The sequence below is a fragment of the Lutra lutra genome, chromosome 1 (genome assembly GCF_902655055.1).
Source record: "Lutra lutra chromosome 1, mLutLut1.2, whole genome shotgun sequence".
In the NCBI taxonomy this organism is placed as follows: Eukaryota; Metazoa; Chordata; class Mammalia; order Carnivora; family Mustelidae; genus Lutra; species Lutra lutra.
Genome location: NC_062278.1, coordinates 42,221,231 through 42,797,946, shown reverse-complemented (window position 1 = coordinate 42,797,946; position 576,716 = coordinate 42,221,231). Strand labels below are relative to the sequence as shown.

The window sequence follows — 576,716 nt, the reverse complement described above, 5'->3', positions numbered from 1 at the left end:
CACTGTAATTAGTACCAGATAGTGCATTGTCTAGAATTAATACATCAAGTCTACAAGGTAATTCTAGTACAGTATTTAAAATCAAAAATGAAAAAAGAATTAAACACAACATCTGAGAAAGAGGTATGTTTGGATCTGTGATTGACAGCTTTTCTGATCTGAATTAAACAAATTGTTTTGCTTTAAATGTAAAAACAAATATTAAAATATAAATTTCTTCTATTTTAAAAATATTTGTGTATATTGTATCACAGGCATTTCTTCTCATCTTTCAGATATTCCTCATACTATACAAGACGTTTTTACCAAGTGAAACCCAGGTATCCCAGGTGAAAATTTAAGTCTAGTCCCATTTTTTCAACATGGAATTACACAAATACAGAAATTTTAGTTCTAACTAATAAGGCTTAACTGTCATATTGAAGAAAGGAAACAGGTGCTGGACTCAGTTATTCAAAGTATAAAATCATTATCAAGCACTTAAGCTCATCTAAAAGAAAACTTTTTATTTGATTTTAAGTCAATACAATGATTGCTTTAACAAAAATAATGTAGTCCAAAAGATGATGATCTCTTTTTGATTTGGGTGATGTTCCTCATTTGTTTTATTTTTTAAAAGATTTTATTTATTTATTTGACACAGAGAGAGAGAGAGTGAGAGAGGGAACACAGGTAGGGGGAATGGGAGGGGGAGAAGCAGACTCCCTGCTGAGCAGGGAGCCCAGGACCCTGGGATCATGACCTGAGCCCAAGGCAGATGCTTAACAACTGAGCTGCCCTCAGTTGAGGCACCCCCTCATTTGTTTTAATGTCTAGGGGTTATCATTCATATTTGAAAGTTTTTGAGTGTAACACTTGCCTTATAAAGCCAATTTTTAGAAATGATTAACAGGATTTGACATGAAAATAAATCCAAATTAGAAAATCATACTTTCAAAATGTTAGAAAAATCTATGGAAAAGAGACAGTTTTATTTTTTTTAAATGAATCATGTGGGATTATCTTTGTATATAGAAAAAAGTGAAATTAGATCTCTCCCTCACACTAGTCATAAAACTGAAAAAATAAATTTCAGGTTGATTAAAACCTTCAATGTAAAAGCCAAAAGTATTAGAATGAAATATTTACTATATTTATGAATACTTTAAAATGCTGCTAAAATACCATTAATCCAGCAAGTCCATAAGCTTCTCTGTGTGGTATGATTTGATTAATTCTGATTACATTTAGTAAAATCTTTAACAACATTGCAATCATAAATATTTATTTAATAAAGTCAGGGAGGGGTTGAGTGCTGAGCAAGATGTAGTCTTCTTTTAAATTATCTGTTATTATTAAAGGAGTGCATTAGCAGGTGTGAACAAGGAAAATAAGGCAAAAAAGATGTACCTCAAACTGATCTTTCCTTATTGTCATGTTCTGAACTGACAGAAATGATTCCAAATGGTTATTGATCAGCAATTCAAAAAGATATTCTATTAAGTTATTTTGAGTATATCTGTTTTGTGATAATGTAAGATATTAATATAACCCTCGCTAGTGAACTTGAAGGTAGAAATCATTTGGCAATCTAGAGACAAAAATGTTCCAAGGCTAGATGCTGGAAACAAGGCCAGTGTGGATGTGGGTTCCCATGTGGTATGAGCTGACAGGCACTATACAGCTCTCCATGCCAACACTGATTCCCCATTGACATGTCCGTCAGTTGAGAGAAAATGTTATTGGTATGAAAGTTGGAGCTGTGGGAGAAAAGGCATAGAAATTTAGAGACAAAAGCAGTGAGTGTCTGAAAGATCAATGTTAAGACAGGTGCTGAATCCATAATTTGTTTTGTTTTGTTTTGTTTCACATTTTGTTTAAGGTCACCTAGGAGAAGAAGAAAAACAATTAACATACTGAAAAGAAAATAAATCACTATATCAATTATGTAATTTATGGAAAATTCTGGGAACTTGGTGACCTATGGGAATCTTCCTTCATTTTACTCCCAAATACAATGAGTTCTCCTTTCCTGACAACAGGAAGCAAGTGAGACTAAGACTTTTCTCCCTTGAGGAATGGGCAGCGTGAATAGGAGCTCCAGGGGAGATGGGGGATCTCTGCAGAGACGTAGATACTATTGGAGGCAAGGTCTGCATCAATGCCTTGTAAGTGTGCTGGGTTTCTTTGGCCTGTAGATGGCCATTCAGGAGCTAAAGGGGTGAAGCAAATTGCCTCTCACCCTACACCTGGGCAAGTGCAAGCAATAAGTCTCCTTAAGGCCCTGCATTCGTGTTGTGGTAAACTGCCTTTTTCTGGGTCACTATGTACATCCATCACTTATAACACAGAATACAGTCATTGGAGTACCAGCAACTAGCTTTGGTGACATGATGAGAAAAATTGGCTTTCCCTCTGAAGGGTTGAGATGCCAAAGAAAAACATTCAGTGGGAACAAACAGAATGCATGTTCAGCAGATAGAAATGAGGGTAGGGGTGATAGGTAGGAATCTGAATAAGAAAAATATATATGAGTTCTTAGGAAATTGAGGTGAAGTCCAAAGCGGACTCCCAAGGCTAAACAACAAAACAAACAACAAACCTGTTCCTGATCAAATAAACCAGTAGCTCCATGGAAGGAAAGAATAGTAAATATTCAAGCCCAAATTAGTGGTTGGAAATGCAAGAAACAGCTCAGATTTTCAAGAGTATAAGTTCAAAATCATGAAGAAAAGATCAGAAGTTGGAGAATATAGTCAAGTGGAATTGTATGAAAATAGAAGCTTTATAAAGTGAACTACAAACTGATGCTGGAAAAATGAAAGTTTAGCGATAGAAGACAATTTTCTTGAAGCGAAGAGCTAAATAAAGACATACCACAGATAAAGCTCTGTGAGTTCAAGGTCATACTGATTTAAAAAAGCACACAAAATCAGTCATTTCCTGACAAAATCTCTGAACCCTAAGAATCCAAAAAGGAAAAAAAAAAAAAGAGCAGAAAGAACAAGGTCCCTACAGAGGGAAAAAGAATATGTTGTCATCAGACTTATCTGCAACCTTGACTCTAGAAACAAGTACAGCATCTATACAATGCTGAAGCTGAAGACACTAGTACAAAAATAGTGCATTCAGCTAAGTTATCATTTGGCAGATTTATTTAATAATAATCAGAAATCCAGAGAGTTTATTACCCACGGTAATCTTTTGAGGAAAAGACTCAAGAAAAGCCTGTGTCATTTAGAGTTCTTATTATCAATAACAAAATATATTCTGAATTCATAAGCAGAAAAATAATTTGTTAAAGGGAATTAGACAGATCACAGAATTTCTAGGAAGTCCAGATTGTCAGGATTAAATATAATATACTATGTCTGGATTACCGTAGAAAAAAGATAATAGGAGAAGTCCCATTCTCCATCCTGTCAATTGTGTCTAGAAATTAATAGAAATGCCTGCATTAACACGTAATAGTGAGGAAGGTTATCCCTGAGAAGGAAAGAGAATGGGAATAAAATGTAAAAGTGGATGACTATATTTCACTCTATAAACTTAGATAATATTAGAATATTTTACAATCAAAATATTTTCAAATATTGTATTATAACAATATAGGATAGAAGAGAATTTTCTATTCATAGTTTCAAAAAAAGGAAATAAAAGATAAAAACCACTGCAAAGTTTGACACTTGTTTTGCCTTTTGAGATTCACAGCTTTTAGTTCAATTAAAGAGTAGAATTCTAAGTGAGGCATTCAGCGTGGCCTAATAAAACAAGACCCTACCAGGTAGATTTGATCAGTGTGAATTAAAACATTTCATATACTTGAAAGATAAGAAATTAAATGTGATGTGGGCCTAACTTGACTTATTTTTTACTTAGTCAGATCTAAATAAAGGACTGACATTGTCTTAATGGAAAATACATCCACCCGTTTACCAAGGTCATCACAGATTAATTGCCTCAGATTTCAATCAGTGATTTATCAAATATGAATATCCTTTGGGATTCAATGTATAAAAGCCTGAGCTCCATGTGTGTAAACTATATTTTGTGATTTGTATAGCAAAATATATCACCAGCGACCTTGTAAAATGCATGCGTACCCAATAAGCAAGAACCAAAATGCATTGATCATTGTGCAGAACTGATAGAGATAATAAATAAAAAGTAGCAGAAATGTGAATGCAATGCATTGTAGAATTAATTCAATGATTTGTCAGTTCTTAGTTTTGCTAATTTTTCAATAAAAATGTTCATAAAAGTGCAATGTTATTTTTTAGTAAATTTTTAAAAAAGCCTTTAAAATTCTATAAAATGACAATATCAGCTTCCTTTATTGATGGACAAAGTAGGACATCTTAAAGGCGAACTTGTTTATTCAGGAAAGAGTGGTTGGAATATCCCCTACATATTTGCTTGTATAAATATAAACCAAATAAGAAGACACTGTATCTGGAGAATTGTGAAGTAAGTACTCAAATCTCTCCCAAAGTTGTTTGGAGTGTAGTGATGATCTAGAGGTAGAAAATGGGCATATTTGAATTGGGCCAAAAATATCTTCTGAAAGGAAAGGGATTGAGACCATAACCACTTTTTTTTTGAAGTTTAATATTATTAATACTTTTCTGATGGAATGCCATGTACCTAACTGATGTTGACTACAAAGAAATTTTTTTTTTTAAATTCACCAGGAGAAAGAGAGACTTTTTATTGCTAACTCAGACTCACCCTCAGGACTGATGTTTTAAATGGAAGGTCCAGTTCCAGAATATACATGGCTAGGGCTGGCAGTCCTTTCTAGAATTAAATTCACTGGTATGAGGGTTTGAGCTGTGCCTTTGAGGATAACCTGAATAGGCTCTAACGTTGGAATCCAATACCAAGATTGGTGGAAGGGTCTGGTTCACCAAAGAAGGGACCCTTGCAATGAAGAAATATTCATTAGAATATGTGGGAGTAGTGTCCAGTTGCAACATCATATATAATGAGACCAAAAGCACAAGTGCCAGTGTTTGGTCAGTTTGGGCTGCTGTAACAAAATACCATATATGTGATGGCTTAAACGATAGAAATGTATTTTCTCACAGTTGATCTCACACCTGAAATCAAGGTGAAGGTACAATTGGGTTTTGGTAAGAGCCCTCTTCCTGGCTTGCAGTTGGCCACTTTCTTGCAGATGGCTGGTTTCTTTCTGTGTCTCCACATGGCAGAGAAAGAAAGACTACAAAGCTCTCTGGTATCTCTTTAGAAGGGCACTAAGTCCATTATGAAGGAAGGCCCCACCCTCATCGAAATATTATTATTTCCCAAAGGCACCCTCTCCAAATGCCATCATACTGGGAGTTAGTGCCTCAACATATGAATTTTGGGAAAAACTCAGTTCAGTCTATAACAACTAGGAACTTACCAAATTTTGCCTGTCTTTCCATCTGTACCTTGCAATAAGCATATCCTTTATATGAATAAACCCCTGGATTTAACGGAATGATGGAGTACTAGAGAGATTTTAGTCTTCTGACTAATCAGAAGGGTGAGATTTCTAGAAATTAACTGGAATTAAAAGAAATGTAAACAACCTTTTGACATTTCCAGAATGGCTGGAAATGTCAGAGTTTTATGGATTCATCTCCCAAAAAAAACAACAATAAATGGAGATGAATTATAAAACAACAACCAATTAAAATCTCTGGAATTTTTTCCAAAACCAAACAGTGCATGAAGACACTTTATTCAAGAAAGCTACTAACTTAGGTAAGAAGGAGAGTCTGTAGCATTTAAAAAAAGACTTTCTCCCTCCCTCCCAAAGCCTCAGCTCAGCATGACAAAAGCTGCATTCTTACTGTGTGTGGCCCAGAAGTTAAGGAATTCTTTAAGCTCCCAGTCAGGAGCTAAGGCATCTCCGCAGAAGGGACCTATATGTCATGCACTCTCCAGCTCCATGCTGCAGAAGCTAATTTGAAGAGAGGGCAGCCGGGAGGTTGGGTTTCCTTTCTTAACCCAGCCATAACTTGGTAGTAACAGAGGCTGTAACCCAGGCAAGGCAGGTCAAGATGAATGGAACTTCTATTATTTTCATCCCAGTTTCACACAGGGCGAAGTTTCTATGCCAGAAAAAGCAAGCCAATTTTTGTCAATGAGAAAATTTTTGTATGAGAAAAAAATGAAACTTCTAATGTGTTTAACCACTAAGATTTTATAAATTGTTATTACAACATCTTTTATCTCAACCTGACTACCACAGGCAGTGTTACAGGAAGCATAAATACAAGAAAGTCTGGATTTTAAAAACTTAAAATTCCAATGTAGTTTATTGGGGATATAGTTTAAGCATGTTTGAGTAATTCCATATTTAAAATTTAATAAAGGGCATTTTACTTATTTTTTAAATGTTCTTCATTAAATTTTTCATTTTTTTCTCATATAAAAATTGACAAGAGATGGGGAGCCTGGCTGGCTCAGTGGGTTAAGCCTCTGCCTTCAGCTCAGGTCATGGTCTCAGGGTCCTGGGATCGAGCCCCGCTTCGGGCTCTCTGCTCAGCGGGGAGCCTGCTTCCCTTCCTCTCTCTCTGCCTACTTGTGATCTCTGTCAAATAAATAAAATCTTTAAAAAAAAAAAATTGACAAGAGAGACAAAGTCTTCTTTTAATTTTTTAAAATTATTTTATTTTACTGATTTGACAGAGACAGAGAAGGAAAGAGCACAAGCAGGTAGAGCTTCAGGCAGAGGGAGAGGGAGAAGCAGGCTCCCTGATGTGGGGCTAGATTCCAGGACCCTGGGATCATGACCTGAGCTGAAGGCATAAGCTTAACCAACTGAGCCACCCAGGTGCCCCTGGAAGTCTTCTTCTAAGCCATGATTTCAGCATCTATGTGGCTCCCATGTCAAAGACAGAGAGAGATGGAAGACTTACACTGTCACATAAATGCCTTGGCCAAGAAGTGACAAATGTAAATTTTGCTAATGGCCATTTAAAAAATAAATAATTCTCAACACTGTTGATTTAAATTATGATAATGGTGGTTGGTAAGTTAGTCAATAAAACTATAAGTAATATGTGGTGCACTTTTACTGGGAAACTTGAAAGAAAGTATAATAAAAAGTTGTGGTTAAGATGTAGGGAAAACCACAGGGTGCCATGTCTATCTCTAATAATGAAGGGGCAAGGACATGAGACAGTTACTATAAACTAGGGAGAGAATTGCCGGGAAATTGTTGCCAAAATTGTGCTGTTAAAATTAATCATGGAATAAAGACGGGCTACGAAAACGTGCCAGATAAAGAACTGGGGTAATAAGTGTAAGGACCTCTTTAGCCAGAGGCTTCCATTAAGGTTAAACAATAACATTGTTTAACCCTTAAACTATCCCTGCTCCCCTTCCCCCAGGGGACTTACTTAAAAACACGTCCTGGAAACCAGCCCCAGGTAACAAAGCCCATACAAGGGTGGGTCAGGCCAGGTGGAGACATCCGATCAGTGGGGTGTTGCATACTGTCTCCCTAGCTACCAAGGAGTACGGGCCTCACCCTTTGGGAGCCTTTTGGGCACCAATTTTAACCAAGGTGATAGGCTAGGTCAAATGTCTACTATAGGGTAAATTATAATTCAATTGGTCACCTAGCATCACTGTACAGCTTTCTCTGTGTGTTACAATTTCATTGGCCACCTGTGCATGGCCAGGCCCAACCACATGGCCTTTGCCCTTAAAAGCTAGTCTGTGAAACAGAGAAGGGTCGCCCTCTCTTGTAAGAGGTGCGTCCCCCAATGTTCGGTCTGATTCTTGATGCTTGGTGCGGAATAAAGCTTTGCTTGACCTTCGCTTTATATCAGTCTCGCTCCTTTAATCACAGACCCATTTTTGGGGGGACCTAACATAAGCACCCTGAAAGCCCTCTCTTCCCTTCTTCAAATATCCCACCATTGTCATTCATTGACAAAATCCAAATAAAAGTCCAAGGTTAAGGGAAATTTTTGTTCTGGTCTGTACGGGTCATCCTCTGAGGATGCAAAGCAGGATACAGAAAGGTGAGCATGGGTCTGAAGAAGCACAGGGAAAAGCTGCATCTAATGAAGCTTTTCTAACTAAAATTTCACTGTCACAGGGGTTGTATGACATTGCAAGAAAAAAAATTACCTGTTACGGTGACTCAATCTTTAGCTTGAATCAGAATCAGCTAGAGGACTAAAACAAAATTAGTAGGCTTCTGTCCAGAGCTGTTATCAGCAATGGGGCCCATGAATGTGCGTTTCTATGCTATTGGGCCCACACCTGGAGAACCACTGAACTATAGAACCAGAATAGCCAACTTCTAAATCCTTGCTCTGCTTCTTAGTAGCTTGGAACCATGACTAATCTCCCAACTTCACTGATGTTCAGAGATTTACCTATTCATATATTAAAACTCATTAACTGTTAAATAATTTTTCAATTTTTTGAAGAGAATGTTTGTGTTTATCTGGAATGACTTTATAGACATAACTGTGAAATTTTATGAGAAAATCCCTAGTACATTGTTTGGTACTTGAAAAATATGAATATACAGTATTTGTATTCATTCTAATATGTTTTAAGTAAACAATTAAATTAATTCAACCAGAAATAATTTAAAGCCAGTGAAAATCTATAGAAAGCTATAACATTTAACATGCTAAAATAATGATAAATATATAACTTTATTAATTAGTCTTGATTAAATTATTTGTGTATACAATCCTTACCTAAGGTAGCAAATCTATACATAATAGCTGTATCATATTTTGTGCTCATTGACTCTATGAATACACTGCAGCCGTATTTTTATTACCTCTTAATAAATGACTCTCATGCTTTATTTGAAGGCAAATGGTAAATGAATTAATAGTAGTTTGCTCTGTGTGATAAATGAAATTAATAGTAGTTTGCTCTGTGTAATAGGCAATAATGGATCACCTTTTGTAATAAACCAGTAATGTTTCTTTTTATATTGTACCCTCTGGGAAATTAAATGTCCAGGATAAGTAAAACTTTCCAGAGAATTAATGCTTAATCCTTGAAATAAAATATTTACTCATCATTGCTTTGTAAAACACTTTGAGTCAAATAATTTCTTAACTTTTAATTTTTTTATTTTGATTTTTCAAGATGATTAAGTCACATTATGAACTGTGGTGCTGTAGCATGCTCTAATACCATGACACATGCAGAAGCCTTTGAGACATAGTATATGATATTCCCCTTATCCATTTCCCATGGCTTATTTTGCTATTCTACCTCCTTTATCCAACAACAGAGCAAATCTGGAATATGTAATGCTGTTTTCACTCAAAGGGGGCCAACTTCTTTCTGTCTTCATGTTTGCAGTTCTTCTTGTATGCAGTCCTTCCTAAAATCCTAAGGTCGCTTTCTGCAGCAGTTAATATGTGCCCATTCACCCATCACTCCCCTCTGTAGGTTCTAGTGTATCCTCTCCAACCAGGAAACCAAGAGCTTGTTTTAAAGTGAATTAAACATATTCTGTATCCCAGATGAGGTATAGGGCTGAGGGCTAATAATATTAATTTGGCAGAGGTAACCTATTTACTTACAAATCTAAGATTTTTCCCAGATGATATTGCCCCAAGTGAGGACTGCCACATAAGAGATGTACATTTTTATTAGATGATTTGATTACATTGTTTATGATTATTTCATAGTTGTCTATTAACTATTATTTACTTAAATATTAGAACATTTAAATTAGCACAGCAACTATTTCTGATTTCCCACATTTATTTCTTCCTGTCTTTAAATATGTGTATGTAAGTCCCAAATAATGAGAAACTCTGACTCTCTTGTGTTTTTTTTTTTTCTTGCCACACACATCCAGTTTCTAAAATGGTAGTTCTCAACACTGGATACTGGATGGAATTTGACAGATATCACTTGGCTGCCATTTATAATCACTTGCTTTCTGAGCCCAGATATTTTGATATAATGAGTCTAGGTAGGGGCCTAGTCCTCAGTGGTTTTTGAATGTTCTCAGCTGCTTTGATGTGCAGTCATGATTGAGAATGAGTTACCTAGACTAATGCCTGATACAAAGTAGATGTTCAATAAATATTTGTGAATAAATGAATAAATACATAAATATTTATTGAATACCCTTTAAATGTCAGCTCTATGACAGTATCAGTGAAACATTGGTATAAAAGTCACTACCGTTAGAAACACCTGGGTGGCTCAGTCAGTTAGGCGACTGCCTTTGGCTCAGATCATGATCCTGGAGTCCTAGGATCAGGTCCTGCATCTGGCTCCCTGCTCAGCAGGGTGTCTGCTTCTATCTCTGACCCTTCCCCTTCTCTCACGCTCTCTCTCTCTCTCATTCTCTCTCAAATAAATAAATACAATCTTTTTTTTTTTTAAAGGTCACTACCTTTAAGACACTCCTGATGATGTAGAGGTGGTTGTACTGCAATATCATAATCACCTTCATTCATGGATAATGTGGCATGGACTCAGTAGTAATCATCCCATTCACCAATACATCTCCTTTCCCTGTCTGTGTTCTCTGAGCTGAAGACAGCAACACCACCTGCTCTTTCATCCTCTCCAGAAATATTTGGATCATCCTAAATACCTCTTTTTTTGTTCTCATATCAAATTGATCTCCAGATCTTATTTTTTGCTCCCCATGCAATGTTAGAGGGTTTTTATTTTTCTATCACTTTCTTCACACTACCACCACCATATGCATACTCTGTTCATCTGAATCCCCTTCCTAATGGCTCTCCTAGCTTCTAGTTTGGAACACTTGTAAACCATTCTCAGATTGTTCTAGAGCACAAAAATGGACACATCTGTCCTTTCTGACTTGAAACCCTTCAATGGCTCCTCATTCAATTCAGAATAAAATCCATATCCTTACATTTTTTTAGGACCCTGAAATATGGGCCACCCCTAGCTTTATTTCTTAAGTGGGCTTACTTGCACTCCACAATCTAATTCTAATTACCTATATCCTGTGCCTTGAACCCATCTATTACTCTCTTTCTCTCTCTGGATTAGGTTTTGCTATTTCCTCTGCTTATAAGGCTTATCTTCTCTTCAATCTCAACCTCATTTTACTAATCGTTCCTCCTTGACTACTTATCTGAGACTGCACATCTTTCAAGACACATTCACTAATCCCCAAAGAATATTTGTTTAAAAACATTTAATACATTACAAAGGTAATCTTTCTTTTTAATAGCTCTCATCTTTCCTGGAGCGCAGTTTTACAAGGGAGCAAGACTAGGCTAACATCTCCAGTTTGGTCACACACCTGTATTCAAAATGAGAGTTTGAGGTATCCTCAAATCCTGTTTAAGGATTCCAGTGAAATAGGAACCTTCTGGGTTTACTTGGGATCTCTGGAACACATTTCTGAACCTCTACACTTGAATAATGGCTCTATGGCCTCTGACATACTTACTGGCCCACATTTCTAGGTCCCATAATCCCCCAGACTGGCAGCATTGGGTACATGTAGTTACCCTGTCCACTTCCTAGGTCTTCCTAGTGATATGTTTTTCAATATTATTTGATTCTGTTCATAAGGTGTATTGTTATACTGTCTCCACAATGTTAAGGGGATCAGTGAAAAGGACTGGTTTCCTGATGAAGATATGCAACTCACTGAAACAATAATCATAGGTAATCAGAAGTTGAGGTAATGGAAATCAATATTTACCAGTACCTACCATGTGACAGCCCTATGTTGGCTGCTTTGCAGATTTTACCTTTTCTAGAATTCTTTAAGATATATGAGCTTCTCTCCATCCTATACATGATGACAAAGTTAAGAACTGAAGAAACCCTGGGATTCAAACTCAGACATGCTGACCATCAAAACATTCAGCCCCATAAGACAGTTTTAATGTATATGAAATCTTGCGACTCTATATATCCTATAAGATTCATAGCTTGAATCAGAATCAGCTTAAGCTATTGAACATTAGAGAGTTGGATTTAAAATGGATCACTTGTGGGAAATCTAACAATAGTGAGGCAAGCAGAAATTTGATGCATATTAAACTTTCAATATTATGAACAAGGCTAAACCTTATGATTTTTAACTATTCTGTTCTTATCACCGGAGTTCAACAAGAAGCTGAGTGTTTAAGCAAATATTTTGGTTACAAGCTTAGGGACATATTCTTTGACGTCAATACACTATAATTAATGTAACTTGTGCTTTCTCTATAGGCTTTCCTTTAACATAAATAAAGGTAATCCAGGGTTCATAGCAAAGATACATACACAGTATGAGCTACTTTGCAAGAAAAGAACAAATTCCAATCTAGTTTGGCTTCCTGGAAGAATCTTTAATTTTATCTCATGTCCATAAATGCATTTCCAAGGACAGTATTATGAGCTCAATTTGCCCCACACAAGAAGATATGTTGAAGTTCTAACCCCAGTATTTCAGAATGGGACCTTATTTGTAAGTAGAATTGTTGTGATTGTAATTAGTTAAGATGAGCTCATAATGAATTAGAGTGGGCACCTAGTCAAATATGACCTTGTTTTTAGACTCTTCAGAAGGAACCAACCATGCTGACACATTAATTTTAGATTTCTAGCTTCCAGAGTCATGAGAGAATAAATTTTCATGGTTTCAAGCCACTTAGGCAGTGATGCTTTGTGATGATAACCCTAGGAAACTATTACAAGGAGCTTTATCTGCTTTTGATTAATGTTTCTTTAAGATTTTACAAATAATGAATACAAATATTCACTAAGAGGATGCTAGAATTTATATAATCCTCAGGTACGCACACTTGACTAGACTGAACCTCTCTAGAAGTTATCAAAGTGTAATCTTTAGCTAATTTACATGGCTATTTAGTAGCTGAAATATAAAAGTCATCAGTAAAGAAAATGTGCTGTTTTAGAATTTTTTCAAGTACTTTTCCTAACTTAAATGTGAGTATAACACTATAATACCAAAATTAGTTTAGTTCCATTTTACCAAGGTAAAAACAAGAGTATCAGTGAACTTTCTAATATTACAAAACCAGGAATTACAGTGTTTAATTTAAATTCCATCTTCTTTCCACAATGTATTTGTTAACATCACTTGCTCACTAAATTTGAAACAGAATGTCTTGGTAATAAGTGTAACTTCCTTCATTACTGGCAGACTGAGGAAATAGCATATTATAAAGTACTTCAATAGAGCATCTCTTCTCAACCATGTAAAGGAAAACCAAATTAAAATAATAGACCATAACTTGTGAAATTATGTTGAAGTTGGATACTTGTTAGTTTGTTTACAATATTTACTTTAAAAATATGTCTTCACTTGGAATTCTAAACCAGTTGTATAAATAAAAACAAAAAAACCAGCATACAGATTGAGAGAAAATATTTTCAAACCATATATCTGATAGGAGATTAATATCCAAAACATGTAAGGAATTCATACACCAAAAAAAAAAAAAAAAAAAAAAGAACCTGATTAAGGACCTAAATAAACATTTTTGAGAAGAAGACAAACAAGTAGTGAACAGGTATGTAAATAAATGCTCAATATCCCAAATTATGGAAATACCCATGAAAGCCACAGTGAAATATCAAACCATGCCTGTTAGAATGGCCATTATAAAGGGAAAAAAAAGATGGATGTGGAGAAAAGAGAACACTTGTACACAGTTGGTGAGAATGTAAGTTGTAACAGCCATTGTGGAAATAGTGTGGAGTTTACTCAAAAAACTAAAAATAAAATTACTATATAATTCAGCAATCCTTCTTGTGGTATATACCAGAAAGAAGTGAAGTCAGTATCTCAAAGAGATATCTGTGTTCTCAAGTTCATTGCAACATTATTCATAATAGTCAAGATGTGGAAACAACCAAGGATGTATCAACATATGAAAGGATAAAATGTTATATGGATATCACAAGCATATATATATGGTATTATTGAGCCTAAAAAAGGAGATCTTGTCATTTGCAGCAGCATGAATAGAGCCTGGAAGATATTATACTAAGTGAAATAAGCCAGACCAGAAAGAAAGAAAAAAAGAAAAGAAAAAAAAAATGCACACGATCTCACTTATATGTGAAATCTAAAAAAGTTGAATACATAGAAGCAGAAGGTAGAATAGTGCTTACCAGGCAGGGGTAGTGAAGTGGCAAAAATTGGGAGATGTTGGTCAAAGTACAAAGTTACATTTTTGTAGGGTAAATAAGTCTAGGGAGATAATTTACAACATGGTGACAATAGTTAATAATACTGTATTGAAATTAGTTAAAAGAGTAGATTTTGTGTGCTGTCATTACACATACAAAAATGGTAAGATATGTTAATTAGCTTAACTGTAGTAATTGTTTCACTATGTTTATGTGTATACCAAATCACTTTGTACCCCTTAAACCCTTAAATATACATAATTTGTAATTAGAAAATAAAATTAAAAGGACACAAATTAACTCTTAAAGTCCAGGATCAAAATATTACTATATATGTCAACTATAGAAGAATTAACTTGAAGTGGATATCAATATTTGGGGCCTCTGTAACAAATCTTTAACATTATTTCTGAGCATTGACACCTGGAACATCCATTCCACTTCTGTGCTCTCAAATGCAGACTGCATGCTCTCACACCCACTATAGTGTCCTAATATACACCAGCTCTCAACTGCCCTTCCCTGCCTTCTACATCTAGTTTATGTGATAATGTCTCTGCCTCAAGAAACCTCTTGCCAATAACCTCAGTCCACTTGACCTATCATCTTACTGTCCCATTTTTCATGTGCCTACACCTGAGCAATTTCTCATTGTTGGAGGTAAATCATAAAACTTTACTGTTCTAGAGTATAAAACAATGGTTAATAGCCATGTGAGGGTCAAATTCCAGCTCTGCCACTTATTAGCCTATAACATTGGTCAATTTAATTTTTTTATTCTCAAATCCTTCATCCATGAAATAAGAACAATAATACTAACTCCATAAAGTTGCAATGACAATTAAATAAGTTAATATAGCAAAGTCTCTAAAATATCACCTGGTTCATATTAATGCTCTATGAATATTATCTATTAGCATTATTATTGGTGCAATACAAGTGTATGGCTTTAATTGTCAACTCTGTTTTCTTTTTTTTTTTTTTTAAGATTTTATTTATTTGTCAGAGAGAGAGGAGTGAAAGTGAGCACAGGCAGACAGAGTGACAGGCAGAGGCAGAGGGAGAAGCAGGCTCCCTGCCAAGCAAGGAGCCCGATGTGGGACTCGATCCCAGGACACTGGGATCATGACCTGAGCTGAAGGCAGCTGCTTAACCAACTGAGCCACCCAGGCATCCCATCAACTTTGTTTTCAATGCACATTGTCAGTCTCACTGTGATTCACAAGTCAGCTCTCTCTGTCTATTCTTAGAAAAGCTAATACGAATCTCCAGCACTCCACAAAATCTTTGACCTCATCATTTTCCTTTTGCCTTACTCTTCAACAAATGGTTTTGCCTCCTATTATTATAATTGATCTGAAAGTCTCTCTTTCAAATTCTTGTTTGTAAGTTCCAAGTTTGTAAATAGGCCAATGTTTCCATGCATTTTTAATATATTCTTTCTCTTATAATGCCAGAAATGTCCAACATATTATTTGAAGCTTATTGTTTAAATTTTTCAGTATGTTCTCTGGATTCCATTTTTATCTCCTTAAAGACTTTGCTCCATGAATCAATTTCTCTCTCTGTTTCTGAATCCCTCTTACTTATATCTTCAATGTCTCCTTCACTAGTGACTCTTCCCATCAATACTTAAACATATTCAAGATTCTCCCATGTTACATGCAAAGTGAAAACCAAATCAAACAAAAGTAATTAAAAACAATTAAAAATATCTTCTCATTACCATCATCTCCAATGATCAAACTTTTTTCTTTCCATCACAGGAGATTTCTTGAGTTGTCTATGAGTCCTGACATCCAAACTGACTTGTTTGAGTGTCAAATGAAATTGTATGTATAAAGTCTCACTCCTGAATGAGACAAATGGACAACTTTCTGAAATATATTTTTTATATATTTTTTAATTTAATATTTAATATTTAATAAATATTTAATATTTTTTATATTTTTTAATAAAAGTCAATTATCCTTCTAATATGCCATCAACTTCCAAAAAGTAGGTATATCCAAAGTAACTAAACAATTTACTTTTTCTAAATGTAATAGAGACTTCCGAGGCCTCAACATTGGAACATGATTGTTTTCTCGCTGCTTGACACCACTGGTATCAACACTACTTCCTGGATATTTTTCCCCCAAATTCTCATGTTTACTCCTTCCCAGTGAGGTTTTTGAGATTTTTTTTTTCCTTTGCTATAGCTTAACTTTTGGATTATTCAGGTTTTGTCCAAGGCCACTGTCCCTTCTATTCTATGGACAAAGAATTAGTTGGTAATTTTTGGTGGCCAGTTTAGTGAAACTCTCCTTTTGGACTGTTTCATACCTTCTTTTCTTTCCTTCCTTTTTTTTTAAGGATTTATTAATTTATTTGAGAGAGAGAGAGCATGTGAGCAGGGGAAAGGGAAGAAGGAGAAACAGAGAATTGCAAGCAGCCTCCACGTCTAGGATGGAGCCTGATGTGGGGGCTATATACCACCTGAGCTGAAATCAGAAGTCAGACCCCTGGATGGCTCAGTGGCTCAAATCTTCAAAACCTTCTCCAGTCTCATGCATAAATGATGATTTGGCTTTCTATTTCTATAAGAAAATACAAGCAACCTGGAAAGAAATTTCACTGGCTCCCATAACCATATCCTCCCTCATTCTTGTCCATATTCTTTTCTATTCTATTCATATTCTTTTCTATTCCAGCAAATGAATTGTCCAAACTCTCAATCTGTGCTTTGAATTTTGTCTCCTATCACTTATTTCAAGACATTGTCCCATGATTTCTTCCCCTTTTGCTCCACTATTTATTGTTTTTTCTTTCTTTAAATTTTTATTAACATACAAAAATGCTGAATTCTTTTATCTTAAAAAAAATCTTCCTTTACTATACTTCATCGCTGTTTCTACTTTCCCCGTATTTCCAGACTTCTTTCTATAGCAACACTGTGAAAATGAATATTCTCTTTTTCTTAGCTTCTTTATTCTCCATCATTTGGTCTTCTATATCACTAATTCTCTCTTCTGCCTCATTTATCCTGGCAGTAAGAGCCTCCATTTTTTATTGTACCTCATTAATAGCGTTTTGATTTCAACTTAATTAGATTTTAGTCCTTTTATTTCTCCAGAAGGGGATTTTATTTCTCCAGAAAGGGGTACTCTAGTATCTTCCATGCTTTTATTGAGCCCAGCTAGCACCTTGATAATCATCATTTTGAACTCTAGTTTGCAGCATCACAATTCCAGACTTCAAGCTCTATTACAAAGCTGTAAGCATCAAGACAGTATGGTACTGGCACAAAAACAAACACATAGATCAATGGAACAGAATAGAGAGCCCATAAATGGACCCTCAACTCTATGGTCAACTAATCTTTTACAAAGCAGGAAAGAATGTCCAATGGAAAAAAGACAGTCTCTTCAACAAATGGTGTTGGGAAAGTTGGGCAGCCACATGCAGAAGAATGAAACTGAACCATTTCCTTACACCACACACAAAAATAGGCTCAAAGTGGATGAAAGAACTCAATGTGAAACAGGAACCCATCAAAATCCTATAGGAAAATACAGGCAGCAACCTCTTCAACCTCAGCCATAGCAACTTCTTCCTAGAAACATCACCAAAGGTAAGGGAAGCAAGGGCAAAAATGAACTATTAGGACTTCATTGAGATCAAAATTTTTGCACAGCAAAGGAAACAGTCAACAAAACCAAAAGACGCCTGGCAGAATAGGAAAAGATATTTCCAAATGACATATCAGATAAAGGGCTAGTATCTGGGTGGCTGGGTGGCTCAGATAGTTAAGAGTCTGCATTTGGTCCCACGTTGAACTCCTTGCTCAGTAGGGAGCCTGTTTCTCCCTCTGCTGCTTCCCCCCAGCTTGTGGTCTCTTTCTCTCTCTAACAAATAAATAAAATCTTTTTTTAAAAAAGGGATAGTATCCAAAATCTATAAAGAACTTATCAAACTCAACACCCAAAGAACAAATAATCCAATCAAGAAATGGGCAGAAGCCATGAACAGACATTTCTTCAAAGAAGACATCCAGATGGCCAACAGACACATGAAAAAGTTCTCAACATCACTAGACTTCAGGGAAATACAAATCAAAACCACAGTGAGATACCACCTCACACCAGTCAGAATGGCTAAAATGAACAACTCAGGAAACAACAGATGTTGGTGAGAATGTAGAGAAAGGGGAACCCACCTACACTGTCAGTGGGTATGCAAACTGGTGCAGCAACCCTGGAAAACAGTATGGAGGTTTCTCAAAAAGTTGAAAATAGAGCTATCCTATGACCCAGCAGTCACACTACTGGGTATTTACCCTAAAGACACAAATATGGTGATCTGAAGGGGCATGTGCACCCAAATGTTTGTAGCAGCAGTGTCCACAATAGCTTAACTATGGAAAGAACCTAGATGTCCATCAACAGATGAATGAATAAAGAAGAGGTGGCATATAGATATACAATGGAATACTGTGCAGCCATAAAAAAAAACCCTGAAATCTTGCCATTTGCAACAATGTGGATGTAACTAGAGGGTATTATGCTAAGCAAAGTAAGTCAATCAGAGAAAGACAATTATCATATGATCTTTCTGATATGAGGAATTCAGGAGGCAGGGCAAGGGGTTGTTGGGGGGTAGAGAGGGAAAAAAATGAAACAAGATGGGACTGGGGAGGGAGACAAACCATATGAGACTCTTAATCTCAGGAAAAAAACTGAGGGTTGCTGGGGGGTGAGGGAGATGGATAGGGTGGCTGGGTTATGGACATTGGGGAGGGTATGTGCTATGGTGAATGCTGTGAAGTGTGTAAGACTGGTGATTCACAGACCTGTACCCTTGAAGCAAATAATACATTTTATGTTAATTAAAAAAAAAAAAAGAAAAAGAAAAACAATGAACATTCTCCAACTTGGTTCTTCTCAGTTGGTCTTGAATCCACCCTCATCATTTTTATCCCCACAACAACTCCTAAATTACGGAGGTCTCTCCCCCAACCATGGTTTCGCTTTTTGCATTTCAATTACCTATAGCCAACAGTGGACCAGAAGCAGATGATCCTCCTTCTGACTTAATAGTAGAACCTCAGTAGTAGCCTTAGATGTTCAATGTGTATGTCATTCACCTCATTTCATCTCATCAGTTAGGCATTTTATTACCTCCTATCATCACAAGAAAGTGAATATAGTTTGATAAAATATATTGAGCGATACTACATTTATATAACTTTTATTATAGCATATTATTATAATTGTTATTTTATTACTAGTTATGATTGTTAATCTCTTACTGTGCCTAATTCATAAATTAAATTTTATCCCAGGTGTGTATAGGTAAAAATAGAGTATATATGGGGTTCTATACTATCCATGGTTTCAGGCACTTACTGGGGGTCTTGGAACATATCCCTTGTGGACAAGGCAGAATTGCTATCCTTTTGTTGAATCATATTAATGCCATGTTCTGAAGCTGATGGCCAACCCTCCTTCTTCATCTTAACTTCTCAGCAGCATTTTTTCCCAGTTAATCACTTTCTTCCCAAGTATTTTCTTCAATTGGCTTATCAGACAGTAGTCTCCTGGTGTTTCTGCCAAATCTGCCCTTTCCTTCTTTATGTGATTTGTTGATTTTTTCTCATCTCCCTTATCTCTAAACTTAAGAGTACTCAGAGTTCAGTCCTTGTATGGACAGCCACTCTTTTATATCTACAGTAACTTTGTGGATGATCTCATCTGATTGTGGTACTTTAAGCCCACTCTATGCTGACGATGCTCATGTTTGTATCTTAATTTATGTCTTCAGCCCAGACTTCTCTTCAAAAGCTAAATATTTTCTCTGGGATGCTAATGGGTACTTTGCACTTCATATGTCCCAGTCTGAGCTCTGTATCACCCTTCAAACTCAGATACTTGTACAATTTTTTTTTAATTCCAGTTAAAGGCAACTCGATTCTCCAGATCCTCAGTCAGAAACACAAGAATCATCCATGAGTCCTTTCTTTTTCAAATTATATTTTCCAGTAAATATGGCTGTTTAAGGCTTTAAAACATCAGAATTTGAGGATTTTTCACTATCTCCAGTTACTAACATCATACTGCAAGCCACTGTTACTTCTTATAGTCATGGGAGGCAAAAGCAGAATTATTTAACGAATGGTGCTAGAAGGTTTGGTTGAGGAACCAAAGAGCCTGAGAGTAGTGAGCTTGTCTTGACCCACCTGAAAGGGCGCTGCTTCCCCTGAAGCCTGAGTGTCACTCCCCAAAAGGCCTCTGGTGGTGAGGGCTGGTATTCTCAGAGAAGCCTTGGCACATATGACTCCTAAACTCAGAATATGTTTCCATCATGAGTATTCCCTCTATACAAAATGATTCTAATTGAAATCTAAAGAGAAAGGATAGGAGAGGGCAGAGAATGGAGAACTTACAGATAACTGGTAATTTGACAAGAATAGTTTAAGTGGTGTCTGGAGGTAAAAATCTGATTGCTGCAGGATTAAAAAGAATGAAGGATTTAATTTTCCTTTAGATTGAAAACTTCTTCACTGACATCTGTTTCTTTTTTTTTTTTTAAGATTTTATTTATTTGACAGAGAGAGATCACAAGCGGGCAGAGAGGCAAGCAGAGAGAGAGAGAGAGAGAGAGAGAGAGAGAGAGAGAGGAGGAAGCAGGCTCCCCGAAGAGCAGAGAGCCCGATGCGGGACTCGATCCCAGGACCCTGAGATCATGACCTGAGCTGAAGGCAGAGGCTTAACCACTGAGCCACCCAGGTGCCCCTGACATCTGTTTCTTAATCACACTGGGTATAATGTCTGTCCTCAACCACCTGAAGGTTAGACATCTGGCTATTGTACAATAGCAAAACTCTATCTTAATTTCCCTGCCTCCAGAACAGTTTCCCTCCCCCAATCCAGTTTCAACCTATTGCAACTACTGAGACTAAAACCTGAAGTTTCTCAAATGATCTACAAGGCTCTTTAGTTGTGGCTCTTTTCATCTCATCTACTGCTCTCCCTCTGGCTCACCAGCCCAACTCCATTGACTTCCCATTGTTCACTGATCCAGTCAAGTACATTTCTACTTCAAGGTTTTGCCCTTGATGTTTCCTCTTCCTGGAGTGCTCAGCACCCTGAAATCACAGTGGGTTGTATCTTCATGCCCTTACCTATCATGTCATCTTCTTAGTGAGTGGTCAACCCAGCACTTACCTAAACTGCAATTTCCTTATCACTGATGTGTTCTTTCCAAATTCCTTTCCTGCATCACTTTTCTTAGAACTCATAATTAATAAGCTTTTATATTTTATTTATGTTATTTGCTTTGCTATAATGTAACTATGAAAATAGGGATTTTTGTTTGTTTTATTCACTGATGTATTTATAGACCTTATGTCTATAAGGTGTTGATAAATATTGGTTAAATGTATGAATGGTCTTATAAGGACTGAAGCCAAATTTTAGTAAGCTGAAGAATGTTAGATGAAGACTTCAACAGAGCTGAGAAACTTGGACTCTCAATTTCCCCTGAACATCCTGTAGCAGCAAAATCAGACCTCCCCAAGTTTGAGGAAACTAGACATTAATTTTTAAAAACTCTTTTAATTAGTTATCTTTGGGGGTGTCTCCTCCCATCCATCTTGGGGAAGGCTCTTGACATTTTTTTAAAAAGGGGAATGGAATATAAAATTGTTTAAACCTAAATGTATTGATATGTGTGGAATTACTTGGAATTCAGGGTTTAGTTCCAGCCCCTAGGATGAACTTCAGTGGTTTGATTTGTTGGATAAAGAAATCATAGACTCAGCAGTGGCCTAGAGTCAATGAGGTTACAATGCCAGAACTTCCCTGGCATACTACATAGAGAAAGGGGTCCAAAGGGTTAGGAAATGGAAATATTGGAGCAAATATATTTATCTTGATCTCTCATCCCTAACAATATGAACATCTTACTAACTGGCCTGGTGAAGAAGCATCAGCAACCTCTCTCTATGCTTTAATTAGATAGGTGTGTACCAGAGTACAGGCAGTAATCCCCGAGAAGTTTCAGAGGCTCTCACACTAATGATTTCCTCTCATGTTGGTGGAATGTTCAGGCTATTCTTTAAAAGTGAAAGACAATTTTGTATTGCTGTTTAGGAAGAAAGAAAACAAATTTTAATGTTTTGTCATTTTGTTAAATTTTATATTGTCTACTCTATCCATTTACTGGGAAATCCATAATGCTATCAGTGCTGAGTGGAACCTGGAATAAGAGAAGACTCTTTAGCATACCCAGTCTGAAATGTGAGCTGCTCTGCCACCTGTACCTACGGACACAGCATAATTAATCATGAAGAACAACAACAAAAACAACAACAAATCATGAAGAAAATTTGTGTGACAGATAGGGATGTAAGATGGAGCCTCTGGCAAGCCCCAATTTTTTAATAAGTGTTGAGCCCATACCTCCTGCTTTAATCATATACTGATCCTATCATATCCATAAAATTATAATGTTGGGTAGTAACAAAAGCATTTCATTATGGAATGAATGGAAACAGCATATGTGAGACCAAGTTATCAAAGGTCTAGATTGCACAAGTAATTAGCATAAGCAGATGGCTCAAATTCACAAATACCTACTCCTACAGCTTCACCACTTCCTATTTAATCCACATATAGGAGCTCATGGAAAGTTCCTTAGAACCAGTTAACTGAAAGAGAACAAAAGAGTAGGCATGCTTTACAGATGGGTATGCACAGTAGCATGTACCATTAAGAAGTGTATAATTGCTACATTACAGCCCAACTTGAGGCTATAGCAGAAAACAATGAAGAGGAATCTTTTCCTAATTAAATTTCAAGCAGCATATCTAGTTATTAATACATAAATAAATGAATGAATATGTATGTTTATTTAAAGAAAGATTGTGTGTGGTATGGGTCTATATTGGTTCTTGGATAGTGGCTAAGTCTTGTCTTGCTGGAAACAAAGAATAAAATTAGAATATTTATGATGAGGAGGATCAGGAAAGATATGGATGAACATCACAGAAGGGGTAAAAAGAAAGAAATCATGTACCAAATTGATACCTTCTAGAGACACCCACTTCAGAGACTCCATAATCAGGTAGACAAGATGGGCCATCCTGTTGTCAATCAAACTTGTTGTCCAAATATTCCACTGTCTCCTCAATGGGCCATGTACAAAGAAGATATGCAGAGATATGGGCTAGGACTGGGCTCAAAACATATAGGTTTTCCCTCATTAAGGCTGGTCTGGCTACCACCTGCCCAACCTTTCAATAGATGTTATGGTTAGATTATTTTGACCCCTTCTTTCAGATGCAAGGAAGTAATTTGTCTTCATGAGAATATATGTACATATTCGAAATATGAATTTGCCTTCCCTGTCTGATATACTTCTGCCAGAACATCCATTAGTGGATTTTACATAATGCTTTATTTATGGCCTTGTTATTGACACTTCATTGCCTGCAAACAAAGAACTCATTTTAAAGTGAAAGAAATGTAACAATGGGCTCATGTGGGAGAGATTCATTGGCTTACTATGAACTTATGAGAAAAAAAGAATTTGATAGAATAGTGTTATGGCCTGTTGAAGATTCAGTGGCACCCCAAAGTTATAATGCAGTCCAATGTATGATTTCACTTTCTCTTCAGTTAGAATGTACAAGTCTGGGAACCAAGCTGAAAAGAGACCCCTTTCACTTATATATTTAATAATCCATTTCTTGAACTTTTGCAGCTCACCTCTGGAGCCTGGCCTTGGTAGGTTTGAAGGTACTTGTGGCCGGAGGAGGTGTGCATATACGAAGGAACATAATCATGGTTCTGTTAATTAGGTAGCTGAGACTACACACAGGGCTTTTGGGACTCCTTTGATGCTGAGAGAGATGTAAAGAATAAAATCAGTCCACTGGTCACAGTGCTTATCCCTAATTATGAAGGGAAAATTGGTCTGGAGTTTTACCACCAGGGCAGAGGAAGACTCATCCAGGGAAGTCACTGAAGTACCTCTTATTAATGCCATAACGAGTTATAGTCATCAATGGCAAGCTGCATCAACCCAATAAAGACAGGTCCTGCAAGGGTTTGGATACTATAATAATAAATATTTGGATCATTTTGCCAAGTAAAGATGCTGTCAAAGGGCAGGAAGAGATAGTCTCAGAGAGTAAGAATAGAGAATGGTTGGTGTAGGAAGAAAGGCATAATTATCAGTGTTTAGCCTAGTGGCCAGGTCCACAGTTGGGCACTATGATGGTTCTAACTTAAGTTAACCATCCTCTGCTACCTTTCCTGAAAAGTAAAGGTGATGGCTAATGTTTTAATAGTGGTTCCATGGGGAGCATGATGGAATTGAGATTATCCTTTAATGAGAAAGTGTCTCTCTAGTCTGAGAATTTTTTCCTTCCAGAAAATACCTGGAATGGATAAAAATTGGTAAGAGGAGTGGAATATACTTTATGGTCTCCACTAGCTCTCCTTCACTTTCAGGTCTACTCTCCACACCTTGCTACCTACTATATATTGTTAGAGGCTAGTCCTTATAGGCCAGTCATCCCTCCTTAATGTCTGGTTTTAGTATCCCTCCTTAATGCAGACACCATTGGCAGGTTGGTGGAAAAAGAAGTTGGGCTGAATTTCTCGTAAATGCAAAATAATGATTGATTCTTTCAACAAGTAGAGTTCCTATTGAATGGTTCTAGGTCTGATTGGGATCTCATTTTTTTTTTCCTTTTGTGTTTTTAGTAATGTGGGTAGTAAAGATTACCACAGTTGCAGGTCCAGAGTGCCTTAATATCCTTTTATTCCCCCTTAATACTGGGCATATGTTTTAGAATCTTAATCATTGGATTAACTTCAAAATCCTACACAAGTGTGTCTTCTGTTTTCAGTGACCTGTAACTAACACAGTTAGTTTCCTCAGAGAAGGAAGAACAGATTCCTTCTGCTTGCAAAGGAGTTCAGGGAAATTTGGTACTTAACGGTCCTAAGGTTTACTTGGGTACCTACATTCAGATATACCCACCCCAAGTACTATAGTCTTACTCTTTCTCCAATAATACACTTACTTTTATATAACATACACAACAATTATGTATTCATCTTTGATTTTGGCCATATTAATAGCAATGTCTTCCCTGAAGCTTTAAGAGGTAGATTTTTCTTAAATTCTAGATTTGAAGCTTTCTTCTTGTGTCCCATATTTTGAATGGAGCCTTAAAAGTTCTTACCTTGTTTTTCCCATAAGCTCTCTTGTGCCAGGGGCAGTGATGATTCTCCCTTGCATCCTGAGGGAGCATCATTATTGCCATGGTGAATGATCAAGTGGAGAAACTCCTTGATTTCCTAAAGTCTCACTTGTGACTGGCACTTTATTCCAAGAAACCACAGGCAATACTTTACATAATCATAATACTCCTGCAAATCATTGAGTAACAATATTCCACACAAACACATTCATCTCAGAAGCTCAACCTGAGGACTTTTATCTTGGGACAACCTCTGGTCCCAAGAACTATATTGGTTAATTCAAACCAGTTATGAAAGTGCTACTGTGACTATTTAAACAAATATAATTAACTCAGGGAATCAGTTACATAGATAATAAAAGAGCCAATACACCAGTAGGGATCTATGAAAGAGATCCCAAGATGATAAATAACAGGAATCTTTTACCATGGCTAAGCTGGAGGGAAAAGGGAAGGAAGTCTTTCCTCCAGAACCAAAGAACCTAGATCCTCATTGGAACATGAAACCGATGAAGCCAGTCTTGTAGAAGCAGCTGTGTCAGAGATGCCACTGGGCCCTATTAGTCCTTTTCTTTGGCCAAATTCAGCCAGAAGTCACTTCACACAAATATCAAGAAAATGTAGCCTGAATAGATCCGTGTTTTTTGATACTCAGCAGAGCAGGGGTAAAGAGAGGAAGGAGCTGAGGTCAAATGAGCCAAGGGGTCATTCATTATGAACATTAGAATGTTCATAAACTGTACTTAATTCAGGTTCACTTGAGAATGACTTCAGGGTTCACTTCTGACATTTTTCAGACTACTATGGTTCCAGGTCTTAGCTCGAATATTTGACTCACTTTTTCTTTCTCGATGTAATTTCACTTTTATTCAGTATCGGTTTGTAGAAAGCAGAGAGTAATTCCAGCCATCTCATGTAAATACAATATTTAATACTTTTTTTTTAAGATTTTATTTATTTATTTGACAGAGAGAAATCACAAGTAGGCAGAGAGGCAGGCAGAGAGAGAGGAGGAAGCAGGCTCCCTGCTGAGCAGAAAGCCCGATGTGGGGCTTGAACCCAGGATCTGGGATCATGACCTGAGCCGAAGGCAGCGGCTTAACCCACTGAGCCACCCAGGCGCCCCAGTATTTAATACTTTTAACCCAGCAGAAAAACTGTTAAAACAGGAAAATATACACCACTCAACCAAAGAAAAATTCCTACCAGTTCCTTAGTGTACACTAAAGCTCTCCATAAGTATTTCCTCTTCTATTACTTTGGTCCTTGAGATTCCAAATTCCAACCTAAAAATTTCAGTCAAAAGAGAGAATTGGGGCGGCTGAGTAGCTCAGTGGGTTAAAGCCTCTGCCTTCGGCTCAGGTCATGATCTCAGGGTCCTGGGATCGAGCTCTGCATCAGGCTCTCTGCTCAGTGGGGAGCCTGCTTCTCCCTCTCTCTCTGCCTGCCTCTCTGCCTACTTGTGATCTCTGTCTCTCTAATAAATAAATAAAATCTTAAAAAAAGAGAGAGAGAGAGAATTGAGAGCTCATTCCTTATTGGGTAGATGACATATGGTCATAAATGAGTCTGTAGGTCATTTTTTTGGGTATATATAAAACCAGACACCTAACACCCAAAATGGCCATAACTCAGTCCAAACATGCTTTCAATCAGTATCTAAGAAAGAATATATTACTTAAGTAACCCTTCAGTGAAGATCTCATAGTTGCTGTCTTTCTGGCAAGCTTATGGGGGCAAGTATCATCAGAAACAGAGAATGAGATTACACTTGTCATCAGAAGAGCAATGTATCTGTGTTTTATCTGTTGTTAAAATGACTTCCTATTATCTTTTTTGACTAATAATCAAAGTCGTTTTTCTGACTAGTAAGACACCTTTATGTCAGAACTCTGAACGTGACCTTGCTACCTATGAATCACAATGTCAGATGTCAAAGTCAGTGTATGTTTTTCTTTAAGTTGGTAGACTGTATATGCAGCCATTGGTAAGAGTAAAATATGAGCATCACTGCCCAGCCTTGGAAGCATCCTGCTAATAGTTATCTTAAGCTGCAAGATTTAACATATTTTACATGAATGCATACAACATTTGCCTCCCTCTTCAAGGGAAAAAAAAACCCTATATTATAACGGGTGAATATTCACAAGTAGTAATTCCATAAACTTCCTGAAATATATCCCAGTGCTATGAGGGGATTCTTATTCTGGAGTCTTAGGCTGTATTTCTCCCTCACTGTCTTCAATAAAAAAAGAAAGTTACTGCTCACTTTTTTATCATAACATTCTTTTCCCAGCCAGAAGACAGTTTTTGTTATCATTTTCTTCATTGCTATAATTGCAATTCTACTTTCAGTCAAATATATCTTCTACAGCTTATATGTGTTGCTTATAACATACATTTATATTACTTATGTATTTTATTACTTGCAGTGAATTAATTACTATTATTATTGTTTATATATTAAGAACCACAGCATTCTTAAATAGACTCTTCGTATTTGTGAATTTTTAAAAATGTCTATCTACATTTGTCAACTTTTAAATTTAAAATCTAAAATGTTCCTTCTTTCTGTTTATTTCTCTTTTTTACGCAGCACCTTGCTCACACCTTTAACTACAAATAACCTCACATTCTTTTTACATATCTATTTTCTCACCACTCCTAGTGGGCAAGAATGAGAATTTCTTACCAGTGTTTTGGTTTGGAATGTCCCCAGACCCCAGCACAAAGAAGAACTCAACAACTATTTAAGTCAATGGATTAATGACTCTAAAATAAATGTATGCTTATGTATATGGCAGTGTTGAGTTGCTAGACAGAAAATGCCAACTTCTATATCTAATCCATATTTTGATCCATATTAAGTAATTAGTCTGCAGGTGGGTTAATTTTAAATTAAAAATAAGATGGCAATTGTCTTATAAATAAATTAGAAAACCCCCCTCTTATGTTTATGTAAGTCTACCTTTCATGTATTATGAGATTCACATAAACAGAGAACAAATGTATTTTGTGACCATCATTTCATCAGTGATTAACAGTGTTCAAAACCTAGTAGATGTTTTATAAGTATAAGTGAAGTTATTTAATATATTGATAAATAAATATTTTTAAAAAGTGATAGCCTATACCTTTTGTACAGATTCGGAAAAAGAGTAAATAGAACAGTAGATAATAGTAGGCAAACAAACAAAAAAAAAAAACCAAAACAAAACTAGAATGTATTTAAACTTTTTTTTCTTAAAGATTTCAATAATGAGGGTAATAGTTAATTCTTTTTGAGCATTTTTGTTGGCCAGGAACAATAATAAAAAATTTCCATGAATTGTATATTTAGACTCCCCCCAAAAAGCATTTAGAGTAAAGAATCTCCATTTTTTTAGAGAAGTAGTATGAAATACAAGGACTGAGTAAATTACCCAAAATCTTGTATCTCATAATTAGCGTTGTCTGTCAGTATTTAAATCTATGTAATTTAACTTCACTGACCATAATCTTTTTTTTTTAAAGATTTATTTATTTATTTTAGATAGAGGGAGGAGGGGGAGCAGCAAAAGGAGAGGGAGAGAGAGAATCTTAAGCAGATTCCCCACACAGAGCCCAACCTGGGGCTTGATCCAGGATCCCTAAGATCATAACTGAGGCTGAAATCAACAGCCAGGCACTCAAATGACTGAGCCACCCAGGCACCAATCCACTGACCATAATCTTTCACCATTATGCTGTGTTAACTCTCCAAGCACAAAATGAATTTATTATTTTGAGTATATGCTAATGTACTACAGACAAAACAGAGACCTGTGTTCTGTGTTAACAAGGTGAGCCAAGTTAAGATGTTCTTCCCTTTTATTTGCTATATATCTATCATGCTCTGAAATAAATTGCACTATTCATTGTTCAAGGATATATTCTGCACAAAAGCAGCAAGCACTTCCAGCAGACCTGCTTCAGGAAAGTATTCAACACATTTAATAGATTCAGCCAAAACTAGGACACGAAATGGGTCCTCTCTTTAAAACTTGTCCATCAGGGGCGCCTGGGTGGCTCAGTGGGTTAAGCCGCTGCCTTCGGCTCAGGTCGTGATCTCAGAGTCCTGGGATCGAGCCCCGCATCGGGCTCTCTGCTCAGTAGGGAGCCTGCTTCCTCCTTTCTCTCTGCCTGCCTCTCTGCCTGCTTGTGATCTCTGTCAAATAAATAAATAAAATCTTTAAAAAAAAAAAAAAAAAAAACTTGTCCATCATTTTAAAGATTGGTGTGTTTTCTTTCCCAATGAAAACTACTAGGTTGTTTTGTGACTTTTATTTTCCATGAAGAATTACAGTTCCATTTCAGCTAGCAGAGATGCTACATAATTTAAAATTATTAAAAATCATTAATACACATAATAGGAATAGATTTTAAAGGGATTTGATTGTAATAGACTATTAACTAGGCAAGTGGCATTTAATATTACCTCCAAAAATACTATTATTGTAAGAGTTACATTATTTTATTTTTTTTTAAAGATTTTATTTATTTATTTGACAGAGAGAAATCACAAGTAGGCAGAGAGGCAGGCAGAGAGAGAGGAGGAAGCAGGCTCCCTGCCAAGCAGAAAGCCCGATGCGGGGCTCGAACCCAGGACCTGGGATCATGACCTGAGCCGAAGGCAGCGGCTTAACCCACTGAGCCACCCAGGCGCCCCGAGTTACATTATTTTTGAAATAATATGTAGCTATATTGATAGCATCAATCTATAATAGACTATGGATCATAGTTTGAATTTGCCTCAAAGAAAATATTAAATGTATCAATTGTCCTAGATTATTATTATTTTTTTTAAAGATTTTATTTATTTGACAGAGAGAGATCACAAGTAGACGGAGAGGCAGGCAGAGAGAGAGAGAGAGGGAAGCAGGCTTCCTGCTGAGCAGAGAGCCCGATGTGGGACTCGATCCCAGGACCCTGAGATCATGACCTGAGCCGAAGGCAGCGGCTTAACCCACTGAGCCACCCAGGCGCCCCCCTAGATTATTTTTTAATCCTTACTTATTCTTTCATTTTTGGATGTTAAATTATATATCGGATTCTTTCTATTTTCTTCTTCTTCTTCTTTTTTTTTTTTTTTTTTTTGTTGTGGAATACTACAGGATTTCTGAACTGCATAATCAGATTTTAGCTTGAAATTGTTTATCTCTCTAGGAAACACATATCCTTTTAAGTTACAGGAAGAAACCATGCTTCCTATTAACTCAGAGAAGTATTGCAAAACCAAGTATTCAAGGGAAAGGGCAAAATTTAGGGATATTTCTTAAAATGCACTGAAATTGTAGCAGAGGAAAGTAGGTCTCCACATTCTTGGCAGGTTGCTTGTAAATCTGAAAGATACACACTCTGTTTTGAAATATCCTGTGACAGACTCACCACATCTACTGTAGCGTTTGTATAAGGAACTCCAATGGTTCACCTGCTTGCTTACTGATGAGTGGAGTCGTGTGTGTCTCAACTGGAACTATAATTGGCACTTACTCTCCTTTCAGAATACTGGTATTTCTTTTCAGCTAAGAACTCTTAGCTCAGGGGGAACTAAATGAGGTCAGGAGGATCTTTCGCGTAGGTGAGATCACCCATCAAGTATCAGTTCATTCACATTCTCCACATTTATTTGAATAGCAACTAGTACCTCCTGTTCAACAGAATTGTAGGTTTTAACAACGTCTTTGCATATTTGTTTCCTGTTTCACCTATAACTGTTAGAGTCAATTTGCAGCACTTTCTAAAGACATTCTTTCTGCCTAGAAATTTACCTGATTGTAAAAATGAATAATAGTTTTCCTAACCACAAAGAAACTATATTTATAAATCATTTTAATGATGTAATAACTTAAAATTGTATTTTAAGTGGAATTTCTTAGAAATTCATGTTTTCTTATAGATAAATAATTTTTTCCTCAAAACAAACTCTAACAACATATAATGATACCAAAACTGTTTATTGAACATTTAGATGCCAGGCATTGTGCTAAGCACTTTATATATATACTTCTGATATTTATTTCATATGTTAGTATTATTATTTCCATTTTACTAGTAAAGAAATGGAAACACAAGAAGGCTAAAAAATATGTCAGCACCCTATTTTTTAAAAAAATTATTTGATACAGAAATAGAGAAAAGAGTAGGGAGAGCAGCAGGAAGAGAGACAGAGGGAGAATCAGGCTTCCCTCCGATCAGGGAGCCCAATGTGGGGCTCTATCCCAGTACCCTGAGATCATGACCTGAGCCGAAGGCAACCGCTTAACTAAATGAGCCACCCAGGTGCCCCTCAATACCCTATTTCTAAAAAGAGATTAGGCAGGATTTAAATCTAGGTAACTTTGGCTCAAATATATATATAATGTTCCAGCCTGCATCCTGTTTTATAAATGAGAATATATTTCCTCAATGTTAGTGTTGGTCAACTGAGATTGAATACATTCCAAAAAGTAATTTTTGAATTTTTAAAAATATATTCTGGTAGAGAGGATTTTTAGAGCAGTGAAAATATTCTTTATGTTATAATAATGGATATATGTTATTATGTATCTGGCCAAACCCATAGAATGTACACTGCCAAGAGTGAACCCTACAGAAAAACCATGCATTTAGGGTGATTATGATGTGTCAATGTAGGTTCATCCTTGGTAAAAATGTATCATTCCAGCAAGTGATGTTGATAATGGGAATGGTAAGTGTGTGAGCTGGCAAGGAGCAAATGGGGCATCTCTGTACTTTCTTCTCCATTTTGTTGTAAACCTACCACTACCCTTAAAAAAATTAACAAGATGGAGAACAACAAATATTAGCAAGGATGTGGAGAAAGGGGAATCCTTTTATACTGTTGGTGGGAATGTAAGCTGGTACTGTCACTCTGTAAAAAATTAGGGAGGTTCTCAAGATGTTAAAAATAGAGCTAATTTAGGACCCAGCAATTGAATTACTAGGTATTTACACCAAAGATACAAATGTAGTGAAAAAAGGGGCAACTGCACCCCAATGTTCATAGTTGAAATGTCCACAATAACCAACCTATAGAAGGAGTCATGATGTCCTTCAACAGATGAATGGATAAAGAAGATGTGGTTCATATATACAGTAGAATATTACTCAGCCATCAGAAAGGATGAATACCTACCATGAATGGAACTGGAGGGTATTATGTTAGGTGAAATAGTCAAGCAGAGAAAGACAGTTATCATATGGTTTCACTCATATGTGGAACATAAGGATCAGAGGACCAAGGGGAAGGGAGGGAAAACTGAATGGGAAGAAATCAGAGAGGGAGACAAACCAGGGAAGACTCTGGACTCTGGAAAACAAACTAAGGGTTACAGAATGGGGGGGATAAGGTAACTGGGTGATGGACACTGGGGAGGGTTTGTGTTAAAATGAAGCACCTCATTTTCTGTATTATGTAAATACATTTGTGTATTATGTAAGACTGATGAATCACAGAATTGTACCCCTGAAACAAATAATATGTTATATGTTAATTAATTGAATTTAAATTAAAAAATAAAAAAACTAGTAAAAAAGAAAAGAAAACATACTTAGTATGATTTCAATTCTTTTAATTTTATTGAGAATTGGTCTATAACCTAGCATTTGTTTTATCCTGAGGAATACTCCATGTGCATTTGAAAAGAATAAATACTTTCTGAAAGCATTGAAGACTAGACTAAGGAGGTTGGAGGTAGATCACAGAAAGTCTTTGCTGTTTAATTTTTTGAGGGGGTGCATTGGAGAGTGATATTATTTGGATTGAATTTTAGGATAATAATTGATGGGATAAAGTGGTGAGGGAGATTAGGGGCTCATTGTAATTGTTTGAAGAAGACATTATTGTCATGGTTTATCTGTTTTCAACCCAGAATAATCGCCACCTCTTGAAGACTATTCTACATTGCATGGAGAAGCTAGAACACCCATTTACTAGAATCACCTCTTATTTTTTTTTAAAAGACTTTATTTAATTAATTGACAGAGAGAGAGACATCAAGAGACAGAACACAAGCAGGGTGAGTGGGAGAGAGAGAAGCAGGTTTTCCTTGAGCCAGGAGCCCAGTGCAGTACTCCATCCCAGGACTCTGGGATCATCACCTGAGCCAAAGGCGGACACTTAACAACTGAGCCATCCAGGCATCCCCAGAATCATCTTTTATATACAGTTCCAGATTTTAGTAATGAGAGCACCCTGTACATGATTTGAACAGCAGAAGAAAAGGAAAATCCATTTTCCTCAAGGTAGAATTGCAGCCAGAAGAATGAGATGATGTGAAGTTCATAGCAGGCTGCTGAGAAGCTCATGACAACCAGTCACTTCTCTGCTGCAGAATGAGACCGTACACATTTTAGAGATTCATGAAAATGTGGCAGCTCCCTTCCAAGCTTTTGAGAATCACGTTTGCGCTTCAGGCTCGACAGTAAAACTTCCCTAACCTTCAGTGGCAGCAACCTTACTTTTGGCATTGGCTTCCTGCCTTTTCATTCCACGAACATTTCCCAATGATCATGTAAGCCCCTAGTAATGCATGAAACCTTTGTACTCAAAATACATTGAGTTGCTTCTTCTCTTTTTTCTGACTTAATGCTGATTGATGCAGTTTTGGTGCTGTTAGTCTAGAGTAATAGAATCTATAAGATGCGACTCTGAAACTAGTTCTGTAATCCTATTGGATTTTAATTTAGTAATAGCTTCATTGCCAGTGAAAAATGGAAATTGAAACACTGTTAGTCCTTACAATACAGTTGTGAAATGGTGAATTAAATTATCACAGATAATCAAATACCTAAATAAGACAGATTTTAGGACACCAAATAACTATAGCACTACATACAACGGAGGAAAAAAAAATACAAGAACAGTGGAATGAGCTGGTATCTTTTAAATATATTGGAAAACTTGAAGAAAGGAAATAGACTCATTGCTTCTAATTTCCCATTCAAGGCCAAGGCTCTGAAATAATTTCTTATCTATTATAGTCTTAGGGCTAATATTTGTGATAACCTAACTCAAATCTGCCGTTCCTGCAGATAGCCAAATTGTTTTAAGAGCATATCAATCTATAGTCTTGCCAGTTCTTTATTGTTAAAAATTAGGGTATTGATTTGGAATAAATAGAATCTTGAGAATTGTTAAAAAATAGGGTATTGATTTGGAATAAATAGAATCTTGAGAATAGGAATGGAATGTTTAGGAAGATGTTGATAAATCTGAATACCTTTCTTGCAGTTGTGTGTTGATTGTGTCTACCCCAAATTCATGCATCGGTTCTAACCCCCAGTACTAAGAATGTGACTCCTTTTGGAAATAGGCTTATTACAGGTATAACTCATTAAAGGAGTTCATTATGATGGCCCTTATCCAATACAACTAGTAATTGTATTAAAAAAAGAACAATTTACACACAGATGCAACCTTGCACATACAGAGAATGACATGGGAGCATGAACCAGAAATCTGAGTGATGCATCTATAGGTCAAGAAATGCCAGATTTTCAGGAAACCACCAGAAACTAAAAGACAGGCCAGGAACATATTTACTCTTACAGTCTTTTGAAGGAACCAACCCTGCTGATATTTTGATGTTGAATTCCTAGCCTCCAAAACTGGGAGACAAGAAATTTATGCTTTTTAACTCACCTACTTTATAGTACTTTATTATGGTAACTCCCACAAACTAATACAAATGCTATCCCCCAGTAAGCCTACTTTAGTTGAAGTAGTAGCCTTGTTCTCTGGTTGAAGATTCTAGCTTTCTCTTCACAGAACTGAAGAAAGTTCCTTTATCATTAAAAAAATAAAAATCTTTTTAGGCCAAGTATTACAGTGGAAGTTACTGCCATTGAAATTTGCATCCTGAATGCAATGGAGATAATAGAGGCTCAGAGAAAGAAAGGAGAAGCTTCAATAGTTTCCCATCAGAAGCCAGATGGGCATTGTTACTATAATGAGTAGCAAGAATAAAATAATAGTGAAAATGGTTTTCCTCGTCAAAGCATTTGTCACTAATTTATTGATTATTATGATTAGGACCTATGTATGAGCATCTACTAAAATCTTGCCTTGCTTATTTAACAGTGATCCCAAAAGTCAACTGTAAAGGTGATCCTCTCAGCAACATTTCAAGCATTACATTTGCATGTTCAACATTTTCATGGTTGCTTTGTCTAGAAGGAGAAACGGCCAGAGATGCAGATCTATGTTATTTCATGGAAACTAGCTAATAGTTTGGGTGGATGTAAGAGATTTGAAAGGGAAAAAAAAAATTAAGATTGACAGGAAGTTCTAGGGAAGAAGTAGGTGGATGGAACTTTCATTATAGCACAAACTGGATACTCACCAACTAGCTGCACACGAGTCTGACTAACCAGGTGGATAGCATAATCTGTATGAGGATGTGAATCTGCCACTTTGCCAGCCACCCCAGGCCTCGCTCAGGATGGGAATGTTTTCACCAGTGGAAATAACAGAGGTACAATCCAACAGGAAGATCAGATGGTCATCTATCTTTAGTCACATTCATCTTTTTATGCCATTGACATCAATCATTAGTCAAAGAAAAGGCTTACTCTTCTGGCTGGGATGACTGAAAGCACAGAGGTGGAAATACACAATAAGGGTCAACATAGAGGTTCTCACATCCAATAGTAAAAGTCAAAGGCCAGGTGCTGAGAGTAGAGTGAACATGAAATGTTTAGTAGAAGAAGTTAAATATCATCCATAACCATGTATCTAGTTGCATACATGTGCTTGTTTAATTGTTTAGTAAATATACTACATTTAATTATTTTGGATACACACACACACACACACACACAAACACACACACGGATATATATTATGCACATAAACTATTTTGGAGTTTATCTTCATCTCTGTCACTTCTTATATTTAATATAGATACATTAGTGTCATTTAGCCCTGTATTTCAATGTTTCAGTTATGGATATCTAGATTTTCACAAAGCCAAATATGGATAGTTTTGTGACTGATGAACCTCATACTCAGATCTATGAAGCGGTGTATCAAACTTTTCATCTCTCTTTTCAAGGAGAGGGCAAGCATCTCTTCAAGTTACATGGGAAATACCAGAGCTTATTCAAAAGGAAAAATACGGAAAAAATGATGTTCACCAAAGACAAATTCTGCAATTATCAGTTTTCAATTTGATATCAGCACTTTCAGGTCTCCACTGTATTTTTGGGAAAAACATTTCCCAGAATTGTTTTCCTTGTTTGACTCAAGGCTAGTTTGCTAATGAGAGGGACGTAATGCAAGATATGAGAGACAGTAAGAAGGAGAAATCAAAGGTATCAAAATGCCTGGGAGATGTGAAATTCTCACTGGCATCCACTTCACACCGAAGACCCTGTGTTTTGTTGAGGGTTCCCTCCAGGCGGGGACCCCAGGGTGGGACTGGATCCCAGGGCCCTGGGATCATGATCTGAGCCAAAGGCAGACGCTTAATGACCGAACCACCCAGGCACCCCAGCTTTCCTGATCTTTAATCAACATTTCACTGATTTCTACTCTACCAGTTTTTTACAGCAATGATCTAAATCCATATTAAAAAATTTAATTTTGATTGCATAGAGTGGCTTCTGTTTTCATGGCCATGTTCTGAATGATACAGTGATTATGGCCCAAGTCCGAGAAATAGGTATGAAAAAAATGTAGATTTTTATTTTATGTAAACTATATAGTCTGTTTCATTAGTGGCTTAGGATATGGATAGTAGTTGATCAATTACAAATTAATCATACTTCATTTTGTTTTCCATTTGAGAAGTATACTTACAATGTGTTAATGACATTTATAGGACTTATGAAAAAAAAACCTGAAGTTTCCCAAGAAAAGAATGCTGTCACCTACATAATTGTTGGTGGAGAACATACTTCTGTGTATAAACCTATGTATAAATTCTATGCAGTGGATAAGCAAGATTAGTGTTAGATTTTCTTTTCTTCTTTTTAAAATTGGTAGCATAACATTTTCCCAAAACTGTTACTAAAATTTTATTTTATTTTAAAGCTCATTTTATTATTATTATTTTTACACAGACTCTCAGCAACTATTGTAGACCTAAACTTAGGAATTTTAGGTAGAAAAATGGATTCAGTTTTTAGTACATTCAGTGAACTAACAATGTGAAGTAGGAAAATATCTGCATTTTCTCAATTGACATCACTGTTGCTTGCTATTAAAATGGTTTTTATTAAATGTATTATTATGTAATTATTGTGAATTATGCATCATAAACTAATACTTTTAAGTTTGTTTAGAGTCAATATATATTTTGAAATCAGATCACAGCTTTCAAAGTTAATCAAAACTTAAGTTGCTTAGGTGCAATAGCCAAAAATATTCAAAATAAATATAAAAGAAGGGATTAAAGACCTCAGGATTAAAAAAGCATTTTATGTCAATATGCTTCAAGCAGATTGCTTGCAGGACTGCATGAGCAAACTCATTCACAGTACGTTTTAGAAAATTGAGTCATAAAATGAAATAGGACAACAAAAATTGCAAAATATGGGAGAATATAGGCAGCAGGATAAAAGCTTAAATTTAGAATTTTTCAGTATTAGCTTTAAAAGCCTATTTTGTTCTCAAAAGTATTTTATTATAATGTCAATAAAATTTTTATTTGTTTTTGTCAGCATATCTTAGATTATAGACAGGATCTTGTCCGGGGGATGGGGCCATTAGTTTAACTAAATATCATAAGTAGTAGAAAGAAATATAATGTACTAAACTTGACTATATAAATCAGTAAGTCACTAGCAAATTTTTAGAGGAAAATGGTAGATTATAGTAACAATCATTTCAACAAGTTTATTAGAAACCTTCCAAAGAACAAGAAATATCAAGAGACATGGTCTTATTAATGACTATGACACAATAATCTAATTTAAAATAATTGAATTATTAGGGTCAGTTGAAGCCTGTGTGATAAACTACACTCCATACATCAAAGTCAATTAGTAACTAAGTCAGTCATAATGCCCTTCAAACAAATGACTATATTGATTCACATTAAAAGAATTTAACTGGAAATCAAAAATACCAGATGCAGTAAAGCTTAGCGATGATTCACAATTTCTAATGTAATCAGAAACTAAGTCTTTTAATACATAATTGTTGCTACTAAATATAAGCTGCTTAGAGGGAAGTGGGTAATAAATAATATCTATATTATAAGATATATATAATATCTATAAGATATTATAATATCTATATTATAAGATATATATGTAAGATATATAATATCTATATATAAGATATATATTATATATAAGATATAATATATCTATATTATAAGATATATAAGATCTTCTAGGTGTTGTACAAGATTCTAATCACTATCATGTTTTAAATACAACTATAAATAAACCTTGAAAACATTCTGCTAAGTGAAATAAGGCAGTCACAAAAGGAAACTACTGTATGATTCCACTAATATGAGGTATCTATAGTAGTCAAAGTAATAGACAAAGAAAGTAGAATGGTGGGTGCCAGGGACCAAAGGATGGAGGAATGGGAATGGTTAATGGATACAGAGTTTCGGTTTTGAAAGATGAGAAAAGTTCTGGAGGTGGAGGGTAGTGATGACAGCCAGAATTCAATATACTTAATGCCGCTGAACTAGACACACTTAAACATGTTCAAAACAGAACATTTTATGTTATATATATGTTATCACAACTTTAAATAAATAAGACGTTACCCCTAATTTCAAAAAATGTGTGATCTTCTCAGGAAACATGGCAAGAAAAGTGCAATAAGGGAGTATGATGTCAGTCATGATATATGACAGCACCAGACATAATGTCAAAAAATTGATACAGAATTCAGCCTTCTCCTATAGGCCTGCCTGATTACAGCTGTGCCACATTCTTAATCTTAGCCCACCTTGTTGGATCTAGGGCATCTGGAACCTCTGTTTAGTTTGCTTCCAATGTTGTGAGAAGTCATGCTGATCTGCTGTAGTGTGTATAGTTCCTTTGGGTCTGTTCTCATGACATGAAAAGGTTGGGAAGCATTGTTGCTAAGTTCTATGAGTTTAGAGAAGTAGAGATCACTATGGATTGAAATCCATTTGTGAAACTACACAAATAAGACACTTGAAAAAGAGATCATAAGTTCTGAGTATAGTTTTCATAGATGTTGTAGTTGCACAAATTGTTGGAGAAAACAATAAGAAAATATGAGGCATGAGCAGGAAGTGATGGTAACTCAGCTTGGTTTTAGCAAAAAATTTACTCCAAGGGAACAGTGAAAGATTGGTAAAGTGGGTTGAGAAAAGCTTTGGTAATGACAGGTGGGAGAATAGATGAAAGGGGGTATTGCAGATTTAGTTTCTGGTTTTTTGAGTTTTATTTCCTTCAGAAATAATCCGATAATACATAAAATCATCAATTGATGCTACCTTTCTTAATTTTACTATTAACAGGGATAAAAAAATCTTTTCATTTTTGAATGACATCTTGAACTAAAAATTATGTTGTAAGAATGCAAGCAAAATAGAGGAATGATTTTTTGATGTATATATGTGTATAGTTTCAACATATATAAATCTTTGACAATTGAGGAAAATATTCAGTCTCTGAGACCAAAATAATTAAAGAAAACTGTTTATATTTGAGCAATTACTTTATAATATAACCAGGCTCTCTATAATAATGTATATCTTTGTAATACTGTTGCAAAGAACAGAGATAAAAAATCTTAGAGCAGACATCTGACATGGTATGTGTATTCCATTCAATAAACAGTTTTTATGATATCTTCTGTAATTCTGTTACAGTTTGCTAAATCTCAACTTAATGAAATGAACGGTGACTAGGATGATACTATTTCTTTGCTAACCTGACCCAGTGTTTAATCACAATTTGTTAGCAATATATTGCAATTTTAAAAATCTTTACCATCTTCTGAGACCACCCTGATTTGATAATTGGAGGTCCGCATACCTTATTATTGTATGTCATTCAAGTGTCATGATTGGAGTAGCCTCTGAGTTATATGAAAAATGTTAAGTCTCAGGACATCGTGTATGATTTATGATGATTGTTTTCTTCTCAATTTAACTAGATTCTCAAGGGAGCTGAAAAAGTATCAGTCATCAAATTACCCTCAGGCCTCTGAAACAGAAGCAGGAGAATTGTGAGTCCCTTGTAACTGGCAAAGGCCACTTCCTCCCTAGTGAAGATATTTCAAAACTGGTCCTGGCAAAGTAAATATTTCTAAATGTCCTTGAATTCTGCAGGGTTCACCTACTTCAGTCTTGAATCTAAGTAATAAAACTAATGTAGGAAGCTTAGGCAAGTGGATGAACAATGAAATTATCTCTATCATGGTTGCCATCATGTTTATTTTCTCTAAAATGGTATTGATAATTTGAAAACCTATTCATACTTTCTAAGATTTTTTTCTTTTTCTCTTTCTTAGCTCTCAATAATCTCTCCTTTGTCCTAGAAATACCCTGAGCTTAATTACATACAAACTAATTTAGTCACAATTAATTGAGAGGTCACTGAAGGTACAATGATACAAGGCAGTGCTTCAAGAAATTTAAAAAGAAGTTACACTGTCCCTAATGTTTTGAAATGAATGGTTTGAAAAAGGTAAATAAGTATATGTGCTGGAAATTGACATAAACATTTAAAGATACAAGTAAGTTTATTTTCCATGATTTGGGAGTAATTGTTTTTATAATGACACTAACTGACCTTAGAACATTACTATACTTACTCACTTAGTGATTGCTAAATTTCAATATGAAATCTGAGATACTTTGCTAGGTTTTGCCAGGTGGCATTTTTTCTACTTTCTGTATAGGATTTTCATATTGCATGATTATTAATATAACTACCCACATAAAATGAGTTCCTCAAAACAAATTCTTCCTCTGCCTTATTCACCTTTTGATCTGTAAGGCATAATACAATATTCTTTTTTTTTTGTAAGATTTTTTATTTATTTATTTGACAGGCAGAGATCACAAGTAGGCGGAGAGGCAGGCAGAGAGAGAGGAAGGGAAGCAGGCTCCCTGCTGAGCAGAGAGCCCGATGCGGAGCTTGATCCCAGGACCCTGAGATCATGACCTGAGCCAAAGGCAGAGGCTTTAACCCACTGAGCCACCCAGGCGCCCCTACAATATTCTTTTTATGTTAAATATTAATTGGATATTAAGTGAGTCAGTGAATGAATGAATGAATGAATGAAGCATGGAACTGAAGGATACCAATTCAGGTCAAGCACACTTATGGAAATTGGGATTTTGAAAGTACCTTAAATATACACTACAAAATTACAAAATTATTATTTCTCAAGAAATTATTGTGTGCTTAGGAAATCCAACGGATTCTAATAAATCATTAAGGACAATAATAGTGTTCAATAATATGGCTAAGAATAAAAAGTAATACATAAAAATCAATAGTTTTCCATTTGTAAGCAACAAGCAATCAAATCCCATCTACATTAGTAACAGAAATGATAGTACTGAATAGTAAGTGTATCAAAAATTGTTTCAGAGCTGGTTGAAAGAAATAAATGGTATACTATGAAAAGATCTGATATAGGGACTCCTGGGTGGCTCAGTTGGTTAAGCGTCTGCATTTGACTTAGGTCATGATCCCAGGGTTCTGGAATCAAGCTCTGCATCAGGCTCTCTGCTCAGCGGAGAGCCTGCTTCTCCCTCTCCCTCTGACTGCTGCTTTGCCTACTTGTGCTCTCTCTACCTCTCTGTCAAATAAATAAATAAAATCGTAAAAAAAAAAAAAAGACCTGATAGAACATTTTAATGATTTTCTGAATATAGAATATTCTTGAGTAAGATGATTTAATGTTCAAGAAATGGCAGGTCTCCTTGCATCAATGATGGTAATCATTAACAGTGGACACCAAAATATTTTTGTCTCTTTTTTTCTTCTGGGGATGTAACAGAACTGACTTCCTAATTCCTTGAAGTTAAATATGGCCATGTAACTTGCTATGGCTAACACAAAATAAGAAGTTACTTGTGTCACTTTCAGGAAGGAGCTCTAAGTGCCAGTGCGTAATTTAACATGCTTCCATTACATTTTTCTACAGGATTTATGGCAACAAATTTTGAGATGAAGCCTCTGTTAACCTAGGTTGCTGAGTAGCTCTTATGAGAACTACCTGCTGCCCCTGCCGAATTGTTATGAATGAACGGTAGGCCCAAGAAATGCAATTTTGTTGTGTTAAGCCAGTGAAATTTGGTGATTGCCTCAGAAATTTGGAAATATATTAAACAATGGAATATTAATCTACAATGAAGATCAACAAACTTTTTCTGTATAGGTCCATATATTAAATATTTCTGGTTTTATGGTTATATGTAATATTGATCACAACTATTTACCTCTTCTGACACAAAATCAACTATGGGTAGTACCCAAATGAGTAAATATTTCTGTGTTCCAATAAAATTTCATTTCAAAAACAAGGAAAAAGGCCAGATTTCTTCTGTTGGTTGGAATTTGATGAAGTCTAATCTAAACTTTAATGTAATTAAAAAGTTCACATCTAGGGTTTTTTTTTAAATTTTTTAAAAAAGATTTTATTTACTTATTTGACAGAGAGAGAGAGAGAGATCATAAGTAGGCACAGAGGCAGGCAGAGAGAGAGGGGGAAGCAGGCTCCCTGCTGAGCAGAGAGCTGATGCAGGGCTCAATCCCAGGACCCTGAGATCATGACCTGAGACAAAGGCAGAGGCTTACCCCATTGAGCCACCCAAGCACCCCATAGGTTTATTTTTAATTCAAGTTGATTCTATAAGTCATACAGAAAAAAATATCCAATCATAACTATAAGAATCTGAAAAATAAAAGTAATTAGACAAAAGTAGCTTGAACAATTATTAAATATATTGGAAAAATCATGATAGATATTAACCCATGAATGAATAGACTAACATAAATATGAGAATTTTTTTTCTTTATTTTTAAAAAAAATTTTTATAAACATATAATGTATTTTTATCCCCAGGGGTACAGGCCTGTGAATCACCAGGTTTACACACTTCACAGCACTCACCATAGCACATACCCTCCCCAATGTCCATAACCCCACCCCCTCTCCCGAACCCCCTCCCTCCAGCAGCCCTCAGTTTGTTTTGTGAGATTTAGAGTCACTTATGGTTTGTCTCCCTCCCGATCCCATCTTGTTTCATTTATTCTTTTCCTACCCCCCAAACCCCCTATGTTGCATCTCTACTTCCTTATATCAGGGAGATCATATGATAGTTGTCTTTCTCTGATTGACTTATTTCACTAAGTATGATACCCTCTAGTTCCATCCACGTCATCGCAAATGGCAAGATTTCATTTCTTTTGATGGCTGCATAGTATTCCATTGTGTATATATACCACTTCTTCTTTATCCATTCATCTGTTGATGGACATCTAGGTTCTTTCCATAGTTTGGCTATTGTAGACATTGCTGCTATAGACATTCAGGTGCACGTGCCCCTTCGGATCCCTATGTTTGTATCTTTAGGGTAAATACCCAGTAGTGCAATTGCTGGGTCATAGGGTAGCTCTATTTTCAACATTTTGAGGAACCTCCATGCTGTTTTCCAGAGTGGTTGCACCAGCTTGCATTCCCACCAACAATGTAGGAGGTTTCCCCTTTCTCCGCATCCTCACCAGCATCTGTCATTTCCTGACTTGTTAATTTTAGCCATTCTGACTGGTGTGAGGTGATATCTCATTGTGGTTTTGATTTGTATTTAAATATGAGAATTTTTATATAATAAAGGTGTCACTGCATATCAATGAAGAAAAGGTGGATTGACACTTAAAACAACTGAGCCGCCTTCTAAGAGATATTTAGGTGTATATCTGACTCCTTAAAACAAAAAAAAAATTATGGACTGATGTTTAAACTCTCTGAAAAATGAACCCAAATGCACTCAAAGAAAATATGGAGAGTGTTTTATACAATATTAGGATGTGGAGGTAGAATTGCTTAATATGATATCAAGTCTAAAATCTTAAAAAAGATTGATAAATTTAACTTAGTAAAAATCAAAATAAATTACATAAACAAAATCAAGAGACAGGGAAGTTTTAAAAACATTTTTGTTACAATTATCATAGTTCAATTCTTATTTACTTAACATATTAAGTGCTCCTACAATGAAATGGCATACATCATGAAAACAGAAGTTGCTGGAAAACAACACAAATTAAAATTTTAAATATAAAGAGATACCCAATGTCATCTATGTTAAGAGAATGAAACAAGAAGTACAGTTTTGTGAAAGTTTAAAATTTTGTACTTTTTTGTGTGGGACAATGTAAATATCCCTGTGGGACAATTATCTATCATAATTTAAAATGCAAACTATTTTGAATTGGAAATTGCATGCTTAGGAATTTATCTTACAGATATTCTAATATGTTTAGAAGTCTCTACTTCTCAAGTATATGCTCTCAGTCCCTCAAGGCATTCTTCATATGATATGATTTTTAGGTCTTACATCATTCTCACTATCACTAATTTAGTTCTTATTTACTAGTATTCTCTTGAAAATCTGTCAAAATTGTTTGACTAATTAAAAGCACAGAGGTTAATATATTTCTGCTCCCTTGATAGTGACACTACACTGATTACTGTAATTTAGGATTAAATTTTTCTGTCACAATATACTGTTAGTTCATATGTATTTATTTATTTATTATTATTATTATTATTATTTTTTTGACAGAGAGAGATCACAGGTGGGCAGAGAGGCAGGCAGAGAGAGAGGAGGAAGCAGGTTCCCTGCCAAGCAGAGAGCCTGATGCGGGGCTTGATCCCAGGACCCTGAGCCGAAAGCAGAGGCTTTAACCCACTGAGCCACCCAGGAGCCCTAGCTCATATTTATTTTTTGATGAGTTATAATTAGTTGTCTGTGTGTGTGTGTGTGTGTGTTTGTGTGTGTTTGGTAGACTTTAGAAACTAAAGATGTATTTAGGATCTAGAACAAAACAAATCAAAATTAAATCTTTGCTAAATAAGTAAAGAGATAATGTAACCCAGGTATCTACATTTTTACTTCCATGGGGTAAACCTTCTATCCTATAAAGTGGCAATCAAGAAGTTTGATCCTCTTCTTTCTCCACAATCTTGGATCCTCTCAGGCATTTTCTAAAATTTTGGGTTTCTTTGTGATTACCTTGATACCAAGATGATTCTATACAGGAGACTACACAAGATGTGCTTGATTCCTCTCCATCTACTTCAGCCAAGCTGTTCAAGAAATCACTAGGTAAATCAGACTGTTATCAATTCTGAGCCATTCTTACTACATCAGTGTCTACCAGTATAATTATGCAGGTTACCATGGAAAAAAATGCATTACTTTTTCTTAAAATATGCAATTCTAAGATAAACATTTTATGGTAGCTTCAATAAAGGTTAAAATGGTAGCTAAGTCAGCAATTCCCCTATATCAGTTAGAAAGGAGAGAGTCCTTCAAGACTTAATCCTTCATAGGATGGTGTGTGCAATGGGTTCTCTTTCTCCTCCTGATAAATTTTTCTCGCTTGGAGCTCTCTTGAGGACATATAGTCCTCTCTTCAACTCTACATGTAAAAAAATTTACAATTTTTTTTCTTTCCAAAGGAAAAGTAATGACCCATTGTACATTAAACTCAAACAATGTCTTAAGTTTCAGTTAATACTCATAGACCTGTTCTTTTGTTAAGTTTTTACAGGTTTCCAATGGTAGATACTACTAGAAAAGAGCTGTATATCTGTCATTTGTTCCAAATAGTAGTAGTCTTACATGAAACATTATTTCTTAACATGGCTGTATTACAGGAAAATCCAGATAGATTTTTTCAGTGTTTTCCATTAGTGCTTTTTTTTTATTCCTACCCAAAGAGATTGGACCAGCTCTTATGCTGCAGTTTTAATTAAATTATTGTAATATTGAGTCTCACCCCAAATGGAGATAGATTGGTTTACTGATGGCATATTTTGTAGAATGGACAGAAGTTGTAATGTTTCTAGTTGCTGATTTCTCCCTTCCTCCCTCTTTTTTTTTTTTTTTTTTTTAATTCTAGGAAGTCTCTGATGAATTGATACAGAAAGCATGAAAGTGGGACTTACGCAGCACATACACAGCCAGATAGGTTAACAAGACAGATTACACATGATCTTAGCCAAAAGGTTGAGAAGCAATAACAAGACAGATTATAACAGGAGAAATGTGAGATATGTTAGTCAATATTTAATATTGAGATAGAGATGTTTTAAATGACTGATTTGGGTGTTTAGGAATTGGAAAAATATAGGAAGTCAAGATGTAAGTTATGACAAGGAAGACCAGAAAGGTTAATCAATTAAAAAGAGTATTTTTACTGCTGACTATAATGAATCAGATGTGCTATAAACAAATGTGGAAAATGTCATAAAAGAAAAGTTATTAAAGTGGTGGTAGCATTACAATAGCTTTGAATCATCCAGAATGATCAAGAATAAATATAAAGCAATCCTATATCTTAGATCTTCAGGGACTGAGCAGGAAAAGCAGTAGTAACTATTGTTTTCATGGATGAGATGAATTAAAAGGAAAGCTATTTTTATTTTAAGGCTTGCAGGTGGACTGAATAATGAATAAAAACTTGAGGCTTAGACAAGTTGTTCTTAAAGAGTGGGAGTTCTAAAAAATACTGTTAAGTGGCTGAGGTGATAGGGAGAAAAGTAGAGAGAGTTTGAGGGGGAGGTAAGTAATTAGATAAAAATTAGCATTGAAGACTAATGGATGAAGAATCTGTATTATTGTCATTTACAAACCTTAAGTGTATGGGCATATAAAGCTGTTTGCCAGGAAATACCAGCCATAAGACATAGCCAGAATGAGGTTTCATGACAGATACACCAAACAACAGTCCCATCTAAATTCATTCCTTGAATTTTGATTCCACTTGCCCTTCTCCCCAGTGGTAAGCTCTGGATGCTCACTGTAACTCTCATTTCTTTCTTACTGGGGAGAGGCAATCCCCATAATTTGTACACTTGTACCTCAATGTCAGGATGGTTTATTTTTGCTACTTGCTTCGCCATTGCCGATGATTGTATTTGACTCTTTTGCATGTCAGCATCTTCGTGCTAAAAGGAAATATTTTTAACTGCAAATAAGGTATAGTCCTTAGGAGGCTTTAACCTATGTTGACTTTCTCTATGTAGTTCTTCCCTCGGAATTATACTTCCCTGTTTAGGAGGTTAGATCACCTCTCCAAAGGGCAATGCTGCGTGCTAGTGGTGTGACCCCTTATAAAGCTATCTTAGCTTTTCCTAACAAAGTAGAGCCAGATTTCTTCATCTCTACTCTACCCTAGAGGGAGATTTCCGGTTTACGAAAACTCCTTTCCAAGAACCTGGATCAATCTTTAAGTCTGTTTTACTACTACTACTACTACTACTACTACTACTACTATGACTGTTACTAATTTTCTTCAAAAGATTAGTTCCAAAATTCCCCTCATCAGAGAGCCTAGAGATAGCTGTATAAATAGAATCAATATATAGATGGTCTCAGATTCCTGGCAAGGGTCATAGATAAAGTTTCCATGTGATTTTGGTGCATTTAATAGAGGGACCAAGATAAAATAGAACGATTCATTTTCTTGGTTTCTAAATATCCAAGCTTAATCTTGACTTTGAACATAACATTAAAATTTACAAACGATCTGTCACAGAATTCTTCCTTCTCAAATAGACATGGCAATAATGGGTAAAGGTTTATTATAATATATTATAGAGCACATGGTACCTATTTTTGCCATCTAAAACACTCTGTGATAATAGGTGAAGGTATGAATTTAGAAATCTGACACATTTTCAGTTGTTTGTTCTGATGTCATACCCTGTGTAATGGTCATTAACACCGGATTTCTTGCAATTAACCAGTCCTTTTGCTGTTCATTCTGTTTCAGTAAGCATTAAGTCATATAAAATAATCAAAATAGTTGGGTTAAACACCTCACCCCCATTTCAAAATATTATCCACACATGTTTAATATAGAAGAGTAAACAAATAATAACATGTCTTGATTCTCATTTCAGTTTTCATTTTATATTTCTTATCAGACATTAAATATTGCTGAGATGCGTGCAGCATTCGCATTTTTCTGTTTCCCCCAAATAGGCCTTGATCATTTCTCTAAGTAAATGCTATCTTGACTTGGGCCCCTGAATCCTTGCTCCACTGCAACGAAAACAAAACTGCAGAGCTTGATATAACATGCCTCTCCTGCTGAGTCCCCGTCGGTCCAGGTGTTAAAAATTGGACACTTTTTTTATGCCCCTGATATATGAAAACAAAACCAGAAGGAAGCTTGTCGAGGAAACTGTGTTTTAAACAGTAGTAGCTCAATCTGTTGATTTACAGGCTACTGATTTACAAGCTGTGAATGAATTGAAGCCTTCAGCCACAGGAAGCTCTGCCATTGGGAAACCCTAGAGCTCCAGCTGGAGCCGGGGGACCTGCTTGACTGCTAAGAGGAAAACTCACTCCAGGAGCCCCCTGTAATCAGAGTTGTTAACCAGAAGGAAATGTCTTCAGTGTTCTTACATGACTTTTAATCAGATACTGACAGAGTGCCTTTGATCAACACATTTGCGCCGTGAGGTTAACTAGAGGGTTCAGTATGTCCACATAGATTTCACAGTCAGCTCCAAATGTACACAACCAACAGAGAGACTATTCAAACCTGATCCTGTTGCCGGCTCCCTCTCTGTCCTCTCCACCTCCGGGGTCTGTTGTGGGGATTAATGAACTGCATTTTTCAAGCATCTTGCCATCTCTGAACTAGAACCGAGAGGCAAGCATGAGGCATTGTTGTGGAAGCCGGCTTGTTACTTCTTTGATATCTCCACACGTCTTAATTGAAACCTTAGACAGAGGCTCCAGCCTGCTGCCCTGTGTTAGGCCTTCAAGAACACAGTGGTGAAGAGAAAGAAACCTCAGGGAGGAATTATCTCACAGACAGAGATCACTGGTGGGTGAAATGGCCCCGGCTGAGTTATTTTTCATTTGCCAGCTTGGTTGGTATCCAGGATCCGTGACTTGAAATGAAACTACTCTGTAGTCACAGAGCAGAGAAACAAAGTTGGCACAGAGGTGCCAGAGAAAACAGCTTTCAAGGTACATCCCACGACGCTGAGGAGAGAATTATATCTTTTTCTGTCTCTTTAATTGCCTGTGAAGGATTCCATGTATTTTGTGTTAGCAGACAAGATGAATTAACTCTGTCTCATTGTAGGGAAAAAGAAATTGCTGGGTCTGCATTGATCTTGATGTCGGGAGATATGGATAAGCTGATATCATCTTTGAGTACAGATTAAAGCAACACATTACAGGGTAAAAGTTTATTCCTGCACTTTTACCTATTCATTACAGTTAAGTATGAACATAAATAATCATGAAAATGTGCAAAACTACAGATAGCAGTTGGGTTTAAGAGAGTCAGAAATAAAATAGGAGTAGTAAAAGTAATAATAATAATAATAAACCTAAGAGCTTTCTTTCATTTAGGTGTTGGCAGAGGATTGACCATATGTATCCAAGTGCTACCAAGAAAAACAAAGACAATCATTAGAAAGACATCCATCAGTGTCTTTTTAAAAAAATCTTAAGTATTCACATCTATAATTTTAAATAGTAAATATAAATTTCAAAATACAACTATGTTTATAAGTACTTAAATCACTTGTTTTTTATTTTTAAAATACCCAGAAAATTGAAGAATTGCCTTTCATGATGTAGTTACTGACCTTAAAATATGGAAAAAAAAATCATTGAGGAAAAATGAGAGATAAGTGGTTATGGTTATTTTTTTAATATATTATCTTGAAACCTGCAAAGTCATTCAAGTTTAGTGAATTCTTTTTCTTGCTTTCTTTGAAATTAGCTAATATTATTCTAGTTTGGGGAGAAACCAATATCTTTACCTCCTGGACACCAATGTTTACCTCAAATGGTGTCATAGTCTATTTGAGAATCTATATGTTAGAATTTTACAGGTTACATATAACTTATTATTTGTTTAAGAGGGAGAGAGAGAGACTGAGAGAAAGAGAAAGAGAGTGCATGCACTTGAGCAGGGGGAGGGAAAAGCAGACTCTGTGCTGAGAAGGGAGCCTGACATGGGACTTGATCTTTGGACCCTGGGATCATGACCTGAGTGGAAGGCAGATGCTTAACTTACTGAACCATCCAGGCACCCCAAGTTACATATAATTTAAAGTAAGTAAATGTTAAAGCTTTTCTCAGTAGAATTCACTAATTTTGTTTTTCACTTAAGTCTGATTTCATGAGGAGTCAATTTAAAAATCATAATAAAATATAACATTTTTCTAATTGTCAACTACAGTACTTTAATGAGTTTTAGCAAAGTTTTAACATCACTGGTATAATGGCAAATATGTTAAGTTAGGAACTGGTACAAGACTTTGAAATGTGCCAATAGATCACTGGCCGTCCTTTGAATGAAATACTGGGAATTGCATAACTGACCTTCTGGAATTATGTGAGTCTATAGGGGTGTCTACCTGTGATAGATAGAGGTTAACTTGAAAAAAAAAAATGAAGTAATGCAACGGTTTCCTGGATTTATGTTATATAGCCATGTAAATGATTTTTGCTCACGGCAATGCAAATGGATTTTTGCAGAAAGCTCTAGAATTCTTATTTGAATTGATTTTAACAGCTTGCTGTTTCTCTCACTAATTGGTGGATTAAATAAAATCTTTGAAGACTCTTCATTTCATATTAGTATGATAGTCACAATTTACCCTGTCTGAAAATTATACTGAAACAGGCATGAGGCAGAAAAAGGAGTTCTTTTAATTAAAATAAAAGCTAGCTTATTTTAGTTTTTCATTATAATGACATTATTAGAAAAATAATGTTAGATCTGCTGGTTAAAAATATCTTCTTACAGTGTATAAAATTACAGAATATATATTGGGGAGTATTTTTTTCGTTCATTAGCATTTCTTGAGAACCTATAACAGTGTTGCATGCATTCAGTATTTGTTGTTCCACATGGAACAAAATATAAAGAATGGAAATGAGAAATATTACAAAATCTAATGGAAAGGAATATATGTAAATACCACAGGAAGGACGGAAATCTTATTCCTCCCTCGCCACATAAAAATTGATTCTAAATAATGCCAAATTCCATATTACAGTGTACCCCCAAAAGGGTGGAAACAGAACTTTTGAAGGCATAATCTGACATCACAAAGGAGTTTTTTCTGTTTGTTTTTGTTTTATTTCCTCTAATTTTTAAGAAACCAACATGAAAAGCGGGCTACTTTGATAATACAAATGTATTGGGGTTCTGTCAGTGGAACAGGGAGCAATGATTGTGAAGATTTTCTCAATCTTAAGATTAGGCTTTTATTCTAAACATAAGAATTTAACAAAATAAAATGTTCTCCATAATTAATTTTTTGCAATAGAATTATATCATTTTTCCCTTTCATGCAACCTATGAAAAATAAACACATGTGAGGAGTTTATTTTGTCCTGTTCCATTTTGAAAACTTTAGGTCAATTCTTTACTGATTTAAGGAATTTTATTATGACATGCCTTGTGTAGTTTTCTGGGTTTCTTCTGCTTGGGTTTTATGAAATTCTTGGAATTAAAGGCTTAAAGTCTTATCAGATCTGGAAATTTTTCAGCCATTTTTCCCAATATTTCTCATCCTCATAGGATTTTAAATCCAATATAATAGGCTTCTTGAATTTGTCCCCATAGCTCATTGATATGATTTAATTACTTTTCAGTCTTTTTGTCTTATTAAGTAGGTTTTATTGTTGTGTCTTCAAGTTCACTAATATTTTGTTCTGCAGCAGCTAATTTATTCTTGATATCCTTCAGTGTATTTTTCATCTGAAACCTATTTTTTTATCTTTAGCAGTTTGGTTTGGCTCTTTTTAAATATTGATATGATGATATTTTTCTTTAATTTCTTGAACATACACTACATATTCATAGTAGTGATTTTAATGCCTGCCTGATAAGTCTAGCATCTCTATCATTCTAAGTTCATTTCTACTGATTGAAGTAATTTTATTGTATGAGTTGCAACCTTCTGATTTCTTTTCATGGCTGGTAATCTTTTTATTGGATCCCAGATATTGTAAAATTTCATTTATACATGCTAGATTTTTGAGGGCATACCTTTAAATATTTTAATCTTGTTTTAAAAAGACATAGTTAATTTACTTGGCTACCATTTGATTCTTCTGAAGCTTATTATGTAAGCTGCTTCAGGAAGGATCATAATAGTCCGTAGTATAGGCTACTCTGGCCCCAATACATGAATTTCTGAGTATTCTACCTGATGTCCCTCTTATCTTTCACCCTTGAAAAGATGATCTATTACCAGCCCTATGTGACTTCAGTAGTTACTCTGTCTCCTTCCCGCAGACTTATGTAGCTTTTTCACATGATGGTCAGTACTCAGCTAATGATTCAAGGAGAATCATCGGTATCTCCAGAGTTCTCTCTGTGTAACTCTCTTCTCTCCTGTACTGTTTTTTGAATTACTGATGTTTTGTTTCCTCAAATACTCAATTCTATTTCTGCTAGTTGGGCAATCATAGGGTATAATTTTCTTCCTTTCAGATGATTTTCCCATGCTGCTTATTCCCTAATATCTGAAAACCATTGTTTCATTTATATTGTTTGGGCTTCCTATTGTGTAAGGCTGGAGAACGAGTATGATTCCTTTTACTCTATAATGGCTGGAAGCATAAGTCTGTTCTGTGCCTCAATTAAACTGAGTCTTCTCTAGCTTTGGGGCTTTTTTTTTTTTTTTTTGAATGTCTTGAACTTCCCATGATTGTTAATTGTATAATATCTGGACCAGATACTAAAAGCTATATGCCAGGCAAGAATGAAGAGCTAAGTAGGTAGCCACCAACGACCTGAGCAGGGCTTAATATATGTGTAACCCCATGCCATAAAGGTAAGTTGTTTGGTCTCTTCAAGAAGAGAATACAGTTTTGTTTTTCCTTTCATGTTTAAAAGAAGTTTATGAAAAGTATAGAAGGTAACATAGTTTGTACTATCTTAAGTGCTGATGAAATGGGCCACTATGAACATTTGTGCAGGTTGTGCAGTGCACAATTTTAGTTGTGCCTTTCCATTATAGCCTATAATCTTTCCATTATAGCCTATAATATATATCAGCAGAAGTGATATCTCTTCACGGAGCTTATAAGAAAATATGGAATTTCAGGTCCTGCTCCAGACCTACAGACTCAGAATCTGCATTTTAATAAGATCCCGTGTCATTTGTATGCTCATGAAATTTGAGAAGTGTGGATGTGCATCACGTCTTGGAGTAGGGAAGTTCACAGCTTGCCTCGCAGTATGTATCCGTCTGTGGGATCCCAGGCTGTTAAAGGGTCTCCCTCTGATAATAAGCAAGATGACTTGCAGAACATGGTTGAGGCCTCTGGGTGGCCAACCACAGGTTTTTTGTATAAGACACAGAGACCCTGGAGAACATACTATTCTCCCTTTTTTCTTTCCCTCTCTTTTCCCCAATACTGTTGTATTGGAAAAAACAAAAACAAACAAGACAAAAAACATAGGTCTTCCTTTTCCTTTACCACTCACACAGAACACCTCACTTCTGACACTTCTGGCCACCGACTGTGTGGGGTGTTTTTACCACACCAGGTAATTCTTCATGACACCAGCTCAGTATCCCACAATTTAACTCAATTGTGACACTATCTAGGGAGCGTGTCAGATTTTACAGATTAAAGGTTCAGTCCCACAAAACTTCTTTGTCGCACTTCAGATGCTAATCATGAATAACAGATCGCCAGGTTGCATACAACTTCTGTCTGTCTGGCTACAAATCAGGGGTTCCCACAACACTCTCCACAGGTTTGATTAATTTGTTAGAGTAGCTCACAGAACTCTGAAAAATGCTTATTTACATTTACCAGTTTATTAAGGCACATGGTAGAAGATACAGATGAACAGTCAGATGAAAAGATATAAAGATTTAGGAGGGTCCTGAGTGCAGAAACTTCTGCCCCCATGGAGCTGGGATATGTCTTTCCCTCTCCCTCTTGGTACATGAGTGTGTTTGTGCACCTGAAAGCTCTCCGAACCTATCCTACTGGGATTTTTATAGAAGTCTCATCACATAGGTATGATAGATGGCTAACTCCATCTTTGTCCCTTCTTTCTTTTCAAGGACTAGGGGCTGGGACTGGGAATTCCAAGCTTCTAATTGTTGTTTGGTCTTTCCCCCGGCCAGTCCTTATCTAGGAGCCACACAAAATCATCTCATTAGAACAAGACACTCTTGTCACCTAGGAAATTACAAGAGTTTCAGGATCCCTGTGCCAGGAACCAGGGGCAGAGATGAGTATATACATTTTCTGTTATCTCTCCACTCTCCTCTGGTTTCCATTGGCCAGCCTTGGCTCCAGGGTATCAGACACAGCACTGAAGGGAAAATTACTGTAGCTTTCTCATGCCCGTCAGAGGATATTATGTGCATTCTCTCTCTCTCCAAATATTTGTACCCTATAAGCCACAATATGAAGCCCTGGCTTAGCTTTATCAGAGGCATTCAGTGAGAGTGTCTTGATAATTCTCAAGAAAGCAGAATATCTATCAAAGGATTATGCAATTTATGTTTGCATAGACATATGCTCTTCATATCTTTTCTCTTTTAAGTATAAATCTCACATTCTGAAGTAATTATATTGTGGGCAATTGGCCAATTTCAGTATACTTAATATTATATTGGATACATCAATTGCTAACTGAATAAAGAGGGGAAAGTTCCCTCCTAACAGATTTTCCCCAGCTATCTTATTAATCCCCAGCAGTTCTTAGGGAAGAGACCTCTGTGCTTCACTCTACCATCAAGCTGCCGGGTTGCCAACTGGTCAGTTAGGACATCAAGCCAAACTGAAGGAAATAACCAAGACTTTACTACTTTGCTGAGATAGTGTAACAGGCAAATATAGGCGCCAGCTCTGTAGTGTTCCTCCCCTACCCCCACTCCCCAATAAAGATGGGTCAAGTGGGTCAGCGCAGACAGGGGGAATCTTTTCACTACTGACATCTCTGAGAAAAAAGGCTCTTGTCATGTTGTGGACCCACAGTACTAGAGAGAGGAAGTCTAGTAGTAGAGAGAAGTCCAGTAGTAGAGAGAAGTCCTGGGTAGAAAGAAGTGTCTTAGCTCCTCCCAATAAAGAGGCCTCTGAAGGGAACAGGAGTGCAGGATATGCATCTGAACATGAGTCCTTGACTCATGTCTCCATAAAACTGCAGGGCAGTGGCCATGCGCTGAGCCCTGTGTGGGGAGGGCAGCTTCCCACGCCCTGAGGCCTGCCAGGAAAAGCCTTGTCATTGCCTACGGTCAGGCACAAAAGATCACACAAAGCATTTTGGCCTGGAGCTGGACTTCTCACATACAGTTGAAGACATCTGATACAAAGATACAGACTTAAGGCAGAGAGTTCTGGTATATCTGCGTAAGATTGATTGCATGGGATTCACATATGAGGTTTTTGTCAAGACTGACAGTGTCGCTACACACATCTCCAGGCACTGCTAGCCAGGATCCTAATAGACAGGAGTTAAAAGTCTTAGCTGAAAAGTTTATATCAGCCTGAAAGAGAATATAAAACATTTGTTTCTCAGTGGAGATTGTGTCCTTGAGCAATGCCGCTCACTGTTTTCAAATGTTTGCTTACCTGAGGGTAAATATTTATTATTTGGCTTTTTAAAATTTTTGTTCTTTGTTTGAAGCATCATGGATAAAGTTTTGACAATGCAGATATTGAGGTTAATCTATTAGCTACTTGGAAGGAAAAATTTTTCCAGGTCTTTCAGTGGTAGTTTTGGTAAAGGGTGATATCCTTCAAGGCAATATTTTTTTGTTGTTAGTTTTAGCAGTTTTAGATTATATTTTGCTGATTCTATTACAGAAATGCCTGTAGCAAGACCCCAGGACTCAATTCCTTTTCAATACTTATAGTCATAGACATTCTTTATTCTTAGTGTAAACTGCCTCCCTAAACTGCAGTACATATTCCCAATATCATATACTCTTTCCCTTCACTCTAACTCTGCCTTGGGCCATAGCTGCCTTTGCCAGCAGGCAGGTTCCACCTTGAAATCCTAAGCACAGCTTCTCACTAGGCTCTCACCTTCTGTCTGAGTCCAAGGCAAGGGGAAATAGCAGTTTGGACTTTACAGGCCAGGAGACACCTCTGAGTCCCCAAGAATTTTCTTGGACATATCAAGTGGAGAGAATTCCTTCAAATAACTGGAGTTTGGTATTCTTTTAATCAGAAAGTGGGGCATTAGGGATATTTATTCTGATTTTAAAACTCTTTCCTTATCTTAAATCATTTTTATTTATTCTAATGTCATGGAACTATTTAAACTGGTTATTTTTGGAAATGTTCAAAACTGATTAGAATTCTCATGAAGTGGTAGCTAAGAACTCATATGATACATATGAAACAATGGCCATGAACTTTTCAGTAATCTGATGAACAAAAATGAACATGGACTTTCAAGAATCAACACTGTAAGTATCATTATACTGGGATAAGAATAAGTCTTTGAGTTTTCATTAGAATGCCATAAAACCCTGGAACATACAGCATGGTCAGTAAACAGCTGAACATATTAATTTTTCTGCGGTATTTAGATAACTAAAGAGAAAGGTATGAATGGCTTTTAAGAGCTACATTTCAAATCTTATTATGTAAAAATAGAGAAACTGTCTTAGAGAGTAAAGAATAATGGCATTGTTCTCCAGGTTCCCAGGTCACCAGAATATCCCTAGGTCTGGGAAATGTGCTACAAAATTGGGAAAAACCATGAAAGGCTCTCTAATCACGATTAAGAGGATGATTTATAAGAAATTGAGAATGTTTTCCAGGGAAAATATGTCTACACTAGGGGAAAAAAAAAAAAGTTTGGCTATTGGCTAGTGAAAATTTCTCAGGCTTTATCACATTGACAACTCTCAAAGGCCAAGATGTGTCAATAGTTGACCAAATGTGTTAAAGTTCATTCATGTTCTCAAAGTGAAAAATAGTTCAGCATGATACTTACATATCCAGAAAGAGCTAATATCTGTCTGCTATTGTGACTAATCTAATTGACAGGTGTTATGATGGTTATGACTAGAAACTTACCTTTGAGTACTTGGCAGATAAGAATTTAGATTCCAGAACTGTGAATCAAGCACATTTTTGAGGAGCATAATGTAGTTGCAACTCTTTAGAGTGAAACTGAGGTAAGAAAGAAGTGAAATCTGTGTATAAGAAAAATAAAGTAGGTTAAAGAAAAATATTCATGCCAGTAGCGTTCCATCTCTCATTCCAGGGAGAGGAAAGCACATAAGATAAATCTTCAGAAAGGAATCTCTTCAGGGACACACACCTAATTTCTAACATGACTCTTTTCTGTTTGCATTTATGCCATGAGAACATTTCTCCAAGTCGAAATCATTTGGTCTCAAGAAACACCCAGAAAGCCTTCCACAGAACAACTAGAACTGGTTGCTGATTCAAACTCTTCAGAATAATGCAGGAGGAGCAAATTAGGAGGTTAAAAACCAGTAAAGCTTAGGCTCTCTAAGTCATGTCTTTACTGAGACACGTACATGAGGGTGAGTTTTAAAGTGTCTCTATTTACTTTCTTTCTCATGATTGGAAATACAGATTTCCTGAAACAGAACAATCTAAACCCATAATAAAAATGAAATGTTGATGGCACACTTTGTGAGGCTCCACACTCCTTCATGGTGCTGAACAGACCCTGTCAGTAATAACAAGATAGCAGTGGGTTACTCAAGGTCAATATTCTGGTTACATAAAGAGAAGCTTTGAGATGACTGTAACTAGTGTAATGGGAAATTAGAATATTGATGAGGACTTTTTCTGGTTTTAAGTTCCAGGGAAAAAGAGAAGGAGGTCATTTATATTTTTTATTCCAAATATAAATTTTAAGTATCCATTTTATTGTTAAAAGAAGAATTTATTTACTACCTAAAATAGTGGTGAATAATTTAAATGTATCAGGATTTGGGCTAGGAAATTTAGAAGAAACAAAAATTGACTTCTTCTTCCTGAACTTTCAATTTAATAAAAATAAGACACATATGTAAATATAAGAAAGATGATAGTAATAGAATGCAGTCTTATAAACAGAGAAAATTGTTAAAATTGAATTCCAACAGAGGAACCAATAAAACTCTAATACTAATAAAATGTATTTTGTGGATAGAAAAAGAGGCAATCCAATTTCATACATAATTGGGAGAACTCTAAGTGAAGATTTTATTTTGTGTGTGTGTGTGGGATTTTTTTGAACCTTTAATATGGTAATGTATGTGGTAAATTTACAAAAAGTATATGTAATTCAATTTTGAATATCTTGAATTTGCTATCCTACACAGACTCTGAGGGACTATGTCTAGAACACAGATGAAAATATGAGACAATGGCTCACTGAGCTTTGAACTGCATACACAGGTTTGTGTTTCAACCACAAAGGCTGTTAGTTGCAACCATGAATTTGGAAAGGAGAAGGTATAAAGGCCATGTAATATAGTTAGAGATCAACTGTATTTGAAGAGTAAGGAAAGAAACATAAATCTGAGAAGTCAGATAAATAGAGAATGAGTGAAGGACTACCATTTGAAGCCAGTGGGGGTTAAGTCTGTAATGGAGTGGCATCCATATTTGGAACACACAAAAATCAAGGGAAGTAAAGACTTAGGGATGGTTACAGAATTTAGAAATTGGGTGGTACTGATTTTTTAAAGAAGTTTTGGCAAACTGTTGAAGGCAACACACGGGTGGTAACTTAAATAATGACTATGAAAAAATTAAAACCAAACATAAACTATTTCTCAAATTATTAATACATAAAGAAGGACTAGCCATTTGATGGCACCTTGAAGATAAAAACAAGGTATATAGAAACTAGGTTTATTTGTAGAAAGGTTAACTTTCAAGAAGAAAGGTTTAATGAAGAGGGAAGAAACCAAGAAAATTAATTGTGAAGGATGAGCCTGAAGGAGTGGATAATGGTAAAAAATGAACTGGTTTCCTCTGAAGAAGATAATGTAACCTTCTTTTAAAATTTTTTTTTCCCCTCCACCGGGGAGGAAACTTGGTAGAACATATCTTGCCTGACAGTTTCTCTTCTTTTGAATGGTGTCCTCTCATGTCACCGGCATCTGGTTTTATAGGTTTTGTAGCATTTATACTTACCTTTGAAGCATAAAGTATGCTTTTAACATATCTACAGAAGTAATTTCCTTTAGAATACTACAAAATCATTCTGAGCACTTTGATTTGGCTGATTGTGACACTCCTTTCTTTAAGATGTAATTCAATTCTGGAATTCAACCTTCTGGAAAAATAGTTCCACTTGTATTTACTTTATGATGAAGATATAATTCAGACAGCATGTCATTTACCTTGAGCAAATAACATCCCTTCATAAATGGAATTTTCCCTCAAATTTATTAAAAGTGGATAATTACCTTGTCCTCATTGTTTTTTCAAATTTATATATTGAAAAATAATAAAAAAGGAGAATGCGTGGAATGACAAATGATATCAATTAATAAGAAATCAGTAAGAAGCAAACCTTATGTATTTTTTAAATCAACCCTTATGTTACTTAGATTAAAAAATGGATTCTTAAAATAGAGGTACAGAATATATCAAATTTCATGCTAATGACCAGTCATTGATAATTATCTCAAATTGATTACACATACACACACACACATACACACAAGGCCACAGGAATTTTTTATACTTAATATGTCTGTTATTATTGTTGAAGATATTCAAAGCCATACTTAACAGTACTATTCTAAAAACAGAGTTCCAACAATTGAGTTAAGACTTTTCAGAGTACGTTCTTCTAAGTCAATTAAGGAAAATTATTGCTTTGTCTTTAATCTGAGTTGTTGGTCTAATACTCCCAGAATGGGCTTTGTTCTAGGTATTTTATTTCCTACAAGAATTTGAGCGTAGGGGCACTGGGGTAGCTCAGTCAATTAAGCTTCTGCCTTTGGCTCAGGTCGTGATCCTGGGGACCTGGGAGGCAGCCCTGCATCAGGCTCCCTGCTCAGCAGGGAGTCTACTAGTCCTTTTCCTTCTGCCCCACCCCCACTCACGCTCTCTTTCCTACTCTCTTTCTCTCTCAAATAAATAAATAAAATCTAAAAAAAAAAATCAGAGCATAGCTTACTCTTGTACCCTAACACATCAGAAAACAATGGTGACTTACTTTACCATTGTTTGCCTATTCACTGAAAAAGTTCATTACTAGTACTATTTATCTGACTAGATTTTTTTTTTAAGATTTTACTTTTTTATTTGACAGATAGAGATCACAAGTAGGCAGAGAGGCAGGCAGAGAGAGAGGAGGAAGCAGGCTCCCTGCTGAGCAGAGAGCCCGATGTGGGGCTCGATCCCAGAACCCTGGGATCATGACCTGAGCTGAAGGCAGAGGCTTTAACCCACTGAACCACCCAGGCACCCCTTATCTGACTAGATTCTTAAAGCTGACAATGCTCCGCCATTACTTATACTAATAGAAATATGCTACCTGGCGGATCCATCTCCTAACATTTATCCAGCTTTAACTGCATGCACAGGAATAATCTCCAACACTCTCCAACTGCCAATAATTCTGTAATGTCCCCCCAAAAAGACCTATTGTTCAAATTTTAGTACTAAACAAAATCCATGTAATTTGTTTTGTTTTTGTTTTTGCTTTAATTAGTTTCAAGGGTAGAATTTAGTGATTCATCAGTTGCATATAACACCCAGTGCTCCTTACATCAAGTGCCTTCCTTAATGCCTATCACCTAATTATCCTTTCCCCCATCCACCTACCCTCCACCAACCCTCACTTTGTTTCCTAGAGTTCAGCGTCTCTTATGCTTTGCCTCCCTCTCAAGTTTCATCTTATTTTTCTTCCCTTTCCCCTATGTTCATTTGTTTTGTTTCTTAAATGCCACATATGAGTGAAATCATATGGTATTTGTCTTTCTCTGATGGACTTATTTCACTTAGCATAGTACCCTCTAGTTCCATCCATGTCATTGCAAATGGTAAGATTTCATTCTTTTTGATGGATTAGTATATATGTACATGTATGTATGTGTGTGTGTGTGTATACACCATAGATATACAACATCTTCTTTATCCATTCATTCATCGATGGGACATCTGAGCTCTTTCTGTATTTTGGCTATTGTGAATATTACTGCTATAAATATTGGGGTGCAGGTGCCCCTTTGAATCACTATGTTTGTATCCTTTGGAAAAATACCTAGTAGTGCAATTGCTGGTCATAGGGTAGCTCTATTTTTAACTTTTGGAGAAACCTCCATATTGTTTTCCAAAGTGGATGCACCAGCTTGCTTTCCCACCAACAGTGAAAGATAGTTCCCCTCTCCAACACCTGTTGTTACTTGAGTTGCTCATTTTAGCCATTTCTCTGGTGTGAGGTGGTATCTCATTGTGGGTTTGTTTGGATTTCCCTGATTTTGAGTGATGTTGAGCATTTCTTCATGTGTCTATTGGTCATTTGTATGTTTTCTTTCTTTTTGTTTTGTTTTGTTTTGTTTAAAGATTTTATTTACTTATTTGACAGAGAGAGAGATCACAAGTAGGCAGAGAGGCAGGCAGAGAGAGAGGGGAAAGCAGGCTCCCAGCTGAGCAGAGAGCCCGATGCAGGGCTCAATCCCAGGATCCCGAGAACATGACCTGAACTGAAGGCAGAGGCTTAACCCACCGAGCCACCCAGGCGCCCCTGTATGTTTTCTTTGGAGAAATGTCTGTTCATGTCTTCTGCCCATTTCTTGACTGGATTTTTTGGTTTTGCTTTTGGGATGTTGAGTTTGATAAATTCTTTATAGATTTGGGAATCTAGCCCTTTATCTGATAAGACATTTTCAAATATCTTCTACACTGTGGGTTGCCTTTTAGTTTTATTGACCATTTCTTTTGCTGAGCAAAAGCTTTATCTTGATGAAGTCCCAGTAGTTCATCTTTGCCTATGTTTCCCTTGTCTTAGACATGTCTAACAAGAAGCTGATGCAGTCAAGGTCATGGAGGTTGCTGCCTACATTTTCCCTAGGGTTTTGATGGATTCCTGTCTCATTTTTAGTACTTTCATCCATTTTGAGTTATTTTTGTGTATGGTATAATAAAGTGGTCCAGTTTCGTTCTTCTGCATGTGGCTGTTCATTTTTCCCAGCACCATTTGTTGAAGAACTGTCTTTTACTAGAACAGAAAATCCAGAAATGGACCCTAAACTCTATGGCCAACTAATCTTTGACAAAGCAGGAAAAAATATCCAATGCAAAAAAGGATCGATGTAATTTGAAAGAAAAAAACTAAAACAGTTTGTGATTGATGAAATGTTTTAAGCTAATTTTTAATAACTTCTTCAAAATCGCTGAGACACAGTACAGCTGTGATGATATTGGGTATAAATTGGGTATAAATTCATATAAATTGGGCAGTGCATTGTTAGAAGGAGGCAGAAAGTAGGGAGCAGATGCTTCAGAGCAGCCACCCAAGAAATCAAAGGTGTTAATTTAGAAAGAAGGAAAACACCCCCAAAACTACTAAAACAAAAACTCGCATACACACACTTAAACACACACATGGACCACGCTTTACATGAAGAAAATAATATGAACAAAGTTAAGTAAATATGCTTAATACGTACTTGACCCAGTATCCTAAATGCATGAACTGCAGAGCACTGCTATTTAAAAATTCAGATTTCTTAGCAGATGGATTGGAAATCTGTATTTTTACAAGATCTCTGTGTGATTATCTGTGCATGATTATTCTGTACACTAAAGTTAGAAAACCAATACTAGAGAATGGAAGAAGAATAAAAATAAATCCAGTGATAAAGATTATAGAATAGCTATTTTATTTCTGATACACTAATATAAAAAATGCATTAGTGAAATAATAAATAAGATGAACATTCCAGGGTCATAGCTTTTTATAATTAAGTTCACCATGGTAAAAATTGCGAGCCAAGAAACAGAATGCTTACATGTTTCTATTTTCAAATAAAACGATTACAATATATTGAATTTGAGTACTGAAGTAAGGTCAAAAGTAAAGCACATTCATGATTACTGAGGAAGGCTAAAGTGTACAACATAGATACATAGGAAGGTAGGTTGACAGGTATGCAGAGAAAAGGGGAGAAAAGGATTTTTCCAAATTCAATAATAAGGGGAAAAAACACAGAATTGTACTGGAAAAGGAACTCATTGATTAAAACAAATTAGGTTTAAGAAGTTTCTATTTTTCAAGTTTTCTATTTTTTAGAAAGTCCACAACTCTTCTAGTGAAGGTCAAATATCTATTCCTCATAAAAAGACCAGTCTCTTCCTGCGTACTAACCTCATTATCTGACAGATGTCGGATATTATAACATTGTTCTCATTGTGCATGTTTACATATAATTTAAGAACCAAAACATAAATAAACAAATAGGACCACTGTGTAAGTCCCAGTACAACAGTAATTCTGTGCTCTGGCTTAGAGATTGGAAACAGATGTAAACCTTTGTAATTATGCATGTTTCAGGCTGCCTTTTAAGCACAAAGACAGGTGCTTTAGAAATTGTGGGTTGAACTTGCAGAACAGAAACATTATTTGTCTTTCTGAAGTGGAGAATGAGAGATTAGAGTCAATGCAAACACATTAATCATGAAATGAAATTTTTAGGAAGGTCACTTATTCATGAATTTCTGGTGTCACCCCAAAATGAAAGTTTTAAAATTGCTTGAGTTATTTTCCTATGTTTATTAATGAATACATCATAAGGTTTAGGATATGGTATAATATCTGAAAATATGTGGTATAATATATGAAGGTATAAGGTATGCTACATGAAGGATCATTACGGAGGGCCTTTGCTCTTCTCCACAGCCGCATTTCACCCATTCCAGGAAAATGGTGCCTGGACTTCATCTTCTGACATACAGATATAACACTGGGAAAAAAAAATACCCCCAATAACAGTCATTAACATGCATGTTAAATGCCAACATCCATTTTTCTTTTTTACTTTTGTAATTGGGCTCCAGTTTTTAGGTGATCGTAGTACTCTTTGCTAAACATCACATTTCCCATCCTCTCTTGTAGCTAAATGTGACAAAGTTCTGGACAATTTCATGTAAGTGAACATACATCAGACTTCCAGTAGGTCTCCTTAAATGAACATCCTCCCTTCTTCATTTGTGCATAAGTGAAGTCCTTTCGAGAACGGAAGTCACATGCTGAAGATGGTGGCATATATACATAGATGGGAACCAGTGACTTAAGGCACTGTGTGAGAAAAATGAAGCTGGCTAACCAACTTTTTCTCCTACCATCAGAATTCTCTAATGTGGTAGAGAAATAAGCTTCCATCTTATTCACGCCACTGAGTATTTAATGTTTTTTTTGTTTGTTTATTCTCAGCAGAACCAAATTCTCTATGCAATACAGATTAAATTCAACCAACCTGTATGGTATGTTTATCATTGGCCAGGGGCTCTTCTTCTATTTGAGGCTACAGTGGTGAATCAGAATGGACATGTTTAGTTAACAGTCTGGTGCAGGGGTCTGCAAACTACAAACCATGGGGCAAATCTCCCCACTCACTGTTCTGGTAAAAAAAATTTTATTGAGACACTCATTTTTCTTGTCTGTTGCTGCTTTCACACTACAATTACAGAATTGAGTAACTATGCCAGAGACCTCATGACCCACCAAGCCTGTAATAATTACTATCGGGGCTTTTCAGAAAAAGTTTGACAACCCTGATCTGGTGGCAGTCTAAGACAAGTAAATGGACACTTAGAATAATGTGTGGTGTAAATGGACACTTAGAATAATGTGTGGTACATATGATAGGAAGGGCCCCGGATGCTAGGTAAAGGGCACTGAATAACCTGGACATGAGAGACCAGAAAAGAGTTCCCAGAGATGGTGATGTTGAAGATGAACTTAGCAGGATAAGTAGGTGTGAATGAGATAAATGACTCAGTGAGACCATTCTAAGTTGAGGAAAATGTACAAGCTCAGAACTCAAAAGTAACAAATCCTGTCAAGGGAGATGAATATTGAAAAGTGCCCCATGAAGAATAAAAGAGTAACACCAAACTTAGAAGTGACTACAGAGGCAGCCAAGAGGGTGCAGGATTCTGCTCAGGAGAGCTTAGAAAAATTAAAGTCATGATTTACTTGTCAGTGAACTGCTGGGTATTTGCATCTTAAATTTCATTGTCTCCAATTTTAATTTAAAACAGAGACACATTTTATTTTAGGAATGCAGTTAAATTAGATGTAAAGTGTATGAGAGTGTGTCAGAGAGAGAGCAAGCAGGTGCAGAAATTGCCCTTGAACCAACCTTGCCCACTAGGCCTGGATGCCAAAATCGAGCATGAATAACAGGCACCTGAGTTTCTTGCTTAATTGCAGACCCCGAGATTCACCATTTAGAGACTCTGATTCAATGATCTGGGATTGGGCTCAGAAATTAGGAATTTAAACAAGTAAAAAAAAAAAAAATTAATCAAAGTGATCCAGAAGTGATTCTGCAGAATGCTGCTTTAGAACAGACCTATACCTCAGAACCTTCTGGAACGTCTGAAAAAATTAGAGTCTTAAGGGATATCCTGAGATAATGAATATAAATCCAAGGGTTGTACGCTTGAATCTATGTTTTAATAAGCTTTCCAGTTGATTCTCTTATGCAACAAAGTTTCTAAAAGACATCTCTATGTTTCCAGTTCTGTTCACAAATTCATAAACATTTATGACAGTTACTACACAGGGAAGCAAGGAAGCAAGGAGCAGTGTCTCTAAGCAGATACAGTGGTGATGTGGACATATAGTAAAAGTGCTAACTCATGTCTCTTGAATCTATGTTCTGCTTTTTCCCACTGTATGTTTCTTGAATCTCTCTCATCCGGTTCCTGAGTCATTCCTGGCTTTGCAGCTCCACGTAAAGAGAAAAATAGTCAATGTGAGGCTGTGAACAGAGTCACTGTTTTATTCAGGAACCACTTTCCTTGCCATAATTTCTGGAGTCACTGTCATTCCATTCCCACATGTTAATTAATATTATTTAATAACATCTAAAATGCCTCTAGAACTTCGCTTCTTAAAAAGCACCTTCATGTACATTATCTTATTTGATCTTGCAAGGCTTTGCAAAATGCTCTGGATTAGAAGTATGGATTACAGCATTCATTTTCCAGATGAAGAATGGGAAACACTGACATGCCTATAGTTGGTGAGAAGAGAAGCCCAGGCTTAAACCAAAATATTCGAATTCCAAGTCTATACCTTGAGTATTTATGCATATTTAACATAGTGAAAGGATGACCTGTTAAGAAATGACTCACTGTAGATGTAAAACACACACACACACACACATTTTTATGACAGCTATTTTGAGATAAAAGGTTCTTTCTTATTATTTCTAAAACTGTAGGATCCCGAGTTATCTTTGAAGAATAGATAAGGTTCTGGCAAATATTAGTTAACTCTTCACTACTGAGATTTGTTTTGCATTATGTCCTCTAAACTAAAAGTGAAAGGGCTATTCTCTGTGTCCCGTCACACTGGACATGGTGTGAGGTCTATATACACCATTTATTCTTGCTACTAATTGCCCCAAAGAATAAGGCAAGTTTTTTTTTTTTCCTGTTTAGCTTTTTTTTTTTTTTTTTTTCAGTCCAGAAAAGAGAAATTGTTCTAGATATTTCAAACAGAGAAAAGAGCTTGTAAAGAGAACTGGATTTAAGGTACTGGAAGGGCTAGAGGAGCACATGTGAAAAATGAGTTTTAACTAAACCAAATAAAACTTCTGAACTTGAGGTCCACAGCTGCCAACATGCAGCAGCTGACCCTGACTGTGAGACTGAGTGTATTTACAGTGCTGGAGGCACTCCACAAGTGTGGGTCAGGAGGGACTCGACTGCCCCTGTTGGGACCACCAATGTTTTAGAGCCCCTCCTAGCCTATAGAACCAGAAACAAACCATCTTTCATCTTCATCTTGCTTTCTGATCTCTAGCCAGATCATGCCTTTGGCAGAACCTTAATGTAAACCAGCTGACAAAGGATTTGGGGAAATAAATTTTCCAGTTCTAGATTCTTGTGATAGAAAGACGAGCACAGAAGGGCAGATATGAAGATTAGTGCCAACAGAAAATTGATGGCAGAACCTTGTCCATCAAAAAGTTTAAAATAACCTTGTACTTCATCTACTGAGAAGAATAAAGATGTAAAATTATATATAGCTTTTGTAGGAGATAGGAATGTACATAGTTAAAAAGCTATATTTTAAATCTTCGTTCTTGTGCAGAATAGCTAAATTCTCCACCTTGTTACATGCTCCATTAAAATATGGTCAAAGAATTGCATGAACACAATGGGAAGTCAATTGTAACTTAAAAAATTTTAAAAAGTAATAAAAATCAATGTTAATTTAAAAAATCCTGTAATTATTTTTATTTAAATAAAACATTTTACAAAGAATAAATATATACTGTGCACTGTATGTACAGATGTGTATACATGTACACAAAACACAAATATATACTTACTATTATGACTAAATTCAAATATCTTCCTGGATGTATATCTGGATATCATCTTATATATTATATATACCTATATATAATGTCTATGTACATCTCCAGAAAGAGTTTTGAATTTAGTAACAATTTGGAATTTCAGTTTCAGCTAAATTACTTTTATTGGCTCAGAGGCAGACATATTTTTAAAATAAGGAAGTGTAGGATTCTGGGTATCTATTTCCTAAGTTGATTTGCACAGTGCACAAAATCAAATTTATACAAACATGAAGAAGACATTTTGCAGTCTCAATTTGAAATGAGAAATCTCCTTCAAATATAGTATACAGTTCTTAATCTCCAGTTACATTTACTTAAGAGATTTCCATTTCTATTGACTAGGTAACTCAGAGTTGCACTTTAGCAATAATTTTGCATTATTTCCTTGGACTCTGTTTGGTACACATGGTAAGTTTAGAGACATCATTTTACACTGTTCCAGTAACATCTTAAATTAGCACATAGTTAATTCTTATCAGACATCTTCAAAAATAACCACAGTGAAGAAAATAGAAGTATAGCCTAGCAAACATCATGTTATGTCTTAATTAAATTTGGCTAACAGTGCTCCCTTTTTTATGTTAGGTAATGCAAGTTTAGGTGTTATCAGTGAAAATGTATCCTAATAAAACTTTCTTTCCAAAAGACAATATATACACTCAAAGTAATAAAAACAAGAAGACTCTGGCCAAATTCTTGACAAACATATAGTCAGCCAATGTCCCTTTTTAGATGACAGAAATAGGAGAAACTCTCTGTTGAATTCCACCCATAGTCTTTGATAACATCAACAAGGGAAAATAACAAGGAAAAAGATACTAGAAATCTCTAATTCTCATGATAATGAAGATGACATCTATTTTACATTTGTTTCAGACTAAAACACTACTTTACCAAATATTTTGGCACCTTCAGAAGACTAATCATGGAGGGTTCAGAGGTTATGTAGGAACTTTCTGTACTTTCCGCTCAATTTTCCCGTAAACAAAAAATATATGGTAAAGTTTGTGTGAGAACAAAAGGAAGAAAAAGCACATGTGTTACTGGTGAAGGAATATACCATACACCAGTGATTTTTAAATATAACCATTATCAGAATCACCTGGAGGGCATGCAGAATAGATTATTGTATTCAGCCTCCAGAGTTTCTAGGCAATATTTTATAAATTATGTAGATATAATAAGTTTTGAGTTATTTGATAATTGTTAATGCTTTACTTAATTTTTAAATATCATTTGAGGTACTTTAAGGAAGGTGACACAAATCCATTATTTTATAAGCATACTTAGGAAGAACTGTTTGTAGTCAATTTTAAATATCTAAGACGTTTTTAATATCTTTTGTGATTTTTTAAATTTGCTAATTAGGAAAGTAATATTAAAATGTTTAGAGAAAACATCCTCATAGTTCTTTAGGAAGTTAATTATTATACAAAGTATAATAGAAGTGATAGCTCCATGCCCCAACAGACAAACATAGTCATCTAAAATATTATGAATTTTTGCCAGGATTTTAGAAAACATTCACACTTCTATTGTTGTTCTGACTTAATGAATTGACACAACAAAAGAAAATATTGAAGTATAAATTCCAGTTCCATGCAATAACGATATAGGCTGATAAAAACCTGTATCTGTAGTGGCATACTGTCACCTACCTAGAATTACCCAATTTTACTAATCCTCTTGCCCCAGTTTCTCAGGTGTGCAAGAATGGATGGCTCCTCAAATTGTGTGACATTTTGTTCTGGCCCCTTTTTGTCCACGGCAACTGATATCTCCAGTTTTGTTCTCTTTCCTTAAGCTTGCTTCATCTATTTGGGTTCTTTAGTGATTCAATTCGAATTTTAGGATTTTTTTTTTATATCATGAAAAATGGAATTAGATGTTTGATAGGGATTGCATTGAATCTACAGATTCCTTTGGGTAACATTTATTATTTTCCATTTTCTGTGAGTCTGTGGGAAGTGGATAATGTAGTCCAGACTCATTAGATTTTCTTGGGATCACTCATCGGTCTGTATTCAGCTAGTTGGTCACCACTGAGCAACTCTGTTGTCCTCCATTTGGTGTCTCATCTTCCAAATGGTTATTCAGGACGTGTTGTCATGATGGTGAAGATTTCTATGAAACAATGGAAGGTTCTTAAGTCTTTTTGAGTTCTAGGAGTGGATCTGTCATATTGATACTTCCACCATACTGTATTGGCCAAAGAAAGTCACAAGTTTAGCCCCAATTCAGGGGTCAGGGAAACAGAGACCACCTCTTGACTAAAGAAATTGTACCGCTACAAAGCAAAAGGGATGCCTAGGGGGAGAAGTGGTGAATTCAGCCATTTTTTGGTAGTCGGTTTACTACAGTGTTTTTCTCCCAATACAGGCAAAAATCACAAACATAATTTCACAATAAATCATTAAGTGAATTCTGAAATAGATGAGACATAGCTGAATTTCAAATTACATTAAACTAGATAATTTCTGTAATACGTGTGGAAACGATGGCAGCATGTTGCTTTGGGTTGAGGTGATAGCTAGACAGATTTATAATAAAATAAATGGCCATATCCAAACATATTTATTTATAGAAAAGTGTCAACTTAAAGAGACATTTCCAGTGGCAGAACATAATACTTTATTCTCAAGCAGGTTCTATGTAACACTTATCACCATTTATAAATGACTTGTATAAAAACATGACTCTCCAAATAGAAAATGACACGAATCTGGAAGGAATAGATAGTATTCTGGATGACAGTATTAGTGTCCAAAAAGAACATGACAGGATGAAATAGGGATCAAATAAAATGTGGCAAATTTTAACATAGATAAATTTAAGGCACAGCAATAAAACTGAAATCTCAAAATGTCCAATTACAACCTGGTTTAGCTGGATAAGCATCTTAAGGGCTTTAGTGAACAGCTGCTTCAATAATAATCAACAGTATGTGCAATTTACATAAAACATCTGTGAATATAGGTTACATTAGTATCTGAGCTATGTATATTCTAGAATAAGGTGATAATCTTTTCCCCCAAACTTCAAAACTTACTATGATTTCACTCTATAACTAAGCTATTGAATATACTAGTGATAATTAGTTTTAGCACTATTTCTGATATTGAGTTTCAGTTAACGTCTCAATGCCATTTGAAAATCAATTGCTTGGGCATCTAAATTCTCATCAATTTGTAAAAGAGCATTAAAAAATGGTAGTATTCTGTGTCAAATAACAGATATTGTAAGTATCACAGTTTCTGATTATAAAGTAATAAAATTAGAAATTAATAGCAGGGCTTATTCAAACTATCAGCAATGAAAATAAGAAAAACATGATATCTAGGTTTTCTACTATTAATAGAGATTAAATTTTAAAACACAATGACTTATTAACTTAAAAATAATTGTAATTATATTTTACATAAAAATGATGATATATGGTCAAGCATTGACTCAGAAGAAAATATATAGAGGCATTATTTTTAATTTAAAAGAAAAGGATAGACTTCTGGTTTCAGCTTGAGCTGTGGAAAGCTGGAAATAATGTAATTCCCATCCTAAAAACAGGAAAAGTCATTATAATCTATAAAATTATTACCTTTCCTGAATCCACTGGTTGGATGAAATCTTAGGTCAACCATTTTATAAGCTTCCAAAAATTTGGGAAGCAATAGGGTCATTGGTAAATTATTCTCAACCCCTGAGTGAGAAAGATTTCAACCCCTAAAACAGGGAGGGACACAGGGCAAGCCTAACACTGAGGCTGGGGACAAACAAACAAACAAACAAACAAAAACAAAACCCTTAGCAGAATGTAGCAAGCACCAAGTATCATGCAACAGCAGTCTATTTTTTATGGAAAGACAAAAATATACACAAATCTTCTATGGGGCACAATCACAAAGAGAAAACCTAAAGCTGAGAGTCAAGGAAACTTTGAGGAAAACTTTCTGGCCAAGCAGGCAAGTATGAGAAATTCTAGGGGATTCTGAAGCCAATGGTAAACTGAAGGTAACCATGACAACAATAAACTCAAACCCAGCTCAACTCTGAATAAGATTACCCAACCCTAAAACTGACAACCAAGATGAGGTCTAGTATATTATTTACCATAGTAATTGTTCCATATGCACTTAAAAGCAATGTGTTCTGGGTATGAAACATTCGCTATGACAAGTCATATCCTAGGCCTAAAAGAAAAGCTAAACCTCAACAAATTAAAACAACTGAAATCAAACAAAAGAAGTTCACTGTTTAAAGTAGAATTCAATTGGAAATCAATAACCACGACATCTGAAACATCCTCAAATATTTGTAAATAAAACAGCACAGTTCTATGTATTCCATGGGCTAATGGGGAAGTAAAAAGAGAAAATTGAAAGTGTTTTGGATTGATTGACAATAAAACACTATATATCAAATTTGTGATGTCCTACTAAATAAAGAAATATTTAAGGGAAATTTTATGGAAATGACACTAGTATTAGAAAGGAAGAATTATCATAAGTAAATGATCTATAATCTCATTTTAAGAAACAAATATAAGAAGAATAAATTAGCCAAAAGTAAGCAGAAGAAATGAGATAAATCATAAGAGCAGAATAAATCAATTTTAAATAAACAATAAAATATGAATGAAATCAAAAGATGTTTCTTTGAAAAGATAAATAAAATTGGCAAATTTTTAGCCTGACTATCCAAGGCTAAAGGAGAGAAGCAAATTACCAACAACAGTAAAGAAAGAGGGGACAATATTACAAAACCTAAGAATATTAAAACTAATTAAATATTAAATATTAAATTTAATTAATTTTTTAATTTTAATTTTAAATTTTTTTTTTTAAAGATTTTATTTATTTATTTGACAGAGATCACAAGCAGGCAGAGAGGCAGGCAGAGAGACAGGAGGAAGCAGGCTCCCTGCTGAGCAGAGAGCCCGATGTGGGACTCGATCCCAGGACTCTGAGATCACGACCTGAGCCGAAGGCAGCGGCTTAACCCACTGAGCCACCCAGGCGCCCTAATTTTAAAATTTTGATTAAATTTTAAAATTTAATTTAATTTTAATTAATTAAATATTAAATTTAAAAAATATTAAAACTAAATAATTTTATACTTTAAACCCAACAACTTAAGTGAAAATAAATTCTTTGAAAGACAAGTGACCAAAATTCATTCATGAAGAAACAACCTGAATGAGCCTTTCATAAATTAATCTTTAGTTTAAAAGTCTTTTCATACTTTTAGTTCCTGGTTTTATGTAAGAAGTTTGGAAGTCAGCATGACATCCTAACAAGTGATAGAAAGCTAAGCAGAGGAAAGAGGAAGAACTCTTCTTGAATCTGTGAGATAGGAAACAAAGAGCAAGAAACAGAGAGGAGGAAAATATGTAATGTGATTATTTAATGCATTATTTTATAAAAAGAAAAATCTAAGGACAGCAACTGTAGGAAAATAAAAAGAATAAATTATAGAAAATTTATAGACAAAATAATTTACAATTTGAGAAGATTAACATATAGATTAATAAATATTTATTTATTTATTTATTTATTTTTAAGATTTTATTTATTTATTTGACAGAGAGATCACAAGCAGGCAGAGAGGCAGGCAGAGAGAGAGAGAGGAGGAAGCAGGCTCCCTGCTGAGCAGAGAGCCCGTGCGGGGCTCGATCCCAGGACTCTGAGATCATGACCTGAGCCGAAGGCAGCGGCTTAACCCACTGAGCCACCCAGGCGCCCCTAAATATTTATTTTTAAGACTGACAAACCATAGCCAAATCAAAAACCAAAGCACACAAATCCATTTTGAAAAAAGTGACATGAAAAATGAACAAAGATATTCAATGATAATTAAACAGAGGATACAAACAAAATTAATAATTTCTTTGTCAAGTAAAATTTTCAAAATTAGTTGAACAAAAATTTAAGAGTGTTAGATAAACTGTCAAGAAAAATCAGAGATCTACTAAATATATCTTGAGCTCAGGTAGATTTATTAGTAATTAACCCCAAGCTTCCAAATGAGAAAAAAGGGTTCTTCAATATTAATTTTTCTTCAACATAGAAAGTAGAAATAGTAAATTAAAAGAATAAATCCAAAACCTAGCTCTTTTTACAAAAAAAAAAAAAAAGGTTAAAATCTAAACATTTTAAAGTTTAAGCCAGAATCAAAAGAGTAGGTAAAAACAAATAATTGGAAAAAACCCACTTTGGAGTGCAGTTCTGTTTATCTTCCTAATCTTATTATTTTGTGTTCATTCTAATTCTTCAGAAATATGCTACACACACACACACACACATTCACACACACACACAATTAGACATGTCACCCAGGACTGATCATTCTTATTAGTCCAATTTGTTAGATACCACGATAGGTGGAATTTAAGCAAGAACGGTATGAATTCTTTCCCTATCTGTCATATACAGGCTTTGGATATATATCAACAATAAGGAGATCCTTATTAAACTCTGAATGTAATTTTACATTTATATTAAAATTTACATTTAATGTACACTTCTATTTGCATTAAATAAAAAACACTAAAATAGAAATAGAGTTTGGTGGAATCATGGGGTGTTTTCTATATTTCTCAACTTTTCTATTGTTTTAAACTTGAATGTGTTTGTTTATATATTAAAAGTTAGAAAAACAAATAATCATGCACAGAATCCAATGTCCCATAACTTTTGGGAGGACACATTTAATTTAGTTTTTAAATACATCAACATCTGCAAGAATTCAGACTGCACTTTACCTTTTTTTTTTTTTTTCCCAACAGCTAAAGGCAGTAGTGAGAAGAGGTAAAGAGTAGGACAAGAAGTTCCATCTGTGGACTCTGAAGAACAAACTGAGGGTTTTGCATGGGGGTGGTGAGGGGGGTTGAGCCTGGTGGTGGGTGTTATGGAGGGCACGTATTGCATGGAGCACTGGATGTGGTGCATAAAATAAAATAAAACTAAATTAAATTAAAAAAAAAAAAGAAATTCCATCTGCAACTGTGAAAATCAATTGTGATACTTAACTGACTGAGCCACCAGGTGCCCCAATTCATATGCTTTCTTTAGTTATCTGTACACTCTTTGAATCCATCGTCACCTTCATACTGGTCTATAATAATAAATAAAGTACTTTAAAACAAGTTCTTTGCATAATGCCTTAACTTCAGGTTGGGCAATATGCAATGCAAGTCAGTTTATTCAAATAGAGAAAAACTTCTACTTAAGCTACTTTCATACATAATTAGTAGCACAAAAAGATCAATTTGCTATGGGAACTTTCCAAGTTTACACTGTCTATTATTTCTGTCAAACCAGATTAATGTCTTACCTATAAATTTAGCACCTTTATTAACCTATAATTATTTCAGAAAAACAAAACTATTTAGTCAAATTCCCATGAGGAGTTTTATAGATTTGGCTTTTTTTTTCCCCTAAAGCCGTCCATTCTAAGAGCACCTACAGTTCAGCCCTTTCCTGTTGCAGAGAAGAATGCCACTCCCATTGGTGCCATCCTGAAAACACATTTCTTTCAATATCCTAGTCCAAAGATATTAACAATTGTGTCCTGTAATTCTTCTATCCCTGCCCTTTCTCCTTGGATAACTTTTACATAAGCTAATATTTGACACCCATATTTCTCAGAATGGACTTTAAAACATGTCTGCCCCCCTCATTAGTGAATGACCAGCCTCCTGTTCTCCTGCCCAGTGTGCAGCTGACAAGAAGCAGAACAATTTGACAGCGATGTGTGTGGGGGCCAATGGTTCTGTGGAAAATGGGAGGAGAGGGGAGCAGAGTCTGCACTGTCTAGTATGTGATTTTACATCAGACAGTTTTTCCTAATAATGGGAAATGTAAACCACAAATTGGAGGAAGCAAACATGGTGATCAAAAATGTGATTCTTATAAAAAGCGCTATTGTCATTATCTCACTGTTTGGACTCTTCAGAAGGACCACACAAGCTTCACAGGAAGACTATTGTGAGAATCAGTAGCCAATTTTGTGCAGCACAGCACAGATATCATGCAAGATTTTGGATTAGACCACTTTTCATTTTTTTTTCCAAGTTGAAAAAATGTGCTAAATGGGTGTAATTAAGCCTACATCTCATTCAGCTTGATCTGCTTCTCTCGTATCTTCTTCTAAATGCCCCTGAGTGGCTCTAAATTTATAGTAAAATGGGAAGGATAATATTTTTACCATTTAACCCAAAAGAAGATTTCTGCAAGAAATTATGAGTATGAAAATGTTTAATGAATTTGAAACATGTACATACATATTATGCAGTTATAGGTAGTCAACCTCCTATCTTATTGGATAGGTCATGACTATGTCTTTTGATTCTGTATTATTTTTATCATTTTTCCCTCCTGTGCCCAAATACACAGCCATAGAGTTCTATTTTTGAGAGCTTTCAGTGTTTTCCAAGAAAATTGATGATATTTAGGAATTTAGGGCATTATCAGAATATTTTTTAAAAGATTTTATTTATTTATTTGTTTGTTTATTTATCTATTTGAGAGAGAGAGTGCATGAGTTGGAGGAGGAGGGGACAGAGGGAGAAGGAGACACAGACACCTCACTGAGCAGGAAGCCCAATGTGAGGCTGATCCCAGGACCCTGAAATCATGACCTGAAGCTGAAGGCAGATGCTTAATCGACTGAGTCATCCAGGTGCCCCTAGAATATTTTCTATACCTAAGGAAACGTGTCCTCACTGGTACTGGTTATTATTTAGAATTGTACCTTAAAGGTACACTGTAGAAACTTTGAATAAAATATTTTATTTCTCAAGGAAATCTGTAGTTCATATTTGGTTGTTGCTTTAATCAGTATATTCATACTTAGGTTATAGGGTAAATTTTGTACCTGTAAACCTTGCCTTACTTTCATATTAGTGTTTAGTCAGGAACTCTATGATATAATATTTACATTTTGCTAAGTAAAAACCTAAATTTATTCTGAATATCTTGCTGGATTGGCTCTGTGCCTATGTGGAGTGGTTTTAGGGATGGGGAGAAGATCCTACAATCAAAAAACTTCATCTCCTATAACTATACTTAAATTTACGTTAAGTACCCTCTAGAAGAAGGAGCACCATAAGTCATTATTAAATTTTCGGGTTTATTCTGAGAGCAGATTTTGATGGGGGTAAAAAAGGGAGATTTAAAGATCTGGCCTCTCCCCCTTCCCCCCCCATCCCCGCTGCTGAGGTAAGAAAATGGTGCACCCAAACGGACTGTAGTATGCTCTATTTAAAGAAATAGAACTAAATTAGAATCTGTTTGCAGTTATCGATAGATAAAATGATTTTTTTTTAATGTAGTATGAGCTAGAGAAGGAGATAAAGAGTAGGAAATCAAGAATATCAAAACCCGTAGTAAAATAACTGTTTTTCAAATTCAACTAATTTGTCTTTCAACATGGGCAGTTTTAAATAATAACCTTGCTGATTTTCAGGGAACAAAGTTAAGAAACAGATGATAATGCCACCTGATAAAAATATTTCCTTGTAACATTTCTGTTCTTAAGATCAAATTTTCTTTTTGCTGTTAACTCCAATCAAATACAGACAGACGTTCTGTTCTTACAGGCTATTTCAGTTTATAAAATAACATAAGAATCTAATGTTTTCTCTTAATTATTTAGCGAAGCTAAAATGCAGATTTGTTGGTCTTATTAAAGTGAAATTTAATGTCATGAATGTATTTTCACGATGTCAAATCAACTCCGTCTGTAAGAGCAAACTATGACAACTAAAAAGAAAGCTCTTTTGAATCTTCTTTATACTTACAATTGAGTGATAAGACTTTCAGATTTAAAAAAAAAATGTTTACAAACAATTCCAAGATAGAAAGGAAAATAGATTTTTAACTTAATTGTAGTACCCTAACTCTCCAATGGTGAGGACCTGCTGAAAAGAGCTCTGAAATCCAATTAAGATAATAAAATGGTCACACAATTTTATTAAGCATTAGCTTTTTAAACACGAACGACTGCTTAAACAAAGTTAGTAAACTAGGAGAGCGGGCTTCATACATTCTCTCTTAAAATGCCCTAAAGTCATTCATGTGTAGTGTGTAATCAAACACAATGTTTCTCCTTCCTTCACTATAATTTTTTTCACAGAAATGTTTAAAGTCTGCTTATTATATGATTTAACATAGCATGATTTTTCCCTGACCACCCTAGGGCTCAGTGTTCTTACCTTGTTATTATTCATGTATCTATCGTAATTTTTACATGTATCATAAGTTTACTTGTATTGTTGATTATAATCTAGAGGATTCATGCCTTAACTGTTGAAGTGTACTGAGAGTCTTTCAAGGCCAGAAATACTGCTGTGTCCTTTCTCTCCACAACACACGGCATGTTTTCCCCTCCATGACTGATACTGAAAAATGCTTACTATTGAAAATACTGGACAGGATATTAGACAAAGATGAGAGTTTAAGGAAGTTCATATGTAAAGCAAATTATCAGTAATGGGTCTGTTTAAAAACTGGATTTAACCTTGATAAAAAAAAATGTCTGGAACTAAATTCGGAACACTATTACCGACTTGTTTACCATTAGATGTAAGTGATTTATTCCTTCCAAAGACTTACATTTTCATGATGATAAAAAAAATCTTTAACTACACATGTTTTATTTAAATATTATTTTAATAAGTACATTCTGCAATAAACTGGAAGCGTAAGTACTCTAAGTAACTTTATAGAGTACAATTAATATCATAGGCCAAACTATAAAAGAAGAAATCAAGTAGAGATGAGCGGCTATAAAACAGAGCCAGTTGTATGTACAAATAAATTAACCCGTAAACAAAATCCGTCTGTGCAGAAATATCTGCTAATCAAGGAAATGACTTCTCTCTGAACTGAAAAAGGATACTTTTTTCAGACAAGTGATCACACTGGCAAATTTATGATAAACAAGAGATGTAACCTGTGTTCTTAAAGTTGTGGTAGAGAAAAAATGCAGGGACATGCAGCCGACAAAGCATCGACAAGGAAGTGAGGGAAATTGAGCAAACGTCTTCTGAGAATTGTAAGGATAATTCTCTCATTAGAACAGTTAAAACCAATGTTTGTATTGTTTTGTTTTTGATATTTGGCAAACTGCTGTTAAGTGTCTCCAAGTTATGGACAGCTTTGAAACCCTAAGAAAAACTGATGGTGAATTAGAATGAAATGTGAACCATAGAACTCTAATCTCCTGAGATGTTCCCTCAGAAGGAGATTAACTGTTCCGTTAATCGAGGAAAGCTTATGATGTATTCCCATCTTGAAAAGAACAGCAAACTAGCGTATACAAATCTGTGAATTATAGCAGAAAAACACAAATCCAAGCATACATACACAATCCTGGTTAATTTTATTTAACTCCAAGTGAAATCTTTTTGCAACCTAACACCCACGAAAGTGTCAGAACTGATATTCCATTAGCAAATCTCGGAAGACTAGTACATTGTTTTCTTCTGGAACAGGTGAGAAATATCCTGATTAATTGTAATAGTGTTTGATGGCAACTCAAGATTACTGAATACATATTTATTGCAGTGAAATGTATGTGATTTTAAAACATTTTTCTCTGGACCCTGCATTAAAATCTTTTAAATTATAATGTCATGGTAATGTAAACTAATATTTGTGTTTAATAGATTAACAGAAAACTTTATAAAAGCTATTGGTGATTTCAAAAACTATTTACAGGGGCGTCTAGCTGGTACAATCCGTTGAGAGCCTGACTCTTGATTTTGTCTGAGGAGTGATCTCAGGGTCATGAACTCAAGGTTGTGGGATCGAGCCCCACACCGGGGTCCCTGCTTCGAATGGAGTCTGCTTAAGTTTCTCTCTTCCTCTGCCCCTCCTCCTGGTTTTTTCTCTCTGTCTCTCAAATATATGTATGTGTGTATATATATATATATATATATATATATATATATATATAATTTTTTAAACTATTGTATATGGGCATCTATTTGAATACCACAGATTACAAGCATCACTTGTCACAGGATAGGAATAGTCATGATATAAAGTACCTTCTTTTTGGAGGGATTACTATATACCAGGCAGTGAGAACTTCCTCTTAACGACTGAGACTCTTTTTTTAATGTTAGTGGCAGAATTACCATAGAGTTCAGTCTATAGATGTCAGACTCCAAAAGATATGTAAATTTTAAGCTTTTTACCCCAGAAGGAAATAATAATCTCTAGGACAGAAACCTTTTACATGTTAACTCAGAAAGTGTCCTGAAATGTTGCAGTAGGATTTCCATAAGCAGAGGAGAGAAAAGAGGTCATTTCAAAGAGTAGTACCAGGTAATGCTCAGAATACGATTGCCATAAATTAGCTAATAATCTAAATTTTTTTTTTTCAATCTGTGAATGGGTATAAGATGTGCTTTCTTTCCTTTCACTCCTAAAAGAAATATAGCTTAAATTTGTTCAGTGTAGTCACCAGAACACCTTTCTAGCATTTTTTTTAGATGTTCATTAATCCCCCACCCGCTTCCCTGCTCTTGCTAGAGCTTTGACTTAAAGATGGGAAAGTGGAAGTAGAAAGGAACCAGCTTTTTAGTGGAGCATGATTGCCAAAGCATCTCTGTTGTTCTGAAAAATCTGTTTCTGTCCCATTGAAAGCTGAGAGCTGGCTGGCCGGGAAGGTGATCAGATTTCCATTAGCAGGGGAAGGAGTTATCTGTAATAAGGATGAGGGAAAGACACAGACACCGGGGACTGGAATGCAGAGCACTTATATCATAGGCCTCTAAGGCTGAAAATAGAAGTCTGTGTAAAACTTAGGGAAAGAATAGTCTTCAGAGAGTCAGAGAACCATCAGTGAAAGCAGCCTGTTGGTAGGTGAACAAAGGAAGTCTTTGTGTGGACACAGGCTAATTAAGTCTTGCAATTACCGCAAGAGCTTTCTTTTGTGTGGAGGAGAGAGACATAGAAGAGTGATGTACAAGTTCAGATTGAAAATACTTATTCATATGCTTTGGGAGAGGGGCCATTTGCCTATTAAACAAAGCCAATGTCACCCATTTCCCGCTTTGAGTAGACATGGGGAGAGCGGGAAGAGACGGGCTTCTAAAGTAGGTGAAATTGTTGGCCATGAAAAGTGCTTTTGACTCACAGTTTCAATGGATTTAACCTTTATTAAATATAGAACCCCTATCAAAATAGCTATAAGCTGAGAGAAACGCTTCCAATACACACTCCTTTTCTTAGTAGTCATAGAAAAAACAAAGCTCGATAAGCTCTTGCGGCTGAAGTATTCTTCTCCCATATGGGAGTTATTATTTCCAGTTCAATGTGTCTCAAAGTAGGGGTCAGGTCTCCCAGAGGCCAGAGGGGTCTGAGAGGGTTAACACAGAACAGAACTACAGAACTCTGAAGTGATCAGTGTTGATGATGGTGGTGAACTCTGAGCTATGTAAACCAGATGAAAAGGCCTCTACTCACTAGCCCTAGCCTTCACTTGTCTCCTGGCACATGTCCAAATATACTCCATCTCCGAGAGGGGGCTCCAAATTGCTATTGCATGGCTGTGGCCACAAGGAAGAACTTAGGAAAATCAGCATCTGCTTGTTTTTTCTGTGTGGGAAGCGTGGAGACAGCCTGAGAACCTGAAGCAAGTTGAGCAAAGAGGAAAGGCAAACTTAGAGCAGTTTCAAATTTGTGAAGGAAGTTTGCCGATCTCTTTGGTGATAAGCCAAAGCTCAAGGTACTTCAAATAGTCTGGCCTGGGAAAAGGCGGACTCCGATTTCTTTATTTTCTTGAGAAGTTCTTATCCAACTATTTTCTGATGGTTCCTCCTGTCCCTCATCCTTCTGCTTCGTTCTTGAGATCGACCCAGCAACACTGTATTTCCGAACTTCATCTGAGGAATGTCTCAGGAATCCACGAAGTAACAGGGGGTTCGTTCTTAACCACCTCATTACCGTCTGTTCTCTGAGCCCTTATGCTCTTACAATCAGTGACAAACAAATAAACTGAGAGGAGGGAGAGAAATGTTTATGAACCCCAGACACAGCCCTTTCATCATTCACCATCTTCGTTCTTAGAATGGCAAAGAGATCCCCTTCTTTTCCCAGCCTGTTGACACTCACTGTAATTACTCCCAGCAAGGTAACTCTCCGAGGCAATGTTTCACTTCTCCTTAATCACACAAGCAGCAGCTTCCACCGTGTCAGAACTGAAGAGCAGTGACACCCTCCTGTTGGCCAGGTCATTTGTTGGCAGAAAAACACCACAGTCACTTTAGTTTTCGTCTTTCAAAATTTCTCATGCAAATGAGGCACAGTAATTAGTGCTGACCTTCTCCTATTGCCAGCTGCCAATCAGCCGTCCATCCTCCTCAGACAGTGGTCGCCTTGTTCTGTGCAAAGATGGGCCTGTGAGGCAATATGAGAGTCATAGTGGTGTAAGAGGGCATGGCTCTGGAAAATGAGCCTCCTGAAAGACCACAGTGACAGACCCAGGCAGGACAATAGGTGGTAGGTATTAAAAATCCTTCTTTTCAAATATTTTCTAGGAAACACCCATGTGTGTAGCATTAGGATACCTGACCCCAAATTCAGATTCTGAGGCTGCATTCAGGCCTACGGAGCAAGAATGCCTGTGTATGAAGCCCCTGAAAATAAATTTTGCACAGGCACCTTACCCAGTTCCCTCAGCGCTAAAGTTTGGGAATGACTGGTTTCCAGTTAGCCTGTGTACCTTCCCACGCCTGGGCCAGAGCACACGCTTTCCCAGCATTAAATTCAAGCAACATTGTTACATCTTTTTTGTTGTGTGAGATATTACAGTTTGTAAACATGTGAACAAGGTGTGGCACCTGCCCTCAGGGTTTTAGAATTTCTTAACCTAATTAACATATTCCATCAAGGACTGTAGAATCTCAGGTATGAAGAAATATTTGCAAGCGAAAAATACCCAGCATGCCCTGAGAAAATGCCCTAAGTGTGAACGTGGCTGTTCCTTTGCCCTGCCCCCAGCATGAAATACTCTTCATGTTGCGTATCTTTAATACTTAGCCATTGTTTAGAATTGAAACTTTAGCACAGATTTTTTTTTAACTCCTTTTTTTTTTCCCCTGTTCCAGGATTCATTGTTTATGCACCACACCCACTGCCCCATGCAATACATGCCCTCCTTTTCTTTTTTCTTTTTTTCAAAGATTTTATTTATTTATTTGACAGAGAGAGATCGCAAGTAGGCAGAGATGCAGGCCGAGAGAGAGAGGAGGAAGCAGGCTCCTTGCTGAGCAGAGAGCCCAATGCAGGGCTCGATCCCAGGACCCTGAGATCATGACCTGAGCTGAAGGTAGAGGCTTAACCCACTGAGCTACCCAGGCTCCCCAATACATGCCCTCCTTAATGCTCATCACCGGGCTCATCCATCCCCTACTATCCTCCCCTCCAAAACCCTCGGTTTGTTTTGAATGCAACTTTAAGGTGAAGATAAGCTGATAAACTGCCTCATCTCTGGCAGTCTGAAAAGAAGCATGTACTTAGAAAGCATGTGCTTAGTTGTTTTCAGATATGTAAAAATACAGGTGAAATATCTGGAATTTAGCTTATCTCAAAATCTGTAACTTCTAAAATGTTTGTGTTTCATCAGCAAGATCTAATAGATGATTTATCATGAGCTTTTATTTCCGCATGAAGTCAAAGATCATCCTAAAGACTGTCGAGATAGCCCCATCCAGAAAAAAGATAAGAAATTCATCAATAGATAAGAAACTTTTAGTCAATGATAGAATAAGTATTCCAAAATATTCAGAAAATGAGTGAATTAAGCGTACCTGAAATTCAGAGGTGCTTATATGGTTTGGGAGAGTTTATTTTACAAGAAGATAATCAGTGGACATCTTTTTTTTTTTGCATTTCTTTTTTGAAGAATTGAACATTTAATTTTGGTGGAGAAATACTCATTCTCACTTTTGAGATCATCTAGGTGATAATAAATATTCAAAGAAGTTATTTACTTTGACCAAAATTCTTACTTAATGTCTTTTGAACTGCAATGTATAAGGTCTGGTCATTTCCCACTGTGCTGGCTATTCCTTTTGGATAAGATCTGACAACTAAAGAGCCATTTGCTTGGTGTGGAGAGAAAGTTCTGAATCTGGAAGGTGCTGACTCAGCTGGGCAGGAGGTGGTAAGATTAATGGACACCAAACTTTGGGGAAAAGCAGTCTGAGTGTTAAGGGCCTTGGTGGGAGAAACATTCCCCAGTGAAAGAGAGAACACACACTTCGCCCTCCCATTCACCCCATGGCCAGACATCCTGTTGCATATGTGTGAGTCCCATTAGGAGGACTATTGGAAATTTATATCTCTATTCAATATTGACTGAATTAAAACCAACTCATCACACATTTTATCATACACTTGAACTTCTGAAATACTTTTATAGGAAGTCAATTTTATTTTCTTCAGTAACATATGCGTTCTACTGGAAATAGCAAGAATAATTGCAACAAAGAGTCTGTCGAAATACACATGAAAAGATACACTCAATAGCATTAAGTACAGCTTAAGCGCTGCAAGGTAGAACGGGAAATTGTGACTAGATATGCAATGGAAACATAACAATAGATTAAAAGAAAATACATGGCATACCACCTAAGGATTGTTTGATTCTCTAATATTTATTTAAAATTTGCATAGTGTGAGAGAATAGGCAGGCAAGTGTTTGTCTGTCTGGCACAATATGTCCCCCCCCCTTTTTTTTTTAAGATTTTATATATTTATCAGATAGAGATCACAAGTAGGCAGAGAGGCAGGCAGAGAGAGAGGGGGAAGCAGACTCCCTGCTGAGTAGAGAGCCCAATGAGGGGCTCGATCCCAGGAGTCTGGGACCACCACCTGAGCTGAAGACAGAGGCTTTAACCCACTGAGCCACCCAGGTGCCCCTGTTTGATAGTGTTGCAGCCAGGAAAAAGAAAACACACACTTTGCACCTTCCTATTTACTGTTTGTCCAGGATGTTTGACACTTGAGCATATCCCGTTAGAAGACTCCCAAAGAGCACAGTAATAGAGCAGCACTAACATGATCCAAACCGTGTTTAGCTAACAGACAATTTGCAGGTATGGGTGGTTCAATTTCAAGGCTAGCCTTAATTCACTTGGTGAGTTAAAAATATTAGAGTGTTGCAGATACAAAATGAATTTTTTTTTATACTGTAAATATTTACCGAGTATCTGCTCTGCACCAGGGGCTGTTTCCAGCCACTGAGGATCTAGTGATAAATAAATAACTCATCAAGTATGGAAGAGTGCTAATATTCAAAGGGGAAGAATGGAGAGTTACACAATTCAAGGTCAACATAGATGCAATCTAGAATGAATGTCATCATTCTCTATTCTCTCAGAAGACAAATAAGTAAAGACTACAGTTTTCATGCCCTTTACCTGGCTGCACATTTGCTCTTGCTCATTTCCTTTGTAAATTCAGTGTTCCGTGGACAATATAATGGAGAATGGAGAGGAATAAACAAGAAGACCTAGAAATTGGTATCATCTTTCACACTAATTAACCTTCTGACCTTAATTTTTCTGATCCTCAGTTTCCTGAAATAATTCATAGAATTTTACATAAGAGATAAAATGAAGCTTCACATACGGGAGGCTGTACTGTGAATCGTATGAAGACAGAACAGTTATAGACTGTTTTGTGAGTTTTCGCATTAACTTTTTATCAGTTACCTCCAGGAGAAAATGTTTCAGCTACAGTTCACAGACAGCAGTCATCACTGTGTGTATATTAGACAATTTCCCTATACTTGACTTTTCATTTCTTATTTATTCATATCTACTTTTCTAGGTAGGGGGTAAATTCGCTGTAAAGGAAAAAGAAAACTAATACATTTTTTCCAGTTAAAAGAATTATACTGAAAATACATACATGTGTATAGGAACTTAAAATACCTACAGGGCCTCATGTTTTACAATCCTGTTGTAAAGTCTCACTTTTATGTTGTCTCAAAGGAGCAAGTCAAGAATGCAGGGGTAGGGATCCTGTTGTGAAATTTAGTAGAGTGATGGCTAATGGTGAAATGAACAATTTGTCTTTTGAAGAACGGTGAGAAAACTGAGATTTTCTCCTTTTCCATAAAATATTTTTATTTATAATCCTCTTTTTTAACACACACACACATACACTCATGCACAAACACACACACAATCTCCTCTATCTCCCTAAAACAGTTTGCAGAAAGTGTTGCGTAGAATATCCTGATCTTTTCCTTTTTAATCCTTGCTTATGGGAGTGGTTATCTTACCAAAAAAGAGAGAAAAGAGGATTATTCCAACCTGAAAAATTCAAAAGTCCCTGTTGTTTAATAAGTAATTAAATGAGGTTGTAAATACTATTATTCCTTTCTCTACCTTTAAACTAATATAAGCATGTCCTTCCTTCAAACAAACAAACAAACAAAAAAAAGTGTTAGTTGTTTGAAATACATCTCCTGGTTAACACTTTACGTTTTAATCTCTAAACCATTATTTTCTTCCTGGCTCAGCAGGAAATTCTGCCTGTCATTAAATCAGTAACCCCTTATGTTTATGACTAGCAATAACTACAAGAGCCAGACTTACGTGTGGAGTAAAACTTGTCTAATTAGCATCAGTCCACACATTAGCATATGTTGATAACGGCGTTTCATAGGTTATATTATTTTGGCATCAGTGACAGATAACAGAACCTAGAATAATTCTTCGTTATTATTTTATCTTCTTGCTATAACTTCTCAAGCATTTTTTTGTCCTTTTTTCTTTTTATTTTTTTAAATATATTTCCAGAATTTCTTTCAGCATCATGATCCTTAGGTGCCTTGTTCTTGCTTTGTGAAGAGGGATCACAGGCAGTACATCTTTATATCACTAAACCTCTTACCTCTCTACTTTACAGTTCTGTCTGTTGATTTAGATCTGCTTCAAGATCCATAATTCATTGTTCAAGATACTGGAAATTGACTGATAATTGTATAAAATCCAACTATTGTAGCATAAGGAAAAATAGGTAAAGGAGAAAAAAAAAGGAAAGAAAAATTGTAGAAGAAATGAACCATTCCTATTAAAATGATCTAATAGTTGTTTAAACAAGGTCAACACAACTGAAAATCTACAAGAATGCTTGATGAGACTATATATTTTTTCCCTAATTTTCCTAAATGACGATAGGTGACAGTGTTAAAATACATAATATGATACATCATTTGAAAGTTTATTTTTAAATAATCACCCCAGGTGAATTTTTATTAGAACCATTAGAATGGTTTGAGAACAAAACTAAGATTGTAGGTTATACGTTCATCAAAGTTCAGGGTGTAAAAAGAGACAGCCTTCATCTTACCATTTACAGCTTTCTCTGTTGGAAAAAATTCTGATTCCAGGAGTGCTTTGCCCCCATCCTCAAAAAGTCTAGGAGCTCCTTTCTGAAGCCTCCCAATCCCCCAATACGTATTTTCCCTTGCTGGTTTCTCGTCCTTGGGTGCACTTCTTTAGAAGCTAAGTGCAAATTACAACACACCTTTAACTGAGTTGTTTTGCTTGCCTACTCTGTAAGTTTCAGGAAGTCACCACCTTACATAGGTGGGTGGTTACAGTACAAAGAGAAGTTAGGGAGCCCAGATATGTCAATAAGTCCAATCTAGGTAATGAGTTACTTACATAACATCTGGTTCTGAATTTTTTTGTTTGGTGTCTATTACTGTTTTGTTTCTGAACCAAATGGTTCTTGAAAGAATGAGAAATTTATTCTAAGTTGGTATTGCTTCTAGTCCTACACCCAAATAGGGACCCAAATATTTTTCTCTTCTACCATACAACTCTCAAGAACACCCCACTCTTGGTATACTTTCATGTAATAACTTCACAACTTAATTCTATGATGTAGTTTCTGACCTCTCCCACATGCCTTAGGTGAAATTAACCAGTGATCTCCTCTTATAAATTTCAAAGCTTTTGTGTGTGTGTGATCATTACTCCTAATTTTTTCCAAACTGTGTGACATGTTAAACATCTTCTGCTTAAAATTATCCCTTGCTTTTAGTCATTAGAAGATTCTATTTCTATTCCTTACTCTCAATGTACTGCTTATATTTCCTTAACTCCTTTTCAATGATTGTTTAAATTGTGCCACATGACTCGTTTTTTTTTTTTTTAAAGATTTTATGTATTTATTTGACAGAGAGAGACACAGCGAGAGAGGGAACACAAGCAGGGGAAGGACAGAGAGAAGCAGGCTCCCCCCACTCACCCCAAGCAGGGATCCTGATTCGGGCTCGATCCGTGAACCCTGGGATCATGACCCAAGCCGAAGGTAGATGCTTAACGACTGAGCCACCCAGGTGCCCCATGACTCATTTATTATCTCTCTGTTCTTCATTTGTTTCCTTCCTTGGACATCTCATATCTTCTGATGACTTCAATTATAAACTCCAGTAAAATGATTTCTAAATTTACCAAACTTCTCTGGGTCAGCCCTATAAAAATGTTGTTTTCAACAGAATGTGTGATCATTGTCTCAAATTCCTTATGTTGATTAAATACATCAAGATTTTCTGACTTGGTTCTCCTCCACACGGCTTCCTGTTCTCTTAGACAAGCCAACATTTTCCAAGTTTTCACATTTGCATTTTTGTAATCCTTCCTGACCTTTTTTTCCCAATTTACTTAATGATTGGATTCAGTAAATTCTTCCACTCCTTGTTGCCTTCATTTGTCCCTTTCTTTCCATTCTCACTGTTATTAGTACCTTCCAGTCCAAGCTATCATTCTCATATGGCTAGTTTAACAATCCCCTCAGCTATCTTCTTGCCTCCTTAAACACACCCTACAAACCACTGCCAGAAGAAACTTTCCAAAGCATTAGTTTTGTTCAAATCACTTTTTGGAAAAATTTGTCAAAGCTTTCACCATTCCTATTATGTAAAACAAGACTGAATTTATTCATCTTTGTGAGTTGTCTCTTTTTATCCTCATTTCTTTTGGTTAAAATTATGCAAAACTATATTCAAGGAAATTGTTCTAACACTATTTTTTTAATCTAAAAATGTATTGTCTCAAAAAATTTATATTTTTCTACTTATAAGAAAGATCTAGGATTTATCCATTTGTATCTGATAATGCTATCTGCATAACTGTATCTATATTCATATCTGTACTTTTTGCTGGAGGAGTACTGTGTATATTCCCTTTTCATCTCTTTCCATATACTAGACTCAAGGGTTAATTTAAATTCCATTTTACCTTCTATAAGATCCAGCAGAAATGTTTAGTCTTCACTCATCTTAATTCCTTGGCTTTATAATAGAGAATGTCAATTTGCTGCTTACACTAATTAATATTGTTCATTTTCTCCACCCCCTCCTTGACCCCCTTCACCACCACCACCACCACTATCTCCTTCTTCTTTTTCTTCTTCTTTTGTTAAAGATGTTATTTATTTACTTGGCACAAAGATAGAAAGAGAGAGAGAGAGAGAGAAAGGGGGCACAAGGAAGGGGAGCAGCAGGCAGAGGGAGAGGTAGAAGCAGTGTTCCTAATCAGCAGGAAGCCCATACAAGGTTCAATCCCAGGACCCTGGGATCATGACCCGAGCTGAAGGCAGATGCTTAACCAACTTAGCCACCCAGGTGCCTGTCCCAAACCACCTCCTCCTCCTTCTAGCCCTCTTTCTCCTCCTTCTCTTCCTCTTCTTCTTCCTCATCTTCTTCCTTCTTCTCCTTCTTCTCCTCTTCTTGTAAGCATTGAGTTTCCAAGAGGGGCTTAAGTACCTTGGAGGCAGAAAAACAGTCATATAGTCCTTGTCACATCATCTCCTTAAAATATTGTACATCGTTAATGAAAACAATAAATAAAAAAAGAAATGAAAAATAGAGAAAGGATAATCTCATCAGTTCATATTCTAATAAATCCTTTAAATGCCTTAAATTAGGTCAAAATAAAGCTCAGAAAGCTGGCAATGTGTGTATTTTTTCATCTTAATATTTTCCTATTAAGTTTATTACTAGTTGCTTCATGCATCTCATTTTTTTTTAAGCCTTCACATAGAACTTGTATTGAACATATCTGATCTAGGCCTTGGAACCATGATTTTAAACAATCTTTAAAGTTCTAAAATTTAGAACAATGTTTTCAAGTAGTTATTGGGTATGTTCCTTTTTCTTTTATTTGACTAAGGTTAGGTATGAGATATAAACAACTAATACATATCTACATGAATATAATGAAAGGAAAAAATAAAATACAAGTTAATGTGAAGCTTACCACCACAATGCAGATTAACAAAATATACAAATGTAATCTACAATGAAAATGAATCCATTTTTGTCAGTGAATTTTGCATTTATATTGATTTCCGTCGTAATTTTAAAGGAAGTTATTTCAAATTGTTTCTTATCCAGTCATAATTATAGCAAACCATAAATTAAAAACATAGTTCTAAATCATTTAAATATGTTTAACAATACATTGTAATCAATATTAAAAAGAATATATTTGTGATAAACTAAAGCTTGAAGTGTTACTTATACTCTATTTCAACTATTAGTTGAAACTCTATGTAATGTTTCTTTAGAATAAAGAACCTGTGTTTTGTAAGGATTTTACTTGAATTTCAGGCTAATTAAGAAGAAAATTGAAATATAAGATTCTTTTAACAAACTGGACCTAACAGTAATTCTCTCTTCAGACTGTCACTTTATGTTTAAATTGTGTTTAAAGCACATCATGATGTTCTGAATCTATGCATTAGATCAAAGCTAAGCTCTTTCAAAATAAATCAGCTAATTCCAACATCAAATGTGTTTCTAGGATGAAAGTTAAACCTCCAGTTTTAAGCTATCAAGAACACTTAAATACTATGTTTCTAATCAGCATAATATAGAATTCCAGATATGGAGTGGACCTTAGAGATAACTATTTCAACCCCCTCACTTTACATGGGAGCACTATTTATTTATTTTATTTTATTTTTCTTGGAAGCAGTATTTACAGAGATTAAAATGCAGCTTGCCCAAAGTCTCACAGCATTTATGATAATGATAAGAGGCTGATAATCATGTGTTCTGGCTTCTAGTTTAATTCCCTTTCTATTATAATCTTTTTTGGGGGTGGACAGCAAGAGCCCTTTCTGTATCCCACTGAAGTAAAATGGAAGCCTCTTTGAGAGTTCCTTGCATGGTGGTTGAACTGAGGACAGAGAGAGTGGTTAAAATAAGCCATTATTGTCATTCCTATTATAAAAGATTTTGCATAAACATTTTACTAAGTTTGTGATTTTTTTTTTTAGGAGGTAAGTATTAAATGAATGTTCTCGTGTTTCCTTTTTCAGAAGATAAGAAAATAATTTGGTGGAATAGTTAGTAATTCCCTACTATGAATTTCATTTCTGTTTATCTTCTCTTTTAAAGAATGTACTTTATATAAACTAGCTATCTAACTCACATATCTTAAGTATAAGTGAACTTGTCAGTGCAGTGGAAACTAACACATACAGGAATGAAATTTATCTCAGAATTTTTTAAGAAAAGCATAGAAGAGAAAGATAAGTTAGTCATCTATTTTTTTTCATATCATGTGTGATATACAAGTTGAGATAAAGTTATGTTTTTATGAAACAAAGAGGAGGTCTCAATTACTATCACATGTTACATGTGTGAAAGGTGAGTATATTGTAAAAATGAAAGAGATGTAATGGCTGGGTATATGCTAGGACAGTAGAAACAGATCTTTAAGTTAAGGTAAATTATGTTCAAAATTAATGACTCAAAAATTAATCTGTAAATGCAGATAAGTACATATAAAAAGCACAATTTATAACTCTTAGTTTAATATCATGGCATTTTGTAAGACCATAATATAGAAGAAGTTGAGTGAAGATTTGAAAAATTAGGACTAGGATAAGATGTTAAGCAATACTAATAGAAAATTACAATGCAACAAAATGGCATTGTCAACCAACTGACCCTAGGTACAAAAATACAAAAAAAAAAAGTATTAACATAGTTCTAAACAGCTCAGAGGATCATAGGGTAAGGGAGCGAAAACTGAAGGGGGCTCATCAGAGAGAGAAAAAAATATGAGAGACTTTTTTTTAAGATTTTATTTATTTATTTGACAGTGAGAGATAACAAGTAGGCAGAGAGGCAGGCAGAGAGAGAGAGAGAGGGAAGCAGCTCCCTGCTGAGCAGAGAGCCCGATGCGGGACTCGATCCCAGGACCCTGAGATCATGACCTGAGCCGAAGGCAGCGGCTTAACCCACTGAGCCACCCAGGTGCCCCAAGAGACTCTTAACTATAGGAAACAAACTGAGGGTTGTTGGAGGGGAAGTGAGTAGGGGTAACTGGCTGTTGGGAATTAAGGACAGCTTGTGATGTGATGAGCACTGGGTGTTATATGCAACTGGCAAATTATTGAGCACTATAGCAGAAACTAATGATGTACTATATGTTGGTAAATTGAATTAAAAAAATACAATAAAGAAATCACATAACATTTAGTGCATTTAAAGAAAAATACCATTCCTTTACACGTTCTGGGCTTATAGAGATCTACATGAATCCTGAGAAGGAGTGCTAGAAGATTATAGACCAAACTGGTATCAGTTGGCTGCTTTTGAGGGATTGGTGTGATGATCAAAGCAGATACTAACTTTATGTGGACTGTTTTAAATTTTGTATTAAAAAGAGTGTATTCTTATTAGACGTAACTGAAATTATTTTTTTTAAAACAAATATTCTAAAGTAACTAGGGTAATTTAGTGCAGGTAGCTGAAAGGTAAATAAGACATTAAAATAATGTGTAAAGCTATCAAGATTTATAGAAGTTTGAATTTATAGAAGTGTGAATACGTAATTCCCTATTATCACTCAGATTATGGCTCAAGGATATGGAGTTTAAATTAAAGACTATATGGCAGACTATATGGCAGTTAAAGACTATCATGTACTTCATGATGGTTGCATGGTGAAATAAATTGCTTATGAAAACTGGAATCCTCTTCTTTGGATGCCATTAGAAACATTCTCATAGGGCACCTGGGTGGCTCAGTTGTTTAAGCGTCTGCCTTTGGCTCAGGTCATGAGCCTGGCATCTTGGGATTGAGTCCTACATTGGGGTCCTTGCTCAGCCCAGAGCCTGGTTCTCCTTCTCCCACCCCCTCAACTTGTGCTCTCTCTCAAATAGAAAAAGAAAAAAAATTCTCATAAGTCTGGGATAAAACAAGTATGAGGACTGAATGATTATGGAACAGTTATCCACTATAAATGTCTAACCATCTCTTTCACAGTATTTCATATTAAAAAATCAACTGTCAAACACACCCTGAACCAGCATGAAGGTCCTGTTGCATAGCCTCCCTACGCAATTTTATGAGACCCCTGCTTCTAAGATTGGTGGGGATGAACCAGGTGTCCATATCCATCCCCTTTTGAACAGGGAGACATGTGTTGAGGTCTAAGGAGGATTAAAGTTAAATGCATTTGTTATCACCTGTGAGACTTTATTTGTATGACCATTTTATGTTTTCCAAAGATAACTTGATCATTGTTTCACCTGGCTAATTCTTCCATTATATTTTTAAAAATTCAACATAAATCCTTTAAGATGTTAAAGTGTAATCAAATGCTTGTTTATTCACAAAGATTATAAGGCTGAAGTGCAAAATGAAGACACAGTAATTAAACCAACTTTCAATGGAGAAATAGGAAAAACAAATTTAATGTTAATGCTGTTTTTAAATTGAAGATTAAAAGCCCATACAAGTCGGTCATCCTTTCCCAAATGGGATTTTGATCAAGCCAATGATATTTCCCTTTCTGCTTGAGGGCAGCTGTGAACAGGTCTCCCAATCCAGGGAAAAGCCTGATTCCATGAACCCACCCACAGAGTTTTGTAAACATTCAGGATTCTACATGTGGTATCACTCAGTTATTAAATGGAAGCCTGTTCTTCCATTGTATCCCTGTCATTGTGTGGGTTTCTCCAGTTCAACGCAATGCATCATCTTGGATTAGACAAGCAACAAACTCTTCTTTTGTTTCTTCTGTTTGGAACTGTAAAAATATAACAGATGAAAGAATTTACTAAAAGAGGAATTGAGGGGCTAGAGAACCCTCTTTCACAACTTCCTCTGGGATACATCAGCCAATGGCAGCATGTAACAGGGCTTTTGGTAGGCATCCATGTTTCCATTTCAGAGACAGCCTTGTACTAGGAACAGCTGCAGGGTAGAAGGAAGAAGCACACATACACAGAAACGAAACCCTACCTAATTTTACAGAATCAGTGCTCTTATAAGAGAAAATAAATGTTGTCAGTGTGTGACTACAAACTCCAAAAAATGTGCCTCTTTTAGATAAAAGCTTGTGAGGTTATGACAGCGTACTTCTAAACTGGAAGCATTTTAATCAAATATCATTTCAACCTCAGACACACATGGCAATATTCTGTCTTGCTCTTGGTACTCCCTCTTCATTTTATATTTTGGCAAAACAAAACTCTGCTACTGGGAACTTATTTCTCATGCCTCTGAGGTAATTCCCTAGATAATCAGGATGTCACTTGAGTTTTCAGTGCTCAAATCTGCCATTTAAAACTCCCCAAAGACAAGGTCTGCATAGTTTTATTAAGTTTTTCTCAGACCTGAAGTTCTAACACTAGAGACCCAAGAAATATTTATTTCTGCTTGGAATGAATGAAGGTGGTATCCTAGAAGATGTTTAAAGGTTGTTGTAACTGACTCTGTTTTCACACTTTCATGCCTGAGAAATGCTCTTTCTCTTACATTGTGCATCAGGGAGAATTTACTTTTGAGAGAGTTTAAGGATTTTTGAAAGGTTAATTTTGTTTTGAAACAAAGTGATAAATATCTCATCCTGCAGTTTTATTCGAAGATGACTGGAATCACTTATGTCTCCTGATGTAAGATAAAAATGATATGTGGAAGCATCCTATTATCCATGAGAGCTTCCAGTCTCTACATCAGCAAGTTCTGATTTGACTGATTTGTGTCTGGCTTGATGCTACTTGAAAATAAACTTTCAGTTCCTGCCTGCACATACCTATTCCCTGTTAGAACCATCAATCAAGACTTTGTTAGCTGAAGTTCAGGAAGGCGGTGAATTTATATTGCCGATTGCAAAGACAAGGTCCCAAAAAGAGTGGATGCAGATGAAACCGAGACAGCTTTTATATAGGGTAGAAGTACTAAATATTTTTGAAAGATTCTACATATGGTATCACTCAGTTATTAGATGCTTTATCTTTCCCCGTCATGATGATAAATTTTCCTCAGTCCTGAGTAATACACTATCTCTTCTTATATTAGATAAATTAAGAACTCTGCTCAGTATTTCTCCAAGAGGTCACTAACCATCTGTACCCCATTGCCTGAAGATACATCATTAAAAATGAGATGTATTTAGCTTCACTGAGAAACAAACACTGATCTTCACTTTATGCCATGTGTTATTTTCCGTAAAATACCCTCTAAGAGCACATTTTCACGACCAGCTCTGATAGTGTAGGTATAAATTAACATCCTCCCGTCTTGCCTTCTTTCAAGCAGTTTTGTGTCTGTCACTGACCATGCTCTTGGTGGAGACTGTTTGCAATCACTAAAATCTCTTTGAAGATGTTCAGTAGTTTTGCCAAACATTATGACAAAATTAGACATATTTCAATTTGATTTTATAAGTGTCATCTGTCCTTTAAAAAAAATGTCCATAAAGAGCCTTAATAAGGCATTTATAGTGCATGCCTCAGGATGACTGGCTGGGCTGGCTAAAAAGGCCTCAGAGAAGCATGCAAATATATTTAAAAATCTAGACTATTCATAGGAAACTCTTAAGGAAGAGTTGAGGTGACACCATTGCTTTCATTTGCAGCAAGAAGAATTTAGAGAGGTCAGGCTCAGATCAAAAGTAATAGAAAGGTAGTCTTTAGGAAAGAATTTGCATCAGTGAAGATGCTTTTCCCTTAGACCAATTTTGATCTATGCTACTGCTTTCAATTTTATATGTCATATCTTGGATTTCCGTTGTCTGTCAAAAATCATGATTCTAAACATACGAGCGTAAGTTGGCAGCCAGTGAACCAGATCTCGAGGCTATACTCAAACAGTGGTCAGAACCGTTCTGATTCCATCCATGCCTATGTGTCTCACACCCCAGGATGAAGCCCCACTCCCCAAGGAGACCCAGGTGGCCACAACAGCTGCAGGTCTAATCAACGAGCAGGAAAGCACTATTACCTGCTGATGGCTCCAGAGGGGACATTGCTAATCCTCTTTCTGCCATGCTGGAAGGGAAAGTTAGGTCAGTCTTGACCCCAGCAGCCTCGTTTCTCACTTCTCTTCTTCCCTTCATCCAGGCCTTCGGGATGTCAGAACATTTACCATTCACATGTTTAGTGCTATCAAACTAAGTCATCAGGCAGACATTGGATCGATGCTGGAGTTGCGCAGAGAAAGGTAAGCACATCAACATTTCTCTGACACAGGAATATCATGTTTCACGTTTTATAACCGTGCAGGAAAAACTTTAAATTATCAAAGAGCCTTCTTCCTGGCAGTGTTACTGGGTCAGTTCTGCCCTATGATGATTTCTACACCAAAACCTTGTAAACACTCTGTTTTAGGGCTAGCCTACCCTATAGGTCTTTGGTCATTACTTCGAGATAAAGTGTCTCACTCCAAAGAAAACTGAATATCCCTCTACTCGAAGAGAGTCATTTTCAACTATTTTAAATAATTTTATAAATAAATAATTTAAATAATAAAAAATAATTTAAATTTAAAATAAATTTAAAAATAATAAAAATAATTTGAATAATTTTAAAAATAATTAAATAATACATTTTCATCAGAGAAAAATGTAACATTTGTTTTCAGCTGTTCGCAAGGTAGCTCCATACTTTCCTAATACGAAGCTATAAAGTGTCTTATTAGAGCAACCAAGTCTGGGATAAACCATATTCTTCCCAGATAAGTTCATTTTGTATTATATAAAAAACATAAGCTGGCAGATTTAACACTAAATTGATTTATATTTGTTGAAATAAAACCTGTGTTGTATGCCAGCTGAATCTTAGAGATATAAGTACTTAAGTCTGTCCTCATTGATTAGCCTCCTTCTAAGAAATCTAAGTCTTCTTTATAATTGGATATAATTAGGGGAAAAGTAGACCAAAATCTGCTGAATCTACGGCTCTCCTGAAGAGACACATACAGGACCTCAGAAAAGAGACAACAGTTTGCACACATTACAATAGGTAAGGAGCCTCTTGATAACCAGGTGACTTTTATATATTTTGCCACAAAATTTACAAACTTAAAAAATTGCAGAACACAAATTTAAAAAACCATTTCAGCCTTTGACCATCATGTCAGTACCAAATGCTGTATTGTGATTCAGTACAATATGGAGCAGCATTTCCCAGCATGTGTCTGCAAAACAGATACCTACTTAAAAGCTTTCTGTGGTCAAATGAATTTGAATGATGTAGAAAAAGCACAGTTAAGCAGATGTTTGGGGGCTGCACTTTCTAGAGGCTTTTACAAAGAAAAGCATAGAGGTTCACCAAGAGAAGGTATCTAGCGTATAATATTTTCCAAACTTCATTGGTCATAATACCACTACTGGTTTTTCCAAAGCAGAAGACTTTGTCTAAACCTGCATCTTCCCCCAATCCAGGACCCTCTGTTTTCCTTTGAACGTGCATACTTTGTAGGAATAAATTTTAGCAATGTAATTTCATTGTGATCCTTGCAAATAAATCAGCTGTAACTCCAATGGGTGCAGTAACTACTATTTTTTGGCAGCAAAAGAAGTGAAAGCACCAATCAGCCTGTAAAGCCACCTACATACCAACAGCACATGTACATGATGATAAGAGCTCCAATTTTTCTTTTTTAAACAGAGATTTCCCTAATAACCTTGATTTCATTTTTTAAAAGATTATTTATTTACTTATTTGAGAGAGAAAGAGAGACCACAAGCAGCAAAGGAAGAGGGAGAAGCAGAGCCCCCCCCCCCCCGCCCCCCTGAGCAGGAAGCTCGATATGCAGGGCTGGATCCCAGGATCCTGGGATCATTACCTGAGCTGAAGGCAGACACTCAATTGACTGAGCCGCCCAGGAACCCCTCATTTCTTTTCTTTTCTTTCTTCCTCCTCCTCCTCCTCCCCCTCCTTCTTCTTCTTCTTCGTCTTCTTTTTTTTGTATGTTTTCCCTCATGTAAAAAATTTAAATTCAGTTAATTAACATATAGTGTATTATTGGTTTCAGAGGTAGAGGTCATCAGTCTTATATAATACCCAGTGCTCATTACATCAAGAGTCCTCCTTAATATCCATCACCCAGTTTCCCCATTCCCACTAGCAACCCTCATTTCTAAAGCATTTAGTTTAAAAATAGACAAAACATATAATCTGTATAACTCTTATCACAAACAGTTGTTGAGATCAGTTCTGTCTTTAATTAAACAGTAAATCGTGTCATATATTTGACCATCCATAAGGCTATCACAGAGCTTTGCAAAAGTTTGTTTCCAGGAAATAGAAATAGTGGGCACAAAGAACTCTGAAGACTTACGTATAATTTCAAATTTATTTTTCCATCAACATTTTTAAACTCCTCTTGGTTTGTTCATGCCAAATAAAAGCAGTCAATAATCCCTTTTGATGCTTTGCAACAAAAAGATGTTTATAAATCACACATAATCCATTATGACATAAATTTTGGCAATTGTCAATTCTAGACAATAATGTTCCTTTTGGGGAGGACAATGAAGCCATCTAAAAAATGTTTTGTTTTGGGGCGCCTGGGTGGCTCAGTGGGTTAAAGCCTCTGCCTTCGGCTCAGGTCATGATCCCAGGGTCCTGGGATGGAGCCCCACGTCGGGCTCTCTGCTCAGCAGGGAGCCTGCTCCCCCCTCTCTCTGCCTGCCTCTCTGCCTACCTGTGATCTCTGTCAAATAAATAAATAAATAAATAAAATAAAATCTTTAAAAAAAATGTTTTGTTTTGAAACCAGTGAACATAATTTAAAATTGACACTCTCAGATTCCATGACTGTTTTGTAATTAAAAAAACAATGGACGAAGACAGTGATTCTATGGGTAGCTTTGGAAATTTTTCTCAGTATTTTATAAAATGTTGACGATACTAAAAGACAGCCAAACATTTTTCCTGAAGAATTCTGAAGATGGACAAAGGTCAGACAGAGATTCTGGAACTAAAGATCCCTTATAAAATCCAAAATTATGAGCAGCTGGTTCTATCCAACTCCTGTGAAGTGGAGTGCTCTGGTTCAAGAGTTTTCTTGTCATGCAATCAAAGGACGGAAACATTAAGATTGCAGATGGAAAGTGGTGACACACTGTAATTTCATACAGATCATGATGGTTTGGTGACATAAGAATTACTAGACCATGAGGCCTGGGGTCCATGAAATGGATTAAAGCTTTATTGCTCTTTGGAGTTCTGACAATGACAAATGCTCTCTCTGATGTTGGGATTATCTTGTCTAAACTTTTGTTTCCTTAGTTTCAAGTTTCACTTTTTCCTTAACCATCTTTTAAGATCGCAAATAACTTCCGTTTTCTTATTGTTACTGGAAGGCGTTTAGAAACACTCCCTTGCTTCATGCCTTCTTTTCTGGCATCACATCCGTGCATATACTCATTTTCAATTTCCAATATCCTGATAAGGGTTTTGGATGATAGAATTAATGATATGGTCATATGACCTAACTCCAAATTCCTATTAAAAAAAACAAAACAAAACCAAGGAAAAGAATGAATAAGAGACTTAAACAAGAAAATCCAGACACAAAATATTACGAATATTATTTATTAATACATTTATCCCACTGCTGGCATCAATTAAAGAAGCAGATGCTTGGCAGCAAACTTTTAAATAACAAGTCAAACACATCATGTATGTCTTTTCTACCATGGCACTCACACGCACAGAGTTGCATAAGTAAGATCTCTGATTTAAGTTGGAAATAAAGACTTGAAGTAAGTTTCAAAAAGCATTTTGCAAAGGCACTTTTTTTTCCTTATTAAAATGGGAAAGAAAAAAAAATTAAAAAAAAATAAAATGGGAAAGATAACTGATAGAATAAAAGTGTTTTTGTTTTTTTTTTCCTTCTGACTCTGAACCTGTTGGCACTTTTCTCTCTTCTTGCCATTCTGCCTTTGTCATTATCATGCATTGTGAAAACACTGCTTCTGGTGAAGTTAAGTGGGTGAAATCTTTAATATGAAAGAATTGTATAGTACACCAACTCAGCAAAATTTGATGGCATTAACATTCAGTGTTTCTCTAGTACCTGATAAAAAGTGTGTGAAAGTCTTGCAGATGGAAACACATTAGGATTTTACATATTGCTAAAAATTTCCAGTAAACCAGATTGGAAATTTTGTTCTAAAAGTATTACTTTCCAACCTAATTTCAGACTACATTTGAATTATTGTAATTGCAGTTACTTTTTAAAATACTTAAATAATTGAATAGTGGAATGGATGATCTAGTTAAACTAACCCTCCTATTACTTTTTCTGTCTTACAAAAAAGAAAACAGCAAGACATGTTCTAGGTATCAAATAAGAGTTACATCAGTTGGCACAGCAAAACAAGATATACTTTCCTTTAGGGAAAGCAGGCAGGGAAAAAGGTCAGTGAAAACAACTGGATGTATTGTAGATTTAACAAGACAGGAAATAACAAGTGTTCATGAGGATGTAGAGAAAGGGGAACTCTCTTATACTGTTGGTGGGAATGCAAGCTGGTACAGCCATTCTTGAAAACAGTATGGAGTTTCCTCAAGACATTAAAAATTAAATTACCCTACTACCCAGCAATTGCACTGCCGGGTATTAAAGATATAGATGAAGTGAAAAGAAGAGGGACATGCACACCAGTGTTCATTACAACAATGTCCATGATAACCAAACTATAGAAGGACCTGAGATATCCTTCAACAGATGAATGGATAAAGAAGATGTGGTCCATATATACAATGGAATATTACTCAGACATCAGAAAGGATGAATATCCACCATTTGCACTGGCATGAATGGAACTGGAGGAGATTATGCTAAGTGAAATGAGTCAAACAGAGTAAGAAATTATCATATAGTTTCACTCATATGTGGAACATAAGGAATATCACAGTGGGCCACAGGGGAAAAGAGGGAAAACTGAATAGAAAAAATCAGAGAGACACAAACCCATGAGAGACTCTGGACTCTTGAGTACTAAACTGAGGCTTACAGAAAGGAGAGGCCGTGGGGGGATGGGGTAACAGGATGATGGGTATTAAGGAGGGCACATGTGGTGATGAGCACTGGGTTTTATACACAACTAATGAATCATTGAACACTACATCAAAAACTAATGATGTACTATATGCTGGCTAATTGAACATAATAATAAAAAATGAAAAAAAAAGTATATCAGCACATAGAAGATTTAAAAAAATTAAAGTAGAAATTTCCTGTGATTTAAAACAGAAGGTTTTAAGAACAAATGTAAAGTTTATGGAAGTTTATTCCATTTCTTATTCTTTCTTTAATACCAGGAAATTAGCATGGTTTTTGGTACATGAATATTTAATAACTGTTGTAATCATTGGCCAGCTGTTTACAAACAACTGAAACTATATTGTGTGTTGAGCATTGTTTTAAATCCTTTTTAAAGTTTTTATTTAAATTATAGTTAGTTAATGTACAGTGTAATATTAGTTTCAGGTGTAAAATATAGTGATTCAACACTTCCATACAACACTCCGTGCTCATCACAACATGTGCTCTCCTTAATCCTCATCACCTATTTAACCCATCACCTGTCAACCTCCCCTCTGGTAATCATAGGTTGTTCTCTATAGTTAAGAGTGTGTTTTTTGGTTTACCTCCCCATTTCCCCCCCCTTTGCTTTTTTTGTTTTGTTTCTTAATTTCCACATCTGAGTGAAATCAGAGGGTATTTTCTTCGACTGACTTATCTTGCTTAGCATAATATTCTTTAACGTTATCCACATCCTTGCAAAAGGCAAGATTACATTCTTTTTGATGGCTGAGCAATATTCTATTGTGTATTTATATACCACTTCTTTATCCATTCATCAGTTGATGGACACTTGAACTGCTTCCATAGTTTGGCAATTGTACATAAGGCTACCATAAACATTGTGGTGCATTTATCCCTTTGAATTAATATTTTTGTGTTTTTTGAGTAAACACCTAGTAGTATAGTTGCTGGGTCATATGGTAGTTCTATTTTTAACTTTTGAGGAACTTCCATTCTGTTTTCCACAGTGGCTGCACCAGTTTGCAATTCCACCAAGAGGGTTTCACTTTCTTCACATCCTTGTCCATACCTGTTGTTTCTTGTGTTGTTAATTTTAGCCATTTGAACAGGTGTAAGGTGATATCTCATTATAGTTTTGATTTGTATTTCCCTGATGATCAGTGATGCTGAAAGGTGACCATTAAACAACAGAAATAATATCCACCACATAAATGAGTTTATAAAGTTAAAATATTTCTATTTCCTGGGGAACTAAAACAGGTAAATTGAGAATTAAACAGGGATACTTTTAAATCTCAGTTGTCACTAACTGTGCCCCTGGCAAATGTCTGATCTTTTATAAGGTCCAGTAGCCACAATAGAAAAATAGTATCTGCATCATAATTATGTTAAAATTAAAAGAAATATTTTCTCTTTTTAAAAAGATTTTATTTTTTTATTTGACAGAAAAAGAGAGAGCGCAAGCAGAGGCAGTGGGAGGCAGAGGGAGATGGAAAAGCAGGTTTCCCCTGGAGCAGAAAGCCCAAAGGGGGCTTCAGTGCGCAGCTCAATTCCAGGAGCCTGGGATCATGACTCAGACTGAAGGCAGACACTTAACCGACTTAGTCACCCAGGTACCCCAAAAGAAATATTTTCTGTGAAGTGCTGCTCCACAAAAAGCAGTGAATAATACATTAGTCTCTCTTCCCTATATCAGAAAACTTAAAATCAAGAGTGATAAAAGTTTCATTCTTCAAAATTTGAGAACTTCAGTATTGGCAATAACATTGTGTATGGCATTGTTTCTGCATAGTATAGTATTAGGAAAACAGGACATCCAGGATTTTTAAAAGAAAGTCAAAATGTCACTCCTATCTACACTTCCATGTGTTTCTTCTCTAAAGATTTTTAATGGCTTTCTTGGGCAAGCTGACAGAGTTAGGGTTGGTATCCTTAAATTTCTTAGTGAAAAGGCATCTTCTACATTTCAAGATATCACCTGGAATATAGTTTTCATAGTAAAAAGGAAGCTGAGACTCATGGAAAATAATTTTGAAAAACTACATATGTTATAGACTACACGAGGTATCACTAAATTTTTATGGCATTTCTAGAAAAGAAAAAAAATGTATAGAGACAGAAATCACATCACTGCTTGCCTGGGGCTGAGATTGGGAGTAGGGAACTGCAAAAGGGTGCAAAGGAAATTTCTGTATCCTAAAACTGGATAGTGGTGATGATAGCACAATTGTAAAAATTCACTAAAAATTAGTGGGTTATTTACTTCAATAAATGAATTTCATGGTATGTTAATTATATCTCAATAATGTTATATAAAAAACAAGTTATAATACAGCATTATATTTGCATTATGGGAATATCAATTTCTTTACACCATTGATTGGCACAAAACTGTACCACTTTTTGCATTCGGCCTATTTAAGAAATTATACCCTTGAGGGGTACCTGGGTGGCTCTATGGGTTAAGCATCTGATGTTGGCTCAAGTCCTGCTCTCAGTCCTGTGGCCTCAGGCTGCTCGCTCAGCAGGGAGTCTACTTGTCCTTCTGTCCCCCCACCCTTTTCCCTACTCATGTTCTTTCTCTCTCTCAAATAAATAAATAAAATCTTTAAAAAAAGGAAATTACAACATTGAAAACAATATGTATTATTATTATTATCTTTATATCTTCCTTCCAAACTCTCAGTAATAACAAATAGAATCCTTCCCCAAATAGAAACTACATCTTGTTCATCTCTGTATCTTTCATCTATCACACAAAGTTTTTGGCACATCCATTGATAGTCAATAATATTTCTGCTGAACAAATAATGTGCATTATAAAAAGTAAATATAAACCCTAAGAAATTAAATAAATATCAATATTTCCATTTCACTAGTAAATGTGCTTTCACTGAGACGCTTAACTATATTTATCTCTGTGATTTTAAATTATCTAGAAACATAGTTGAACACTGCATTTAGCAATAAATGAGACTAGTGATAATTTACCCATAAGAAGAAATAAAAACACCTCAGACTAAAATCTTCAATGTAATTTACTTTAACTTTTTTTTTTTCATTGTTTGGGAGTTTTTTATTATGTTTATCTTTGCATCAAGCAAGGAAGTGGGTGTTTTACAGATTACAAAGTAAAAATTAGCAACAATATAAAATGTAACTGTTTTAATAATTTTGCATATTTTATATCTGTTTCTTAGTAATTACGAGAGTTTTGATACCATATCACTGTACTTTCTTTCTATATCTTCTTATCCTACCCATTTAAAGTGATTAAAATCTCGTATTAATTAAATACTTATCACTTATGCTTATGACTAAATTATGATAAACATCTCTAAAGTAGGAAGAATTAGTATAATTTCAATACAGAACTATCTATTGACATTTTGTGTTGTTAACTTACAAGGTATATGGATATTTCAGATAAAGTCTTTAAGAATATGTCTCAGAAAAATCCAAGAGCATTTAATCTGAACCATATTACTTATAATAAAATATATGAAAATAATATATAGATTGGGGCCTCTGAATTATACTCAAAGCAAGCAGTTGAATGGAAAAATAAATTTCATTTAGAAATTATACACAATCTTTATAGTATTGAACGTCTGCAACTTGGGATATTACAGGTCCTGCCTAGCACATAGTTGACACTTAGTAAATATTAAAATAAAGAAAGAAGAAAGGGATGGAGAGAAGAAAAGCAAGAAAGGAGAAAGAAAAAAAAAAGAAGAAAGGAGAGAAAGAGACTCTTCCATGTGTTTTTTCAGTAATGAAAACAGTGGAATCCCCAGTAAAGCTGTGTATGGCCAATTCATGATAAAAAACATGCTGTTAGCTGTATCATTAAATGATGCAAAGATCCCCTGAAGGCAAATGTAGGGGTTGAGACAGATGTCCTCAATCATGAGAGTTCATACAAAAACGTGCTCCATATGGCTTAGAACACAAGATGTATGGCTCAACTGGCCCAAGAACAAGAAGAATACACAGCAAGCAGCAGAGAAGAGGAAACAATACAAAACAGGCACCATGTTAATAATAGTGTTGATAGTATAATAGCTAATGAGAGCATGCCAATTAACAATGGCTCATCTGCACGTACATGACTGAATTTTTTAAGACATGTTTTACAGTCATGTAAAGTTCAATTGCAGCATATACATAAAACTAAAGTGAAGAGGAGACTTTATCAAACCAAATCTTTTGATGTATATGCCTACATCCTTACTAAGGGTAGAAAACATTGTTAAAATTGGTTTTAGAACTAAAAGAAGAAATTGCATCCAGACCCTTAGGAAATTGTCCATCTCCTGTACATGTTTAAGTATCAGGTCAATGTGCTTTAGCTCTGTTACAAGATCAACTCCAGAGATCTGCATCTAGCATTTTAATCTAATGTTTCCTGAAATAAGCAGTTACTGTTAGGAAAACCAATAAAAGTGCCTCTTGCCCACAATTTAATAAGGAGATTTCCACCATGGGTAAACAAATACAATCACAAAGCTACACAAGGCTACAGCCACTTGTAAGAGCCATATTTTCTTCTTTAACAACCACATTGAATCAAATAGCTGGCCAATTTTTTCCATGCATTTACTGTGTAGGATCAAATAGTTCTGCTAATCAAAATACAAATTTGCTGAATGAGTCAGATCTTCTAAGAGCCTCATATTTTTCTTTCAATTGTTAAAAGACTTTGGAAACATTTTCAATCATTTCAGACTGAATCTAATAATTTACGTGTTCTACATAGCAAAAAACTATATTCACAGAGTAGCCATTTACTACACTTAATGTCTACTCATTTGAAACAACATTTCCAGTCTTCCAAATGTACAGAATCCATGGTAAGCTAGGAATATATGGTTTATAATTTAAAACCAGGAAACAGAAATTAATTTTTTTTATTATTTTAGTTGGAACAGAAAAATAGCTTCCATAGAAAATCAAAATATTCTGTTTCACTAAGGTAAAAGTTCAACCTTATATAAATTGTACTATTACATAGTTCAAATGTCAAAAATGAAAGTCATTTTACTAACAATGAGAAGTAGGAGAAGGCTTGTTCTCTATTTTGAAAACAATTATTGATCAGTTTTAATGTAAAAAATTATTATCAGAGTTGGTTAAATGTCTAACAATGGCTCCCAAAGGTTTTCCAAAATTTACCTTTATTTTTTTTGTTATAAAAGTGTTTTGTTATTTGGATTTATTACCTTTTAAGCTCACTTCCTTTACAGCTCAATTTTGATGAACATAAATCCAAAAACCAGGCCTTTCATTGGACCAAGAAAAGTGAGTAGGGAAAGAAGAATTTATCTACTTGAGTAGATAAACTAAGGAAAACATTTACCTACGATATTCCATTTTATCCTTCCAACTCTACTAGCTTAATATAATTATTTTAATAGACATGGTAAAAAAATGGAGTCTCTAGAATTCAGCAGACTGAATTATATTCCATTAATAAAAACAGCTAAGGGTCTTGACATCAGGTCTATTTAACACTAAATCTTTATTTCTTCCCACTATGGTATTTTTTAATGAGCATAACAGGATGTACTTACAGTGACATATATTATCTGATGATATTCATGTTTTTTCATTTATCCATTCAAAATGGTCACTTTCTAAAAAAATCTTTAGTGTTTCAAACACCTGGGGCATGCAAATAAAAAATTATTATGGCCAATTCTCCACAAGTATGCAGTATAATGTCTAAGGTATTTCAGATATAGAAAACTAAGAAAAATGCACTTCACTCAGTGAACGTGGGTGTACAGCCCACTGCTTGGATGATAGGAAGAGCAATTTATCGCAGCATCTGAACTCTTGTAGGAGTCAGAAAGGACCAAAATGTTTTCATGCTTCAACATTAACTTGAACATCCATGTTCACTATATACTTCACCTCTCTATTTCACCAACATATCCAAGGCCCAGATAAATGCCTAACACAGCAAATAAACAAAAACCATATTATCTGTTGCTTTTGCTTAAACACATGGACTTTTGGCTTATTTTAGTATTAGCAGACAACTCCAGCTAATTTGATGCGTGTGTTCCTATTGCCTCAGTTGCCAAAGTTATTAAAAAATTGTTGACTATATTCCCTATGTTGTACTTTTCATCTCCATGAATTATTTATTTAGCTTAAAGTCTGTACTGCTTAGCCCCCTTCCCCTATTTCACTCCTCCTCACTGGCAACCACTAATTTGTTCTCTGCATCTATGAGTCTGTTTCTGTTTTATGTTTGTTTGTTCATTTTTTTTTTTTAGATTCTACATATATATATGAAATCCTAAGATATTTTTCATTCTCTGTCTAATTTATTTCAGTTAGCATTATATCCTGTCAGTCCATCCATGTTGTGACAAATAGTAAGATCTTATTCTTTATTATGGTTGAGCAATAATTCATTGTGTATATATACCACATCATCTTTATCCATTCATCTGTTAATGGACATTTGAGCTGCTTCTTTATCTTGGGTATTGTAAATAATGATGCAATAAAAATAGGGATATATATATAGAGATAGATAGATAGATAGAGATAGAGATAGAGATAGGTCTATCTATCTCTATCTATGTATATCTATCTACTTATAGATAGATATAAATATCTATCTATGTATGTGTGTGTATATATATATATATATATATATATATATATATATATATATATATTTTGGGGGGTATTAGTGCTTTCATTTTCCTTGGAAAAATACCCAAATACTAATATCCAAAAACTAATACTAAATACTGAATACCCAAATACTAATCTTTGACAAAGCAGAAACGAATGTCCAATGGAAAAAAGACAGCCTCTTCATCAAATGGTGTTGGGAAAATTGGCCAACCACATGCAGAAAAATGAAACTGGACCATTTCCTTACACCACACACAAAAATAGACTCAACGAGGATGAAAGACCTCCATGTGAGACAGGAATCCATCTAAATCCTTGAGGAGAACACAGGGAGCAACCTCTTCGACCTCAGCCATAGCAACTTCTTCCTAGAAACATCGCCAAAGGCAAGGGAAGCAAGGGCAAAAATGAACTATTGGGACTTCATCAAGACCAAGAGCTTTTGCACAGCAAAGGAAACAGTCAACAAAACCAAGAGAGAACTGGCAGAATGGGAGAAGATATTTGCAAATGACATATCAGATAAAGGGCTAGTATCCAAAATCTATAAAGAACTTAGCAAACTCAACACCCAAAGAACAAATAATCCAATCAAGAAATGGGCAGAGGACATGAACAGACATTTCTGCAAAGAAGACATCCAGATGGCCAACAGACACATGAAAAAGTGCTTAGCATCCCTCAGCATCAGGGAAATACAGATCAAAACCACAATGAGATACCACCTCACATCAGTCAGAATGGCTAAAATTAGCAAGTTAGGAAATGACAGATGTTGGCAAGGACGTGCAGAAAGGGGAACGAACACTCCTATGCTATTGGTGGGAATGCAAGCTGGTGCAGCCACTCTGGAACACAACATGGAGGTTCCTGAAAAAGTTGAAAATAGAGCTATCCTATGACCCAGCAGTTGCACTACTGGGCATTTACCTTAAAGATACAAATGTAGTGATCCAAAGGGTCACGTGCACCTGAATGTTTATAGCAGCAATGTCCACAACAGCCAAACTATGGAAAGAACCTAGATGTCCATCAACAGATGAATGGATAAAGAGGAGGTGGTGTATATATATACAAGGTACTGCTATGGAGCCATCAAAGGAAATGAAATCTTGCCATTTGCAATGACATAGGTGGAACTATAGGGTACTATGGGATCACTGGGATTACTGAGTTATATGGTTTTTCCATTTTTAATTTTTTGAGAAAACTCTATACTGTTTTCCATAGTGGTTGCACCAATTTACATTCCCACCAACAGAACATGAAACTATACTTTTCTCCATATTCTCACCAACACTTGTTATTTCCTGTCTCTTTAATACTAGGCATTCTAACTGGTGTGGGATGATATCTTATTGTGGTTTTGATATGCATTTCCCTGATGATTAATAATGTGAACATCTTTTCATATGTCTGTTCGCCATATGTTTGTCTTCCTTGGAAAAATATCTATTCAGCCCTCTGCACACTTTTAATCAGATTCTTATTATTTTGGGGGGAGAGTGTTGAGTCATGTGAGTTCTTTACATAATTTGGATATTAACCTCTTGCTAGATATCTCATTTATAAATGTCTCTTCCGCTCATTAGATATCCTTTTCATTTTGTTAATAATTCCCTTAATTATGAAAAAACTTCTTATTTGGGTGTAGTCCTAACAGTTTATTTTTGCTTTTGTTTCCCCTTCCTGAACAGACATGAAGTACAATAAATTTATTATCTTCAATGTTGGTCACATATTGCAGGATGTTAGGAAGACCTGTAGAAATACCTAGACCAGTTCTCATTTATTACAGGTAAAAAAAAAAAAAAAAACAAAAAACAGAAGAAATAGACAAATTCATAATTATAGTTGGGGACTTCAATATAGACAATACAGAAGTGATAGAGAAAAAAGTGAACAACAATATAGAATAATGAAAACACCATTAACCAGCAAGATCTAATAGATATTATAAAAATACTCCACCAAATGATATCATAAAATGCATTGCATTCAAATACCAATGGAATATTCAATGAGAGAAAGACAACAGGAAAATCTATAAACATTTGAATATTAAATAACACACTTTTAAGTGATCCATGGTTAAAAGAGTAAGCCTAAAAGGAAATAGAATATTCATAGAACTAAATGAAAATTAAAACAAAAGACATTAGTATTAATGAAATTGCCTAAAGTAGTGACAAGAGAAAAACCTATAGCATTGTATTCTTATTTTAAAAGAGAGGAAACTCTTCAAATCAATAATCCATTAAGAAACTAGAAAAAAAAAACAGCAACATCTAAAACCTAAGCAGTGGAAGAAAAGAAATAATAAAGATAAGAGAAAATACCAATGGAAATCAAAACAGGACAACAATAAAGAAAATCAGTGAAACAAAAAATAGCTCTTTACAAAACAATCAAAAACAAAAACAATTATGTTAAATTTCTAGAAAAAAATAATAAAACTGAAAATAATGAAGATGTAAATCATACATACTAATAATGAAAAAAATGATATTATTCCAGACCCTAAGGACAACAGGCAAATACTAAAAACTACACTCATAAATATGACAACTGATTAAAACAGATACAGTTCTCAAAGACTAAAAATTACCAAAGCTCAACCAAAACAAAATAGATAAACTCTTGTCCAAATAAAATAAAAATAGATAAACCATTACATAAATTGAATTCATAATTCAAAATCTCCTAAGAAAAAAAACTTCAGGCCTAGATAATTTCACTGTCATATTATATAATCATGTCAAGAAAAATTTTATACCATCTTTTCTGGAAAATGAAAGAGAAAAGGATAATCTTCAACCTTTTTTTTATGATGCCTGATACCAAAAGACGAGCAAAAAAGAAAAAGTAAAGAAATAAAAGAAAGAAGAAAAGCTACACCTATAAATCTCTCATAAACTTAATGTAAAATTCTTAAGCTGAAGCCAGCACTGCATTTAATATTTATACACCATGAACACGAGAGATTTGTTTCAGGCATGCAAGGCTCTTTTAATATTCAAAATCAATCAGTATAATCACCTATATCTTTAGGTTAGTGGAAAAAAAAATCAGAGCCAAGATGACCTTCAACAGATGAATGCATAAAGAAGATATGGTCCATATATACAGTGGAGTATTATGCCTCCATCAGAAAGGATGAATATCCAACTTTTGTATCAACATGGACAGGACTGGAGGATATTATGCTGAGTGAACTGAGTCAAGCAGAGAGAGTCAATTATCATATCATTTCACTTACTTGTGGAACATAAGGAAAAACACAGAGGACATTGGGTGAAAGAGAGGAGAATTCGGGGAAATGGGAGGTAGAGACAAACTATGAGAGATTGTGAACTCAGAAACAAACTGAGGTTTTGGAAGGGAGAGGGGTAGGAGAGCCTACGCATATTGCATGGAGCACTGGGTGTGGTGCATAAACAATGAATCTTGGAACACTGAAAAAATAAAATAAAATTTAAAAAAAATCATATGATCATACCATTTGAGATAGAAAAATCATTTGAAAATTATAATACTTGTTCATGAAAAATCTTAGAAAACTAAGAGGAGTTACTCCACTTGATAAAAAGAATCTACAAAAAAATTACAGCTAACATCATACTTAATGGTGAAATATTGAATGCTTTTGTTTGAGACTGGGAACAAGGCAGAAATGCTTGCTTACTACTCTTATTCAACATAGTACTAGAAGTTGTAGCCAGAGCAAATGAAGAAAGAAAAATAAATAAAAAATATATGTTTTGAGAGGAAGATATAAAATCATTTTGATTTTTGGATGTCATGATTATTTACATAGAAAAGTCCTAAAGAATCTACAAAAAATAAAAAAATAAAGACTTAGAACTAGTAAGTGAGTTCAACAGAGTGAAGGGATATAAAATCAAAACAGAAAACTAATCATTTTCTAGGAACCAACAATGAATATGTGGCAACTGGAATTAAAACTGCAGTATCATTTATAATGTGCCCAAGAAAATGATATGTTTAGGTATAGATTAAACAAAACTTACACAGGATCTTAATGATGACAATTGCAAAATGTTGATGAAGGACAGCAAAGAAAACTTAAGATAAATGCATTGCTCTGTGGACATTGGGACTTGGGGGACCAGCATGTGAAACTAATGGCACTCTGACTTCTGCTATTGCTGTGAGGGTTGAACCATGTATTGTGTCTCATCCAGAAACCTCAGGCCTTCCACCACCATTTACAAAAGTATGACGGGGTTGGGCAACTGGATGACTCAGTCGATTAACTCTTGGTTTTGGCTCAGGTCATGATCTCAGGGTCCTGAGATCCAGCCTCCTATCCGGCTGCATACTCAGAGGGGCGTCTGCTTGAGATTATCTCTGTCCCTTTGCCCCTCTCCCCACTCATGCTCTTTCTCTCTTCTCTAAAATAAATAAATATAATCTTTTGGGGAAAAAAAGTGTGAAAGGATAACTTGTTGGCTTATAAATAGGATAAAATCTCAGACTTCACAGCTCTTGATAGCTTTCTACCTCCTCTCTCTACCCTAGGATGCCTGTTGTTGGAAGTAACCACCACAATGTGAGGACGCCAGGGCCACAAAGACAAGGCATGTGTAAGTGTTCCAGACAATAGCCTGTTATGTCCCTAATGAAAGCCAATATTAATAATGGCATGTGAATGAATGAAAATTCATATGATTCCATACTGTAGGCTTTGAGTCTTCCCTCTGAGGCTTAGAAAACATGGAGAGAAAAGCTCTTTCATTATGCCATGCCTGAATTTCTAACCCACAGAAAACATGAGATTAGTGACTTTAAGTGACAATGTTTTAAACCATTAAGTGATATTACATAGTGATAGTAACTAGAACACTCATTTTTAAAAAAACACAAATAAAAATACATTAAAAAAAATATTTCTTGGGGCGCCTGAGTGGCAAGTGGGTTAAGCCTCTGCCTTTGGCTCAGGTCATGATCTCAGGGTCCTTGGATCGAGCCCTGCTCGATCTCGGTGGGTGGCCTGCTTCACCCTCTCTCTTTGCCTGCCTCTCTGCATACTTGTGAACTCTCTCTTTCTGTCAAATAAATAAATAACATCTTTGTTGTTGTTATTTATTCATTGATTGATTGATTGATTAGTTATTTTTTTTTAACATATAATGTATTATTTGTCCCAGAGGTACAGGCCTGTGAATCGTCAGGCTTACACATTTCACAGCACTCACTACATTACATACCCTCACCAATGTCCATAATCCAAACCCCCTCTCCATAATCCCCCTCCCCCCAGCAACCCTCAATTTGTTTTGTGAGATTAAGAGAGTCTCTTATGGTTTGTCTCCCACCCCATCCCATCTTGTTTCATTTTTTTTCCTTCCCTACCCCACAAACCCACCCCCCCAGTCTGCATCTCAAATTCCACATATCAGGGAGATCATGTGATAATTGTCTTTATCTGATTGACTTATTTCACTCAGCATAATACCCTGTAGTTCCACCTATGTCATTGCAAATGGCAAGATTTCATTTCCTTTGATGGCTCCATAGCAGTACCTTGTATATATATACACCACCTCCTCTTTATCCATTCATCTGTTGATGGACATCTAGGTTCTTTCCATAGTTTGGCTGTTGTGGACATTGCTGCTATAAACATTCAGGTGCACGTGACCCTTTGGATCACTACATTTGTATCTTTAAGGTAAATGCCCAGTAGTGCAACTGCTGGGTCATAGGATAGCTCTATTTTCAACTTTTTCAGGAACCTCCATGTTGTGTTCCAGAGTGGCTGCACCAGCTTGCATTCCCACCAATAGCATAGGAGTGTTCGTTCCCCTTTCTGCACGTCCTTGCCAACATCTGTCATTTCCTAACTTGCTAATTTTAGCCATTCTGACTGATGTGAGGTGGTATCTCATTGTGGTTTTGATCTGTATTTCCCTGATGCTGAGGGATGCTAAGCACTTTTTCATGTGTCTGTTGGCCATCTGGATGTCTTCTTTGCAGAAATGTCTGTTCATGTCCTCTGCCCATTTCTTGATTGGATTATTTGTTCTTTGGGTGTTGAGTTTGCTAAGTTCTTTATAGATTTTGGATACTAGCCCTTTATCTGATATGTCATTTGCAAATATCTTCTCCCATTCTGCCAGTTCTCTCTTGGTTTTGTTGACTGTTTCCTTTGCTGTGCAAAAGCTCTTGGTCTTGATGAAGTCCCAATAGTTCATTTTTGCCCTTGCTTCCCTTGCCTTTGGCGATGTTTCTAGGAAGAAGTTGCTATGGCTGAGGTCGAAGAGGTTGCTCCCTGTGTTCTCCTCAAGGATTTAGATGGATTCCTGTCTCACATGGAGGTCTTTCATCCTCGTTGAGTCTATTTTTGTGTGTGGTGTAAGGAAATGGTCCAGTTTCATTTTTCTGCATGTGGTTGGCCAATTTTCCCAACACCATTTGATGAAGAGGCTGTCTTTTTTCCATTGGACATTCGTTTCTGCTTTGTCAAAGATCAGTTGACCGTAGAGTTGAGGGTCTATCTGGGCACTCTATTCTGTTCCATTGCTCTATGTGTCTGTTTTTTGTGCCATTACCATACTGTCTTGATTCTTACAGCTTTGTAATTGAGTTGGAAGTCTGGAATTGTGATGTCTCCAACTTTGGGTTTCTTTTTCAACATTCTTCTGGCTATTCAGTGTCTTTTCTGGTTCTACATAAATGTTAGGATTATTTGTTTCATTTCTTTGAAAAAAAATGATGGTTCTTTGATAGGGATTGCATTAAATGCATAGATTGCTTTAGGTAGTATAGACATTTTCACAATATTTGTTCTTCCAATCCATAAGTATGGAACATTTTTCCATTTCTTTGTGTCTTCCTCAATTTCTTTCATGAATACTTTATAGTATTCTGAGTATAGATTCTTTGCCTCTTTGGTTAGGTTTATTCCTAGGTATCTTAATGGTTTTGGGTGCAATTATAAATGGAATTGACTCCTTAATTTCCCTTTCTTCTGTCTTGCTGTTGGTGTATAGAAATACAACTGATTTCTGTGCATTGATTTTATATACTGACACTTTACTGAATTCCTGTATGAGTTCTAGTAGTTTTGGAATGGAGTCTTTTTGGTTTTCCAATAAAGTATCATATCATCTGCAAAGAGTGACAGTTTGACTTCTTCTTTGCCAATTCATATGTCTTTTAATTAATTCTGTTTTCTGATTGCTAAGGCTAGGACTTATAGTACTATGTTGAATAGCAGTGGTGATAGTGGACATCCCTGCCATGTTCCTGACCATAGGGGGAAAGTTCTCAGTTTTTCCCAATTGAGAATGATATTTGCTGTGGGTTTTTCAGAGATGGCTTTGATGATATTGAGGTATGCACCCTCTATCCCTATTCTTTGAAGAGTTTTGATCAAGAAAGGATGCTGTACTTTGTCAAATGCTTTTTCAGCATCTATTTAGAGTATCATATGGTTCTTGTTCTTTCTTTTATTAATGTATTGTATCACATTGATTGGTTTGTGGATGTTGAACCAACCTTGAAGCCCAGGAATAAATCCCACTTGGTCATGGCAAATAATCCTTTTAATGTACTGTTGGATCCTGTTGGCTAGTATTTCGGTGAGATTTTTCACAACTGTGTTCATCAAGGATATTGGTCTGTAATTCTCCTTTTTGATGAGGTCTTTGTCTGGTTTGGGGATCAAGGTAATTCTGGCCTCATAAAATGAGTTTGAAAGTTTTCCTTCCATTTCTATTTTTTGGAACAGTTTCAGGAGAATAGGTATTAATTCTTCTTTAAATGTTTGGTAGAATTCCCCTGGGAAGCCATCTGGCCCTGGGCTCTTGTTTGTTAGGAGAGTTTTGATGACTGCTTCAATCTCCTTACTGGTTATGGGTCTGTTCAGGTTTTCTATTTCTTCCTGATTCTGTTTTGGTGTTTATACATCTTGAGGAATGCATCCATTTCTTCCAGATTGTCAAATTTGTGGCTATACTTGCTCATAGTATGTTCTGATAATTGTATTTCTTCAGTGTTGGTTGTGATCCCTTCTCTTTCATTCATGATTTTATTTATTTGAGTCCTTTCTCTTTTCTTTTTGATAAGTCTGGTCTGGGGTTTATCAATCTTATTAATTCTTCAAAGAACCAGCTCCTAGTTTTGTTGATCTGTTCTTCTGTTCTTTTGGCTTCTATTTCATTGATTTCTGCTCTGATCTTTATTGTTTCTCTTCTGCTGGGTTTAGGCTTACTTTGCTGCTATTTCTCCAGCTCTTTTAGGTGTAGGGTTAGGGTGTGTACTTGAGACTTTTCTTATTTCTTGAGAAAGGCTTGTATCACTATATTCTATCCTCTCAGGACTGCCCTTGCTGTGTCCCACAGATTTTGAACAGTTGGTTTTCATTTTCATTTGTTTCCATGACTTTTTTCAATACTTCCTTAATTTCCTGGTTGACCTATTCATTCTTTAGTAGTAGGATGCTCTTTAGCCTTCAGGTATTTAAGTTCTTTCCAACTTTCCTCTTGTGATTGAGTTCTATTTTCAGAGCACTGTGGTCTGAAAATATGCAGAGCATGATCCCAGTCTTTTGGTACCAGTTGAGGCCCGATTTGTGACCCAGGATGTGATCTATTCTGGAGAATGTTGTGCACTAGAGAAGAATGTGTATTCTTTTGCTTTGGGATGGAATGTTCTGAATATATCTGTGATGTCCATCTGGTCCAGTGTGTCATTAAGGCCTTTATTTCCTTGTTGATCTTTTGCTTGGATGATTTGTCCATTTCAGTGAGGAGGGTGTTAAATTCACCTACTATTATTGTATTATTGTCGATGTGTTTCTTTGATTTTGTTATTAATTGGTTTATATAATTGGTTGATCCCATGTTAGGGGCATAGATATTTATTTTATTTATTTATTTTTTTAAAGATTTTATTTATTTATTTGACAGAGAGAAATCACAAGTAGGCAGAGAGGCAGGCAGAGAGAGAGGAGGAAGCAGGCTCCCTGCTGAGCAGAAAGCCCGATGTGGGGCTCGAACCCAGGACCTGGGATCATGACCTGAGCCGAAGGCAGCGGCTTAACCCACTGAGCCACCCAGGCGCCTGGGGCATAGATATTTAAAATTGTTATATCTTCTTCTTCGATAGACCTTTTAAGATTGATATAATGTACTTCCTCATCTATTATTATAATCTTTGGCTTAAAATATAATTTATCTGATACAAGGATTGACACTCCAGCTTTCTTTTGATGTCCATTAGCATGATAAATTGTTTTCCACCTCCTCCCTTTAAATCTGGAGGTGTCTTTTGGTCTAAAATGAGTTTCTTGCAGACAACATATCGATGGGTCTTGTTTTTTTTTAATCCACTCTGATACCCTGTGTCTTTTTACTGGAGGAATTTAGCACATCTACATTCAGGGTAACTATTGAAAGATATGAATTTAGTGTCATTGTATTGTCTGTAAGGTGGCTGTTACTATGTATTGTCTCTGTTCCTTTCTGTTCTATTACTTTTAGGCTCTCTCTTTGTTTAGAAGATGTCTTTCAATATTTCCTGTAGGGCTGATTTGGTGTTTGCAAATTCTTTTAGTTTTTGTTTGTCCTGGAAGTTTGTTATCCCTCCTTTTATTTTCAGTAACAGTCTAGCTAGATATAGTATTATTGGCTGCATGTTTTTCTCATTTTGTGCTCTGAATATATCATGCCAGTCCTTTCTGGCCTGCCAGCTCTCTGTGGATAGGTCTGCTGCCAATCTAATATTTCTACCATTGTGTTTTACAGACTTCTTGTCCTGAGCTGCTTTCAGGGTTTTCTCTTTGTCACTGAGACTTTTAAGATTTACTCTTAGATGATAGGGTGTGGACCTATTTTTATTGATTTTGAGGGGAGTTTCTGTGCCTCCTCGATTTTGATGCTTGTTCCCTTGCGATATTAGGGAAATGCTTTACTATAATTTGCTCCAATATACCTCCTGCCCCTCTCTCTCTTTCTTCTTCTTCTGGAATCCCAATTATTCTAATATTGTTTCATCTTAGGCATCACTTATCTCTGGAATTCTTCCCTTGTGGTCCAGTAGTGGTTTGTCTCTCTTTTGCTCAGCTTCTTTATTCTCCATCATTTGGTCTTCTATATCACTAATTCTCTCTTCTGCTTCATTTATCATAGCAGTAAGACCCTCCATTTTTTATTGTACCTTATTAATAGCTTTTTTGATTTCAACTTGGTTAGACTTTAGTTATTTTATTTCTTCAGACAGGGATTTTTATTTCTCCAGGGAAGGTCTCTCTAATATCTTCCATGCCTTTTTTGAGCCCAGCTAGCACCTTGAGAATTGTTGTTCTGAACTCTAATTCTGATATATTACTAATGTCCATATTGATTAGGTCCCTAGCCATTGGTACTGCTTCTTGTTCATTTTTTGTAGTGAGTTTTTCCACCTTGTCATTTTATCCAGATAAGGATATATGAACAAGAGAACAAAATTCTAAAAGGGTAGAAAATACCTCAGAAAAATGCATGCTAGCCAAGTCTGAAGAGATCCAAAACCAGGGGGAGAAGAAAAGGGAGGAAAAGGAAATAAAAATAAAAAATAAAAAATTATATATATATATATATATATATATATATATATATATATATATATGATTGGTGAATAGAGCTGAGCCACCCACTTGATTTTGGGTGTATTTTGGTCTCTTAGAGGAAACTATCTCCCAAAATTTTTAAGAAAGAAAAAGTTATATATGTACAAAAATAAAGGTAAACATGATGAATGGATAGAATATGACTGTAAAGCTGAAAATTAAAAAAAAAAAATTCCAAAAAAGGAATTGATAAGATAAGTTGGCTTGAAAAAGAAAAATAAAAGGGGAGAGAATGTGCTCAGGCTAGAGACTAGAACAAAGCCATGTGCTCGATTTAGGGTATATTTTGATCTATTAGAAGAATTTGTATCTCAAAATTTTAAGGAAAAAAGAAAAACATCTATGTATACAAAAAATAAGGTTAAATACAATGAAGGGATAATATATGACTAGAACAATGAAGGTTTAAAAAAAATTTTTTAGAAAGGTATTGTTAAGATAAACTAGTTAAAAAACATTAAAAGAGGAAGGAGGAAAAGTTCAAAAAGTATAATAAGAAAAAAAATTAAATTAAAAAAATTAACTTTGCAATACTAAAGGCTCATGGGGAAAAAGCCATGAATTCAATGCATTGATTTCCCCTACCTCTGGAGTTCCTCTGTTCTCCTTGATTGGTCGAGTGTGGTCTTGGCTGAATGTTCTTGCTGATCTTTTTGGGGAAGGACCTGTTGCAGAGAGTATCAAGTATCTTTGCCTGAGGCAGAATTGCACCACCCTTGCCAGGGGCCAGGCTAAGTAATCTGCTCGGGTTCACTCTGAGAGTTTTTGTTCCCTGAACTCTTTCCATAGAGCTCTGAAGGGCAGGAATAAAAATGGCTGCCTCCCAATCTCTTGCCTAGAGGAACCAAGAGCCCTGGACCCCACTCCTCAGGGTGCCTTCAGAGGAAGTAAGTCAATCCCTTCCATCTCCCTGGTCTCCAGTTGTCCTCTGTGCTCATCCAGCCTGTGACTGAGCTTTTCTATCTTTGTAGCACAGCCCCATTTGGAGTCTCCAAACCCAGCAGATTGCTGCCACTCACTCCTGCACTACTCCTCCTTTCAGAAAGTGGTCAATTTTCTGTTCCTAGAATTGGTGCTCTTCTTCTCTTCTATCTCCTGTTGAGTTTGTAGCTGTTCAGAATGGTTTGATAACTATTTAGCTGAACTCCTGGGGCCTGATATCATTTCAGTCTGCTACTCCTCTGACATCTTGCCTCTCTCTTAATAAATAAAATCCTTAAAAAACTATTTCTTGATCTCTTTCATCTCTTCATCTCTTTCAATATTTTAGAAAGAAATCATTTCCTATAAAAATTTAGTTTTATTCTTGGCCTTGTCATTCACTAATTCTTTAAATTTTAGTGAGTCATTTATCATATATGTATTTCCTTCCTTCACAGCAGGACAAGATATTAAGAGTTTCTCTTGTTACCTGTGGTGATATTGAATTAGAATTATTTATCTCTTAATAAATAATTATGTTTATTCTGAAATGAACTAGGCCATGAACCAGGTTTTATGTTAGATTAGACTTGCCTTTACCATATTCTTTCTCTCTCTCTCTCTAAATGTTTAAGAGAAGCATGACCCTAAGTGGAATTCAACATTATGTTATTCACTGGATCCACAGAATATGGTTTGAAAGGCAATATTTAATTATTTGTTTTCTAACAATACACTTAAACTTCATTCAACAAATACTTATTATATGTCTATTTACCTACTGTGTGCGAGACCCTGTGTTAGGCATTTGATAAATGATCCATCCCCATTAGGCTAAAATTTATAGATGTGTCATGCTAGAAATTTCCATGCTGATGAGTGCCTGTGTGGCTCAGTCATTTAAGCATCTGAATCTTGGTTTTAGCTCAAGTCATGATCACTTGGTCATGAGATCAAGCCCCACTTCAGGCTCTGCACTCAGCATGGAATCTGTTTCAAATTCTTTTTCCCTCTCCTTCTGCTTCTCCCTCAATCCTATTTGTGCTCTCTCTCAAATAAATAAATAAATAACATCTTAGAAAAAAAACACAAAACACAAAACTTCCATGCTGAAATGATGCATTCAACTAAACTGTAGTCAATTAAACCAAGAAAAATTCCTGTTTGTAAAATATCTTTGAAAATTTAAACATTGAAAATCTCATCTATTTGATTCTGAAAGCACCTACTAAGCATTCATATATTGAAAAGATTTTATTACCTTAAGATATTGTAAAATGATTTCAATATTCCATGGAGTATGAAATATATATATGAAATCACATAAATATATGCATATATACACAAAATATATAGATATTTATATCCATATATATTATTTATATCTGTATATAACATATATTTATATCTATATCTATATATATCTAAATGTATATAGATGTGTGTGTATGTGTGTATGTATATATATATATATATATATATATATATATATAAAATCTCTAGTCAAAAACTCAAAACAAATTGAATATTAGAGGGATCTCCAGCCTAAAATAAATAATATTGGCAAATTGAGCATTGTCTAAAGGATAAACATTGCCTGAAGGAGAGTATCCAAATTAATATTGACTAGAATCTTTTTCCATTTTTGTGCTGCTGAGTTGCTGACATGAAATATATATTTATTACATAAAGCATACCTATGGCAGTTAAATTCAGATAGTGTTATCTATAACAATTTGTATTGGCTTCTTCCCAAGGCTTTTGATTTGCCATGTATAGGAATAAATGAGAACCATATGAAAGTCAATAAGTTCTTGATAGTACATGACATTCTGTGTTCTCTCATCCTTGATTTTAGCAAACATTCCAAGGTTTTGGCTTCCATCATTGAGGGTGATAGGCTTCAAAAATGTAAGGGCTTTTTTCTTGGCTTCAGATAAGAATCCCAAACTTAACACACTTCCATAAATCATTGGTGTGGAAATCTGTCAGAAAATAGCACAACAGTACTACTTTTTCCTTGTGGTATTTGATGTTTCCAAATTAGATTATTTGTTGAATGTTCAAGGGAGTATGTTTGCTTGAAGGGTTCACCATATGTCAGACAAATCTCATGCTCTTGAAATGGAGTTCACAGCAATGAAATCAAGGGTTACTGTCTGTTCCTTCCTCTGGCATGGTAGTAAGATTCTGCAAAAATGTGTCTCTACTAGCAGAGTTATGGAGTAACCTCATGTACGTTGGAAAGTGGCAAAATGGAGACTACCTAGACTTTAAATCAGAGAGCATTTTAAACTTGTTCTTCAGATTTTATTCTCATTAGTAATATAATTCTGACAGGTAATAGAGTGTGGTCATTCAGAGCATGGGTCCTGGAGTGGGTTTTGACTTCAATTCTTCCACTTGCTAGTTACAGGATATGATGTGATTATTAACTACTTTAAGCCTCAAACTATAAAGTGGATAATAACATACTCATTTCATAGGTGTTTGGGAAATTTAAATGAAATAGTATATATTAAGTGTTTGGCACATAGTACATACTCAGTTGATATTTGTTATTATTATTTGGAACAGGTAAATATAATATATACATGTATATATACATATGTGTAATAGAAATTATCCAGGAGTCTTCAGATTGTTATTTGTTGTTGCTATTACTATTGTCTCTTTTACTATTTCTAACTTAACTGGAAAATTATCTTTCTTCAAATCAGGAAGATGATAACTCACCTAGCAGGAAAATATGACTTAATTATGACTATTCTCTATCAGCTTGTAACTGGGTTTTCTCAAAGAATTTCAGGGTGAGGACTTCTGTAAACCTCCAAAATCTTTATTTTATGGTGTATTTAATTCTACCACTTATTTTCCCAAATTGTGTCTAGATCCCCCGGGTCCACAGAATATGTATCCCAGATGCCCTGTAAGAAGGGTGGCTTTTAGTAGGCATGTTGACGTTATTTGTACATAGTAAGAGAGTAGAAAGAATCAAAAAAGCTTTGGCATTTACCTTGTTAAATTTTTATAGCTAAGCTCTGGTTCAAGGGTCTACTTAAACGACTTAACTGCACTAAGAAAAATGAGAGCATTGAGACCTGTGAAAGGAGTTCACAAAATTCTATGGAAATGAACCGGTTTTAGCAGAAACCAGTACATTCAATGATCCAAGATACACAATTAGAATATTAACTAGTTTTATTGACCTGAAGGAAATTTATACTTCTTTTTCTACAAGACCAAAAATAAACAGGGACATCGTCCTTTATTATATTACCCAAAATTGTTTTAATATGTTAAGTCAACTCAGATAATTTTGAATGGTTATTACATATCAGACATGTGCAATGGATCAGGGGGCACAGTGGTTTACAAGACACAGTTCCTGGTAAAGTGCCCTCAGCCACAAGTAGGGTTGGTACCTGAAGAGAAGGCAATTTCAGTATAAGTTGATGTGTTATGCAAGATGAATCACAGGATTCCTTTGCTACACACAAAAAAGGAAACCCAGCACATGCTGAGGAGATAAGGAGAGGAGGAAATTAAAAGTTGGCCAGGTGATTCTAAACAAAGGAAAAAAAGTTCAAAATCTCTGATGCATAAAAAAGAAAAAAAATGGAAATATTCAAGAGAACTACGAGGGGTTCAGTGCAGTTGTGTATGGTGTGAAGAGGCAGTGGACAGGCATGAGAATATGGAGAGAAGCAGGCTTTTTTTCAAGGCAGATTTTATGTATTACTATTAGGTAGTAGTCTCCATTTCAGAAATAAGTTGGCAGCTGTGAACTAAGAACAGCCCTTGGATATGTCTTCATTATTAGATGGGTTACCATATTTAAAGTACACAAAAGTTTCTCACAAAAACTCAGATTAGGAATTATTTTAGGGGTTTCCAGATGGTTCAGTTGGTTAAGTGTCTCCTTCCTCATTTCAGCTCAGGTCATGATCTCATTGTCCCGGTATCTGGCATCTCTGGCTCCTCCCTTAGTGGGGAGTCTGCTTGAGATTCTCTCCTTCTCCCTCTATCTCTCCCCACCACCTCTGTCTCTCTCTAAAATAAATAAATAAATCTTAAAAAATTTAAATCTTTCTTTTTTTTTAAAGGAATTCTTTTAAGAGATTAGGAATTCACATTGGATCCGTGCCACCTTGTCCCTGAGAAATTGCTTTTGGAGGAACAAAGGGTGCTTTCAGGAGTCACCAACCTCTCCATTTGCTTCACTTATTTATATCAACTGCCAGTGCCCCTGGCATTTGTATGTGTAAGAGGAATACATAATTAAATCTGCTCTAATGTATTGGTCTGACTGATATTAGAGTTATCAGTACCAGAGAGGGGGTGCACTATTTAGGAAATGTCTTTGGTAATCAAAACAAGTAAGGAGGGACCCATAGAGATTGTGGTGGGAGGTAGAGGAAAAAAAGAAGTTAGCATTCCTCAGCTGGCATAGTGGCTTCAGTGAACCAAAATAAGAAAAGGGAAGAGTGAAGGGTGACCTTTTATTTTTTTTTTTTTAAATTTTCAGGTTAATCCACTTGAAAGTGTCATTGTCTCAGTTTGGGATCTTCAAGAAATAGACACTGAGAGAGGATTAGAACTGCATGCCAGTGAAGGATCCGGGCAGGGAGCAAGAGAAGGCATAGGGAGCGTTCAGATTGAAGTTCCTGTCTGAGGCTTATGGAAGGGCAGAGCAGAGGAGGGGTTGGTAGGGAGCTCAGGCTGCAGTGCAGCTCAGAGAGCCCTGGGGGAGGTGGGGGGGGGAGGTGAGCCTGAGATATAACACTGATGAAAGGAGGCTGTCATGGGAGAAGAAATGGTCTGACTCTAGGACTCTCATCATGCTGCTGTGCCTGGGCCTGGTGCTATGCTGGGATTTCTGAGAGTACGACAGCTCAAAGTTCTCAGCTAACCGCTCTCCTTCTAGTAAGTTCTCTGTTGTAAGAAGGTCTGAACAGTTCTGGTCCAGAGCAGACCCAGGAGCCACTAACAGAAGTATCAGGTTTAAGTAAAGAGAGAAAAAAGTTTAAAATGGTTGCCTATAGAAAATATGGAATGGGTGAAGTTAACAAGAAACTGATGTTCCCTTAATAGTTCTTTAGAGAACTAGCTGCTTCTTAGTATTATACATGTCCATAAAAAGAACTTGGGGCAGAAAGTGCTCTATAGATTCCTATACTCTGTAGTTTAGATTTCTCTTTACTTTTCTATTTAGGCAAACTACTTCCTCCCCATTCTCTTGCAGTTAAATAAAATATGAGTTCTAGCCAACGGGAAGAGAGAAGCAATGGGTGCCACTCACAGGCAAGACTCATGAAATCCACCACGGACAAGTCTCCCTTCCATTTTACTGGCTGGGAGCAAAGGATTCCAAGGACTTAGACTCCACAAATTGAGGAGTGTGGGATCTGAATCACTGCTAGTAAGGCTGCCTGACAAAAAGCTACTCTGGGTAATTCTGTATTTAACATTTTGTTGTTTTTCTATTTTAAGCTGATGAGATTTGGAGATTTAACTATTAACTAGCAGCTAGCATTAACTTCAGAAAGGTAGTTCAAGATAAAGTTATATGTTTGTATAGCATAAATGAAGATACATAGATCTTTGCATCAACTAGAGACACTTTCACCTTTGAATGATTTTTTCTAAAGCTTCAGACTCACATCTTCAACACCTATTAGTTTATTAAGGTTTGGTGACACCATAAATTTTGCAAACTCATAATTTTAAGCTAACATTTCCTTATTTCCTACTTCTAATGGTGCCTTCATTTCCACAGACAGTCATGACCTACATTTTATGGTTCACTTTGATTCTTACCTTTTGAATAATTATTTTATCAAATTGATAACTTATGCTAAATCTCTGTGTCTTTGTATGCATTTCATGATTCATATTCTTTTGCCACCATTCTAGAGTAAATGCACAGCGTCGTGCCTATAGCACCAAAGTAGAGTTCTAACTGAATAATCTACGATAGCCTCGCCACAAACCATTTTTGCAAATTGCCACTGACACTCTCCCCAGAGCATATTTTTGGATTATAGCAGCAATTATTTTATAAAACTAACACAAAATAAGAAGTTTCCAGCTTGAAAAATATCTATTTGTCTACTTAGTAGAATTACTTTGGGAAGGTGACTGGGACATTCCAAACCTTGATTCCCTCACATATTAAAAGTGAGTAATCTATTTTCACAGGACTGTTGAAAAGATTGAATGAGTTGCTTTGAAAACAAATGGTAATAACAAAACACCTATTTCATAATAGTGCTAGATACATGTTTATTGAATGAATAAATACATTCTTCTTTACCTCTTTCCCTTTATTTAGCGAATTTGCTGCTTACAAGTTATTGCCTACTCCAGTCAATGTTATCAAGCGCTATTTCTCCTTTAACATAAGCTTAAATTTGACCTGTTTTGTGATCTCTCCCTATCGACTTTGTCTCTATGGAATTCTTGATCACTCATCTTGCTTTATATTATTAGTTAGTTTTTTTTGGTTTTCATGTATAATCATTTTCTTTAAATAATTGCAAATGACAATGGACCTACTTTATAAATAGTATCAGGTGTTTCTTAAGTGGTATCTGCAGTTGTGGTTGTTTGTTTTTCATTTTAGTTTTATTGACCTGTCCAAAACTATTTCCTTCTTTTTTCATAAATGACATGCTGATTTTCTTTTGGACATAAACCACTCTGATACCTCTAATCCTGTAGATCATCAATTCCATCCACTTGTCCCCACCCACTGTCTCCAAGGGTAAGCACATGACTAAGTACTTGCCAATCTCAGTATTTCACTCTTCCCAAAATGATTCACATAAGGTCTGTGAGCTCAAAATTCTCTTTCTCCTTAAGCTAATCTGTTTTTTCGTTACTTATAATCAAAATATATTTGCCGAATAAAGTTGTGTTTTTTAATGATAAAGGTAATACTTACTTCTTATTTTTTCTAGCTTATTGATAATGAGATTTAGACAACAAAATGGATTATATAACATGAACATTCCTCACTACTGGAGAAAAAAGAAACAGAAGCACATTCTTTATGGCTTATATAAATTTCATTATTTTGCTATTTAAATAAGCACATATCTTATAATGTTTAAAAAAGCTTCAAAGACCACTTCTGTATTCCAATCTGTAAAAAATATTTTCATTATGTTTATTATAAAAATATAAATGTTTCCACTACAAATCATTTTACATTAGTAAGAGGCCATCTACATTGTACGATATAAACTAAATGTGTAATTTTTGAAAATACAAGTTTAAAGTAAATACATATTGCCAATCATATCACATTTATACATGGCTTAATTGATACTTAGCACAGCATAAACTGCGTGAGTTACCAGAAATAAATAATATATGTAAATCAAATTTAAGATACAAAACAGATAATATGGTACATAACATTGTGAAGAAGTGTGTTTTCATGTTTATTGAAAGTCAATGCAGGTCCTATACAAAGAGATGGCCATCAGCATTCTAGTACCTCTACTCCACAGTTAAGAATCGTACACTGTTATGTTTACATATGTACAGAGTCAAAAGCATGTAAAGTAAATTTATAAGAGGTCAGATAGAAAAATAGTGGAAAAAAATGAAGAGCAATATACTGTGTATACAATCTCTACTTTCAAATGGAAACCACAGCCAAAAGAAGTGAAATAGATCTAGCAAGTCTCAACTTCTATTAATTCATGAAATGCACAGATTTTGAGTATTCTCAGAATAGTACCTAAGAAAGTAAATGCTAGTATGGGAAAAAATGAGATTGAAGCCAGATTTAAGTCTTGATGAACATTCCAAAACACACAAAAATATCTGATTTACAAAAAAATAAAAAAAAAGAAAGAAAAAAATGTCTTTTAGCTGCTTCTAGCAGGCTTAAGTGAAATTTGTAATTAATTTCATAACCGCATATATCTTTTTAAAAAGTTCATGCTCTTATATATCCAATACAGAATTCTAGTAGGATGATTTTACTATAAGGAGTATTGCAGAAATCTAAGAAATAATCTCATACATGAAGGAACACAACCTAAGCTTTATTACACTAAATTTACAACAGATTAGCACTTGTGAATTTTGATCTGTGACTGTAAGATGAATAGTGTTCCATTGTGCATAAGAACATAAGGGTTGCAGCTTTGATTTATTCATCCAATTCTTGTGACGTATGCATTTCTCATGTCTATTCCCATAACATGATCCTATCAGCGTTAGAAAGAATATAGATAGAACTAAAATGTTGCTTCACAATATATTAGTCGCTAGATCTCCATCAGGTATACCTTTTCAAATATTACTGAGTACACTCATATTTGGCCCTTATGGAATAGTAAATCTAAGTTCCTGCAATGAGAGATCTCTCCATTGTCTACAGGTTTTTGAGTCATTTGCTAGATAACCAGCTCGTGTGAAAATCAGATGCTCAACAAATGCAGAGAAGTTCAATGCTTCTAAGTTATACACCAAAATTACAACAGGTGCATTTCAGTGGAAGACTCTTAAAGATAATAACACCTGCTATTGATGTTCACAGTGTTTAATTAAATTAACTAAACCCCAGTGACACAGATGAGTAGTTTAGTTTTCATTATTCCCTATAAATAGTTCAACAAGTTTAAGCAAAGATATTAAGTGACATTTCAAAGCCAGTCAGCAAGTGATTTTTTTTAACTCATGCATTGGCCTCTAGGCTTTGTTGCCAATTAATGCAGCAATCTAAATAGGATTCCAATTTTTTCCAGTGTAGCTATTCTCTACTCAGGAGCTCCAATGTAGCTCCTTTACTAATGGAGGGAGTTGATGGTCTCCTAAGCACCAGAGCAGGGCAGGTATGTCATTGAGAATCCATTACATACAAGCCAGTATATTACACTAAATTAGGAGCATACAGTTTGTAATAAATGGAGAGACAAAAATGGATAGGATAATTCAAACTGAGATTTAAGTAATGTACGAACAGGGAAGGGGTTCGGTTTCTTTCTTTTTATATATAGATATAGGTACATAGAAGTGGATGGTTCAGAAAATCTGGAAAGAAACCCATCATTCCCCATGTCTAGTTTACCATGTTTCTTACTGCTGACAATTTTAAAGAACATTTGGCACTTGGCTGTAACAAATCCAAATTAAATCATCATGCTATAAATAGAAAATAATAAAAACAATTCAAAAGAAAATAAATATGTACTTTTCTTCAAAATTAAGACACATTTTTACATGGTAATACTTCAGAAGCTAACAATTAAAAATGTATAGTACTTAAAACAACTACAAACTTCATTTCTAAATGCTTTTAACAGATAAAAGAGAAAAATACAATGAAAAAGGTAGTATATATGGCCAGATAGTTTGAGGTATAAACTCCTCTATTTTGCTTGCTTTTAAAGAAACAAAATACCTGTTACAGATTTCTTCTGTGTATAAAAATATCACAAGTCTTTTCTTTTGTGGCTATTAGTAAACAGAGCCACCATGTTCATTTTGTTATTACACTTGTTCAGCTTTTATGATAATCAGTTTATGATCAATGGCTCTATGCTAGTTCTTCATCATTCCACGCTGAAGAATTTTAATTTAACCCATCAACTAATATAAAAAAGCAATTACGAAACAAAATACACCCCCCTCCCATCCACTAAATGATAGGGGAAAATAAAGAGTCTTTCAATTCCATGTTAAGGCATTTGTATTCATATCTGAGTGTCTTATTGGGCTTGGAATTGCCACCAGCATCTCCAGCATTATCATCTGTCTGTAGAATGATACTAGGTCTTCCACAGCCACCACTTTCTTCCAGAAATTACACTTTACACTGGGACTGGACTGTTTTTTGATTGTGTTTCTAGAGCTTTAATGCTACTGATGATTTTCTTCTGTGGACCAACCACAGTGACTCCAACCTTTTTCATGTCACTGTAAAAAAAGAAGAAAATGTGTGGTGAGAATCCTGGTTTCCTGGATGGTATATAAGCAGAAGATTTTCAGTCAACAAAGCTTGCACAATCATATATCCCAGTGCTTTGAATCTAATTTTCTGATTTTTGCATCATCCATGTACTCTATCCTGATCATTCCACTCCATCATTATGAAAGAATAGATGGTTTAATGGATTGACTTGTGTCCCCTTAAAACTTCTGTCCAACTGGAACCTCACCATGTGACCTTACTTGGAAATGGAGTCTTTGCAGATATAATCAAGACAAGGATGGAGATGAGATTGTACTACATAAGGTGGGCTCTGAATCCAAAGAGACTATATTTAGACACAAAGTGACACAGACAAGAAGGCCATGTAAAGATGGAGGCAGAGATTGTGGAGTTATGTTGCTGCAAACCAAGGAATGTTAGAATATACCAGAAGCCAGAAGAGGCAAAGAAAGATTCCCCCACTCCAGACATTTTGGATCATGTATGGACCTGCAGTGCCTCGATTTCCAAATTCTGGCCTCCAGGAACTGTGAGAAAATAAATTTCTGTAGTTTAAGATAATAAGTTTGTGGTAATTTATTATGGCAGTCCTAGGAAACTAATATAGATGATACATTCTTTGTGGGTCAATATCCAGTTTCCTTATATCTGGGCTAGCTTGGGGATTATTTTTACTGCAAGAGCATGTTGGAAGTAACACTGTAATCAGTTTCCATGTTCAGGTCTCAAGAAACTATAATATTCCATTTGTGTTTTGAGACACCATCACTGGGCCCTGAGATGCCATGTAAGTCTGACTAGCTTGAGACTATGACATTGGAGAAACCATGTGTAAGCATTTAGTCTACACTGCCAGCTATGTAGCCGTCTGGACTAGACCAGATTCATGTTAGAGGAATGCTTCAGTCAACACCAACATTAGGTAGAAGAATCACCCATCTGAGCTCTGCCCAAATTCATAACTGATGACATCGTGATATACAATAAAATTGTGGTTTTGAGGTAGTTAGTTATATAGCCATAGACAACTGAAACAATTTCTTTATAGTATAAATTCCTTTCCAAGTAGAAGCAGTTACTAGGATCTATTTCCATTTATCAAAAATATTTAACTTAAAATAGTTTAAACTTAGAAACCTAGAAACCAGGCATTAAAAATAGAGATTTTTTTTATTGTGGATGCAAAAATAAAGATTTTAAGAACAAAAGGAATTTCATTTGGGTGTGGGAGAGACTTAGCTAAGCATGTGCAAATGATTAATTAAATTACCTTGATTCAAGTATTTGTTCAAAAATTCACCTCTTTCAGGTCTTAACTCAAACATAGCCCTCTCAGAACTCCTTAACTGACCTTCCTATTTAATATTGCAAAACCTCTTGCACTCATACCTGCATTTCCTATTTTCTTTCCTTGTTTCATTTTCTTCTAAAGCATTTATCACCAAACAGCTTATTGCCTTTCCTTCTGATTTATTTTCTTTATTCTCTGTCTTGTCCCATAAGAAGGTGAATTCCATGTGAACAGGGATTCCTGTCGGTTTTGTCCTCTGTTTATCAACCACACCTTGAACAATGGCTATCATTTAGTAGTGGCTCAATATCTACTTAATGAAGGATGAACAAATAGACTAAAATACGTTTACCTGGGGAAAGCCATAGAGGAGTAAAGTATCACTTAGCAAGGAGTGCCAGGCTAACTGAGAATGGCCAGAAGGAAAAATACGCATTCAAGTATGTGCACACACACAGAAACATACAGAAGGGCCTCTTTCATTTTGATCATAAAGAAAAGAAAGAAAAATTGGGAGTTTAATTACACAGAAATGGACCGATTGATTTCTTAAAAAATGGGTTCCCAAGCAACAAAGGTGTACAAGTGGACACTGGATAACCATTTTAGAAGCAATCTACATGATATTTATGCATCTGCTACAGAAAATTAATCAAGATGGGGTTGTATTCCTATCACCTAGGCTGGGAATGAAATTCTGATGACCTGCTCTTACCTTCCTGCTACCATTCAAGGGGCTGATAAATTCTCAATGTATAGCTTGTATCTTGTCTGAGTCTGCTCTGAGTTTCCTCCAGCAGCCTTGCTTCACCAGGAAGGCTAGTGGGTAGATATGGTGACACCAGACTTGCCGCTCTGTGTAACTGTGGATAATGAAACTCTCCCTTAGAGTAACATAGGCTATTTACATATGTTGATCCCTGCTTCTGAGAATATGTGTTGTATGGGGGTTTGCTTCTTTATATAACCATGGATCTATCTTTTAAATGAATAAAAAGCATTTCCCCAATTATCCTTAACTATAGAAATTTACAGACAGAAAACAGGGAGATATAAATATATTTGTACAAATCAATAGATCCTCAATCTTTTTGTATTTCTCCTCTCATCTTTCTTCCAATTCTATATTATACTTTCATGACTTGCCCAGCTCTATGACTCTTGTTCCAATAGGAAGGGACAAGTGTTCTTCAGCCCATTGTCCCTTTTTTCCCCCTCATCACTTTTTTTTTTAATAGATGTATGTCTTAAACACACTCCTCAAGAAATCTCTTGCATAAAACTATTTCAGATTCTGTGCCTGAACCCAATGTAAATAAATAATACATAATTTTGTATATATTCAATGCAAAGGCTTCTTCAAAAAAATATAAAGTAATTATTTCTTTAGGTTATACCTTAGCTTAGATTTTTATGTCTCCTCTAGCCTCCCTACCCTGCCAACGTGTCTCCTACCCACCAGCCTGCCAAGTCCAAAATAGTTGCAAACATCAGCTCCTGTAGTCTAAATAACATTCCCACGTGCTTATCTCATTTTGACTACCCTATTCAGAAGAGCAGTGGAAAAGTTCAAGTCTAAAGAGCAGCTCAAGACTGAGACCAGAGGTTAATAAGCTATCTGGCTGGCACTTCAAAGGCAAAAGATAGGTGATGACACTGTGAGAATGGCATCCAAGGGTGCAGGATAATGACCTGTAGCAATTAATCTGCCTAATATTCATTGCACACACTCAATGCTCTCTCCAGTTTCTGTAAGCACTCTTGCCCTTTCTCGTTCTCTCTTCCCATTTCACATTAACCTCCCTAAATCCATCGTAGGCTAGGCAATAATATTTTAAAACGTGTTATTTTGACTGAACAAAATTGCATATTTTCTGGATTTCATTTGAATATTAGATAACTTGATCAGTTTGTGTGTCAAGGAAGTCCCTACACTAACTGAAATAGATAATTATTTACTTGGATATGAAGCTCTATTGACCCTTTTCCTGTAATTTGAAGGTCTGGAGAGAAGAAAAAAAAGAAACTCAATATCCTTTTTTAAGCATTCTGTCCTATTTGAAAAGAATCTCTAGAGTTATTTTGTCAAGAGAATCATTTCTGAATTGAGTCTGGATGACACAAAAGAATCACATTTAAACAAAAAGCCCAAGACTGCAAAAGGTAGGATGAAATACCAAGTTAAATATTTTATAGCATTTGAGGTAAATATGTTGCCTCATTCAATTTCCCCATATTGTGTATTATGTATTTTTTAATACATTTTCATTTTTGTTATATAAACTAGGAGCATGAAGGACAGCACATCGCAGAGATCCATAAGACAATTATTTTCAAGGAGTTTTAGGTCAATAGATGTTAATTCTACATTGTCCCTGCATTAAGGAGATAGGACAGGAGAAAGAACATTGTGGGGATTGAAGTAGAGAGATGTGGAACCATCTGGCTTAGTGTGAAGGACAAATCTGAAAGAGCAGAGTCTCCCAGGAAAAGTCAGCTTTCAACTTCCATGTACATTCACAGGTCATTCAAATAATAACAAGTTAAAATATTTTCAACAGCCAAAAAGAGCTCACTGTCCAACAATGGAGTGTGGAGACAAACACATCCCAAACTTGGAAGTAGAGCAAATGCCACTACTTCATCGTTTTAAGCAAATAGCCTTATTACCACATTCACAGCTCCCAACATCTGACTCTATTTAAACTGTGAGCTAGCAGTTAATCATATTAACAGTGCTCTGCTAATCCACTCTAGCATGCTTTTTCATTATCTAAAAGCTCTGAGTGTTGATATTTGATGGAGAATAAACATTTGTATACCTTTGTCTTTGGAAATCTGGCAATGGTGCAGAAATGTCCAACTTTGTGTTTGTTCTTTGCTATGCCTCTGTGCTCTGAAGCAGGTGTCTTGTAGAGCATAACCCTAATTGTTTACATTACTAAAATAAGAATTTATAAAAATATTTAAATACATTAATATATCCTGAGACTGTGTCTGATCAAAATGACTACCACAGAAACTCAAATGGTATTGTTGATTGACTCAGAAGTCTATTCAATAAACATTACATTCCACTTCATACAGAAAAGCCAACATGTGTCAAGTGGACTGGAGTGGGTTTATTTTCTAAGAGCAAATTCTCCTTCAATAGGAATATTCCCTTCCCAAAGATCTTTTTGTGAACTTCTGTGTTTCCGATTGGAATTCTCTATCATACATGGTAAGCTTTACCTATTTGCTAGGCACTTGTATCTCTATTAATTACACTGTACACTCCTTTTTGACATCTAATCTGTTGCTCTCCACAGTGACTTTGTTTAAATGACCAACAGGGTGACAATTAAAATCTTTAAGTATTCAACATTTGAATATTAAGATATAGAATAGCAAGGATAAGACTAAAGGAACTTGTGCATGGAAATGCAAAAAAAAAAAGTCACTATGCAAAAAAAGAAAAACAATGCAGTTACATTAGGAAGTCTATTAAATTGGTTTTCTTTCACAGAGAGATGGAGAATATGGCTTTTGGCTCTTCCGTTTCCACTTCCTAATTACCATATCCTATGAATGAGGACTAATTTTATTGATTATATATTGGATTCAATTAATTCTTTATAAACCCTCTTTGCCTTAGACCCATGTGTTCAAAGAATTCTTATTATATCAAAGAATTCTTATTAGCAAAAATCCCTAAGAAGCACAGCATGTTATACTTGATATTTGACTTTTACACATGACACCATAAATTAACACTAATTAATGCATACGAATTATGCATATCCTGTCTTTCCAATCTGACTATAAGCCTTTTAAGGAAAATAGTATTATGTCTTAAACATATTTATAACTTCAATTTCTAACACGATACCCTTCACAGGCTAGACAGTCAATAATAGGTGATGATATACAATTATTTAGTATTTGTGAAACTACTTTTAGACTTTAATGTGTTTCCCTATATGCCAGCTTATCCAATTAGTCCTTAATTTTCCTCTTCTATAGAGGTTGGGCTTTGTTATAAATAACAGAAAATCACAAATGCAGGAATGCTTTAATCATCATGCTATGTTTTCTTATGTCTTGAACTAAGAACTTGGGTCATTGGGGCTGGGAGTGGGTATGTATCTGTTGGTCTATCTGAGAAAGGTCATAATTCAATAAACACACCTATTGCAGGGAGCTATGGTGAGGGAGAAAAGACATCAACACACATAAATCTAGAAGATGTCCTTGACAAAGAGACCCAGGACTCAGATTAGCAGTTACAGAGGACGTAAGAACCTCAGAGGTTCAGCTAACATATATAGCTCATTAATTCAAAACATGTATGTCCAGCAGAAATTTCAGAATCATTCAGTCTTAAAATTTTTCTCTTACTCTGTGGAAATCTTGGCTATGGTGTCACAAGAACTGTACTCCACGCCTGTGAAGATTTCCTTGCCCTGTGCTGTCCGGACACCATTAAGCCAGTCACCTGTTGTGCGGAAGGTAGTGATGTCGACGTTGCTTTGGTCCAGAAGAAGATTTGATGGCCTGCAAAAAAAGAAAACACCAAAGGAAGAGAGATCAGGAGTCAGCAGTGTTACTGCATGTCAAAATTTGACACCAACATCAGCAGGAACTTCCAGACTTCATGTGGTGTTCCTGTTTATTTGTGGAATTTATCTGCCATGAAGGCTTCATCTGTTCAAGCTGGCAGCTTGCAAGAATACTGTGCAATCATCTTGTTTCAGTGCTTTCCTCTCCTCTCACGACTGCTTTCTAAATCATCAAAACTTTGCCAGTGGAATGCATATATAGACCCATACATACTTCTTCAATTATTTTCTTTAACTATTAGGAAAGATGGTGGCAATTCAGGATCCAGTTTTAGTAGACATGCCATACTGAATACCTAGCTGTCTGGAAGTTCATTTGTAGACATTGTGCAGGTTGCTGTCTAAAGGACAGTTGAATAACTGAGACTGTAATTACAGCAGGGCATAAAGTCAGCACAGATGTAAATAGTGTCACATAGGTCATTAAAAATAAAAATCACAAAAGAAATAGAAAAAAGTAGATGAGTAACAATAAATGAAATTCTCAAATATATGACAACATCAAATGGAGTTCATGATTTATAGAGAAAGATGAAAGAGGGAGAGATAAATAGATAATAGATATCATGACTGTGGTTTATATTACACAATACAATAATCATCATTAAGGGAAACTTCTAGAACTGTTTTATATAATTACATGTCTTACCATAGATCTACACCCAACCGCAAGATCTGGTGAATAAAAGGAACAGCAGGGACATAAAAGAAACAGAAGGGACCATATTTTTATCCTGGGAGAGCCAAAAGAAGCAGCCTCTTGGTAAAATGCCCTTGGGGTGTCTTTTCAGCTCTCAGTGACCCGTATAATTGTCCTTTGACTCATAAGACTGGGACCAGTTACCAGATAGAAAATTGATTGTCCTCTTTTTTCATTTTCTCCTCTCAAGGAAAGGAGCTTGAGCAAAAGTAGTTATGAAGACCTTTGTTTTGAGATGAATATTAACAACTGGCAATAATGATTACCTTGAATATTATGCTTCTATACTAAGCATATTACACAGATATGAAGGGCTTTAATTCTTACAAAGGTGATGATAATATGTCCCTACAATAGATGTGGAAACCAAAACTAAAAGAGATTAAATCACAAATCTTGGTTTCCTCAGGCAAAAAAAAGCAAAACTAGGATTTAGACGCAAGTTATTTTATACCAAAGCCTACACTCTTGGCCACTGGTGGAACTTTGTTCATATTGCTTTTCTCGTGTTTTCTCTTAAGTACTTTGTGGCTCCAAGATGTGGCCTCTTTGATTTTTATATTCCACAAAATGTAGAGGTCTAGTGCACAAGCATTGGAACCATAAGACTTGGGATGAACCCTGGATATAGCACACACTATCTGATCTTTAGTGATTTTCTTTCTTTCTTCCTTTCTTTCTCTCTTCCCTCCCCTTTCTTTCTTCCTTTCTTCCTTTCTTTCAGATTTATTTACTTATTTGAGAGAGAAAGAGAGAGAGAAAGAGTGAGTGCATGTACAGGTGAGGAGAGAGGGACTGACAGGGGGGGAGAGAGACAATCTCAAACAGGCAGCACACCTAGCAGGAGCCCAAGAGCCCAACACTGGGCTCAATCTCATGACCCTGATATCATGACCTGAGCTGAAATCAAGAGTCCAATGCTTAATTGACTGAGCCACCCAGGCATCCCCAGTGGTTTTCTTATCTTGTCTGTTTTCACATCTGTAAAATGGGAATGATCATCACAGTAGATTTCACACAACTAAAGATTAAATGAGGTTTAAAAAAGAGTACATATGTTAAGTGAAACTCAGAGATGTGTAGACATGTAATATGATATCAGTTAGCTATCTGTTATTCTGACATAAGGTAATGCATCTAGTCAAATGGTTGAAGTTTTTAAAACTTCAAAAAGAAAATAACAATCCCAGTTCATAAAAAATACTAGGAATGTGGTGATGCTGTTAATTATCTTTCTGAGCAACTAGAAGTTTAGTCATGTACAATCTTATGAGCATAATAGGGCAACAATCTCGTAAAGCAGGTATAATTGGGGACCTCATTAGAATAGCCAATAACTTTTACAAGCTCACAATGATTCTATAACCAATGCTTGCAAATAGGTATGCTATTCTCACTTCTGTAATTTCTGTTTTCATTACTGCAAATAATATATATTATTAACATTAAAACTGTGTGTGTCATAACTTAATCTTTAACTTATAATTGAGAAGGTACATTTAGATTTTTACCTTTTCAAAGTTATCATTCAGAATCTTTCATGTTTTGTGATACTGCAATTGAATTGAATTAGCATTGAACTCTTAAAACTTTTTAAAATTATTTTTTAAATCTCCAATGTTAGGATTTATTAACTAAACTTCATATTTTCCTATCTATTAAAAATTAATACTTTACCTAAATGAAATCTATTTTTTGAGGTGCTTAAATTCAACATTTAGAATTGTCAAAGACAGAACAAATGAAGAATATACTAACATACATTTATCCTTATTTTAGAAACAAACTCAGCTCTTTAAAGTACCAATTCAATAATATTTTTAGAAGTAGCACAGAATAATGACAGAAGGAACAGTCCTGACAAAATTAAACTGCATAGTGTTTTATCTATGAATAATAACCATTGATTATCATTTAGGAAATGTGGTAAAGCTCATGTTCTCAGGAGGAAAAGTTTCTGTAAAGCAAATCTACAAATATGCCAACTCTACTGACATTTAAAAGGAATTTTTAATTGGGAGATTTTTATTACCACTGAATATTTCTCAACTCACTCCCATAGAAAACATGCTTAAGTGTGAGGCTAATATTCTCAAACCTGAACAATTTTGTATCATGTCCTAACCCTGCAGGCTGCTGTTGGAAACACATGAGAGAATGTAATTTGATAGTCCATTTGGATTTTAATGGGGATACATTAAATTTTTTTGATGAAAATAAATTTTTAAGTATTTTTTTCATTTGATATAAAGAAATGTTAAGGAAATCTTAATACTCAGTTGAAGAAAAAATTGATAGCATGACAGTTTGGTTCTGTCTGTATTTTTATCCTCTGCAGAGAAAAATAGCTCAATAGCTAGTTCCCTCCCTCACCTGATCATTTGTAAAGAGGAGGGCAGCTGAGAATGGATGGCTTTTCAACTTTCTTTCCATTAAACTAAACTCAACTATTACAATTTCATCTACCTCAAGTATTTTATTTATAAATTAAAAACAAAAAATTGTAGAGTTTATAATTTCATTTATATATTATGGTTTAGTTTTAACTAACATTCAGAGGTTATCTTTAAAAAATGGAAGAGAGACAAAAATTAGATATTATTTTAAAAATCATTGATTTTCTTTCCTTCAAGGAATACCTAGAAAACTACACAATATAAATAGAACATTGTATAAATTATTCTCTTCAGGGGAATATGTAAAAATAATTTTCTATGACTCTTTAAATTACTCATCTGTAAAAAAGGTTAAATCATTGAAAATTTCTTGGTTTTGTTTTCTTTCCCAGGAACTTGAGGAATTACAGTTACAGATACACAAGCCAGATTCCAAAATTTACACAATATTCTTTGATTGTTTTAACATGGCCCTCATGGGTGAAATAGCTTTTGTCACTAGCCAGCATTACATAGAACACTGGACCCCTTGGATAAGTCACTGAATTAGCAAACAAAATTGATAGGAATCCCATTAAATCAGGTGGAGACAATTTTATAAGAAAAATGAAGTCATACTTAGAAGACAATAAAATACTAAACTATTAACAGGCAAACGTGCACACACACACACACACGCATGCGTGCACAGAGGCACACACACAGGCACACACACGCCCACGCACACACCCCACAGCTTGTATTTCTACAGTAGCTGCAGTAAAGAATCTAATATCGACTCTTGGTCCCATGAACAGCAATACTCCTTTATTTATGGGCTTGTGGCTATGAAGAATCAAACCCCAGGACATTTATTCAGAATATTTATGAACTGTGCCTAATAGCAAAATGCAGAATTTTTTCTTCTCAGTTCAAACTGGTTTGTATTTTTAAACTCAACACTATAGCCAGACTCAATAAGAGTTTAGAGAAAATTAGTATAAACAAACTGAAATGGAACAGGACGTGCAGATTAGGGATTAGAGTGACCCCAACTGAGTTTTTCTGTTTATTACTTGGATCAAAGTACAATGAAGACAAAGAATGGCCTAATTTTAATGCCAGTGACCTCAGAATAACCAGCCCTGCAAAGTATCATTTTTCCACTTCCAGGATTTCTCTGGGGAATTCAAATAAAAATTGGTTCCTTTCCTCCTCGGAGAGGACATCTGGAGAGTTTATCAATGGATAGGAATTTGTCTCTCACTGTGAAGAGCCTGTTATGTCTCTTCATGCGCACCAAGGGAATGTCCGCTTTTTTGAGCAGCTGCAGGCATTGGCTATTTTTTTTAGACCCAGCCCCAGACTTGGGTCTGAAGGGGAAATTTATAGGCTGGGTGATGTGCACCGTGAGCTCACACTTTTACTAGACAAATTAGATAGGTTTCAATCCATGCAGCTGTAAACGATGTCCTGCAGAGTTCCACCTGATCTTTTACAGCTTTTCATAAATCAGTACCTACTGGCCGCAAACTGCAGTCATTAAAAAGAAATCATGGAAATTACATGTTTGCTCAGGGGAAGCAAAAAAATAACTTTCCTCCCCCTTCTCTCTCCCTCCTTGTATTTAGGCTTGTGAATTATTCTTTTATGGATTTTCATACTGTTGCATTAAAGAGGTATGCATGTATTTTCTTCCCATCAATTCCTATTTTACCTGCAAATGGTTTCATACCAATTAGCACCCAATATTGGGGACCAAATATCAATAAAGAACTGCCAGTCCCAAGAATATCTTCTCATAATGAGGTTATTTCAATATTGAATTAGAATTCCAAATCACTAGGGTTGAATGTTAAGTTATCCTTTAAGAATATAGACTCCTTTTGGTATACAAATGGCTTTATTTTTCATGTATTAAAAATAATGATTAATACACATTTCCTTGATAAGTAAGTAGGTCCCAACTACATTTAGAAGTAAATATCAATAACAGCGGAGATAATACTCTATGACTATAATTATCTACATTTTGTTGTTCTGAATAGTTTCAGGGAATATATGTACTCAAGAATAGTTTCTTAAAGGCAGAATATCAATTATATCTATCTTTATTATTGTCTGAAATTAGTTATCTAATTTTTCAATGATTCTTCTTGATTAATTGTTAATTTTTTTTTTATTTGAAACAATGTCTTCCTGCTATATTTCAGGGGTAAATCTTATATTTGTCAATTTTTTACATGTGGATTTATTACAATTTTGATCTTTTTATCACTCACATTAAAAATTCCACATAAGATTAGGAAAATTTAATTTGTCCTAAGTAACTAAAAATAATTTTGAGTGTATAGAGTTCCCAATAGGAAAGTAGTATATCCATGACACATTAAGGAAAAGTAAAGTCCTTGTGTTTATTTTAGTTATCTCTGGCCTTAAGGATCAGAATCTTAGCAGTTATAGCTATTACATCTGGTTTAATTCCTCCCAATGGCAAAATTACCTACTTTGATTTCTAAGATAAAAAAAAAAATCATTTGGGTCTTTGGCACACTAGCTTCCCTATAAAAGGTTCTTCATCGTATTTGATCAGTGAGGAAAGTCACCTTGTCAGTTTCAGTATTGGAGGTCAAAGTCAACGTTCAGAAATAGATTGTTTTTGATTGTTAGACTTCTCTTAAAGGATGTAGTATTTGTCAAAAACAGTTATTCTCAAAAATAATTGTATCATATTCTCTTAGGAATCAGAAGTATTTTATTTACATGAATTTACCACTATTAACAGGGAAACATTACTAGTGTTGCTTATGTTTACTCTTATTTATCCTGCCAAGTTAATAAAAAAAAAAAAATCCCTTCAAAGTTAGTGATCAATACAATGGAACAATATATTTTAAATTATTTCAATAAACCACCTGAGTGTAATTGGATCTATAGAACCTCATTCTAAATTATAATTAGAGGGATGCTTGGGTGGCTCAGTTGGTTAAGCACCCTGCTCTTGATTTTGGCTCTGATCTTGATCTCAGGGTCCTGAGATGGAGCATAATGTTGAACTCTATGCTCGGTAGGGACTCTGCTGGAGATTTTCTCCCTCTTCCACAGCCTCTCCCGACCATTCACATGCTCTCTAAAACAAATAAATATTTAAAAAAAATTTTTTTTAATTACAATTCAATACATTGTTTTAAGACCTTATGCCATGAATTTGGTTGCTTTCACTTTAGAACCTCATTCTAAATACACGGGATGTATTATTCAATACTTTATGCCAAAAATTTGTATTCCATAAATTAAAATATTATTGAAGAATCCAAATGCCTGGAGTATTAAATTATGTAAATTTAAAGAAAAATGCCCATAAATTAAAAAGGAATTTATTTAGTGCCTATAGAAAGGAATCAATTCATCTCACATTTTTCTCTATTGTTAGTCTTCTTTATTTTTAATTTAGCTACATTCATAAAAATAACTTAATTCATTTAAATCCAGGAGCTATATTTTATATAGAATATTAACCATTTGAATATTTATATAGTATAAAATATGTACCATAAAAATAATTTAAATTCTACATGATTAATTCTTCAGAATAGTCTCTTTTAAAAAATGAATTTTTAAATTTTCTTGGTGGGGGAGAATCTCAAGTAGGCTCCATGCCAACACTGATCTCACCACCCTGAGATCATGACTGAGCTGAAATCAAGAGTCAGACACTTAACCAACGGAGCCACCCAGGTTAAAAATGAATTTGATTTATTTCTCCTATCTGTGTAACTAAATTATATGTTAAGTAGGAGAAAATTTATCATTGTAAGACCGTTTTCTATTTATTTTTATGGAAGTTTTTTTTTTCTCTTTAAAATTATTTATTTATTTATTTGAGAGAGAAAGAGCACAATCAGGGGGAGTGGTAGGCAGGAGAGGGAGAAGTACCCTCCCTCTGCATGATGTGGGGTTCCATGTTCCCGGGACCCTGGGAGCATGGCTTGAGCCAAAGACAGAGGCTTAACTGACTGAGTTACCCAAGTGCCCCATGGAAGTATTTTCTATCAAAACTTCTTTAAGAAAGATTTTGTTCTTTTTTTTCTTTTTTTAAGATTTTGTTTATTTATTTGAGAGAGAGAGAAAGAGCACAAAGCTGGGCAGGGGTGCAGAGGGAGGGGCACAAGGGGAGAAACAGACTCCTCACTCAGCAGGGAGCCTAACAAAGAGCTCAATCCCAGATTCCACGGGTCATGACCTGAGCCAAAGGCAAACGCTTAACCAACCAGTCACCCAAGCACCCTGATTTCTTCAGTTCTTAAAAAAGGAGGGAACTTTGTTTACCGTTTTATACATGTGTGTTACATTTACATTTTTTTCTAAATTTTTTAAAAGCACTGTTTTTTCATTACCTTTTCACATCCAATTATGACTAAACCTCTTAAAATGTTGTATCTCATGTTATCACTGTAGAAGAATCAAAATACTTCTCTAAAAAGAACCCAATGTTATCACCCTTGCTTAAGTGAATGGCTTTTTTCTCTCAGTTGTCTTGTTTTCCCCACCACTCTTAAGCAGCTTTTGATAACAGTTCATTCTATCCACTTTTGGAAAATTCCTGGAGCTGTGGATTCAGTAATGGTCTAAGTCACATTTTTAATTCTGCCCCTGATTTCTACCAACCACTTTGTTTCCTTCTGCTCTGTGATTGGTACTGTTCCCCCAAAGCTCTAAATAGACCGTTTCCTTTCTCTCTGGGTAGTGTATGCAGTGGGTTAATGTTCTGAGATATTTATGAATGTTTCACACTTTTCTTTTCCTTTTAGGACTGCCATCCACTGACATTAATTGGCTCTACAATCCCCTTATAAGGGGCCAGAAATCCCCATGAGCTACCATCACACTGTGTTACATAGGATGGAAGCATTCACCCGTTTCAATTAGCTTCTTGGCCCTTACAAACATTTTGGTTCTGGATTAAGTGATGGAGGCATTTAGAAGCTTCAGAAGGATCCCTAAACACCAAGAGAGCCCAGAGGGAGCAAGAAGAAGCATGGATTGCGGGGGAGGGGTGGGATGACCCAATGTCAACTTCTGTGAACAGACACCCTCCACTACTCATAGATTAAAATCTCTTTATAATCCATGAGATATCAAAGTTTTAATTACAAATTACAATTTTAGAAAAATAAAAAGAGATATATTTGTGATAAAGCCCATCATTACTAGGGCCACCTGTGTGGCTCAGTCAATAAGTGCCTAACTCTTGACTTAGGCTCAGGTTACGATCTCGGGGACCTAAGATCGAGCTCTATGTCAGGCTCTCCACACAGTGTGGAATCTACTTGCCCCTCTCCCTTTGCCTCCCCCAGCTTGTGTTACCTCTCTCTCTCAAACAAATAAATAGAATCTTAAAAATAAAAATCAAACAAACCAACCCAGCATTGCTAGATTGAGGTCTGTAGCCCTAGGCAAGTTTCTGTGAGGCTTTTTATTTATCTTTATAGAGAGAAGGCTCTATATTGATTGCCCACGTTTAATTTCTCCCCCAGTTTGAGATGTGAACTTCTAGTTTCCTGTGGGACTTGGTCTCATTGTTCCAAAATGCTCTTCTGTCTCATAGACCTGCTCTTCCTTATGCTCTTCCTATGCTGTCAGTGAGAGCACTGTTCTCATGTCCTCCATGTTCAAAACCTAGAAGTACTCTCCAACACTTTCTCTGTCGATCTGCACAGCTCCTTGGCCACCATATCCTATAATACTTCCGTAAAACTTTTTGAATTCATACATTTTCTTTTTGTTTTCTCTGATCTACCCGAGAGGAAGTTCTTTCTTAAAAAACTGAAATCATCTCCCAACTCCTTATTATGAATGTCTTTACTCCAGCTCTTCTTAGGACTATCTGCCAGAGACCTATTCGATAGGCAGCAGACCACATGTCACTTAAGTATCTTCCATGGTTTCTCTTTTCCCTATTGACAAAAGTCCAGATCTCTAATGATGCCACAAAATCTTCCATTATCCTGTGAAATAATCTATCAGCCTCTTTCTTCATCCTTGGCTTTTTAAATCCTATATTCCTGCAGAATTGTATGATGCCAAAAAATGTGGAAGTATCCTAAGTCTTTGTGTTTTGACTTCTTTGCACAGTGTTCCCGTAGCCTGATCTGATCTGATCTGCCTAAAGAGATTTCATCCAGTGTTCAAAAGTTACTTCTTCTTTACGACTAATTATCACAGAGCCTAGTAAAATGCCTGGCACAAAGTAACTTCTAACTGAACATCTGTGGCTTCATATCAATGTACTATCTAAACTTCAAGTTCATGTATGTCTCCTTCAATTACACTACTTTTAGGAAAATAAATCAATTACTGGAAGACAAACATAACATAAAATTTAATATAACTCTCCTTCTTTTCTCACCACCTCTTGCAATATCTAAGATTTTAGTTGGCACACCCTGACCATCTGCTTATATACCCTTCCACTTCCAGCAGGAATATTCACAAAGACACTCTTAGTGGAAGGTTCTCTGGGAATTATTCTGTTATGAATCACCAACTCTAATGAAGGTTGAAAAGTGAAATGATGCATTGTAGAAGGATTTCTGTAACGTATAAGAAATAAATTTTGCCATGAAACTAACTAGACACAGGCTGACTCTGGAAAACATCATCTCCATTGGAATGATGGAATAATGTTACTTTTCCTAATGGAGTTTATAGGCATAATTCTATACACTGATCTAAATAAGTCATTCAGAAGCTTGAATTCTTGGTGCCATCCACAAAATCAGATGAGGACAGTCTCCTAGTGTGCTTGGATGAGGACATTTTGGAGGTGAGTTGATAGAGACATGAAATTTTGCTTAGGAGAAGATTTTAAGATTTTAGTATTACGACCAATGTCTGCATAAATCTATATAATGAATAGGAAAAAAAACAAGAATTAAAAAAAAAATCCTTTATCTATTGAAATGGATGTTTATTATTTTAGAAAATGTATATTGGTGTACTTAGTAGATAGTCATTGAGTTCCCAGTACCAACGTGGTACTGGTAATATAAGAGAGACATGGCATCTGATCTCATAGGACTTAGAATTTATCTGAGTAATGGATGCTTAAAAAGAAAACACACAAAAGAAATTAAATTAGGAAAGCAGTGGAAGGGTGAAGCTACCATGAGAAAATAAAAGCATAAATTTTTTGAATATTAATTTTGAAGACACTGTGAGACTCTGATTTGAGAAGTTTGGCCATGAAGTCTTGTGGATAAAGAAGGAAGGATCTGGCAGAGATGTGAGGTCAGCAGAGGTAATGTTGGCAAACAGCATCTCCTAAACTCCCTGTATGATAAAAATCACCTGAAGTTTTTTATCAAGCTATCCAAATTCTATTCCCCTTTCCTAGAGTTTCCTAGACCAGGATAACTATCTATTTAATTAGTTATCCTGTGATTCTTATTGCCAGGGAATTTTTTTTTAAGATTTTATTTATTTATTTGACAGAGCAGGCTCCCCACTGAGCATAGAGCTCGATGTGGGGCTAGATCCCAGGACCCTGGGATCATGACCTGAGACTAAGGCAAAGGCTTTAACCCGCTGAGCCACCCAGGTGCCCCTTGCCGGGGGAATTTGAGAAACGATGTAATTTAACACATTTCTGTGGCAATGATTCTGCCCCCCAAAAGTGTCTAGATATGCAAAGGAGGAGAGAGGGAGAGAGTTGGGGGAGAGGGAGAGAAAGGAAGGATTTGTCTCTGACAAGTAGATGGACCTTGCTGTACGCCCCTCTTATAATTAGAGGAAAAAAAAAAAAAAAGCAAGATGGGTAGGTGCAGGCACCTAACTTTTTTGTTTTGTTGCCAGAACTTCCCATCTGAGGGCTCGGATTTTCTCAATGAAGTACGTGGCAAGGACATCACTGGAAAATTAAAGGGGGATGGAACAAGTTTAATCAGTGATGATAAATGATGAAATAAGCATTATTTAAAATGGGAAAGCAAATTTTTTAAAGGAAAAAAATATTTTCTTGACACTGTTATATGGAACTTGAGGTTGTTACTAATAAATTTGTACTGATGCAGTCCACCTAGTTGTGTGTTTTAAGGACAATAAATAAACATGTAAACACAACTTCTACGACTTTTATATTTAAGTGAATTAAGATATATGGGACTTCTCAGAAAAATATTTTTCCTAAAGTTACTTCTTTTGTGACAAAATACATAGAATTTATCAAGTACTAAGAATATATATTAGGAGAAATAATATTCAATTTCAATAAGAATGGAAAAGTGAATTTAAGAAGTATTTTAAAATTTGGGTACTAGGAGGTATCCTGATATACTATGACCATTTTCCCCACACAGAATTGGAGTTAAATATACCTTGATCATATTACATGAGTTAGAAATACTATCCTATGGAAATGGCTTGCATGTCTTTTTTATGATATGGAAAGAACTGAAAGATATTTATTTTTTGTTGTTCTTGCTTTCTCCCACATGACTGCTATTTGATATAGATCAAAAGAAATGGATTCAGGGTACAAACTATGGCCCAGAGAAGGGATTTCTCCAACCCGTTGTGTGGATCCAACCCATCGGGTGGATTTCCAAGAGAGTCTGTACAGTTTCTCTCTGTGAAGATTTGAGCAATAGATTCAATCTTACAGGATAAGTTACAAGTAGTTTTTCCTGCTAAGGATATATCATCAAGTTTAATTTTAGTGACCCCTAAATGTTATTTTCAACAAATAATCTATAATTTTAGATGCTGATATTAAGACTTTGGTTCAGATTCCTCTTATTCATTTCCTCCAAATATAGTGCAAAACCTGGATCACGTAGTCTTAATATAATTGTTCCTCTTAATGTTAAAATGTTAAAAATCATATGCTATTATAAAGTGCAGCAGCAAATGCTCTATCAATTTGAAAGTCATAATTCTCGGTGATCATCAGTAAAGACAGCAAAAGAGAAACAAACTCCTTCGAAAAAAGCATTATGTTGTATCTTTTACATCTTTTACATGAGTCATGGTAAATCATCACTCACTATGTAGCATTTTTACATCCCACTTAATACTGTGGATATATATGCATACTAAGTGTAGTTCTTTTACTACAATCATGTAACTGTCCTATAAGAGCACATATCATCAGAATGGAAAAGAACTGTTTTGCTCTTATGTGTACGATAAGAATATAAATCTTTAAACATGACAGCTTTGCCTTTAGTTTCTCTGAGAAGTATTAAATATATTAACGCTTTTTTTTTCCCTTCTCATGGTCACTGACAAAATTCATCTCTCATTCACTATTTCTCCAATAGCACTTTTTAGATACACTTTAACTTGCATTCCTCAAAATCATTAAGAGAACACAGGAGGAATCTGCATACAATTTAATGCCTGTCATGCATTTGGAATTGCATTATAGCTTTGATGTACTGACATCTGTCTTCTGTTGCCGGACACTGACATTATTTTATACTCTGTTTTATTCTCTACGGTGTCTAACAAAGTCATTGGCACACAATATAGGTTCAACAAATGTTTGTTTAGTTACACAGTGGGGGTAACTGCATCTGCTGGCCCAGTGCAATGTTTTGGAAGCTTTATTATTTTTGAAGCTTTATTTTAGATGAGGAATGAATCAGGACTTTGCTAGAATTCACCACCACTCCAGGAGATTTCTTTTTTTTCTCTTAAAATTTTTGTTTTCATAGTAGAGAGTGAAAAGAAGCTACGTGTCCAGGGTTCCTATCTCCCGAAGATTTAAACCCAAGCCCAAATATAAGTCAAGCTGGAAGTTAAAAATATCTTTTATTGGAAGTTTTTTTCTTTTTTTTAAAGGAAGAAAAGAAAGACACTTTTCTCCAGTTCTCAGGAAAACAAGTTTCAAAGAATGCAGTTAGGGAAGTGGGAGAAGAAAATTAACACAGTGGAGATACAGAAAACACACTGATGTGTGAGTGAGAGCAAAATCTGAGTGTCACCTTGCTGCCGCGCTGGTGATGATCTTCAGGCTGCCTGGGTTCCGGATAAGCTTGTCCAGAATACTGACAATCTGCTCAAACTTGGGTCTGTTGTTTCTGTCTTTCTGCCAGCAGTCCAGCATCAGCTGATACAATGCAGCTGGGCAGTCCATGGGGGGTGGCAGCCGATAGCCTTCATCCACAGCTTTAATCACCTGTGTGAGAAGCAGTTTCCAGAGACTTCAGAACTGAGACTCCTTTTATTCTCCGTGGGAAGGGTATGCCAATGTGAATATTTTAAAGTTAAGTGGAAAAGTTCTCATTTTCAGTTACTTAATAGGATGACAGCTTATCAAATAAATAAGAGATTATTCCTGCCTAGAAATGTTATATAAAAGGAGAGCTAGAGAGAGAGAACATGAATTCAGGAAAGAAGCATTTGTCAAGCTCCTTTTCAGATGAAAATCAGAAGAAACATTCTGTGACATAGGAAATTCAATGAGTTATAAAGAAATTATTATGTGGTAATACAGATTTATACGGAATATCATTTGTATGTGAATGGATGCAGAAAAAGTTAGTGTACAGATTTTGTTTATACTTCATTCAAATGGTACCTCCCAAATCATAGTAAGTTCTTTAGGTAGGATCCTATGTGCTGAACAATGAAGTGATTATTAGTTCATTTGTACTTTTAAATCACATAAAACAGTGATTTTCAAACTTACTGTGTATTAGAATAATCTGGAGGACTTAATATATAGATTGTTCTCCTCTGATTCCATAAGTCTAGAGGAAGGCCTGAGAATTTGCATTACTGCAAATTCCCAAGCCCTGCTAAAGCTGCTGGTCCAGAGCCCACAGTCTGAGATCCTCGAATACAGAGAAAATTTGGACAATAGAGATGTGGAAAAGTGAGTCTGATTTTCCCAGCACTATTATAAACATAGCTGGATTGGAGAGTACAGAAAGGTTTTATATGCAAATATGGTAAAAACAGTTTTATATGTAGTGGGCAGCAAATGACTAAAAACTTCTGAGCTTTCCATCTCATGTATCTTTGAGATCATGCTCACAGTCTTTGGCTAAGGAAAAAGAAAAGCCTCTGAGCGCTGATCCCATGGCAACAGCATTCTTTTACTAAGCATTTGCAAGACATGACTTCTAAAACAAAAAATCCTTTTCAAAAATCATATCACAGTTACAATAGAAAGTTTAACATTATTTTTCTAACCATATACTTCAATTTGTATGACTAAAATCACATGTAAGTTTAATACATTAAGAAAAACAGCACACAGACATTGGTTGCTTTGTCTGACACTGGGAAACACTATGTTTAAGTAAACAAAATGCTGGCATCGGTGCATTAATTAGATCTACAGAGAATGGCAGACATGTGGCTTTTTAATGTTACATAGAAACAATTTTATAGCAAAAATACTTCAAACAGTCCCCAATATCTATTGACTATCCTTTCAGTCACTTATTTCATTACATTCTTATTACAAATGTCCTTATTTTGTCTCATTTCTAAACCCCTGCTTCAGGGAAATGTGTAAATCTGTAAGAGCAACTCAATTAACATCCTTGCAAGACTTGGAAACTATTTCATTTCTTCTAAGTATTCTATTTCAATGTCACAAACTGGGAGCCACCTGGTTTCATTATGCTCCACTTCCTTGCACAGCTTGATCTCTTAATCTGAACCCATAATTCATTGACTACAAATACTTACATCCTGATTGGACATCTCCCAGTATGGTCTCTCTCCATAGGACATCACCTCCCAGAGAACAATCCCGTAACTCCATACGTCGCTGGCTGACGTGAACTTGCGGTAAGCTATAGCTTCTGGTGATGTCCATCGGATTGGGATCTTCCCTCCCTTTAAATATAAAATTATGCACATATGTGATCCTGAATTTGTGTGACTGAGTTTGTCAGAGTACGTCTGAAATGGAATATGGGTTTCTGCTGAAATATCTGGATGTTCTATTTTAATGCCAAGCAGAAGTGAGTGGCATACCATGTACTGAAGTGTTTACTTACAATTAATCTGTTGAAAGGAAAACATTTAAAAATTATTTAAATACTGCTGGCTTATATCAACTAGAGCACATTAATTACTCATCTGAAAAAAATGACCTAAAGTAGGCATGCTACATGGTATATTAGAATTGACTGTGGTATCCTGAGTCAACCTTTATTGATTTAACATAGATTTATGTTTGACCAAGCAATCTTAGTTCAGAATGCAAGTTAATATTTGTAAAGAACTATACCAAAAGAAGAACTTATACCACTCCTTGATATGTAAGTTCTCATTGGTATTTGTTAACTAAATAAATTTTAAGTTAAATTATACTTCTAAAACACTCTCTTTGATTCGTAATCAATCATCTCAATTAGTTTACCCGGTGCTTCACTTCATCATTAATCACTGAAGTACCTTCCATGTACTAGGTAGGCACCACAAGAACTAACTAGATATAATAACTACATTCCCAGAACTTATAGTCTAGAGGAGAATCTTGCTTCTCTGAGTTATGGAAGATATAAAGATATAACTCCCATGGAATTTGCTCTCAGTTTAATAAATATATTTAATAAAAATGTGTCGAGTAGCAGCCATATGGGAAGTATTAGGCAAGTCACCGTGGGTGAGACAAATATAAATAACACACTAGCCCTTCTCTTTGGAAAATCTCAGGCAACTAGGAATGATCATTAGTTGTTTTGAATAATGAAATGCAGAAAGAAGTATCTAGTACTTTGTTTCTCAAACTTTATTATATATATGAAATAGCTGGAGCTTGCTCCCATTAAAATGGAAGCACTGATTCAGTAGTTGCAGAGTGTAGCCATGGTCTGCTTTTCTCAAAAGCTCCAGATAATGCTTGCTGGTCATACTGGTCATAGACCTTCCAGGATCTATGCAGCAGAGATGGCTATGATGCAGAGCACGGAGCTGAGAGGCTCACTAGGGAGACTGAGGAGATCACATATGAATTGAGCCTGAAAAGATGTACAGATCTATTTTAAAGACTTTATTTATTTGACAGAGAGAGACACAGGGAGAAAGGGAACACAAGCAGGGGGAGCAAGAGAGGGAGAAGCAGGCTTCCTGCTGAGCAAGGAGCCGGAAGTGGGCCTTGAACCAACTCCCCTGGGATCATGACCTGAGCTGAAGGCAAACGCTTAACCGACTGAGCCACCCAGGTGTCCCTATGAGCAGATTTTTGATATAAGAAAAAAAGGCTCAATACTGAAAAGAATTCACATCTTCCAAATCATAAGGCCTATTCATCAAAAGGTTTCTTTGGCTGCCTAGCACTTCATTGATTTTGAAGTAGTGCAGGAGGTAGGGGAATTTGAAATATCGCTATGGAGAAATGGATCTTAGGAGATAAAGTTATTAAACCTCATTACACCTGAGCTTCTTCATATTATTTGGAAAAGTAAAAGTTCTGGTTCATAGTATAACTGTGGGGCTAAGTGACAAATTTCAATAAAACCTTTAGCATAGTTCCTGGCACACAGTAAAGACTCAAGAAACATCAGCTTAACACTCTCATACTTGGAGGGAAATACCATATATCAAGCAAAGTATCAAACAGAGAAGGAAAATGTATGTTCTCAAAGAAGTTTCCAGTGCGATTATGCTACAGAGTATGTGGAGGAATATGATGGAAAAGGATGGAAACAGATCAAGTTGAGGCTTAACCATAATCCTCAAGTAAACTGAGCCAGCTTAATCCTGCAGAGGACAGGATTGATCTGCGATTGAAACTTTCTCCATAAACTTGATGCTTCTCCGTGATGCTTTCATACAAGTGAACTGCTCAAGGAGAATACTGCCATAGGTCTTTGAAGGAGGTGGGCTTTGAAGAATGCATGAAATGGCAGTGAAGCAAGCACAGAGAGGGTGACAGAGCATAACCTTCTTGAGGAGCTAACAGCCGGAGGCTAGTTGATGCTCTATGTTGGTGAAGTAAAAATAAACCAGGTTGGGGAGACGGGAGTGAGACTAATAGCCTTGGGAGATCCTGGGGAGACACTACAGTGCACAGTGTGCCCCACAGGAGTGGGATGGTTTAGAATCAGAAAAACAGAACAGAAAACTTTTATGGTCCGGTAGAGGAGAAGGTCTTAGAAGTTTCCCTTTCTTTTCTCTCTCACTCACTCATTCACTCTCTTCTTCACCGTTTGCATTACTTTCAACATTTTAAAGGGTCCTTTTCATACTCAGATTTGGAGGGTAAAAGGGTGCCTGGGTGGCTTAGTCAGTTAAGCTTCCAACTTTTGATTTAGGCTGAGGTAATGATCTCAGAATCCTGAGATCAAGCCCCACATCAGGCTCACACTGGGTGTGGAGGCTATTTAAGATTCTCTCTCTCCCTCTGCCTCTCCTGCTCTCCCTGGTTCTTTTCTGAGAAGTAAGTAAGTATGTAGGTAAATAAATAAACAAATTTGGAGGGTCTAATATTGCCATTTTCTCTGACAATACATTCAATCCTAAAAATACCTAATAAAATGTTAAAACTCCCAAATTAACTTATTTGTACCTGCCTAGATCAAGTTCTGGGTCTAAGGATTCAAGATATCAAATATCCTTAATTTAGACAAAAACAAAATTATACATGTGACATGTGACGAAATCTATTCAGGATGCCAAATGACATCATCTGGCACGTTTTCTCTTCCTTAAAAAGCTCTGAGAATTAACAGAAGTCAAACAAAGCTATACTCACAGAGCAAAGGAAAGATAATATTCTGCAGTACCAGTTATGTATCTTATCTCTGCTATAGACACTTTGCCATTTGCTTTCCTTTGCCCAGAGCCAAATTACTGAGAGCATAAAAAATGTGCTTAAAAGGAAGTCCTTTCCTTGATGAAAACTTTGTATCTATTTAGAAATATAAGGCACAGATACAGGTCATTTTATGAACGTCCTTAATTTACAGTAATATATGAACATAGACGAAAACATTAGGCTGATGACTGTCAGGAACAAGACACCTATTTGTTGTGTTTGACCTCAACCAGGATGAAAATGGAACACACTAAAGTTGTTTCGTCTTATGTGCTTCATCGCTCTTTTCCACAGAGGAGAGCAATGAGAATATTTTAATAAAATTGCTGAAAATAGTAAAGTACAGAAAAGTGATCCTTTTTAGGAAAAACAGGGCCACACCTGTATTTCAGTTTAGAAGGAGAATCCTTCCTTGTGCTGTTCTGGACATAGACATAAATGCTATGGGAGGGATGTCTCCTGGGAGCCCATCTTTTCAATGGTGGCCCTGCTCTGCACCATCCCTAAACTTGCCTAGGACTGGTGTAATGTGCTCTTTAAGCTAGCATGTGGTTACAGATTTAAGCAAATTATTTCCAGAATGATTTTCCAATCGAGAGCTACCTATTTACTTTCACTGGATACATTTTAGTTAAATGTTGTTTGAAATTCTCACAAAAAGGAAATGCATTTGGAAAATTATTTGGTAAATTATTTTAAAGAAAACACTTAAATTTTGAATTGTGCTATCTTGCTAATGTTTTGTAATCATTCTAGTCTACCAAACTATAGAAATAGAGGTAAACAAAGATGACTGGGGATTATGGAATATTTTTGTTTTTGGCAATGGTTTTACAATATACACAAATCAACTAATAAAAGTGTCTGATCATTAACAGACTGATCATAAATATCTTGCCCTTTCTTCTCTTCTAATTCCTTCAAGTGGTTAACACATTTTGTATATTGATAACAAAGGATTTATTAAATGAACATAGGAGGGAAAGCTTATTGTTAACTACAAGATATTATTCAAATTTAGCAATTGTTGCTATTGCTACTAAAAATAAATCAGACTAAGAGGAATTTTATACATATTTTTCTTTTTCCATGATTGGCAAACAACATGGAGTCATTCTGGCTTTAAATGAAACACAAACAAACAAGTGAACATTGTACCAACTTAATTAAGGCAAGATTGCCAACCGGCAAAATCATCACACGATTTGAGGAAGGGTCAATGTGTATATTATCACAAATTTTGAATTCAACATTATAGTTTCAAATTCTTTATATTCAATACTGGTAAAAGGAGTTCAAGTAGTAGCTCTTGTCCAATCTGTTGCTATGAGTAATTTTTTGGTCACAATTTGTAATAATTTGAAATTCTTAAACTATGAAAATCTAAATAGGTTATAAAGCTGAGGAAATACATGCTATTCCTTTTTCTTGGGAGGCTTTTTTTCCTGTCTGCCTTCTGCAACTAGTAAACTTAGTTGAACATTCTAGTCAAGTGTGAACTCATTGGTGGAAAATTTAGGAATATTCTAGGCCAAGTTGGTCACTCCAGGTTCTGCGATCCCTTCTACCTTTTAATATTATGAGTTGACTGGGATGTTCAGAAGAGTAACTCTCTTGCTTACTCCATTTCTGCATTCCTAGAATTTAAAACAGGAGTCTGACTTTCAAGTTCTCCTGTTTACAACAGCTTGTTTCCCAGAGGTGTGTGTAGACTTGTGGAGAGAGAATATAATCACTTATGTTATGGCCTTAGAGTGGTAGATTTTACTGAAGCTATTTGATAATTTGGGGCATATTTAAAAATACAGCTCACTTAAAAAATAATACATTGAACCTAGTTTTTCAGAATATACAAATACTAAGAATGAGCCAATATATAACACAATAATAACTTTAAAAAACCATACTATTTTCTTATGCCTTCTTTCTCCTCATACTATTTAGCAATGTTGTTATTTCCGTAATAGTAATAAATATAAGAATTATTAAACATCAAGTTTTTATAGTATCTATAAAATTATGAAAATATCCCACAGGGTTGTGCATGGATTAAATATTTTAGAGTTTGCAGAATTCTATAAAGATTTTCATTTGACTCCACAAACAAAATACATCCTACATCAACTATTGCAATTTTAATATTGCAGGTACTTTACCAACCTAAAAATATCGCCAACAACTTAATAAATATTATTGTCTCTGAATATGAATACTAATCCATTCCTTTGTAGGATGAGGTAAGTACAATTTTTGTACATAAAAATTAATTATGCATGGTTAAGACTCATATGCTGAAAATACATGACGTATTTACCTGCGAGGTAAGTATGTCTACTACAATGGACTCCAAAGACCTCTTAATAAAACAAAATCAAAACACCAAAAATAAAGAGGCCGTGTTTAAAATTTAGAGCACCAGGGGAAGGAATTAAAATTTTAAGTGCTAGATGAAGAACATACGACAATAAAATATTAACAGGAACAAGATTCATACTATTCAGGGGCGCCAGAGTGGCTCAGTCGGTAAAGTGTCTGCTCTCTCTCACTCTCTTTCTCAAATGATTAAATAAAACCTTAAAAAAAAAAAAAAGGCATACTATTCATTGCATTCTGTTTGTGAAATAGCCCCAAGTTCAACATATTAGGCTTGGTGGCAGATGGCTAGAGTGTTGTATTTTTTTTTTTTTCCCTCACAAATGGCAATGTAGTCTACATTTCCTCAGGCAACTTATGGTCCAGTATGTACAGGAGAAATTATAAAGTACCTGAGAGGAACATTTGATCTTCAGTCCCATTTTTTACACATTATTTGCACATGTTGGGTAATTTTAGAACAAGCTCTCTGTACAGTAGCAACACGATATTTTAAGCCAGATTAATGATTTGTTGTGGGGCTACCCTGTGCATTGTAAGATGTTTAGTAACACCCCCGGCCTTTATCCACTAGATAACATTAGCATCCCTCCATTTGTGACAGCCAAAAATCTCTCCAGACAATGCTAAATATCCCCTAGGAGCAAAGTTCCTATTTGAAAACTACTACTTTAGACAGTATATGACAATCTTTACTTAGCAAGGGAAAATAATTCAGACGAGGTCCAGGATTTATCCAGGATTTTATGTAGGCTAAGTAGAATTAACTTTTTCTCTTTCTTTTTTTCCTTACTATTCACACCCTTTCTATGGATATTTTTATTTCTGTTCTAGTCAAGTAAAGGCCAAGTTCTTCAGAGCTAATTTTGATACCTGGCTTTTAGTAAATATAACAGTATCCTTTTGAGATGTTTCCCTCTATTTTTAACTTTTTTATGTTTTCATGCTTTTTTATTACTTTATTTTATTTTCTCCTTCTTCTTACCTTCCCCCCCTTTCTTTTTCTTTTTTGAAAAGGGGATAACTTCCTATTGCTAATAAAACTTTAATTAAGCACCGATTTCTTTATCAAACGGAAGTAACTATGACCAAAGAGTTTAGTAAGAAACAAGTTTTTTACTCCCAGAGCAAACACTATCAATGGCTACAAAAGCATTAATGTCATTGACATAGTGAGACACTGGATACAAGTCCCTGAGTGCCCAATTTGGTTCTGAAATATGGGTGAAAGAAGAACCCATACATTTTAATAATGGCTTACTTCACAGTAAGGCTGTCTGCCTTCAGGTTGAATATCTATATATCCGAGACTATCAAAATAAAATAAAGTGGATCTATAAGAGCCTGACTCACTACATTTCCTACAAGTTATCCACTGTAGAATTTATTCATCCTTCTGCTCCTGGTTGATCACAAAAATTTCTTTTTCCCTCTACTCCCCACCCCGATAAATTCAAGCTTACATTGTTTGACTTCTTTTATATTTTTCAGGTCCAGAAATTGCTTTCTCAGTTATATATGTGCGAGTCCTTTGGAAACTTTAGATCCTTTTCAAATAACTGCTAAACACATCCTTCATTGGGTTACCCAAAGATTTGGAGTGATCATTTGGCATACTTCTTTTCTGCCACAGTAAAACTATTCAAGTACAACTGCTATTAACGAGCTAAAATTTTGAAATCAGTTGACAGTTTAAAGTTTGGCTGGTAAAATGCTACTAGGCACTTAGAGTACTCTAAAGTACAACTAGTTACTATAAAGATGATTTATGAAGATGTATTTTTTACAATATACAAATACATTGTAAAATGAACGCATTTACTTAAGGTGGTCTCTATATCCATATGTAAGCTCTCCAGATATTTATGCATTTGAGAAAATTCTCCAGTTGCCTGGAGCAACCTCAGAATCACAGCATATGGAGTATATCTAAAACCTCAATTACAAAAAAAAAATTAAAATTTAAACAAATTAAAAAAAAATAAAACCTCCATTACAGAGAAACCTCTTTAGCAGACTGAAGTTAATGCTTGTTTTCCATATTGAAAGGTGCAAACCTAGGATTAGTTCCTTTCAGTGTGGATGTCTCTCTAGGTATAGCTCAGTAATTGGGGTGCAGGAGAATTTATAGTCATTCGTTCCATCTGTTTAGCAGAAATTAAGTGTCTTGGTTTCTGGTCAAATTTTAGCATACTGTTTAATTTAATTTAGCCAAGCTTCTTAACTTCTCTGTGCAGTATCTTGTCATTCACCAACTGAAGATTATGGGGAATATCTCTAACAGCTGGACTGACCTATGAACCTTAGCTCCTTCAACTTTCAAATTTCTGTCTTAAACGTACAATCATATCAAGGATGCTGACATTTTGATGTTCATTATTTTGGACTCTTAAAGATGTCCTAAGTTTGGATTTACTTATCTATTGGATGTCATATCTGGATTTACTCCTATAGAATTCTTAAAGAAAATTTTAAAAAGAATAAAATGGTGCAAGTAAAGATACTTGGGAGTCTCTGGGCAGAGGCATTACATAATTGCTACACTTAAATCCAGGATTATAGTTGAAGTAGTCCCAAACCTTGTTCACTTTGTCCAGAAATAGCAGTTGGAGTAAACCTATTCTCAAAAGATCCTGCAATTCAGTTCTCTAAGCTTAATGAATTTAGACAGTTCAAATGAGGCATTTGGCTAAAAGCCTGAATTTTTCAGGCACTCAACTAAAGCCAGCTCTTTCATTATGGGTTAGGGGGTTTCAAGTCTTGATTTCTAAAGAAAAGGAGTATAATTGGTAAACTCTCTGGACATTAAGGCATAATATCTCATATCTGCCCCAATTTTTCTCTAATTATATATACAAATCTCTCCCTGCTGATTTCATAAATGCTTAGCTGATCCACAGTTCACACTGCCTGCCTGTGAGGTCTGTCAGGTCATACTTAGAGTGACAAAGGACTTCGGAGAGTTTATCTTAGTAAACCCTAAGTAATTGAGTGTTTAACCTGGAGGCAAATATTGGCTTCTCAGGTTAAAAGTGGAACCACAGAGATAAATCATTTGACTCAAGGATTTAGCATCTATCTATTGTCAGGAACTGAACTTCATTTACTGTAGACAACAGTAGAAAACAAGGTGAAGGGCAAGCCAGGAAGACTCCCCGGGGAAGCATCTGTTCTAATCCCCAGTAGTTCAAATCTAAAAGCCATTGAGAGAATTGCTCCAGCAGATGTTGATTGCCACAAGAGATCAGAGACAGATGACTTTTTAGGTAGCAAAAGCCCATCCCTTGAACTTTTGAAATGTTTCAACATTATGTGAAATGCTTAAGAATTTCTTAAAATACAAGAAAATCTTTAACTTGCATTCTAAGCTATTCTATTGCTATCCAGGTAATGCAGTACAAATAAACAACTTTTCTGTTACTTTCTGTTAGTTTCAATTTAGGTCATCTGATGTATAAGGTCTATTTTCAACAAAAACAATACAAACATATACATATAAGGTTGAAGATATTTCAGAGTTCAGTGAGGTTTTAAATATTAAATTTTGTGTTTTATAGATACTCAACTCTATTTTAAAGATTAAAGAAATTCATTTGAAAGTGTATATTTTTAGCACTCTGAACACAGTTTTCCAAAGAAACAATGTTGTAAGCAAATAAATCAGAAAGACCTATTCAGTATATAATTGTGATAAAAATAACAGAAACAAAAATATTAGGTTCATTCTAGTTAATAGCCAAAAAAGTACAAAACTTGAGTAAGCTTGATTTATTTAATATTGATGATTGAGAAATAAAGAAAGATGAAACGATAGGTCGAGAATCTCATAAATACCCAAAAAGACAATTCTGACTGGACTTGATGGCAATGGTTCCCTTATAGTCTTATGTTTAATAATTAACAGCTTGAACTAGGGGTCAGTCAATTCCAGAGCAGTGGTCAGCAAATGGAAAAGGAAAAAAGTCATGGGAGTGTATCTGAACCATGACATATAGAATTACAGTTGAAAAGGGGTGACAAGGCAGAAATGTGTCAAATTATTAGCCATTCCAGACATCCAGCGGTAAGACTGACTTAGGACTTCAAGACTGTGATACTTCCCAATGCCAAAGGAACTGGGCTGGTCAATGACTTTGGGGCACTAGGAAAATCTGCAGGTAATGTGTCATCACATATTTGAAAATGTGGGATATTCACAGCAAACTGGAAATAATATCAGAAAGTGATTTTTACTAAGCTTCCAGGCTCACCAACATTAAAGACTAGACCAGTCACTATGAGCCTGATGTTTAGTCTGAGTTAAACCATTAATCTGACTACTTAATTTGTCTTCTTGCAAAGTGAGCCTGTTGGAATTAGAACAATGATTAAAATTGATTTATTAAATTGAAAAGATTGTTAAAGCAAAATAAATCTGGTTAATTAACTTTGATATTTATATTATTTTTTCCTCCACTATCACTAATTCACTGCTCTAATGTCATTTTATCAGGGAAACTCTTGTAATTTTCCTCACTGAAATAACACCCCCCCACACTACCCATATTCTTCATTTTACTTCTCTGCCTTGCTATACCTTTACTTGGTTGTTTATTACCTGAATTCCCACACTAGAATGTCAACTCATAAGGTCAGGGCCTTGTTTTATTTATTGCCCTAGAACAGTGTCTGGCATATCATAGGCACTCAAACATTGAATGAATGAATTATGCACTTTAGAGAAAATTTTTCCTGCTGGAGACCATGTAATATTTTACATACAACCTCTGTATTACTATGTTCCACTCTAAAACTATAGCTGTGATTTTTTTTTCCCCACATAAATCTGGATAAATTTTTTTTCATGTGTTAAAATGCTTATGGATCTATCTCTCTGAATTGGGTGACTAGAAAGTATTAGATCTTTCATTAAATATTGATGCAACATTGACAACTGAGATTATGAAGTCTTCTAGCATTTTCTGATATTTGAATACATGACTTTACTTTGTGAAGTTTCATGAGGCATATCCATACTGATCCTAAGACAGTAGGGAATAAATTCATGATTGACATTATTTATTTTGGTTCAAAACTTAAAATATATGAAGGCCACTGATTAGATATTTATGTTACCTTTTTTTCCATTCATGTGAGGACATATGATACATATTACTTATCAAAATAATATAATTTTCTTTTTATATTACACTGTTTCTTTATATTCATAGTTTTTAGTCCTTGACTACAGAATAAAGGCTCATGTTCTCTATTATTTATGTCCTTAGAATGGAGTTATCCTGAAGAGGAAAATTTAACTACTTAGCTTCTAACTACTTGCATTAGCCACTTTTTTTTTCTTTCTTATCTTGCAAATGAAATTAGGTAAAATAACTGTAGCAGAATATTTCTGGCATCAAGTTGGCAGAATTACAGAGAAAAAAAATCAAATAAATTATTATGTAAAATAAGATTTCTTTCTCCTTCACTTAACACACAATGCCTGTGATAACTTTTCAGTTGCTTTTATCTCCTAAAAATCAAATAGATACTAATGGGCTATAAATGTAATGAAAGGGAGAAATTTCTTATCCAATATAAAAATCTAACTGCAGAGGTGCCTGGATGGTTCAGGGAGTTAAGTGTCTGCCTTCAGCTCAGATCATGATCCTAGGATCCTGGGATCGAATTCCACATTAAATTCGCATTTGGGGTGGGGAGGTGGGGAAAAAAATAAAATTCCTGCTCAGCGGGGAGCCTGCTTCTCCTTATGCCTGATGCTACCGCTGCTGGAGCGCTTGCTCTCGAGCACACGCACGCGCGCGCTCTCCCTCTCTCTCAAATAAATAAAATAAAATAAAATAAAATAAAATAAAATAAAATATCTAATTTCTAACCACTCAGTATGCATCTTCAGGAAATTAAAAGAAAAAAAATTTAAAATGAAGAATATAACCAAAAATAAATCACCTGGCTCTCTCAAATTTCCCAAACCAATTTATGTGGTAATTATATCCCTGAAATGAATTTGGGGGCTTGAGAATTGGATTGACTTTATATAATAGAGCATATAAATTAGATAAAAGCCTATATTTTCCCTAACTTGATCTTGTTAAACGATAAATTGATCACCATCATGGTGGAATTTTGGATCCCATCTATTTGAACATATGAATATAAAAATGTTCATTTGCATAGATGCATGCATTCACATAAGAAATGCTAACCGCTTAAAATAAAATTTCATAAGGAAAAAGACTAAAAATAAGTTAGTGATAAACAGTCTTCACCAATAATTTCACGGTTCTCTTAAACTGAAATGAATTGGTAGTTCAGTGCAAAAAAAAAAAAAATAGGCAACATGCCATAACTGTGCTCTGAATTCACATGATGGGAAACCAAAGAAAGGCAATTCATTTTTTGTTTGTTTTTCTCAACAACAAAAAGTTTCTGATGGTTTAAGTTTGCAGAGCTAACTGCTCCATCCCCAATAAAATCCAAAGCCTTTCAAGATGATTTACAGCCTTTTGTATGCAGCTGCTGTTATGCATCCCACGCCTTTCTTCAAAACATGCTATATCATATTAATACTATAAATCAAGACTTTATATCACTTGATAAAAACTAAAATATTAATTTCATTTTTAAAGTGTATTTTCATGACATACTACCTATAACAGTGGTTCTCAAAGTGTCACCCATGCACTTCTGGGTGTCTCCCAAGAACATTCAGAGGGTACACAAGATTGAACGATTTTCACAAAACAATAGAACACCACACCTTTCTAACTCTCAAATCCCACATGTACAGTGGAATTTTACAAAGGTTACAGGATGCATAATCACATCGTATAATGGAAAGTGTCAATGCTTGGAATTTCTGCGTAACTCAGTAGTGAGAAATGAGAAGAAATAACTGTGGGTGAGTACTAAAAGAAATTCTGATTTCCTACTCAGTTCCCTTATAAAAAAGAGAAAACATACAAAAGTGTATATTATGATCTGAGCTGACACTCTCATCTCAAGGAATCCTATTGGGACAGAAGGCAGGAAAACCTGTGATACACTTAAGACAGTGTTAAAGCAGCAGAGAAAAATGTCTGGTAATTGTTTCGAGTTTCAAGGCTCAATGTCTCCTCAACTCCTTGGGTGTTCTGTCCAGTTTAAAAGGAAAAAAAAAAGTACATGCGGAATTAGTTGATATAAATTCTGTTCCACTCTCCTAACTTGCCTGTTGATCGCCACGCTGTTTTTAAAATGAGATCAGCAGACATCCCATATTCATTCAGTGGCACTGAATCAAACGTCTCTCATGATTCCTTAGTGCAATTACCCTCTACCTAAAGGCAGGAACATTCTGAGGAGGAACTGGGCAACAGGCTTAGTGCATTGAGGCCCTGAATGCTAATTTTTGAACCCCAGTGACTCTAGTTGGTATGTGTTAAGTGTGACTGAAGTAATGTGGCTAGCTTCTTAAAGCAGATTCACCAGAGTGTGTTTATCCAACAAGAATGTTATGGCACACACTCTTTTAAATGGTGAACCTGTTTTTCTGAAGTAACCATAAATTATAGGATTGTTTAATCAAATAAAGAAAGTGAATGTCTAAGCTAAAAAGTACTGGTTTTGGCTAAAAAAAAAAAACCCAAACCTAGACTTTATTATACGACAATGTACTAGCTTTTCTTATTTATTAACTATAAGTTTATTGAGACCAGTTTTATCTCAGGCAAATATGTTTCCCAAAATACTATATGCTTAAATAATTCTGAATAATGATATCCTTTGCAATCCAATTTTAAAGATAATTTCAAAAGAGATTTCCCAAAACATTTTGTACAATAGCAGGGTTCCTATAATACGTACAAATTCTCAAGAATTAGTATGGCAACATTCATTTAATTGTTTCAGTGTGTTTGTTTAAAAAACAAAATAACAGTCCTATTACTTTAAAATATACCTAATAGTTTAGGGTAAATTATAAAATTGGTGTACCAAACAAGGAGATTACAGGAGATTAAATTAAAGATTTCTAAATTATTCGAGAAATGCAGATGCAAATTACAGCTTCTCAGAAGGAAGTTTGGACCCCCACAGATATTTTGAGAAGTTTTGAGAAAATACAAAGATGAACATTGAATAATTCTAAACAGCTGTTTATTGGCAGTTAATGAGCCATTTGGTTGGTGTAGTTTTTAATAATCTTCTGAGAATAAAAGTGCAGAGAGCCTGTCACATTTTTATTTCATGAATGATAATGAGGAATCTTGACAGAGCAACATCTTTTTTTTTTTTTTTTCCCCTACTAGGGTTAAGAAATGGTCTTCTGTACCCCTGGTCCTTACAAAGTAACAATCAGTACAAATGAAGCTATGAAAGTTAACCCAATATATTCTCTAAAGAGCAGATGATCCAGATTTGGATGGATCTTCCAAGTTTCTACAAGAAAAATCATGCCTTAGAGTATCCTAGAAATCAAGACTAATATTGAAAAAAGTGCTCTAGTTTAAAAATAAGATATGGCACAGAAACTCACTAAATTACCAGAAATCTAATATTTCAAATAAAGGTTAATCAAGTACTTTTTATTAAAACTGGAAGTATATCATATACATATATAATATACTATATATATATATATATATATATATATATATATATAGTGATTGTTGTAACATGGGCAAGGCCTGCAAGAATGATACTTTCTTTGCAGTGTGTTTAAAGCCAATAGTAGCAGAAGGTTATGAAGGATATCTGTAGAATGCAGAGTAGCACTGAACAGAATAAAAAATATTTCTCACAACTATAAATATATTATCATCTGTTGCATTCGTTATCTCCTGGGATGATAATTTATAGTCATAAAAAATGATGCTTTGCTGTAGAATGTTGGCTAATTTTTCTGGAGATGAGAGAAGGAACAGAAGGGACACTAAAAGCACTATCCACATATTTTCTCAGGTTTTGTAATTTCTTCAAGTTTTCAGAGCTTTATAGTCATGGTCACTGCTATAAATTCAATTAAACTAGCTATTAGATATAAAATTTTATTTTATTTGTTTGGCTCTCAACCTAGTGAGCTGTATTCCCAAGAACAGCAACATTTTTGTGCAGGACACATCTTAAGAAATACTAAGATGTATAGACAGTGAATCCACTACAGAGTATAGTGAAAATGGGAAATGCAAAAGAGAGTGTAATGTATAAAGGCATCAGGAGAGTTCCAACTCCTATATCAACTCATCTAGGAATATTTCCAGGACACCGTGCTTCTGAATTTCTGGTTCTATCTCTGTGGCTTCGTGGATGAAACTCAGTCTGGCAAATTGGGCTCTTTCTCAGAATGTGAGATAGATGTCACGTGACACATTTGGTCATTGATAATAGATTTGTTGAAATTGATGTTTTAGGAAAGAATGAGCTTTTAAAATTTTTTTTAAATTAATAATAACTTTCTTTTTTTTAAAGATTATACTTATTTGACACAGAAAAAGAGAGAGAGAGAGGGAGGGAGAGAGCAAGCACAAGCAGGGGGAGAAGCAGAGGAAGAGGGAGGAGGCTCCCCACTGAGCAGGGAGCCTGATGTGGGGCCCCATCCCAGGGTCCTGAGATCATGACCTAAACTGAAGGCAGAAGTTAACCAACCGAGCCACCACCAGGCACCCCAGCAATAACCTTTTAGAAACACGAAGAAAACAGCAGAAGTTGACATTTAAAAACTGCCCATTCTCTTGGCTGGTGTATGGGGGAATAGCCTCTTTTATATGTTGCCACTAAAAGTGAAATTCTATAACAAACTATATGGAAAATAATTAGGCAATTCATATATGAAAATCATGCACATATCTGCATGCATTTTATTTTATTTATTTTTTAAGATTTTATTATTTGTCAGAGAGAGAGAGCAAGAGAGAGAGTGCAAGCGCACAAACAGGCAGAGTGGCAGGCAGAGGTGGAGAGAGAAGCAGACTCCCTGCCAAGCAAGGAGCCCGATGCAGGACTCGACCGCAGGACTGGGGTCATGACCTGAGCCAAACGAAGGCAGCGGCTTAACCGACTGAGCCACACAGGCATCCCTCTGCATGCATTTTAACTCAACAATTTTAACTCCAGAAATTTATCTTGAGGAAATAATCATGGCCAGACATTAATCATTTATCAGGATTACATCAAAACTCTGGAATTTGCTTAATTAATAGTGCATTGGACAAATAAGTAATGTATATGGATAAAGTGGGTTATGATACATTATTTAATGATAATGTTAAAATTCATCATTTAGAAAATTTTACATTTTATATTTTAAGTTAAAATAGATTACAAAACAACATTGAGTTTGTAAAAGAAGAAAATACTGGATTGATAATGGATATCATTTTATATATCAATATATATAATATCCCATTTTATAACTATATACATAATTGGTAATTACAGTTGGTTACCTTTGGTAGTATCATTAATGATGATCATAATATCTTTATTTTCTAAAATTGTCTGCCATGAAAAAAGAATTCTATAAAGAAATGTCTTTTCAAAGGAATGTGTCAATAAATATATGAAGAAATAATCATTTTGAATCACATTAATAAAATTAAATCCATTAGATACAATTTCTCAAAACTAAAAAATACAAAAAATGATAATATCTATTTTTATCAGTATATAGTTAAGTATGCTTTTATTTATTTATTTATTTTAAAGATTTTATCTATCCATTTGACAGAGAGAAAGCACAAGTAGGCAGAGAGTCAGGCAGAGAGAGAGGGGGATGCAGGCTCCCTGTCGATCAGAGAGCTTGATCCCAGGACCCCGAGATCATGACCCGAGCTGAAGGCAGAGGCTTTAACCCACTGAACCACCCAGGCACCCCTTAAATATGCTTTTAAAATGGGCACAGAAAATCCACTTTGACACAGAAAATCCACTTTTAGGGTTCTATCATAGGGAAATTATCAGACTTATATAATTAAGAATGCAGATGGATCATTTACACATTTGTACAAAATATTGAAAAGCAAGCATCTGACAAAGTACAACATCCATTCATGATAATAATCCTCTGCAAAGTAGGTTTAGAGAAAACATACCTCAACATAACACATGCCTAATATGAAAAACCCACAGCCAACAGCATACTTAATAGTAGAAACCTGAGAGCTTTTCTCCTAATGTCAGGACCTAGTGGGCAAGGAGTCCACTCTCACCACTTTAATAGAACATAGTATCAGAAGAAATTAGACAACATAAGGAAATAAAAGGCATCCAAATAAGGAAGTAAACTCTCACCATTTGCAGATGGCATGGAACTATATATAGAAAACCTGAAAGACTCCACCAAAACCTACTGGAACTGATAAATGAATTCAGTAAAGTCACAAGACACAAAATCAATGTACATAAATCTGCTGCATTTCTATATACCAGTAATGAAACAGCAGAAAGAGAAATTAAGAAAACAGTTGCATTTACAATTGCACCAAAAACAATAACATATCTAGGAATAAACTTAACCAGAGAGGTGGAAGACCTGTGCTCTGAAAACTATAAAGTACTGACAAAAGAAATTCAAAATGATGTAAAGAAATGAAAGACATTCCATGCTTATGGATTGAGAGAACAAATATTGTTAAAATGTCCATACTACCCAAAGCAATCTACACATTTAATGCAATCACTACTAAAATACTAACATCATTTTTTGCAGAACTAGAACAAACAATCCTAAAAATTGTATGGAATCACAAAAGACCCCAGTAGTCAAAACAATCCAGAAAAAAAAGAAGAAACCTGGAGGTATCACAATTCCAGACATCGAGTTATATTACAAAGCAGTAGTAATTAAAATGGTATGGTACTGGTATTAAAAATAGACATATAGATGAAAAATACATATACAGAACAGAACAGAAAACCCAGAAATAAATTCACAATAATACAGTCAATTAACCTTTGACATAGGAGAAATGAACAAATAGGAAAATGACAGTCTCTTCAACAAATGGTGTTGGGAAAACTGGACAGCCACATGCAAAAGAATAAAACTGAAAAACATTCTTTCATCATACACAAAAATAAACTCAAAATGGATTAGAGACCTAAATGTAAGACCTGGAATCATAAAAATCCTTTAGGGGAACACAGGCAGTAACCTCTCTGACATTAGCCTTATTAGCATCTTTCTAGATATGTCTCCTGAGATGAGAAATAAAAGCAAAAATAAACTGTTGGGACTACATCAAAATTAAAAGTTTCTGCACAATGAAGAAAACAATTAACAAAACTAAAAGACAACCTACTGAATAGGAGAAGATATTTGTAAATGACATATCCCATAAGGGGTTAGTGTTCAAAATATATAAAGAACTAACACAATTTAAGAAGAAAAAACAAATAATCCAATTAAAAATGGGCAGAAGACATGAACAAACATTTCTTCAAAGACATACATATGGCCACCAGACGCATGTAAAGAGGCTCAAAATCACTAATCATTAGGGAAATACAAATCAAAACTACAATGAGATACCACCTCACACTTGTCAGAATGGCTAAAAGAAACAACACAAAAAACAAATGTTGGTGAGGAGCCAAAAAGGAACCCTCTTCCTCTGGTGGTGGGAATGCAAACTAGCACATTCACTGTGGAAAACAGTATGGAGGTTCCTCAAAAAACTAAAAATACAACTACCCTATGATCCAGTAATAGTACTACTAGGTATTTACCCCCCAAACACGAAACACTAATTCAAAGGTATATAAGCACCCCTATGCTTATTGTAGCATTATTTAAAACAGTCAAATTGTGAAAGCAACCCAAATGTCCTTTGATTGATGAATAGATAAGAAAGAAATGGTACAACACACACACACACACACACACACACACACACACACACACACAAAGGAATATCATTCAGCCATAAAATGAGTGAAATTTTGCCATTTGCAACAATAGGGATAGAATTAGCACAATGTTAAGTGAAATAAATCAGTCGGAGAAAGACAAATACCATACGATCTCACTCATATGTGGAATTTAAGAAACAAAACAAACAAGCAAAGGGAAAAAAAAAGAGATAGAGAGAGAGAGAAACAAATCAAGAAATAGACTCTTAACTATAGAGAACAAACTGATGGTTATAAGAAGGTACCTGGGTGGGCAGTGGGGATTAAAGAGTACACTTACCATAATGGAAAAAAATTTTAAAAATAATAGAATAAAAGATAAAAATTTTTAAAAAGCTAGAAATAATAATAATTTGACCAATAATTAGGAGTTGATTTTAATAAAATTGTACAACCAGATAGTAGAATAGATAGAACTGCTGAAAATGGAAACTTGAAGATTATTTACTGACAGTGAAATATATTTGGCAGGTATATTGCTAAGAGAAAAGCAGGCTATACAGTGATATTAATAATCCCATTCTAGTGGAGGAGTCAAGATGGCGGAGAAGTAGCAGGCTAAGACTACTTCAGGTAGCAGGAGATCAGCTAAATAGCTTATCTAAAGATTGCAAACACCTACAAATCCAACGGGAGATTGAAGAGAAAAAGAACAGCAATTCTAGAAACAGAAAATCAACCACTATCTGAAAGGTAGGACTGGCAGAGAAGTGAATCCAAAGCGACAGGAAGATAGACCGCGGGGGGAAGGGCCGACTCCCGGCAAGCGGCGGAGCAACGGAGCACAAAATCAGGATTTTTAAAAGTCTGTTCCGCTGAGGGACATCGCTCCAGAGGCTTAACTGGGGTGAAGCCCAGGCGGGGTCAGCGCGGCCTCAGGTCGCACAGGGTCACAGAAGGATTGGGGGTGTCTGAGTGTCGCAGAGCTTACAGGTATTAGAACGGGGAAGCCGGCTACAGAGACAGCCAAGGAGTAAGCTCTAAACTCGGGGTTACCTTGAACCGGTCGCAGGCTCAGTCAGCTTGGAGCGCAGCCGGAGGCCAGGGTGACAGGAGTAATTGGGCCCTGTTCTCTGAGGGCGCACTGAGGAGTGGGGCCCCGGGCTCTCAGCTCCTCCGGGCCGGAGACCAGGAGGCCGCCATCTTCATTCCCGTCTTCCAGAACTCTAGGGAAAGCGCTCAGGGAACAAAAGCTCCCGAAAGCAAACCCAGCAAATCCGAGCGGATTACTCAGCCCGGCCCCGGGTAAGGGCGGTGCAACTCCGCCTGGGGCAAAGACGCTTGAGAATCACTACAACAGAAGATCAACTAGAATGAATTCAGTAGAAGATCAACTAGAAACCCAGAAGATCAACTAGAAACCCAGCCAGGACCAAGTTCACCTACCAAGGAGTGCAGTTTCAATACCAAGGAGAGCGGCGGAATTCCAGAGGAGAAGAAAGCAAAGCATGGAACTCATGGCTTTCTCTCCATGATTCTTTAGCCTTGCAGTTAATTTAACTTTTTTTTCTTTTTCAATTTTTTTTTCTCTTCTTCTGCTAAATTTTTTTAACTTTTACTGTTTTCTTTTTTAACGTTTTTTAAATAGTTTATCTAATATATATATATATATATATATATATATATATATATATATATATATTTCCTTTTTATATTTTTTATCGGCTTTCTTTTTTTAATAGTTTCTTTTTTTTTTTCTTTCTGAACCCCTTTTCATCCCCTTTCTCCCCCCTCACGATTTGGGATCTCTTCTGATTTGGCTAAAGCATATTTTCCTGGGGTTGTTGCCACCCTTTTAGTATTTTACTTGCTCCTTCATATACTCTTATCTGGACAAAATGACAAGGCGGAAAAATTCACAACAAAAAAAAGAACAAGAAGCAGTACCAAAGGCTAGGGACCTAATCAATACAGACATTGGTAATATGGCAGATATAGAGTTCAGAATGATGATTCTCAAGGTTCTAGCCGGGCTTGAAAAAGGCATGGAAGATATTAAAGCAACCCTCTCGGGAGATATAAAAGCCCTTTCTGGAGAAATAAAAGAACTAAAATCTAACCAAGTTGAAATAAAAAAAGCTATTAATGAGGTGCAATAAAAAATGGAGGCTCTCACTGCTAGGATAAATGAGGCAGAAGAAAGAATTAGCGATATAGAAGACCAAATGACAGAGAATAAAGAAGCTGAGCAAAAGAGGGACAAACAGCTACTGGACCACGAGGGGAGAATTCGAGAGATAAGTGACACCAGAAGATGAAACAACATTAGAATAATTGGGATTCCAGAAGAAGAGGAAACAGAGAGGGGAGTGGAAGGTATATTGGAGAGAATTATTGGAGAGAATTTCCCCAATATGCCAAAGGGAACAAGCATCAAAATCCAGGAGGTTCAGAGAACCCCCCTCAAAATCAATAAGAATAGGTCTACACCCCATCACCTAATAGTAAAATTGACAAGTCTTAGTGACAAAGAAAAGATCCTGAAAGCAGTCCGGGAAAAGAAGTCTGTAACGTACAATGGTAAAAATATTAGATTGGCAGCAGACTTATCCACAGAGACCTGGCAGGCCAGAAAGAGCTGGCATGATATATTCAGAGTACTAAATGAGAAAAACATGCAGCCAAGAATACTATATCCAGCTAGGCTATCATTGAAAATAGAAGGAGAGATTAAAAGCTTCCAGGACAAACAAAAACTGAAAGAATTTGCAAATACCAAACCAGCTCTACAGGAAATATTGAAAGGGGTCCTCTAAGCAAAGAGAGACCCTAAAAGTAGTAGATCAGAAAGAAACAGAGACAATATACAATAACAGTCACCTTACAGGCAATACAATGGCACTAAATTCATATCTCTCAATACTTACCCTGAATGTTAATGGGCTAAATGCCCCAATCAAAAGACACAGGGTATCAGAATGGATAAAAAAAACAAAACCCATCTATATGTTGCCTACAAGAAACTCATCGTAAACCCGAAGACACCTCCAGGTTTAAAGTGAGGGGGTAGAAAAGAATTTACCATGCTAATGGACATCAGAGAAAGCAGGAGTGGCAATCCTTATATCAGATCAATTAGATTTTAAGCAAAGACTATAATAAGAGATGAGGAAGGACACTATATCATACTCAAAGGAACTGTCCAACAAGAAGATCTAACAATTTTAAATATCTATGCCCCTAACGTGGGAGCAGCCAACTATATAAACCAATTAATAACAAAATCAAAGAAACACATCGACAAGAATACAATAATAGTAGGGGATTTTAACACTCCCCTCACTGAAATGGACAGATCATCCAAGCAAAAGATCAACAAGGAAATAAAGGCCTTAAATGACACACTGAACCAGATGGACATCACAGATATATTCAGAACATTTCATCCCAAAGCAACAGAATACACATTCTTCTCTAGTGCACATGGAACATTCTCCACAATAGATCACATTCTTGGTCCTAAATCAGGTCTCAACTGGTATCAAAAGATTGGGATCATTCCCTGCATATTTTCAGACCACAATGCTCTGAAGCTAGAACTCAATCACAAGAGGAAATTTGGAAAGAACCCAAATACATGGAGACTAAACAGCATCCTTCTAAAGAATGAATGGGTCAACCAGGAAATTAAAGAAGAATTGAAAAAATTCATGGAAACAAATGATAATGAAAACACAATGGTTCAGAATCTGTGGGACACAACAAAGGCAGTCCTGAGAGGAAAATATATAGCTATACAAGCCTTTCTCAAGAAACAAGAAAGGTCTCAGGTACACAACCTAACCCTACACCTAAAGGAGCTGGAGAAAGAACAAGAAAGAAACCCTAAACCCAGCAGGAGAAGAGAAATCATAAAGATCAGAGCAGAAATCAATGAAATAGAAACCAAAAAAACAATAGAACAAATCAATGAAACTAGGAGCTGGTTCTTTGAAAGAATTAATAAGATTGATAAACCCCTGGCCAGACTTATCAAAAAGAAAAGAGAAAGGACTCAAATAAATAAAATCATGAATGAAAGAGGAGAGATCGCAACGAACACCAAGAAATACAGACAATTATAAGAACATACTATGAGCAACTGTACACCAACAAATTTGACAATCTGGAAGAAATGGATGCATTCCTAGAGACATATAAACTACCACAACTGAACCAGGAAGAAATAGAAAGCCTGAACAGACCCATAACCAGTAAGGAGATTGAAACAGTCATCAAAAATCTCCAAACAAACAAAATCCCAGGGCCAGATGGCTTCCCGGGGGAATTCTACCAAACATTTAAAGAAGAAATAATTCCTATTCTCCTGCAACTGTTCGAAAAACAAGAAAGAGAAGGAAGACTTCCAGACTCATTTTATGAGGCCAGCATCACCTTGATCCCAAAACCAGACAAGGATCCCATCAAAAAAGAGAACTACAGACCAATATCCTTGATGAACACAGATGCAAAAATTCTCGCCAAAATACTTGCCAATAGGATTCAACAGTACATTAAAAGGATAATTCACCACGACCAAGTGGGATTTATTCCGGGGCTGCAAGGTTGGTTCAACATCCGCAAATCAATCAATGTGATACAACACATTAATAAAAGAAAGAACAAGAACCATATGATACTCTCCATAGATGCTGAAAAAGCATTTGACAAAGTACAGCATCCCTTCCTGATCAAAACTCTTCAAAGTGTAGGGATAGACGGCACATACCTCAATATTATCAAAGCCATCTATGAAAAACCCAGCGCAAATATCATTCTCAATGGCGAAAAACTGAAAGCTTTTCCGCTAAGGTCAGGAACACGGCAGGGATGTCTGTTATCACCACTGCTATTCAACATAGTCCTAGAAGTCCTAGCCTCAGCAATCAGACAACAAAAGGAAATTAAAGGCATCCAAATCGGCAAAGAAGAAGTCAAACTATCACTCTTCACAGATGATAAGATACTATATGTGGAAAACCCAAAAGACTCCACTCCAAAACTGCTAGAACTTGTACAGGAATTAAGTAAAGTGTCAGGATATAAAATCAGTGCACAGACATCAGTTGCATTTCTCTACACCAACAACAAGACAGAAGAAAGAGAAATTCAGGAGTCCATCCCATTTACAATTGCACCCAAAACTATAAGATACCTAGGAATAAACCTAACCAAAGAGACTAAGAATCTATACACAGAAAACTATGAAGTACTCATGAAAGAAATTGAGGAAGACACAAAGAAATGGAAAAATGTTCCATGCTCCTGGATTGGAAGAATAAATATGGTGAAAATGTCTATGCTACCTAAAGCAATCTACACATTTAATGCAATTCCTATCAAAGTACCATCCATTTTTTTCAAAGAAATGGAACAAAGAATCCTAAAATTTATATGGAACCAGAAAAGACCTTGAATAGCCAAAGGAATATTGAAAAAGAAAGCCAAAGTTGGTGGCATCACAATTCCGGACTTCAAGCTCTATTACAAAGCTGTCATCATCAAGACAGCATGGTACTGGCACAAAAACAGACACATAGATCAATGGAACAGAATAGAGAGCCCAGAAATAGACCCTCAACTCCATGGTCAACTCATCTTTGACAAAGCAGGAAAGAATGTCCAATGGAAAAAAGACAGCCTCTTCAATAAATGGTGTTGGGAAAATTGGACAGCCACATGCAGAAAAATGAAATTGGATCATTTCCTTACACCACACACGAAAATAGACTCAAAATGGATGAAGGATCTCAATGTGAGAAAGGAATCCATCAAAATCCTTGAGAAGAACACAGGCAGCAACCTCTTCGACGTCAGCCACAGCAACATCTTCCTAGGAACATCACCAAAGGCAAGGGAAGCAAGGGCAAAAATGAACTATTGGGATTTTATCAAGATCAAAAGCTTTTGCACAGCAAAGGAAACAGTTAACAAAACCAAAAGACAACTGACAGAATGGGAGAAGATATTTGCAAATGACATCAGATAAAGGGCTAGTGTCCAAAATCTATAAAGAACTTAGCAAACTCAACACCCAAAGAACAAATAATCCAATCAAGAAATGGGCAGAGGACATGAACAGACATTTCTGCAAAGAAGACATCCAGATGGCCAACAGACACATGAAAAAATGCTCCATATCACTCGGCATCAGGGAAATACAAATCAAAACCACCATGAGATATCACCTCACACCAGTCAGAATGGCTAAAATTAACAAGTCAGGAAATGACAGATGCTGGCGAGGATGCGGAGAAAGGGGAACCCTCCTACACTCCTGGTGGGAATGCAAGCTGGTGCAACCACTCTGGAAAACAGCATGGAGGTTCCTCAAAATGTTGAAAATAGAACTACCCTATGACCCAGCAATTGCACTGCTGGGTATTTACCCTAAAGATACAAACGTAGTGATCCGAAGGGGCACGTGCACCCAAATGTTTATAGCAGCAATGTCTACAATAGCCAAACTATGGAAAGAACCTAGATGTCCATCAACAGACGAATGGATAAAGAAGAAGTGGTATATATACACAATGGAATACTATGCAGCCATCAAAAGAAATGAAATCTTGCCATTTGCGACGACGTGGATGGAACTAGAGGGTATCATGCTTAGCGAAATAAGTCAATCGAAGAAAAACAACTATCATATAATCTCCCTGATATGAGGGAGAGGAGATGCAACATGTGGGGTTAAGGGGGTAGGAGAAGAATAAATGTAACACGATGGGATTGGGAGGGAGACAAACCATAAGTGACTCTTAATCTCACAAAATAAACTGAGGGTTGATGGGGGGAGGGGGGTTGGGAGAGGGGGGGTGGGGTTATGGATATTGGGAAGGGTATGTGCTATGGTGAGTGCTGTGAAGTGTGTAAACCTGGCGATTCGCAGACCTGTACCACTGGGGATAAAAATATATGTTTATAAACTATTTCATACATGTCTAGTTAAGAATATGTTTTTACCTGTAGTGACCTGGATGGTAGTTCATTCTGACCAACCAGTTCCCAAAGACTCACCCTGAATATTATTGCCATCCAGAATTACCACCCTTCAGAAATAATGAATTTAATAAATTTCATTCTCTGACCATAAAAAAAAATCCCACTCTAATTATGTATTCATGGATAGGTGTGTATAATAAGGAAGCAGAAAAAATCTGGAAGAATTGACTGACAAAGTTATAAATGTTCTCTGTGGGTGGCACAATTATGGATGACTTTTCTCCTTTTTATTGCTTTGTTTTGAAATTTTTATGATGTGAGCATGTGTTGCTTAGGTTAACATGAATTTTATAATGCTTTAAAATTATATCTAGTTGGATGGAGGTACTGAGAATTTGTCCTGTCTGTTTACTAAAACAGATCCAAAAATGCGTAAATATAAAAATCCCAAGACTTCAAACATGAGTGAACCATGCTGCCTCTCTGGGGGACACATTAAACCAATGTATGACATTTCAGAATTACCATCATTATCCACCTTATAAGTAGTGACCATCTATTTGCCCAGAAGAAGTAACAATAGTTTAATGTTAAAGGATACATTTCCTTCATGGGAAGACATAATTGACAAAGCATTGAGAGACATGACTTCTATTTATTTGCAAGTCCACATAACACAAGGCAGAAAACAAAGATAAAAGAGGACAAAAAGAAAAAGTGACTCACTCTTGTTGTGTAAGCAGCTTCGGGATCATCCTCTAGAACACGTGAAAGTCCAAAATCAGAAACCTTACACACCAAATTACTGTTGATCAAAATGTTACGAGCAGCAAGGTCCCGGTGAACATAACCCATGTCTGAGAGGTACTTCATGCCAGATGCTATCCCTCGAAGCATCCCCACTAGCTGGATGACCGTAAACTGGGCATCGTGTTTCTGAGAAGTATTTCAAATACACAGTTAAGATGTGTTGCTCTTCCTTAGGGATATACCTCGGTTAAAATCTCACATACTGAACTGTAAAAAGATTGACTATATACATTTTAGTTCTAAGCACTCCTGCTTAACAAGATACGTGAATAAATAGAAATAAGGCTAAACCAAAATAGCACAGTAGCTGCATTACTGAATACTTCATTACAAGGAGGATCCCAATATTCTGACTTCAGGTTCAAAATTAGATCTTTCCTGGTCTGTTGGTGACAGACAAACCCCTCAGAAATTTTAAGTTCAAGAACAGCAAAATGAAATGAATCCTGTGGTTATTTTAGTTTTACATACTTATTTGATTGAATGTCCATTCTTCCTTCTGGTTTTTCAGATTTTTATTAAGTGCTCCAAAGAAGGTGGATGTTACATGTTTAAATTATCATCATAAATAAATAATTCAGAATTAGAAATATTTACTGAATATTCATTTTCTACTCAATCTCGAGTTATAGGTTATAAAATGGAAGACAATAAAACACAAAGTCAGAGGTCTGTATTTAGAAAAGTTTCCAGTTTACTTGGATTAAAATAGAAATACACGATTTATATGATAAATAGGTAAATAGATACACACATATAGATATACATATGTGCATAAATGCATGCATAGATAGATATAAAATTCCATGTTTAGTTTTATCTACACAATAACAATTTAAAAGAATATTTATTATAATGGTTTTAATTATCTGATTTGAAAAGTACTTGTTTTTTAAATGCTTGGGAAAATAATTGCTGGTAAAATTTGTATTTGCCTCATGAATATTAAATAATTTCTCATTTATAGAAAATTTAAAATTTTCCTCCATGAATGAATTGTACTATGCTTCCTGTCTATCTATCTATTTCTATTTTATAACACTGAAAGCATATTAAAGACAGAGTATAAAGTCTTTTTTTAACCCTTGCAGTGATTAGTGATTGGCAGGATCTTGTTCCCCATCAAACTTATTTCTTTGAATATTTGCTGAAGCAATCTTTAAAAATAAAATTTCTAAGTTCAAATCATTAAGAATATGTATGGATGCATATATATCACCGAAATGATATCTCTGAATTGAGACTACTTTGGAATTATAAAACTTGCTTATTTTCTGAGACAAAAGCTCTATGTGAGAGATAGATGGTCTTCGATCTAATAGCAGTCTGAGGTTACTTTAAATGAAGAAAAGAGAATGTTCATCTTACATCAATCAATGTTATTTATGTCTTAATTTAAGGGTCTTTTAGAATTTTCTATTTTAACCAATGTGAATCTCCGCAGTACAAAAAGGCTGAAGAAGTTCGCACTTCTTAAAATAATATAATATATTATTATATTATATACATATAATATAATATTATATTATATTATTAAAAATATAAACCATTAACTTGGGATGCTGCAAGATAGATATGTTTTAGTCTTCCTCTTACTCTTTAGTTCCCTCAATTTCAGTTTTACTTTAAACTTCGTTATCTAATAACTCGCAAAATATTAGAGGTTGTCTCACATTTTCAGCGATTCATTCCATATTTATACATATATGTGTATAGATAGAGAGATAAGAGATATGGATAGATGGGGATAAGAGATATATGAATATATATAAAATCTTCTACTTACACGTAAGAAACTGTCCAAGGAACCGTTCTCCATGTATTCTGTGACAATCATGACTGGTTTACCTGGATTTATGGTAAATAATAAATTAAACATTATCAGCAGAGTTCAATAAATATCATGTCATGAATATATATAATACAATTTGAGACTGACGCGCTACCTACTGCGCTAACGAGGCACTATATATATAATACAATTTGATACACTGATTAATTAAAAAAATGTAAAAGCTTTCCCTATCTTCCCAATTTTGCAAAGTTGCAAAAAATATTTAATAGAAATAAAACAAAAAAAATTGAAGAAGATTTGTTTTCAAAACAAGAGGCTATAACCTATAATATCTCAATTGGTTTATTTGGCATGGCTTTCTGTGAGCATAAAATATGCCCCCTTTTTTATCTTTAGTTGAATCCTAGCTGATCAGCAAAATGAAGTATTTCTGCCTTCCAGCCCAACATATAGCCAGGATTTCCACAATCATTTATCTTTTTTACAGATATTTATAGAGCTATGTACTAGGTGTTCCTTTTTATGCTGGTTAGTCAGAGCAAGTAAATCAAAGTCCCCATCTCCATGGATCCTATATGTGATTTTCATAAAACAATTAAGATGAATAATTATAACTCTTAAAAATCTGTATTTGATTAACACATTAAAAATATAAAATCCGGGCACCTGGGTGGCTCAGTGGGTTAAAGACTCTGCCTTCGGCTCAGGTCATGGTCCCAGGGTCTTGGGATCGAGGCCCGCATCGGGCTCTCTGCTTGGCGGGGAGCCTGCTTCCTCCTCTCTCTCTGACTGCCTCTCTGCCTACTTGTGATCTCTCTCTCTGTCAAGTAAATAAATAAAATCTTTAAAAATATATATATATAAAATCCATGTTTAAAAGGAAAATAAAATTAAAATAGCTGTTGGCAGGAACTTATAGTAACCATTTTAGAAATATGTGCCTGTAAATACAATTAAATCTTTCAATGAGCATTTAACTTTATATAGCATTTATTATGTGCTAGATGCTGGTTTAATTATTCTATATATGATAACTTTTTTTTTAAAGATTTTATTTATTTATTTGACAGACAGAGATCACAAGTAGACAGAGAGGCAGGCAGAGAGAGAGGGAAGCAGGCTCCCTGCTGAGCAGAGAGCCCGATGCGGGACTCGATCCCAGGACCCTGAGATCATGACCTGAGCCGAAGGCAGCGGCTTAACCCACTGAGCCACCCAGGCGCCCTATATATGATAACTTTTTAAGTATTATCATTTCCATTTTACACATGAGAAAACTAAGATATGTGGAGGGTAATCAACTTACTCAATGTCATACAGCTAATACATAATAAAGCTAAAAGCAGCAACTTGAATCCACTATACTGTTATTCTTGGAAATTTATACTTAGGGAAACATTTAAAAAATGAAAAGCATTAGATACAAGAGTGTTGAGTATACTGTTATATGTATTTACAAATAGAACAAATGTTCAACTATATAATGATTCCGGCAACTCTTGGGTGTCAATTCTATGGATTATTCTGAATTAAAATAACAACTCTGAAGTCTGTGGCATTTTAGATAATTGTCACAGTTTAACGTCATGGGAGCAAAGCTGAAAATATACCTCTCTATATATTACAACAGCAACTTGGAAAATAAGTAATGCAAAATGAACAATTCAAAAAGACAAAGAAATATGGAAAATGGGTATTTTATATATAGAAAACACTAGTTAATTTTTTTGCATCATTAGAATTATATAACATTACATATTTATATCTTACATACAAACATTATACTACTTTACGTTCACACCATCTTGTGCTTTAGTGATATATATTATTCCCATTTTATGGTGTCCTTAACTGAAAGCATTGTGGATTTAAAAAACCTGCTGAGGTCACACAATCAATTAGTTCTCCATCATATTCCCAACACGGCTATCTCTGATTTTAAAACCTACAGTATTATAGTTCTCTTCCTTTATTTTTGCTATAATATTGTTTTAAATATAACTCCATCATGTTACAAAGAGAAGGGAAATTGCTTGTCTTCCATGTCTGAAGGCCCTTAATCTAGTCTTGACTAAGCACTGCCTTGACTAAGCACTGCTGAAAGACCTTGAGCAAATAGCCTTTTTTTTTAATTGATTTTTTTCTTATTAACATATAATGTATTATTTGCTTCAGGGGTAAAGGTCTGTGAATCATCAGTGTTACACAATTCACAGCATTCACCATAACACACACCCTCCTCAATGTCCATAACCCAGCCACCCTAGACCTCCCCCACCACCCTTCAGCAACCCTCAATTTGTTTCCTGAGATTAAGAGTCTCTTATGGTTTGTTTCCCTCCCTGGTTCTTTTTATTTTTATTTTTATTTTATTTATTTATTTTTTTTTAATTTATTTATTTGACAGACAGAGATCACAAGTAGGCAGAGAGGCAGGCAGAGAGAGAGGAGGAAGCAGGCTCCCTGACGAGCAGAGAGCCCGATGCGGGGCTCGATCCCAGGACCCTGGGATCATGACCTGAGCCGAAGGCAGTGGCTTTAACCCACTGAGCCACCCAGGCGCCCCTCCCTGGTTCTTTTTAACAAACATCGATGCACCCCTCATTGTACTGCACATTTAAGTTTTCCTCATATGTTCCTTCTAAATCATGAAGTTTAGTTTGCCATTCTGATGATAGAAAATAGCTTTCTGAGGAGCCTGAGTGGCTCAGTCAGTTAAGCATCTGCCTTCAGGTCAGGTCATGATCTCAGGGTCCTGGGATGGAGCCCCATGTAGGCCTCCCTGCTGAACTGGGAGTCTCCTTCTCTCTCTCCCTCTGTGTCTGTCCCCAGCTTGTGCACTTTCTCTCTCTCTCTCAAGCAGATAAATAAATAGCTTTAAAAAAAAAATAGCTTTCTTTGCTTGCTTTTTCCTTTCATAGGTAAAAAATTCTTAATTCACACTAGCTATGAATTATATGGCTTGGTAGTATGAAGGTTATACTTGCTGTGTTTAGTATTTGGATGTCTCCCAAGCTATAGGTCTTATTTATTAAGAGGTAAAGAAAAATTATTTAAATTCTATAATTTTCAGATAATTTTTATATATGTAACAATTAACTGTATACCAATCTGTTTTCCTTGAAGGTACTGATTTAATTGTATATTTTGGGTAATATATCATATATATCTAGTAAATCTGGTAATGTCTGAAAAGTCATTAGGCAAAAGCTTAAGCCTCTAGGACTTGCTTCTTCAAAATTCTAATTAAACTTTAGATTTAACAATATTCAGGAAGAAAGGGAAGATTCAACATTTCCTTGAAAACTTCTATCTATCCTGAACTGATCAGTCCAATGCCTAAAACCCGGTCCCAGAGACTGAGCTGAAATTAAAAGAATGGATGACTGAACAAATGAATGAATGAATGAATGAATGAAATCTTTTATATTCATGTTCTCCATAAATCATTATAATTTTCTATGTTCTTGCCTTAATACCATTCTATGAAGAATAATAATATGCTAGCAAAATCCAATGCATACAGTAAGTGTAGTCACAGACATTTTGCCTCATACAGCCAACTCTCAGTTACAGTGGCCAGTTACCGGGTTTTCTTACTACCCAGACCTTTGCTTATCACTCATTTCCTTCTGGCTCCCAGCCTTATGACCATTTCATTTCTTGTTAGCATGTCTAGTGGAATGTTTGGCAAGGGAAATAAAAGTAGCTGAAAAATCAAACCAGTCAATTAAGCCAAAGCCCCATGACCATTCAGAAATCAGATCAGGCTGCATTTAGCTCTAAAATTTAGATATTTGTAAACACATCAGTTAAGATGGGCAAGTCTGAAAATATGGTTTACATTAAGTACAAAGATTCAGCAAACCCAAATGTACAGACAAAGAATAAACAGAATCACAAATATTCTACCTTGGAAAGCCTTAATTTCTAAGTTTTATTTTTTTAGTATCTAGTTTCTATTCTACCTTAGTTTCCCTGTGCTTTTGATTACAATAAATAAGGTTAAAGGAAAAGAAATTCTCTGCAATAGTGGTGAGAACTAGTTTTAACATGTATTAAATATAGCTGGAAATTATTTATAAAATATCAGTTCATCTGCACATGGATGCAATGTGTTCTTCTATCAAGGTTGCATGCTCTCTCATACGTATTTTGATTTAGAAATGACATTCTCACGTTTTCAAGGGCTTATATTATTTGCTGCTATCAGAAATCCTAAAGTACATATGAATATCCATAGTAAAACTCAATAAAATTGTTGTTGGATGACTGGCTGAAATGAAACTTCAAAAATAAGCAAAAAAATAATGTGCAGTGGAATTTCGCTTTTGTTCCTAGGTTGAGTCATGAGTATAAATAAAATTATGATCTTTCATAATTAAAGGGTTCAGGGAAGCAAATCAGTCTGTTACAATCAGTTCATTTCCCCAACTATCCCCAGTGGTTCGGATATATTATTAATCATTGAACCACTGTTTGATGACTCAAGAAATGTGATTTAGAGTATATAAGAATTCCAGGTTCAACAATATGTATTTCACCATAGCCTTTCTAATCACATTTTCTAGAAAAAGGACGGGAAAATGTAATAAATATATAGCCATACACAGAGATTTATCTTGCAATTATCAAATAAATGTTGGCTTTAGATTGAAATATTTTCATTCAAACATAAAAAGTATTCATCAATGATAAAAATATTAAAACTTATTGGGGTGCCTGGCTGGCTTAGTCAGTAGAGCATACATTACAACTCTTCATCTTGGGATTGTAAGTTTGAACCCCACACTGGATAGAGAGTACTTAAAAATTTTTTTAAAAAATTATTGAGGGGTAACTGGGTGGCTCATTTGGTTTACTGACTGACTCAATTTTGTCTCAGGCTGTGATCTCAGGGTGCTGGGATCAAGCCCCATGTGGGGCACCAGACTCAGCATGGTCTGCTTGAGATTTTTACCCTCTCCTACAGCCCCTTCCCCCAGTTGTTCCTGTGCTCTCTCTTTCAAATAAATAAATCTTTAAAAAATTATTGAAATTTAACTAATTTTCAAAGGAAATGCTATTATTTCCTATTACCAGTAATTGTATCTCACATACTCTATGTCTCATTTCCAAAAAATTAAAACACACTCCAATACATGAGTGTGGTATATAAAAATCAAAATCTTTGACCTTAGCATCCAGCACTCATGATTAATATGTAATCAGAATCAGGATGGAAGCAAAAAAGCATACACAGCAGGAGGTAAACTGAAAAAAAAATTGACAAATATGTTTCATTATTCCCAGGAAAAAAGACTAGAATCATCTTTGATTGGAAATAAAATGCTTTGGTTTTAGATTTTCATGTACTGTACCTAACTAGCTGATTGAACTTAAAGTATTTTCTGTGGTTTACTATTAAATCATATAAAAATACGGGACAGTATTTTCTAGATTATATTTTAATCAAGACATTATTCATTTTAAGAATGATCCCTATTAGGATGCTTGGGCAGCTCAGCTGGTTAAGCATCAGACTCTTGATTTCGGCTCAGGTCATGATCTCAGGGTCGTGAGATAGAACCATGTCTGGCTCCAGGCTCAGGGTGGAGTCTGCTTGTCCCTCTCCCTACTCCTCTGCTCCTTTGCCAACTGTCTCACACACATAAATAAAATATTTTTTAAAAAATGACCCCTATCACACCTACTGGTCTATAAGTTAAGGAGGGCGGGGGCCAACTCCATGTTGTATGTAGTTCTAAAACCAGCACCTAGCAGAGTGCCAATTAAAACTGATCACATGTCTATCATTTCAGGGTGCCTGAGGATAATCTCTCTCTTCAAAATCAGGTTAAGAAACACATTCTCCAAGTCTTCCTTACCAACCATACTTCAGTCTTAGTACACTGAATGCTTTACGTTACTTTACACTTTAAAATTTTATTTTTGTTTAATTCAAAACAAAATTTAATTGTTTTTAAAACAGGAACAGCTGAAAAATACAGCACAGGCTATATAGCCAACAATATACCATCAACTTAAAACTAATATATCATTGTATATCAACTATACTTCAAAAAAAAAAGACAGGAATGATATTTTTACTCTTCCTTATTCTATTCAAAGGTGGTTTGTAAAATAAGTGTAGTAACAATTAATAAATATGTAATCTGAATGTGCTCAGTTTGATTTTGCAAGGACAGCTTAGATTTTTTTCCCTTTTCAATCTTTCTACATTTTATTTATTTTCTTGTCTATTTGCAAAAATTAAGACCTTGTGTATAATAATGAATTGAATTGATAATACCAGGATTCTCATTTCTACTTTAAGATAAATGCTTTTCATGTTTTACTACTGAATACAATGTTGTAGGTTTTTTGTTTTGTTTTGTTTGTTTTATGATTTTTTTACATATATTTAATCAGACATACATATTTCCATGAAGGATGTGCTGAGAAAAATTTTTTAAAGTAAAATGTTTATTTTCTGTATCTATCGAGATTAACTTTTTCTTTTCTATCTACGTTGTGAATTTCTAGAATGATTTAATAGCAAACCAACTTTGCATTCTTGGAATAAACTAAACTTGAGCATTATATAGTATCTTTTTGATAAAATTATTAACTATGGTCTTATAGTTATTCCAATGTTACTGAATTTTTGTTCACACATTGCAGTTTTTTTCTCCCTCTGAAAATATTCTCGTATGATTTGGTGTCAAGATATACTCAGCCTCATGAGTTAGGGATATTTCTTTTTCTCACTTTTTGCAAGAATTTGTGTATGATTAGAATTATACAGACAGTTATTAAACAAGTGTATAATTATAGTTCTTCCCTTAGGAGAGTTATTGTATATTTAAAAATTAAAAAAAATTGATCTTTGGGCAGATGTAAGTCATGCTCTAACAAATGTTGTTAAGTTGCATTTAACCTTTCAAAAATATCATGAACCTATCTAAATGGGGAAAACACACAAAAACAAATTCTTTTTAAAATTCAAATGTGGCCAATTCAACCAAAAAATATAAATGGTCAATGTTGAAGAAATAAGGAAAATTCTTAAATGTGTAAAAATTGCATTCCCTGTCTTATATTTTCTCCAATATATTTGAAAGATTTTCCTATTTTCATTGTTGTGGACACTTGGATAGAGATGGTCTCAACTCGTTTCTCAAATTAGTCATGAATACAAGAAAACTAGTGTCATCAGAGTTTATTCTAACAAACTATTTCTATAAATTATTAATAAAATAAATATAAGATGTATAGTCTATTTTGAATATTACAGTACCCTTGAGACAAGTGCAGAAGAACACTTTCAGAGAGAAGCAAACAGGACATAGCAAGAAATTGGCATGGGCACCATAGAATGACATTTTATTTCAGCAATATTTTTATCATATGTGCAGGAGATAGAAAGGTGCAAATAAATGACTAAGACTTTGCTGTAAAGTGAACACTTATATCTATAGAAATATTTTAATTATGAGAAACTGTCCTAATGTTCTGCTTACTGTATTCCTTAATGATGTAAAGTTACAGTTACACCGATTATTATTATTTTTTCAAATTTTCAGAAAATAATCCCTCCCAAATACCAACAAAACCACATCAACCTTATCTAATATAATTCCTTCTATTTCACTAGGTAAAAAATGGCCAAGGTGGGTCTTCTTGAAGTATGAACATCATTTGACTAATGGTGTGATGGCAGAAATATCAAACATTTGCTAAAAACAAGTTCCATCTTTTTGAACTTCAACTAAAATTGATAACACATGTTAGTACCAAGTTCTGAGCAGAGACTGTGCCCCCAGCTTTCTGCTACTTTGAAGATCAGAGACTCTCTCACCTTCTCTTGTTTAAGACCATCAAGCTCAAAACTTATTATAATTGTTTATGGTTCAATTCAAATAAATGGAAATATAATGACTGAATAAAGGGCTTTCTCTAAATTACTTGAAAATGATACTTTATAACAGATGTAGTGTTTCAAACATATAATTAATAGAAATATTGAGAAGAATTATTACTGAGTAAAACAAAAGGAATTACTTTCAAGAATTTTTCTTTTCTATACAGCGAAGATTAATTGATAAATTCTCAAACTTACCAGCAGTAATAATTTAGATTTTCATAGCTCTATTTCACTTAATAAAATATATTCCTATATAATCTTACTTGACCTTTAAGGAATCTGGAAATAGTGAAGTAGAACTATTCTGAATCACAAGGGAAGAAACTGAGTTTCTGTGAATGCTTTGATTTGCCACAGGACTCACAACCAGTTGGGTTGAGTCAAAACTTGAACTCTGACCCTCTAATTCTTAATCCAGATACTGATATAATTGGTTTTCTTCTTTAAACGCAATTTTGTTTATTAAATTATAAGCTTTGCATCACTCATGTGTGTGTGTGTGTGTGTGTGTGTGTGTGTATTTATGCACTTTGCAATTAGATTATTTTAGCAGTCATATATTCCCAGGAAACAAAGAAAATAATAGCAGTGAATGAATAGCTTCCGGTGACAAAATTGCCTTATTTATATGTTAAATAAAACATATTAACTTCATTTTAAGGCATTTCTATTTCCTCTCAGATATTATAGGGTACCAGACTTAGAGCTTTTAAATATGTCAGAAGTTCAAAATCTAATCTAGGTCTGCTATTCTATTATGTTTGCACTATACAAGATGACTGGGATCTATATAGTCAAATTTGGCAACCTCTTACATGCTTATTTGACCAGGGAGATTTATCAAATTTAGAACTTTCACCCCAAGAATAAGGCAGTTGTAATTCACATTAGAATGTTATAAAATCAGACTTCAATAAAGCATTTAATGTGTAATACCTATGATTTTAAAAATATTTTTTCCTTAATACATTCTTTTTTTGCAGTTTGGTCTTGGGTATTGTTTTATGGATTTCTTTGTCAGCTGGCCATAATTAATATTTGATTATTTCATTTTTATATTTAAAGAAAACCTGCCATAATGATTATGGTTTAATGTTGCTCATCATTCGGTGAATGAATTTATAGGTAACAGCTAGCAAAATAAAACAGTTCATTTTCAATAATTTATTAACACTGGAAACCAAAAAGTCAATTTACATTTGATAAAGTATAAGAGCCTATCAATAAACAAATTTAAATCTAATATTTATTTTGATAGTCACTTTTATCTCATTCTTTATTAAGTGTAGGTGTTGGAGAAATTAGGTGATAGATAATTCTGCCCATGCTAAAATATGATGATGTTTTCCATCACTCCCTGCCTGACGCAAGCAGTTATACAGTTGCACTTCCTTGAAGCATGCGTTCAATTTAATGAACCAACACCAAGGAAAGACCTATAGGTAGAAGATATTGCTCCTTTTTCCATTCAATCAATCAATCAATATTTTTTTAATTCCTTAACATTGGTAAGTTAAGAGCCTAGTATGATCCAGTTTCTATTTTTATCACTCCTTAAAAATAACATCGACTCTTTCCCTTTATGAGAGTTCACATTTTGTTTTAGGTATTAAGGGTTATTAATTCTTTCCAGAAAATTTTTTAAGCTTGAGGGATTTCTTGCTATGATCAAATTATTAGAGAAATTTTAAAAAATCAAGATATAAAAGAAGAAGTAGAATACAAAATGAAAATTAGAAACTCATTTTTGTCCATTGTTAGGGACAAAAGGTAAAACCAACAGACCAAGTTTCCAATGCTATCTCCAGGAATTTCTATTTAGATAAGGTGCTTGATCTTTATAGGTATCATTTGTTCAAATGCAATGGAATTATTGTATCTAATTCACAGAGTAGTGATAATAATGAAATGACATCCATAGTACAATGTTGGCATATAATAGTCAACTCATAAAGAAAACCTTATGAAAAAAAACCTTATGAAAATTAAGTTAAAAGAAAAATGGCCATACAAGTACAAATGAGTTTCCTCCCCAAGGGGTGTGCTGGAGATCTGAAGGACAACCACCTGGTGAGGATGATCTAAAGGGGAATAAATGGCTAATTGATTATTAAAATCCCAGTGAGACATAATTCTTAATTCTATAGGCATTAAGTAGTATGGTCTTGCCCTGGAGGAACAAAGGATTTGAACATTTTCCCAATCTTACTACTACTAGCAATGTTTTTATTATTAATTTAAAAAATAGTTTAAAAATGCTCTTCATCGGAAAATATTTCAGAGTTACTACTAGTATGGCCTAATATTTAGGAGTACAAAGGGAAACATGCTTCTTACCATACTTAATATGGGCTTACAGTTTATGGTTTAGTTCTACATTACTTACCTCAGTTCTTAATTCCATTTATGATATAAGAAAACTCCAAAGGGAATCAAAGTACATTTCAATTATACCATGCTCTTGTGAGAAAGGAACTGCCTTTTTAGTCACACTAAGATGAGAATAGGTATTAGTGCCATTTGGAAAGTGCTCCATGTAATGTTAAAGAAAAATATCATCGTGAAAAATATAATGTGTAATGTCTGTTGGTAACCATAGAATATGTAAATGTGGTGCCAATGAATTATCCCCTAAAGGACGCCAAATTTCCTGCCATATGTTGTCTTTCGCTCTAGGTAGTTTGCTGCCAATTTAGCTTATTCTTCATCCTGTGCTCTAAAATCTTGAGGAAAAAAAAAAAATCCTAGAGCATTCTCAAGAGGTTTTCATTGGTACTGGAGCCAAAAATCACATACCTGCCTCACGGGATTCCTTTTGAGTCCGGCTGGAGAAACTATCATGGAAATAAGTTCAGATCTCTATCATGGGCAGTGAGCCAGAATTTCCCCAGACCAGTCAAAAATCCATCTGGGATTCTAGATTAGAATTATTTGAAATCCACAGAGAACCAGGAAAAGGCCTAGGGTCTAATGTGATCCCAATCTTTATAGCTCAGAAGCAGTCCCCAAACTCCCATAATTTTCCTAAAATCAAGGGAGTAAAGATTTAGAAATTTAACTGAAACTGGTGAACAGTAAAAGAAAAGGCAGCTAGCTGGGAGTTCCCAGCAATTCCTGTCAAAATTGAGTCATTGTCTTTTCTTGTTACTCTACATAACAGAGACTTCTCCACAATTCACTTCTTAACTGTCTTTTCATCAGTATGTCTTAATACAGACCAATTTTTTTTAGCTCCTATATTTTTCCAATTTTTAAAGATCTAGAATAGCACTTTCAATATAAAACTACTTAAATTATCTTCGCTCTTTTAAAAAAAATCAAAAATCAAAATTCTTTAATGATTGAGTTTAGTTTTAAATAACCTCTGCTCAACACAGGCAAAGTCTGTCTTTTGACTTGACTTACTCTTAGTAACAACTCCCTCTAGTCGAATGATGTTGGGATGGTCAAACTGTCCCATAATGCTTGCTTCTCCCAGGAAGTCTCTCCTCTGCTTTTCTGTGTAGCCCACCTTCAGGGTTTTGATGGCCACTGAAATCTCTTTTTTTGAAGGAAGCTTTAAGCGACCACTGCACACTTCTCCAAATTCACCTGTTAGAAGAACAGAACCACAACAAAAGGTAATGAATTATATAATAAAAAGGTATCAGTAAAGAGTAACTCTTTCCCCTCAATAATCCCATTCAAAATATTTACACCTTTGACCCACAAGATGTATGCTGTAGGCTTTCAACTTGTTTCAGAAGACGGTAATCAGAGACTCCCTAAGAAACCTCAGGGCATCCACACCCTATGGAAAATGGACCTTGTAAGTGGCCTCATACATTTTCAAGTACCACATTGTGATAATAAAATATGAAAGAACCAGAGGAAAGTTGAACGCTATATCTAATAGGGTTTTAACTCCTTATTCTCATAGCTACCATTTCCTGAGGTTGATCAGCAGACCAACACGGATATTATGTTTCCAGCCATTCTGTCATTACTAAGAGAATCAGTTTAGTGATATACTCAGACTCTCTGAAAATGAGAACAGAAGCATCTGCTACCAATTCATTTTATTGGAGTATTGGCATGTCGCATTACTGACATACTAGTTGTAAAATTCTCTGAGCTTCTGGAAGGAAGAAGAAAATACTAGTATCAAAAAAAGGTAATAATCTTTTCTATAGAATCACTATAAATATTCTCTTTGATTCAATATCTCCAATAAAAAAACTTGTCTTAAATGCATGATTAATCCAGAATTTACTAAATATGGAGTGTTGCTGACTTTTAAATAGTCTAAGCCAACTAATATAAAACTGCCTAGAAATAGTTGTGGTGCTAACTTCATATATATTGTTATTGAGAAGATTTACCCATAATTCTTTCATCATATTTTGAGCTTACTGAGAGCAGACATTCTTTACATTCATTTCTCTGACCCACTGCTTGCCATGGTAATTGCCACAAAATAGTGCCACCCATAGAACGTTTCTTGTTCATAGAGGAAATCCTAATATTATGTGGATTTGTACAATACCTTAAAATGTGTTTTCTTTTTAAATATCAAATGAGAGATTTTTCTGAAAAGGTTTAATTACATTGTTAGGGTACTATGGTATGGAAGAGCATTCTTGGTCCAACCTTCTCACTGTGAGTTTTTGTACAAGCTCCATGTCCCATGGCTCAGCCAGAGAAAAGCTGTCAAGAAGTGAGATGTTTCTTTCCTATATTTTGTTCAAACAATTGGTTCAACCCACAAAAGCAGCAGGTTATCCTATTGATTTACCAGCTGCATTACTAGGAGCGGCTTGCTTCTCTCCAGGAAGCTCTAAACTCCCCCAGATTTGACCCTTTCTCAGGAATCCAGTTTCCAAACTGGTGGTTTTTAGAATCTGTTTCCAAAACAATGACTTATGCTATAACTGGTCAAATTCATTTAACGTCCAAAAGCAGTCACTTATACATTTTTTAATAAATACCCATCAATTGGCAAGAGTGTGACAAGACACACTGAAAAACACAGTTATAATACTAAATAAGATAGATCTCATTTCTTCCCTTTGAGGGAGTATAGAGAAGATAGCGGTATCTGTAGCTAGAGTGTTCTTTCAGATTACAGGGAGAATCAGGGGCAGAATTTGAGAACATTCATTGACTTTTTGAAATCCAAAGTAGAATATGTCATTATAGAGTGTATTGGGGGGAGAAGTTGCGATGCAAAGTAAACCATTGTTAGAATATGTAAGCATGAGTAAAGGCTGCAGGGAGTGGCTCAATGGTCTACTTTCTGCTCAGGTCATGATCTTGGGTTTCTGGGATCCAGCCCTGAGTTGGGCTCCCTGCCCCATGGGGAGTCTGCTGCTTCTCCTTCTGCACCCCTCCTTGTGCACACACATGTGCTCTCTCTTTTGCGTGCACGTACACACAGAAATATATACATATACATATATATATACATATGTGTGTATATATATATATATATATATATATATATATATATATATATATAAAGAATTAGCATTCCTTTCCTGATACTGGATTATTAGAACATTTCCAGAGATCTCCAGTTCACGTTGTGTAAACATTAATTTTGAGTAAACCATAAAGAATCATCCACAATAAGCTTTGATTTTCTCTAAGTTCTGCCATCATCATAAGCCAATATGCTGTAATGCATCATGTTTTAAATTTTGATGTTATCATCACTTATTCTAGGCAATAAATCACTTGTCAACAGATTGCAGGACAGACAGTACAGAACTGTGGACAGAGTATGGATTCTAGGGTCTAATTGCCTTGGTAACCTCTTAGCCATGTCATTTTAAGCAAGCATCTTAACGTCTCTGTTCTTTTGTCTCCTGTCTGTAACTTGGGAACACCAACTGTGTCTAACTCATAAGGTGTTTGCGCAAATAAAGGAATGAATATTATGTAAAGACACATAGTAAGTATCATCTATGTGTTGGTCACTATTTTCTTTTCTGAGTTCAGACCCACCTTAAGAAGGATAAATTACCTATCTCTAAAAAGTTAGATCAAATTGAAGCACAAATATAAAAATGCTTTTTAAACTGTCAAATTCTGTATTGATGTGTGAATAGGTGGTTGTGATGATGATGGTGGTAGCAAGGTTAATGTCACCTTGGACAAGTATTAGTGAAGGGCAGCATTTTGTGAGAGTACCTCACTGGAACCATCAGAGGAAGAGTTTGAATTTCAAGTTGGTCAATTAGAGTTCCTTTCTTTCTTCTCAATGGGATAGCCAACATATGTAAATGTTTATCTACCTCCAAAATTCAGAAAAGGATGTTTCAGTAACGGTAATTAAAAAAAAAAAAACAAATTTTGAAATGTGATTGTTTCACCATACAAATACCAGAAATGGTCACCAATATATTTTACTAAACTTAGAAATATAAAATATTAATTCAGTTATCTTTATATTAACTTAAACAACAGTGTCGGAAAAATTAATAAAGATTAGCCAAACCCAAGGCTGGATTTTACATGGTCTTATTCAATTAACTTTGAGCCTATTAAAAAACAAAAACAAAAACAAAAACAAAAACCCAGATCCTGTCATTCCCATCATTTCTAGGTAAAAGCGCAACTACAAGAAGATCCTTGGAAGTCATTGCTTGATTTTTTAAATCCAGTAAGTGCAGCAGTTTTTATTTGTCCTTTGAAATAAAGGATATCAGATACACAGTGCAAAATTGCTCAAAATAAAATTTCTTACACTCATGTTATTTAAAATAGAAGAAAAAAATCTACTTGTGTTTAAGTAGAATGACACTCTGCCTTAGCTTCAAATTCCACTCTCCTTCTACCATTTTAACAAGAGAAGCATAATAAAAATATATATGGAACAATGTTGATGTGTCAGGTAAGCAATGTGCAAGAATTATCTCAATCCTCACACAAATATTAGATGAAGGTATTACTGTCATTATTAGTGTCTAGTATGAACTTTGAAATTGGAAAGTACAACATTCAAATTTTGGTTTTCAATTAATAACTATGTGACTATAGGTCATTCAGATTTTTAGCTCTTGTTTCCCCATCTGGTGAAATGGAGACGATGCCTACCCAAATGACTAATAAAATTAAATACCATGTGAATGCCTAATAGAATAGGGAATTAAATGAACATATTCTACTTTTAGAAATTTTCAGTATTTAATTTTTGAAATAATGGTTGGATGGAGGAATAAAACTGGAAATTTGAGTCATCCTGAATTCCAATATTAAAAAAATTACTACTTTGAGTAAGTCAATTTGTGGTTCAATTTTAATTCTGTTATTTGCAATATGGGCATAATTCTTCTAATTAGCCAAAGTATAAATAAAAGTTTCCATTATACCTATTTCTTTTTATAATATATCCTACAGAAAATTAGAGAATTAGCTCACATATGTAGAGTCTTTCTGCATATTTAATTGACTGAGAAAGTTCTGTCTTTGAAAGATTCAGTCCTGTAGCAATGGGAAGATAAATGCTAATTGGTTGAGCATAATTATTAAATTTTTATCAACAATATTACTTTTAAAAATTTAAAAGGATATAGGAAATGAGTAAGTGTATAAATGAAAGAAGGCTGGCCAGGAATACATTGTTATTGAAGTTGTGGTGGAAATGGGTATTATTATACTATATTCTCCATTTTATTATTATACAATTTCATCTACTTTTGTAGATAGTTTACATTTTTCAAAACAAAATTTTAAGAAAAATTGATAGCTTTCAAAATCTCCATCTACTATTCTGTCTTAGTGATGACAAACCCTTGAAAGGCAAATCAAAACAGACTAGAATTGGCTGGATTCAATATTATACTGCAATCTTCCAGGAAAAGTGTAATCGACCTTGAAGAGATACTTGTTTGCAAACAAAGCAGGCACAGTATTATTGCCCTGAATGTGGCAAATAAGGATATTGGCTACAAAAACCTGAAAATGGGGCATATGTCTATGTTTTTACAAATATGTTTGAAGAGAGAAATGAAATAAGATGTTTGTTCTGATCTTTAATGAGTGTCGGGGATTATTAAGTGAGTTAGTATAAGTAGCATTTCTTCATTTATCAGATACCATTTTTATTTTTTTAAAGATTTTATTTATTTACTTGACAGACAGAGATCACAAGTAGGCAAAGAGGCAGGCAGAGAGAGGGAGGAGGAAGCAGGCTCCCCTCGGAGCAGAGAGCCCAATGTGGGGCTCCATCCCAGGACCCTGGGATCATGACCTGAGCCAAAGGCAGAGGCTTTAACCCACTGAGCCACCCAGGTGCCCCATCAGATACCATTTTTAATGTGGGTTGTCTCCCACCACTCTGTTCTAGATATCTGGCATTATCAATAACATTGACATATTTAATTTTATTAATGCAGAGAGTCCCAAAGTTCAAGGTCCTGATGTGTTTGTCTGGTCTTCTGGACGCTGGCTGAGCCTAAATGGGTTTCTCCTCCTCACATCGGTTGAGTGTGCAAAGTCTTTGTGCTACCTATGCCCCTGAGGTTTCCAAGCTGGGGAACAGTGCACTCTTGTGGGACATTAATACCAGCACGACAAAAAGCCCCCATGTCACAGAGAAGTTTACAAAGCAGAACTGCACAAATGAAAGAGAGTAATCAATATATATTTGTTCCAACTGCATTCACAGATATACGATGAGTGTGTATATTCTTAAGTCTTAGATTGTGGAAAAGGAAGCACATACTCTATTCTCCTTTTATCAATTGCTAGTTCCATATTTTAATATTACCTGCTCATGTGAGTTTTAGGAAAATAAAATATGAATAAAGTTGGAAAAGATTTAGTAAATTATCGTTTTATTTAGATAATATGAATTACTCAGACTGTCCTGTTTGAATAGCAAACGCCGCTAGAATTCTAAACACTGCTTTGATGTACAGAAAGAGAAACAGAGATATTATAAGCACATCTGTGTAAAGAAGCATCAGTCATATATATAGTACTTGCTGAAAACATGATTCAATGTGTTATGTATAATTCAATGAATTAATTTCTCAATCTTTCTATTTCCTACATCAACTTTCCATTTGTTTTCAAAACAATATTGACTAATGAGATGATGGAATGAAACTACTGTACAATATTTATTTTTACTTTTAAGTAGTAGTTTTTATTCAACTGCACACTGCGTGTTTGTATATGTCCATATGTTAATGTGTAATTGTGAAAATATCGTTATTTTATAAGTATAATTTTTATTGGAAATATGAATCTGCTATTAACAATCCATAGGTGTTTGTTAATGGACCTATGATTGACTAGATTCATGATTAGAATGAAGAGATGTCTATATGAAAGCAAGCTTCAACGCAAATGAATTAAGACTATACAAAGTTACAGGCAAATATTAAAATGAACCATTTAAACTGTTCACTCAAAAATAGTTTTGAATAAATTTGAATAAAATGTGTCATTTATTATTTTATTTTGTGTTGTCTCTTTTTTTTAATTCTGAAGAGGACTCTAAAATTACCTTTTTTACAAAATCAAAATTTTCACCTCATGAGCTTGTTTAAAGTAAGACACTTTCATCCTGTTATCCCCTTTTCAGCCAAATAGGCTTTGTGACACATGATCAGCACAGCCCGGGGAGGACTGAGCTCTTGCGGCTGCCGGCTCTGAAATTCAATAATAAAAAGCTGGCCATGGTCTGTGAGTCTGTAAGTCTGGCACCTTTGAAATCATTACATTCCGTTAAATGCTCCTTCATTTATTTATTGCCTGCCTTTGATCATGAAATCAGGGGAAAAATGTCCCTTTTCATAGCAATATAACTTAGGCTTCAGAACTTGAGTGATCTCAGACAGCATTCTTATTCATAGTTGTAAACTTGTAATTAACACAGGGTTGGGGGTGGGATTATTTTGGTGGTTACCTGCTCCAACAACTTTGTCAATGGATATGTTGGTGGCATCCAACTCCTTAGCAAACTCGTGAACTGCTTGGGTAGGGTCTTCGTATGTATGTGGGTCAACGTAAGTCCTGAGACCTGGAAGTTTTACTGTTTAAGGGAAGGAAGAAAGGCATTATTATAGCTAGATTTATTTAAATTTTACTGATGCAATTTCATAATCACATTATCAGTGGAAAAAAATCCCCATTACAAAGAAGTACACCCACTTTAGTTTATTCTCAGGTTATCATGGCAATTGGCAGACAGAGAAGTTGGACTAAGTATTGAACCACTTAAGAAACAAAGTTTCCCATAATGAAACAAAAGAGGAAACACAATGAACTTTCTCTAGAAAAGCATTAGAAGGAAAATGAACTTTCAAAAAGCAGAATCTCAAGGAGAGGATGGTTCAGGATTCAGTAGACCCAGTAATTATTACCAGAAGCATGAGTGAATGAACACCATCACACTATTACACATTTATGATTCTACAAAGCGTGCCGTAAACAGATATTTATAACAAGGCCACATCTGACAATAAATCAAAGTTTGTGAAATAATTTCACAAGGTGGAATGGCAGCTATAATTACAGACAAATTAATTAAAGAATATAAAACATCATGGTTTTTGTCTGACACTATTCTCCTTTTAGTAACATTCACAATCAAAATTTCACATTGCAATTGTAGGTCTTCTTAAACCTGTGAGGATATGTATATATAATGTGAGTATTATATGCATGTACTATTACACGCATGTATAATTAACTGAAATCTTATTGTATAGTTTTTCAACATAGTTAAGGACAATATAGATTCTCTGTAAGTTTAATAATGGTTCTAAGAAGCTAAATTCCAAAGATAAATTACATTTATAGTTTATTATATATAAACCTCTTTCATCATATATGCATTTATTTAATTATTCCGAAGGCAAAATTTTTTGTGATGATCTATAATTAAAATAGCATGGATGGAAGATTCAGGAGAATCATTTTGGATCTGATTTAATATTAATGAGATTTCTATCATTTGGAAAAATAAGTCACATTAGAAAAAATTTGGAATATTCAATAAACTAATTTTCTCTAAATTAAAACTATTTTTTCTTTTTTGAGTAAGCTGTATGCACAATGTGGGGCTTGAACTCACTGCCCTGAGTTGTGAGTCACAGGCTCTACCAGCTGAGCCAGCCAGGCACCCCCTAAAACTAAATTTTTAAAAAGGGAGAATAGGCTCTATTAAAGTACACAAATATGCTCTAACATTAAAGAATATTGTGTATGTACTAATATGATGGATTTTTACTTTTAATTTTGGTAACATTGGTAAAAAAATGTTAGTAACATTGTTTTAGCAAGGGGCAGGGATGACAAATAGTGATATATTTTTTTCATTTATCACACTATATTATCAAAAGATTTTTTTAATACTAAAGTAACAAAATCAGATGTTACCCTTTCCGATTTAATTTTTTATTGAAAGTCTTAATGACAAATGCAACTGAACATTCTGTGATGACCAAAGACTTCTTCAACTCCATTTTGGACTTTGCATGAAATGGGTGCAATGACTGAAGACCGCAATTATTCTGGAAAGCCTTCAGCTCAATGGACATTAGCCCAACAGGTCTAGCATTTCATAGTGTGGGCTGAGAAAGAATTAGTTCATTGACCTATAGGACATCTTTATAAATGGCATGGTTACACCACATAATAATTTATGTTCCTGCAAAGTATCCATAAAAGTTTTGAGTAATGAAATAGAAGCATACAAAAAAATGGGTTATAAAAATAAATGGTGGTTAGGGAGTAAAAAATCAGTTGTCCTCAGCTATGTCTTCAGATGATTTTGAGACTATAGAGTGGGTTTGGGAGAGTTGGGAAGCAAATGGAGAAGAAAGGCTAACACTCGTCCTCAAGCCTGTGTTGACCGGAGCGCCACCATAGTGCCGCCTTTCCATCCTGAGGCCAAGTGCCGATATTTCTAGAAGACATATCTAGGGAGTTACATCCACAGAAATGGGGAAGCGACAAGTCCTTTGCTCTGGCTTGGGCAAACTGTGGAGTAAAACAGCTTTTGAAGGTAAGAACTGTTACTTTTGAAGCTTTTCTACTTTGAACAGCTCAGCAAAAAGAATAAATGAGGTGCCAGAGAAAGAAGGCTCTTGAAAACTTGCTATTCAGGCGCCTGGCATGAGTGCCTGTTATGTGGTTAAGGTCCAAAAAATGAGAGAGACTATTTGTCGTTATAAGTATTTTCATGTTAAGAATGTTCATTCACAATTATTAATGTGATTGAGGTTTCTAGAGACAGAATTTCGGCTCAGAAGTGTCCATTCCTTTTGAGCTCCCAGATCAGTTTGCAAGCTTCTGCCATTATTGAAAACATTATTGCTTCCTATCAAAACAGATGGCTGAGCCACTCTTTAGGACAGTGGTCTTCTATAGTTTATTATTACACTAAACATATTTCAATATTATCAGTATCAAAACACTTTACCCTTAAAACAAGGAAACAGATTAAGGAAAGCTCTCATACTTTTCTTGCTTAGGTTAAGGAAACCAGTAAAAGTAACTGTAGACTTACATAAAAAGTCAGGAAATAAAATGTGTCAGAATCTTTTCATGAATTCAATTTGGTTACATTTTAATGAAGGCTTGCCTCAAAGTTTGGCTAGGCTATAGGATCATTCTGTTTTGATTTATCGCTAGTAGATTGTAGGGTAAAGAACTAGTAAGGTAAGGAAATTAAGTATTACTTTTCAAGGAAAAAGAAACATTTTTAAAGATAAGGTAAAAATCATGTTTTTCCCCCAAAATGAAAATTTTTCTTGTGAACAATTACAAATGTTTTACTTTGCTCACCTCAAGGAAATGAAGTTGGAAGCAATTTACTAGCATCAGAATTTGCAAAGACCATAATAAAATGAGCTATCAGGAGCAAAGCCACAAACATTTTAAATAAGCATTGGTTTTAAACAGCCTTGAAAGTGTGCTTAGAGTTACCTCTCATACCTGGCAGCCCTAGGGTAATATATGTATTATTAAATAATCTGAAAATTCAATATCGTTTCCAACTAAAATCAATCAAACTCGTTTCAATGAAGTAAAATCATATACATTGCTTTTTTTTATCCACACAAAATTTGGGGAACAATACAAATATAAACATACACACATCCCCAAATAAAATAGCCTGTTCACTGTGGGAGTTTTGGCTGCTGACTTTTAACTGCTGACCCTAGAGGTTCCAGGAATCAGGTGATGCAGGATACAAGGCACATAATCCCTTCACACCAATAATTAAGGGCAACATACAGAGTAGCTGGGCTGTGTCAAGAAAACCAGATAATAAACACATGCACACGTGTTAAGCTGCACTACTTTACAGCTCGTTCTGTGCAAACACAATAATTTACATTTCCATTTTACCAGCATGAGTTGCCCTAAGGATAGCAAAAAATAAAAAGACCTAGCCAGAGAGGGCAAGGGGACAGGATCTTAGGAGGTGAAACACATTTCTTTCCTTTTGAAGCAATATTATAGGATTTGTAACAAGGCTGGAGGGAATAGTTCATAGCTAGAGCTTTTTAAAGTAATACCAAATAAATGGTCTGAAATAAACCAGCTGTAGCATTAAGACGCAGAAAGTTTATGACATGCACATAAGTTACCTTATGCCCTTATAGCTAGGATAAAATGAATTTCTTTTTTGTTTGTCTGTCATAAGAATATTGTGCATTTGAAGAAAATTAAAGTCTCAACCAACTCCCCCAGAAAAACCAACAGCTAAAACAGACTGGAGTGATAGAGGAACCTGTTTACAGTTGGGTTACAGAAATTTATCATTGTTCCAAATTCATGAGATTTACAATTCTGATATTAAAAAGTATGGTTTTGCTCTAAAGACAATATTTACATTGACTATCTAACCCAAATTAAGAACAACTTAATCCACAGGAATGTAACTGCTCTAATTTATGCATGGTGACTGGGACTCTGTGTTTTTGGGGATGATGAAAAGCTAGCCAAGTATCCTGTAATTTGTTCATTCATTCTTTTACGACTTCTGAGTTGGTAACCTAACTAATCTGAAATGATGAAGTGAGGCTACTAGGAAGGTACTACTTTGGCTTTTGTGAATTATTCTGTAAGGACTTCAATGAGATGGAGAAAACAGAAAATGTTCTCTGTAAACTCTGTCACGGTGTTCACATTACATCAATTTACATTTTGGAAGACTTTTTTTTTTTCTTTTTTTGCAAGTCACTGTATGCCCCCTGCATGTTAACTACAGGTAATCAAGCTTTTACTTGAGTTATAACTAGAGCTATAATTTTTAGATGCAAAGCCACTGACTGATACGAAGTATGATGCTGAATTGACAATAATTTTACAAGGCAACGGTGAAACTCCAGAGAGAGTAATGCATACAAGACCACATTAGTAATATTGAGATTATTTGAGAGCACATAAATCTATACTGATTTCCATAAGAACATTCCCTTTGAGTCCACTGATTAGTAATTGCCACATTAAAGTGAGCCATAGTTTGGAAAATCAAAACACCTGGGATGATTTATTTTGCCAGAAGAAGAAGAAGAAGAAGAAGAAGAAGAAGAAGAAGAAGAAGAAGAAGAAGAAGAAGAAGAAGAAGAGGAGGAGGAGGAGTCTTCTTATTAGATATAAACACTTCATTTCCTAAAAGAAAGTATTTCTTTTAGAAAATATTAAAAAGACACTAAACTGATTGGTATTAAAATATGAGGGAAAAGTGTAGGATTTCCTACCAGTTGGATATCGTATAACTCCAAAATATAGTTTATTTTAAAGGCTCTCTCCTGGTTGGTTGACAAAACAGAGTAAGGCATTTCACATAAACAGAGGTTGTTTATATTTATTTGGGAGTTAGGAAAAGGAAAAGGTTCCTAGTTAGATTTTAGCAAAGGACAAGAAATGAGGAAATTGAAGATACGCTTTGCCTTTCAGCTACGCAGAGCTGCCTATAGACCATGCTCCACATCCTATGCATTATCTGGATAGAAACCACAGGTTATCCTTCCCTTTAGCTTAAGTATGCTGAAATGTGACCATGTAAAAATTACTTAATGAGGAGCCATGAATTTCCTTCTCCATTTAAAATTAATTTAATTTGCTCAATTCTTTCATAGAACTACTTTTGCATTCTCTTTGTGGGGAAGTTATCCAATTACAAATCAATAACTGGGAAAACTGAAATGGTAAAAACCAAAGCACCAAAACAGCTTAGGAACTTACAATGTCCATTCCCGAAATGAAGTCTTTTTTCATCTGCATTGTGTTTTGACTTGTTATAGCCACAGAACCTGGAGGTTAAGTCAAGGGAAGAGAACACAGAAAGAAAATATACTTAAGCAATTATCTATGCGCAGAATGTGCAAAGCACAAAAAAGTAAAGCATTTTCCTCAAACAATTAAATGCTTTAGTGAAAGTTTAATGACTTCATATTTTCTAAATCCTTTATAGAAAGCCTCTTTCTCTAGGGACTCTGGAAAGCTGCCTAATGAGGAGATACATAGAGCTGATTCCCCACTGGGCAGACCCCTTCAGCTTAGTTTTTATAATAGCCTTAGAAAGTGTTTATAGTTTTTTTTTTTTTTTTTTTTTTTTTTTTTTTTTTTTTTTAAACAACTGCTGTTAGAATGAATGAAGGGTAAAGTCTCCATTGTTAGTGATTAGCGCTATGCTGTGTTACTAGTGTTCTGGGTGAGAAAGTGGCAGGGAAATCTGGGGCGTATTTGAAGAGTGAGAGGATAATTGGAAAAAGAAAGTAAAAACTACAAGTGAGGTCAAGAGAGAGAGGAGAAGTGGAATGTGTTGAAGAGTGGGGCAGGAATTTAATGGAGGAAAGAAAAATCAAAACTAAAAATGGAGAAAGAAAAGAAAGGGAGGAGACAAAAGATCTAGATCTAAGTGGAGACATGCTTATTTGTTAAAATACTTCATGGACCACAACCTTTGGATTTTAGTGGTCACTGAGGGGAGCAGGCAAAGCAATAATGAAAGTGGTAAAAGAGCCGGTGAACTCACCTCCCAATCAAGACGTAGGTGACGACCGTGAGCAGGATAATCGCCACCGCCGCTGAAATGGCAATCATCACTACTTGGCTGTTTTCCCCAGAAATGGAGAAAGCTGTGAGGTAGAGGAGAAAAATAAGAAAAGGCCAGGCATTAACACACCAAACTAACATCTGCACAGAAAAACCATATTTACACTGGTTTTACCTGAAATATGGCTTACTGCTTAAGACAGTGTAGACAGAACTCATTTCGTGTAAAAAAAAAAAAATAGATATTTCTTACAATGTGCTTGAAATTTCTAATTAATAAGATAAAGTATTCTGTTTCAATGGCAACAATCAAACACACCTTGAGTGCCTAGCGTGTGAAATATCCTGGGCTGGTTTTGTCTATCCTCACTACAGAGAAACTCACTGGATAAACCAAAAGTTACCAGAGGCACATAGAGAACAGGTAAGAGTTCCAGGAACAAAATGATAAAAACAATCTAATCAAGCTTGTTTAGCCTCCAATATCTAGAGTTATTTAAGTGTTTTACAACACATACCACCAACAAATTGTTCTTCTCCCTGTATTTCCTACCTTTGTGAATGGCCCATTACTCACTCACTCACCTAGATGAGGTGTTGGCAAAAAAGGCCCAGGGATCAAACCTGGCCTGCCACCAATTTTTGTAAAGCCCAGGAGTTCACATTATTTTTATATATTTTTTTAATGTTTGTAAAAAGTTAAAAGAAGATTTCTTGACACATAAAAATTATATAAAATTCAAGTTTTGGTGCATAAGTAAAATTGCTTTGGAACACAACCACATTCAATTGTGTATTGTCTTTGGCCACTTTTATGCTACAATAGCCAAGTTGAGTAGGAACAACAGAGACTATACACACAAAACCTGACATATTTATTATCTGTCCCTTTACAGAATAAGCTTACTGACCCTTGAGCTAGACCAATGCTTCTCTAACTTCAGTGTTCATTCAAACCACTTGGGAATCTTTTGGAAAAGTTGTTTCTGATCCAGTTGGTCTAGAATGGGGACCAAGACTGTACTTTTCTTGTGAGCTCACAGTGATGCTGATGCTGCTGACCCAGTCAACATTTTGAATAGCAAAAATGTAGATCATGGGCGCCTGGGTGGCTCAGTGGGTTAAGCCACTGCCTTCGGCTCAGGTCATGATCTCAGGGTCCTGGGATCGAGGCCCGCATCGGGCTCTCTGCTCAGCAGGGAGCCTGCTTCCCTCTCTCTCTCTCTCTGCCTGCCTCTCCATCTACTTGTGATCTCTCTCTGTCAAATAAATAAATAAAATCTTTTAAAAAAAATGTAGATCATAAACATGAAGTCATCTTGTCTTTTCCCTTTTCTGATCACTCAATATCTAATTAATTACCAAACTCTTTGAGTGTTTTAGTTTATGTCTTCATTTCTTTTCTGGATTACAATTAGAAATTCCTAATTGGTCTTTATTTACGTGGCCATCAGTGTATTCCTTCTAAACCATGAATTTGACCATGTCATTCTCCTGCATAAAAGTTTTGCAGGGCTCTCCATCACTTTTAAGATAAAATGCAAATTCCATACCAGAGCAGGTAAAGCCACTTAAGATCCTAGTCCTTGTCTCTACCCCCAGCCTCAGCTACTAACAAACTCCATAAGCATCCTGATCTCTAGACCTTCTAAAAATATGCTCCGCTCCTGGAACAACCCCTTTCACATGCTCATATTTTAACATATATTACTCTTGTAATAAATGTGGGTGCACAAATGAATGAGGGATGTATCAAAACAGCTTAGAAGACAGAGTTTGATTATTTGAATACCCTCTCCTCTCCAGAAGCCAGTATCAGATGTTCAGCCTCATCAACATCTAACTTTTGGAAGGTTTTCTGGAAAATAACGCTGCTTTAGGAACAGCTAAATGATACAAATGAAGAGACATGGCAAATAGGCTATGAGAAGTTTCCTCAGCATCTGAAAAAAAGAGCTCCAAGTGCAGCAGGATGGCATCCTCGTAATATAAACTGCTTCAAGCACTTTATTCTTTACTACCAGCAAACTGTTGTTTACACCACTGTGGCAGTCATGGGAGTGCCTGCTTCGATCTCTCTGCTGCCAAGCCTGCAGTGGCAGACAGCCTCCAGCTGCTGCCCCTTCAGGACCTACCGCAGCCTCCATGCACGGGCCATGCTCCCCTCCATGACTAACCACCCTAGGGGACCAGAGCCAGGCCCTCCCTGCTCAGTGCAGGACTCCTCAACAGCAGTCTTTATTCTGGGGCTCCCCATGGGCTTGTGAGACCCTCCGAGCTGCACTGCTGTCTGAGGCTCCTCCTTCTCCATGCTTCTCTTTCCCTCCAGCTCTTCACAGACAGCTGACCTACATCCCAGCCGGAGGTGCTGCTTGACCACTTCTGCTCTTCCCGCCTGTTTCCCCTACCTGCATCTCCCCCTGTAAAGCTATTGTAATTCCATCTTCACATCTGCTTCCCAGAAGACCTGGACTGATACATCCCCATGCATGGGACATTGATCTGTGATTAGTCTGCAAAATAACTTAACATAGTGATTCAATAATGCTCCATAAACCTATAATAATAACTCGATCGCATGCTTTCCATTTTGTACCCTGTAATAACTTATAAAGCCCAGCAAGTTCTACATTCTCTGTACATTTTAGCCAGTTGATAAAATAAAGGTCAGTGAAACTGGGAGGGGAAACATGATAGAAGGAAGAGGACTTCTCGATTTCTTTTTCTGTCACAGGCAGTAGAACATCTCTGCAATTTCCTCTAGCTCTAAATAGCTATGAATCCTGGAGACTAAAGCACATAATCAAACTGATCATTTTTGCTGGTGAAATTAGCAAACACTTTAATGAGTAATATTGACTAAATGCATAACAGAGTTGTCCAATGACTTTATGTGGCATGCTGCTAAACATTGATATCTATTATGTGTCTTAGAAACTCATTTTGAATATTTAATCCCACAAGCAAACTGCTTCTCCTGTTTCTAGCTAGGCACTGCCCATTTTAGTATAGCCTATACATACTGCCAGCTTCCTCTCCCTAAAGCAGGCTGGTTAGGAGCTCGTTCTTATGAACCAGAATGCCTGAATTTGCACTTATTTGTTGTGTGACATAATATCTCGTTGTGAGGATTAAATGGGATTAAATGGGCTAATGCAGTTAAAACACTTAAAACAGTGCCAAAGCATGTAGTAAGTGCTTAATAAATGTTACATATTTTTATTATTTCATTTCCTCAGTGAAAAACTGGCAAAAAGTGCTGTGGATTCCGTGTCTGCCCACTGAGGGTTTCTAGACACTTGACTGTGTTTCCAAGCATGCCACAGTTTCATACTCTTCGTCCTTCTTGCTTTGAAGATGTTGCCTTGGCTCTAGGGATGCTTCTTTACTCCTATAAACTCTACCACTTCAACATTACATATATATACATATTTAATTAATTAATATGTACATATATAAATAATATATTAATAAATATATTTTTAATATGCAATCACAGCACTGGATCAGTACTCCAAAACTTGAAGATTGTAGGGTCATTGACCCCACTTATTGGCTATACAACCTGAGAAAAAAACCATATAAACTCTGTGTCCTAGGCCACATAAAAAGGAAATAATAGTATTTGAGTAGCTTACAGAACAGGACCAGATAAAATGACTTATAAGAATGCTTAATATATTATCACATAAATACAGGGTTCTAGTATCAGACCCGTAATTTACCAATGGTATGGTTTTGGAAAACTTGCTTAAACCTCCCTATTTCTCAGTTTCCTCATCGGTAAGAGGAAGATGATAATCACTGTAAAAAGTAAGACATTTTAACCAAGTTCAAAAAATATTATCTAAATTCCAGGTAAAGATATACTTTGTTCTATAGAAAATTATGTATATGTGTTATGAATGAGAACTTTTCATATAATTTTTAAAAATAAAAACTAGAAAAATTAAAAAAATAAAAAGTACAATAAATAGCAAATTGTTAAAAGAAATCCAACATGAGACTTTATATATATAATATATATAAATATTACATAATAAATAAATATCAATATATAACAATTAAGACTCTTAAGTTCTTAGAATTTTAAGAAGATATCATTTTGATTAAAAAAAATAGAAACTTAGGGGTACCTGGGTGGCTCAGTTGGTTAAGTATCTGATTCTTGGTTTTGGCTCAGGGCATGATCTCAGGGTCATGAGATCGAGCCCCACATCAGGCTCCACACTCACTGGGGAGTCTGCTTGAAGATTCTCTCACTCTGCCCTTACCCCCATTCTCTCTCTCTCTCAAATAAATCTTAAAAAAAAATAGAAAGTTGATTTTTGTCTTTTTTTCCCCGGCTAAGACAAAAAATACTTTTTTTTCCTCATCTATATTTAAGGGCTGGAATAATTCTACGCTGAAGCAGCAAGAGTAAATTGAGTTTTTTTTCTTTAAATCAAACTGAGGGGAGACTGAGTGACTCAGTCAGTGAAGTGTCTGCCTTCAGCTGAAGACATGATCCAGGGTCCTGCAACTGGCTCCCTGCTGAGCAGGGAGTCAGCTTCCCCCACTCTCTCTGCTCCTGCTCCTGCTCGTGCTCTCTCTCGGGCTCTCTTTTTTGCTCTCTCTCTCTTAAGCAAATAAATTAAATCTTTAAAAATAAATAAATAAATAAATCAAGCTGCTCAACTCAAAGATTTTTATAAATGAGGAGGAGGTGTTAAAAAGCTCATCTTTTCCTTATCCTCTCTTCAACTGCTCTATCAATCAGTGGAAGTATTGCAAATATAAAACTTATCTGGCAAAACCCCAAGACCCTATAGTTTTCAAATGGGATTATTTCTTCAACCTCAGACACGGAAGCCTCAGAAGTGGTTCATGCAGAAGGCCACCCCAGCAGTATCTGTAATAAATCTGGAGTCACATTCATGTATTGGAATTTGTTGTTCCCTTTGCATATTTACATAGCAGATAGAGTTAAGTGCTGATTAAGAACATGCATGTGTGGAACATAATGAAGGTTTATCTAATGGTGATCTGACCCTCCTGTCCCTCAATATGCCTAAGTTCTACTACAGGGATATAATGAACATTTATTTCTTTCTCTTCCTGGGATTTGTGATCTTTCTTGGTAAAGCAAATGTAGATTTTGTTGTTGTTCACTTAAATATCATTTAAAAGTTTGATAGAAAAATTCAATTTGTAATCATTTCAGAACAAGAAACTTTTCTGCAGTGACCCTGGCAGGCTCAGTTGGTGGAGCACGCAACTCTTGATCTCAGGGCTGTGAGTTCAAGCCTCTTGTTGGGTGTAGAGATTATTTGAAAATAAAATCTTAAAAAAAAAAGAAAAAGAAAAAAGAAACTTGTTTTGTACTACTTAAACATTAACAAAAAGATTTATAACTACTAAAGTCAAATTGCAATTAAACTTTTTTATTGTGTCACCTAAAATTTTAAATTTGTTTTTAAAACTTGTTCAGATGTACTTTTATGGCAATTTGTACCATTTCATTTTGAATTGTCTCAGAGAATGATTTCTCCTTGGAACCTAGTCCCGGAGTGAAGACTGTTCGGAGAGGAATCCTGCATTAGTCGGAAAAGGCCTGACACCAGTCCCCTTGCAGTGTTTAGTCCACAAGGGAAGTGTGGCCCGTGCATGGTGGCTGTGGTGGGTCCTGAAGGAACAGCAGCTGGAGGTTGTCTGCCCACTGCAGGGGTGGCAGCAGGGAGATCCAAGCAGGCACTCCCATGACGCCACAGTTGGGTAAACATGTATATCCATCACGGAGGATTAGGAGAGGTCTTGAAGTATAGACTTGTGCTTTTGAGGATGGCAGCTCCCCTTTGAGTTAGAAGAATTGCCATGTTTCAGCTGTGAGCTAATAATTTCTAAGAACACTAGATTATCAGTGCCTTGCAGGAGGTACAGCTTGTTATTATAAGAAGCATTTCTAATCACCTGACCAAAAGTGTGCCATAAAATAACTACCTGATAGAGTAACTATTACACTAACTTGAACAGTTTTTATAATTTATGTTAATCTTCAATGTTTCTATTAGATATGGATTGTGGGCATAATAAAAATATTACTGTACCAAAGCCAACATGATTTTAATGTCATGAACAAAATATTTAGATAGGAAATATGCATGCTAGGAGAAATGGCAAATTGGAAAAATCAGAAGAGATTACTGGGTTTCCTTTCAGGACAGTGCTGGCCATTGTCAGACCCTTCCCAGATAGTCTCTTTCTAAAGGGTGTTCATCTTTGATTGCCTTTCTAGGCTATTTTACAACTGAATTTAAGTTGCAGACAACAGAGTGATGTATATAATTTCTCTCATTATAATTAAAATAAAACATTCACTGGAGACATTAATGGTTTATGTGCAGTAGAAAAGATTACTTCAATCATTACATTTGTTGTCCTATAGGATATTAGTCAGTTTGGGGCAAATTAGTAAATTTGTTTAAGTATTCCTGATAGCCTATATAGATACACACACAAATATGTATTTATATGTATATATGTATCTGTTCTTCAAATTTTCCTTTAAACCTGTTTAATCTAAAAAAATAAATAAACCAGTTTAATCTTTTGGAGGACATAATGAACATAAATAAACTATAGATAAATATATAAGTCTCCTCATTAATTAATAAACTAAATAAAATCCTTAGCTTGAATGTCTGTTCACTCTGTCTTAGTACCGCGGCCATGATATTAACTTTTTAAACATTATATTTCAGCAGAGGGTTTTTCTAATACAAAGCAAATGCATTTGAAGAAAAGAGAAATACCACTGGGAAAATGTTTGCCAATTTTAGATGTATTTATGCCAAATTTGGTGTCAGACACATAAGACTATCCAAACTGCCTGTGAATGTGAATGAGGTGATAAATCACGATTTAGAAAATCCTCAATCTCCAAGTGACACAAGATTGAATGTGTTAAGGATTAAAACAATATTAAAATCCTCATGGATATCAGCAAGTTTGTGTGTGTGTGTGTGTGAATAATTCACTGAATTATGCAATGAACCCAGAACATCTGGATTAACAAGTACTGAGAGTATGTTTCCATATTACATAATTTTCCTCAAAGCAATTTATGGCCAGTAGAGGACCCGTAGCATTTCAGCATTCGAATATGTTTGGTGTGTAAAAGAGAAAAACAACAACACAGATGCATACCCACACAAACATAAATCTGCAGACTCAATACCATACAAATTGTCAAATATTTCAAGCAATTTACTTTTAGTGTATCTCAATACGTAAATATTTTCTAAATGTTAACGATTAAAATTTAGAGAAAATGAGAATGAATTATCAGACACCTTTACAGCAGCCCTCCCCCAATACATGACGCTGAAATAATACGTACAGTCCGGGCTGGTTTCAAACTCAAACTTGCGACTGTTGGTCCCGTATCCAGCTGCCGTTCGGGCTCGGATTTGGAATACGTAAGTAGTGTCAGGCTTGAGGCTACTGATGGTAACATTCGTGCCTCTTGCCCTCAGAATGGTATAACTTGTCTCTTGCTCCTGCTTTGAGGTAAGAAAAAATCATGTTAAAACCAAATCTCCATAATGCTATCAAATGATAAAAAGGTGAACCACTCAAAACCAGTTCTTTCAGATTTTAACACAGAGCATAAGACATAGAAAAGAGACGACAATCATTTCACTCTCTGAATGCAGTAGAGGCATACAGAATTTCCTAACTTGGGTAAAATGATTTGTGTCCTGCACATGAAGCAGGGAAAGTTTTCTTTCTTACCAGTTCGTGAATATGCCAGTGAAAATATCTTTTCTTCCAAGCTAAGTCTGAATGAAAGCTTTGATCTAATTTCAAAAATAAACTTAACAATGAAGAAAATACTCCTGTGAATTAAACTTAATAGGAATGCCCTACTGATTCTCAGAAAAATATTTTTTATCGATTATGAAATATTAAACTCAGAAAAGGTCCAGGTTTTAGTATATGTGCTGCTGAAGCGAGCACAAGTCCAGGTTTTATATATAGCTCTATATTCATAACTTTCTCAGCATCAGTTATATGTGCATTGTATTTATGCTAAGTCACTGTGGTTTAGTAGAGACAAATATCTCCAGATTAGAGATATTTCCCCAAAGGATCTCCATCAGGGGATCCTTTGTATATTGTATACAAATTGTATATTAGGGGATTCATGGTGCACATTAACAGGAAAGTTTTTTTGTGTCAAGCCTTGTATAGAAAAAATGGATTTACACAGAATTGTGTTTTTCCCCTAAGGTACATTAATATACACGGAGTATTTTATGGGGAACCTGATTTTGAACAATGGTGGAATGTCCCTGCACCTGGGGTGAGGCCTAGAGTGGATATCCTTAACCAAAATGACATAGAATATTATAGAAGAAGTGTACATTACAGATATTTTGTGCTAACTAGTTAAAGATGCTAGTTATGTACTAGATAGCATGTAAGCTGGCATATTAGAAAATGAAGATGATCAAATATATTTATTTTACAGAAATAATTATTTCATTTGTGAAAAAAATTGTTGAGCCTATACCCAAAACTTGACTCTGCTCATCACCGTTAGTGAACTAGTCAAGAAAGCTAGACCTTACAAAGCTTAAATTCTAGGGAAACATTCAAAATATTTCCAAGTATTATATACATTTGGGAATAATTTTTAAATTTATGTATGTCTAATATAAATATTTATATAAGCAGATATTAAAGATAATATTGCATGTACATTTGTATCTAGTTTTAAAATGCTTAGGGAATAATAAATAGATACAGCCATTTTTTCCCTGCCACTTGTTAATATTATTTTAATACAAGGATGTGCATTGTACTTTGTTAGTAAATTTGAAAGTTCAGAATTTTTTTATGTTCATACTAGATACAAATATAAATTAACTGCATTTTTTAATTGGCCCTGTAGATCTAAAGTTTAGGTGTGTCTTGGCTTTGCTATCCAGTCTGAACTGAGAATGTGTCATTATTTTTCTTTTTATTTTGTTGCATCGTCTATAAAACATGGATTGTTACATTTGCCCAAACAATCTTGTCACACTTTTAAAAATAGAAGATCATGATCAGATGACTATTTCACAGTGCTATCTACAGAGGAGGACCAAAAGCTAGCATATAAGTTATTTATACTAAGACTTTAGCACAATGAAGTTGATTAGGTCTCTCTTTTCTTTCAAGGAAAGAGACGTTCCTTTTCCCACATGGGACAGTATGGAAAAAAAAATGGCATCACACTTATGAAATACATTAACCTCAATAAACAGAATAACTACACAATGCAAATGAATGTTTATACATTACGCTTTTTTGCCAACTGATCATACCGCTAATTCTCATGTCTCTAATAATCCATTCTCATGTAGAGCAAGGCATGTAATACAGGAAAACACACTAAAGGAGGAGTCATGGCTGCCAGGATTCAAAACCGAGACCTTTCACTAGCAATGAGGCTGTGAGAAATTCAAATAATGCCACTGACTCCGTTTTCTTATTTGTGAATGAACCCAATTATCAAATTTCATAGGATCATCAGACAACTCAAAATAAAATCATGTACACAAAAGTGTTCTATAAAGTATTACATAAATGCACAATTTGATTTTAAGTCATTTGCAAATATTTTTCAGCTGCCCACAAATATGTTTTATTCACATTAGTAGCTATAAAACCATCCAGCTCTGATAAGATTTGAATATCTTACTTTCGAACCTATCTATAATTTATAACCAGGGAGAAATAAGTACCATTTAGAGGTGATGAAATACTATAGCCTAAATTCTACTTATAAATAATCATGTACCTATTTTTATAATTGTATTACAGAACCACAATTTTATGACATGGAGCAAACTTATCCATTCACTCCCACCTTCCAAATTACCTTGAAAGTATCAAGAAAGCTTTTCATTGCCAGTTCAGTAATACAATGGCTTTGCTATTAGTTCAATGTTCCCATCTGTACTGAATGAAATTCATGTGAATGTGAAGGTCAGGAAGTGATGCTGAAGGCAATGTACTAAGGAGAAGCTCATCAGTAGGCTAAGGAATCACTGTGAAATAATTGGTAGAACAGGGGTCTCAGCAGAGGACATAAATGTCATTTCTAATGCCATAACTAGATGGCTTAAGTTTGGTACTGACATCTTCGCTGTGACATATTGTTCCAGAATGGGGGATATTTGACACAATTATTTCAAAACCCCCCCTACTGATAAATCAAAGGTATCACATACCAGAGTTCCAAAGAGCTTTACCGCTTCTTAGCAACACCATTGGGTTCTTTGCAAGTACACAGCTCATGAAAAGATTACCTCTTTCCCTACACAACCCAACCCTTTAACATCATCTCCCCACCTTTTCATAGTATTTGACCTCGTAGTCCAATATGATCCCATTAGGGTGCTCAGGTTCCTGCCAAGATAAAGAGATGCTGTTTCTGGACGTTCGATCCTTCTTAATCGTCATGACAGGCGATGGAGCTGTAGAGAAACAACAGGAAGGGATCGTGAGAGGACACAAATCAATCCAATTAGGAAGGGTGGTAAAGGAGCCCAGAGGAAGAAGGGAACAAGCAAATGCAGGCCATCATTGCTCTAATCTTTGGCAAGAAAGCACTATTTCCATTTCAAAGGCTCTGGAGTATTAATCTGGCCCCATATCAAGCCTCAGCAGCTGGATTATAGCCCTGGTACATACAGGCCTATGGAAAATGAGCTGAGATTTTCAGCTGTTGGTGGACTAGTGGCAAGTGAGCAGATGTTTTCAATCTGCTACTATAATGTAAGCAATGAAATATATTTGATATATTAAAAAAAGAACAAAACATCAGGGCTACCTATTTGTTATAACATTGCAAAGTTATTAATGCCAGATTCTGCAGCTCATTGATAACATTTTCATATGCAACTCAGTAAGAGGAGGACTGGAATCTATTATGCAAAAGGAGTCCCATGGTACCTATAGGTAATAATAATATTTAGTGTATTGTAAATGGACAGGGCTTAGAACATATTATAGTAGGTCTTTACTTTACACAAAAATCTTTCATGAATAAAAATATTTATCAGGAAACAATAATCATCTGCTTTTGTATTTTTATTTCTTAAAATGAAAATATTTATTAAAAAGTACAAAGGAACTGACTGCTCTTTGTGTCACAAATCTCTGGATATATACTGAGGTATCTTATTGGGTGTGGACTCTATATTGATTATGTTTTGCTATGCATTATCAAAAGTACAGAATAAGAATAAAAAGCATCTGTTTGGATTAGATATCATACAATCACCCTCATTTCTAATGGAAGATTAAATATATTTTAAGTGATCTCCCACTTTAAATCCTTCCATTAGGGGTGCCTGGGTGGCTCTGTGGGTTAAGCCGCTGCCTTCGGCTCAGGTCATGATCTCAGGGTCCTGGGATCAAGCCCCACATCGGGTTCTCTGCTCAGCAGGGAGCCTGCTTCCCTCTCTCTCTCTCTGCCTGCCTCTCTGCCTACTTGTGATCTCTGTCAAATAAATAAATAAAATCTTAAATAAATAAATAAATAAATAAATCCTTCCATTAAAAAGAAAAATGCATACTATCCCTCAGTGCACTTCTGGTTTCAAAACTCAATGTTGGTATACTGGCCAGCTGAAATATCTCACGGTGGGGTTCAGCAGCATCCCGTCCTGAGGGAATGTAACAAAATAAACTGCGAACATGAAACAACCCAAAATCAAGAATCCTCAAGTATGTTAACTATTGATCATTTTCATTGCTAAACAACCTATTTTCTTATAAAGATTTTTCTCAGGTCGAGTACCAATAGAATCCCGTGTATTTGTATTCCCTTTAATAGCTAGCATTAGAAGTTTTGTATTTATGGATTTGATGTTTCCGTGATTGTCACATGCTGACTTTTGTGTCTAACTTCTCAAACCATTCCTGTACATAAATGCCTTTCATTTTTATTCCTCACTTAAAAATAGAGTTTTCGTTAAGTCTGCCTCATGACACTTTATTAGAAAGGGTAGGTCTAAATGAAGAATCCATTGCAGTAGGTTTCCCATCCTTCTATTTCTATTATTTGTAAGAGCTTATGAACTCTTTTGTAACTAAAGCATCATTAATTTAATGGCCTGGAAATGATTATTTAATCTTTTGCCAAGGAAAAATGTAGGTGTTGCTTTTCTGATGGAAAAATGAATACATTTTCTTATTCATATTTTGCTCCCATTAGCAATTACTGTCATTTCATGTAACTTATCATAATTTACCATTCATACTTAATTTTCATCTATTCATTATTATAATTTTATTTCCTGGATTGGCCTCATCATAATCTTACCCACCACCCCCTGACCATAGTGGTTTGATGCTCTGAAATTGATTTTAAGCAAAGGATAATTTATTTTGGTTATATTTAGTTAAAAGTTTATAAATGTATTCAATGTTTCTAAATATATCACTTAGTTATAAGTAAATAAAAATATGTTAATTTTTTGAGAATTCTTTTCTTTTAACCTAACCCTGTTACTTAAAAAAAAAAATAGCAATTCGTTATCCAATTGTTAATAAAAACATTATAGTCTTAACATCCTGGGAAATAAGTTTTGCTTTTTGTTCAAAAACGGAGAAATTCCACTAATTTTCCTGCTGATTAAATCCACTTTAAGAGTAATTTTAATATATACTTAATGGGGCATTTCAAAGATGGTTGATGTTGGAACAATTTCCTAATAAACCCATGGAGACCCTACATTTATTCCATATCACCAGGAAACTGGTTTATTTTCCCTAACAGTTAAAATACACTTTCAAAGAAATTTTAAAAATTATCATGCATGGCATCTCTCTTTAAACACACACACACACACACAAACAAGAGAGAAATACATTCATTTCAAAGAATGTGAAGAAGATTGTATTAACTTTTTAATGAAAACTTTGCAGGCTGTTTGGGGTCTGCCCAAATTTTACTGCTTCTGCACCGAGCAAGGCTTTATAACTGTTGAAATTCTTCAAAGGTCTCTGAGCAAGCTGCAGGGCCCTGTTTGACTGTAATAAATAGTCTTTTGTAATTCCACACTTACTTAAGTAGAGGCAATTGCTCCAAGCTTGTGCCATCTCTAAGTTAAATGAACCTTTTCTGATTGCTGCTTTTAGGCCCCTATTAAGTCATTTGTTCTGCTCTTTTAATACACGCCTCTTGTGTTGGCTGCATGTCAGCAGTTTCAACCCAGTGCACCAGCTGGAATCCCGTTACATTTAGGTAATGCTCATCAATATTTTAATATTAATAAATAATTAACAGAACTTGTTTTTCTCTCTCCTAATGAATAATTTTAAGACATGATAAAACGTACTGCAGAAAGAGATGAATTCTATGGGCACGCCACTGTATCAATGCTTTTTAAAGTGTTTTCTAGAACACTCTTAACTCACACCTTGAAGTATAATTCATCCATACTTCCTCATGCACTCATAGAATCTGTAATATTAATGAGAAACCATAATATGGATTACATTTCTTTAGGTTAGTTTCCAGGTATTAAAGAGTGATTTGTTCAAAGTACTAATTTCTAAAATCCACAGAAATTTCTTTCAGTTTATTATTATGTTGTGTAAGAGAACATGATTTTGCAATGTATATCATAAAATAGATTTGATTTATTTTGTCTTCATTTCTTTGTTTTTTTTTTTTTAATTTTGTTATTTGGAAGAACGTTGGGTCATAGTTCCATAGAATGAAAAAAAAATTCATCCCAAGACTAGAGAAGTGCTCAGCACTAGTGTAAGAAGTACAAAGGAGGAGAACAAGTCTTCCCCAGCAAATTGCAGGTATATAAGGAGAAACAACAATTACTGGTGAACACCCCGATAGTTCCAGATTGGGCGTTTTAATCCGGTGCCTCTTTTATATACCTTAAATGATATATACCTGAAATGACTCTCTTACCAAGATGAAGAAATTGATCATAAAGTAGGCTATGGTGAAACTGGTCAAAGCCTCTATATAGGTTAGTAAAAGCAGACTTCTGCAAAGGGGGAAGGAGATATATATATATATATATATATATATATATATATATATATAGTGGTAATAAGAAAAATTAAAACAGTAAGAAGGAACATGGTAACAAGAAAAATTAAAACAGTAGGAAGGAAGTAATTTTTAGTAAGTTAATAGCCCTCTTTAAAATAATACCTTGGTGTGTAAAATACATTTTGTGGTATTGGTGTTTGAGAGGAAGCAAATATTTGACCCTTAGCTTTTGCTATTCTGGGTACAGTTGGTTATACACACGTCCTTTGGAGAATAAAGAAAGGAGACATGATATACTTAGTAAAGTGAAATGTGTTATATTTTAACTGCAATATTTTTTAAAAGAATACACATACAAGAAAAATGTTGGGGGGAAAGAGAGGTTCATGAATCACACAGTTATCTGTCCTCTATGAAGCTTTCCTATACTGACACTATACCACTGAGAAGTTCTGAACACTCCAGGTACTAAAAAAAAATCTTGTGTTGCCACAGTGGACTTGCTCAGGGCTCTTTCAATTAATTCTTCTTCAAATTTTTCTTTGTCATGACATAGAGCTATAAAGATATTCAGATATTTTCACCTTATATTGTCTACTAGTATGTGTTTTGTAAAAGCTGGTATCAAAATACTTTTCAATTGTTATTCTAGGGAGACATCACTTTCTGGGAACGAAGGATTGAATGCTCACTGGGTGCTTACTTGCCTAACGCTAAACCACTGCATCTGGCAGCCTCTTGAATCACAAACATGCAGTGGCTAGTCCAGAGGACAGAGAAACAAGAGAGTATAACCCTTAATAGTTAATAACTGAACCCTAGTTATTTATTTATAGAGGAAAGGTAAGATTTCCTCTCATTGTCAGGGTAACCTGAGCCATTGACTACATCTAATGAAATAATAATAATAATAATAAAAATTACAATGAAGAAGCAAAAAATGTTGGGCTAAAGAGATGTCCTTGTAAAGAGATTGAGTTAGAAATGGGGCTTATATGGTTTACAGTTTGTATGTGAGTTACACTTGATACACTTACATGCCAAACCTACTGACAGACATGGAAGAGATTCATTATTTTAACTATGGTGTTTTTAAGCTAAATTTACCATTATTCTGAAGCTAAAATATGACCCATCCTTAGAATCAGGAAGTCAAAACTTCAAAATTCAACTCCTAACGGATCTGGTTTGGTTTGTTTTTATTGGGACTTTCCTCTTTCTGGGTTTGGGAATTTCTAATGAACCTCTGAGGTATCTGTGGTTTAGAGATTGGACAAGTTAAAGTAATAACAAAAAGGATTCAGTGTTTCTTTTCTAAGTAAGCCAAAGCTTTTAAAAATTATCTCCATGGGAAAATATCATGCAGTAAATGGCTGAAAGATTTTTACTTTGAATCAGACATGCCTTTAAAAGCATTACTCCCTTATATTTTTGTAACATTCATTACAATGCCCACTTAAAAACATTTCCTTCTTGGGTTTTTGGTGTTTTTTTTTTTTTTTTTTTTTTTTTTTTTTCTTGGAAGTGAACCCTTCTATTAAATCCAGAAACACTCTTGGGTTTGAATTAGCATAATCATTCATAGCTTCATGTTCTCCATCTCACCACCCCTACCCTGATTTCCTCAACCTGTTGTTCTCTGGAATTTCCTGTTTGGGTCTCAGGACTCACTATCTCTACAGCCTAACCAGTTTCAATTTCAGAGTTATACTCCTTTATATATTCTCCCTCACCAAGAACCCTGCATGCCAAAAGCTTCAACCTCTGACAGCTGATGAATATTCTTTTTTCAATTCTAGTTTTCCAGCCCTGCTTCAATTCAAACTCTTGCCATTTTTCACCTGGATTCTATACTTTTCATCTCAATTGTTTCAGAAATTCAATTTTCTACATATTTTGATGACTTCTTATTTTATAAAGTAAATGAAACATTAACACTCCCCTCCTTCAAAATTTTATAATTTCAAACAGTTTTTTTTTTTTCTAAACTTATTAGCTAAATAATAAGAGTCCAAAAGAAAGGTTAAGGAATCTACATTTTAAAGAAGTTTGTATCGGAAAACTCTTAAGATCACATATTTGGGAAATTCTGGACTACAGTAAAATACATAAATTGAAATTCATGACATAATTATTAAGATTCCTCATAAGACTACCACACACATACCAGTTTTAGTATTTAGTGCTCTCCTTTCAAATTAAAATTCTAAAGATAATTCCTTTGGTCATCTGCCCACAGTGTGCTGCTACACTTGCTATCTGGTACATTCAATCTCTTCCTTTTTTCATCTGAAAAATCTCTTGTATTATTATCTTTAGAAATCAATTGCTGATATAATTCTCCCAAAAAGTCCTTCCTGAATCCCTTAGGCAATAGTTAATCAGCTTCTTCCTCTGTTCTGATATACAGAATAGTTTTTCATTCTCTTAATATTTAGCCCACCACATTGTGTTGTAATTACATAATTTACTTACCAGGTGTCTTCCTACTATATTATAAACCCCTCAGAGTCTTCAGTGCCTAATGTCATGACAATCTTGCATAAAACTGGCTATGTACTTTGGTTAGCTTTACAGTAAAATATACAATATATTTGTGGTTATTTCCTTTGGAAGATAAGTTCTATTTAGCTCTCGATGTTAAATAAATAAAATTTGAACCAAAATGAAACCTATAATGTGTTTAGCAGAGATACCATTATCTATAAAATTATGTCATTAATTTTCTATAGTAAACAGAAAAATAATTTTCTCAACTGAACCAATAGTGATGGAAGAAAAACATTTTAAGGCATACACATTAAAGATAAATTTTGAGCAGTAGTGATAGAAGAAGGGTTTATTTCATAGGTGTTTATTGCATGGATTCTTCAAGAAGAGATTCCATTTTTCTTTTTTTCAGTTGCCTTCCACATTCCTTATTCTTTAAACCAAATTCTCCTTTTAATGTCATTCAATATCCACACAGAATCAGAACAGTCCTCAAACATGTTGTTTTTAAAACAAAACAAAACAAAACAAAACAAAAACCCTAGTTTGTCCCCTCCTGTGTTTCTCTTTTATTCTCCTGTTATTACCATAGCCACAACACTTCTGACACCTCTGGTCACCAAATGTGTGGGTTTTCCCCACACCAACTAATTCTATGATACCAGCTGGGTTTCCTACAGTTTAAATTCTGACACTATCTACTGGAGATAGCATCAGATCCCACAGGTTAAGGGCTCAGTCCTACGAGACTGCACCCCACTTAGATACCACTACCAAATTGTAGGCCCCCAGGTTACTCACAACTTCTGACCTGGCTACAAATTGCAGGTTCCCATGACCCCCTTCTTCAGTTTGACTTATTTGCTAGAATAGCTCACAACACTCAGGAAAATACTTACATTTATCAATCTATTAAAAAGCATGATAAAGGAGAGACAGATGAATAGCCAGATGAAGAGATACACAGAGCAAGATCTGGGAGGATCCTAAGAACAGGAACTTCTCTCTCTACTGGAGTTAGGGTATCACTGCCCTAGTACAAGGATGTGCTCACAGACCTGGAAGCTCTCCAAATGCCATACTATTGGGATGTTTATGGAGGCTTCATCACATAGATGTGATCAATCTTAACTGCATTTCCACCCTTCTCCCTTCTCAAGAGAATTGGATAGCAGGGCTGGAAATTCCAAGCTTCTAATCATGGCTTCGTCTTTACATTGACCAGTCCTCATCCCGGTGCTATTCAGAAACTCACCCAGAGTCACCTCATTAGAATAAAAGACACTCCCTGTACTCAGGAAATGATAAGAGTTTCGGGAGTCCTGTATCAGGAACCGGTGTCAAAGACAGAATACTGGAACAGAAGTATGCTGCTAGTGCTCTATTATTTAGAAAACTACAGGAGTTTGTAGAGCTCTGTGCCAGGAACAGGGAACAAAAACCAATATATAGTTTCTGTTATCTCACATAGGTGATATGGCTTTGAAAAATCTATGGAGGGCAAACCACAGGTTTCTAAATACAATGTTTCCAAGTGAAAGAGGTTAATATTGATAAATACCTATTTTAAAAACTCTTGTTGTTCACTTGGAGTTGATTAATCTCTGAAATAAGGAATCACGTAGGTAGGAGGGGTACCTAGGTAGCTCAGTTAGTGAAGCGTCCAACTCTTGATTTCAACTCAGGTCAAGATCTCAAGGTCCTGAGATTGAGCCCCTCATGGGGCTCCACACTCAGCATGAAGTCTGTTTCTCCTGCTGTCCTTACCCCTGCTCAAGCTGGTGCACTCTCTCTCTTTCAAATCAATAGAAAATCCTCAAAAAAATAAAATTAAGGAATCAGTTATGTAGGAAATATTAGAAATTAGAGCAAATAAAGTTTTTTTTTCAACTATTTGTCTTTGAAAAATGTAGTATACTAGAAAATTTATCAAAAATATTGAAATCTTGGGAAAACTCAGTTAACATCTTATCCAGCTTTTGAGTACAGACAAGGTTATTTTAGTATAGAAGGCTCCAAAGATTAAGGGTGATAACTGTTGAATGCAGCTAATGGAAACATGGTAGTGAGAAAGGATTATGATGCAAAATCAAGCCCAGATGAAAGAACAAATCTTAGGTTATAACCAAGCTAACCACACTGTGAGTTTTTGTTTGCTTGTTTGTGTGTTTGTTTTAAAGCACTGCTGAAGTAATAAGGTCTCTTCTGACCTAGAGTCACTCAGGGGTAGATTGTGCTACATTCCAGCACAAGACAGATAGAACTGAATCTGGACCTTGGGAGCACTCTCTGTGGAGCTCGTGACAAAGGGCTTGCTGCTTTCTTATTAACTGCAGGAGTGGAGAGGTATGACTTAAATACATGTTAGTGCAGAAGGGGGCTGACACTTATCCCGCTTCCATTTTACAGAAGATGGTTAGAAATCTAGTAAAAAAGATGAGCCCCTTAGGCTGTTTGATCCATGTGCTCAATGGAGACAGAAAGGGGAGAAAAATTTACATTGTATTATTTACATTATATTATGTTACATTTGGAAACAAGGCAAAATATATACAGGTCTTAAGTAAATTAAACTTTTATTGGCAAATTACAATTGTAGATAGATGGAAAGAGGCCACTGATAGAAATACTCTATATTTTGAGTGGGGTGGATATCTTTGTCAAAAGTCATTGAATTTTACACTTAAAATTCAATCCTTTTACATTTAAAAGGAAGTAAAAATATATATATATATTACTTCCTTTTACAATTAATACAATTCACTATATATAAATGTTACTTCCATTTAAAAGGAAGTATAATATATATATATTTTATATATGTATATATGTATGTACATATATACATATATTATATATATTTATGTATATATAATATATATGTATATGTATATTTATATATGTATATTATATGTATATATACATATATATGTATATTATTTGTATATTTAAAATATACATATACATATGTATAAATATACATATATTTTATATAATTTATATATAGTGAATGTATTAATTGTAAAAGGAAGTAATATATATATATTTTTACTTCCTTTTAAATGGAAGTAATATATGTATTTCTTTCTTTCTTTTCTTTTTTTTTTTACTATCTTTCTTTATTTTCTGATTTCTTGATCCTCTGGCATCTGAAGCCTTGCTGACTGGGTGGGGATAGACTGCCTCTCCCAAGGTTAGCCAATTCCTACAAATAGCAAAGACTGACCCATGAGGGTGCTTTTCATATGAAATTCATCGATCCAGAGCCTTCTCTATCTGAATTTATACTCTAGGAGACAACATTTCTCTGCTCTAATCATCCCAAGGGTAGGTATCAGACAGCTGGCAGGTCCCTACACTTCAGAGTCCATTGAAGTTATTTTAACTGGCTAATCCTAGGTCTACCTATCTTATCTCACCTTGGCTTTCTGACAGGAATCATCATAAAGGCTCTTGCCCATGCTTTCCACTCATTCTTTCTGCCTCCTAACTGACCCTGATACTCCTCTATGTGACCCCTATGGTGTGGCAGTTCCCCCTTTCTCTTGGGAACTGTGAGTAACAAACTATCTTTTTCATAACAATCATCTCTTGACCAATTTTTGGTCTCACTATACCTGAATAATAATAAAAACTACATTTGAAAACAATTACAATAGTGTAACATTGTCTACAAGTTATTGCAAGCAATAGACGTCCTCTCAACAGCACTATCATGCAAGCAGTCTTGTTATAACTTTTTGTCTTAGTCCCATCAAATCCAGAGCCTTCCGTGATGTCCTGTCTTTGATGTCTAACCAACAGTAAAGGTTAAAACCAGCCTATCACAGCTTTAATAATAGCTTTAACCTCTTATGCAACTTAAGGAATAGGTGTTTCTGTACTTATAAAGTTGCTCTCTGTTCGGTTCCTGTGTCTCTGTTCATCAGCAGTATGATTTTAGCCAGATTACATCAGCAGTGAGGCAATACACACTAAATCATGAGCTAACACTTTTGTCTGGACCTACCCCTACTTGGCAATGCTGAGGGTCAAAGTGACTCATTTTGTTCTCTCTTTACCCCATCCTTTCTGGTAAAGAAAAGAAAAGATAAGAAAATGAAGAGAATGATACCACAGTTGCATCCATCCAGGATTCTGGATTAATTATGTAGTATTAATTGGGGTTTGTGTCAGAAGTAATAAATAGCTAACTTTAATTGAGGAACCAAAATTTGAAACACACATACATCCATACATGCTCACACACACACACACACACACACACTCATGCATTCATGTATTTGTATGACTTCGAGTGTGATCCTATAATAACTTCGCTTTCACTTATATATGTTCTTGGATGAATGATTTATTTCTGAAGGAGTGACAACTGTCCTTATAAGTATCACATGCATGAGTGAGCAACCATTACTGTTCATTGTTGTATGAATCATGAATTTTTATAGTGCATTATCCCTCTATAAATGTACACCATAGAAGTATATGTTACATCTAAATATTATTGATTCTGTGTGTGGAAGCAGAAAAAAATGTTGACAGATTGTGCTTAGCATATGGCATATGTAGGTCTGGCCCATTTGGCTTGTATGTGCCTAGCAATTCTACCCTAAGTGCAGCAGAAACCAACTGAAGCAGGCAAGTCCACTTTCGGAATCACGGAGGCTGATCTCTTTCTCAAGGAGCTGAAACCTCCCATACCATGAAATCTTCAAAGGCTGGTCAAACATTGGAAATCAGATTTTCAAAGTTAGCTCAGACCTATCAAATTTACTTATGTATAGAAATACTCATTGGCTTGGGGGGAAAAAAAGGGGGGGGCAAGGGAAGAGTCCAGAAAAGAGGATATTTGAAAGGTCACTATATAGAATGTAGAATATTTGATTACCATGAAATCGACTTCCTTAGCAGCCCTATTTCTATGTTACCTTGATACTAGGAACTTATTTATGGTATGGTTATATTCTTAAAGAACACACTAGTCTTTCTTTGTTAATTTGAAAGGTATCACCTGAAAAATATATTTTTTGAAGATTGATTTATTTATTTAGGAGAGAAATAAGGGAGTGGGAGCTCAGGAGCACAGGAGGAGGGGAAGAGGGAGAGAAGCAGACTTCCCACTGAGTGCAGAGCCAGGCCCAGACCTTGTGCTGGACCCCAGAACCCTGAGATCATGACCTGAGTTGAAATCAAAAGTCAGGCACATAAGGAACTGAGCCACCCAGGTGCCCCTCACCTGAAAAGTTTCAAGTAAAATAGGAAAAAGTTAAATGCATTTGGCAATTCCATGACTCTTGATATGCAGTCTACATCTCCTCAAATTATGCATCCCAAACCCATTATCTGATTTCAATTAAAATTTTAAAAATTAAGTAATAAAAAAGAGGTTGTGATTATCAATTTTTTGTAGTCTAGCTGTCTGAAGGATGCAGGTGGGAATTATGCTAAATCAGGTATATGTCTGCATATTTATACAAACAAAATGCACACCAGCAGAGACTTATAGAGTTTCTAAAAGCAATCATGCTTGCAAAATTTCTATTTTGGCTATAAAATTTGGATTGTTCATGCTTGCATTTAGTAATGCTTCCCAAATTCTTTTTGTTCCAAATTCCCTCTCTCCACTCCATATCACTTGATTAAGAAATGCAAGCACTTAATTGTGATAAATAACATTTTACTTCCCACAAGTAGAAATTCTAAAAAATATAAGCAAAAAACAAAGAGGAAATTGCAAAGGCAGAATACCTGCTGCTTAATTTCCATGATGCCTGTGGTTTGACCTCTTTAGTTCCAGACACAAGATTAATTTATCTAAAGAATTTTTGTCAAATACCTTTTGAGCTAGCATGAGTTTTGGAAGAATTTAAATTCTCAAATCTATCCAAATAAGGAAAATACATCAATACATATTTTTGCCATTATGTAAACTCCACATAATTGACCTCAGAATTTTAAGAACTGGAGCAAATTAATTTTCACATGTAACATAAAAATTTTAGCACATTAGAAAAAAATAGCCTAAAGTTATTCCATTTTTGGATTGCATAAGTAAAGCTAAAAAGAAAATTATGTGGATACATATATAGTAATACTTGTTTCTTTTAAGAACTTGGCTTTCATTTAATGTGTGTATTTAGTTTCCTGCATTTCTAATTCCCAATAGCTAACAGACAATTATCTTTAGTCTACACAGAGCAAGAGTTCTCAGACAATTCTGGGTAAACTTCAGGAAGGAATATAGTTCGTGTTACCTAAGGTATGGAAAAATTCTAAAATTCATTCCCAAGTCTGTGAACTCAGGTCACTTTGTGTTGAGTTTTATTTATGAAAAATTAAATTCAATATGAAGACTCTTAAATTAGAATTTATGTTTTAAAACTTGAGCTTAAAAGGCAATGATAGGCTCATCATTACTTATTAAGGGGATAAAAATATCCTAAAACTGATTTATATGGCAATGGTTGAATCAGTCATAAGAGTCACTAAAAATTATTGAATTGTATACTTGAAAAGGGTAAATTTCATGAGGTGTAAAACCCACCCCAATAAAGTTACATGTTTATGTATATATGTATATGTAAAAGAGTAATCTGAAATAAAAATTAGTACACATGGTTTACCAGTACTGAGGTGTGGTTTTATTAATTATATGGCTTTGAATAGTCTTGAAAATTTTTCTGCTGTGTTCCAATTTTTTTCTAATTTTCAGGCTTGTTTGTTGAAAAAAAATCGTATCTGTGGGAAACTATTTTATAGGCGATATTACTTATTACTGACCTGGTCTTCAGATTTCTTCTGGAATTGAAAAACAATAAGCCAAGAATCATTATTATTCACATTACACAGTCTGTGGTTTAGCTTTAGAAACATGCTTTTCAAGTTAAATTTCCTTCAAAATGCACCTAGCTAGAAAAAAACAAAATAAGGGAAAAATGCTACAGGCAAAGCAAACTTGAGGTTTGAGAGGTCTGGCAGTCCATTCTCAAAACACAACTGGGTTTTTCTACCCCAGCTACATTATAGGGGGCTCACAGTTGGTTTTCAAATACGCATTTATGGATCTATGTGTATATCTTGGTTTCCTGGATGGTTAACATGTAGTACTTTTATTTTTTGTTAACCTTAGGAATAACTGACTGTCAAATTGATTTGGGACTAAAATGGCTTGGTTTAGTACTCTGAAAGGGGATCAGGGAACAAGAGGCCTTGTAAGGCCACACGTTGGATTCTAAACAATGTATACAGTTTCCAAATGAGTACATGTGGAATGAATATTCCATTAATATATAATGTTCAATATAAAGCATCCAAAGCATAGGCAATACACATAATCGATATAATGTCTGTGTTCTTTCCATTCATAAATTCAGGAAAAAAAGTGTATACAAAAACCTTGGGAAGTTCTTTTGGTAATTCACTACTAGCTTCTAGTGAAATGGTGGATCATGAAATCAGACCAGAAAATAATCAATCTAAATAAAACAAGTTTTGAACAATAACAACAAACCTATGTTTTTGTTCTAAAACCTATATCAGTTAACCATCTGGCCGGTTAGCTCAGTTGGTTAGAGCGTGGTGCTGATAAAACCTATATCAGTTAAATTTGCAATGAGGAGGGGCACCTGGGTGGCTCCGTGGGTTAAAGCCTCTGCCTTCGGCTCAGGTCATGGTCCCAGGGTTCTGGGATCGAGCCCCACATCAGGCTCTCTGCTCGATGGGGAGCCTGCTCCTCCTCTCTCTCTGCCTATCTCCTCTGCCTACTTGTAATCTCTGTCTGTCAAATAAATAAAAATCTTTAAAAAAAAATTTGCAATGAGGAAAGTGACTACAAGAACTACAGGCACAAAAGAAAAACCTTGAGAAAAAATTTTCCAACACATTCCATGAAAAGTCAGCAGGGTTTTACAGGAAACAATCAAGTGATTGTAGGAAGAAAACATGCAACCAAAGAATGTATTCAGTTAACATCTATAATTTAACAAAATAACATATGGTCAAAGTCACTTTTTGAAGACAAATTAAAAGGTCCTTATGGACTACAAATTGCTAACTACCGATGTTCATTTAAGGAAACAACGAATAATATTGATGACTAACTATCCCAAGACTGAATGCTGCAAAATTGGCATCTGAATACTTAGTGTTGACTTTGCTGGTAACTTTGAAATCTTAAATCAACACGTTTCATCCAAATACAGATGGAAGGTATGCAACGTAGAGGAAACGATGTTTATGTTTTTAATTTTAAAAATAAATATAAAATTATAAGAAATGACAACAAATAGTTTATGAAATTTGAACATAAGTTCTTTAATCTATAGGAATCATCAGAAACCTAATACAGGTGAACAAATTCTATACCCATAGTTAGATATTTACAAAAAGAACGTGGATGAAATGTAAAACCTGAATGTAATAATCTTAAAAATCCTGCACAGGAAGACATATTTGTATTATACACTACATACTATATTTAAATATTTAATATATTTATTATCATAAATATGTATGTACCATGTACATATGTATCTTATCTGTGGTTTTGCTTTCCAGGGTTTCAGCTACCCCTGGTCAACCACACTCCAGTAGCAGATGATCTTCCTTCTGACTTTTTGTCAATAGTCAGTAGTAGCCTAATGCTATGTCACAATGCTTATGTCATTCACCTCATTTCATCTCATGAGGTAGGCATTTTATCATCTCTCATCATCATCATAAGAAGGGTGAGTACAGTACAAAGGAATGAGAGAGGGAAAGAGCACATTCACATAATGATTATTATGTCATAATCATTCAATTTTATTATTAGTTATCATTAATCTCTGTGCCTAATTTATAAATTAAACTTTAACGCAGGTATGAATGCATAGGAAAAATACCATATATAGGGTTTGGTAGCATCTGTGGTTTCAGGCATCCCCTGGGGGTCTTGGAATGTATTCCCCACAGATAAAGAGGCACTACTGTGCACATTTACATATATATCTATATTTTTATCTATCTAACCTCCTATGTAAGCTAAGTTACTGATCATTTTCTATATTATATTCACACATTCTTTTATTTAATTCTAACAGCTATCTTAAGAAATGAGAATTATTTTTTCTGATTCCACAAACAGGAAACCCAGAATAAAAATATTAAGAAATTCAGCTAAAACAACAGTCAGCAAATGGTGGTGCTCCTATTTCGCTTTCACATCCTTCTCTCATTTGAATCCCTCCATTCATACCTGCCAATACTTTTTGCAATACAAATAATGAGATAATATGTTTCTATTTTAAAGAAAAGGAAAATATAAACGGTAATTTTTTAAGGATAAAAAGTTAATGACTGGGATTTAACCCATATTCTTCTTTCCTGCTATCCTACTGGAATAAGACTAAAGAAGTACTGAGGTAGTTCTCCAGAAAGACATTTGAGACAATATAATTTGTATTTCATTTAATAAGGCAACCATACTAACTAGTCTTATAGCTCTCCTTATTATCATTCTAAGGTTCTTTCTAAATTAATAATATAAAGAATATTTCTGTACGTGTTCCTTTTTGCATATTTTTTCTTTGTATATCTTTGACCAATTCCTTTTTTTTTTTTTGACCAATTCCTTAGTAAAGAATATTAAAGTAAAGAGTTTGTGTTTCTATTACATGCCAGGCACTGTGGAAGGTACAATGGGTAAAACAATGTAAAAAGCAGATGTGTAGCCTGCCTTTATGGAGATCAAAAACATTTGCATCACTAGAGTTGGATTTCTTTACAAATTACTGATACCCCATGTTCCCCTAAATGCATATGGAACCTATTATCTTAGTTAAATACTAACCGGTTTGAAGTATTCTAACCCATCCAAGATACCTAATGTGTATTTTGTTGGTGTCCCAACAAAATCCCTTTGGAATTTACAAATGTAGTGTAACTTTTCTATTTCAAGCTGCCAGCATCTTACTCTACTTGGGAGGGCTTCCTTTGAGCATCAGAGTCAGCTCTGACAAACATGTCAGGCTGGACATTCTAAGAATTAATATTCCTTCAATTTACCTCTCATCCTTGGAACAGCTCTCAGTCAAGGACTGTTGGGGAGTTGATGTATGATAACCCAAGCTTTCTCTTCATTTGGGAGGGATAATTATCAAGCAAATATTCTACACCAGCTCTCCCTGTTCAGCAGCAGAATTAATTTCCAGTTTCCCACAGGGGAACTTGACCATTGTCTGCCCCTAAAGCGGTTGCCTTCATTTCCCTGTTCCATTTTCATACTCCCCTACCTGTGTCTCCTGGGATAATCTCTCCCCAGAAAACTTGTATTCAAATTCTCATCTCAACATCTACTTATAGAAGAATACAAACTAAGACACCTTGGGTCTATGAAGAATTTCTGGGATACCGATGACAGCCAAGTCTGTCTTGAACTCTGTGTAGATTTTTAAGATACTTAAACAATTTACGTTTGCTCTAGATAATAGCTGATTCTGTCATTAGGAAGTTTTAATCCCCATTGGGTCTGAGTTTAAGGAAACCAAATACAGTCACACAAACAAGTGCACAATTACACAGAGCTAACATACACACATATATAATCCTATTCCAGCATTGTTAATGTCTCAAAGTCACTCTTGAGAGTTGTAAATGGTAATATGGGTCATATTAGAAATTATTTAAGTAACAGGACTGTGGTTGCTATAGTGAGATGAGATCATTTATGATACTGCTTGGAAGATTAGTGGCATCCCTTTCGTTCAGAGAGGACTGTGTTTTTCTATCTACTCTAAGTAGGAGTGACTCTTCTTAAACAAATGGTTAGTTTTTTAAAAATTCTATCCTCTTCTCCTATGCTCAGAATGCAGCATTGTCAGGTTAGAGAAGCAGAGGTGTTTCATTACTTGGCCATTCTTGAGGATTCCCAAGCAAATACCAAAATGTATCATGACAATGGGCCCTTAAACAAGAAGCAGACATCACAATGCATACCAGATCTATAGAATTTTTTTTTTAAGTGGAAAACAGAACAGAGGTCTCCTGATCTGTTGAAACTGCTTTCCTATTCTCTGATGACATTGCTGGAATATCTCATAGCTTTCTGTTACTTTCAGTTATTAATACCCAGTATACACAGTGTAAAATGAACATTTTCTGAGTTTTAGAGATAAAAGTTGGCAAACTTATTCTTTCTTTCTCTTTTCTGGTGTTGAAACACTGTGGAGAGGTTGTGGAAAAATGAAAAAGTTCATTTTTCTGCACTGTATTTGTTGAGTTCCATTGTTTTCTTGACTGATTCCTGCTTTTAGAATTGTGTGCTAGCTTTCTGTTGCTACTCATGACTTTTTCAAAGGAACTGTGGAGACCCATTTTGAGCCACTTAGAAAATCCTCCAGATATATCTGGTCCCAACTTTTGAAATTTTCTTTTCAATGTGGTATACTTATTACATTTTTTACTATTTTTGATCTTAGTTGCCAATTCCCAACCAATAAAAAAAAAAAAAAAAAAAAAAAAACTACATATTTTAGCTTTTGGTTTGGAAACTCATTTTGAACAGATCTTTCTGTTGTCTTAATAAACTTGATAATTATTATATATTGTACTATACATACTACCTATATCATAGTAATTGGACCAAATGAGTTAGAGTTAACTTATACCTACATTGAATAAAACCACGGAACAACACTTTTATCATCCTACAACATCCAAAGCTTTACAGAATGCAATTTAATTCTATGTTGGGGTAACATGTTATACAAGCCCATAAATGGAAGGCTGGAATAGGATTGAAAAGGAGCTAATATAGATCTCTAAATAAATCCTTCCTGCTGATTCACATGGTGAGTGAGAATTAAGTCCAGTAGAAATCAGACAAAGAGGCTGATAAGCAAGTCCCCTCTGGGAGAGACTCATTCGCAGCGATGGTGATATCCTGGTTTTCCACTGTCTAACAGATTTCACCAAAGAGACATCTGTCACGTAGGATTTGAAATTAGCGGGCCTATCCAGAAATTTTCTGTTTTTTACTTCTTCAGTTCCCACATTGCCACTTCACAACAATTACTCCCAAAATATTATTTTATGAGGTAAGGCAGATGTTAGAAAGAGATGTGCTACACATAGAGGCTTATGTAGGTAGCCTATGTAAAATGAGGAAAACATTGACATTGTATTAAATTTTATCTTACCTGAGGATCAGTCTTAAGAAACTGGTTTTGAAGAAATTACAAATGAACAATATGTTTTCTTTAAAAGTAAGATCAAAGGAGATGAGTAAAAAGCCCAATTTATCTCTTAGGTTAGTATTTACATACTTACATAAGTTTTATAAGACTTCATAAAAAGTCTTTACCCTTTTATAAGTCTTTACCCTTGCAAAGATTTGAAATTAATAAAAAAAAAATTTATCTCAGGGGGTCGCCTGGGTGGTTCAGGGGGTTAAAGCCTCTGCCTTCGGCTCAGGTCATGATCTCAGGGTCCTGGACACTATGCTCAGTGGGGATCCTCCTTCCCCGCCCACCCCCCCCCACCTCTCTGCTTACTTGTGATCTCTGTCTGTCAAATAAATAAATTAAAAAAAATTATTTCAGGAATAAATATGAGGGGCCTCTGGATGACTCAGTCAGTTAAGCTCTGACTCTTGATTTTGGCTCAGATCATAATCTCATGGTGTGAGATGAAGTCTAGCATTGGGCTCCACACTAGGCATGAAGCTGCTTAAGATTTTCTCTGTTCCTTTCCCTCTGTCCTTCCGCCCTTAAAAAATAATTTAAAAAACGAATAAATATGAACCCTATACAGCATGAATTCTATTAGTGCCAGAGACCTCTAATCAAATTAAAAAGTTATAAGAGGACAAACAAGACAAACAAAACACACTCATAAATACAGAGAACACTCTGATGGTTGCCAGAGAGAAGTGGGGTGGAGAGATGGGTGAAATAGGTGAAGATGACTAAGAGCTACAAACTTTCAGTTATAAAGTAAATAAGCCATGGGACTATAGAAACAAAGCATAGGGAATATTATATTAATGGAATAATAATAACTGTGTATGGTGACAGAGGGTAACTAGACTTACCTTGGTGAGTATTTCATAATGTACATAAATGTCAATCGCTATGCTATACACCTGAAACTAATATAACATTGTATGTTAACTATATTTCAATGGGAAAAAAAAGGAATTGAAACCACTTTTATGGAGCAAAAAGACTAGAAAAACAAAGTGATAAAATACTTGGGAGGACCACATATTTTCTTAATCAAGATGCATTTGTTTGATCAAATTACTTTCTTCATGCAGCAGTTCTACGCAGATTCATCCTTGGTTCTTTCTGTGGTTTAAATGGATTTTCGGCACACTGCCCTTTAAACTATATTATCAGTGCAAAGTGAGATAACATACCTTTTGTTAAGAGTCAGATGTTAAGTTATTCTATTTGTTTTATTTATGATTTAAGGTAACTGTCTCATTCATCAAGAATAATGCTAACCGCAGTCTTGAGGAGACAGAGACTAAGCTGTTCAAATGAATGACTATAAAGTGAGTAGCTTGTGCCAAAGGATGATTCATTTGATTTAAAACACATTTGTAGAATAAATTTTGGAACTGTGCACACTTGTTAATTTTCTCTTTTGTGATTTCCCTTCTCTTTTGTCAGTTGGCAATCAAAACCAACATTTAGATACTGCCAAGTTTGATGAAGTGGTTAAGAGCATTCCTGGGAGTGGCACACATGCCAATGAATCAGCTTTTTACAGTTAGAAAAAAAATTAAAAAGCCTGTGCTGGTATTAACAAAAGTTGCTGTGTGGTTTTGGGTTTTTTATTAAAAAAAAAAAAAATGTTGGGGAATACAGAAGCCAGAGCTGAAGCATGAGGGTGACAAGGAACTATCAGAAATAATTGATATGCTCCATCATACTATAAAGCCATCAGGTCCAAAACTATCTGAGGTCTTGTCAAGTTTAAGGTCACAACTTGTGAGACTGGGCGTTGTCTCAAGGTTTTCTCTTGATACCTCTTGTTTTCTTATTTGCAGAATCCACAGGGGCTGACTAATTCTTTTTTTTTTTTTAAGATTTTTTAAATTTATTTATTTGACAGACAGAAATCACAAGCAGGCAGAGAGGCAGGCAGAGAGAGAGGGGAAAGCAGGCTCCCTGCTGAGCAGAGAGCCTGACGCGGGGCTCTGGACCCTGGAACCATGACCTGAGCCCAAGGCAGAGGCTTAACCTACTGATCCACCCAGGCACCCCAGGCTGACTGATTCTAAGAACTTCAGATGGGTCATTCTTTCATTCTAAATCGGGCAAATGTCAATCTCAATTTGATTTGAGTATCTCAGACCAGGTGGATTATTGGTTATGAAGAAATGTGCAGTAGCATTTTTCTTCCCTGCTTTCTCTGTGCCATAAGATCATACATTTTGGAAGTGAACAAAGCTTTCAGATAATTTCCTAAGCTAAAAGTGAATCATGGAGAATTGCCCCATAGAAACAATGGACTTGGACTTGATCCTAATGTCCACCCCCAAGCATACTCTAGTAACTCTTTAAATATTGATTACTTAGAAACTATGTTTTTTTTCTGCATAGATGATCAAAGTTGACCAGGATACAAAAAGTTCCATGAAAGAAAGAAATTATTTCCAGTTTTGAAAATTGTTTCATGTTTTTCTGGTCTTTTTTTTTCCCTTTCATATTACTCTGTTTTATACAATAAACTAAGTAGAGGAACATAAAGGAGAACAAACTTCCCCATCAAGTTTCCCCTACTAATTCTGAATGTGTCAGACGAGATGGCTGCACGTCCCTAAATTAGAGAAGACCCTGACTGACAGTTGGTACTTAGGAGACTCCATCCATCTCTTTGATAGGGGATATTAAGATACCAGACTGATTCTTCCTTTTCTCTTATGTATCTTCTTAGTTCCCTATTATACACAGTAGAAGTGGACTTAACATAAAAAAGGTTCCTGTATAATGAATACAAGGTAAAGAAAGATAGTTAAGAGCATATTCATTAAATGAGTAGAGAAGCTAATCTTTCATGGATATTTAAGACATGAGAACAGATAGAAAATAGTTTTGTTTAAATATGGGTAAGTAAAATATTAGGTAAACTGTGGCCTTTAATATGAATCAAAACTTCTCAAAATCATCAACCAAAAAAAAAAAGACCCTGAAATTAAAAAATATATATGTGAACAACTAACATGAAGTTTTTGCCCAAATGGGCCATACAAAAAATAATCTACAGAGAACCTGAGCACTTTGAAACATTTATTTTCATATAGTTTAACACTAGTTCCATATTGACCTCCTCAATTTCTTGGTAGTTCCTTTATTTTCTTAGTTGATACCCCCTAGTGAGCTACAGATGTTTAGTCCAGGTGCACAAATAAGAGAGAAAGCAAAGGTACCAGTTTGAGAGGGCATGTCACATTTTTACTTTTTAGTTCAGTAACTTCTCAGTCCTTATCCAATTTAGTTCAGTTCTGTTCAAACACTGCCTATTTCAGGCAAAGTGACTTTCTAGATTCACCCTTATTTTCCTCCTTTTCTCCTAGGGTTGATGAAGCAGGTTTTCCTATTCCTACCTATGGCTTAATTCCATTCTTTCTTACATGTCATTCCTTAAGTCCTTGAAAGCCCTGCCTATCCTGTTGGTGATATTAATTAATGCTATTTTCCTTTGTGTGGCATACTTCCATAGAAGAGAGAGTGATGGTTAAGATGGTTAAGAATGCACATACTGCTGGGGCACCTGGGTGGCACAGTCAGATAAGCCACCAACTTTTGGTTTTGGCTCAGGTCTTGACCTTGGGGCCCTGAGATGGAGCCCCATGTGGAGCCCTGTATGGAGACCAGCATGAGGCTTTGCCCTCAGCACAGAGTCTGATCAAGCTTCTCTCTCTCCCTCTGCCCCTCTTCCACCTCTGTCTCTCTCTCTCTCTCTCTTTCTCTTCTCTCTCAAATAAATAAATAAATAAATAAATAAATAAATAAATAAATAAAAGTTTTGGGGAAGAAAAGAGAATTCAGGTGCTGCTATCAGATTACTTGAATTCAGATCATGATTTGGCAACATCTGTGTGACATTCAGCACGTTACTTCATATCTTTGCCTTAGTTTCTTCCACTGAAATGCTGGGAGGACAATCATTTCCACCTTATGGGCTGTTATTTCTAATAAAATCAGTATTAGATGATATGCAGAACATGATTAGCGCAATGCCTGTTACATAGCATGTACTTTAACATTGCAATCCAACTTCGGTTTCGAAATTTCACTCTGAATTGTCTCAGATAATATGATACTTCCCCAGCTACCAACTACTGTAGCTTTATATTCTGATCTAATTCTGTGAAACCTCGAGTATTTGAATCCTGTGTGCATCCTTTCCTTTTTCTTACATCTCTTTCACTTAAAAACTATTCAGAAGTGCCTACTTGGATAAGGACCAAGGAAGCCAGTGAAGAAGACAAATGTGGGCCATGCCTGGATTGTGCCCTCAGGATCTTAGAGTACAGTAGGGAAGATTAAATGCATATAAAATATCATTCTAATGAAAATTAAAATAGGAGAGCACCAGAAGAGATACTGCTAACTCATAACGTAGTGCTCTGGAAGGTCAGATGAAAGCACAATGACTTCCGGCTAAGAAAAATTAGAGAAAAGAATAGTGGAGGAGCTGGCATTTACTATGGGCTTTTCAGAATGGAAGACATTTGGACACATAAGTATTAAAGAAGTGTATTTTAGGTGAAGGTTACCAAATTTGCCAGACTTCTTGGAGAATAAGAAAAGGTTTTTTTTGTTTTGTTTTGGGAGATTTACTTATTTTACAGAAAGCACATGAGTGGGGAGGAGGGGCACAGGGAGAGAGAGAGTCCTCAAGCAGGCTCCCCACTGAGCTTGGAGCCTGATATGAGGCTCCATCCCAAGACCCTGAGATCACAACCTGAGCCAAAACCAAGAGCCCCCGCTTAACCGACTGAGCCACCAGGGTGCACCTAGAACAAGAAAGTTTTAAATTCATTTTGTAACAAGGAGTAAAGCAGATTATGGTTGGAGTTTGCAATAAACCCCACTTGTGAAATGTCTTACCTTCCAGGCTAAGAAGTTTTGTTTTGGTTTGTTTTGTTTCCTGTGAATGATAGGAACTATTAAAGCTTTTAGAGGAGGTAAGTGACCTGATCAAACCTGCATTCAAGGGGCGCCTGGGTGGCTCAGTGGGTTAAGCCGCTGCCTTCAGCTCAGGTCATGATCCCAGGTCCTGGGTTCGAGCCCCGCATCGGGCTTTCTGCTCGGCGGGGAGCCTGCTTCCTCCTCTCTCTCTGCCTGCCTCTCTGCCTACTTGTGATTTCTCTCTGTCAAATAAATAAATAAAATCTTTAAAAAAAAAAAAAAACCTGCATTCAATAAGATAAGTCTTGTCGTGATTTCATCATACTTCAGTATACATGGATAAGACGGGGTACCTGCCTTTGGGGAGTCATAGCACTGGCTAAAAGCAAGTGATAGAGCTGTGAACAGGTTCCTACAGGGAAGTGAGAGGAGCTTGCTTTCTCCCAGGGGGAAATGGAAAACTTCTTGTAAAAGGTGATTCATGAACTAATTTTTGAGAGATGAGAAATGAACAGGCATGGAGGGAAATAGCAGAATTTCTTGTAGGTGGTAGAAGTTAAAATGGTTAAAATGGCATGAAACTGTAGAGAGTTTATGAAGAGTATAAGGAATTGTATTTATGGAGCATAAAGTGGAAAGGTATTAAAAGGCAAGTAAGCATGGAGCAGGTCACGGAGGGCTTTGTAAGTGATAGTAGAACACTTGGACTCGAGGCATTCTGTGAAACAAATGAAGTGGAGAAACAACTCCAGACCAGTGGTTACTGTAATAGTCCAAGTGAGAGATCATGATGACAACCTGGAGTTAGAGATACCTGTGAAGACAAAGGATGTCACAGAAATAGGGGAGAACTTGTGTTGGTGGCATTAAAGGGCTCATGTGACTATATATCCACTTGTTAGACATTTGATATCCATTCTATTCCAACCACCGAGGAAATACATCAATAATAGATCAATGTGCAGAGTGGACAAAAATCCCCTGCCATCATAAAGCTTATATTTCTTGAGGAGGACCAAAAGAAGAGACAACAAGAAAATAAAACTTCATAAATAACTTCGCACATGGTTATTTCCTAGAAGCAGGCTGAGCTTTGGACCCGCAATCAGCTTCTTCTCCTATGCTCAGTAGCTATTGGTTGCTGTTCCCACGATCTTATTTTGGGCCCATTTTTTTTTAAAATTCTATTCTCTATATCCATTCCTTCTCTCTTCAACCCTTATGATTCCCAACTATACAACTCATATTTAAGTTCTCTCCCAAGAATCAGACTTTGTCAGCTGCTTACTTTATATGATCATTTGGATGAATCACCTGCATTTTGCCTTATTCTCACCAATTTCAAAATGCTCTATACTATCTTATGCAATCTTCCTCTTTGTCCTTTATTTCATACTTGCTTATATCATTTTCGTATTTGAGTGAGCTGGAACTCCGCCGTGCTCTTTAATGCACACCTAGTTACTTTGTACATCTCGGTTTTCATCTCTGAAAGGTCATCTCCTTAATTTCCTCAGGCTTAGTTCAGACCTTACTATCCCCCACTTGGGTTAGTGTTAGTTTGTTAACTGGTCTCCCTTGCCACTTTACTTACATCCCTAAATCATAGGTCAGATCATGTCACTCTTTCTCAGAAGAGTTCTTTTGTATCCATCCTGTCTCAGGTCATCTATAACATACAGAAGCACCCTTAGATATAAAAGGAAAAAAAAAAGTCCTATGCATGCTTGACATGCAAGGAGTTGCATAGGCTCTGCAGAGAGATGGGTTTTCTATACCAAAGAAAAGTAGAAGACAGATATGTTATTCAAGAGTCACAGACTCTGTTTCGATCCCTATTCTTTTTTGTCTATTGTTAATGTTGTTACTCAGTTGGCTCAGGAACCAAACGAGCTCCATATTTGCAAATCTTCCCCTACAGCAAAGAGCAATTCTGAAAAATGTCTAATACAGAACTGAATATTAAGGAACAGTGGTGCCATAAGTGGCGCTGTAGGGCTAATGAATGCTTCCAGACAGGACCCTGACAGCATAGGGCTGTTGCTGTGTAGGAATCCAGGAAGTCAGAGTGTAGAGGAAAGCCAAGATATGTTGTATCTGCTCTTGTGCCTGAGCCTGTTTACTTCACTTAAATTCTATACCCTTGGCTAAATCTGTTCAGAAATATTGGTTAGTTAGTGTATGTCTGCTTCGGTCCAACTGAATACCACTGGAGGAGTGCAGACCTCAAAGCACTTTTCCCATCCACATCCCTCATTCAGTGCTCCCCAGTGCTCCCCTCTCCTATTCTTCATCTGAATGGTTTCTCTGGAAGAGACAATTACCTCCCTAGCCTCTTTGCTTTTCCTGGTCTGTAATGCTCTTGTTCCCTTTTGCACCGATCAAATCCTTATTTATCTCTCATTGCTACCTCAAAAACCCACCTCTTCCATAAAATCTTTCTTGATTTCCCAACTGGAAATAATCACCTCTTTTCTTTATTCTGATACATTTTGATTGCAAAAAGTATATTTAGTTGATTAAGTGTTGAAGTAATTATAAATCCTTGAGGGGAACAAGCATGTATTAATTATCATTATATCCCCCCACAAGACATAGCACAAGGTTGGTTGTAGAGCATAGTCAATAAATATCTTTGGAATTAAATTGAATAATGAAACATTTCATTGTTATAGCAGTGCAGTCACTTTACAAAACAAATTTTAAGAAAAAATTTTAAAAGCAACAAAGACTGATAAAAATGCAGAAGAAAAAATAACTGAACACTAGTTAAGACATACTTTGGGTAAGGTCTGTGTATTACACTGATTGACTTAGCTTTACTCTAACAAATTTGGGAGGAAATCAAATACAAATGGATGTCAAAATCCTTTACAGTTAAATGGATTCAGAAAATATTGATAAGATAATGACAATCTTTAAATTTGTATGAAGTTTAGAAAAATAAGCATCGTCCTTTAAAGCCAACGTAATGTTAATAAACATAAACCTAGTTTTCAGTGGGCGCTTCCCATCTTCTATTTCTACAAATTCAATATGTATGGTCTTAGACCAGGCAGTTAATCTAAGCTCAAACTGAGCAAAGACATCAAGTGTGAAAGGGCTATAGATTTTCTGCCTATCTGCAACTTTGAAATTGGGAAAAACTTTCTCCCAAGCACTTCCAAGTGCTTGCTGACCAGATTTGGCTCTAGAGTGTTTTAAATATACATTGTCAGGAGCCGTTTTTATTTTCTGAGCCATTAAATCTGTAGGATTGACTTGAAGTTGGTATACATTAATGTGCTGAAAGCTTCTGAGTGATTTGTTAAAGTAATTCCATGTTTAAAAATCATTGAGCTGAAGGTTTGCATAGATAGCTCCACCCAAAAGATGATAAACAAGCTCTGTGAATGGTGCTATTGGTAGTCACAACACTGTCCTAAATATAGGGATGCCCCTTGAAAACAGAAAAGGGGAAGAAGTATGGTAAAAGCTGTCTCATCAAATCTGATACTGTTTCTAGAATTCTGTCTAAGGAGGTACATTTGAAAGTGATCTCCAAGGGGTGCCTGTGTGGCTCAGTCTATTAAATGTCTGCCTTCAGCTCAGGTCATGATCCCAGGGTCCCGGGATCGAGCCCCACGTCTGGCTCCCCGCTCAGTGGGAAGTCTGTTTCTCCTTCTGCCCCCCCCCCCCTTACACTTGTGTGCTCTTTCTCTCAGATTAAAAAAAAAAAAAATCTTAAAAAAAAAAGAAAGAAAGAAAGAAAGAAAGTGATCTTCAAAAGTATATTGTGGGCATGAAAATGTTTAACAATAAAAAAACACTATAATGTGTGTCGTTGTACCAATTACATTGCTACGGATAAGTGGTCACCCAAAGGAGGTCTTGAAACTTAGTATATTTGGGATAGGATTGGGGGGAGTATATTCTCTGATGCAGTAACCATTGTATTCCAAAGAAAACCTAAGGAAAGAATCCCAAAGAATAATCAAGACTCACAGAAAGAGAATATCAGTATGGTCAGTGGGTGAAATCCAAAGATTATTATTGTCTGTGGAACAACTTGTCCTGGCCTTTTCCTTAAATATTTGGTCTAGAAACTCATTCAAAAGAGAGACTGCAATCACACAGAAATATGCACACACACACACACGCACGTGCACGCGCACGAACACATGTACCCTATTACCATGGAAACTGTAATGTAATGGTTACATTTTTTATGTGTCAACTTGGCTAAGCCACAATACCCTGGTATTTCATCAAATACCAGTCTAGATGTCACCATGAAGGTGTTTTTCAGATGAGATTAACATTTAAATCAGTAGACTTTGAGTAAAGCAGATTGAACTCCTCAGTGTGGCTGGGACTCATATAATCACCTGAAGACCTTAACAGAAAAAGGCTGAAGTCTTTCCCATGGAAAAGGGAATTCTGCTCCAAAATGCCTTTAGACTCAGCTGCAACACTATTCTTCCCCGAGTCTCCAGCCTGCCAGACTGTCCTGTACATTCTGGAATTGCCATCCCTCACAATCACATGAACCAGTTCCTTAAAATAAATCTCTCCCTTTCTCTCTCTCTCTCTCTCTCTCCCCACACACACGTGTGTACATGTGCGTGCACACACACACACATACACATATATACACACATACTTTATATATACACTAATATAATTCAATAAATGCTTTCCAAAAATACTTATAAAACTAAAAGCTATGTAAAAAAAGAAAAAGAAAAAGATACAAAGCTTTATTTAGTATTAATTGATAGAATTATTGTCTTTGGTGCCATAGTCAACCATCTTACAAACTTCACAATCTGGGCTCGTATAAATCCTCTTCTTAAAATTCAAGGAGGAAATGGAGGTTGAATGGGCCGGACTAAACTCTTAACTTGAGTTAACAAATATAACCCTGGTAAGTAAGAACATTTCCTTTTAACTGTGAACAAATACAAAACCACATTCATCTGGCATATTTTTGGTTTGTATTGTGTTGGTGATTCTTTTTTACAGGACAAGGGCTGATGACTCAAACTTCTCTGACATTTCCCCCGTGTTGTGTGCATCCTGCCACCTGTCAGTCTGGTGCTTTTCATAAACACTCGGTCACATATGTTAAACACGTTCCCCCTTGTCCCACTTCCCAACACCAAAACACACGAGCACACTCTTCACACAACATTCAAGGAAAATGTCTTTCCGCTCCACTTTCTGCATTGCTCATTAGAGTGGTTGTAGGAAGCTTTCTGGTTGTAGACTTTGAGACTAAAAACATCACTCAATCAGTCAATAACAAAACACACACAAAAACTGGAATCTGGGTGCAGGTGACTACAGTTAGGATGAGAAGCCCTATAAAGAAGTATTGACAATGAAAGCAGCTGCCTGGCACCAACTGCTGTATGAAGGCAGCTGCTTTCTGCACATCTAGGTGGAGCAAAGCTCACTCCTAAGCAGCAGTTGCTACCCTCACAATAACTATGCAGGCTAATCTCCCACCAGCCCAATGAGTATTTGGAGAACAAAAGGAAAATGATTGTGTTTCTCCTTGAATCACAGATACACATAATGCATTTTTGTCTTCAGATGGTTTATTTCTGAAGACATGAGACACAGACATCTCCAAAAGAAATGAACACACACTTGATTAATAGCAGCGAGTTCCGCTTTGAAAAGGCGAGATGGGCCAATACACTTATTTTTGAAAGAAATAATAGTGGTTATTATTTCTGGCATGGGGTCATCTCACATAGCCATCCTTCAGGTTTCAAACTACAGTATTGGGTTTTCAGTGCAGGAGCCTTTAGCGCTTTCAAATTATAATCAGGTCCTTGGGAAGGGTGGGAGTGACCATCATTTTTCATACTTTCACTTGGGATATATTTAAGGCACAGTGTTAACTACATATGTATTCTATGTTAAATACATATATAAATCTTGCTTTTCCCATAGCACTAGTGTAGGTCATCATTCCATGATAGACTCCGTTACCTCCCATTGGAAGAAGTAACAAAGAAAGAATTATTAAATAGTGATCACAGGCAACTCTCACTGCTTGGTTTGTGAAATTCAAGTTATTATCACCTCTCCAGGCTAAGGGAATAGCAAGAAATAGTCAGAGAGGAGATCAGTGCAGGTCTGTGGAGATGAGCACACAGAAAACGCTCATCTTAGGTCTAGGAATCCTTGAAGAGGGAATCTCATTGAGTAAAAGCAACCTTTCAGTGTTCCCTAGACTAAACTGTGAAACATTTTTGAAAAGCAGAAAATCCTTATTTATGGCAGGAATGTTTGAAATTCAAAAGATAAATGCCATTCGGAATGCAAGCATGTTCTAGGTATCTAATATGTAATGGGACACAGCTGTGATAACAGCCACTGAACCAGGGGCCTCTCTATATCATGTCATTAGTTGACTTGTTATAAGCCGATCTTCTGGCCCTTTTTATAAGGGCCACTGGGGTAAAAAATAAATATATCATGTACTGAACATCTGTGGTTCTGTCACAAAGCACCACTCATATCAACTTTCAAGCTCATATCTTGGGCTACACATGACACCCTTTTAAAAATGGATCTCAACAAAATATATAGATTAGGAACTCATGGGCCTTTATTTCCAAAGGACAAAGGATATGAGAAGACCTGAGCTATACTCTGGGCAAAACTAATGCATCCTTTTTTCTTATTGTTTTAGTGTATTCTTCCGGGTTCAAAACCATATGTGCACTCTAGATAAGATTCAGGTGAATATTTTATATGTGAGATGTTAAGTGAGGAAAGAAATGTCAAGTGTCCAATCTATTGACTTAGTAAATCATCAAAATCATGAGTCAGTGTTTAAGACCATGCAATTATTAGTAGCAATTCCTGCCTGAGCCCCCTTCCCCAACCTTTTTTTTTTTTTAAACAAACCTATCAGGTCATATGAGAGGTTCTTTCATCTTTTCATGATCAAATAAAAAAATAATGCCTGTCTCCTTTAGGAAGAAGCAGGCAAAGTAAATAAAATATTTGAAATAATTAGGAAATTATACTTGTTATACAGTATTTCAGAAAAAAGTAAACATTATTAATCCACATAATGAAATAGTTCATGATATTAAACACTAATATAGTTATGAGAGGCTTATTTCATAGAGAAGGTATGGGGGAAGGAAGAAATCCAGTCAGGTTTTAAGTAATCTAGGTAGGGTATGATGGAACCAGGGTAGCAATGAACATGGTAAGAAATGGGCAGATTCTGATGGATTTTGAAGGCATATGTTTTTTTGAAAATGCTGATGGATCAGATGTAAAGGTGTGAGGGAAAGAAAGGAGGCAAGCATAACTCCAACAGCTTTGGTCTAAATAACCTGGAAGGACAGAGCTGGTCTTAAGATGAGGATATCTGAGGGTTACCAGTCCCATATTAGCAACTGACAACAAGATTGTATGGGTGAGAAGAAGAATGCTACTCCAAGTGGTCCAACTTTACCCTTAGCGGTTTGTGGAAGGATCTTAGGAGTAAGGTGGACAACATTTATCTAATTAGTGATAAATTTTTGGCAAGTGATATCACTTTTCTATTTACAGAAGTGAAGTTCTCTTTGAAATACAGTTCAGGACATGAAAACTGGGGCTTGATTTAAGTACATTGTTAAGCTGTAAGAGTCCTGGTGACGCGTGGTTGAACTAACCTCCTGAAAGTAGTAAGTTGTTTACTGACAGTTGGGAAAACCACTGTATTGGGAAGTCCTGGGTTCAAATTCTCCTCAGCCACCTAAGCTAGATAAATAGGGCTAGAGAACTAGTCTTAAAACAGCTTTTTCTTCCATCAGTAATGGTAATGATGCTCAAAGTATAGAGATTTTTAAGGCTTCAATGATACCTATAAAATACTCAGTACCAGTGTTTGGCAAATTGCTGGCACTCCACACCTGGTTGATACTTTACATAACACATATGCTGATTTTTGTTTCCATTCAACATAAAAAATAGCCTTTAGGCTACTACAACTGGAAAATACACACAAATACATACAAAATAGCTAATGTCCACCAATCCAATAAGAAATAACAAAACAAAATAATAAATAAGAAACTACTAATAGCAGAGAAATGATTATTTCTGAAAAAATATATATATAAACTTTTAAAACTTCATCCAGTATTCTAAAAATTATAGTAAATGGTAATATAAATACCAGTATTACATGTGAAATCCACATTTAGAATCTTTTTAAGTACTTCCCAAGAAGATAAACTCATCTCCCAATTAAGTGTATATGCAGGGTGATCGATATAAAGAATAGCGGATTATTCCTTTATATCTAATTTCTCTGATAGATTTCTCTTTGAAACTCATTTCAATAGTTTTTTATTTGTAATAGAATGAGCAATGTCTTTTAACTTTCACAAATAGGTGATATTCGTAAACATGGATGTCCTAATAAATATTAGCAGATAGAGTAGTAAAACCTGGCATACTATTAAGTCATCAGTGTTAAATTATGGCTATGTATCTTTAGAAAAAATTTTAATTCATGCTTATAAAGATTATTATAAAGATTATTATGGATGTTTCTAAAATTTTGAACATTTTCTAAATTTGCTGAGATAGTTTTTTCCATGATAATTACTATCAATGATTTCAGTGTATTCTAATTTCACATACTTTATGTGGTAACTGTCTATACATTTGTATATTTAAATAGAATGCTTCATTACATATAGTTAAAAAGCTTGATTGATCAGCAGAAGAGTGAATGGGCAGATTGATGAGTGAGACCAATGTGGAGTTTCACTAGACAGATGTAAATATCTGGTCTTATCCCACTATTATAAGTTCAAATATTTTGACTAAGTGCTTTATATAACCCAGACACATTCAGCTGGGATATCATTAAATTTGGCATGGAACTATCATTTAATTTGTACATAATTTCCTTTTTCCTGTTTGTGGAAATACTTGAGGTAGTATTCTGTTTTTTAGGATCTAAAGTCTCTTTTAAAGAGATAAAAATCTCTTTTAGATGATCTCTTTAGAAATAATAATTTTTAAAAATGTGAAGCTATTACACATAATTTGGCATTACCTGTGAGTCTGAGATAAATCTGTTTCATTGGGTGGCTTCAACTGAGCTGCTGATGCTTGTGGAAGTCTCCCGGCAGCTGGCTTTGCCTGCCTTTTCTTGGCCAAACCAATCAATTTCATGCCAGTTGCTTAAAATCTTTAAGATCTCTTACTAAACTGAGAGCTCCTTGAAAATAGTAGTCACATCTTAATCATCACTCTATCCACAGTGCACCCAGGATAGTACCTGGCGATACTAAGCGCTCGGTCATCACTTAGGCAACAGAAAAAAGCAATTAATCATGTGTGTGATTTACCGACAGAGAAAACAAGGAGTTACCTAAAAGCTATTTTGATCTTCAAGACTGCATTTCTTGCTCATGCTCCAAAAGTTCATTAAATATTCTAACTACCAAGCAAGTGTTGGTCACTTAATAGTAGCAAGCATTATACAAGATATTACAGGCATTGGTTCTCGTTTTTACCCTGTCTCAAATGTAGAGGTAATCCTTATTTAATAGATAAGATAGAGTAAAAATATCCAAATTTAATCAATTTAGTAGAAAAGAGATTTTCTCCTCTCAGATCTGTTAGACTTTATGAACATTTTATAATTTCACTCTTTCTGAGCTCTACATTCTTCTTGAGCTTTGTATATACACACACATGCACATACACACATAAATAGCAAGTTGTAAAACTTCATTCTTTATCTCGCTGTTTCATATCAGGACTTCAATAAGGACATCTATCTTCTAGCTGCAATAATAAGAATTTATGAAAATAGTTTAAAATGGGTGCATATTTCAAGGAAGATTGATGGGATTTATTTTTTTAACTATTCAGAAATAAAAATTTCCAACTAGATTAAGTTTTTCTACCATATCAATTCAGATCAATAAAGAACTATGTTATGTTCTAAAATTTAGTTCTTTACTGAGAGTTAATGGCATATTAGGCAATGTATTTCAGATTACAGTGATGAGAAATCTTTTTGAAACCATTTTAATATAGAAGGAAAATAAATTAAGCCTTACTCAAAGAAACAGAAATAGAGAATCTTTTTCCTGGTGTATTGGAAATCTGCGTAACTGTAATAAGTATTCCTTAGAGGATATATACACAACCTCCACAGGTGTTAAAAGATGGACAAACTTGCTCAAAATCTGTATGCAAATAAGATGAAACAAACACATAAAAAGCACATGAAGAAAAACATTTTTCTTTAATACCTGTAGAGAGCATAATTTTTGGCATTTAAAATATTCTCTTGGAAATATAATAAACTTATTGAAATGTACTTCAAGAAACGACTAATATTCTAATGATAAAAGATGAGCATTTCCTAAGTAATTGAATTTCTTTTTTTCCTTTTAGGAATTTGTTTTTATTTCTTAACAGATTAATATGTAATAGGCATGGAGAAGCTGCAAAGTTTTAGGAAGTCACAGAACTTCTCAAGGTCAAAGTTCATAACGTGTATTTTTGTTTTCCTAACTAGCTGGTTTTGAGGAATCATGGAGAACTGCCTTTAAGCTTTATTCTTAAAGGACAGTTCCTCAAACCTCCTTATGGCCTTTTTTTTCCTTTTTTTAAGTATAGTTGATACACAATATTACTTTAGTTTCAAGTGTACAGCGTAGCAGTGTTTCAACTTCTCTATGTTATGCTAGGATCACCACAAGTATAGCTACCATCTGTCACCATACATTGCTATCATAATATCATTGACTATATTCCTTATGCTGTGTTTTTTTTCCCATGATTTATTTATTCCATAACTGGGAAATCTGAATCTCTCACCCCTTTTACCATTTTGTTCATGCTCCTGGCCCCTTTCTTTGTTCTTGGCGTTTATAGTTCTATTCTGTTTTTTTGCTTATTTGTTTATTCATTTGTTTTTTAGATTCCACATACCAGTGCAATCATGTGGTATTTGTCCTTCTCAGTCTTACTTACAGTATTTTAAGTAATCACAAAATCTTTGTTTCACATCACAACATTGTTTCTTTGGTTAGAATTTTATTATTTTAAGTCTATATGAAATGATTGTTAAAATATTCTTTTGTCAGAGGAAGGATTCATATAAAAAAAACAACAAATGAGAAAGGAGATTGTTACTCGGTTAACACCACAGAAATACAAACAATTATAAAAGAATGTTATGAAAAACTATCTGCCCATACAATGGACAAACTAGGAGAAATGGATAAATTCCTAGAAACATATAAACTACCAAAACTGAAACAGAAAGAAATAGAAAATTCAAACAGATTGGTTACCAGCAATTAAATGGACTTAGTAATCAAAAAACTCCCAAAAAACAGAAGTCCAGGGCCAGCTGGCTTCATAAGTGATTTCTACCAAACATTTAAAAAAGAGTTAACACTTATTCTCAAAATATTCAACATAGAGAAAAAGAAAGAAAAGTTCCAAATTCATTCTGAGTCCGGCATTACCCTGATACCAAAACCAGTTAGACACCATAAAAAAAAAAAAAAAAAAAAAAAAAAAAAAAGAGAGAGAGAGAGAGCGAGAACTGCATGTCAATACCTCTGATGAACATAGATGCAAAAATCCTCAACAAAATACTAGCAAACCAAATCCAACAATGCATTAAAAAATAATTCACCATGATCAAATGAGATTCATTCCTGTGTTGTGAGGATGGTTAATATTTGCCAATCAATCAACACTATACAGCACATCAACAAGGAAAAGGATGAGAAACATATAACCATTTTGATAGATACAGAAAAAGCATTAAACAAAGCACAGCATCTACTTATGATAAAAACCCTCAACAAAGTAGGTTTAGTGGGAATGTAGCTCAACATAGCAAAGACCATATATGAAAAGCCCACAGCTAACATCATTCTTAATGGGGAAAAACTGAGAGATTTTTCCCAAAGGTCAGGAAAAAGAAGGATCTTTACTCTTGCCACTTTTATTCAACACAGGACTGGAAGCCCTAGCCACAAAAATCAGACAACAAAAAGAAATAAAAGGCATCTAAACTACAAAGGAAGAAGTAAAACTCACTGTTTGCAGATGATGACACTATATATAGAAATCCTGACAGACTCCACCAAGAAACTGCTAGAACTGATAAACGAATTCAGTAAATTTGCAGTATACAAAAATCAATGTACATTGCATTTCTGTTGCATTTCTATACAATGGTGATGAAGCAGCAGAAAGAGAAAGCAAGGAACTGATTCCATTTACAATTACACCAAAAATAATGAGATACCTAGGAAGAAACTTAACCAAAGACAGGAAAGATCTATACTCTGAAAACTATAACATAGATAAAGAAATTCAAGATGATGCAAAGAAATGGAAAGACATTCCATGCTCATGGATTAGAAATGTTAAAATGTCTGCATTAGCCAAAGCAATCTACACATTTAATATAAATCCTATCAAAATATCAACCACATTTTCACAGAGCTAGAACAAACAATCTTAAAATTTGTATGGAACCACAGAAGTCCCTGAATAACCAAAGCAATCTTAATTGTGCTTAATTGCATCACAATTCTGGACTTATATTACAAAGCTGTATTGTATATATTATATTATATTATATTATATTATATTATATTATATTATATTATATTACAAAGCTATAGTGATCAAAGCAGTATGGTACTGGTACAAAATAGACACTCAGATCAGTAGAACAAAATAGAAAACCCAGAAATGAATCCACAACTATATAGTCAATTAGTCTTTGTCAAAACAGGATAAATATTCAATGGGAAAAAGAAACTGTTGGGAAAACTGGACAGCAACGTGCAAAAGAATAAAACTGGACCACTTTCTTACACCATTCACAAAAATAAATTCAAAATGAGCTAAAGACCTAAATGTAAGACAGGAAACCATCAAAATCCTAGAAGAGAACACAGGCAGTCATCTCCCTGACACTGACCATAACAACACTTTTTTCTAGATATGTCTCCTAAGGCAAGAGAATTAAAAGCAAAAATAAACTATCTGAACTTTATCAAAATAGAAAGCTTCTGCACAGCAAAGGAAATAATCAACAAAATTAAAAAGCAACATACTGAATGGGAGAAGATATTTACCAATAATAGATTGGTAAAGTGTTAGTATCCAAAATATGTAAAGAACTTAAAAATCTCCACACCCAAAAAACAAATAATCCAATTTAAAAAGATGAAAAGACATTTCTCCAGAGAAGACATACAGATGGCCAACAGATGCATGAAAAGATGCTCATCATCACTTACCACCAGGGAAATGCAAATCAAAACTACAATGAGATGTTACCTCACAACTGTCAGACTGGCTAAAATCAACAACACAAGAAACAACAGGTGTTGGAGAGAAAGGAACCCTCTTGAACTGTTTATGGGCATGCAAACTGGTGGGTCTACAATGGAAAAGGTTATAAGGGTTCCTTAAAAAGTTATGGTCCAGCACTTGCACTACTGGGTGTTTACTCAAATATCAGAAAAACACTAAGTCAAAGGGATACAAACACGCTATGTTGTTAACTAGCTGGAATTTAAAACTTAAAAAAATAATATTATTTTGTCATTGATTTCTTCCTATACCTCTGCCCATTTCTTTTCTTTAATCATTATGGACATTCTTCGCTTGACTATCATTTTATTATTCTTACCTATCCCTTTAGTTAATTAATTAATTAATTAATTAATTTTTTAAGTAGGCTCCACACCTAGCATGGAGCCCAATGCAGGGCTTCAACTCACAACACTGAGATCAAGGTCTGACCTGATAACAAAAGTCAGACAGATAACTGATTCAACCACCCAGGCACTCCACACACCCCTTTATTTTATGGATGTTCTTGGGTCTTGTCCTTGCTCAAGTCTCAGCAGAATAGACCAATATATCCAACTGCCTATTACACGTTTTGATTAGACCTTCACAGGAACACCTCAGCGCTAGCTCAAAGCCTATATATACATAGGTTGTATATATGTGTGTGTGTGTGTGTGTGTGTGTGTGTGTATACATATGTATGATATGTATATATATATGCATACACACACACACACACACACACATATATACACACACAGAGATGTTGTTCCACATTACACGGATGAATTATAATTTTGAAAGAACTGGGGCCTAAACCAATCACATCAAATAGAATATTTCAGAACTTGACCTCATGTTTTTTTTTTTTTTTAAGATTTTATTTATTTATTTGACAGAGAGAGATCACAAGTAAGCAGAGAGGCAGGCAGAGAGAAGGAGGAAGCAGGCTCCCTGCGGAGCAGAGAGCCCCATGCAGGGCTCGATCCCAGGACCCTGGGATCATGACCTGGGCCGAAGGCAGAGGCTTTAACCCACTGAGCCACCAGGCGCCCCTTGACCTCATGTTTTAATATTTATTCATATATATTTTATTTCAGTTTTTATTTCCCTCTAGACAAAACAAGATTGGTATGATTATACTGGAAATGGGGCACAATGACTTTTTTAATTAAGCACTTCCTTGGTTACTTATGCTGTCTCTCGTTTTTTTACTCCTCACAACAATCTGTGTGAAGTATTTTATCTATTTCAGAAAGGATGCAAGGGCTCCAGTTTATTCCAATAACTGCCTTAATTCATTTTTTAAATAAAATTGGGAATAAATTCCTCAAAACATAAAAATAATAATAATACATATTAATGTATTTAATATATAATAATATATAGTAAATGTTTTATTAAAAATATAAAACAATAGCTATGATAAGTGACCCATTCAGAGGATCAGATTGGGAGCACAGAGAGCCTTTTTGGACACCCATTCCAGAACTCTCCTACCCTGACATTTAACCTGTCCTTTAAAGCTAGTTCTTAGACAAAATTGTGAACAAAGATTTTCTCTCTTTTGATTTGTTATAATTATTGTTTTCCTAATGAGATGAAAATAAAAACCAATAAGAGATTATTTCTGGATCATAACAAGTCTTCAAGGTAAATGCTATTTATTCATTTATTTATCTTTAAATATTTGTGAGTTGTTTTTTTTTTTTTTTTTAGAGAGAGAGAATGGGAACAAGTGGGGGAGGGGCAGAGGGAGAGAATTTTCAAGCAAACTCCCTGCTGAGCACAGAGCTCAATGCTCCTCAATCTCAGGACCCAGGAGATCATGACCTGATCTGAAACCAAGAGTGGAACACCTAACTGACTTAGCCACCCAGGTGCCCCCAAGATAAATATTCTTATAGTAGCATTGATTAATAGTAAGCACAATCTTTCAAAGCTACTTTAGAAATTTGGGGTTTTGTTTGATTTTAACAAGAAAGGTTGGGATAAATAACTCTTTAATAAGGCAATTCAGGTTTCTAGTTCTTGTTAGCATTGCTCAAATCATGTGAAATTTTGATTTTAAAAGAAAAAAGTATCATATGATCTATATGCCAGTCAGTCAAGATATTACAATAATATGATAACCATCTTCATATATTTCTTTTTTCAGCATTACTTGTTTATTATGAAAAAATTTTGTTATGAAAGAGTCTGGCCAATGGTAGTAAAACATTTGCTTCTGAGAACAGAGCATCTTCTCCTTTTAGATATGTTCATCTACTCAATTTCTCAATGATTTGCACATATTACAATTATTCCCTAAGGACCTTCCATGTTTAATTTAACTCTTAAAGGGTAGAGCACATTTAAAAGTTAAATCATTGTTTTTTCTATGTTTTGAAACTAAAAATATTCTGTTGGGGGCAAATAAGAACAATAAAGATTTCTGTTGTCAAAGAAGCATTTTTTGCTCTTGGAGAGATGCAGTGAAGATGGCACAAGTTAACATTAAATGGTTATTTATTTCTTAGAATTTATATGCTTTAGTTAACACCATATTTCCTCCTCCAGCTGCTTGTTGATATCTCTACTCTTGTGAACACCCTTTAGGAGAAGCCAGCAAGAAAGAAAAGCACAGTCCTCCGGGCACCTGTCTGCTCCATTGATAGTAGTTGTGCTAAGGATCAGAAATGAAGATGGGATGAAATTTAATTTGGATCCTGGAATCCCCCGTCTTCATCTACTTATTCTCCATAGAGTTGTGGCTTTAAGTTCACATAAAAGTTCTGAATAACTGTGAGGACAGTCTATGGTTCTGATTTTGTTTAGCTTATAGCTCCTGCTGCAGATCTATAATCTGCCTCCATCCTAGGACGTGATGGCTGAAAGGCATCATTAATGTGTTAAACAATGTGGAAGCCTTCAGACACATGAGGACATATCACTGCAGAGTGATATTCCTAGATGCACAGGTATCTGCCTCAATTTCAAATCAGAAAGGAAGAAGCTAAATTATCACACAAATAAAATGCACCAGGAAAATTATAATGTATATATTCACTCATAATCTCTGAGCCTGACTTGGGCCTCACTTGTTCCCTGAGAGAAATAAAAGGGTGAGATTTCCATTTTCAGGGCTTGTTAATCATACTAGTGAAATAAGGAGGGCAGGATTCATCATAGTGCATTACTGGAATCTTACCTCACTATTTTGTGGTTGATTTTCATCACACTTTATCATTCTAACTCACTTCACTGATGTTGCAAAACATCTTCCTCCATGTTCTGGAAGAATTAATGCAAATTCTTCTGGTATCTACTTTACTTTCAGTCTACATAATTATGTGACAGCATATATTTCTATAGAGACTACACCAATATGTGTTCATATTTTAATAACAGACACAGCTTTGTGCCTTTTCTACCTTTGTACTGAAACATTTGCTTCCTCAGAAACGCTAAAGACTGACCAGCTAGCTATCTTTGACATGAGATGTTCCAATATCATATCCATATATTCTGTTCCTAAATTACAGCAGAACAAGGAGGATAGAGTAAACATATTTCAAAATCAGAAATATAGAAGATTTAGAAATATTGTCTTATCAATGTAAAAAATCAGAGTAGATTCTAAACTTAGCCAAAAGGAACTGATAGTTCTAGGATTCATTTTTTTAAAGGATGTATTGTTTATTTAAGATGTATTAGATATCTGTTTCTTTTTCTACTAATGGACAAATCACATCTTATGATAGAAATTATACACCTACATGCAGAACTCTAGTAGGATAAATTGAAAGAGGAGGGAAAGTTCCATTCACTCTAGGTAAGAATCAAGGTCACGATAATGTTCATAGAGAAAAAGTAAGTTTAAATGGAACTAGAAAAAAATATTAAAAATGTGCATGCTTGGAGCAAAAAAAAAATCAGATTGGGGAGATATTGAAAATGGAAATACTAGAGCAATACTAGGACCCAGAGAATGGAGAGACATCTCTCTCAACTAACATAAATTGAGAGAAATAGGATGGCATTTACCTAAGTGTCAAACTAAGGCTAGTTAGTGCAAAAATTCTAGGACTGATGGTAGTAACTCAATGTCAACAATCTGGCAACCAGGAATCCAAGTAGAAAAAGGTTCAAGTCCCAAAAAACTATTTTTGGGGGGTTGGATTTATGGCTCGAAAGTTTTAAAAATGCCATGTTAGACTTGAAAATAATAATTACAGATAATGTTAATACTCATATAAGTCCAATGATGTTATTTATTTCATACTTTCATTATAATTAAGTCACTCAAATGCCAAGAATTTTATTCATTGACTTTATTCTCTCCTCTTTTCAATACTTCTTCTTAAAACACAAATTGAACGAAGTTACTCCTCCACTCGAAGTGTTTATCTCTAGCCAACATTCCATTATGTAACATTCAGGTTGCTTGGTCTTCCTTGACTATGCAACCTGAGTTCTTGTTACCCCTTAAACAAGATCAATTTCTTCCTTTCAGCCTAGCCTTCAGGAAACTCAGCTCCAATATTGTGATATGATATACATACTTCTTTTTACGTCTATTTGCTTTATTTCTATTTTTCAAAGTACATTTAATTCTTCTTCAAATGTTTCCCCAAAATTTCAAACTAATTTAATTACATAGTGTCTTATGTATATTTGTTTGTTTCATATATATTGCTTTTTAAAAAGATTTTATTTATTTATTTCAGAGAGAGAGCACATGAACGAGCACAGGCATGGGCAGGGGGGATGGGTGGCAGATGGAGAAGCAGGCTCTGAGCTGAGCAGGGAGCCAGATGTGGGCTTCATTTCCAGGACCCGAGGATCATGACCTGAGCCAAAGGCAGACGTGTAACTGACTAAGTCACCTAGGCACCCCCTCATATATATTGTTTTTAATTCTATACTTAGATTGCAAATTCCTGCATGGCTTGGGCACATATGGCATGCAGGTAAAAGAGGCATTCAAACATATTTGTTGACCTCTTAACACTTTTTACACATATCTCAGTGGAAAGAAGTTGCTAAGAAGTAAAATATTTTTATTCAAATTCCTACTTTTTATCTTGGAATCTCAACATAATTAAAAGAGGACTATTACAATTCATCACATCATTTACTTATAAATGCTATAACCAGGAATTTTAGAAATTGACATTAAGTATAGTGAACAAAGTGTGAGGATCTAAAACAACTGAAAGGAAAAATCAGTAGCATGTAACAACTTCTTATATGTAAAAGACGAACCAAAGATGCTTCCAAGTATTAGATTAGGATCTGGTGAACTAGGGAAATGATGGTTATCTTGGCAAAGAGGAAGAAAAAATAAGGAAAGAAAGTTGTTTGAGGGAGAATATATTTAATTTTGAATGATGAAAATTTCCATTGAGCAATCATTCATTCAATAAACATTTGAGTGATTACAAGGTGCTGGAAGGCATTGTTCTATGTCTGAGAAATACAAATGCGAACATCAGAGAAGATTCACAGCTTCATGAAATTTATATTCTTCCTAACACTTTAGCATAAAGATACAAATAGGAAATTATTGAAGGACTTTCTGTCACACGAGGGCAGAAATCAAACCTTAATATGAATGAGAGAACAAAAGAAGTAAGGGTTACACTACAAAATGTGTGTGTGTGTGTGTGTGTGTATGTGTGTGTGTTATCTTAGTCTGAAAATTAGGAGGAAAAATAAGATGAAATCTTGAAGATCACACACTTATGTGAATATTATTATTGCTGCTTCTGTTATTTCATTCTTTGTAACTTCCTCTAAGAGAAGGAAAACCTAAACAATTGCCCAAAAGGCAAAGAAAAAGAGGCAGGAGCGTGCATGCTGAAGGTGTTAGAGTAGAAGGAAATTTGCTTGAGAGTACATTCTATAAAAATTCTGGAATCAGTGAAAATAAGTACAAAGCGAGAAAATTAGACTTAAAGAAGGCAGGTTTGGGGTAGTGGGGAGTAGTATTTTCTTTTTCCTCTTAACCTTTATGGTCTTGAAAGTGAGGACAATGTAAGAGGAGACAAAATACCGTGCTGTGTCTCCTCTAATCTCAACACTCAACTCACAAAACATTTCCCTTCTGGTTACTAAATGTGGAACACACACCTTGCAATTCTGACCCATGAGCTGGGTCTCCTACAACTGAATTCAATTCTGATAGTATCTACCTGGAATTAGCATTGGACCCACAAGTTAAGGGCTGTGCCCCTGCCCTCCTTTCAGCTGCTAATCTCAAATCCAGATTGGTATCTGTGATTCTTTCCCACCAGCTATCAATCAGAGATTCCCACTACTTTCTCCTTGGGTCCAATTAATTTGTTATAGTAGCTCATGGAATGCAGGAAACATTTTTTTTAAATATTTTATTTATTTATTTGACAGACAGAGATCACAAGTAGGCAGAGAGGCAGACAGAGAGAGAGGGGCGGAAGCAGGCTCCCCGCCAAGCAAAGAGCCCAATGCGGGGTTCAATCCCTAGGACCCTGGGATCATGACCTGAGTGGAAGGCAGAGGCTTTAACCCACTGAGATACCCAGGCAACCCCAGGAAACATTTTTGTTACTAGATTACCAGCTTCTTATGAAAAGATACAACTCAGGAAGAGCCAGATGGGTGAGATGTGTAGGGCAAGGTGTAGCAGAAGAGGCACAGAGCTTCCCCCTTCTTTCCAGTCACGTCATCTACCAGCACCTGTATGTGTTCACCAACAGAACACCAACCCAGAACCTTCCTAAATCCCAACTTTTGGGCTTTTAGGGAGGCTTCATTATATAGACAAGAATGATTATATCATTGGCCACTCGTGATTTAACTCCATCTCTAGCCCCTCTCCCTATTCCTGGAGTTGGGGGTGGGGAATAGGGAACCTGAAAGTTTCATCCTTCTAATCACAGGGTTTGGTTCCTCTGGCAATCAGACCCCATCCTTAGGGGTTTTCCAAAAGCTGATTCATTAACATAAATGCAGACCTGCTTGGAGGGGGTTATTATGAATAACAAAATATACCTTTATTACTCTCATCACTTAAGAAATTCCAGGGGTTTTAGGAGCATTATGTCCTGAACTGGGACGAAGACCAAATGTATTATTTCTTATTATAAATCACAGTATCCCAGAGGGAAAATCATCTGTGGAGAATGAGGGCATGAAGGTTGAGATTCGGTTTGCTGAAGAGTAGAGATGATAAGGACGGTCGAGCACAGAACACTCTAAGAAACTCTTTGACAGATAACTGAGAAGTAAGGACCAAATTTACTAGGGATGGCATAAGTTAGAGAAAATGTTCCAACAATCTCCCTCTCTGTCTCCATGGCTAAGCATTTATTTTTGTAGCCACATGGCATGAATCACAGGATGACAGAAAGAATTTGAGGATAGAAGAATGGAATTGGAGTTGGGAGACATAAATGAAAAGTTTGATCTCTTGATGAAATGTTGAAAAGGCCTCTGGGATCACAGTTTTTCCAGCTGTAAAATGGGGGTGGGTGAACCTCAGAACCAAAAGGCCCTAAAGTCTCTATTAGTGCTCCCTATTTTAGACTAAGATCATCACATGTTATAGGATAGTGAAGAGTGGGCAGCTGCTAGCATGGAGGTTGAGAATAAACTGAGACCGACAGTCCACTAGTGGAATGATTATTTCCAGAACTGAGAAGTAAATACACTCATTCAGGGAAGAAAACAAGAAGTCACAATTTACACCAAGTTATAACTTTACAGATTTTTTTCCACAATCTGCAATTCCTTCTGAACATGTTTGTCAGATTCACAGATAGATACAATCTTTATGTAGAGTCCATGCTTTTGATCTCACTGGCATACTATGTGAAAGTATTGAACAAATATCCGAATTTACAACATAATCCTCTACAATTTAGAAGGTGGCTTATCATGTGGTCATCTCAAGGCTTTTACAATATAATCAAGCGAAAAATCAACAAACTCAATCTCAGAAACTAAATTAAATGGGACACATTCACGTTCCTCCTTTATATCCTTGTCAAAGATAGAAAGCCTAGGAGGAATTTAAACACCATGGCATCATATCTGTCACAACCATATCTTTCTAGTGGTAGGAGCTCATTTTTCAAGGCTACCAGTCCATTAACCTTCACAAGAACAAAAATAAAGCAAAACAAAGAAACACTCCCTGGAGAAATGGCATTGCTCCTAATCTTGGTTATATATCTTACTGTGGGGATTTGAAGATGGAACAAAGACCTTTATCACCCCAGGCACATGGAATGATACAGACACCCTGAAATAAATATATAAAGTGCTTAGTGGTGCATAGTGTAGACAAATTGTAATTTTTTACAAAAATGATAGTGGGGTTAGAGAGAGTAACTGATATCATCCCTGTCAAATTTGTCTTACCTCGTGATTTGTAACTGGGAGGGCCAAAGCATCAACCCCATTAATTTTTTAATGTCTTGGCCTGCTCTTGGTTGCCCTTACCTCAATTCATTCACTGTATATATCTGGAACTATTAGTTTCCTGATAAATGCATTGTCAGAAAGCCAGAGGCCAATGATAAGATAGGAAATAAGGAGCTCTTGCTTGTTTTTATACGTTGCTGTTTGACTTGGGAGATAATTATAACACAGATTGATGCTCCTATTTTAAACAAGGTAGTAAATCAGCATGAAATGTAGGATTTGGGAAAGCCATGTGCCACATAATTATAATTTCTTAAAATCCCTGTGTTCACTGAATATGAGAAGCTGTAATCATGCAATATATAGCAACAGCATTACTCATCTCTTTCTCTCATGGAAGACAGTTAAGTAAACCTAAGTTACAAATTTTTAAATACTATCAGTTATGAAGTTTAAATACCATTAACTGAAGCGAAGCAAAACATATGTTGTTTGGTCTGGGATCTAGATTCCGGTGGGGAAAAGTACAGATTCAGTAAACCAGATTAAAATAATGACACAGCACACTTCATTTAAAAGTCATGGCTTTTCCACAAATAAAGTTTACTTATCACCAAGAGAGGATGTAAAAGTGTAAGAGTTCCATCAGCATAGGCGAGCAGAAGCAAAGTAGGAAAAAAAGAGAGGTGTGAAATCAGATAGGGAGACGTCTGCACATGGACTCTACCAGGGATAATAATCAAAATACCTATTAATCACATAGCAGGGACAAGGTCCCCTCAAAAAGGAGGAGTTCCAGTGCAGGACTGCAAAGACTTCCCCCCACCCCCTGCCTTATGCCAGCATTTATCCTTTGGTTGCCAAATTATGGGAGAGGACAAGTAGAGCTGAGACACTGGGTTTAGCAGGCTACCCAGGGTACCTGAGAAATGAACCAATACAGAGCTATTTGTGTAACTCACCTGCAGAAGTAGTTAGAACTACTTTGAACTAGTATAGAAGTGGTGCAAAATTTTAACCACGAGCAGACTCATTCTGATGCATATTTATGGAATATTAGCCCTGGGTGACAGCTCTTAACTGTGCAACTTTGGTGATTTAACTGATCTTCCTGAGCCTGCCAAGTGAAACGAAAGTGTTGTCTTTTACCTAGTTTTTTGGCTGCTGCTCTAAGACTTTTCCCAGCCAAAGAGAGAATTTAATCAGCTCTCTTTACCTTCCCCAATGCCATTTAGTACACCTCCTGCTACCTCAGAGCAAAGGGCGAGTCCCATGAGACAGCAGAGGGGCTTCCAAATTCAAGCCACATGCAGGTAAGAGGCAAAGTTGACTCTCCATCCTGACTTCCAGCTCCAAGGTGAACCCACCTGGGAGCAGACCCAAGAATCTGTAGTTCTAGTTGAAGCATTCTCAGGGCACATTCTGTCTCTTCCTTTTCTCCCCCTTTGACTCCATTATTTATTTCCATATAAACGATCAATGATATTTCTGTCTTGAGCTGCTTGGAAGGTAGTATCCTTAATTACAGTATCTTAAAGCAACAATTTTATACAATGAGCATCAGCTTAACTTTGCACAGGCTTTGCTGCCTACAAAAGAAAACGTTTATTTCTCATTCATCACAGTTATCAATAATGGAAACACTGTGATCACCTTATCTCAAAGGGGCACCACTTGTGTGTCACATGTGTAGACTTTGTCAAGTATGACCTTTCCATATGTTTGAGAGAATCACAATTGAAATTCCATAAATAATTTTGGACTCCTCACTGCTTAAAAAACAAAACAAAAACACAAAAGCCATAGTCAAGAATTACCAGAGAAGGAGAAAACACAGAGAAGATTTAAGGGGTGATTGAAAGAACAAGATTTACTAATAGTAAAGAGAACAGAAATGTTGTGGATGTAAAGACAAAGAAAGGTGAGAAGTTTGCTTATTATTTAATTTTTCCATTTCCTATTAAAGGGCATTGTCTTACAACCTGCCAATGTAGCATTTTGTTTCAATTAGAAAAAGATTGTCAGTGGAAAATATAAAAGTAATTTATATTTGCAAATTTTTAGATCAGTGATTTCAACTGTTCTTCACTAAGACCTCTTTTCACTACACTTCTCCACAAGTTCCTTTGAATTTTAAGTACAAATTATATCTATCAAATAAAATGGATTTATTTTATTTTTTTATTAATCAGAGAATAATCTCCGCAAATAACACTCAGAGCTACTGAGGAGCATAAAATAGCTGAATAATGATATAAAAATATGATATAATTATAACATAGATAAAGGTATTTCTAGTTTTAAGTATTCTGCATAACCTTTTGCAAGCTATGTTTCAATGTCTGTTAAGTTCTTTGGAATATCAAAATGTGTCAAGGAGGCCCACAAGTACCATCTCCAGTATTCCAATTATTTAAAGATTCCCTACTGAAAAGCAATGGATTAAACCAGTTTAAAATTATCTAAAAAAATATGATTATTCCAACTTAAAGAATTAAATTGAGTTATTCAATGTAGCATAACTGTCTAAATGTGACCGAAAAGAAAATTCTGGGGGTCTTTCTAAAAAATTGTTTTCTCACCCTTTTTTCCACTCCCTCTGTCAAAACCATTACTTGGCTCGGAGATGGCAGGAGTAGGAAGCCTCCAGGATGTACTCACCAGCCTGGTTGGTCGTGATGCTGACTGCAGCGACCTGTCTTGGTGGCGAGCTCAGCTCTGACACCCCATTAATGGCATCGATCTCAAAGGTGTAGTTAGTATGTGCCAGGAGGTCTGTCACTGTCACTGTGGTGTTGGTGAGTCCAAACTGTCGAGGGAGGAAGCGGACATTTGGGCTGCATGGCTCACACTGTTTTATATTCCACCCACATTTTTTACATATGATGTTGAAGGTAACATCTTTCCGGCCTCCTGTGTCCAGGGGCCAACTCCAGTCCAGGATGACCGAGGTCTCGTTTATATTAGAGATAACATTTCTTGGTGCAGATGGAGGTCCTGCAAAGTAGTTCAACAAAGATTAATGAGCCTCACTTCTGTTTTCTACTACAAGGGAAATAAATAATTTACAATGGAACTGAAAGAGGTAAATAACCATCTTGTCTCTATTATATACTTTTAATTCGTCCTTAGAGGATCCATGAGATTATAGACACATGGATTCAAGAGCACTGTCCTCCCTAAGCCATGAACGGGGGAGTTTTGATTCAAGTTGAAGATGTATTCACATAGTCCAACAAGGGAATTTACTACTAAATTCAATGCCCTCGTGAATAGTTATGAAAACTTTACTATTAGTTTTATAAATCTTAGTCCTTTTTCCCTATGACCTATGACCAACACATAACAAGAGGGAATAGAAATGTAAAAACACAAATCCCATGACTATAACCTCCCCTATTCTGTCAAATGTAATACAAGATCTAAACCAAGATAAAGAAAATTCTCTTTCTTTCTGGGGGTCCTGTTGCAGGAAGTGCTTTAAAAACTAATTCATTTTGCGTGATAAATGTTGCATTTGTGGTGAGCCAAGCATGGAGAGTGAAGCAGAGAAAGCTTTCAACTTGCACATGGATAATGGAAGGAAATGGGCCAAATGCTTAAAAAAAAAAAAAAAGAATAAAAAAGTGCAATAACAAGAATTAAAAATAAAACAAACATGGAGGCATGGGTTGCAGCAAAACTACTCACGGGTACAAGCCATGGATGGAGGGTCTTTGTCTGCTCGGAAGTAATTATTCTCACACCTGCAGTTCACTGAACCATCTTCGTGAGTAGAACTGTGGGGTGGGCACTTGGCACATTTCATATTACCATCCGCAGCCTTGTAGAAACCTGGTCGGCAAGCTACAACAAAATGGCTCTTTTAAATTCTGAGATAATTTTGAAAATGTATTTTTGAAAATATGTAAAACAGATTTCAGAATGTTAGGGTATACATTCATTATGAATAACAATCCACCCCCCCTCAGAACTTACAGAAGCAAATAATGTGGCCCAGTGTCGTTTCTCCACATATACATTTGAATTTACACCAAATGTTAAGGGGAAAAAACCCCCGAAGATTTAGATTATTTTGGCACCAGAGTGTGAGGAAATTTCCAGCTCATGTTTTCACAGCTTTCCTTGGCATTGAACTATTTGTGGAGAAAATACAGCAAAGCCATGTCATCATGTAGCCATCCCCTTTTAAAACATGATGCAATGTGTACACTTTCTGTACTGCAGTTAGCCCTGCACTACATACTCGCTCGGTTTTTATGAGTTTCTGTGTGTACAACTCCATCTCCACAATTGTAAGCAACTGAAGGAAGAAATCGTGGCTTTGTTATTTTAAGATTCTTGATGCGTGGTTCCCAGGAGCTGTGTTGTTTTTTTTTTTTTTTTTTTTCTGCCTTGACAGTGTTGTTCCTTAACTTCTATAGCAATGGCTTAAACTGAGATTTTAATGTATTTCCTTGTTTGAATCTCAAAAACATAGTGAGGTGTAATTTCTATTTCAGTATAGTTCCTTGTCTGTATCTCAAATACATGGGAGGTATAATTTCTATTTAAACTGATCTACTTGTGAATTGTTACTAGATTAAAGTTGGGTTTGTTTTTTTTTTATTAAGATTTATTTATTTTAGGGGCACCTGGGTGGCTCAGTTCGTTAAGCATCTGTCTTTGGTTCAAGTCATGATCCTGGGGTCCTGGAATGGAGCCAGGAAGGGCTCCCTACTCTGCTCAGCGGGGAGTCCTCTTCCCCCTCTGCTCTTCCTCTTTTGCCCTCCTTGTGCTCCTGTTCTCTCTCTCTCAAATAAATAAAATCTTTAAAAAATATATTTATTTATTTTAGTGAGAGACACCAAGATCATGACCTGAGCTGAAGTTAAGAGTGGGCTGCTTAACCAACCGAACTACCCAGGTTCTCCAAAATTAAAGCTTTTTTTTTTTTTTAATTTTTTAAAAAGATTTTATGTATTTATTTGACAGAGAGGGAGAGAGAGTAAAAGAGAGCATGAGAGAGCATGAGAGGGGAAAAGGTCAGAGAGAGAAGCAGACTTCCCGCACAGCTGAGAGCCGGATGTGGGACTCCGGGATCATGACCAGAGCCAAACGCAGTGGTTTAACCAACTGAGCCACCCAGGTGCCCAGAGTAAAGCTTTTTAAGTAAGAGTGTCATCTTTTTTTCTAGACATCTCTGAATGACATTTCTTTAAGTCCAATTAACTCGTGATGAAGTATTGATTTCAGCTGCCCCTTTAACATTCTTCATATATTTACTGCTTTAACAGAAATATGCCTCTACTATATTAGTTTTGCTTAATCTGTATATTAAATTCAAAATGCTGTAATGTTTCATGTGATCCAATATGAGAATTAAATTGGGAACTGAAATCACCGTGAAAATCCTGCAAGAAGTCTCCTGACATTGTTTTGAGGATTCAATTCAGGCTCTAAATTTTTTAAATTTCCTCCAGATTATCTTTGGAAGTTAATGATTTCTTAAATCTCTAAAACTCAGTGTCGATGCTACATTGAGATTTGATGACTTAAACACTGACATAGAGAATATACTCTATAGATTGCCTTTATCATTGAATCTCGGAATTTTCCTTCATCAACTTCATATTGTGAATAATAGGTTATTTGCATGCAAGTAAACCTGTGTGGACAAATGTTAACTTTCATAATCATTAAATGCATTTTGAAAGGTGACACATTATATCCATAACAGTGGGTCTTCCTACTGAATGTTTCTTAAAAAATACACTGCCAAGGGAAATCTACTATTAAGACCCATGATTACAATAACTAAAGATGATAGCATTCGTTAATCTAGTCTTGCTGTTTTCTAGTTTCTATCAAGAATGGCTGCATTCGGATTACCTAAATCAAACAAATTTTGGTGCCACATTGAGAGCCACACAGATAAATTCTATTGCCCTAACCAAACACGGATTAGGATTATAAACTTTTGAACATTGTTCTTGAGCACAGGTTAGAAACCACCACTCATATCTCATGTCATATTGCCTCAGGGGAAAATGATGTAAAGTATAAACACTTAACTTCTGGTTTCAGTTTAGCTCATTGAGCGCCTTTAAATTTGCAAGAGAGCAATACTGAGTCTTTAAAAGATAGAGTTGCAGTGTTGGCGTCTACTTTGTTTTTTGGTTGCTGGTAAGCTTATCTGCATGTTTTTATTGGAGGTTTTTATGGCTTCTACAACATTTAGCATAAAGGTATTCACTAAACACTCAATGACTTTTTGTTAATATTATAAATGGCTATACTCTGTGATATTTAAGGAAAAGACAAGACAGTCATATAATCACTTCTTAGCTACAACACAGGACTTCTAATAATAACTTCAAAGTAGCTAGAGTAAATCAACCTAGAAGTTAAGAATGTGATTCAAACTAGTAACTTGATTTTCTCTAAATCTGATTCGATAACCTTAGATACAATACTAGTAAAAGGTAGGTAGACACACGCACATTCAGTTTAACAAATTCTTGGCAATCATTTATTTACTCTTGTTCAGGCTTTCTGTTAGCCTTGAAGATACAAATGCCCCTAATTCTGTCTATCTTAAAAGGGCCTTGCAATAACAAGGCGGCAACAGACATTTAACATAGGCCACAAGGAGCGAGCATTCCATTTTGACTGAGCTGTTGGAAGGAGCTACACAGAAGGAATCTCATTTGAGAAAGATTGGAAAATATAGTAAAAGCTGGCCTGTAAGTAGCATAATTAAATACACAAATACGAACAGGAAAAGAGAAACTATTAAGTAGAGGAACATGATGGTTACTGTTGGTCACATAGTAAACACCTAACCCTGATTTCAGCTTGCTGATAGAATTTTGATTTTGTTTAGAATCACAGTCTGCTGAGTACTCCTTTACACAGATATGATTGCAAATAGTTATGGATGGCCCAAATGATGGCTAAAAGATGGGCAAAAAGATGCAAACAGAAATCTGATGAAAGTCTTTGAAATACCCCCCCCCCCCCCCCCCCGCAGGAGATGGTCCAAATGTAACAGAAGCCACTCTACCTACATTATTCCAGCATTGATTCTCTGCATAATGGTTTACATGTGACAATAAGTTAAAGGCCAAGAAAATTAGATGTATAACCTGCACCTGATTTAACTAGCACCTCTCTCAGGATTTCTTTATTTATTTGACAGAGAGATCACAAGCAGGCAGAGAGGCAGGCAGAGAGAGAGGAGGAAGCAGGCTCCCTGCTGAGCAGAGAGCCCGACGCGGGGCTCGATCCCAGGACCCTGAGATCATGACCCGAGCCAAAGGCAGCGGCTTAACCCACTGAGCCACCCAGGCGCCCCTCTCAGGATTTCTTATAATGTCAGAAACATAACACCCTATTTGTTTAAGTCGCCATGGGCAAATTCTTCATCTCTACAGCGGAAAGTATTTCTAAAGGATGGGAGACAAGCAGAGAATGCAGTTGAGAGGAACTAATAGAATTACAAGCTAATGGAGCTAAAAAGATCCTAATAAATCACTTTGGCCAGTCGGTATACAGTCCGTCTGAGGACCCAGAAGTCCGGGACTTCAGGTGACACACAACTGGGACAGCCCCCCTACTCTGCCTCTTCCGGTGGTAGTCAGGTGATCGGCTCTACTTCTCCAATTTGTTAATATTTATGAAATTACAACCATACAGAGTCCAATAATAGATTCAATAGCAACACCCTAAATTGTGTAGACTTCTTTACTCTTTCTGAAAAACTTTCATAGGTACCATCTCAATTGAATCTCACAACAATTGTATTGAAATCATTGGGGCAGATATGAATCTGTTCATTTTACAGAATGGGCAAACAGAAAAAGTAGCATGCCCCAAGATAATGAAGAATTCAATAATCTAAAAAAAGAGATTTTCCCGCTGTTAATTTTATATAAATCACTTACTGAAAACAAATAACTCTCTAGATCCATGAATTATTTTCCTACTAATTCTAAGCTGTTGTTATGACATTGAAGAACAGTCATTTAAAACTTATTTAATTAAACAAATGCAAGTCTTTCGTCATCTACTCTTAGTAAGAAAATTTATCACAAAGGGTAATGTTTTCTCATGATTCTCTAGGATTTTCTATTTGATGTCTATAAGTGTTATGGGGAGATGGGCAAGTGTTTTTTGTTGGAAGGGCAGAGCTGTTAAAGTCAGGAATAGCACAACTCACGGTATGTGGGTTTTTTTTTTCCTTTCTTTCTACAAGCAGGATCTTTAAATTTTCTGCTAAAATTGTCCAACAAATTTGAGAATATGACTGAATAATTTATATTCATTAATAAAATTATACTGATAGGAAACACTCCTTAAATTCATAAGGAGAAATTCTTTATATAGCATTCTTACTTTCAAATTTTTCCCATCAATAAATAATCTCTCTTCTCTCTCTTCCTTGCAGTCAATCAATTTGTGCTTAAATACCTATATACCTATTATACCGTCTTCAACTTTCAAAAAATTCCTCTTGGAAGAATTTGATCCTTTACCTCTAAGAAGCATAAATACCTGTGTTTTAGTATCTTGCTTATAGTAATAAAAGCAATGATTGTAATTTGAGAGCACCTCCTTTCTCTTTGAATGCAAAACTAGTGATAAAATAATTAGCACATTTCTTTCGTTCAAGTAGTATTTCAGGGACTAAGAAGGTTTAGCATAAAAAAAATCAGGTAAAGGAGTAGAGAGTAATGTTTTTCTTCCTTTCATTGCTCAAGGGAAATCTTAGTCAACTTACTACAGAACATCACGGAAAAAAGAGTGGACAGAATGGATACTAATTAAGATTTATCCAGTTTTAAGTTTTAAAATTAAACAAAACAAAACAAAGCAAACAAACAATATATGCTATATAGTTAAGGCCTTCCGTGGTTCAGGCAAGCTACTAAAGCAATATTCAACTAAGGTGGATACATACATATTCGAAACTACTGGCAGAATGACAGAATTCTGATTTACAGATTTCTTCAGGTAACCTGGTATATATGTTATTCTCAAACACTGGTTAGATTACTCACAGATTTCAATCCCAGGGTAATAAAACAAAAGAGTAATTACACAGTTTCATATCATTTGAGTGGAGACAAATTACCACCCTAGTTTTTGTGGTCCCAGAAATGTTTTATTCCCCTGCTTTAATGAAGATTTTTGAAGTAGTTAAATGTGGCAGGAGCTCTTATCTTTGATTTTGTGTTGATGAATCTAAGTAAGGGGAGCCATGAGTCTAAATTAATAATCATTAAAAGCCAGAGGTGTCACTTCCTCAAACCCTACTAGATATCAGCATAAATTTACTAAGTAATGAGAGTTGTTTATACAACATTTGGATTTTTAAAATTCATTTTCCTCAGACAAATATGTATTAATCTCCAAAATGACCTAGACACTTTATTGTGTCCAGTCTTAAAGTGATAAAAGCTGCAATCCTAGCTTTAAAAAGATCAAATCCATATGGCATGTCTATTTTAGAAATGGATCTCCTTGCTTGAAAATGTGAGTGCTAAGATCAATTTCAATATGACATTTTAATGTCATTTTCATCAAGAAATTCTTTCATTTCTCTTCTTTTAATCCCAAGACTTCAAGTTGTTGTCAGTATTTTACAGGAAGAGCACTGGACTAGGAAGAGAAAATTCAGGTTAGGATCTAATCTTTTCTGGTAAATGGGTATTATCCCAAAGGCACTGGCTAAGAGTATACAAATTCTAATTATGTCCTTGGGATAGTGATTTCCTTTTCTATCAGTAAGTCTCAAGTTCCATTTGTAGTAATTACAGTATGTTCTCAGGTTAGACCCTAAGCGTTATAGAGATAAGACTTATTTCCTATTCATTTTGTATGCAGAGTGTCTAGCACATTGTTCAGCACCTATCACTTGATGAGATACATTTTGAAGTGAATGAGTAACTTGAACCCAATTTTAGTCCCTACACTTCTATTTTTTCATTTGTCAAGTGATGGGCATTGACTAACTTATCTCTAAAAACTCTTCACATTAACACTTCAAAAGGTTAATACTTTGTGTACCAAGATTTGTAGGATTCCTAGAACTTTCTAGGTTGTAATAAGTAGATTGAAGTACTTCACTTTCCTCACTGCTTTAAGGATTAAAATTTGCCACTGAAATTATAAAATCACATAGAGCAACAAGACAAAGAAAAGAGATTCTCTTCTGACTTAAAAGAAATATTCTTGAAAAAGAAATGACAGATTTTTACTCTTTTCAGTGTTTTTCCGTATCAAAGTGGTATGTATTCAAAGGACATGTTGATTTCATGATTGAAGGGGTTGAAAAATAAATTGACCACCAAACAAATAATTCCCTATTTCATAGTTTCATCTTAACAAATAACACAATAAAACCATATTTGATCTTACGTCCGGTTCAGATGGAGTAGGATGTTTAAAATTTTGAAAATCTTAAGGGAATGAACAAAAATTAAAATACGATATTCTCTTTAATTTTGTAAAATGTAAGAAAAAATTTTTCCTGTTTTTTTTTTGAAATTTTATTTATTTGATAGACAGAGATCACAAGTAGACAGAGAGGCAGGCAGAGAGAGAGGGAAGCAGACTCCCTGCTGAGCAGAGAGCCCAATGCGGGGCTCAATCCCGGGACCCTGAGATCATGACCTGAGCTGAAGGCAGAGGTTTAACCCACTGAACCACCCAGGCACCCCAATTTTTTCTTTTTTTATGACAAGGGAAATAGGCACAAGATTGAAAATAAAGTTTAAAAGAGAATACATTTCTCTTCTTCTGTCTACTAGAGGCAGACTTCTAGTCTGCCATGAGTTTTTGTCTTTCCTTACTAATCTACATTTTAGTTCCTCTATTCTAAGCGCTGAGTTAGTGAGAATATGCTTGCTCACTTATTGAGCAAACCCCAAAACTTATTGAAGAATCCAAGTTGGGCCACAGTAGTACAAAAATGATAAAGTCCTTGCCAAATGTTAATCTGCTATTGAGAACACTAAAAAATGTGAATAAAATAAGAGAAGGAAGACAAAATAATACCAATTTGTAGTGAATGAATGAAAAATATTTTGGGAATCTGCTGATTCCATATTTATGAAGAGGTAACAATAAAACAGGAACTAAATACTACAGGTCAATAGGTGCGTTAAAAAAATCCAACTATCAGCTTTGGAAAATAACAAAGAAAAAGTATGAAATAGAGAGTATTATGAGCACTGTGTATACAATGAATAATAATTATAAAAAGGCTTCAAGATAGAATCTTGGCCTTATTCCCAAAGCACATAGCATACTTTCCTCCAAGTCATAATTGATGGGTTTGAGCTACGCTGATACAGAGAATGGGTAAAGTTACCATAGTGAAAGGAAAACAAATGCACTTAGTAAACCATGGTGGCTACTGTTGAAAGAAAGTAGACAGCCTTTCAATTGCAAAGTGAATTTTGTCTCCAGTTGACTAATGTGGTTGACTTTTAAGAGAAAACATGGTCCTAATTAAGGGTTAAAAGGCTCATTTCAATTTGAATTAACTTTAAATTAAAAAATAAAGCTGTTGGTAAATAGGTCCCATTTAGTATTCAGACTTTAGCTCCATAGACACAGGGCTATATTATCAATTCCCAGCCATAAACACAAACTAATGACCAGAACCAGCACTGACTAAACAGATGATTTCCTGGCCTTGCAATTCCAGACCTGACAGGGTCTATTTGCCGGTACAAGGTCAAAGCAACTGTTTATTCCCAAAATGAGCTGCTCTCCACAATCTTACAGGAATTCTATTCTTTGCCATTTGAATAGAGGTACAATGCTTTGAGGCAAGGCCGAAGGATTTCAATACACTGGAAGTGGCTCCGTTCAGTCATTAAACCCTGCCTGCAATGTGCAGCATTTACAAAGTGATCAAGTGTTTCCTTCTTCTGTTCCTTCCACTGTTCAATAAAGGCCTAAGGCAAAATGCCACCACACCATTAAACACAACAGAATCAATCACAATCTGGTGTGGCTCAAAGATAGCTTAGTAACAAGACTTTATTGTGTTTGTTGTTGTTCCATCAGATTTAGCAAGACAGGTGCCAGTAGACCTGAAATATGTCCAATGCACACTGGCCCCAAAGAGAATACGAAAACAGCCCCCATCCTGCAGATTGTCGCATTTGGCCAGCTTTTCCGTTGTCTTCCACTTTCAGGGGAGAACTGTGGATCCTCAGAGTGGCACTTATTTGAGCTTTTCTGTTCTTAATTATCAATGCCCAGAGATGAGACCCATTAACTAAGTTTACAAATTCATAGGAGTACTATGTATATAACAAATAGGTAAATACTAAAAGAGAGGAAAAGGAGGGATGATTATGAAAGAGAAAGTCATTTTTATGGGGTTTTATTATGGTGAATGTAAAATGCAAAGGGCCCAAATCTATACTCAAGGCATACTGAGAGAGAGCCCAGAAAAGACTTTCAGGATAGTGCCAGAAGTCTTCTGTAAATCAGAGTAGCACTGGAATGTCTAAGAAAAACTATTCCTAGGAAGGGGTTTTGGAGAAGGTAAATCACTTCTATGTTTAAGAATTACTATAGATGAGCATTTTCCAGGCTGCACTGGAACTGTAACTAGAGCACAGGGAGATCACCAGTCCAATACTTACGTTTATAAACTAATTTTAAAATAGAAGTTCCATAATAGATTTGTAATCACCCAGAGTAGGAGTTTGAGACACAAATCATGAAAACCTTAGATGTGATCTCCAAAGGATCTATTGCCTGTAAATGCACAAAAACCAATTAGCTCCTGTGTGTATTTATATATGTAAAGATATACTTATGATATTGACAAATTAGAAAGAATATCTCAAATTAGGAAGGTGGTTAAGTTATCCCATATTCATACATTTTCACAAATAAATTATGATGTGTTCATACATTTATCTGATGGAGTTGACGTCTCATACAGAAAGATGTTCATGCTATTTTTATGGGTAAAAAGCAGGAAAAAATAATAAACATGTAACCCTGTTTTTAATTTTCTTATTAATGTTATCACTTATCTAATGACAAACAAAAACTAAAGGGGTTTTAGAAGCGAAAAGGCTGTAGCACGTACACACAAAAATATCACAACACTTCAATCAATGAACACTATGTGTGTGTGTGTGTGCATGTGTGTGTGTGTGTGTGTGGTATAATTTGAGCTTTAGGTACATGTCGTGAAAGTAAGAAACTAACTATGCATACTATGTGCGGTTTAGATTTATACATTGAAATTACTCTTACTTTACTACACACACGCACACACACACACACCCTCGCACACATTTTCACTGTGGTTTTTACTAGTTCTTGTTTCTATTATACTGCTCTAGGTATTTTCTTTTTCCTCTCTTCTCTTTTTTAAAAAATCCAGGGGCGCCTGGGTGGCTCAGTGGGTTAAGCCGCTGCCTTCGGCTCAGGTCATGATCTCAGGGTCCTGGGATCGAGTCCCGCATCGGGCTCTCTGCTCAGCAGGGAGCCTGCTTCCCTCTCTCTCTCTCTCTCTCTGCCTGCCTTTCTGTCTACTTGTGATCTCTCTCTGTCAAATAAATAAATAAAATCTTTAAAAATAAATAAATAAATAAATAAATAAATAAATAAAAATCCAACATAGGGCGCCTGGGTGGCTCAGTGGGTTAAGCCGCTGCCTTCGGCTCAGGTCATGATCTCAGGGTCTTGGGATCGAGTCCCGCATCGGGCTCTCTGCTCAGCAGGGAGCCTGCTTCCCTCTCTCTCTCTCTCTCTCTCTCTCTGCCTGCCTCTCCGTCTACTTGTGATCTCTATCTGTCAAATAAATAAATAAAAATCTTAAAAAAAAAAATCCAACATGGAGGAAAATTATTGTTGACTGCAAATGTCAATAGCCCCACTAATGTGAATTTCACACTTCTGATCTCAAGTAACTATACCTCACTTGGGAACATTTAAACAGAAAATAGCACAATTTTTAAAAACCAGGATTTTAAAGAAAACCTATAAAAGGTAGAAAACTCAGAGGAAAAAAAAAAAGAAAAAAGAATTCTATGGATGCTGCAAGAGACAGTGCAAAAATATTTGCCATCTTAGTTACACAGTTAATTATCCACTCTCCAAAAGAGAAGATCACCACCTAGAATTTGAAAACTGGTGACATCATTATATTTTATCAGAAGTCCTTTAGATTTGCTTTACTTTCTAGATAAGTTTAAAATAATGTCTATTTTTATCCTGAAGAAACACCTTTGCAACTTTCAAATTTTTATTTTAACACATCTTATGATCCTATCAGCTTTCTATCCCATTTTTATCTTGTGAAATTTATTAAAATTACTGATAACATTGTGGTCAAAAAGTGATGCATTTAAAAGAAACCTATAAGGGCACTGGGTGTCTCAGTCGGTTAAGCGTCTGCCTTCAGCTCAGATCATGATCTCAGAGTCCTGGGATCGGGCCTCACATCGGGCTCTGGGCTCAGCAGGGAGCCTGTTGCTTCCTCACCCTCTGCCTGCCTCTCTGCCTACTTTTGTTGTCTGTCAAATAAATAAGTAAAATCTTAAAAATAAATAAATAAAAGAAACCTATAATGTGTCATTTATACGTTAAGTATTCATCTTATGATCACAAAATATTACCAACAAGAAGTGTGTAATTAGAAGTATCCAGTATTGGCTTTGAATACCTTCATGGCTAACATTTGTAAGATAACATAGAGAAAATGAATTACTGTAATTCTGAGGTCTCTTTTTTCATCTATATATATGTTTATGGTAAATCTTTATTCCAAGATAAAAAGGGGATTTCTACTCAACATATGCTGAAATTTCATTCTCTAAATGGGTAAGAAAGAACTTTACAAAGGAAACATAAAAAGCAAATAGAAGTCCATAAATAGATGCCCATGGGATCAACAAAACCATTAGTCAAATAAGTGTTTCATAAAAATTTCAACCAATCATGTATTCTGAAACTGTTAGGGAAGACATAAATGTTCATAACTGTATCAAATAGCATATCTATATATTTTAATTTTACTTAAAATTATTTCCATCCTATTCAAGAAAAAATTATTTTTCTCCTTGAATAAGAATATGAGGTTTTCAAAGAAAAAAAGTCACTGTGAGGTTTCACATGCATATGTCTATTCTAAAATATATGTCAAAAATACAAAATATCTCTCCTTAATTAAGGTAGAAATAAATTTCTCAAAATATAGAAAAGAATCTCATGGGCAGAAGACACAGCAATAGATCATAGTATTTAATGGTGTTATTAAAATAAAAAGGAGTCGGGCACCTGGGTGGGTGAGTCCGTTTAGTGTCTGACTCTTGATTTTGATTCAGGTCATGATCTCAGTGTGGTGAGAGCAAGTTGGGCTCTGGGTGTAAAGTCTATATAGGATTCTTTCTCTCCCTCTGCCCCTTCCCCTGCTCAAGCTCTCTCTCTCTAATAAATAAATAAATATTTTTAAAAAGAAGTAAGTAAAAAGACCAGGTTTGAATTCCTTAAAGAGGTTAATTTCTAAATATAGAGGCAATCGTTTTTGTTCCTGCGTAGTTAGACTTTATTATTCATAACTTTACATTTGACTTGGGAGACAGATCATTGAATAAAAAGGATAAGATTAAATTAAGTTAAATTCATCTAAGAGGAAGACAGGATTAAAGGGTGAAGGTATACTAGAAAGATGAGAAAATATGACAGAAGAAATCTTAAACTGAATTGCTTATAGCTGGCAAACATATACCATTTTTCTAGTACAAAAACTGGGATACATTAGAAATTTGGAACATAAAGATGAAGAACAAAAGAGGACATCTGCCATTTTTGTCCACTCTTTTTGGTTATTTTACATAATTTCAGATTTGGTCACCTGTGCTTAGCGTTGTTGCCCTAAGGGAACAACGGGGTTGCCCTAAGGGAACAACGAAGGGAAGGGGGTGGTGGGAGCCAGAGAGAGAAAGAAAACGGGAGAGGGAAGGAAGGATGGAGAAAGAGGTGTGTGTTCCTATTTAAAACCACTGAGTAGATTTTGCAAGTTTCTTTTAAGACAGAGGTCGTTATGTATTCCATCCACCCTCTGGAATTATTATTTAGAATTTTGTTGGTTTACTTTAGAAATGCATTTAGCTTAACTTCTTCTATCCTACTAATTTAGGTGCTTAATTCTTGAACTTGAGGCTGGAGAAGTGAGGGATTGTTCAGGGGATGGGACATTAAGTCACATCTTATTCCAGCAGGCTTTGAAAACCCAGGCAGTGTGATATATAAGAGATGAATCATTAAACTCTACACCTGAAACTAATATTACACAGTATGTTAACTGACTCGAATTTAACGAAAAATTTGAGGAAAAAAAAAACCCAGGTAGATTGCATTACCTGTTTGGAGCACCTTCCCCATATCTAACCACTTGAAGAAAATAGTTCTCACCTCCATGTAATATAATATATACCATTTCCTGCAAATCTCCTCCATGTCTAGCGCTGCACTTGTACTTCACTTCTGTACTTACAATGATCATGTGGCACAGGTATTATCTACTTTTCCTTGAAGAGATGATTGAGGCTTAATGATATTAAGTGCATTGGCTGCTTATCCCTCTATTAAGTGTTGTAACCAGAAGTGAAATCTAAGTCTGGAGAATTCCTAGACACAGATATTTATGTGGTGTGTACTGACTGTCTTCTCATTCTATAAAATTTAAACTGATCACAAATGCGGACTGGCAGTGAATCTAGCACCTTAAAATTAATGCAAAAAATGTATATGGTGTAACTGTAAAGATAGTAGGCAGATCTTACTGGGCATGTAGAGAAATAGCTTCCCTCATTTTGTTGGAGTAACCATGGATAGTTTTCTTCTACAATATCTCAGGTCTCCATCTAGCCAGGTGAATAGCTCTGACGGAGGAAAATTCTAGTCACTGAGAAGAGGGAATGCTTCACTGTTGGCAGACTCTGAGAAAGTATCTATGAGATGGATGTCTTTGCAGAGGAGTGTGCCAGCTCACCAGGAACCTTATTGTGTAAGCGGGGGGAGGGGGGGGGGCGCATATCTTTAAATAGGTTCCAATCAAAACCTAAAAGGGCGAATGCAATTCCACTTTATTGCTCTAGTCTTCTGGACATTTAGAACACTCAAGAAGCCTAGGGAAGTAAGATATTCAACTTTATCATACAACTGGATAGGTGATTTTCACCAAAATATAATATTGTATTTGGAGCTCTTCAAAGTGTATATTGAAGTGTAACTGCTCAGGATACCAACAGACTGCTCAGGATACTAACAGGAGTGGAAAAAATAGCACTTTTCCCAAGATATTGGAGTAGATTTGAGGCACTTCAGAAAAAATGTCAAGCCAGGTCTTCCACACAGCTGCTGATCTGTACTTGTCACTCCAATTGAATAGGAGACCCAAACAAGCAACAACAATTTAGAAACCATTCAATTTTTTTATTAATTAGGACTGGAAAACATATATCTAAAATGCCTGCACATAACTTATAACAGCTGGATCCATATCCTTTTCCTTCTGAGGAACTCTTGGTTTCATAATACTTTCAACATATTTGATGATATATAGTAGGAAACTATACCTAAAACACAGAATATATTTTTGTGACTACACAAAATTCCATTCATGTTCAGTAATAGCTGAAATTGCCCGAGAACACAGTCCAGCACCCATTCTGTCTTCACACTGCACGATCCACATGAAACTCCCCAATACCTGTAATCCTTCCTTCCAAAGTATGCTCAACTCAGTTGATAATTAACATATCTTGTCAAGCAATAAAGTTATGAGACTTACGTATAAACTAAATGCTGAAGATATAATCATGCTTTCACAAAATGTATGTATCAGTAACATTATACTCTTTAAAACTCAACTCCTCTTATATTACTGTGGTGTGATAGATAAGATAATGAGCACCTAATGGACTTTTTCCCCCCCTTTATTCCTTGGTGCCTCTTAGAATGCTTGGCTCATAAAAAGCAACTAATACCTTTTGAGAGAAGAATGAAAGCCTTATTCATCTCTTCATAGCAGTGTCCCATTATAACATTTCCAAATGCACATTTACTAGGTTCAACCACTCATAAACATTCCAGAATAAATTTCCCTTTAAAGAATCAGGCTCATGCTATGAATCAATTATAAAGCTTCATAATGAAAAAAAATGAAGGAAGATGGATAATTTTTTAAAAAACTTATGTGTTCCACTAGGTGCTAAATGCAGAAATACATGATATAGTATGTGTAATATATACATAATATGTAATTATTTATATGATTAATAGTAATCACAAATTGTACATAAAAGCTAGAAATAAAGAAAGCTCTAAATTTCTTCTAAACATTTCTTTTGAAAAAATTCTTGAGTTATGTTTAAACAAATATCCCCAGGATAAAAGAAAACACAAGGCATATTTCCTAAAGGAAGTTTGTTTCCTAAGTGCAGATGTTGTTAGTTCAGAACAAAAAGGAGTAGGTGGATTTCCAATTGAGTAGTATAATTAGGTACCATTGCTATGGTATACATATCATATCATACCATCGATATGGTATACATATCATGATTATTGATTATATCATTATTGATTATATCAATAATCATGATATGTATACCATCTAACCTTGAAAAAGAGGACTATCATTTTCTGTGATACATACAAAACACTACAAGATTTATGTGATATGTGAAAGACAGAGGCAAAAAGTGGACAACAGATCATTCTGGGGTGAAAGTCTTGAGGCAAGAGTTTTGAGAGTTTTTAGGAGTACTGTTCACAATAAACCAAAAGTGGAAATAATCCATATCCATTAACAGATGAATAGATAAACAGAATTTGGCACATATCTACAATGGAATATTATTCAATCATAAAAAAATGAATGAAATATAGACACCTACTGCAATATAGATGAGCCCTGAAACATTTTGTTAAGTAAAAGAAATCAGACAGAAAGATCACATATTATATAACTTCACTGATATGATATATCCCTGAATAGGTAAATTCATAGGGACAAAAAGCATCTGCTTTTCAGTGATTGTGAGGGCCTGGGAGAAGAAAAAAATGATGATGGACTGCTGTGTGGGGCAGGGTTCCTTTTGAGGTGTTGAAAATATTTTGGAATCAGAGAGAGATGATGATTGTATAGCCTTATGAATATATACTTTAAAATGGTTAACAAATGTTGTTGCTCTTTTACATTATGGGACTTTAAAAATTTAAAAAAAAAAGAGTTTTGAGAGTTTTGAAAGTGAAAGAAAAAGAAAGTATAGCTGAAACAGAGAGCTTCAAATTAGTCTGGGGAGGCATGCAGACAAGCCAGGCCAAGCAGTGCTGTGTTTATATTAAGGGTTTGTTTTTACATAGTAAGTGTTGTGGGAAGTCGCTGAAAGGTTTCATGCATGAGATACCCATAATCATATTTATATTTCAAAGAGATCATTCTTGCTCCTATGGGACAGATGCATCAAAAGGAGTCAAGAATGGAGTAGACAGAGACTACTACAATAGTCCAAATTAGAAATATTATGACATAAATAAATAGCTATGACCTCAGGAAGAAGTGTATTCGAGATATATTATCTAGATAATATTTCTAGAACTTGGAGAGAGAATGGATGCAGAACACTGGGTGGAAGAAACCAGAAGAACTGGCACCTAAGCTTCTTGTTCAAGTTGTTGGGTGCTATTCCTGTTGTCTGAGTTAGGAAGCAAGTGAATATATAAGGAAGGACACACCATTTAAGTTTGGATACATTGCACTGAGTTAGCCAAGAAAGCATTTGCTGTACTAAACTGTGTGGCATTTATCATATTTGTACTATAAAGAAACTGATTCCAATATTCCAACATTTTCCTTAACTATTTCCAATAGTTAAGGAAAATGCCAATTTAAGTCTTCTTAGTCATATACGTTTTTGTTTATTGACAACCGATGAAATTTGTTATAAAAAATATGGGTTTCCAGAGAAGCCAACATGATCAAACAATCTATAGGATTTTTTTTAATGTAAAAAGATTACACTGAAACATTAGTAAAGAAAGCTCCCAGGTCACAGATACATTAGAAAAACAGTGTCTTTACTGAGTTGGGTGATTCTTCTTCTCAGAACAGAATATTGATTTGATTTGCGTATGAACCAGATACTTGGATTCAAAAGCAGAAAACCTTCACTCCATGGACTCCAACATTTGCCTGACTTTGCTAATATATACTATTTATCCCAAAGCAAAAAAAGGAGAAAATTTATGAACAGAGCAACAAAAATATACCATGACTACTGAGCCAACAATTTAAAATGCAATGTCAATGCTGGAAAATCAATAGGAGTTATCAGTTGGGTGCGTATTATAATTGTAGGAACACAGTTTTGGATGGTTAGGTTCAAAACTTGACTCTGTCACTTTTTTTTTTTTAAGATTTTATTTATTTATTTGACACACAGAGAGAGATCACAAGTAGGCAGAGAGACAGGCAGAGAGAGAGAGGGAAGCAGGTTCCCTGCTGAGCAGAGAGCCCAATGCGGGGCCTGATCCCAGCACCTTGAGATCATGACCTGAGCCAAAGGCAGGGGCTTAATCCACTGAGCCATGCAGGCACCCCTTGACTCTGTCACTTACTACCTGTGTAACTGAGCCAGTTACAAAGTCTTTTCATATCACAGTTTCTCTGTGTCTATAAGATGGGGAGAGTAAAAGAGTCTTACCAGGATTTTATAGGAATTAAATGAGAACTAGTAAGTTTCAAGTACATATTAGAAATTAACAAATATTAAAATATATTTATATAAATAATTAAACATACATAATGTACACAAGCAAACATTCCTAAAATCTCTGCCATGAATCAACAGATTTTGCAGTGTATTTGAACTATATTAAACCACATTTGCCTTTTCCTAATTTTCTTCTTTTGAGATGTATTAAGCATTTGTTTCTCCTTAAAATATGATTGCAACATCGTTCTCAATTAAAATTTTATTTTTTCCAGAGGATTCACAAAAATACATCACAAAAGAGCACTCTCTTGTCTAAGTACATTACTGACAGATGTATAGCCAGTTCTCTACTGTATCTTGTATTTCCAACTATCTCTTTGTGACCCTGGAGATTTCCATAGATATCTTATACCCATACAACTTTTTATTAAGATAGACAAACCAGAGCAATGTTTTGCCCTTGGTTCCTTGTTGAAATGCCAGCCCATCTTATTACACACTACTAATACCTTTATCCTCCTTTGAAATCTTTATATTTACTAGTAGAAGGACCAACACAGAATGGGTCCCCTCAGAGGTAATTGAAATGATTACCTCCAATTTGTAGCTCAAAGCCTCTTTGCTTCTTTATTCAGATTCATTCCTCCCACCCCCAATACTGGCAGTTTTTTTATTTTTATTTTTTTGGCTGCTGTATGCACCAGAAAACACTTAGAAACTTGGCTGACTTCCCTCTACATCTTGTCCTCACTTCTTGAAGGATCTTTCTTTTACTGAGCTTCAAAATAAATCTGACTCTGAAATTCTTTAGTTTTCCTGAGTCTTATTTCTCCATAAGTACAGACTGTTGCTAAGGTGATACTGATCTTTTTAACTTTCAGCCGCTTGTCCAAATCTGTATCATGTTGGCACTGACCAATGTCTCCCCTGTCTGATAGCTTTTCTGACAGTTAATGAGAAGTAAAAGGCTAGAGCTATTAGTCCAAATCCTAGGGGATAAATGTCCAGATTAGAAAAACCACATTCACATATGGCAATAATTGCCAGCTCTTTTAGGTGATCACAGCCTTATTTCCAAAGACCCAATGGATACATGAATAATTCCTCAGTGCCAAATAGGAAGCTCTCCTGAAAAAGATAAGTATATACTGCTTTTTTTTTTGGGGGGGGGATACGGTTATTGCTTTTTTTCAATGGACTTTTCCAATAAAACAGATTCATCTAAATAGCTTATGACAGAATTTATATAATTCTACCAAAATTCCAGACTTAACACTTGGCAATAGAAACCTGAGAAATAGGATACTTCAGTCTCACATCTTATAAGGTATTAGAGATTTTAATTAACAAAAGCCAATAAGCCAATATGTTTATACATCTAAATATCATAGTAGCACTAGGAGCAGCAGCTCAGCAAATACTATTCCTTCAAGAACCTTAATATCATTTATTGAATGCTATTTAACTAATTTTTTTCATTCTTTGATGTTTCAAAAATAGCAGAACATGAGGTCTATGTAAAAACATTTATTAATTCACTATTTAAAGATTCAATTTTATATGGAGTCATTTATTTATCCTTCAAAGTCTCTTTGCCCAAGCTGGTTTTCAAGACTCTATTGAACTCCTTTCTGTTTATCTCTAACCTTTCTGTTTAATCACACTTGGTAATAAACGGAACATTCCACAGACTCACAAGCAATCAACAAATGAGTAGAATATTGCAGCACTTCTAAAGGAAGAGCAGACGTTTAAAAGGATGGCTGAATTAACAAAGTGGTTTCAGAACATATCTTAGAGCAGAAAATATTTTCACTTATTTTATTTTAATATCTAGATGTTTAACTTACTATTATTTTAGTTTAAAGTGTAAGTGCAACTTCCATATTCAACTCTATCCTTTCATGTAGGAGGAAAAGCAACCTCAAGACTGAAACCTCAATAGACCTGTGTTCTAGTCCTGAATGGCCCTATTTGGCTGGGTGCTAGCTTATGTTAAGGGAACTTGTCCTAGAGCCCAGATTTGGAATGAGAAGAACCCGATAACAATTCTTCCCCTCACCTGTTGCTTCCATTATACTAGCAGCCTAGATCTCTGAGAATATTAAAATATATATATATATATCTTTTTTTTCCTGAGTCAGTTTAACCTGGGATGCATGTACTTTTGACAATATTTTACTTTACAGACATGTTCCTGTACTGAACTCTGGGAACAGTCTAATATGACAAGCTAGTGGTACGAATGTCCTCATGAAGGTACAGAAAATTTTTATTATTTAACATTCTTTCCTCTATCGATTGCTATAGATACAGAACTGATTTTTCAACAGCCAGTATGATGTTGATTCTATTTTAGGAATTCCTTTTTAATTTTACTTTATAGAGGAACTTCTAGCTTCTATTCATATAGATAGGCTGTTATTCATCACATGAAAAAAAATTTTTTTAGTCAATAGGAACACGTTTGCACATAAAATCCATTAATGGTTTTTCAGAAGTTGTAAAAGACTTCCAGATACTTCCTGTGGCGTTGTATCTCTATATTCATTGCAGGTAACCTAAAACGAATTTTTGTTAATTAAGATCTTAAACAAGCATATAATTAAATTTAAACAAGGATTAAAAACCCTTGCCATGTAGCTCCATGGCTTAAAAACAAAAAAACAAAAAAACAAAAAAACACAGGATTGTTTTATTTAAAATCCCGTATCCTAGGATAAATAGACTTCCTCATCTATTTAGCATTGATCTCCCAGGATTAGAAGATGACATGAGATGGTTCAATGATTACACTGGAAAATATGTTTCCCCTAAAGCAAAGATAATATCCATGTAGTCACCTTTAGTTTCTTATCTCAAGTTACTCTTTCATTTGCTGAATTTCTATTCCTCTGTGTCAACTATGACTTGAAAATTAAACACCTTTGGGACACTAGGGAATAGCATGAGATGAACACTATTCTGACCACAGCTGGAGGCCACAGAAATGCTGTTGCACCAGATGAAGTGAAAGGCGGGGATGTCTGGGGAGCCTAATGGCAGGGAGTTGGCACTTGCATCTGGTTCCCCCCTCAGTATTTTCTATTTGAACTCTACGTACATGCATGTATGCCCATAATTCTTCTAAATATTACTAATAAAACATGATGTATAATAATCCATACAAAGCAATGAGTCGCCCTTAGGATAACACAAGTTTTTCAATATTAGAAATTTCTAGTGCTCAGAATTCAGAATATTTGGAACATAGCCATTGCTTAAATACATACATTTTTTTTTATAGTACCAGAAAAATATCTTACTTATAAATGCTTTATATGCATGTATAATGTATACCATTACTTTAGAGATAAACTGAAGAGTATTTTAAATTCATTTCTATGGATATTTATAGAAAGCAGATTAAGAGCAATTTGTTACATCATGAGCCTTTACTGAAAACCTGCTAATCTTTGTAGGGAATTTACATGGTTGCTTAGCATTAAAAGAGAGAGAGGCTATTTCAACATTTCAAGGAATCAGTTTGCACAATCTGAGGTCCCCAGTTCCCCCAAAGGATCAGCCTATCTTCTGACAGGACAAGTTGGTCAAGGCCCCTCCACAAGACAGGGTTTCAGTGGGTGGCATCATTGTGTTTAGCCTCTTCCAGTTTCAGTTTTCTCACGATCCTGACTGGTATTCCTGACTTCCGTCGGTAATTTTGACTCTTGGGTATATACTTCAATCTTAGTGTATTATATTTTTATTATCTCTCTGTGGGGCTCTCAACACTATTTCTTTTTTTTTTTTTTAAGATTTTATTTGTTTATTTGACAGAGAGAGATCACAAGTAGACAGAGAGGCAGGCAGAGAGAGAGAGAGAGAGAGGGAAGCAGGCTCCCCGTTGAGCAGAGAGCCCGATGCGGGACTCGATCCCAGGACCCCGAGATCATGACCTGAGCTGAAGGCAGCAGCTTAACCCACTGAGCCACCCAGGCACCCTCAACACTATTTCATTGGAAGTTCACTAACAAGAGGAATTTTGTCCTATATATCTTAGAATATTAGATATCTTAACACTGTTTGACACAGTTAATGCTCGTTGAAACAAATTAACACATACATACATGTACACATACATGCAGGGTGTGTGTGTGTGTGTGTGTGTGTGTATGCCTGTGTTTTGGGTGGTTAGTTCACACACCACAACACAGTATGGGCTCCCCTAGTGATCTCTCTCCTGCCCCCACTTCCACTCTCAGTGTCTCTAACCAAAGTTCTTAGATTCTACAGGAAGAATAATTGAGAAAAAAGAGAAATTACACTTATGAATAGAAATTTAGAAAACTGCCTACATATTGTTTTTTTGATTGTTTGCTTTTTTAAAAAATAATTTTATATTATATTTTAATTTCAGTATAGTCAATATACAGTGTTATATTAGTTTCAGGTGTACAATATAGTGATTCAGCACTTGCATACATCACCCAGTGCTCCTCATAACAAGTGTCTTCCTTTAATCCCCATCATCTATTCCCCCATCCTCTCACCCACCTCCCCTCTGGTCACCATCAGCTTGTTCTCTGCAGTTAAGAGTCTGTTTCTTGGTTTGTTTCTCTCTTATTTTCCCTTTGCTTATTTGAAAAACTGCCTATATTTTGGAACCTGGAAAGAGCAAATGATACTGGGAAAGAGATATATGGAGTGATGAATGGGATATATGCATACTAGGGTCAATTATTTCAACACAAGCATGGGCAAGAGTAAAATATTCTGAAGAAAATATGGAAAGTGTAAGAACTGGGGACGTGTGGTTTGAGTTATCAGACTTTTAGCCTAAGGAACATTGACATTTGTCATTCCTTTAGGGAAGGGTGTGTGTGTGTGTGTGTGTGTGTGTGTGTGTGTGTGTGTGTAATTCTGATTTCATTTCTGGAATCACAATTAAACACAATTCTGTTTAAATGCAATTGACAAAGTTTGAGCGTTTGTGTTACACATTTTCAAGTATGTATACTATAAGAAAAATCGTTATTAATATTGGTTCTTGGGCTTGATAACTCTATCATTCTCCAGGAGTGTCATTTTTGTATCTTTACAGATTGTGAGTTGATTCAGCTTGGCATCTCCAAAATGAAAATTCTACAGTGAGATTTTTGATGAATGTAAGCTCTTGTTTGGAGATGCAATGCAATTAACCATAAATACCAGCAATATATCCTTTCTGTATCAAGCTAGCCTGTCATCTGATCATCTATCTGCAAAGTCAGATACTTTATCTGGCCATTTTGTACAAAGGAATGAGGGCCTGGATACATAGAGGGATTTCAAGTAGAAGTCAAATTACTCAACTGAAATCATCTGAAAAGGAAAGGATTTGAAAAGAAGCCAAAATAACCAAGTTATACAAATTATCATCATATCTCAGCCCTCCCCTGTGACAGAAACATCCAGTCAAAGTATTGGGAGATTGCTTAGAAAAGAAACTTCTTTAATAGTTGTTAATAATGTACAAAATTATACCTTAACATCACATTCCAGGAAGAGAACAGTAAGTTTCATTTCACTTCAGAAAGCATGATTTCCATTCATGAACAGTATAGCTTTCTAAAATATCTCCTCAAGTTATTATGGTGTTTTATAACCAAGCCTGATTGTAAAATATGATGTTACAAAAAAATCAATAATAAAATATTCATATGATCCAAGATTTTCCCAAATTGAATCTGACTGGGTCATGGCAGTATGCTGATGTCTGGAATGCAAGTAATATACTATATTATTGATGCCTGTCAAATAACGGAAATTGTTACAAATTAATTCATCCCTAACCTAATTAACCCCATGTGCAATATTATATGCATTCCAGACGAGTACTGTTTTGCTCTGGCCATAAAACTAGGAAGGACAATATTTCAACCTATAAAATCGCCTTTTAAGCCACTTAGAAACCTCAAAGAATATTGCTTATGTAGAAGTGATGCAAAAGAATACATTACCTCATCTGTTTGAATTATTTTTGGTCTGATACAAAATGTTCTAACTTTTTTTTAACTGTAAAAATAATCTAAGGAAAATGTCTAGTCTGTCTTACATACTGAGTAGATAGGATACTTTAATATTAATAGTTTGCATTATTAGAAATAAAAGCTATGTACATTTTGGAGGGGAAATGGGGAAGCCTTAACATTTTCTTGATATCATAAGGTAAAAATTGTTTTCTACCCAGGATATCTGATAGTTCTGACTTTACAGGTCAATTTATATCAAGATACATTTTTTTAAATTTTTTTTAAAGATTTTATCCATTTACTTGACAGACAGAAATCACAAGTAGGCAGAGAGGCAGGCAGAGAGAGAGAGGAAAGCAGGCTTCCTGCTGATCAGAGAGCCCCATGTGGGGCTCGATCCCAGGACCCTGAGATCATGACCTGAGCTGAGGCAGAGGCTTAACCCACTGAGACACCCAGGCGCCCCTCAAGATACATTTTATCACTGCATATGGTTAGGACTGTTCCTCTTGGAATTTGTGGGAAGATTGTTAATTTTTAATGGAATTTTGCTATTTCTCTTCAACTCTCTTTAGACATATTCTTTCCCATTTCCATTTGTCAATAATGCCCAGTCCTTTGGTAATACAGACCCTGATTCAAATATACCTAGATTTGAAATTTTCCTGTGCTCCAAATCTGTCTTGGATCTACAACACATTAATATTTATCAGTTCTTTATTTTCTTTCCTGCTAGTTGAAAATGCTAGTATGCTGTATCTCCTAGTTTTTTTTTTTAACTTACTGTTAAACAGTTAAAATTTAAAAAAAGGCAATTCCAGAGAAAAAAAATCTAATTGTGGAGATGTTCTAAACTATTTCAAGCTGACTTTCTGTGACCATCATTTTATATCACACAGCAACATTTTCTTTTAATTATCGCCAAAAATTTCTATTTTTTCTAATTTTAGAATAACTTGATACTTTAGTAATAGATTTTAAAAGAATGAAAGTGGCCTTGATGGGCGCCTGGGTGGCTCAGTGGGTTAAGCCGCTGCCTTCGGCTCAGGTCATGATCTCGGGGTCCTGGGATCGAGTCCCGTATCGGGCTCTCTGCTCAGCAGGGAGCCTGCTTCCCTTCCTCTCTCTCTGCCTGCCTCTCTGCCTACTTGTGATCTCTGTCTGTCAAATAAATAAATAAAATCTTTTTTTTTTTTTAAGATTTTTTATTTATTTATTTGTCAGAGAGAGAGAGAATGAGCACAGGCAGACAGAATGGCAGGCAGAGGCTGAGGGAGAAGCAGGCTCCCCGCTGAGCAAGGAGCCCGATGTGGGACTCGATCCCAGGGCGCCGGGATCATGACCTGAGCTGAAGGCAGTTGCTTAACCAACTGAGCCACCCAGGCGTCCCATAAATAAATAAAATCTTTAAAAAAAAAAAAAAAAGAAAGTGGCCTTGAAAGGCAATAGAAAATGCATGCAGATGGTAAATTTGGATCTCTGGAAGAATCAGGGTTTTGCTGCCTTCTCAGTGATCTTGTTAAAGTTATTCAACCTCTGAACTTAATTTTCACAGGTGCAGACTAACTACAAAAATGTCTGCCTCAAAGAGTGGTCATGAACACTGAAATGATCATTCATAAAGTGTTAATACAGAGCAGGTATTTACTAAAAAGGAGATTTTATTATTATTTTACAGTTACAGTTAACAACTGGCACTTATGTAGAATGTTAGCATTTTTTAACTCAGCATTTCAATCTAGGCATTGTTTTAACATACATAATTATCAAGTATGTTCAAAAATCTATGGATTTGGTTCATTTTCTATAAAAGCACATTAGACACTCTTAAGAAGAAAGCTGTAGCACATTTTTAAAGAGAATATTTCTTTCTGCCTTCAAAATCTAAAACAGTGACAAAAACAAAAGCGCTTTGTCATTAATTTCCATTTTAAGATATATATATATCTGATATATATATATGTACATATATATGTATATATATCTAGATATATGTAGGCATCTACATACCTATAGCTATATCAAGAGAGAGAGGGGGAGATCCCTGTATTGTGCTACATGTTGTCAAAATACATTAGTGAAATATCATATCTGATAACAACTAATGTGAAATGATACCCCACTGATTAGAATGTCATTGATGCTGTGGCCTGTTGTTCTTGACACCACAAAAGAGGATCAAAGCATCTTTCATGGTGATAAATTTGGCAATATGGACGGGAAATAACGCCAGAGAGACTGATTAAGTGTTAACATTCCCACCTGGTGCCATGAAAATAGGACATGATATCCATAATCCAAGATGATTTTCTCCTCCTGTGTTTGCCCTTGTGCCAGCTACAGTATTTGAAAGAGTTAATACTGACAAACACTTCCATCTCCCCAAGTAAAGAATAGGTTATAAGAGGTGTGAATCCTTTCAAGAAATACTTTTTATATTTATATTAAATATTAGAAAGGTAATTCAAGTGGGCATAAAAATATGACTCATCCATTTTCCCTGCTTCCATGTCTGGGTTGACAGATACCCCACGCAAGCTGTCTCTTGACTGACAATCACCTCAGTGGGCACTTTTTTTATGATAATGCTTTAGAGATAATTCAGGGGACCTGCATCCCAGATTTGTATTTTCAAGAAATAACATCAACTAGAATATGAAGTTCTGAAATGAGAATAAATCTTTATTTGAAACCATGCTTCATCTATCATAACTAAATTTGCTAGCACCTCTCATCTTCATGCCACTGGCTTCTCTCCATGAAACTATCTGTGAGGCAAATCCAGTGTAAGGCCTGAAGAGAAAGAACTGTGCCTGAACTGCTAGAGCTCAGATGGTTAAGAAGACAACACTGCATTTTTATATTTCTTTCTATTTCTCTTTTTTTTTTCTTTTAAGAAAATTTTCTTCACAGGCTTCAAGCATCCTAAATCAAAAGACAGCAATATTCATTCAACCTAAAGGAAGAATCTCCTAAAACAAGATTAAATGTCATTGCTAAAACAGATCAATGGTAACACATTTGTGTGAGTCACTACTATCCACAAGACAAAAAAGCTTTTATTTATTTATTTTCTTAAATATATAATTTTATTTTAAAGATTATTTATTCATTTGACAGACAGAGATCACAAGTAGGCAGAGAAGCAAGCAGAGGAGGGGTGGGGAAGCAGGCTCCCAGCTGAGCAGAGAGCCCGATGCGGGGCTCGATCCCAGGACCCTGAGATCATGACCTGAGCCGAAAGCAGAGGCTTTACCCACTGAGCCACCCAGGCGCCCCCCAAAAAGCTTTTATTAATTCCTGAAGGTGCACTGAATTTTTCCTGTCCACTGAGCGCTTGTTCTAAATGTCTCATTACATAATATGACTGACACAATCAAAATATGCTCCCCAACACTGTCTGTCCTTCTCAAGTCCATTTTTTGTTGGCATACATTCCTGTGATAAGACTTAACATTTTAACAAACATAAAATAAGTTTTTCACACACATTCACACATGTTTCTCTCTCTCTCTCTCTCTCTCTCTCTCACACACACACACACACACACACACACACACACACGAGTTTTTTCCAAATATATACATCAGGGAGTCATTTGCTGGATGTACCCAAATGATGTAATGATGTAACAGGTATTTCTATTACTAATTTGTAGATTTTAGTCAGGCTTTATGGTCCATTTGAAGGCCCTGTGTTTACATTTTGTAGGCTGCCATCTAGGTGCCAGATAGCTGAATGCATCTTATGTTACTGATGAGGTCATCTTCGAGTAGCATGCTGAGAACAGCAGGACTATCACCAGGCTCTGGAAATGAGGCACATTTATGAAAATGTGTATCTTCATTCGTATCCTTTCATAATTTATTTCCAAGAGTTTTCATTCTATAATCAGTGCACTTTGGATCTTTGATAAGCACATTTTAAATTGCTTTGCATTACATCACATTGATGCCCACTATATTAGAGTTCTCCCATTGTTCTAACAAAGTATCTTATTCATCTCCATGTAATCCTCATGACTCATTGGTTTATATAAGAAATTTATTTTTATACTTTCAATGTAACAAAACAAAACACAAAATATTGATTAACTACCTTAAAAATTAGAAAAGAAGCTTATATGTAGCATCAAAAAATTGATTTGGCTGTGTGCTGATAATTTCATGGTGGAAAAAGGGACTCAGTTTGACAATATTTGAAATTTGGCTACATAATCAGTGGCAGAAAAATTGATCTCTTCGAACATATTTAACTCATGTGTAATATACTGTAACAGTAGATCACTCAAACAACCAGATGGAGAAAGACATGTTGAAGTGCTTAGTAAAATGAAAAGCAATATAAAATGCTAATATAACAATATGTGTCTCTCTCTATGTGTACAATACAATATTAAATTCATATTATAATTATCTCAATTCCAAGTTATTGCCACAGAATCACAAAAATTTGGAATTCTTAAAAGAATAGTTTGCTTTACAAAAATTATATGTTCCCCATGATAATAGTATATATCATTTTATTTTACTGATGACAGCTCTGAACAAAAATATGTGATATTTAGAAGCTGGAATGACAAAGATAACAGAGTACAAGTCTAATGATTTTTGCCTTTTTTCCCTTCTGTTACTATTCACTAATATATTACTTCTTTTCTTGAATTATTTAAAAGCCCTATGAATGGTTAAACATTAGACTTCATATTTGCTATATATATTATATAATATGATATAATATCATATGATAACAATAGCTGGGGTGGGGAGCTATGCTTAAAAAATTTCTGATATTTTGCTAGAAGCAAATTACTATCAACTTGAAGTAGATTTTGATGAGTTAGAGATGTACACTGAAATCACTACAGAGACCACCAAAAGAATAACACAAGGAAGTATTGTTTAAAAGTTAACAGAGGGGGCACCTGGGTGGCTCAGTGGGTTAAGCCTCTGCCTTTGGCACGGGTCATGATCTCAGGGTCCTGGGATCGAGCCCCACATCAGGCTCTCTGTTCAGCGGGGAACCTGCTTCCCCCTCTCTCTCTGCCTGCCTCTCTGCCTGCTTGTGATCTCTCTCTCTCTTTCTCTAATAAATAAACAAAATCTTTAAAAAAAAGTTAACAGAGGAATCAAAGTGATAAAGGAATTAATTGCTGTATTAAAATAATGGTGTAACAGAACAAGAAAAGATTAAAGGAGAAACAGATTGGGGGGGAAGCACTCAGAAAAAAAACAGAAAACAAACAGCAAATGGCAAACCATATTAACTTTTATATTAAATGTGAAAGAATTAAATACTCCAAATATATGGCAGAGTCAGTCAAACTGTCAAGAAAGGAAGAATCAATTATTTACTATCTATAAAAAATACATTTTAAACTCATAAACAAAAATAAGTTAGAAGTGAAATATATGGAAGAAGATACACCATGAATATAGTAACATGAGAGAATTGGAGTAGCTATATTAACATCAGATAAAACAAACTATTATTAGACACAGGAGAGACATAAAACATCAATATAGTGGGAAAAAGTACACATACAAATGTATCTGAACCTAGTTAAATGTCATTTCTCAGCTCAAAATCTGTAGTTGCAAATTACTGGGAAAATTCATCCCCTTAGCTATAGTCTGTAAATAATTTGCTCTCTTTCGACTTCTTCCTGCTTGTTTTCTGCTAATTCAGTTAGCACTCTTAGCATAACCTTTATTTCAAACATTCTCCCTGCACATGGCTCCTCATTTTGTGCATTGCATGGCCCCTCCCCCTACTTTAAGTCATGGCCAGCTTTGTCTATTAAGCCTCCATTTACTTCAGAGGATGCTACAGAAGATGCTGACACATTTCATGTTGATTTTATTATTACAACAGGTCACAAATATATGAGACCAAAGACCTGAAACAAAAAACCTTTGTGGAGAAATGGATCAATCACAGAAAGTGAGGGACTAAGAGTTTGAAAAGCCACACAGATGCCATCCCTCAACTTCTCTAACTTTGTCATTTAGTTTACTTTGAGGATTTTCTTTTCATTTTTGGTGTCCCGTTTTCCTCTCTTTTTCAACAAAATAATGCCTAAATTGTACCATACCAATGCCATTCTTCAATGTTTTTGGCAATTCCACATTGGATAACAAATCCCAGAAAAATTTTAGACATTACATAAAAAATATTCCAGGTCACATTACCAGCTATGAAGTGCTGAAAATACAAGTGAAAATACAGTATTCTTCTGTGCCAAGGAAGGATACTCTGAAGTCAAAGAGCCTTTTGGAAGTATTAATAAGATAGATAATAAACAATTCCAGAGCTGGGATTTGTTGAAGAAAGACAATCCATATTCACTAACTCAGAATAATAAACATGAATGTTAAGAGACAGTTAATGGCTTGGACCATAACTCTCCCAAATCCATTGCGTCTTTTGGCTAGCCCTAAAGAGAATGTTGAACTTGAACACATCTGAAAATTCTGAAATGCCTTGACTCAATTATGATTATAATTTGTTTCTTTCCAGTCTAAGTGAATGATATACATGGAAACAAAATGCAGAATTTTAAAATCCATTTCTGTTACTCCTATCCCAATATCACCTTTTGTTCCATTTTGGACACCAACGTTTGCATGGTTTCACTTAGATTGTTGGTTGACAAAATAAATGTCAAAAGCAAGAACAAAGAAATGGTAATATTCACCAAAAATTCCATTTCTCCAAAATGTCAGCACTCCTTTGTCGAGGTTAATAGGGGAACAAAGGAAAATGTGAAGTTAAATTCTTTTATTTTTTTCTTTCTCTTTGCAATCCAAAATCTGAAATACACCTTCTTTCTTTTTCCTTTTCTTTTTCTTTCTTTTTTTTTTCCTACATGGGGAGGATCATTATGTAATATGTACCATGCATTTTTTTCATTTGAAAAAAATTGTTAAATAATAGGAGTGGCCACTCATAGAAAACTTACTATTTGCCAGTTGTCTTCCTGATTTTATTTAATTTCACTACAATCTCTTGTATTGGTACCATTATGAGCTCCATGCTCTAGAGGAGAAGACCAAGAACCAGATAAAGGAAGTAACTCACTAGGAAATGGATACGAACAGAGGTATTTTGTTTTCAGAGGCTGTATTCCTAATCTCTATGCTTATAAAACAAAACAAACGAATTACAGGCTAAGATATTTCAAAAAGACTAAAATTGGCTTTTTTACTATTGCTGATACTTAATATATTTGTCAACACATCAGGAGTCGAACTAAATTATCTAGGTCTTATATTCAAACAGCTACCAAGACCTAACAGTGCTGCATTACTGGTAGATTTATTTTATTTACTGACTTCCAAGGGTTTGCTATTAATTAATAGATGCTTTACTTGGCAGAATGTGTTCCTGCCTTTTGGAGAAGTGAATAAGGTTTTGGAAATAGCAGGAAGACCCAGGATGTAAAAAAACAGGATAAAAAAAATGTAGCTTATATCAAGAAATGGAAGGACTAAAATAATTTAAGCTAAGTTTCATCTCCTCAAAGTGCTTTTAAGTAGAACTATTTATCATATGAATATACAGTTTAGAAACACTATATGAACACTAAGAGTTTTTAGGAAAGCATTTCATGATATTCCCAAAGCCATCTGACATTATTCTGTGCATTTGGAAGAATAATTGTGATCATCTCTTCCATTTCTACTTCTTTCTTTAAAGGCATTATATTTAATATTTTTCCTATCCCTTAAAATTAGTACTCTTGTGATCTAATATGCTTTTTTACCTACTTGTCTTTTACTTTTATATATCTGCTTTATATATAAAGAACCCTAGTTTGAACTGCTCAACGGGCCATACAGATACCAGCTCATTAAAAACTCTACTGTGCGACAGTCTGCGGACATTTTAGAAATTGTGCCACTTTTCACTTAGAACAGAGAGTTTAAGGCTTATGAAGATCACCCTGTGGGTTTTCCGTCAGAGCTGTGACTTATTATAAGAATCTTGGTTCTGAAGAAATGAGTTCAGTTTCTTCTGAACGTTAATTCACAAGATGCGTAACTCAGAGTGACAAAAACCACAGGATATGAGAGTAACAATATGGAATATTTATGTGTGTGGAGGCATTTTATTCTGTAGAAATAAGAAAGGAAGGATGGACCCAAATATCTCTCAAAGCCTTTAAGCCTATATTAAGTTGCTTATTAAAAAATAATGTAGAAATTTGACTTAATTACTATTGACACAGGAAGCACAAGTTTGGCAGTAAAATAAAAAATGTTCTTAGTTGATGACTATCAAATAAATGAATTAAAATAACAGTAACAGTATAAGCTACCAGTTTGGAAATGCTCTGAATATGAGCAATAGGCTCATAGATAGACGTGGGGCTCTGTGTGTGTGTGTGTGTGTGTGTGTGTGTGCATGTGTGTGGACATGTGCATATGGCATGAGGTTAAACGTGTATGGCAATAACCACCAAAAACTGCATGACTTTGAGAGTCTAAAACTAACAATTAGTATTTCTCTTCCTCATAAGTCTTCCACCTGCATATGATTCTTGCCATTTATTCCATATTAGATATTATCAATTATAATGCCTCGTATTCATTAGCCCCTCTCCCAATGGTCATAGATGAGCTCAAGACACTGCCTTCCTATATGAAACAAACAAAATAATAACCTCTTATGTTCCCCTTCTCCATACCAAAATGCTTATGTAACTTTTAATTTTTCATATCCAAAACAAGTATGGAAAAGGTATCCTCTCCTTTTTCTACTTTCTTTCTTTTTTTTTTTTTTTTTAAAGATTTTATTTATTTATTTGACAGAGAGAGATCACAAGCAGGCAGAGAGGCAGGCAGAGAGACAGGAGGAAGCAGGCTCCCTGCTGAGCAGAGAGCCCGATGCGGGGCTCGATGCGGGGCTCGATGCGGGGCTCGATCCCAGGACCCTGAGATCATGACCCGAGCCGAAGGCAGCGGCTTAACCCACTGAGCCACCCAGGCGCCCCTCCTTTTTCTACTTTCTTATGCCCATCTAATTCTCCAAGTTTCACCAATTTAATTAGAACATTGGGATAAATTTCAAGAACTAATCTTCCAAATGCCAAATGGAACGGGGCTTTTTCTTTACTTTCTTACAGTCTCCTTGATCTGTAAAGTGATATTTGGTACTTTCCCTATGCCCTCATTTAAGAAGTGGTTTAAACCTCTGCCTTCAGCTCAGGTTGTGATCCCAGGGTCCTGGGATTGAGCCCCACATCAGGCTCTCTGCTCAGCAGGGAGCCTGCTTCCCCCTCTCTCTCTCTGCCTGCCTCTCTGCCTACTTGCGATCTCTGTCTGTTAAATAAATAAATAAAATCTTAAAAAAAAGGTAGTCTGAAAAAAAGATTATCTTCCTCAACCCATTGCCTTTGCCATTCAATCCATTTTACATGTGCATTCAATATTAACCTTCTTAATTATTATTTTCAACTCAGCATTACTGAGTTCCATTCAGATAGTTATTTTCAGCTTCTTTTATACAAACTTCATCACTCTACAAATCTCAATGCCTCAGTCTCACCATCTGCAACTAATATAGCCAAGGTGATGGTTCATAATGTTGCTGAGTTGAATGTCATTTCTCAGCTCAAAATCTGTAGTTGGCCAATTACTGGCAGAATTCATCTCCTTAGCTATAGTCTGTAAATAATTTGCTCTCTTTTGACTTCTTCTTGCTTGTTTTCCACTAATTCAGTTAGGACTCTTAACATAACCTTTATTTCAAACATTCTCCCTGCACCATGGCTCCTCATTTTGTGCATTGCATGGCCCCTCCCCCTACTTTAAGTCATAGCCAGCTTTGTCTATTAAGCTTCTGTTTACTCCTCATCTTTGATGATTCTAGTTCATACCAAAGCCCTTTCTTAAACTTCTTTGGCTCTATCTATCATCTATCTATCTATCTATCTATCTATCTATCTATCTATCTTATCTAATCTTAGCTATATAGTTGATGATGATGAAGAGGAGGATTTTGTTTAGCTAGACTATTTTTTAAGTGATTTTATTTATTTATTTATTTATTTATTTATTTATGAGCTAGAGATTGAGAGAGAGAGAGAGAGAGAGAGAGAGAGAGAGGAGGAGGAGAGAGAGAGAGAAGAGCAGAGGAAAAAGAACAAGAAGACTGCTGAGCACAAGCCCAACATGGGACTTAATCTCATGATCCTGAAATCATGACCTAAGTTGAAATCAAGTGGTGGTCACCGGCCCTTAACCTACTGAGCCACCCAGGCACCCCTAGTGTAGCTAGGTTTAAACAATCTTAGGTACGACATAAACATAGAGAAGATACTTTGAAACAATCCATGCATCAGGAAAATTGAAATTCATCAAATTTCCTGACACCTAGGAAAATGTAGTCTCTTATACCAATGCACATAGGGTAGTATAAAATTTAATGTTAAATTTCTGTTCCTTTAAATTTGAAGTTACAAATATAGACCTAATATTTTGAAATATCAGAGGAACAAACAAGTATTTAATGAAGATTTTTTTAATTTTGAGGATTTTTTCTTCATCCCTAACCAAAGAAGTCCTGAAAGGTACTTCATCTAGAAAGGATTATGTCAAATTCAAAAGGACCAATTAATTTCACAGTTGGCAAGTATTACCTGACAAGTCATGGAAGACACAGATATCTACTCTCAGCTTTCAGGCTAGCCAAACCACAGCATAGTCGGGACCAAACAGACTCAAACCCACAGGGCTTTTCCAAGGATTACTCGCAATTTGGTATGAATGAATGGCTAGACTGAGCTTAGGTGAACTGACCTGGAAAAGCCAGGGAGTCTGATACTCTATCAGAACTTAGTTTTAAAACATTAAATTTACTGCCATTATATAGCCCATATCTTTGTTTCCCAAAGGCCTAACCCAAAATTCAACTATAATTTGTCATTCAGAACTTTATATGGTCACTAAGTACTTTCTGGGATACTTTCTTAAGACAGTTGAAATAGGAAAATTAAATTTTCTGAAAGCCAGTGCTAACCTGAATTCTATCATAACCACAAATATTCACAATGTCATCTAACAACCTCAACTTTTGCTTTCATGATAATTTCAAAAGAGTTAATTGCTGTGAGGTGACTTAAATTCTCTGCCTAGAGTTTATTGGGTAGGATAAAACTAGAATAATATAGTAATTAAGAAAAACGGGTTTGAATTCTTTAGTTAGAATTTTGGTATCACCATTTACAAGCGTTATGACCTTAAAGAGATCACTTAACCACTTTGTGCCTCAGGTTTTCACCTGTATGATGGGGACCAAAACAGTAATGCTCTCATACAATGATTGTTGAGATTAATCAATATGAAATGTAGAATACTTTGAATATTGCCTAAAACAGAGTAGGCACAAAAAGAACACCAATGATGATAATAATGACGACAATGATAATGTTGATGATGATGATGATGCTGGTGGTGATGATGATGGTGATAATGATGATGGTGATGACAGTGAAGGACTATTCTACATCTGCCGAGGAGTACCAACTGATTCTATCAATGATAATTGCACACAATAGTAGTTACTTATTTTTGCATCCACATTTCCCCTTTTAGAAAATGCAGCTCTCCACGAAAATTACTTTTGTTCTACATGACATTTGACTTGGTGTTTTATTGCTAATTGGCTAGAATTGTACTAGAAAAATAAAAGGAAGTTGCCTTCACAAATCTTTATTCTCTGCAGTGTAAAATAGAGCAGACAAATCTGATAGGACACACATTGTGAGGAAAAGGGATGCAAACCCAGGGAAGCAATGATCTGGAAGTGGGAGCAGTCGACAATGAGTTGATATGGTCAGCATGGAAAATGGAGAAAACATGAAGATACATTACAGTTTTCCATCTAGCAATCAAGAACCGAAATATGGGGCACCTGGGTGGCTCAGTGGGTTAAAGCCTCTGACTTCGGCTCAGGTCATGATCCCAAAGTCCTGGGATCAAACCCCACATCAGGCTCTCTGCTCGGTGGGGAGCCTGCTTCTCTCTCTCTCTCTGCCTGCCTCTCTGCCTACCTGTGATCTCTCTGTCAAATAAATAAATGAAATCTTAAAAAAAAAAGAACCAAAATATGTAGTAGAATGAGTGAATGTTAAAGGTTAACAAGATATTAAAGAGTAAGTTTCAGAGGTGTGAAGTGACCCATTCATGTTACACAACAAGAAAGCAGAAACAATGAGGATTTTTATGTATGATTTTCTCAATATCAATCTACTATTCTTTCCTCTACCTTACAGGATGGGTTCAAAAAGGAACTGCCAGTAGTTCCAAAGTGTAAATGTATTTACAAATGTTCACAGAATAAAACTAAAGTTACAACATGTCAATTCTGTCCTCTATTAACAGATAGTATAATTTGTCATGCAGAGTGGCACTTCCTTTAGCTCTTACTTTTTCCTTTATTTTGAAAAAAGATTTTATTTATTTATCCGAAAGAGAGAGAATGAGAGGAGAGCATGAGCAGGGTGAGGGTCAAGGGGACAAGACGACTCCCTGCTGAGTGCAGAATCCAACACAGGGCTCAACCCCAGGACCCTGAGATCAAGACCTGAGCTGACGGCAGACACTTAACCGACTGAGCCATGGAGGCACCCCTACTTTTTCCTTCAAACTATAGCAATTTTCATGTGCTTTGTTAAACAGTTAATCATGTTGAAAAGTATAAAATCAGAGAGAGCTAAAATGGATATTCAGAATGGGAAGATGATTATAACAGTAAAAAAAAATAAGTAACAAACAAGAAAAAGGTGCGAGGAAATGGGAAGAATTACAAGTGTATATGGGATGATTCTCCAAAGAGAAATAATTCCTAGTACAAGAGAGAACCATTTTCCATAAAAATTTTTAAGTGATGCAGTTTTAAATAGAAATCAAATTTTAGAAAGTAATTCTTAAAATGAATAATCTTTTAATCACATGACCAGAGAAGGTAACATCAAAGTAAGATGCTCATTCACCTAATGACACTTCTGGAAACGTTTTCATTTTCATTTACAAATTCATCAAATATTTATTGAGAGGTGACTATGTTTCATGAACTTTTCAACGTGCTTACGATTCATCAGTAAACAAAACCAATAACCCTGCCCTCTTGGAGTTTCCATTGTAGTGTGTACTGAACAGTAGGGAAGGGAAGGGGAGAAAGGGAAAGGAACTAGACAATAAATCAGGAATAAAATAAATATATATATCATGTTTTCTGTTAGAGACAATAGTAATTCAAATTCAAAAATAAAAAAAAAAAAAAATAAGGGCACCTGGGTGGCTCAGTGGGTTAAGCCTCTGCCTTCAGCTCAGGTCATGATCTCAGGGTCCTGGGATCAAGCCCCGTGTCGGACTCTCTGCTCAGCAGAGAGCCTGCTTCCCCCTCTCTGTCTCTGCCTGCTTCTCTGTCTACTTGTGATCTCTCTCTGTCAAATAAATAAATAAAATCTTTAAAAAAAATAAAAATAAAAAAAAACTGTGACATTAAGAAAGTAGTGTGCGAGGGGACTATTTTAAATAGAGCAGTCAGCTTGTCAGGGACCTGAGCGAACAGTGCAGGTGAAGGCTTTTATCACGTAGATACCTAAAAAGACAGTTCCTAGACTAATAAACAGCCTGGACACAGTCCTTAGGATGAGGCTCGAGTTTAGGAACTTTACCATGTCCAGTGTACCCAGACTGATGGAACTGATGGGGAGAGTCATAAAAGATGAGTCCCCAAAGTCGAATTATGTGTGGGATTCAAAGTCAGTACAAGGGTTTCGACTTCTGTCCTGAAATAAATGGGGGAGCCATGGAGCGTATGGGGCAGAGGAGAAAATGAATTGGCTAATTTGGAAACATATCACTGTGTCTGTGTTGAGAAGAGATGGTGGGAGGGTAAGAGGGGTTAACACTGAAGCTCAGCAATCCAACTTATACTAGACTAGAAAGTGGGGAGTTTGTTGTTAAAAGGCTAAGTCTGATATGGTGCTGGTGATGAAAATTTTATCAAAAGCCGCAGCTTGTTCTACAGATCCAAAGACTTTTAAATTTACATTTAAGTGAGTAGTGAAGCAAGGGCTAAGGAAACTACAGGAACTAAAAGTTCTCTTAGTTATGGGTTTCAATAGATTGTCAATGTAGAAGAAAATAACCTAAAGATGTTTATTGTTTTAAAAGTCAGCATGGAAGAGAAAAGGAGGTCTGGATCAGCTCTTACTTGGTGAAACTATGTTTAATTACTAAAAGAGACAGCAACTTTAAACTCCATTTGGTGATTTTGGATAGGAAAACACAAAGATATACAAAAGGCTATCTGAGTTACTTGGGAGTGGCAAAAGTTGTCTATACTAAACTTTTATTTTCTTCCTGGTGTAAGAAGCCCATTTTTTCATACCATAGAAAAAAATAGTTGCTTTATTTTTAGCATCCTGAATATATTATAGAGACTAATAAAAACAACATGAGATGGTTATTTATATGAAATGTTTCCAAACAATCCAAATATCTCTCAAGTACCATTTCTAACATGGACTAACTTGTCTCCTCCACATTTTTGTATAAAGAACTGATATATATATATATATATATATATATATATATATATATATATGTAATAAGGATGTGTGACAATCAATTCCAATGTAATAAATTATCTCCTTCTTCTTTCTCCTGTCCCCACTTGTTTTCTTCCTTTCACCTTCTCCCTTCCTTTCCCTCTCTTGTTTTCTTCCTTCCCTTTATCCAGATATTCAGGTTTACATTTTAAGATCATCTTTTTGAACTAAAGAGAAAATATTTTTTTAAAAAAAAATGGTACTGGGAAGAAGTTTTTGAAGATAATAGTGAAGAAAAGACAGAAAAGAGCATTTAGAGCAATTACAAGCAGAAAAAGACAATGTGTGGAGGGCAAACACCATTGATCAAAATTGTTTTAAAAGTCAAGAAATATCTTGAAAGAAGTTGCTATGGCTGATATCAAAGAGGTTACTGCCTATGTTCTCCTCTAGGATTCTGATGGATTCCTGTCTCACGTTGAGGTCTTTTATCCATTTCGAGTTTATCTTTGTGTAAGGGGTAAGAGAATGGTTGAGTTTCATTTTTCTACACATAGCTGTCCAATTTTCCCAGCACCATTTATTGAAGAGACTGTCTTTTTCCCACTGTATATTTTTTCCTGCTTTGTCGAAGATTTTTTGCCCATAGAGTTGAGGGTCCATATCTGGGCTCTCTACTCTGTTCCACTGGTCTATGTGTCTGTTTTTATGCCAGTACCATGCTGCCTTGGTGATCACAGCTTTGTAGTAAAGCTTGAAATCAGGTAATGTGATGCCCCCAGTTTTGTTTTTCTTTTTCAACATTTCCTTAGCAATTTGGGGTCTCTTCTAATTCCATACAAATTTTAGGATTATTTGCTCCAGCTCTTTGAAAAGTACTAATGGAATTGTGATCTGAATGGCATTAAAAGTATAGATTGCTCTAGGCAGTATAGACATTTTAACAATGTTTATTCTTCCAATCCAAGAGCATGGAATGGTCTTCCATCTTTTTGTGTTTTCTTCAATTTCTTTCATGAGTGTCCTGTAGTTCCTCGAGTACAGATCATTTACCTCTTTGGTTAGGTTTATTCCCAGGTATCTCATGGTTCTTGGTGCTTTAGGAAATGGAATCAATTCTCTAATTTCCCTTTCTGTATTTTCATTGTTAGTGTATAAGAAAGCAACTGATTTCTGTACATTGACTTTGTATCCTGCCACATTACTGAATTGCTGTATGAGTTCTAGTAGTTTGGGGAGGGAGTCTTTTGGGTTTTCCATATAAAGTATCATGTCATGTGCGAAGAGAGAGAGTTTGACTTCTTCACTGCCAATTTGGATACCTTTTATTTCTCTTTGTTGTCTGATTGCTGTTGCTAGGACTTCTAATACTATGTTGAACAAGAGTGGTGAGAGAAGGCATCCTTGTCATGTTCCTGATCTCAACAGGAAGGCTGTGAGCTTTTTCCCATTGAGGATGATATTTGCTGAGGGTTTTTCATAGATAGATTTTATGAAGTTCAGGTATGTTCCCTCTTTCCCTATACTTTGAAGAGTTTTAATCAGGAACGGACGCTGGATTTTGATAAATGCTTTTTCTGCATCAATTGAGAGGACCATGTGCTTCTTCTTTCTTCTCTTATTGATTGTTCTATCACATTGGTTGATTTGCAAATGTTAAACCATCCTTGTAACCCAGGGATGAAGCCCACCTGGTCATGGTGGATAATCTTTAAGGTGCAATTGGATCCTATTTGCTAGGATCTTGTTGAGAATCTTAGCATCCATATTCATCAGTGATATTGGTCTGAAGTTCTCCTTTTTGGTGTGGTCTTTGCCTGGTTTGGGGATCAGTGTAATGCTGGCTTCATAGAAACAGTCTGGAAGTTTTCCTTCTGCTTCAATTTTTTGAAACAGCTTCAGGAGAATAGGTGTTATTTCTTCTTTGAAAGTTTGGTAGAATTCCCCAGGGAATCCGTCAGGTCCTGGGCTCTTGTTTTTTGGGAGGTTTTTGATCACTGCTTCGATCTCATTACTAGATATCAGTCTATTCAGGTTGTCAATTTCTTCCTGGTTCAATTTTGGGAGTTTATAGTCTTCATCAAGGTCAAAAGCTTCTGCATAGCAAAGGAAAACAGTCAACAAAACAAAGAGACAACCCACAGAATGGGAGAAGATATTTGCAAATGATAGTACAGACAAAAGGTTGATATCCAGGATCTATAAAGAACTTCTCAACACACACAAAACAGATAATCATGTCAAAAAATGGGCAGAAGACATGAACAGACACTTCTCCAATGAAGACATACAAATGGCTATCAGACACATGAAAAAATGTTCATCATCATTAGCCATCAGGGAGATTCAAATCAAAACCACATTGAGATACCACCTTATATCATTAGAGTGGCCAAAATTAATAAGACAGTAAACATGTGTGGGAGAGGATGTAGAGAAAGGGGAACCCTCTTACACTGTTGGTAGGAATGCAAGTTGGTGCAGCCACTTTGGAAAACAGTGTGGAGATTCCTTAAGAAATTAAAAATACAGATTCCCTATGACCCTGCAATTGCACTACTGGGTATTTACCCCAAAGATACAGATGTAGTGAAAAGAAGGGCCATCTGTACTCTAATGTTCATAGCAACAATGGCCATAGTCGCCAAACTGTGGAAAGAACCAATATGCCCTTCAACAGACGAATGGATAAAGAAGATATGGTCCATATATACAATGGAGTATTATGCCTCTATCAGAAAGGATGAATACCCAACTTTTGTATTGACATGGATGGGACTGGAAGATATTATGCTGAGTGAAATAAGTCAAGCAGAGAGACTCAAGTATCATATGGTTTCACTTACTTATGGAGCATAAGGAATAACACAGAGGACATTGGGAGATGGAGAGAAGAAGTGAGTTGGGGGGAATTAGAGGGGGAGACAAACCATGAGTGACTATGGACTCTGAGAAACAAACTGAGGGTTTTGGAGGGGAAGGGTTTTGGGGAGGGTTGGGTGAGACTGGTGGTGGGTATTATGGAGGGCACGTATTGCATGGAGCACTGGGTGTGGTGCATAAACAATGAATTCTGTTACGCTGAAAAGAAATAAAAAAAAGTCAAGAAATACAGTGTGAACAAAGGAAGGAGAAAAGAATAAAATCAAATGCTACTTGAGACAATCCTCTCATAAATATTGTTACCGGACCAAACGCTATTGCTGTTTTTCAAATTCTAATGTCATTTAGAACAAGAGAGATATAACAGCAATAGCAATGAGCTAAACTTCAGGAGAGTATTAGCAAGTAGGGAACCACCATGAATCCAAATAAAGAGAGCACAAAGACAGTCTGAAGATTTTTAGATATCTTAAAACATGTGGGGAGGAGGATATTAGAAAAATAAGCATCCATGATTTACACATGAAATGAATACCATATGGTATTCTTCATTCACATACAATATCTTTCACCACTTTGCTCCTGACTGCAATCTCTAATCACTCTCACCTACTCAGTTCTTATTCTCAACTTGTACTGAGTTAGCACAGAGTCAATCTCCTCAAATGGATATGAAAGAAAGGCTTTTGTACCTCCCACAAAGCAAGTTAAATGTTAGAATCCCTTTTTTTCCCCATTATATCAATGAGAATAGAGTAAAAGAGAGACTGTTTTATAGCAGATAAAAAGATTATCAATAGGCGGCAAAGGGACTATAGGTAGGAAAAATTGTCATTATATAGAAGTATTTTTATTCACTGTAAAACTTTAAAATTATGTTACAATATGAATATGATTGACTTTAGAATATGGACTAAATAGATTGTTTATTCTAATTATAGATGACATGACTTTTGGGATTTTACAGATGGACAATAAAATGAAAAAGCTGATGCTATGCCATCCTCTAATGTGAATTTTTTTAAAGATTTTATTTATTTATTTGACAGAAAGAGAGAGAGATCACAAATAGACAGAGAAGCAGGCAGAGGGAGAGGGAGAAGCAGGCTCCCTGCTGAGCAGAGAATCCGTTGGGGGTCTCGATCCCAGGACCCTGAGACCATGACCGGAGCCGAAGGCAGAGGCTCAACCCACTGAGTGACCCAGGTGTCCCCCACAATGTGAAATTTGAAATAATTGTTTTATTTGTTTATTTAATTGTCCAGACAAGATTCTTTCATCAGTGTAATTAAATTTTTTTTCTAAAGCAATGATGTAGCCAGAGTTTATTTTTCTTTACTTACTTGAATACATCCAAAGTTAAAAAGATCAATATCACAAAATAGCCATACCACATTTTGTTTTAGATACCTATATCCCCAGTAATGTTGCTGAAGCTTCACACCCTTACTCTTACAGAGCTTTTTAACACCAACATAATATCTTAGATTAACATTCCAGGGTCTGTTCTGTTGTGTTGAGCTTCTTAGAAAATAAAAATAAAAATTAGAATACATCCCCACTTACGGAAATTTGTGGAAAAGATCATGATTTCAATTCTAAGTAAGTATCCTTGGGTATTTTATACTTAACTCTCAATTTACACAATTAATATTTACTATAATATATTAGGATTCAAAGGACTGAAATTATTCTTTGAATATAGTGGCTGAATCTATAACAAACACCCACAAGCATGGCAAGATGCAAATATTTAAATATGTAAATCAAAATATCATGTGACACAGTTTAATTAATATGAAACCCAATTTTATTACTGAAAGTGGCATTTATTCATCCCTTGTGTGTGGTTAGTATGCTAGTCTCTGTTCAAAGTAAGTTTAGTAAAATCTCTCTTTTTTTTTAAAGACCAAGTATATGTTTTATTACTAAAAGTGACATTATCAACTGTTTCTATCAGAACTATCCATAATATACCATTCCAAATAACTATTGCAGCTTAAAAGTGGGAAATTGAGAAGACTGCACATTTATCGCACAATGCAGCTGAAACTCAAAACATTTTTGAGAACTCTCTTTTGACACTGCCACAAGAGACATTTTATGAGCCACAAGAGAAAATTTTCCTCAGTGCTTTAAATCCATGACTCATTTCTTTTTTTATTCTCTTCTTTTCATCCCTAAATGGCCTTTCTTATTTGGTGATTCATTTTAGCCACCAGGTTTGATGCTAGATAATTTTTTTAAGATTTTATTTATTTATGACAGAGAGAGATAATAAGAGAGGGAACACAAGCCATGGGAGCTAGAGAGGGAGAAGCAGGCTCCCTGCCAGGCAGGAAGCCTGATGAGGGGTTTGATCCCAGGTACCTAGGATCATGACCCGAGCCGAAGGCAGACCACTTAACAACTGAGCCACCCAGTCTCCCCAACTCTGGATAATTCTTAACAACTACGAAAATTCAGCTTAGGAAAGTTCAATTCACCTTGGGAAGAAAAAAATCAAAATGGGTGGCTATTGCATTTATTTAAAGAATGGGTCGTAGGTTCTGAAGGTATGATTTGGTACTTTCACAGAACACCAGACATACTACTTTATAAACAGGTCTCACAAACAATGTAACTTAAAAGTGAAGGAGAAGCAAGAGATACTCAGAAGTCTTTGGAGAGTAGGTATGGCAATATGGTAAGAAGATAGAGACTGTATATTTTGAGAGGTTTTACTTTTAAGAAATTGGTTTCATCACACAGGATTTCCTTTATTAAAATAAATGGCATACACTATATTGACTCAGTATATCTTAGTACAGAGCAGTGTGACATTGTGGTTAAAAACCTGAACTCTGAAGTCAGACAGTGAAGGTTGAAATCTGGCTCCAAAACTTATTACCTGAGTGACGTTGGGCAAATTTCAGACAATGGAGATAATTGTTGAAAGTATTAAATGAGATCATCTAAATAAAGCTGTTTAGCATGGTGTCTGGAAACACAGTATGTATTAAGTAATTCAGTCTTACCATTTTTCTCTCTGCTTCTTAGTTTGTGCCTGTGTGTGCAGTTTTGTTAGTACATCAAAGTTTACATAGACTGACAAAGCTAAATGGGTTTCAAGGGTAGTTTATATTGACATTAACTTTACCGCTTTTATTACAGAAAAATAAATCAGTTGGAGTAAATACTACCTTCCTGATAGGGGAAAAAAAAATATATATATATATGGATAGATGATAGATAGATAGATAGATAGATAGATAGATAATCCAATGGGGAAAGACAAGATATTTTGGTCTTGAGACTTTAATAGTTCCTTGTCAATTAGAAGATTTACTGAGTTGCTACATAATAAACAAAATGAAGTAATCACAATTACCCAAGACATAAATCTACTGTGGTTCAAGTCCTGGTAAAAACTAGCACAATGTTTTAAAGTCTTTCTTTTTTGGGTTTAGGGGCAAACATAATGTGAAAACAAAAATAAAATAATCTTATGTCCAAAAGAAAAATTGATACAGAAAAATGAAGTTACACTGTAACACTATCTCAGATTTTAGGTAGGCAAAACTGAGAGTAATTGCTGCTTAGTGGTATCAGAATTGTTATTTAAGGCTAGATAGTGTATGAAACAATTACATTTTCCTGTTTGATATACAGTGTTAGACAAGCTCCTGTCCAACATGTTTTCTTTAAAACTCTGTGTATATCATTTTAATGGTAATTATCTAAAAGAAACTGGGTTCTGAAGCTGGGTATATTGAGATTCAAATCCTGACCCCACCACTTCTTGCTGTCACATTGAGCAGATGACTCAGATCAATATCCTCATCTGTAAATTACAGATGGTCATAAAAGCTTCCAACAGTGCTGTGATGATTGAATGAGAAAGTCCATGTACAGACTTTTGCAAAGTGTTTGCACATATTGCACATTTAACAACTATTCCTATTTATTATTATTTCATTATTATATCACTATTTTTCTTCAGTTCATTTTAGTTTTAGATTTCCAGACTAAGCTCTCCTGGTGTTCCATTTTCTGTTGATAGTTTCATTATGCTCTTTTATCTAAATGTCAATCATCTTAGAAATTTCCTCTTTTTTCTCTCCCACATATAATCATCAATCACCAACTTCTGCAATTTATACCATATAATCCCTCTTCTATCTTTTCTTTTCATCCACATAACCAACGTATTAATTCAGTTTAGATAAGTATAATAATTTTCTTACTATTCTCCCTAATATCTGTTTCCCTGTCACTTCACACTGATTATTCTTGCTCAAAATGGGTTTCAGCATCCTATTACAAACTGGTTCCACAATTTTAATGGTTTACTGCTGCCTTTATGTAAAATTATAAACTTGAAGTTTCTAAAATCTAGAATTTGCATACTTCTTTAAACATATTATCATCTTTTATTGCCCTCTTAAAATTATCTCTTCTTTGATCATTTTGCACAGCATACTTTTAATATGTAGTGTTTATCTACATGGAAAGACTTTCTCCAAATGAATATACTAGCCTCAAACAATTTACCAACACTATACTTTGTCTATGTAGGGGTCTCTAAATGTATAATTCTCAGTAAATTCTTATAAGGTTGAACTCTTGTGCTTATAAACCAGTTAATGGTTAATTACATGTTGTTTTTTATCTGTTCTGTAATGTTTAATTGACTTATATCCTTTACTTTTTACTCATTTTAAGAATCTGCAGCATACTGGGATGCCTGAGTGGCTCAGTTGGTTAAATGTCTGCCTTTGGCTTAGGTCATGATCCCAGGGTCCTGAGATCAAGTCCCAGGTCTGGCTCCTTGCTCAACAGGGAGCCTGCTTCTCCCTCTGCCTGCTGCTCCCCTTTATTCCCTCTCTCTGACAAAAACAAAAACAAAACCTTCAAAAAACAAACAAACAAACAAAAAAGCAGAGAGCTGGTATTTAAAAGAAAAAAAAGAATCTACAACCCACATTACTCTACAGGATTGTATGCCTTCCTTTGCACCTCTGATACACAGCCTTAAAACACTCTCAAATATTTCAAGAGAATCAATACATAAAAAAACTCAGTCCTTGAGTCCTCACCGAGATAGAGTAGCAGGGACTAGATTGACTATATCATAAGAAAAATAAGAACAAGAAACAAACAAACAAAAATGTATGAAAGAGCAGTTTTTAAGTCGCTGAATACCAGGCAACAAAAAAAGTGAATCTTAAGAAATGGGAAATGGTTAAGATGAGTATTTCAGTGTGACATCTTCCTGCCTTTAGATTTTTCTGGTGACAAAATGGGGAGGAGGAACCAGGGACAGAGCTCAGGAGACTCCCTAATTTCAGGAGCTGAAGCTGAAATTCCAGGGAAACTAAACTGAGTAGAGTTCTCAGGAAAGAATACCAGAGAGGAGAGAACTGCATAGAGATAGAAAAAGGTCATCTGTGAAAGATCCCCTCCTTCAGGCTTTAGCAGAGCACTAACAGCCCATGAGTGAGAAAACCTCTTAAGCCAAGGAAAGAACTACCCAAAAGTATTGGAGGCATCATGTTTGGTGCTCACACAAGGCTAGGAAAAAATGCTTGCTCCCACCAGCCAAATTAGAAAACATCAAGATTCATGAAGCATTAGGTAAAGTACATGTAAGTGTCTTACCTCAGTAGTGAGGAATACTCAACCCTTGGTTTAACAGTGCTGTGATCCCACAGAAAAGATCTTAAAAGCAAAATTCACAAGGATAAAACTGCTTCCCAATAATGTAAGTGTGCACCATAAAAAAGCTCAAGAATATTTATAGGAATACAAAAATACCTAGAACTTAAGAAGGTGAAAGTCACAATGATTGGAATTAAAAAAAAAAAATTACAAGTCTTGTAGAAAAATACAACTCATAATGAAGATGAAAATCAGTCAGTCAAAATCAACCCAGAACTATCGTAGATGTTAAAATTAGTAGACATGGCCATTAGAAGTGTCATTAAAGCTGTATTCCTTATATTCAAAAGGTCAAATACACAATGGGGGATACAAAAAGGATCCAAATAAACTTCTAAAGATAAAAATACAACATTTGATGGGGTGCCCGGCTGGCTCAGCCTGTAGAGAATGCCAGGGTCATGAATTCAAACCCCATGTGAGGTGTAGAGATTACTTTAAAAAAAATTACAACATCTGATAATAAAAAAATACACTGAATTGAATTGTTGCAGATCAGATACTACAATGAAAAAGATTCATGAGCTTAAAGGTATAGCAATAGAAACTACCAAAAATGAATACAGAGAAAAACAAAAAGTGAAGAGCATTAATGAACCCCAGGACTACTTCGATTTACCTAATATATGTGTTACTGCAGTTCCCAGTGGGGTCAGGAATATTGAAAAAAAATAATAACTGAAATTTTTCCACATCTGATAAAAACTAAAACCCCACAGATCCAAGAGCAATAAATCCCACTCAAAAGAAAAAGAAAACTCCACCAAAGCACATCATAAACTATTCAAAACCAGTAATGAGCCAATCTGAAAAGCAACAACAGGAAAGTGACACCTCACATAAAAAGAAATAAAGATCACAACAGATTTCTCATCTTGGAACAGTAAGAATGAAACATCTTCAAAGTCCTAAAAGAAAAATGTTTCAACTTAGAAGTCTATTCCCAGCAAAGTATCTTTCAAAAAAGCAGGTAGATACACTTTGTCAGACAACCAAAGTTGAGGGATTTATCACCACAGACTTAAACTGTAAGAGAATAGAAGTCTTTAGGAAGTAAGAAAATGATACTAGATAGAAATGTAGATTTACATAAGAATGAAAAACAATAGCATTAATAACTACACTAATAATTATATGAGTTCTAAATATTTTAATCTTTTGAAAATATAATTGAATTTTAAACCAAAATATTAACAATGTATTATTAAATTTACAGCACATGTGTAAAGGTGAAGATGTTTGAAAGCAACAATTTAAAGTCTAGGAGGGAAGGAATGGAAGTATACTAGGTACAAGATTATTGTATTATATACGAAATGGCATATCATTTAATGATGGACTATGATAGGGGCACCTGGGTGTCTCACTCAGTTGAGCATCCAACTCCTGATTTTGGGTCAGGTCAAGAGAGCAAGCCCTGTGTCAGTCTCTGTGGTCTGCTGGGAGTCTACTTGAGATTCTCTCTCTCCCCCTGCCTCTCCCTCCCCTCAAATAAATAAATAAATAAATCTTAAAAATATATAAGTAAGGGTAGACTATGGTAATGATTATATATATATGTGTGTGTGTGTGTGTGTGTGTGTTTAAATACTAAAATAACAAAACAAAGAGAATTTGATTAACTAACAAAAGAAATAAAATAGAATCATAAAAATATACTTGATTAATCCAAAGGACAAAAGAACAAGACGAAGTAAAGAAGGAATAGAGAGGGTGCCTCAGTGGCTCAGTCAGTTAAGTGACAACTCTTGATTTTGGCTCAGATCATGATCTTAGGGTTGTGAGATTGAGCCCCATGTGGGGCTCCATGCTGGACTTGGTGCCTACTTAAGATTCTCCCTCTCCCTCCACCCCTCTTATCTTGTTTCCCCCACTCTGAAAAAGGAAAAGGGAGAGGAACATAAAATAAATAACAAGACAATGACTTAAACCTAACTATCAATAAACACATTGAGTGAGAATAGTCTAAACAACCCAATTAAAAGGCAGAGATTGTCAACTTAGATTTACTTATTTATTTTAATCTGTTTTTTTAAAAGATTTATTTATTTATTTGAGAAAGAGCAAGAACAGAATGGGGGGGGGAGGTGGGGCAGAGGGAGAGGGAGAAAAGCAGACTCCCCCTGCTGAGGATGGACCCTGACTCTGGGCTGGATCCCAGGACTCTGAGGTTGTGACCTGAGCCAAAATCAAGAGTCAGCCACTTAACTGACTGAGCCACCCAGGCGCCCTCAAGTTAGATTAAAAAGTAATACTACATGTTGGCTAATTGAACATAATAATAATAATAAAAATATATAAAAAGTAAAAGCAATACCAAACTTTATGGTGTTTAAAAGAAACATCTCAAATATAGACACATATGGGTTAAAAGTAAAAGGATGGAAACGATATAAAATTCTAAAACTAGAAAATAGGTAGCTTAATGATTATATTAAATTAGACAAATGAGATTTCAAAATTAAAAATATTGAGAAGATAGGGGCACCTGGGTGGTACAGTCAGTTAAATTTGGTTTTGGCTCAGGTCATGATCTCAGGGTTGTGAGATTGAGCCCTGAGTTGCACTCAGTGTGGAGTCTACTTGAGATCCTCTCTCCCTCTCCATCTTTCTTTCCATTCATGCTATCTCTCTTTCTAATATGAATAAGGAAATCTTTAAAAATTATATTGATGGGATAAAGTTCATCTCAAAGGAATAAAGGTGTGAATTAATCAAGGAAACATAAGAATCATGTATGCTTATACAAATGAAGACAGAGTTCCATAAAAAAAAAAAAAGAAAAAGAGGGGTGCTTGGGTGGTTCAGTGGGATAAGCCTCTGCCTTCGGCTCAGGTCATGGGCTCAGGGTCTTGGGATCGAGCCCCGCATCGGGCTCTCTGCTCAGCAGTAAGCCTGCTTCCCCCTCTCTCTGCCTGCCTCTCTGCCTACTTGTGATTTCTCTCTCTCTCTCTCTCTCTGTCAAATAAATAAATAAAATCTTTAAAAAAAAAAGAGAGAGAGAGAGAAAGAACAACAAGGAAAAACAGGCAAATACAAATTAGTAGATGGAGATTTCAATACCTCTCTCAATAACTGATAGAACAAGTTTGGAGAAAATCAGCAAAGATAGAAAAGACTTGGCCAGTACAGTCAACCGATTTGAACTATTTGGCATTAATAGAACATTCCACTCAGTAAGAGCGCAATACATACTTCCCTTATGGTCACACGAAACATTATAAAGGTACATTATGTTTGGGCCATAAAAGAAATCTGAGTAAATTTTAAATAATTCAAATGACACAAGATCTGTTTTGAAAGCAAAACTGAATTAAATTTACATTCAGTAATGATAGGAATACTTTCTGAACAAAAGTTCTAAATACTGGAAATCAAATAATACACTGAAATAAAACACAGTTCAAAGAAGAAATAAAAATGTAAATTAAAAAGCATTTTAAATTGAATGAAAATGAAAATACCACATATTAGAATTTGTACAGTGCCAATAAAGCAGTACTTAGAGATAATGTATAACACTAAGTACCTATATTAAAAAAGAAAACTCTCAGAAGCAATGACCTCAGCTCACACCATGAAAACAAAACAAACATGAAGGAGAAGAAGAACAAGAAGAACAAGAACAAGAAGAAGGAGGAGAAGAGGAAGAAGAAGGAGAAGGAGAAGAAAGAAGAAGGAGGAGGAGGAGAGGGAGGACGAGGAAGGGGAGGAGGAGGAGGAGGAGAAGAAAAAGAAGAAGGGGGGAGGGAAGGGAAAAATAAAAAGGAGGAGAGGGGAGAGGGGGAGAAGGAGGAGACAAGGGGAAAGAAATGAATAAAAAGGAGGGGAAAGAAGAGAGGGAGGAAGAGGAGGGTAGATTAAAAATAAGCTGAGGAGGGGCGCCTGGGTGGCTCAGTGGGTTAAAGCCTCTGCTTTCGGCTCAGGTCATGATCCCAGGGTCCTGGGATCGAGCCCCGGGTCGGGCTCTCTGCTCAGCAGGGAGCCTGCTTCCCCCTCTCTCTCTGCCTGCCTCTCTGCCTACTTGTGATCTCTCTGTCAAATAAATAAATAAAATCTTAAAAAAAAAAAGCTGAGGAAAGAAAATGTTTAAGATCACAACATAAATTGATTAAATAGAAAACAACAAAATGTAGATTATCAATGAAATCAAACATATGTCTTCGAGAAGATCAGTAAAGTCGAAAACTTCTAACCATAATGGTGAGGGAACAAAGGAAAAATAACAAATTACATATATCAGGAATAAGAGAAATGGCATTACTATAGATAATATAGTATAAGAATTATAAGAATAAGTGGCTGTTGTGAAAATTTTTATTCCAACAAATTTGGCAACTTAGATTAGATGAAAAAATTCCTCGAGAGATGACGTTCACTTAAAAAAAGAAAAGGAAACCTAAATGGTCAGATATCTATGAAATAATTTAAATTTGAAAAGAATGAAAAAAGTTGGAGAACTAACACTTATGATTTCAAGACTTAATTTAAGACGGTGTGTTGCTGGTGTTAAGATAGAAAAATAGGTCACTAGAACAGAAAACAGTCCAGTAATAGAATCACACATAACTGACAGATGCTTCTTTAGAAAGGTACAAAGGAATTTAGTGCAAAAGTCCTCTTCTTTCAACAAATGTTGCTGAAACAATTGGATAGCCATTGCAAAAGATGAACTTCAAGATTTTTATCACATTCAAAAATCAATTAATATGAGTCATAGCCTTAGTGGAAAAAAAAATCTAGAAGAAAGCACAGAAGAAAATCATTGTGACCTGTGTCAGGATACTAGTTGGCAATTTATAGCTGACAGGTCAAATTCATCCTCCACCTATGTTTCTAAATGTGTGAGCTAAGAATACTCTTTTTACATATTTAAATGATTGAAGAAATTTTAAAAAGAACACTATTTCATAACACATAAAATGTGTGAAAAATCAAATTTCAGTAAATAGTTACTGGCACACAAACACATTCATTCATTTGTACTTTTTGTGTGTATCAGCTTTCACACTACAGGCACAAAAATGGTTAATGAGGTGGAGGCTATATAGATACAAAGCCTAGTTGCTTACATCTGGCCCTTTAGAAAAAAATTGCCAACTCCCATGATAGGCAATTTCTTAGATATAACAGCAAAAGCACAGTCGATAAAAGAATAAATTGATAAATTGGATTTCATCAAAATTTAAAATTCACCTCTTCAAAAGACCCTATAAAGAGAATGATAAGCATTAAACCACAAACTGGGAGAAAATATTTGTGAGACAAATATCTGATGAAAAGAATTGTGTTGCATATACAAAGAAATCTCAGACTCCATGGTTTAAACCCCCAGTCCTCCTAAAAGGACAAAATATTTAAACATGCATTTCACAAAAAAAAGATATATGGATTGGAAATAAACACATGGAAAGATGCTCAACAACATCACCTTTATGGAAATGCAAATCAGAAGTATAATAAAATAACAAATATGCACCTATGAGAAAGGCAAAAATTTTTCAAAAAATACTGACCATACCAAAAGTTGACAAAGATGTGAACTGGAATTCTCATGTAGCTCTAGCAGGAATATAGTAAGTTATAGGTACTTTGGAAAACACTTCGCTACCTTCTTACAAGCTTAAATGCCACATGATGCAGCCTGCCCACCATTTGATATTCATCCAAAAGAAATGAAATACGTGCTTAAAAAAATCTTATGCACAAAGGTATACTCAATTCAAAGATTTTTGAAATTTAGAATAAATCTCAGCAACCACTTTGTGTGTGTGTGTGTGTGTTTATGTGTAAAGGGAGAAAGCAAGATTTTTAAAAAATTAAGTATAGAGACTATGTAGAGACTTTAGTATGAATTGTGGGATCCTCAACTGATAGGCTATGCTTTCTGAAAATCAAATACAGTTAAAATGTTTTATCCTGTATATATTAATAAATTTGAAAAATGCAATATTGTGTTCATAAACAGCTTCTAAAACAGGGCATTCGAGGCAATACATTAAGATGTGTTTTCTCTTTTTGTTGTTTTAGTTTTGTTTTTTGGGTTTTTTTTTTTAAGTTTTAGTTAACATATAGGGCAGTATTCATTTCTGGAGTAGAATTCAGTGATTTATCACATATATATAACACTCAGTGCTGATCACAATTCCCTCTTTAATACCCATCACCCATCTAGCTGATGATCCCTGACCCATCACCCTCCAACACTCAGTTGGTTCTCTATCATTAAGAGTCTTACGGCTTGTTTCCCTCTGCCCTTTTTTTTTTTTTTTCTTTTCCCTCTTCCACTATGTTCATCTGTTTTCTTTCTTAAATTCCACATATGTGTGAGATCCTATGGTATTTCTCTTTTTCTGACTGACTTATTTTACTTAACATAACACACTCTAGCTCTATCCACATCATCATTGCATCATTGCAAATGGTAAAATTTCATTCTTTCAATGGCTGAGGAATATTCCATTTTATACACACACACACACACACACATACACACACATATATGAAAGTGGTCCACTTTCATTCTTCTGCATGTTGCTGTCCAGTTTTCCCAGTACCATTTGTTGAAGAGACTCTTTTTTCCATTTCCTACTTTGTTGAAAATGAGTTGACCACATATTAGATCCATTTCTGGTTTTCTATTCTGTTCCATAGATCTATGTGACAGTTTTTGTGCCAATACCAGGCTGTCTTGATGACTACAGCTTTATAATATAGCTTGAAATCCAGAATCATGATACCTCTAGTTTCATTTTTCTTTTTCAGAATTATTTTGGCTATTTGGGACTTTAGTGGTTCCCTAAAAATCTTCAGGATTATTTGTTCCAGCTCTGTGAAAAATGCTGGTGATGGGGCGCCTGGGTGGCTCAGTGGGTTAAGCCGCTGCCTTCAGCTCAGGTCATGATCTCAGGGTCCTGGGATTGAGCCCCGCATCGGGCTCTCTGCTCAGCGGGGAGCCTGCTTCCTCCTCTCTCTCTGCCTGCCTCTCTGCCTGCTTGTGATCTCTCTCTGTCAAATAAATAAATAAAATCTTTAAAAAAAAAGAAAAAAAAAGAAAAATGCTGGTGGTATTTTGATAGATATCACATCAAATATGTAGATTGCTTTGGGTAGTATAGACATTTTAACAATGAACATGGAATACTTTTCCATTTCTTTGTGTCCTCTTCAGTATCTTTCATAAATGATCTATAGTGTTCAGAGTACAGATCTTTTACCTCTTTAGTTAGGTTTATTTCTAGGTATCTTATTGTTTTTGGAGTAAGGTATGTTTTCTAAGTTCTACATAAAAGCTAAAGTAAATTACTCTTATAAGTGCCTTCCTTAACCTCCTCTACTTTCCTAATTAAATAATTCTTCACTTATTATCAAAGGTATTTCTGGAAATAATTATAGTATCTTTTTAACAGAATTTTTGGAACTAGAAATAATTAGGCTTATTAGTCCATTGAGTCCAAATCTTATTGCCACAAGAACATGAAGTTTGTCAACCAAGTATTAATTCACCTACCAGGGTGTTTACATTCATCTCTGTTCCCCAGGCATTGGTGGTACCATGCATTCAGATGAATTTTGCTTTAAAAAGTAGACTGAGGATCATACATTATCACAAGTTCATTGAAGAACAGATATTTTAATTTATCCTGGTCAGCTGGCACATATTCCATAAACCAGGCCAAACTTTTAGCCTCACGGGGTGGAAAGTTCTGATCTTTTAAGTGACAGACTCATAAAATGGAGCAAATGATCCTTACACATAATCTCATGCAACATCACACTTTAAGGTCCTCAGCGATTTAGTAATAATTCTTCAGTCTTAAGTACCTACAACACCATAAGTTATCTTGTATCTGTCTTCTTCTCCTGATTTTATTACTCAAGAATTTTGTAAATAACTTCCATCTCTTCTCATCTTTTTGTTATTATGGAAGACTGGTCTAAATCAGGTGTTAATTTATAAAACTGATGCAAATGTGCACTCTTTCTCAATCTTTCTCTCTCTGACATAATTCTTAGAAAATATTTCTAAATAAAAAACTGAACCATTTTTGTAGACCTCTTTTCCTCTGTGATACAAACTATGGATGAAACTATATGCAGTTGAATTGTGCACCATCTATAATTATTTCTTAGATATTTAATCAAAGTACATGAGGAAGGGAAGACAGTCCAGGCCAGCTCTCATATTACATAAATGATGGTACTTGGGATGGGAGAGGTTCAGTGACTTACTCATGGCCACAACATGAGGAAATGCTTAAGCTGGACTTGGATCCAGCTTCACTCATTAATTAGTTAGACAATTGTAGTGATGAGCCATACATTTTGCTAACTACAAATCCTGTATAGAGAAAAAGGCACAAAGCCAGCCATCTGAATGAGGACACATCCTTCAACTCAGTGGATTCTTTGTATCTATAGTTCTTTCCCCAAATCTGCCATTAAAGATACATTACATTACAAGAAAAATACTTACAACATTACGTCAAAAATATGGGTAAGTCTAGTTTATTTCAATTATAAAATACACCAAATAGCTCTAAAATAAAGAAGTCACCTATAAATCATTTTATTGAGGAACGACTGCTACTAGTTTTTATTTGACTTGTACATCTAGCAGTAACAGTGAAAACAAATTCTTCATGCAATGCTAAAGCTTAAAATAGATAGGTAGATGTGATTTTTATTTACAGATATGACTTCAATCTCCTTTGCAGTAAGATACAGCTTTACTGTTAACCAAACACATGGTTACACCTTGCTTTTAAGTGTACCAAAAAAGAAAAGACAAAGAAGAATTAGTAAGATATTTTAATTTTTAATTAACACTTGTCACAGTTCCTTTTTCATAGTTTGCCATTATTATTTTTGAGTGTATTTTTGAGGAGTTACATCCATTCTTTCTAAACCATGAATGATGCACATGTGAAAACATATTTTCCTCTATATACTATTCTGATGAGACCACACTTCCAACAATATTTTTTTGTTGTTGATCCAGCAGAGAGAAGGGATAAAGAATACATGAGTGAGTTTGGCAGAAATCATCAGAAGATTTTTGGAAATAATGATACTATTCATTAAAATAATATTCATACCTCTACAAAGTCTATAGAGGAAGATAGAAGTTTTGCTTATAACATTTGTATAATAAAACTTCAAAGAGAAGTGTCTAGTTAAAATGATATGATCGACAGGGGCACCTGGGTGGCTCAGTGGGTTAACCCTCTGCCTTCGGCTCAGGTCATGATCTCAGGGTTCTGGGATCGAGCCCCACATCAGGCTCTCTGCTCAGCAGGGAGCCTGCTTCCTCCTCTCTCTCTGCCCGCCTCTCTGCCTACTTGTGATCTCTATCTGTCAAATAAATAAATAAAATCTTTTTTAAAAATGATATGATCGACAGAAATGAACATTTAGGATAGCGACAGAGTTGTCTAACAAGGAGTTAATAATAGCCTCACAGTTTGTATTTTTTTTTACTTTATATTTGATAAAACATATGAGAGATCTCAGAGGATGACTCTTAAACTGAGGCCAAGCAACACAATCTGTTACATCAGGTGATTCTGAGCTGAGCTTTCTTTGATGCTTATAACCCAGAAAGGTCGATTTATCTATGATAGCATCACTCACCAGAAAGTCCACCCAATATAATACAGTGTAAAAGGATTCATTTCTATCACTCAAACTTGAGTGGAAAGAAAGGAAGAATGGCAGAGTGGCAATGAATAGGAATCACAGCTTTTTTGTCTTCTCTATGCATTTCTTTTCCTCTGTGTCTAAGTCTCAGCTCTTTGTATCATCCTCTTGCAAGAGTACATGCACAAAATCTCCCATTGTTAACTTACATCCCTAAGAATTCAGAAAATTAGGGACACCTGGGTTGCTCAGTGGGTTAAGCCTCTGCCTTCAGCTCAGGTCATGATCTCAGGGTTCTGGGATCAAGCCCCGCATTGGGCTCTTTGCTCAGTGGGGAGTCTGCTTCTCCCTCTGCCTGCCTCTCTGCCTACTTGTGATCTCTGTCTGTCAAATAAATAAATAAAATAAAATTTTATAAAAAAAGAATTCAGAAAATTAGTTAAAACTGTAATTTCTAGTATGAGATTTATATATGCTACATATCTATATACATTCTATAGATATGACATATCTATTACACTATATATTTATATACTATATGTATCTCAGAGAAATTCAACAAATTAAAAATTGGTTCAAGGCGCTCAAATAAACTTGCCTGGCACAGTCTGTCTGCTCCAGGATCCCATTATAAAGGATGGATTACTTTAATATATAACATATAATTTCTTTCCTTTTTCATAGAACACCCTCAGGAGTAAATTCTGAAATCATTAACTTTTAGAACCAACTTTAATACCAAATTCAGCCATCTATAAGGGAACTTGATTAGCATTCCTGGCTATCAGTAAGAATAAAGAATAAAAGGCAGATCCAAGCAACAACTTCCTTCTACCAAACTATAACCCCACACTAGAGAAATTCAGATACGGAAATTTAAGGTCTATACACCTCAATGATCCCTGATGATAGGTGGCTACCACACACTAGCTCTGTGACAAGGAGCATGTCAACTCACCTTTCTGTTTCAGTTCCTTAGCTTGTAAAACAATGTAGTAATAGTTGTTATCTCATAAGGTTGTTCTGATGACCACAAAGATTAATATATGCAAAAATTTTGTCCTTCACATAGTAGGTGTTATATTAATATCATCTGTTACTATAATAATCATATCATGATTAACATGTCCATTAGTAAAATTTACCTTCAATATAGGGTAAACATATCTTCAGAACGCTTTATTAAAGCCAAAAGACATTTAACAGAAATCTTTCCATCAATCTTAGATTAAATAAAAATGCTTTACATTTTGAAGTTTAAACTTTAATTATCTTGAAAATTTTCTATGCCATAATGTCTCATCTTTCTATAACACTGAAGAAAGGCAGTATCATTTATGCAATAATTATGATGCTTTTGAGTTTAATATACCTGGTAATGTTAAAGGTTTGCATAAACAGTAGTTATTACCAAATTAGTTATAGGGACCTTTGGTTGGGTTTGCCACCTGAGAACATGCCTGGGTTATAGTCACCATTTGCCATTAACATAGAAGGATTGTCTCTAGTCTATATCCACATTGGTTCTTTAACAACCCACAAAAATGGAACACTGAAGTCTATAACACTTTTCATCACATAATAGTTACTGTGCTTGTCCACACACAGGCACTTTAAAATAGATATGCCATATACTCTGTATCCAGTCAAGGATTCGAGATAAAGTCTATGAAAGTGGCTATAAATGTCAACATTATACAGCATCATAGTCCTATATTTGTGGCAGGAAGGCGTATTACCAGTTTAAGGCTGTAATCATTCATGTCTTACCAAGCAATGGTATGACACATCCATTTAGAAAGATGTTCTGTGCTCGGAGAGTATTATATTAAAAAGACAAATGTATATATACCCTAGCCTAAATATACAACACTGACTATGTATGTGAGAAATTGCTTTTTATCATGGTAACTATTATAGATAAACATTGAACGATTTTTTAATGGTATTCTTTTTTTTTTTTTAAGATCTTATTTATTTATTTGACAGAGAGAAATCACAAGTAGGCAGAGAGGCAGGCAGAGAGAGAGGAGGAAGCAGGCTCCCTGCTGAGCAGAAAGCCTGATGTGGGGCTTGAACCCAGGACCTGGGATCATGACCTGAGCCGAAGGCAGCGGCTTAACCCACTGAGCCACCCAGGCGCCCCTAATGGTATTCTTTTATAGCTGTTGCTAAGTCATCTTTTGTTACAATGCATGCACATCTTAGGCTTTTACCTTTTCTTCAGAAAAAAAAAAAAAAATTCTGATGTGTTTTCTTATCCAGCAGTCATCTCTATGGAACTGGGATAGTAATCTAAGTTAAATTACCATATTCAGACATTTTTTTTTCGTTGTCCAAAAAAAAAAAAAAAAAAAAAAGAAGATAAACTATTTGACGTATTTTCTTCTATTCTTAAGAAAAATTTGAAGTCAATGTCCCACCTTGGAAGAATCTTGAGTGGGGAGAAGATAACTTTCAACATAATTGACCCCAACTTGGGTCAGGATTGACCTGTGTAATCTGGGCAATTTCCTAATTTTCTATGTGTAAATAAGGGTGTTGACCTCAACGATCTTTATGAAAATGCTCTACTTCTAAAAAACATTTAAAGCTGAACTAAAAATATTTGCTCACCCTTCTTTTATTCCTTTCTTTTGTCCTTAGGGTTTTTTGGGGGAAGGATATTTAATAACTTTGTTTACCTGTACAATATATATTCCCAGAATGTTATAGTTATTCCAGAGATTGGCGGTTCTTTCTTCTATTCAGCTATCACACCCTCCCCGAACTCCGTCAGCCCACAGGCAGCAACAAACCTTGTAAATGTCAATCTCACTGACCTCACCCTTATCACTCTCTTCTGTTGCAAACCATAAAAGGGCACTTTTACCATTGGGACCTGATGCCTTGGTTTAGAATCTCAATTTTCTTACTATGCTCCCAATAGCCTTTGACTAGGCATTTAGCGTTGCTGTGCCTCAATTTTCTCACCTGTAAAATGAGGATAATGATAGTGTTTGCCCTCCAGGACTGTTCTGTATTTTGAATAGCCTTATTACATGTAAAGACAGAGCACTGTGCTTGGTACTCAATAAATGTTAGCTACTGTTTTTTTGCTTTTAACTGTTATGCAGCTCTAAGTGTTGTTGTTGCTGTTTTCTGTTAAAAACCAAGGATAATTTAAAAAATTCTTTCTTTCAACAAAGTATTTCTAGAGGATTCCCCATGAATCAGGTTTAGTCAATAAAGTAGATCATCTTTGTGTTTGTATAAAGCTTATATTCCAGTGGGCACAAAAAGATGATACCAAGTCAAATTAAAAATGAGTAAGATATTTTCAGGGACAGATAAGAGTCACTAAGAAAATAAAACAAGGATGTGTGACAGAGATGAAGAGAGCCAGGAGAGTGGAGCGGGGGTGGGGGAAAGAGCTTTAATTGCTCATATGCATAATCTCTTAACGTTGAAGTGAATCAAGCCTCAGTTTTTGCACATTATCTCTGCTTTGCTTATGCAACCCTCCTTCCTTACTTCACCAAGTCTCAGGGCTTAAATATGACACCCAACCATACCATATACTTTGATTAGCTTCCTCAAACCTGTGACACTGGTAGTCACTTATTACAATAAGTGACATTTTCCCTTCATGAAGACCAGAGACCCTGGAGACATCCTGGTAACTTGTTTTCCTGTCTTCTTATATCCAATGCAGGAGCAAATTCTAAACTCGAGATATAGCCAGTTCTTTCCACCTAAACTGCTGCCACCATTTGCCCAGACTCCCATGATTCTTGATTGAGTTCCTGGAAACCTTCCTAACTGCTCTCTTGGTGTTCACCTTTGCCCACCTACCGCTGAATTCCCACACAGCTGCCAGAGGAAGTATAAATTGGATGATGCGCCTCTTCTGTCCAAAGGCTTCAAAGGCTCTGAATTCATTCAGAATAAAAGCAGAAGTCCACCATGGATATAAGCCTTCCTTGATCTGTCCCAGCTCCCTTATGTTATCCTCCTTACAACCCACTCCTCCCTCTCTACTTCACTCTGTACCTGGTGAACTGACCTCTGTAATATCCATGAAAAACACTAACAAGGCTTCTCTGCCCCAGGACTTTGCTCTTCTGCAAATACCTGGCATGTTCTTCCACCATCAGCATGGTTTGCTTCCTCCATTCCTTCCTGACTTCATCTAAATGTCACCTTTGCAGTAAGGCCCTCTTTACTAGCTTTTATAAAGTTGCATCATCAATCCCTAGCATTTGTTAACCTCCATGTGTTTTTTGGTTTGTGTGTGTGTGTGTGTGTGTGTGTGTGTGTGTGTTGTGGGTTTTCTTTTTTTTTTTTTGCTTTATTTTGCTCCATGATACTTATTACCTTCTAATAAATTTATTTATTATATTGTATTATTTCTTCTCCCTTAGGGTATGTATACCATAAAGGCAGAGATTTTTGTCTATGTCATTCCATGCTGTATTCCAATTGCAGAGGCAACTGCTTAGCATATAAATGTTCTTTCAAAATGTATGGGATGAATGAATGATTTATAGACAGAATATGTAGTCCAGGAAGGCTTCTCTGAGGAGTAAGATTTTTCTGAGCCCTAGGATGAAGAGGCAGACAACCAGCAGGCAGTCTGGAGGCAGAGAATATTCTACGTAGATGCAATGACCTTAGCAATTGTCAGCTATTGGACAGAAAAAGGAGAGACGTGAAATGACTTGCAGGTTTAGGTGATTATTCTACTTCTGTATTTAAACAAAACAAAACAAACAAAACCAGTAAGATCACTGTTTGGAAGAGAGTTAGTGAGGAGGAGAGTGGTCAGAGCTAAGTTCTGAACTATCCATTTCAGGCTTTCTAGGCTTGGGGTCCCTGGGTGGCTCAGTGGGTTAGAGCCTCTGCCTTTGGCTCAGGTCATGATCCCAGGGTCCTGGGATCCCAGGGTCCTGGGATGGAGCCCCACATTGGGCTCTCTGCTCAGCAGGGAGCCTGCTTCCTCCTCTCTCTCTCTGCCTGCTTCTCTGTGATCTCCATCTGTCAAATAAATAAATAAAATCTTTAAAAAAAAAAAGAAAGTGAATTTCACTTTAGACGCAGATGGAAGCACTGTTGAGGGGGATGATTAAAGGTATGGGTTGAGAAAGTGATATAATCCAGCATTGCTATTGTTTTTGAAAATTCATTTGCCTTGCAAGGAATAGGAAGTTATTTTTTACTTAAAGAAAGTAATCTGGGAAATCACATTATAAAGATTTTTAAATCAGTAACATGAAAAGTATCTGAAAAATTAAGTCCCTAATGCTTCATATTTGAGGAGAAGTTCATGGTAGGAAAAAAATTTCACAGAATTCACATTTTTTCAATATAGTCTAATATTCCTTCATATTCTAAATTGAGTTTATCAGTGGTCTTATTACTGTTACTGAGAATTGTTTATTTTTCTGAAGGTTTCACATGGTTAACAGTTTCATTCACTTTCCCTGAGTCTTTTAAAAAAGCCTATCAAAATGTAGCAAGTTGCAGTTATAGAACTTTCTAAATGATGTACTACAGATAATGAATATGGATTTTTAAAATAAGAATAGGTATTATGTGATCCATAACATATCCCTGTGACACCACGAAATGTGGGTTTTGGATACAGATTTGACTTCATTAGTTGATTTTTTAGAATTACTTGATATATAGTTTTGTTCATTGTTACATATATGTGCATGAAATTCTACATAGCTATTAATTAAATCAATATGTTAATAAAATAATAGCAACAAATAAAATTTATAATAAATTTAACATGATTACATTAATTAAACTAATAATACATTAATGGTAATAACATGTTACTAAAATCCTAGTATTTTATACTGTATCTGTATAAATGTCTAGAAATGTCTTATATTTATGCTAGCATATCACTAAGATACATCATTAAAAGCTAAGTCAATAAGGATACATGGATAGAAAAGTCCATGGAATTTCTAAGGATTTTTCTTGGATACAAATGCTATAATTGATGCACTGCCATTTTAACTTAAAAAAAACTAAACATATTCCATCTGTTCCATTATGATTATTTTCTTTGTTCATTTCTAGTGCATATTTATGTAATGAGAAGGAAGAATTTTCAAGTTTGTAGGAACAGCTAAGTGTCAAAAATACGTACATAGACTATAAATTGTCTGTTTTGTATTTCGCCATGCTGTATGATTTATATATAAAGAGTAGAATATAGAAGAAAAGGGGATAGAAATGTGTATTATTTTTGAGCTATTTTGTCACCCAGTTATCTTGCTTCTGCTTTGTTCTCATTTAAACTCTTATTTCTATGTATGTCTTTTAAAAATACCAACATAGTAAATAAAAACATGGGAGAGAGCAAGGTATGCATCAAGTAAAATTATGATCTTCCATTAAAAGTAATGATCTATTTATTCCCATGAGTATGGATAAACAGAGCATCACTTTCCCATTACACAGGAAGGCAATGGGTTTGGAAAAGATTTAGAAAAAGGCAGGAAAAGAAACTCTTGAATGAAAAGTACACAGCAGATGACCTATACTTTTTACAAATCTACCCCCAAGAAAAGGTGCTTATGATTTATGATTAATCAACAAAAATAGATAACTTCTAAATTAGAGGATAAATATCAATATTCACTGCTATTTCCTTAACTCTTTTGTGTCTGGCATATAGAAAGTGTTCAGTAAATTTTTATAGGATATCAGCTTAAATATCACTTCTCAGTGAACTTTGAGAATAGGTTATTATAGCAATCATCACAATTCTGATTAAATCATTTTTGGATTACAGGTATGTTTGCTCAAAGATTGAAAATGTCATAGAAGACAACATAGTGTCTATATTTACTCACCAATGTATGTTGCCCTAAATATATGCTCAGACCTAGTAGATGTTCAATAAAACTGTTGAATGAAAGACTGTGTAAGTGGGCCTTCAAAGGAATGTGAATGTCATGATGGACATTTGGTAAATAGCATTCATTATTTATCTATTATCATGAGCTAATCTTCTAAATAAAATATACAAGTCTAAATGCAAGTATTATGATTGTGTGACAGGATACAGATGTTTCCACTTTTGGGAAAATAACTCAAAACTCATCCTTTTCATAGATAGCAATGCTGAAGACAGTATTGTTAATATGTGTAATATAGTATATATGATTATATCATACTTATTACTAGGTGGTATGTTCTTTCTATATTTTATAGCTATATATAGAGTTGAAGCATGCATAAGTACAAGGAAGATGGTTTCATCCACCAAAGCCATGTCTTACAATTATGTTGATGCTTTGCTTAATTCCACTAAAACCCAATTACACCACGCTTGACTCTCTGAAACATAATCATCCCCTCCAGAACAGTTCACTCAGTGCTGAGAGATGAGAGTTTTGACATCATTCCTCTGTGCTTCGATTTGTGTACATTGCACAACAGAGGAAGCATGGCGACAGTGCCACCCCTTCCCAACTTCACCTCCATTTTTCTTCCCAGTCTTCTAGAGCCATTTTATTGATTACTATTAACTCTGAGATGTTGTCTTTATACCAGAATCACAGAATGGTAGAAATACCATCAATAACCACGTATTCCTTAAGTTCTTTTTAAAGAATTTATTTATTTGACAGAGATAGATCACAAGCAGGCAGAGAGGCAGGCAGAGAGAGAGAGAGAGAGAGGGAAGCAGGCTCCCTGCTGAGCAGAGAGCCCGATGCGGGCCTCGATCCCAGGACCCTGAGATCATGACCCGAGCCGAAGGCAGCGGCTTAACCCACTGAGCCACCCAGGTGCCCTTCCTTAAGTTCTTTTTAAAAGTCCAGCTAGGGATGCCTGGGTGGCTCACTGGTTAAGCATTGAACTCTTGATTTCAGCTCAGGTCACGATCTCAGGGTTGTAAACTTGAGCCCTGGGTTAGGTCCTGTGCTGGACCTAGGACCTGCTAACGAAGGGTCTCTCTTTCCCTCTCCCTACCCCCCCAAAAGACCATTTAGTTTCCTAACTAAAATATCAGTATTTTCTATAAAACAGTATTCAAAAGAAATTGAGAAATATGAGAATTGCTAAATAAATCCACTTATACTTTCAGGAGATAAATGTCATTACATGAATTCCATATCAAGCTGTTTTGATGTAATATTTTATTCTGTGTTTCCCATTACACACAAACATACACATAGACACACGGGGGGCACACAACAAGTAATGTCGAAACGCTGTAGTCAGTAATTTTATTTATTTATTTTTCTGAGATTTTAATACTATGAGTTTATGAAATGAATACAGTATGATGAAAGAACATTGCCAGATATTATGCTTTAATAATTTTTTTAAAAGATCATTTCTTGTTATTGAAGTATCTATTTTTGTATCAGTTGAATGTGGCTTTTCTCAGTGCAACATATAGTAAAATTGAGTGTTTAGATATTATTTATGGTTATTTTTCTTTTCTTTGGTGATCACTGGCTACTTAGCAAAGAGGACTGTAATGAACACTTAACACTTAAATTAGTAGTCAAATGTAAAGCATAGTTTCCTTACCCTAAATTTAGGATCATACTAAACAAATATTACAAGATCTTCTATTGTGACAGATGGTGTATTAAGGAAGAGTTTGTAGCTTGGGAAAAAAAAAAGAGAAGAAAAGAAAAGAAAAGGAAAAAAGTAAATTAAAGTCTTACGTTAAAAATCAGCTTACACACTAGTTCACTTCACTGAATTTTAAACAAATTAAGTAATTTCTTTGAAATTTTAGTAACATTTATTTTGGACATTTATTAAATACACATCTAAGCCGGTAACCAAAGGCAGTTATACATCAAAAAAAGAAAATATAAAAATTAATTAGCTATGGACACATGAGATATATGAATATAACTTATTCAATAACTCTAAATATTTAAGTGTAAAACAAGTGTTTGTTACTGACATTTTCTCTAGCACTTTCTAGAATGCTAAAGAGTGTGTAAATTTCATTACTAAGAAAAGACTCTTTCTTTAAAACTCATATATTTCTTCCTATCTGAATGAGGCTTTGTGAGTGTGTGCACATGCTAATAAAAAAAAAAAAAAACAAACTCTAAGAAAACAGAGTGTAGTTTCTTTGACATAGCTATTTACTTGTGAATACAATTTTAAATTTTAAATAAAAGGCTACTCCTGGAATTTAAATGATACATAGTCTGCCATTTAAAAACCTAGAAAAGAACCCCACCTTATACACATTTGGTTCAAATTTTCCACAGTTTAAACTACCACCAGGCAAGTCAAATGCATATTTAAGAATCCTCAAGTTAAGGACCCGGTTGTAAACACATGTAAATATGAGCTCAGTCACACCCCTCCCCCAGCATAAGGCACTTAAAGTAATGAAATCTATCCTCTTTTTAGAGGTTAATTTGCACTCATTTTAGAGCATTTCTTCTGGGAAATTAAGGCAAATCTCTGGGGTAATGGGCCTACTATCAGAAATGCTCTACCTGAGAAGTTGATAATTTATATATACAAATCTTTAATAAGATTTATAAAACTTTGAAAATAGAGCAATCTCTTTCACTTTATTCCTAATTTGTGTACTCATGGCTGTAGGTTATCGAGAAAGGGAGAGGAGAGGGAGTCACAAAAATAGGACTTTGCTCAAGATCACAAGGTAGAGGAAGCCCACAAGCCTTTTTGGAATGTCCTCCTGCTGGGTGTGCACATGGCATTCCACTCAGTCCATGAAACACTGGATTGTTTAGCAATGGAAGACCCTGAGAGCAAAGGGAAGGCTGTGTTGCAAACGTTTTCATTTAATGAAGTTAGTAAACTAATCATGTTTCCAGGACTCTTCCTGACAGGTTGATTTCCCACCTGATAGCGCCAAGCTTCTCAGGCTCTCACCACCTATGGGGCAGAGACCTGCTTCTAGCTACACTTGTGGCAAGTTCCAGGCTGCCAGTAGGCCACAGAGGCTGAGCAAACTTGATACCCTGTCTGAATAATGTCCCAATATGCCTGGGATTAAGAATAAATCTTTTAAAATGAAAAGTAAAGCAGGAAATATATATAACATACTCGCCTTTGGGGTAGAACTCCTCCAACAGAAAGTATTTTGACTCTGTTTTAAAGGACTGCTGGGGAATTATACATGTTTTAGAAAGGCATCTTGTAAAAAAAAGTATAAACCCATCATAAAGCTTGTAAAAGCAAAGATCTTTGTCAAAAAAAAAAAAAGAAATATTTTTGAGACAAACCTCACGAACGTTTTTTGGAAAGGCAGCTGCAGCTAAACTCTTGATAGTGGTGTGAGAAGTGAGAGAGTTAAACACCCCATTGAAACTATATTCTCCATCCAAGGAGAACCTGATAGAGAATCTTTGTGTAAAAGATTTTTTTTAAAGGAGACAAAAGAGTAAATCGTTTAAATTGCATTAGCTAATACAGAGGGAATTTTCATAAATGGGAAAATGAAGAGTTACTGAAAAGTAAAGTTTCAGGAAATACTTAGAGAGAAAGCGACAAAACACTAGGGCATCATATTATGACAACAAATAGAATACACCGGGATCATTTTCCCCATTAAATGGGTAGCTTAGAATTTGAAATAAAAACCTATGAAATAAAAGTTCTCCAGAGGGTGCTATTCCTACAGTAACATATCTTAAAATGCTCAAGTGAAAATACTTTATTAAAGCATTGTGTTTTCACAAGCCTACAACAATTCTACCATTGTCGTCTAGTTCTCAACTCTTATTTTGTGGTGCAGATTTATTTTTGTATTATCCTTTAGAGTTCAGTGTCAGCTTAGATTTAAGCATTTTTAAAGATCCATCTAGTCATCTATTATGACCACATAATCAAGAATTTTCAGGGGGATGTGTGAGCCCAGTGATGGGTATTAAGGAGGGAACGTATTGCATGGAACACTGGGAGGTATACACAAACAAGCAATCATGGAACACATCAAAAACTAATGATGTACTGTATGGTGACTAACATAAAACAGTACAAAAATTATTAAAAAATAAAATTAAATTAAGAAGACAAGAAACAAGTGTTGGTGAGGATGTGAAGAAAAAGGAACCCTCACATACTGCTGCATATGAATGTAGAGCCATTATGGAGAAAAGCATGGACATTCCTCAAAAAATTAAAAATATAAAATATTGTATGATCCAATAATTTCACTACTGTATATTTGCCCAGAGAAAATAAAAACACTAATTCAAAAGCAAAAACAAACAAACAAAAAAAACAACAACAAAATAATTTTCAATGCATGAAATACCCATTGTAGCGTTGGCCAGAAACATATTCAAAAGCTTAAAGGATTTTTTTTTTGTCCAGTTACATTATGCTTGTGTTTTAGATATCATTACCTCATTAAATGTGCCTGTAAATCATTCCACTTTAAAATTCAGAATTACAGTATATGATTTATTATTACTATTCTTATTATTAATAACATCGCTGTGATTTTTGCATGAAGGCAAGAAAGTCACCTATTTAGAGAAAAAAAAAATTACAATTTTCAGAGAAAATGTAAGCCTTGATATGAGACTATTATTCCCAGGACATGAAAATCGGTGATACAGCGTCAAACAGAGAGATGGCATGGTTTCTGAAATTCTGATACTTCAATGCATTTAGCTTGTTTCTTGGGGAGGTGGGAAATAGGATAGGTAATGCTATTTTATATGGATATCCATGCAATTAATCATGAGCTTTACAAGATGACATCTTAAAAGGGATCTACGTGTTGAAAACTGTTAAATTGATCCTTAATATCACTTTGGAAAGTATAAAAGTTGCTATGATCTCCTTAAGTTAAGACTACAGCTGGATAGCTTCAACATAGACTAACTTTCAGATATCCTCTTTAATACATAATGTGTCCTTTAGTGCTATAGTAAAATACATCATTTCCTCTGTTCTGTGGGAATCTAGACTTCCTGAGAGGCCTATTCAGATTAGAATCATAAATCTTTCTCCTGAATATAGAAAGCCTGGTAAAACTTTCTCTCTCAATCAAACGTATTTCATATTTTCTTCCCCAATAACATCTAAGAAGTTAAGAGAAGGACTGTTATCAATCTCTGCTGCTTTTGACTCCTGTGTTTTTAATTTATATGCACATTTTAAATCGCCGTATTAAAAATAGAAGAGAGCAAGTTATCTCAGAACACTGTATTATCAGAACTTTAATTAGGAGCACTGTGGAGAAATTTGCAAAACCATTCTCTGCACAGTCAGGCATCCGTTTGAGCATTCCTTCCTACTCAATCAAAGTGTATTCAGTTTAAAGAATTTGCTAGTGACAGGTTCAATCAATAATTTAAGCAACCTGGCAGAAGCCTCCTCACTCCGAACAGTGCTTTGCTCTACGGACATCCTATCTGAGATAGAGGGGATTAAGAGAAGGTGTTCCGAGCTTTTCATACTACAGCTTATTCTGTAAAAGACTGACATATTTTTACGGATGGCATTCTGTGACATTGATAAATCAATCAGCCTATGTTCTGGAGTATAAATTACCTATGTACAGTTTGAGAGCAGGGACACTTATACAAGATGCATATCCTTGAGAGCATCTATTTTAAAAATGCAGGCTTCCATTTCTCTGATTTCCTGAGAGAGTACTCTTGCCTTGTGGCCTCTTTGAGGGTTTTTCCCTGATTTTTTCTCCTCTGTCCTATGCTCACTGACTGCTACTTATCCCCAGGGGTCCAGCTCAGACATCACCTTCTGCAATCCTCCAAAACTTGATCGAGTATATCTCCTGAGTTACGCAGAATATGTAATGTATTGCATTACAGTGTATCCCTTTTAAATGAAGGAAGAGATTTTTCCTTACTCATTATTAATAGTACCAGTCCTCAGCAAAGTTCATTGCTCTCTGTACCCTGCAATATTTATTTAATGAATAAAAGAAATGAAGAATTTTTTCCACGGTATGGAGTTGGAATAGTTAAACCAAATATGAAGAGCTCCAGTAAAACCACACAAACTATAAATTATATCCTGCCAGCTACTAACTGTGGAAAATGCTTGAGGATTTTAACACAGTATGAGAAAATTCAAGATTGGAGGAGTGTGATAGGAATGAGCATGTTTATCAGTGAGCTGGATACATTTGAAAGGCATTTTCACGTACAGTATCTCATTTGAATTCCCTGGTATCCAACAGAGGTAAGAATCTAACTCTCACCTTCATAGATGAGGGTTCGGTGCTCTCACAAGTTGGGAACTTTGTTAGTCCAATTACAAATGTGCATTTTCCTCATTACAGACTGTGAGGATTTAGGAACCATATAGTTGTAGAGGAAATCTGGTTTCCCCTATCATTAGGATGCCTTGTCTTAGAAACATCACAGTTCTGTGTCAATGGATTTTTCTTTCTTCTGTCATGTCTTCTTGATTTTAGGAGCTGTCAGTGATTTTTGAAGAACACAAATCTCCAGGGAAAAGAAGGTACAGAATTGACATTGCTCCCTCCAGGACGTTCTCCTAACTTATCTAATAGTTGGAAATTTGGATTGACATGTATATGGAACCAAGTATGGTGGGAAGATGTGGACTTTAGAATCTCTCAGACTTGAACTTCAATTTAATGAAACTACTTACTAGCTGTTCCATTTGAATAAGTCACAACCATTCTAAGCTTTAGTATTATCATTAGTAAAATTTTCAAAGTATTAATGTATACTGAGTAGAATGTTAAGAGAATCAGAACAAAATATAAATGTGAAGTGCCTGACATACATATCAAACTATGAAACGGGAGCATGAAACCTCACTGATAAATATCTACAGGAATGATGAAAATTCTCCCATTTGATGGTTATATCAGGAGGAGGAGCTTGGTAGTGATTAAGTAACAATTTCAGTTCTTCTTAAACTTTTCTGTTAACTTCCCTGTTCCCCCTCTCTGGTTTCCATCCTAAATCACTGTTCAGTCTTGAAAAGTGCAAAAAACTGTAACAAAGAAGTACAAGGCAGCCATTTAATTCGCTATATGAAAATGATGCTCTATCGATACTGATGTCCACTTCTTGATAAGTCATTTTAATTATGACACAAATGATATCTCTTTTAGACACATTTTTCTGTTCTCTATGAATTCACAGAAATCTATGACATTCAGATAAAGATATCATTCCTTACTCATTAGAAAACAGAATTTAATACAGATCGTTACATAAAAAGTCTGATGATTTTACCTAAATGATGTGTATCCTAAATTTTCTCCTCTCTAAATATCTAAATATTAAGTATCTGCAATATTTATAGAGCACTAAAGAATACTGACATACAAAATAGTTGAACACTAAAGTGACAGAAATGGAATGATTTATTTTCTTAAACTTTTAAAAGGTCAATAATTTTAAAATATGTCAGAGAGGGCAGAACATCAACTATTTGGAGGATTGGACCAAACGGGGAAGTGGTGGATGAGTAGGAAACAACAAACAAAGTCGATCCTCATTATTGGTGAATTCTGTATTTGTAAATGTGCCTCCTCACTAAAATTTATCTGTGACTCCAAAGTCCATACCCGTGGCTTTTTCATTGGCGGGTTTGCACAGAACAGCAGAAAAATACTTGGCCCGGCATGCACGTTTGAAAACAAGAAGAAATTCTGTCTTCTAGTTTCAGATCTCATTCTGTAAACAAACGGCCTTTTTGCGGTCTGTTTAGTGCCACATTTTCCACATTTTTTAATATATTTTGCTAGTGAGTGTGATGTTTAAATCGGCCCCAAAGCAGAGTGCTAAAGTGTTGTCTAGTGTTCTGATGCACCTTATAGAAAAATACATGTGTTAGAAAATCTTCCTTCAGGCATGAGTTATAGTGCTGTTGGCTTTGAGTTTAATGTTAATGAATCCACAATATATATTAAATAAGGTATCTTTAAACAGAAACACACATAAAACAAAGTTACGTGTTGATCAGTGGATGAAAACGGGACCAGATGCTCGCAGGAAACTACACTTGCATTTCCTTAAGAGGAGCAATCCAGTATTGTGGTGACATAATAGGACATAACTTCCAAGAAAAATGAGAAATGACTACGTGTGCTACAACTATTTTACTCTTAGCATATTTTTTGCCATTCTAATTTCTCCTTGAATAGCATTCATTGGCATGCATTGTATTTATTCAAATTCTCTTCTAAGTTAGATTTTACCAAAAAAAAAAAAAAAAAGTTGATGGAAATGGGGAAAAAGTTGGCTATTAATCTATGAATATAAAATTTTATCTAAGGTATACTCAGTGAAAGATATAAAATAAACAGAAGAAAGGCAGAAATGGACAAAAAAGAGAAAATTACATTCCTATAGCTTTCTAAGTCTTTTTTTATTACTTTATCTCCTTTGTACTTCCCTCGTAGGTATTTACAAGCATTTTTATTTTCAATTAACACAAAAGCAAAGTGAAGCTTAGAGAGACAACATAATATCTTTATGAGAACATGAGTGGGACTAAAAGAGCTGGTATAAAGAAACCTTTTGGCTCACAATGCTTACAGCAATTACTTGAGTAAACTGAAAATAGATCTTCTAATGATAATACTTGTCCTTCAGGCCTAATAAATCACCTTCTTAGACAAGGAAAACATTCATTTCCATTAATGAATATATAGCCAGTTAATGAAGATTATTATTATTTTTTTTGAAGATTATTATTTTATAAAGAATATTAAAGCCACACTTTATTTCAGGTCGGAGATGGGTGGTTTCTTAAGGCTTTTATAGTAATGATTAGAGAACATTAATTCATTAAAATATGTCTCAGATTTACACGTTTACTTTCAAACATCTATATTACCAAATTGTGAAAAATAATCCCTTCATTCACCTTATAGTATTCTAACTTCCCATGTGCTCCGTAGTTACTTTGAAACATAACAGATTATGAATATGAAAAAAGAGAAAGAGAGTAAATATAAATGTGGATCAGGCTACACTAACAGGAATTATTTCAAGATATTGAACAAGCAATTCTCTCACACAATGAGAAAAATGAGAAATATGATTCATTTATTGTAAGCACGCATGGATACTTAAAAATCAGGCATGGCATGAGCTTTATTTTCCATTTTCTAACAAATATTAATAGATTAAAATGCCATGATACTTGTAACAGGCAAAGTTCAAAGACACTGCATTATTTGTAAAAGATAGTGTTTTTGTTTCAAAGCTGATACAATTTTCTGGGTGTCTGTCAATATAACCACAGGTGTGTGGAAGATGGCTATAATATATGACTTATGAAAAATTTTCTTAATTTGAATATTAAGTAAAAATTATAACTAGAAATTGTATTTTTATTTTTCAATATAGTGGCCTAACAATGGTAATGCTACTGAAATAATTAATGGTAAATAAACACCAACTCATTTGATAGCATTTTCTTTCCTTGTATTTCTGGTCATTTCTTCTTTCTTTCTGTTTTTCCTTATTCCTCCTCTTCTTCTTCCTTGAATACAAATCAAGATCTAAAATATCTTAGAGATGATGAGGTCCAAAGACAATGAAGACCAAAGAAGGACATTTCATGCAGGTCACTTAGCTTCCCCAGGAGAAATCTAACCCTTATAGAATTCCAGGCAAAGAAAAGGTAACATTTTACTATACACATATTCAGAAATACACCCAACTCTACTATACCCTGCAGAAAAATAAACTTATTTTGGATTTTTAAAACATTATCTTAGATTGCTATTTCTAAGTGTTTTCCTTGTTATTTGTCTTTTTCTTTTCTTTCTTTTTTTTTTAATTTTTTTATTTTATAAACAATATTTTTATCCCCAGGGGTACAGGTCTGCGAATCGCCAGGTTTACACACTTCACAGCACTCACCATAGCACATACCCTCCCCAATATCCATAACCCCACCCCCCCTCCCAACCCCCCTCCCCCCATCAACCCTCAGTTTGTTTTGTGAGATTAAGAGTCACTTATGGTTTGTCTCCCTCCCAATCCCATCTTGTTTCATTTATTCTTCTCCTACCCCCTCAACCCCCCATGCTGCATCTCCTCTCCCTCATATCAGGGAGATCATATGATAGTTGTCTTTCTCCGATTGACTTATTTCGCTAAGCATGATACCCTCTAGTTCCATCCACGTCGTCGCAAATGGCAAGATTTCATTTCTTTTGATGGCTGCATAGTATTCCATTGTGTATATATACCACTTCTTCTTTATCCATTCGTCTGTTGATGGACATCTAGGTTCTTTCCATAGTTTGGCTATTGTAGACATTGCTGCTATAAACATTTGGGTGCACGTGCCCCTTCGGATCACCACGTTTGTATCTTTAGGGTAAATACCCAGCAGTGCAATTGCTGGGTCATAGGGTAGTTCTATTTTCAACATTTTGAGGAACCTCCATGCTGTTTTCCAGAGTGGTTGCACCAGCTTGCATTCCCACCAACAGTGTAGGAGGGTTCCCCTTTCTCCGCATCCTCGCCAGCATCTGTCATTTCCTGACTTGTTAATTTTAGCCATTCTGACTGGTGTGAGGTGATATCTCATTGTGGTTTTGATTTGTATTTCCCTGATGCCGAGTGATATGGAGCACTTTTTCATGTGTCTGCTGGCCATCTGGATGTCTTCTTTGCAGAAATGTCTGTTCATGTCCTCTGCCCATTTCTTGATTGGATTATTTGTTCTTTGGGTGTTGAGTTTGCTAAGTTCTTTATAGATTTTGGACACTAGCCCTTTATCTGATATGTCATTTGCAAATATCTTCTCCCATTCTGTCAGTTGTCTTTTGGTTTTGTTCACTGTTTCCTTTGCTGTCAAAAGCTTTTGATCTTGATAAAATCCCAATAGTTCATTTTTGCCCTTGCTTCCCTTGCCTTTGGTGATGTTCCTAGGAAGATGTTGCTGCAGCTGAGGTCAAAGAGGCTGCTGCCTGTGTTCTCCTCAAGGATTTTGATGGATTCCTTTCTCACATTGAGATCCTTCATCCATTTTGAGTCTATTTTCATGTGTGGTATAAGGAAATGATCCAATTTCATTATTCTGCATGTGGCTGTCCAATTTTCCCAACACCATTTATTGAAGAGGCTGTCTTTTTTCCATTGGACATTCTTTCCTGCTCTGTCAAAGATGAGTTGACCATAGAGTTGAGGGTCTATTTCTGGGCTCTCTATTCTGTTCCATTGATCTATGTGTCTGTTTTTGTGCCAATACCATGCTGTCTTGATGATGACAGCTTTGTAATAGAGCTTGAAGTCTGGAATTGTGATGCCACCAACTTTGGCTTTCTTTTTCAATATTCCTTTGGTTATTTGAGGTCTTTTCTGGTTCCATATAAATTTTAGGATTATTTGTTCCATTTCTTTGAAAAAAATGGGTGGTAATTTGATAGGAATTGCATTAAATGTGTAGATTGCTTTAGGTAGCATAGACATTTTCACAATATTTATTCTTCCAATCCAGGAGCATGGAACATTTTTCCATTTCTTTGTGTCTTCCTCAATTTCTTTTATGAGTACTTTATAGTTTTCTGTGTATAGATTCTTAGTCTCTTTGGTTAGGTTTATTCCTAGGTATCTTATAGTTTTGGGTGCAATTGTAAATGGGATGGACTCCTTAATTTCTCTTTCTTCTGTCTTGTTGTTGGTGTAGAGAAATGCAACTGATTTCTGTGCATTGATTTTATATCCTGACACTTTACTGAATTCCTGTACAAGTTCTAGCAGTTTTGGAGTGGAGTCTTTTGGGTTTTCCACATATAGTATCATATCATCTGCGAAGAGTGATAGTTTGACTTCTTCTTTGCCGATTTGGATGCCTTTAATTTCCTTTTGTTGTCTGATTGCTGAGGCTAGGACTTCTAGTACTATGTTGAATAGCAGTGGTGATAACAGACATCCCGGTCGTGTTCCTGACCTTAGCAGAAAAGCTTTCAGTTTTTCTCCATTGAGAATGATATTTGCCGTGGGTTTTTCATAGATGGTTTTGATAATATTGAGGTATGTGCCCTCTATCCCTATACTTTGAAGAGTTTTGATCAGGAAGGGATGCTGTACTTTGTCAAATGCTTTTTCAGCATCTGTGGAGAGTATCATATGGTTCTTGTTCTTTCTTTTATTAATGTGTTGTATCACATTGATTGATTTGTGGATGTTGAACCAACCTTGGAGCCCCGGAATAATCCCACTTGGTCGTGGTGAATTATCCTTTTAATGTACTGTTGAATCCTATTGGCTAGTATTTTGGCGAGAATTTTTGCATCTGTGTTCATCAAGGATATTGGTCTGTAGTTCTCTTTTTGATGGGATCCTTGTCTGGTTTTGGGATCAAGGTGATGCTGGCCTCATAAAATGAGTTTGGAAGTTTTCCTTCTATTTCTATTTTTTGGAACAGTTGCAGGAGAATAGGAATTAGTTCTTCTTTAAATGTTTGGTAGAATTCCCCCGGGAAGCCATCTGGCCCTGGGCTTTTGTTTGTTTGGAGATTTTTGATGACTGTTTCAATCTCCTTACTGGTTATGGGTCTGTTCAGGCTTTCTATTTCTTCCTGGTTCAGTTGTGGTAGTTTATATGTCTCTAGGAATGCATCCATTTCTTCCAGATTGTCAAATTTGTTTGCGTAGAGTTGCTCTTAATATGTTCTTATAATTGTCTGTATTTCTTGGTGTTCGTTGTGATCTCTCCTCTTTCATTCATGATTTTATTTATTTGGGTCCTTTCTCTTTTCTTTTTGATAAGTCTGGCCAGGGGTTTATCAATCTTATTAATTCTTTCAAAGAACAAGCTCCTAGTTTCATTGATTTGTTCTATTGTTTTTTTGGTTTCTATTTCATTGATTTCTGCTCTGATCTTTATGATTTCTCTTCTCCTGCTGGGTTTAGGGTTTCTTTCTTGTTCTTTCTCCAGCTCCTTTAGGTGTAGGGTTAGGTTGTGTACCTGAGACCTTTCTTGTTTCTTGAGAAAGGCTTGTACCGCTATGTATTTTCCTCTCAGGACTGCCTTTGTTGTGTCCCACAGATTCTGAACCGTTGTGTTTTCATTATCATTTGTTTCCATGAATTTTTTCAATTCTTCTTTAATTTCCTGGTTGACCCATTCATTCTTTAGAAGGATGCTGTTTAGTCTCCATGTATTTGGGTTCTTTCCAAATTTCCTCTTGTGATTGAGTTCTAGCTTCAGAGCATTGTGGTCTGAAAATATGCAGGGAATGATCCCAATCTTTTGATACTGGTTGAGACTTGATTTAGGACCAAGAATGTGATCTATTCTGGAGAATCTTCCATGTGCACTAGAGAAGAATGTGTATTCTGTTGCTTTGGGATGAAAAGTTCTGAATATATCTGTGATGTCCATCTGGTCCAGTGTGTCATTTAAGGCCTTTATTTCCTTGTTGATCTTTTGCTTGGATGATCTGTCCATTTCAGTGAGGGGAGTGTTAAAATCCCCTACTATTATTGTATTCTTGTCGATGTGTTTCTTTGATTTTGTTATTAATTGGTTTATATAGTTGGCTGCTCCCACATTAGGGGCATAGATATTTAAAATTGTTAGATCTTCTTGTTGGACAGTTCCTTTGAGTATGATATAGTGTCCTTCCTCATCTCTTATTATAGTCTTTGGCTTAAAATCTAATTGATCTAAGGATTGCCACTCCTGCTTTCTTCTAATGTCCATTAGCATGGTAAATTCTTTTCCACCCCCTCACTTTAAACCTGGAGGTGTCTTCGGGTTTAAGATGAGTTTCTTGTAGGCAACATATAGGTGGGTTTTGTTTTTTTATCCATTCTGATACCCTGTGTCTTTTGATTGGGGCATTTAGCCCATTAACATTCAGGGTAAGTATTGAGAGATATGAATTTAGTGCCATTGTATTGCCTGTAAGGTGACTGGTATTGTATATTGTCTCTGTTTCTTTCTGATCTACTACTTTTAGGGTCTCTCTTTGCTTAGAGGACCCCTTTCAATATTTCCTGTAGAGCTGGTTTGGTATTTGCAAATTTTTTCAGTTTTTGTTTGTTCTGGAAGCTTTTAATCTCTCCTCCTATTTTCAATTATAGCCTAGCTGGATATAGTATTCTTGGCTGCATGTTTTTCTCGTTTAGTACTCTGAATATATCATGTCAGCTCTTTCTGGCCTGCCAGGTCTCTGTGGATAAGTCTGCTGCCAATCGAATATTTTTACCATTGTACGTTACAGACTTCTTTTCCCGGGCTGCTTTCAGGATCTTTTCTTTGTCACTAAGACTTGTCAATTTTAATATTAGGTGACGGGGTGTGGACCTATTCTTATTGATTTTGAGGGGGGTTCTCTGAACCTCCTGGATTTTGATGCTTGTTCCCTTTGCCATATTGGGGAAATTCTCTCCAATAATTCTCTCCAACATACCTTCTGCTCCCCTCTCTGTTTCCTCTTCTTCTGGAATCCCAATTATTCTAATGTTGTTTCGTCTTATGGTGTCACTTATCTCTCGAATCCTCCCCTCGTGGTCCAGTAGCTGTTTGTCCCTCTTTTGCTCAGCTTCTTTATTCTCTGTCATTTGGTCTTCTATCGGTAATTCTTTCTTCTGCCTCATTTATCCTAGCAGTGAGAGCCTCCATTTTTGATTGCACCTCATTAATAGCTTTTTTGATTTCAACTTGGTTAGATTTTAGTTCTTTTATTTCTCCAGAAAGGGCTTTTATATCTCCTGAGAGGGTTGCTTTAATATCTTCCATGCCTTTTTCAAGCCCGGCTAGAACCTTGAGTATCGTCATTCTGAACTCTATATCTGACATATTACCAATGTTTGTATTGATTAGGTCCCTAGCCTTTGGTACTGCTTCTTGTTCTTTTTTTTGTTGTGAATTTTTCCGCATTGTCATTTTGTCCAGATAAGAGTATATGAAGGAGCAAGTAAAATACTAAAAGGGTGGCAACAACCCCAGGAAAATATGCTTTAGCCAAATCAGAAGAGATCCCAAATCGTGAGGGGGGAGAAAGGGGATAAAAAGGGGTTCAGAAAGAAAAAAGAAAAAAAAAAAAGAAACTATTAAAAAAAGAAAGCCAATAAAGAAAAAATATAAAAAGAGGAAAAAAATATATATATATTAGATAAAGTATTTAAAAAACGTTAAAAAAGAAAACGGTAAAAGTTTAAAAAATTTAGCAGAAGAAGAGAAAAAGAAAAAAAAAATTGAAAAAGAAAAAAAAAATTAAAATAACTGCAAGGCTAAAAAATCATGGGGAGAAAGCCATGAGTTCCGTGCTTTGCTTTCTTCTCCTCTGGAATTCCGCCGCTCTCCTTGGTATTGTAACTGTACTCCTTGGTAGGTGAACTTGGTCCTGGCTTGGTTTCCCGTTGATCTTCTGGGGGAGGGGCCTGTTGTAGTGATTCTCAAGTGTCTTTGCCCCAGGCGGAGTTGCACCGCCCTTACCCGGGGTTGGCCTGAGTAATCCGCTCGGGTTGGCTGGGTTTGCTTTCGGGAGCTTTTGTTCCCTGAGCACTTTCCGTAGAGTTCCGGAAGACAGGAATGAAGATGGCGGCCTCCCGGTCTCCGGCCTGGAGGAGCCAAGAGCCCGGGGCCCCACTCCTCAGTGTGCCCTCAGAGAACAGCGCCCAATGACTCCCGTCACCCTGGCCTCTGGCCGCGCTCCAAGCTGACCGAGCCTGCGACCGGTTCAAGGCAACCCCGAGCTGAGAGTCACTCCTCGGCTCTGTCTCTGTAGCCGGCTTCCCCGTTCTAATACCGGTAAGCTCTGCGACACTCAGACACCCCCCATCCTTCTGCGACCCTGCAGGACCTGAGGCCGCGCTGACCCCACCCGGGCTTCACCCCGGTTAAGCCTCTGGAGCGATGTCCCTCAGCGGAACAGGCTTTTAAAAGTCCTGATTTTGTGCTCTGTTGCTCCGCCGCTCGCCGGGAGCCGGCCCCTCCCCCCGTGGTCTATCTTCCCGTCGCTTTGGATTCACTTCTCCGCCAGTCCTACCTTTCAGATAGTGGTTGATTTTCTGTTTCTAGAATTGCTGTTCTTCTCTTCAATCTCCCGTTGGATTTGTAGGTGTTTGCAATCTTTAGATAAGCTATTTAGCTGATCTCCCGCTACCCGAAGTAGTCTCAGCCTGCTACTTCTCCGCCATCTTGACTCCTCCCTCTGTCTTTTTCTTTTCTTAACTTGTGTCTTCCAGGATATACAAAAGGTGATAGAGTGATTTTGCATTTAAAGATCTTCCTTCTTCAAGTGCCTGGGTGAGCATCTGCCTTTAGCTTTAGTTCACATCATGATCCCTGGTCATGCACTGGGCTCCCTGCTCAGTGGGAAGTCTACTTTTCCCTCTCCCTCTGCTATGCTTTCTCTTTCTCATTCTCAAATAAATTAGATCATATAAAAAAAATCCTTTTTTCTTCACTATTGTTTGGTTTCATGGTTTCTGATGAAGAAAAATAAACACTTTTTTTTTGTTTCAGCGCTGAAGCAGAGAATATAATGTCAATACAGAAATAATACATGGTGAAAATAATCTATATTTTGTGTACACAAAAGTTACAAATATGTAAAAGAGAGGGCATTATTCTTTCCATATTAATGTTCCTACTTGATTATTTTTTTAAAGCATTATTGCTGCAACTTGGGAATTATATGGTGAAGGAGCACAGTTTTTTGTTTGCCTATTTGCTTTTAAATTAAAACACAGTTTTTTTTTATCAGAAAGAAATGGAAAAGAGAAAAATGACATAGAAGGGAAATTTTGTAGGAAATACTGTTTCAAAGTTGACATTGAATTTATTCAAAAAGTTAAAAAGGCACAGACAAAATTTGATAGAACACAGATCCTTGAGTATAACTTTCACTGAGTTCTACTAAAACTGGGACATGCATTTAAAATTATATTAAAATATATGCATGCATATTAAAATTATGGTGCACTGAATCCATACTCAGGCCACAAAATTCAACCCACTCTTGTTTCTCTTATGGAAATAAGACAGAAGTGAAGGTCAGGCTGGCTGTAGATCAGGAGAAGCTGTCCACATGGCTCACACTGCTAGTCATGAAGAACAGGTGGACCAACAGCTGGCCAAAGACAGACAGGCACAAACTAGAAGGCAGTGGACAGTCTGTCAAAAGGAGGGTGGAGAAGGATTTCAGAGTCTAAGGTCAAAGGTAAACCCAAACCCAGTCTTCTCCAAGTCAAGGATAATGCTCCAACTGGCAAGGATAATGATTAATAAGAGTACTACTAACAGCGGCAATAACAATAACAATATGCGATCTCAGTTACTAAGCATTTACTGTTGGACACCATGAAGAATGACTTAATATATAATATTAATGGATCCTCATATAATATTTAATTCCCATACCATGGATAATAAAACTGAGTTTTGGATTTCTTATTCACAGAGGATACACTAGCTTCTTGAGGTCTGCTTTATATACACTTTTAGTGCTCCTGACACCCTCATCAGGGAGGGACTATTATTATCACTCACATTCTAAAGATAACTCGGCACTGAAAGACTAGGGACTTGAAGTCACACAGCTCATAACTGAAAATCTTGTCATTCAAAGCCAGGCAGTTTAACTCCAGAATCTACGTTCTAAACCAGTGGTTCTCAGACTGCAGCATGCATCATAATCACCTGGTAAGCACATATTGCTGGGCCCTATACACAGAGTTTCTAGCTCAGTTGGTCTGGAGTGGGACCAGAGGGTTTACATTTCTTTTTTAAATTAAAAAAAAATCTGAATATCATATTTACATTTATAACGTGCTCCCCAGTGATGCTGATGTGGCTGGTCCGAGGTTCACACTTTGAGAACTATTTCTCTAAACTCCTTCTTGGATGTGGGAAGTTCATTTAAATTGTCTATACCTCACTCTGTAAAATATGTAAAATCAGTCTTCTTCATAAGATAGTTCTGATGATCAAATAAGTTATCTCATAAAACTGCATCTGATGCACAAGAAATGCTAAGTGCATAAAAAAGATCTTATTATTGGACAGCAAGAGTTACAAAAGTAATATTTGAATTATATTGTAATGTTTTAAAGAGTTGGAAAGTAGAAACAGTCATGTCATAAAACTATCATTTTTTTTTTTTTTTCAATTCTAAGTAATGCTCACAGGTTTATCCTGGGTCCTTGTATAAGATACAAAACCTTGCTTTGACCTCAAGTTCTTTTTTTTTCTCCTTAACTTGTAAATAAGAAAAATTATATCATTTACCACAACACAGGAAGGTTGAAAAGAATAACTTGTAAAATTATTTTATAGCACTTTGTGAAAATAATGGAGTATATAAAAGCTAATAATAAATTTCACCTTCCTCAAAGAACATTGTAAATTTTCAATCCTGGCTGATTTACTGCTATAGCTGAAGTGCTAAAATTATAGACAGGAATTTTTTTCTTGAAAAAATCATCATGGTTAGGCTTTCTCTTTTAATGTGTCATTAATATAATTTATAATTTTCTAATTGTCTAGTATCCTGAGAATACATTCAATTTTCTCACTTTCAAGGACATTGATTATGTAATAAAATTTTGTTGGCTTAAAAATAATAAAAACAGACATGAGAAACATGATAGACCACATATGTTAAGAAATAAGAAAAGGGAAAATCAAATTTGGAGATTTTAGGAAGTTGAAGTATCCCTTTAAATTTTTGAGAATGCAGTGAACTTGAAGATGAGTGATTCTTTATTATTTCTTTCTACACAATAAAGATTAGCCACATGAACAGACATATCTTTCAGCAGCAATAGCATCAGGAAACATGTGTTTTCAGAAAAAAGAAAGTTAATCTACTGAGGGCAGTTTGAAACTGGTGTGGCCTCCTAGACTAGGTGTCAGAAGTTGTGAATTTTAATCCCTCTCAAACACCACCCTATACTCCTGACTTGTGTGGCCTGGCGCAAGTGACTTGTTTCTTTTGGCATTTAAATGCATCCTCAGGAAAAATGGATAAAATTACATTAACCTACCACAAATAAGAAACTTCATTACTTTTCTGAACTACATCAGCAAGTCCATCCTACCTATTAGAATCTTCACTTATCTTTTCTACACTTGATCTTAGCCAAAAGGTGGAGAAGCAATTCACTTATCTTTTCTGTTATCATAAACAGTTGGTTGAAACTTTGTTGAAAGCTAATGTGAAATGAGACCAATAACGAAGAGAGCTTCCAACCAGCTAAAATTACTAACAAAACATACTGCAGCCTAATGGAATCACGCTGTTTTAAAACAAAAGCCTATCAGTTTATCTGTTATTCTTTTCTCAAACTTAAACCCAGGATCATCTCAGAAACTTGTTAGCATTATGGTATAAATTTTTTTATATTTAAAACAGGTTAAGTCTTTACTTAGTTCCCACTTATTTTCAGCATTTATTATTACTTTTTTTTACAGTCAAAAAAATTGAAAAGTAAGTCCAAGTTTAAGTAAAAATTAAACAATGATTAATTCTGTGTTGTAAGACTATATCGGGGCAGCCTTCGTCAAGGTATTTTTAAAAATGTAACTGACTAAAAAGCACAATGTCCTTATGAAGTCTTTATTTTGAATATACCTTCTACCAGCATGAAGGACTTTTAATGCTCATTTAGTCACATCTTTTCTTTGGGATTCTGCTTCCCTGCTACCAGGGAGAACAGTGGGGCTGTGATGTATAAGTGTCAGTCAATGATGCCGAAGCTCTTCTTTTTAAATGAGAATAGGATTCCAGACTGAATAAATCAAGTTTCTCCCTCTCTGCCTAAGAGAGTAACATCTGAATTATCCACAGTGTAAAATAACCAAGGATAATTAATTATATGCTTTGAGTCAACCCTCATTCACTTCCAATTCAAGTATATAGACATCTTTTTTTAATGTAGTTACAAAGAAAATGACAATGATACTATCATCTTATATTTCTTAAGGTTTCGCCATTATCAACTCTAATTTTTATAAAATAATCTGTGGTAAGGTAAGCTAACTTCACCCACTAACCTGTTTAGTTACTTGTCACCTTCCATTACATGTTTTATTCCATTTCTTTTCTACTTGTGCCTTAGAGAGAGGGATTTCTCTTCATCCAGTGTGGTTAGACTCTGCAAATTTCCTTATATTTTCTGGGTAAAAACACACCCAGGCAGAAGATGAGAAAAATGGTAGGAGATATGAGACAATTTCTTTTTTTACTTTTTTAAAGATTTTATTTATTTATTTGACAGAGAGAGACACAGCAAGAGAAGGAACACAAGCATAGGGAAAGGGAGAAGCAGGTTTTCCACAGAGCAGGGAGCATGATGTGGGGCTCTATCCCAGGACCCTGGGATCACGACCTGAGCCAAAGGCAGATGCTTAATGACTGAACCACCCAGGCGCCCCAATTTTAATTTTTTTAAAAATGAAATCCTAGTTTAAATCTTTTTTAAAGGTTACTGGCCTCCTGGGACACCTGGGTGGCTCAGTGGGTTAAAGCCTCTGCCTTCGGCTCAGGTCATGATCCCAGGGTCCTGGGATAGAGCCCCATATTGGGCTCTCTGCGTGGCAGGGAGCCTGCTTTCTCTTCTCTCTCTGCCTGCCTCTCTGCCTATTTGTGATCTCTTTCTGTCAAATAAATAAATAAAATCTTTAAAAAAAAAAAAAAGGTTACTGGCTTCCAAAGATCTTAGCCTTTTCAAGGTTGAATAAGTAAGTCTCTACTTCTGAAGAAAAATGTGTTAGAACATATTAAAATAAGTTTTGAAAATATTATTTCATATTTGGTAAATGACCATGATATTTTTCATTGTTAAATTTTTTTCTAATCTACTCTTATTTCTGAGTTTTACTTTTGATGATGTACCTTTTAATAAAATTAATTTTTAAGTAATCATAAGAGTGATATAACAAAAATTACAGTGATCAGGAGAGAAAACAAAAATATAAAGAAATTTAAAATGTAAAAAAATAAAAATAAAAAATATACATAAAGAAATCTAAAGTGTAAAAAAACATGATCACTCATAATGATTGACTATTTGAATGACTTAAGAAAATTTATATCCTCAGGACAGGCAGAAAATTAAGAAGTCTTTTATAAGGAAACAGTCAACAAAATAAAGAGGCAACCCACAAAATGGGAGAAGATATTCGCAAATGACACTACAGACAAAGGGCTGATATCCAAGATCTATAAAGAACTCCTGAAACTCAACACCCAAAAAACAAATAATCATGTCAAAAAATGGGCAGAAAACATGAACAGACAGTTCTTCAATGAAGACATACAAATGGCTATCAGACACATGAAAAAATGTTCATCATCATTAGCCATCAGGGAAATTAAAATTAAAATCACATCGAGATACCACCTTACACCAGTTAGAATGGCCAAAATTAATAAGACAGTAAACAACAAGTGTTGGAGAGGATGTAGAGAGAGGGGAACCTTCTTACACTATTGGTGGGAATGCAAGTTGGTGCAGCCACTTTGGAAAACAGTGTGGAGATTCCTTAAGAAATTAAAAATACAGATTCCCTATGACCCTGCAATTGCACTACTGGGTATTTAGCCCAAGGATACCGATGTAGTGAAAAGAAGGGCCATCTGTACCCTAATGTTCATAGCAGCAATGGCCACAGTTGCCAAACTGTGGAAAGAACCAATGCCCTTCAACAGATGAATGGATAAAGAAGATATGGTCCATATATACAATGGAGTATTATGCCTCCATCAGAAAGGATGAATACCCAACTTTTGTATCAACATTGACAGGACTGAGAAGAGTACACTGAGTGAAATAAGTTAAGCAGAGAGACTCAATATCAGGGAGGAGAAGTGAGTTGGGGGAAATTGGAGGGGAGACAAACCATGAGAGACTGTGGACTCTCAGAAACAAACAGGGTTTTGGAGGGGATGGGGGTGGGGGTTGGGTAAGCCTGGTGGTGAGTATTATGGAGGGCACATATTGCATGGAGCACTGGGTAAAGTGCATAAATAATGAATTCTGGTACACTGAAAAGAAATAAATTAAAATAAAATAAAATAACAAAAAAAAGCCTTTTATAAACATTTACATGTAAAAACAAACTCTTTTGTCAAAATCTATAAAAGTTATTGAAGTTCATTGATTTATATGTTGTGCTATAATTGAATAATTGAATTTAAATCTTCAACTGAATATTGACACACCTACAATATGAGACAGAACTTTTAAAAATCATGCTAATATGAATATTCAGATTAACCTAGATGGGAACTAAACCGGTTTTAATAAGACAACAGTTTCCAATGTACATGAGGGCTATGGGATGTGGCAATTAGGAGTGACTCTAAGGAGTCAGTTGACCTGGGTTCAAATCTTATCTCTTTCACCTAGTAACTACGACCTAGGATAAGTGCTGTATACTGTAGGTCTACTTTCCTACTATGTAAAGCGGAATTAATAATAAAATCTATTTCATAGGTTTTTGGATATTAAATGAGTCCACACTTTATGTTGTTTTCATTGTTGTTAAATGACCTTGGAGTCCCTTTCTTTGCACCACTTCACTCATCTGGAGTACCTTGGGATCCAGAAGCTAGAGTTGAGGGTGAACCTAGGAATTTAAGTGAGTTTAGTTATCTTCTGCTAGTATCCATCAGACTGGAAAATCCTGAGTCACAAAAAGTTCCCAGACTTCCAGCTCAATTCTGGAAAACTTCCTTAGAAATAAGAAACAGAATTGCCTTGTATGTATTCTCACAGTAACTTCTTTCTCCTCTCACATTCACCTGAGGCAGAGGAACTTTGCCATGAAGAAGAGAGTGTAAGAAACAGATTGCCCAGTTGTCCAACCTTTCCTCACTCTTAGGACCTAACTTTTAAAGTGTTCTAGGTTTCATAATGATGAAAGGAGCAAGAATACTGCTTAATTCCTGACCTCTGCCATTGTTTCTATTATACTTTCCCTAAAATAATAATATCAGCAAATAAAGGGATATATCAAGAAACAAGATGCTTATTTCTTAAAAAGCAAGGGCATCATTTTATCTATTTGATCCTAAATGAGAACAGGAATTCATTAAATAATAAAAGTCATACTACATTTTACTTTCTACATTTCCTAAAAAGCATTTCATGAAACAATGGTACATCAGATGTTTACAAGGATTATCAAAACAAGTCTTTAGAGGGGCATTTTATTCAGAAAATAAAGTGTCTTTTCTGTAGAACTACTCAGAGCTGTTACCTTAATTGTTGTGCTTAATGAAAGTGAATGTGTGAGGAAGAATACAGAATACAATATTTCCCAGAACTATTTGGCCTGGGATTCCCCATTTTTTCTCCCTATAGCTCTACAGGACTAAAGTTCTCTATGACACCAGTTTTGGGAAATTTAACTTTTGATAAAAGGTTCCTTAAAAACAAAGAGAACTTTGTTGCATTTTTCATTTATTATAGTTACAATTTTGGAGATACATTTACACTAAGAAAATTATGATACTAACAAAAGTTAAAGTAGATCAAAGAATAGTCTTTGTTACTGCTGAGAAGAATTTTTAAACTTTAATCAATTTCCAAAAGATATTTTAACAATTTGGAATTCCTATGTTCCATCCAATCTTGAAGTTATCAAAAGCATAAGAGTTGGTTTCCATTCCACCAGTATCTCAATGACTCTTTGGAATTTTAACATGGATTCGGGCATTTTGTGGATGACATTATTTTAATTCCCAAAGTGGAAAAAGCACGTGTTTTCTTTGAAGATCGAATTCCAATTCTGCCTTTATTCATTAATTCAATAAGTATTTCTTAAGATCTTAGAATGCCACACTTGGATGTATTCTTTTGGGATGTAACAGCAAATAAGACATATACTGGTTCTGTTTGTTCTCATAGTTTTCATCTGACCTGGGGACACAAATATTATCAAATTTAGTTCAGAAATTACTTAACTGTAATAAGTCCTTGCAAGCATAGGTGCATGTGATGATGAATTTTATGTGTCAACTTAACTGCACCAAGGAATTCTGGACATTTGGTTAAACACTATTTATGGGTGTGCTTGTGGGGTTTTTCCAGAAGAGATGAGACTTTGAACTGGTGGACTGAGTAAGGCAGAGAGTTCTTTCTAATGTGGGTAGGTATCATCCAATCCACTGAGGCCCCCAGGAGAACCAAAATATGGAGGAAGGTCAATTGAATTCTCTCTCTCATCCTGACTGCTGAGAAATGGATCTTCTCTTGTTGTGGGACTTGAATGTACATGATAGGCATGTATGGTTCTCAGTCTTCTGAACTCAGACTGGAATTTAAGCCACTAGCTTTCCTGAGGTTCCAGTTTATAAATGACAGATTGTGGGACTTCTCCATCGCCATATATATGGCGATGGAGAAGTCTCTCTCTCTCTCTCTCTCTCTCTCTCTCTCTATATATATATATATATATATATATATATATATAAAGAATAGCCTGGAACACTATTTAACAATGAATATATGTCTCCTATTGGTTCTGTTTCCCTGGAGAACCCTGACTAATACAGTGCATATGAGTATCAATATGGAAATTTATAACAAAGGGACATCATCTACTTAAGAAATTAAGTAATACGTAAACCAAGACTAAAAGATAAGTAGGATTTTATAGAGAAAGGGATCATATAGATGTGGAAGTTGATGAGGAAGGGAACATAGAGGAGGGCTGACATCTATGGGCCTTTAGAATTGTGCATCATGCCACATAGGAATATTTTCGAGCCTTGAAACCCAATGGAATTCACCCTGCTGGAATTAAGACTTGCTTGGGACAAATCACCCCTTTATTCCTTCCATTTTCTCCCTATGAGAATGGGAATGTCTATCCTATGACAGTACCACCATTATATTTTGGAAACATATGACTAATTTTCTAGTTTCACAGGTATGCAAATCAAGAAGGTTTTGCTCCTACATATATCATATGCAGTCTCATTCATACTTGATTTAAATGATAAGACTTCAAATTTATTGAGTCCATGGTATTTAGATGAGATTTTAACTTAGAGCTGATGCTAGAATGGATTAGGTTTTAAGAATATTGGAATGGGGGGCGCCTGGGTGGCTCAGTGGGTTAAGCCGCTGCCTTCGGCTCAGGTCATGGTCTCAGGGTCCTGGGATCGAGCCCCGCATCGGGCTCTCTGCTCAGCAGGGAGCCTGCTTCCTCCTCTCTCTCTGCCTGCCTCTCTGCCTGCTTGTGATCTCTCTCTCTGTCAAATAAATAAATAAAATCTTTAAAAAAAAAAAAAAGAATGTTGGAATGGGGTAAATGTATTTTGTACAAGGGATGGATATAAATTTGGGGGCCACAGGGCAGACTATTGAGTCCTCCCAAATTTATAGTATCCCCCCAAAGCTAAAAAACATTGGAACTTCAGAATGTAACCTTATTTGGAAATAGGGTCTATGCAGATGTAATTAGTTAAGATGAGGTCTTGTCTTAATATTTGATAAGGGTGGGCCTTAAATCTAATGAGTGGTATCCTTAGAACCTACTCATGGAAGACACAGGGAAGAAGGTCATGTAAAGACAGGCAGAAATTGATAGTAACACAGCTACCAGTTAAGGAATGCTGAAAACTGCTGGCAAATGCCCAAAGCTAGGGAAAGATTCTTCTCTAGAAGGTTCTGAGGGAGCCGGGCCATGCAAATACCTTGATTTCATACCACTAGTCTCCAGAACTGTGAGAGAGTATTTTCTATTGTTGTAAGCCACCCAATTTGTAGTTACTTGTCACAGTAGCTCTAAGAATTATTTCAGCTTCTCACCAAAGTAAATACCTTGGGATATTTTTGTTTGCATCATTATACATACTGATTATAGAGGTCTGTGAAGAGGTAGAGTTGAATTACTAATTAGGTAGGTTAAGTAAGTATAAATATGACAGTTTCTTCTGAGGCTATTATATTATTACTTGGGTTTTGTCCAGTGGAAAACTAAAATTGTAACTTTGTAATATTGCCTGTTTTATGTTTTACCTAATATTAAGTATGGCAAATAAATAATATCAAAGGTATATTAAGGACAATACTATAATATCATATTATCTATTATTATACTATATCTAAAATAATAATACTATTAGACAGTGTTATAACTGTGTGTGTTTACATGTATATTTCAGTATCTGTGTGTTTGAAAGTTAAAGGTTGCATAACTCTCCAAGTAACGACTTAAAAATATAACATGGTTGAAAATGACTTTTGAGGAAAAATGTAATTATAATATACCAGTGTTATGAACAAATCAATATCTGATGCTTGTGGTTAACTTTTGTTTAAATAATTATTTCCCAGGTATATGAACTTACACAACTTGCATGTGGAAATCAGTTTTGTCAAACATACAATTATTTTTTAAAAATATTTATTTTGGGAGCACCTGGGTGGCTCAGTTAAGTGGCTGACTCTTGGTTTCGGCTCAGGTCACGATCTCAGAGTCATTATTAGATGAACCCACACCTCTAGCTCTGCACTCAGCAGTCTCCTTGGGACTTTCCCTTTCACTCTGCCCCTCCATGCCTCTCTAAAATGAACAAACAACATCTTTTAAAGATATATTTAGTTTGGAGAGCCTGGATGGCTCAGTGGGTTAAGCTTCTGCCTTCGGCTAAGGTCATGATCTCAGGGTCCTGGGATCGAGCCCCGCATCAGGCTCTCTGCTCAGAGGGGGAGCCTGCTTCCCCCTCTCTCTCTCTGCCTGCCTCTCTGCCAGCTTGTGATTTCTGTCTGTCAAATAAATAAAATCTTAAAAAAAAAGTAAAGCTATATTTATTTTGATCCTCTATCATATACAAATCCTGTGCTAAGTGCATACAGTTTAGTGGGAAAGAAACAATCCACACAATTTTAAAATGCATATAAAGTAATAAGTTCTCTGTAGGGTGTGGTCATAGAAAAGAAGAAGTAAGCGCATTTTCAATCCAGTGGTCAGCGCACAGCCCTCTGAGTATATGACTTTTAATTGAAGGCTGAAGTATTAAAAAGAGCAGAACATGCAAAGAATAAGGAAAGTGGCCAGTGTTATGACAGAAAACACTGCATGTGTAAACACAGCCTAAGCAATGAATTGCATACCCAAACACGTCAAGAGGAAAGAATATGCAAATGCTAGCATCATAAAATCAAATAACTCTAAAATTACAAAATGTAAAACCATGTTGGGCAGACTTCCGCCCAAGAGTGTCCACATAGGCTTTTGTAGATTGAGTCTGAAAGCAAACACCACCATCACTGGTTTCATAGACCATCTTACCATCCACTAGTAAATCTTACTGGAAATTAAATGGCATGTGAAGAAGAAGAGCAAGCTCAGCCAGCAAGCCAGTATCCTTTGTTGGAGTAAAACTCCACAGAAAGAAATGTGGAAAGAATGGATGACAGCAGGACCCCTAAGCAGCTGCTATGTGCTGAGCAGTAACTGGACAGCCTCAAAGATTTCAGTGGACCACGGTGGACGCCCATAGAGTCCTAACAGCGAACAATGGCAAACGGCAGCCCTTCATGCATCAGCCTGGTGTGGAAGTCAGCACAGAGCGATATTTTGACTGTGTGCAGAACAAAAAGGCAAAGAAAAAAGTAATATTATGTTCTGTCAATAGTGCCTACAGCAGCAATCCAAAGCTTGTTATTTTCTTGTTTCTTGTTGGAGATTTCAGTCAATGCTATACCTACAAAGTGATCAGACACAGTATTTTCTTGAAATAAAGTATGTCCTGCTTCTCACATAGAAATTTCCGGTACAGAACTTCCTCAATATATGATGGAGTTACATCCCAATTAACCCACTGTCCATTGAAAATATGTCAAAATGCATTTAATACACCTAACCTACCAAAGTCATAGCATCATGCCTTAAATGTGCTCAGAACACTGACACTAGTCTCCAGTTGGGCAAAGTCATCTAAAACAAAGCCTACTTTATAATAAGGTGTTGAACATTTTGGGCAATATATTGAAGAGTGTACTGAAAATGGGAAATGGAGTGGTTATGTGGGGACAGAATGCTTCTGAGTGTATCAGCAGTTTACCCTTGTGATCACGTGGCTGATTGGGAACTGAGGCTCCCTGCTACCACTGCCCAACATCACCAGAGAGGATAACACCATAGCATTACCCTGGAAATAGATCAAAATTCAAATTTTGAAGTACAGTCTATTCAATGTGTACTCCTTTCACACCATCATAAAGTCAAAGAATTGTAAATCGAACTATTGTAAGTCAGTGAGCCATCATAATTCGGTGACTTTCCAAGATTTGCTAATTAATTCAACACTTACATAAGAATACCCACTATGCCCCAAGCATTTTTTTAGGCACTTGGTACCATCTATAAACCAAATACATACCTGTTGCAACTTCCCTTGTAGTCAGAAAGACAGACAATAAACATAATGGTTTAAAAAGTCAATATATTAATAGAAAGTGTTAAGCTCTCTGGAAAAAAAAAATAAGTCAAATAAAGTAAGAGGATTGGGAAGTTCTTTGGAGTAGTTGCATGTAGTAGTATTAAAGGCCACTATACTTGATATTTACTCAACAATTGCAGGTTAGTGACAACATAGTGATGACCCCTTTCCTATCATGCTCTTCCTACCCCATGTTTAATATCCCTCAGGTAATAGATGAATCCACTTCAACTCAAGTTGCTTAGTGATGTTTAAAAACATGCCTTCCCTATAGGAAAGCTTTAATTTTAGTTCAGAATTGAGATCTCTTATGAGTTCTGCTGAGGTGTGAAGGCTCCAGCTCTTCTAGCTGTTAGCAAGTAAAGGACATTTATAAAAGGGGTATTCACGCTTTGAAAGAGTGTGTAAAAATATTAAATGCTGCCAATACACTGGTCCTTCAAAAGTTTTGCTTTACTTAAATAGAGTTGATGCTGTTTGAATAGGAAATTTTAAACTGAGCAAAATTTTTAGGATTCACTCTGCATACAATTGTAAATATATTATCCATTATATAGCCTCTCTTATTATTTAGGATGAATGTAACATCAAAAAGGAAATAATATTAGTCACAAAACTAAATATATAAAAATCATTCTCTATTTGATAAGTGTAGAGAAGAGTGATTTCAGGCATATATTTTCTGCTGACACTGACTTCTTAATAAGCAAATGTATGTTTCCAACATTTTTCAATAAGAGCTTATACAAATGTACATTGTTACTAAGCACAGGGTCTAAATGTGGATTAAAGAGGTTATTTTAGTGTGGAGAAACATGAATTCAAAAGACTAAAAGAAAAGTGAAAATATTGTTCATCATTTTCTAGTATCGTTTTCTATCAAATAATAAGGATCAATCGTTAAAGCAAATGGCTACATTTGATACTATTTATGAGGGCACTAATTAAGAAGGTTGAACATCCTTTTGTTTTCTGTGATTTTTTTTTCCACCTAAATTTGGAGAGAGTATACTTAGAATATGGAGAAGAAGCAGGTAGTTCAACTTCACAAAGTAAGATCACGAGTTCCCCATATCATGTACTTTTGCTATGTTAAAAAACAAAACAAAACAAAACTCATGCTATCTTTTTTTTTAAATAAACTCTCCACAAACTATAATTTCAAATCAGATTTTCTTAATATTGCACTTATCTTTAGCCATAAACTTCCCTATTAGTTGGCTCAATTTGGTGTTTAAGCCAATATAAAATGAGGTTGGAGTTTAAGAATATTTATGGACCTAGGCATCTCCCTAAATTGTTCTTAATTGTTTAAAATAATATCTTAAAGTTTACATTTTTGCAAGAAATTGACAATTGATCTCTTCTGTGAGTGCAGCTTTCTAATAAACATGTGCGTGCACTTTCAAATTCAAACTATAACACTTGTCTACATAGAAACTGAGAACAGAGGAGTGTTCTAATGATTAAAAGCTGGCCTAAGCCAGGCATATTTTTGAGACCTTTTATTTTAAGAGAAAGTGTAACTTTGAGGTGGGAAGGAGGACATAGCGTGGGTGTGAATTTTATGTATCTTTTAATTTTATAAATCCATTCTTTTCAGAGAAAACCTCAAGAGTTCCTCAAATATAAGTGTATTATATCTGTCTCAGTTACATAGTTGGGGGATTTTATCCCTAAAGTGAGGTATAGTTAACCACTGGAAAAAGAAAAAAGGGATAAAATACTGTAGCATATAATTTATAGTTATTAACAGGGAAAACTTTGGTTTTTTTTAATGTAAACCTATAACTCCTGCTGGGATCAGAAGTATCATTTGCAGAACTCTTTTAACCAGTGTTTCACCTCTCCACTTGTCAATGCATAAATCTTTTTCTATTGCCTGGAATAACTAAATGACATCTGGCAATGGGGAATTACTAAGTTGGGGGCAGGGAGAAGGAAAGTCAGTTTAAAACAAACCAGTTAGAAGGACTAAATTCTATCAATGTCTTCCCTAAATTAAGTTGATGTTTTATACTATTACTTTAAAGGAAAGGATAGATACATAAAGGAAAAGATATAAAGGAAAAGATATATATGTTTTATACTATTACTTTAAAGGAAATGATATTATACATTATTACTAATATGGTATATAATATTATATCATATATTACCAATATATCATCATTATATTACACGTAATATATATTCTGCAAACTGTATTGTACCTGCTATTGACATCTATTAAGGTAAAGCATTAGAAACTCGAACAATATTTATAAAATACCAATAGACTAAAGTTCAATATTTCCTTGTTATTAGGACTCAGAAAAAGTATCCATTTTTTTAAATGCTGAAAGAGAAACTGACTAAAGGGATATGAATTTCTTTTTTAACCAAATGTATTTTGCATCTGTATTACACTTGAGAATTTTCTTTTTTAACACCAATAGCCAAAAATATAAAATGTTCTCTCTTGTTCAAGAATTTAGTCTAGCATAATACATGTTAAATATGGTCCAAACCAGTCCTGGAATTCAACATTTCTAAAAGAATTCAATGAAACATTAATTATCATTGTTCTTGGCAAGCATATGTGGAAATTTGGAAATGGTGTACAGTATGAGAAATATATGGAATCACATTTACTCTGCAAATTTTTCATATTTCTTTTTAAAAGAACTGTTCCTCGAACTATGACATGTTTTTGCTCTATAATTTATTATTCCTGAATAGAAGACCTACAGAAACTGAGATTCAAAGTATAATCCATGATTTTCTCCCCCTTAGGCTGTATATGGCATAATTATTTTTATCCATTTCCATATGCTCCTTTTCAAAAGACAAAACAAAATGCTGTCATTAACAAAGAACATACATAACATATTTAAATAGAGATATCCTAGGATACTTGCAGTGATACAATGCCCCAATACATTTTTCTATTAAATAGACTATATGGGGGCGCCTGGGTGGCTCAGTGGGTTAGGCCGCTGCCTTCGGCTCAGGTCATGATCCCAGGTCCTGGGTTCAAGCCCCACATTGGGCTTTCCGCTCGGTGGGGAGCCTGCTTCCTCCTCTCTCTCTGCTTGCCTCTCTGCCTACTTGTGATTTCTCTCTGTCAAATAAATAAATAAAAATCTTTAAAATAAATAAATAAATAAATAAATAAATAAATAAATAGACTATATGGCTAAAAATTTGAATTTTTTCATTCCCCATGCAACAATAGCATGGAGTAAAGCAAGATATGTCAATGAACTAACTTACTCTATATGAGACAAATTGTCAAAAAATTAAATTGCTATTAAAATAAAAATGGTATTTGAGTATTGTTGTTAATTACACTTGATTGTTTAACATATTTATCTTTATAATTATGGGCGAGTCGAAAGAGCATGGGCTCAGTAATCCGATTGATTTGTGTTTAAATTAGAGTTGTACCCTTTGCTGATTATGTTACCTTGGAGAAATTATTTAATGTCTCTTAACTCTATTAATTAGATTTATATCGCCTACCTTCAGGATTGAGATATTATGAAAAACATATCTAACACATAATCTGCCTTCATAAATTTCAGTCACCTTTCTCATATATCATTTTTAATGTTTATATATGATAAATTAATTTGGACTTGAATAGTTACTGTGATTGAAACATTTATCACTTTCTATAGATTATTACATTAGTCTCCCTCTTTAAAGAAATAACCATAATCTATTTGAAAAGTTAAAAAAAAAAAGTCCTGAAAAGAAGTATGTTCCCATAGGTACTGATTCAACAGGGTTTGTTTATTTTTATCTTTTCTTATTTTTCTGTTTATAAAAAAGAAAAAACAAAGAAACAAAAAAGCCCAATTGTTTGACAAGATTATGGCAAAAGAAGTTCAATATGGCCCAATAGTTAGACTGTCAATTTTATTTTATTTTATTTCATTTTATTTTATTTTATTTTATTTCATGATTTTATTTATTCGTTTGAGAGAGAGAGAGAGTGCAAGCAGGGTGTCAGGCTTAGGGAGAAGGAGAAGCAGATTCCCTACTGAGCTGGGAGCCTGAACACGCAGGGCTCCATCCCAGGACCTGGAGATCCTGCCCGGAGCTGAAGGCAGAGGCTTAACTATCTAAGCCACCCAGGCTCCCCCTATTTTTTTTTAAACTAAGAAAGTTGATTAATTTTATCCAAAACAAAAATTTTGGATACTGAACTTCTGAAGATTTTCAAATTTCCAAAAGTAAAATCATTATACATGATTTTTTTATGTCTCACTGCTTAGAACTAAGGCTGACCTTTTTTGCTTCATGGTCTCAAACAACTAAGTCTACATCTAATGTTTCTAACAATTTCATGAAATGTTGTTACTAATATTTGCTAATTGCAGGCTCATGAAAAGATCTGGTAGAGCTCACTTAGATGAACATGACCAATCCTTGTTGTCAAATTTGCGTCTCATGGAAAGATATCACTAAGAATTCATTGGGAGAAATTTTACCGCTAGAGGGATTTATTTGGTTGAGGCTTCATGCAGAAATAGTATTGCAGACAAACACAGAGGGAAAAAATGGTAGTATTTTTCATCCAGAAGCCATCCCAAGAAAGTAAGAGAAAAGAGCCTAACAAACAGGCAATGATAAGATAGCTTTGGACCTTTTAAGCAAATTCTGATGAGTTAGTATATCTAGTCTGTAGAACTCCCTGGAACCTCCAGCCTGGTTTAAGCATTAAGTTAGTACAGGATATCAGCAGCAATAAGAACAGAAGGTAACTGAGATTAGATTCTTGAAAGCCTGGCTGAGCAATCTGGGATTCGGTTAGAAGACCCTGAGGACTTAAGGAAGTAATATGACTAGACTCATAAATTAAGGAAATTAATTTTGCAGTTCTTCCTAGGGTAGAAAAAGGTAGGGAGACATAAAAGACAAGCAAAACCCAAAAGCTAAACGAAACCAAGACAACAACAACAACAAAAACCCAAAACCATAATTTGTAATACCTTGGTAATACATGTGAGAATTACTAAAACTGAGTGGAAAATGCCCAAACTGATGAATAAATATGAAGGGAAGAACCAACTGAATAAATGTGTGAGGGTAGTTACATCAATAAAGCTTCTTTGGTTCTAGGCAAGGAACAAAGGAGCGTTTGCTAATACAGCAAAGTGGCTCACAGGAGCTGATTTTGTAGGGAGGGTGTTGACTTTGGTTTTGAATAAAATCAATCAACTTTCTAGGTATTAAAATAAAATTGTCCATATTCAGAAATATAGTACTAGAAATATGGAACCTCAATTAAAAGACATTAAAAACTGGAAATTGTTGGTAATATTGGGTACTCAAGAATGGACTCAAATGAACAGTATTGGTTGCTAAACTAGCACTCTTCTTCGTCTTCTTTTCTAACACAACCTTAAGTATCCATGATCCTCTTCCTTTCCCTTGCTGCCATTACCCTTAGAGCACGCTGACTGTATCACAGCTTTAGGGATGGAGGGTGATTGTTTCAGAACAGTGAGTGAGCTTGTGACTTGGTTATAATCAGTGAGACATTATATAAAGTCAGCTGAGAGAAGTCTGAGGGGGAAAAAAATCCCCTCTTAGAGAAAAACCTAGGAAGACAATCTCTCTTCTGGATATAATGCCTGGAATTGCCACACCCAAATTAACTACCAGCCCCCAGTGATGAAACTGCAGGGATTATGGCAGAGCAAAGAAAGAATCTGGGTTCGTTATAGTATTTTTTTATTTCAAATAACAATACATCCTGAATCACATCCTACCTCTGCACCTCCTGCCATGTAAGCTAGACACATTTTCCTGATTTTTTTCTGTTGGTTCAACTAAGGGTATCTATTATTATACCCAAATGCAATTCCTGCTGCTAAAGACATTTAAAAATTTTTTCTATGTCAAAGGGCCAAAGGGAAATAAAAATGGGAACAGAATACTGGCTTTGGAAGTTCATGTTTTAAATAGGGAAAAATAGTCTTGTAGATCCACATTGTGGAGATTAGAAAAGGACCAGAGGTGATAAATCACAAAGTTGTAGAAAGGCAGACTTTCTAGAATGAGTCTGGTTAGCAACAGAGCACTTGCTTCAGAGAGATCAGGGAAGATGAGAATTGAGAAAGAAGATCATTAGTTTGGAACCTGGAAGTCTCATGTTGTGAACTCCAAGAACATCATTTCCACATGGTACCACACACAAAAAAATGGGCAGGGATTTTATGATGAAAAAGTACAGACAACATATGCTGTAATTCATTAAGGAAATGATTAGATTTCCTTATTAGCTTAGATTAAGGAAAGGAAATAAATAGAGTAACTTGAGCAGATATATTGAGAAAGTATTTTTGTTTGTGTTTTGTTTTAATTGGGAAAACGTAGGTATGTTCAAGTTAAAAAAAAAAAAGGTAAATTAAAGCCAGGTATCATAAACAATAGACAGCTGACATAAAATAATTGAAAATTACTTCAAGCATCTGTGTTACCCAAGACTCCTTACATTAGTATTGTCTTTAATTTCAGTCTCTGTGGGCAACCTCATCCACTCTCTTGGTTTTTAGCTATACCTATCATTGATGAATCTCACAAATCCATATGTCAATCATGTCTTTAGCAATGAAATTTAGACTCAAATTTTAAGTTTGCTTAACAGTTATACTTTGATGTTCCACTATGACTTTGAGTACAAAGTGCCCCAAACTGCCCTCATCACTTTATTCACAGTCCTGTATTTCCCCACACTTCCTGTTTCTTATCAGAAAACTGGGTCACCTAGATTTCTCTCTCCCTTAGGTAACCTATTTCCATGGACTTCAGATCCTATGTACTTTTGGGATCTGTTCCTTTCTTTAGTTTTATAAAATTGGTCCAGGAAAAGGCCATCACTATCTCTTTAATTGGCAACTGTAACAGCCTCCACCTTTGTATCTCTAATTTCACTATGTCAATTGTTTGTTTCAGGACATTCAAAACTAACCCTTCACACACTTACCAAAAAGCACCTCCCCAGACATATATTTACAAAAAGTTCCTGGGATGTTATATGAGATAATATACTATCTGTCCCTTGCCTATTTCTCAGATAACACTTTCCATCCCTGCCATACCCTTGTGTTTCAGCAACACCAAAATATTTGTCATCCTGTTTACATCCTACTTATTTCTTTCCTTCAGAACTTTGTGATGACATTTTGTCTTATTTTAGATTCCTTTATCCATTTTATTTCTTATATGCCTAATTATCTTCTAACACTTCAAGCTCCATCTTAAGTTTATTTGCTCTTTAAAATCATCTTCTATCTCCACAAGTTGGGCTGAGTCTTTTCCAGTCTTACTGGATGATGTCCATTAATATCTACTGCCTTGAAATAATATCCTTGACTTGAATTCTTCCTATTGTTTATATCCTAAACATGGAGCTGTTGGGAGTGAAAACTGGGACTTATATTTGCAATTATCCTCAGTATCTAGTAAAGTATCAGTGCAGAGTAGATATTCAATAAATATTTGTTGGTTTGTGCTGAATATTTTTATTTTTTTATTTTTTTAAGGTTTTTTTTTTTTTTTTTTTTTTTGGACAGACAGATCACAAGTAGGCAGAGAGGCAGGCAGAGAGAGACAGGAAGAGGAGGCAGGCTCCCCGCTGAGCAGAGACCCTGATGCGGGACTCGATCCCAGGACCCTGAGATCATGAACTGAGCCGAAGGCAGAGGCTTTAACCACTGAGCTACCCAGGCGCCCCTGTGCTGAATATTTTTATTAAGGGATCAAGTCAACAAATACCATATGTACTATATCTATCTCTATCTATCTATCTGTGTATCTATCTATCTGACTCAGACATATCAAACATCAGTAAGAACTCCTAAGACAAGAACTTTAATTTGATATTGTCAAGCAAGAAAATCCACTCTTCCAAAGAACATTAAACTGACATTACTTTCTGATGACTTCAAAGGTAATAAGGGCAAAATGAGTAAATCATTAAAATGTAAGCAGTGAATTTTGAAAAAGCCCAGAATATTTATTATAACTCATATTGAAATTTCTTAGATGCTATTCAAATTTCTGCCAAAGAAGAGTGATTGAAAGTATGTCCACTGTATCATAGAAAGTGCAGGGTGACAATTGTCATGCAGTATATTCATACACAAAATAATTGGGCTGCCATAGCCCATGGAAATGATGGCAACTTCATTGTGTCCCTTGCAAGCTCTTTGACACAACCTAGCGGGAGAGGCAAAGAATTAGGCCAGCAGGAGGTCAGATCTATTCAATGGAGGATCATGGTATAGACAGCTATGTCCTATATCACATTAAACGGATGTCGGAGCCATCAAAATGTTACTCCATCTTCCAAAAATATAAAGAGTTTCATTAGAAAATACAAAATTTCAATGTCACACCTTATTCCTTTTGAAAAATTAAAACATATAATTAGTTCATAACAGGAGCTAAATGAGTTGTAAAAGTGTATTTTATAGTTTGCTTAGAAGATTTCTTTAAGCTTTTGAGTATCTAAAATACTACTTACCCCATTAAAAATAAAATATAAACTTAAAAATCTCATAATTGCATTGGAAGCTTTTATTGGGCCTTTTAGCTCTGTTGATGTTTCTCAGCCATGCTAAAATCTTCAAAATAACATGGTCTAAAGTGCAGAAGATTGTAGAAGATGATTGGCACAATCCCACATCATGTGTGAACATTATGTCACAGTCTTAAAGGGTTTCTTTTAAAGAGTCAGTATTTCTATGGTTTAAATTGAGCATACCAGTCACACAACATGAGAAAAGGCAAAGAGGGGCTGGGATTTTAGCCTACACTTCCAGTAAAAGGTTTTTTTCCAGTATCCAACTGTGGGTCTAATTTATTCTCCTGAGATTCCCCATTCTAGTATTTCTAAATGATCTTGTATATTGCAGGGTTTTAAGTAACCTTATTATGCTCTTTTACATCATAGACAAGGATTTAGAAAGGCTGTCCTTGTACAATTTGACCCACTTCCCTAAAGACTTTTTAACCTCAAGCAAAATCCATTTAACCAGCCAAGGCTAGTGCTCTGATAACAGTAGCTGCCAGCTGGATGCCCAGTTCCATGATGTACACAGGCATCCACATCAACTCCAGATGATCCTGAGACATCAGACTTAATTCACACTTCAGAAAAGGTGTTACAGATTAGTCTTGTCCATTGCAGTAGGATTTTTCACAATTATGAGAGTCAACTAGATTTTTAGATTTGTTCTATCTCACCAGAACCATCAACATAAAGAAACTTATAATTTTTCTTTCCCTTTCTATTTCATTATTTTTCAAGGTAAAAATAACCTCTTGGCAATGTATAAATATTAATCTTTAATATTTATAACATCAACCATTTTCTTTGCAAGATACAGAAGTCATTTTATAAGGTTTGATTATATAATAGATATGAAAATACCACAATGCTATAAGATTATTAACTACAAAATGCTTTAAAAGATAAACAAAACACTCTTTTCTACTGTCTTTCCTTCAAATATCATTTAGTTAATTACATATCTGGATACTCTAGAATGCATTAATATAATAACTTTAAATTTATGTCCAGGATAAGGACATAAAGGATATATGAATTTTTAATGTAACTTCAAGGTTTTTTTTTTTAAGACAAATTATTAGTAGGTTTGGCATGATCTGTGATATTTATCTTTAAAAAACAATGAAATGAAGGAGAATTAAAACCATTATGGACACTGATCTTCTGGTTTGGTTATTTTTTTTTTAAATGTTTCTTCAAGAATATCCAGCCATATTTACTCTTTCTGTAATTCTCTTCAATAATTCAGACTGACTTGAGTGACATCAAGTGACAGGAGCATAACAGTTCATCTGGGGGGTTAACTGCAATTGAACTTTGCCCAAAACAATCTGCTCAACTGCATTTTCATAAGAACAAGTGTCACTTCATTTCCAAAAACAAATGCTTTGCACAATAGCAAGAATTTGGAAAAATTAAAAAGCCGATACTGCCAACATGATCATTCAACTGTGCACTATGTAGTTGATTAAATGTTCTCATGACATGATAGCCACTAATGAAGTTGCCTATCAGCATCACTATTACTGTTACTGGCACTATGGTGAATAAAAAATACAGGCATATAAGAAATAAAGACAACCTGAAACACTTCTTTCTATTTTCTATTCTACTTCTTTTCTCATGTTAGTATTTGTAGAAACACAAATTTTACAACCACTAAATTAGTACCTTTGGAAATAGAAAGAATGAAAAAAATATATATATAGAAACAAATATATATATTTGTTTCTAGGATTAAGGGATACTAAACTCTAGGAGCCACCAGGGGCTGGTGGTGAATATTATGGAGGGCACATATTGCATGGAGCACTGGGTGTGGTACATAAACAATGAATTCTGGAACACTGAAGAGAAATAAAATAAAATGAAATGAAAAAAATAAAAAAAATAAAATTCAATCTATTTTAAAATGAAAAAAAGAATTAAGGGATAGTATAAAATTTTTTTGGGGGTGTAACTCATACCATTCTGAAAATCATACTATTTAAACTTTAATATATGAGCATACATATCAATTTGTCTGATTCAAGTTTTAGTTCATAAGCAAAGTAAACATAGAATATAACAAAGTTATTTTCTTTCAGATTTCCTTAAAATGGACATTCCTGAAAACCCCATTTGACTGACTCAAAAAATCATCTTAGTTTCAGTTAAAATGTCTCACTATGGGCAAATCTCTCCCAATATTTTTTTTTCAGAATTATTGTATGTCAATAATGTAACATAAAGTTTGCATTGCAAAAATATAAAATGAGATGTGATGGCAATATTTTTACATTTTCAAATGTAAAATAATTCCTAAGATCCAAATGCGAACAATGTTTTGTGAATTCTAAGAACAAGCATTGTTAAAAGTAGTATGAAATAAAATATTAAAAGGAGAGGCTTTTTTTCTTCCTGAGTGGAAATATTCCCATACTTTACTAAATAAAATGGATAAAAGGTAATGAAAACACAAGTAATGAGATAAATGAACCTGAGATAATGTTTACCTAATACCTGTCCAATCCTCTGGAGAAACTCATCCAATCAAGAGTTTTAAATAATTATAAACTACAGAAAATATGAATTATAAAGGAAATACTAAAATATTTTACTGCAATCACAATTTAAATGGTTCTCACATTGAACTTTATAAGAATTCTTAAGTAATTTTATTTAAATCATTAATATCAATGTGTGATCCTAACAAAATTATTGTTGTTGTTGTTGTTTTTAACAGGAATAGTCTGTGGATTTTAGCCTGTGCTGGGAATAGCTGTCTCAGTAGAATTACAGTTCTTGACTTGAACCTACTTTAAAAATCATCAGCTCATATTGCAGCATTTGTAGCAATTAGATAAATACATTCCTCTTCAGACCCTGAATTGGATTCCCAACTCTGCCAACTGTGCATTTCCTTTCATATCCTCATTGACTGGAAAGCACCTTAGAAGAATCAACCTAGGTTTTGAAATCACCATTTTATTGCACTAAAGGACAACTTAATCTTGTTTTCTGAAACAGCGAAGTGTAATTTTATTTATTGCCCATCAATAAGATCCTGAAACTTGAGATTTATAATTCTGTTTGATGGTCCCTTTAGTTTATCTCAGGGGGAGAAAAAAACTATTCAGTAATTATAGGAAATATTTAATTTTTGTTCTTGTGATATATTTTCTCTTATACTTTCATTTTTAAACTCAAAATAAAAGATATTTTTACTTGTATTCCAAGAAGTAATGAAATATTTAGATAAGAAACAAAGAAAATGCACTACATTCTTTAAAAAACAATGTAGAGGTTCTTAAAAAAAGCAATTGACTGATAAACCACTTAAGTTTCTTCATTTTAAAAATGGAGAATATGATCATACTTGGGAAAGAGAGTTGTTATGAGGATTAAAAGTATCAATATATACAAAAGTGATGGAACAATCCCTGGCATAAAGTAAGAACTCAATAAATAGTAGCTATTAATAGAAGTGATGGTATTAATTAACTAGTAGTAGTAGCTGTAATAGAGGCATCCTAGTTGTTGATAAAGCAGAAATAGTTGCAACAAGATCGCTAAAATATATGAAAATCACCTCTACTGTAGTATATTTGAGCTAAATGCACTGGGTTAGTGTCAAACGCCAATCAATTTTCAATTACCTAATATTTAGCTACAGGAGGTCAATAGTGACTGGCTGATTCACTGATTAGCATGTGGTATGAAAATTCCCACCAGAAGCATGGAGTAATTGGGTTTGAGTAAAATAGTTAACCACCTTTTCCTGATTCTCCCTGAGGAAAAACAAGAAGAAATCAAATAGGACAAACATTAAATATAAGGTTATTATCCAACGACTAGTTTTGTTTATTTGCTTTTGTTTTTTAATGTTCAGACTAGATATCAGTTGGTTCAAATTAACCAAATGGTGATTAGATTACTGTAGGTAGGAAGCTGTGAGGTATATAATGAAAAGAAAATAAGGGTTTTTTTAAAGGAAAAAATACATCTTTCGTAAAAGAAATCAAATGTTTTGTTTGATTTTGTCTGTTATCTCTGTTTAGTTTTCAAGAACTACTGTTGCTTAATAATTTCTCCATTTATCATTTCAGTTTTAAAGTTCTGTTCTCAAAACTTGCTCTGTAGTGACTACTGAAACTAATTGTCTCAAGTCAGCTTGTCAATCTTTCAAACTTAAATTAGTGCTGCTTTGTGTTATTTATATTGGCAACAAATTGTCATTAATTATTATTACTTTACTATTATTTTTCTACCATTTATCATCAGACACATAATTATATAATTATCCATTTATCAGACACATAATTAAATAGATGAAATGTGAATAGCCTTATTTCCTTACTCTATTCTGAATTTAAATGAAAATGTCTCATAAATGAGCATGTTCTATTCATATAATTAGAAAAAACAATATATGATACATTTGTTCTGGAGTAGATATAAAAACATTATGTAACTAGGGACTTTACAAATCAGATAGTCACATAAAACAGAGAACTATTTTTTATTAAGGTGTTGTAAAATGTTTCTTATTCAATAGAGCATTTCACCCTTTAAGAGGATACAAATATACTATATTTCCAATATGCTTGAATAGTTATATAATAGTGTATGTACTTCAAAATACCAGTAGTTATGTTTTTTTTTTCTCCTAGAAATCTTAATTGCATTAATTATGCATTCCCCCAGTCAAACAGTCAATGAAGCAAGCGTTACAGTTACTGGAAGTCTTTCAGAAATCTGCTCAGGAAGTTGTTCTCCACCAAAAAAAAAACCAAAAAAAAAAAAAAAAAACCAAAAAAAAAAAAAAACCACCCAACTAAACAAAAACAACGCCCCCACCCAAAGAAACCAGAAAATCACATCCTAAGATGATATCACTGCTTCTACACAGAGATTCTCTAGAAATACCATACAAGTATATTATTTCAACCATCTGACTTGCTTTCTTCCCAGAAGTAGAATCTTGGGAAGAGCAGCCCCTGCTTTGGCCCCACTAGGGTTAGATGCCAAACTCTTGACCCTTCCTCTTGAATGTGCTCAGTTGTCAGTTTTGCCTACCACAGCTGTTGGATATTCCAGAGGATCAGATGGCTAGAATAGGTCTGGAATAGACCTATTAGCATCTCAATACAGCCTCTTCAGTCCCCTTTATTACCAATTCACTCAAATTAATTAATTTTTAATTTTGCACTACCTCAACTATTATAAATCAAGTGAGCCAGTGAGACAGAAAAGCACACTGAAACATGAAACTGTCTGTGGTTTAAGTCACAGAGGCTCAACCTATGCAATCTGTCACTTTGAAGATCAGAAAAAAAGGAAATTATCCTGTGCAGAGATTATTGAAAAAATATTTTTTGATGAATTATGCTTCTTCCAAAAGGTCACAAAAGAGAGGAGAAGTGGTGATAAATGTCTGTGATGTGTTTAGATCCTTAAACCCAAGTTATGGATTCAGAAAGACTAGCTCACTAAAAAGAATGCTCCTGTGATTTCCCATTTATTTTATCTGAACCTAACATTTTATTGTCATATTAACTTGTATACTGTACAAGTAATGACTTTGAGTTTTAAAATTGACAGCACCTGTAATTATATAATACTCTTAAAATTTATTATTATTATTATTATTTTGTAGGTGCAGCTTTAATTTCCTTAAAGAAGCATCTTCTAAAAGAGTGAGTGATTTGGATTGGACAATCATCTGAATTATAAGCTGGTATTTTTGAAATGCAGAAAGCAATGAAATCACTGGCAAAATATCCCTCTGTGTTCCTTTATCTTCAATTTACTTGAATTGGTCTCAGGAATAGAACTCAGAGTAAGAAAGCATTTACTTTTAACACTACAATCCTCTTTGAGTGAGGACTGATTGCTTTTGATATTCCATATTGCAATGTACACAGTTATAGATATATCATATGGAGCTTTCTTTTTGACTTTGAGCTACAAAGTACAAAGACCAAAGATTAAAGGTGTTCAATCATTCCACCATGCTGTGTAACTTCTTACATCATATTCTTGAGCAAGGAAATGTGGCCAAATTTAAGATGTATTTATGCCATGCCAGGTAGGATTTTTTTTTTAGCCTAATATAAACCTAGCTGTTTGAGACAGAATACAATTGGTTTCTGTTTCTGAGAATAATAAAGGGTAGATTCATGGCTACCAAATAACTCCTAGAAAGTTTTCTTTCCCTCTCAAATATAATCAAGCCCATGGTGTGGTTTATTAAAACATTTATGAAGTCATTTAATTTTAAATATTTGCAACTATTTTATAAGTACTTTTGCATTTAAAGTTGTGGAAATGAAGTAAGTAATTTGTTGAGGTTAACAATGCAGTAAAGGAGGAAAGATCAACTCATATTTTAGACCACCATTTCACAAATATTCCTGGGAAAAACTGCTTCCCCAAACCTATATTTGTTACAGATAAATTACCATAAATGACAACTACCCACATTTAAACAAATATAAAATGAAATACTTCCCTAAACTGAAGGTAGTTAAATTCAAGAATAGATTTCTTATGTTAGAATTATGGTTAAAGTAGAATAGTATCCTGATATGGGACTGCCTTCATTGTGGTTCTGACTGGAAGCAGAAGATAGCAAATATAATATTGAGATCTTTAAAAAATGCAATTATCAATTCAAAATTGGGTTCACATACCTCAACAATATTTCAAACTATTAGCATAATGAAAAATGTTCTTGCTTCCCAATTCTTTATTGAGATTGTTATGCAAATTCTGTATTGGTTCTTTGGCAGAGAATGTTGGGCCAACTGCCAAATTAAATAGAAATCATCCCCATATTTCTGCATGCTACCCCATGTTGTGTAATTATTTCCCTTAAAAATATACTTTTCATTTTAGTACCTAAGAAAATATTCAACATACTAATACATAGTAAATGCCAGTTATTTAAAGAATATACTGATTCTCTCATTTACTTTTTTTCATTTTTAGTGTATAAGAAAGTAACTGATTTCTGTACATTGATTTTATATCCTGCCACATTACTGAATTGCTGTATGAGTTCTAGTAGTTTAGGGGTGGAGTCTTTTGGGTTTTCCATATAAAGTATCATGTCATCTGCAAAGAGAGAGAGTTTGACTTCTTCATTGCCAATTTGGATACCATTTCTTTTTGTTGTCTGATTGCTATTGCTAGGACTTCTAATACTATGTTGAACAAGAGTGGTAAGAGTGGGCATCCTTGTCATGTTCCTGATCTCAAAGGGAAGGTTGTCAGCTTTTCCCCACTGGGGATGGTATTCACTATGGGATTTTCATAGATAGATTTAATGAAGTTGAGGAATGTTCCCTCTATCCCTATACTTTGAAAAGTTTTAATCAGGAATGGATGCTGTATCTTGTCAAATGGCTTTTCTTCATCAATTGAGAGGACCATGTGTTCTTCTCTCTTCTCTTATGATCTATTCCATTTACTATAGCACCAAGAACCATAAGATACCTGGGAATAAACCTAACTGAAGAGGTAAAGGATCTGTACTCAATGAACTATAGAATACTCATGAAAGAAATTGAAGAAGACATAAAAAGATGGAAGACCATTCCATGCTCTTGGATCGGAAGAATAAACATTGTTAAAATGTCTATATTACCTAGAGCAATCTATACTTTCAATGCCATCCCAATCAAAATTCCACCAGCATTTTTCAAAGAGCTGGAACAAATAATCCTATATAATAATCCTATATATATATATATATATATATATATATATATATAATCCTATATAATAATCTATATAAAAAAATTTATATAGAACTCAAGAGACCCTGAATTGCTAAGGAAATGTTGAAAAAGAAAAACACAACTAGGGGCATCACATTGTCTGATTTCAAGCTTTACTACAAAGCAGTGATCACCAAGACTGCATGGTACTGGCACAAAAACAGATACAGAGACCAGGGGAACAGAGTAGAGAGCCCCGATATGGACCCTCAATGCTATGGTCATATAATCTTCAATGAAGCAGGAGAAAATATACAGTGGAAAGAAGTCTCTTCAACAAATGATGCTGGGAAAATTGGAGAGCTATGTGTAGAAGAATGAAACTTGACCATTCTCTTACACCATACACAAACATAAACTCGAAATGGATAAAAGACCTCAATGTGAGGCAGGAATCTATCAAAATCCTAGAGGAGAACCAAGGCAGTAACCTCTTTGATATCAGCCACAGCAACTTCTTTCAAGATATGTCTCCAAAGGCAAAGAAAACAAAAGCAAAAATGAACTTTTGGGACTTCATCAAGATCAAAACCTTCTGTGCAGCAAAGGAAACAGTCAAACAAACAAGGAGGCAACCCACAGAATGTGAGAAGATCGCAAATGACACTACAAAGGTCTGATATCCAAGATCTATAAAGAACTCCTCAAACTCAACACACACAAAACAGATAATCATGTCAAAAAATGGGCAGAAGACATGAACAGACACTTCTCCAATGAAGACATACAAATGGCTATCAGACACATGAAAAAATGTTCATCATCATTAGCCATCGGGGAGATTCAAATCAAAACCACATTGAGATACCACCTTACATCATTAGAATGGCCAAAATTAATAAGACAGTAAACAACATGTGTGGGAGAGGATGTAGAGACAGGGGAACCCTCTTGCACTATTGGTAGGAATGCAAGTTGGTGCAGCCACTTTGGAAAACAGTGTGGAGATTCCTTAAGAAATTAAAAATACAGATTCCCTATGACCCTGCAATTGCACTACTGGGTATTTGCCCCAAAGATACAGATGTAGTGAAAAGAAGGGCCATCTGTACCCTAATGTTCATAGCAACAATGGCCACAGTCGTGAAACTGTGGAAAGAATCAATATGCCCTTGAATAGACGAATGGATAAAGAAGATATGGTCCGTACATACAATGGAGTATTATGCCTCTATCAGAAAGGATGAATACCCAACTTTTGTATTGACATGGATGGGACTAGAAGATATTATGCTGAGTGAAATAAGTCAAGCAGAGAGACTCAAGTATCATATGGTTTCACTTATTTGTGGAGCATAAGAAATAACACAGAGGACATTGGGAGATGGAGAGGAGAAGTGAGTTGGGGGAAATTGTAGGGGGAGACAAACCATGAGAGACTGTGGACTCTGAGAAACAAACTGAGGGTTTTGGAGGGGAAGGGTGTGGGGGGTTGGGTGAGACTGGTGGTGGGTATTTGGAAAGCACGTATTACGTGGAGCACTGGGTGTGGTGCATAAACGATGAATGCTGGAATACTGAAAAGAAATAAAATAAAATTAAAAAAAAAAAAGAATATATTGAATATTGTCATTGCTGTTCCCTCAGGTATCTCAAAAAAACCCCTGCTCTGATTGCTTGATGTTAGTATGCTGAGAGACAATTGTTCTTTTCTTTAATGAAGGGTTTTAAGTCTAAAAATTAACTCAGCTTTACTCTAACATAATCTTACAAGCTACAAAATTGATCATGATTTAATATAACGGTCAATGTTATTCTTGTGCACAAACACTAATCATCCAGCACCAAATAGCTTTTCGTACAAGTTCATCATAATCATAGGCAGAAAAGCTTAGGGAAAAAATGTCAACAAAAAATAAGATTTTGTGACAGTTATGTATGTCATCTGATTTATTTCTTTTTATTATAACTGAGTTCATAGAATGAAAGTAACAATCTTTGGTTTATGAAACCTTTTTTAATTGGCTCATGTATGGCCATCATTTATGTATTTATGCATTTGCTTCCTTATTTGTTAATTCATTTGTCCATGCATTCATTCATTTATTCATTTTTTATTGGATTATAATACTGTAATAGGTGTAGATCAATCATCCAGAGTATGAACTTGATAATTATAAACATCTAACCACATTATTTCCCTAAACCATTTTTGTCTCCCTTTACTTCATGTAATCAATACCCTTAACTGTATTTTCATCATGATCTTGATTCCTCATATTATATATATGAGATACATATATCTTGATTTCATAAATACTTGTAGCACTTTAAAATTTTTAGTTCTCTTTCACTTTAGAAAAAAAATGGTCTCATGATAGATACCACCTTAAGGACTTATCTGTCACTTAATATTATATTTCTAAGATTCAAACATAGTTTTATATCATTATTTTTCCTTAATTTGGTTTGATGTATAATATTCTATTGTGCAAACTTACTATAGTTCATTCATCCATTCTCTTTTTAATGATATTTAGATTATTTCCAGGCCTTATATAGCTTGAATAATGCTTCATGAAAATTCATCTTTCTGAACATAAAGAAGAGTTTTCCTAGGATAGATAGATAGATAGATAGATATATCTATATCTATATCTATCTATCTATCTATCTATCTATCTATCTATCCTAGGAAAATGGCTTAGTTTATATCTTGTGTTAACACAAAACTATTTACCAAAGTGGTTAGAACATTTAAATTCTCATGTTATTATTTAGACTAGAAGGTGTGAAACCACTTCTCTAACACTAGAAATCTCTAATTTAAATAAATATATAAATTTATATATTACATATAAATTTATATACAAAGTATATATAAATATATGATGTGTGTGTGTGTGTGTGTGTGTGTATGGACCTGGATGGCTTAGTTGGTTAAGATTTCTTTTTTTCTTTTTAAGACTTTATTTATTTATTTATTTGTCAGAGGAAGAGAGACAGAGAGCACAAGCAGGGTGAGAGGCAAGCAGAGGGAGAAGCAGGCTCCCCGCTGAGCAAGGAGCCCAGAGCAGAACTGGATCTCAGGATCCTGAGATCATAACCTGAGCTGAACGCAGACGCTTAACCAACTGAGCCACTCAGGCTTCCCAGCATCTCACTCTTGATCTAAGCTCAGGCCCTAATCTCAGGGTTGTGAGTTCAAGCCCTATGTTGGGCTTCATGCTGGGCGTGGATCATATTTGGAAATATATATATATATGTATATGTATATATATACATTAAATATAAATTTATATATAAATACATACTTTCCAAGTAGGCTCCAACCTATATATTTATATATAAATTCATCTATATATATATTTTTTCAACTAAATAGTTAAAAATGATAATTCATTACCTTCTTGACTTGTGCTTCTCTCATCATTTATTATATTGAACATTTCTTCCAATGCTTATTGAACATATATACTTACTTTGGGGGGAAATTCAGTTTATGACTTTCACTCATTTTATTTCATTGCTTAATTATTAATACACGTAAATTCCTCATTTATTACTAATGCATATATTTCTCAGTTGTATGTGTTGAGAATAATTCCTCTCAGTTTGAAACTTGTTTTACTCTCTTAAAATGTATTTTGAAAAACCGAATTTCTTAATTTTACTATAAATAAAAATTTAGTGTTAAGGATTTAGGAGGGTTCCAAAACAAGAACTGATGATTATAGATATATTCAAGAAGTTTTAATAAATGTACAGATATATCATGTTCATGGATAAGAATAATCTATTGAAAATACATAAATTTTCCCTAAATTTACGTACAGTTTTAAAAATTCCAATAAAAATCTCAACAAGAATTTTCATAGCATTTAATAACATGATTCTTAAATGTGTATGAAAGAATAAAGGACAAGAATTGTCAGTAATATGAAGGGCAGGAATGAGAGATTTGTCTTTTCAGATATCAAGATTTAATATAGAACTATAGTAATTAAGAAATTGAAATATTGACACAGGATAAATATATTTATGTAAAAGATATTTTATTTGAGGCTTAGATCTCCATATTGCCACTAAAAGCTATTTTGTTCTGTCCCTTTGAATGTCAAAAGATTGTTTGAGAAAGAGTCCACTTTTCATGAATATTTTCTCATTCTACAAAGCTATCAATGGGTATCAGGAAAGAATTTATCTTGAAAACAAACCAGCCAAAGCCCAACCAATCACTATATCTTGCTAAAAAACCTCATCCTCTTTTTTTTTTTTTTTTTTAACTCAGGTATACTACTGAAATTCATCTCTAGAAGTAACTAATAGTCTCCATTACCAAGGAAGAGAGTAGCAAGTTTTATTGGTCCATATGTACCAAATCATAACAAACCAATATTACCTTAGTTACAAAATTGACAGAAAATAAACAATGAAATGTAAATAAAATTCAGTCACACAGACTAAAAGGTAGTTCATTACTGTGTAGTTTAATAATTACTTTTCCCACATGTTTTATAGAGCTTTAAAGATTTTATTGATTAAAATACATGAAAACAGTTGTCACATGGAAAATTAATAACATCAAAATTTAATGTAAGTTCCAGTATAAATTAAATTCTCTTTTCTATTGCTAGCTTCAGTTACTTCATTAATGTTATTTTTATTCTATTTTTATTCCTGTTTATATAGTGTCATTAATCTATAAAATTATATTTAAATTGATCTTTCATTTCATATCAATTTTAAGTTGCATTTTTTTTCTTTTATGGCATAATTTATTAAATTCCTAGCCCATATCCTTTGCCTTTTATTTATCTGAGACATGAAACACTTAAAACTACAACTATGGAATATACCACTTAGACTTATGCCATTTTATCAGAGGCTTCCTTTCACTGTTCTACCTTCCAACTAAATCACTTCAATCGCAAGCCCCTACTGTGATACTTTTTCTGCTTGTACAAAAGATAAGAGAATAGAAAAATCTCAGTCACTTTAATGATGGCAACAGTAACTTCTATAATTCATAAGCATTTTGTACAAACCTTGGTCTTCTGAAAAGACCAACGGATAACTGCATGAGCTAGGAAAAAAAAGTATGTCTCACTAAAGAGAAAATAAAGGGAAATGTTAAGTTCCTCCAATTGACTATGTTTAAAAATAGCAAATCATCATTATAGAGAACTACAAAAATGTCACATACCCCAGAGTTTCTCCATAAGAAAATATGAATAAAAACAAAAATGATTTCACTATTAAAGTTTTAAGGATTAACAGGACATTGAAATCCTGGCACATATTACCAACTATTTTTTCATGCTTGTCTATTTTAACCCATGTATCATTTATCATATAGAGGGCCAAGCTAGGCTCCATGACAAGGGAACTCTGTAGCCCACCTATTCTATAGGCAACTCCTGAAGAACAGCAGGACTGGGAAACATTCCTTCCAAGGTTCTCTCCACCAGGGCATTTCTTTGGATCAGAGAATGGGTGTCTCACATTCCAGCCAGGATTTTAAATAAACATGCATTTCAAACAGAGTCCCGCCAAGACGATTTTCTGTTTTATGGCATACTCCTGTGATTACATATGACTTCAGATTGAAAGGAAGTTACCTGATGCAATGCTTCAGTGACATGTGCATCCTTTTTAAATATCAGTGACAGAATTAACTTAAAAATCTAAACATAATGAAGTATTATTCTACTATTCCTACCCTATGCAGCCTCAGGCAATCTTAACGTCTTTGCAGGACGGAAAATGTAATTGAAAGTCTACAAGAGAAAAATTCCCTTTAGTTAACTTTCTGCCTTTTCCAGCCGACAAACTCTAAAATACATTCATTTATCTTAGTTATGCCTTCCACTGTTTCCCTCGGACAGAAGTAGCACTACACTAGACTCCAGTTAGAAACAGCACAAGACCTGTAGCCAAATCTAATTGAGGGGCCACTGTGATTTTCACTCTCCCCTTGCAGTCTTCAGACCAAGCGCAATTCAGCACATGAGAAAAAATAACAGGCAGTACAAAGTTCTTAGGGTCTGGCCCAGCAGGGGAAGTTGAAGCAAAAAGTCATGTCAACAACAATAACAATGAAAACATTTTTAAAAGCTTTGATCTTATGAATAGCCTCAGTACCAAAGGCAAGCCCTGCTGTTCGTGCCTTAACAACAGGGCAAAAAGAGCAGACAACCTCAATTACACATGCTAGTTCAATGCCAAAGGCAGAAAAGTGGGGAAGACAATGCAGGTCTTTGGGGAAGCTCTGCAGTTAAGTGGATAGCCTTGTTATTGCATCTACTATACTAAACAAATGCTACCAATAAAGGAAACTTTAAACTTTCTTATTCTAAAATTTTCTGTTTTTTAAGTCATTCATCTTCTAGTATGATAAAGTTAAGTGAGTAATACACGACAAATACTCAGAAAAAAATTTTTTTCTGCTTTTACATCCTAAACTTTTTTTTTTACTTTATTTCTTTTTGATTTATTTTACTTTTATTTTATTTTTATTAACATAAAATGTATTCTTTGTTTCAGGGGTACAGGTCTGTGATTCATCAATCTTAACACAATGCACAGCATTCACCAATGTCTATCATCCAACCACCCCATCCCTTCCACCCCCCTCCACTCTTTTTAAGTGTCACTGTATTTATGAAAGGTGAATATTTAGACATGGAATATTTGTGGCCATTGCTATTGGGATAAATGCCAAATTTTACAAAACTCGAAACTTGGTTATCTCTGAATATAAAATGGGGATTCATTTGTTCGCAGCCTCAAAAGGCAAGTTGCCTTATACATACTGAAATCTGGTACAAGGATAAAAGAGGATTGACAGCTATGAGTCAATAACATTGAAAGTTCATTCTGTCTACTATTTGCCTACCTTTAATACTAAAAAGGACATGAATGAATGATAGGCCAACAGCTAAGTCTCTTCTAGCCTGGAATATAGGATTAAAAAAAAAATCACATTCATTTTGAGTCTGTGTTTAAAATTAATTATGGATCACTTCAATTTCTTCTTGGCTACTTGAATATTCTCAAGTTTGAAGAGACTATTTTGTGTAACACACTGTAATATTAATTGTCTTTCATTATGTAATCTGGCATAAAATTGGGAAATGGCTTCTGTGACTAAACTGGATTTTTAAAAATGTTATTTTTCCTCCTTAGGACTTAAATTTTCCCATTAACTTAAAACTTAAACATACCTCCAAAACAAGGTGCATTCGTGGTTTTTCCATTTTGTTTTATTTCTATTAAACCTGTGCATATCAAGTATGTCATCTTGCCCTTTAAAATTACGTGAAGTCTCAGACACCTTTCTGTTTCCAACATAAATTTGTATTTCAAGCCTTTCACCAATCTGGTCTGCTATACCCAATCTGGCCCATCTGCCCAGACACACTTGTCAAACTACCACTTTTACTAGTTTGATCTCCTCATTGTCCCAGCAGCAAAGCTTTCTCAGATCTATCAGCCTGGCCAGAAATGGGTGTTTCTGCCCAACACCAAACTTGTGCTTTCTGTTTTAAAAATATATACATTTGAAATAGACTTTATTTCCTTAAGCAGAAGTAGACCCTTGTCATTCTAGTCTCTAAAGTCTTACGACACTGTAGTCCGTAGACCAGCATTGTCCATATCATCTGAGAGCTTCTTAAAAATGCAGAATCTCAGGGCGCTTGGTGGCTGAGTCCCATGGGTGGCTCAGTCCTCTAAGTGGCTCACTCTTGATTTGGGCTCAGGTCATGATCTCAGGGTCCTGGGATCAAGCCCCACAAGGACTCTGTGCTCAGCGGGGAGTCTGCTGGAGATTCTCTTCCTCTCCCTCTGCCATTTCCCCTGCTTGTTGTCTCTCTCTCTCTCTCTCTCAGTTTCTCAAATAAACAAATATATCTTTAAAAAAAATGCAGAATATCAGCCCCACCCTACCCGTACAGACTCAGCGTCTACATTTTAAACAAGATCTTCAGGTAATCCATAAGTAAAGTAACATTTGAGAAGTCCTATTCTGTACTGCCAAAAATATAAGCAAACAAACAATACCAACACCACCACCAACAAGCAAACAACTAGTAGCTAGAAATGAGGAGCTTTAAGGGAAAGGAAGAAAAACATAAATGTCAAACCAACTGCATTCTTTCTAAATTAAGAGACACAACTAAAATCTAGGTTGTGTTCATTTAGGTACATATATATTTAGAGAGGTATTCCTACAATATAGGAAGTATTTCAAAATCTGATGATATGCTCCACATGTTGCAATTACTTAAGTGTTTGTTCTTTTTTTTTTTAAGGTATTTATTTATTTATTTATTTATTTATTTATGGGGAGGAGGGGCAGATCAAATGGAGAAACAGACTCCCTGCTAGGCAGGGAGCCTGCCTCAGGGCTTGATCCCAGGACTCTGGGATCATGATCTGAGCCACAGGAAGCCATTTAATCAAAAGAGCCACCCAGGCACCCCTAAGAGTTTGTTCTGATAGAAGTTCTCAGTATTTTGTACCATAAATAATTTACTAAGGTAATGAAAGAAATGGCAGGTACATTTTTTGTCCAATAAAGTGGAGCTGAAACCGTTATTCTTTATGGGATGCCTGTGTCAATAAACATTATCCTATTCATCTTAGTGCAAGACATTAATAAACAGCTTCCTAAGATTGGTCTAAGGGCGCTGCCTGCCCAGATTTATCCTGGAAAGGCATATGGTGGTGGTGGGGGAGGAGGCGGATCCCTGAGCTCAGATACAAAGGTAAAGGAGACCTTGTCCTGATTCAAGAGGAGCACAAAAGGTGCTTCCAAAACTAGTTGCACTGCCACTCATTCAGAGGACCACTGGAGCAAAGAGGAGGGAGTACTTCACTCTGCCTAGGGAGTACAGGTTAGGAAAAAAGTAGAAGAAGAGAACGAAAATTCCACTAGAAAGGCCTTGTAGGAGTTTCCAGGGCAGACTGAGGGCTTCTGCTGTTGGCTATAATCAATTTAAAGGGTCTATCTAATTTAAAGAAAAAGTGAGGTAAGTAATTCTGTGGCCAGACAGAGCACACCAAAGCCTGGATGACTTTGATTGTCACCTCTCTTTTCCATGGGCATTATCTGCCCACCATTGGTCAAAGGCAAAGTCCAATTAGATATGGGTTCCCTACCCTCAAAGGGCACGTGATGTAATGAGCATTGGGTATTATATGAGACTGATGAATCATTGACCTCTACCTCTGAAACTAATAACACACTATATGTTAATCAATTGAATTTAAATTAAAAAATAAATTTAAAAAATAATTAAAAAATAAAAGAGTCAGCAATTACTAGTGGAGTTTAAAAGAACTTTGCATGAAGTCCCAAGGCAGGGCTAGGATGGGGAGGATGACTCTTTGTTTGACCTTGGAAGACTAGGGGGGAACTCAGAAGGCAACCCTTAGTTTAGAGGTCAAACTTTAGTTTTAAAAAGAAGAGAGAGAACAAAAGTGAGCAAGAGAGATATATTTGGGGGCAGTTCCTAATTAAAACAGCAGAAGAAAAATGGTCACTTACTGGCTAATGTCATCAAGAGGATGTGGCCTCAAACCTCCAGATCCAGAAAGTACCAGTTTCTGCAACAATTTTTGCATTCAGAGAAAGTATATTTACCTGCAGGAAAACTGCCTTTAAAATAAGTATAAATAATGCTTTATAAATAAGGCATGGAGTAATGTGCATTATATGTAAACAATGAATCTTGAAACACTACATCAAAAACTAATGATGTACTGTATGGTTAGTAACATAATATGATAAAAAATAACAATAATTAAAAAATAAGTGCAGGTATGCCAAATATATGTCCCATAATTTAAAAATCTGTCTGATGATATTTGCTTTTCTTCCTTGAATTTGCTTTTAATTCTCAGAGGCCACATTCCAAAGTATTTTTCCAAATAGCACCATGGTTTATTTTTCTTAATTTTTTTTTCCTCCTTCTCTTAAGTAAATTCAATTATTAGCAATACGGAGGAGAGATATTTATGTTAAAAACATAAGATGTTTTTAAGTGTTTAATGAATTGCTTTTATTTAGAATCAGTGTAATATGTTAGAAGGAGTATTACAGAAGCATAGATATTAAGGCATGGAGAAAGCCAGTAATGAGGGTCTCCACGCTTATGCTTTAAAACAAAGACCAGAGCCTGGAACATAAAGAATTTAGATTCAGTTGTGTGTATGTGGGTTGGTATGTATGTGGGGTGGTGGAGTAGGAGCGTGTTTGTTAGGGCAGTGGAGTGCCATCAGTAGGATGGAGCCATACTGTAAAATTGAAGGACGATAAAGCCAGATAAAAAGACACTTGATTTATTTACCTAAAATAGTGTCTTGATCAACTAACCTCCTCTAATATAATCAAAATCATCTAGCAATATGCTTAAATTCCTTGTTATCTTCATATTATTTTTCTCCTTTATTCTTTTTTTTTTAAAGATTTTATTTATTTATTTGACAGAGAGAGATCACAAGTAGACAGAGAGGCAGGCAGAGAGAGAGGGAAGCAGGCTCCCTGCTGAGCAGAGAGCCCGATGTGGGACTCGATCCCAGGACCCTGAGACCATGACCTGAGCCGAAGGCAGCGGCTTAACCCACTGAGCCACCCAGGCGCCCTTCTCCTTTATTCTACTAAAAAATCTTCAACAGCTAATCCCACACACAATACTTGAAGAAAGTTAAAAATCTTTGGCCTAAGTCATCCACCCCATCATAACTTTATATCCATACATACCAATAATATTCCAATAAACACTATAAAATTCAAGCAAGCTAAAATGTTCTATGGTTCAGGGATAGAAGTGATAATTCTAGGTGAAGACTTTTCCTATCTTCAAAACTTTACACTGATTTAAGAGGCCATTTTTACTCACTTAGATTTTAGCTTCAATGTTACATCCTTAATGAAACCTTTGTCTTCTGTGTAGACCCTTCTAACTGGGTGCTGCCACTAACTGTTTGTGTGCCTTGGTAATATATTTAACTGCTCTGGATCTCCATAACTTCATTACTAATATAAAGTGGTTGGCCTTAGATCTATGAATTTCTAACTTTTATTACTCACATGCACCCTAAAATAATCTTTTAAAACCTATACTACTGATTCAGATATTTTAAGTTGGCATTTAAAATGTTTCCTCATGAGTGTAAATAACTGGGAATGATGTAATTTCCAGCATATTATAAATACTGACAATTAAAAATAAAGCTGTTACACCACTCTTTTAAATGCACCCAGTGGAATCTAAGTACCATAGTGACTTGATACTCACTATCATGTAAAAATAAACAACTGACAATTTATTAGGTCTTCCTTCATTTTGAATGACAAGAAATAACCGAAAACCACTTGACCTGAAATAGAATTTGATACACACCCATTTTCACATCCTCAACACCAAGTTTTAAATTCCCATTTAATACTTACATCTAAAGAAAAATGCACCTTAATAAGATTTCAGAACCAGCATGAGAGAAATGCTTTTCTTTAGAAGAGAATGAAAAGAGTAATTGTGCAAACGTAAGTGGGAAAGAGAACCACCTTGAAAATTTGGGCTTAAAGGCAAGTTTTCACACAAGTCAACATCAATACCTATTGAAATTGAGTATGAGAAAGTTAATTTCCTTAAAAATTTTAAGTGTCCATGTACCCATTGGACATTCTCTCAGAGTCTCCACTTTATATGTACCTCAGTTTAGAAATTGCTGTCCATCCTTCTTTGTGTATTTTTATAGATTCCTCAGGTGTTATATTCTACACAGTACTTTGCATAATGTCTTGAATTTAGTAGTCAACCAATACGCACATATACAATCATAATTTCTAAAGTGTATCTAATTGTATATACACAAAATCTGTCTTTAGATGAACATGGCATTGTTATTATGCTTTTCTTTTTCTTTTTTTTTTAAATTTTTTCGTACTTACTTGTATTTATTTTGTATTCATTTTTGGGGGGGTATATGTGGGGATACATTTTTTTTAATTTTATTTTTTATAAACATATAATATATTTTTATCCCCAGGGGTCTGAGAATCGCCAGGTTTACACACTTCACAGCACTCACCATAGCACATACCCTCCCCAATATCCATAACCCCACCCCCCCTCCCAAACCCCCTCCCCCCATCAACCCTCAGTTTGTTTTGTGAGATTAAGAGTCACTTATGGTTTGTCTCCCTCCCAATCCCATCTTGTTTCATTTATTCTTCTCCTACCCCCTCAACCCCCCATGCTGCATCTCCTCTCCCTCATATCAGGGAGATCATATGATAGTTGTCTTTCTCCGATTGACTTATTTCGCTAAGCATGATACCCTCTAGTTCCATCCACGTCGTCGCAAATGGCAAGATTTCATTTCTTTTGATGGCTGCATAGTATTCCATTGTGTATATATACCACTTCTTCTTTATCCATTCGTCTGTTGATGGACATCTAGGTTCTTTCCATAGTTTGGCTATTGTAGACATTGCTGCTATAAACATTCGGGTGCACGTGCCCCTTCGGATCACTACGTTTGTATCTTTAGGGTAAATACCCAGCAGTGCAATTGCTGGGTCATAGGGTAGTTCTATTTTCAACATTTTGAGGAACCTCCATGCTGTTTTCCAGAGTGGTTGCACCAGCTTGCATTCCCACCAACAGTGTAGGAGGGTTCCCCTTTCTCCGCATCCTCGCCAGCATCTGTCATTTCCTGACTTGTTAATTTTAGCCATTCTGACTGGTGTGAGGTGATATCTCATTGTGGTTTTGATTTGTATTTCCCTGATGCCGAGTGATGTGGAGCACTTTTTCATGTGTCTGTTAGCCATCTGGTTGTCTTCTTTGCAGAAATGTCTGTTCATGTCCTCTGCCTTCTTGATTGGATTATTTGTTCTTTGGGTGTTGAGTTTGCTAAGTTCTTTATAGATTTTGGACACTAGCCCTTTATCTGATATGTCATTTGCAAATATCTTCTCCCATTCTGTCAGTTGTCTTTTGGTTTTGTTAACTCTTTCCTTTGCTGTACAAAAGCTTTTGATTTTGATAAAATCCCAATAGTTCATTTTTGCCCTTGCTACCCTTGCCTTTGGTGATGTTCCTAGGAAGATGTTTGCTGTGGCTGAGGTCGAAGAGGCTGCTGCCTGTGTTCTCTCAAGGATTTTGATGGATTCCTTTCTCACATTGAGATCCTTCATCCATTTTGAGTCTATTTTCATGTGTGGTATAAGGAAATGATCCAATTTCATTTTTCTGCATGTGGCTGTCCAATTTTCCCAACACCATTTATTGAAGAGGCTGTCTTTTTTCCATTGGACATTCTTTCCTGCTTTGTCAAAGATGAGTTGACCATAGAGTTGAGGGTCTATTTCTGGGCTCTCTATTCTGTTCCATTTATCTATGTGTCTGTTTTTGTGCCAGTACCATGCTGTCTTGATGATGACAGCTTTGTAATAGAGCTTGAAGTCTGGAATTGTGATGCCACCAACTTTGGCTTTCTTTTTCAATATTCCTTTGGCTATTCGAGGTCTTTTCTGGTTCCATATAAATTTTAGGATTATTTGTTCCATTTCTTTGGAAAAAAATGGATGGTACTTTGATAGGAATTGCATTAAATGTGTAGATTGCTTTAGGTAGCATAGACATTTTCACAATATTTATTCTTCCAATCCAGGAGCATGGAACATTTTTCCATTTCTTTGTGTCTTCCTCAATTTCTTTCATGAGTACTTTATAGTTTTCTGAGTATAGATTCTTAGTCTCTTTGGTTAGGTTTATTCCTAGGTATCTCATAGTTTTGGGTGCAATTGTAAATGGGATGGACTCCTTAATTTCTCTTTCCTCTGTCTTGTTGTTGGTGTAGAGAAATGAAACTGATTTCTGTGCATTGATTTTATATCCTGACACTTTACTGAATTCCTGTACAAGTTCTAGCAGTTTTGGAGTGGAGTCTTTTGGGTTTTCCACATATAGTATCATATCATCTGCAAAGAGTGATAGTTTGAGTTCTTCTTTGCCGATTTGGATGCCTTTAATTTCCTTTTGTTGTCTGATTGCTGAGGCTAGGACTTCTAGTACTATGTTGAATAGCAAAGGTGATAACGGACATCCCTGCCGTGTTCCTGACCTTAGTGGGAAAGCTTTCAGTTTTTCTCCATTGAGAATGATATTTGCGGTGGGTTTTTCATAGATGGCTTTGATAATATTGAGGTATGTGCCGTCTATCCCTACACTTTGAAGAGTTTTGATCAGGAAGGGATGTTGTACTTTGTCAAATGCTTTTTCAGCATCTATGAAGAGTATCATATGGTTCTTGTTCTTTCTTTTATTAATGTGTTGTATCACATTGATTGATTTGTGGATGTTGAACCAACCTTGGAGCCCCGGAATAAATCCCACTTGGTCGTGGTGAATTATCCTTTTAATGTACTGTTGAATCCTATTGGCTAGTATTTTGGCGAGAATTTTTGCATCTGTGTTCATCAAGGATATTGGTCTGTAGTTCTCTTTTTTGATGGGATCCTTGTCTGGTTTTGGGATCAAGGTGATGCTGGCCTCATAAAATGAGTTTGGAAGTTTTCCTTCTATTTCTATTTTTTGGAACAGTTGCAGGAGAATAGGAATTAGTTCTTCTTTAAATGTTTGGTAGAATTCCCCCGGGAAGCCATCTGGCCCTGGGCTTTTGTTTGTTCGGAGATTTTTTTTTTTTTTTTCTTTATTTTATTTATTTCTTTGACAGACGGAGATCACAAGTAGGCAGAGAGGCAGGCAGAGAGAGATGAGGAAGCAGGCTCCCTGCTGAGCAGAGAGCCCGATGCGGGGCTCGATCCCAGGACCCTGGGATCATGACCTGAGCCGAAGGCAGAGGTTTTAACCCACTGAGCCACCCAGGTGCCCCTGTTCGGAGATTTTTGATGACTGTTTCAATCTCCTTACTGGTTATGAGTCTGTTCAGGCTTTCTATTTCTTCCTGGTTCAGTTGTGGTAGTTTATATGTCTCTAGGAATGCATCCATTTCTTCCAGATTGTCAAATTTGTTTGCGTAGAGTTGCTCTTAGTATGTTCTTATAATTGTCTGTATTTCTTGGTGTTCGTTGTGATCTCTCCTCTTTCATTCATGATTTTATTTATTTGGGTCCTTTCTCTTTTCTTTTTGATAAGTCTGGCCAGGGGTTTATCAATCTTATTAATTCTTTCAAAGAACAAGCTCCTAGTTTCATTGATTTGTTCTATTGTTTTTTTGGTTTCTATTTCATTGATTTCTGCTCTGATCTTTATGATTTCTCTTCTCCTGCTGGGTTTAGGGTTTCTTTCTTGTTCTTTCTCCAGCTCCTTTAGGTGTAGGGTTAGGTTGTGTACCTGAGGCCTTTCTTGTTTCTTGAGAAAGGCTTGTACTGCTATATATTTTCCTCTCAGGACTGCCTTTGTTGTGTCCCACAGATTCTGAACCGTTGTGTTTTCATTATCATTTGTTTCCATAAATTTTTTTAATTCTTCTTTAATTTCCTGGTGGACCCATTCATTCTTTAGAAGGATGCTGTTTAGTCTCCATGTATTTGGGTTCTTTCCAAATTTCCTCTTGTGATTGAGTTCTAGCTTCAGAGCATTGTGGTCTGAAAATATGCAGGGAATGATCCCAATCTTTTGGGAGAGTTGAACTACCAGTTGAGACCTGATTTAGGACCAATAATATGATCTATTGTGGAGAATGTTCCATGTGCACTAGAGAAGAATGTGTATTCTGTTGCTTTGGGATGAAAAGTTCTGAATATATCTGTGATGTCCATCTGGTCCAGTGTGTCATTTAAGGCCTTTATTTCCTTGTTGATCTTTTGCTTGGATGATCTGTCCATTTCAGTGAGGGGAGTGTTAAAATCCCCTACTATTATTGTATTCTTGTCGATGTGTTTCTTTGATTTTGTTATTAATTGGTTTATATAGTTGGCTGCTCCCACGTTAGGGGCATAGATATTTAAAATTGTTAGATCTTCTTGTTGGACAGTTCCTTTGAGTATGATATAGTGTCCTTCCTCATCTCTTATTATAGTCTTTGGCTTAAAATCTAATTGATCTGATATAAGGATTGCCACTCCTGCTTTCTCTGATGTCCATTAGCATGGTAAATTCTTTTCCACCCCCTCACTTTAAACCTGGAGGTGTCTTCGGGTTTAAGATGAGTTTCTTGTAGGCAACATATAGACGGGTTTTGTTTTTTATCCATTCTGATACCCTGTGTCTTTTGATTGGGCATTTAGCCCATTAACATTCAGGGTAAGTATTGAGAGATATGAATTTAGTGCCATTGTATTGCCTGTAAGGTGACTGGTATTTTATATTGTCTCTGTTTCTTTCTGATCTACTACTTTTAGGGTCTCTCTTTGCTTAGAGGACCCCTTTCAATATTTCCTGTAGAGCTGGTTTGGTATTTGCAAATTCTTTCAGTTTTTGTTTGTCCTGGAAGCTTTTAATCTCTCCTCCTATTTTCAATTATAGCCTAGCTGGATATAGTATTCTTGGCTGCATGTTTTTCTCGTTTAGTACTCTGAATATATCATGCCAGCTCTTTCTGGCCTGCCAGGTCTCTGTGGATAAGTCTGCTGCCAATCTAATATTTTTACCATTGTACGTTACAGACTTCTTTTCCCGGGCTGCTTTCAGGATCTTCTCTTTGTCACTAAGACTTGTCAATTTTACTATTAGGTGACGGGGTGTGGACCTATTCTTATTGATCTTGAGGGGGGTTCTCTGAACCTCCTGGATTTTGATGCTTGTTCCCTTTGCCATATTGGGGAAATTCTCTCCAATAATTCTCTCCAATATGCCTTCTGCTCCCCTCTCTGTTTCCTCTTCTTCTGGAATCCCAATTATTCTAATGTTGTTTCGTCTTATGGTGTCACTTATCTCTCGAATTCTCCCCTCGTGGTCCAGTAGCTGTTTGTCCCTCTTTTGCTCAGCTTCTTTATTCTCTGTCATTTGGTCTTCTATATCACTAATTCTTTCTTCTGCCTCATTTATCCTAGCAGTGAGAGCCTCCATTTTTGATTGCACCTCATTAATAGCTTTTTTTATTTCAACTTGGTTAGATTTTAGTTCTTTTATTTCTCCGGAAAGGGCTTTTATATCTCCCGAGAACGTTGCTTTAATATATTCCATGCCTTTTTTGAGCCCGGCTAGAACCTTGAGAATTGTCATTCTGAACTCTATATCTGACATATTACTGATGTCTGTATTGATTAGGTCCCTAGCCTTTGGTACTGCTTCTTGTTCTTTTTTTTGTTGTGAATGTTTCTGCCTTGTCATTTTGTCCAGATAAGAGTATATGAAGGAGCAAGTAAAATACTAAAAGGGTGGCAACAACCCCAGGAAAATATGCTTTAGCCAAATCAGAAGGGATCCCAAATCGTGAGGGGGGAGAAAGGGATAAAAAGGGGTTCAGAAAGAAAAAAAAAAAAAAGAAACTATTAAAAAAAGAAAGCTGATAAAGAAAAAATATAAAAAGGAAAATATATATATATATTAAACTATTTAAAAAACGTTAAAAAAAGAAAACGGTAAAAGTTAAAAAAAATTTGGCAGAAGAAGAGAAAAAAAAATTGTAAAAAAAAAGAAAATAAATTAAATTAACTGCAAGGCTAAAGAATCATGGGGAGAAAGCCATGAGTTCCGTGCTTTGCCCACTCCTCCTCTGTAATTCTGCTGCTCTCCTTGGTATTGAAACTGCACTCCTTGGTAGGTGAACTTGGTCCTGGCTGGGTTTCTAGTTGATCTTCTGGGGGAGGCGCCTGTTGTAGTGATTTTCAAGTGTCCTTGCCCCAGGCGGAGTTGCACCGCCCTTACCCGGGGCCGGGCTGAGTAATCTGCTCGGGTTTGCTGGGTTTGCTTTCGGGAGCTTTTGTTCCCTGAGCACTTTCCGTAGAGTTCCGGAGGGCAGGAATGAAGATGATGGCCTCCTGGTCTCCGGCCAGGAGGAGCCGAGAGCCCGGGGCCCCACTCCTCAGTGTGCCCTCAGAGAACAGCGCCCAATGACTCCCGTCACCCTGGCCTCTGGCCGCGCTCCGAGCTGACCGAGCCTGTGACCGGTTCAAGGTAACCCCGAGCTTAGAGCTTACTACTCGGCTCTGTCTCTGTAGCCGGCTTCCCTGTTCTAATACCGGTAAGCTCTGCGACACTCAGACACCCCCGATCCTTCTGTGACCCTGCAGGACCTGAGGCCGCGCTGACCCCGCCTGGGCTTCACCCCAGTTAAGCCTCTGGAGCGATGTCCCTCAGCGGAACAGACTTTTAAAAGTCCTGATTTTGTGCTCCGTTGCTCCGCCACTTGCCGGGAGCCGGCCCCTCCCCGCACGGTCTATCTTCCCGTTGCTTTGGATTCGCTTCTCCGCCAGTCCTACCTTTCAGAAAGTGGTTGATTTTCTGTTTCTAGAATTGCTGTTCTTCTTCTCTTCGATCTCTCGTTGGATTTGTAGGTGTTTGCAATCTTTAGGTAAGCTATTTAGCTGATCTCCCGCTACCTGAAGTCGTCTCAGCCTTCTACTTCTCCGCCATCTTGACTCCTCCTTCCGTTATTACGCTTTTCAATACTTATTCCCAAACATGTTGAATTGTCTGACAAGAGCACTATAGTACAATGAGCTTGTGGATATACTATATAGGCAGGCTTCCCCATTTGCATTTTCTACAATTTCTTTTCTGAAGAACACTATATTTCAGTCATGTTTTCTTCTTCAGTATTTTGCTTTCTTCCAAGAACTTTGTGTACCACTTAACCACACATTGCCAATTGAACATTTATCCTGTTTATGAATATCCACCAAAAGGTGAAACTATTTTCAGCAGAAACTTTTTCTTTCTTTTTTTTTTTTAAGATTTTATTTATTTATTTGACAGAGAGAAATCACAAGTAGGCAGAGAGGCAGGCAGAGAGAGAGGAGGATGCAGGCTCCCTGCTGAGCAGAAAGCCCGATGCGGGGCTCGAACCCAGGACCTGGGATCATGACCTGAGCCGAAGGCAGCGGCTTAACCCACTGAGCCACCCAGGCGCCCAGAAACTTTTTCTTAAGTGAATCTAAGCAGGCATTTTATCTGGAGACCATGTGTCTAACAAAGCAGCCATTTCCAACTAAGGATACTAAAGTCAAAGTTACAGCAAATTTACTTTGCAATGTTATCACACATGCCAAACATAATATTGAACTACCAACAAAATGACTGCCATGCACAATACACTATAATTAACCTTGTAAATTCACTGTGCTTACAGCCTTAACATGTATGTACTTTGGTGAAAGGAACCACAGTGCTGAAAGCAAATGTGAAATTTGGAAAATAAATTTTTGGAAGCTTAACTCATTTGACCTTTCCAGTTTAAACAACCTAATATAGGAGTTGGTCATTCTTGGATATGGGACATTACAAATAAACTGCCCAAAATAATAGTCATCATGTTCTGGGATATCCTTGCTCTGAATTATTACAATAAATGTCCCTGAAGAGTTTAAATGAATAAAATAATAATTCTCAGCCTCCTGAAATCACAGGTAAATCTATGAATCAATCAATCCTCTAGTATCTGAAAACATATAATTAGGAGTTACAAGTTGTTCCTGGAAGGGCATAGAACACTTAAGGAATTTTAGTCCAAGTTCCAGGATTTAAATTTATATCATGACTTTTAAGATGTTTTCCTTAGCATACTGAATTCTGACTTAAATATCCAATCTTCAGTGATACATAAGTTCCTTACTTCAATTTAATATTTACACAAGAAACACACAGGAAATAAATTATGATTGATAAATGGGAAATCAGACCTGGGAGTGATCCCTTGGGCTTCTATCTTCAATACCTAAATGAGAGTACCTCCGAAGTCTGAGGTGAATTTCCAGAATTTCTGAGAGAGAGAGACTATTACTTATTTCTCAAAAGCAATTTAAAACAATTCACTTAGAAAATAATGATTTAGCACTTAGTAGCCACAATTAAGATATCAATGTGAGAATGTCTGTCTCCATTAAAAAAAAAAAAAAAAAAGAAGTGTAGGGGTGCCTGGGTGGCTCAGTAGGTTAAAGCCTCTGTCTTTGGCTCAGGTCATGATCTCAGGGTCCTGGGATGGAGCCCCACATCGGGCTCTTTGCTCAGCAGGGAGCCTGCTTCCTCCTTTCTCTCTGCTTGCCTCTCTGCCTACTTGTGATCTGTCAAATAAATAAATAAAATATTTTAAAAAATGTAGAACTGTAAACACTTAGAAATAATCATTTAAAAGTACGACCTATATGAATACACATACTATTTATAACATACCAATTATATATTTGACTGAATATTTACATATAAAATGCAATGACTGATTATTAGGTCTTCACTTAATTCTCTCTTTGAACATTTTTAATTAAATTTGTGTAATATATGTGTAGTCTCTCCCTTATTCTCTCTCTCTCTCTGCCTTATAATTTGTGCTCTGCTTTCCTACTGTTATGAAAAGAGACAATAGACCCAAAATGGAGTCACTCATGCTAAATCCCATGTCAGAAAACCAAGATTTAATATCTAATCTAATTGAAATTTCAAATGTCTCCCAGGAATATAATCTTAAATTAGGAAATCTGGAATTTTCTGGTCAGTCTTAGTGAGGTTATCTGCCCACAGACCCCTTCTCTCCCCCAAAGGAAGGTGACCTTGTTTGAAATAATACACTCTTTTCCTTGCCTCACCCCCTATAAAAGCCTTCCTTTTTGTACAGCTCTTTGGAGCTCCTTTCTGTTTGCTAGGTGGGATGGTGCCCAACTCATGAGTCATTGAAAAAAACCAATTGGACCTTCAAATTTTACTCAGGTGAATTTTGTTTTTAAATACTACCTATACGTACTCATATCACCATACTTATTCCTACACCTCCCTCACTTACTCACATTTTACACAGTGGAATGCATTTGAGGGATTTAAGTGTGATTAAAGTCTCAATAATCATGCTTGAGCTTCAAACTTTATGATACTTGCCAAGTAGCTAACTATTTGGTCCTGAAAAGGAGCTGGTTTTCTACATGATAGAGAGAAAAATACTGTCACAGCGAGGTAATTCAGAATGTATTAGCAATTCCGAATGGTATGACATGCCTTGTTTTAAGAGAAACAACCCTGAACCATGTTAGACAGACCATCAAAACCAATTACTGAACAAAGCTATTTGATTCTGAAAAACTATCCAAACAGGATTGATCTAAGTTCTAAATATGTAAGAACTGAAGATCTCTTAATTTGGAACACAGAAATATTGGATGTTATAAGACAAACTTGTATTGTTTAAATTTTATTTTGTTTGTTTTGACCTTCTATTTAATATATAGCAAAATTTTGGCTCTCTGGATTCCTGGAACTTGGGTAAAGCAAACAAACAAATAAACAAAATCTTTCTAGATGGCTGATGCCCCCCTCCCCATCACCAAGGCTTTAGTCTTGTTATAAAAGCTAACACTTATTAAGTCCTTACTCTGTCAGAATCTGTGTTGAATAGTTTATAAACATTATTTCACTTTATCCTCCCAATAACACTACAAAGGAGATACTTTTGTTATCTCTTGTTTTTTCTCATTTTATGTGTGAGGAAATGGACCCAGACTAGTTAAGTCCTTTGCCCACAGTCACATAGTGAATAGGGGGTAGAGCAAAGATGAAATCCAAACTCCTGATTTATACCATTCATAACAGTTAAAGTAATGATGCTTCGAATCATTGTCTTCTTTGAGACATTGTAAAATGTGCAACTAATTAATTTGTTACCAGAGTGGAGAGAATATAATTTAAACATTTATTGAAAACTTAAGGCCACAACTATGAGTATTTCTACTTGTTTTATGGACTCCGTAATCCAGAGATCTTCTTAGGGTTTACTCAGCCATGGAAGGCGTTAGCCCCATTGTGGCCCCAGGCAGATAAAATGAACACTTGTGTATGTTATCATAGTCCTTCTGCCTCTTGTCCTATTCCTAAGCTGTCAGTTGTGATGTTTATTATATTTATGCTACTTCCCCCTTTTCAACATTTAGGCTTTCATTTATTAACTTTGGAACTCACTTACTTAGCAAGTTATAACTATGTGTCTAAAGTAAGGTAGACTCTGACTGCTGTCTCAGTGTTGTCATAGGAATAAAGAATTTCACTACACAAAATTGTGACAAACCCACAAGACATATTTGTCACCCTCCTTAACACTTAGCAAGGGTGTTTTCTTTACAATTATTTGGAAAAATAATATATCCTAGAAAATATACTAGGCTATTATGGCCCAATTTTATGGCTGTCATCAGCTTAAAGAATCTGATAATTATTAAACTAAAATAAATATAGAAATATGTGATTGATTGATATGTATAAAATCTTACAGTTGGTGGAATATGTAAAAGTTCCATCCAATCTACTTTCAAACCCAGTGCAGTTTCAGAAAACTGTTTTGAACATACCAAAAGCTTTCAGAGGAAGTATAGAAGGTGTTCAAAGATTGATAGAATATATTCCCTGAGTTTCTCAGACATAGAAAGATTACAAGGACACTTTTTTCTTATCATTACAATTATCTAAGCAACAACACATAATCATGTCCCATAACTGAGCAGCAAATGAATAACAGCAAATAAAATGTAATTACTAAATTACAACCCTTCAAATCTTTACATCTTAAGACAGATATTCCAGGCTGGATCATTTCAGCTGTAGATAACAATTTCCAAATGCTTTTTAATCCTCTCTTTGTATTTTTGGGAAGGAATCCATTGCTTTTTCAATTCATTTCTTTCTTTTTATTTTGCTTTAAATTGGGACGGTAGTCTCACAAATCACTGAAAACTTTTTATTGTGTATGAGAAATTAGATAATGATTTTCATTGTCTATTTTCTCAATATTTTAAAGAGTATTCAGATTGTCTGGACTTTATAAGGGTGGCTGTATCTTTAACATAAACTAGTGGCTATTTCAAGCACACTTCCTTCTTCCGAAATTACTTTCTTGTCACTTCATTTTTGTTGCCTGTCTTCTAAAAAAAAGATAAAAAGGACGTTAAAAGATATTTAAAGATAAACTGGTGGAGGCAAACTATGTGTTAACCAAAACAGCAGAATTTGTTTTATCATTTTATTGTTAGATTAACTATTTCAACTCCTGTACCCTAAACGTTTCCATACTTTGTCAAATATTTAGATCATATCTCTATTTTATAGAAAGCTTAATTGTGGGAAATGATTTGTGTAGGAAGGAGTGATGCAGTTTCTAAAATCACAAAATGTCAGGGCATAGCAAATAACTAGGTATGTGTGTTCCTATACCCACCATGTGTGCCTTCATGCAAGAAAATTACCCATATTTCACTATCACTCCATTTTTCCTATTTTATACTGATACAGTACATATGTTAATAAAGAAACAAAAATATTAGTAAGTAAAGGAGCCATCAATATTCACACACAAGATGTTGTTATTGTACATTATTGTACATTAAAATGTAAAATGTACAAAATGTACATTATTGTACATTTGAACTAGGCTTAGAAAGAATTCACAAAAGAGTAGAAAATACAGCTGCTAATCTTAGAAAGTTTACAATCTCTAACAATAACAAAGTTTGCTTTTTATCCACTTAAAAAAATTAGTATTTATATTTTACTACCCAATCTGTTATCAATATTTTATTGTTATATTTCTCTCCTAACTCTAACTCTTAAAAAATATTTTAGGTCAAGACATATGAAAATAAAAAATATATATATGTGTGTGTGTATATATATATATATATATATATATATATATATATATAATTATCTATCTATACCTATTTATTATAATAAAATGCTATAAACAAGATTCAGGAATATAAAATCAGGCATCCCCATCATCTTATTGTAAGGAATCTTACTGGATTTTTACCTTGAATTTAGATATGTATCAAGTCATGTAAAACAAATGTAATCCTGCAACTGTGTTGAGTAAATCTCAGGTTTATTACTGGACTAAGAGTATACAGAGACCATCCTCTATGAATAGAGCTGACAGTTCCTCTTCAGTGCTGACCCTTGTCTGGAGTTTACAGCATGAACTTGGCTACTAGCCAATATGAACAATGTTTAAATTTTTTTATGGCAGCTCAATGAGCTTTCAAACATTCATCTGCTTTACTTACTGTGCTTAATAAAAAGCAAGCCAATGTATTTTCTCATTTCCTTTTCATCACTAATAAGAGCAACCATCAACCTTATGAAAGATATAGCCGGCTTTTACTTCCAGCCTCTTTTGCCCAGTAGCTCTGCACTGAAGCACTAATAGAACACCATTATCCCACCCATCATCATTACACAGATTTGAATATAAAGCAGCATATATCTTGTCACTAAACTATATTATATACAGTAAAAGCCCTTGGGAATTACATCTGTTCTTGGATATCAACATTTTAAAGGAGTTTTATTATATTAATGAAACAGTTGCTTTATACAAGCCTTTATATTCTGGAAAGCTTAAAGGGTTAAAAATTTCTTTTTAAAAAATGATTTATTCATTTATTTTAGAGATTGAGAGACAGATTGAGAAAGTGGGGGGACGAGGCTGAAAAGAGAGAATCTTTAAGCCGATTCCCTGCTGAGCATGGAAACCCACGACCTATAGGATCATGACCTGAGTGGAAACCAAAAGAGTTAGAAGCTTAACCAAGTAAGCCAGCCAGACGCCCCACAAAATTTCTGATAGCAACACAAAACTTTGTAAACTATGACACCAATAGCATTTCCGAAGAAAGGAGTTTCATGTACGATCTTCATATAAAACAATCTGATTGATAATTTAGGAAGCATGTACATTTTAAGCCATATTTATTTATTTATCCAAAGGAGTGAAATGATTTATTATTGCAATTTTAAAGATACGCATGTTATATTTATTAACTTACTCTGTGTGCTGCCTCATTCTAAAAGCAATACAAAGAAATATAAGAATGTATGCAGCAGTCCAACACCATCTGAAGTTCCCTTTGGTATTCTATTCCATACTTCATTCATCTTAAATTCTTTTAGAAACAAGATGTATATTTATAAATACACATATTATCATACCTATATATATATATATATATACGCTAAGTATACGGCACAAATGAATGTGTGTATATGAATATATATGCCATGCATCCATATATGCATCTACACATGCATATATGTACATGTCCTGTATGTCTTTAGGCACATACAGTTACACACATGTATATATATATACCTGCATATATTCCTACATACACATACATACATTCATATATGTATTTCAGCGTTTATAAGCTTTGAACATACCCAGTATGTTAGCAGATACATCAACCATCTCCAAAATTCATTCCCAATCTGCCACTTGGAGATCTGTCATACTAATAAAGAAGCATATTGTGCAAACATATACACTGAGCACATAGTGAGAGTTTTCTGGGTCCTGGTTCCCCCTTCACCATCATCTCCTATCAATCATGGCCTCAAATATAGCAGGGGCAATGGAAATAGAAGCAGAGGTAATTAGAGATGTGACTCAGTTCTACATGCACAGAAAATAAAGACCACAGCTACCCTGTTAAAACATGTTTGCATTATAGTCTTACCCAGTTCCATACTGAAAAAAGAGAGAAGGATTATGTTAATGAATAAAGTTCTTGCCTCTTTAAATAACTACTGCCAATCCTTTTTACCTCAATTCTAAAAACCACATTCTTTAGCCACTCCCTTGGCTGCAAGAACTTCCAAATTTTCACATTACCGTGACTTATAAAGTATCACCAAAAGAAAAATATTAGCTTATTACAGTATAAGAAGGATTGGGATTCAGAATTAGACAGAGTTGTGTTTACAACCTGGCATCATGAAACAGGGCAAATTAGTAAATTATCTTAGCCTTGTCCTGGTAAATATGGCTAATAATATTTACTTTGTAAGGTTTTTATTGAGCATTAAATGGTATATTAATCCCTGAGTACATACTTGGCAATCAATAAATGGCCATTCAAATGTATTTATCACTTATCCTAGAGACAGAATACCTAAAATGCAGGATGCAATAGAAAACTATAAAATATTGTTTGAAAGCTAAAGAACAGAGTACAAAGGAAATATATGGGGGAAAAATAAAATTGTGAAACAAGTGATGAAGTGGAGAAAAAGGAACCCTTGTGCACTGTTGGTGGAAATGCAAACTGGAAAACAGTTTGGAGGTTCCTCAAAAAATTAAAAATGGATTTGCCCTATGATCCAGTAATCTTACTACTGGGTATTTACCTAAAGAATATGAAAACACTAATGCAAAAAGATATATGTACCCCTATGTTTGTTGAAGCATTATCTAGTCAATTTATGGAAGAAGCCCAAGTGTGTCCATCAATAGATAAATGAAGAATAAGTGTATATATACACTTGTATATACTTGTGTGTATGTGTATGTATATGTATGGGTGTGTATATATATATGTGTGTATATATATATATATATATATATATATATATATATATATATATTTGCCTAAATAGATTTCTCATTTCACATGAAAAAAATTGTATTTTAACATCAACAAGGAATGTTGCGAGGGCACAGCTATTTGTAGGATGTAGGAAGACACAATTCTGCACTCATTTATAGAGGATGCAAACAAGATACCATGACCATGACATGAATCAATTTCCAGAAGTGAAAACAAGCCAGTAGCCTGAGAAACACAAGCATTCCTGGCAGGGGAGTCTGAAATCAATGTCTGCAATGGTCTCAGAAAGAGGACAGAATGGAAAGTGTTGAATGACATCCTCAAAAGCAGCCTTACAGCAACGACAGCCCTGAGCTGCACAGGCTAGTTCTAAAAACACAGGCTGGTCGGCTTCAGGTTCCTCATGTCCCTGGTCCTCCTCGCTAGGGAGGCCAAAGGAACGCTGGCCCCACACAAGTGTTCTGCACTCAAATTCCAGTTTCACCACTTACCAACTGCAACCTCTGGACAACTGTCCAGTTTCTCAACTTATTTAGTCTCCTCTCATGGGAAACGGGGACCTGACGGTGCCTTCCCCATAGGCATTTGGGAAGATAAAATAAAGCACCAAGCTCGTTATAAGCCAGAGGACAGAAACTGCTGATGTTAAGGTGCTGCTCTAATATCAAAAAAGGAAGAGTCTTAGAATTAGAACCAAGGAAGTTTTTATACTGAGTTGTATATATTAATACAATATGTCCTGTAAATAACCACATCTACCTGTCATCTTTACATTTGTACCACATTACAGAAAAAAAGGAATCAAATGTCATATTCGATTTCATGTCACCACATCAGAGTTCACTAAAAGGGAACTAACTCCATAGCAGCTGTCTGAACCCTTTGCTTAAGGAAACGCCCTCAATCTCCAAATGCTTTTTCTTTGATATCTCTTTTATTTCTCTGCCCACATTCTCAGTCTGTGTACTACCAAATTCCAGCCACTAAATGTCAGTCACTTTTTCCAGCTCTGTGCAAGTAACATTCTTTCACTGTTTTTAAATATCTACCTTCATGTGAAGAGTCCTGAAATCTTTATTCTTTCTCTCACATAAAGAATCTTAGTTCTGATTTTCTTTGCTTAAGTGTTACTTTCCAATTACCTAAGTAGTTAATAAGACTCCACATGCCTTTAAAAGTTATAGAAATTTCTAAGTCTAAATAAATCCCAAAAAGGAAAGGTCCTGAGGTACCATCATGAGATGCTTGAGTTTGGGTTCCAACTTGGGCTCTGCTAATGTGTAATTTGACCTTTTAGTCTTAATTTATGTTTCTATAAAAGGAAGGGTTATTCTAGACCAGGTTTTCTCAACCTTGATATAGTTTGCTTGGATAATCTGTTGTTACAGAGGCTGCCCTGTGCATTGTACAATATTTAGCAACATCTCTGGCCTCTAAACTCTAGATGCCAGTAGCACTCACCACCCCAAGCTGTGACAACTGAAATGTCTTCTTCAGACATTGTCATATGTCCCTTGGAGGCAAAATCACCTGGGCTGAGAGATTAGTCTATGCTTTATTCCACGGGTGGTACAATGAAAGAATCTGCATTAGCATATTCCACTGATATTTCCACTTAAAGCTAATTACTGTGAGGGCAGGGACATTTTTCTGTTGTGTTCAGTGCCGTATTTCCAGTGGATATTGGTATAGTAGGTATTCATTACATTTTGTTTGATGAAAATGAATAAACGATGGAATATTTAACTCCATAGAAATTGAAACCTCTCCATTTATTACCTCTTAGCAACACATTTTGATGAGTCTCTAAGCAATATTCGTCTTTCATGCTTACTCCACTTTTTTTCTTCTTGATGAGCTTATGGATATTGTACTTGCTTCCTTTTAACATAAATTAGGTTCAGCTACCCTTTAGAATCCAAGGTGCTTGGGAGCAAGAATTGTATTGTCCTTCCCCCCCAGTTCAGCACATTAATCAATTCTGGATGCCATAAAGCCTTTACATATGTTGACTGACAGATTGGAATATCCCATCTTCAACATAGCAGCATGAGATAGGCAGCACGTGGATCCAAATCTCTGGAATATAGATTTTCCTATCTAATAATGACCAGAGAAACAAAAATGTTCCTTTCCAACCATTTATATATACAGATTCATTTTTGAGTTCTGGAAAAATTTACATGTTCTTTATGCATTAATTCAAGAGTGGTATTTTCTCATCTCACAGCATGTGCTTTCTCTTTCTTATTGAAAGTAAGTCTTCATGTCAAAAAGCAGCAGATGTTCTCAATTACAGTATCAACTTTTAACCTTTTGTGGCATTGTAACTGACCACTGAACAGAGAATTCAGGAATATTTTACATGGAGGGTCTTTCAATTTTAGAAGCCATTCTTACTTCTTATTTTTATTTTATTTTTTTCTCATACAAAGAGTCTGTGACTGTTCATATGATGGCTATCAGTTTCTTGATCTCAACTCACCCTTGGAATCTCTGGGTCTCCTCTCACAGAACAAATCTGTGATTAGAAGTCCAATACTGAGTGTTTCTAAAGGGCAATCAACCGCAACACATCTCAGAGGACTACTGGAAGAGGGATAAATGACAACACAACCAAAGTTTATAATATATTTTTCCTACAGGATATCATGGATTCTGTTCCCTAAAAGAAACATCCATAAGTGATTACAGTTATCTGCCAACAGGATGTTTAGTCCACATCCTGGAAGATGAGAAGCTACACGAATAGAATATACATGCAGTCTCTTTAGTCATATGATTCTTTCCAAATGGCTCTCCTTTGGAGCACTTTCATCAAACATTATCAAAACTTATATTTCTCTCCACAATTGCTTTCTATTAAGGTTTAGTGCCAGCTGTCAGAGCTGTAATGTAAACCCTTATTAGCTCTTATAAGTTCTACTCTGGAACTAATAAGGGATTGTCAAAACTCCAAACACAGACAGAGTGGGGGGAGAAATCACAGGAAAGAAGGTGGAAAGTGTACAACGAATCTGTACTTGCAAAGCAATCTTTGCGATACCCTTACCAATGTCTTTCACAGAATCTTAGTGTCTCAAGAGAGAGAAAAGATCTACTTCTTAGTTTATTTTGCATAAGGTTTGGTCTCCCTTTCTCTGAGAAGGGTTGATGAAAAACAATGAAACAAACTGGAAAAGTTCATGAAATCTTAATAATCTCTCTCTCTCTCTTTTTTAGAATCATAACCTGCATTCTGAACAAAACTACATTGGATTCTTCGAATTTTAAAATATAGAATCTCTGATAATTTCTGAATAGCTGGACAGAAAAAGCATGTTGATAAAGATGAATATTCGCTACAAGATCTATAGATTATATATCAGCTTTAAAATACTTGTTTTGCACAAACTGAGGGTTGATGGGGGGAGGGGGTTGGGAGAGGGGGGTGGAGTTATGGATATTGGGGAGGGTATGTGCTATGGTGAGTGCTGTGAAGTGTGTAAACCTGGCGATTCGCAGACCTGTACCCCTGGGGATAAAAATATATGTTTATAAAGCTGTAAAAAAAAAAAAAAACTTGTTTTGCATAATTGCATGAAGCACATCAGACCAAGGAAGAATATCTATATCAACCCCCAAGTAGGCTATGTTAAAGAAATGAAATTTCAATAGTTCCTTCAGAGCCCAACTATCTGATGGTATATTATGACGGCAGATCCACGAGCTATCCGACAAGGTCACACATACTAAAACACCAACTAACTAAAATTTTTATATATTCAAAATAATATTCCATGACTCACACAGAAATGGGCTTAGATATGTCCTTCGTTGGAAAATTCTAATGACTTTTCAGATGGGTTTGCATTTAATAGATATTTCCTGAGTGATACACAGTGTCCTGATCTTCCTTTGAAAATGAGACTGAAAATGTGATGACAAAAATAACTTCTTTCAAGTAAAATTAAAGCTACTTTACTTTCTGCAACTGAAATTACTTTTTTCCCATGTCTTAGATTCCTATAGTAAATACTGTATTGGGAAGCTCATTCCACATTTTTCCACAGATACACTCTCAAACAAACTACTTGAATGAGAAAATTGTTTGTGTTCCCCAAAGACTATATATTTAGCATACAAGAGTTGCCTAAATAATTATTTCTACTTTGAAACACTAGGCTAGACAAAGTATCTGAAAATTCACAGATTTTAGCATATTAAAATTTTAAAAAATGGTATCCTTAAAGCAAATACCCTACAGCTATTTGACAAGGGATGATCGTGAACTGGGTTAAAACCTTGGGAAAATATCTTAATACTGACCTATAAAATGTCCCTTCAGGTCAAGACAAAGACTAGTAAAAGACATACTTAAAGAAATGTCTTATTATTTTTCTCTCTTTGAACAGTGAAATTGACATGATTATATAACTAAAGTTAACTTGTATAAAATAACCCATATTTTATACAAGTTAAAGTTAAAGTTAACTAGTATAAAATAACCCATATTTTACTAGCAGACTATAATTCTCATTTATTTGTAATCCTGTGTTAGACTAACATTTATAAAACTGTGATTTTTAAGGTCTTTTATAGTGGTTCATTGATGATCATCTAACTTGTGCTTATTAATTATGAGGTATTCCAATAGTTAGACATGAATTCGTTCTACTCCTTAAATTTAACAACAGTCCTATTTCTCCTAAATACGTTTGCAATTAAATTGTCTCTGACTGCTCAAAGTAATCTGATTTGTAGTTTGTATGGAACGAAGAACTCACGTTTCTTTCTAGTATCTTTTTTTCTTTTAAAGATTTTATTTATTTATTTGACAGAGATCACAAGTAGGCAGAGAGGCAGGCAGAGAGAGAGGTGGAAGCAGGCTCCCTGCCAAGCAAAGAGCCCGATGCAGGGCTCGATCCCAGAACCCTAGGATCATGACCTGAACTGAAGGCAGAGGCTTTAACCCACTGAGCCACCCAGGCGCCCCTCTTTCTAGTATCTTAAATACGCAAATAGATGCTTTAAATTTATACTGTTTGTTTTTAGACTCAGAAATGAACTACAAACAAAGAAACAAACAAATGAACTACAATACTTAGGTAACTCACAAGCCAAATGCACTCTTTATTTTCCTCTCTTTTTCATATTTTAAGAGTTTTTACTTAATTACTCTTTATATGGTATATTGACATAATGTGATTGAAAGTTTCCAGAAATATCATATAGTAATTCATGTAAACACATTTGTAATTTACTTCATACAATTTATACTTCGTTTTTTTTGTTTTTTTTTTTTACTATTTAGGTGATTCTTAAATGTACATAATAAATACACCAAATAAATCAAATAGATATAGTTCGTTCTACACACAGTCAAGTAAAATGTCTGACAAATATTTTTACTTCCCTGATTACTTTTTTTTGATTCACATGATTCCTTCTAGGAAAGAACATTATTTATTGTTATAACTCCCCTAATACCTAAGCTAGTCTTTTATACAATGAAATGTTAGGACATGGCACAGTAAAAAACTTCTGGATTTAGCATTTTTGAAATGTTGAATTCTATTTTATCTTGTTATTGTTTGCTTGCTCCTAAACTACATTTTCTTAAATCAGTTAAAACCTAAAATCCTGTCTGGATCTACAACAATAAAAATGTCCATATCTAAATTTAAGGTTGCTTTTAAATAATCAGCAGAAAAAAAAAAAAAAGACAAAACAAAAACCAAACATGCTAGAAGGAATAGAGACTGAGTCAAACACCAGATGGGAAAAATCAAGAGTGACTGATGTTCAGAAGAAGAAAAATAGAAGCTAACAAGAAGAGAATGGAGGAAATATCACCTATGATTGAATAGACTAGAAGCTTAATGAAAATAAAAATGAAGTGTCCTCAGGAGAGGAAAATCCTACTGGAAAGAAGGTGGACAACCAGTGAATAAATAATAAATACACAGATAAATACGTTCATTAAAGGGATTTCCTTTCCCTTAAGGTATCCCTAAGCCCTAAGGTTTAAAGTAAGAAAGAGGCTGTTGAATAGATGAGTTTATCACATCTGTTTTAACATAGATGAAACAAGAAAGCAAGGAAGATTATGCATTCCAATGATATTGATGACTACAATAATGATGATGTCCAAATACCTTTTTATGGATGAAGAAACTGAGGTTCAAATAGTTAGCCACACACTGATAAGCAGCATTTTTGAGGCTACTGAGTGTAAGAACTCAAACAGTTGTCAGTGACAAGAGCCTTTTGTTAAATAAAACAAATAAATGCAAATTGAAGTTTGAGGGCAAACTTGGGTGGATGGGGGAGGGGAGGCAGGGGTCTGCACTGTGCTAAAGGTACCAGAAGTTATTATACAAATTGGTGAGAAGATATAGAAACTTGTATAAATCAAGGACTTTATAGCTCTTATAAAACTGTCAAAATGTATCTGGTTGCTTGAAAGTTATGCACATTATTACTTATCAGTGGCATATTTTGTAATAAAATAAATGTATTGGTTTGAAAAGTCATGGGTGTGCAACTGCTAAAGGTAAAGTGGGATTGGAGAGATGTAATTTTAAACTCTGGGAAAACGAATAAGTTTTTCATAATTCAAGGTAAGAGATTTCAGTGCAGTTATTAAAGGATGAGTCAATGAGTATAGGTGTGTAAAACAAAAATTATTTCAGCATTTATATAAATAGAGTTTTGCTTTATTACAGTTATGATAGTCAATTGATTTTTGTAAGTCAGAAAAACTATTCATCATAAATTCATAAAAGATAAAAGGTATTCTCTCAGATACCAGATACTAATTAATGAACAGATGAGATAAAGTAATAGTTCATTAATTAGTATCAGGATAGTTAGGTGGATCTAGTCTTAACTTGTTGCAACTGTATGTGATCTAACAGTCAAATGTGCTTATTTCAAATTAGATAAAATGAACATCATTACGCGTCTGAAAGACCTGGTAGATTAAAAAATAAATAGCATAAAGCATATTCACTCTAGAACTTACATTCTAAGGATGCGTAGTTGGAAGAGTTCATTCAGTAAGTATTCATTCAGTAAGTATCTAACTGAGAACTTAATTATACTCTGTTAGTTCTAGGCATGATGTTCCTAGAAAAGGACAAATGAGGTCCTTCCTTCAAGTAACTTGCTGCCCAGTGCCCAGCTCCCAGCACGCAGTGCCCAGCATGGAGCCCAGTGCCAGGCTCAAACTCAAGACCCTCTGATCAAGACCTGAGCCTAGATCAAGAGTCAGATGCTTAAACGACCGAGCCACCCAAGTGCCCCCAGAAACAAACAAACAAACAAACAAACATGCTTCTGAATTCATTACAATATATGAACTCCATGAAGTTCCAGAGGGTGCAAACAGACTCAGCAGTAGGTGCCAAAATCTGAATGAGATTTTCAATTTTCTGTACCTCTTCAAGAGTAAGTAGAATCTCCAAATCTTTTGTTATTGAAACCTTGACAGCTTCTTTAAGAGTTTCTGAATTGACAGAGAAATGAAAGGAGAACAAGAACTCATGCCCTAAGTCCTAGGTGAAACAAACATAATTATGGATAATCATCAAAAAGTCCAGCTATCTTCATACATCACATCAAACACACTTTTCTTTTAAGCTGCTGATGTACAAAAACAAGGAATAAAGTTGGCATTCCACAATGAATGCACAGAGATAAAACACAGAGCAACAGATTCTTCAGTGACATTAATAAGGTACTTGGTACATTAAGTCTAAACAAAGTTTGTAGGAGCAGGAATATTTATAGTAACCTCCTGGTATCTGCCTCAAATGTAATTAATTGACTATATAAAAATCCATTAGCATTCTCATTTTTTCTCTCCTAACTAAATCAAAGCAGATAGCAGAATTCATTACTCAGGATTTAAAAATAATAATAAATGTCACAAGGTTTTCTTGGCATTAATGCAAAATTTCTTTACATTTCCAATCTTAAAAAGTTAAAATAATTATACTGGGATGTAAGAAATACTAATGATTTCCCTAGTGAAATAAATCAGTTGTATCTTGATTGTTAATGATTGAAAGCAAACAGCAGATAAATTAGGTTTATAATTTTAATATTTAATGCTATCATTTTAAAAGAGGCTTATTAACATCCTATAAAAACAACCTGCAATTTGACCACATCTAGCCAGCTCACCCAGAGACCAGAAACATTGCCCAAATACTTAAGCCACACACAGTAAATTAAAAGAGATACCATGATTTCCTCCTCTATCATTAAACTGAGAGAAAACCTATTTAAATGAAAGCTATATTTTAAAATTATATATTACAGAAACTACCAGAAAACCAAGTCTCATGCATGATTTCTTACTTTTCTTATTAATCATTATATTACTCTTTATCAGTTGAAGCATATGTAGTTTTTTTTTAAGACATTTTTTATTTATTTGATAGAGAGAGAGAGACAGAGAGGTCACAAGTAGGCAGAGAGGCAGGCAGAGACAGAGGAGGAAGCAGGCTCCCTGCTGAGCGGAGAGCGAGATGCGGGGCTCCATCCCAGGAGGCTGGATCATGACCTGAGCAGAAGGCAGAGGCTTTAACCCACTGAGCCACCCAGGTGCCCCTGTAGTTATTTTTTTTTTTTAAAGATTTTATTTATTTATCAGAGAGAGAGAGGAAGAGAGAGCGAGCACAGGCATACAGAGTGGCAGGCAGAGGCAGAGGGAGAAGCAGGCTCCCTGCCGAGCAAGGAGCCCGATGTGGGACTAGATCCCAGGACTCTGGGATCATGACCTGAGCCGAAGGCAGCTGCTTAACCAACTGAGCCACCCAGGCGTCCCATCCCTGTAGTTATTTTTTATGTGCATTTCTATTTTACCAAACTTATCATAATAAGTACTCTCCCTTTTTCTGCATTTGTGGTTTGCATGGCATGCAATTTCTGAATTATTCAACAACCAATATTTCTTTCAGTCTTTCTTGTGTTCTCCCTCTAACTGTTCCTTAAAGGAGAAAGGTGTACCACTTTATATTCTTAGCTTTCCTGTGTTCATTCTTTCTTAGCAGACTAAAACAAAACCAGCAACATAAAGCATCTTACTGTAGACATTTTAAATTTCCTATCACTTATTTCCACCCACACCAATACTTCCTTCCTCATTACCACTAATAACTTATTTTTAGTTTAAACTGCTGTTAACTTAGCTCTGTTTAAAAATTCAGTTAAAAAAAAAAGTCTATGCTTCTTGGGGTGTCTGGGTGGCTCATTCGGTTAGGCAGCTGCCTTCAGCTCAGGTCATGATCCCAGATTCCTGGGATCGAGCCCCTCACTGGGCTCCCTGCTCAAAGGAGAACTGCTTCTCCCTCTCCTTCTGCCTGGCATTCTGCCTGCTTGTACTCGCTCTCTCTCTCTCTCTCTCTGTCGAATAAATAAATAAAATCTTAAAGAAAAGAAAAAAAAAATCTATGCTTCCTTAAGAGCAAACACCAAAGTATTTACCTCCCATTCCCCAATACACACAGATTTTTGAACTATGAACCAACTAATTTAGCAGGGATAATGTTCATCTTTGTTTTTTTTTAGTGTGCAACACAGGATTTGGTACATACTATATACTAAAGACTCAATAATAGTTGAATAACTGAATAAATGGTCAAAATATATTTTCCACTCTTTTTCTCATTTCAGGAAAAGTGCACTGTGTGAAGGTTTTCATTTATATACAAGAAAAGTGTAATGCTATGGTTAGAATTCTGGTTCTGTACAAAGACAACATTGGTTTCAATTATAGTTCTGAAATTGATGGATGAATTTTTTGACAATAAAGTGTCTTCATCAGTATATTTTCCTATCAAATGGGTATTGTCAGATCTTCAGCATTTACTTAACCAAACTTTAACTGTCCCAGTTATCCATCTAGAGTGGAATAAATGGTTCAGAATATTTCATTACTAAGTGAGAAAATGACCTGGCTATGAAATCTTTACAAAACCTCCCTGTGGAACGAGCTCAGAACACAAAACTCTAATGGGACTTCTACACATTTTGAGATTCAATAAACAAATTATAAACTTCATCTTCTGTAATGAGTAAGCTATATAAGGTAGTTAGCCTCTTTTCCTTACTCCAAAAGTTTCTAATGCTAACAAAGATGATCAAAATCTCTCATTCAAAGGCTTTTCATCATTAATGAACAAATCCCATTATGAATTTGGAAATACTCAAAATTAATCTCTCCTTCCCCTACATTGTCAAAATCCTTTGTACACTGGTGCAAGATTGATTGGTCTGGCTTGCATTAAAAGTATTCATTTATGTATCTGTCTTTCATAGGAGATGCTGAGCCCCTGTAAGGTAGATACAATCCATCTATGTTTCCCTGTGTCTAATGCATTATTATTTTGTCCTAATGGATAGTCAAAAACACTTATTGAATTAAATTTGTTAGACTTTTTTGTACATCTAAGATGACTGGTGATGTATATATCCAGATTTTATTATGTATCATCCAGACTAAAATTAGTCTTCCCAAAATATTACATATTGGCTAGTAACTCTTCTTTCTAAAAATTCTAGAAGCAGAAAGATGTGGGAAATAAACTGATTTATATTAAACCTTATATTAACAGATTTTGGGTTACTTTATGCCAATTCAACTGTGGTCCTACTCCTCCTTCAATGTACTATACTCTTAATTCCAGTAGAATTTGTGTCTCATGGAGTTTCTTGGTCTCTGTCACCACTGGACTAAAACATAGAGAAGCAATATGGATTGAGGTTAAGATGGCAGCCTCTGGAATCAGACTGCCTGGTTTCCGATCTCCAATCCAACACCTACCCATTAAAGAAACTATGGCAAGATATTTAACCTGTGTAAGCTTTGCTCTCATTTTTTAAGATGTAGATAATAATAAGGTATACCTGTAAGTTACTTGGGGGGTGATAAATAAGATAGCTCGTAGACATGACTTAACAAATAAATACACTGGCATCTAGTAAGTAATGAACATTATAAAAAAAAAAGGCTTTGAGTTCTGATACAATACTTAGAGTGAAATAGACACTCATTAAATATTCTTTTAAATAAAGTGAATGAGTCATGTTTTCTTTTGTGTTAGGCAACTGAAAGCCTATGGTTGCTTATCATTGGATTATAAGATTATCCTGAGATGTTTAAAATCGAGCTATATGTGTGTTCCAAATAGTGGGTATATCAAGGTATTTCCCCATCATTTTTTAAAAAAGGATGATACAATATCCTTTTGGAAAAAAAAATTAAAAAATCAAAACTGATCTCATGAAATACATGAAGTTTGTTTAGCTATCTTTTTATCTGCTTCTTTTCTGAGGATTACCACTCCTCTCTGTTCCTAAACAGAAGCACGGCTTCTAAAATGTTGACTCGTGAGAGTCCTAGCATGCTGTTCAGACAGCCTACAAGCTTACCAAAAAGCCAACTGAAAAATTAAAAACTAATAAAGGAAACCATAGTCACCATAAGAAACACCAGCACCATCACTGACAACAGCAGCAAAATTAGAGCCAAGAACAAGATACAGAACAAATTGAGTTCTCGATTTTTAAGACATAGTATAGTAATGCCCAAAATAATATATTTAAATGAATATTTGTTAAATATGTAATTCAAAAGAAAGTAGAATACCTCAACACATTGTCTAATAATCTAAATATACAAAGTCTTTGTGATTGTGAAAAGAAAGGAAACCAAAATTCACTTGGAAACATCAGCAAATGTCAAGACATAACTATAAGAAAATATTCCCCCTTTAAATTGCATCACTAAAAAAATCATCCCCCCTTTTAAATTACAATCACATCCCATTTCAAGGACAATCTCTAATTCTACTGCAATTATTTTTATTATCTTCAAGATCTTTGTCTTAGAACAATTTGCTATTTTTATATATGTATCTCATTCTGAAACTAGTATTTTTAAATGCTGAGAGAGAAAGTCTATGATGATATTGCATTACTATATGAAAAAGGTGCTGTTGACATTGTTCAGCTTAACAAACAAGTTTCAAGAATATAAAACTTTCACATAAATCCTTATCTATAAGGGCATCTAGGTGGTTAAGTCAGTTGAATGTCCTATTCTTGATTTTTGGCTCAGGTCAGAGTAGGGGTTATGGGATTAAGCCCCATGGAGAGCTCCATGCTAAGCAAGAAGCCTACTTATGATTCTGTCTCTTTTTCTCTCCATCTGCCCTTCCCCCTACCTTGTGCTTATTCTCTTGCTCTCTCACACAAAATTTAAAGATTAATTAATTAATTAAATCCTTATCTCTAGGAGTAATCTTGGAATACAACTGAATATCATAGTAGTTTAAAAAGTAGTTAAGTAAATTAGAATGAGGTTGAAAGTAAAGCAATTCTCACTTATGAACTTTCTGAATTATAACTTCATATGACTCTTTTATTCTTCTACTAGTTTGTCCTTAAGACAGTATGTAACATAAGTTTGTAAGCTTTATTTCTACTAATACTTTTATGTGATTCTATTTACCTCACCAATACCTATTTTTCTATTTCTTATGTTTCAATAAAATTTTAAAACATATGAAAATTATTTAAAATCCAAACATCTAATGATTTTCTTGCCCCTGTCATATTTTATGAGATAGTTCTGCATAAATTGATATATATTATTGAGAAGGAGACATATCTCTTTCTCTCCTGGTGTGGATATTAGAGACTGGTTCCATAGAGACCAAATTAGAGAGAATGGCTAATTTTGAAATTCTTCCTGAGTTAGGCCTTTATTATTTTATTTAAAATAATTTTCACAAATATTATATATACACAAAGAATACATAGAGACAAAATATGATTCAAAGTGGATTATAAAGGCCACCGAGATTTCTCTCCACTCATGTATATAAAGAGTAGTATCTATCATGTTGTTTCAATTTTAGAACTTTCAAAACCGTACTTAATAATGATATTTCTGATGGTGTTTGCCAAGGATCTAAATAACATGGAGAAGTGTGAGATTAGAGTGTAGCCCTTGCTATCATTAAGCTTTTTCCATAGATTATGTTTATAGTCAAAAACAAAATGTTATGTTCCATTTACATTGTTAGAAAGGTTAATTAATGTATAAAGTATATTCATTTCTTCTGCATGGTATGAGATTACTGAATGGCTAAAAGAGAACAACAAATTCAATTCCTTTTTCAGAGTATAACAGCAAACATAGGTATTAAAACAGACTAGATTCCCAAAACTAAGTAGTTAAATTCTCCTATATATTTATACACCTAAAATTTTAATAATAATTTCAGTGTGTTCTTAAACACAAAACTTGCCTAATGAGAAACTAACAAATTTGGGGATTAAGTGGAAGTTTTCATCTGATATATCAAATCTTATATGAAAAAAAAGATTATTTTTAATTAATTTTATTTCAAATGCAAAGAAAGTTTTAATAAAAGTCATCTTGGTAACTGTTCAGATTCTTTGCTACTATACTAAGTATCAAATATACATGCAGCCTAAGATGTGGTACAGATATTCTCCCCTGCAGCCTAAAGGGCCAAACCATGAAACAAAATAATTTTTAAAAAAATTAACCCTTTACACATCAAACACTAAGGTATACACCCTGGATTTTTAAATAAAATTATCCTTATTAAAGCACTAATGCATTGTACATAAACAGGTATTTGACATACAGACATCACTGAATGCTGTATTTTGTAAAAATAAAGAACATATCACTGTGAAATAGAAGAATATATGGTCCATCTAATTCTGTTGGAATTAGATTACCTGAGTGCCAGGGCTTCTTTCCTCTACATAAAAGAGACAGAATTTTTTTTTCTTTCACTTGATCTAGAATTATAATACCCGAGTCATTAAATAGAAGACAAAACTTAAAAATAGCATATGTAACACCTCTCATGGGGTACAAGCCAGCACCACACAGTCAAACACTGCTAATATTTCTACAACGAACTGTGGATCAACACATCAAGTGAGATAAATTTGGTCTATAAATGGACTGTTCAGTTTGAGGCATGTTTTGCTGCCAATTGAGTTCAGGTTGGGTTCATTTCTTTCAGTTACTCAGTGATAATAAACTCACAGTTGAGCAACACCACTATAAGGAAAATAGAGAGGACTCTTACCTTGGCACATAAAACCTCTTTCTTCGTAGCCAGCATTGCAGGAGCACTTGCCAATGGGTACAAGCCATTCGCCCTCTGTACTGCAGTACATCCTGGGAGGATCTTCCTCCTTAGAATTGTTAACACAAGATCCTCGAACCTCCACCAGGGATTGGGAATCCATGGGTACCGTGTCTGGAAACATAGCCAGATTCTTCACTGTAAATGGGCACTTTTTGAAGTACACTCTCACGGACACCAAGGCAACACAAGCACCAACATCTTGAAATGCCAGATAAAATCCCTTTTTGTTGACAGGACCTACTTCTCTAACCTCAGTGTTGAGTTTCAGAATACGGTCCCCAAGATCCATTTGGGTGAAACTTTCATCAGCTGCAATGGTGTCAATCTTTGTAAACTGATGTTCTCGAAATTTGACCCCATGATCATCATCAGACTCCATGTAGTACAAGTTGAAAGTCTCCTTGCAAGTTCCCAAAACCAGTGGAATGCTATTGCAGTCCCGAAGAGTGAACTTGAGCTCTACGTAGATCTTCTGAGCTGAGTTCCTAGGGACCCAGTTTGTCCTCAGCCAATTATTTTGACTATGATCCATGACATTGCACACCTGGTAAGTCCTGATGGGTGTGTAATGTTCATCAACACCACTGATCTCTTCCCACTGAAGCATCAAAGGAGGAAAAAAAATGAGAAGCAAATTAATGAGTGAAGCATAACGAATAATAATGAACACAAAATGAGGGTGTTAATGGAATCACAGGATATACAAAATTAATAAAGTTCAGTGTTACTCATTAAAGATCATGACATAGAGCAATTCCGTAACATTCTTATATGTAGGTTTATTATTTGCAAGGTTCTCTGAGTTCATTGACACTAAGAAATTTATAATGTTGATGAATACATTTGAATTGTATTGTGGTTTGTGGGATATTCAGGAAAAAAGTTGCTTAGCAATTGATTATACCTAGACAAATATTCCAACATCAAAACCTCAAATTGGTTACCTTAAATAACACTATGAAATGGCTGTTGTACGAATGGTTTTGTGTTTTATCTATTTTAAAAGAGAATGAAAAATGTTGCTGCCTAAAATAAATTTTTATTCATCTTTTCCCAATTTGGTCTAGAATTTAGTAAAATCAGTATCTGGCAAAATGAGGTAAATCTAAATGATGTCCTTACCACCTATCTCCAAACATGACATTTTTTAATGCTCTCAGTCATTTCAAGGAATACATGTTGGTGTACCACAAAAGAGAATTTGAACTAAAAATACAAACACACCTCCCCTGCTAACAAAATAAAATCTAATAGTTATACGCAGAAAACAAAAGATGTAAATGCAATGAACGTTTCAGTTCTTAATATCTTTTACTCACATTGAATTTTACACAAACAAGAAATAAGTGGCTATTTGGGGTTTTGTTATTACAGCAGCTAAGGTTATCCTAACATTTTTTTTCAATGCAAAAAACACTTAAAAAGTTTCAAGACTTTTCAGGAAGTCTTTCAGTGAAGCACTGCTTTCTGTGATCCTGAATAGGTTTGGGAAGCTTTTAAGCTGACATCACGTGGTTTGTGGTCCTATTTATGATTCAGCAACTATTAGAACAGCTGTTTCTGTTATACCTGTGTCTACACTTTTTTTGCCATGCCAAATTTTGCCTTGTGCTGCCAGGAAAATCTCTCTTTTGTCATGTTATATTTGAATTCAAAACCTTCTAGGGCTGCCCATTGTCTACACAAATAACTTCAAACTCAAACCAATACTTTGGTATTGGCATTCTTCCAAAAACTAATTCCAAAATCCATGTATGTTTTTCTAAAAGTTTGAATGGAGATTAGTGAATTACATGTTTCACATACTACATTCTTGGAGAGTGAACTTTTCTACTGTTGTCAAAAGCCATATTAGATCTTCTTTTGTTTATGGTATAACACCAACTCAACCATACTCTTTTCTCCTTGAAGCTGTCCATACCCTTACCATTCTTAAGAAGCTTTCTGTAGTATATAATCTTTATTTTTTCTTTTTTCCCAATTTTTATTTAAATTCTAGTTAGTTAACATACAGTGCAACATTGATTTCAGGAGAAGAATTCAGTGATTCATTTATGTACAACAACCAGTGCTCATCACAAGTGCCCTCTTTACTCCCCATGACCAATCTAGTCCACCCCCCAAACCCACTCCCCCATCAACCCTCAGTTTATTCTCTATCTTTAAGAGTCTCTTATAGTTTGTTTCCCTCTCTTTTTTCTCCCCTCGTAGATGTACTATACAACCTTTATTAAATGCCTTATGCATTTATAAATTTAATCCATGATGAATGCTAAGATTAGTTTAATTTTGTTCTATATGCATTTGCTACATTTTGGACCTCTTCATAGCTTCCATAATATGCAGCATACAATTTCATCTTTTGAGAGACGTATAAAAATTATTTTTTCTCATAATATATGTAGGACTCATTCAAGGGAGTGCAAATATAAACCTCTTAAAACAGAAGATATTTTAATTATGTAAATAAATATATAACTAAAATCCTTGTGAAACCCATTAGAAATGAGTTCTGAATTCTTATCTCCATTATAGAGTTAATTATTTTCATCAGGAATGGCAAGTTTTCGATCCTTAACTAAATCAATGGCATTTAAAATACATGAATATTTTTCTATTTATGTATAGTAAAAACACATAGGAATCCCAATCCATAGCTTCAATTCACAACATTAAATGAAATATTAATTTATTGAATTGATGGCAACCACAAGGAAGAACTATAATATTTATTTGGCCTTTGAACCACATTAGAAAAAAATAAATTATTAATATTAGGATGTTTGAATTATCAAATCCAATTTGTAGAACCCACCAATGTGATAAACACAGTTTTCAAAAACTTCTTCTCCCTTGCTTTTCTACTAACATAAAAACAATACAAAAACAAACAGTAAAAAGTACTAATTATGTTAATAACCTTGGTCATTCAGGATCTAGAATATAAGAAAGGTACCCATTTTCTGGAAGAAAAATTGGCTTGACTTAACTGTCACACCAAAAGTCCAAAAAAATAATAAATTTAGACTGTTTTAGAAAACTCTAGACATGATATACAAAATATATCTTAAGAAAAGAAAATGCCCACCCTGTACTTTTAATAACCACTCATACACTACTTTCAAACATCCACTCTATGAATGTATTATATGGGGGGCTTGTAAGAAAAAAAGTGTATGTAGATTCTCAATTCTGATGATTTTACACCGAGTTGTCTTTAATAGTAAAGTCACAAAGTAAAATTTATATATATGTTTAATATCATAAAAACATAAAGAGTGGGGACGCCTGGGTGGCTTAGTTGGTTAAGCGGCTGCCTTCGGCTCAGGTCATGATCCCAGCGTCCTGGGATCGAGTCCCACATCGGGCTCCTTGTTCAGCGGGGAGCCTGCTTCTCCCTCTGCCTCTGCCTACCACTCTGTCTGCCTGTGCTCATGCTCGCTCCCTCTCTCTCTCTCTCTCTCTCTAACAAATAAATAAATAAAAATCTTAAAAAAAAAAAAACATAAAGAGTGAACAGAAGTTGGAACTTCAAAAAATTCTGATGTTAAAAAGTCAGTATTACATGGAATCTTTTTATTATTATTACATTAGTCGTATAGTAACATTGTAAAGAACTATGACAGAACTAGTAAAACTCCAGAAAATAAATGCTTTACATGGACATTTTACAGAAAATTAGATCATGGATATTAGTATTTGAAAATAAACCAACTGACTTAAAATTTTTTAGGTCGAGGTTTTTTGTTTTTTTTTTTTTTTTGTCTTTTTTTAAAAATCAGAATAGATATGAGTTTGTATTTCAACTGATGAATTGGTTGTAAATATTCCTGCTATGAATATTATTTTACTAGACATCAAATGGAGGTGATAACCATACACAGATTTTCAAAATTTGATATAAAATGCTATTTAAATTATGGAGGTCTCATTGTCATTTAACATTTTTCCTCTCAATATTGATTTGGCAAGCTATCACAAGTCCTTGAATGCAGAGGTATACATTGCAAGAAGATAATGCAAACAGCACTATCATGCTTTGCACATAAAAGGCTGCAAAAAACAATTATTACTTCATTAATTTTTAACAAAGACCATATTGCTTGTAAGTGTTGGTGGTTTGCCTACTCACTCCACTTGCAAAAACAACAATTCCCAAGCCCTAGCATTTGCTGGGGGCTGAAGACAGTAGAAATAACATCCCTAAATGAGCATTTGTCTCAACAGTAGCAGCAACAGAAATCATTAATTAAAGCTGTGGCTGTAATGTTTACACTTTAGAAATTTAAAGAATGCCCATGTTTACCCTCTCTTCCTACTCCAAGAACTAATGTGTAATGTTCATAAATTATTAGAAATATTATATTGCCATAGTAATTATCCCAAGGAAAACTTGGGTTTAAAAAAAAAAAAAATGGGTGACTGGGCACCTGGGTGGCTCAGTTAGTTAAGCAACTGCCTTCAGCTCAGATCATGATCCTGCCAGGATCCAGTTCCACATTGGGCTCCCTGCTGAGCAGGGAGTCTGCTTCTCCCTCTGACCCTCCCCCTTCTCATACTTTCTCTCTCTCTCAAATAAATACATAAAATCTTAAAAAAAAAAAGTGACATATAGAATTGGTGACATATAGAATCAGGTGGTACAAAGAAAACATATTTCCCTCTATCTTCTTAATTAAATAAAAAAGTCTCTTCAAGGGGTTTTCAGCAGTAAGATTGTCTTTAGCAGAAGGGGGTACAGAACCAGAAAGAAGTCAAAGTTTTTCTAAAGGTTAAATTCCCCCAAATCACCAATTCTGATGTTTAGTCTAATTCCCAGATTCTTATTCTGAGCTTTAATTATTAGACCACACAGGCCAGAACTGAGTTCCTTGTTTGTTTGTTTGTTCTTTCTTTTTCCAAGTTATTACAACCATAAGAAAATCATGTATCCAGACTTCCTATCCCTAAAAAGGTCATTCTGAAACTTATTCCCAGAAGCAGAGACAAGGTAAACTTCCCCACTATCAAAACACAGTGTAGGATACAAAAGAGACAATTTGTATTTTTCTAGATAGAACAGTTCCTCATCACTGAGTGAAACATGTATTTTGGGAGGAAAACACATTTTTTTAATAATTAATTGGCATTTAACCTAATAACTATCATTCTGATAAATCACAATTATAGTAATTATGGACTTATACTCTATATTAATTATGCTTTTGGATACATTTTTAGCTACTTGCATAGAGGGAATAAGGAGGAGAATGCTTACATTTTCTTTAAGATCTTGCAATATTTTTAGTGCCTAGGCTAACACAGTTTGGGAAATGCTTAAAAAATAAGAAAAAGAACTTTTCATGATTTACCTTCTAAGATTTGAAGCCAATTTCTTAGAAAGTTACAGATGACAATAAAGAGAAAATGATCACCAATATTCTTATGTTTATAATACTACATTTGCATTTCAATGGCTAATAAGAAACAGATAATGCTGTACTTTGCAAAATGCTAATGATGACTAATCTTACACTCAATAATTGTAATATTAAGTTGATTCATGTTATTCTTTCTCCCCTCATGTTTCGTAGTCCCATGTTTATTCCCCTTTGTACACACACAGAGCCATTTCAAAATTCAGTGGTCATCTTAAAAATATTTGAACAGGGGCACCTGGTGGCTCAGCGGGTAAGCCTCTGCCTTCGGCTGGGGTCATGATCTCAGGGTCCTGGGACAGAGCCCCGCATTGGGCTCTCTGCTCAGCGGGGAGCCTGCTTCCTCCTCTCTCTCTCTGCCTGCCTCTCTGCCTACTTGTGATCTCTCTCTCTCTCTCTGTCAAATAAATAAATAGAATCTTTATAAATATATATATATATTTGAACATTTACTATGCATCAACATTTTAACCATGGACATGTATCACCACTTATCACAGGAAAAATGTCACTACGAAGTGTAAGGCACAGCTATATCTACAAAAATCATTATATTCCCATTTTTTTAATAAATAGCTTTTTAGCCCATTCTGATCTGAAGAGCACACACACATACACACACAGAGAGAGATATATATTTCTAATAGTATTATATAAAAAGGTAGAGTAAAGTAAAACAGTTGGAAAAAATGAGGAATATAACTTTTTTTGTTGTTTTTTGTTTTTTAACTTTCTTGCTGTTGTTGTCAGTTTTTGGCCAAATCAGAGATTTACATTTGTAACCAGGAATTGAGGAGAGGGATGGGGATTTGATGTTGGAAAACCAACATCAGGTAGATGATAAACCAGCATTTGGTTAGAGTCTAAGAATAGAAATGCCCAAAAGGGCATGCCTGGGATGATATGGCTGGCAGTCTTTATAAAATGACTACTATCCACTCCCCCAGCTACCTTCAACCCCTAAATATTCTGCAAAAAGTTTATTACCATCAAATTAGAATTGCCTTATTTAAATGGAGAGGACAACTTCCCACTTTGGGTCAAGTATACTGAAAAGAGCTAAAAAAAAAAAAAAAACAGGAAAGGAATGAAAGGCCAGAGATTATTTTCTTTTAAAGATTTCATTTATTTATTTGAAAGAGAGAGCATAAGCAGGGAGAGAGGGAGAGGGAGAAGTTGACTCCCCACTGAGCAGGGAGCCTGATGGGGGGTGGGGAGGGGTTCATCCTAGGACCATGGCATCATGACCTGAGTCAAAGGCAGCCTCTTAACCAACCGAGCCACCCAGGCACCCCTGGCCAGAGATTATTAATAAGGAAAGCCAACAAAAGATTTCAGAGAGTGAGATGAAGATTTAGGACCCAGATGATATGAGAGTCCTGTGCAGAATTCTCAGGAACATTGGATGCACCATGGTACTTTTTGTAGTTATAATAAGCAGCAGGCTGTTAATGGCAATGCCTTCAGAAAGTTTGGTGGTGAAGGGGGTGGCTCTTGGGTCCCCTACAAGGACAACATTGGATCCTCTGTCTTTACTTTAGCTAGTACCTCATAATTCAATCTCAGTAATTCTCAGTTCCTTAAGCCTCTCAACTGAGGGAAGAACCAGAGTGTCCTCTGTTCCACCATTCTACTATTTGATTTTGGTCATCTTCTTTCCAGATGGAAGTCAACAGTACTGTGCTGAGCTCTCAGTGCTGCTGTCACATCTTTCACTTGTAGGTGAATGTGCCATATTTCTGACCTCACAGTCTATCTACTTCCTTATGTTGATAGTTCTTATTTCCAGCTAAACCTTAGCCAGGGAGCTTTTTAAAACTATTGCTTCGTGTGTATTTATTCAAACTAATAGTTTTCAAATTGCTTAGGCAGTTCTAATGTATCCCTAACGTTGAGAAGCAACTTTCTATATCCCTTGCCAACTGGATTATTCACCTCTACTATCTAGTTGACTTGGCTGCATATTCCAATACCAGTTTCCAAGACGTGAATCTCCTAGGAAATGATGTCTAAAGTTTCTAGATAGCACTTCCTCTTTTTTGTAGAATGGCCTTTTGCTCAGCCCTCATCCCAAGTGTCTGAAGATTTTAGGTTTGCCAAGTCCTGGACATGGCTTACAGAGACTCACCTGAATAACCTTATCTACCTCCCATAAAGATTTGTAAGATCCTAATATAACAAATAAAGTAAATTTCATCATAGTGTTCTTCTATTTCACATTTGGTGGTAAATACAAAGTGTGTGCATTACAAAAAGATCTAAACTGTGTGGGAGAGTTACCTTCAAGCATGCATTTCTCCTGAAGGCAAGAAAACTAGTTTTAGACCTGTTACTTTTTTTATAGTTTGGTAGTTTCTTACTGTGATTTTCTGTGGTGATTTGTGATCTTCTAAGATGCCTCTCTCATAGAAGTTTTATTAAATTATTAAATATTTCTATGTAAAGCTTAGGTTAGAAATCATGGATGATAAAAAGATAAGTTACATGTGATTTTTGGTATCCAGAAGTTGATGCTGGACAGAGAGAGGCAGAAGTGTTTGTTGCATAAGGCAAATGATGATATGTTTGTTCTTTAAGATATGGCAAGGAGCTGTGGGAAAAGGAAGGGTTTCCACTGTAAAGAAAATTGTGGGAAACAATTAAGTGTGAGCAAACAGAACAGTGTGTGGGAACAGAACCTGTTTAAGGAAATGGATTTCAGTACAGACACTGAGCATAATCTGTGGGCAGTTACTTAGAACAGAAAGGCCTGGGCCAATGTGAAAATATCACCCGGCATGCCTTGTCTTTATTTGCTACAGTGAGTAACCACTGAAAAGAGGCACATGATTAGCTCTGGACTGGGATCTGATTCTCCAAAGAAAAGAAGAGGGCAATAGAAAAGCCACCACAAAGATTCAGAAGAGAGGTTGTAAGATGACAACCTCTATTAAATGAATGTACACTGAACATTTTCCAGAAGATTATAAAAGGATGTAAGTTTTTGCTAAGCAAAATAAGTCAATCAGAGAAAGCCAGTTATCATATGATCTCTCTGATATGAGGAATTTGATGTGGTTGGAGCACCCAGGTGGCTCACTTGGTTAATTGCCTACCTTCAGGTCAGGTCATAATCCTGGGTCTTGGAATTGAGCCCTGAGTCAGGCTCCCTGTTCAGAAGGGAGTCTGCTTCTCTCTCTCCCTCTGCCCTTTCCCCCAGCTTGTGCTTGAGCACTCAAAAAAATAAACAAAACCTTCAAAGAAAAGACATGGTCACTAATTTATTTATTCATTATTCTTTCTCCTCTACACAGTCTCTGGTTTGGCTACTCTTCCCCTCTCAAACATCTAGCTCATGCCTAAAATCAAGTACCCAATTAATTAAGTTTACTAAAATTAAATATCACAAAATGTGCCTAATATTAAACTTAAATAACTAAAAAAGCACAGGAGTATGCTTTTGGGTACATAGTGCATTGAATTTTAAAAATCACTATTTTGTATAGTTATGTCTCAAAGAGTGGCCCTACTGAGTTAGATAAAATCCATTTCATGTTTATAAACATTTTTGCAATTAAAAAAAATGTGGGGAGTGAATTTCTAGGAGCTATGTGTCAGCAGAATTATAACAAAGATTTTTAGAATGGATGGTGACAAAATTTTGGAAGATGAAGAAAAGAGTCTTAAAGTCTAGGAGATGGTGGGGTGGCAATAAAAAAACTTTCAAAAACAAATAAAAATCCTTAAAAGTCTACCAAAAAAGTGAATTTCTAGTCAGAGGAAATGACGTGCAACAGATACAATGTACTAAAATATAAAATTTACTATGGGGAAATTTATATAAATTCACCATTGTCAAAAGTTTTCAATTAAACCTGCTATTTGAATTTATTTTTTTCTGCAAGGGCATAAATGTCAATATCAAAGGATATACAAGAAAAGTGTAATTTACACTATGCAGTTGTGATTTTAACGGTGAAATATTTCTATTTATAATATGAGACATAATTGTAAATACGTTATCCTTAAGACAATAACAATGAAGTATACCATTATCTAAAACTTACCTCAGCAAAGAGGTCAATATGGTTAAAAAATAATTTAATAAAAAAAAATAATTTAATAAACCATTTACCTATTCCATAAAATTTGAAAAAACAATTTATATTTATCAGAGGTTTTCTCATTCTGTGGTCTTATTTATATATATACAAATGACTTTACTCCTTATGGAATAAATTTCCTTTGAATATTAGGGACTAGGACATTGAAACTATCATGTTTCCAGTTCTTGCAAAAATGTTCAATATGAAATTGTCCAATAAAAAGGTAATTTTAGAATTCAGTATAACTGCTTGGAAATAATGGGGGGAAATTCCATGCACATTGGCTTAACTTGTCTAGACTGAAAACTGTGCTAAGATGGACATTTACAGAATTATTACAAATGGCCAACTACTTAGAAATTAATGCATAGCAGTGACAGCAATACATTTCATATCAGTTGTGAGATTCATGTAATTTCCTGCTATGATAATGGGTCACAGCCACAGTAATTCATAGCAATTTACGATATACCTGTGGAGCACTCACAGTGACGGAAATGAAATTAACTCATGTCACTGTGGAACATATGCTAAGTTTTATAGATCTTCAGATAACTAAGTTTATTTTTAACACAGTAAGTATGATTCTTAAGAGCGATTCCCTGAAATGTAAGCTGCTTTACAGCAATGATTTTGCAGACTTTTTCTTCAGTTCTTTCCACAGGGAGGGCAACCTTGCTTCAAAGGGACTTTTTAAATTCTTTCTCCATTGAGTATCCTGGGGAGCCCAGATTAAGAGTCTAAACTCTTTGGACAAAGGGTCCCTGGATTAGAAACCTAGCTCTGCTACTTAATAGAAGATTCAACAGACTATGATTTAATTTACAGATCTATAAAGAGGAAAAAAAAAATAGCAAACTCTGGAGACTCAAATAACAGTGGACTATCCATTTAAAATAGGTGTAATAGTGTGCAGCACACAGGAAGCAGTAAACAAATATCATTTATTACTCTGCCAAAGCTAAGTTGGAGTGTCTGGGTGGCTCATTGGTTAAGTAGCTGCCTTCAGTTCATATCAAAACCCCAGGGTCCTGGAGTCTAGCCACACGTTGTACTCCTTGCTCAGTGGGGAAACTGCTCCTCCCTCTCTGCCCCCCTCCCCTGCTCCTGCTTTCTCTCTCCCATTTGCTCACTCTCAGATAGATAAAATCTTAAAAATAAAACTAAGTTAACAGAAAATGTCATCAGAATACACAGATTTTTTTCCTTATAAAATAATACAATTCTTTTTTTAAACTCAAACTTTCCTTGTTTCCATTTTTTTTTTTTACTATTCTAATGTTTCTTCAAATTTATTTAAGGTTATCAAAATTGTAACAAGTGTAGTTGTTTAACTGTTTTGAAATTCAATAAATATAGTAAATGACAAAAGTTAACTGAATATTGGACTACTTCATATTTTTATTATAAATGAGTCTGCTATCTTTTATCTATGATAAATTTGCTATTCTATGTGGAGTGAGAGTTTTGCCCATAATATTCCACACTTTACCAAGTACTACATATATTTCTATAATTTTATTAGACATTGCCTTTCGATTCCTTTCACTATTTTTTTAAAATATAATCTATCTGAATAACATTTTAACAGTCATATGCTATTTTTTAAAGATTTATTTATTTATTTATTTATTTATTTTTAGTGGGGAAGGATAGAGGGAGAGGCAGAGTGAATCTTAAGGAGACACCCTGTGGAGCACAGAGCCAGATCTGGGACTTGATCTCACAACCCTGATATCATGACCTGAGCCGAAACCAAGACTCAAATGCTTAACCAACTGAGGCACCCAGGTGCCCCATTCATATTTAATAGTTTAATAAAATAAAAATATATGTTAAATAAATTAAATTAATAAATTAAAATAAAAATAAATATTATTATGCTTTTACTCCATACTGATCAGTGTGTTATGCCAATTATCCCATATCTACATAGAGATAATAATAGTTTCACATAGGATTTTTCACTTGCTTAATAGATGATATTGATAGTTAATAAGTGGTTACATAGTTCTTACCTGCTAATGAAGTAAAATAATTATGTATCAAGCACTTACAAGTGACAAAATTGTTTTCTGGTACTACCATTATGATAAAGATGCAAAAGTCATAGTTTCCTGCCCTTGAAAATATTACATTTTAAAAACAGAAATATGTGTCTGTAAGTCTAACAGTAGACAATCATTCATTTATTCCACAGAATACTACTGTAGTCCAGGTACTCTTTTATGTCTTGGGGACCTCTTCTCCTTCATTAAAAAAATAATAAAGCCACAGTGTTTTCATAAAGCTTATGTTCTACTTGGAAGAAAACAAGAAATCAAAGAGTAAGCACATATACAGACACACACAGGAACACATACAGTAGGTGTAGTGGTGACGCTCATCACAAAGAAAAACAGAGATAAAAAGTAGGTTAAGAGGAGATAGTGGGTTGATTAAGATGGTATTTTCAATGAGGTAACTGGGAAAGAGGTCTCAGTTTTGCAGCCATTTGAATGAAGTGAGAAGCCAGGCCAAGAGCGTATCTGCTAATAAAGCAACCCAGGCTGAGAGCACAAATGCCATTGGCTATGAGACGGGGATGGTGTAAAAATCCAGGCCACTCTGGCTGAAAAGGAGTGATCCAGCACGAAGCGGTGAAATACTGAATCAGAGAGGTAGCTGAATACAAAAGCATTTAGGTCCTCATTGACTATGTGAGGGACTTTGGATTTTATTCTCAAACAAAATGAGAATTCAGTAAAGGGTTTGGCCAGAAGAGTGATATGGTCTGACTCATGTATTAAAAAGGTTAAGGGCTGCTGTGTAGGAAATGAACTCTAAGGAGAAAAGGTCTAAGAAATGAGATCATTAGGAGGTTTTAAATAGCTCAGGTGACAGAGGACAGGATGTTACTTGTAGAGAATAGATCAAACTCTGGAATTATTTTGGTAGTAGAGCAAAGGACTTGATGACGGATTGGGTGTGGGACATTAGAGGAGGGTGGAGAATGTGATATATCCACCAAAGAATGGCAATCACCAGTGTGAAACCGGAGAAAGAGAATAGCAGCTAAGAGGTAGCATTTAGGCAAGAAATTTCAACATGAGTGGAATCTCGACTCATAAAAATAGGTGATGATGGAAAAGGAGGGAAAAAAAAAAATCCAGGCACAGGAAGCAAGATGGAAAATGCATATAAACACAAAAGTACCAGCTGAGTGGTTATCATGAAGCTGCTGAAGTGAGAGAATGAAGATCCCTTGATTAATACAGCATTTACTTACTACACACCTTTTATAAGCTAGGGATTCTACAAGGTGCTGGATTTACAGCAGCAAGCAAAAATGACCTGAAATTCCTCTCCTCAAGAAGCCTTCATTCTAGTGGAAGAGACAGGCTAAGAAACAAACAAAAACAAACAAGATAAAGAATAAAATTTATGTTTTCTTATGTAGTAGTGTGTTTTAAGAAGAAACAATAAAGGAAGCAAGGAGACAGTTGGGGGGTGGGGGATTTAAAAACAACAGCTCAGAAAGACCTCACCAGAGAGGAGATGTTTAAATAAAGACCTGAAAGGATGGCTCAAGCCAGAGGAAGATATTTGATATTCACTGAGGAGATATTTGAGTAAAGAAGTATGGACGCAGCAGGAAAGAGCATTCATGGCAAAGGAAAAAGAAATAGAAGACCCTAAGGCATATATCTGGAGTAAAAAACCACGAAGAGTGAGATGTATGTGGTGTGTCCTAGGAAAAGGGACAAAAAGAGTATAGCAGGGGAAGAGTTGGGAAATTGGAGGAATTAAGGTCCAATCTTGGGATGTGAGCAGAGGACCAACAGGACTCTCATTGGAGAACCTCAATCTGGCAACTTTACAGGAAATAGTAGAAAATTGGATAAGTGGGAGATGATCTCGTGAATAGTTTGGAATATAAATGAGGTTTTTCTCATCATTCAGAAGATTGAAACCAAGATCAGATTTAGGGACATCACTTTGACAAGAGTATTTAGGATGGATTGTTGGAGGAGTGGGTGAGATGAATTTGAGAGTTATTGTGGTTAGTTAAGGGAGAATGTGGGGAGTTTAGCCATTTTGCTCATTATTGATTCCCAGCACCTGACAGGGATCTACATCATCCATTAATTGAATGAACACATGAATAGGTTAATTTTTAAGAGAGTAGTATTTCAGGAGTAGGACTACAACTTGGAAACTGCTGGATATTTGGCTTGAGAAAATTAAAAGCCTGAAAATGACTCAGGTTTTAAAGCTAACATTTGATAATAATACTGACCATTTTATGAGGATGTTACTAGTAGCAGGCTTTCTCAGAAATGCATCATTTTATCCTTTCAAAAGCTCTATGTAGCAGGTGCTATTATCAACTAATTCTATAGAGGAGACAAAGGAAAGCTTAGTAAGAGATCCAACTACTTGCCCCAAATTGCACACCTGTTAAATGGTGGAATCTAGACTCAAACTCAGAACTCTTTCATTACAAAGCCTTTCCTATTTTCCAGTAATCTGTGTTGGTGACTTAAAAATAATGTCATTAGAGAGAGCAGCAATAGAGGTAAGAAAAATTATAGGAAGAAGAGAAGCAGTTTTCTTTAATATAAGCCAAGTTTATTATGTCAATGTGAAACACAAAGACAATTTCAAAAGTTAGAAAGGTCATCTAGAAGTCAGGGGGAAAAGGGGGTATAAGAGTAGAAATTCAGGTTTTGAAATTGCATAATTAAAGCTTTGGAAATGGTTACAATGATTAAAAAAGAAGAAAAAGTAATTTTAGAGACCATTTTTGAAATGCATTATGTTTAGACGTTAGGAAGAGAAAGATGAGCTGATGAAAGGAATGGAATGTTTATAAAAACTGCTCTTTCAAAGCATTTATATTGAAATCATCTCCACATCACAATAAGGTTTTTAAGTTAAATATAGTAAATACTGCTGGAAAAGGAGCATTAGAGGAGTAAGATTGAAATAGGAAAAAAACAAGTCAGAGATAGCAGACAGGAGAGAATGTCAAGAATTTTTTTTATTTAATATGAAGAATAGAATAAAAGGCATATAGTCTGAGAAGAATAAACTAGTAAACAGAAGGATATTGCTGACTTGGTGACTTATAAAAATATTTTTGTTTTTCAGGTAACATAGCTTTTTCCAAAACTTTATGGAATTAAGGAAGGCATTATAAAATAAGTTGAGTCAGTAATTGTGATTAAAAATATTGTATAGTTGAACAGAAAAGATTAAGAGGAGTCCACAGATACAGAGCCTAGAATATCCATTTACTGCATAAAGATATCTTAAGACTTTCTTTACTAGTAAAAATATTGACATCTGGAGATGAAAACGTCCAATATCATAATGCTAATAAGCGTCCAACTAGACCAACCAATGTTCAGTTCTTATGCTCCATCCTATATTAGTGTCAATAAACCATACTCCCTCTATAAGACAGAAAGGATTGATTTTCATATCAGCTTTGGTAGAACACTGATCCACTAGAAACCCATAGCAGTTTCAACTGGAAATTCCCCCTTGGTTATAGGCAAAAATTAATGGGTTTAAAACAAATGCATGAGCATGGTATTGCTATATTTTTAGAAGAAACCTGTTGCTTTATTTTATAGTATGTTTAAACATGTCTTGAAATATTAGTATTTTTTTAAAAAGCTACATTCCAAAAGAATAATTGAGAATAGACTTAACTCTATTTTAATCCTGACTTAAAGACAACTATAAACAAAATAAATGTGGTAAATATTACTCTATGAAAACTACCACATGATCATATCTGTTCTACAATATACAGCATATAGTGTTTCACAGTCCAAAGTAGATGTGATTAGAAGTAAAAACAATGAAATAAAGTGGAATGCTAAAAATCCAGATGCTCAGAATTAGAGATAAGCGTAATGCATGAGATGTTCATAAAATATTAAGAATGAATGAAAATTTAAACATGGTGAGCATGGAAAAATAGTCCAATGTTATTCATCTAACATTTAGATAACAAGTAAAAATACTGGGAGAAACTTATAAAACTAAATGGCATATATTCAGAACATTATTTTGTGTACTATTTTTTTTCAAAGAAAAAGGAATTGATTTAAATAAAAATAATTGAGAAAAATTTTCTAATGACAAATTAAGTTGTACAAAATAGGTTTATCAAATTGGAACAATTACTCCTATAATAATGCCAAGGCCATTATCAATTGGGGAAATAACAATTACATTCAAAGCCATTTTGAACTTAAAAAAAAAACTGAATCCAAAAATCAGTCATAACTTAGAATTCTTGTTTTCTTTCTTCACAGTTTGACCATTTATTTGCATGTGTTATCTCAAATGTTCCTGTATCTTGAAAATGGCCCACTTAAAGAGAAGGTATTCAACAGAATAACTATTTTGAATTTTCAAATTTATATTAACATGAACTAAAATTTTATGCCATTGTACCTCAAACTAATTTTTGTTCAACTTTCTACAAAATATTTCAGAGACTATCCATAGATAAATTTAAAGTTTAGGTATAAAGAGTAGGTATGCCAAAATATGCTTATTTAAAAATATTTTTCTAGGTTCTCTTTCTAATTACACAACTGATGACCAGTTCTGATCTCTAGATCACATGAGGCTAAAGCTGGTATTTTTTAACAGTAGTCTGTGCTAGATTAGTAGCAGGATGCTTCCCAATGTTATTTTCCTAATATTACATGTCTCCAGAAGCCTTCAACATCCAGAGCTATTTGGCACTTAAAATGGTAACGTGTACCAGTTTGTTTGCATTATGATCCCCTTCAAAATATAGAACCCAAGTCAATTCTGGGTAATGAATTAGGTTATGGTACTATACTGAGGAAAACTAATATTAACTCTAGGTTTCCAGATTTTTATAAGTACACTTGAAAGAAGATGTTCTGGTGAGATGTCTTAGTCAATTTTTTACTCTAGTTATTTGAGGGCTAATTCTTAAATCCCATAACCATCTAGGTTGTTATAAATAATTTAGTATTTACTTTATCAGATTTAACATATATAATATATATGTGATATATACTATTTTATTATACACACACACACACAATGTTGGTTTTATGTATAGCATATTTTATCCTTATCCATTATCATAGTTCACTGCTTTAAAATATTAACCTTGTTATTTTGAAGATAATTTAACTCTTACCTCATAAATCTGGATCCAAGAGGACCTGGAGTACAGTATTTTTAATATCAGCAGTCATCCAACAGTACTATAGGTGTCAAATGTAAGTTGATGAACACTGTAATGTTGTTTCTAGAACAAATGCCTAGGATTCTCCTCTTGGATCGTGGTGAGACTAGACAGCTTGACTAGTCCCCCACATAATCAAGCACTGAATGATTTTTTATGTAGTAGACATTTTTCTGAGTTCTTGATATGTATAATCTAATATAATCCTCATAACTATTCTAAAGTTTAAAGGATTATTAATATCTTCTTCCCATCTCTGAAGATACTAAACTTCCAAAAGACTATACAAGATCTTGTCAACACTCTCTAGGAAGTGACAGGAGATTTGAACTCAGATATTCTCATTCACAGATTGCACTTTTCATCACACTTCTCTGTTGATTTGGCTCTGCTTATCTTTTCCTTTTCCTGGTTCTTATCATAATTCTTTGGGGGGAGTAAAGTTCCAAAAGACACTTCTCTGCCACTCTTCCACTTAAATAGGAATCAAATTCCTGTTTTCCCTGCTTTGCAAAAGCTTTCCCTGCTTTCCACTACTCAGTGGGCCACTCTTCGATCTTTAAGTCTCCATTCCTATGGAATCTTGTCAGTAAAGATTTTTGTTTCCCTCTTCACTAAGGTAAGGCTTAGTCACTTGTTTCTCAGTTTTGCACCCACTTCACTTCCTAAATAGATCTACTCTTACATATACTACTCCCTATTGCACTGATTTGCTTAAACATTTTTCTCCAAAGCGGTTCCCTGAAGGTAAATTTATGATATTTAAGAGTACAAATTCTCTGTGTAGCTGCAGAATCCAGTGGAGTGCTTGAAAATTATGTATTTGCAGGGGCAGATCATGTGAAAGTAAAACATTAGCTGGGCACAATAGGGACTCAGGAACTATGGTAAACTAGGAAGTACACTGATAGTCTGAAGAAATTCCACTTTAATTTTTTCATAAACACTCCATCTTCTGGTGTATAATAATACGTAGCAGGGTTCATCTAATACATATTTGCTCAACTAATGAAAGAAGAAATTATATTTTAATTGTTCCAATAAAAAGAACAACAGGAAATGGGTAAGCATTTAATCAAGTGTTATGGGCTAAATTGGGTCCCACCACCACCAAATCCATAGTGTTGAAGTTCTAATACCCAGTTCTTCAGGATGGAAGCATACTTGGAGATAGGTTCTATAAGGAGATGATAACCTTGAGATCATTAGGGCAGGCCCTAAACCAATATGACTTGGTATCCTCATAAGAAAAGGAAATTTGGACACAGACACAGAGGAGAGACTTTGGAAGACAGAGCAAGAAGACATTTATCTATAAGCCAAGAAGAGAGGCCTGGTACAGATCCTTCCCTCATCACCCTTGAAGGAACCAACCTTACCAACACCTTGATCTTGGACTTCTGGCCAGTAAAAAAAGTGTGTTTCTATTGCTTATGCCACCCAGTCTGTAGTACTTTATTATGGAAGCCCTAGCAAAGAATACACAATGTAATAACATCTATGCAAAGTTGAAAAGTCTAATATTTCAAGTCAATGTAGATTTGGGTGCCCAGTTAATTGGTTGATTTATCATTGTGTTCTCCAAAATTTCTGGTTCAGATTTTTTCATAGATATGCCTGGCAAACAAAGAGTTTTGAAGAGAGTTAGAAAAAGAATTTAAGATTGTTTTTTATTATAATTGGGCCAGCCCCCCCCAATTAAATATTTTTCTTTATCAGCTTGTCTTAGCAAGGGTTAAAAAATAATGTAAGTTCAGGTGAATGTGACCTGATTTCAATGAGATATATAAAATATAAAAACGGAAGGAGGAATACCCTTTAGTTTAAGTAGTCATGGTGTCAGGAAATGGTTAAGTAGTAAAACCTTGAACTGCTACAGATGGAGGATGTTTAATAGTGCTGCACAGGAAGTATGTAAGAGTCCAAGTTTCTGCACAATGAGAGACTGTTTTCAGCTAAGACCTAATGTTGAAATTATGCTTCCAAATAAAAGTGGCTGAGCTTAAAATTTATTTTCCATTATTATATTTCTGCAGAAAATAGCAGGGCTAGTGGACAATAGAATGCATATATAAATAATAAATTACAGAGCATACTAGGCAAAATTAATGCCTTCTTACTAATTCCACTGTTGAAAATAGAGTACTCAAAGTGATTTTTTAAAGAGAGTAGCTGATATAAAAATATATATATACATATTGCAGAAGAAGGAGAAGGTTCTCTTTTGGAACAAAAGCAACTCAGTCAGGGCAGATTGATATAAGGCAACCAACAACTCACAGTAATATCATCTGGAAATCAGAGCTTTTCAGGAAGAAAAATGAAACTCAAACCAGAACTAGGTCTTTTAGTATAGTTTCCAATACTATGCTTAGAATAAAGGATCAGACATTATACCAATGTAATAAAAGTCTGGACATTAATATCAGAATCCCACTTTGTATCAGATAAAGCCTATGGTATACTTCCTACTTTATAATATAAGATCAATCCTTGTTTAGTTCTATCTATACTTGAGAAATACTCAAGTTTATTCCCTTCAGAAATTGTCAACATCTTCTAAACAGACTAGAATCTATAAAACCATTACGCTCAAGGCAATACCAAATGAAGAAAGAGTTTGTAGAAAGGGAAGATAAAATAATGATAAGCTTTGTCAAATGCTCTTAGTACCTGAGAAAGATGAGGGTTTAGGACTGAGCCATTCAATTTGGCAACATGGAAGTCATCAGTGTGCTTGTTATAGAATGACTTTAACTGGCTTATGCCTATCTAGATATGTTTCGTCTATTTGTTTCTTCAATGACATTTTATTGAAGAAATAGTATGTGTTGGTACTACAGAGGTAACTATGAAAAATAATAAATCCATTTATTTCCATAATACACACAATTAAATCAGAAAATAAATGACAACAAAATGCCCATTAAAATGCTCTATTTCTTCAGATTGCTTGTTTTTATTTAGGATATACTAATTACATAATTTAAAATATATTTTAAAATTATCAAACAAAACAGATTGATGTGCTAAGAAGTTATTTGTGTCAGTTAATATATAATAGATTTCTTTTCCAACAAGTCAAGAGAATTATTATATTGCATTCCTCAACCCAGTTTTTTAAGTGATGCCACAGAGCTATGTCATGGTCAATTATCTCAAATAAGTGTCTATGGTAAAAGACGGCTGCTTAATTTAGCTTTTCATACACAGGCAAAGGCACACACACAATAGACATCAATAAATATTTTCTATGATATTTACCAATTAATTCTAGGGATACACAGTTGAGCAAAACAAGAGGACAGTTTGTAGAATTACACTGATATTACAAGTCCAAATATATCATTTCATTTAAGTTAAGTAATGTTTACTTCATATTGACTTTTTCATAAATGTTCATGTCACTTTACCAACATCTATCTTCATATCTTAGTCAATGTAATAATATTATACATTTACCTTTTTATTTTTTTTTTTAAGATTTTTTTTTATTTATTTGTCAGAGAGAGAGAGGAAAGAGAGTGAGCACAGGCAGATAGAATGGCAGGCAGAGGCAGAGGGAGAAGCAGGTTCCCTAACGAGCAAGGAGCCCGATGTGGGACTCGATCCCAGGACGCTGGGATCATGACCTGAGCCGAAGGCAGCTGCCCAACCAACCGAGCCACCCAGGCGTCCCTACATTTACCTTTTTAAAACGCTAATTTGATGTTAAAATAACATGGTAAGGGGGTTTTAAAAAGTAATTCAACAAAGGCAAGGTATGTACGTGAAAATAGAAACTTAGTATGTAGTACCCAAAAAGAGTACATTCACAGTGTGAAGTGAAAATCTGAACAGTACACTGTTGTTAAGTTAAATACACGTTTACAGTCCATATAAATATGAATAAAGATTTTTAATTTCAATTTAATTAGAAGAAGTAAAACAAAGCAGCAATAATTTTGTATGGGATAACTCCGAGCTCTACAAAATGGACACACAGAAAATTAAAGATTAAAAGCATAGCTCAGGTAACAAAAAATTCAATAAATTCAACAAACAGGTGCATAACATATCACTTCCTTGGTTTCACAAGTCTTTGAAATGTTATCCTTCTACACAATGGAATTTTCTATAGAATTCCCTATCCACAACATGTTTTCCTATTGTCATTTACCTCAACACTGAACATACTGTGGAATCAGTACTGCTGGGCTGAATGAAACTGTAAAAAGCACCAGCTGGCTGTATTCAGAATGGCACTTGTCCAGGTCTCAAATGTCTTATTTATATACAGTGGAATTCTGCCAGCTGTTTAATATTTAGGGCTAATAAATGTAATTGGCAGTACTACAAAAGCACAACTAACAAAATATCAGAAAATACTTCCTAATGTGAAGTTTGACTTGTTCTTATTTCACATAATTCAATTTGTGACACTGGAAAATAAGTTTAAGCAATTTTTCTTTGAAAAGAATAAAAAAATTAAAGAAAAGTGTAAACGAAGCTGTAGGTGAGTTGTAAGCTTACCATCTGGTCTACATTTTATTAAACCAGGGGCATATATTGGTAGGTAAAGCTTATAACATTATATGGATGAACAGAGGTATTTAGACAGGTCCCCGGGCCTCTCAGACAAGGTAAATGTTAGTAAGTCCTTAAGGAAGCCACAACCTAGTGTCAAAATAAATTAATATCACATGAAAATGCACTGAGACTTTACCAAGAAAGGTTTATATAAAACGTATGATGGCGCCTCTAACTGTGCCAGTCAAAAATATAACATTGTGATTTAGGTTTTCATTTCTAGAAACCAACAGTAAGCATGCGTCTCTTGATGAAAGAAAGAAAGAAAGAGAGAAGGTTGGAAGGGAGGGAGGGAAGGAAGGAAAGAGAAGGAGGAAAGAAGGGAGGAATGGAGGGAAAGAAAGAAAACCTTCCTTAAAGAAAACAAAATAGGTACTATACTTTAAATTTGATTGACAAGAAGGTAAGTGGTGTGCCTGGGTGGCTCAGTGGGTTAAGAATTCAACCCTTGCTTTTAGGCTCAGGTGATAACCTCGGGTCCTGAAGTGGAGCCTTACATAGGGCTCTATGCTTAGCACAGCACCTACTTGAGATTCTCTCTCCCACTCCCTGCCTTTCCTTTTACTCCCTCTCTTTCTCTTTTAAAAAAATAAATAAATCTTTAAATTTGATTGACAAGAAGGTGAACCTCTCCTCAAAATACTAAGACATACTTAACTGTTAAGTCATTATTTCATCTAAATTAGCCAAAAAATGACTGCACCCTGGAAGTGACATTATATGAATCCTAAGCCATCATTTGCATAATAGTGTGACCATGTGAACCCAGAATGCTCTGATAGCCGGGGGAGTAGAAGGGCAGGGCTATGATTGTGAATACCCACGTGAAGTGAAAAATGGAAGAGTATAACTGGAGACTGAACATATTCTTCAAATTCCATCTATTCCACACTTAGCTTTAAAGAAGATAAAAAGACATAGTTCTTTACCTAATAGTGAAATGTTAAGGGGTAGAGATGATGCAAAACTAAATAGTTAAGAGATCTGAATTCTAATTCTGATTCTAGGAATTTCTATGTTACATTTGGTAATTACTAGCTACCCCTAAGTCTCTATATTCTCATCTACTACAGATCAAACATAAGCCCCTTTCTGTATAATTAGTCACTTAAATGTCCAATTCATCCTTAATTAGTGCTGGATTAACCATCTCACAGGGACAGCAGGGTTGCCAAACTTTAGTATTTTTAGTTTCCTTTTTTTAATTTCCAAAATTTATAAAGATCTTGGAAATACTTAAAATTGAAAAAAAATAAGTACAAAGAAGTTTTTGTCAGGAGAAAAGCTAGAACTTCACTAAACTTATACTACTAACACTGTTTTTACTTTATTATATATTAATAAAAGCATAATATTTCAGGATTTGGGTTCTTAATTGTCCCCTGATTACAAGTACACATACATAGACATATGCTATCTTCATAACAGTCATATAGATAAAGGACAAAATCGTATCAGAATAATAGTCTAGAAATAGGAAAAAAGCAGACAATAAAATCGGCTCTTTTATTATAGACACACAGAAATCAAGAACATGCCATCCAAACTGAAGATACCAAACTCCCAGATGGCAACAGATACAAAATTTGCATGGGTTTGGATGATTTAATCCTAGAGTAGTAGTTCCTTGCTTGATATCCAAGTATCACTGCTACCTTCCCTTTTCCTAGGCCCCTTGTCTTCCCACCTGATTCTCCGTCATCTTGCTACAAACCACTCAGCCTTACTACAAAAGCTGGGAGAATATGGTAAAACTATTGAATTTCTGAGTTTTGTTTCACTTTATTTTCACAATCAAAAGGGATACCAAGAATTCTGGCATGGAAAAATTTGAGTGCCATGAATGCGGTATCTTTTGTTTATTTTTTTTAAAGAGCTTTACAGCATGTGTTTATATTTTGAATTATACTCCTGAAAAACATAAGAGTTTGGTTGTTCCACTGCTTGTTTTTTTTTTTTTTAAGTCTCCTACTGACTGCTACTTTGTAATTTCTGCATATGATTATTGAAAGTAGGATCACTTATGGCATATTGAAACTAAATTCAAAACAACCGGAATGTAATTACATTAATGCCAACATAAACCACCAACCCAATGAATGAAGGTCTTTTAAGCACAAATAGAATGTGATGGTTTTGATACCATATAATCCCTGTGGCCTGGAACCTACTACGATACCATTGCTGTGCAGGGGCCTCCATTTTGATGAAGTCACTTAAACTGATCAACCAGCCAATGAACTACTTTTACACAGTTGTCCTCATGTTCCCTTCTTGAATGCATAAATAAATAAATAAATAAATAAATAAATAAATAAATAAATTCTCCCTTAGGGGAACTGCTTACTTTCAGTTTTAAACTATCTGAGATAAAATTGATCATCCTTTTTCAGTGATCTCTGCAACTACTCAATCTTTGACACATTGGGAGAATACCAACAGCCTGAAAATTCCCAATATTGCTTTGAATCAAGTGAATATTTTAAAAGGAAAAGATCAAATCTTTAAGAAGCAAGAAGAAAAACTACCATTAAAGTATTTATAAAAATTACACCCTTGGGGCGCCTGGGTGGTTCAGTGGGCTAAAGCCTCTGCCTCCGGCTCAGGTCATGATCCCGGAGTTCTGGAATCGAGTCCCACATTGGGCTCTCTGCTCGGTAGGGAGCCTGCTTCCTCCTCTCTCTGCCTCTCTACTTACTTGCGATCTCTGTCTGTCAAGTAAACAACCAAAATCTTTAAAAAAAAAGAAAAATAAATTACACCCTTAAAACATTTTTAAATTCATAAGATATTTAATTATTTAAGTCTCAATAATTCTATTAACCCACAGAACCTCACAGACTTCTTACAATCATGATTACATTCAAGCCTTGAATTTTGCAAAGGAATTTCAGATAGGATGCTAGTGTAAAAATCTGTAGCTATTACTTAATTCCTGAAAGATGACAGCTACTCATTAGATCATTCAAAAAATGGGTAGAAAGATGTATAATTCAAGATTTCTACTTAAGCAAAAGCCAAATTTTGTAGATCCCATCCAAAAATAAGATCCAGAGTTGTCTTAGCTTGAGCTGTTACATCAAATTTCCATAGATTATGTGGCTTAAACAACAAGTATTGCTTTCTCACAGTTCTAAAATCTGGGAAGTCTAACATTATGGCACCAGCAGATCCAGAGTCTGGTGGGGACCCACTTTCTGATTTGCAGCTAGCCATCTTCATATAATATCTTCACATGACAGATAGCAGAAAGAAATCATCTCTCATGTGTCTTATAAATGCACTAATCCTATCCAAAAGAACTCCATCATCATGACCTAATTAACCCCAAAGGCCCACCTCTAAATACCATCACACTGGGAATTTAGACTTCAACATATAAATTTTGGGGGGGACAGAGATGGTCAGTCCATAGCAAGAACTATCCAAAATGAGATGTATTTATCTCAAGTGCTCAGAAAGTCATGTAGGATAGGAAGACTACATCAGAAATTCAATTCATGTTTATGTGATCCTCTTTTTAATTCATATTTAATTTCAATTTTGTGTACAATATATTCAGAGGTATGTGTACACATAAATCTATAGATATCTATAAGAATATACCAAATGAGAGTTCAAAAATTATTTTAATTATCAGAGTATGTCATCAAAAAGCTTTAATGGTTTTAAATTATATTGGGAATCTGACTTCAAAAATTATCTCCCTGGATCTTCAAATTAAAATCACATTTGCAATCAGTTTTTTTTTAAGATTTTATTTATTTATTTGACAGAGAGAGAGAGAGAGAGAGCACACTCATGCACACAAATAGGGGGAACAGCAGAGAGAGAGGGAGAAGCAGGGACCCTGAAATGGGGCTTGATCCCAGGACCCCAGGCTCATGACTGAGCTACCCAGGTGCCCCAACAGACAGTTTTCCTTTCAGGTTCAGAAATGTCCGACAATTCTAGCAAGTTTTAGTGCTTGCTTTGTATATTCTAATCCAAAGACCAAGCTATTTATCACAGATAATTTTCATCCAAAACATTTTAAATTAAATTAATATAGATTATATGATTCTGAAAAGCATAATTCATGGAGATTTATATCACATATACATGGTTTTGATCTTTCAATATTTCTTCATAAAAATGAGAAAGGAACATCTTACTTCCATGACATTGTTACAAAAGTAGAAAAATATGCTAAGTTTATGTTGGTTATATCTCAATTTTTGCATATGTATTATTTCCAGGTAAAGCAGAAAACTTACACACTGTGCACACACAAAGTTAATACCTATGATTTTTAAAAAACTGTTTAACTGAAGCCATATTTTTTTTTACTCAAATTTTGTATATGCATTGACTTTTCATTTAATTTTTCAACAGATTTCACCATACTCCTCTTTATATCATAATGTGAGATAAGTCTTTTGAAATTACTGAAATGAGTAGAAATCTATGTGGACTATCTGGAGAGTCAACTGGACATCTATTCAAACTGTAAAACTCCCTACACCAAACTATCAATACATTCCTACCTCTTATTTTTAAAGAAGATCCTGGTATATTTAAACTCTCCACAAGGAATAGTCATATTTTCTGTACTGCCCAGGCTACACCACTAGCAATTATACATTCCCGGACTGATCTTTTGCAGATGTCAAAGAAATTTGATGAAAGAATGTTCTCAGAATGGAGGCATGGTTGAGATAGCAAAATTCTGCCACTGAGTATGATATGCCTTGCTTTAGGAAATAAAGGATGGTATGAGACCATCCTTTTATTTTTACTGAAAATAAAACCATTTATTTTTCACGGAAAGGAAGGTGGCGGGGGGTGGTAAGGAGATGATTAAAATCATTAGGAAAAGCGGAGGAAGAAGAAGGAGAAAAGAAATTTGTCATAGTATGGCCAGTAAATAAGCGAAAAAATTACAGTGAAAAACTAACATAAATAAGAATGGAAATAATTATTATCATTTGTCAAATAGCCTGTAAGTGCCCAAGGTTGGCTAAATAGTTCATACGCAGTATTTCATTGGCCTAAACAACAATCCTCGAAAAAAGTACCAATATTTTGCCAAGGAATAATGACGTGAAGAACTTGAAAGCGGGTCTCCTGTTGGAACATTCATCCTGCCATGCTTTGCAGCGCCAGCCTCTAGGGCGTGTGCTCTGCACAGACGCACAGGGCTCCAAGCTTAGGGAGATTGTCCTTGCTTAACGCTCTGAGCCACCATCAACGAATTCCTAATAATTTTCGAGCAAGGGCTTATTATTATGCCCTGTGCCCCTCAAATTATGTAACTAGAACTGATACCTTATAATACTGGAGGGCATATAAAACATGCTTATTGACTGTAGCACTAAAAATGTACAAACTTAAATAGATTAAAACATCAACGTATTAAATGTTTCAACATTTCCACTACCATTTTCACCATGTTGGTTTTTTGTTTTTTCATTTTATTTGGTTGTACCCTCTTGTCAGCTGTTTATTGATTAGCTACTAAAGAGATCTATTTGAATGTCTGTGTCCTCAAAAATTCCCATCAGTGTATGAAACTGAACTATATGACACAGTATAGAACTGCTATCTTTTGTTATAAGAAAAATATTCTTCAGTAGAAATCAGGAGAGTCAGACAGCATGGCATTATTCATTTATTCAATATATCTTTGCTATGTTTTCTCAGCTAGATTGTAAATTCCTTAGGAATTCTTCTGTGTTCTTCAGAATTCCTACTACAATTTGAGAACAAGGCAGACATCCAATAAATACACATAAATTTACTGAAAGTCTAAAGAGGAATGAACTGTCATATAAAGAGAAACAAGTAGAATAAGGGAGTAACTTAAATAATAAAACTAGAAGATCACTTTAAGTGTGTCAAACACAAATTGCTTGATTATAAGAGCACTTGGGTTTAAATTAAAAGAAGCATTTTCAAAATTATGAAAGCAAATTTTAATTACTATATGTTAAAGAGTACGGAAAATGTTCTGTTTAAAAGGCTAACCACTCATTTGGCTTGTCCACATTTTGTTCAAAAGGCTGTGACAAAACCTTCTTTTTTTTTTTTTTTCTTTTTAACTCTTCTGGAAATTATTTTAGCTCCTCCTATATAAGTCTTAACAAATTAACACAAACTAAACCTGCTGGAGTATTTCCATATGCATTTCACTTACCAAAAAAAAATGTATTTCTTTCATGTAAAGCACAGGTTTACCACCTCAGAATTTCATGGAAATAAGTTGGGTTTTTTTTTCCTTTAAAAAATAATGACAGAGAAAAATAAATGACAAAGCTGGAGTCAAGGAATCTTGGAAACAGTCCAATTGTTTTATCAGCTGCACCGCAAGGCAAGTAAACCTTAACCTCGTTTGGCCTTATAATGCTACTAAACTGATGCTTTTCATACTCTGCATTTTGCATATATGAGCAAACTCTGCTCCTCAGTTTAATATGCTGATTACTGTAAGATAAGCATAATGTCAAAACAACATTTGACCCAAAGCATCATAAAGCTGTGGCTTTTTCTAACCAGTGCTCCTGTCTCATGCCAGTCGGTAAATATATACACTATAAATTTAAGGATATGGTCTCATCTTTCTCTTTGGGGAATTGAGCATACAGCCTTGAAAATCAAGAGAAACTAACTTGTGATTCAGTTTACAGTAGAGTGGAAAACTTACAGAAGAAAGGAACACCGGGTTTGGAATTGCACAAATACCAATGTCTAAACATTTCACATTCGAGCCTGGTAATATATTAAGATATTTTAGATATATGGAAGGAAAGGGAGATCCTTAGTGGAGATCACTTTTGGAACATATAGCTATTTTGACATCTTATATTATTGGTATACTGCACATTTATGAATTTTTAAGGAAGAAAGTATTCACTGTTTTCTAGAAAAACATCGAAACAAAAGAACAGGTTTTCCAGACATTCTTAATTACACATCACATTGTTTTACTGGAACTTTTCTACACGTTGGTAACAAGAATACGAAGGAATAAAAAAACCCCACTTGAGTTACATTTTTGCATATTCAGACATTTAAATTATTTAGCTTCTCTCAGCGTATTAAAAAAAAAAAAAAAACCCTGCTCTCAGTGAGACACTGATTTCATGCTGTGACAAGCTCAAAAATGAAAACAACTACACAGATGAGAGGGTTTTTCACTAAACCGCAGCACTAAGCACAAATGAAATCCTGCTGGGAACATGTATCTACAAGTGTGAGTGTGTTTGACTTAGTAACACACGTTTGTGACTCTATGTGTTAATAGGAAAAAGTAAAAAAAGGAGCTAGACAAGGATTTCATTGTCCATGTTTCTTGAAGATTTTTTTTTTGTAGTTAGTTTAAAAATATTGGCAACGTTTAAACATAACACTTAGCATTGGCTCAAAGGCTGTCTTCACTACATTTAACCATACAGTTCCCTATGCTGTCCCATCAGTGACTTCAGCCCAAACAAAAAAGATGAGACAAGATTTGAACTTTATGCTTTACATTCCCCTTGGACTAGTCTGGACCAAAGATAGTAAAGAAACTCCGTACAGATCATATGATTTCTTTCTTCTTCGATGATGCAGTATGCATTCTATTATATAAGAAATAAAGTCAGACCATAACTCCTTTTTAAAGTTCTTCTCCTTTTTCTTTTGGATTTATTTAAAACTACTTCTCTGATAAGCCTGTCTATACCCACCCCGCTCCCATGTGATAATTGAGGGAGGAATCAGAGATACAGAGATCTGTGTTACACTAGGAGAAATGCTAGAAACATAGCAATTAGTCTTCCAAATTATTTCTATTTCCAATATCACTTGATAATTTTTTGTTTAGATCTCTGGAAAACATGAAAATGCACATGAAATAATTCAACACTGAAATATACCAAAATCATGTTTCTAAAATAGTTGGTTAGAGGATGAAGAAATTCTTTTCTTCAAGTTAAAAAGAAGAGAATGCAAACTAATTTTATAATAAAATATAAGTGATATATTTTGGATTCCTTGCTTTTATTAAAAGATCACACTGTAGTAATACATTACACCTATAGTTTTTAGACTGTGACTCATTTATTTTACTATTTTATTATGGTATGATATACAATGGCCAAAAGCAATAAACTTATGACCTTAAACATAAATTGTTTCCTTCAAGATTCAGACACTACTAATAAGTACTGATTGATATAAAACATACCTTTCATTTTTCTTTACTTATCCAAAAAATTTGATATGAAATTGTTAATCTCAGCAAATAAAAGTTAAAGTATTCAAAATATTTTTTTAGAAAGTGGATCCTTTAAAATATGTCTTGGAAATAATAGTATTTTAAATATTAAATATATTTAAATATTAAATAGTATTTTAAATATTAAATTATATCATTCAAAAATAGTCAATAATCCTACACTTCAAATTCCCTAAAATATATACTCTTGATGCACCTAAAATAGTTACTGCAAGATCTGTCCTAATCCACAAACTTCATAGATAATCTACTATATTAAATAATGGATTCACAAGGGCCACATTCCCCGAAGTCTAAAAGTTTAGAAGTTTCTTTCAAGATAGCTGGTGCATCTTTGCAATGATGTCTGATTCCACAGACAGATTTCATTTCTAATTCCCAAACCAACTATATGTAAAATTATAAATTCTTTAATAAAATTCCTTTACACATTATCTCATCTTTCTACAAATGAAAACAAAGAACCACATAGAAATCATACATATTTCTAAGTTGTAATAAATAACAAAAAATGAACTGAAATGTTCACGGATAAAAAAGGCTACATGTGGGACACCTAGGTGGCTCAGTCAGTTAAGCATCTACCTTCAGTTCAGGTCATGATCCTGGGTCCTGGGATCAAGCCCAACATTGGGGTCCCTGTGCAGCAAGGAGCCTGCTTCTCCTTCTCCCTACTTGTGCTCTCTCTTTCTCTTTCTCTTGCTGTCAAATAAATTAGTAAAATCTTAAAAAAAAGAAAAGAAGGCTACATGTGCCTCTTGACTATAAGCTTTCAAAATATTATTCAATTAACAATAGTTTATGGAAATAATGCTAGAGAAACTGCACCTTTATGTGGTTTAATAGAATAATTATTCTTAATATTTCAAGACGATCCATATTCAAGATAAAGTTTCAATATTGGTAAAATATTGGTTTTAATATTTTGGTTAAATTCTAAATAGAAGTCCATTTCAGTAAATACATAGCAATATAGTTCACCTCTTGGAATTTTCCTCCAACATGTTAGTTCCTTTTAGGGGGTATTGTTCTTGTTATCTTTAGACATTATATCTTTGCTTTGTGCCTCAAGCTTCTTTGGGAAGTTCTGGGTCGAATAAGTTAATCAATCAGTAACATTTCCTTGAATAGCATGCTATCTAAATAGGACAGAAATAAAATGAAGGGGCGCCTGGGTGGCTCAGTGGGTTGATCCTCTGCCTTCAGCTCAGGTCATGATCCCAGGGTCCTGAGATGGAGCCCCGCATCGGGCTCTCTGCTCAGCAGGGAGCCTGCCTCCACCTCTCTCTCTGCCTGCCTCTCTGCCTACTTGTGATCTCTCTGTCAAATAAATAAATAAAATCTTTAAAAAAAAAATAAAATGAATAAGGGAAAGAGAGGTAAGAAAGAGGAAATACAGTAGGACAGTAGCAAACAGCGAATACGTTTATAAAGCACATGGGATGTTGTTGACAAGACCACAGTTTAAATTACCCAGAGGGGAATGTACACAGCGCTGTGATAAAACAGTGAATTTAATTTGCAATCACTAATATGAATTAACTAACTTGAATATCTGCTTTTCTTTTCTTTTTTTTCTTTCTTCTTTTTTTTTTTTTACATTCCCTAGCATTTCAGTGGTTTTTCAAATCCCTTTCTAACAAACCTAATTGACAACTTCAAAAAATGTTGATAAAAATGAAACCTCAAGGAGAAGTGGAGAAAGGTAGCCCTTCACATCTCCAGTGTGCTGTCAGCCTGTGTCAGTCTTTAAAGAGGCTGACTGAAATCTTACCAATGGGAGAGAGAACATCAAACCAGAAGAGAGAAGGCAGATGTATGAGAGATAAATATTTTTTGTTGTTGTTGTTAAAGTTCCAAATGTGGACAAGCAATCCAGGGCATCAGACTTTCAGTCGCTCCTGGAAGTCCCCCCAGAGATTTCAATACTCTGTTGTCACTGTACACAGAGGCATATGCAACACCCAGCGCTCAACTGATGGCAGGTAGCCGACTGACATTCTGCACATGCTTAGAGGTAAAACTGTTTGTTAAGACCCCAAATCAGATATAAGAAGAAAAACTACTTTTTTGATATTTAAGAAATTCCAAGTAACTATGAGAAGTGATAGACGTAAGATGTATGCACACACATGAGCCCTTTAATGCTATGCTACATGTAGGTAAGTGTTTTGGGTTTGCAAATTAGTTATTCATCAGTGTCTAGAAAAACATCGCGTGTGTATGAGTGATATGTCTTATATCTGTGCTTTGTGTGTATTTGTTGTTGCATGAGTGTCTGAAACACTAAAAGCAAATCTGTATGTCTCTATTTTCATTTTATTTTATTTTTTAAATAAAGTCTGAATGCCACATTCAGCACCTCATTTGGAGGTGTCTGGAACCTTGGAAGGTTGACTACCCTACGTTCTCCTACAAATGGACCTTGAGAATTTGTTTGGAGGTTCTAGCAGGGGAACACAGTTAACTCGTATGCCCTTGACTGAAGGACAGTCCTTTTCTATCCGAGAAGGTTGTCCTCTTTTGCCCAGCATGCAGCTTCTGGAGGGATTCACATGCAGAGGGGCAGTGAGGGAGGAAGGGAACAGGCGCCTAGCCAGCCGGATCAGCCAAATCAACTCTGGCTATAAGTGGGGCCTCAGATATCCAGCCAGATTGTCCTCACACCCTGTTTTTATTTTAATTAACATACCAAATTGAAATTATATGTTTTGAAAGTCATTTTTGGATTTTATTTATTAGCCTCATGGCATTTTCCTATGGGTACATTCAAGATAAATTCCAAGTGATTTATACAACAAATTCTAACAGTGACAATCTGTTATTTGTCAAATAAGTATGAATTATGTATTTATTTATATACTTACAGTTAAGTACATTTATAACACTCCTTGTTGTAAGCAATATTTAAGGCATCTAACATTTAAGTGGTTTACAAAGTACTGTCACTTGCAACTCCGTGAGACATGTATTTATACTTTCATTCTACAGGTGAATCTACTGAGAGTTAGAATGATTAAACGACTTCAACAAGAATAAAGAGTAAATGGCAAGAAGATATCTCCAAGTCAAGTTTTCAAACTTGGACACACGTAATCTTCCTACTGTGCTATGTCTCTGATATCCTCAAATTGAAATATATTGAGCTCTGCATCACAAATACAAAAATGGAGTGGAAACTGCCAGAAGAAGATTTGGGTCAGAATTGGAATATTGAAAGTATCTCTCAAAAACTAATATGGAACTTTTACCTAAAATAAGAGGTTCGAACTCAAGATCACATAGCTAGAGGCAGTGGTGACCACCAAACAACACAACTGAAGAAAACAAACAAAACAGATTAAACCTAAATAGAAGGGTAAATGAAGTCCTGGAGAATAGAACTATCTTGATTTCTTCCTCTTCCCTCACCTCCTTCTCTTCTCTCCTCTCCTCCGTCCCTTCCCCCTCCTCCTCCATCCTCTCTTTTTAAACACTAGAAGTACCAGAACATAAGAGAACCAGAATAGAATTACAGGCATGATTCAGAAATCAAAAGGAAATTTTTAAATAGCAACATTTCCATTAAGGAAAATACTTTAACTTGTAGAAATAAAATATTTAAAATGGAATAATTTTGTGAACTAATGTTTAGGAATAATGATATTAAAAGTCTATGAGAAGGAAACAAAATTTCACTAATGCATTCAGAAATCTTTAAAAGTTAACATTTAACATACTTAAAATAAATCTCCACATACTAAAATATATATATATATTTGTCCATTCCTGTGTTTTAGTATTTAAAAAATGATGTGCTTTAATAAATGATCAGCAACTATATTGCACCTGTAAATCACAAGTTTAAATGAATAGTTTAAAGTTGTCTTGAGCTTGTACTTGGAACGGATCTTGCAATCTGAGCATGGCTGGTATAAAATATATCATAAAATATTGACACTTTTCCAACTTAAAAGGGTGCCAAATTTTCCTGGAGCAAATTGTACTTGTAAACACCAATCATTTTTACAACACTTTAAATTATCAAGTGCTGGCACTTGTGACCCAATTTGTTTAAGCGTTATTTTGGATCACATCAAATAAAAAGGGCATATTTTCAAAGACAACATTCTAATGCCAAACACAACCTACTCATGTTTATTTCTTCAGGTGAAAGGTTCAGGGTCAAATTTTAAAAAGGCTATCACCTTTTTTTCCCTTACAAAACCCTTACAAAACATATTGTCATCATATTTTCAAAGCTTGGCTTAATTAAAAAAGAATTATACAGAATGAGAGATGTTGCTATTATATACCTCTAATTAAACTGAGACAAAACTAGCATAACAAAATGCAATCATTTTTTTGTTTTGCAAATGTTATCGTCAGATTTAAAACTTAATGTGATTTTTTTTAATGTAGGACCAGAAACTTACAATTATTGGCATTTGATTAAATTGGCTACTATAAGTTCTTTCCAAATGTCCTACTTTATGATGTATTATCACCTCCAAAAATATTATACTGTGATATTTGTTTCATAATTTTACCTGATGCTTAAGGGAAAAAAGAAAAGAATTTTCCATCAAGATAGGTACTTCTGAGACTTGTAGCTCTGGCTTATAACTTGAAAATTAAGGGCAATAATGAATTCTGATTTACATTCAAGATAGGAATTCCTAGGGGAAAAAATGACAGCCTTTTAGATTATAGTGCAAATGCACTCTCTCTAAATCAACCTTTCCATAAGTTTACTTCCTGAAATGATAAGCAAATTATATAAGTGCACGTACGATTTAGAAATGAATTAAAAAAACAAACCCAAACAGACCCAATCTATCTACAGATAATAAGCTCATTGCATGTAGCTGCAAATAATCTACAGTCATACTTCACATGATACAGCACTTGGTTATGAAGTGTAAAGTAGCAAAGGCTACAAACAAAAAAATCTCATCATTTTTTGTCAGTGAATACATTTATATATATGTAATTATCTACATACATATGAAACAAGTTTTACAGATTCTGAAACCTCAGTGCTTTTTATTAATTTAAAAACGTTTATATAATAGCTTTTTCATTAAGACATTTTTAACTTGTGAAAATCATTCAAAACCTTTAATGAATTTATAATACCAAACTCAGGTCGCTTTGGTCATTAAAATAATCTAAAATGCATCAAAATACTGTTTCATAGCATTTCCTTTTGTTTCCAATACAAAGAAGAAAGCAAGACAATTTTATACCTATCACAGCACATAATTACATAGTAATTGATGTCCTATTTTTTATTAACACTATGGAATAGATCACCTTTCTGAGTGAAATATTAATGGTCCCTTGTTTTCTTTTCAACATTATTATTTCATATAAAATCAGTACAGTGATAGGGAATGTTTTCTTTCTCTTACAGTTTTTTTTCCCCAACGATATGCATACATATTATTCTAATAGCTTCCAATGGATCCACTTGAGTGACCAATGGAAAGGTTAAGTTAGACTAAGAGAAAGCATTGCAACTAATTAATATGTCAGAGGAGTATAGTCCTAGCCAAAAGAGTTAATGAAGCTTGCTAAGGACACATGTGGGCCTTTTGTAACGCAAGCCTGACTGTACAGCCTAGTTAGGTTAAATTGTCTGTCAGTTACTGGCCAGTTGGCCACCACCTGGCTGCCTAGGCCAGTCTCTCCCCCATCCCCAACAGCCTTCTTCCCAGCTCTCAATGGCAAGCTGCTGCCACTAAACATCTAGAAGCCTCTGACAAGGTTTGGGAACACAATGGGCTCCTGACAAGTGAATGAAGGGCCAGGGTGACACTCTGAATGGGGAAGATTTTCCCCATTTAGACTCATAATGTTCACAACAACACCCATAAAAAAAAAAAAAAAATCCCATCCTTGGTGTCAGGCCATTAACATTTATAACAATATGCTAATAACCTTCTAGATTACTTTCAGTTTCCAAGGACATTTAAATACATGAATTGATGGCTTCAAAACTTAAAGGGAGTGGTGGGGGAGGAAAAAGGAACGGGTAGTTGGTTCAGGGAGGAGGAAGAGACAAAAAGCAAATGGGAGAAATTGCAATCTATCTCACGGAAAACTACTTTCAAATGGCTTCCACCCAAACAGAGGGCTTCTGTCTATGGAAAGATTATAGTCCAGGCTCGTACAATGCCCCCAGGGAAATGTAATCAATGATATGCACATCTCTATGAGCCTGGCATTTAAACATGACTTGTGATCAGAAGGTAAATCTTGATTCAAACTATTTTTAAGTCAAGCCATGCATCTTTGGTTTTGTGGTTGTGTAATTACCCTTCTTTCAATAGCCTCCTTCGGGTGCGTTTCCAGAATACTCCAGGTAGAGTTTGAACATCTGCCCAAATAACAGATCATTTTTTTCAGTACTGTAAAATATCATATCACAGGAAAAAATAATGACGTTTGGAAATAGGCCCTGCGTGAGGCTGCACCCTGAAGCGATTAAGAAATGAGTGGATAATCCTGGATAAATTATAAAGGATGTTTTCTTCCCCATTACTTTATGATTTGCCACTTTTTTTATAACAAAACAAATGTGAGATGGAGTTTTTAGTATTATGTCCTACCATATTCACTCAACATAAGCCTCAAAATTAAGTATCAATTTATGGTATCGTAAGAAAAAGACCTACCGTATACACCACCTGCTATACTGTACGTCAGAATCCATTGCTTCTGCCTTAAAGAGAGACAGCAATTCTTTCTTTAGTGCTGATTAGGGATATTCAATCAATTTGAAAAACTGCTGCTTCCATAGATTTCAATATTGAGCTCTTGCCATGAAATTGAATCTGCCTGACTTCCAATAAGAAAAAGCATTTGAAAAATATGATGTGCTTATTTTAAATCCTGTCACAAGTGACTTACCAGATATAGGGTAAGCCTCTCCTATAACATTTCACTACAATTTAGTGGGTAAATGCTTCCTTTTTTATAGTTTTGAAATAACTCTCACACATCTGGAGCATCAAAATCTGCATGTAACACAGAGGCTAATTTGTACCCATCTGCAAAAACAATACCCATGAGGTAATGCTAAACAGAACCCATTTTTGTAGAATTAAATCTGTTACAAATTGTGCTTCCCTATCCAGCTAAGCAAAAGTATCAGACTGTAATCCTTGAAACATGGCTATAAAAAGTACACATTTGCTTTTTGTGCTGTAAACATCTTTTATTTTTAATGAATCCTTAGACAAGTAAATACTGAAATTAACTCCACGTAATATTAATAAAAATAACAATAGCAATGTGCATTCCCCTATTATTTTGTAATATTGTGATTTAGGATTCAGTATTTCTATTTGGGCTTGGATCCCACTGTCTATCTTCTTGTCTATTTTCCTTAGAGAGAGTCATCACAGGAAACACAGAAGAACAGTATAGAAGACACTAGTTCATATGCCATTAGCTCCCTGGCCACACTTTGTCCCCTAAGTTCAAAAAGTTTGAAAGATCAGTGGATATCTCTACTGCCAGAGTACTGCTATTCCATTTCTATCAGGACAGAGAGCTAGAACAGGAGGGTGTCCTTGAAGGTTTGGATCAGTGAAATCCATATAATAAACTACTTATGAGGGAAAGGGAATAGAATAAGCCAAGTATCCCCACAATTAAACTTAAGTAATTCTACTTCTGTGATTAAATCTTCCTTTTGTGAGGAAATTTTTAAATATAATACTAATTAATATTAATTTAAATGTTAGTAATATTAATGTTGATATTAGAATTTATTGACTTCCAAATCACTCATTTGGCTCTTTCCATCACCACCATCAACCTTATGGGATATACTAATTAACAAAACCTTTCAGCAAAAGTAGACTCAATGCTACAATTTATGTGAGAAAATGTGACTCAAAAACCAATGTTAAGGCATAAAGTGGCATTTACATCCCAGTAAAACTGAAGTTGTGTTACATTTGGGTTTTAAACCAAAGAATAAAATGGCAAGAGGAATAACTTCAGAGAAACCTCTCTTTTTATTGCCTTGTGATCCTACAAAAACAAAATTTTCAAGTTAAGGGACACAGAATTCTGACATATATGGTATCTGATAATATACAGGAAGAAATGTATGGTCACACGAGTTTTCTTCTCTCCATTTGGGGTATGAGTTACATAAAAGAATTGTTTTACATATAACAATCAACAACTGAGTAGATATAATTTATGTGCAGATTATTTGAGACTGTCATTTATTCTACATATAAAAGGCAAGATCATTTAAATAATTTGTCACAATTAAAAGTAATAGGGCAATACAACTGAATCAGATGTAGCATTGAGGAAGCACGGGTGAGATGAAATGAAAATGAATATATGACATCTGTAAGAAAAAAATTACACTGCAAGTTTGGATATCTTAACAAATATTTTTAAAAGAGAGAAAACATATACAATTAGGAGAGTGATAAAATTCAACTAGTACATTTTACAAAGGTTGTCTGGAAATTTCATCTTTTTATACTTTTAAGTTACTTTATGTTTTTAGAAAAAGGCAGTCTAATTTTACATTCAGATGACTTAAATGAGCTGAGGCTTTTTCACTAAAACAAAGATTGGCTGTTTGTCCAAAGCTTCAGCCAAGAGGCAATTGTTGTCTCCAGACAGAGACAATTGTTGGTGTTTATTCTACTGAAAAATGTGAATATATTATGTCCCTGAATATTTGCTTAATTAAAAGAAAGCTTTATGAGCAATGAAGCAAAAAGATAAATCCATGAAACTCCTTTTTCTTTAAATTTCCTGATAGTTTTATCTTCTAATGATGCACCAGAATTACTCAACAATTTTCTATTTCCACACACTTACATATTACAATTATTGAAATATATCACAATCATTGAAAATTGTTATATATTATTATATGTACAGATAAGGTTCCTTTACCTGGCAACAGGAATTTAGCATGTAGCCAAATATCTATTTTATTCTTACCTTCTAAAGCAGATGTGAAGGAAGAAATTCCAAGTATTCTTAGGTACTAATTAAAGTGCATCTCTGCACTTCAAAAAGCATTGCATTTAGTTCATTATCATTACACTTCTTTCCCTTAACTACAGTTTTAATTTAATATACTAAACTCTGAAAAAGTTTCCATGAAATTAAAACTGAAATGAGGTTTCTTAATTCCCGCAAAATTATGTTTAGTTTATATTTACCATAGTTCTAATTCTCAATATTAAGCACACAAAAATTACATATAAATTAGAAATTTAGAAGTTCTATAGCAACAAGTGTTCTTTTTGCATTTTGTTTTCTGTCTTTTAATCATAGTCTCTTTAATGGTTGAGGTCTTTACAGTATGATTTAAGAAACAACCTGTGAAAATCACACATGTGTGTGCGTGCACACATGTTCACATGTGCACGCACGCGCACACACACATACGCACACACACACACAACATTCCACTTTGAGAGATCCAATAACAAAATACCACAGTTGCCAAAGTTATCTGCTTCCTATCAAGACCTATGTTTGGCACAAGAAGTATTCAATTCATTCATCATTGTCAATGCACTAGTACACTAATTATTTCAAATTGTTTCCTCAGCCAGAGGTCTAGGACAAATCAGGCAAGCCAAAAATAGCAGTTATGAATAATTATGCATAATTTACCTCAAGGCCTGGGCCAGTCTATCATTAAAACTTTTACTTGCCACGCTGTGATCTCTGCTAATTGCAAACTTTAAAATTAGTTCAAGGTTGTCTTTTTATCCAGTGCCAACCTCAAACCCTCTTCTTAGTCACTTTCTGTTATTTTGAACACTTCAAATAAAATGTCATCAGAATTTAGTAAAGAATATATATACTAAATGAAAGATGGAAATTAGTGGAGAAGGTATTGTTCCCAGCTTTTGAAATGCTCAAATATGTTCACAAATGGTATAAAGATGAGGGGTTAGAAGTCAAAATATGGTAATGACCTAGGGGTGGGAATTCCATCCTATTTGAAAAGAGAAGAAAGGGCTTTAGCAAAGTGCAAATATTTCTCTTCAGTGGCAAGTTAGTCCTCAGACATTCTCTAAACTTTCTTAAGAAAGGGAATCTTGATATTCTGCTGTTCATTAGAAAGTTCCCAGTGTACTCTGACTTTGACTTTCATTTAAGACAAAAACCGAAGACACCTGAGCTGTTAACACTGCTACCAGGATTTCCAACAGTTCCAACTATGCAGCAAGTATAACACACAACTGAAGATGACACATTTTAATTTCTATTTATTCTTTGTAATGTGACTTCTCCCACATAGGCAGAATGTTACACACTTCATTATTCTTCCTCATTTCTCCCCATTTCCCTATCCATGTTGCATTTTGAGTTATACCTTATCTTCCTATTGAAGGAAAACATTAATTAAAGAAAAAATAGATGTGATATTTTAAATAATCTGTCCTTCACTTTTCCAATTTTACTTCAATTTCAACTTCCCCCACCAGGGCCTTGATTTTAGGCCATGGAGACATGTATCACTAAGCTGTCATCCTCCTGAATTATTTTCTTTGTGTAAAATAAAGGATGCTCCATTTCACCTCAGACACATTTTGAGGAGAAATGGGCCAATTTGCAGGAATGTTTTTCCTGGCTGTGACCTGTCAGAAAAATGCCCGCTCCACCCCTTTTTAATAACACATTATACTTGCTGGTTTTCTGTGCTTGTGTTTTTGTGCTGTTTGTTAACTGATGCTCTCGGAGAATCATCCACACAAGACACCTCTTCAATATTGCCAGGTAAATTCACTCAAAGCATGAGTGCTATCTGGGCCCTCCTAAAACCTCATTACAATATATTTTGAGAGTCTGAGGTTTCTGCTAAAATGGTGCTTTGGAAAACTGGCTGTAGGTAGATGGTTCCAAGAAGCATAAGAAAAAAGGAGAGCAAATCTGAGGACACTGGTAAATTTGGAGAAGAAAAGGAAAAGCCTAGAGACAGAAGCTAACAGATTTATCTTGAACATTCCAAAGAATTCTGTCATTTTTATTATTGGCATTATTTTTAGTCTTTTGTGCTAAAAAGAACCTTGTAATATGGCTGTTAAGATGGTACCAGAGAGAAAATCATAAAACAGTTATCATACCTTAGATTTGTGTCACCTTCAAAGTTACAGATAGCCAATACCTGCCTGACCTCCCAGTGTGCCTCACATTACTTCAAGCAATAATGGACTGAGTGAGTGCTTATGTTGAAAGGAGCTTACACAAGCTGGGTATATTTTGTTCTTCCTCACAGAAATCTTATAGTCAAGTGAATAATAAGAGAAAAACCTGAACAAAAAATAATTAAGTGAAGGAAAAGATAGGAAAGTAATAGTAGATATACAGGGTCGGTTACTAAGCCCTAGACAGTTGATGGTGGGGAGGGGTGCCTGACATTTAAGCTGAGGACCCACAGGATGATAACAGAGGTCTTATGGTGGCAAAGGACTCAGGATTCAAAGTCTGATTACTGAGGTTCAAATTCTGCCACTTAGATGCTGTTCATTAGACTTTTGGCAAGTTACTTTCTCTGGCCCCAATTTTGTCATCTGTAAAATGAAGATGGTGACAGCACCTAAAACCATAGGGTGAACATCATCTGATGAACCAGGGGAAAGTGTTTTGGGAAAATGAAAACACAGGAATGAGAGCATTAACAGGGGGCAAACATTTGGTGCTCCTGAGAAACTGAAAATTGGCCAGGAGAACCACAGCACAATCTGGCAGAGATGAGGTCTGAGAGAAACAGGAGCCTTATTATCCAAGGCCTAGGCATCCTTGGAAAGGAGTCTGGATTTTGCTCACTGTGCAAAAGCTGATGTTGGCTCTTCCCTCAGAAGACGTGTATGTAAGTGTTCAAGATAATGGTTGCAGAAAGGGATGACATGAAATAGGCCTTCTCTTTTCATTTTGAAAAGTAATAACATTAAAATTAAACCAGGATTAACTTAAGATTTGCATTTTAAATACATCACTTTGACTGCAATAGGAAGATTTTAAAGGGGAAGCCAAAAGGAAGAGTAGTGACATTTTTATTACCTGTGTGAGAACTGTTAAGAGATGGTCGTCTGGACGGTGGTGGCAGCACTGGGGATGGAAAGAATTTGACCAATGTGACATGTATTTGCATTGCACTGCATTTATTAAAAATAATTTCTATTAAAAATGTCATTTCCATGGAAAAGGTTTTAATACCGATAATACATGTCAGGTGGGTTGTTTCATTTTAATTCTGAATTAGATCAGTTTTAGCTAAGGCATTGGCAAATTGTCTTATTCTTAAATGAAGATTCTCCTTTTTCTTCTGCAGCTTTCCCAGCTTTTCAACCATTGCTAGAAAGGACACTAGACTGGCTTTTCCCACGGATCCCAGCGGGATTGTTTAGAATGTTGAGTCAGAATCCCTTACAGAATGTTTCCTGTATTAATCTGTTTTCTGTTACTAATCCTTCATTGATTAGAAGTAGAAGTGACAGAAAGACTGTAAGGAACCCCTGCAATCTTTAAAAGCCCAGTTTATGAAGTATATGAGAATCCCAAGTCAACAACATTGCACTCAAAGACATTTTGAGTAGTACTACCAATGGTTTCTGTGTAATTGTATAAATTACATTTTATTTATGTACCTTGATTATAATCAGTTTACTTTCTATTAAATATGTCCATAGTCCCTGAGATATAGTACATGGCTATTCTACTTGGTGTTCTTAGGCAATTGCACAACAGCATATAGTCTGTTAGCATAATTTGATGCTCTCAGGAGAGCAAGTGGGAAGAAAACCATATGCATTCTTTGAATAATCTGGAGATCATTTCCATTGCCTACCTATTTTTTTTTTCCATGAAAGGAAAGGATTACAAAGGCATCTACAATTTTGTGTTAGGAAATTTCTAGTAAGTCAGAAGAAGTCAAGAAAAACTAATAGGATTCACACTCAAGAGAAAATATGATAGAAACAGAGCTAATGAGCAGAAGAAGCTATGGATGTCAAGAATCAGGAGGGGTCAGGTGTAGGAAAGAGTTCTGGAAAATGTCTCCCAACAAAGTTTTCCTGGTTGATTCAAGCAATGACATACACTATACAATAGTTCCTCAACTTCTCTTTGGGAGTGTGGGGGCAGAACTGGATTTTGTCTAGGCTTTCTGGCAGGTCCATGTATCTCTAGATCAGTTATTTTTCTGTGTTCCTTTCTGTCTGAAATGCTACCTCCATCTGAACAATTCAGTATTATTACTGGATTAATCTGAGTTGTTTCTATCCCCTTGATACTATTTGACACCATTTTCCAACCTGGTTTAACTACTTTCCATCCCAAACTAGGCACAGCCAAATGCTAAAAGATCTCCCTCTTAAATCTGTCTCTAATTCACCTGGATGAACCCACTAGCTCCCATAGTAACCTTAAATAGGGATCCTTTATTTTAGAATGTTTGTGTGTGTCTCTCCTCCCCAGTCCCTCGATCTTGGAAGAATTCTTGTCCTCTCCATTGATTCAGATTTGTCCAGGAGTGTTACATTTTTCGCTACCACTCAGCTGTAGCAAAGACAAGCAGGCCATGCTAGAAACCAAGAAACCTGAGAGTCTCCCAAGTCTCAGTCATGGAGTTCATGTCCCTACAACTAGTTTCAGTTTAGGGTATTTAAAGTGTCTCGTCCCTATCATTCCATAAGGGAATACATTAGAGAGTAAAGACATTCATGAAAATCCTACATTTCACTTTTATGTCATAAAATATATATTTGGAATGAATTATAAAACATGAGTAGAATAGAACAGAACAGAATAGAAACAAGGTTAGCTTAGTGAGATGTGTTCTGAGAAGGTTTCCCTATTCTATCCCTTCATCTCTCCCCTGCCAAAAAATAAAAATGTTATACTTGAAACAAAAAGTTAATCAAGTTATTATTACCCTTTAAAAATTCAAGTTGCCATAATTGAAACTCACTGTGAAGTCTCAAAAAAGTAAGATAGAGAATAACATGATTGAACACTTCTACGTATATAAAAAGAGGGATTATATTTAAATTTATGCTCTTACACAATCCTTTCATATAAATACACAACTAAGAATATGAATGGCCTTTGGAACAAAGAAAAAGTGATCTACTAGCAGAGTGGAGTGAACCATATGAATGTATTACCTATTCAAAACTCCTTTTTACTCTAGGGTTCCGAAAAATCACGGTTCTTTCTCCAAAATACAGTCTGATAAAATCAAACCTATTTCCATGGTGACACTAAGGTGGCATTCGTCTTTTCTCTCTAATAGTCTCACAGTGTTCAGTGGAGTTTTCCAGAAGCTCTACAATGTGTGATGACATCATAGCTTTAATGTTAACATTTAGTGAGCTTTTTGTTATATATTTGGATGAATTAGTAACTTATTTAAATCTTTCAGTTTAATTCCTATTAGAGTAATTATTGCAGACATAACCCATATAAACAAAACTTCAATAATTTTTAAGGGCATAAAGGGGTCCTGAGAACAGAAAGTGGGAAAACCACTAGGACATAGGGGTTAAGAAAGAAAAATGTTTGTAACATAGAAACATTTGAGATTGTGAGATGGAAGCAGTTAGTAAAGTGAGGAGAGCACAGCAAATAAAATCTCTTCACTGCTGGATTTGCTATGAAGAGCCTGTAAAGCATTCGCCAAAAAGATACATCAAGTTTTAACAACACTGGAGAAACCTTATGCTACAACATCAATTAGGGATGGGAATAAACAGGATATGAATTTGGCTGTAGGACATGATCCCAGCTATGTTGATAGAAGTGTACAGAAAGAAGAACAGAACAAAATATACCCAAATCTGAATGTTGGTTTTCTCTGAGTATTAGAATGCAAAGCTGTTTATTATTTACTTATGAACACTCATTTACAATTAGTTCCCTATAAATATTGATTCATTTTATAATCTTAAAAACTTTTCATAGGGCCTTCACATGTAATCTTCTTTTATTCTCCTAAACAAATTAGCAGAGAAAGAACCTAAATACAGTCATCACTTTATGTAAGAAACTGTTATTAACAAGATAACCCATACTGCATTTTTTTGTATAGCTTATCAAATATTAACATTTTATACAATTGACTTATTTATTATATATAGTCTGTCTTCCCTTGAAGGAAAGTAACATCCATTAAGATTGCTCTACAAGATTACCAACTTCTGTCATATTATATTTATACTCATTTGCAAAGTGCTTTCTCCTGATAGGATGAAAGAAAACTGATTGCCAACATTTTCTTTTTATTCAAACTCTTGGAGTATGTGTGATTTTAGGATAAAGTTCTTAGGATGTTACTTTAATTGCAATATTTATTTATATACACCCAAGTCTAGTATAACCTCTCTATTTTTGGAGAAACCCTCCAACACCCAGGAAAAAAGGAAAGAAGGGAAGGAAGTGGGAGAAAGGAGGAGGGAGGAGGAGAGAGACAGACAAATGAAGCAGAAAAGAAAAATAACCAAAACCCATGTAAAGTCTAGTAAGTGGTCTCTTAAGAAGTTATGCTCACATCCAACACCAAATCTCTCAAATCACTCTGTGAAGCTAACATTTTATTACACTGATACTTGAGTATACTCTAAGATAACAACTAAAACTATAAAAATAATGAAAGCAATAGTATTAGGAATGTATAGATATATATTTTTCCACTTCATATTCCCAGAAGCTGAGCTACTTCCCTACATTGGGATACACAACCATCAAATGCTCCCCATTATTGTCTGTGGCTCCAACCGGCAGTTGGTGCCTCGCTCATCCAATACTCCCGGCTAGGACTACGAAACGAGAGAAAGAGAGAGTGGAAAATTTATTCTTGTCGCAGTCGCCTTACAATGCACCCAGGTTCCTTTGGCAGCATTTTCAGTTGGTACCAGCCAGGGCCTCAATAAAGCTGGTGACTGCAGGAACCACACCACTGGATTTTGCTGCTGCTTGCTGTGGTCCTTGCTGGACCCTCCTCAACTTGGATCCTCTTGCTTTTGAGCTCAGTTGGTCAGGTCTTGCTGATTGTCCTTTCATTAAATTTCTTTTCTGACTAAATCAGCCTGAATGAGCTTCTGGTGCTTATAACTAAGAACTCTGATTCACAAAATGAGTATCTAATTTTGTATAAAGATTCTAGCATGGTATAAATTGACAAGACTATAGAAGTGACTTTAAAGTAAAACCTATTGTATCAGAATGCATAGTAGATGCTTGATAAATATTGACTTAATGAATCCGTGAAATCTCATTAGAAACATTTAATCAATGGGCCAGCCATTAGTACAAAATGAACTAATAAGAAGTCATTAAATAAATAATGCATATACTCTTAAAAAGAAACAGACAATGTTATTTATAATGTCCTTGCCCTACAATAATGTATTATTTAGGCAAATAACAAGAAAAAAGTCATTTCCTTTCTTCTCTCCTCATTCTATGTTTAAGAGATATTTTTTATTTATGTAAGGAAATTAAGGGCAAGTGCATTTATATTTTTCTTGTGCAATACCCTGTGAAATGTTCATTCTTTTCAGATAGAACTGATTTTAAATTTGAAAAAAATAGCTCAATCCAGTCCTCCTTTGGCACTATTCACTAAACAGTGCTCCTTGGGACATTAGCATCTTTTGTAATATTAAACTATTCCAAAGAAGAAAAGCCCATTGTAAAATAGGTTGAGAAATAACAGGTTTATAAAAAAGCAAATCATGAATCTTTAAAACAGGACTTTTCAAAATTTTTAGAATATTGTTTTGATATGAATCTGGAAGGAGACATGACAAGTAGCATTTTGTAAACTTATTTTACCTTTTATAAAATTTAACCTTAATGTTTTTTAGACTAATACATGATCTTCTTATGGGAAAATCTGGGAATTCTTGACCAAATAACGAAGCCAATCAATAATTTGCATGTTTTTTAAATCTCCTTTTAATAGATAGTAAAAATTAAAACCCACCAACTTATAATTGTACCCTAATTGATAACTAAGAGACAAGGTCTATAATTAGAAACCATATACCTTCTACCATTAGCATTCAAGGTAATGTTCACTGGAGTGATAATACTGATAGTGACATACACTTTTTTTTTTTTTTTTGAAAAATGATTTAGAACATTCTGGAGTCAAGCTGCTTAGGTTTAAATCCTGTCTCCACCATTTACTAATTGTATGACCTTGAATGATTTACCTACCTTCACTGTCTTTAGTTTTCTCATCTATAAAGAGATAATAGAATGTGCCTCATAGGGTTATCATGTGGATTAAATAAATGAATATTATAAAGCATTGGTATATACTGAATCATAGAGTGTGTGATTCACCACCACCATCAGACTTTTATATTACTTTCTCAGGCTTTTCTCTGTCAACCTCAGTTAAAATTTCAACCCTACACATGGACTCTCCTTATTTCCCTGTCCTGCTTTAATTTTATTTTTTTTAAATTTTTCTCCATAGTATATGCTGCCATCTCATACCACACAGATAATAGTTTATTGTCTATCTTCTCCACTTTCCAGGACCAATTCTATTTACCACTGTATCTCCAGAGATATGTAGAGGCAACTTCCTGGTATTAGTCACTTGTAAGATAACTGTGAAATTAATACATGCACATGATCAGTCTCCAGAGTGTTTCATCTCTGCTTTTGGGTCCCCATAGCCTAGTCTTCATCCCTCCAGTATTACCCTTTTACAACATTCATCTGCCTGCAGCAGCGTGGTTATTCAGATAACCATGAACTTAAGCACATATTCCAGAACCCAAAGGAAATCAGGAAAAAAACACCTAAAAGAAATGTGATATTCTATGCAACTTGTTCCTCTTCTTTTTCCATCAACTTTGCAAGAGATCTGGTTTTGTGAAAGAACGCCATAGGAATGTGCTACAGGTGTTATGGATAACAGCTGAAGCAGGAGAAAGTGTGCATAGTAATAAAGGTCAAATAGAACTTGTTTTAATTTAGCAAACTGAGAAGATTATTTGTAAGTTGTACTAATAAATAATGGGAGATTGTTTCTAATGAAGGCATCCTCTTTAATCTTCATTTTTCTCAAGTAAAACGTGGGAATAAGAGATTCAATCAGAAAAGGCTGGAATTTGGTTGGCCATGACTAGGACACTGGATCACAGTACCTTAGTGTCCTGGCTTCTATCCCAGGAGAAACCTCCACTTCATCACATTCTCAACCTTATATATCTGTAAACCAGAACTGTCCATGAAAGTTTATTCTATTCCTTCAGCTTTTGCACTCTACATATTAGGAGTCAGACACCTTGTTTCAGTCACATTATCTGGCTTCATTTGTGCACTGATGCTGTGTCAATTTTGAAACCTGTCCAGGCAACAAGAGGTGTCCTGTTTTCTGTCCTAGGCCATCTGGCTGCCCTTAGTTACAATTTGTTCAGGAAAAAAAAAAAATGTATAGTGGACATAAGAGTGACTATAAAGAGAAAAAGGAATGAGATGTTACCAAAAGTAATCAGAATAATGTATATATTTAGCACTTTCATAGTCTACTTATTTTTTTAATAAAATGTTGCTGCTCAGTCTGGCATTATTATATTGTTTTAGCTTTTGAATGTTAACTTGCTTTGATAATTGCCAACTAAGTTCATTCTTATTCTTGTCTCAGCAACAAGATTTTCACTAAGAATAGTGGAAGAAAATAGCACACGTTAGAAAACCAGTCTTGAAGTTTACCTCACAGTGGAATAAAAAAACAAAAACAATAGATTATTTTTTCTGCCAGTGTCTCAGTCATCTGAAGCAGCCACTTTGGCCTAATTTTGCAAAAGCACAGCAAATCACTCTTCCACATACCCACACAGAATAAGAGGAAAATCCCTAACTATATCCCAAACAACTTACTTTAAAAATAAATTTCATTTATTGAAGATCAGCTAAAAATAAGAGTGTTTGACCCTTACTTTGTAACATGTTTTCAACTTTTTTTTTTTCATTTTCATCTACTTTCTTCTTGTTTAGTACAAGGAAGTCCTTGCTTTCTAACATCCAAATAAACCTCACGTGAGGAACATCCAGATACAAAGAAGTGCTTTTATAAAAAAAAAAAAAAAAAGTCACATGAAAGCAGTTAAGATAAGTTTGGACACATTTTTCCCTGAAAAGTCTAGTTGTGTCCTCGTCCTAATGTCCAAGTCATTAGTGTTGTCCTGATAAGATATTTGGTACTCCTGTTTTTGTTTGTTCGTTCATAAAATACTCTGGGACTTGGATGTAAACTGTATCTTCTTCTCAACAGCCTCCAGTCAATATGTCCCTCCAAGTGACTAAGTTGACTAGTTTAACAATCACCACACTGTTCATCCCATAAAGATTGTTATTTCTTTTCCTTTAGATACTTAACAATCTGTTTCTTGTAAAGTTGAAAGGAGGTTGTTTTCTCATGTTGAAAGTACTGACAGCTGTAATTACTCCTACCACTGCAGCAAGACTTGGTTCCCAACATTCAACTACATACTGTAGAAAGCATGAATCTGTTCAATGTTTTCAAAGATGAGAAAGGATAATCTCAGAAAAGAAAAATCACTAATGCCATATTTTCACCATTTCAAGAAAATGCAAGCCTCAATAGGTAGATAAAATTTTTTTAATTAAACTTGTTAAAACATAGTTGTAAAACTGTACATATTTTGTTATACTTTTTTTCTTTTACAAATTATTTCTGTGAAGTGTAGCATTATGAAAAAGTACTAATCCTTTTCCTTTACAGAATTTCTAGCAACAGTGCAAAAGCCACTGTTAAAATCAAAATGGACTGCTATCATAGGTGATCTAATCTGAAATCTTATTTAAAACTTTTTACCCTCTTGTCTGTCGTAGCATCTTCTAGTTAGTATCATGCTCAAAATTGGGAGCATTGTTGGGAAGATTAAATGAAGTAATATATATAACATATGCTGTTAGTGTCCTGCACAATGTTAGCACTCACTAAATGTGATTTGATAATCTTACTAACATAATTAGGAAAACTAATTTATATGTTTCCTGAACTTTTGAGAAATTTGTTTTAAATGGAAGATTAGGTAAAACCACAGTTACAATTTAATAAAGAATTTCTAAACTATTAAAGTTGAAGAATATAAATGCAATTATTGATATTTTAGAATACTGCCCATTACTTACCAATTCTACATATATTTCTGTACCTATTTGCTCCAAAATTCCTCTAACCTGAGAATCATATCATATATTCATCTTTTTATATGTAATATACCATACCATGAGACACAGTTACAGGAAGTGCTTAATAGATGCTGCTTTGAATAAACTAAGATTCAAGAATTAGATTAAAGAATTCTTTAATGAAGTTTTATCTTTAGAAAACAAAAATCTCCCAAGCCTTTTAACACAATTATCTCTCTATTCATTAATTCCCTTTTCTACATTCTATGGATAAAAGAACCAAAATGTAATGATTAAAATTATGTGTAGCTTTTTGGGTAGGACTATTACTAAAAAGCAGGTAAGACTGTTATTTATGAAGGATTTTAGGTAAAGCCTGGTCTTTTTAGTTCAGTAAAGAGAAGCTGAAAATATAATAAAATTACTCTGTAATTATCTAGGATTTAAAACTTATATATCAACTCTTGTCAATGGATTGTAGATAAACAAATTGATCACATTTTACAATTACGATTGCTCTACTTTAACAATCATTTTATAAATGCTCTTAGACACTTCAGCATGACTTGAAGAAGTTGGCCTACTGAGTGTGTCATTTATCTTTGGATGAAATATATAGAACTGCCTAATGTCTCAAGTAAAATATTGATTTTTTTAAAAGCTCCATTCTTTTTAAATCATCTTTTTGATCCTGAAAACTTTGTATTATATTCTTTAGTTGTTTGACCAATCAACAAATTACAGACAGTTGTTTACTAAATGGCCATCGAATGATTGACTTTTTTTTTTTACAGGATTTAAAAAATTAACCCTAGCTTGATCAAAGGATTGAAAATACTTTTCATTATAGCCATCCATTATGCAAAGCAATTGCAGAAACCAGGGCCCAAACCAGTATTTTCAGAATTAATAAAAGATGACAAATCTCTGTACTCCATTAACACAGCTTTGTTAGCATCATTTAAGCACACATAGGCCACTGATACTAATAACATTTTCTGAATAATTCATAGGGAGAAGATACTATTTCTTACATTTATTAATTTATTGAAGTATTCAACAAATATTTGTGTCCGGTCTTGTCTGGGTGCTGGGAATGAACTGAAAAACAAAGGGCCCCCAAATGCCTTCCCTACCTTTCTAAAGGGAAGGAAATATAACAATGATAGTAATAATAATAATATAATAATAATAATTAATAATAATAATATAGAGAATGTTAGAAAGTGATAAATGTTACAGAGTTGATAAAAGTAGAAAGTGCCCCATGGAATTTTGGGGGAAGGAAGAAATGAAATTTATAATACAGTGATCAAGGCAACCTTACTGAGAGGTTGGCATTTGAAGGGAGAAGAAATAAAGGATAAGAGGGGGGAACCTCAGTGGATGGGCTACATTTGCAGGTACTGAGAAGAGTAAATGAGGACACTCAGAGATGAAAGCAGATCTGACTTGTTCAAGGTCACTTCAGAAGCCCACCAGGATGGAGGAGCATGAAGAAGGGGAGAAGATAAGACCATTAATAACACTGGGGAGAAATCATCTGGACCTTGTAGATAATTCTGATGGCTTTGGCTTTCTGAGTGGGTTAGAAAACCACTGCAGGGTTGGGGGTAACCAGGGACATTTTAACAGGATCACTCTGTCAAAAATTGACCATAAACTGTAATGGGAAAAAGGCAGAAATAAAAAGCCCAACTTTTATAATAATCCAAGCAAAAAAAAAAAAAAAAAAAACATATTATCCTTGCTATGGTGGTAGCAACAAAGGTGGTAAGAAATGATTATATTTTTGATATAGTTTAAAGGGAGAACCAACAAAATTTACCACCACTGCAAATGAAATGAAAAAGAAAAAGAAAGTCAGAATTGACTCCAAAGTATTTGGCCTGGTCACCTGGAAGGAGAAAGTGGCCACTGACTGACATGAGGAAGACCATAGAAGTATGTTTTGTGGATCAGATAGAGAGAGAAAGAGAAAATCAGTTTTTAATAAGCTTCATTTGAGATGAAGATGTTAAGGAGAAAGTCAAATACAAGAATCTGGATTCTGGAGAAGTCTGGAAACAAAAAGGTAACAGCAAAGTCAAAAAAGCCACGGATGTGGGGGCGGGGGAGGCGGAAAGCAAGAGAACAGGTATTTCATGAGCCCAGTGAAATGAATATGCAACATTTCTGTCTGCTCTTAAGACTTAAACACACTCTTCAGGAAAAAGCTTAACTTGGAGTTCTGAATGCCTCTTTCCCTAATCACCCCAGTTCATTACAGAGCTCTTTAGTTTCTAAACATCTATGGCTTTTATTATAGACATGGGTCAGTTAGTTATCAGCATACAGCACAGTGCTTATGAGGGCTGTGCTTATTTAAATATACTTTATTCTAGGGGCCTGCATGGCTCATTTGTTAAGTGTTTGCCTTCGGCTCAGGTCATGATCCTGGGGTCCTGGGTTCTAGCCCTGCATCGGGCTCCTTGTTCAATGGGAAGCCTGCTTCTTCCTCTCCCACTCCCCCTACTTGTGCTCCCTCTCTCACTTTGTTTCTCTGTGTCAAATAAATAAATAATAAATACATCTTTGAAAAAACATATATATATATATATTACATATATATATATATATATATATATATATATATATGCTTTATTCTAATCTATTCTTAGTTTTCTCCACTGAGCTATTGTAATTTATAAATATACACAAAATATTTATAAGAAATAGACAATAAGATAATTGGATAATTTAACAGATAAATACTCAAAATTTAACTTTGAGAGACTTGTTCTAAACTAATCCAGGAAATTGGTATCAAAAATGTTGGAATTTAGTTCCTAGCTCATAATGAATCTTTTCAAACTGCTCTCAACATATATAGGCTTATGTTCTCTCTTTCATTTGAAATACATGAACAATTGCTTTGCCATTTTTTACATCCACTTTTGTATTCAATATATTCCTATAATTGTAAAAATAGTGTCATTCTCTACTACATTGCATTTTGATTCTGCAAAAAGTTTCGACTGGATGGATAGGAAATGTAAGCATGCTCTTTTAGAAAATTAAAATTAAGTTTCAGAAGGTTGAAATGATAAATGAAAAAATAATGCTGCAAATTCCAGTACTTTTTTATATGTAACAGTATGTATTCCATTAGTCCTCCCTAAAATGTTTAACAGTATGAACACTTTAGGTCCTGAGAATTATTCATAAAAACAGATGAGTAAAATCACCTAGACATCTTGAATGGTCTTGACCCTAAGTTAAAACTTCCATATGTGAAAGGAGGTTGGGGGTGGAGAAGAAGGTTCTGTGCAGTTTCTGAGAGCCTTTAATCATAATAAGAAACAGCACGAGGAGGTTGTTTTAGGTTTACTAGAAGTAGACAACTATAGTATTTTGCTAATTCTAATGTATAGGTGACTTATGCATGTTGTGTTGCCTCTGATTATTCACTGATCTAGAGATAGAATTTGGGATTATAATCAGATAAACAAAGAACACAAATTAATATGGACATCATGATTATGATGACTACTTTTGTGATCCAGAGAAAAATGAATTAGAATACCCAGGACTATATGTGAAATGATGTAAACAAATCCACTTTATAATCTCAAGGTGGGACAAAAGTCCTTATCCAATGAAAAATTCCTTTCAAACAACATTTTGTTTTTAATATTTATAATAGCAGATAGCTATGATTTTAAGAACAAAAACAGAACTTTCAGCCTCTTACTATTTTTATTTAGATTTTTTTTTTACTTTTTTATTAACATACAGTGTGTTATTTGTTTCAGGCATACAGGTCTGTGATTCATCAGTCTTACATAATTCACAGCACTCACCATAGCACATACCCTCCCCAATGTCCATCACCCAGCCCCACTCTTTTTTTTTTTTTAAAGATTTTATTTATTTATTTGACAGACAGAGATCACAAGTAGGCAGAGAAGCAGGCAGAGAGAGAGGAGGAAGCAGGCTCCCCGCTGAGCAGAGAGCCCGATGCGGGGCTCGATCCCAGGACCCTGGGATCATGACCTGAGCCGAAAGCAGAGGCTTTAACCCACTGAGGCCCACCCAGGCGCCCCTGCCCAGCCCCACTCTTACTATTTTTAAGAGTAAATGTGGATAGACCACTGCAAACAGAATTTGTAAGAATATTGGTTCCCCCCTGACTTGGGCCTCAGGATGTATCTATCAGGCAATAAAATGGATTTGCAAATTTCATGAATATTTAATTTCTATATTTTCTTTAGCTTCTATTATTTATAATGTCATGCTTATGTACAAAATGCAAACTTTGTGTATTTATATACATCCTCATACCAGATTTAGGCTTTACTAAAATAAGATACAATTTTCATATCAGTTGGAGATTATATTCTACTGGTAGTGACAGAAACTGGAAAATCTTCACTAATATGCAAGGTCTAATTTTTTAATATGAAGAGTTTTTCATATAAAAACCTGCAATGGCAGCTCTCTGAAATCATCAGCACACTAACTCCTACCTCCTCACCACACTGCCCCCAGGATGCAGCTCTTATCCCAATCTCTCAAGATGCATGTTTAGTGTTACTCATTACCCAAATGCTTACATCACATGGGTCCACACCTTGTCATATGGACATACTTTGATTCTATAGAAGCTGAGAAATGGATTCTTTCAGCAGGACACAGTGTCACTCTGAATAAAATAGGGATTCTTATCATTAGCAGAAAGGACTGAATAGATTTCGGTGTAGAAAATTAGACACAGACGAATTTCAGGGGCACACAATCCAGGCAAGATGACCAGATCTACCCCTCTGCTCTTTCTATGAATCATCAATTGCCCCATTCCTCTTATGATACTTAATCTGTTCATAATATTTCCTTCATTAACAAAGTTAAAGCATTGAGCATGTTTTCTGCCACAGGGTTTACTCTTTAGCGTAATACAGCAAAAGGTGGTAGAACTAATACAAATTTATGAACAGCAACTCTCAGACTAAAAATGTCAAACTAATGAGTGTCCAACAGATATGTACATATTAATCTGTCACTTTGATTGTTTTATATGAGATAAGTAATTAATCATACAAAAACTTAATGGATATTAACTTTAAGTTGATATCTAGCAAACACTTCAGTCACATAGACTGTCAATCTGTTATCAATATTTTGAGGCTTTCTCAAAGGGGTGTATTTGCATTTGGGGAAGTTATATGAATTCTTAAAATGTGGAAATGACCGTTAGTCATAAAATGAATGAAGCCATCTATTACCTATACTATGAGGCTTACAAAATGAGGTACAAAGGCCCCTGCTATTGATATTTGTTTTAGCCTTTTTAAAATTCTCCTATTTTTTAGTATTTAATGGATATTATTATCTATCTATACATATAAAATATAAACCAGTTACATATACACTAGAAATGTGTGTCAAATTTTGCTGTCAAAATTTCTTGAAGACCACTGATGATTTCACATCTTGATCAAAATTCAAGGCATTTGTTCGACTGATCAAATATACCCCATGGAAGTTTAGTTGTTTGTTACTATTTTGCCTTTCCTGTCTGCAGTATATATTTAATTAAGACATAATTTGATAGAGCATGTACTTAATTAGTCATGAGGACATTGGTGTGCCACCAATATTCCCTAAGAATCATATCCTTTTCTATCCCTACTGTGTTACTGAGCAGACGCCTGAGACACATGGAAGTGGGTATATAGCAACAGAACCTTTGAAATATATACCCCTGTGATGGGCTGTAGTCAAACCTGAGAACAAGCTGGTACCTGTGCACTGGAGTATATTTTGGTGCCTTGTAAATTCTATTACAAATTTTATTCCTTTTTCCCAGGGGCAGAGAGGAGGACAGAAAAATCCACCTAAAATTTCCTGTTAATTTGTAACAATCACCCTTCCTTTTTCTATCACATATTGACATACAAGTAAATATGTTTGCATTTAAAGAATATTAAGTTACTTCTTTTTATTTTATTTTTATTTTATTTTATAATATGTCATGCTGAATGGCAAAATTCTGAATTAATTAATGGTTTGTTAAAGATTTAGTGATGGTTTTAGAAAGTATTTCTTAATTTTTAGAGCAGTTTGAGGTTTACTGAGCAGATAGTACAGATTTCTCATATAACTTCCTTTGCCATACCCCTCTTATAGTTTAATGTATTACATTAGTGTGATACATTTGTTAAAACTGATTAAAGTGTATTAACTTGCTTCTTATAACTTCTATAGTTTTATAAAGATAAAGACCTACAACTTCTATATTTTCTGCAGCATTTCTATGGTACCTTTTTTATTCTTCCTATGCATTTATTGTTACAGAAGTACACAATAACCAACCAAAGTTCATGACCAGCATCTGATGGATGATGTAGCATTTCTATATGATGAGTTTCAGTGGTTTTCTGTTTTGGAAAAAGAAATCCAGAAGATGACTGATATGTTAAAATAGTGATTGTTCCATCCTCAAGTTAATACCTTTAAAAAAAAAAATGTGCGGTACTTCCTCAGTAAATAGAGTATTTTCACTAAATATTTATAGAATAAGTGAATAATTTTCAAAGGTAAAACTTCATACAAGCTTTAAATCTGTATCCATAAAATCATGTCAGACACACCTGGTTTTAGGAAGAAGCCAATATTCCACAAAGTCCACCTAATTATAGAAGATTGTACAATTACTTTGACAGGGTATTCTCTATTTCAATAGACTCCTGAGGTTTTAGGGACCTAGCTGCAATTTTACTGTCGCTTTTAAAGGACTACGATCCTGGGCGCCTGGGTGGCTCAGTTGGTTGGGCGACTGCTTTCGGCTCAGGTCATGATCCTGGAGTCCCGGGATCGAGCCCCACATCGGGCTCCCAGCTCCATGGGGAGTCTGCTTCTCTCTCTGACCTTCTCCTCGCTCATACTCTTTCTCACTGTCTCTCTCTCAAATAAATAAATAAAATATTTAAAAAAAAAAAAAAAAAAGGACTACGATCCCTACATCATTATGTGCTGGCTTCAAATTCTGCGTTATGCTATCCCAGCTTCTAGTGATTCAGTACTTTCAGGTCCCAATATTGATGTATGTCTTCACAATTGTTTCATTATATATTGTGACTTTAATTAAATTCTGTTCTGTATTTGCAAATGCCTAATTTAAGTAGATTCTGTGAAAAATAGTAATTTTTTCTCTTCCTCTCCAGATAGGACTGGAAGTGACATGAATTGAAAATAACTCAGATGCATCCACCAACTATTTCCATAAGTGAAATGACACACCTTTCCTGAGATGGGTAGGCTGTAAAAGCAATATCAGATTAAATTAATCTTTAATAATGTTCAAACAGTGTCATTTTGTTCTACTGTCTTAAAAGTGACACATTTTTTTAAACACGTTGTCTCTAATTTAAAAAGCATTAATTTTTTCTGACCATTTTTCAACCTTTAAAAATAAGAAACCTAGAGAAAACTAAATTTAAATTCATTTTGGGGCTCTGTTCCATGAAAGATGGAAACATTTTGTGTTACTTCTTCTATTGGCATATCATCTTAATTTATTCATAAGTTCTTTTCCTGTGCTCTTAAATAAAACTTATTTAGTACTTCCTGTCTTCTCTGCTCATCAATAAAATTTTTTAAATCGAATAAAAAAAAGAGAAAGAGAAATGGTGGGATAGAGAGTCCTTTCTGTAAAATAGTAAAATCACAGATACTAATCCTCACTATCTTTTTTAGACACAGTAAAAACAAATATAGTTGAATATGCTCTTATACTTTATTGTGAACTTTTAATTGACTGTATTATATGGCCATGTTTTCATTTTAAAATACTTTAGCTTTCCAATAATTAATAAACACACACATGCACGCATGTATATATGTGGTATTAGTTGATATTTGCATAATACCCTCAAAATGCAAGGTCATTTATTCTTTCCCCAAATTATTAGCACACTTCGGATGCAGAGCTTATCATTTCTCCCAAATGACTTCTCCTTTTTCATATTTATTGAACTCTATTACCTCACGCTCCAGCCCTTGTTTTTCTTTAACTTTTCTAAGATAAAACATAAGGACTTTTCTATTTTGGTTACCTTTTTTTTTTTTTAATACCAACTACAGCATGGTATTGTCAGATAAGCTGATTGAGTTTTACTAAGCTTATTCTTTGCTAATATGTGGGTCATTCACTATTTCAAATTAGTCAGTAGTCATCATCTCTATCTTAATGCCAGCATCCTTTTCTGCCCCATGTTATACTTCTTGGCAAAGGCCCTCATGGGTGAGAATCAGTCATAAGATAAGGTTCAGTAGAAATAATTATTAATTTTCAAAATTAGCCTCTGTTTCATTTTTAACACTGTATCTCTTTTGTTTTATTATTTTAATGCTAATTTTTCTTCCTTCATTCAATGATTTATTTAATTGTATTTCTTTATTACTTAAGCCAAAGTTCTTTTTACATACAGGTCCCTTCTTCGGTTATAGTGGCTGGACTGAAATCTAACAACAGTTAAGATGGAGAAAAAGATACTGATTCTATATATATTTAAGAAAGAATCCTCGGGAAATAGTGAACAATTGAATATGAAAAACAGAAACAACAAATCAGAATTGATTCAAAGGTCTTTAGATCAAGGACTAAGTAGATATTTAATGTATTATCTGAGATATGTACTTTAGAAGGAGAGTAGACTTTTAAAATTTGAGGTATTTAAATCAATTTATTCAGTGAAAAGAATGCAAGGAATTGAATATTATACATTTAGACAAATCGATGAGGAAAATGTCATAAGATCATCTAAGTATATAATAAATATCATTCTACATTATTTTAAGTAATTAGATAAGAATTGGTTAAGATCACAGAACATATCCACCTGAAAGTTGGCTGTGTCTACATAAGAGAATGGTTTTGAGAATGTTTATATAATGGATATTATTATTTTTTTTAAAAAAAACAAAGCTTTTTATGCACTTACCTGAAGAATATCTCCACGTAAGAAAAAGACTCTTTACATCTCTCTGTGTGTGTGTATCTACCTATATGTGCATATACACATAATCAACTAAAATAAAGTATTTCTAACACATTTGACTTAAAGAAAGTGAAGCAAATTCTTTTGGAGCAAAAATGTGAGAAGAGTGATTGTAGGCAAAAAAAATATATCAATTACCAAATCCTCTCCCTATCCTTCCTTCTCTCTCTTTCTCAAATAAACCCTCAGAAAAAATGTTTTTTATAAGAATTTTTTTCCTTTAGTGAAGGAAAAGAAGGAAAACAAACTTGTCTATATAAAGGTAGATTTAATTTTGTTATCTTGTGAGATACTGTATCAAATCCTGTAACATCATCAAATATTTGCTATTGATAATATACAAATGATATGATTGCTAGTCCCTAACTTGTTTTAAATTTTACAACCAAAATCAGTCAACCAACTATTGTATTTCAATTAGATTGTGCCTATTCTGACTTTTTTTTAATCTCACCTTTAATCAAATGCTCATTGCCAAATAACTAGCTTTGGAAATTGAGAAGTATAAATAATTACAATTCATCATTACTATAGACACAAAGTTTTTGGAAGATGAAAACTAACAATTTGAAACTCTAAGTAAAAATAAATAATTGAATTGCATTGTAAAATTAATAAAAAATGTAGAATTTATCATGTCTTACAAGGAATAATATGCAAAGAAACTGATGTCTTCATATGTTTATATACTTCCTGAGTAAACTGCATTCAAAGCTTTGTTGTAACTTCAGACCAAAGATTATGAAAGAAAACCAGATTCAAAAATGGAGCAGTCAGGGCGCCTGGGTTGCTCAGTGGTTAAGGCCTCTGCCTTGGGCTCAGGTTGTGATCTCAGGGTCCTGGGATCGAGTTCCGCATCGGGCTCTCTGCTCAGCAGGGAGCCTGCCTCCTCCTCCTCTCTCTCTGCCTGCCTCTCTGCCTACTTGTGATCTGTCTGTCAAATAAATTAAAAAAAGAAATTAAAAAAAAAAAAAAAGAAAAATGGAGCAGTCCTCAGGAAGTTCAGAATAGAAATAGAACATGGACAAGACTTGTCTGGTAAACTCAGAATGCAAAAGGCTATGTATAAAACTAGAAGTGTATGTAGACAGGCAAAGCAAATACAAAACAGCATCACACATGGAGGAATCTTAGATCCATATTGCTAAGTGAATGAAACTAGTCTGAAAATCATAGATACAATATGATTCCAGCGATATGACTTTCTGGAAAGGGCAGAAGTATAGAGACAGTAAAAAAATGAGTGTTGCCCCAAGAATGGGAAAGGGATGACCAGGTAGAGCACAGGCGATTTTTAGGGCAGTGAAACTGTTCTGTATGATACTGAAATGGTAGATACATATGTTATGCATTTGGCAAAACCCAGAGAAAGGTACAACACAAAGAGAGCATTCTAATGTAAACTATGGTCTTTAGTTAAAATCATGTTTCAATACTGGTTCATCATTTTAAACCAACACACCTCAGCAATGCAAAATGTTCATTACAGAGGAAATCGGAGAGGGGGAGAATATATGTAAACTCTGTATAGAACAGATGTATGTACTCTGTACTCTGGGTTCAACTGTTCTATGAACCTAAAACTGCTTTAAGAAGAAGTCTGTTAATTTTAAGTTAAACTGATGACAGTTAAACTTGTATGTTGTAAAATGTATTACTAAGTATAAATTGATGGGGAAAAATATCCTTCTTCCTACAATGGAAGTATATTAGTGGAAAAACGAGTGAAATCTGAATAAAGACTATAGTTTAGTTACTAGTAACATATCAATGTGAATGTCTTAGTTTTGACAAATATACCATGGTTATATAAGATTAGGGGAAACTAGGTAGAGTAAATGGGAACTCTTTGTATCCTCTTTGCCACTTTTCTATAATTCTAAAATTATTCCTCCAAAACAAACTTTTTAAAACCAGCATTATACATGATTATGAAATAAATAATCAACAGCCAGAACTATATGTCCAACTACTACAAACCACATTCACCTTTGGCTCTGAAAGCTGGATGTACACGAATGAGACAAACACGACTATATCGGAAACTTCTTTGGAGCAGGGATTGTTTCTGATTTTCTTTTGACTCTAAAATGTCTATAGGAAGAGCTGCTTATGCATATTCAATGGCTAATTCTTAATTACCTAGAACCAAATGAAAACAGATCTTCTGAAGCCACTTAGTAGTGCAGCTTGTGTTATATTAATTAAAATGACAGCTTTTCATTTAACTTTGGTCTCCCTCATAGAAAGGCTACATTATGTATTCCAAAAGAAAGACAAAAAGTATTACTAGAAAAAGCAAAGAGGATCTGGTCTCATCACAGACAATGATATCTTTCTCCTCTAAATTATATAGATATCCTATGGGAATTCAGTATTTAAATATTTTGCTAAATATAAAGTTATGGCTCTTTTTGTAAGCAAGCTTTTTACTTTTCAAATTAGTTATATTTTATGAAATATTCCCTAAATAACATTTAGAAATTCTTTCATATTCAGATATCTGCTAATTCACTAAAAGGTCAAATGGATTTCCCCACCCTACTGTTAAACATATTACAGATAGTTAACTGTTCAATTATATTTTTGAATATGATCTTTACTTAGCACTGTGCTAGGTCTATGCTCTTTTTTGAAAGCATGAAATGAACCTCTTCGGGGTGAAGTTATTCAAAGATTTGATGGATCAGCGATTTAAATCATTATACTAAATCCCAATTGGTTATAAGAATAAAAATGCAGGGGCGCCTGGGTGGCTCAGTGGGTTAAGCTGCTGCCTTCGGCTCAGGTCATGATCTCAGGGTCCTGGGATCGAGTCCCGCATCGGGCTCTCTGCTCAGCAAGGAGCCTGCTTCCCTCTCTCTCTCTGCCTGCCTCTCTGTCTACTTGTGATCTCTGTCTGTCAAATAAATAAATAAAATCGTTAAAAAAAAAAAGAATAAAAATGCAGTTATGTAAGATTCAATAAAACCACTGTCCTTTATATATTTTTTTAAAACCCTTTTTTTAAAGATTTTATTTATTTATTTGACAGAGAGAGAGAGATCACAAGTAGACAGAGAGGCAGGTAGAGGTGGAGGGAGAAGCAGACTCCCTGCTGAGCAGATGAGGGGCTCCGATCCCAGGACCCTGAGATCACCACTTGAGCCCAAGGCAGAGGTTTAAGTCACTGAGCCACGCTGGTGGCCTGTCCTTTATATTAAAAAAAAATCCTTCTTTGGTACATATTGGTCATGGTATTTCATGAGAGATGTACATCCTAATCTTCCAAACTGACAATTCAGACCTATGCATGTTTACTGAGCATGTCCTACACGGAACACATAAAATTAACTTCATTATAATTTTGAATTAAAATTTTATAATTAAAAATATTAAAACATCCATTTATTTTATTTGACACATTTTTGGATAAAAGGAATGAAAATACTCATGAGATTCATAAAAAAGAAAAAAAAGATGACCAAGGCCACAAGAATTATTTCATTTGTTTATAAGTGCCTTGAGATAGTTCATGTTCTTCTTGTTTATATTCATTTCCTATGGAATGATTCCCTGTTCTATAACCAGTTAAGCATTATTCCTCTTCTGTTTAAATATTGCTTTAAATACCAACCTACGTCTCTGTTGAGAATCATAAATTCTACAAATGTTACATCTAATCAAATGTTAAAGGAAATGTTCTTCAAAGGGAAAGTGCATACTAAAAGAAAAGCTATCTGGTGAATACTTCCTAAGGCTGTTTATTGTTTAAAATTCTATTCAAAATTTTGTCTTTTATTTTCCCATTATCTATGCTTTGTCTATCACATATCATGAGTTTATTTTACAACATTTCTTCAGAAATTACCTGTTTTGTATTATAAAAGCTATATTATATATAATTAATATTGGGATAAAATCTTTATTTTTTGCTTCTAAATACCGTCTATTGTCAAAATACCCATATTGGACCTCCCAAAACTTTAGAAGTACCTTATATGACCTTCTACAACTGACTATGGTCATCTATTTGAAAATTTAGTCTTCATGGCTTCTATATTTCTCTGTAATTCAGGAAATATTGGGGTAATGATATAGAATTTCAAATACTAAAAGCACATTAGATACCACTGGGTACGTTATGATATGTGTTATAAATATAAATATGTATGAGTATGCAGATATATACATGAATATTATATGTTAATATTATAGGTTTATATCAACAAATACATATGCCAATGCAAAGTATTAAAAATTATTCTCAATCTTAATTGACCATCTACACATGAGAATAGATCACATCTCTCCTTTTAAATTCAGTTAATTTCTACCCTTTAAATTTCACAAAACCAAACTATTCAACTTTATTTTCAGGTAAATCCCTTAATATTGATCTAGGACACTGATTTGCAAAGTATGGTGCTTGGACCAGCACCATTAGCAATGCAATCTCTAACCATGGGGTGGTGTCCTACAGTTGATCCAGAGGCACTTGCGCATCTAAGAAGATTTTATCTAGGAGATACTAATATACATGTAAGTCATCATTAATCACCCATCATGTCAGAAATTATCTTTGAATGCTTCATCTCCTTTCCACCCATATCCAGTTGGCATCATTTCCTATAGAACAGATATAATGAATGACACCACATTCATGACGTCCCTTCTGTGCCTTGCCAGGTATCTTTCTCAGATGACCTTAGAAACCAACTCTTCCTTGCACCTCCAGTCTAAGTGCACAGAGTAAACTTCCAAATTCCTAGCCAGCTTAACAATTTCCTGTAAGAGAATCCAAACCCCTGAACATGGTGCATGAGGCTCTTCACAATCCAGTTGAAAATTTTCACTTTTTTTTTTTTTCCTTCACAAATTATCACTTTATTCCCTCTATCCCTTACTTTCAGATGGTATGGGCTGTGTTTTTTGCTCAACATAAAATACTGTTTTACAGTCTGTGCTTTTTGTATGGGATGCCCAGTCACATATACCTCATAAATTCCAATTCATCCTTAAAAGTTTAACAACCTCTTGCAATCATTTTCCCTGATGCAGGTCAAGCAGAGCTGATTCCACATTCAGTGCGATATTTTACCAACTATTTATCTCAATTGATGATTTTCGTCATATTGTAGTTGCTGGTTCACAGTGTCTTCTACCAAACTTTATGCATCACCCAGAAATACATTCCTCACTTCTCTTAAAAGAAGCATTTTAGGGCGCCTGGGTGGCTCAGTGGTTTAAGCCGCTGCCTTCGGCTCAGGTCATGATCTCAGGGTCCTGGGATCGAGTCCCACATCGGGCTCTCTGCTCAGCAGGGAGCCTGCTTCCCTCCGTCTCTCTGCCTGCCTCTCTGTCTACTTGTGATCTCTCTCTGTCAAATAAATAAATAAAATCTTAAAAAAAAAAAAAGAAGCATTTTAGAGTAGGGGTGATGTATGCAGCATAAGGAATCTGACTAACTGATTTTCATTCCTGACACAATTATTGGGTGTAAGATCTTGTTTGAGTTATTTAAATGCTTTGGTTGTAATTGTTTTCTACTATGAAATGAGAGTAAATTTTGTACAGTTGTTCTAAGATTTAAATGAAATGATATACAGAAAGCAGGGGAATACAATATAGCACATGGTAGAAATATTAGCTATGGGTTATGTTTGTATCCCCACTCCATATGATAGGGCCTACCACATAGTAGGAGCTCAAACAATTATTAAACAACATGATGAATGAGTGTCAATATACTAATGATTTTACAAACCCCTTTTATACTGCATAAACTATTAAGAATTCAATAGGTTCTGGAAATTAATAATACCCTATATACTTTCCTTTCTAAAATAATGCTTGGGACACCTGGGTAGCTCAGTCACCCGATCAGCAGGGAGTCTTCTTGAAGATTCTCTTCTTCTGCCTCTTTCCCCATACACAGACATGCACATGCACACACTCTGTCTCTCTCTTTCTCTCTCTAAAATAAACAAATCCCTAAAAATAAAATAAAATAATAAACTAAAATAATGCTATCACCTTTAGTCTTCCCCCAAAATATTTATCACTACTGGGATTTTCTTTGAATTACGATCATTTATTTCAGAAAAGAAAAAGTAGTTATTTTAAAAGAGATGATCACTATGGTAAATTTTACCACAAAATATTTCTTGGATTATGTAACTCCTGTGTTTTTATATTTTAGTGTCCAAAATGTGTTGTTGAACTGACTTGTTAATCTAATTTTTACTCATCAACTTATCTGTAAAACTACATGAGATCACCATATATTTCTGTCAAAATGATTCAACAAAAAAATTCTATTTTAGCAGTGCAGAATGCAAAAAAATATAGCTAGCAGTTTAGAAACATTTTAAATCTGGAAGAGGATTTATTGGCTTGAAGATACCACATTTACCCTTGTTTTAAAACTATTACATTAAAATGATGTACTAATTTTTAAAAAGATCTCAAAATATCCGTTAGTTCTGACGAAAACTGAAATTAAATGAGATTTGCTTTGGTTATAAGCTAACATTTAAGAATGCCATTTCAGTTCAAATAAATTTAAATTTATATTTGAATCTAAGCTAAAATCAACTTGATTTTAGAGTTGTCAAGAGAATGAGTTAAGAATCTTTAGTCATCTGTGACAGTTCATTCCCTAGAACATAAATCCAGCTGTGATGTGGCGGCGGGGGAAGATATATATACACAAGAATAGGGAGCTAATAATAATCCTATACAACCCACTTTCTTCTTGGGCTTATGAAAGACCATCATTTTTCAGCTGCTGAGAAAAATAGCTTATATTGACTGATGTATCTCAAGATGTGGTCACTATTGAGGGTGCTGTAAGACAGCACACTCAGACAAAATAGTTCTAAAATTTGATGGTGTATAATCTGCTAAGTATTAAACTACACAATTTCAAAATCTTCTTTGGTATTGTCCAGACCAAGACAGAAGGGAATAATGAAAAAAGCATGAACTCAGACTCAGAAAGCAATAATATGACCTTGGTCAAGCCACTAACACTCCCAGAAGCTTAGCTGTTTGTCAACATGAGTTTGGGAATTACACTAGATGACCTCTAAAGTCACTGCTATCTTTAAAATTGATTATCCCTTTGAATATATTCTACTGCTCCAAATAAAATAAAATTTTGCTACTCTTAATAAAAAGGGAAGCAGCTTGGGGTGCCTGAGTGGCATAGTTGGTTAAGCATCTGACTTGGTTTCAGCTCAGGTCGTGATCTCCAGGTCCTGGGATCAAGCCCCTCATAGGGCTCTGCATTCAGTGTGAAGTCTGCTTGAGATTCTCTCTCCCTCTTCCTCTGTCCCTCCCATTCGAGTTCTCTCTCTCTAAAATAAATGAATAAATCTTAAGAAAAAGTGAAGCAGCTCTGTCAATAAATATTTTCACAAAATTCTACAATTTTGTGGAAACCTAGAAATTCACAAAATTTCTTGTAGTTTATGATTACATTGTTGTTTACTGCCTTTCGAACACTCATGAGAACAGAGAAATTGAAGTCAAAATTATATCACTAAGTCTACATTAAAAAATGGCCACCCATCACTTAAATTCAACATTATGGATACAGATGACAAATGGACCTAGGGAATTTCTGAGCAAGCACAGTTTACAAAATGGATTCATATCACTCAGAGGCTTTAATCCCCTTTGGAAACCTTTGACTAAATTCATAAAGTTTATGGCTACCAGCTATCTTGGGATTCCATGGCATCAAATAAATATCCAAGTGTAGACTGGGAGTTAAAGTTCTTTGGGGTGCCTGGGTGGCTCAGTGGGATAAGCCTCTGCTTTCGGCTTAGGTCATGATCTCAGGGTCCTGGGATCCAGCCCCGCATTGGGCTCTCTGCTCAGCAGGGAGCCTGCTTCCTTCTCTCTCTCTCTGCCTGCCTCTCTGCCTACTTGTGCTCTGTGTCAAATAAATAAATAAAATCTTAAGAAAAAAAAAAAGTTTAAAAAAAACAAGTTCTTTGAAACCATCACATGGCATCCTTCCTCTCTTTCTGTACTGGCTCTCTTCCATAGTTACTAGATCCATAGTTCTATTACTTCATGTTGAGAAGAGAGGTCACCATTTTACATTTTTCTGAATTTTAGCTTAACCTCAGGCCCAAAAAAATCATTGACTGATACTGTCACAGGGAAGGGAGACTTAATTACTCTTACCATTCAAGCATTTTATGCTCCCCTTTCTTTCTCCAATGGTCTTACAACTTACTCAGTTCTCCAAATTCAGCTTCTCTGTTTCATGCTTTTATTTAAAAAAAAAAAAAAAAATTCACTAATAAAAAAAGATTTTTTTTTTAGAATATCCCTTCTTGGAATATTAGCAAAATAGTTAAAATTCAACCTTATGCCAAATCACTAAGCTATATAATCAAAGGGATACAAGCAGATCTTAGATTCCCACACAAGCTACCCATGGGAACTTTCACAATGCTTTTCTGTTTTTTTTTTTTTTTCTGACTCTCGTCTGTTCTTCAATTAAAACATCCCCCATAATTACCTAAATTAAAATGTTGCCTTTGAATGTTATACAGTATCTTTAGTGTGGCACATAAAATCCATCAAAAGATGATGCCTGTTATTTTCTAGGAACATCCCATAGCCGTTCCCTAGACAAACTTAAATTCTAGTAACACTTTGATGGAAAATTTTCATATTCTTTTTTTTTTTAAGATTTCATTTATTTATTTGACAGAGATCACAAGTAGGCAGAGAGGCAGGCAGAGAGACTGAGAGGAAGAAGCAGGCTCCCTGCTGAGCAGAGAGCCCAATGTGGGCTTGATCCCAAGACCCTGGGATCATGACCCAAGCCAAAGGCAAAGGCTTTAACCCACTGAGCCACCGAGGCGCCCCGATTTTCATATTCTTTATTGCGATTTTTTAACACTTAATTCATGACTTTTTTATCTCTTTTATGGTGAGTAATGGATGCCAGATGTATAAACAGCGTATATATGCAGTTCAAACTAAATTCCCAGATTACATGAGAGAAACACGATGATTCTAAAATGAATCATTATAGCAAACTGCAAAGAATAAATTCCCCAAGCTACTGGTCAAGTACTTATATTCACGTGTTGCATGTTTATTATAAAATCTTAAATGAAAAACATCCAGAGCTATATTAATCATGAATTGTGCTGTATTAAGAGGTTGGAATGAACTACAATACAGCATTGGGCAGCAGATGAGTATCTCCATAAGTAATGGCCTCATTACAGCAAATAACAATATCCTAGTACAGTGATTCCCAAATTTGAGCAGCATCACAATCCCAGAGGGTCTATGAAAAAGCAGATTGTTGGGTCCCACCCCCTGGATTTCTAATGAAATAGGTCTTGGTCTGGATTTTGCATTGTTGTTTACATATTTTAAACTAAGGATTTCAATCTATATATTTATAATTATTATATTATATATTTATTTGCATATAAATATATATCAGAATGAATAAAAATAACTCGTAAAAGTGGACTACTCAGAAAACCCCTTTGATGTTTCTTTTCATATGTCTCATGGAAAAGGGATGAATGATTTTAGCAACCCCCAAGAAACCGGCACCGTTTTTCATTAAAATGAACATCATTAGCAGAAAACAAATAATTGTAATCAATGGGCTATTAAGGTTGCAGAAGTACTTAAGTGGTCTGTATTGTAAATAGAATAACCTTTAAATGATTTCAGATGCAATGGTTATCATTTGGAATGTGGAACTTCTTTAAAAAGTGTTTCATACTATATTTTTGCAGGGCAAATTTAATTTTTTTAATCTTCCAAAAAATTACCCACCAGACAATACCAAACCTAAGGATCAAAACCATTAAGTCATGAAATTAAAAAAAAAAAAAAAAAGAAAGAAAGAAAGAAAGAAAGAAAGAGAAAGAAACTTTGGGCAAATTATTTTTTACAAATTTCTATCAAAATTCTTGACTTAATAGAATAACAGAATTGAAACACTTTCCCACTGAGGTGTCTATGTTGTTTTTATATCTTATTTCAAAGGAAAATTTGGAAGCTTGAAACAGTGTTTTAGTATAGTTTTTAAAATATTAAAGGAATTGAGGGTATCTGGGTGGCTCAGTTGGTTAAATGATGGCCTTTGGCTCAGGCCATGATCCCAGAGTCCCATACCAAGTCTCACATCAGGCTCCCTGCTCAGCAGGAGTCTGCTTCTCCCTCTGAGCTTCTCCCTCTCATATGCTCTCTCACTAATTCTCTCTCTAATAAAAACATAGATAAAAATTAAATGAATTAATTAAATTAAATATTAAATGAACTGAATGTTTCTCAGCAATAAAAAAGTTGATATTCAGGCTGCTATATACTATTTTGCACATTTCAGCAAATTTAATGTATAATGAACTGAGTGAACATAGGAACACAGTTTGCATGAACACAGAAATATACAACATTAGCAATGGAAAAATGGTTTTTATTTTCTTAAGGCACTGATAAAAATTATGTTAAAATAAATAAAAGGTAACATTTTGATTTTTATAAATTAAATGTTGCTAGAATAAATTCTACCTTTGCTTATTTTTACCACTTATCCACATTTCCCCTTCTATTTTGGTGCATTTTGTTTCAAAGAAAGGTGAGAAAGAAAAAACTGAAAAACTTTGCCATGTTTTTCTAATTTGATCAGACATCCTTCCTTGAAAGGTCAGCACAATAGGTGAAAGTGACATATTGAAAATATATAGCATTGTTCATTCTAGGCAGAAAAATTTCAAATGACCCAGAATCACATATCACATGTGTCAAAAATTTGATTTTTCTAGATCGACTACTCAGCATATGAAGCAGAATTTAGACTATGATTCGTAAAGGCAGAATCCCAAGTGGTTATTGTTGACAGCCAGTTGTCAAAATATTCTTCCTGCCTTTCAGATACCATTCACAATGTGAAAGCTAGAGATCTAGTAGCTAAGACTTAGAATCCAGACTTCAAAAACAGTAGTAATTCCAACACTGAAGGCAAATTACAGTAAACTGGAGAACAGGAAAGCAATGACTTGTTTTAGTGAATATTTTTATTATTCCCACTCCTCTCTACAATTCATTCAATTCTAAACATTTCTACTTTTAGTTAAATGGAATTTATTTGCAGGATTCTGGCTTTTTAACCTTCAAACAACAATCAAGATGAATTTCAATATAGAACTGTTTTTAGCTAGTTTTTTCTTTTTTAAGATTTTATTATTTATTTATTTATTTATTTCAATGAGAGCACAAGCGGGAGGGAGAGGGACAAGTGGGTTCCACCTGACTGGTGAGCCCCATGTAGGGCTCGATCTCAGACTCTGAGATTATGACCTGAGCAGAAATGAAGAGTCAGATGCTTAACGGACTGAGCCACCCAAGTGCCCCTAGCTAATTTTCTTTTCAGTTAACTTCCAATTCATGGGCTGTTAGTAATTAACTAAATAGCCCTGCTAGTACAAACAACATCATAATATCATATGCAATATAAACGTGGATATCTATACGTTATATGCTTATAGTACATATAGTATGTGTATATATTATAATTTCACTTAGCATTTATGCCATTAAAAAAGAGAGTGGAAGCATTAATAGACACCATTTGAAATAACAGATTGGAAATCAAACTTTTTCAACAAATACATAAGGTCAACTTAGTTATACTCCCTTATTTTGGAAAGCTTTTATTTTTCATTCATTCGGGCAATTTTAATGTATAGACAGCTATCCCAGGGACTGAATCTGTGGAGAATAAAAGAGGGAGTTTCATGATGGAGACTGGCTTCATAGAGTTTTCAGCTTCCTGGCTGAAATAAGTATCAGTGAAATAATTGCAGAATGTTAATGTAGAATTACAAGCTGTGGAGGTACAAGAGAGAACAAGGAAGATGAGCTTAACAGTATTACATGCTCACCTGGAGGGGTGTGGGTGGGTACAGGGGAGGGGTGGCAGGAGAGTGGCATGTGAAAGTGTCAGAAGGTCTCCCTGAAGGAGAGATATTAAAATTTTGAGGAAATTCTCATCACTTAAAATTTTGAAATAAATTAAAGTGGACATGCAACTTTTGACTCATTCATCCATATTTGACCCTTTCGATTCAAAATATAATGCCAAGACTTTATGGACACTTTTGTCTGCACAGATTCAATACCGTAACAACCATGTGATGTCAAAGGCCATGTTTGGGGCTCTTAACTGAGAAAAAAACATCAGGTAGTACTATCAATTTTCCTTCTCCTAAATCCAAATCCAAGATGCCACATATAGTCTGAGAGCTAAGATTAGAAGGGGTAATCCTCAAATTTATTTAAGAATAAGAAATTATATTTTTATAGCTCTTTCACATTCATTATCTCGTATATCTTGTCATAGATAACATAAATATCTTATTTGCTCAAATATTCACTACAAAGTGCTGTGACATGGAAATTATTATTATTCCACTTTTAAAAGTAAAGAGAAATGTTAATGAAGGTTAATTAGCCTATGTTGGATCAATAGTAGTAAATAGCAAAGCCAGGGGCACCTGGGTGGCTCAGTGAGTTAAAGCCTCTGCCTTCGACTCAGGTCATGATCCCAGGGTCCTGGGATAGAGCCCAGCATCGGGCTCTCTGCTCAGCGGAGATCCTGCTTCCTCCTCTCTCTGCCTGCCTCTCTGCCTACTTGTGATCTCTGTCTGTCAAATAAATAAAATCTTAAATAAATAAATAAATAAATAGCAAAGCCAGATTTCAAATGCAGTTTTCCAACCCTAAACAATGTAGCTCACTGTATTTTACTAATCTGCATATGATCTTTAACATCATACTAAGCACTGGGAAAATACAAATAACATAATACAATTCACAAAATAATATAAATATAATTATCCATTGCTGTATCTCTCATTTGGAATTTAAGATATTTGTTCAGGAAATTAAACATTGTATTCTATCAGAATCCCTTTCGTTTGAAAGTATGGGGAAATACTAAGAGTGATTTGAACAAGGAAAATTCTTTTACATAACTCAGTGGTTCTGCCAGTCAGGGCTCTAGGCTAATTTCTCCAGGCTAACCCAAGTGGGTTAGTGCTTTTCTGGTCATGAAGGGAGCACAGCTGCTCCAGAGTCGCAGAGGGGCTATTTTCCAGGGACACAACTGAAGGTGAAAACGTAAACAATATAGGTGCGCCATTCTCAAGAAAAAGCCAGGAAACAGATGTTGGGGACAACCAACAGAGCCTCTTTGCCAAAAGAGCATTTTGGTTTTGTTTTGTTTGTTTTAGCTTGTTTACGTACATTATCATAAGCGAGGCACCAATAAATTTCTGAGGAAATCTTTAAGGAAAAAAAATTCTAAAGAAGTTGAAAAAAGAGGAAGGTAGAAAATTAAAAAAAAAAAAAAGCTCTGCAATTACTAATTTTGAGAATTCTTTCTATCGTCAGCTAATATATATGAATCACTCATTTCAGGCTGTGCTTTTTCTATATTTCCTAAACTCTCTCCTTTTTTAAAAAAATTTTTATTACATTCAGTTAGCCACTGTATCATTAGTTTTTGATGTAGTTAGTGTTCAGTGATTCATTACTTACGTATAACACCCAGTGCTCATCACAGCACATTCCCCAGCCCTCTCCTCATGCTCTTTTGGCTATCTGAGCTTCTGTAATTAAGTGAATTGGGGATCATAATTCCTTTGTATTATTTGGTTAGCATGTCAATACTATTCTAATTATACAGCTCCACCTCCCTCTGATCCTTCTTCTACATTGGTACATATACTAAGAAAGCTTATGTGGTAGATTGGCATTATCAATCAATCAACCAATGAATAAATTTAAATACTAGTCATATTTAAACAAAAGACTCTTTCAAAGTTGTAATAAAATATATAAATGGGCTTTTACATGTGTTGATTGTCCCCTAAATCAAAGAATATTTAACCTACTGATTACTAAAGTTTCTGAAGATAATTATACCCAAAATTCGAACATTTTAATTCACAGTTCATAAAGACAGCAAATGTCATTGCTATGTCTGCTTTACTAAAGTGAACAGACTTAGTGCCAAAACTTATCCATGACAAAAAAAAAACTCTTATCAAAAAATAAATTGTGTTCATAACCCCCTGATAATTTCAGTTTACAAACTTTGAGTATTATTTTTAAGAATTTCATTTAGAGGGGTGCCTGGGTGACTCAATTGGTCAAGCATCTGACTCTTGGTTTCAGCTGAGGTCATAACCTCATGGGTCATGAGATCAAGCCCTGCTTGGGCTCCACACAGAGCCAGGAGTCTGCTTGCAAATGATTCTTGCCCTCTGCCCCCCCACACCCATCACTCTCATTTGCCCTTTCTCTCTCTCTCTCTCTAAAATAAATACATATCATTTATTATGATTATACATTATCATAAGTAAGGCACCAATAAATGTCTAAGGAAATCTTTAAGGAAAAATTTTCTAAATAAATAAATAAATCTTTAAAAAAAAATCATTTAGAGAAAACCAAAGTCTCATTAAATTTCCTCCCAGATACTCATTTGGAGAATTTTTTCCAGGCCTAATGGCATAGTACCATAATTTCCTACCAGATTTCCTCTAAGATTTGAAGCATCATTTTAAAATAGAGATAGAAATACTCCTCCCAAAAAAATTACATAGGTTAATTGTAAGTTTTTATGCATGAATACATCTCTGGGGGAAAAGGGGAACAAAAATAGGAAAGAACATACATGAAGGAATGACTCATCGTTGGGCCTTTTCCAAATATATTAATTTTATATAGCTCTGGTATACAATCATTTTTTAAAATTCATATTGCAAAAGATTTGGAATTTGGATGAGTTGAGACTTAAAGAAGTTGCCAGCAGTCTCCCAGCTTCATTTTTAGTGACCATAGCTCCTGACAAAGCACCATTATTCATCCCTTAAGCAAGGATTTCTCAACCTGGGCAGTGTTATTTGGGACCTGATTATTCTTTGTTGTGGGAGTTTGCCCTGTTTCTTGCAAGATGTTTAGCAGCACCCCAGACCTTCCACACTAAATGCCAGCAGTGTCCTGCCTTACCAGTTATGACAACCAACAATATCTCCAGACATTTTAAATATCTCCATGGAGCCAATTCAAAATTGCCTCCCTACCTACCCACCTCCCCCATCACACTGAAAACCATTGCCCTAAATCAAAAGAGTAGGATTTTCCTTGCTGTTTCCAACAACATGCATGGGCCTTTAGGGCATTATGCTATGAAATAAGCCAGACAGAGAAAGATAAATATTACATAATATCACTATTTCACAGAATTTAGGGGGAAAAAAGAGTCAAACCCATAGAAACAGCAGAAAAGTGGGTGTCAGGGACTGAGAAGTAGGAGAAATAGGGAGAAGTAGGTAAAAGAGTACAAACTTTCACTGTAAGATGAATAAGCTCTGTGGATAGAATGTAAACTACAGTGAGTGAAGTTGGTAACACTGTATCGAATAGTTAAAATATGCTAAGAGAATAGAATTTAAATGTTGTCTCTCTCACACACACACAAAGCAGGGTTTTCAGTTATTTAGTATGCTATAACATTGTTATTACAATTTTTTCCTCCAAACGTTATATTCATATTTTAGTTAACCTACAAACAGATGCACTACTTTTATTGGAGTTAATCAATTAAGACAGTAACAAGTTCAAAATTGTTTCCAGCAACTACATTTCACTTTTTATGGAAAAGCTGTAACAAAAATATCATGATATTTTTAACTATTTCCTTTAAAAACAAAAGATCACAAAATTAACCTATTTTTGTTATAGTGAAAATGGCACTGGTTAGGCAATAAAAATAATTAAATCTAAAAGCATAAACAATTATAAAAGCAAGGATGTTAAATTCCAACTGGTAATTAATTATGCAGTGCTTTTACTCGAGAATTTCACCAGTTTTGGGGGCGCCTGGGTGGCTCAGTGGGTTAAAGCCTCTGCCTTCTGCTCAGGACATGATCTCAGGATCCTGGGAAGGAGCCCCGCACTGGGCTCTCTGCTCAGTGGGGAGCCTGCTTCCCCCTCTCTCTCTTTGCTCTGCCTCCCTGCCTACTTGTGATCTCTGTCAAATAAATAAATAAAATCTTTAAAAAAAAATTTCATCAGTTTCTCAAAAAGAAATGAATATTAATCAAACATATTCCAAATTATGTTACTTATTTCGTTGTGGACATTTTGGTTAACACAATATATGATTTAGAGGAAAAACACACTATACAGCACCACAGGATAATAATTCACATCTCTCTCTCCCTCTCTCTCTCTCTATTTTTTTTTCTCTTTTGCTTTGGGGTCTTGGGATGTTATAAATATCATGACCTGTTGGGGAAATTTTTGTTTTCTCCCTGATAGTTTTAATGATAACTCCGAAAACTTGGGCAGTTGTCTTAGGCTTTTATTTAACTTTATTTTTTCAGTGTTCCAAGATTCATTGTTTATGCATCACACCCAGTGCTTCATGCAATACTTGCCCTACTTAATACCCACTACTAGGCTCACCCAACTCCCCATTCCCCCTCCCCTCCAGAAGGAATGACACAGCTGCAAGGAGATGCACCAGGAAAACAATGAAGAGGAAGCCCAAGCTCATGAGGTTTGCTCTCTGAGGCAACCAAAAGCCAAAGGAAAACTGAAAACTGTTTGCTGATAAAGCCATAGAATTTGTGGACAAAAATGAGGTAGGAAATTGGGCAAGAGATGGGAAAAGCCAAGAAGTGAGTTATCCTAAGTAGTGCTTCTTAAATTTAAAGAGCTCAGCAATTCCCTGGGGACCATGTTAAGATTCAGATTCTGATTCAGAAAGTCTGGGGCAGGTCCTGAGAGTCTATATCAAAAAATCTCTGGGGGATTGATATTGCTGGTTAGTGCACATACCTACCACACCTTGAGTAGTAGAGAACATTTCTCTAGAACATTTCTCCCCACCCCCAACATATCTCTGGAAGCAGAAGTGCCAGTTTTGTTTCATCACAATATCTCTTAATATTAACATGGTTAAGTGAATTCACTTATACAGTATTCTCCCCAAAAGTCTTAATATATAGAAATATGTTTTCTTTATACCTTCTTCAAAGGAAATCATGAAACAGACTGTTGCTTTGAAATACATGTTAATTTCTTGTTGTTTTTTATAAGCACGTATAACTATCTGTTAGTAAAATGTCACTGTGATTTTTGCTTTTCATACATCCTTAGGCAGCAAGTTTCTATAGTGGGTAACCTGACGGAGTATTGAAAAACGCAAATTTCTAAAATCAGAATTAAAATTAGACTTGAGGGACGCCTGGGTGGCTCAGTTGGTTAAGCAGCTGCCTTCGGCTCAGGTCATGATCCCAGCGTCCTGGGATCGAGTCCCACATCGGGCTCCTTGCTTGGCAGGGAGCCTGCTTCTCCCTCTGCCTCTGCCTGCCACTCTGTCTGCCTGTGCTCACTCTCGCTTCTCTCTCTATGACAAATAAATAAATAAAATCTTAAAAAAAAAATAAATAAAATAAAATAAAATTAGACTTGACTTTAGGGTGATTAGTTTTAAATGAGTTTTCCAGCTCAATCTGGAGTTTTGATTCACTCGTTATGACTACCCAGGATGTGCTTTTATCCTAATAATTTGATTCCTTTTACACCTATGGGAAGACCAAATCCTGGCTTACTTCATATTTTCTCCTCCAAAACAACCAACCAAGTCCTGATTATGTGATAGGTTTTGGCATTGTGTCAATGTCAAGGTGTACCAGGAAGAGAAGCAGATTCAAAGATGACAGATAGATGAAGTATCTCTGATGTAAAACATCCGTTGGTGAAGAAGTTGGCAGTACCGTAAAAATCAGTATGTTTAGGCACAAAAATCTAAAGACTGAATATCAGCACTAAGTGGAAGTAATTATAACCTCTTTAAAAAGAGGATGAGTAGAAGGAAAAGAAATACACAAATTTGTTCCTACCACAGGTATTTCAAAATAACATTTTACATTTTCCACAAGCTATACCTGGAAGCAAGGTATGTTTAGGCACTTATTACACAATTTCGTAAGAACAAGAATTTTCCAAATGTGTATGATGATCCTCTCCCCCCAACCAAAAAAAAAAGAAGAAGAAAAGAAAAGAAAAGAAAAAGAAAAGAAAAAAAAAAAAAAACTTTCTCACAGAATCTTATCAGAAACGGTTGGGTCACAAAAATACTATATACACTTTAGTAATCTATGTCTGGCTTGTTAATGTATTAAAGGTATATAAAGAGCTTAAATTTAAAGGTAGTCAATTTTTTTTTTCTAAATAAAATTCCCCAGGCTTAAGTTGACCTTGACATGCTGCAGACATTTTAAGTGAAGAAATTAAAGCAATGTGAAGAAATTAAGAAATAAAGACCAATGAACAAAGATTTTAAGGTTTTACAGAATTGACAAATATATCCTACTTGGATGGTCTCCAAGGCTGCTTTTAATGCTATGACTCTGCAGGTCTCTAAATACACACTTTCTACATTACTTGAAATTTGAAATGTCTTCTCAATTCACCTCTTCTGATCACATCACAAAAAGAATGTTAGATGATCACACTCAGACCATCTACATGATGCCAGTAATAATTAAAAGGTTTAATTAGTGTCATCAAGCAACTGATGGCAATTGATTCAGAAGGAAAAAATAAGACTTCAAAAATTTTAATAGTTCCATTGGACACAAATATCTGGCTCTCTTAGTGCATGTATTGAATATACTGATAAATATATATGTCACCGAAGTAGAGGAGTTCATGTTAGAGGACATACCAGTAATTCCCTCTGTTCTCTATGAGACAATGGAGAGAATCATGTTTCCTTTCAATAGTTTACCAGACTCACCCCATGTGATGGGTAAGAGATCCATCCCAGCTCCCCTTGAATTGTTTTTGAATCCAGTAGATTGACTAAAAGAAAACACAGATACACAAATGCAGTTAAAATAAATAAATTTCTATTTGCCTCTCTCAAGTTAACGTTGTCTGTTGTTGTTGATATAAGAATAAGACCATGTTTAAAACACAGGACTCTTTATTTTTGTGATAGGAATATGAAAGAAAAAGAAGGAAATGGCAAAGGGAAAGTAATCACAGAAACAGTTAAGGAATTAAATTTCTCTGGCTTTTTTGACTGTGCTTATTTATAATGATAGATCAATATTCAAAATATTGATAACAATTTTTGACCAAGTAATTATAGGTTTAAGGAGGAAATGGTAAAACTGAAAAACAGGAAACATTAATGCTAACATGTTATCAAAATAACTTAGAAAACCATTAAATTTAACAAATTTACATATGATTTCACTATGAATGAACTTCTTTAATATGCTTCCATAACGGACCAATATTTCTGTTTGTGTCTGTTAGGACATCTTTTTATTGTCTGTGTCCAATAGAAGAATTTTTAATACCACATAAATTGTCTTCTTATGTGTAATAAAAAAAACATGCTTAACTAATAATTTCAGGAGAAATCAAAACAAAACTATGTTTTATAAAACTCCCTGGAATAAGCTTTAGTTATTTAAAGAAAGCATTGTTACTCAAAGGCTTTAATGATTTTACTTAGAACTTTGCACTAGCTATTAAAAAGTCTGATGAATAATAAGACACAACATGAATGTGTTTTCATTTTGAATATATTATTAAAGAAAGACAAATAATTTCTTTTTAATTTTTAAAGGTTTTATTTATTTATTTGTCAGAGAGAGAGAGAGAGAGAGAGCAAGTGCACAAGCAGGCAGAGTGGCAGGCAGAGGCAGAGAGAGAAGCAGGCTCCCTGCCAAGCAAGGAGCCCGATGCAGGACTCGATCCCAGGACCCTGGGATCATGACCTGAGGCAGAGGTTTAACTGACTGAGCCACCAGGAGTCCCAAATCATTTCTTTTTAATGCAGAGGGTATTAATTGGTAATGAATTAGAAATTAAAATATAAAAAGATACTTCAAGTTGAATTAATAACGAAAGGTTCACTTTGTTGATCTATTAAACAATGTAAACTATGGTTTTACCTCATCCTTCATCTAAATCAGAAAGCAATCCCACAATTGACTAATGGAAGAGGTGGAAGAAGTTTACACAAAATAGCTATGTATTATTAACATAAACCAGAGCAGGTGAATCAATAAATACAATGAGAAATCATTTTCAGTTCCATATATACATAAATCAAAATACAATGTTAATATATGTACTGCATAAACAGGTCCTTGTGTTGTCAATAAAATATTTCCTGATACATAAAAAATACCACTCTTCAATCACCCTAAATAGGAAACATTAATCTTACAAAATGTTAAGTAAAAGAAAAAACATATTTTATAGGTGTGAGAATTCTAAATTTTCAAGAACTGCTTTTTAGGGGAGCCTGGGTGGCTTAGTGGGTTAAGCTTCTACCTTCTGCTCAGGTAATGATCTCAGGGTCCTGGGATTGAGCTCAGCATCGGACTTTCTGCTCAGCAGGAAGCCTGCTTCCCCCTCCCCCTCTGCCTGCCTCTCTGCCTACTTGTGATCTCTCTCTCTCTCTCTGTCAAATAAATAAAATAAAATAAAATAAAACTAAAAAAAAAAAGAACTGCTTTTTAAAAGAAGGTATTTGGTTATCTAGATGAGTTTCAAAAAATCCTCCTGACTATTAAGTTAGAAGACATATAATTCTCAAAGTTAGAATCTTTAAGTTTTGCTAGTGAAAGTACATAAACTTAATTACTCTGGAATTCTTTAATGATTAAAGATTTTTTTTCTCACAATGAATTAATCCCACTGAGAAGTAGTTATATTTAGATAAGAGAAGAAACCAGTTGCTGCATGGATTACATAGTGCAATTTCCATAATGGTATTATTTCCCAGGATATCAGTTTGGAAATGAATAGTATGCTTAATTGTATTGAAATTATCTGTCAAAAATGATTTTTAAAAACCCTCTACCAATTAATCAATGTTACAGATAATATTTCAGATTAATCAATGTTAGAGAACTTTTGAAAATATGAAAATTCACCTTCAGAGTAAAGCATCTTACCAACATTCATTCTAATAGATATGTTCGATTGATGAATCCTACTTTGACAGTTCTATCAGTCATCAGATGATTTCTCTGAGTTTTACATATGATTTGCATAGAATTTACAATGCTAATATTCATCATTAGATCATATTTGCAATCCCTTTAGGAGTCTAAATGGTTCAATGTATTTGTGTGTGTGTGTGTGTAATAACTGAATATGTACTAAATGAATATGTGTCACTCAGCACGCTAAGATAAATGACTGATTTAATTTCAATATTAGTAACCAGAGGAGGAAAGTGTTTGAGGCAAAAGAAGACATGAATATTGTCTCCATTTAGTAAACGACTTATTGGAATGTAGGCTGTTAACTAAGAACTAAATACCCTGTAGTTTTCTTTGATGATAATGAGGGAGAAGGGACTGGACTAATCATATCAGTATTTGGTGTCTACTCAAAAGAGAATAACTAAGCCAAAAAGAATTATATCACACTGTTGATTAAATAAGTATAATAAATTAATTGAATTTATTTCATTTACTTGGAAATGGAAATTTAGTGTACTCTATTTTACATGAATGAGGAAAACACAACAGCATCATTACCCATGATTCTGATTCTGTTGTCTATCAAACATAATTACATCTGTCCTGGTTATCTCACACTGTTGCATCATGTGATGATCAAATAATAGAAATGTATTTAAAGCCTCCATGAGTTTACAACATGCTATACAGATTCAGTGTTCTTGTAAAATTAATATCTGAACTCACAACCATACCATGTTGGTTTATGAATTGTATTTATAATCAACCATGTATATATAACCTAATAGAAAAGAAGAGTGACATCAAAACACTTTTTAAAAGCTTATGTTTTGAGTTCATATGGTGCCTTTTGTTTATATCCAAATAAGAAAAGCAGAATCTAAGAATACTAGCCACTTTAAAGTGAATGATTGCTAACCTGGGACTTCCCAGGATATAACCTCAAGTCTCCTGTCATCTGTTGTGCAGCAGTCTGAGTATAGCATAATTGAAATAAGAAAAAGAGAAAGTTAATGGAATTTGAAAGTCAGCATGTTGCAAGTGAGTTCTCTGGATATATTGACTAAATCCAACATTGTAATATAACATATTGAACCTGACACTGAATCACGCAAGAACTAGGGTTTCTAATGCTTTCTCTCCTAAAATAGAGGTACACCCTGATCATAGCCTGTTGGTGGTACCAACATACAAATGTTGGGACACATGGAAGAAGCAGAATTGTGACATACAATTATATTCAGTTTTTTGAGTTTTAATGATGATTTGCAATGTGGAAGGTTTATTTCAACTGCTGAAAAAATTCTGAGTCCATGATTATAACTTTTAACCAAGAAGAGTTCGGAATATTCTTAAGGTCAGATGGAGGATGACTTTAATCCTTTAATAACTGCCTTGTGCCAGATTACTTTTCAAAGATATAAATTGTTCCTTACCAGTGTTCATATTCTAATGGTATGATTTCTAAATATTTTTGTTTTGTAGCAGGAAACATGTCATTTCATTAATATCAGATTTTCTCTTTAAAAAAAATTTTCAGTTTAAAGGGCTCTATGGCATATATTAACTTCTTAAAGTGATTTAAGCCAGACACATTTTAAAATGTCCTGACTCTGAGCAAAGCAATAAATAAGTGCTTTTTGGCAAAACTGTATTTGGAAATCAGTGTCCAAAGTCTGGATGGATATAGTTCTGGGTTTCTTTAACGTGTTTTACCCTGCCTAAACTTTATTTCTTTTAAATAAAAGATGTATGAATGGGTAAAGGGGTTCACATTCATGAAAACTGTAAGGGAATCCTTTTTCAAACTCACTGAGTTGGCTTTCAAGCGAGCACTAATGTGAATTTGCTGAGCAAAAGGAATTATAGTCTCTGATGGGGATTAGGAGGGATAGAATGGAGAACAGGAATAAGAGCAAAGTAAGAATAGATAAGTTGGCTCAAACTGGAGCAAGTACTTTTAGAAAGGAGGAAATCTTCCTGTCATTCCTGCCACCAATCTTTACTGTCACTTTTCCCACAAGCTGGATTGTGGGTTTAAGATGTCCACGAGTCTTGGGGCACCTAAATCGCTCAGTTAAACTCCGCCTTTAACTTAGGTCATGATCCAAGGGTCCTGGGATTGAAGGTCCACACTGCATCTTGATCCCTGCTCAGTGGGGAGCCTACTTCTCCCTCTTCCTCTGCCTGCTGCTCTGCCTACTTGTGCTCTCTCTCTCTCTCCCCCTCTCTATCAAATAAATAAATAAAATCTTAAAAAAAAAAAAAGATGTCCAGGAGTCTTGCCCTCTCTTCTTTCCTATCCTCCATCATAATGGAGAGACAACCAAATAAATGTCCACTCCTTGGTTCATTTGTACAAACAGTGTTATGAAGAATCATCTATACCAAGAATTTATACCTGTTCCCTTCTTAATAATAATGCAATAATATTTTTAAAGGACTTGATTACTAAAATAAGTGTTTTCAACAAATATTGCCAGCTAGTGAGGACAGATTAAAAATTTAAGGTATACATTTCTGGAGTATTCACTTGGGGAATCATTAACATGCCAAGATTTTTTTGGAAGGCATTTCAAAGCTCTGATTCATGTGACTATGTATCCACTTAGAAAGACTGAGAACTAAACTAATATTCTGTCTTGCAAATTAAGGGCTGCAAATACGCAGATATTGCTAAAATAATTTTTAAAATTAAATGACACAATTTCTTACTGAAGTGGAAGATCTTTTCAATTATCTAATAACATGTCACTATGCTTTACAGTAATGCTATTTGTATTTTATGAAATGCTAGTTGCATTTTTTTAAAAAATTGAGTTATAAAAATTATCAAATAATTAATTCTAGGTGATCAGAGGAGTTTAATGGCTAAAGAATTTAGACTCTTATAATAAGAAACATGTTTTCATATGAAACATTCAGCTAAGGTGCCTTTAAAGCCAGTTGCAAATAACTGTAGAACCACACAACAGAATAGGAACCCATCCTTTGATTATATCTTGCATTTACTAAAGAAGAATGAAATTTCCTTTCCTATTCACACTACCACTGTCATTGTCCCAGCCACATTTCTTCTACACTACTTATCTTTATCATTTTCATCACTTTCCGTTACGATAAAAAGAGTAGGTTTGCTCTAGGTTACAGATAGCAGAAGGGTCCTTTAATCTGTTTCTAGGTTGCCCTTAAATGTCACAAATAGAAGATAATGATACAGGAAGTGATAAATTTTACTGTGGGTGTTGTAATTCTCTGTGTAGTACTCTGGTCAACCGTAACATGGAATCAAGAAACCAAGATGTATTTTCTGACAGAAGTACACCAAAGCTCAGCTGTTCATTTTATTGTACATACTAGGATATGCCATTGAGAAGAAATTTAGAGAAGTCAAAGTTTGATTTATGTACTTATATATGTCAACATAACTTTTACCTACTGTGATTACATATTCTTAATTTATAGCTCCTGCAGCTTTCCTGTTTATATTTATTTCTACCTAAATATAACTAAAACCGTTTCAATAGATTGAGTTAATATTGTATTTCATAGACTAAAACTTACATAATTGTTTAGGTTATAAATGAAGTGAACAATAACTTATTGTGTGCAGATAAGTCTTCCTATAAACTCTGTTAAATTTTACAGGCATTTTGTGTCACAGAAAAATATTAATTCGTGATAATTTCTCCATCCCAGTTGCCAGCTAAACTCATTATGCAAAAAATCAAGAAAAAATTCTGAGTGCTAGCAGTTCTGTGGGAAAAAAAAAAAAAAACTTTTGTCACATGGTATTTTAATGGCTTATTTATGTGATTTAGGCAGATTTCTGGATAAGGTGGTATCCTATCAACTTACTCTTCCTTATAAGCTTTTCCTCCTGAGCAATAATTTTGGATTTACTTCTATATAGGTCCTAATTACAGAAGTAACTGTAATTAGCTGTCTCATCTCAATCTTTGCCAAGAGCAGGGAGATCTCTTTGGACTCAAAACATAGTCTCACAATAAGATGTCTGTGTTTTAATGACTAGAGTTATTCAAGGAAATAACAGAAACACAGACCAAAATTCTGCTTGAAACCCGGACACTTCACAAATGGAAACCCTGTGCTGTTTCTAATGTGTTAAAGTTTTCTCTTTTTTTCCTTCTTAATCTGAGAAATATAAAGTTCATTCTAATATCGTACTATTACGGAGAAAACAGCTATCAAACTATCACTAGGGAATGTGTTCTTAAAACAAGATAGTCCTTTCACACAAATGAGTGGGGATGGCCTACTGTCAGTGAAGTTTTAGTGAGTTAACTATCCCAGCTTTAATAACAGTGGCTAGAATGGCAGGTCTCTGTCTCTGTGCATTGTCAACTGATAGTAGGAATCATTTAGACAAATAAAATGTGTTTCCCAAAATGTGAAACTTACTAAAAGTAGAATATTAATGATTTTACTAACACTGTACTTTTCCAACATATTTTGCCTTTTAAAGTGTTCTAGAAATAACAGAACTTATTTATTTCTATTTCTAATTCAGAAAGACTTTTCTGACAGATTAAAAAGTAAAAAATGAAAATATATTATGCAATTATAAAATTATAAAAATAATTACTAAGGCAATTACATAGTCAAACCTTAGCATATATATTTTGCCTTCACACCATAAATTGAGACTGCCTTGGAATACATTTTTTAATCATAAAATCTTGATTATCAAGCATCAACTACTAAATGAAAACTATCTGTTCAGTCAGAGTTTGACTGATGGCTATGAAAATGAAACAGAATAAGCACATTTGCTTTAGTAGAACAATTCTACTACAGCATTCTTTAAGAAATAAAATACTCCTGGACACCCTTGGATATAAGGATTCAAAAGTTTAGCACAGAGAACAAAAAGTGTAGTGATAACATTTAATTTCAATTTAAAAACATTCTCTGGATATAGTTATGCCACAAAACATGTTCTTTTCTTTCTTTCTTTTTTTTTTTTAATGTCAAAAGATACCCCTTGCAGAATAAATTGATTTAAATTTCTGGAAAAGTAAAATCAGGGTCTAGCTTTGGCTTCATCATATTCTGGGGTACAAGTACATCTGGATTTTACGTCACACATTGGGACTGACAGCTACACACAAAGACATGCACACATATAAACAAACTCTTCAAGGTATAAATATGGGTCTCTACAGAGGTCCACAAAGGAGTCAATGTGGAGTCACATGCTTATCCGTTTAATTCAAAACTTTCCATCTTAGAAGTATGGTATCAAGGGAAAAAATCAAAGCATTTGCGCTGGTGACAGAAAACTTTTTTTTTTTAAGATTTTATTTATTTTACAGAGAGAGAGAGAGAGAGAGCACAAGCAGGCAGAGAGGCAGGCAGAGGGGGAAGGGGAAGCAGGTCCCCTGCTGAGCAGAGAGCCTGATGCAGGGCTGGATCCCATGACCCTGAGTTCATGACCTGAGCCGAAAGCAGAGGCTTACCCCACTGAGCCACTCAGGCACCCCAGAAAACTTTTAGTGTGTCACTCAAAGAGAAGGTAGAATTCGGAAAAAACCTCAATGTGATTTCTCTTGGTAGTATAGTTAGTATGAACAGCCTATAAAGGCTTCTATTTGGGGATCATTCCTTTCTGACATGCAATCATGTTTGTTTCCCATGTACCCTCATGCACACATGAGTATGAATCTATTGACAGAACTGACATTGAACTTAGCTATATGTTTACTATTCTTAGTATTCTGAGTGTTCAGTACTTTCAAAGGTGCTTTTCAGTTGTATATATACTTAAAATGCACCCATTCCAATTATTTCTAAAGTTTTCTAGATATACGAGGTAAAATAATTGGAATTATAATTATGCTACCACATATTAGACAAATCATTTAATCTTCTCTGCCTTGTTTTTAAGTTATTATTATTAACTTTTATATTAAAAAAATCTTTTCTATATTCCAGGTGTTCTTTTCTGGGAAGCTAACTGCACCCTACTCTGAAGATTCATATTGTATTTTTGTAATTTTTAGGTCTATGCTAAAACACTAAATTTTTATATAAATATTTATTTTGTGGTCATCTGTTCCACCTAAGTTATCTTCAAGGGAAGAATATATACTCTTCCCAATATTTTTTTTTCCAAAGTCCAGTACATAACTAATAGTCACGTGTGTACTGTTTGATAAATAAATAAATACAAACAACAAATTATAATATGGAACATGAGTTATTTTTTTCTTAACATATTTCTTGATTAATTTTTAATGGTTTTTAGATTTGTGGCTCTGAAATTAAGTTTGAATTCCTAAGCTGTCACTATTAGGTTAGAGTAGTAAACCTACTGCAAAATCAGGCAAACATAGAATAAAATATTCTTAATTAGTTTCCAAAGGATCACCTTTAGTTCTTTTCTTCTCTAATCCTATATAGATTTTTAAAAGATATAAACATTTGGAATAATTTTGGACATTGCTTGTAAGGAAAGAGAAAAAAAAATGTCCTTATTCAACATACAAATGTTTAAGAAAACCTGTTCATTCAGATAAAATACAAATAATAATGACTGAAAAGCATTTTTCAAAAAAAAGACTATTAAAGCATTAAAATTTCAGATCAGAAATGTTAAGAATGCCATAATAAAATCTGAGTTTGTCTTTTTTGAGTTATCTAATGTAAATGAGAATTAACTTATCTAGGGTAAACCAGATCATAAAAATAAACCAAGAGAAAAATACTATTCCCTTTTATTTCTGCTTCTTTAAAAACATTTTCAGAATTTAGAGATAGCTATATTTGATGAAGTTTATACACCTAATGAAAGAATAACAACCCAATTTAATTTCCATTTATAATTTCTATGATTATGCCAGTTCTTTACATTCAGTTAAAATGCAAAAACAACCATAAATAGCTTTGGCATATAAAAGGGAAAAAAAAATCACAATTTAGACATAACTCTAGCTTTATACTATCTTTGCATATTGTAGGTAAATTAAGGGGTCCAGTTGAGGAAAACTTATAAAATTAGATAATGACAAATAACTTACACATGGTTATTTTTATCTTTACTCATCACAAATTTATAATTCAGAGAAACAAAATTTCATACCATCTAGATTCTAAAAGGTATATACTCATTCATAAAATTTTGCCCACAGTGTGGGGATAGTTCCATTTGTACAGGGAGAATACTATTGGTGACATAGACACACAGACACCCTCACACATATATACACATAGTCCTTGACACAGACAGTCACACAGACACCCACACACAAATACATACACACAGTGCTTGAACGGGGCTTCCCAACCTAACTTCTCCTTAGTGTGAGAACTACCATTGTATGCAATAAATAAATATATCTTTCCAAAACCTACAGATTTATATTAATAGCTAAACTATATTTGAAAATCAGGAAATAAGTACATCTAAACTACTAACAAGCTGTTCTCTGTTGCCCTTAGTCACCCCAAGGTAGATAAAGAACATCTAAATTTCATACTGATTGGAAGCCAACCAACTTTATCATAGACAAAAAGTTAATTTTAAAGCCTTATATTTTTATCAAAGGAGGGTAGGGATGCGGGTTAAAGGAGAGGTATTACTCTTTATGGCCCAGTAGAATTTATTCATCTATCTTTCTTTATTATTTGAAAGAAGATAAATGAACCTCACCTTAAGGAACATATAGGAAATGCAAGACAAAACCATTTTGATATTGATTAATCAGCAACAAAATTAACTCTGGCTTATCCCTTTGCTCCTGTACCTTTTGAGTCCCTGCCATGTAATTAGTCAAGATTTTTGTCTTAAAACAAGAGACAACTCAGTTTGGAGACTTTAAAGTCAAGTTTATATTTTCTTGAATAAGAGTCCCACAAACTCAAATATAAATTAAAAGGTTTAAAAATAGGAAAAGTAGTTGTTGACTCTAATTATCCAGAAGCAAGAAAAAAAAAAAAAAAAGTTTGTTGCTAAGCCCTCATTTTTGCTTATGGCAAAATGTGCCAATAGCTTGAGTGGTTGAATCATTCGTTGGAAACATAAAAGATAACACATTAGTTTTTTTTTTTGGTTTTTTTTTTTTTTTTTTGGTACATTACAGTGAAGAAAGCAAGATACTAAAAGCAGCTTTCTGATTTGAAAGACTAATGTCATCAATATGCTGTTTTTGCTCTTTGCCAGGTTAACAGAATTTATTGCAGCAATTAATGCAAAACATATGTGCTGAAGTACCCACATCAAAAATATAATTGTCCCCAACTTAATTTGCTACCTTTCAAAACCCTGTTTTAGCTACCTTTTCTCAATGCCTCCTCTTAAATAGAGTACAAGTGTTTTTATGAAAGAGAAGATAAATCATTATAATTTATTTTCTCATCTTAAGTAATTTCTACATTATCTTTTAAGTAGGGAAAGGTTTCCACAGGGAATAAAGTCTACTTTTTAGACTATGTTCTATTTTCTCCATTACTGACTTCTATGACAATTCCTACAGTTAATTCACACTCTATTTTTATTATATAAAACTCATAATAAGAATATTTGTATTATAGTGACCATTGCCTCACAATCTGTGTATGGAATTCCTGACAAAATATTTTCCCCAGCATGAGAAAAGGAGTGTTAGAGTGTCAGGAAGGAAAGACAGAGGTAAGAATGTGTGAAGAAAAGGCAACACAGAGATTTTCTTCAATTACTTTGCCTACATCAAATTTTCTTTACATTATTTTCTTGGTGTGTTCCCTACCCACGCATATAGTCATAATTTAGGAGTGAAAAAAACTATGCCATTTCTAAGTACTCTTTGAAGCACTTTTTAAAAAGTACTTCGAAGCACAATTTTTCATTCCATTACTCTTGGTATTTCTAAGTTATCTTGCAAAGTCACAGGACAAAACAGCTAGTCACTAGGATTAAGGTTCAAAAGCTAGTGCATTTCCTGAAGAGAAGGATGCCTCCCTCATTCACAGGCATTGGCGTACGTGAGAAAACATATGAAGTTAAAACCAAAAGACAAAGAAGAGAGAGGGCCTGGCTCAGTTACTACTTTATTATGATTTGTTTCCTCAGTTTCCTTAATTGTAACAATGGAACGTGTTTCGGGGCTGTCTTAATGATTAAATGCGGTCCAGTAAATAGTGAATGATAACGTAGGGTAAAAATCTTTCTAGCCAGCTGAATTCTGTACAATTATTACCACAGTGTTGGGCATGGCACCGGGGCCATATTTAGTCTCGGAATCCCCTGGATTCAAGAATTCTATCTTTCATGAAAAATACTAAAGTTCCAACACAACCACGGAAACATCAGCATCATCCTACTACTAACCTACCTCGATGGCAAGGCTCCCAGAAAAATTCTGGCCCATTCCAAGTTTATTCGCAAAATCGGAACAGGGAAAATCCCGTCTTAATAAAACGGTGCCAATCAAATATGGGGCTGCGGGAGAAAAGAGCTTTCGATTTTGCACTGGGGTGGAGGGTGGGGGATTGGGGGGAGCTTATGGAACATGCCCCTTATGGCTCTCACGAGGGGCCCAACAGGTGGCATTAGTAGGTGGCTTTAAAGAAAACGGGGTTGGGGGGGGTCCTCATTTTAGTTTAGCGACTGAAGAACTTAAGGAAAGATCATCAGGAAGACCGGAAAACAGCCCAGAGGTCGGTCAGACAGCAGCAAGCACGACCACTGGGCGTCTCAGGCGCTCCTGTGTGTTCCAAAAGAGCACCAGGTGGGTTCCAGACGCTTTCCCTCCACTGCAGGGAGTTTGTTCTAGAAGCCTGCAGAACTGAGTCCCCCTCTTCCACTTGTCAAGTGGTGGCTCCGTGAACACGTATGTGTGGGAAGGAGACCGCGCCACTTCCTGACGCCAAGCTGAAAAGGGTGGCTGAGAGTAATGGCGGGGGGGGCGGGGGGGGCGCCAAAGATGTCTGGTCACAGTGTCCTGTGAAAGTCAGGACATACCTGGCCCGTCGTAGGCGCTCGCGCTCTCTGGGCCGGCCCGAGCCCCAGGTGAGGAGGGTCCAGGCGGTGAGGCGGTCGCCGCCTCTGCCAGCGCCAGCAGCTCCGCGGCAGCAGGCAGAGGGCGCACGATTACCTCTCGCCCGCCGAGTCTCCAGCCCGCGCTCGGTTTTGGTAACTTGGCGCTGTCGCGCAGCTCTCATCCCCCCCTCCGCCCGGCAGAGAGCCGCGGGCCCCGCCGCCCGGAGGAAGCCCTCAGCAGCGGGGGTTCAGCCTGAGCCCGCCGCCTGCCCCGCCTGTGGGAGGCGGGGGCAATGGCGGGGGGGGGGGTTGCGGCCGCCTGGCGCGGAGACGCTCGCGCACAAAGAACCACCCGCCTCCCGGAGGGCTGGGGCTGGGGGACGCAGACCCGGAATTGAGTTTTTATGATTTGATCTTTAAGCAAATGCAGAGAGTAAGAATAATGAATTGTTGGGAGACCCCGTTCCCCCCCCCCACCCCCGCACCACTGAGCCTGGTTCTGCCGGCGAATTAGTTTGCAGTTTAGATGCCCTGGTGGTGGGTGTGGTGGCCGCGAGGAGCGCTTGCTCATCTCTCAGCTGCCACACTGAAGTCACTACCCGCGAAGCCCGGCTTCCCCCTAAAATTTCTCAGAGCACACGTCTGAAGGGTAATCGATATTGTATCATCAAATGTAACGCGAGGAAAAAGAAACGCCGCCATCCCCTTCTGTGACCACCCCCAGTCCCCACGGCTAAGATTGTTCACAACAGTTTGTTTGTACAGTGCTGCCACTTGTTTTCCCCCTCCTTCCTCGCCTATTATTCTGACTTCACCATGTTGGTTTGGATTATGTGGATTTTCACCCTTTGCTTTGACTGGAACAGCAGGACATGGGTTAGAAAATGAAGGGAGGGAGGGGGCTGCACACTCAGGGCTTCCAGTTTAATAACATCACTCCCAAGTTGGAGGCTTTATTTGCTGAACTGGTTTTGATTCCATCCACCCTCCACATGCATTTGCCCAGGCATCCAAAGGAGGAAGCATTCTTTGGCGTACACTCTTAAAACTTTCCTGGATAAATATTTTCTTCTGGGGAAAATCAAAAGTTGTATAAAGTTTAGAGAAGAAACAATGCAATCCCCCCCCCTGCTTTTTTTTAAGTGTGCAGGTTTTTAGGGTTTTAATAAAAATTGATTAGCCAGATGTTTTAAGTGATAAATATTTTATTTTAAGCAAAATATTTATATATTAACATTGGTTTTAGAACCTTTGCACGTCTCTACTTCCCCATCTTTCCAATCAACTTTTTATTTTCTTTTCACTTGCAAAAACTTTTTTTCTTTGTAATCGACCACCCTTTTTTATTTCAGAGAAATCTGGTAGGAAACAAACTAAAACTTGCTGACTTTCAGACTTTTCCAAGAGAAAACCTCCTGCCAGATTTCAAGAACTACCTGATACTAGGCAGTTTGTAAAGGACCCAGAGACTGAACTTAAGGGGAGCAGTGCTCCCACACCCCGATTCCCACCAGGAGTGTCTTCCTAGTTTGATTTGTGGCTTGGGATTCTTTGCATTTTATAAAAGTCACAACATTACTTTTATTTCTAAAGACATTAGGAAAGAATTGTCTAAGGCTTTCAAATTTCTGAGAAGCAAATTTCAAGTCCTACTTTTTGGTATACCTGGATGAATAACATAATGAAAGTTTCACACCACCAGTCATCCCTTTATTTGAACAATCTGTGGAAAGCTACTTGTCCACTTTGTAAGAGCCCTGCACTGACCCTCTCTGGTGATAAAATCCAGATCTCTGAAAACAGAACCCAAAACGAGACACCTGCATCTGTTTTTCTAAATCTTTTAATGAACAGGAATTAAAAGAACAAGGTTTATTAAATGTTTTAAAGGAAAAGGGTGTATCTTAGAAAATAAAGTTGAGGATCTTGACAGAAAATGATTTGTAAATTTAGTGTTCTTCCAAGATATACATATTTCCCCTTACATCTAGTATCTGTGCCAAACAAAATCACTGGGAATGACTAAAATCAAAGGTAACCCAAATCACAGATTTCTTAGTAAGTAAATGTCTGTAAAAACTTATCGGGTTTTGACGATTTGTGGAAAGTTTTATTAATATTTACTTGAAGATTTTATGACTTGGAAAATGTAACTCTCAAGAACAGTCCTTGCTCTTTCCATTTGCGTTGAAGTTAGTAAATCAAATATACTGTGAAAATATGTTTTGCCTTTAAAAATCCTTTGCATATGTAACCAATTATTTGATATTTAAAAATTGCATATATTTTATTTCAGACAAATTCCAAAGCTTCAGAGAACAATCTTAACATTTAAGGTACTTTATAAAGAAAGTTACTATGAGAAGCTAATAGAAGTGAGGGTGTTAAAAAACACACCAAAATTTGAATATTGACATGTGGATAATATATTAATACAATAAAGAATTTTACTAAATCTTTTATTTAAGGATAATAAGTTTCTTAAGAGTCAAGGTGAAACTACTAATTGTTTACATGAGCAAGGCACAAACCATAATTATATTCAATTAATTAAGAAACTTCACATGAAACTTCCTAAACCCACTAAACAATGTTAAAAAAAATGCCTTCAAGTTTTGATTGTTTAGAATATTTTGTTTAAAATTATTTACATTAATTTTAAGTGCTTTTCATTTTTGCTCCCAACATCTAGCATTTCATGGAAAATACAACTTTATATAAAATGTAACCATGATGTAACACGTGGCAATGGCATCCTATTATATGTAGTTTCCCTTTTATAGTTTCAGTTGTTTCTGAATTATAAATATATCCAATTGAACTTAAATCTTAAAATAGGCAGAAAAGTGATATCAACTACAGTACCAACAATAAAGTATAATTTTGAAAACTTGATAGCTGGCTTGTATTTATAAATCTATTGTTAATGCCAGAACATTTTTTGTTTAAAAGAATTTTTAATTGCTCACTTATGACAAGGACTAGAATGGTGTAATGGATGAAATGGAAGAGTGAGGAGAATGGACATTTTTCCCACTTGAATTATTATTATCAGTATTAGTTGTTGGGAAGATACAGATTCAAAATGAATTAATTTCATGATAGATTTTGAGAGGTTACAAGAAGTTTCTTTCCGGCACAATCAAAATATTATCGTAGCAATTCAGGTTGTCAGTAAAAGCTTAAACAAATTTGCTGATAATCCTGTTAATGACCTAGGTCAAGTGTTAACTGTTGTGGGTTATAAAATAGTGAAATTAAGGTTTCTCCTACCTCCAGGCAAATAGCATAGTTATAACTATTGGGGGGTGGGGGTAGCTATTAGGGAAGCTATTAAATTACGAAAATGTATAATGCATTCAATTATTTAGTCTAGCATGATGAAATGCTATTAAAAGCAAATGTAAACCCTCTTCAAAAAAAAAAAAAAACACCTATAAAGATATGACAGCTTAGTCTCCATAAATATTTCAATCACAATGTATTATTATTTGAGGATAAGTGTTTATATATGAAAAGTGATGCCAATTTATAGTGTTTGTTAAAAACGGAATAATCCATTGTTTAAATGTTTGTCTCTAACATTTGCTTAGTAGTCAAAGGGAAGCATACAGTGTTCATTTGCAGATTTTACTTTTAAGCTTTGAACAATCACATAGTCGCCTCTAGTACTTAGAAGATTTATGTTCAGTAAAATACATTTCAAAGATAGTGTCCCAGCCACTCCAATAAAAGTCTCCCAAAATAAGTAGTATATAAATATGCAGATTTAATTTTATTTACTTTTATTTTGAAAACTTTGATTTCCAATGTAAAGAGCTCTATGGGTAAATATTAATCAAATTTACAAATGCTTCTGGATAGAAAAATGATTCAGTGCTTATGTACTGATGAATTTGCAGTACAGTCTCCTCAGACTCCTTCAAACGTAAAAAAGTATTTAAAGAGAATACTTTATCCATTGCTAAAGAGATTGATACTTCCATTTTATAGCAAGTTTTTACCTCTTTGCAAAGTTATTTTTATTTACTATTATGATCATCCATTTGGGATCAGAACAGGGACCAAATATATGAAGTTCTTAAATAACACATAGTGTAGCAATGCTATTTTACCATGAATAGTGATTTCCCTTTGGAAGTCTTTTATTGGTATGTCATGTAAACAGAGACCTGATAAGATTTTAACAATATTCTATGCAGCTTTAATAAAGTTTCTATTTAAGTAGAGAGGCCAATTGTTAGTTTAAGCAATCATTGAAATTACAAATAATCTATTAACGTTGAGGAGGCCAGTGATAGACAGTATCACCTGGCATCATTTTCTTTAAAGTATATTAGAAAGTTATTGGTAACTGGATTAATAAAAGGAAAGTTCAGATGAAACTTTTTCTAAGTTTTTTTTAACTTTATAATCATATGCCCATGGCATTTTAATATTGATATTTGACTACCAGACCTCAAATTAAAAGAATATCACATAAGGGAAAGCAATTAACTCAATGGCTTGGTTTTGTTACCTTTTAATTATATCATGTCTAACTTCATAATAGATTGTGAAATAAATTCTAAGAAATTTTATTAGTAGATTTCTAGTAAATTTTCTTTGGTGTTGAAATAAAATTTTTAGCATAGTATTTTAAATACAATTTAGTATTTTATATCTCAGTTCTCAAAAGGTATTCCAAAAGCTATATTAAACAGATTCATCTTATCATTATTACTTCCACTCAATATATGAATTTTCAGAAGCATTTTACTTTCTATTCAAATGATATTGTTAGAAGAATTTCATGGAAATTTTGGCACATACTTGGAGTTTTCACTTTTCATGTTGTTCAACTCAACTATGAAGACCTAAGCTATTGCATTAATATTTAAAATTTCACTCAAATATTACTCAAGTTAAATCACTCATTTTAAATTTTGTTTCAAAGTTTCCCTTCATGACCTCAGGAGGGAAAGGAGACATTACCCATAAGACATGATCTGGAAAGAATAATGCCAGGAAAAATGGATAAACTTTTATCCAAACAAATTAAATGTAATTGTGTCAGTGTTCTGCATATAGTTCCCTTTCTATATACATTCCTGCCTGCATAATCATATATACATTATATACTGAAACATATACAATGTGTGGCTTAAAAGAAATTTACATTTGATTATTCCTGTTTCATTAAATTAATTTGCAGTAATTTTATATAAGCATGAATAAGTTTCAAGGGTCCTTTTTTTCCTCTTGCAGTTTACTGAAGGGTCATGTTTTCCACAAAAATACTGACTCTCTCAGCTCTATCCCTGTGCATTATTAATTCAGTAAAATCCATTATCTAACTAGTTTATAAATATTCCATCTGGAGAAATACAATTTATCATAGCAGTATGGGAATAATATTGTTAGACTTCTAGTTATTGTCAACTCTTGAATATCTTCAAAAAATAGGATTAACAACACTAATTTTAGCTTACGGATATATTACTCATTATACTAATGATACTCTTGCCTTTCATTCAATAAAAAAATGATTGGCCATTACTTTCAAATAAAGATTTTAATTTTATTTGTAAAAAAAACAAAGTCACTTATAGGTGATCCAATGATTTTCTTGATCCTTATATTTTAGAATTTTCACTTTCCCAGTTAAAAAAAGACACAGAAAAATTTAATGAAATCCGTCAAATTGATAATGGCAGTCACTAAGGAAAGAACAAAATTAAAGTGCTCTATTAGCAGTGAAAGTAGGTCACCAAATATGAAAGGCAGTTTTTAGATCTAATTAAAAAGTTCCTAATATTTTGAGTATTTACTAGTCTTTTTTAGATAATGCACACAGTATACAACAGTGTTGGCTTGCAATATATTTTTAGTGACAAAATATGTAAAGAAGCATTTTCACATCTTGCTCAGTATTGCTAAATTGCAAAACATTGCTAAATGTTATTATCATAAGTTCAAAATGATTAAAAGGAAATCAAAGTTGCAAGTATTGCTTTAAAGCACTCATTATTTAGAGAACTTTGTCTTAAGAGTCAGTGATTGTATTCACAAATCATTAGGAATAGATCACAAAAGGTATACATGAAAAAAGCAATGTATCCATCAAATACACAATCTTATATAGGAAGCATTCATGTCCTCAATATTACATTTGCACTTTAATCCATTGAAAAAGAATGAACACCCCTTAGAAGGAAAATAAATAACCCAACATCAGGAAATGCCATTTGCTGCATATGGACATTCTTTCTTAATTTGTTTTTCAGTTATTTACTATACCTACCCAGAACTTTTCACTTTTCAGCAAATACGTTCCCTTATTTGTATATAAACCCTAAACAAAGAGAATCCAACCTAAGCTTATTGTAATTCCTGCAAATATTACTTATGTTAATGTGGCATATGCTGCTCATTAGAACCTGTACCATAGAGCAAACCATCGCCTGGCGGGATACACATCACTTCAATACAGCATTGCAATATAAACACCCACACACCACAATACACACACACACACACACACACACACAAGCACACACACACCATCAGTTTCAACAAACTCTGATTTGCCTTTATTCCATTCATAAATGCCACGATCCTAAGTAGGAACAACCTGTCATTACCTTTAAACATACTAAAGAATCTAGCGAGGAGGGTTTAATTTTCTTTTAAACTTCTCAGAGTACTACATGGTCATAATTAGAAATAAAATACTGCCATGGCTATTTGGCAATTAACATCGTGGGTTGTAAAACTGGAGGATCTTTCTTTCAGGATCTTTCTTTCTTTCTATCTGCTTAAAATTGACAAACAAGGTAATTGTTTGAACTGGTATTAGAGTAAAAACACATTTTAGGTTTAGGCAATCCAAAATTCTCTCTTAAAGTCTTTTAGAAGACAGCAGAAAATAAAAGCACATCTTTAGTTTACTCTCAGAGGAAACTGCTTTATGCTGAGGCACCTTAAGGACCTGAAAAGGTTTCAGTGAGAACGTGCTTTGAAGAGCGTTAGCCCTTCGGGGCAGGGCTGTTTGCTGTACCTGGCTTACCTTCATTGGAAGGTTGGAGAATCAGTTCCCCGAAGCAGTAGAGAATGGAGCAGCTGAGAAGGAGGAGGATGGAGAGGTGACAATCCATGTTGCTGGTGCAGAGGGCAGTGAGAGGAGCATATCTCCATGAAGCATGCCACTGATGTGAGGGGGAGCGCTCTGATTGCTGGAGAAGTTACCATGCTCCGCTCGCAAGCTGATGTCAAGTTTGACACTGGAGATAAGGAGGAGTCTGGCTGCCTTTCCTCGAACCTCGCTGAGGGACTTCCCTGGGTCCTAGTGCCGTCGGAAGCGAGCGCTGTAGAGGAACGCACAGCACGCGGAGGAGCCTCGGAGATTCGCAGACAGCTCTGTGAGCAAGGGGTGGGGCTGGGGGGGAAGGGTGCGCCGCCAATAGGCAGGAAATCCAGAAGTTGTGATGGGGCAGTGGTAGAGAGCGGTGGAAGGTAGGGAAAAACACCCGTTCTTTATTTCCAGTGAAAAGCAACTATTTTATTGTTTGCTATACATGCTCTGTAGGTTAATTCCCTGAAGAAAGCAGAAAGCCTGATAGGAGTGTCATATGGCAGTGTGAGTGGAAGAGAAAGTGAAATGCCAGAAGATGTTTGTATTATAAGAACAGGAGACTTTCATTTAAAAAGAAAAAAAAATCAAAGATGATTGTATAATTCAAAGGAAAATTAGGATTATTCCTTCACTACATTCAATATAATCATAACTCTTATGAGTCCTTTGTGGTGCAGAAGGACAGTACCACACACCCCAGATCAGGAAGTCTTTTCAGTTCTGTACCAAGTGATATCAGGGCTTTCAAATAGATTTGGCACAGGGATTTCGATGTACATTGGATATACTTTAGTTTTCCAAACTGGGGAGTAAACTTCACCATGAACAAACCTAGAAGTGAACAAACCTAGCCCCAGGAATAGCTGCTGGCCAGCATTTACTTTTTTCTGTGCTGTGGGTATAATGCAAATCAAACCTGAAGTTCTTAACAGCACATTGCTACCCCTCTCCCTCACCATCTCTGTTAAGATCTCTGGGTTCTATGAGATAAACATGGCATAATTCACAGCTCCACTTTCGGCTTTTCAGCCACTTCCAATCTGATAATAGTTGGACACTGTTCTTCTTTAACATTCCAAATCCAATGGCTAAATAAAGTGTCCTAGCACTTTCTCACTTTACACCATGTCTAGAAATGATTTCTCTTATTTCCAGTTCCCTTGTTGGATAATATAATTGCAATCTATCTCAGCTGAATAATTTTGTGATTTATATTTTGAGAACTATCCTCACTTATCTTTAAAACATCCCCCAGAAAATGATTACTCAAATATCTTCCTTCTCATCTATCTTTTCCTATTCTGAACAGAAAGCAAGACTTACATTCCTTGCACAACTCCAGAAAGTAAAGATAGGTTGACAACTTTAAGATCAGTGATCAATTTTAGAGCACTAAGTTGTAGAATCTAAATAAGGGTTTGAAAAGGCCTTGCTAATAACATATTCATTTCACAAACACGACGTTTTTAATGAGAAAACACAATTTTCACATGAATTGAAGTTAAGAGCTTCTGAGAATAGCTTGTTGGCTGGGGTGGGGGGTTGGGAGGTGGGTTGAGGAAGTGAGAGGAAGAGTGGCCCTGCTCACTTTCTATGTATGCCTTGTTACTTTGTATCTCTAACTTCTTCCCACATTATGTCACCGGAGGCTGTATAACCCTCTTCAAGTGCCAAGTCTGTCAGAATTGAAAATAATGACAGATACTGAACAGAGGACTCAGATAATGGTGACTCTGGGATTTTTTTAAAGTTGCAACACAATTTTAGTCTTTCCATAAGGCACAGTTCCATTGTTCTAGGGTTAGATTAGATTTTTCTGAAACTTGAAAGAAAATAAAGTCTTATTTGGAATGGCAATTTATATACATTTTGGAAAAATATGCCAATGTGCTGATATCCACATACATTGGCTTCCCCTCACACTATTCTCTCTTCACAATTAACTGCTGTCACTGGGGAAAGAGGCATTCATGTTTGAAGGAAACTACAATAGTGTGAAAATGGGTAAGAAGCAATTCTTGGCCTGGGAATATAATATAAACAATACAAGATCTCTCAATTATAGACTCTCTAAATCAAGAGACATCAAACAATAAGTAAAGAATTTCCACAATCTAAAATACTTATTAAAAATGCATATCCCTCTGCCCACACAGATTTACTGAATTAAACCTCTGAGGCTGGGACCCAGGAACCTGCAATGTGACAAGCTCCTCAGGAGATCCTTGTGGTGATCCCAACATTTGAGAACCACTGCTGAGTGTGAAGAGGGAAAATCAGAAACAGAATGACGAGATCTGAAGCAATTTTAAAAGTAAAACTAAAGTACTATGAGCTGAACTACAATCTAGTAAAAAGAAAGAAAACACAAGATGAAATTAAAATACATGCATGAGGTGAAACAAACCCAAAGAAAATCTGGATTTGGGCTTTGAGGAAGAGGGCGATGACCAACCTCTGCAATGTTTAGTTCACCTAATATTTCAGTTTAACAGAATGTATTTCAGTTTAACATGTACCTTATCATGTGCTAGACACTGAGGGTAAAATCATGAAGAAGACCTTGTCTCTGTCCTTTAAAACAATTTAGAATCACATTATGGCAAGTGTTAGATAGAGGTAGAATTTTTTATAGTGTGGGATGGGGGTTGGGGACAATTCAAGTTAGGGGTTAAAGGATATTCCTCTAAAGGAATAGATGGCGATTGGCATAGAAAAGATTTTATTTTGAAGAGAAGAGTTCTGAGAAGAGAGACTATATTTGAAAAGCATGCTTTCTGGAATAAATAACAAATGCCTCTATTACTGGAGCATAGATTTTTGAGGTGAGGTGAGAGGGTATGAAAAAGAGGAGGCAGGAGGGATAGGAAAGAGAAAGGTGAAAAAGAATTTTGTGAAGCCTTCTAAGGAGCTTGGGCTTGAAAGTGATGTGGGACGGAAGAGAGACCTGCTCAATTTGCATTTTAGAAAAAGATCATTTTGCTGGGCAATTGGGTGGTTCAGTTGGTTAAGCAGTTAAACTTCTGACTCTTGATTTCAGCTCAGGTCATGATCTCAGGACCCTGAGATCAAGCCCCACATAGCCTATTCTCTTAGCGGGGAGCCAGCTTGTGATTCACTCTCTCCCTTTCCCTTTGCCTGGCCCCCCACCCCGTGCTCATCCTCACTCTTACTTTGTCTCTCTAAAATAAATAAATCTTAATAAAATAAAATAAAAATTAAAAGATCATATTGGCATATTTAAGTGGGGGAGAGTAAAGAGGAAGCAAAAACACCAGTTAGGAGCCAAGAGACCAATTGGAATCCCTTTGCAACAGAATAGCCAATATCATGTGGTGATAGAAGTGGGCTCTAGAATCAGACTAAACTGGTGACTGCCCCTACTCTATTACTCTTAGTAAAATTCTAATAATAATAGATCCTCCCTAATAGGGATGTTGTAGGATTAGATAAGATTTGGAATGGTACAGATAAAGTCTAAGCCTAGTGCTTGACACATTAAAAACATCTCATACTTTTTTTTTTATCTTGATCTAGAAGAGAGATCTAGAAGGTATGATGTTGAACACTTCATAATAGATTGATTACAAGAAATTAGGTGGATGGAAGTTTCTAGGAGGCCTTTCAATCTCTGGCTTGAGGGAGGGGGTAGTCAGGAATGTAAAAGCAAGGATGGGCATGAGGTAAAAACAATTTCTATTTTAGGTGTATCTACATAAAGTGGCCCAAGGAAAAGTCAAGGATAGATGAACTACTAGGAGACAAAGACCTTCACTGGAGTTCTTCTTTTGGGAATAATTTCCTTTGCAAATAATTACTATTAAAAAAATAGGTTCATCCACAAAAACCAAGTGTTGGCAGAAAGATGAGTTGGCCATGGATGAAAGAAACCCTAGCATATACCAATACTTAAAGGACAGGAAGAAATAGAGAATAGAGAGCTAGAAGAGATGAACATATCACTAAAACTTTTTAAGGGTTTCACAAAGAATTCATGGCCAGTAGTGCATGCAAGAAAAATATTCAATAAAATATCAACTGAATAGTGACAGCTGGATTTGACAGCCAAAGATTTTGATGACTTGGGTGGTTGCAGTTCTGGAGGAGTAATTGGGCAGCACGTAAACATTGAGCTGAGGGAGTAAATGGAGAGTGAGGAAGTAGAAAGATAAATGTACGATTTTTTCAAGAAGGTGAACTTAAAGGAGAAGGCATGCCTAGGAAAGGAAAAAGCAAGAGGTGATGAGAGTACTAAAAAATGGGAGAGGGTGGCAAGATTCTTCTCTCATGTGCTTGGCTGACCAGTGATACAAATAATTGACAAGAACTTTGGTGGATCAAATTTGGGGTATGGAGAAAAGGTGGGGAAATAATGGCTTCTGTGTAGGACATGGCAAGATGCAAGTGTAGTTAATCAAGCCAATAGTTAGAAGATAAGCCCAGAAGGGAAGGCAGGTTAGACACTGCAAGTTAAACAATCATTAGTGAATTGGTAATAGCTTAACCCATTGGAATAGATGAAATTGTCCAGCAGGATCACAAAAAGTCATAAATATAAACAGTGGGGGAGAATCAATTCTCTTATATAAAATATTCAAAAAGCAGACAGAGGATGTATAATTACCAGAATCAATTGAGTAGGAGTAAATGTTATAAAATAAAGTTAAGAGAGAATGAGTTGGAGATGGTAAGACAGATGAAAATTTCAGAAAGGGAGAGAATCAACAACAACAACAACATCAACAAAAAATATTTTTTCAGTTAATGGAAAGACCAAAGGACTGGGAATCCCCACCTAGAAAATCATACTTAGAGCTGCAAAATTCTTTAGAGCATATCATTTTACAGTTAGAGAAAGACTAAAACATTAGTGACTTCATTCTGTTCACACAGTCAAAGACAACAATAGAGAAAGTATCTGAAAGGTCTTGCCAGTATGCAAAGAAAACTTTAGAAAAAATACTTACGAGGAACTTTATAGGAAATCTTCCATTACCTAAGTGTTCAAGGCTGATTAGAATAGAATAACCCAGGAAAGCCTCTTGAAGTGTTGTGATTTTTTGGGACAGTGACTAAACTTTGGACTTGAAAATAGTCACAGTAGGTTGCACAAATTAATTTGCTATATTTTAACTAATATCCACTGAATTAACCTATCTCTACTTTAAACATGCAAGTTTATGCTATCAATATAAAAATGCCTGAATTATTAAAAAATGCTAATTGTAAGTTACAAAGATTTCATTTGATTTTTATAAAGTCATCAAAAGGAAAGTAAAAAAAAAAAAAGTCAGAAATGTGTTTTGCTTGTCAGGATCAACCAGTGCTATTCAAAACGTTCTATTACACTGACTTTTATAACTACCTCTGAAACATTTCTCCATTTTAAAAAACAGACTTTACTACTACGATTACTTCCTAATCTTCCATTTCTCTTCCCAAAGGACCGTCAAAATAAGCCAAGAGTTCATCTTAAAATCTAAGGAAAACATCCCAAAGTTCTGAGCAAATTCTGAGTAAGAGCACATGGAGTTTGAGGTGGTGGGGGAGTGAGGGAGCATTTGGCTAAAACAGAACCAATTTCATAGAACTTTTGAGTCCATTTTTTGAGAAATAATCATATATATTTACACACATACATTCTATATATACACTCACATACATACATGCACATGAGGAGGAAATACTGTATTGATATTCTACCCAATAATGTTTTCTAGAATGGTTTGTCTCAATCTTTAACAGGCAGAAGATTGGGAGTTTGTAAAAATGCAGACTCTGACTTTGGAAATCAAGCACAGAACCTGAGATTCTGTATTCCCGCAAGTTCCTTGCACCATGTCTTTTGCAGGTCTGATAATACTTTGCATAGTAGAGTTCTAGAATACATAGATCTTGTTTGGATAAATTAGTATAAATATGTAGATATCACATAAATACAAGCATAAACATATTAAAAAGTCAGATGGTAAAAATAGGTGAAATACATGGTCCAATAGATTCAACTTTATCTTTCAGTAAATTTCCAGATAAAACTAGTTAGATAATACTGTAATACGCTAAATCACTCTCTTCTTGTAGGTAAGTAGTCAAGACTAATTCACCATTACTATGAATTCTAACTCTGCTTTTATCTAAATCACTCTTGTAAGCATCTTATAATACACTGATCTGCCTTGTTATTGGAGTGTTTAAAGGGCAGGAACTGTCTACCCAATATTTTAAGTTCTTTAATGACAAAATAAATATCAAACATTATCTAGAAGAGAGAAGATACTGCTCAACACAAGAATGTATAATAATCTCTTTCATTTTATTTTAGAATATGTTGAATATGTGATCATTACAGTTTGATAATAATTTCTCAAGGTATGTAATTGAGGCCAAATTTCAACTATCCAAGGGGATTTGCAAAGCTTAACCTGCATAAGAAAACCATTGTAAAAGCAAACCCATGACTTAATTCAAAATGAATTTGTGTTTACAAGTACTAGGACATTTATCTAAAGATGAAAAATTAATGTCCCTTATTTCTAATGGATTAATTTTAATTACAAAATAGCATTTTAATTTTTTTGATATAGTGATAGGTAGTTCAGTAAAACAAGTATTAGAAATATGGCTTAATGATGTCATATATATATCATACATATATGATTATGGCTCAGGCAAAAATGTAGCTGCAACCAGAGTAATTTTCAACAAAAAGCAAAAAGTGATAAAGGATTATTAACTAGTCCATGAACATGTTTTGAGAACACATGGCTTCAATTTTGTTTCTCAAGTATCTTGTAAGACTGAACATAAAATAGAATTACTCAATACAGAAAAATTAACTGATTATGTGCTTGTCTAACCATAGTCATCTATTCAGCTGGGAACCAGAAAAATAATCCATATTAAGTCATAGGGATCTTATATTCAACAGTGTCAAACATTTGTGATTTTTCATGGATGCTCTTGTTTCCACAAGTGCCCAAATAACCTCACCTGCTTTTCCAATTTGTCCCCTGGACTGTGCTGTGGGTCAGTGATCCCTATTATGTCATGTCAATACAGTGGTTAAATAATGATAAATAATTTAAAATGTGGCAGGTAATCCACTTCTTAATGTCAATCATCTTTACCCATACAGCATTTCCCAAATTAAAACGGAAGCTAAACTCAAGTTTTTATATATCCAAATATATTTCCTTAAATAAAAATTATGTATTTTGCATATTTATTTGAAGCTCAAAGGTAACTGAATTTTAAAAATAAATCAAGGTCAAAGGAATTGCTCCTAAAACATTTAAATGTAATTACAAATATACTAATGACATCATTTTTCTTCTAATAAAATAAGATACCTCCTCCAGTTCCTAATCATAGCAATGAAAGGATTCAAAATATGCGTGTTGTATTCTTATTATTTCAAGTGTACTCACTTAGCAATGTCTATTATTTAGTTAGTTTGGGCTCAAATAATCAACAGTTCTTTTTTGAAACCCTTGTACAAGTAAAGCCCCGAGTAAAAGAGTGGACCTCTTTAAAATCACTTTAGTATACAATAAATTTACAAGTCACACTCACATATAAGAATCTTGTCTGTTGGAGGTACTTCACATCGAAACCCATGAAAGGTTGATGTCATGTGCCAGTACTCACTTCACTCGATTTCATGAAAGATCTAGGATGTTGCTGTAAGCCATGCACTCCACTAGAGGGCTCTGCAGAAGCAGCAGCCACTGCAGCTGAAGATTCAGGTGTGTAGATCAGCTCATTGACAAAAAGCACAGAGGTCTTCCTGGGAGTTAGCACAACTTTATTTTTAGTTTTAGTTTGATTGGTCTCCTGATTGCTAGTAATTAAGAAGGGTTATGAAGGCCTAGGTGTGAGTTTTATCTGCTCATACAGCATTCTTTTACTTCCCTTATCTGGACCCAGTGTTGAATTCATCATAACACTAAAGAATCAAGAAAACAAAGAATCACATTTGATTTCTGGTCTAAAGAAACCTATTCATGTCTACATTAACAGGTGTTGTTGAGATAAGTGATACAATTTCTTCTTTATGATTCTCTCTTCCACACAGTTTCCTTGTTAAACTTCTGCATTGAAATGGACAACAAGAATGTGTGAATGTGAGATTTGCAGTATATTTGAGATGCTTTTAGCAAAATACGAGTTAGTAAAATTTGCTGAAAAAGTTAAAGGAATATGGTGAAAGTGACAGTGACGCAGGATCTCCGAAATGGATAGTCATGTATATGGCACCTAGGGTGGACAGAAGACAGGCTCACCTGTAGTATTAATGGTAAAGGTGCTGCTGAAAGCAACAACTATAGCAAACACATAATAATTTGGTTTTAGCACTTTAAATTTATAAGCTTACATCTTTAAGAAGGGAACCAAATAAAAATGTATAGACCAAATATTCTAATATCCTTTTTTTTTTTCTAATATCCTTTTTGGACAAAAGTATACCTGATGTTCCTATGGAATGTGTCTAACTCTCATTAGTAAAAGTGACACCCCATCATGATTTTCAAGAGAGACATGATACAATCTTTGAATTTGAGTAAGTACAGAAAATTATTGTAGGGATGAGCTTTTCCACTGGAGGAGAACATGCCTAACTTAGAAATACGAATTTATTTTCTATATTTGCTGCAAAAACATGAATTATCTATTTTTAATAAACTTCAGATTGAAAGTTTGCATAATTTCCACAGTATTGTTTCACAATCTTCTAATTTAGAACTATTTTTGATGGGTTGATGGAGACCCTTCATTGATGGACTGATAAGCCAAACGTAACAAATACCATACTATGACAAGCCTGATGAAGTCCAGAATACTGCACTTTCAGAAATGTAAAGATGACTGTGAACACTAAGTCATCTATAGACTGACCACCTGTCTCCAATGTTTGAGTCTGCCAAAAGATGAGTTCATCCAAAATGCCACATAATTAGTAAATAAAATGTAAATTGCAGGAGAGCAGAGATTTTGGTCCGTTTTGTTCACTGCTGTTTTCCTAGCATCTAGAACAGAACCTGGCATATTGTAGGTCCATAATCAATATTTGTTGAATGAGTGAAAACAAATTCACATTCATGATAATATACTTAAAGCTTTGCTTTTTATTCTGCTTTGTCCCTTTTTCAGACTCATTTTATGCCAGACTTCAACACTCTATATAGCAGCTTCATTTTTTAGTTTCCTTTTCAAATTGTTTAACATAGCCCAGAAACGAAGGCAGAAGGAGTTACTCACGTAGCAGTGAATTAAGATTTACTACATTATATTTGGATAAATTAATACATTTGCCTTTTGGACAGTAAACTTAAACTAGCAATTTCATACCCCCATCTCTTGAAAAACATAGACAACTAGGTTGACTAGACAATATTAAGGGTCATTTAATTGAACTATTGACCCTAGAGAGAGGTATCTGGAAATTATTCTTGAGGCAACCATTGACCGAACAGCAAAAAACCTTTGTCTGTATATTGATTGAATTTATTTAACAATCTTTATGTTAACATTTATTTTTTCATTTGTAATAAATTGACTTTATACAGAGGAATTCAAAGAATGATAGAAACAAGACAAAACTACAACTTAACAAAACAGTGCAAATACTTCAATTTATAAAGTTCTTCTCTTTATTTTTAGTTTTTAAATTTTAAAATCCCCAAAATGCAGTATTTTATTTTGTGGGTTTACCCCCCAAAATAGGGAGAAGACATGCTTATATCTCTAAACTCCCAATAAGTCAAACCACACAATCAGAGATCTCTAGGCCTCATGCTTGCATAAATAATAAGAAAATAACTGCTAGGTATGAATATTTGAAATGATTACTGGAGAAATCAGTTGTTATATCTGGTCCAATTTCAATTTTAGACCTCCTCAAAAAAGCCATTTAATGTCCATAAAGTTTAATTTATATTTTTAATTAATTATACCACAGGTAAATCATCTTCATTTTAGAGCCATCAGTATTTAGCAAAGTAACAATATATATTTTTTTAATTTGCTAAATAACTCACTGTGGAATAGAATAAATGCAGCATCTGATTTCAAAAGAGAACCTGGTAGGCAGCTGTGAGATTTACAGGTTTTACTTGCCCTCTGAACAAGTATATTACAGAAAAAGATAGTGCGGCTCAAGTTTGTTCATGTCATTCTACACGTCACAAGTCAGCCCATACCTAGTATGGAGTCTTGTATTTGTTTAGTTTATCTTCCTCATCAATATTCGACTACCTGAATATCCTTATGTAGCCACTTGCATTATTTTTTATCAATCTCAAGACTATAAGGAAAGAAACTAGAGAAAAATTTTAATGCTTTAATCATGATATTTAAAGAAAAATAACCTAGCCTCTTCATCTTTATTTGCATATTTAAGTTATTCAAGAATATAAGAATAAGCAGGGTTAGCTTTGGGTGAAGAAAATCTTCCTAGTAGGGCTAAAAACAGAAGTCAGCCCATTTAACACAGTTGCTGAGAGAGATTATTATAGAGAGGATTTCCAACTTGGAAAAAATGAGTCTTTATTCCCTTGGATGCTTCTTTGTTTTATGGAGCATTGAAGTCCTAGAATTAAGGCAGTGAATAATATTTCAGTAAGACTTCCTATACTGAGAAATTCTTCAAAGCAGTCTTAGGCCATGGAAACCTTGAAACATATTTCAGCAGGTCATATTGCAATAGAATAACTTGAAAAAGTATGGAGGAAAAAGAAAATGGCAGATGTAAATTTCATGTATAGAAAATTCACAATATCCCCTACATCATCTCAACACCAAAATATGTTCTAGGACATATTTTTGCTCAATAACAAACTCTCTAGAAAGCAGTAAGTTCTTGGAGAAATAGGGTAAATATAACATTAAGTAATAGAAACAATGATTCAATCTGCTTGATCAAAACACCATTTTCTACCACTTTATGCTGTGTGCAGGAGCACTTAACAAATATTTAGAAATTCCTACTTGAGGCATCTGGGTGGCTCAGTCGGTTAAGCAGCTGCCTTTGGCTTAGGTCGTGATCTCAGGACCGAGGGATTCCCAGCCCCCATCATTGGGCTACCTGCTCAGCAGGGAGTCTGCTTGTCCCTCTCCCTCTGCTACTTGTGCTCTCTCTCTCTCAAATAAATAAAATCTTGAGGAAGAAGAAGAAGAAGAGGAGGAGAAGAAGAAAAAGGAGGAGGAGAAGAAGGAGAAGAAATTCCTACATGATCTCCTTTGAGGACTTTTTGAAGAGGTCTTCTGAAGAAAAATTTTTTATCTGTACCTGCCTACCTATCAACTGTAGAAATTTGTCTTACTGCTTGCTAATGAATGGCTTCCAGGGGAAGGACAGACTGGGTAATTAAACAATGATAGGCAGAAACTGGAACAAGAAGTGAAGATGAAAGTAAATGTTCAAGCTCAGGACATACAGAAGGCATGAACTCTAGAGCTAATTCGATAACAGGCCACAATTAAAGATCAATAGATGCAGTTTATTTGTGATTTATATGGAGCCATTTTTTCTAATGCTTAGTGTTCCTGTATTTTTCTTCTATGCAAATAAAAATGGCAAGAGAAGTAAAATGAAAGTAAAAAGTAATACAATATTATGAAGTACATAATACAGTATTCTGAAGGTACAGGTACATCCCCTCCCCCACCCCTTGCTGGTTATCAGCTGTCTTAGGGGATTTAACTGAAGAGGTTTTCCTAAAAATAGTCCTTTGATTAAGAAGCACTACCTTTTTCTTCACGCGTTTTACAATTCCAGAAATTATGTGTTTTAAAAATAAAATTTAAAAAGTACAAACTGAAATTAGGTATTAAGAAAATATGTTGATTAGCTAAATATATTTTTTGCTATTTGACATTATACTGTTAATTTATGTTTCCTATTGAGCTTTTTAAAACAGCTAAACTGGATGAAAAATATATAATATGAAATAATATTAATTTAGAAAGTTGATAGAGAGTATATCTATGGTTCAGGGGAGAGAGCCAGCGTGTCACATCCACTCCTCCAAAGATATATCTACCAGAAAATAGAGAGCTATATATAGTAGCTATAACCACCAGGTAACATGATCTGTCTCTTACCAATAGCAACATTTAATTTCAGACTCTTGGCCATAATCAAAAATTAACTGCAATGACCTGAATAGAGTTCATTAGCTCTAACTTGTCTGTAGAGTTCCACTGTTTATAAAAGATACCTAAAATATTGTGAAACCATTGACACTTTATTTAGTAGGAGAAAGAGAAAATTCTTGTCATTAATCAGAACTTACAAGTTCACTCTAACCAGGGTAAACAGGTTAATTTTGTACAGTGACATGAATTCCAAGGGGATTTAAGATCAACATGTTTGTCTAAGGGAATGATGACAACTGCTTGAATATAGTGATTACAATCTTGACAACAAGACTCTTTTACTTAAAGCGCATGTGAACATACACAAAAAACTCTTTGGATTAGTGAATATCAAGGAGAGATAATTATTTCTGTCATATTATGATAAAATTCTAGTTATAAAATTCTAGTTGCACCCCTAGAATAAAAGATTGAGAAATCTACAGGCTAAAATTAAAAGGATTTTTTTACTTCTATTACATTTTACAGACCCAATATACTTGAGTATATTATTGTGGTTATGGGAGTCATGTTATAATACTGTAAATAACTGATTTTACAATGATACAGTTATTTAATTTGAATGAGGACTTTGGAAATAAGATTTCTTTTTTAATGTAAATATAAACTCCTGATAATCACATGAAAATACAATAATTTGATTTGTTGTCTTTAATTTCAGGAATTAATAGTTGAATAATAGTCAAAAAATGGGGCGCCTGGGTGGCTCAGTGGGTTAAAGCCTCTGCCTTCGGCTCAGGTCATGATCTCGGGGTCCTGGGATCGAGCCCCACGTCGGGCTCTCTGCTCAGCAGGGAGCCTGCTTCCTCCTCCTCTCTCTCTCTCTCTCTGCCTGCCTCTCTGACTACTTGTGATCTCTATCAAATAAAAAAAAAATCTAAAAAAAAAAAATAGTCAAAAAGTTACACTCTCCCAAACTTTCTGAGCGAAGAAAAACACAAAAGTTTACTCAACATGAATACAATAAATTTCCAGAGATTAATAAAACCTATGAGTTAACAGAAAGAGCCTCATTCTGAGAAGTTTCTGTCTCATTTCCACCCAAACTTGATATGTAATCCTAAACAAGAGTCTCCGTTGTTCTACTGTCTTAATCTGCAAAATGAGGTTTTGTTTTGTTTTGTTTGGCCTGTGATTTATAAGATTGTCTACAACCTTAACACTAGAAAGTAAATCAAAGTAAAATTACATTTTAATTTACTACACCATTTTCTTTTATTTACTTCAGCAAGACATTGTACTATTGGTTATAGTAACTGGTATGCTGAAACAAGAAATCTCACTAGTCATATATTTGTCTGCCTTGCCAAAGCATATTCATATCATTATGTATTTTGTCATTTTTTTCTTTAACACTAAAGCTTCAAATACTATTAGTTTTTTTTTAAGATCTTATTTATTTATTAGAGAGAGAGAGTGTATGCATGAGAGAGAGAGAGAGAACAGGGGCAGGGACAGAGGGAGGAGGAGAAACAGGCTCCCTGCTGAACAGGGAGCCGGACGTGGGGATCGATCCCAGGACCCTGGAATTTTGACCTGAACTGAAGGCAGACATTTAGCCAACAGAGCCACCAAGGAGTCCCCCAAATACTGTTAGACTAACAAATGATGCCTAAGTTACTGGTTGTCTTCTACCCATCTGATTCCCAGGAAGCAAGGCAGACAGCTCATTAGATGAGTCTCTTCAGAAAAAAACATGACAAAGCTAAGTAATATTGAAAGGAACATACAAATTCCCTGGGTCTTCACCCCCACCCTACTACCTCTCTCAAATTAACAGGACTTAAAAGTAGTATTTGAACAAAGGGGTATTTCTCTTATATATACAATGTTTGAAATTTAAAAAATATAAGGGAAAAAAACCTTAAAGACACCTTAATTTATATTCCTCCAGTTTTGTTTGTTCTTTTGTATGTAAACATTTACATAATTCTGAGCTTTTAAACAAATAAAAATCCATCAGGCTATTCATTTTATGGCATTTTTAAGCATGTTATTACCAACATTATAAAACCACTTTCATAGTTACATCAACATTGAGTCCTGTGAACATATCATACTTTGACGATTTTTTTCCAATTTTAAATTATAATTTTCATTATGTATGTATTTCATTATGTATAATTTTCATATATTTTCATTATGTAAATTCACTTGAATTTTAACCAGTGTATATACCTGTGAAACACCCTGAGGAACATGATGTAGAATATTTCCATCATCCACAAAAGTATTCTCCCGCCTGTTCACATTCCATTGCTGCCACTGTTGCTCCATCCCAGACAATTGATCGACTTTTAGATACAATTCATTAGTTTGCATTTTCCAACATTTTAATTGAATGGAGGCTTACAGTATGTATTATTTTTTGTCTAACTTGCATCATGTCGGGGAATGAGTTTCAGATCATCTATGTTGTATGCATCAGTAGTATGTTTCTTTTTGTTGCTGAGAATTATTCCATTACATGGATATAACATTTTTTTTAACCCGTTTTCCTCTGAGTAGGCATTTGGGTTTTTCCCAGTTTTTAACTATTATGAATAAAGTTTGTATAGAAATTCATGTATAAACATTTTTGTGAGTATTTATTTTCATTTTTAGTGGGTAAATGCCTAGAAATGAAATGACTAGACCATAAGGTGGTTGTATTTTAGCATTTTTTTAAGATTTTATTTATTTATTTGACAGAGAGAGACAGTGAGGGAGGGAACAGGCTCTCTCTGCACAAGCAGGGGGAGAGGGAGAGGTAGAAGCAGGCTCTCCACTGCACAGAGAGCCGGATACAGGACTTGATCCCAGGACCCTGCAATCATGACCCCAGCCAAAGGCAGATGTTCAACAACTAAGCCACCCAGGCGCTGTATTTTAAGAATTTAAAGCAACTTTTTGATTTATCAAAAACCGTGTACTTGAGAACCGGTTGTTCAAAACCCTTGTCCACACTTGACTTTTCAACTTAGTCATCCTACTGGTAAGTAGTGATTTTTTACTGTGGCTTTTGGTTGCACTTTTCCTGATGATTAATGCATCTTCTTGATGTTATGCATCTTTCAATGTGATTATTGACCATTTTTCATATCCTATTTGTGACATCCATCCAAATCTTTCACCCATTTTTAATTGTTGTCTGCATATTATTGAGTTATAAAGATTAGTTATATTTTCTAAATAGAAATTCTTTGTAAGATAAATGTATTGTGAATATTTTCTTATCCTTTGGTTTATCTTTCTGTTGTTTTAAAACTGTATGTTGAAATATAAAAGTTTTTAACTTTGAAAAGTCCAATATATAATCTTTTTCCTTTATATATTGTGTTTTTTGTCCTACCTAAGCAGGTTTTGTCTGCTTCATAGTGCCAAATGTACTCCTGTGTTTTTCTTCTTGATGTTTTGTAATTCAAGCTTTTCTATTTAAGTATTTGACTGATTGAGAGCTAATTTTTATATGTGGTATGAAGTACAGTTAAATGTTCACTTCTCCCCTATGTGAATAGCCAGTTATTCTCGCACTATTTATTCAAAAGACTTTTTTAAATCATTGAATTATTTTGACATGTTTGTCAAAAACAACATAGCTTATGTGTATAGATCTATTCCTGGATTCACTATTCTGTTTCACTAATCTATATGTCATTTCATCAATACCACACTGTCTTGATTACTAGGGATTTAGAAGAAGTCTTTAGATTGTCCTATAATTTAGGTCTCCCTTCTAAACATTGCTTTGGCTTTTCTAGGTCATGTGTGTTACATACACAATTTTGCATGAGATTTACAATTTCTGCAAAAAAAGTTCTAAGAATATGACTGAGATTGCAATTAGATTAAGAATTGCTATCTTGAAATTATTGAGCTTCCAATATATGAATGTTATATTTACATTATTGATATCTTCTATGATTTCTCTTAGCAATGTTTTTTAATCTTGAGCGTAGATGCCTTGCACAACTTTTGTTAAATTTTTTCCTGTGTTTTATGTGTTTTGATGCTATTGTAGGTTCCATTTTCTAGTCTTTTGCTGCCAGTGTATAAATATGCAATATATTTTTAATTTATAAATTTATAAAATGTACTTAAATTTATATGCACACTACTGCCAGTGTGTAAATGTATATTTATAGTTTATAAATAAATAAAATATGTTTAAAATATATAATTAATTTATTGTGTTGACCTTTATCTTGCAACCTTGATAGAGTCACTTATCAGTTCTACTGGTGCTGTATATTCCTTAAGATTTTCTATGGAACAATCTTGCCTTGTCTGAACAGAGACAGCTTATTTCTTCCTTTTTAATCTTCATGTATTTATTTTTATTATGCTATTGCAATGACTGAGATCTTCAATTGAAAAAAAAAAAATGATGAGAGCATCTATCCCTATCTTCCTGATCTAGTAGGGGAAGCATTTAGTATATCATTCTATTGGTCAAAATTCTCCAGAGAAACAAAACAATAGGGGGTATGTGAGTGTGTGTGTGTGCATGTGTGTGTGTGTGTGTGTGTGTGTGTATAAAAGAACTGTATTTTTATATGTATGAACTTGCTGTAGAACCAAGAAAAGCCAATGTTGAAGATAAGGTCTGAAAACAGTCTCCTGAAGAATTCACTCTTTCTCAGAGGATGCTGGAATTTTGTTCTATTTAGGCCTTCAACTGATTGGATGAAGCCCACCATGTCATGGAGGACAAACTGTTCTACTCAAAATCCACTAATTTAAATGTTAATCGCAACCAAAAACACCATCATAAACACCCAGAATAATATCTGACCAAATGTCTGGGTATCTTGTGTCCCAGCCAAATTGACACACAAATTAGCCATCATAATTACCATTAATTATGATGTTAACTGAAGACTTTTCCAGATCTCATGAATGAATGTTGAATCTTGTCAAATTCCTTTTCCGCTCCTTTTAAAAGAATTATATGGTTCTTATACTTAATTTGGATATGATGAATTGCAGTGATTGATTTTGAATATTAAAATAAATCTATATTCCTGGGATAAATCCTACATAGTCATAGTTCATTTTATTTAACATTTATTGTATTCAATTGTGAATATTCTGTTAATGATTTTTGAATATATATTCACAAGATATTAATCTGTAATTTTCTTTTTTCATAACGTCTTTTTCAGGTTTTGGCATTAGGACAATGCTGGCCTGATAACATGAGTTACAAAGTCTTTCCTCCTTCGCTTTTTATGTACAATTCTCTGTTTACATACAATTATTTGAATATTTAATAGATATCACCCATAAAATTATCTGGTCCTGGAGATATCGTCATAGGAAGACTTGGAAGAATTCAATTTTTGTAATTTATTTGTCTTATTTGATTTTTCAACAATGTTTTTAAATTTTCCCTGTGGTTATCTTACATATCTTTTTTTTTAAGATTTTATTTATTTATTAGGCAGAGAGGCAGGCAGAGAGAGGGGGAAGCAGGCTCACCGCTGAGCAGAGAGCCCAACGTGGGGCTTGATCCCAGGACCCTGAGATCATGACCTGAGCCAAAGGCAGAGGCTTAACCCACTGAGCCACCCAGGAACCCCACTTACATATCTTTTGTTAATTATTTTAGTAATTGTAAATTTCAGATTTCCTCATTTTATTGTTATATTTCTTAAAGGAATTTGTCATTTTATTCAAGTTTTTATTGCCTTGGATTATGTTCATTTTGTATGTATATGTATGTGTGTGTGTATGTGTGTGTGTGTGTATAATTCTACACATTACCCTTAAAACCTATGTTAATTTTCCCTGAATTCTTTCTTTGTAACCTTGAATAGTTGTTGCCATTCTACTAGCATGCTTCTCTGATAAATGCATAATGGCTTTTATGGTATTTAGAAGTTTCAGAAAGCTTTTTCTAGTGGTACTAACACTTTGTGAATAGCAATATCCCTACCACTCTTTTATTCCCATTTCTAAGATTCTGTAACTATTTGAAATCATAGAATCACAAAATATTTAATAGATGTCAAGAGACATAAATAATTTAATATAAACTTGCCCTTTTGTTTTTCTAAGTATGATAGAATTCCGTTCTTGCCAAACATACTATTAATGTTAATTAATATGCTGGCTCAACCAGCTCACTATGTTTGCCCATGATTGCTCAAAAGTAAACGACAGAGGTAAGGGTAGGCAGAGGAGACATTACAATTCATAGCAAAAGTACATTAATTAACTTTAATGTAAACTATAAACTAGCAGATGTGGCCAAAAAGTATGTAAATTCCTTTGCATTTCTCTATTTCCAGTCCTTGTTGAAGTAAAATACCAGCGAACTACAATAACTATAATGATTTTAGACTGTCACTGGTTCATTATGTTTGGGTTTAATGAAGTTTAACCAGTTTTTTTCAAAGTTGTCCAACTAAAACATTACATTTGTTTCTCAAACCTTAATTTCTAAGAGGATAATAGCAAACATGCTTGAGAGAATATTACCAATATACACCAGTGGGTGTATATACAAAGACATATATGTATATATAGCAAAGATTTCAAATGAAGTTTTCACAAACATCCCTCTAATGCTAAACTTTACAAAATAAATGAATTCCTCAGGTGAATATGCTGCCATTTTCAGAATCAAATCAACACTCATGTTACAATAATATTCAAACACATAAAGCAAGTTCCCAGTTAGAGGTACTTTGATTTTCCATTTCCTTCTCAGAACCTGTAAACAGATCTGAAATCACTAATGGCTGTGTCTGAGATCCGTGAGAATTCTTCTGCTCCCCCAAGAAAAATGTCGACAGGAAGAGTGATACCTCCTGACAACCTCAAAGACCCTAATCTTAGTATATAGCAAGATAGGGCTTTTTATTTGCAATTCATGAGGGTGTTTGCTCATAGTCAAATGAACCAAGTGGGAACTTAACCCATCTGTGACTTGTTAGGTCTTCTGGGATCCAAAGTAGATCTTTGTGTCTTGAATCAAGAAATGTCTTAAAAGGGTTGCACCAGTTTCTGCCCTGTTCTTTAATGACAAATTTTATTTGAATTTTCCCTTAAAAACTTTATTTTGAGATTCTGACACTCATTTTTAAAAATACTTTTATTGAGACATAATCCCCGGACACAAAATTCCCCAATTTAAAGTGTGATTTAAAATCCAATTTTAGGATACTCACAGAATTGTGCAACCATTACCACAATCTAAATTTAGTACATTTTGATCACCAGAAAAGAAACTCCATACCTATTAGCTATCAATACTTAATTAACACTACTAGTCCTTCCCCTACCTCCACCTGCCCTCACCCAGTTCCAGGCAATCACTAATTTACTTTCTGCCTCTGTAGATGTGCCTATTCTGGGAGCTCCATAAAATAAAATTATATAATGGAAGGTTTCCGATGAGTAGCTTATTTCACTTAACATAATAATTTCATTGTTCATCTATGTTGTAGCATACATTAGTACTTCAGTCCTTTTTATTCATAAATGATATTCCATTGTAAAAATACATCACATTTTATTTATCCATTCTTCTGCTGTTGGACATTGGGGTTCTTTTCAGTTTTTGGCAATTTTGAATAATGCTGCTAGAAACATACTCAAGTTTTTGGTGGATATCTGTTCTCATTTTGTTTGGACACATACCTAGAAGTGAAATTGCTGAGTCATATGATAACTCTATGCTTAACTTTCTAAGGAACCGAAAACTGTTTTCCAAAAAGGCTACACATTTTTATATTCTCATCGGCAATTAACAAGAAGTCCAATTTTTCCAGATCCTCCCTAATACTTGTTATTATCTGTCTTTTTAATTATAGCCATCCCAGAGGGTGTGAAGTGGTATCTCACTGTGGTTTTAATTTACATTTACCTAATGGCTAATGATGTTGAGCATCATTTTACGTGCTCATTAGCTCTTTGTACATCTTCTTTGAAGAAATATCTATTCAAATCTCTTGCCAATATTTTAATTGAGTTTTTCCCTTTTTATTGTTAAGTTGTAATTGTTCTTTATATATTTGGGATACCACTTCCTTATCAAGTATGTTAATATTTTCTTCCGTTCTTTGAGCTTTTTATTTCCTTGATGTTTTAAAAATGTTGTTGCTTATGTATTTGACATGACATCTCATGTTTAAGAAGTCCTCGAAACTATTGTCTAATTCAAGGACATAAAGATTTACACTTGTGTTTTATTGTAATCCTTTGCATTTCATTGTAATCATGTGGGTTTAACTCCTACATTTAGTTCTATGATTATTTTCTAATTAATTTTTTTGTATATGTAGTAAGAAAAGGATCTAACTTCAGTTTTTTGCATATAGACATTCAGTTGTCCTAGCATTATTAGTTGAAAGGGCTGTTTTCTGCAATGTATTTTCTTAGCACTCTTTTTAGTTATCATCTTGCTGTTGCTTCTTCTTTTTTTTTTTAATATTTTATTTATTTGACAGAGAGAGATCACAAGTAGAGAGAGAGAGAGAGAGAGAGAGGAGGAAGCAGGCTCCCTGCCCAGCAGAGAGCCTGATGTGGGACTCGATCCCAGGACCCTGAGATCATGACCTGAGCTGAAGGCAGAGGCTTAACCCACTGAGCCACCCAGGCAGCCCGCTTCTTTTTTTAAATCATTTTATGCCAGTCAGGGATTAGCTACCATGACATCCCCACTATTACCTATCTTTTCCTTACCTCAAAGCCAAAAATAACTTATTCTCTTATAGAAGAGCAGGCCTTTGAGGTCATAGAAGTCACAGCATCTGCCATCTTTAATTCTTTCCTATAAATAAAAAATGATTTCCTTAGAAAGTCAAAACAAACAAACAAACAAGTAAACATGCTGTAAGTCCAACCCAAGTATCTGCTTTGTTCACAAACATGAAAATGATTAACAAATTTGCAATTTTAATTTAGTTTTAAGCTGCATGCTGTACACATTCAGGTTTACGCACTTTAGATTACATTCTTCTTGAAACACTCCTCAAGCTGCAAAAATCAGATTGGTTATCAATGACCATGAGCTCAGCTCTGAGATGACAGCAGTGGATACATCCCTAGTCTAGGAGTCACCAATTTGTTCCTTATTATATCACTGAAATACTTTGTGCCTATGGGAGGTTTCAGCTGCAGAGAGCAAGTTTCCCAAAAGAAAATTATAGGATTTAGAAACCTTTGTAAATTACATGTAACTTTAGCTAGAAGGTAAGTGATCCACGTGAAAGGATCATAGTTTTTGAAGGCTTTTTTGTCTTCACACTACAATACTCTGAGAAGAGCTTTTTAAGTTCTTGTAAGAAACACAAACAAATGAAACTAAAAGCTACCTGTATGGTAGCACTGTCCTATGATTTGGCGACAGAAGTGATGAGAACAGTGGTCAGTCTTCCTGTCTTTTCTTACTCTTAGATCTGAAACAAAATCCATTTTATTTTAAATAGATCTTCATCATAGAAATACAGTTGCCATGTTAGTTGAAATGGTCTGTCCCTAAAAGCCTGCCATTTATCACCTAAGGAATGTTAGAAGATTTACAGTAAAGTCGGCCTTTTAAGTATGAAAGATGTGTGATATCGATTGTGGTGGGAACAGCAAAAAGTCTGCATTTTAAGCAACTTTGTCTGCCTTGAACATCAGCAGATGCCATTGATGAATTCCAAATAGAAACATTTGGGATTCTATTTGAGATTTATCCTCCTTTATGCTTTTTTTCTCAACTAACATTATCCACTCACTCAGGAGCACTTACGTTCCTGGAACAAAAACAACAAAAAGAAATAGCTATTGAAATGCAACAGGGTAGGATATTTCTACCCAGGGAAAACAAATCTTTCACATAAATATATTTCATTTATAAGGAATATTCTGAAAGACTTATAATGTCTGCTTTAATACTACCAGGGAATACTTTGACGTTAAAAAAAAATCCACTTACATTTAAATAAAACAATTTTCAAAGTAAATCCCAGTGTCCAAATATTGATCTCAATGACAATATTATCCATGATTTGTAACAAAATTTATAGTAATATAGTTCCCCATGATGCTTATAAAAAGTATGATCCAAGTACAGAACTTACTGCTATTTCTAACTTCGTGTATCCAAGAACACATATGACACCAGATTTATTTATCTTTACTAAATTTAACAAATGCATAATACAAAACAGGAAACAAATCCATGAAAATTTGCAACTATGAATACTTGGTTAAGAAATGTAACAACCTTGGCAGCCTGGGTGGCTGAGTTGGTTAAGCAACTGCCTTTGGGTCAGGTCATGATACTGGAGTCCCAGGATTGGGACCCTGCATCGTGCCCCCAGCTCCATAGAAAGTCTGCTTCTCCCTCTGACCTTCTCCCTTCTCATGATTTCTTTCACTGTCTCTCTCTCAAATAAATAAATAAATAATCTTTTAAAACAAAAAGAAATGTAACAACCTCAAATGCCTTTTCTTAGACACTATCAGTATTAATATATATAAATATGAAATTATGTATCAGTATCCCATGTTCTGCCTGACTTACTGGCTTAAAAACAAACTCTAGTACTAGTTATAATAATTGTTCACAGAAACAATGATAATGTTTCAAAAAATTTTGAAACTCATGACCTTAAATAAATAATTTATGTAGAAAAAATTATAATAATATTATAACAAAAAGAAAGACAAAAAATGCCAAATGGAATAATGGTTAAATAAATGCCATGTGATAAAATATTATGTGACTATAAAAAAAATACCCTTTCCAAGAGTGTCTAATTACAAAATGTTAATGATAGAAAAGTACGAAAAATAATCAGACTGTGGAACTGCATGCATTATAAGTTGGAACATGTAAAAAGTGGACATATACACAGAGCAGTTTAGAAAGAAAACATATACACAGAGCAGTTTAGAAAGAAAACACCAACAAAAAAATTAACAAACAATAACACTGGGTAGTAAAATCAGGGAGAATTTTCATGTTCTTTGTTATATGTTCTATTTTTTTTTTAAATGTGCATGTACTACTTTGCAAATAGAAAAAAAAAGGTGTTGTCATTTGCTTTCTAACACTAGAACAGTTAAAAAATTGACAATATGTAGTTAAGCAGCTGGGTCATCAGAAGGGGATAAATATTCTGTGGTCTTTACATTTAAAACTTAAACAACAGCTATTGTTCTGAACAGATGATGATGGCTTCTGCCAGGAATCAACTGAAAAATTCAGTTTCAAGATAGAAAGATACTAAATTACTAGATAATTCTAAAACCAAAAGCCAATTAATTTGATCTGCTATATTGAAGACACACACACAAACATATACATATACACATATATACATGTATTTACATAGGTATCCATAGTCACATGTATACATATCCAAAAAATATACATATATAGTTACATATATGCATATATGTATCTAATCCATATAGGATATATGTGAAAACTCAAAGGATATATATATCATATACATATATTTATTTCAGTGAATAAAATATACTGACATCCCACATTAGCATATCTCAAAAAGTAATAGACTGTACCAAAGAATGTAGTAGAATAAAATTTTATTTTAAATGAAGCAAATGGCCTGTTATGGATGGATGATATTCTGAAAACAATTAGCAAGGCAAGTATAATGAAGAGAGAGTTCTGCCCTGGACTGACCTCCAGGACATCTACATGTCTTCTATTTTCACTCTAAGCAGCATGACCAACCTGTTTCTTCTCAATCTTCCCTCTAGCCTGCTAAGAATTCTTGAATTCTTCACAGTTGAAGAACCAATGATTCCAACTGTCTTACTCAGATTTTATTTTCATGACTATCCATTCTTTACTTTCCCTAAGTTTCAGATAGGGGAATTCTCCTCTTCCTGAGATTTATGCCTGAACTGCTGCCTTGATATAATCCTTTTCCACATATCCACCTACACAATATTGCTCCATTGCCTATTTACACTGCTTCCCTTCAAGGTGTCATCAATTTCTTCCTCCATATTCACACAAATAGTCCTCCACACTAATAGTCTGTTATCACCACTTGCTGGAAAAAAATCCTTTTTTTACCCAATTCCTCTTTTTACGTAGAGCCCCACACTGTCATACTTTCATTCATGCATTTAACTAATATTTATTGAGCACTTAGTATGTGCCAGGCACTATTCTAGGTACTAAGAATATAGGATTGGACAAAACAGAGGAAATGCCCACTGTACTGTAGCTTACATTCTGGAGATGATGGGGGAGGGAGGATTAAAAAATACATTTTTAGGGGCGCCTGTGGCTCAGTGGGTTAAGCCGCTGCCTTCGGCTCAGGTCATGATCTCAGGGTCCTGGGATCGAGTCCCGCATCGGGCTCTCTGCTCAGCAGGGAGCCTGCTTCCCTCTCTCCCTCTCTCTCTCTCTGCCTGCCTTTCTGTCTACTTGTGATCTCTCTCTGTCAAATAAATAAATAAAATCTTTAAAAAAAATACATTTTTAATATGTCAGGTTATAATAAGTACTCAAAAGAGAGATCAGAGTGGGATAGCAAGTCATGGAAGAAAGAGTAGCTTCTTTTAAATAAGGTGGCCATGGAAAGTCTACTTATGAAGGTGATATTTATGACAAAGATCATGGAGACAATGGGGATGATGAGTTCAGAAAATTAGCAGAAGACCAAATGAAGCAGAGGCATTTAGGCTATGATACGAACTTCTTATTTTATTGGGAGTGAAATGAAAGTAACCAGTGGTCTTTGAACAATGGAGAAACATGTTAACTTCATTCCAGCCAAACGTCTTTGATTCATAATCCACTTTCATCATCCCTAATTTAGTCATCTCATGTTTTCGCTGCACATGGCTTCTACTAGCACTATTCAACTAAGACTATGCTAAAAAATGGCCAATAATTTTCTCATTGTTGTTTGCCTAGCCTCTTCAATAAACTTAGTTTGTCTGTGACATGACTGCAGCTTTTGACCTAATTTTCATCCATTTTCTAAATATTCACAATCTCTCTTGTCTTGTCTTTTCTGCTTTTTTCATTCTTTGTTTTTTTGTGGTCTCTTTATGCTAGGACCAGTAGATAAGTTCTAAGCAGCTTCATGTGAAATTCCTACAAGTAACTCTAATTCGTATTTTGCAAGGCAAACCCACTTCTTCATCACAACTTCCCTCTTCCAAGTGACCTCAATTACCTCTTCTTCTGTAGTAAGACTCCTGCTGCCATATCTAATTTGTTTCCTTCTTCTCAACAATTATACTCCACTGCTCACCATTCCTCTGAGTTCTACAGCTATGCTGACTTCTTAAATTATTTTAATATTTCTCCTTTCCATTTCCAATGTGTCTTCCTATACTTTTGGAGGAAATCCATGTCTGTATTCCTATATCCAGAAACTTCTCACTTTCCTCCAGGAGGAAAAAAAAAAATCAGTCACACATCCATCTCTCAAAAATATAAATCTGATCATCTACAACCCTGATCTAATCTCAGTTATTTCTGTATTCCCAAATGAATAAAACTGGCCTCCTTCACATGATATCCACAGTACTCAACAAGGCCCAACTCCACTTTCCAAAGCCTCTGCATTCTGACATGGTCTGGACTGTGGTCATAAGGCACTTTCACACTGTTCTTTGTTCTTTTTTTCTCCTTACCTGAGAGAGTGAGCCTTCTCTATTTTTTCTACCTTTTTCTAATGGATAGTAGTCATTTGTTACAATTTACTTGAGCTGTCACTTGTATAGACTTTTTTTTTCTTTTTTTTCAGCTTTTCAGTTAGAATTTCTTAGTGCATTTTCTGTAACCCAGTATAATTTCATTTATTAAAACATCCTACCAATTTATGTTGTACCATAAATGTGAAATTTATACATATCAATCTCCATCATTACAATATAAGTTTCTTGAGAATCAGAACTCTGGATTTCCTTTAGGTAACCCTAGTTCTTTACATATGAGAATGATTCAAAACCTATTTTCTAAATTCAACTGAATGGGGTATACTTTCCCAACAATGCAGTTATATAGGACCTTTTAAAATAATAGTCATTTTGGGGCACCTGTGTGGCTCAGTTGTTTAAGATCTTACTTCAGCTCAGGTCATGATGTCAGGGCCAAAGGATTAAGCCCTTGTTGGGCTCCCTGCTCAGTAGGTAGCCTGCTTGTTCTACTCCCTTTGTTCTTCTCTCTCCCTCTCCTCATGCTCTTGCTCCCTCTCAAATAAATAAATAAAATATTAAAAATAATAAATAAAATAATCATTATGTCAAAATAAAAATAGGGAACATACGTTGACTACTGTGATATATGAGTTCACTATTATTTCTTATTTTTATCTTCCAAGCACACAGTAGGATTGATCTCTCGATGATAGTCAAAGCTGTGTGATGTACTTTTACTCACATATGTAAATACCATGATGTATTTCCAGGGACTTAAAAGCTGGTCCATAATTCTTTATCTTCTCTGTTTTCTCTCTTTGTGACCTATCACATTCTAGCTTGCAAATCCTTCATCCAGCTGGTTCCTATGATGGACATTGTATCATGTGCAGGAAATAAACTTTTTTAATTAAAAAAACTGCAATATTAGTGTTTTTAGTTAATATAGAATAACTAAGCTTATACAAAAAATACAACTATTTATTATACATCTTTTAACTATCTATTATGTGTCACTTACTCTGCTGTGATACAGCTTCATGTAAGTTATGTCATTCAATCCATGAAAGCAATGAAGTCAAAGAAGTTGCAGGGCTCCATCTCACGACCCTGGCACAATGACTTGAGCCAAAATCAAGAGCTGGATGTTCAACCAACCTAGTCACCCAGGTGCCTTTATAATCAAGTGTGGTTTTTTTGTTGTTGTTGTTGTTGTTTGTTTGTTTGTTTGTTTGTCAGAGAGAGTGAGCACAGGCAGAAAGAGTGGCAGGCAGAGGCAGAGGGAGAAGCAGGCTCCCTGCTGAGCAAGGAGCCCAATGTGGGACTCGATCCCAGGACCCTGGGATCATGACCTGAGCCGAGGCAGCCGTTTAACCAACTGAGCCATCCAGGCATCCTTATAATCAAGTTGGTTTTTTTTTGTTTTGTTTTGTTTTTTAAGATTTTATTTATTCATTTGACAGAGAGGTCACAAGCAGGCAGAGAGGCAGGCAGAGAGAGGAGGAAGCAGGCTCCCTGCCGAGCAGAGAGCCTGATGCGGCGCTCGATCCCAGGACTCTGAGATCATGACCTGAGCCAAAGGCAGCGGCTTAACCCACTGAGCCACCCAGGCGCCCCTATAATCAAGTTTTTAACCACCTCATAGCAGTGGGTCCTAAAAAATTATTAATTTATTTTAAATTTTATAAGTTCCTATTGAATGCAACATAGCATAATCTTTAATGGGCCCTGAGTCAGACTCTTTGGGTTGAAATCTCAGCTTGCCTCTTATGAATTGTGTGACATTAGCCAAATCACATTCTCTCTGCAACTTTGTTTTCTCATCTTTAATAAGGGGATATAAATCGCACCTACTTTATAGAGTTGCTGCACAGATGAAAAACATTTGAAATGATACCTGATGACAATGAGTACTCAATAAATTTAGATATTATTCTTATCATTTATTTTATTCCAGATACTAAGATAAAAATGACAATGTGTAAAGCAAGTCATTGTCCTAGTCCCAATATCTCAAGAAGAGGTAAACAAGTAAATCAGTAATTACAAACTAATATAGCACTATGTAAGGAATATATAAGGTGTTATAGGATGATCAAGAAAAAAGAACATCATTCTCACCCACATGAAGTGAACTGCCCCTCCGTTTTGACCTGGTGAGCCATTGCTGATAATGCCTTTGACACTGATGGGTAGCCCTAAAGTAAGAGGTGAGTGGTGAAAGTGGCATGATAGAATCCTTCCTAGCATCAGTTCTAAGAGTAGGCTAACTCTGGGGTGCCTGGGTTACTCCGTTGGCTGAACATCTAGCTCTTAATTTCGGCTCAAGTCATGGTCTCAGGGTCATGGGATCAATCCTTGCATTGAGCTCTACACTCAGTGGGGAGTCTGAGAGTTTCTCTCTCTCCTCCCTCTGCTTCTCCCCTCACCCCCTGCTCCCTCTCTCTCTCTCTCTGTCTCTCTCAAATAAATGGATAAATCTAAAAATGAAAGAAAGAAAGAGAAAAAAGAAAAGAAAAGAAAGGAAAAAGAGGAAAAGTTGGCCCAGCAAGGGAGTGTCATGAGGTTGTGAATCAGTTTAACACATGAAATTTCTCATAGGAATGAGCATGAGAGGGGCACCTGGGTGGGGGAAGGGGGGTGGGCATTCGGTTAACCAACCTACTCTTGATTTGGACTCAGGTTGTCATCTCAGGGTCATGAGATTGAGCTCGGAGAAGGGCTCCTGGCTTTACATAGGGCCCTGGCTCTGTTTCAGCTCTGGACTCTGCTCTGCACTCAGTGAAGAGTCAGCTTGAGACTCAATCTCCTTCTGTCACTCCTTCTCTATCTCTCTCCTTCTCTCTAAAATAAATAAATAAATCTTAAAAAAAAAAAAAAAAAAAAGACTTTCCAAGAATGAGCATGAGAAATAGAGAATCATGCCAAACAAATCAAGAAGTAATTAGATTGAATGTAGCACTACCGTAAAGGCACAAACTAAGACTTTTTAATGCTGTTAGGATATCTCCATTTTTTTCTTGAATGGAGCTGTAGCACTTTTTGTTGTTGTTGGAAAAAAGTAATTTCAGAAGTTGTCCACAAAAATCTCAGTATTTTACAGACTCAGATGAGGACTGACCCCTTTGGGGACAGAATGTAAGCAAGAAGTTATGTTTCCTGATTTCCTGCTATGTGTCCATTCTTCACCAATATATATTATAAGTAACAAAAATATAAACTATAAATACTTGTAAAAAAATAGTTTATAAGCTATTTCCATTGTCACTGTAGCCATGGGAAGATCCATGATACAGGCCGGTGAGAACAGAAGGAGCATCCTCTCTGGATGGCACTGGTCTAGCCCCAGAGCAGCCTGAGGTTCCCCTCAGCCTTGAGCAGAGAAAGGTGAGAATAAAGGTTGCAAACATTGGGACATATAGCTGTTTTGAAAGGCTGTTATTTGCTCCATGATGATAAATATAGAAAGATAATTAAGTGTAAAGAATTCCTTAATGAACAAATATTTAGCAAGCGTTTTCTCTGTGCATTCCTCCAGATGCTGCAAAGTGATGATCAGGAGATTAGATTTCAACTGTCATGGAACTCAAATTCTAGTGGGAAAAAAAGACATCACAAGGAAATAAATACAATCAACTCAGTAATGTTTTATAGTGTTAGAAGTACAATGAAGACAAAATGGTATTGTGACAGTGAGTGTCTAGTGGACTGTTTTGTTTGGGTGAATCTGCCTTAAGAAGATAAAAATAACCTGAGACCCTAAGGACTAGGAAGACATAAATACCTGGAGACCTGGGGGAAAAGTCTCCCAGGTGTAGGTATAGGTATTATGCAAATATCATAAGAAAAGAACAGACTCAGACTATGAGAAACCCTGATGAAAGCCAGGATGGTTGAAATAAAGTAGAACTGTGGGAGAGCTGCAAAAGGTAAGATCAGGATGGTAGACAAGGTTGTAACTTCACAAAGATTTATTCTTAGGGTGATAGACTTAGGATAAAAATTCATAGTTTATTCTGGGTGGACATAAAATCAAATAAGGGTTTTAGTAATGGATTAACATGATCTGTTTGAAGTTTTTTTTTTTTTTAAAGATTTTTATTTATTTATTTGACAGAGAGATCACAAATAGGCAGAGAGGCAGGCAGAGAGAGAGGAGGAAGCAGGCTCCCTGCTGAGCAGAGAGCCCGATGCGGGGTTCGATCCCAGGACCCTGAGATCATGACCTGAGCCGAAGGCAGCGGCTTAACCCGCTGAGCCACCCAGGCGCCCCTGAAGTTTTTTTTTTTTTTTTTTAAGATTTTATTTATTTGACAGACAGAGATCACAAGTAGGCAGAGAGGCAGGCAGAGAGAGAGAGAGGCGGAAGCAGGCTCCCTGCGGAGCCAAGAGCCCAATGCAGGGTTCCATCCCAGGACCCTGGTATCATGACCTGAGCCAAAAGCAGAGGCTTTAACCCACTGAGCCACCCAGGTGTCACTTTTTGTTTTTTTTTTTAAACAGATTTACCAAGATATAATTTAGATGCCATATAGATCCCCCACTTAAAATGTACAATTCCAGATAGATTCCTAGGAGGAATTTATCAGATGTTTAAAGAAGAGTTAATAACTATTCTTCTTAAAGTGTTCCAGAAAATAGAAATGGGAGGAAAACTTCCAAACTCATTCTACGAAGCCAGCAATACCTTGATCCCAAATCCAGACAAAGACCCCACTAGAAAGAATGACAAGCCAGTATCCCTGATGAACATGGATGGAAAAATTCTCAATAAAATACCAGCAAATTGAATCCAAGAGTACATTAAAAGAATTATTCACCACGAGCAAGTGGGATTTATTCCTGGGCTGCAGGGGTGGTTGAATATTCACGAGTCAATCAACATGATACACCACATTACTAAAAGAAAGGACAAGAATCATGATCCTCCCAATAGATGGAGAAAAGCCTTTAACAAAAAACAGCATCCTTTTTTTGATAAAATCCATCAACAAAATAGGGATAGATGGAAAATATTTCAACATGATAAAGACCATATATGAAAGACCCACAGCTAATATCATCTTCTATGGGAAAAACTGAGACCCTTTCCCCTACAGTCAGGAACAAGACAAGGATGTTCTCCCTCACCATTACTATTTAACATAAGACTGAAAGTCTTAGCCTCAGCAATCAGACAACAAAAAGAAATAAAATACATCCACAATGGCAAGGAAAGCGTCAAATTTTTGCCCTCTGCAGACATGATACTCTATGTAGAAAACCCGAAAGACCACCAAAAAGTTGCTAGAATATATGAATTCGGCAAAGTTTCAGGATATCAAATTAATGTGCAGAAATTTGTTGCAATTCTATATACCAGTAATGAAGCAGCAGAAAAAGACATCAAGGAATTAATCCAATTTGCAATTGCACCAAAAACAAGGTACATAGGAATAAAGCTAACTAAGGGGATAAAAGATCTAAACTCTGAAAACTATAGAACAGTGATGATTGACATAAAGAAATAGAAAAGCATTCCATGCTCATGGATTGGAAGAACAAACATTGTAAAAAATCTATATGAGGGAGGAGTCAAGATGGCGGAGAAGTAGCAGGCTGAGACTACTTCAGGTAGCGGGAGATCAGCTAGATAGCTTATCTAAAGATTACAAACACCTACAAATCCAACGGGAGATCGAAGAGAAGAATAACAGCAACTCTAGAAACAGAAAATCAACCACTTTCTGAAAGGTGGGACTGGCGGAGAAGCGACGGGAAGATAGACCGCGGGGGGAGGGGCCGGCTCCCGGCAAGCGGTGGAGCAACGGAGCACAAAATCGGGACTTTTAAAAGTCTGTTCCGCTGAGGGACATCGCTCCAGAGGCTTAACCGGGGTGAAGCCCGCGCGGGGTCAGCGTGACCTCAGGACCCGCAGGGTCACAGAAGGATCGGGGTGTCTGAGTGTCGCAGAGCTCACAGGTATTAGAACGGGGAAGCCGGCTACAGAGACAGAGCTGAGGAGTGACTCTCAGCTCGGGGTTACCTTGAACCGGTCGCAGGCTCGGTCAGCTGGGAGCGCGGCCGGAGGCCAGGGTGGCGGGAGTCATTGGGTGCTGTTCTCTGGGGGCGCACTGAGGAGTGGGGCCCCGGACTCTGGGTTCCTCTGGGCTGGACACGGGGAGGCCGCCATCTTCATCCCCGCCCTCCGGAACTCTACGGAAAGCACTCAGGGAAGAAAAGCTCCCGAAAGCAAACCCAGCAAACCCCAGCGGATTACGCAGCCCGGCCCCGGGTAAGGGCGGTGCAACTCCGCCTGGGGCAAAGACTCTTGAGAATCACTACAACAGGCCCCTCCCCCAGAAGATCAGCAAGAAACCCAGCCAGGACCAAGTTCACCTACAAAGGAGTGCAGTTTCAATACCAAGGAGAGCAGCAGAATTCCAGAGGAGGAGAAAGCAAAGCATGGAACTCATGGCTTTCTCCCCATGATTCTTTAGCCTTGCAGTTAATTTAATTTTTTTTTCTTCTTTTTCAATTTTTTTTCTTCTTCTGCTAAATTTTTTAACTTTTACTCTTTTCTTTTTTAACATTTTTTAACTAGTTTATCTAATATATATATATATTTTTTTTCCTTTTTATACTTTTTCTTTATTGGTTTTCTTTTTTTAATTTTTTTTTCTTTCTTTCTGAACCTCTTTTAATCCCCTTTCTCCCCCCACCCCATGATTTGGGATCTCTTCTGATTTGGCTAAAGCATATTTTCCAGGGGTTGTTGCCACCCTTTTAGTATTTTACTTGCTCCTTCATATACTCTTATCTGGACAAAATGACAAGGCGGAAAAATTCACCACAAAAAAAAGAACAAGAGGCAGTACCAAAGGCTAGGGACCTAATCAATACAGACATTGGTAATATGTCAGATCCAGAGTTCAGAATGACGATTCTCAAGGTTCTAGCCGGGCTCGAAAAAGGCATGGAAGATATTAGAGAAACCCTCTCGGGAGATATAAAAGCCCTTTCTGGAGAAATAAAAGAACTAAAATTTAACCAAGTTGAAATCAAAAAAGCTATTAATGAGGTGCAATCAAAAATGGAGGCTCTCACTGCTAGGATAAATGAGGCAGAAGAAAGGATTAGCGATATAGAAGACCAAATGCCAGAGAATAAAGAAGCTGAGCAAAAGAGGGACAAACAGCTACTGGATCACGAGGGGAGAATTCGAGAGATAAGTGACACCATAAGACGAAACAACATTAGAATAATTGGGATTCCAGAAGAAGAGGAAACAGAGAGGGGAGCAGAAGGCATATTGGAGAGAATTATTGGAGAGAATTTCCCCAATATGGCAAAGGGAACAAACATCAAAATCCAGGAGGTTCAGAGAACCCCCCTCAAGATCAATAAGAATAGGTCCACACCCCGTCACCTAATAGTAAAATTGACAAGTCTTAGTGACAAAGAGAAGATCCTGAAAGCAGCCAGGGAAAAGAAGTCTGTAACCTACAATGGTAAAAATATTAGATTGGCAGCAGACTTATCCACAGAGACCTGGCAGGCCAGAAAGAGCTGGCATGATATATTCAGAGTACTAAACAAGAAAAACATGCAGCCAAGAATACTATATCCAGCTAGGCTATCATTGAAAATAGAAGGAGAGATTAAAAGCTTCCAGGACAAACAAAAACTGAAAGAATTAGCAAATACCAAACCAGCTCTACAGGAAATATTGAAAGGGGTCCTCTAAGCAAAGAGAGACCCTAAAAGTAGTAGATAAGAAAGAAACAGAGACAATATACAATACCAGTCACCTTACAGGCAATACAATGGCACTAAATTCATATCTCTCAATACTTACCCTGAATGTTAATGGGCTAAATGCCCCAATTAAAATACACAGGGTATCAGAATGGATAAAAAAAACAAAACCCATCTATATGTTGCCTACAAGAAACTCATCTTAAACCTGAAGACACCTCCAGATTTAAAGTGAGGGGGTGGAAAAGAATTTACCATGCTAATGGACATCAGAAGAAAGCAGGAGTGGCAATCCTTATATCAGATCAATTAGATTTTAAGCCAAAGACTATAATAAGAGATGAGGAAGGACACTATATCATACTCAAAGGAACTATCCAACAAGAAGATCTAACAATTTTAAATATCTATGCCCCTAACATGGGAGCAGCCAACTATATAAACCAATTAATAACAAAATCAAAGAAACATATCGACAATAATACAATAATAGTAGGGGAATTTAACACTCCCCTCACTGAAATGGACAGATCATCCAAGCAAAAGATCAACAAGGACATAAAGGCCTTAAATGACACACTGGACCAGATGGACATCACAGATATATTCAGAACTTTTCATCCCAAAGCAACAGAATACACATTCTTCTCTAGTGCACATGGAACATTCTACAGAATAGATCACATTCTTGGTCCTAAATCAGGTCTCAACCGTTATCAAAAGATTGGAATCATTCCCTGCATATTTTCAGACCACAATGCTCTAAAGCTAGAACTCAATCACAAGAGGAAATTTGGAAGGAACCCAAATACATGGAGACTAAACAGCATCCTTCTACGGAATGAATGGGTCAACCAGGAAATTAAAGAAGAATTGAAAAAATTCATGGAAACAAATGATAATGAAAACACAACAGTTCAGAATCTGTGGGACACAACAAAGGCAGTCCTGAGAGGAAAATATATAGCAGTACAAGCCTTTCTCAAGAAACAAGAAAGGTCTCAGGTACACAACCTAACCCTACACCTAAAGGAGCTGGAGAAAGAACAAGAAAGAAACCCTAAACCCAGCAGGAGAAGAGAAATCATAAAGATCAGAGCAGAAATCAATGAAATAGAAACCAAAAAAACAATAGAACAAATCAATGAAACTAGGAGCTGGTTCTTTGAAAGAATTAATAAGATTGATAAACCCCTGGCCAGACTTATCAAAAAGAAAAGAGAAAGGACCTAAATAAATAAAATCATGAATGAAAGAGGAGAGATCACAACGAACACCAAGAAATACAGACAATTATAAGAACATACTAAGAGCAACTCTACGCAAACAAATTTGACAATCTGGAAGAAATGGATGCATTCCTAGAGACATATCAACTACCACAACTGAACCAGGAAGAAATAGGAAGCCTCAACAGACCCATAAGCAGTAAGGAGATTGAAACAGTCATCAAAAATCTCCAAACAAACAAAAGCCCAGGGCCAGATGGCTTCCCGGGGGAATTCTACCAAACATTTAAAGAACTAATTCCTATTCTCCTGTAACTGTTCCAAAAAATAGAAATGGAAGGAAAACTTCCAAACTCATTTTATGAGGCCAGCATCACCTTGATCCCAAAACCAGACAAGGATCCCATCAAAAAAGAGAACTACAGACCAATATCCTTGATGAACACAGATGCAAAAATTCTCTCCAAAATACTAGCCAATAGGATTCAACAGTATATTAAAAGGATAATTCACCACGACCAAGTGGGATTTATTCCGGGGCTGCAAGGCTGGTTCAACATCCACAAATCAATCAATGTGATACAACACATTAATAAAAGAAAGAACAAGAACCATATGATACTCTCCATAGATGCTGAAAAAGCATTTGACAAAGTACAGCATCCCTTCCTGATCAAAACTCTTCAAAGTGTAGGGACAGAGGGCACATACCTCAATATTATCAAAGCCATCTATGAAAAACCCACCGCAAATATCATTCTCAATGGAGAAAAACTGAAAGCTTTTCCGCTAAGGTCAGGAACATGGCAGGGATGTACATTATCACCACTGCTATTCAACATAGTCCTAGAAGTCCTAGCCTCAGTAATCAGACAACAAAAGGAAATTAAAGGCATCCAAATCGGCAAAGAAGAAGTCAAACTATCATTCTTTGCAGATGATATGATACTATATGTGGAAAACCCAAAAGACTCCACTCCAAAACTGCTAGAACTTGTCCAGGAATTCAGTAAAGTGTCAGGATATAAAATCAATGCACAGAAATCAGTTTCATTTCTCTACACCAACAAAAGACAGAAGAAAGAGAAATTAAGGAGTCAATCCCATTTACAATTACACCCAAAACTATGAGATACCTAGGAATAAACGTAACCAAAGAGACTAAGAATCTATACTCAGAAAACTATAAAGTACTCATAAAAGAAATTGAGGAAGACACAAAGAAATGGAAAAATGTTCCATGCTCCTGGATTGGAAGAATAAATATGGTGAAAATGTCTATGCTACCTAAAGCAATCTACACATTTAATGCAATTCCTATCAAAGTACCATCCATTTTTTTCAAAGAAATGGAACAAATAATCCTAAAATTTATATGGAACCAGAAAAGACCTCGAATAGCCAAAGGAATATTGAAAAAGAAAGCCAAAGTTGGTGGCATCACAATTCCGGACTTCAAGCTCTATTACAAAGCTGTCATCATCAAGACAGGATGGTACTGGCACAAAAACAGACACATAGATCAATGGAACAGAATAGAGAGCCCAGAAATAGACCCTCAACTCTATGGTCAACTCATCTTTGACAAAGCAGGAAAGAATGTCCAATGGAAAAAAGACAGCCTCTTCAATAAATGGTGTTGTAAAATTGGACAGCCACATGCAGAAAAATGAAATTGGATCATTTCCTTACACCACACACGAAAATAGACTCAAAATGGATGAAGGATCTCAATGTGAGAAAGGAATCCATCAAAATCCTTCAGGAGAACACAGGCAACAACCTCTTCGACCTCAGCCGCAGCAACATCTTCCTAGGAACATCGCCAAAGGCAAGGGAAGCAAGGGCAAAAATGAGCTATTGGGATTTTATCAAAATCAAAAGCTTTTGCACAGCAAAGGAAACAGTTAACAAAACCAAAAGACAACTGACATAATGGGAGAAGATATTTGCAAATGACATATCAGATAAAGGGCTAGTGTCCAAAATCTATAAAGAACTTAGCAAATTCAACACCCAAAGAACAAATAATCCAATCAAGAAATGGGCAGAGGACATGAACAGACATTTCTGCAAAGAAGACATCCAGATGGCCAACAGACACATGAAAAAGTGCTCCACATCACTCGGCATCAGGGAAATACAAATCAAAACCACAATGAGATATCACCTCACACCAGTCAGATTGGCTAAAATTAACAAGTCAGGAAATGACAGATGCTGGCGAGGATGCGGAGAAAGGGGAACCCTCCTACATTGTTGGTGGGAATGCAAGCTGGTGCAACCACTCTGGAAAACAGCATGGAGGTTCCTCAAAATGTTGAAAATAGAGCTACCCTATGACCCAGCAATTGCACTGCTGGGTATTTATCCTAAAGATACAAACGTATTGATCCAAAGGGGCATGTGCACCCAAATGTTTATAGCAGCAATGTCTACAATAGCCAAACTATGGAAAGAACCTAGATGTCCATCAACAGATGAATGGATAAAGAAGATGTGGTATATATACACAATGGAATACTATGCAGCCATCAAAAGAAATGAAATCTTGCCATTTGTGACGATGTGGATGGAACTAGAGGGTATCATGCTTAGCGAAATAAGTCAATTGGAGAAAGACAACTATCATATGATCTCCCTGATATGAGGGAGAGGAGATGCAACATGTGGGGTTAAGGGGGTAGGAGAAGAGTAAATGAAACAAGATGGAATTGGGAGGGAGACAAACCATAAGTGACTCTTAATCTCACAGAACAAACTAAGGGTTGGTGGGGGGAGGGGGGTTGGGAGGGGGGTGGGATCATGGACACTGGGGAGGGTATGTGCTATGGTGAGTGCTGTGAAGTGTGTAAACCTGGCGATTCACAGACCTGTACCCCTGGGGATAAAAATATATTATATGTTTATAAAAAATAAAATTAAAAAAAAAAAAAACACTGCCAGAAAAAAAAAAAAAAAGAAAAAGAAATGGTATAATGTCCTAAGTTTTCCCATCTATATTTTCTACTTGATTCAGGTCAGGAGGTTACTCATAAACACTATTCTGAATACTAAATGCTAGAAGGCAAGTAAGTATAAAAAAGATAAATGCATTTCCCATAGCTTTTTAGCTAAGTCCATATGAGTAAGTGTTTTGTGTCCTAAGCTAGCTTTTTCTACTCCATCTTTGTTATCTATTTGCCTTGTAATGAAATAAAGTAAGATCATATAAAAAAAAATCTATATGACCCTGAACAATGTCCTATCAAAATACCACCAGTATTTTTCACTGAGTTAGAACAAATAATCCTAAAATTTGTATAGAATTACAAAAAAAAAAATCCTAATAGCGAAAGAACTCCTGAAAATACAGAACTGGAGGCAATATGATTCTAGATTTCAAGTTATATTACAAAGCTCTAGTCTTCAAGACAATATGGTACTGACACAAAAACAAACAGATGAATGGAACAGGAGAGAGAACCCAGAAATGGACCCACAATATATATGGTTAACTAATATTCTACAAAGCAGGAAAGAATATATAGTGGAAAAAAAGACAGTCTCTTCAACAAATGGTGCTGGGAAAACAGGACTGCAACATGAAGAAGAACAAAACTGGACAACTTTCTTACATCATACACAGAAATAAATTCAAAATGAATGACAGACCTAAATGTGAGACAGGAAACCACCAAAATCCTAGAGTCACCGAGAGCAATCTCTTTGACCTTGGCTGTGACAATTTCTTACTAGACACATTGCCAGAGGCAAGGGAAACAAAAGCAAAAATGAACTATTGGGACTTCATCAAGATAAAAAGCTTCTGCACAGTGAAGAAAACAACAAAACTAAAAGCCAGACTATGGAATGGGAGAAGATCTATGTAAATGGCACATCTGATAAAGTGTTGGTGTCCAAAATTTATAAAGAACTTGTCAAACTCCACACCCAAAAACAAATAACCCAGTTAAGAAATGGGCAGAAAACATGAATAGATACTTTTCCAAAGAAGACATCCAGATGGCTAATAGACACATGAGAAGATACTCCACATCAGTCATCAGGGAAATACAAATGTAAACTACAATGAGTTACCACATCACACCTGTCAGAATGGCTAAAATTAACAACACAAGAAAGAGATGTTTGTGAGGATGCAGAGAAAGGGGAACACTCTTGCACTGTTGGTGGGAATGCAAACTGATGCAGACCCTCTAGAGAAGATTATGGAGGTTCCTCAGAAAGTTAAAATCCAGCAATTGCACTACTAGTTATTTACCCAAGGGAATCAAAAATACAGATTCAAAGAAGTACAAGTACCTAAATGTTCATAGCAGAATTATCAACAATAACCAAACTATGAAGAGAGCCCAAATGTCCATCAACTAATGAATGGATAAAGAAGAGGTGGTATATATGCAATGGAATATTATTCAGCCATCAAAAAATGAAATCTTGCTATTTACAATGCAGATGAAGCTAGAGTGTATTATGCTAAATGAAAGTAAGTCAGAGAAAAACAGATACCATATGATCTCATTCATATGTAGAATTTAAGAAAGAAAACAGAAGTACATAGGGAAAGGGGGAAAAGAAAAAAAAAAGAGAAAGAGAAACAACCATAAAAGACACTTAATGAGGGGCGCCTGGGTGGCTCAGTGGATTAAGGCTCTGCCCTCACTCAGGTCATGATCTCAGGGTCCTGGAATCGAGCCCTGCACTGGGCTCTCTGTTCAGGGGGGAGCCTGCTCCTCTTCCTCTCTCTCTGCCTGCCTCTCTGCCTACTTGTGATCTCTCCCTGTCAAATAAATAAATAAATAAAATCTTTAGGGAAAAAAAGACACTTAATGATAGAGAACCAACTGAGGGTTGATGGAGAGAAGTGAGTTGGGGGTGGGCTGGGCAAATGATGGGTATTAAAGAGGACGTTGTGGTGAGCACTGGGTGTTATATGTAAGTGATGAATCAAAGAATTCCACTCCAGAAACCAATACTGCACTGTATGTTAACTAAAATTTAAATGAAAACATAAAATAAAATAAAATTTACATTTAATGGTTTTCAGTATATATACTGAGTATTGAAACCATCATTCTAATCTAATTTTGAACATTTTCATTATCCCTAAAAGAAACTTTGTACTCATTAGGACTTTTTGCCCACTCTCATTTAGCACCCACTCATCCTCCTCTATCAGCACACACACATCACAGCTTGCCCTACGCAGCTATTAATCTACATTATGCCTTTATAGTTCTGCTTATTCTGGACATTCCATTGAAATGAGATCATATAATGTGTGGTCTTTCATAACTGACTTCTTTCATTTACCATAAAATGTTCAAGTTTCATCCATATTGTATCATGTATCAGTACTCAGTTCCTTTTTATTGCTGAATAATATCCCATTGTATATGTATAGATTTACCATATTTTGTTTATCCATTCCTTAGTCCTGAACATTTAGGTTGTTTCCATTTTTTGCCTACTATAAATAATGCTACTGTGAATATTCATGTACAAATTTTTGTGTGGATGTATTTTTTCATTTCTCTTGGGTAGATATCTAGAAGTAGAATTGCTGATATGCAGAGTAGCTCTATACTTAGCATTTTGAGGAAATTATTTGAGGAACTGGGGATTCAAGATAAGTTCAAGATAAGTTATTCATTCATGCATATGGTACTGGAACTATTTCTTGGCCCATTTCTCTTCATCGATGGTCTCATTCTCTACACATGGCTCTGGTATCTCAAAGCTTTGCAGCTTTGCTGTTTCTTGTAGTTACATATCTTACATGGCTTTTGGCTTCAAGATGCAGGAAACTGAAGCCTTTGTACTGGGTCAGTGTTACACCTACTCTATTCTATTGGCCAGTCAGTCCTCCCACATCCAGGTGGATAGAAGGATAGATTTTACCTCTTATTAGGGATGTGGCAAGGTCATGCAGCAGAAAATTAAGTGAGATCAGAGATTCTGACATGGCTATTTCTGAAAAATAAAATCTATTATAGTGGGGCGGTTAGAAGATATTGCAAAAATTCAAGGGAAATATAATAATGGCTTCTACTAAGAGTGTTAGCTGTGGAAATGAAGAGAAGTAAGTACACAGACCCAGAATACTTCAGAGATAGAACTTGAATAGGGTTGGGAGGAGGTAAGAAAATCATGACTGTTGTACCCCTAACTTAATTCTTGAGCAACTCTGATAATTGACACTGTTTTCAGTATACCAGAGGAGAAAGAGGGGCCATACTTTAGTGAGTTTACCTTTTTTTGTATGTATCTGTGTATGTGTGTGTACGTGTGGGGGTAAAATCTGATGTTTTTCATATTCACTATAATGTGCCTTTTACATATCCATGGGAAATCTCATAGAGGTATTTGAACAGGAGTCTGAAGTTCCTGAGAAAACTAACGACAGAAGATATAAGTTTGGTTGATGTGCCATCCTTGTCCTGTTTGTTCTCAGAGGTACTTCTCATCTTTCTCTTGTTGTTCTTTGCATCATAAATGAGCCAATCACTGATGAGTTTATGTGACATTGGGTTTGGCTGATGCCAGGCACTGGCAAGAAACAAGAAGGGGAATGAGTGTTGATAATCAAGGGTATTTCTCTCCCTCTCCTCTTCCCTTGAAGAAGGTCTCTAGCAGTTGCTGAATATCCTTGGTAGCTCCTGCTTCCACTCCATAGGCTGGTGTGATTCAGGCTTCCTTCTGGAGAGTCCCTGCCTCTAATATCTGGTGATTCTATCTCTATTCTTTAATCTTCTAATCTATGAGTGTAGCTGTTGGTAACATGCTGGTTACCTTATTGATCCTTCCTTTTCTTTTCAGCTCTTTTATCACCAGTGCACCAACTGACTCTATTAAAGTCCTTTTTAAAAAATCCCTGCAGTGGTTTCTGTTTTCTGGATTAGCCTCTCACTGATAGTAGTTATCAGCATATAGATGGTCCTGAAAGCCATGGGAAAGAGTAAGATTAACAACTGTGCTGTTCACAGGAAAATAGCTCAAAGAGGGCAGGAGTTTTGTCTATTTTATTCAGCTGATGTATTTTCAGGGCATAGAACACTATCAAAAATATATGAAGACTCAATAAAGGTTGTTGGATCAACAAATCCATTAAGGGAATCATTATTAACATTCAGATCTACTTTGATTAGTTTTTAACCCAAATTTTCTTCACTTCAAAAAAAGGTTTTGAAAATATATCAAATGTATTATTTCCCTTCTGTACTTTTATCAATATCACTTTGTTTCTTACAAAACACAGAACAATGAACTAGGGAGAGGAAGGAAAAAAAAAAGAGGGAGGCAAATCATAAGAGGCTATTAACTACACAGAACAAACTGAGGGTTGCCAGGTGGGGGGAGGGTGGATTAAAAGGGTGATGGGAAGGGTATTGTGCTGAGCATGTTGTGTTGTATGTAAGTGATCAATCACTAAATCCTACTCCTGATATTACACTATATGTTAACTATAATTTAAATGCAAACTTGAAACAAACAAACATAATATTGCTTTGTTTCAAGGTAGTAGTAGGTTTGGTGAAAGGTGATTAAGGTTGTTGCAAAAGGGATGAGGAACAAAGATTAAATTGTATTCAGCAGATGGCATTCAAAATAAAATTTTACAAATTCAGGCTTTGAGAAAACAGGAATTTTAAACTCTCTTTCACTTATTAAGAAACAAATCCAGAGGAATCAGAATAAAGGGTTTCTTCTACTTTATAAAGAAGAATCCATTTCATCTATGAAGTTTTGGTAGATGAGTCTTTGTGCCTGAGGTTAATAGTAGCATGTAATATGAAGGAAAGGTCCTGTTCAATAAAGTTGACTAAATTTCTGCAGCCACTCAAATGAAAGACCAGAATCCCAGAGGATTCTATATTCAAGGACCACTGCTGCCTTGTTGCTAACTACCATCTCCCTCTCCAAACACATGTACGCTAGGTTGAGGTGAGGACAGAAAAAAAGAGTAAAATCTGAAAGAACATTTATCTGAAGAAAGAGAGTTAGCCAAATCAACTCTACAAAAAAGAAATTTGGACTAAGTTCAATTTTTAAGCAAAAAAGAGACTTAAATTAGAAAATACTGGAAATATTTTCCAATTGCTAAGCCATCTCTCTTATTTAGTGGAGTTTGGCTTTATGGAAAATGAGAGCAAAGAAGCTACTTTTCTTTTTGCACCCACCTGTCTAGAGGAATAATTCTGATACCCTGCTGCATTTTGGATATCGAGTATTTAATGTTATATTAATCCTATTCTGTAGTTCCTATTTACTCTTTAATGCTATATCACACCCTACATTGTCTCTGTGACAAAGTGAATGACTATTGTCTTACAAAGTTTTTTAAAAGAAAGTTCATAAACATTTGTCTGGCAACTAGCATCTTCCCCAAAATATGTATGTTTAGGAAAAGAAAATAATTAAACTCTGGGGAAAATATTGACAAGGTAACATTGACATTTTGATGTGCAAAATGACTTTAAGATAAAATTTCACCTATAAAGGTGTGTCTTTTGACAGTGATACTTCAGATAAACTTTTCTCATTTTTATTCAAAATGAAAAATAATTATTTTGGTGATATCACAGTCATGTCAGAGAGAACAAAATATTATAAATCTCTTTATAAGAATTTAGCTAGGGACGCCTAGGTGGCTCAGTGGGTTAAAGCCTCTGCTTTTGGCTCAGGTCATGATCTCAGGGTCCTGGGATGAACTCCGCATCTGACTCTCTGCTCAGCAGGGAGCCTGCTTCCCTTCCCCTCTGCCTACTTGTGATCTCTGTCTGTCAAATGAATAAATAAAATCTTAAAAAAAAATAATTTAGCTATATATTTCAATAAAGTTTTCATTTACTTACCAGGCTATTATACGGTAAAATTGAACTCTGTTAAGATCTGGAGACATCTTTAGCATGAAAGACTTGTAACATTCTAGTTAAACTACAGTCTATTGTGAGACATTATTGGAAACCTAGAAACACAGTTGTAGCTATTCAGGAGCTGAAAGAAGTATTCACTTCAGGGGTGATCTGCCACACATATAGTTGATGTGGAAGCTGCCCTGGCGATAATGCTGTTCCTCTTTCTTTTCCAGAGAAATAATATAATCTTGACTTTTTCTTCCCTGATCAAAACACGCCCTTGCCTCATGATACAGTGGAATCAGAGTTGCTGTTGCAAGAAAAACCTAATCACATTAAGTTTTCATAAGAACTTTTGCTCCAATCATAGTTTATGTATAGGTCCTATTAAAAGTTTATTCTCAGACCTCTTGGTTTTGAACCACCCATTTTCATATTGGAAACATTACTTTTTATATAACTAGAAGGGTTGCATGGCTTCTAAGAACTGTTGAAAAAAAGAAAATACAATCTGGCTTAAGATACTATTTTCAGAGAAATTCCTACCTTAAAAATGCTTGCTGAAAAGCATTAAAAGCGTTAAAATGGATTGTTTATTGCGGGAGCTTTAAGGTTAGTAGATTTTCCCACGGCAACTGGGTACAAAAGCCCTGTTAAGTGTTTAGGCATTGAAAAAAATAACAGTATTCCATTAACAAGTTTCTTTTGTTAGCAAGTTTTCACTTAAGAAGAGTTTTCATTGAATTGACATAAATTAGTGCATTACAGACGTATTAATTTAATACCTCTCTATACTTACTGTGGTTAATCATGTGTTTCACTGATTTTTAGTCATTTTCTTCACTTATTCTATTCAAATATTAATTTAAATAGTATTACTATACTGATGCATAGTAATTTTTTTCTTATACACAGCCACTCAGTTAACAACAATCATAATGAAAATAAAAAATAGTAAAATAATAAATCTATCACATACTAAGTTCAAGTAACCCCATGCACACAAAACATCTTATCCTAAATATGTTTGTAGTACAGTTTTGAGACTGTTTGTGTATGCAACTAAAAGTATTCCTAAAACTATTCATGACATTGTACCTTAAAATAAAAATCAAATCTTTTTTTTTTTTTTAAGATTTTATTTATTTACTTGACAGAGAGATCACAAGCAGGCAGAGAGGCAGGCAGAGAGAGAGGAGGAAGCAGGCTCCCTGCTGAGCAGAGAGCCCGATGCGGGGCTCGATCCCAGGACCCTGAGATCATGACCCGAGCCGAAGGCAGCGGCTTAACCCACTGAGCCACCCAGGCGCCCCATAAAAATCAATTCTAATAGGAGTGTTTGAATAAAAAGTGAGCTTATCTAGAGTGTTCATTTGCACTACTATATTCTGAGAGATAACTATTAATGTTGAAAGGATATGTCACATGTCTATAGTTTAATATTTTTTCTCTATTCTTAAAAGAAAAAGGGAGGAAGTAATAAATACTATCATATAAATATTCTAAAAATGCAAATGATTTATAGATGAATGCAAGTCTCTTAACTGTGAATATGGCCTCAACACCAGAAAAGGCTTATCCAATCATTATCAATTTATATAAGACAAGAAATGTATTATTAATGTATTTTGGCTAAGCAGAGTGGGATTTTTTCCAGAAAGTGATCTTTATGAAAATGACATGTTACTATTAGCAGGGGGAAAAGTTAATATTCTAACAAAATTGTTCTAATTTTTGTAATCATAGACTTTTTTTTTGGAAGTTTTGATCAAATTACACAGTTAATATTTTAAACACATTTTTAAAATTATTATCCAGATAGCACGTGCTTACATTCAAAAATTTTCAACTATTGAAAAGCTATGCTTTTACCCAAAAGAAGAGTTTGAATTTCAGAAAATTTTTCAGAATAATATGGAAAGTAATTGGTCTTGGATTAATTCCAAATGGTACAACATAGAACAGATTGACTCTTCATTCATTATGGAAAACATCAAAACTTTTTTAGGCTAAATATAGATGGTATAGAACGTATGTACATATCATATGGTACACTTAGATTTCTGCAGAGTGATATTTTATTATTTTATGTCTGGAGACCTAAAAAAAACCTGGGAAACCAACTGTTTCTCTTATTTTTCATGAACTTCCGCAGAGTCTGTATCTTTAATTCCTTATTCACACATTGTTGGAACAGTTGACCCCTAAGTTTGGTAGATTAATGGCACAGCACCAAGTGGATATCAAACAAATGTGGCACTTCTAAAGCTGTAGTACCAAACTGCAAATTGGAAATACACCCCTGGTTATACTATCAACAAAGGAGACCCTTGATGTGTGATTCCACTCATCATTCCTCTTAAGCCATTATCAGACAGCTGAGATCAGACAACAATAAAAAAAAAAATGTGCTTGATTGTTAGCATGTCAGAAGTACGTTATTAAAAACAGTAGGGACAAGGGGAGAGATGAGAGGAAAGGCATTGGCTTCTTTGTTCCATGCCGGAGGGGTCTGTTTGAGAAGAAAAGAATTCTAAGAAGCACTGCCATGTAACTCCCTATCACGAAGGCCTTGCTTTCCCCTCTGTTCATTTGATAATGACGTTTATGATCTTTTTTTTAACTTCGTAATGAAAATGATTAAGAGCTTGTTTTAATGACATACCTATTCTTATCAGTTTCAACTGAAAACCCATTTTTATCTGATTGAATTTCTGATCTTGAAAGATCTAAATGTAAATTACCTGGCTTGAGTTGGACCTTTTCCAATCCCCCCTAAGTATATTAGAGGATAAGAAGAGTTAGGAATAGTTGATGTCATCCAGATCTTACAACTAAAAGTCAGTGATAATCAGGTTTTTTTGTATATCATATCATACATGGTTTAGCTAAAGTAAGGGCTTAAGAAGCCTTCTTAAGAAGAAATACAGGAGAATGAGTCAGTATTTTATGGTTCCACTTGAGACATTTCCTAAAGAGAATTTAGAATTTTTTCACCTAAAAAATTACCTGATATCAAAGATAACCAAATTATAGTCACAGAATAGAATTTATAAAATAAATTTATAAAACATAAATGGAATTTACAGACCTTCCTAACTACAGGGGAAAATCAGAATTATATACATTGTAATATACAAAACTTTTTTTTCATTTTTCTAAATTTATTATTTTGGGCAATACTTTTAATTATTTTTAATCCTTTTTTGAAGTAATTTTTTATACTCATAATGTATATCTATTCAATAACTTATATAATGGTTATTTTAAAAATTTATAGAACTACTTGTCTTATCTCCTGTTGAAGAAACAAATTCATAGTTTCATTTTCTTTTATTACAAGTTATCATACTACTCTACCACTGTAATCAAAAAAGTGGTCTGTGAAAACCAGAGATCATTATCTTTAACTTATCTCTTTTGCTCTACTTTTCTAAATAATAAACAATTGAGGCTTGAATATTATTTGTTTTAAAATGCATTAAACTGTTGTATTTCAGAGTTCATATAACTTTATTGGAATGTAATTTATTTGCATTATAAAAGTTTAAAACAAACATCCTGTGTCATATTCAAATAGATTAATAAACTAACAAGAATAAAAATTATGAATTCTTATGATGATTTCACCTAATTTTTTTAAAAGGGAAATATGACTTCCTTAAAATCTTTCTAGCCAAATTTCAAAAGTGATGAACAACTGAAAACCTTTTTCATTAACTACAATCTCAAATATTTATGTAAAAAGCCTAAATTCAGAATTCGTGGAATTAAAATTTTGGTAAGTCCTAAATATTTATTTCTAGATTTCCAAGGTATATATATAGTAATAAAATTTCCTTTCTAAAATCTGAAAATTAATCAAGTGTATTGTGTCTATCATCACTTAAATATGATAATATTAACTGTATTCCAGTGTGCATTGGGAACAAATACAAATGTGTGCAAATATTTATATATAGATGTGGAAATATTTGTTTTTGTTATTTATATGTGGGGGATAAGAGACAAATGCAAATATTTCCACATTTTTTTAGCATTTATTGTAAAGACACACTGAAATACTCAGTACATATTATTTACTTTTTGAGTAGAAAAGATTTATGTATATACAGTTGGTTTGAGATCTTTCAGTGTGAAAACAATTTATAGTTGTTGAAAGGACATTGTTTTCAAAAACTCAGTAACATTTTTGCCAATTGCAATAATTATAAATTTATTTTTCATCTAGAAACATTATCTGTTGAAGGATATATTTCTGAACATGTCTTTATGTAATAAAATACCTGCCATATATAAATATATAACATTTGCAATTATGCAAATAAATACCTCAGAAATATAAAATTTACTTGGTAAATTTTAAAGATAAATAGGAATAGAATATTGTCTCACTTTTATTTATTTTTTAAGATTTTATTCTTTTTTATTTGACAGAGAGGGAGCAAAGTAGGCAGAACAGCAGGCAGAGGGAGAAAGAGAAGCAGATTCCCTGCTAACAGACAGCCCGATGGACTCCATCCCAGGACTCTGGCATCACGACCTGAGCCCAAGGCAGAGGCTTAACCAACTGAATCACCCAGGAGCCCCATGAACATTGATTTTTAAAAATCACTTTCTAATAAGTAATTATGAGATAACTTTTGAAAAGTAGAAAAATAAATGGCATTTGCTTTCCTGATTTAAGATTATTGGTAGCTTGTTATGTAGGTCACACATCCTCTCCTTGTTACCAACAGGTACTTTGAAAACACATATGGGAATCACCACCGAGTAGTGCGTTCAGCTGCAAGTAAATGAACTCATGTGTAAAGAGGCTTAAATCATGAGGACGTTTATCATTTTCCTAACCAAAAATCTAGAAATAGTCTAAGGGTTAGTTCAAAACCTTTATATCATCATCAAAACTCTTTCCTTGGGGCGCCTGGGTGGCTCAGTGGTTGGAGCCTCTGCCTTCGGCTCAGGTCATTGTCTCGGGGTCCTGGGATCAGGTCCCGCATGGGGCTTTCTGCTCGGTGGGGAGCCTGCCTCCCTCCTTGGGTCTCTCTCTGCCTGCCTCTCTGCCTACTTGTGCTCTGTCTGTCAAATTAAAAAAAAAATCTAAAACTCTTTCTTCATATTGTGTTTTGCAGAACTTTTTCTTCTTCCTGGTCAAAAGATGGTTGCTTCAACTCTTGGTATTAGATCCATGTATAAGGCAAAAAGAATGAGAAAGAGGAGGAGCTCCTGGGTGGCTCAGTCGCCCTAGCTCAGGTCATGATTCCAGGGTTCTGGGATCCAGAACCCCCTGTGGGGCTTCCTGGTCAGCAGGGAGCCTGCTCCTTCCTCTCTTCCCCTTTCGTGCTCTCTGTATCGCTATCTCTGTCTCTTTCTCAAATAAATAAATAAACCCTTAAAAAATTATTTTAGAAAAATGAGAAAGAGCCAATGCTAACTTTTGAGAAACTTTCAGCACAATTTTCTTGTATCTCAGTGTCCAGGAATGTGTCTCATGGACACCCCTGATTTCAAGGAAGCCTGGAAAAGCAAACATTTGGCAAAAAAGAAACACACATGGTTGGGCATGTTGTGTCCCCAAACAGAAGTATGACTTAGTTTATTTAAAAAAATACAAAGTAAATAGAGGGAAAATACTACTGATAACAATCATTATTTTCATTTACTTTTAAAATGTATTTTATTTGATTAGACTGAGAAGCTAGAATGCAAGGTGTTTAGTTATTTTTTAAGTGATCCTTTATCCTATCAAGAGTAATTTTCTCTATCATCTTTACTGACAGAGAAATATGGACTATTGATGAGTACTTTGGGATAAAATCAAAATTAAAATTTTTAAATTAAATTGTAGGGGCACCTGGGTGGCTCAGTGGGTTAAGCCTCTGCCTTCAGCTCAGGTCATGATCCCAGGGTCCTGCGATCGAGCCCCGCATGGGGCTTTCTCCTCGGCAGGGAGCCTGCTTCCCCCTCTCTCTCTGCCTGCCTCTCTCCCTACTTGTGATCTCTGTCTGTTAAATAAATAAATAAAATCTTTAAAAAAAATAAATTGTAAGTTGCAAGATATTATATCAATGGAAAGTTAATAATTATCTTTTAAATACAATATAGGTTTATTTCTAAAAGTAAAAAAAATATTTCTTTGTTTTAAGAGATTTATTTATTTAATAGAAAGAGAGATAGAGAGGAGTGGGGCGGCAGGGGTAGAGGGAAAAGGAGAGAGACCACCTCAAGCAGACTCCCACTGAGTTCAGATTTTGAGGGGACTCCATCTCATGACCCTGAGATCATGACCTGAGCCAAAACCAAGAGGCAGATGCTTAACCACCAAGGTGCCTGCAAAAGTTATTTCTAATAACAACCTAACATCCAAAATGCCTTTAAGACATCTTAAGTTTTTGATGCCATTATTTCATTGTAACTTACATTATATCGTACCTCTACAGAATACAGCAAATAAAGAATAGTCTGGCATTCCTTAAATCAATCAAGCTCAGGTTAGTTTGGTTTTTTGTTTGTTTGTTTTGTTTTGTTTTGGGGAAAAAAAACCAATAATAATCCCTCATTATAATTAAAGTGTATTTTAAATTACTAAACTAACTTTTAGTATTTCTCCTGCTATTGACGCTTTTTCTTCAGGAAACTAATCTCAATAAGGTTTCTATTTAAGATCTCAGAAAATTGTAGCATAAACTTTTCCAAATGCTGCTTTTTAGACTCAGGCAGGAAAGATTACTTCTAAAACATTCTTTGCATGTCCCACCCTTTTTAACTTCCACTATCATGAGAAAGAAAATAATTGGGAATGAATGAGATGAAGAGTAAAAGAGAAGAGGATCATGGGGAACAAATCTATGTTTAATTCAGGGGAAACTCCCTAATGACATCTCTCCAGTTAGTTTAAAACTATCCGAAGAAAAGAAAATATTCAATTGGATTTTTGATTTAAGGAATGTTAAGTATAGGCTGTATTCTTAGAAGCCACTTGCACAATTTTTTCTCTATTCAGGAACATACATAAGCAAACTTAGACCAAAGAGTTCCAACTGGAAAATCTTACTGTAATACAGTTACAAGGCTCCTTTAATTCATAAACACAAACACAGACACATACTCAACAACAACAAAATTACAATGGTTGTTGGTCTTCAGTCTTGGGAATTTATTTCTTATTTCAAAGTAAATAATCCATCTCCATCCATTTCCTCTCGTTCTGTCCTCAATGGAGATGAAGAACACCTGGACGAGTGCTTTATGTAATTACCCTTGATATTGCTGAGAGAGTTGTAGTACCTCTTATTCATGTCTTCCAAAAGCAAAGTTAACTTTTTTTTTTTTTCCTATTACCATTCTGCATACATCCTATTTCCTAAGTCTTTATTATTTATTTTCAGCTTTGGAGTTACCCCATTCCATCCTATTGAGTAATGACTCTCAGAACCCAAGAGAATAGCCAAGAAATTACCCAGAGGAAAATAAAATCCCATCAAATGTTTCTGAGCCTTTTAAAATTGAGGAAGAGGAAAGGAAGTTCTTGACATATATAAGACAATTGAAAACCTTAATCAAAACCATTCTTCTCTCCTCCCTTATATTAGTAATTTTGAAAGAAAATATGACTTCATGTGCTTTCTTTGAATTATCCATCCTCCAAAGTATCAATGGCATGTTTAAAACTAAACAAAACAAAATGCAAAACCCAAGCAGGTAAGTTTATTATCTTGTGGTATTAAATATGTGTGTGTTCTGCATGCACACATACACACACACACACATAGAATTTCTTTTCCTCATCCTTCTTTCTTATACACAAGTTTTCAAATGCACAGAACTCATTGGGAGTTCCCAAGTCAAGGGTATATTCTTCCAGGTTCTTGAACTTGTTTTTTTTTTTTTTTTTTTAAAGATTTTATTTATTTGTCAGAGAGAGAGGAGAGCGAGCGAGCACAGGCAGACAGAATGGCAAGCAGAGGGAGAAGCAGGCTCCCCACCAAACAAGGAGCCCGATGTGGGACTCGATCCCAGGACGCTGGGATCATGACCTGAGCCGAAGGCAGCTGCTTAACCAACTGAGCCACCCAGGCATCCCTCTTGAACTTGTTTTATTCAATATATTTTTCCTTGTTCTTTCTCATAACAATATTTAGTTTACTTTTTCCTTTCCTCTTTGTTTCTCTACTAGATTTCTATTCTGACAAACATTTTTAAGTTGTTGTAGGAAATATGTTCTATTTTTAGGTCAAAGCCAAAAAAAAATTACTATTGCATATTATAGGGTTTTTTTTTGAGATATTGGGAAAAAACTCAAGCAGAACAAAAAGAACAAATTGGAATAGAAAAAAATGCATATTTAAAATGGCAGCTGAGCAGGGTCTGTGTGTGTTCATCTTATTTCCTGCCACAACTAGCTATTTATAATATATTTTACAGAAATACCTAAATCATGATTTTACATAGAAAATTATTTGGAAGCCTTAAAAATGTGATTTCCAGTATTGTCCATTACCCTTAGAGTAATTTTTTTTTTTCTCAAAGTATATTATAAGGTCAAATGAATTAAAATGGTGAGGTAGGTAGGTACTATTTAATTTATAGATTCTGGGACACATGCCAAATTCACTCAGTCAGAATATTTGTGCCAAGGCCCAGGGACGCCAGTGTTCCAAGATCAACAGTTGACTTTAAACTCATGTTAATATGAAAACCACTGATGTAGAAGCCATAGAACCCAAGAAAAAATATTCCCTGTAGTTATCATTCTAACTCCAGACCCAATGACAGAATTTTCAAAGTAGATGCAGTCAGTTTAAAGTGAACATCAAGAGCTAATTGAAACTAAAAAATAAAAATTAATATAAATCATAGAAGGTTATCTTTCCCTCTCCTTTTGCTTGTTGGGAACTCATCAGTGATTTTTTTTAGCACAGGCACAGAATGGGATCTTTTATCCCTGGGACAGTTCTTCAAATCCATATTGCAATTCCACTTGTCATGTAGCAAAACGGTGCCCTTAAAATATTGAACTAACTGACCAAGGGGAAGGCCCCAGTGTGTTACATTATCAGGGTGGACCTGATGGGATAGAACTTATTATGTACAAATCCTAAATTAGCACAGTCTTTATCATGCAACTCATACAAAGTTATATCAATGTGCTGGCCAATGTGTAGCACTTGCTAGGATCCAGGAATGTTCCGTGGATTTTTTTTTTTTGCCATGTTGTAGTTTACTTGCCCTCTCACACCAGAGTACCCAAATAATGACACTGTTTTATGTTTGTATCATGCTTGATACCATTTTCCAAAATGCTATAATATTCTCGATCACTTTTGAGATTCAGAGAAATATTATGAGGAAGACTGGATACATTTTCAGTTTCACAATTAACCGAGGGACAAATTGAAGCTCAAAACTGTAAATAACCCATGAAAGTATCTTGTGTATTTCAGACTCCAGATTAATTCTCAGGGTTTTTTATTCTAACCGGGATGCATTCTCTATCACTCTACATAAATAACATACTATAAAGTAACATGATATTTGCCTATAGTTTATATATTTTTTAAACAAAATAGACATGATTTTATTCCTTTACCTCACCTTCACTAAAATATGAGCTCCAAAATAGCAAGCTTTGCCTCTGTTTTATTTTTCTACAGTTGCTAACTAGACTAGTGAATGGCAAATAGTGGGTATTAAATAAACAAAGTTTGAATATAAATGGGCCCCCCAAATAATTGTCATCTTTAATTTGTCTGATTTAAAGGAAATTTGATTTTTTTTTTCCTAAAACATACTTAAATTTATTTGAGACAGCTGGAATATTTTCTTTTTTTTTTTTCTTTTTTTTAGTATATGTGCTGCCGAAGCAAGCACTGGAATATCTTCTTAATGGAAGTTCATAAAATACTATTTATTTATAGGTTTCTGTTCAATTGTTCTGTCATTTTTCTCATCAGGTTCAACATCAGTTGTCTATGGAAAATGAACTGGATGATCTTCTAGGTATGTTGCAAGCTCTAACAATAAAACCTTTGTGGTTTAAAGATTAATTGGTGTCACAAAATTAAGATCCAGAAGTTTAACTGCAATAATTTCCAACAGAATTTCCAAGCCCCACAGTTAGAGAATCTGGAAAATGTGTGAGTGCAAAACATCTAATGAGGTCTGTAAGACTGATATGCAAGAGAAATGTTTTAGTTTATTGGTAAATGTTTTATTTTTCTCATGCCAACGTAAAGCCCAGTGATTTCTAATGACTCCCCATGTTTTGCTGTTATTGTTGTTGTTTTTGGTCTCTTGCATTTCATACTATGTTTGCAAACAATTACATCAGCCCATGGGGAAATAGTTAAAAAACCTAACAGCCTTCTCTGAGCCAAAACCATTTGTGCACAGAACAAATAAACAGCAATCAAATGAATATCAACATGTAGGAACATAGCATAGATGGTAGATAAATCTAAAACCACCAGTGCAAACTGCCACTCTAGTCAATACATATAGTGAATGTATATGTCAGACATACTATCTATCATGGGCATGCATTGCTCTGGCAGTTTCTATTTCCCCTTTTATTATGGAAAGTGTATATTATTGTGACTAAACACTCCTGCTTGGGGAATACTAAAGTTTCCAGGTCAATGAAAATGTGAATTTGAATTATTAATCCACCAGGTAAGGGTGGAGTAATTTAACCCTGTTTGAACTTTATCACTTCAGGTAAATTGATATATTAAAACTGTATATATGTGTGTTGGGGGGGGGAAACATAGTAGCACAAAAAGTACATCTTTATAACACTGTGGTCAATCTAACAACAGCATTTTTAATATGTTAATTTGAAATAGTGTGGAAGAGTATATGTACAGTGTGTTTATGTATACGTGGTGTGATCTTTCAAGAAAGGCTTGCTTTTTCTACCAAAGCATCAGGCTCCCCTTACATAACAAGAGCAAATAAACTTTAAGCTTACATACATTGAAGAATGGTGTCATTAAAGCCAGAAAGAAGTTTCTAAAAATTCACTTATAGATTTCCATTTGTAAATTCTAATACAATGCCTTTCTTTTTTTTTTTTTTTATACAATGCCTTTCTTAATAGGATTTTCAGAAAATGACAAAGGCTCAATCCACTGCTAAGAATTTCCTATGCTTTCTTGACGCCATACTTCAGCAGAATTGAATGTGTGTATGTGAAAAATGTCTTCAGTTACCCCAAGAATGTAAAGACCTTTAGCTATGAAATAAGATCTTTCAACCACTATGAATTTCTTTGGATAAAGGATGGGAACTCATACACTTACAGGAACCAGGAATTTTTCATATATGTATGAGTTAAGATAGGATCGTGTAGTGAATTAGGCTTTGAGCTAGTCTGTCTATATCTATGTGTCTACACATCACTATACTCAGTCTATTATCTATGTCAAGACCCACATCTGTACCTCCATCTATCTTCATATGTACATCTATACAAACATCCTTAGCTCTACATATATTTGTTTATCTATCATCTATCTATCTATATCTATCTATCTATCTATCTATCTATCTATCATCTAAAATCAGGACTCTTCAGCCTGTGGATCAGACACAAGCCACTCAGGCTTAGAGTCACAAAGCTATTTTGTTGCAGAGTTTGCAGGAAAAAATTACTTTTTCCAATGTGTCACAAGTGTACCAGGAAAGTAAATTAAGCGTTTAAAACACTTGAAGTAGCCTCAGTTTCTTCATATTTAAGAACACTGAAACAAAATTTACACTGATTTTTATTGTTTCTAACTCTTGGATTACCAAGTAATTGCCATGCAATTTATTTAATATGAGTAACAGTGTGACAATCTACATTACATGCTACCATGAATTAAATAATTTTGCTGATAACACAGAGGGCAAACAGTACTATAAACAATACTTGATTGAACAACATACAGATAATCAACCATTTTGACTAAGTTTTCTGTTAAATGGTTGTTTCTTTTCAACAGTATGGCACTGTTAAATGAGGAATTAGAGGACATGTGCTACAGAGTGGAGGTGGTTTTAGGGAAATATGGATCTTTCCTAAGGAAGTGCCAAGTCATATTAAGTCACTAGCCCCTGCCAGTGCTTTATGGAGGTAAAGTAGCCCATATATTTTAGGTAGTAAAATTTGACATTTTAAAGAGGGAAAGATGCTTTTACAGAAATCCTTAAAATAACATGAAAGAAATAGTATTGAGGGACAAAGAGAGTGTTGATGGAGAATTTTGACTGAAGTTCTTTCAAAGTGTAAGAGGAAATTGCCATATTGTAGATAAAGAAGAGACAATTACAGTGTGTCTGACTAGGACAGAATAGTAAATTTGGATGGAAAGGTCTTCATTGTTTAAAATGGATGTGTGCCACTGAAGCAGTTAATGAATTATCTTGATTTCCCTCAATAGGATCTAAAGTCTAAGTTTTCAAATGAACACCAGGAAATTGGCTTGAGGAAAAAGTGAGACACAATATTATTATTTTTCAAAATTTTTTTCACTCAACGGTGAACATTGAATGCCATTTTTCCCATAGACTTTGAAATGCCTTGACAGTTGTAAATAAGTCAATTATTCACCCCAAGTTTTATTTATACACTTATTTAGCCAACAAAATACTTAACATTCAAAGTGAGTTTGTTCTGATAATCTATCTAACCTAATTCAGAAGACAAATATAGCCACTGGAAACTTGCAACAATATTATGGAGGCAGAGAAGAATCCCATAGAGGGGTTTAATCCCTATAATGCTTAAGGACTTACTTTTGGCACACCCAGACAATGACATACTGATACAGTACCTACCTTGAATATTTTCATCATGTATAAGTATTTTAAAATTCTTGGCCTTTTAGGAAGATAAAATTATGGAATTTGGGGATCTCAAGTATATAAACATTCCATTCCAGTGTCCCCAGTATTTTCACAATTTCTTTCTTTCTTTCAATAGTCTAATCCACACAGCTAGAAATGACCCATGGTTGATTCATGTATATGATAAAGTCATATATTTTCCCACCCCAAATTATTCATTGTTATTGGTAGAATTAAACACTATAAAGTACTATATAAATAAAGATGTGGTAAATTTCAGGGGAAATAAATTCCAGAATGAATTCATAAAGATGATATATGATTTGAGTTAATACCTTTTATAAAGAATTGAAATAACTTTTTTTAAATCCTGTGCATCTATATTCAAACAACACATTCTCTCTTCTGAGACACTGATTTTTCAATAAAAAGGCATTTCCCCTCAGGGGACAATATAGAAATTTTATCTTCTGAATAAAACTGGTAGGAATTAATATAATACAGAGGGAAAGACCAGTTACTTGTGGAAACCTTCCAGAAATTAGCATAACATTTAGGGTGATTGATAAATATTTCTGCAAAAACCTCATGTGAAACATTCTGATATAAAAGTAACTAAAGTGAGATCATTTCATCATCTATAAAGTGAGGAAGATGGATTAGAGGGTGATCCCCAAGAATTATATCACAATTATGCCAAACGCAAAGAGAAAGGTAAGCGTTGGACAAGTTTCAGAAATTATTTGGAGGAGGGAGAGTCACATAGAGATGATGCTAAAAGGCCATCTATTGTAATGTGCCCAGTTTTAAGCCCAATTTGTATGGCGTGAGCTGTGTGGTGAAGAATGTATGTACCAGGGTTTCAGGGAACTGGGCAAAACAAACAGACCAGCATGAAACAAGACAAATGAGCAATGACTGAGTGGGCCCCAAAGAGGAAGGAGCAAGATTACTATGGCTACAAAACAAGTTATGTAATTGTTGGCACGCGCATTGTTTGTGACTTGTGTAAGAGTGCATGGAAGTGGGGAAGCCCTGGGTTTATTCAACAGGGCATATTTTGTGGCTTCTGGGTTGGGGTTTGGCTGAGAGAAGTGTTACAGGCGCCTGTGGTACAGGGTTACACATACTTATCCTTTTTCATTTCCAATTATAACAAAGTATACTAGAATAACATGAGGTATTTAACCATGTGTTCTATGTTTGATATTTCTTAGCTATTAAATTCTGTAAGTATTTTTCCTCCTATTTAAACTTTTGTAAGCTACTTAATAGTGTTTTGCAACCACATTAACTCTTTCAACCCACCACGGTGTGTGGAAATAATTTCTATGAAGATAATGCATTATTTCTTGTTAATAAAATGTATAAGGATTTTCTTAAAATAAACCACAGATCCATCTCTGAAAACATCTTCGAAAATTTGTTGACACTCTTTGGGAAGCCACAGTCAGATTTTGATGTGGTGAGCAGATTTCAGTTTTGATAAGAATTTTACAACTTATAAACATTATGACTAGCTCCCATTTGCAAAATTTTGGTAAATACTTTAATAGTATCCAAATAAGCCCAATGGATTGATTTTATATGTGCTATTCTACTAAATACTGCCACCTTCCAGCCAGCTATGATAATATTATAAACCTGAGATTTATAACTATTTGTATTAGGCAATAACATGTGCCAGGATCCTGCCATGTACTTAACATTAATTATTTCATTCAATCACGAGAATATTTTGCATGGAGGCTGTAACATTATTATTCCTGTTTTACAGAAATGGAAACTGAGTTTTTAAGATATTATGTAGCTTATCCAAGGCCACATACCTTAGGAGTTTCACCTGTGGGATTGAATTCAGGGCCTGGTATTTTAGCTTTTGCAAATGTCATTTCCCTAGACTCTCATGTTCATTGGGCTCTACTATGAAATACAGTAGTAGAGCAGTACTTTCTTTTTTGACAGTAATGATGGATACAGGTATCTCAACAGAGGCCTTTACCTGATACCTACAGTAGAATCCTCTGGATAACAGAGGAGAAGGGGCTGCTCATTTCAGTGAAGCCAATCTGAGCTGTGCCCTTGCTACCTTAGATGGGTATTTGAGGAGGGGAGTAGAGTGAAAAGAATAATAAATAGAGACCTCGAAAGAGTAGTTCATATTATTGGAGCAGAATATAGTAGAAGAAGAATTAACATTTGTTAAATACACATTAAAAGACTTTGAGACCCCTCATAATCTGGTGACCTCTGTTTTGCTAACCTTACTTTAATTACTTCTTACCTTCCCTCATGCTTCATACCACCCTACTGACCATCACTGGAGACCTCATGATGCTTCCATGTCTTAATTCCCTTCATCTGTACTGCCCCTTCTCTTTGTGATCCATTTTCTCTTCCATTGTAAAGCTCATCAATTGTTATGATAGCTCAAATGTCATTTTCTTATAAGAACTGAGAAACCTCCCTGAATCATGATTCCATTATTTTTTTTTTTATATATATACTTCTCTTCTTGGGCTCACTACATTGCATTCTTTCCAGCTGACCACTAGTGCCCTCAAGTTAGGGAAAGTATTTTAGCATCTAACACTTCGTGTTCTGATGTGAGCTAGGCTGGAATATAATGGCATGCTCTGTGTTAGAAGTGAAAATGGCATTTTGAGCCTCACTTCAGTTTATTGGTGAATGGGTTCACAAGAAGTAAGAGAATAAATAAACCAGAATACTGTTGGGAGAGGTGATTTGCCATGTGTTGTGTGTCCTGTGGGTCCTTGCTGGGTATACCAAAAATATAAGACAATGACTTCTCTTTGTTTGGACCAATTTTCAGGATGGCATTTACAGTGAGGGATGAAGAGTGAAAATAAGTGTACTTACCACTCATGATAAAATCATGAAGTCTCCAAGTATAGTATCCTCAGTCATGACACAGATCTACTGTGCATCCTTCATATGAGTCCCTGTGCATCCCCTTTCTGGCACTTGGAGGAAGGGATGACAAGGAGAGCTAACACATGAAGCTCACATGGCCTGCTGTGCCATGTGAAGTTCTTTGCCTATGACCTAGGAGTCTCATGTCTTGTGCCAATAACCATGAAATAGAAATAGGCTAACTTATTAGATCACAAGCAAAAAATCGGAGTAAAGTCGAAGAATTCTCATAGCTCTTGATAGGTACAAGTGACTGCACATAACTTGATTTTTTCCTAATTCTTCAACAAAATAAATCAAAATTATCTTAATTTGGCTTCCCTCCACAAACAGATCCTGAGTTAGGAATGTAAGTCCCAGTAGCTTATTTGTGATTAACAGAAAACACGGTGAGATGAATAAAGAATTGAGACAAAGAAGAGAACAGTCAACAAAGGGTTGGTCATATATACATGAATATATATATATGGCTATAAAGCCCGTGGTCACTGTAGATGATGGTCCTTAATCCCACTGAAAAACTCTGGAAGTCAATGTAAAATGCATGCTTCAGTGTTTTCCCATCTAAGAGAGAGGGTGATAGGATATTTATATACCAATTCCTATCAGTCACCAGTTGGGCAGTACTCTTAAGGGGCATTAAATACTTGGCATTTCCAGGATATCAGGCATGTGGGTATAGTGGTGTCTAGATTTGGAGAAAGGCATCAGGCATAGAAAAATACAGATACTGGAGACGGAATCAACTTGTGTCCTCTGAAATTGTAAGGCTAAAGAGATGTGGTTGGACAGCAAAATATCAAATAAGTGCTAAAACTGGCCCTCATGGGATGAAGAAACCACAAGTTAGAGGAGCTCATAGTCATGAGTTTTTAGCTGTTGATGCCATCAGATATCAGGGCATGGGAGCACATGTTTTGTCTACTAACAAACAGCATATTCTGCTTTGTTTCATATATGTATTCTGAGTTCTTTCTATTTTTCTTAATATCATCTTATCCCTTTATATAATATCCTAGTAATGAGGTCTACTGTGTCACTGTGATCCACCAAAACCTGCCCAATACATGTTTGTGAGAAAGAAAAAACAAGAGTGATGAAAGTGTACTTGGTAAGCGTCCTGAAATGCATAGCCAAAAGATCATTGATTAACAAAGATTAAATAGAAAGGTTCAAATATATTTTTTATGGTACAAAGGTACCTAATGGAGAGAACAACCTTGCATAATCCAATTTGATATGTGATTAAATTAGTTAGTTTGGCTCATACCTTTCCCTAAGATGAAGAATGCTGGCCAGCTGAAATGGATGCTGGGAAACTCCTGGGGCATCATGTTATCCCCAAGGAGGACAACTCACTTGTGAATAATCAGGAATTGGCTGTACAGGAAAACCTTACTATTGCCAGGGTTTCCATTCAGAAATAAACAGAAGTTACTGAATGTCTGAGGAAAAAAGGTAGAACCAGCATGAAGAATACCTACCATATGCTGAGAACCATGCCACACAATTCACATGAATCGCACATTGACCTTTTCTCCTCAACAGTTTCTAGAGGTTTCTATTTTACATAGTGGAGGAATCTGGAAAGTTTAAGTATACTTTTCCAGAAGCACAGAATAAATAACAGCAGATTAAAAGTTCAGGTTTGTCTGACTAAAGTGATGATTTCTACACCACCCTTGACTCCCTGCAAATCACTATATCATGCTGAGCACAGGTGAAAATGTAGTAATATTGCAAATCAAATCTTTCCTTCTAACATGCGTAACACACACACACACACACGTGTAATAAAATACAACACCCTATTTTTGTGTTGTCTCACTGCTGACAACTTCCAATTCCCAGCATTTCCCCTTTCCTCTGCTCCACACCTGGTCAGGTTTTAGAAAAGCCTTTGATACAGGTGGAAAGTTCAAACCTTTCGAGTCCCTGTTTTCATTGAGGAACTCTCATACTCGCTTCACTCCTAACTTCCTTAAAAATCTCAAAGCCAGTCTCTTCTCCCCACTTTCATGATCCATGTTTGGACCTGATAGGTACAATCCTACTCTCCCTAGGAAGTCCTATTGAATAGTAACAAATCTTTTCAAACCTTCTTGGTGCATGTGTGGCATCATCAATCTTGACATCTGAATTAAATATTGGGTAGAGGGTCCATTTCTTTGTTGTGAGTGATGATAACAGTTGTCAGAGAAAACAGAATGACAGATAATGGCTACCATCACTAGGGAGCTTTCTTCTCTTACATTGGCTTGATAACTGGATGTACTTGCTGGCAATGTTGTGTTTTGAACTGTGCTGGTTTGTGCTGCAATTGGTAAGTCCTACTTAATTTCACCAACTTGAGTTTCAAGTTTCAATAATTAGCATTTAAGGACAGAAGTATGTGACTGGGGCTCTCTTTATACAATAATTTTTAAAAGGGGGCCGCTTGGCTTTGGTGCCTGTACAATATAGGTCCTAGAATAACTTTTTTAACATCCATCAAAATGCACCATTTGGCAAACCTTTATGATTATAATCAGTACCAGAGCTCAAATTACAGTTCAGCTTGGAATCCTACTACATTTAATTGTGGTGTTCCCCATAACCTTAGGGATGTTCCTGAATATAAAACAGAGGACATAAAGACATGTCTTAACCATTGGATCTTAACCATTAGATCTTAACAATTGAACTATTTCCTTGCCAAAATTCTCCAAAGCCATAGTGACCATTGCCCTAAAATATCCCATAGTGGGCAGAGAGGATCTTACTCAATGAATAAAAAACTAAATTAATTAATTTTTTTTTGATATTTACAAATGGCTTGACAAAATGGGACCCCATGGTCATTTTCCTCCCTAGTTAAAATAGTTAATACAGACCAATGTAAATTAAAACAGGGCCTTCAAAAATTGAAACCCATGATGGAAGACCTAATTAAGGAAAGGTTGATTATTCACACTGCTTTTCTATTTAGCAGCCCAATTTGATCTATTGTCAAACTGGGAGAGAATGAATGGCACCTTATGGTACATTCCCCCAACCTTAATGTCCTGGTCCCACTCAGTAAAGCCTATACCCAATATTATCATAATATTATTCAAATTACTGTCTTCATCCACCAATTGGTAAATGCTTAGTCATAGATTTGGCTAGAATTTTCTGATCAGTTTCTCTTTCAATAGCTTTTCAAGCTGTAGTTGGCTTTCACCTCTGAAGAGACCAATTCACTATTATCTGACTGCTTAAGGAATGCTACAATAGTCTCTCCATCTCATGTGATCCTTGCAGGCAAGTTCTTAACCATATCCAACTCTTTCCAGGAATACAGGTATGATATTATTTTGATGACATCACTTTCCAAGGAGGTTCGTTTGACATACTCATTCGGGCCATACAAATCTTAACAGAGCTATTGTACCACAAATAACATTAGACCCCATAACCTCAGTTAAATTCTTGAAAATGATTAAGTAAACTGAAGCTGCTTTGGTAGTGTTAAGAACAATTGTTGATCTACTCATCACCCATAATTTTAAAACAAGCTGAACATCTTGTAGGCCTTTTTGGGTTCTGAAGGTGACACATTCCTAAGTTACAAGTTTAACATAATAAGCCCTTTATACTGTTACTTGAAAATAAGCCCATTTTGAATAAGGCCTCCAAGATGGACATATGTTTCCCATGGACTTCTGGTAAAAGAAAACACCCTACTTGACTCCATGCCTCATACCATTAGAGTGGCTATTGCTGGTTGTATACTGGGCTCTCCCAGAAATAGAGGTTCTCACAGGCCCTAAACCCACAACTCTCCATACCCAACTGTCCTTATGTCTTGGATTATAGAAGCAGCACTCCACAAGTTCAGCATAACCATGGAGCCTTTCTTCTAGAGAATAGAGTCAAACGTGGCTGCTAGTATATTCCATCAATAGGAGGAGAGTTCCTTCTATCCTCAATGTGTTGCCAAGTGCCACAGTTCTAGAGGAGAATTCTTTTATCCTCAACGACTTGGTCACTTGGGTAATCCCTTGGGTACATCTATGTGAATAGAAAAGGAAATTCATATAATTTTTGGACAGCAATAGTGCCATCATATATGATGGATCCTAATATTACCTTATTATTCTTTTATCAGGATGTCCCTGAACAAGAATAGAATCCAAAGATCAGCATAATTCATTGTATACTAGGCAGCCATCTTAGCATTGGATACCTTGGCCAACAATTGGCCCCATCTGCCATTTACAAGTTCTTGGTAATTGCCAATGGTTTGGCCATCTAGTGTGGTAACAGCAACAACAACAATTGTTTAGCCAAACTTACCTTTTTTGATGTAAGAACTGTTATGATCTCTTGCTTCATGAATATGCAAAAATTGGATCAGGATTACGTAAGTTCCTGTACATACTAAAGTCACAATACAAGATACCACCAAAATACTCATTACCCCTTTCAGAGTTCCTGACTCTGTTCCTGATAGTGACCAAGACACTTATTTTACTTCAAAGGCTGCATAGTCCTGGACTCTTGAGCAACACATTCAATGGAACATTCACTTCCCTTACCAGCCTCAGGCTATAGAGACTCAGGCCTTATAGACGATGGTGATGGCCTATTTAAATTAGTTCAAACTCGATTAACTGAAACACTATACACTTCAGCCATCAGTCAAATATCAGAGGTGAATTGTAATAGTCAGATTTAGTTTTTGATGTTTGCTTGACAGCTGACAGATTTCAATCCCAGCCACTCCCTTTCTCTGTCTGCTTTATATCTGGCAAGCTAATAATGAAGCTGCTTCTTTGGTGCTAGTGGGAATTCCAAGCCACACAAGCCTCTTTCCATGTGAGGGAACACTTGCCTTACCGTCACCCATTCTATCTACCATAAAGATGATTTCTGTTCTCCGCTTTTTCAAGCTATTCTGGAACTGCTTGGGAGCTCATTCTGTTTTTCCCCCAAGAAAGCCTCATTATGTTAGTAATAAACCATTGCATACTCTCCTGATGAATCTGTGGCATTATCAATCTTGATACCTAAACCAAATTTTGAGTTTGGGAGGGATTCATCTCATCTTTATGGGTGATCACCAAAAAAATGCATTTCAGTTATTTTGGTATAGGACACCTATGAAGTAGTGACTCTTGGCATTATGATATAGTTCAGTTGTATTACCATTACCAAAGAAACTTAGATCTTTTCTGAAAGTGTGCCTTTTAAAATATATATATTTATTTATTTGAAAGAGAGAAAAAAAGATAGAAAGAGAGAGCACGAGTTGGGGGAGGGGAAGAGGGAGAAGCAGACTCCCTGCTGAGCGTGTTATAGGGCTCAATCCCAGGACCCTGAGATCATGGCCTGAGCCAAAGGCAGATGCTTTTCAGGTGCCCCTGAAAGTATAGCTTACCTTTGAAAATACAAAGTTCTAGCTAAAATCCCTTAGAGTAAACTTTTCTTGCAACTAATATATGGTCCTTCTAATATGTCTGGCTAAGCCTTATGAAAAAAAGAAAAAAATTTCTTCCTTTTTTCTCCAATTCTGTGTGTATTATACAAAACTTAAGTCTCCAAACATTTCAAAATGTCCATCTAACTCAAAACAGCAATGTTCTAACTGGTTCTGCATTCGGTTTTAAAAACAAAATATCTTGAGTGGTTTATTTTGCCAAGGCTAAATTGCCATTCCATGCTATATTTAGTATGTATTTCATGGAAATTTTTTTCCAGGATTTATACTTCCTGAATATTTACACTTGACTAACTTGAATATCTTTAAGAAAAGTTATCCAGTATTCAAAAAAATTAAATTTTCTCTTCGTTTTCTTAAACCTTTGTGAATTTTTTGAGCAGCAAATCCTACTCTATTGTCATTATGAACAGTGACATTTGTGAAAAGGATTGAGACATCACCATTTTAACCAAAGCATGTCTGAAGGTAAGATACCTAGAAGGGTGATATTCTGGTTGTGAGTGTTAAAAAGTTAAGAAAATCTGGCACACTGCCCTAAGTCAAGTAGGGAAAATTAAGAGGGCTTAGGGTTGTCTTTCAGAAAAGAGTTTCAAACATCAAAAAGAAACTTGAAGTTAAGGAGAAATTAAAATGGTAGGAAGAGTAGCAGGATTAGTAGGTGAGATCATCAAATGCAAAAGAGAGCTGGGCTTTCTGTCCAGGCAAACTGTTACAAGGAACTAGCCCTGCATCCAACAAGTGCCTGCATCCAACAAGTGTATGCTGAAGGTTATCTTTCATACAGTGCCTAGGGTTTGTGTCATGCCCATGCTGCTGACACATGAAACATGGTTTGTTTGGCCATCAAGGACAGGCAGAGTGAGCAGAAAACCTTCAAGCTAAATCTATCTCCTTGGTTTCCTGAGACTGACTTCTGGATTTAGAATCCCTTTGGTTTTGGGTAAAAACAGTTTGTACTGTAGCAGAGTCTCCTTTATTAAAATCATTATTGATTTTCTCTTTCTGCCTCTCCTGACTTTCCTCAAGAGTTGGGCACTTTGTATGAACCTCAATTTCAGAAACACACATATACACACATGCACGCACACACTGAGACATGCTCCCTGAGAATAATTTCCATAAATGTCTATTGCTTCCATTGGATTATAACCTTCTTGAGTTTAGGAAATAGATTATATTCATCTCTGGATTCTTTACCTCCAGCATATAATTTGATGTATGAGGGTCTCAGTGTGGTGTTATCTTATTCAAAAGGCAGGCAGACTTATATGGGGCTACTGAACAGTTGTTACTAAGACCTTACTCATAACCCATGCCAGAACTGTTGCCTCTGTTGGTGGCACTATCTCATTGTAACTGAACACTCATAGCTTTCATTTGTCACATTTTATGTGACATATTATGTTACATCATAATTAATCACCGAACCATGAGCTCCTCTTATTCTGGACAAGATTACATAGGTTCACATATGCATCTCATAAATGTATAGTGCAGAGATACATTCAATAAATATTTCACTTAATATTTCTTTAGAATGTATTTTTGATACGATGAATTTACTAGTAACTATGTGAGATAAAATGACTAAACACTGTTCACTTAAAGAATGTCATATTCTCTCTCACATAATAGACATTCAGCAAGTATTTGTTGGATGAAAGGATCACATAAACTTGTTGGTCTAACAGAGCATTGGACTATTTATAGTTTAAAGTGGAGCGAAGTTGACCGCGAAAGCTGAAGTTAATTACACAACTCACTCCCTGTAAACTCTCTCCTTGTGTAGTTGGGAAGGGTCAGTTCCAGGCACAGTTCCCTGACATTAAACTTTTCTTGTCAAGAGTTACACACTAACATTTCAAGCTCCAGAAGATATATATAAAGCTTTCTCAGTGATTGCCTTAGAGACCTTTTCCCTGTTTACATGGAGGCAGAGGGAAAGCGCATCCTGCTCTGTTCTGACCTTGACTCGAGAAGAATCCTCAATTTTCTCATCTGTTCAACTTCATTCTGGAGTTGAAGCAGCTCTAATGGAGTCTGTTACAATGTCCTGCCAAGGTGGACTGGCTTCTCATTCAGTACAAGAGTCAATCTGGCAGAGAGTTTCTCCTTTCTTCTCAGACCAAAGTGTTTCCTGATAGAGATTAAAAATCTCTGTCATTATAGATTTGAAGACAAAGATTTAATGAGTGTCATATACAAACCAAGGGACAGCCAGATAGGAATTCCTATTGTATTGGGTGTCCTGAGATCTTTTTATTTTTTTAATAGGAATGTGTGTCAACACAATCTTCAGTTCAAGCTTATAAAGAAAGCATTCAGGACACATGGACTAGCAAAGAAAAAGTTAGAAAAGGAAATATAAACTGAGATGGTTTCCAGAAATGTGTGAATAGCCAAGAAAGGACAGAACCACAGAAGAAAAAAAAAAAAAAAAAAAAAACCACCTTAATGTAATAGTTACAACCCAATGTAAACCACAATAAATACACTGCTATCCAGATTTCAGTTAAGCAACACTGCCCTTTGATATTTAGTAAAATTGGCTCAAGCCTTTATCCCAAGTCCTGTGGGAAATCCTGTCCCAGTACATACAGGGATTAAAATTCTCGTGGTCATTTTTGACAGTCATTTTTACTTCTGTGAAACTCAGCTTCTCCCACAAGGCTTTGCTTTTGAATTCATATTCATTGAAAATTTAGTCAGGTCAAGAGAGTTTTTATCTCAGCAAGACATTCTGCTTTAAATTGATCTTAGATACCCCTATTAGAGCAATGGCTGTTCAACGGTCACTTTCTGTACTTGCTTCAGCCTCTTGACATAAGTTCTCTCTTCTCTTTCTTCCCTCTGTAAGTTTAAAAATGCTTCTCCTCCGCCACCTCCCACTCCCTGATATCCACATTTTAATTCCTGGAAGCTATGAATGTCACCTTAAGTGTGGTCAAGAAAAAAAAAAGGTATGATTAAGTTAAGGATCTTGAAATAAGAAGAGTATTCTCTCTGGTGGGTCCTAAAAACAATCACATGTATCCTCTGAAGATGGAGGCAGAGGAATTTTATAGACAGACTCGCAAAGGAGAAGGTGATGCGCAGATGGAGCAGAGAGATTTGAAGATACTGACCTCAAAGATTGTAGTGATGCACTACTAGGAAAGGAATCAGAAGGCTGCAGCCATCAGAAACAGGAACAAGTTGGATGCCTGGTGGCTCAGGCAGTGAAGCATCCAACTCTTGATCTCTGCTCAGGTCTTGATCTCAGGGTCGTGAATTCAAGCCCTACATTGGGCTCCAGTGTGGAGCCTACTTAAAAAAAAGAAAAAAGAGAAGAACCTCTCCCATGTTCCAAGGTTCTAATCCATCCAAGGCATGGATTCTTCCACTCTCCCCTAAAGCAGGGGATGCAGCCTTGTCACTGTGATTTCAGCACAGTGACATCAGTTTTGGATTTCCGGCTTCCAGAATGGTGAGAAAATTAGTTTCTGTTGCTCTGTGCCACCAAATTTGTGGTCATTTGTTGCAGCTGCCCCAGGAAATGACTACCATGCACTCTTCTCTTCCCTCTGTCACATGTCTGTTCTTCTCTGCTCTTTTACCCCTACTGTGTGTGGCTCCCCATGCAGAGCCATCAGCTGTCCCCTGGAAAACCCTGGTTTTCAGGATATCCACCTTGGCCAAACTACGTAAGAGGTGGGGGTAGGGCAGGATGGCCTGCCCCTTGACGGTTGTATCACAATGTGGCCAATGTTTCCAAAAACCGTTTTCTGAACCTTAAGCTGCATTGCACCTCTAAATTAGAGTTTTCCTGCATAAGCAGTCCCACCCTCAATGAATTCTGGGTAAAGTTGTGGAAGAGGGAGCCTGAGGGAGATGAAGTTATACTTTTAGTTACAGCACATATAGGGATTGGGAATCAGGGTAACAATTCCCTACAAACATGTAAATAAAGGTTGGAAAATAATTCGAAGGAATGGGCAAAACAACTACACTAAGACATTGAAAGTAAAAGTCAAAAAACAGAGGAGACAAACACTCATGATGTTTATCAGAGACACAAAGCTGATTCTGTGAACTTCACAATCCCTCCATAGAGGACAGATTGGATGAAATCTATACTAACACAGTATCATAGCTTGAGATTAGGTATACTGCTCAGTAATTGGTTGAACTGTAATATTTAACATTTTGTGGAGTTTCTCAGAGTGTGATTTGCAGAAGCATCAAACACACTTGTTGAACACTCACAGAGAACTGACAATTTGTATTTACAACAAACTGAATTTGAGAAACGGTAATCTTCAGAGGGTCACTAAAATATTCCCATTTTGTCCCATATCTCAGTTTAAGACTCCTAATATCTACCCTAGGGTATACCTAATTGCAATAGATAGTTATTTCTCTCTATAGGGAATAAATACCATTTGAGATCGTTATTTCCGATTTAATCTGCCTGGATTCCCATCCATGTCATAGAAAAAAGGAAGTTCGAAATTATTTTTTTAAGAGACAACTAAAAATCATTTATATAGAGCTGAACAGTCTCAATCGTAGCTGCTGAACATACTAGTAGGGTCAGATCTAAAAGAATTGAGAAGGGATATATTCCAAAAGTCTTCTGCTTTTGATTTATTTTTTTTTTTCTTTCCCTTTCAAGAGATTCAGACTGAAGAACATTGCCTTTAGTTCTCTGGATGATTCTGAAACTCATGAGGTATAGAGTAAGACAGGCAGTAGTTCCAAGGTAACTAGGTCTGGAAACTCACAGGGGGCGAAGAACCATAGATTGTTACTTTTGAGTTAGTGGGTTGTTTTGCAAACCAAAATTACCTAATAAAACTAAGTATTTCCAACTCAAGAAAAAAAATAGGTATTTTGGTATCATAGACTATAATTCTTTTTCCATGATTCAAGTAAGTTTAAAAGGGCAGATTATTGGTTAATTTCATTTTCCTGAATAGGGTATTTTCTTTAAGCATGATCTGTTAAATGTTGGTAAAAACAAAAGCATGCAGGGTTTATTTTCAAGCTCATCATATTAAAACAGATTTGTTTTTATTTTTAAGTGAAAAATCTTTTATGTGGCATATGTATTTAGAATTTTAATGCATTTACTAATTTTCACAGTTATCTAAAACCAATGCACAAGTAAATAATATTTATTAACTGGTAAATGGTACTTCTGTTACTTGTGGGTGTTTTGCAAACTGCTTTATTTGCAGAAGAAGGGGCTTTCATATCACTAGGAATCATCATAAAAGTTATCTCCTTCATGACTGCTTCCAAGGAGTAAAAATTAAGTTCAATTGAGAGGATTCATTAACTTTCAAAATATTAAAAAAATTGTCTTTTTCCCCCTTAGCAGGAGGACATCAATGGTTTACAAAAGCTTGAGTGTTTCGTTACCTAAGAAGCTAACTCTTATTTCACTAGGGTTTTTATTACACCGGAGAATAAATCGTACACTAATGGCATGTTTTTATGGCAACCTTCTTGTCAGCGAAGGCTTGTTTTGCTTATCAAGAGATGTTCAGGAAATTAACACTCTGCCGCTCTGAATGGATCCTCAGACAGCCCAGATTGAATAACAGATTGCTTCTGCAATTCCTTCATTCTTTTGTCACACCTTAA

The 576,716-nt window shown here is 35.2% G+C and overlaps 1 protein-coding gene across 2 annotated transcripts; it reads right to left on the bottom strand.

The window, feature by feature from the left end:
- Positions 1-128,081: 128,081 nt before the first annotated feature.
- On the bottom strand, positions 128,082-506,399 carry EPHA3 (EPH receptor A3). Of its 2 annotated transcripts, none has more exons than XM_047722433.1 (17): positions 506,200-506,399; positions 486,958-487,022; positions 409,279-409,939; positions 261,191-261,346; positions 260,162-260,497; positions 212,462-212,586; positions 209,460-209,622; positions 202,062-202,164; positions 201,269-201,336; positions 195,972-196,097; positions 189,479-189,664; positions 178,159-178,220; positions 176,289-176,498; positions 150,299-150,448; positions 148,582-148,775; positions 135,300-135,455; positions 128,082-129,612 (listed from the first exon to the last, which is right to left on the bottom strand). In XM_047722433.1, exons 1-17 carry the CDS (start codon positions 506,285-506,287, stop codon positions 129,507-129,509), a joined length of 2,955 nt encoding a protein of 984 aa, XP_047578389.1. In that variant the 5' UTR covers positions 506,288-506,399; the 3' UTR covers positions 128,082-129,506. The 2 variants fall into 2 exon arrangements, with proteins under 2 accessions (XP_047578389.1, XP_047578399.1); XM_047722443.1 differs by having other exon boundaries at positions 209,460-209,619.
- Between the last annotated feature and the right edge of the window lie 70,317 nt (positions 506,400-576,716).

Coding starts and splice junctions, on each gene's coding strand:
- EPHA3 (XM_047722433.1), bottom strand. CDS start 506,287: ATGGATTGTCACCTCTCCATCCTCCTCCTTCTCAGCTGCTCCATTCTC. Junction 202,165..209,459: donor GTTTGAAACCAGCCCGGACT/GTACGTATTATT, acceptor TCTACCTCACAG/CTTTCTCCATTTCTGGGGAA. Junction 135,456..148,581: donor ATCACCAGCGCGGCAGCAAG/GTGACACTCAGA, acceptor CTTTTTTTGCAG/GCCATCAAATCTTCTTCTGG.